The sequence below is a fragment of the Mangifera indica genome, chromosome 13 (genome assembly GCF_011075055.1).
Source record: "Mangifera indica cultivar Alphonso chromosome 13, CATAS_Mindica_2.1, whole genome shotgun sequence".
NCBI lineage: Eukaryota > Viridiplantae > Streptophyta > Magnoliopsida > Sapindales > Anacardiaceae > Mangifera > Mangifera indica.
Window position 1 is genome coordinate 14,388,762 of NC_058149.1, and position 557,829 is coordinate 14,946,590.

The 557,829-nt window shown below is 33.9% G+C and overlaps 76 protein-coding genes, 9 long non-coding RNA genes, 3 other non-coding genes and 5 pseudogenes across 149 annotated transcripts; 47 read left to right on the forward strand and 46 right to left on the reverse strand.

Annotated features, from left to right (window-relative positions):
* Window positions 1-3,973: 3,973 nt before the first annotated feature.
* Window positions 3,974-8,781, forward strand: LOC123194215 (annotated as a pseudogene).
* A 1,310-nt stretch (window positions 8,782-10,091) lies between these two features.
* Window positions 10,092-23,122, reverse strand: LOC123193883 (glutamate receptor 2.1-like). The gene is made up of 5 exons (XM_044606959.1): window positions 22,837-23,122; window positions 12,771-14,101; window positions 11,964-12,276; window positions 11,474-11,880; window positions 10,092-10,932 (listed from the first exon to the last, which is right to left on the reverse strand). The coding sequence occupies exons 1-5, from the start codon at window positions 23,096-23,098 to the stop codon at window positions 10,339-10,341; spliced, it is 2,907 nt and encodes a 968-aa protein (XP_044462894.1). The 5' UTR covers window positions 23,099-23,122; the 3' UTR covers window positions 10,092-10,338.
* Window positions 23,123-27,049: 3,927 nt separating this feature from the next.
* On the reverse strand, window positions 27,050-29,207 carry LOC123194216 (annotated as a pseudogene).
* Window positions 29,208-33,502: 4,295 nt separating this feature from the next.
* On the reverse strand, window positions 33,503-35,099 carry LOC123194217 (glutamate receptor 2.2-like). The gene is made up of 3 exons (XM_044607370.1): window positions 35,095-35,099; window positions 34,666-35,011; window positions 33,503-34,387 (listed from the first exon to the last, which is right to left on the reverse strand). Exons 1-3 carry the CDS (start codon window positions 35,097-35,099, stop codon window positions 34,187-34,189), a joined length of 552 nt encoding a protein of 183 aa, XP_044463305.1. The 3' UTR covers window positions 33,503-34,186.
* A 55-nt stretch (window positions 35,100-35,154) lies between these two features.
* On the reverse strand, window positions 35,155-36,734 carry LOC123193887. 2 transcript variants are annotated; one of them, XR_006497166.1, is made up of 3 exons: window positions 36,676-36,734; window positions 36,511-36,570; window positions 35,155-35,434 (listed from the first exon to the last, which is right to left on the reverse strand). It is a non-coding gene; the product is annotated as an uncharacterized LOC123193887 (long non-coding RNA). The 2 variants fall into 2 exon arrangements; XR_006497165.1 differs by lacking the exon at window positions 36,676-36,734 and having other exon boundaries at window positions 36,511-36,660.
* A 5,254-nt stretch (window positions 36,735-41,988) lies between these two features.
* On the reverse strand, window positions 41,989-43,535 carry LOC123193888. Its single transcript, XR_006497167.1, has 2 exons — window positions 43,386-43,535; window positions 41,989-42,309 (listed from the first exon to the last, which is right to left on the reverse strand). It is a non-coding gene; the product is annotated as an uncharacterized LOC123193888 (long non-coding RNA).
* A 448-nt stretch (window positions 43,536-43,983) lies between these two features.
* On the reverse strand, window positions 43,984-45,442 carry LOC123194218 (glutamate receptor 2.2-like). The gene is made up of 2 exons (XM_044607372.1): window positions 44,808-45,442; window positions 43,984-44,304 (listed from the first exon to the last, which is right to left on the reverse strand). The coding sequence occupies exons 1-2, from the start codon at window positions 45,426-45,428 to the stop codon at window positions 43,984-43,986; spliced, it is 942 nt and encodes a 313-aa protein (XP_044463307.1). The 5' UTR covers window positions 45,429-45,442.
* Window positions 45,443-45,637: 195 nt separating this feature from the next.
* On the forward strand, window positions 45,638-49,399 carry LOC123193886. 2 transcript variants are annotated; one of them, XR_006497164.1, is made up of 4 exons: window positions 45,638-45,750; window positions 45,852-45,911; window positions 47,101-47,207; window positions 48,570-48,655. It is a non-coding gene; the product is annotated as an uncharacterized LOC123193886 (long non-coding RNA). The 2 variants fall into 2 exon arrangements; XR_006497163.1 differs by having other exon boundaries at window positions 45,639-45,750; window positions 47,101-47,158; window positions 48,570-49,399.
* Window positions 48,320-56,642, reverse strand: LOC123193884 (glutamate receptor 2.8-like). The gene is made up of 5 exons (XM_044606960.1): window positions 56,357-56,642; window positions 50,977-52,307; window positions 50,176-50,488; window positions 49,684-50,090; window positions 48,320-49,101 (listed from the first exon to the last, which is right to left on the reverse strand). Exons 1-5 carry the CDS (start codon window positions 56,616-56,618, stop codon window positions 48,550-48,552), a joined length of 2,865 nt encoding a protein of 954 aa, XP_044462895.1. The 5' UTR covers window positions 56,619-56,642; the 3' UTR covers window positions 48,320-48,549.
* A 3,397-nt stretch (window positions 56,643-60,039) lies between these two features.
* Window positions 60,040-62,574, reverse strand: LOC123193885 (transcription initiation factor TFIID subunit 10). Its single transcript, XM_044606961.1, has 6 exons — window positions 62,415-62,574; window positions 62,261-62,325; window positions 61,624-61,686; window positions 61,196-61,253; window positions 61,068-61,118; window positions 60,040-60,359 (listed from the first exon to the last, which is right to left on the reverse strand). Exons 1-6 carry the CDS (start codon window positions 62,508-62,510, stop codon window positions 60,279-60,281), a joined length of 414 nt encoding a protein of 137 aa, XP_044462896.1. The 5' UTR covers window positions 62,511-62,574; the 3' UTR covers window positions 60,040-60,278.
* Window positions 62,575-63,763: 1,189 nt separating this feature from the next.
* LOC123194040 (uncharacterized protein At1g32220, chloroplastic-like) lies at window positions 63,764-67,371 on the reverse strand. The gene is made up of 10 exons (XM_044607159.1): window positions 67,183-67,371; window positions 66,734-66,851; window positions 66,550-66,638; window positions 66,326-66,381; window positions 66,191-66,246; window positions 65,860-65,953; window positions 64,942-65,021; window positions 64,744-64,786; window positions 64,385-64,476; window positions 63,764-64,145 (listed from the first exon to the last, which is right to left on the reverse strand). The coding sequence occupies exons 1-10, from the start codon at window positions 67,236-67,238 to the stop codon at window positions 63,966-63,968; spliced, it is 864 nt and encodes a 287-aa protein (XP_044463094.1). The 5' UTR covers window positions 67,239-67,371; the 3' UTR covers window positions 63,764-63,965.
* A 6,655-nt stretch (window positions 67,372-74,026) lies between these two features.
* Window positions 74,027-74,868, forward strand: LOC123194487 (protein GLUTAMINE DUMPER 5-like). The gene has a single exon (XM_044607702.1). The coding sequence runs from the start codon at window positions 74,101-74,103 to the stop codon at window positions 74,668-74,670; it is 570 nt and encodes a 189-aa protein (XP_044463637.1). The 5' UTR covers window positions 74,027-74,100; the 3' UTR covers window positions 74,671-74,868.
* A 1,587-nt stretch (window positions 74,869-76,455) lies between these two features.
* On the forward strand, window positions 76,456-79,779 carry LOC123194995 (ADP-ribosylation factor 1-like). Of its 15 annotated transcripts, XR_006497353.1 has the most exons (9): window positions 76,456-76,579; window positions 76,653-76,691; window positions 76,809-76,871; window positions 77,354-77,372; window positions 77,964-78,138; window positions 78,252-78,299; window positions 78,538-78,668; window positions 79,513-79,604; window positions 79,689-79,779. XR_006497353.1 is itself a non-coding variant. In XM_044608522.1 (8 exons), exons 1-8 carry the CDS (start codon window positions 76,477-76,479, stop codon window positions 79,544-79,546), a joined length of 612 nt encoding a protein of 203 aa, XP_044464457.1. In that variant the 5' UTR covers window positions 76,456-76,476; the 3' UTR covers window positions 79,547-79,779. The 15 variants fall into 15 exon arrangements, 6 of the variants coding, with proteins under 6 accessions (XP_044464457.1, XP_044464458.1, XP_044464461.1 ...); XM_044608522.1 differs by having other exon boundaries at window positions 79,513-79,779; XM_044608523.1 differs by having other exon boundaries at window positions 77,964-78,075; window positions 79,513-79,779.
* Window positions 79,780-81,223: 1,444 nt separating this feature from the next.
* Window positions 81,224-82,556, forward strand: LOC123194991 (zinc finger protein CONSTANS-LIKE 4). Its single transcript, XM_044608520.1, has 2 exons — window positions 81,224-82,018; window positions 82,101-82,556. Exons 1-2 carry the CDS (start codon window positions 81,350-81,352, stop codon window positions 82,398-82,400), a joined length of 969 nt encoding a protein of 322 aa, XP_044464455.1. The 5' UTR covers window positions 81,224-81,349; the 3' UTR covers window positions 82,401-82,556.
* A 3,863-nt stretch (window positions 82,557-86,419) lies between these two features.
* LOC123194994 (probable protein phosphatase 2C 59) lies at window positions 86,420-92,374 on the reverse strand. Its single transcript, XM_044608521.1, has 9 exons — window positions 92,127-92,374; window positions 91,693-91,945; window positions 89,801-89,928; window positions 89,042-89,140; window positions 88,784-88,942; window positions 87,888-87,974; window positions 87,689-87,780; window positions 87,145-87,219; window positions 86,420-86,939 (listed from the first exon to the last, which is right to left on the reverse strand). Exons 2-9 carry the CDS (start codon window positions 91,776-91,778, stop codon window positions 86,781-86,783), a joined length of 885 nt encoding a protein of 294 aa, XP_044464456.1. The 5' UTR covers window positions 91,779-91,945; window positions 92,127-92,374; the 3' UTR covers window positions 86,420-86,780.
* Window positions 92,375-93,375: 1,001 nt separating this feature from the next.
* Window positions 93,376-100,469, reverse strand: LOC123193861 (uncharacterized protein slr1919). 2 transcript variants are annotated; one of them, XM_044606932.1, is made up of 14 exons: window positions 100,153-100,469; window positions 99,426-99,552; window positions 99,100-99,340; window positions 98,865-98,906; window positions 98,467-98,538; window positions 98,197-98,332; window positions 97,894-98,051; window positions 97,186-97,270; window positions 96,302-96,504; window positions 95,962-96,123; window positions 95,001-95,150; window positions 94,218-94,478; window positions 93,834-94,091; window positions 93,376-93,738 (listed from the first exon to the last, which is right to left on the reverse strand). In XM_044606932.1, the coding sequence occupies exons 1-14, from the start codon at window positions 100,211-100,213 to the stop codon at window positions 93,490-93,492; spliced, it is 2,205 nt and encodes a 734-aa protein (XP_044462867.1). In that variant the 5' UTR covers window positions 100,214-100,469; the 3' UTR covers window positions 93,376-93,489. The 2 variants fall into 2 exon arrangements, with proteins under 2 accessions (XP_044462867.1, XP_044462866.1); XM_044606931.1 differs by having other exon boundaries at window positions 93,822-94,091; window positions 100,153-100,462.
* A 586-nt stretch (window positions 100,470-101,055) lies between these two features.
* On the forward strand, window positions 101,056-103,464 carry LOC123194283. The gene is made up of 3 exons (XR_006497241.1): window positions 101,056-101,306; window positions 101,412-101,482; window positions 103,051-103,464. It is a non-coding gene; the product is annotated as an uncharacterized LOC123194283 (long non-coding RNA).
* Window positions 103,465-106,918: 3,454 nt separating this feature from the next.
* Window positions 106,919-108,253, forward strand: LOC123194378 (protein ENHANCED DISEASE RESISTANCE 2-like). The gene has a single exon (XM_044607567.1). The coding sequence runs from the start codon at window positions 107,116-107,118 to the stop codon at window positions 108,037-108,039; it is 924 nt and encodes a 307-aa protein (XP_044463502.1). The 5' UTR covers window positions 106,919-107,115; the 3' UTR covers window positions 108,040-108,253.
* Window positions 108,254-111,094: 2,841 nt separating this feature from the next.
* LOC123195316 (aspartyl protease AED1-like) lies at window positions 111,095-113,310 on the forward strand. The gene is made up of 2 exons (XM_044609005.1): window positions 111,095-111,497; window positions 112,148-113,310. The coding sequence occupies exons 1-2, from the start codon at window positions 111,329-111,331 to the stop codon at window positions 113,215-113,217; spliced, it is 1,239 nt and encodes a 412-aa protein (XP_044464940.1). The 5' UTR covers window positions 111,095-111,328; the 3' UTR covers window positions 113,218-113,310.
* Window positions 113,311-114,241: 931 nt separating this feature from the next.
* On the reverse strand, window positions 114,242-116,386 carry LOC123195315 (aspartyl protease family protein At5g10770-like). Its single transcript, XM_044609004.1, has 3 exons — window positions 116,164-116,386; window positions 115,648-116,079; window positions 114,242-115,223 (listed from the first exon to the last, which is right to left on the reverse strand). Exons 1-3 carry the CDS (start codon window positions 116,327-116,329, stop codon window positions 114,382-114,384), a joined length of 1,440 nt encoding a protein of 479 aa, XP_044464939.1. The 5' UTR covers window positions 116,330-116,386; the 3' UTR covers window positions 114,242-114,381.
* Window positions 116,387-122,142: 5,756 nt separating this feature from the next.
* Window positions 122,143-122,868, forward strand: LOC123194219 (aspartyl protease AED1-like). Its single transcript, XM_044607373.1, has one exon. The coding sequence runs from the start codon at window positions 122,143-122,145 to the stop codon at window positions 122,866-122,868; it is 726 nt and encodes a 241-aa protein (XP_044463308.1).
* A 43-nt stretch (window positions 122,869-122,911) lies between these two features.
* LOC123194220 (aspartyl protease family protein At5g10770-like) lies at window positions 122,912-124,707 on the reverse strand. Its single transcript, XM_044607374.1, has 3 exons — window positions 124,623-124,707; window positions 122,994-123,707; window positions 122,912-122,937 (listed from the first exon to the last, which is right to left on the reverse strand). Exons 1-3 carry the CDS (start codon window positions 124,705-124,707, stop codon window positions 122,912-122,914), a joined length of 825 nt encoding a protein of 274 aa, XP_044463309.1.
* Window positions 124,708-126,520: 1,813 nt separating this feature from the next.
* On the reverse strand, window positions 126,521-129,653 carry LOC123195188 (aspartyl protease family protein At5g10770-like). Its single transcript, XM_044608835.1, has 3 exons — window positions 129,457-129,653; window positions 128,941-129,372; window positions 126,521-127,489 (listed from the first exon to the last, which is right to left on the reverse strand). The coding sequence occupies exons 1-3, from the start codon at window positions 129,620-129,622 to the stop codon at window positions 126,642-126,644; spliced, it is 1,446 nt and encodes a 481-aa protein (XP_044464770.1). The 5' UTR covers window positions 129,623-129,653; the 3' UTR covers window positions 126,521-126,641.
* Window positions 129,654-134,427: 4,774 nt separating this feature from the next.
* Window positions 134,428-136,109, reverse strand: LOC123194483 (aspartyl protease family protein At5g10770-like). The gene is made up of 2 exons (XM_044607700.1): window positions 135,857-136,109; window positions 134,428-135,766 (listed from the first exon to the last, which is right to left on the reverse strand). The coding sequence occupies exons 1-2, from the start codon at window positions 136,050-136,052 to the stop codon at window positions 134,535-134,537; spliced, it is 1,428 nt and encodes a 475-aa protein (XP_044463635.1). The 5' UTR covers window positions 136,053-136,109; the 3' UTR covers window positions 134,428-134,534.
* A 15,858-nt stretch (window positions 136,110-151,967) lies between these two features.
* Window positions 151,968-153,872, forward strand: LOC123194468 (aspartyl protease family protein At5g10770-like). Its single transcript, XM_044607676.1, has 3 exons — window positions 151,968-152,166; window positions 152,251-152,681; window positions 152,897-153,872. The coding sequence occupies exons 1-3, from the start codon at window positions 152,001-152,003 to the stop codon at window positions 152,975-152,977; spliced, it is 678 nt and encodes a 225-aa protein (XP_044463611.1). The 5' UTR covers window positions 151,968-152,000; the 3' UTR covers window positions 152,978-153,872.
* Window positions 153,299-153,748, forward strand: LOC123194221 (aspartyl protease family protein At5g10770-like). Its single transcript, XM_044607375.1, has one exon. It carries the CDS (start codon window positions 153,299-153,301, stop codon window positions 153,746-153,748), a length of 450 nt encoding a protein of 149 aa, XP_044463310.1.
* A 3,871-nt stretch (window positions 153,873-157,743) lies between the features above and the next one.
* On the forward strand, window positions 157,744-159,718 carry LOC123194424 (aspartyl protease family protein At5g10770-like). The gene is made up of 3 exons (XM_044607613.1): window positions 157,744-158,029; window positions 158,114-158,545; window positions 158,744-159,718. The coding sequence occupies exons 1-3, from the start codon at window positions 157,864-157,866 to the stop codon at window positions 159,595-159,597; spliced, it is 1,452 nt and encodes a 483-aa protein (XP_044463548.1). The 5' UTR covers window positions 157,744-157,863; the 3' UTR covers window positions 159,598-159,718.
* A 3,967-nt stretch (window positions 159,719-163,685) lies between these two features.
* Window positions 163,686-165,364, forward strand: LOC123194480 (aspartyl protease family protein At5g10770-like). 3 transcript variants are annotated; one of them, XM_044607694.1, is made up of 3 exons: window positions 163,686-163,944; window positions 164,020-164,460; window positions 164,659-165,364. In XM_044607694.1, exons 1-3 carry the CDS (start codon window positions 163,779-163,781, stop codon window positions 165,183-165,185), a joined length of 1,134 nt encoding a protein of 377 aa, XP_044463629.1. In that variant the 5' UTR covers window positions 163,686-163,778; the 3' UTR covers window positions 165,186-165,364. The 3 variants fall into 3 exon arrangements, with proteins under 3 accessions (XP_044463629.1, XP_044463631.1, XP_044463630.1); XM_044607696.1 differs by having other exon boundaries at window positions 164,041-164,460; XM_044607695.1 differs by having other exon boundaries at window positions 163,688-163,944; window positions 164,029-164,460.
* A 2,964-nt stretch (window positions 165,365-168,328) lies between these two features.
* Window positions 168,329-169,384, reverse strand: LOC123194262 (annotated as a pseudogene).
* A 2,922-nt stretch (window positions 169,385-172,306) lies between these two features.
* On the forward strand, window positions 172,307-173,209 carry LOC123194223 (aspartyl protease family protein At5g10770-like). Its single transcript, XM_044607376.1, has one exon. The coding sequence runs from the start codon at window positions 172,307-172,309 to the stop codon at window positions 173,207-173,209; it is 903 nt and encodes a 300-aa protein (XP_044463311.1).
* A 7,576-nt stretch (window positions 173,210-180,785) lies between these two features.
* LOC123194224 (aspartyl protease family protein At5g10770-like) lies at window positions 180,786-181,462 on the forward strand. The gene is made up of 2 exons (XM_044607377.1): window positions 180,786-180,955; window positions 181,044-181,462. Exons 1-2 carry the CDS (start codon window positions 180,790-180,792, stop codon window positions 181,460-181,462), a joined length of 585 nt encoding a protein of 194 aa, XP_044463312.1. The 5' UTR covers window positions 180,786-180,789.
* A 542-nt stretch (window positions 181,463-182,004) lies between these two features.
* LOC123194225 (aspartyl protease family protein At5g10770-like) lies at window positions 182,005-182,451 on the forward strand. The gene has a single exon (XM_044607378.1). It carries the CDS (start codon window positions 182,005-182,007, stop codon window positions 182,449-182,451), a length of 447 nt encoding a protein of 148 aa, XP_044463313.1.
* A 3,727-nt stretch (window positions 182,452-186,178) lies between these two features.
* LOC123194438 (aspartyl protease family protein At5g10770-like) lies at window positions 186,179-188,139 on the forward strand. The gene is made up of 3 exons (XM_044607631.1): window positions 186,179-186,398; window positions 186,481-186,912; window positions 187,128-188,139. Exons 1-3 carry the CDS (start codon window positions 186,233-186,235, stop codon window positions 187,979-187,981), a joined length of 1,452 nt encoding a protein of 483 aa, XP_044463566.1. The 5' UTR covers window positions 186,179-186,232; the 3' UTR covers window positions 187,982-188,139.
* A 1,482-nt stretch (window positions 188,140-189,621) lies between these two features.
* LOC123195191 lies at window positions 189,622-191,169 on the reverse strand. The gene is made up of 2 exons (XR_006497396.1): window positions 190,215-191,169; window positions 189,622-190,112 (listed from the first exon to the last, which is right to left on the reverse strand). It is a non-coding gene; the product is annotated as an uncharacterized LOC123195191 (long non-coding RNA).
* A 4,325-nt stretch (window positions 191,170-195,494) lies between these two features.
* Window positions 195,495-202,094, forward strand: LOC123194410. Its single transcript, XR_006497271.1, has 3 exons — window positions 195,495-195,795; window positions 195,884-196,043; window positions 201,435-202,094. It is a non-coding gene; the product is annotated as an uncharacterized LOC123194410 (long non-coding RNA).
* A 1,391-nt stretch (window positions 202,095-203,485) lies between these two features.
* On the forward strand, window positions 203,486-204,018 carry LOC123194245. Its single transcript, XR_006497236.1, has 2 exons — window positions 203,486-203,784; window positions 203,867-204,018. It is a non-coding gene; the product is annotated as an uncharacterized LOC123194245 (long non-coding RNA).
* A 5,216-nt stretch (window positions 204,019-209,234) lies between these two features.
* LOC123194227 (aspartyl protease family protein At5g10770-like) lies at window positions 209,235-209,897 on the forward strand. The gene has a single exon (XM_044607379.1). It carries the CDS (start codon window positions 209,235-209,237, stop codon window positions 209,895-209,897), a length of 663 nt encoding a protein of 220 aa, XP_044463314.1.
* Window positions 209,898-219,084: 9,187 nt separating this feature from the next.
* LOC123194228 lies at window positions 219,085-220,221 on the forward strand. The gene has a single exon (XM_044607380.1). The coding sequence runs from the start codon at window positions 219,085-219,087 to the stop codon at window positions 220,219-220,221; it is 1,137 nt and encodes a 378-aa protein (XP_044463315.1).
* Window positions 220,222-222,522: 2,301 nt separating this feature from the next.
* Window positions 222,523-225,890, forward strand: LOC123194229 (aspartyl protease family protein At5g10770-like). The gene is made up of 5 exons (XM_044607382.1): window positions 222,523-223,004; window positions 223,958-224,011; window positions 224,098-224,195; window positions 224,280-224,705; window positions 224,912-225,890. The coding sequence occupies exons 1-5, from the start codon at window positions 222,523-222,525 to the stop codon at window positions 225,760-225,762; spliced, it is 1,911 nt and encodes a 636-aa protein (XP_044463317.1). The 3' UTR covers window positions 225,763-225,890.
* A 1,499-nt stretch (window positions 225,891-227,389) lies between these two features.
* LOC123194230 (aspartyl protease family protein At5g10770-like) lies at window positions 227,390-228,085 on the reverse strand. The gene is made up of 2 exons (XM_044607383.1): window positions 227,692-228,085; window positions 227,390-227,607 (listed from the first exon to the last, which is right to left on the reverse strand). The coding sequence occupies exons 1-2, from the start codon at window positions 228,083-228,085 to the stop codon at window positions 227,390-227,392; spliced, it is 612 nt and encodes a 203-aa protein (XP_044463318.1).
* A 1,139-nt stretch (window positions 228,086-229,224) lies between these two features.
* Window positions 229,225-230,740, reverse strand: LOC123195314 (aspartyl protease family protein At5g10770-like). The gene has a single exon (XM_044609002.1). The coding sequence runs from the start codon at window positions 230,022-230,024 to the stop codon at window positions 229,374-229,376; it is 651 nt and encodes a 216-aa protein (XP_044464937.1). The 5' UTR covers window positions 230,025-230,740; the 3' UTR covers window positions 229,225-229,373.
* Window positions 230,741-233,147: 2,407 nt separating this feature from the next.
* LOC123194103 (aspartyl protease family protein At5g10770-like) lies at window positions 233,148-235,059 on the reverse strand. Its single transcript, XM_044607254.1, has 3 exons — window positions 234,861-235,059; window positions 234,185-234,625; window positions 233,148-234,105 (listed from the first exon to the last, which is right to left on the reverse strand). Exons 1-3 carry the CDS (start codon window positions 235,048-235,050, stop codon window positions 233,279-233,281), a joined length of 1,458 nt encoding a protein of 485 aa, XP_044463189.1. The 5' UTR covers window positions 235,051-235,059; the 3' UTR covers window positions 233,148-233,278.
* Window positions 235,060-239,028: 3,969 nt separating this feature from the next.
* LOC123194807 (eukaryotic translation initiation factor 3 subunit B-like) lies at window positions 239,029-243,318 on the reverse strand. The gene is made up of 11 exons (XM_044608239.1): window positions 243,059-243,318; window positions 242,392-242,629; window positions 242,130-242,276; window positions 241,914-242,042; window positions 241,591-241,719; window positions 241,425-241,508; window positions 241,208-241,332; window positions 240,906-241,101; window positions 240,292-240,824; window positions 239,963-240,071; window positions 239,029-239,624 (listed from the first exon to the last, which is right to left on the reverse strand). The coding sequence occupies exons 1-11, from the start codon at window positions 243,178-243,180 to the stop codon at window positions 239,289-239,291; spliced, it is 2,148 nt and encodes a 715-aa protein (XP_044464174.1). The 5' UTR covers window positions 243,181-243,318; the 3' UTR covers window positions 239,029-239,288.
* Window positions 243,319-243,537: 219 nt separating this feature from the next.
* Window positions 243,538-247,114, reverse strand: LOC123194105 (putative pentatricopeptide repeat-containing protein At3g25970). Of its 2 annotated transcripts, none has more exons than XM_044607256.1 (2): window positions 244,368-247,114; window positions 243,538-244,058 (listed from the first exon to the last, which is right to left on the reverse strand). In XM_044607256.1, the coding sequence occupies exon 1, from the start codon at window positions 246,947-246,949 to the stop codon at window positions 244,814-244,816; it is 2,136 nt and encodes a 711-aa protein (XP_044463191.1). In that variant the 5' UTR covers window positions 246,950-247,114; the 3' UTR covers window positions 243,538-244,058; window positions 244,368-244,813. The 2 variants fall into 2 exon arrangements, with proteins under 2 accessions (XP_044463191.1, XP_044463192.1); XM_044607257.1 differs by having other exon boundaries at window positions 243,538-244,177.
* A 770-nt stretch (window positions 247,115-247,884) lies between these two features.
* Window positions 247,885-251,150, reverse strand: LOC123194013 (lariat debranching enzyme). The gene is made up of 10 exons (XM_044607118.1): window positions 250,929-251,150; window positions 250,350-250,596; window positions 250,092-250,249; window positions 249,884-250,005; window positions 249,596-249,789; window positions 249,285-249,467; window positions 249,063-249,181; window positions 248,811-248,950; window positions 248,499-248,597; window positions 247,885-248,312 (listed from the first exon to the last, which is right to left on the reverse strand). Exons 2-10 carry the CDS (start codon window positions 250,470-250,472, stop codon window positions 248,230-248,232), a joined length of 1,221 nt encoding a protein of 406 aa, XP_044463053.1. The 5' UTR covers window positions 250,473-250,596; window positions 250,929-251,150; the 3' UTR covers window positions 247,885-248,229.
* A 1,321-nt stretch (window positions 251,151-252,471) lies between these two features.
* On the forward strand, window positions 252,472-254,660 carry LOC123194726 (protein TIC 55, chloroplastic-like). The gene has a single exon (XM_044608097.1). The coding sequence runs from the start codon at window positions 252,949-252,951 to the stop codon at window positions 253,456-253,458; it is 510 nt and encodes a 169-aa protein (XP_044464032.1). The 5' UTR covers window positions 252,472-252,948; the 3' UTR covers window positions 253,459-254,660.
* Window positions 253,651-254,775, forward strand: LOC123194725 (annotated as a pseudogene).
* LOC123194724 (dynamin-related protein 3B-like) lies at window positions 254,588-263,638 on the reverse strand. 4 transcript variants are annotated; one of them, XR_006497320.1, is made up of 22 exons: window positions 263,564-263,638; window positions 263,052-263,432; window positions 262,687-262,969; window positions 262,577-262,605; window positions 262,377-262,478; window positions 261,880-261,948; window positions 261,739-261,798; window positions 260,459-260,572; window positions 259,794-259,842; window positions 259,105-259,214; window positions 258,685-258,777; window positions 258,477-258,569; window positions 258,247-258,384; window positions 257,865-257,951; window positions 257,373-257,471; window positions 257,022-257,064; window positions 256,414-256,556; window positions 256,145-256,288; window positions 255,928-255,980; window positions 255,639-255,738; window positions 254,906-255,304; window positions 254,588-254,651 (listed from the first exon to the last, which is right to left on the reverse strand). XR_006497320.1 is itself a non-coding variant. In XM_044608095.1 (21 exons), exons 1-21 carry the CDS (start codon window positions 263,621-263,623, stop codon window positions 255,083-255,085), a joined length of 2,472 nt encoding a protein of 823 aa, XP_044464030.1. In that variant the 5' UTR covers window positions 263,624-263,638; the 3' UTR covers window positions 254,797-255,082. The 4 variants fall into 4 exon arrangements, 2 of the variants coding, with proteins under 2 accessions (XP_044464030.1, XP_044464031.1); XR_006497319.1 differs by having other exon boundaries at window positions 254,588-254,658; XM_044608095.1 differs by lacking the exon at window positions 254,588-254,651 and having other exon boundaries at window positions 254,797-255,304.
* A 672-nt stretch (window positions 263,639-264,310) lies between these two features.
* On the reverse strand, window positions 264,311-267,113 carry LOC123195037 (zinc finger CCCH domain-containing protein 22). The gene is made up of 4 exons (XM_044608601.1): window positions 266,831-267,113; window positions 266,416-266,730; window positions 265,947-266,007; window positions 264,311-265,399 (listed from the first exon to the last, which is right to left on the reverse strand). Exons 1-4 carry the CDS (start codon window positions 266,954-266,956, stop codon window positions 264,405-264,407), a joined length of 1,497 nt encoding a protein of 498 aa, XP_044464536.1. The 5' UTR covers window positions 266,957-267,113; the 3' UTR covers window positions 264,311-264,404.
* Window positions 267,114-267,599: 486 nt separating this feature from the next.
* On the forward strand, window positions 267,600-270,865 carry LOC123195096. 5 transcript variants are annotated; one of them, XR_006497388.1, is made up of 7 exons: window positions 267,600-267,864; window positions 268,002-268,132; window positions 268,209-268,310; window positions 268,728-268,853; window positions 269,457-269,557; window positions 269,701-269,740; window positions 270,469-270,570. XR_006497388.1 is itself a non-coding variant. In XM_044608703.1 (6 exons), the coding sequence occupies exons 2-6, from the start codon at window positions 268,010-268,012 to the stop codon at window positions 270,540-270,542; spliced, it is 459 nt and encodes a 152-aa protein (XP_044464638.1). In that variant the 5' UTR covers window positions 267,601-267,864; window positions 268,007-268,009; the 3' UTR covers window positions 270,543-270,865. The 5 variants fall into 5 exon arrangements, 4 of the variants coding, with proteins under 4 accessions (XP_044464638.1, XP_044464637.1, XP_044464636.1 ...); XM_044608703.1 differs by lacking the exon at window positions 269,457-269,557 and having other exon boundaries at window positions 267,601-267,864; window positions 268,007-268,132; window positions 268,215-268,310; window positions 270,469-270,865; XM_044608702.1 differs by lacking the exon at window positions 269,457-269,557 and having other exon boundaries at window positions 267,603-267,864; window positions 268,215-268,310; window positions 270,469-270,865.
* Window positions 270,866-271,414: 549 nt separating this feature from the next.
* On the reverse strand, window positions 271,415-273,085 carry LOC123195098 (chaperone protein DnaJ). The gene is made up of 4 exons (XM_044608704.1): window positions 272,963-273,085; window positions 272,626-272,863; window positions 271,842-271,991; window positions 271,415-271,745 (listed from the first exon to the last, which is right to left on the reverse strand). Exons 2-4 carry the CDS (start codon window positions 272,824-272,826, stop codon window positions 271,668-271,670), a joined length of 429 nt encoding a protein of 142 aa, XP_044464639.1. The 5' UTR covers window positions 272,827-272,863; window positions 272,963-273,085; the 3' UTR covers window positions 271,415-271,667.
* A 3,954-nt stretch (window positions 273,086-277,039) lies between these two features.
* Window positions 277,040-280,919, forward strand: LOC123195049 (monogalactosyldiacylglycerol synthase, chloroplastic). Its single transcript, XM_044608620.1, has 9 exons — window positions 277,040-277,192; window positions 277,315-277,867; window positions 277,994-278,166; window positions 278,339-278,500; window positions 278,583-278,724; window positions 278,950-279,174; window positions 279,395-279,457; window positions 279,533-279,607; window positions 280,363-280,919. The coding sequence occupies exons 2-9, from the start codon at window positions 277,346-277,348 to the stop codon at window positions 280,597-280,599; spliced, it is 1,599 nt and encodes a 532-aa protein (XP_044464555.1). The 5' UTR covers window positions 277,040-277,192; window positions 277,315-277,345; the 3' UTR covers window positions 280,600-280,919.
* A 1,634-nt stretch (window positions 280,920-282,553) lies between these two features.
* On the forward strand, window positions 282,554-285,950 carry LOC123194311 (solute carrier family 35 member F5-like). The gene is made up of 8 exons (XM_044607484.1): window positions 282,554-282,941; window positions 283,397-283,792; window positions 284,257-284,471; window positions 284,654-284,724; window positions 284,824-284,925; window positions 285,045-285,162; window positions 285,451-285,586; window positions 285,685-285,950. The coding sequence occupies exons 1-8, from the start codon at window positions 282,861-282,863 to the stop codon at window positions 285,745-285,747; spliced, it is 1,182 nt and encodes a 393-aa protein (XP_044463419.1). The 5' UTR covers window positions 282,554-282,860; the 3' UTR covers window positions 285,748-285,950.
* An 823-nt stretch (window positions 285,951-286,773) lies between these two features.
* Window positions 286,774-289,671, forward strand: LOC123194119 (ER membrane protein complex subunit 4-like). Its single transcript, XM_044607273.1, has 6 exons — window positions 286,774-286,987; window positions 287,088-287,144; window positions 287,855-288,008; window positions 288,651-288,748; window positions 288,852-288,917; window positions 289,375-289,671. Exons 1-6 carry the CDS (start codon window positions 286,859-286,861, stop codon window positions 289,411-289,413), a joined length of 543 nt encoding a protein of 180 aa, XP_044463208.1. The 5' UTR covers window positions 286,774-286,858; the 3' UTR covers window positions 289,414-289,671.
* A 1,678-nt stretch (window positions 289,672-291,349) lies between these two features.
* On the forward strand, window positions 291,350-291,954 carry LOC123194096 (probable steroid-binding protein 3). The gene has a single exon (XM_044607246.1). It carries the CDS (start codon window positions 291,425-291,427, stop codon window positions 291,725-291,727), a length of 303 nt encoding a protein of 100 aa, XP_044463181.1. The 5' UTR covers window positions 291,350-291,424; the 3' UTR covers window positions 291,728-291,954.
* A 4,478-nt stretch (window positions 291,955-296,432) lies between these two features.
* Window positions 296,433-299,614, forward strand: LOC123195117 (ubiquitin C-terminal hydrolase 22). The gene is made up of 3 exons (XM_044608728.1): window positions 296,433-297,523; window positions 298,001-298,119; window positions 298,256-299,614. The coding sequence occupies exons 1-3, from the start codon at window positions 296,754-296,756 to the stop codon at window positions 299,035-299,037; spliced, it is 1,671 nt and encodes a 556-aa protein (XP_044464663.1). The 5' UTR covers window positions 296,433-296,753; the 3' UTR covers window positions 299,038-299,614.
* Window positions 299,615-300,392: 778 nt separating this feature from the next.
* Window positions 300,393-303,951, forward strand: LOC123195118 (probable folate-biopterin transporter 2). 2 transcript variants are annotated; one of them, XM_044608730.1, is made up of 5 exons: window positions 300,395-301,777; window positions 302,386-302,645; window positions 302,726-302,821; window positions 302,882-303,052; window positions 303,123-303,951. In XM_044608730.1, exons 1-5 carry the CDS (start codon window positions 301,411-301,413, stop codon window positions 303,723-303,725), a joined length of 1,497 nt encoding a protein of 498 aa, XP_044464665.1. In that variant the 5' UTR covers window positions 300,395-301,410; the 3' UTR covers window positions 303,726-303,951. The 2 variants fall into 2 exon arrangements, with proteins under 2 accessions (XP_044464664.1, XP_044464665.1); XM_044608729.1 differs by having other exon boundaries at window positions 300,393-301,777; window positions 302,726-303,052.
* Window positions 303,952-304,315: 364 nt separating this feature from the next.
* On the reverse strand, window positions 304,316-313,161 carry LOC123195116 (protein RRC1). 2 transcript variants are annotated; one of them, XM_044608727.1, is made up of 18 exons: window positions 313,031-313,161; window positions 312,781-312,914; window positions 312,527-312,659; window positions 312,295-312,340; window positions 310,874-310,934; window positions 310,613-310,762; window positions 310,057-310,176; window positions 309,798-309,963; window positions 309,094-309,206; window positions 308,835-308,906; window positions 307,816-308,037; window positions 307,553-307,611; window positions 307,348-307,432; window positions 307,097-307,234; window positions 306,570-306,794; window positions 305,674-306,473; window positions 305,193-305,353; window positions 304,316-304,873 (listed from the first exon to the last, which is right to left on the reverse strand). In XM_044608727.1, exons 2-18 carry the CDS (start codon window positions 312,853-312,855, stop codon window positions 304,587-304,589), a joined length of 2,913 nt encoding a protein of 970 aa, XP_044464662.1. In that variant the 5' UTR covers window positions 312,856-312,914; window positions 313,031-313,161; the 3' UTR covers window positions 304,316-304,586. The 2 variants fall into 2 exon arrangements, with proteins under 2 accessions (XP_044464662.1, XP_044464661.1); XM_044608726.1 differs by having other exon boundaries at window positions 310,613-310,765.
* A 2,361-nt stretch (window positions 313,162-315,522) lies between these two features.
* On the reverse strand, window positions 315,523-318,254 carry LOC123194622 (enhancer of rudimentary homolog). The gene is made up of 4 exons (XM_044607915.1): window positions 318,116-318,254; window positions 316,832-316,925; window positions 316,476-316,596; window positions 315,523-315,882 (listed from the first exon to the last, which is right to left on the reverse strand). The coding sequence occupies exons 1-4, from the start codon at window positions 318,116-318,118 to the stop codon at window positions 315,792-315,794; spliced, it is 309 nt and encodes a 102-aa protein (XP_044463850.1). The 5' UTR covers window positions 318,119-318,254; the 3' UTR covers window positions 315,523-315,791.
* A 925-nt stretch (window positions 318,255-319,179) lies between these two features.
* On the reverse strand, window positions 319,180-322,702 carry LOC123194621 (annotated as a pseudogene).
* Window positions 322,703-325,587: 2,885 nt separating this feature from the next.
* LOC123194623 (eukaryotic translation initiation factor-like) lies at window positions 325,588-331,435 on the forward strand. 7 transcript variants are annotated; one of them, XM_044607920.1, is made up of 10 exons: window positions 325,589-325,969; window positions 326,680-326,751; window positions 327,799-327,897; window positions 328,121-328,297; window positions 328,739-328,836; window positions 329,030-329,117; window positions 329,212-329,562; window positions 329,642-329,884; window positions 330,071-330,468; window positions 330,511-331,435. In XM_044607920.1, exons 1-10 carry the CDS (start codon window positions 325,799-325,801, stop codon window positions 331,139-331,141), a joined length of 2,328 nt encoding a protein of 775 aa, XP_044463855.1. In that variant the 5' UTR covers window positions 325,589-325,798; the 3' UTR covers window positions 331,142-331,435. The 7 variants fall into 7 exon arrangements, with proteins under 7 accessions (XP_044463852.1, XP_044463853.1, XP_044463856.1 ...); XM_044607919.1 differs by having other exon boundaries at window positions 330,071-330,467; window positions 330,501-331,435; XM_044607917.1 differs by having other exon boundaries at window positions 325,588-325,969; window positions 328,127-328,297; window positions 330,071-331,435.
* On the forward strand, window positions 326,457-326,562 carry LOC123195372. The gene has a single exon (XR_006497441.1). It is a non-coding gene; the product is annotated as a small nucleolar RNA snoR103 (small nucleolar RNA).
* A 21-nt stretch (window positions 331,436-331,456) lies between the features above and the next one.
* Window positions 331,457-333,534, forward strand: LOC123194625 (pentatricopeptide repeat-containing protein At3g29230-like). 2 transcript variants are annotated; one of them, XM_044607925.1, is made up of 2 exons: window positions 331,457-332,298; window positions 332,392-333,534. In XM_044607925.1, exons 1-2 carry the CDS (start codon window positions 331,628-331,630, stop codon window positions 333,176-333,178), a joined length of 1,458 nt encoding a protein of 485 aa, XP_044463860.1. In that variant the 5' UTR covers window positions 331,457-331,627; the 3' UTR covers window positions 333,179-333,534. The 2 variants fall into 2 exon arrangements, with proteins under 2 accessions (XP_044463860.1, XP_044463859.1); XM_044607924.1 differs by having other exon boundaries at window positions 331,457-333,534.
* A 3,231-nt stretch (window positions 333,535-336,765) lies between these two features.
* On the forward strand, window positions 336,766-343,553 carry LOC123194626 (probable protein phosphatase 2C 60). 2 transcript variants are annotated; one of them, XM_044607927.1, is made up of 11 exons: window positions 336,766-336,784; window positions 337,947-338,067; window positions 338,469-338,532; window positions 339,357-339,465; window positions 339,912-340,065; window positions 340,328-340,453; window positions 341,032-341,155; window positions 342,019-342,095; window positions 342,349-342,401; window positions 342,907-342,961; window positions 343,089-343,553. In XM_044607927.1, exons 2-11 carry the CDS (start codon window positions 337,951-337,953, stop codon window positions 343,278-343,280), a joined length of 1,071 nt encoding a protein of 356 aa, XP_044463862.1. In that variant the 5' UTR covers window positions 336,766-336,784; window positions 337,947-337,950; the 3' UTR covers window positions 343,281-343,553. The 2 variants fall into 2 exon arrangements, with proteins under 2 accessions (XP_044463862.1, XP_044463861.1); XM_044607926.1 differs by lacking the exon at window positions 336,766-336,784 and adding an exon at window positions 336,913-337,217.
* A 1,306-nt stretch (window positions 343,554-344,859) lies between these two features.
* On the reverse strand, window positions 344,860-348,221 carry LOC123194627. Of its 4 annotated transcripts, XR_006497303.1 has the most exons (6): window positions 347,340-348,221; window positions 346,880-346,950; window positions 346,595-346,778; window positions 346,380-346,511; window positions 345,674-345,932; window positions 344,860-345,430 (listed from the first exon to the last, which is right to left on the reverse strand). XR_006497303.1 is itself a non-coding variant. In XM_044607930.1 (5 exons), the coding sequence occupies exons 1-5, from the start codon at window positions 347,463-347,465 to the stop codon at window positions 345,431-345,433; spliced, it is 516 nt and encodes a 171-aa protein (XP_044463865.1). In that variant the 5' UTR covers window positions 347,466-348,221; the 3' UTR covers window positions 344,860-345,430. The 4 variants fall into 4 exon arrangements, 3 of the variants coding, with proteins under 3 accessions (XP_044463865.1, XP_044463864.1, XP_044463863.1); XM_044607930.1 differs by lacking the exon at window positions 345,674-345,932 and having other exon boundaries at window positions 344,860-345,433; XM_044607929.1 differs by lacking the exon at window positions 344,860-345,430 and having other exon boundaries at window positions 345,445-345,932.
* A 437-nt stretch (window positions 348,222-348,658) lies between these two features.
* On the reverse strand, window positions 348,659-352,720 carry LOC123194628 (pentatricopeptide repeat-containing protein At4g31850, chloroplastic). Its single transcript, XM_044607931.1, has one exon. It carries the CDS (start codon window positions 352,438-352,440, stop codon window positions 349,066-349,068), a length of 3,375 nt encoding a protein of 1,124 aa, XP_044463866.1. The 5' UTR covers window positions 352,441-352,720; the 3' UTR covers window positions 348,659-349,065.
* Window positions 352,721-353,342: 622 nt separating this feature from the next.
* Window positions 353,343-355,723, forward strand: LOC123194544 (nuclear nucleic acid-binding protein C1D). Its single transcript, XM_044607786.1, has 5 exons — window positions 353,343-353,769; window positions 353,853-353,908; window positions 354,418-354,472; window positions 355,136-355,216; window positions 355,298-355,723. Exons 1-5 carry the CDS (start codon window positions 353,574-353,576, stop codon window positions 355,531-355,533), a joined length of 624 nt encoding a protein of 207 aa, XP_044463721.1. The 5' UTR covers window positions 353,343-353,573; the 3' UTR covers window positions 355,534-355,723.
* Window positions 355,724-356,556: 833 nt separating this feature from the next.
* Window positions 356,557-357,724, reverse strand: LOC123194545 (early nodulin-like protein 1). Its single transcript, XM_044607787.1, has 2 exons — window positions 357,463-357,724; window positions 356,557-357,036 (listed from the first exon to the last, which is right to left on the reverse strand). Exons 1-2 carry the CDS (start codon window positions 357,626-357,628, stop codon window positions 356,696-356,698), a joined length of 507 nt encoding a protein of 168 aa, XP_044463722.1. The 5' UTR covers window positions 357,629-357,724; the 3' UTR covers window positions 356,557-356,695.
* An 852-nt stretch (window positions 357,725-358,576) lies between these two features.
* On the reverse strand, window positions 358,577-362,048 carry LOC123194543 (transmembrane 9 superfamily member 8). Its single transcript, XM_044607784.1, has 7 exons — window positions 361,840-362,048; window positions 361,069-361,233; window positions 360,874-360,983; window positions 360,666-360,774; window positions 360,457-360,569; window positions 360,219-360,369; window positions 358,577-359,928 (listed from the first exon to the last, which is right to left on the reverse strand). The coding sequence occupies exons 1-7, from the start codon at window positions 361,957-361,959 to the stop codon at window positions 358,771-358,773; spliced, it is 1,926 nt and encodes a 641-aa protein (XP_044463719.1). The 5' UTR covers window positions 361,960-362,048; the 3' UTR covers window positions 358,577-358,770.
* A 6,292-nt stretch (window positions 362,049-368,340) lies between these two features.
* On the forward strand, window positions 368,341-373,272 carry LOC123194971 (BTB/POZ domain-containing protein NPY1-like). The gene is made up of 4 exons (XM_044608481.1): window positions 368,341-369,289; window positions 370,835-370,904; window positions 371,153-372,328; window positions 372,463-373,272. The coding sequence occupies exons 1-4, from the start codon at window positions 369,228-369,230 to the stop codon at window positions 373,003-373,005; spliced, it is 1,851 nt and encodes a 616-aa protein (XP_044464416.1). The 5' UTR covers window positions 368,341-369,227; the 3' UTR covers window positions 373,006-373,272.
* Window positions 373,273-373,839: 567 nt separating this feature from the next.
* Window positions 373,840-377,421, forward strand: LOC123193916 (phospholipase D Z-like). Its single transcript, XM_044606994.1, is given in 8 exon segments — window positions 373,840-374,497; window positions 374,588-374,716; window positions 374,719-374,791; window positions 375,202-375,403; window positions 375,569-375,762; window positions 375,873-376,026; window positions 376,473-376,637; window positions 376,788-377,421. Coding segments are annotated over 8 exon segments (1,542 nt in total). The 5' UTR covers window positions 373,840-374,331; the 3' UTR covers window positions 377,247-377,421.
* Window positions 377,422-377,753: 332 nt separating this feature from the next.
* Window positions 377,754-380,884, reverse strand: LOC123193918 (chorismate mutase 2). Of its 2 annotated transcripts, none has more exons than XM_044606995.1 (5): window positions 380,445-380,884; window positions 379,713-379,805; window positions 379,470-379,613; window positions 378,783-378,875; window positions 377,754-378,158 (listed from the first exon to the last, which is right to left on the reverse strand). In XM_044606995.1, the coding sequence occupies exons 1-5, from the start codon at window positions 380,667-380,669 to the stop codon at window positions 377,928-377,930; spliced, it is 786 nt and encodes a 261-aa protein (XP_044462930.1). In that variant the 5' UTR covers window positions 380,670-380,884; the 3' UTR covers window positions 377,754-377,927. The 2 variants fall into 2 exon arrangements, with proteins under 2 accessions (XP_044462930.1, XP_044462931.1); XM_044606996.1 differs by having other exon boundaries at window positions 379,713-379,799; window positions 380,445-380,875.
* A 3,975-nt stretch (window positions 380,885-384,859) lies between these two features.
* Window positions 384,860-396,911, forward strand: LOC123193915 (formin-like protein 6). 4 transcript variants are annotated; one of them, XM_044606989.1, is made up of 18 exons: window positions 384,860-385,367; window positions 385,874-386,574; window positions 387,398-387,619; window positions 387,702-389,404; window positions 389,515-389,635; window positions 390,446-390,517; window positions 391,026-391,124; window positions 391,246-391,287; window positions 391,566-391,646; window positions 391,741-391,791; window positions 391,891-391,972; window positions 392,706-392,800; window positions 393,707-393,778; window positions 393,869-393,985; window positions 394,618-394,686; window positions 394,785-394,851; window positions 396,108-396,536; window positions 396,638-396,911. In XM_044606989.1, the coding sequence occupies exons 1-17, from the start codon at window positions 385,295-385,297 to the stop codon at window positions 396,293-396,295; spliced, it is 3,855 nt and encodes a 1,284-aa protein (XP_044462924.1). In that variant the 5' UTR covers window positions 384,860-385,294; the 3' UTR covers window positions 396,296-396,536; window positions 396,638-396,911. The 4 variants fall into 4 exon arrangements, with proteins under 4 accessions (XP_044462924.1, XP_044462926.1, XP_044462928.1 ...); XM_044606992.1 differs by lacking the exons at window positions 384,860-385,367; window positions 385,874-386,574 and having other exon boundaries at window positions 387,503-387,619; window positions 387,715-389,404; XM_044606991.1 differs by lacking the exons at window positions 393,869-393,985; window positions 394,618-394,686; window positions 394,785-394,851; window positions 396,108-396,536; window positions 396,638-396,911 and having other exon boundaries at window positions 393,701-393,778.
* Window positions 396,912-398,297: 1,386 nt separating this feature from the next.
* Window positions 398,298-399,941, reverse strand: LOC123194452 (probable WRKY transcription factor 40). The gene is made up of 4 exons (XM_044607647.1): window positions 399,773-399,941; window positions 399,471-399,689; window positions 399,262-399,381; window positions 398,298-398,801 (listed from the first exon to the last, which is right to left on the reverse strand). The coding sequence occupies exons 1-4, from the start codon at window positions 399,785-399,787 to the stop codon at window positions 398,418-398,420; spliced, it is 738 nt and encodes a 245-aa protein (XP_044463582.1). The 5' UTR covers window positions 399,788-399,941; the 3' UTR covers window positions 398,298-398,417.
* An 8,904-nt stretch (window positions 399,942-408,845) lies between these two features.
* LOC123195349 (probable WRKY transcription factor 40) lies at window positions 408,846-410,906 on the reverse strand. The gene is made up of 5 exons (XM_044609052.1): window positions 410,665-410,906; window positions 410,502-410,564; window positions 410,080-410,406; window positions 409,462-409,578; window positions 408,846-409,371 (listed from the first exon to the last, which is right to left on the reverse strand). Exons 1-5 carry the CDS (start codon window positions 410,740-410,742, stop codon window positions 409,018-409,020), a joined length of 939 nt encoding a protein of 312 aa, XP_044464987.1. The 5' UTR covers window positions 410,743-410,906; the 3' UTR covers window positions 408,846-409,017.
* A 7,141-nt stretch (window positions 410,907-418,047) lies between these two features.
* On the reverse strand, window positions 418,048-418,119 carry TRNAD-GUC. The gene has a single exon. It is a non-coding gene; the product is annotated as a tRNA-Asp (tRNA).
* Window positions 418,120-422,083: 3,964 nt separating this feature from the next.
* Window positions 422,084-423,828, reverse strand: LOC123194127 (CBL-interacting serine/threonine-protein kinase 5-like). The gene has a single exon (XM_044607287.1). The coding sequence runs from the start codon at window positions 423,528-423,530 to the stop codon at window positions 422,217-422,219; it is 1,314 nt and encodes a 437-aa protein (XP_044463222.1). The 5' UTR covers window positions 423,531-423,828; the 3' UTR covers window positions 422,084-422,216.
* A 7,253-nt stretch (window positions 423,829-431,081) lies between these two features.
* LOC123194874 (transcription initiation factor TFIID subunit 5-like) lies at window positions 431,082-436,635 on the forward strand. 2 transcript variants are annotated; one of them, XM_044608358.1, is made up of 19 exons: window positions 431,082-431,305; window positions 431,718-431,799; window positions 431,903-431,981; window positions 432,083-432,180; window positions 432,254-432,310; window positions 432,405-432,492; window positions 432,605-432,714; window positions 433,171-433,278; window positions 433,478-433,629; window positions 434,167-434,277; window positions 434,376-434,445; window positions 434,522-434,561; window positions 434,760-434,924; window positions 435,034-435,110; window positions 435,240-435,356; window positions 435,620-435,885; window positions 435,979-436,074; window positions 436,173-436,245; window positions 436,334-436,635. In XM_044608358.1, exons 1-19 carry the CDS (start codon window positions 431,127-431,129, stop codon window positions 436,379-436,381), a joined length of 2,016 nt encoding a protein of 671 aa, XP_044464293.1. In that variant the 5' UTR covers window positions 431,082-431,126; the 3' UTR covers window positions 436,382-436,635. The 2 variants fall into 2 exon arrangements, 1 of the variants encoding a protein (XP_044464293.1); XR_006497340.1 differs by having other exon boundaries at window positions 435,979-436,078; window positions 436,334-436,392.
* Window positions 436,636-437,314: 679 nt separating this feature from the next.
* LOC123194875 lies at window positions 437,315-445,071 on the reverse strand. 5 transcript variants are annotated; one of them, XR_006497344.1, is made up of 6 exons: window positions 444,641-445,071; window positions 444,400-444,478; window positions 440,003-440,086; window positions 439,852-439,898; window positions 439,017-439,137; window positions 437,315-437,581 (listed from the first exon to the last, which is right to left on the reverse strand). It is a non-coding gene; the product is annotated as an uncharacterized LOC123194875 (long non-coding RNA). The 5 variants fall into 5 exon arrangements; XR_006497345.1 differs by lacking the exon at window positions 439,852-439,898 and having other exon boundaries at window positions 439,017-439,155; XR_006497342.1 differs by lacking the exon at window positions 439,852-439,898 and having other exon boundaries at window positions 444,606-445,068.
* Window positions 445,072-454,194: 9,123 nt separating this feature from the next.
* LOC123194604 (dentin sialophosphoprotein-like) lies at window positions 454,195-464,199 on the reverse strand. The gene is given in 15 exon segments (XM_044607889.1): window positions 454,195-455,156; window positions 455,233-455,307; window positions 455,850-455,893; window positions 455,975-456,061; window positions 456,191-456,242; window positions 456,629-456,702; window positions 457,290-457,400; window positions 457,518-458,296; window positions 458,299-458,401; window positions 459,545-459,736; window positions 459,823-459,949; window positions 460,809-460,990; window positions 461,117-461,320; window positions 463,832-463,940; window positions 464,042-464,199. Coding segments are annotated over 14 exon segments (2,622 nt in total). The 5' UTR covers window positions 463,934-463,940; window positions 464,042-464,199; the 3' UTR covers window positions 454,195-454,666.
* A 1,059-nt stretch (window positions 464,200-465,258) lies between these two features.
* On the reverse strand, window positions 465,259-468,607 carry LOC123194275 (NADP-dependent glyceraldehyde-3-phosphate dehydrogenase-like). 2 transcript variants are annotated; one of them, XM_044607442.1, is made up of 9 exons: window positions 468,396-468,607; window positions 468,125-468,318; window positions 467,905-468,033; window positions 467,064-467,183; window positions 466,783-466,919; window positions 466,455-466,610; window positions 465,939-466,317; window positions 465,750-465,866; window positions 465,259-465,665 (listed from the first exon to the last, which is right to left on the reverse strand). In XM_044607442.1, the coding sequence occupies exons 1-9, from the start codon at window positions 468,541-468,543 to the stop codon at window positions 465,552-465,554; spliced, it is 1,494 nt and encodes a 497-aa protein (XP_044463377.1). In that variant the 5' UTR covers window positions 468,544-468,607; the 3' UTR covers window positions 465,259-465,551. The 2 variants fall into 2 exon arrangements, with proteins under 2 accessions (XP_044463377.1, XP_044463378.1); XM_044607443.1 differs by lacking the exon at window positions 467,064-467,183.
* A 2,397-nt stretch (window positions 468,608-471,004) lies between these two features.
* On the forward strand, window positions 471,005-473,446 carry LOC123195122 (stromal cell-derived factor 2-like protein). The gene is made up of 6 exons (XM_044608733.1): window positions 471,005-471,393; window positions 471,621-471,761; window positions 472,188-472,328; window positions 472,558-472,607; window positions 472,710-472,839; window positions 472,941-473,446. Exons 1-6 carry the CDS (start codon window positions 471,295-471,297, stop codon window positions 473,022-473,024), a joined length of 645 nt encoding a protein of 214 aa, XP_044464668.1. The 5' UTR covers window positions 471,005-471,294; the 3' UTR covers window positions 473,025-473,446.
* Window positions 473,447-477,357: 3,911 nt separating this feature from the next.
* LOC123195121 (U-box domain-containing protein 15-like) lies at window positions 477,358-480,512 on the reverse strand. Its single transcript, XM_044608732.1, has 3 exons — window positions 479,727-480,512; window positions 478,453-479,410; window positions 477,358-477,628 (listed from the first exon to the last, which is right to left on the reverse strand). Exons 1-2 carry the CDS (start codon window positions 480,305-480,307, stop codon window positions 478,474-478,476), a joined length of 1,518 nt encoding a protein of 505 aa, XP_044464667.1. The 5' UTR covers window positions 480,308-480,512; the 3' UTR covers window positions 477,358-477,628; window positions 478,453-478,473.
* Window positions 480,513-483,544: 3,032 nt separating this feature from the next.
* LOC123195123 lies at window positions 483,545-486,816 on the reverse strand. 2 transcript variants are annotated; one of them, XR_006497390.1, is made up of 2 exons: window positions 484,481-486,816; window positions 483,545-484,097 (listed from the first exon to the last, which is right to left on the reverse strand). It is a non-coding gene; the product is annotated as an uncharacterized LOC123195123 (long non-coding RNA). The 2 variants fall into 2 exon arrangements; XR_006497391.1 differs by having other exon boundaries at window positions 484,260-486,816.
* Window positions 486,817-487,614: 798 nt separating this feature from the next.
* LOC123195120 (chaperone protein ClpB4, mitochondrial) lies at window positions 487,615-493,872 on the reverse strand. The gene is made up of 10 exons (XM_044608731.1): window positions 493,496-493,872; window positions 493,066-493,284; window positions 492,739-492,976; window positions 492,392-492,587; window positions 491,965-492,019; window positions 491,477-491,627; window positions 490,599-490,907; window positions 489,881-490,146; window positions 488,870-489,799; window positions 487,615-488,183 (listed from the first exon to the last, which is right to left on the reverse strand). The coding sequence occupies exons 1-10, from the start codon at window positions 493,763-493,765 to the stop codon at window positions 487,872-487,874; spliced, it is 2,946 nt and encodes a 981-aa protein (XP_044464666.1). The 5' UTR covers window positions 493,766-493,872; the 3' UTR covers window positions 487,615-487,871.
* A 4,757-nt stretch (window positions 493,873-498,629) lies between these two features.
* On the forward strand, window positions 498,630-500,069 carry LOC123195323 (probable CCR4-associated factor 1 homolog 7). Its single transcript, XM_044609012.1, has 2 exons — window positions 498,630-498,787; window positions 498,892-500,069. Exon 2 carries the CDS (start codon window positions 499,030-499,032, stop codon window positions 499,852-499,854), a length of 825 nt encoding a protein of 274 aa, XP_044464947.1. The 5' UTR covers window positions 498,630-498,787; window positions 498,892-499,029; the 3' UTR covers window positions 499,855-500,069.
* Window positions 500,070-502,800: 2,731 nt separating this feature from the next.
* LOC123194930 (cytochrome b561, DM13 and DOMON domain-containing protein At5g54830) lies at window positions 502,801-506,006 on the forward strand. The gene has a single exon (XM_044608437.1). The coding sequence runs from the start codon at window positions 503,045-503,047 to the stop codon at window positions 505,745-505,747; it is 2,703 nt and encodes a 900-aa protein (XP_044464372.1). The 5' UTR covers window positions 502,801-503,044; the 3' UTR covers window positions 505,748-506,006.
* Window positions 506,007-508,053: 2,047 nt separating this feature from the next.
* On the forward strand, window positions 508,054-527,437 carry LOC123194428 (CHD3-type chromatin-remodeling factor PICKLE-like). Of its 3 annotated transcripts, XM_044607620.1 has the most exons (32): window positions 508,096-508,215; window positions 508,975-509,000; window positions 512,165-512,314; window positions 513,136-513,273; window positions 513,371-513,525; window positions 513,883-514,038; window positions 514,438-514,685; window positions 514,796-514,891; window positions 515,000-515,136; window positions 515,215-515,427; window positions 515,506-515,613; window positions 516,377-516,427; window positions 516,541-516,640; window positions 517,373-517,515; window positions 517,601-517,704; window positions 517,862-518,000; window positions 518,109-518,278; window positions 518,713-518,779; window positions 518,865-518,987; window positions 519,691-519,800; window positions 519,893-519,974; window positions 521,399-521,593; window positions 521,954-522,110; window positions 522,200-522,305; window positions 522,484-522,558; window positions 523,160-523,221; window positions 523,321-523,397; window positions 524,055-524,185; window positions 524,708-525,083; window positions 525,872-526,004; window positions 526,194-526,267; window positions 526,841-527,437. In XM_044607620.1, exons 3-32 carry the CDS (start codon window positions 512,168-512,170, stop codon window positions 527,216-527,218), a joined length of 4,251 nt encoding a protein of 1,416 aa, XP_044463555.1. In that variant the 5' UTR covers window positions 508,096-508,215; window positions 508,975-509,000; window positions 512,165-512,167; the 3' UTR covers window positions 527,219-527,437. The 3 variants fall into 3 exon arrangements, with proteins under 3 accessions (XP_044463554.1, XP_044463556.1, XP_044463555.1); XM_044607619.1 differs by lacking the exon at window positions 508,975-509,000 and having other exon boundaries at window positions 508,054-508,215; XM_044607621.1 differs by lacking the exon at window positions 508,975-509,000 and having other exon boundaries at window positions 508,054-508,215; window positions 526,829-526,961.
* A 5,506-nt stretch (window positions 527,438-532,943) lies between these two features.
* LOC123194231 (brassinosteroid-related acyltransferase 1) lies at window positions 532,944-534,897 on the forward strand. The gene is made up of 3 exons (XM_044607384.1): window positions 532,944-533,393; window positions 533,848-534,279; window positions 534,877-534,897. Exons 1-3 carry the CDS (start codon window positions 532,944-532,946, stop codon window positions 534,895-534,897), a joined length of 903 nt encoding a protein of 300 aa, XP_044463319.1.
* A 222-nt stretch (window positions 534,898-535,119) lies between these two features.
* Window positions 535,120-542,894, reverse strand: LOC123194683 (two-component response regulator ARR12-like). Of its 9 annotated transcripts, none has more exons than XR_006497317.1 (7): window positions 542,586-542,885; window positions 542,016-542,168; window positions 541,305-541,697; window positions 540,654-540,730; window positions 539,364-540,566; window positions 536,781-536,922; window positions 536,237-536,676 (listed from the first exon to the last, which is right to left on the reverse strand). XR_006497317.1 is itself a non-coding variant. In XM_044608024.1 (6 exons), the coding sequence occupies exons 1-6, from the start codon at window positions 542,704-542,706 to the stop codon at window positions 535,568-535,570; spliced, it is 2,322 nt and encodes a 773-aa protein (XP_044463959.1). In that variant the 5' UTR covers window positions 542,707-542,894; the 3' UTR covers window positions 535,120-535,567. The 9 variants fall into 9 exon arrangements, 7 of the variants coding, with proteins under 7 accessions (XP_044463959.1, XP_044463965.1, XP_044463962.1 ...); XR_006497316.1 differs by having other exon boundaries at window positions 536,237-536,666; window positions 536,757-536,922; XM_044608024.1 differs by lacking the exons at window positions 536,237-536,676; window positions 536,781-536,922 and adding an exon at window positions 535,120-535,942 and having other exon boundaries at window positions 542,586-542,894.
* Window positions 542,895-547,867: 4,973 nt separating this feature from the next.
* On the forward strand, window positions 547,868-547,940 carry TRNAR-CCU. The gene has a single exon. It is a non-coding gene; the product is annotated as a tRNA-Arg (tRNA).
* Window positions 547,941-548,198: 258 nt separating this feature from the next.
* Window positions 548,199-549,367, forward strand: LOC123193837 (zinc finger protein 3-like). The gene has a single exon (XM_044606904.1). The coding sequence runs from the start codon at window positions 548,298-548,300 to the stop codon at window positions 549,135-549,137; it is 840 nt and encodes a 279-aa protein (XP_044462839.1). The 5' UTR covers window positions 548,199-548,297; the 3' UTR covers window positions 549,138-549,367.
* Window positions 549,368-554,270: 4,903 nt separating this feature from the next.
* On the reverse strand, window positions 554,271-555,465 carry LOC123193838 (uncharacterized protein At2g39795, mitochondrial). The gene is made up of 3 exons (XM_044606905.1): window positions 555,213-555,465; window positions 554,804-555,132; window positions 554,271-554,713 (listed from the first exon to the last, which is right to left on the reverse strand). The coding sequence occupies exons 1-3, from the start codon at window positions 555,423-555,425 to the stop codon at window positions 554,554-554,556; spliced, it is 702 nt and encodes a 233-aa protein (XP_044462840.1). The 5' UTR covers window positions 555,426-555,465; the 3' UTR covers window positions 554,271-554,553.
* Window positions 555,466-557,829: the final 2,364 nt, after the last annotated feature.

The window sequence follows — 557,829 nt, forward strand, 5'->3', positions numbered from 1 at the left end:
AAATTCTTGCTGACTTTCTTTACAGGAAAATTTCATGCTCCTACTGTCAAATCACAGGGAAATTGACCCAGAGAAGTAGCCACAATTAATGTCAAAGGTTTATGAATTATTCATTTAAATATTTGAACGTGCACATGTGTGTGCGCTAGGAATGGTGACTTGAATTAATGATCAGACGTTTCAAGCGAATAATAAGAGTTTCATTAGCGAAACAAGCATTCCTAGTTGAAGTATTAATATTCTATTCGAATCCTTAAATTTTAACAAAATGTTGAACGATTAAAGAAACGGTCTTGTTCTCATTTAAACAATTATCACTTAAAATTTCTGAGTAGACATTGCATTGTGAATATAAATACGCTATGTGCGTAGGTTGTATTAAGTTTTGATCAGCTTAACATGCGTTTGATATTAGACAGAGCTTTCATTCTCTCATATTTTCCAGATATTGAAACTTCAGTAGTATAAATGACTTCTTGGTTTTCTACTAGTGGTTTTCTTGTTTTGTTTTGTTTTTAGATTTTTTACGTAAATTTTTGCGTTCCTGTGCTCTTTCGTTGTATGTCTTGTGTTGCTTGGAGAATTTGTTTCCTGGTTTCCCGTCGTAACAGTTGCAATCACAAATTATGGTAATTTCAATGTATTTTTTTGAATGTGGTGTGATGTAATGGTGGCATGAGATGATAAAAATCTGACTGTGTTTAAAGCAAAGCTCATTAAAAATTGTATGAAAACCAGAGCTACGATTTGTCAATAACAACTCAGTGGTACGATTCTGTCTGATTTATAAATCGCCGTCGTCGTTTACCTTGACCAGATCAAAGTATCTTGTGAGCCAACAAACACTGCAATCAAAGAAAGAATCTACTCTCCCCCAGTTCATATTACTTTTCTTCTTCTTATCTAATTTCAATTGCTTTAATATTAGTTCTTCAAAGTCAAGATCAACGGATCTTATAATTGAAAAGCAAGAATCTAAAACTAGGTTGTGCAATGATGAGACTCTTTAAAGCTTCTGAATGAGTAAATATATATATATATATATATATATATAGATAACCTGCACAATGCTTATTCATCAAGCAAACCCTAGCCTCCCTTCCAGGAACCATCCTTCTCAATATAAAAAACATAGTTTTCAAGTTTCCTACTTCTAAAATTCCCATCATCATATTCTATAATCAGCTACTAACATATATAATTAGGAGTATTCAAAACTGAAACCGAACCAATTTAATATTATTTTGAATCAAATTAGGTATCTAGTTAGAAAAAAATTATAACAACTGTTTATGAATTAAAAAGGAAAACTTAATGACGTTTTGTTACATTTGAGAGAGAGAGAGTGAGAGAAAGAGAGAGATTAATGACCTTTTGTCTCATTTGATTTGGGTACCCATTGACTTCTTTTTTTTAATTAAATGGTTTTTTGTTTTTCTTATTTTATAATTAACAGTTAATAATCTTAAGTGTGGGTATCTTAATTTTTTTTTTTTGTTTGACGTGTACACTTAAAAAGTTAATTTATAATTTTAAACTAACAAAAATTTAAATTATATCTTTTTGTCCAATAATTGCAGTAGTTTTAGATGTGATTGATGGATTTTATTATTTGGTTCACATCCATCCGAGATTGAGTTAAGAAAAAATCAAGTGAAACTCGGTTGGAGTTTTTATTATTTGACTACTCTTTGATGCTAGTGTTCATCATTCGAGCGATTTCAAGAGTTTGATATAGTGTTAATATATTATCTATTTTCGTTATATAATCATAGTTTCTAAAATGTTTATTAACAATTTATAAATTTATTGATTATTTAAATAATTTTATTTTAACATTTTTAAATGTTATAGAATGTTTATATATAATCAATATCTCTTTCATATTTTATTAATAGAAAATTTATCTAAAGATGTTAGACTGTTGAGCTAACCCTCAACTCAAATCATATCCACCCCTAGTTTTAGAGGCATTGATCACATCTTAAAATGTGTGATCAATATAAGCATCTACTGTCTTTCAGAATTTTGTATATGTGTTTTGGCTATCAAGAAAGCTGAGCAGTGAAAGGGATGATTGAAAATAACAAGTTGGATTATAAATTTTAAGTAGTGGGCTAGTAGACATTGTAATCTAATTAACCTTATAAGTCTGATTAATTAGCTAATATCGTGGAGCTCAGGATTGGGAATTGGAAGTCTCAAGACATCATTATAATTTAAATCGAACAATTTAAACAAGAAAGCGAAATTTGAATTAGAATTTGTGCTCTCTAGATGTGTAAAGCTCATAAATAAAATCGTGACAAATTATGTATAGAAAACAGACAATATCTTTTTGATGGATCAAATTTAAGTCTTTAATCTGTCTAACTAATAAGTTTAGTTAAAATGGCACCTAAAGGGTTATTTAAGGCTTATGTAAAGTATAAGGGAGGTTTATAATATGGATCAAAGCCATGGATTTGGAAGTCAAAGTCTGTAGACATCAATTTAAATTCAATAGTCTGGAAAAGAAAGTGAAATTTAAATTAAAATTCTGTAGTTAAGCAAGGTTTCAATTATGGCCATGGTCGGGCTAACTATTGGATGTCAAAATCAGTTTTAATTTTTAGTCATTCATTACGATACTTCCAGGAAATTATACTGAAGAGTACCCTATATTAATTTTGTAACTTATAAAAAAATTATCAAAAGATGTTTATGCTCAAAGAAAGGTCAATGCACATCTCTAAGATAACTAAGTACCCAAATGATGAATTCATTTTGTTAGCTTCCAGCTTAAAGAAGATTAAGCATGCCCAAGACCAATTGATGACATATGTAACATGCATAAACATTCAAATATTGATTCTTTCAAGTCCATAAATCTGCCTCATAGTCAAAATTAAAGGTGATATCGAAGAACAAAATAATTTATTAAAGCTATGCTAAATTTTGTTCCACTTAAACATCATTTTTGCAATTTAACTTATCCCACAAGTAGTACAAACATTATATTTATATGCTCATCATAAAAAAAAAAATAAAGACGAAAGGCTAATCAATGGTATAATTTAACTTTACATTAAATGTCACACGATCGTCTCATGTAAATGAATTATTTCTTAAAAAGACAAACACCTTTATTGTTTCTCGCTTCAAAAATCTCAACAACTTATACAAATGTAAAGTATCGTGTTAAATTTTAAATTGTAAAGTTTGAAATAATTCCACACTTCAAGTTATGGAAAATATAACTATAATGAGACTAGCAAAGAAGGTTGACTCTCAAACAAAGTCGATATGAAATATTTCATTGATTACCTCATGTAGTGCCTTTGAAAGATCTTCCATTGTCAAGATTAAGCGCTTATCCTGTTCCAACCAAAAAAATTTAGACAAGTGAAAAAAAATCAGTATTTTCTTAAAATATAAAGCAAAAGATGGAGCACCTTCTATTGCTTCTCCCTTTTGTCCTTGACAACTGCTGCCTGCCTTGCCCTGCATTGCCTACATCTAGGGGTGGATTCAAGCCGAGCCAACTCAAGCTCAAAATCGAGCTCAACTCGATCGAGCCTGAAACGAGCTAGGTAATAACGAGCCCGATCCCGAGCTTGAGCTTCAATATTCAGAGAAATTGAGCTCGAGCCCGAATACAAACTGTAAATCGAGTAGCTCGCCTTGGCTTGCGAGCCAGTGCTCGTCAACGCTTGCGAGCTTTGTTGGTTAAGAAGTGCTACTCTTCTCAAAGTCAAAATTTACAGTGTGTGATTCTTCTCAATCTATGATATTTGTTATCTGTTAGCTACTCTTAATTTGGGCTGCATGCCAAGAAGAACATCGAGGAGCCAACGGAATAGTCAGCTGAGATGATACCTTAATTTGGGCACCCAAGAGCATACTAGTTTAGAGAACATCACTCCAAGACATCAGAGTGTTAATCAACATTACATGCCATGTAACTCTACTTTGATGAAACCCACAAACACAAATGCAGCTCAAAATCCTGTTGTTCAAAGCAAGCAATATCAACTCCACCAGGAAACTTCCCTTTGTATCTGAGAATTTTCCTCACATGAATCCTGTTGTTCAAAACAATATCAATTTGCTCACATGGGTTCAAGTTGACATTCACAAGGACAATTGTAAATTTTGACCGTATTTAAATCGCAATACAAGTGGGTGTTTAATTTTTATTATTAGATTAAATAATTTTAATCTAATTTTTATTATTAATACAAGTATAATAAAAAAAACTTTTGTCAAAATTACCTATGTATCACGCCAATCTGTTTACTGTTTTGTTAAAACTTAAGATAATTTTATTTTGTTCATTTTCAATAAGTGATTAATATAAGAGGATTGATTCCATACAATTAAATTTAAAAATTCAGTTTTAATTTGAAAAATTAAATAATACATAGTATAATTAAATGTTTACATAGATTAAAGTAATTTTGATGCAAAATTTATTTTATTTTGATTTTTAGATGAAATTAGAGATGGGGCTAAAATGATTATTAACTTAAAATCTTTTTACATTTGTATAATAAATAAAAATTAAGGCAAAATTTTTTATCCAATTAAAATATTATTTTAATTTATTTAAAGAAAAAATTTCAGTTAAAATTAATGTATACGGATTAAAATAGGATAAAAGAAATCAAGTTAATTAAGTTAGTGCCCGAAAAATTGGATGAGGTCTTATAAATTGGTTTTAGCTCCTCAGATCCTATATTTTATAGTTCTGCACTGTTTTGAGTTTTATCATGGACTACACAGTGGCTTCCCACAGTCACCAATCATTTCTTCCCCTTCTTCTTTTCTTACCTTGCAGTTAGCTTTCTAAGGATGCATTAGATTTTCTGGATGAATTCTTTACACAAGTAGTATAATAAAAGACTACCTTGGGTTTATTAATCCTCTACAGTATACTGACATGTTTCTTTTTTTTTTTTCAATTTTATTTTAGTGTCATCTAACTGGTCTTTGAGTTGAGGGACTGATTTTTATTGAAACTTTTCTTTCAGGATAAAGAGCTGCGGTACCGCTTTATCTATAATCATTTTCCAAGTTTGCATGAGGAGGTACTATATTGCAACTGATGTAATCATTTAAAGTTTCATTTTATAACAAGCTAAACCCAAGAATGTAGCTAGTTCCCTTTTCGGTTTTCATATTGTTAGTGCCACTGGAACATCTCAACATATTTTGTCATTTAATTTTACAGGACATTTTGGGGAAAACAGACGTTGAAATTTTTACTGGAGCTGGTGTCAAGGAATCTCAGGATTTCAAAAGAGAAGTTCTGGAAAAAGGATTACCTGCAAAGAGGGAAATTACACTTGAGACAGAATTATTTGGATCAAAAACATTTTTGATATATGTTGAACCTGTCTTTAGCAAGGCAGGGGAGACGATTGGTGTCAATTATTTGGGAATGGATGTAACTGATTAGGTAAATTCATTTTGTCTGAATGTTCAGTTCAGGACTAAAAGGGAATGTGTTCTTACAATCTTGATTTCACCAACAGGTAAGAAAAAGAGAAAAGATGGCAAAGCTACGGGAGGAAATAGCAGTACAAAAGGCGAAGGAGACAGAACTGAACAAAACAATCCATATAACAGGTCTGTTTACCTTGTGGAGGCCTGAGTGGATGAGTAGTCACATAACTAAGCTTCTAGAGCAGCAAATTTGACCATTTGTTTAATTTTTTGCAGAGGAGACAATGAGAGCAAAACAAATGTTTGCAACCATGTCTCATGAGATTAGATCTCCTTTGACTGGTGTTGTTAGCATGGCTGAGATTCTTTCCCATACAAAGCTTGATCATGAACAACGGAACCTATTAAAGTTCATGATATCTTCTGGAGATTTGGTGCTTCAACTTATAAATGACATCCTTGACCTTTCCAAAGTTGAATCAGGTTTGTTATTAATATATTTATCTAATAAGAATGTTTCCTAGCTTCAGTCTTCTTAATGGTTCTTAGATTTGAAATAGACCTATATCAAAATTCAGAATTTTGAAATTCATTTTTGTTTCTTTTAGGTGTTATGAAGTTGGAAGCTACAAAATTTCGGCCAAGGGAAGTAGTAAAGCATGTACTTCAGACTGCTGCTGCATCTTTACAAAAAATTCTTACTTTGGAGGGACATATAGCAGATGATGTTCCTATTGAGGTGAGACGTTACTAACAATATGAAACCTCTATAGAAACTTTGATGGACCTCCAAGCACTTGAGTTCCAGGTTTGTTTTTAAAAACGACTTGTTCTTCTCCAGGATCAAGGTATTGAGAAGGCCAGACACTGAGCTGTTGAGTGTCTATTAGGAAAGTGTTAATCATTTTCACACTTACCATCAATGTAAAATAATATTTTCAATAGTTCTGCAAGTTAAATTAAAGAAATATGCATCAATTTCAGGTCATTGGGGATGTTTTACGAATTCGACAAATCCTCACCAACTTGATTAGATAATATATATTTATGTAGGGTTCATGGCTCTGGTTGTTCCAAAAAAACTTAAAATCAATGATATTTTGATTGTATCTCCGTATTCCAATGCTTTTTACTCTTTACAGCAATGCAATCAAGTTTACTCATGAAGGAAAGGTAGGAATAAAGCTTTATGTGGTACCTGAACCACTTTTTGCCAAAGAACAGACATATCAAAAGTCAAAAGCATACCAATCAACCACAACTTACATTAAGAAAGAGAAAAATCAATCAACATCTCAGAATAACAACAAATAAAAAGGGTTTCATGATAAAAAAACATAGTGAAAGTTCTTTCCAAGACTATTTGTCTATTGATGAACCACGAATCCCAATGAACAATGGAAACTCTGTGGATGGAGATTTAGAGGGGCGGGAAACGACAGTTTGGATTCAATGTGATGTGTATGATACTAGAATTGGAATACCAGGTACATCCATGCTTCAAGTGTTCATTACAAAATTTAACTTAGCTCAGCCTTATAGATAAAGATTAATTGATATTATTGCCATATCACAGAAAATGCTTTACCAATTCTATTTAAAAAGTACATGCAAGTTAGTGCGGATCATGCTCGTAAGTATGGTGGAACAGGACTTGGCCTTGCAATATGCAAACAGCTAGTAAAGTATTCTAGCCACAACAAAAGATGTTTACTGATATAAATCCAAGATCACTCCCCTAACTTTCTTGTGCATTTGAAATAGGTTGAGCTGATGGGGGGTTGTCTCACTGTCACTAGCAAAGTGAATTGTGGTTCTACATTCACTTTTGTACTCCCTTGCAGCGTTTCACCAATCACTGATAATTCTGATGATCCTGATGAGCTATCAGATATGACTGATCATGATGCTGCAAATGATGACTTGACAGCTGGCTTTTTCCAATTCCAACCACGCACATTAGGTTCACTATTCTCTTCTAATGGATCCAGCAGGCCTAAAAAATTATTACCAAATAATATAGGTTTTAGTAGTGCTAAACTTAATGGGTTCTCAGAGAATGCAGACTCATTTCCGTCCGATAATGTTAGACCAAAAGAGACTACTTCACCTGAGGATGCCTCTTCTGTGGCAGAAGTTGCAGAGACACTATCAGAACCTGAAAGTTCATTTAGTCACAGCCCTGGAACTGATAATGAAAATGAAGTTGCTAGAGGTAAACAGTGTCACATTGACATGGATCATCAATTACAAAACCCTATGACAGAGTCCCCTATGCACTCGAAGGCTAATGGGAAAACAGTTGCAGTGGCAAGGAGCAGTGAACCCCAACTATCATGTCTAAAGCAGGATAAATCTGACACATATTCCCAGTGCACATCTACCAGTGGCCCGGAACTGCTCAAAACAAAACCAAGACCAAAGATTCTTCTTGTAGAAGATAACAAGATTAATGTGATTGTCACCCAGTCAATGATGAAACAGTTAGGCCACAGCATAGATGTTGTGAATAATGGAGTTGAGGCTGTTCGGGCAGTTCAATGCTGTGATTATGATCTTGTTTTTATGGTACTTTGTAGAATATGAATATTTTTGTTTAGCTTGCATTTTCTTTCTATTGACTTGCCGTTCATTACTTGAAGCTTGCAACTTCTAAACCATTTGTCATACAAATTTTGTTAGGATGTACACATGCCAGTTATGGATGGCCTTCAAGCTACAAGAATAATTCGCTCTTGTGAAGACACTGGAAATTGGGATGCTGCTGCCAAGGCTGGAATCGGGCAAGCTCCAGATTTGTTACAACATTCTTCCACACGGCACATTCCAATAATTTCTGTGAGTATTGAGGCTCTTTACCACCCTCAAAATTTCTGGCCGTTCACTTCTGATAATTTTTATTTTTTTTCTTCTGGCTATAGTTTTTCTTTATGTCTAGCCTACTTATTATCATGATAAATAACATCTGTGTAAGTTGGTTTGTGTGGTGACTGAATCATGCCAAAAGCACTTTAAGATATTAAGAACTCTTTGCATTTTTTCTTAACAGAAGAGAAATAGTAGCTTGATCTGAACAATTTGACTCTAGCATAATGCTTTTCTAGTTGGATATATATTTATTTACACTAACGAAGTAATTGATACAAATGCAGATGACAGCAAATGCATTGTCGGAGAGTGCAGAAGAGGTTTATGCAAATGGTATGGACTCATTTGTTTCGAAGCCTGTCACTTTTCAAAAACTAAAAGAGTGTCTTGAGCAATATTTTCCATGATACCTCTTGTAAATTCATGCTTGTGTACAAAAAATGATAGGAAAGTTTTGTAATCAATGTATCATGCTCTTCTCAGCCATTAGTGTCCCTCTGTAAATAGTAAGGTCTATATTATTCTTTCCTGTCTGTCCCAAGAACTCTTTAATAGTATCACTGGGTTCTAGTTTGCTGCTAAGATTTGGAAATAATGGAGAATGAAGCAAGAAAATGCAGGAATCATAGATGGTTGGGTATAATAGACTGTGTTAAGCACTCTTACTGGTGTATTAATATGGTGAAAGAGTGAAATTTTCAAAGAAGCCAAGGGGATTTTTCTGCTGATGCAAGGTTATGTTCTAGTCACACCATACAATAAGGCCAAAACAAATTATGACGTGATTAAGATCTGTCTATTATTACTCAAGATTTGTTTCAGAAAGCAACAGTTTTTCAAATGATGTGCGTATCTTTAAATAATAAAATTATGCTCATTTAGTTTTGAATATCATATTAGGTATTCAAAATCATCAAATAATTAAAATAAAATAATAAGCAATTATAAGAATATATATTACCTAAATACTTAATTAAATACTTAAAATTAGGTATTTATGATATCACTTATCTTGCTTTTGGAGTGTAACACCATAGAAAGCAAAAATTTTCTCATAATTCTTTTGAAAGTACAATTTTATGGGAAGCCAACGTGGAAAGCAATCCTAGTTGCTACTTTTTACTAGGATGTAGCTTGACAGAAAACTCAATCAGAGCATAGGATGAACTAGAGAAAAAATTGCAAAGGACTCAACATCCTTGTCATTTTCAACGTAAATGGTTATAGTTCCAATAGAATGGAGCTTAAACTTGAACTAAAACTGGAAAAAGCCATGAGAAATACAGGAGTTTCGATAAGCTTTATTATGGTAGTTATTCGCTGCCAATGTACAACTATCTATAAATGAACAAAGACATCACAGATGGTGGGAAATGGCTTCATGCCCAGCAATCGTCCTTGTACCTCGTCCAATGCTCTGTAAATAAGGCCATCTCTTGTACTGTTTCCCATAATTCTTTGGCGGTCTTGTAGAAGAGATAAGTTCTCCCTATTTTGCCATGATTTGAGTATGTTGAAGACAAAACTAGTTAAATGGTATATAAGGATTATAAAACTAACAAATAAGATCATGATAAATTATATGTTTAAATCAAATAATATTTTGATAGCAAGTCAAGATTTTAGAAATTGGATTTGTAATTTTGTAACTCTATTAAATTGTTAAATTATGTTTTAGGTTTGAAAAAAAAAAAACAATATCTTGAGAGTATTTCTATTAAGTTTTGAACAATGTGGATTCTACAGAGTATTTAGACCATTTGCTTGACTCTGATAGCAAGAACAAACACTCTGCATAAATGAATACGTTTTATTTATTTTTTATGAATGAAATATTACATTATATAAAGTAGAACCTTCGGTAGTTTTAGGAAACATGATAGAAAAAGGAAACTGCCCCTAAACACAGAAACTACAAGTCAGGAAGAAAATAGGAAACTAAATATAACTACAAGGGATTGATTCTAACTTTCCAACAGTAACTATTCTAGTGTCATATGAGCCATGGATAATATCTACACGATTTACTTTTATAAAGGGGGTTCAAGCTCTTTCTTGATCTGGGCTGGGGGGCTTTTCTGCAGGCACAATATCTTGAGCTGCTTGATCACTTGGATTAGGATTTGCATTTCCATGCTCAGTTGAAGGTGTCCCTTGTTCTTCATCGAAAGCAAAATTCTGATCTGTGTGCTGTGAAAAGCTTGAGGGACTTGCTGGGTAGCGATTGCATGAAGAAGGTGTAGTACTAGTAGCTGCCCCCAAACTATGGTGGGCTTGGATGCCAGTTTTTTCTTTGAAAGTATGGGAAGTGAGGTCCCTTGAAACAAAAATTCCTAACAAAGTACGAATCCTTGTCCATAATGACGATCTGGGATTCGATTCTTTCAGGACTTCCCTGTGCTCGTGAAGGAAAATGGCCATGGAAATTATGAGAGTCAAGATTGAAGCTATGCCAGCAATGAGAAACAGCCCCCAGAAACTGTTAAGGCCAAGACGTGAAGAAACTAAGCTGCTGGGGTCCGGGCAGTTGTTCTTCTTGAACCATGCATGTTCAATCTCGTTCATTTTTTGTCCCTCGTTCACATTTAAGATCGCCCTGGAAACGTCTGGGACAAGAGGTGAGCCAAGTGGGAAGGCCTGCAACACAACAAATGAAAAGAATGCTACATGAGAAGATGAGGCACATCAGGAGTTGCCTCGAGGCTCAAAAAGTTGGTTCAGTTTAATTCAAATTTGCTTAGTTTGAATTTAAACCGAGCTTGAGTTAAGAGGTTTAACTCAATCTTATTTGCAAGCTTGACAAATGGCTTGATTTGATTTAAGATTGACTTGTAACTTAATTTAAATTATGTTAAATAATTATTAAAATGATATCGTTTTACCTATTATTAGATCAAACGATTTTATTTTGTTAATGAATTACGAATTCAAACGGTAAATATGAACAACAAATTTGATTTATGGATTTAAACTATAAAATTAAATCAAACTTAAATTGAATTATTTTTATTTCAATTAAACTCCATCCATATTTAATTTTAATTTAATAAACTAGAGTTAAATTTAAATTAAACTATTTTTATTTAAATTGAACTTAAAAAAAAATTTCAAACTAGTTTCGATTAAAATCTAACCTAATTAGAACAGGCCAGATTTGAAGAGAGTCTAGAGAACTTACAAAGCCAAAACCAGCAGTCTTAAATGTTGGGTCAACCATAGAGTATTTGGAGCAATATTTTCCCAGAAACAATTTAATGTATGGGACTTCATCAAAAGCAGCAGCTATGCCGCCGTTTGCAGTTCCGCTTTGAAAAAGGGCGTCACATTCTTCTACTGAATCATAAACCAGTAGATTTTTGTCCTTAAAACCTAACTGTTTCAAGATCCCCAGAACGAAAGAACCCTGTAGGTACCCAACATTTTCCTCTCTCTTTATCAACTCCGCTACATCACTAACAGTCGGCTGGAGCCTTTGTACAGTAAGGAGAGATGCCAAGCTAGCTGTGTAGCTTTGTGTGAGTATGAGAACCACAAAGCACCACACAATCACCACAAACCGAGCCATATTGCTCAACACTCGCTCGCCTGCAGACGCAATTTGAGGATATTAAAGAACAACATCAATGTAAAGCCTTGCATTGTTGTAAATGGTGAAAGAAATTACGTACGTTGTGCAAACACCATGGCGGAGAAGGAGAACCAGAAACTTGTTCCAACTTGATGCTCAAGTGGGCCGCGAAAATCTTCATTGATTCTGTGCTCAAGGACCCAGATGACGAATCCAATGAAAAGGAAAAAACAAGCAGTTGTAATCCAAAGGTCCCATGACAGGGGCTTCAGGAACACCCATGGACTTTTCTTGTTGTCATCTTTGACTGGCACAATCATTGATACTCCAGATTCGGTATACGGTAATGTGAAGTCCACATATTGTGATCTGTTGGCCACAATTGTGGTATCTCCCACAACAGCATCAAATTTCTGTTCACAGCCACAAAAAAGGAGATCAAATAAGTCATCCAATCTACTATCCAGGTCTATTCACTTCTAATGTCTAGCATCCTAGTCAAATAGATTGATTCATTGTCAATATACACAGGCTCTCATGATAGTCTAAAAGTTTATAAATTATCTATTTAGTTTTATCTTATCATTCTTAAAAGATATAAAATGCATATATATACCATCATTTTTCATATATTTTATTGATATGAAATTTTTTTAGATGTTTCATAATGTTGTTGCATTCAATAATGGGTATATAATTCTTTCATAAAACTATGTGCACCAAATTTTAAATATTCAAAAGAATATTTAAATAATGTATCATCATATAATTGGATGATTTGATGATGATATATAATTTGGAAGCCCAATTGAATACTTAAAATTGGATCCAAATTCTTTGTGTTGTTATATGAAGTCTTTTAATTACAAATAAAAACTACGTAGCCAGGAAGGATAAGAACTTTTACCCCAAGCTTGACTTGATAGATCATATCATCATAGGAGCCGGCGCTAGAGCCATTAGGCAGTGCAAAGGGAAAGAACTCATAACTGATAGCATATGGCAATGCTTGCATTACAGCATTGAAAACATCAATGCAGTAACCAGTGACTGTTGCTGTTTTAGTACTTGGATCTGTTGTGACTTTTACAAAGTCACTGTAACCATTCTTCACCGGCACTCCTATGCGCAATGTCTTCCCATTAGTTGGAATTTCCCAGCCCTTTGGAAGAGATGTAGATTCTCCTGGCCAAATAATAGCTCCCAGCTGAGATTTTGAAGTAGAATTTGTACTTGTTGAATTCAACTTCTTCATTAGTCCACCCTCTGGAGTCCAAAATCCAACCCCTCTTGCTCCATCGCCATTCACATTGACTATCTGAAAAGCTAACGTCTGCAACTGTCCATCAACAAACATGTAATCTCCAGTAAGACCTCTGTATCTTGTTGCTGATAATGATTGAAGGAGCTTTGGACCATTCTTGCAGACGCCAATTGCTTCAAGGTCTGTTGCATTGGCCAAAACATGTGTGTTATCGTAGCCAAAGCTTGTAGTACCAGCTTTCTCAATTGCCATGGCTAGTGCCATTGTAGCATCGTAAGCCAACAGTCCAAAAATGCTCAGTTGGGCATCAACAAGGCCTGGATTTTCCTGCTGGAATTTTCTCCTCCATCGAATATGAAAACTCTCCAGCGCTATAGTTTTCGGAACATAAGGCCTTACCCCCAACACGCCTTGCATTGACTCAATCACAGATGGCTGCAAGGAGCTCAACAGATCAGTCAGTCCATCAGTAATGATCCAAACGTAGCCTTCATTCATCATTCCAATCTCTTTTGCTTTAGTAAAAAGCCTAGAGCCAAGAGAAGGGAGCATGTGCACAATGAAGACTCTAGTTTGCATGGTCATTAACTTGTAAAGCTCTTCAACAATCTGGTCGTCGGAATCCACCGGAGAAATAACACTTCTGTAAGGGACGCGTGTGTTAATGGCTTCCAATGCATCAGTTAAATCAGGTATAATGCCTTCACCAAACTCATTGTCCACGTAAATAGGCACAGCTTCTCTCCAACCAAAGACTTGTATAATGGAGGTTATGGCACCAACTTGAGAAGAGTCATTCGGCCTAGCCTGGAAGAAATATGGACTTCTGAGGGAAGTAAGAGAAGGGCTTGTTGCAGAAAAATGGATAATGGGCACTTGAGATTTATTTCCAAGTTCAATAACGAAGTTGGTTTCCATGGAATTCTCTGGTCCTATTATGGCTTGCACTTCCGCATTCTTTATCAAGTCTAGAGCTGATAAATTAGCAAAAGGGTTCTCTCCAATTAAATTTCTAATTTATAAACATGTATTTACACCAATTTCAAACAATTCCTTTAACAAACTTTAATGTGTTATGATATGGTTGGATAATTTTAAATTAAAAATTAAGTAACTTTTAATCACATTGATTTGTTAATCTTTATGCTTTATCATTTTATGATTAATGAGTTATTGGCAAGCCATTTGTCCAAATCACTTTAATTTGTTCTGATAATTAAGCTTAACTGCTTCTTATAAAGTGGCTAAACTCTTTATAATTTTGAGACAAACAAAGTAATAAGTTCAGACAAAACACAATCGTTCAATGAGTTGATTTTAATCAAACTGTAACCAAAAGAAAGTAATAAAATAAATAGTCATACATTAAAAAGAAAAAAATACATATGCATGACTTAGTTCATTTAAAATTAAGTTACACCCAACTAGACCTGGCAGTTTATATTACCATATCGTATTCATATTGTGTCAATTCAGATTTTGTGTTAAAAATTTTTAACTCTAACTTTATCTGATTTAGAATTGTATCAAAATTTTTTAACCCAAGTCCAGCTCTTTAATATTCAAATTGATCCAATCTGACCTAAATTTTCTTGAAATTATCTATTATTTTCACTCTCTAAAATATTTTTTATCATTTTAATTTTTTCATCAAATTATTTCAACTACTATTAATAAAACATATAATATAACATTTTGTCTTATTGACAAATAGTTTAAAAATTTATATACTAAAACTTTTAAAATATGTCAATAACTTAACTAATTAAATAAAATTCTTGTTATTTAATCATAAAATAAAATATTCAAATAAAAATAATTTAAATAATTATAATTATAGAAAAATACAACTATATACAATTTGTAAATATTTAAAATTTTTATTATAAAGATACAATATGTAATTATAATATGAGTAAGACCTCTAAAATACATCTATAGTTTTACTTACCAAATTAAATTCTTATTAATTAATAATAAAATAAAATATTTATATAAAAATAAATAATAATATGCATAATTATAATTATATAAAGATAAAACTATATGCAATCTATAAAATTTCAACTGTTGTTGATATTGTTTTTCAAAATGTCTATAATTTATTTCTAACAAAATCTATTAAAGTAACATTTATCTAAAATATTCGAGTCAATTTGTGTCATGTCGAATTACTTTTGTATAAATTCTAATATTATCCGATTTAATTTTGAGTTATGTCGGGGTGATCCGAAATAAATTTTGTGTCAAAAAATTCAATTCTAACTTGATATTTTTCATATTATATTATATCGAATTAACAAGTCATGTTAAAAATTATCAGTTCTACGCCCAACAAAATCAATATTATTAAATATTTTCTAAGTTATCTTTAGAATCAATGCATTAGCTAATAAAGTATGCTGGTTGTTTTACTCATACAATAGATTTTTATGTCTATATATATAATATATATTATGATTGTCATTCCCCGATGTATTCAACTCTAATTTTATTACAGAACTAAATACTATTTGGAATTCTTTTCTTTCAAGAAAATCCTAAAACTGCTAGAATGGAATAAGTCTAAAACTCCAATTAGTGTCTACCTATAGATGACAATTTTGACTCAAATTTAAGGGTTTTAACCCTCTTTGACCTTAATGAAAAGAGGATTTTTCAATAAAAATAAAGGAGACAAAAAAAAAACCCTATAATCAAAGACGAGAATATATGTGTCCATTTTTTGTCTCTTCCTATTATTGCCCCTCCCCTTTCCCTATCTTTATCCCTAACCCCATCTCCATCTCTGTTCTTTTATATTAATATATTTACTTAAAATATTAACATATTTTTATAACTTTATATTATTTATATTTTTTTGGTTTATTTAGGTTTTTATTGTGCATATTAAAGTAGTTAATATATAATATTTATGATGTTTAAAATAGTGTGAATACGTCAAGGGGTGTTTGGTTAAAAGAGATTAAAAATTATTTTGATAATCGATTTTTTATTACTTACATTATTTTGTTTGATTTATAAGTAATAAATATTTTAGTAATTTTTTATTAACAAAAGTGATATAATAAGTAATATAAGGGGTAATCTGATTATCACCTCCATCTTAAGTATTAAAACATTATAAAGATACTATTGATTTTATTATGACCATGTCCTTATTTATTAATTTTTTAAAGACAAAAATAATCTCATTTTCAATTAATATAACAAAATTTAGAATAATTATACCTAAGGACATTTAAATAAAATAATAATATTAGTATTTTTTTATTACCTCTAATTAAATATAATAATTATTTATACCTACTAATTTTTTTCAAATTTTATCAAATATAGTAATAATTTATATCCAATAATTCTTAAAATAATTTATTTTTAAGATGATTTTTTAATTTTGATAATAAAATATTCTCAAAATCAAACACCCGTATAACTATTTGTGGCCAACTCTTACATTATTATTATTCTATTATGTTTTCCAATGGTCAACTATATATGTTGTTTAATCAGTATTACGTTGCCTTCGTTATTTTTCTTCTGAAAATCTAATTCTGGGTTTGGCTTCTGATGGCTTTCTAGAATCGACGAAATACTAACAATAAATACCAAACTCTATACATAATTTAATTGGTTATATTAATTTTCATTCTTCAAAATGTACTATTTCTCTGAACAAAGCTTCACAAGGTAGTTGATTACGCGGTTTTGTCTCCAAAGGAGTCAACGTGCTTGTTTGTTGGAAGGGTGTAAATGCAAGGAGTTTGAGAGTCCACGCATTGGGTTTGTAGTTATGAAATTAGACTACAAAGTGAATGAATATTATTAATGAATTATTGTATAATTTATAGTATTATAGTATAATTTGGAAATAAAAACTAATTTTACGAAAATAATACATATCAAATCAAAGTTATATCAAATCAGAATTAAATCAAATTAGAATCAGAATGAATCAAATCAATCAGAATCAGATCTAATCAAAATCTAACTGAATAAGAAAGTAATTTTTTTTTAACACTCTCTTGTAATTGCAACAGTAACTCTAGAAGTTGCAATTGAAAACACAAGGAAAAAAATGCTCATGAGATAATCCCTTGGTAAAGATATCAATAAGCTGAGAAATGGTAGGGATATGTCAGAGTTGAATGGCCTCACGAGAAACTAACTCACGGATGAAGTGTAAGTCAATGTTGATATGTTGTGTGCAAACATGAAACACTATATTGATAGTCATGTATAAAGCAAACTGATTATCACAAAACACAAGTGGAGATGATGGAATGTTGAACTCTTGTAAAAGATAACAAAACCACCGAATATCAGCAATCACATGTGTAAGTGTCTGGTACTCAGACTTTGCATTAGAGTGGGACAAAACAACCTGTTTCTTGGCAATCTAACAAACAAGATTACAACCTAGGAAAACATAATCACCAATGATAGAGCATCGTATTAAAACATTAACAGCCCAGTCAGTATCGAAATAGACAAGGAGATGAGGACCAAAGTCACGATAAAATGTGAGACCATAAAATAAGGTGCCCTTAATATAGCAAAAAATGTGTTTGGTTACACACGTCTTTATAAATAGGAACAGATAAACACTAAACAGTCTGATTCACAGCAAAAGCTATATCAAGCCAGTTGAGTGTAAGATACTAGAGGTCGTCGCCTATGCTACGATAGAGAGTAGCATCTAGAAATGGGATATCATCATTAAATAGTGATGTATTGGAACTAACAAAAAAGGTAATACAAGAATCACATGAATCAAGTTGGAAACATTGAAACAAATCTACCATGTAACGACGTTAAGACAAATGTAAAGTGGTAGACTATCAAACAACTTCTATACTAAGGAAGAAACCGAGGGTACCTAAATCCCAACAAGCAAAGCAGAGCATAATGTCGAGACATAGTCTGTAACAGTCAGACAATCAAAATTAATAACAACCAAATCATCCATATAAACGAGTTGAATTACAACTAAGGTGGATGTACAATGAATGAACACCAAGGGATCAAACTACCTATTAACAAACCCAAAATCAAGAAGAAATGAGTACAAGCGACGATACCATACTCGAGGCACATGTTTAAGACTATATATAGCCTTAATAAGTGACAAACATGAGATGGACAACTAGGGTCTAAGAAACTGGGAGGTTGCTTTATGAATACTTCTTCAATGAGATATCCTTGAAGAAAAGCATTCTTCATATCAAGTTGATGTAGTAGCTAGTCACATATGGTGACAAGTGTAAGAATCGTGCGGATAGTGGTTGAATTGACAACAGGACTAAAGGTTTCTACAAAACCCATACTAGTCTACTTGTAAAAACCTTTGGCAACCAAACGAGCCTTATATCATTCAACCGACCCATTAGCTCGACATTTGACCTTATAAACCCACCGATAACCAACCAAATTCTGCTGAAAAGATGGCAAAATAAGAACCAAGTGTTGTTTCTCATAAGGGCATCATATTCCTCATGGTCTGATATTAATGTGGAAGGGACTAAGCTTGTTTGAATGTAGTAGGCTCATAGAATGCAAGATAAAGTACTTCAATAGTAAAAGCCTGAGGAATCAGATGAGAAGATAAAACCATGATCTCATTGATACTTCTAAACTTAGGTCTGAAAGGTGGTGTCTCAAATCTATCAGATATATATGTGTCCAAAGAGGTAGAAGCCATAGAAGGTGAATAAGGAGGACCAACAATCTCAAGAACTAGTTGAAAGTTGTTGTTATGGTGTAGAGGCTCAGATGACATAATAAGTAGACGAGAAAGATATGAGCCTATCACGTTAGACATTTGAAGAGTGGTAGAGGGAATCGACAACGAGCAAAACCCTCAAGAAGAATCTGAGGAAGGAAGATCAACGGCCAGGGAATATAATCTCATGAAATAACACATGATAAGAGATGTAGACAAGACCAGTGGGCATATAGAGACACCAATACCCACGATACGAAATATCATACTCCTAGAATAAGCAAAGAATAGACTAAAGAGCGAGTTTATGTGGTGTAGTCAGAGTGAACAAAGGATAACAAACACATCCAAAAGTCCATAAAACACTATAGTCCGACGAGCGTCAAAGAAGAACTTCAAAGGGATTACGATTCTTGAGTAATGGTATGGGCTACCTGTTAATAAAAAAACACAATAGTAGAAAATTCCTCCATTTAAAAGACAGGGGAAAAGTTAGCTTATAATAAGAGACAATAACATTTTTCCATTATGTCATAGTGTTTATTCTCAACAATCCCATTTTGGGGATAGGTGTAGGGATATGACAATTGATGTATAATGTCATTAGACTCAAGAAAAGAACGAAACAATGTATTATCAAATTCATAACCACCATTAGAACTAATAACTTGAATAGAATAAGAAAGAAGATTTTATGTCATTAACTTAAATTTAACAAAGATAGCAATAATGTCAAACTTTTTAAACATGGTATAACCATGTATACCAACTAAAATCATTAACAATACACAAATAATATTTAAAAGATGACAACGACAGAACATGAGTAAGACCTAAAAAATCAAGGTGAAGAAGCTTAAGAGGTCGGTACAGTCTTGAGCACTGTAAATGATAGATGACCAAGACAACAATTTCAGACATAAGATGAGACACAAATAGACAAACAAGTTGCAATGGCTAGAGGAATCAATTTATAGAGATTGTTACTGTTGCTACTAGAGAGAAGAATTTGTATTGTTTGTTTGTCGTTAATCACAAAACCAGATGAGTCAAGGAGACAAACAAATTAATATCAATGGTGAATTTATAAATAGACAACACATTTTTACATAACGATGGGACACACAACACATCAAATAAGATAATAAGAGAATGAGTACATTTAGATAGACACACAGACCCTTGATGTAAAATCAATAATGAATGACCATTCCCAAAAATTACAGAAGACATACCAGTGTGAGAATAAGGAAAGGATAAGACATAAGCATTGGGTGTTATGTGGTTATAGCTCTAGAATCAAGAACCCAACTAGAGTCAAAAGGATTACACACAGACATAGTGGCAAAAACGGTGGTCACAGAATCTATTATGTAGGCAAGATTTCCTCGTTATGGACAAACATGAGTAGAATGCCCTTGTTTATCACAAATCTGATTAGCACCTTAAAAAAGAACCCTAGTAGGAGTTGGAAGCAGTAAAGGTTGATAGGTGGGTTGTTGACGACTAGATGGAACACCATTATTATGGCCACGCCCATTTTTTTTTTTACCATGAAAGTTTTGCTTACTAAAGGATTTGGATGAGCATAAAGATTGTGAAGAGGATCGAGTGGCAATCATAGCAACAACTAAAGGAGGCATACCAAAGTTTTTTTTTTTTTTTTAACGTATTCTTCGTGAATAAAAAGATCATACAATTCACCAAAGGTGGTGGATGGTCAAAAGTGCAATAAAGTGATAAAAGATTGATACTGGGGACCTAAGCCATCGATAACATACTCTACAAAAACAGTGTCTAAAATTGGAAACCTAACTATAGCAAATCAGTCAAATATGAACTTGGCATCAATGAGATAATTAGTCATAGTTTGATTAGAAGCTTTTTGAAGAGTGCATAACTTGTCACAAATGGATCGAAGATTAATTCCAAAAACTGTATTCAAACATCGATCAAGCAAAGACCAAGCTTCAGCAATAATGACATAGGGTAGTAACAAGGACTAAACAATCGAGGGTGAAACTGTAGATTTAATCCAAATTAGAACTAATCTATCAACACGCAACCAATGAGGGTGAGACGGATTAGGGGAACCCTTGAGAAGAGAAAGTGGTGAACCATCACCGATAATGAAATTCTATAAATCGTGAATGGCTTAGGACTTCCAAGCATGGTAAGTGTCACGTACCATGAGAGACAAGAAATACCTACCAATATTGACTATTGTATGGTGGTAGCGAAAAAGATAAACCCGAAGTGAAAGAACTAGCCTCCACGATGGGAATGTGTGGTGGCATCAAAAGAGAGACCACTGTTGGAGAGCTATAAGTGGTGGTCATTGATAATGAAAATGTAAGAGGTGGACTTTTAAGAGCTAATGTCAAGGGAAGAGTCATGAAATTTTCCATGAAGTCGCTAGGACGTTGGTTGGAGATTAGGCTTTGTAGAGAAAAAAGTGCAATAGGAGAAAATGCTCAACCGAGTAAGAGGGAAGGTAGAAACTTAATACAACCGAGAGGAATGGTGGCATCAACATTAGAAAGTGCAAATAGACGCTCGAGCTCAGAGGAAAGTCGTCGATTTTAAAAGAGGTAGAGATTCATGATGATGGTGACTCAAAAGAAAGATGGCATCGTATTGAGAAGCTATCGAGAAGGAAGAAAGCTAGTAAGGAAAAGAGGACTGATGTCAGCTCGGTCTCAAGCGTAAAAAGCTTTTGGAGACAAAGGAGGAAGACTATTGGACAGTGAGCTACAATCAGGAGAGGAGAAGAGAGAATTAGCAACGTTCCAAAGGTTGGGGTTGGCAAATAAGGCTAAAAAATATAGGGGGTTAATGAAAATTCACCAAAGTAGAGAGAAAACCCTAAAAAAAGAGGGGGGGATTTGGTAGTTTTGCAAAAATTAAAAAAATTAAGGTTTCTTTTGGGAAAAATGTCGAATTTTAAAGTTGAAAGTACAGAAGGATGTTTACCGCTTTAATACCATGTAAGAGTTATGAAATTGAGTTGTAAACTGAATGAATATTATTGATAAACTATTGTATAATTTATAGTATTACAGTGTAATCTGTAAAGGAAATATAATCTTATGATATTAAATCAGATTTGGATAGAATCAAATCAATCAGAATCTAACCAAATGGAAAAGTAAATATTACTTAACAAGGTCATGGATACTAGAAAAAAGGATAAAGAAGAGTATGTGTGTGTGTGTAACACTTCTAAAAAATCCTATGTCCACAAAACATAGGAGAGATTTAAGATGTTAATACGAAACTCAGTAGACATGTCCCATAAAAACATTAGAGATACTTAGGTATGTTTGTGCATCATGCTATAGCAAAAATGAAAAAAAAAAAAAAACTAATGTTTTTAAAACCGAGTCAGTGAACGAATCAGTTGTCTCACTAGTTCATGGTTCAACTAGTTTAATCAAATAATTGATCGGTTCAACTTATTATCAAATTATAATGAATAGATTTTACTTAAAAATTTGTCAAAAATCAAATCAGTCAAGATACTCACACCTATGGAGATTAAAATATATCATTTTTAAAAAGTAATAATTATTCATTTGATTTCAATGAAACAATTAAAATAAAAAAGTTTTAATCTCATGATACATAAAAAATATAATTCTGTAAATTATTATTTATAGAAAACATTTTAATAGATATATGATACTTTTTTTCTTTTTTCTTTTATTTTTGAACTTATTTTCCCTTACAAATCTTTAGAAATTCATCTAATCTAATAAAAAATAATCTAATTATTTAAAAATAATTAAAATTTCAAAAAACATTCAAAATTTGGTCAAATTAGTTTTGACCAATTCATACGGTCAAACTCAATTTGACCAAGTGAATTAAAAATCTGTTTTTTAATAATAACTGAATCCTACTTAGGACTGATTTCTGATTTAATTAATTGAAATCATTGAAAAAAACAACCACAGAAAGAAGAGAGGGAGGTGTAGTTTTACGTACCAGCAGCAGCTGCACCAATAACGTCCCCCTTGGAGTGTCTGGTGTTTAAGATGAGCCTGGTTTTGCAGTGAGAGTTGGTGGCATAAAAGTCTGAAAGCGCCATGTTGATGCAGCTCAAACTCATCTTCCCAAATTCTCTATCTAGGTTGAGAATCACACCCACATTAACGGGGACCGTACTGTTTTGTGACAAGGCTGTGTCTGTGACTAATACACAGAGAAACAAAGAGAAAGGAACAAGATTGCTTTTTCTGTGTCTCATATTTGAAGCCTTGACACTGTGGGTTTGGATAGGCAATTCGTGGCTTAACTTGTTTGTATATATAGGAAGAAATAAGGTACAATGTAATTTGAAAAGTATGCATGTGTCAGGTGGAGAAGTGACCCTCTTTGACTTTTCAATAAAAATCCATAAGTTTAGTATTATGCAATTTTATTAATTTATACTATTTGATAATTATATATATATTTATATATATATATAATACTAATCAAATAATCCTAACAATTTGGGATTACAGCGTTGTATTTATTTTATCATATTAAATATATTTTATATATATCTTTTGCTTAAAAATCTTATCTCATGCTATAAGTTCAAGTAATATTTAAAGTACAAGTATATATGAATTGGAATTCAATCACTACATAATAATATATCATATAAATTGGTTTTTATTTTATAATAAAAAGGAAAAAACTAAAGAAACAGTGAATAAATGCCTTGTTTTATATTATTATTTAAGCCACAAAAGACCGTTGTGATGTTATTAATGTTATAAATATAGATGATAAGTTTTTTATTCAACAGAGATCACAATACAAAGGCTAAATGTATTATAAATATGTATTAAGGTTAAATTCAAATTAAATTGAGCTTAAATTCGAATTCAAACTCGATTTGATTTGTATATAATAGAATTTGAATAATAGTATATTTTATTAATATAAATATTAAAATTTATTTTATGTTATCCTAATTTTGATCCTTAGATTTCATTTTTGGGTCCGTAGAACGAAGAGAACTACACTGTTATACCGTGCATGGGGAGGACAAAATGTAGCAATAATTTTCTAAATTGAAATGCCAAATTTTAGAAATTTTGATTGCAGGAAAATTTCTTGCTCCTTTATTGTCAATTCAGAAGAATTTGACTCAAAAGAAGCAACCACAATGTTGACGTTTATAATTTTTACAAATCTAAGAATTTGAAGTGGGGGCATCATTTTTCAAAATTAGAAAAATTTAAATTATAATAAAATTATTAACTTTTAAAATATGAAAAAAAAAAAAATAAAATTATAATTTTTTAATATTTTTAATAAAATAATAATTTTACTCTTAATTGTAATTAAAAAAAAAAGATAATATATAAATATTTAAATTTTTTTAAATTGATAAATATAAGTTGAGATTTTACTGTACGGTAGATGGAAATAAGTCTTTTGACCTTGTCTAATTAGGGCGTCATTGCTTGCATTAATTATAGTCATCTATCAGTAGGCCGAGAATTTTCTTATATATTAACATGAACATTTATTGTCTCTTAGAATTTTGTACATGTGTTGTCGCTGTTAAGAAAGTTGAGTTGCCAAACCTAAAGGGAAGATTGAAAACAAGAAGTTGGATTATAAGTTTTTGAGTTATTCAACTAGTGGTGGGGCTACTAACATCGTAAGCCAGAAGAATTTACTAATAACGTGGAGCTCGGGATTGAGAGTTGGAAGTCTCAACACTTAACACATCATGACAGAAAAGTTCGAATTAGAATTTATAAAGTCTTAAATTGTCAATTTGGAAGTCAAAGTCTGTAAAGATCAATTTAAATTCAATAGTTTGGAGAAGAAAGTGAAAGTTAAGCAAGGTTTCAATTATGGTCACAGTCGGACTACCTATCCTATCCTATTTGATGTCAAAATCACTTTTAATTTTTATTTATTACGATAGGATGCTTCCAGGAAATTGCACTGATGACATCTTCTTCGGTTATTTATTTTTTAGGTAATTCTTACTTTATTGATGACATCTTCTTCTTCAATCTTACTGTTTATTATTCAAACAATCCAAGTTAAATTTTAAAGCTGATTGCGGTAAATTTAATCCGATTTTGAGTTAACTCCTGAGTCTATTCGCATCCACCTCTCCCTGATTTGGACTTGGGACATTTGCATAATTGCATGGATGGGATCTCATGATATAGTAGTTTCTTCAATGAATAATATCAAAGCAATATTGTTCGTATTTATTTTTTAATATATAAATAGATATATATGATATATCTTCACATAACTGAGTATTATCATGTTTTGTCTCATTTGATTTGGGTACCCATTGACCTTTTTTTGGTAATTAAATGGTTTTTTGTTTTTCATATTTTATAATTAACAGTTAATAATCTTAAGTGCGTGTATCTTCATTTTTTTTGTTTGACGTGTACACTTCAAAAGTTATTTATAATTTTAAACTAACGAAAATTTAAGCTCTATGTTTTTGTCCAATAATTGCGGTAGTTTTAGATGTGGTTGACGGATGTTATTGTTTAGGTCACATCCATCCGAGTTTGAATTGAGAAAAAATCAAGTGAAACTCGGTTGGAGTTTTTATTATTTGACTACCTTTTGATGCTATTATATTATTCGAGCGTTCATCATTTGAGCAATTTCAAGAGTTTGATCTAGTGTTAATATATTATCTATCTTCGTTATATAATCATAGTTTCTAAAATGCTTATTAACAACTTATGAATTTATTGATTATCTAAACAATTTTATTTTAACAACTTTAAACGTTGCAAAATATTTATATATAACCAACATTTCTTTCATATTTTATTAATAGAAGATTTATCTAAAGATGTTAGACTGTTGAGCTAACCCTCAACTCAAATCATATCCACCCCTAGTTTTAGAGGCATTGATCACATCTTAAAATGTGTGATCAATATAAGCATCTACTGTCTTTCAGAATTTTGTATAAGTGTTTTGGCTATCAAGAAAGCTGAGCAGTGAAAGGGATGATTGAAAATAACAAGTTGGATCATAAATTTTAAGTAGTGGGCTAGTAGACATTGTGATCTAATTAACCTTATAAGTCAGATTAATTAACTAATATCGTGGAGCTCAGGATTGGGAATTGGAAAACTCAAGACATCCTTATAATTTAAAACGAACACTTTAAACAAGAGAGCGAAATTTGAATTAGAATTTGTGCTCTCAAGATGTGTAAAGTTCATAAACAAAATTATGACCTATTATATATAGAAAACAAACAATATATTTTCAATAGATTAGATTTAAATCCTTAATCTATCTGACTAATAAGCTTAATTAAATTGACACCTAAAGGGTTATTTAAGGCTTATGTGAAGTATAAGGGAGGTTTATAATATGGATCAAAACCACGGACTTGGAAGTCAAAGTCTGTAGACATCAATTTAAATTCAATAGTCTAGAAAAGAAAGTGAAATTAAAATTAAAATTCTGTAGTTAAGCAAAGTTTCAATTATGGCCATGGTCGGGCTAGCTATTGGATGTCAAAATCAGTTTAATTTTTAGTCATTCATTACGATACTTCCAGGAAATTATACTGAAGAGTACCCTATATTAATTTTGTAACTTATAAAAAAATTATCAAAAGATGTTTATGCTCAAAGAAAGGTCAATGCACATCTCTAAGATAACCAAGTACCCAAATGATGAATTCATTTTGTTAGCTTCCAGCTTAAAGAAGATTAAGCATGCCCAAGACCAATTGATGACATATGTAACATGCATAAACATTCAAATATTGATTCTTTCAAGTCCATAAATCTGCCTCATAGTCAAAATTAAAGGTGATATCGAAGAACAAAATAATTTATTAAAACTATGCTAAATTTTGTTCCACTCAAACATCATTTTTGCAATTTAACTTATCCCACAAGTAGTACAAACATTATATTTATATGCTCATCATAAAAAAAAAAAAAAAAAAGACAAAAGGCCAATCAATGGTATAATTTAACTTTACATTAAATGTCACACGATCCTCTCATGTAAATGAATTATTTCTTAAAAAGACAAACACCTTTATTGTTTCTCACTTCAAAAATCTCAACAACTTATACAAATATAAAGTATCGTGTTAAATTTTAAATTGTAGAGTTTGAAATAATTCCACACTTCAAGTTATGCAAAATATAACTATAATGAGACTAGCAAAAAAGGTTGACTCTCAAACAAAGTCTATATGAAATATTTCATTGATTACCTCATGTAGTGCCTTTGAAAGATCTTCCATTGTCAAGATTAAGCGCTTATCCTGTTCCAACCAAAAAAGTTTAGACAAGTGAAAAAAAAATCAGTATTTTCTTAAAATATAAAGCAAAAGATGGAGCACCTTCTGTTGCTTCTCCCTTTTGTCCTTGACAACTGCTGCCTGCCTTGCCTTGCATTGCCTACATCAGGTGGCAAAAGTAGGTTACAAATATTCCACCACAAATTCCAAGTTAACACAAAGCAAAATCTTAAAATAGTTTAATAGAGAGATTTACTAGCTGAATTGGAAAATGTTTGGATGTAATTAAAAAAATGCGAGATCCCAATTGAAAAAAAAAAGGGTCTAAAATTATTTCAACCACCAGATTTTGTGGATGGTCGAATGCAATGATTTTAAAACTAGACCAAACCGGCCGATTCAACAATTAAATCGGGAATGGCCCCAAGTCCGGTTTGGTTAATATAAAAAGCCAATTTTGTTATTAACTTGATCAAAAACCAGGTTTGACTAGATGAATTGGTCAAAAACTGGGTTTGACCAAATTTTTAAATTGTTTTTTAAATTTTAATTTGATAATAAGTTGAGCTGGTTGATTCTCCAATTGAACCAATCAAACTATGGACCAGAGAGACAATCGATTTGATCACCAGTCCGGTTTTAAAAACATTGATCGAATATGCTGCAAATGTTGTACTACAAGCTTGACCAACATCAATGCAAGTTCATTATACAACCATAGCTTTCATGTAAAAACATCCAACTCATAAAAAAGCCTTGGAATTAAGGTCAAAGCAAGAACATAAAGAGAAAAAGTTAATAGCATACTGAAGGGCGTCATTTGCAACTTCCGAAACAAACTTCTGTGTGGCAACTGCTACCTATAATTCTGAAAGAAATAATATATGAAGTTAATTTAACTTGACAATATATGATAATCAAAGGAAAAGGGCAAACAAACAAGCTAGAGTTTTAGAACCAAGATTTGAGCTAAACAAACAGTTAAGCATCAAAAGCTTAGTTTCCTCAGAACTTTAACATACAGTCCTCACTTACATGAGCTAACTCCTTCGAAGTAGAAAGCAAACCAACTATACAGCTGCAAGAAGAACAAAACTTTCAGCTTTGCTCAAATTTTGCTCCCCTCAAAAATATATAAAGATGGTTTCATACATCCAAAAGAAAAAAATCCAACACCATATATTATATCAGGACAAGAACACGATGGGTTCAAACACGGGTATAAACACTGACTTGGCATATCTTGAATTAGAGATGAAACATGTCCAGTGCATTTGAGCCCTGTATGTAGTATTTTTTTATGGTCAAGTCTGCGCTTTCCAACAGCTCTTAATTCAGAATTCAACACTACCCTCTTAAAAACAAGGTTCGGAAGAAGAACTATTTGAAACCCCAGGAACCAAATTCTTGTTTAAAATCGAAAAGAATAAATTGAATACCTACAATTCAACATCAGGACATTGAAAGCCGCTCTCTGCTAAGTAATGCTCCACCAGTTCATCAGGTATCTATCAAACAAAGATAATAAGAATTCTTGTTATGTATTTATGCCAAGTTTTACAAATTGGACAAATCCTCACTGTTGGGGAGGAAACAATTAAACTAGAAATACCAAAATCAAACTATGCTCTATTTGATTGAAATATATTGTAGCAAACAATCAACCAAAATATAATTTTATCACACTAAACAATTAAAAATAAATAGAGTAAGAAAAAACATTACAATTTAACGTGGTTGAAGAGTAAAACCATGAGGTCTTACCCAAAATAAACCAATCCACTATATAAAAAAATAGTATACTATTTTCAGCTTACGAATGAGTAGGCAACTCTCCAAAACAACAAAGCAAAGAAATAACACAACTGTGAAAAAATAAGGAATATCATAACAAACTGGAAAGTCTATATCTCATATTACAGTCCTAAAAAATAGATTTTCATCATTCAAAATATAACACAAGATGTGCCTAAAATACTAACAAAATTTGAGAGCAATCTAATGGTAGACAAAAGACAAATAGATGTTTTTCTAAGAACTGTTTAAACGGAATTGCACCAGATAACCAATCACATTTCAACACCATGATCTCCATCATTTAGAATGAAGAACAATGAGTTTTCGACTAGCAATCCAAAAATCAGAGTAATCCAACAGTATAATTGAGTAACAAGAAAATCTCTCGTAAATGTGTACTGAAAATCTAAAACAACTTTTTTGTCTCTTCTTCTCTTTCTTATTTATTCATTTTGACTTGTGTTATTTATATGTACATGTTGAACCCTTATTTTGACCTAATTTATTAAGATAGTGGTTTAAGCTTTTTTATTAAATAAATTTGAGTTTCTCCACATAGGAAGGGACCAAAAACCCAACACTCACCAACTTGATTAGGTAATAATAATATGTATTTATGTAAGGTTCATGGCTCTGGTTGTTCCAAAAAACTTAAAATCATTGAAATTTTAGTCAAATCTCTATATCTAAATGCATTTATTCCTTGCAACAATGCAATCAAGTTTACTTTTGAAGGAAAGGTAGGAATTAAGCTTTACATGGTAACTGAGCCCCCTTTCGCCAAAGAAGGGATATAGCATAAGTCAAAAGCATATCAAACAACCACAACTTACACTAAGGAAAAGAAATATTAATCAACATCTCAAAATGACAATGAGCAAAAAGGATTTCATGATAGAAAACATACTGAAGGTTCTTTTCAAGACCATTTGTCGGCTGATGAACCAAGAACCCCAGCTAACAACGGAAACTCTATGAATGCAGATTTAGAGGGGCAGGAAATGACAGTTTGGATTTGGTGTGACGTGTACGATATTGGAATGGAATACCAGGTACTTCCATGCTTCAAGTGTTCATTACAAAATTTAACTTGGCTCTGCCTTATACAGAAAGATTAATTGATGTTATTGCCATATCACAAAAAGTGCTTTACCAGTTCTATTTAAAAAGTACATGCAAGTTAGTGCGGATCATGCTCGTAAGTATGGTGGAACAGGACTTGGCCTTGCAATATGCAAACAGCTGGTAAACTATTCTAGACACAACAAAAGATGTTTACTGATATAAATCCAAGATCACTCCCCTAACTTTCTTGTGCATTTGAAATAGGTTGACCTGATGGGAAGTTGTCTCACTGTCACTAGCATAGTGTAACTGTGGTTCTACATTTACCTTTATACTCCCTTACAGAGTTTCACCAATCACTGATAATTTTGATGATCCTGATGAGCTATCAGATATTGCTAATCATGATGCTGCAAATGATGACTTGACAGCTGGCTTTTTCCAACTCCAACGACGCACGTTAGTTTCACTATTTTCTTCTAATGGATCCAGCAGGCCTCAAATATTATTACCAAATAATATAGGTTTTAGTAAACTTAATGGGTTCGCAGAGGATGCATACTCATTTCCCTCCGATAATGTTATACCAAAAGAGACTAATTCACCTGAGAATGCCTGTTCTGTGGCAGAAGTTGCAAAGACAATATCAGAACCTGAAAGTTCTTTTAGTCACCGCCCTGGAACTGATAAAGAAAATAAAGTTGCTAGAGGTAAATAGTGTCACATTGACATGGATAATCAATTACAAAACCCTATGACAGAGTTCCCTATGCACTCGAAGGCCAATGAGGAAAAAGTTGCAGTGGCAAGGAGTAGTGAACCCAAACAATCATGTCTAAGGCAGGATAAATCTGACACATATTCCCAGTGCACATCTACCAGCGGCCCGGAATTGCTCAAAATAAAACCAAGACCAAAGATTCTTCTTGTAGAAGACAACAAGATTAATGTGATTGTCACCCTGTCGATGAAACAGTTAGGCCATAGCATAGATGTTGTGAATAATGGAGTTGAGGCTGTTCGGGCAGTTCAAAGCTGTGATTATGATCTTGTTTTGATGGTAATTTGTAGAATATGAATATTTTTGTTTAGCTGGCATTTGCTTTCTATTGACTTGTTGTTCATTACTTAAAGCTTCCAACTTCTAAACCATTTGTCATACAAATTTTGTTAGGATGTTCACATGCCAGTTATGGATGGCCTTCAAGCTACAAGAATAATTCGCTCTTACGAAGACACTGGAAATTGGGATGCTGCTGCCAAGGCTGGAATCGAGCAAGCTCCAGATTTATTACAACGTTCTTCCACACGACACATTCCAATAATTGCTGTGAGTATTCAGGCTCTTTACGACCCTCAAAATTTCTACCCTTTCATTTCTGATAATTTTGATTTTTTTTCTTCTGGCTATAGTTTCTCTTTATGTCTAGCCTCCTTATTATCGTGACAAATTAAACCTATTTAAGTTGGTCTGTGTGGTGACTGAATCATGCCAAAAGCACTTCGAGATACTAAGAAGTCTATGCATTTTTCTTAACAAAAGAGAAATAGTAGCTTGATCTGAACAATTTGATTCTAGCATGATGCTTTTCTAGTTGGATATATATTTATTTTCACTAAACGAAGAAATTGATGCAAATGCAGATGACGGCAAACGCATTGTCAGAGAGCGCGGAAGAGTGTTATGCAAATGGTATGGACTCCTTTGTTTTTAAGCCTGTCATGTTTCAAAAACTAAAAGAATTTCTTGAGCAATATTTTCCATGATACTTCTTGTAAATCTATGCTTGTGTACAAAAAATGATAGGAAAGTTTTGTAATCAATGTATCATGCTCTTCTCAGCCATTAGTGTCTCTCTGTAAATAGTAAGATCTATTATTCTTTCCTGTCTGTCCCAAGAACTCTTTAATAGTATCTCTGGGTTCTAGTTTGCTGCTAAGATTTGGAAATAATGGTGAGTGAAGCAGGAAAATGCAGAAATTATAGGTAGTTAGGTATAATAGACTGTGTGAAGAATTTTTACTGGTGTATTAATATGGTGAAACTGTGAAATTTTCAAAGTTAATGGGATTTTTCTTCTGACGCAAAGTTTATGTTCTAGTCACACCATAAAATTAAGCCAAAACAAATATGACATGATTAACATCTGTCTGTTATTACTCAAAATCTTTTTCAGCAAAGTAACTGTTTTCCAAATGATATGTGTATCTTCAAACAATAAAACTATGTACATTTAGTTTTGAATATTTAATTTGATTCATAAATAATGTGTTATCATATAATTATATAATTTTGAATTTAAGATAATGTAACACTCGATCACACGATGACACATTGCTAAAACCTGGGTGCATATAACATTACTCACCTTCAATTCAAATGCTTTGGAGTGTAACACCAGGGAAATAATGCTAAATTTCTCTAACATTTCTTTTGGAAATATAAATTTATAGGAAGCCAATGTGGAAAATAATCCTGGTTGCTGCTGTTTACTAGAATAGAGACAGAAAACTCAATCAGAGCATGGGATGAACTGAAGAAAAAATTACAAAGGACTGAACAGTCTTGCCATTTTCTTCAACAAAATAACTGACATTGGTTATAGTTCTAGTAGAGAATAGAGAATAGAGCTTAAACATAATAAAAAACTGAAGAAAGCGATGGGAAAAACAGCAGTTTCATTAAGCTTTAGTATGCTAGTTATTCGCTATCAATGTACAACTCTGAAATTGAACAAAGACATCACAGATGGTGGGAAATCGCTTTATGCCCAACAATCGTCGTTGTACCTCCAATGCTTTGTTCAATCCTCGTAAAAATTAAGAAAAATCAACTCTTTTTCTAGCATATGAGTGAACCTGAATCTGTCTTCAGGGCAATTTCACTCCATCTCATAAAATAGATCCACACCCTTATGGCAAACTCCACATTAGTAAAGCACTTAGAGATGTTGGCATCTTGACACATGGTATGTTGCAAAGACTAAAAATAAAATTATGACAGATTTTGTGTCCAAAACAGACAATATTGGGTTAAACTAATAGATGAGGATGTTAGAATAGGTAATAGAGTCATTTTGTGTATCTTGCTATGTATTTATGGATATCTCACATTACTTAAGAATGCTAAATTGTGATCTCTAAAGCCTCTCTGCATGTCTTGCACTTGAGTATGCTAAATCGTGACATCTTGAACCAGGATGTTATATATTTTAAATTCCCTTTTTGCATGTTTTGCTGGGTATGTATAAACATCCCACACCGTTTGAGCATGCTAAACTATATCTTCTAGAGACCCAAAGTCACTTTGCGTGTCCTGCCCTTAAGTATGCTAAACCATGACATCTTTAACCATGATGTTATATATCCTACCTTCCCTTTGCCCTTGAGCACGAGAAAAACGAATTTAAACCATAATTTGAAGTTTCCCTAATCTGAAGTTTGTTCCATTGAGTTTGTGGACAATGTGGATTCTGCGGAGGAATTGTTCCTGCTCATTAGCTGGGGTTCTATACCATGAACAAAGAGTTTGCAGAAATTAATACTTTTTGTTGATTTTCACAAGCGAAAGATTACAATATATGGACTAGAGTCTTCCCTAGTGTTAGGAAAAAAACCAGAAAAAGGAAACTAACCTTTAAAACAGAAACTACAAATCAGGAACAAAACAGGAAATTACAACTAATTACAACGAATAATTGACCAAATTAATTCCAGTATAACTGGGATTTATTCTAACTTTCCATCAGTAACTATGCTAGTGTCATTTGAGCCATGAAGAATATCTACATGATTTATTTTCACAAACAGCTTAGGGAGTTGAGGCTCTTTCTTGATCTGGGTTAATGTGCTCTTCTACAGGCACAATATCTTGAACTGCTTGATCATATGGATTAGGGTTTGGATTTCCAAGCTCAGTTGAAGGTGTTCTTTGTTCTCCGTCGAAAGCAAAATTCTGATCTGTGTGCTGTGAAAAGCTTGGGGGACTTGCTGGGTAGCGAGTGCATGGAGAAGGTGTAGTACTAGTGGCTGCCCCCAAACTATGGTGGGCTTGGATGCCAGTTTTTTCTTTGAAAGTATGGGAATTGAGGTCCCTTGAAACAAAGATTCTAAACAAAGTTCGAATCCTTGTCCATAATGACGATCTGGGCCCCGATTCTTTGAAGACTTTCCTGTGCTCGTAAAGGAAAATGGCCGTGGAAATGATGAGAGTCAAGCTTGAAGCGATGCCGGCAATGAGAAACAGCCCCCAGAAACTGTCAAGGCCAAGACGCGAAGAAACAAAGCTGCTGGGGTCCGGCTGCTGTTCTTCTTGAACCATGCATCTTCAATCTCGTTCACTTTTGCTCCCTTGGTCACATTCAAGATCGCCCTGGAAATTTCAGGGACTAGAGGTGAACCAAGCGGGAAGGCCTGTAAAGCAACAAAAGGAAAGAAAGCTGTTAGAAAATTTCTTGATGGAAACCCAAGACTCAGGAATAGAAAATCAACCATTCTAATACAGGCAATTTTTATAGTTTTATATATTTAGATAACAGGACGTTTCAAACATTTTTATTATATAAAAGTATTTTTAATTCAATATATTATAATTTGTGCGTATATCATATCGTCGACATCTAACCAAAGCTACATGAGAAGCTAAAGCAAATAAGAAGAGGCAAGAAATTAAGAGAGTTTAAAGAACTTACAAAGCCAAAACCAGCAGTTCTAAATGTTGGGTCAACCATGGAGTATTTGGAGCAATATTTTCCCAGAAACACTTTAATGTATGGGACTTCATCAAAAGCAGCAGCTATGCCGACATTTGCTGTTCCATTTTGAAAAAGGGCGTCACATTCTTCTACAGAATCATAAACCAGTAGATTTTTGTCCTTGAAACCTAATTGTTTCAAGATTCCAACAACGAAAGAGCCCTGTTGGTTCCCAACGTTTTCCCCTCTCTTTATCAACTCCGCTACATCGCTAACAGTTGGCTGGAGACTTTGCACTGTGAGGAGTGATGTCAAGCTAGTTGACAGGACCCATCCCGACTCGCTATCCTATAACCTCTGAGAATACTGTTATAGGCTTAGAAGGGCGAAATGCATCCTGTATTTCTGTTTGAAAAACCTTTCTACACCATATTCTAACACATAAAATAATATCATCTATAGGCCTCCGACCTTTGTATAAGTATATGTCATAATACATCCTGATTAAAGCCAAGAAATCATAAAATAAACCTGTAATCAGGCCTCCGGCCTTATCATATACATGACAAAATAATTTACATCTTTACTTATTTCAAAAGTCATGAGAATATTGTAATTAGGCCTCCGGCCTTTCAACATTTCACAAGTTTATAAAAAAAAACAACAAAAAATTTATATAGATGCGTGCAAATGAAAACATCCACAAAAGATGCTACACCGTGGCACAACCCAACAAAACACTATCCCGCACGATCTGGAGGATGTCCTGGAGGGAGGAAAACATTTATAAGGGTGAGCTAAAAGCTCAGTGAGTAGGAAATTTAAATCCTTGAGAATTATTAATGCATGTCAAAATATAATAGTATGCTTATGCTTAAACCACATGCTTCTCATTTAACTTGAAACGTTCATCACAAAATCATCTCATAAATTGATTTTCTCAAGAATGAAATTAACCATACTACTTTTTTCTCATAGGAACAAATCAATCATTTATGAATTTCCACTTCCAACTCAATAGCAATACTATCTTTATCTTATAGGTTTCCTTCCATATCAAGATTTTTAAATATAAAGATATCCCACCATTTCCAACATAAAGATATACATCAAAATATCATATAAAAGGAAATCTGTCATACCCGGGGGTGTCCCCACCTAGGCAGAGCAAAAGAAAAACAACTGTCATACCCGGTATACTAAAATCTCACACGGGCAGAGCATTCAATTCTGTCATACTTGGCATGAAATAAAGCACAAGCAGAGCACTAAATTCTGTCGTACCTGTATAAATATTGCACAGGCAGAGCATCTAAATTTGTCGTACCTGGCATAAATATAGCACAGGCAGAGCACTAATCGCATAATAGGTAATAACCAGAACATTCAAATAATATAATTTATTTCCACCATATCAATTTTTGTTTAGAACAATACTCATTGGCAAGCGCCACAATCACCATGAGCAAATCTCAATCACACATAAATTATCAACTAAACACTTCCAACTCACATGAAGCTCAACTAAACAATTTCAACTCAACCACAACACAAAACAGCAATTTAATAATTTCTAGAATTCACTTGGTCACCACATAACTTAATTTAAACATTCTAAATCCACTGAATAATGTAACTTTTACTTTATAGCCACCCAAATCCTAATTCCATAACATACATAAAGAAAACTATTTTATTTTATTTTATTTTTGAGAGATTTCCACCAAATCCATACTACCATTTTCAAGGATTCACAATAAATACTATAAAGTTTCACAAAACTATAAATAAAATTTATACCCAAAAAAAATCATAAAGGAAGAAAAGTTTATTCCCACTCACTGATTTGGGTAGCCTCTAAATCAGAGTTGAAATCTCTTGCAAATCTCCCTTCTTCTTCACCTATTCAAACCAATTGGAAACAATATGATCAAAAATTTGGAAATCCCTAATTTGAGTAAATATAACAAACACTAAAATTTTTTTTTTTGAATAAAAATGAAATACCCTATTCCCTTTTCTCTTCCTTTCCCTTTCCTTCTTTTTCTTTCTTTTCTTCTTCTTTCTTTTCTTTTCTTTCTTCCCTTCTCTTCTTTCCCTTTCTTTCTCTGTTTTCTCCCGTTTGTGCTCTGTTTCTTTTCTTCTTGCTGAAGAAGAAAAGGCTACTGACTTTTATTAGCAAATAAAAGGAAAATTTCCACTTAACCCCCATATGTGGGCAAGATTTCGTATAGCCCCCTTTAGTTTCACCTATAACCAAGATTTGGGTATTTCAACTCTTCCCCCCTAAAGAACAAATTTCGTCCTCGAAATTATATACCTGATTGAAACAATTCCGGGTATTGAGCCCGCATATCCTCTTCTCGTTCCCAAGTTGCTTCTTCCATCGAGTGATTTTTCCAATGCACCTTAACCCAAGGAATGGTTCTAGTACGAAGCACTTGTTGTTTCACATCAATAATTCTCTTTGGCCCTTCTTGGTAACTCAAATCCTCTTTTAATTGAAACGGTTGTTGCTGAAGAACATGAGTGGGATCGGGCACATACTTGCGAAGCATGGAAACATGAAAAACATTATGAATCTTAGATAACTCAGGTGGTAAGGCCAGTCGATAAGAAACAACACCAACTCTTTCAAGAATTTCATATGGGTCAATATATCTTGGGCTCAATTTACCTCGTTTCCCGAATCTTAGTAAACCTTTCCAAGGTGAAACTCGTAGAAACACTTTTTCACCCACTTGGAACTTCAAATCTCTTCTACGCTTATCAGCATAGCTTTTCTGTCTATCTTGGGCTGCTTTTAGTCATTGGCGAATAAGACAAATTTTTTCATTCGTGTCTCGCACGATCTCAGGGCCTAGCAATACTCTCTCACCTATTTCATTCCAACACACTAGAGTTCTGCATTTTCTACCATACAAGGCTTCATACGGAGGCATTCCAATGCTAGCTTGATAGTTATTGTTGTAGGCAAATTCTGCTAAAGGTAAATAGTTATCCCAACTACCTTTGAACTCCATCACACAAGCCCTCAACATATCTTCTAAGGTCTGGATAGTTCTTTCTGACTGTCCATCAGTTTGAGGATGAAAGGCTGTGCTAAATTTCAACTTTGTACCCAAGGCATTTTGTAAACTTGGCCAAAATCGAGAAGTAAACCTAGGATCTCTGTCTGATACTATGGATACTGGAGCACCATGAAGACGTACAATCTCAGCTACATAAATACTTGCCAACTTATCAAGCGAATGTGTGGTTTTGATTGGCAGGAAATGGGCTGATTTTGTTAGACGATCCACAATGACCCAAATGCCATCATACCCGTTCTTGGTACGGGGAAGACCTGACACAAAATCCATGGTGATATGCTCCCATTTCCATTGAGGAATAGGAAGCGGTTGCAAAAGTCCAGCAGGTTTTTGATGTTCAGCTTTCACTTGCTGGCATACTAAACATCTGGAAACAAATTCTGCGATCTCTCTTTTCATTCCTTGCCACCAATAATGATCTCTCAAGGTATGATACATCTTAGTACTACCTGGATGTAAGGCATAGGCTGAGACATGAATCTCTTCTAAAATGTCCTTCTTTAATTCCTGGTGATCTGGTACACAAATTCTATCTCCCATGATAAGCATGCCATCATTTTTTATTATAAAATCCGCCCGCAATCCTTTACTTACTTTATCTTTTATCTTCACTAGATGAGGGTCTAAATGTTGCATTTCTCGGATTCGATCAATTAAGATGGGTCGAATTTGAAGACTAGCTAATAAGACTCCTGAAGTACTTATACTCAGTTTCGCCCTGAGGGTCCTTAATTCCATCAACAAGGAACAAGGTTTCACCTTCATATGTGCTACAATACCTTGAGATTTTCTACTAAGTGCATCTGCGACAACATTTGCCTTTCCCGGATGATAATCGATTGAACAATCATAATCTTTAATAAGCTCAATCCATCTTCTCTGTCGAAGGTTCAACTCTTTCTGTGTAAATAAATATTTCAAGCTTTTGTGATCTGTATAAATTTGACAAGTTGCCCCATAGAGATAATGTCTCCAGATTTTTAATGCCCATACTATAGCTGCAAGTTCTAAATCATGAGTTGGGTAGTTCATCTCGTGCTTCTTGAGTTGTCTAGAGGCATAAGCTATCACCTTCTCATGTTGCATCAATACACAACCCAAACCCTGTTTAGAAGCATCACTATAAACCACAAATCCAACTGTACCCGAGGGTAAGGTAAGTACAGGGGCTGAAGTCAATTTTGTGTTCAACTCTTGAAAACTTTGCTCACATTCGACATTCCAGTCAAACTTTACCTCATTTCGAGTTAGTCTAGTTAAGGGTGCTGCGATTTTTGAAAATCCTTCAATAAATCTTCGATAGTACCCAGCAAGACCAAGAAAACTTCTAATTTCAGTAACATTAGCAGGTCTCTCCCATTTCAAAATTGCTTCCACCTTCTGTGGGTCGACACAAACACCCTCTGCTGAAATGACATGCCCCAAAAATGCAACTTTATCTAGCCAAAATTGACACTTACTAAATTTAGCATAGAGGTGTTTGTCTCGCAAAATTTGTAAAACCATTTTAAGGTGTTCTTCATGTTTTATCTTACTTCGGGAATAAACCAAAATATCATCAATAAATACCACGACGAAACGATCCAAGAAAGAGCGAAACACTCTATTCATCAAATCCATAAATGTTGTCGGTGCATTAATTAATCCAAAAGGCATCACCAAGAACTCATAATGTCCATAACGAGTCCTGAAAGCAGTCTTTGGAACATCTGACTCCTTAATCTTTAATTGATGGTATCCTGAGCGCAAGTCTATCTTAGAGAAAACCTTAGCACCTTGTAATTGATCAAACAAATCAGCAATCTGAGGCAGTGGATACTTATTACGTACTGTCACTTTGTTCAATTGTCTATAGTCAACACATAATCTGAAAGTTCCATCCTTCTTCTTAACAAATAACACTGGTGCTCCCCATGGAGATACACTGGGCCTAATGAATCCCTTCTCCACTAGTTCTTGCAATTGCACCTTTAATTCTTTTAGCTCAAGCGGAGCCATTTTATAAGGGGCTAATGATATAGGAGCTGTACCAGGAATCAAATCTATTGAAAACTTAACCTCTCTGTCGGGTGGTAGTCCAGGTAGATCATCAGGGAATACGTCTAGAAAATCTCTAACCACTGGAATATCTTCTATCTTTGATTCATCAACTCTAGTGTCTACAACATGTGCTATATAAGCTTGATATCCCTTTTGAATGAATCGTCTAGCAACAGCAGCAGAGATGATACAAGAAGGAATAATGCGACGCTCCCCATAGAAAATAAACTCTGGGTTCCCCGACTTCTTGAAGGTTACTTCCTTGCGAAAACAATCAATGGTAGCACGATGACAAGCTAACTAATCCATCCCCAGAATTACATCAAAATCTTGGATGGACAAAGGAATCAAATTTGCCTCTAACTCATGGATGCCCACCTTTACCTTGATACCCTTGTAGACATTCTCTACTAAAATTGACTCTCCTACAGGAGTAGCTACCTCCAATTTACATTCCAAAGGCTCTAACTCTTTATTGGCATGTTTAGCAAATGCATAAGAAACAAAAGAATGAGTGGAATCAGGATCAATTAAAGTGAAAGCCTCTCGGTCAAAGATAAACAACATACCCGTAACCATATTTGGAGAGGCATAGGCTTCTTGTTGAGTCAAAGCAAAAACACGTGCTTGAGCTTGAGGTCGTCCCGGTCTCTTTTACTGACTACTGCCACTATGAGTACCACTAACTTGCCCTTGAGTACCCACACTAGACCCCTCTCTAATCTGAGGCCCTTGGTGTCTTTGATACTGACCACTACTCCTTTGAAAATTTTGTTTGACTGATCCTTTAGTGACACTCACAACTTGAGATGACAAAGGGCAATCTCTTTTAAAATGACCAATTTGTCCACAATGATAGCAACTTAGGGCCCCTCTCTGACATTGTCCCGAATGGAATCTTCCACAATTATTACATTGAGAGTGTTGACCTTTACTATCTTGAGGTGTACTTCCCAAAGACCCTTGATTCCAAGTGTTACTCCCCATTGACTGTTGCCCTTGAAACTGTCTTTGACCCTCTTGAAATTTGGATCTCACACTCTGGAAGGATGCACTTGATTGTCCAGAAAATTTGCCTTCTTTTTTCTATATTCTCTCTCTCTGCCCACCTGGTATCCAATCACTAATCCTTCGTTTTTGCCCTTGAAACTCTCTTTTCTCTGTCTCGGTGAGACTTCCTTCAACTCTCATGGCTGCTTCTACCAATTTCCTAAACTCTGAGTAAGAGCTTGCAGTCACTACTGTTCTAATTCACCCTCGGAGACCTTCTTCAAACTTTCTACACCTCTCTCTCTCATCTCCTGCAATCAACAGGGCAAACCGAGAGAGCTCAATAAATTTATTCATATATTCCTCTACCGACATACTTCCTTGGGTCAGTCTCAGAAATTCACTTCTTTTTGCATCTTGATACACCCTTGAATAGTAGTGATCTGAAAACTCCTGACAAAAGTTTCCCCAAGTTATTGTTGTCGAATCCCTATATTTTTGTTGTACCATTTTCCACCAATGGTATGCCTTACCCTCCAAAAGGAAGGTAGCAAACCGAAATTTTTGAGGGTCTGAACACTCCATCACCTCAAATATGCGCTCGATCCTACTCATCCAGGACTCTGCAACTGTAGGATCTCTGGTCCCATCAAAGGTTTTAGCACCTAATTTTCTGGCTCTTCAATGGTGTTGACACTTTCTTAATGTACTGGAATCTGATTTTGAGCCACTCTAGTGACTAATTGAGCCAGTCTACCAATAGCTTGCTCCACATTAATCCCATCAGTTGGAGGCTCCATATTTGGCTCAGCTACTGGTTCGGCTCCCACATCAATAGGTGGCACTTGAGAATTTGGTCCATGGGCAACCGACTCTCCTACCACCTCCTCTATTAGTTCATTTTCCCTCCTTCCAACTTGAGGAGTTAACAAATCCCCAAGAGGTCTCATGCGAGCTTGGCCACGTCGCCTCATATTGGTGTCTACAAATACAATTTCAAATGATTTAGAAACTTATATGCATACTTCTTGAAATGCCCTTAGAATCTGCAACCTTTGCTCTGATACCAAGTTGACAGGACCCATCCCGACTCGCTATTCTATAACCTCTGAGAATACTGTTATAGGCTTAGAAGGGCGAAATGCATCCTGTATTTCTGTTTGAAAAACCTTTCTACACCATATTCTAACACATAAAATAATATCATCTATAGGCCTCCGGCCTTTGTATAAGTATATGTCATAATACATCCTGATTAAAGCCAAGAAATCATAAAATAAACCTGTAATCAGGCCTCCGGCCTTATCATATACATGACAAAATAATTTACATCTTTACTCATTTCAAAAGTCATGAGAATATTGTAATTAGGCCTCCGGCCTTTCAACATTTCACAAGTTTATAAAAAAAAAAACAACAAAAAATTTATATAGATGCGTGCAAATGAAAACATCCACAAAAGATGCTACACCGTGGCACAACCCAACAAAACACTATCCCGCACGATCTGGAGGATGTCCTGGAGGGAGGAAAACATTTATAAGGGTGAGCTAAAAGCTCAGTGAGTAGGAAATTTAAATCCTTGAGAATTATTAATGCATGTCAAAATATAATAGTATGCTTATGCTTAAACCACATGCTTCTCATTTAACTTGAAACGTTCATCACAAAATCATCTCATAAATTGATTTTCTCAAGAATGAAATTAACCATACTACCTTTTTCTCATAGGAACAAATCAATCATTTATGAATTTCCACTTCCAACTCAATAGCAATACTATCTTTATCTTATAGGTTTCCTTCCATATCAAGATTTTTAAATATAAAGATATCCCACCATTTCCAACATAAAGATATACATCAAAATATCATATAAAAGGAAATCTGTCATACCCGGGGGTGTCCCCACCTAGGCAGAGCAAAAGAAAAACAACTGTCATACCCGGTATACTAAAATCTCACACGGGCAGAGCATTCGATTCTGTCATACTTGGCATGAAATAAAGCACAAGCAAAGCACTAAATTCTGTCGTACCTGTATAAATATTGCACAGGCAGAGCATCTAAATTTGTCGTACCTGGCATAAATATAGCACAGGCAGAGCACTAATCGCATAATAGGTAATAACCAGAACATTCAAATAATATAATTTATTTCCACCATATCAATTTTTGTTTAGAACAATACTCATTGGCAAGCGCCACAATCACCATGAGCAAATCTCAATCACACATAAATTATCAACTAAACACTTCCAACTCACATGAAGCTCAACTAAACAATTTCAACTCAACCACAACACAAAACAGCAATTTAATAATTTCTAGAATTCACTTGGTCACCACATAACTTAATTTAAACATTCTAAATCCACTGAATAATGTAACTTTTACTTTATAGCCACCCAAATCCTAATTCCATAACATACATAAAGAAAACTATTTTATTTTATTTTATTTTTGAGAGATTTCCACCAAATCCATACTACCATTTTCAAGGATTCACAATAAATACTATAAAGTTTCACAAAACTATAAATAAAATTTATACCCAAAAAAAATCATAAAGGAATAAAAGTTTATTCCCACTCACTGATTTGGGTAGCCTCTAAATCAGAGTTGAAATCTCTTGCAAATCTTCCTTCTTCTTCACCTATTCAAACCAATTGGAAACAATATGATCAAAAATTTGGAAATCCCTAATTTGAGTAAATATAACAAACCCTAAAATTTTTTTTTTTGAATAAAAATGAAATACCCTATTCCCTTTTCTCTTCCTTTCCCTTTCCTTCTTTTTCTTTCTTTTCTTCTTCTTTCTTTTATTTTCTTTCTTCCCTTCTCTTCTTTCCCTTTCTTTCTCTGTTTTCTCCCGTCTGTGCTCTGTTTCTTTTCTTCTTGCTGAAGAAGAAAAGGCTACTGACTTTTATTAGCAATTAAAAGGAAAATTTCCACTTAACCCCCATATGTGGGCAAGATTTCGTATAGCCCCCTTTAGTTTCACCTATAACCAAGATTTGGGTATTTCACTAGCTGTGTAGCTTTGTGTGAGTATGAGGACTACAAAGCACCATACAATCAACACAAACCGAGCCATGTTGCTATACACCTGCTTGCCAGCAGACGCCATTCAAGATAATAAAAGAACAACATCAATGTAGAGAATTGCCTTGCAGCTAAAATGGTGAAAGAAATTACGTACGTTGTGCAAAAACCATGGTGGAGAAGGAGAACCAGAAGCTTGTTCCAACTTGATGCTCAGGTGGGCCGCGAAAATCTTCATTGATTCTGTGCTCAAGGACCCAGATGACGAATCCAATGAAAAGGAAAAAACAAGCAGTTGTAACCCAAAGGTCCCATGACAAGGGCTTTAGGAACACCCATGGACTTTTGTTGTTGTCATCTATGATTGGCGCAATCATTGATACTCCAGATTCGGTATATGGTAATGTGAAGTCCACATATTGTGATCTGTTGGCCACAATTGTAGTATCTCTCGCCACAGCGTCAAATTTCTGTTCATATTTCCACAAAAAGGAGATCAAATAAGTCATCCAATCTACTATCAAGTCTATATTCACTCCTAATGTCTAACATGTTGGTCCAATAGAGATGTGCGTTGTTGGTTATAGATGTTTGCCCATCCATGTGTTAATACTTTAAAAACTCAAACTATCTAATCAATCTTATCTTAATATCCCAATTGATGTGAGATATCTATATATATTTAACATTTTTTTTATGTTACGTAGATATGAGATTTATATAAAGGTATTCTATAATGCCTCTTACAATAAATTATGAACATATGATTCTTCAATGAAACTATATACACTCAGTTTTAAATACCTAATTAGATACTTAAATAATATGTTATCATATAATTAAATAATTACGTGATGATACATTATTTGAATACCAAATTAAATATTCAAAACTAGGTAATTCTTTGTGTTGTTATGTAAACTCTCTAATTACAAATAAAAACTATAATACTAAGAAGGATAAGAACTTTTACCCCAAGCTTGACTTGATAGATCATATCATCATATGAACGGGCGCTAGAGCCATTAGGCAGAGCAAAGGGAATGAACTCACAACTGATAGCATGTGGCAATGCTTGCATTATAGCATTGAAGACATCAATGCAGCAACCAGTGACTGTTGTTGTTTTAGTACTTGGATCTGTTGTGACTTTTACAAAGTCACTGTAACGATTCTTCACCGACACTCCTATGCGCAATTTCTTCCCATTTGTTGGAATTTCCCAGCCCTTTGGAACAGATATAGAGTCTCCTGGCCAAATAATAGCTCCCAGCTGGGATTTTGAAGTAGAATTTGTACTAGTTGAATTCAACTTCTTCATTAGTCCACCGTCTGGTGTCCAAAATCCAATCCCTCTTGCTCCCTCACCATTCACATTGACTATCTGAAAAGCTAAAGACTGCAACTGTCCATCAACAAACGTGTAATCTCCCGTGAGACCTCTGAATCTTGTTCCTGATAATGATTCAAGGAGTTTTGGCCCATTCTTGGAGACGCCAAGTGCTTCAAGGTCTGTTGCATTGGCCAAAACATTTGTGTTATTGAAGCCAAAGTTTGTAGTACCAGCTTTCTCAACTGCCATGGCTAGTGCCATTGTAGCATCGTCTGAAATACAGAAATTGTGTGTTAAGGGGTAAATTGTGCTTGGCAGAAAGTCAAAGTCAAAGCCAAAAAAATCATATGCGAAAATTTTTGGCTTTTAAAATTTTTCATAAGTATGGGGTTTTAGTGAGATTTTCCTTTCTTTCACTAAATAAAGCATTTTGCTTCTTCTTCGTCACGGGGAATCACAGAAGCAGAGGCGAGAAAAGAGAGAAAGAATAGGAGAGAAAGGAAGAGAAGAGAACAAAAAAAAAAAAAAAAAGAAAGAAGAAGAGAAGAAAGCAAAGAAAGAATTTATAGGAAAAAGACATAGGGTATTCCATTTCATTCAATTTAAATTCTAGGGCTAAGCTCATTGTTCAAAATTGGGAATTTCCAAAATTCTAACTATATTACTTCAAATTGGTTTAAATAGGTGAGGAAGGAGGAAGATTCATCAGGAATTCCTGCACCGACTTTGGGTCTACTCAAATCTGTGAGTTGGATACAGAATTTTTAATTATAGCTTTTACTTTAAGCAAAATTTATAGTCTTTATTTTAAATACTTGACAAATGATATGATATATTTTATAAAAATCTCCTTACAAACGATAGAACTTTCATGTTGGTTAATTCAATTATGGTATGACTATAATTTCTGAATTATTAAGTTAATAATGTTTTGTATAGCCGTAGCGCTCAAAGAGATTTAATTTAGCTGTACAGGTGATTGAAATTGTTAAGCATTAATTGATTTAACGTTTTGTGTAGCCATAGAGCTCAAAGAGATTCAATTAAGCTCTACAGGTGATTGAAATTGTTAAGTGTTAATTGATTTAACGTTTTGTGTAGCCGTAGAGCTCAAAGAGATTCAATTCAGCTTTAGAGATGATGGAAATTGTTAAGTGTTAATTGATTTGATGTTTTGTGTCGTCGTAGAGCTCAAAGAGATTTAATTTAGCTTTACAAGTGATTGAAATTGTTAAGTGTTAATTTATTCGATGTTTTGTGTAACTGTAGAGCTTAAAATTATTTAATTCAATTCTTGAGGTGATTTAAATTGTTTAGTGTAAATTGACTTGATGTTGTGTATGGTTGTAGAGTTGAAAGATATTTAATTCAGTTCTATGGGAAAACCAAAATGGCTTAATGTTATTTAATTTGATGTTTTGTGAGGTTGTAGAGTTGAATGGGATTTAAATTCAGTTTATGGATGATTGAAACTTGTTGAATAACTCATTATTGATGTGTGTGTAGCCGAAGAATGGAAAGAAATTTTAATTCAGTAACGAGTATGATTGTATAGTTGACTATTGCTTAGTTTGGTGTTATAAGTGACAATAGAGTTGAACGTAGAAATTTGGTGTGGTGGTTGCCTTATGACAATTATTCTAAATTTTATTATTGAGTTATTATATTATGAATATGGTACTAAAAGATAGTATCATTGAGATATTCTTTGCTAATGCATATCATGTGACAATTACTTTGCGTATACAGTAATTTATGTCAGGTATGACAAATTTTATTTGCTCTGCCTGTATTGTAATTTACACTAGGTATGACAAATTTCAATTGCTCTACTTGTGTAGTATTTTATGTTAGGTATAATAAATTCCAGTTGTTCTGTTTGTGCAATATTTTATGTTAGGTATGACATATTTTAATTATTTTGTTTGTGCAGTATTTCACGTGAAGTATGACAGATTTTTAAATGCTCTGCTCAAATAAGATTATGTCGGGTATGGTAGTTCTTCCTTACTCTACCTATATAGAGGGAATATCCACCAGGTATAACAAAATTTCTCCTTAAGAATATTGGTAGTGGTGTACAGTTCAAGATATTGTTTGGTGAGAGCTTCAAAAATAAATGAATAAATTGCTAATAATCAGAGCTTTAGTAGGTGTCTTATTTTTCAAATGTCTATATGGATCCTCTGAGAAAGTTATGTAAATGTTGAAAGGTCGGAGGCTTAACTAAAATTTAACCTCAAGATTTTGAAATGGAAATCAGGATGTTTTGTATGTAATTATGTTAAGGTAGGAGGCTTAGATATGATATTATAATAAAGTGTTATATATATGCAGATGTTGTAGAATATTTTGAACAGTTTTATAGGATGCATCTTGGCCACTTAAGTCCCATAAGAGTATTAGGATATTATAAGATTAGTTGGTCAGTATGGGTCTTGTCATCGTAAGCCAACAGTCCAAAAATGCTCAGTTGGGCATCGTCAAGGCCTGGATTTTCCTGCTGGAACTTTCTTTTCCATCGAATTCAAACACTCTCAAGGCCTTCGTTTTTGGAACGCAAGGCCTTAAACCCGACACGCCTTGCATTGACTCAATCACAGGAGGCTGCAAGGAGCTCAACAATTCAGTCAATCCGGCAGTGATGATCCAAACGTACCCTTCATTCATCATTCCATTCTCCTTTGCTTGAGCAAAAAGCCTAGAGCCAAGAAGGGAGCATGTGCACAATGAAGACTCTAGTTTGCATTGTCATTAGCTTGTAAAGCTCTTCGACAATTTGGTCGTCGGAAGCCACTGGAGAAATGACACTTCTGTTAGGGACGCGCGTGTTAATGGCTTCCAATGGATCAGTTAAATAAGGTATAATGCCTTCACCAAACTGATTTCCCACATAAATGGGCACAGCTTCTCTCCAACCAAAGACTTGAATAATGGAAGTTATGGCACCGACTTGAGAGGAGTCATTTGCCACGGCCGGAAGAAATATGGACTTCTGAGAGAAGTGAGAGGAACGGCTTGTTGCAGAAAAAGGGATAATGGGCACTTGAGATTCATTTCCAAGTTCAATAACAAAGTTGGTTTCCATGGAATTCTCTGGTCCTATTATGGCTTGCACTTACACATTCTTTATCAAGTCTAGAGCTGTAAAATAAGCAGAAGGTTTCTCTTCAATTGAATTTATACCATATAAACATTTTTATTACACGGATTTTAAGCAAAAAATTTTACTGACTTACTAGTTTTATCGGCCAGACTGGACTGAACAAAGATTAGAAGTAGATTTCTGTAATCAAGGACCTAATCAAGGTCGTAGTCTATGGACTACCGAAATTAATATATTGGAATGTCAAAATCAATTTAATCAGTCTACGATCCGCAATTAGTTGTGTTCTTCTGCAGGGACAATATCTTGAGCTGCGTGATCACTTGGATTAAGATTTGGATTTCCATGCTCAGTTGAAGGTGTTCTTTGTTCTCCATCGAAAGCAAAATTCTGATCTGTGTGCTGTGAAAAGCTTGAGGGACTTGCTGGGTAGCGATTGCATGGAGAAGGTATAGTACTAGTAGCAGCCCCCGAACTATGGTGGGCTTGAATGCCAGTTTTTGCTTTGAAAGTATGTGAAGTGAGGTCCCTTGAAACAAAGATTCTAAACAAAGTACGAATGGGATCCGATTCTTTCAAGACTTCCCTGTGCTCGTGAAGGAAAATGGCCATGGAAATGATGAGAGTCAAGATTGAAGCTATGCCAGCGATGAGAAACAGCCCCCAGAAACTGTTAAGGCCAAGGCGTGAAGAAACTACGATGCTGGGGTCCGGGCAGCTGTACTTCTTGAACCATGCATCTTCAATCTTCTTCATTTTTTCTCCCTCGGTCACATTCAAGATCGCCCTGGAAACGTCTGGGACTAGAGGAGAACCAAGCGGGAAGGCCTGCAACACAACAAATGAAAAGAGAGCTACATGAGAAGTAGGGCAAAGTAGGAGTAGTGCTGGACGTGAAAGTGCAGTTTGGTTCAAATTCGTTTAGTTTGAATTTAAACTGAATTTGAGTTAAAACGCTTGATTTCTTTTGAAATTGAATCAAATTTGAGTTAGAGAGATTTTGACTTAGTTTGGCTCGTGAGTTAAGTAGATGGTTTAATTCAGTTCAAACCCTTTGCTTGTAATTTAATTTGAATTATGTTAAACAAATGTTAAATGACATGGTTTTACCCATTATTTGATTAAACAACATTTTTTTATCAATAAGTTATAAATTTGAACCATTAATCTGAACAACAAATCCAATTTATGGTTTTGAACTATTAAATAAAACTAATTTTGAATTAAACTTGAACTAAATAATTTTTATTTGAACCAAACTTTAACCATCTATTAATTTTGACTTAACCGGTTTGAATTAAATTATTTTTTATTTGAATCAAACTCGAGTTTAAAAATATTTTGACTCAACTCAGTTCGTAACCACCACTAATTAATAGGCGAGAAACGGATAGAGTTTAGAGAACTTACAAAGCCAAAACCAGCTGTCTTAAATGTTCTGTCAACCATGGAGTATTTGGAGCAATATTTTCCCAGAAGCACTTTAATGTATGGGACTTCTTCAAAAGCAGCAGCTATGCTGCCATTTGCAGTTCCGTTCTGAAAAAGGGCGTCACATTCTTCTATTGAATTATAAACCAGTAGATTTTCGTCCTTAAAACCTAATTGTTTCACGATCCCCAGAACGAAAGAACCCTTTGGATACCCAACATTTAACCCTCTCTTTATCAACTCCGCTACATCACTGACAGTTGGCTGGAGCCTTTGCACTGTGAGGAGTGATGTCAAGCTAGCTGTGTAGCTTTGTGTGAGTATGAGGACTACAAAGCACCATACAATCAACACAAACCGAGCCATGTTGCTATACACCTGCTCGCCTGCAGACGCCATTCAAGATAATAAAAGAACAGCATCAATGTAGAGAATTGCCTTGCAGCTAAAATGGTGAAAGAAATTACGTACGTTGTGCAAAAACCATGGTGGAGAAGGAGAACCAGAAGCTTGTTCCAACTTGATGCTCAGGTGGGCCGCGAAAATCTTCATTGATTCTGTGCTCAAGGACCCAGATGACGAATCCAATGAAAAGGAAAAAACAAGCAGTTGTAACCCAAAGGTCCCATGACAAGGGCTTCAGGAACACCCATGGACTTTTGTTGTTGTCATCTATGATTGGCACAATCATTGATACTCCAGATTCGGTATATGGTAATGTGAAGTCCACATATTGTGATCTGTTGGCCACAATTGTAATATCTCCGACCACAGCATCAAATTTCTGTTCATAGCCACAAAAAAGGAATCAAATGAGTCATCCAATCCACTATCCAAGTCAATTCACTCCTAATGTCTAGCATTATGGTCAAATAGGCTGACTCATTGTCAATATACACAAGCTTGTATGATAGTTTAGAAGTTCATAAACTATTTAATTAATCTTATCTTATCATTCTCAAACGATATAAGATATATATACATCCTAGTATCTCTTACATGTTTTGTCGATATGAAATTTGTCTAGATGTTTCATAATATTGTTGCACTCAATAATGAACATATAATTCTTTAATAAAACTATATTCACCAAGTTTTGAATATTCAAATGGGTTATTTATCATATGATTACATGATGATATATAATTTTGCCCAATTGAATGCTCAAAACTGGGTGTACATAGTTATGTGCTCCAAATTCTTTGTGTTGTTATATGAAGTCTTTTAATTACAAATAAAAACTATGAAGCTAGGAAGGATAAGTGCTTTTACCCCAAGCTTGACTTGATAGATCATATCATCATAGGAGCCGGCGCTAGAGCCATCAGGCAGTGCAAAGGGAATGAACTCATGACCGATAGCATATGGCAATGCTTGCATTACAGCATTGAAGACATCAATGCAGTAACCAGTGACTTTTGTTGTCTTAGTACTTGGATCTGTTGTGACTGTTACAAAGTCACTGTAATGATTCTTCACCGGCACTCCTATGCGCAATTTCTTCCCATTAGTTGGAATTTCCCAGCCCTTTGGAAGAGATGTAGAGTCTCCTGGCCAAATAATAGCTCCCAGCTGAGATTTTGAAGTAGAATTTGTACTTGTTGAATTCAACTTCTTCATTAGTCCACCCCCTGGAGTCCAAATTCCAATCCCTCTTGCTCCATCGCCATTCACATTGACTATCTGAAAAGCTAACGTCTGCAACTGTCCATCAACAAACATGTAATCTCCAGTAAGACCTCTGTATCTTGTTGCTGATAATGATTCAAGGAGCTTTGGACCATTCTTGGAGACGCCAATTGCTTCAAGGTCTGTTGCATTGGCCAAAACATGTGTGTTATCGAAGCCAAAGCTTGTAGTACCAGCTTTCTCAACTGCCATGGCTAGTGCCATTGTAGCATCGTAAGCCAACAGTCCAAAAATGCTCAGTTGGGCATCAACAAGGCCTGGATTTTCCTGCTGGAATTTTCTCCTCCATCGAATACGAAAACTGTCCAGCGCTTTAGTTTTTGGAACATAAGGCCTTACCCCCAACACGCCTTGCATTGACTCAATCACAGAAGGCTGCAAGGAGCTCAAAAGATCAGTCAGTCCATCAGTAATGATCCAAACGTAGCCTTCATTCATCATTCCAATCTCTTTTGCTTTAGTAAAAAGCCTAGAGCCAAGAGAAGGGAGCATGTGCACAATGAAGACTCTAGTTTGCATGGTCATTAACTTGTAAAGCTCTTCAACAATCTGGTCGTCGGAATCCACCGGAGAAATAACACTTCTGTAAGGGACGCGTGTGCTAATGGCTTCCAATGCATCAGTTAAATAAGGTATAATGCCTTCACCAAACTCATTGTCCACGTAAATAGGCACAGCTTCTCTCCAACCAAAGACTTGTATAATGGAGGTTATGGCACCAACTTGAGAAGAGTCATTCGGCCTAGCCTGGAAGAAATATGGACTTCTGAGGGAAGTAAGAGAAGGGCTTGTTGCAGAAAAATGGATAATGGGCACTTGAGATTTATTTCCAAGTTCAATAACGAAGTTGGTTTCCATGGAATTCTCTGGTCCTATTATGGCTTGCACTTCCGCATTCTTTATCAAGTCTAGAGCTGATAAATTAGCAAAAGGGTTCTCTCCAATTAAATTTCTAATTTATAAACATGTATTTACACCAATTTCAAACAATTCCTTTAACAAACTTTAATGTGTTATGATATGGTTGGATAATTTTAAATTAAAAATTAAGTAACTTTTAATCACATTGATTTGTTAATCTTTATGCTTTATCATTTTATGATTAATGAGTTATTGGCAAGCCATTTGTCCAAATCACTTTAATTTGTTCTGATAATTAAGCTTAACTGCTTCTTATAAAGTGGCTAAACTCTTTATAATTTTGAGACAAACAAAGTAATAAGTTCAGACAAAACACAATCGTTCAATGAGTTGATTTTAATCAAACTGTAACCAAAAGAAAGCAATAAAATAAATAGTCATACATTAAAAAGAAAAAAATACATATGCATGACTTAGTTCATTTAAAATTAAGTTACACCCAACTAGACCTGGCAATTTATATTACCATATTGTATTCGTATTGTGTCAATTTAGATTTTGTGTTAAAAACTTTTAACTCTAACTTGATCTGATTTAGAATTGTGTCAAAATTTTTTAACCCAAGCCCAGCTCTTTAATATTCAAATTGATCCAATCCGACCTAAATTTTCTTGAAATTATCTATTATTTGCACTCTCTAAAATATTTTTTATCATTTTAATTTTTTCATCAAATTATCTCAACTACTATTAATAAAACATATAATATAACATTTTGTCTTATTGACAAATAGTTTAAAAATTTATATACTAAAACTTTTAAAATATGTCAATAACTTAACTAATTAAATAAAATTCTTGTTATTTAATAATAAAATAAAATATTCAAATAAAAATAAAAATAATATAAATAATTATAATCATAGAAAAATACAACTATATACAATTTGTAAATATTTAAAATTTTTACTATAAAGATACAATATGTAATTATAATATGAGTAAGACCTCTAAAATACATCTATAGTTTTACTTACCAAATTAAATTCTTATTAATTAATAATAAAATAAAATATTTATATAAAAATAAATAATAATATGCATAATTATAATTATATAAAGATAAAACTATATGCAATCTATAAAGATTTCAACTGTTGTTGATATTGTTTTTCAAAATGTCTATAATTTATTTCTAACAAAATCTATTAAAGTAACATTTATCTAAAATATTCGAGTCAATTTGTGTCATGTCGAATGCTTTTGTATAAATTCTAATATTATCCGATTTAATTTTGAGTTATGTCGGGATGATCCAAAATAAATTTTGTGTCAAAAAATTCAATTCTAACCTAATATTTTTTTATATTATGTTTTATCGAATTAACAAGTCATATTACTAAACACTATTTGGAATTCTTTTCTTTCAAGAAAATCCTAAAATTGCTAGAATAGAATAAGTCCAAAACTCCAATTAGTGTCTATCTAGAGATGACAATTTTGACTCAAATTTAAGGGTTTAACCCTCTTTGACCTTAATGAAAAGTGGATTTTTCAATAAAAATAAAGGAGACAAAAAAAAACCCTATAATAAAAAACGAGGATATATGTGTGTCTTTTTTGTCTCTTCCTATTACTGCCCCTCCCCTTTCCCTATCTCTATCATCATCCCCATCTCCATCTATGTTCTTTTATATTAATATATTTACTTAAAATATTAACATATCTTTATAACTTTATATTATTTATATTTTTTTGGTTTATTTAGGTTTTTATTATACATATTAAAGTAGTTAATATATAATAGTTATGATGTTTAAAATAGCGTGAATATGTCAAGGGGTGTTTGGTTAAAGGAGATTAAAAATTATTTTGATAATCGATCTTTTATTACTTACATTATTTTGTTTGATTTATAATTAATAAAATATTTTAGTAATTTTTTATTAACAAAAGTGATATAATAAGTAATATAAGGGGTAATCTGATTATCACCTCCATCTTAAGTATTAAAACATTATCAAGATACTGTTGATTTTATTATGACCATGTCCTTATTTATTAATTTTTTAAAGACAAAAATAATCTTATTTTCAATTAATATAACAAATAATATAAAAAAATTTAGAATAATTATACCTAAGGACATTTAAATAAAATAATAATATTAGTATTTTTTTTATTACCTTAATTAAATATAATAATTATTTATACCTACTAATTTTTTTCAAATTTTATCAAATATAGTAATAATTTATATCCAATAATTATTAAAATAATTTATTTTTAAGATAATTTTTTAATTTTGATAATAAAATATTCTCAAAATCAAACACCCGTATAACTATTTGTGGCCAACTCTTACATTATTATTATTCTATTATGTTTTCCAATGGTCAACTATATATGTTGTTTAATCAGTATTACGTTGCCTTCGTTATTTTTCTTCTGAAAATCTAATTCTGGGTTTGGCTTCTGATGGCTTTCTAGAATCGACGAAATACTAACAATAAATACCAAACTCTATACATAATTTAATTGGTTATATTAATTTTCATTCTTCAAAATGTACTATTTCTCTGAACAAAGCTTCACAAGGTAGTTGATTACGCGGTTTTGTCTCCAAAGGAGTCAACGTGCTTGTTTGTTGGAAGGGTGTAAATGCAAGGAGTTTGAGAGTCCACGCATTGGGTTTGTAGTTATGAAATTAGACTACAAAGTGAATGAATATTATTAATGAATTATTATATAATTTATAGTATTATAGTATAATTTGGAAATAAAAACTAATTTTACGAAAATAATACATATCAAATCAAAGTTATATCAAATCAGAATTAAATTAAATTAGAATCAGAATGAATCAAATCAATCAAAATCAGATCTAATCAAAATCTAACCAAATAAGAAAGTAAATTTTTTTTAACACTCTTTTGTAATTGCAACGATAACTCTAGAAGTTGCAATTGAAAACACAAGGAAAAAAATGCTCATGAGATAATCCCTTGATAAAGATATCAATACGCTGAGAAATGGTAGGGATATGTCAGAGTTGAATGGCCTTACGAGAAAGTACAGAAGGATGTTTACCGCTTTAATACCATGTAAGAGTTACGAAATTGAGTTATAAACTGAATGAATATTATTGATAAACTATTGTATAATTTATAGTATTACAGTGTAATCTGGAAAGGAAATATAATCTTATGATATTAAATCAGATTTGGATCAAATCAAATCAATTAGAACCGAACCGAATGGAAAAGTAAATATTACTTAACAAGGTCATGGATACTAGAAAAAATCATAAAGAAGAGTATGTGAGTGTGTGTAACACTTCTAAAAAATCCTATGTCCACAAAACATAGGAGAGATTTAAGATGTTAATACGAAACTCAATAGACATGTCCCGTAAAAACATTAGAGATACTTAGGTATGTTTGTGTATCATGCTATAGCAAAAATGAAAAAAAAAAAAAAAACTAATGTTTTTAAAACTGAGTTAGTGATCGAACCAGTTATCTCACTAGTTCATGGTTCAACTAGTTTAATCAAATAATTGATCGGTTCAACTTATTATCAAATTATAATGAATAGATTTTACTTAAAAATTTGTTAAAAATCAAATCAGTCAAGATACTCACACCTATGGAGATTAAAATATATCATTTTTAAAAAGTAATAATTATTCATTTGATTTCAATGAAACAATTAAAATAAAAAAGTTTTAATCTCATGATACATAAAAAATATAATTCTGTAAATTATTATTTATAGAAGACATTTTAATGGATATATGATACTTTTTTCTTTTTTATTTTATTTTTGAACTTATTTTCCCTTACAAATCTTTAGAAATTTATCTAATCTAATAAAAAATAATCTAATTATTTAAAAATAATTAAAATTTCAAAAAACATTCAAAATTTGGTCAAATTAGTTTTGACCAATTCATACGGTGAAACTCAATTTGACCAAGTGAATTAAAAATCTGTTTTTTAATAATAACTGAATCCTACTTAGGACTGATTTCTGATTTAACTAATTGAAATCATTGAAAAAAACAACCACAGAAAGAGAGAGGGAGGTGTAGTTTTACGTACCAGCAGCGGCTGTACCAATAACGTCCCCCTTGGAGTGTCTGGTGTTTAAGATGAGCCTGGTTTTGCAGTGAGAGTTGGTGGCATAAAAGTCTGAAAGCGCCATGTTGATGCAGCTCAAACTCATCATCCCAAATTCTCTATCTAGGTTGAGAATCACACCCACATTAATGGGGACCGTACTGTTTTGTGACATGGCTGTGTCTGTGACTAATACACAGAGAAACAAAGAGAAAGGAACAAGATTGCTTTTTCTGTGTCTCATATTTGAAGCCTTGACACTGTGGGTTTGGATAGGCAATTCGTGGCTTAACTTGTTTGTATATATAGGAAGAAATAAGGTACAATGTAATTTGAAAAGTATGCATGTGTTAGCTGGAGAAGTGATCCTCTTTGACTTTTCAATAAAAATCCATAAGTTTAGTATTATGCAATTTTATTAATTTATACTATTTGATAATTATATATATATATTTATATATGTATATAATACTAATCAAATAATCCAAACAATTTGGGATTACAGCGTTGTATTTATTTTATCATACTAAATATATTTTATATATATCTTTTGCATTACATGTTAAAAATCTTATCTTATGCTATAACTAAGTTCAAGTAATATTTAAAGTATAAGTATATATGAATTGGAATTCAATCACTACATAATAATATATAATATAAATTGGTTTTTATTTTATAATAAAAAGAAAAAAACTAAAGAAACAGTGAATAAATTTCTTGTTTTATATTATTATTTGAGCCACAAATGACCGTTGTGATGTTATTAATGTTATAAATATAGATGATAAGTTTTTTATTCAACAGAGATCACAATACAAAGGCTAAATGTATTATAAATATGTATTAGGGTTAGATTTAAATTAAATTGAACTTAAACTCAAATTCAAACTTGATTTGATTTGTATATAATAGAATTTGAATAATAATATATTTTATTAATATAAATATTAAAATTTATTTTATGTTATCCTAATTTTGATCCTTAGATTTCATTTTTGGGTCCGTAGAACGAAGAGAACTACACTGTTATATCGTGCACGGGGAGGACAAAATGTAGCAATAATTTTCTAAATTGAAATGCCAAATTTTAGAAAATTTGACTGCAGGAAAATGTCGTGCCCCTATTTTGTCAACTCAGAAGAATTTGACTCAAAAGAAGCAACCCCAATGTTTGACATTTATAATTTTTTCAAATCTAAGGATTTAAAAAGGGGGATTACTTTTCAAAATTAGAAAAATTGAAGTTATAATAAAATTATCAGTTTTTAAAATTTAAAAAAATTATAAAATTATAATTTTTTAATATATTTAATAAAATAATAATTTTATTCTTAATTATAATAAAAATTTAAAGAAAAATAGATAATAAAAAATTATTTAAATTTTTTTAAATTTAATAAATATAAATTTGAGATTTTACTATATGTAAATAAAAATAAGTCTTCTGAGCTTCCCTATTTAGGGCGTCATGACGTTAATTATACTCATCTATCAGTAGGCCGGGAATTTTCTTATATATTAATATAAACATTTATTGTCTCTTAGAATTTTGTACATGTGTTTTCGCTGTCAAGAAAGTTGAGTAGGCAAAGAGAAGACTGAAAGCAAGAAGTTGGATTATAAGTTTTTGAGTTATTCAACTAGTAGTAGTGGGGCTACTAACATCGTAAGCCAGAAGAATTTACTAATAACGTGGAGCTCGGGATTGAGAGTTGGAAGTCTCAACACTTGCTGTGAAATTCGAATTAGAATTTATAAATTCGAATTTAAATTAAAATTCTGTAGTTAAGCCGTGGAATTTTTTTTTTCTTCTATATTTATTTTTTAGGATAATTCTTACTTTATTGATGGCATCTTCTTTTTCAATCTTATCATTTATTATTCAAACAATCTAAGTTAAATTTTAAAGCTCATTGCTCTAAAATTAATGTGATTTTGAGTTAACTCTTGAGTCGATTCGCATCCACCTCTCTCGGATTTGGACTTGGGACATATACATAATTGCATGGATGGGATCTCATGATATAGTAGTTTCTTCAATGAATAATATCAAAACAATATTATACTTATTTATTTTTTAATATACAAATATATATATATATACACACACACACACACATCATGTAACTAAATATTACTTTATATTTAATTCAAAATTATCTAATAACTTAATAATATATATTAAACATATATCTATTTGTATATACATAATATTATTGATAATATTAATGCATAAGTGTAATAATTATAAGAGAAATATTATAGGTATAATTTTATACACAAATTATGATATGTTATTATATAATTAGATAATTAATAATTAAAAATAAAATAATATTCAATTACATAATAATATATTATTATTTATGTATAAAGTTAAACACAAAAATTGTGCATCTTGTTTTATTGTAATTATGATGCAAGAATTTAAAACCATGTTGTGTAAAGAAAGAAACTATAGAAGTAGAGGAATATCTAATCTCATGGTATTAAAAATTGAATTAGAACAATTAATCCGATCGGTTAGACCATCACCTATAAACAAAAATAGTTTTGGTTCATTTAAAAATTGTTTTTAAAGTTAGACGAATCGGCCCCGTCACCCACTAACAAAAACAGTTTCAATTCGTTTAAAAATCTCTTTGAGAATTGAATTAAACGATTTAAACTATTAGACAGAGTAAAAACTTGGTTTAACCGAGTCAACGTAAAAAGTATTTAAACCTAATATCTCATCTATCAATTTTAAGCATTAACACCATAAAACTAAGATTATTTTTATATTAATATACTCTAAATTATATATTTAATGATAAATCATACAAAATTATTTTATATATTATTTTTAAATAGTTAACTAATCTGACCATCAATTAGACCAAATTGCTCTCTCTTGCTAGTAGGTTGATGTTTCAAAAACATTGGTTTCAAGTTCATAAATGACGAGTTAGTGTATATATTATTCCATGGATTTTGTATAAGTTAGGCTATTAAGGAAATCAAGTTGAGTGAATGATAAAATTGAGTGACAATATCAAGTTGGAGATTATTAATTTTGTGTTAATTATTTTACTTACTCAAAAAGCCTTGGGTAAATGCTAAATGGCTTCTAATCCAAACCTTAAACATCACATCATTTAACTACTAGTTTGGAGATATGGATTTGGAATTCAGTCTCTAGACCCAGTTTAAAATTCAACCCGTCAAACAAGAAAGTGAAATTAGAAATTCAACTTTTTTTTTTATCTGGACAGAGGATTGATCCAGTCAGGAGGGACTACCAATTTGACAAGCAATCAAACCGGAGATAAGTTGAATAAGCATTAAACCAATATTCAATGAAACAGGATTTCGGTGTGATGGTATGTGATGCATTCTCAATTCAAACAATTGCAAAATTATACACTTAATACTATTGGCCCGTACTGGACGGGACAAAGATAAGAAGTAAATTTCTATATTCAAGGATTCAATCAAGGTCATAGTCTATGAACTGCTGGAATTAATATATTGGAATGTCAATTCAATTTAATCAGTCTAAGATCCGTAATTGGTTGGAAATTGTACCAAGTTTGACGATTAAGGCATGTTTGAAGGGTCAAACGGTTTTGTATAAGACAAACTTTGCTCTATAGGTCGCTGAGAAACATAAAGAAAAGGTGAAAGCCTAAAAGGATCATATTGTTACATCAAATATAATTGTCATTCGATTGGAAATCAATTACTCTTCCAGATGAAACCTGAACCAAATGTACAAGATTTCTAGTTAACTACTGGACTAAAAATTGATTGTTTCCTCAGATTACAAACAATACGCAGAAGGGTTATATGCCGGTGGTGGCAGCGGCAATGTTATAAGCACAATACATATAAAGACCCTGTTTTGTAAGTTCAGCTTCCTTCATTCATCTCTTGAAGCAGGATCCATCCCAGTTGATGGGCTATCAGCAAAATACTCCTGGTGCTTCACGTTGACGCCATGCTGCTCATTCAATCATAACAATGCAATCACAATGCAAGCATAAGCAAATGAATCATGTATTTAAAATAAATGGTCTCTCAATATCTTAACTAGACATCAGGGCATTTAGAGCAATTGCGTATACTCTCACCCTGACCATGACATTAATTTACACCCATTCACAACTAAACTGTATTACAATCTTATCTTCCAGCTTAAAGAAGATTAAGCATGCCCAAGACCAATTGATAACATATGTAACATGCATAAACATTCAAATATTGATTCTTTCAAGTCCATAGATCTGCCTCATAGTCAAAATTAAAGGTGATATCAAAGGAAAAAATAAAAGCTATGCTAAATTTGGTTCCACTCAAATATCATTTTTGCAACTTAACTTATCGCACAAGTAGTACAAACATTATATTTATATGTTCATCATAAAAAAATGACAAAAGGCCAATCAATGGTATAATTTGATTTTACATTAAGTGTCATACGATCATCTCATGTGAATGAAGAATTTCTTGAAGAAACAAACACTTTTACTATTTCTCACTTCTCCAAAAATCTCAACAAGTCATACAAATATTATGTAACGTGTTAAAAGTTAAATTGCAGAGTTTGAAATAATTCCACACTTCAAGTTATGAAAAATATAACTACAATGAGACTAGCAAAAAAGGATGACTCCCAAATAAAATCGATATGAAACATTTTAATGATTACCTCACGTAGTGCCTTTGAAAGATCTTCCATTGTCAAGATTAAGCGCTTATCCTGTTCCAACAAAAAAAATTTAGACAAGTGAAAAACAATCAGTATTTTCTTAAAATATAAAGCAAAAGATGGAGCACCTTCTGTTGCTTATCCCTTTTGTCCTTGACAACTGCCGCCTGCCTTGCCTTGCATTGCCTACATCAGGTAGCAAAACTAGGTTATAAATATTCCACCACAAATTCCAAGCTAACACAAACTAACAATATAACCACTACAAATCAAAATCTTAAAATAGTTTATAGGAAGATTTACTAGCTAAATTGGAAAATGTTTGGATGTAATTAAAAAAATGCGAGATCCCAGTTGAAAAAAAAATCAAAATTATTTCAACCCTGAGATTTTGTGGATGTTATAATGTGCTGCAAATGCTGTACTACAAGTTTTAACAACTTCAATGCAAGTTCATTATACAACCATAGCTTTCACGCACATTCATCCAACTCATAAAAAAGCCTTGGAATTAAGGTCAAAGCAAGAACATAAAGAGAAAAAGTTAATAGCATACTGAAGGGCATCATTTGCAACTTCCGAAACAAACTTCTGTGTGGCAACTGCTACCAGCCTAATTCTGAAAGAAATAAGATATGAAATTAGTTTAACTTGACAATATATGATAATCAAAGGAAAAGGGCAAACAAATAAGCTGGAGTTTTAGAACCAAGATTTGAGCTAAACAAACAGTTAAGCATCAAAAGCATAGTTTTCTCAGAACTTTCACATAAAGTCCTCACTTATATGAGCTAAGTCCTTCAAAGTAGAAAAAAAACCAACTATACACCTACAAGAAGAACAAAACTTTCAGCTTTACTGAAATTTTGCTTCCTTCAAAAATATATAAAGATGGTTTCGTACATTCAAAAGAAAAAAATCCAACACCATACGTTACATCAGGATAAGAACACGATGGGTTCAAACACGGGTATAAACATTGACCTAGCATATTTCGAATTAGAGATGAAACATGTGCACTGCATTTGAAGCCTGTATATAGTATTTTTTATAGCCAAGTCTGCGCTTTCCTCGAGCTCTTAATTCAGAATTCAACAACACCCACTTAAAAACAAGGATCGGAAGAAGAACTATTTGAAAACCCAGGAACCAAATTCACGTTTAAAATTGAAAAGAATAAAAGGAATACCTACAATCTAACATCGGGACATTGAAAGCCGCTCTTTGCTAAGTAATGCTCCACCAATTCATCAGGTATCTGTCAAACAAAGAGAATAAGAAACTGAAACGGAGACAAATCAGTAAATAAAAAGAAAACCCAAAAAGGAAAAAGAAATAGAAAATTACAGTGGGAGTGTAATCCATTAGAGAAGCAAGGAACTCGGTGAGAGCGGCATCGTCGTCGTGGCGTCCGTCGCTCGATTGCTGGTGGTTTTGATTCATGCTTCCTTTTCTTTTACTTTCTAGCCCTCCCCTTTCCAAAACTAACCGCAACCTTCTAGGTCTATTTATGCTGATTTTTTTTAATATTAAATAAAAATAATGATAAATATTATTTATAAAAATAATATTATACTTACTTTAAATATACAAATAAATATATATATTTATATATATTATTATATAATTAGATATTAAATTATTTAATCACATAATAATATATATAAATATTTACATATTTATATTTTTAAAAAATATTTATATAATTTTATTATATTTTTAAATATTTATAATAATAAACTGAGATATTTGTAACTTCTATCAAAATAAATTATTAAAAATTTTATTAAGCTAAATTTTTCATTTAATATGACCCCAAAATCATTATTTATGGATGTTTTAAAAACTCTAACTAAATCAATCAATCAAATCAATTCGATTGGGGATTTGATACTCAATCTAAGCTAAAATAATATTAAAATTTAAGTTGTTATCAGATGAGATTAATTAACAATTAAAATTGATGAATTACAGGAAAACTGTGATTTTACCACCGAATTAATCCAATTTAAACATTTATAGTTGGTTATATATTCTATTCTAATTTGATTTATTAAGTGATTAATTCAGACTAACCTTTTAAAATGAGTCAATATCCAATTCCAATTTAAAATCATTGTTATTTATTTAAATATCCAAAATATATTTTTATATTTTCTTTTTCGACTACCATATTATTAATATGTAAAATTTATAGTTTGTCGGAATACGCTTGGAATTTCCCACTATATAACAATATAATATAATAATCCATAGACGTCTTGTCAAACCGGACTGGGCTGTGCCTAATTTGCGCGATATCCCGTGTCTTGGGTCATATTATGCCAAGGCCTGTAAAAACAAGCCTTGATAAGCTGCCCCAGCCCACCTCATTACAAAGGTCATGAGTTTTTTGATAGGTGGGTGGGTTCACATGTTTAATGGGCCAGTCCGTCGAAACTAAATTATATATGTTTTCTTTTTTATTTAATTGGTTGCAAGCCTCCAGCACAACCCACTTTAAAAGCGGTCCTGAGCCTCGAGCGGGCTGTGCCATTACCAGCTCTAGTAATACATCACCTAACAAACATAAAATGCACATATCCACTGATGTAATGTAAATTTTCAAATGGCCTAGTGCAGGTTCACAACTTTCGAGCTGTTCTAATCCAAGGAAACAAAGCATTATTACAAAGGAAGTCAATTAACAATTTCAATGGATGCAGAAGTTGAATGATTTTATTGCCTTGAACAGAAACTGAAACAAATCTTTACTCTCAGTTTGCCGAAAACTCAAACTCTGACAGCAAAATATTGTTTGAACTTCCAGTTAACAAGAAACTATTTAAGGTCTTTGTATTGAAAGCTCTATATTTATGAATAAAGTAGAAAAAGAAGGTAAAAGGGTTGAAAACAAATCTATCTGGACTTTTGTTGACTATAACGTAGAATTCCATGGACGTCGATAATGCCAGGAGGAAACACAGGATCAGTTGCAGCTCTCACGGCAACCTTGGCTACGGCAGTGACATTGACAGGAGGAGTGAACAGAGGTCCAACAAGCGGCAACTGGTTCAATGGTTTCGCTTGTTGGAGAACCTGTTGATGTTTCAGTATCAGTTAGTCCATAGTTCATGTCACATTAGGTTCCCAGATGCATTATAAAAGCCGAGTTTTGATTCTCATTTCTTTCCTCTGCTACTAAAAACAAAAACTAGAACTGTTTTTATCAGGGAAAGAAATTTTACAGTATTTTCCGATGTTTAACAGCAACTACATCAATGGTAAACATAAAATTAAAACAGATAAATAGATTATATGAAGCATAAGCCATTTACCATTTCCAGCGGAGAACCAACAATGCCTAGAGGAACTTTCATGCCCCTAACAGTTCGAGTTCCATAAATAAACCCAGGCCTCAAAATCACCCCTGAAAGATAAAGAAACACACACGAGATGATTAGTAGCATGCTACATGATGCTTAGTTTCTTATGCTGGTGGTGGTAGAACACTAGCTCATTCTAATGAAGACCAATAAATCCCAAATCCATGGCATCTTTTTTAAAAATTGGTATTGCCGATCAAATTCAAAACAATCTATACTTGCTGGTTCCTCTATCAATTCTTATATGGTTAAGACTAGAGCAACAAAATAGAAAACTACAAAGGCTTACTGCTTGAGATGAGAGAACTCACCTCCATAGGGGAATTTGGTTAGTAACTCTGTTTCAGCAGCTTTCTATACAAAAAGGAGATAACAAGATAGAATATAGGTTAGTTGGATCCTTGTGAAATGATAATTATAAGATTATAGAAATAACACCATTCCAATTCTCAATAACTTCGGGTGATTCTTAATACCCATTGACTACCAGCAATACTAGAAAAGATTACCTTTCCCTCATAATATCCTTGCAGCAAGTAATTTGCTATGCCAAAATCAGCAGCAGATATATAAACAAATCTTTTTACACCTGCAGTTAAAAAAATGAAGGGTCAACTGCTGAGCCCTCCCGCCATCCTATCCTTCAATGCTTTGGATGCAATCGGTGATCAACGAATGAAATTCAGTAAAATAATACATTGCATTGAAAGAATCAAACTCCATTCTTTAATAGTCGACTCTACTGAGTAGGTGTTTGTTACCACCTTCCCTGTCCCATTTAAGAAAGCAGAAAGAAGCCCAAATAACTAGCTCCTGTTTCTATACATGATTGGCCAAGTCTATACAAAGTAAAATTTCTCCAATAAAGAAGGCCAAACAATTAATTTCCCAATCTGATAGAATCTTTATTTAAGAGTGTGTCAAACAACAGGAAATGTAAAGTGAATCTGATCTGAAGTTCTAAAGAAAATAGGTATTATCTTGATAAAAGTGCTAGGTTCAGAATTTTTAACTGTATTTACTTACCTAACGTTATGAAGTAGCATGAAAATAAGCACTAAGAAACAAGAACAAAGAAACATAAGGAAAAGCCTCACTATGTAAACAATATCACACCTCAGTTGCATTTAAAGATCGTAAAGGTCAATTGGAACACCTAAGCCAACATAATCCAATTCTCTAGAAGCATAATAGACTAGTACAAAAACTTTCAACTTTTAGAGTTTTGAAGTTATTGGCTATGTCAAATTGGATGAGATACAACATCAACCATCAGTATTGCATTTTGTCTAATGCTTCTTGAAAATTATCCTTCATACAATTCTAAACCACGTTTTGTAGATATCACATTAACTTAAAAAAAATGGTGATAGAGAGAAAAAAAAATCATATCAAAACCAAAGAACTAAACAACTATATATTTATACCTTTTTCTAAAGCAGCTCTAATTGCATTAATGTTCGCAGTCCCATTGATCTTATACATGTACGAGTTGGATCCAAAACCACCCACACAGGAAATCTGGAATATTAAATTCAAGTCAGCTAGAGAGACTATCATCTCACTAGTGAAAGCAATAATGACAAGATGATCATATTCAAAGCAACTAGCAAATGAAATAAATTATATAACAAAGAGCATTTTCATGCACTTCAAAATGGTTCCTTGCTGTCCTAATGAATTTGTGTGTATGCACAAGCATAGATTTGCTAATTTCTAGACTAGCTCTCTATTTAACGGTTAGTAAGAATAACGTACAACAGAAGTAACCCCATTCAAAGCTTCCTTCAATGAATCAGGTGAAAGAAGGGTTCCTGGAATTGCAAGACAGATTACAGTTATTGTTTATCAAGTATAAGGTCCTGATGATAAGCACTAGCCATGAATTAGTACCTTGATGCCAAATTACATTGTTAGCCCAGGAATCATGTAAAGATGACCGGCCGGACCTGAAAGAAAGAAACAATCATTTTAATGAAAATAGGATTAATAAGATGCTATAGAAGATATTAAAAGGCTATGTAAGTGTCAACTTAACTGACTAATATTAGCTACTTGGTTAACCATAACCAACAATCAGAGCCTCCAAGTGATAAATAATCAGAGGAGTATTATACCTGCTAAGGCTAGCAACAGCCAGACCACGATCCAAAGCTTCTCTACAAATATGCGATCCAACAAACCCATTGCCGCCCAAAACAAGTAACTGAATCACATTACAAGTCATTCAAAATGCAGGAAAGCATTCAATGAAACAACAAATCCCAAGATGTATAAGAAAATTCTTCGCTGCTACATTACCTTCTCTGATGGAGGTGGGGGCACATCTACTGTCTCTGCTTCCTCAACCTTAAAGGGTTCATCAGCCTTACTAGAATCGTTTGAAAGATATCTCCCATTCCTTGAAGCACTCAACGCACTATTTCAATAGAATTACGAGAACAGGAAAATTAAAACACATTCCACAACCGGCAATAGAAAGCATTCATTATTTCACTCAATTCCTAACTAAACATTCCCAGAAAATCAAAATCAAAACTTCAAATGATTCATTAATAAAATGCAGAAAATATTTACCACCACAAGCTTTGGCTTTAAACAGTTATACTGAGAATCCAAAATTCACTTCAGCCCCATTCTTTTACCTCAAAAACTAAACACATACAAATGCAAATTTTCCAAAACCCAGAAGAAGAAAAATCACATAATCATACGTAAACGAAGAGAACACCAGGAAGAGCTTTACTTACTAGAGTCCAGGCAGTGATGGCTTTGAATGGATCAACCGTGACACAATGGTCCTCATTCGATACTGCTCAATTTCTATTCAGTTTAAAGCTTCGTTGAGGATAGTTTTTGCCCTGGCCGCGAGAACAGGAGAAGTCTGGCTTGTTTGTTCACAGAGGAAACCACATGGCACGTAATGCTGATGACAGGTAGCATAACATATGTGGCTTATTGTGAGCCTGGAGAAAATAAAGTCCGGTAGATGGTAAGTGCGCGTGAGCGCGTGCACTCATTCTAATAGTCATGAGCTTGGGCTCCCAAAATATAATGGGCCGAACTGAAGTTTACTGGCTAAATGAGCTGAAAACATATCCAAAAGTTCGGCTCGAAAATTGCTGACCATTTTAGATAATCTTTGCAGGCGTAAAATTGAAAATACTACACAAGGTTTCCACGACTTCTTTTTGTCACGAGTGCTCATTTCTGTATTGAATGAGTTATATCATTATATAATTAAATTTAAAATTATTAATTAGATAATAATATATAATTATTTATACAAAAATTAATAATTATTATCATAATAGTCAAATCGTATATTATATTGGGTATTAAAAATTTAATTTTTGATATTATGTATTATGTATTATATTGTAGGATACATTTTTTTAAATAATAAAATATTTTATAAAAAATTTAATTATTATATCATCATTTTGAAAATATTACACACATCCCTTCTAATTCTAAAATTTTTTTAAATATATCTCTATCATATCATCACTTCTCAAAAAATATATATTAAACCGTATTTGTTGTATATATCGTTTCATATCATATGATAAATTTATCGTATCATATATTTTACATATATCGTAAAATTTATATTGTTATTTTTTTATATGTGATATATCATATAATATAAGATGATAATAACAATAATTATTAATATATACATAGTTTTATTGGTGTAAACCAACTTTGTGGACATACTGCATGTATAATATATAGTGATGGTTCTGTCTAAGTAGCTCGAATTTAGGTCAAATTAGAGCTTACCTCACTGGAGATTCTTCTTCTTCTTTTTTGTCGACTTGAATATGTATTCGAATAATATTTCTTTTTTTTAATGTGGAAAAATAGATTGAATTTGAATATCATGCAGATTTCATCAAATATTCCTGTCTCCACACACACTAGATTTGAAACTTGAGCTAGAAAATACAAATCCAACCGTCGTCAGCAATGATTAAGACCAAACAAGATTAAAAATCGAAAGATGTTGGTTGATCAAGAGCTAGCTCAAGAGTCAAGAGTCGACATTCAGTAGAATTGAAACCTACTAGCTAAAGCAAGTTGAAGATAAAGCCTTGCTCTGATGGCAATATCTCAGCAGGGTGGTGGGAAAAAAAGAGAAAGTATCAAAGATTTCAAGTTCCCTCACCTGATGCATGTATATATACACTATACTATATGGAAGATGACGACTGAAGTCGCTGTCCCTCACTTCTGAAAAATTCTCTGAGAAACATAAATTGTGTCATTCTGATGCACAATCCATATCAGTATGAAACATCATGATCTAATACATGAAATTCTCTTCGTATGCACACATTATCACCAACTAATTAACCACTTTAATTCATTATAGAATCTTATTGGAGTCTGAAGTCTGATCATACTTAAAAGACATCTTCGTAACGTTGATCAAAAGTTATTTAGAATAGAATTCTCTTATAAGAATTTTAAATTACTATATAAATATATGGTTATATTTTTGTACCTTGTAACCCTAAAACAAACATAGTGTGACTGTAAACGTGGGTTTATTAAACCATGTAAACCTTTCATGTTTTGTGTGCATGATTTTGATTCCAGTTTTTAATTTGCTTAATTTTTTTCCCTTTTCAAAATCAAGAGAAATTAGGATCAATACAACTCAAATCACAAGATTGATTAAACCTAGAGGACGAAGAATCTTATTATGCATGAAACTAGACAGGTTAAATCTATTTGTGGATGGGTATATGCATATGATATGTCCACGCCAAAAGTTAGAATATATATATATATATATATATATGTAAATAGCAGATGGTTAAGGTTGTTTAGTGTTTAGGGTTTCTTCTGTGGAAGAGAAGGTAGCTACGTCGTGGATGATATGGATCCAAGTCCTCTCTATGACCCACATTATTTTGTGTTGTGACAGAAGATTCCAACACTAGATATATAATTAAATGTAATGCCGATCTCTTTATAAAAGTCGTCCATCTCCATGGATCATATGCCTAATTAAATGAGACGATTATATACGTAGATACCTTGAATTAAAGGCAATATAAGTGGGCTATCCACTTCTAGTAGTTTATTATACTTCATATATATCAACACAACAATTTCTATCCTGATAGAGATACGATATTTCATATTTTTAATTATAATATCCGTTTTATTCTCTTCTTTTCAGGTTTCTAAAGATTGCATAACATAAACAACACTATATGCAGCTACTGTACTCTTAAGATAAATTTAATCATGGATATATATGTATAGTGGACATGTCATATTGTTTTTTTAATGAATAAATTATAGTATTTCATTCACCTTTTGCGATTGGGAATATTGATATCAAACTATATATATCATAATTTTAGTGGAGTCTTGATCTTTCACATGATACATGTGTTAAAGACGAATATAAACTAAGTTGAACTTAAATATCTCTTTATTTGAGTTTAGTTAAAATAAAAAATAAAATATTTTAAGATTTAGTTTGAGTTCGAATGAAAAGTGGGAGGGCTCAAATTCACTAAGTCAAAGTTGAATAGTTTGAGTTTAACCCGATTCCTAAGTTCAAAGTTTGAATATCAACTTAAATTCATAGCTCAAATTTATGATTCAGATTTGTAATTTGAATTCATGACTCAAGTTTATATTTTATTAATAAAACTATATCATTTTACTTAATAATGACAAAATAACATTGTTTTGATAATTGTTTGACATAACTCAAATCAAGTTGTGAACCAAGCTCAAATCAAATCATCACCCAACTCATAAGTTGAACCAAACAAAACTTCTAATAGCTCAAGTCTGAGTCGGTTTCATATATAAGTCAACCCTCTCGATTTAAGTTTAACTCAAATAAATTCAAACGTAGTTAAATTGAGCCAATCAATGCAATTTGAGTCTAGTCCTATTTATGTTTAGAGTTGAATTTGATCTAAATTATTAGAGTTTAAATTCGAATTTGGATTGAATGAATTGAATTTAAACTAAAGATTTGACTTACTTTTATAAAACGAAAGAAGTTCAAATAGATTTAAATTGAATGTAAAATAATATTATTTTCGAGCTCAATTTGAGCATCAATTCGTCAATTACAAACTGACTTTTTTATATTTGAGTTAATCTCAAAGTTAGAGTCTTGTTTAAACTCTGGCTGAATCAAATCTAGCCATATCCATGTTTATTAGGTGAATGATGTTGAGCATCTATGATTAATTATATGCTTTAATAGTGACTAATGATGATAAGGAACACTGATTTAAAAATTAAGCTTAAAAAGAAGCTCTAGCTAAGTACAAAAGTGGAGTTCGATCGATTATTTGCTTAAAGTTCACACAGAGAAAAAGGTTGATGATTCCATTAACTGAAAGAATAAAAATGAGGGCAGGTTTCAATTCCAAGTGGCTTTGCTTCAAATTAACAGAATATATATTGACGCAAGAAAAGGGAAATATTTAGAAAATTTTAAAGCAAAAAAATATTTGAAGCATCGTTGAGGTGACAAAGAATAGTATAAATTCCAACACCAAACAATCTAGCAAGGGCAAATGTAACAATATAATGTTAAGATGAAAAGTGGGAAGAGCAATTAGGACCCACATGAAAACAAAGCAAGTGCGTGCCTTCTCAGTGGTTGTACGGCCACCAGGTGATTTGATACGAAAAAAGAGAGAGGCCAAGCGAGGAAAGAGCTGTAGTTGAAAGGTCATGGGGCCTGCCGGTGATTGAGGCAGAGGAAAAGGTAAAGGAGGCAAACAAAGCATAAAGTGACGGTGGCGATGTGGGCCGGGTTCTATCATGGTGCTCCACCACCCACCTGCCTTGCTTAGCCCCACCTAAACCACCACTTAATCTAATCAATCTCACTTAACAATGGAACAATGTTTCGGTTGTCAAAGCAATAGCAAAGCTCACTGTAATGATATTATTCTTTTGTTGAGTGTTTTCAGTTCACCCCTTACAGTGAATCTAATGAGAAGAAGATGATGAATTGGGATTCAAAACGAGTGCTTATATATATAGCAAAGTGGTATAGTTGGACCCTCTTGTGTAGCTTGATCAAGATTAATTGTAATATAGGTGGCTGGCTGGCTGTGAATCTATCCAAACCAATGCACCCATGAGATAGCTTACGTAAACCAACACTGGGAAGATTTATGTGCTGGGTGGCTATATGAACATTGTTCATCATTGGAAAATGACTTCAATTTTCTAGCTGGTTGAATCTTATTGGACCTTACTCTCAATTTGTTGGCCAATAATCTCTACTGCGTCTTATGTGGTATGCACTTTTAATATTCCTCTCTAATGCAAAATTATGCACCATCATTAAGATGGTGACTCTGGCTCGTCAGCAGCAGTATGGGAATCTTAAACTTTTACAGTCATATTTTCCAACTGTTTCCCAACTAAAATTCACGAGTCTGCACCTGCACCTGCATGCCTTCTTTCCATGTGAGTTCTAGGTCTGATCGAACGAGGTTCATGTGTTCATAGAAATTAAGCAATTGATATGAAGTGCTGGCATATGCATGAGGGCGAGAGAGGAAGTTGGATGAGGAATCTCTACCGGCAAATAACCTAACTGCAGCTTTTTGTATCAATAATGCACTATACTATACTGCAACTTTTGGAACTTAGCTTTCTGTATACCAGATCAATCATCAACGGCCACAACGTTGCTGACACCACTGATGATGCTTATCATTGACATCCCAGATTGAATCATGACCGTATATTGAAAAAAAAGAAAGGATATATACTGTGTATATATAATGATAAAGTCATTCTTATCCAAATGCATGCATGCACATGCTCTAGGCTTTTCTTTCTGATCTCAGGCTAGGCTAGCTTTTACAAATTGTTCCTTACTGTGTGTTGTTTTGTGTAAAAATCGCAGGCGTCGAATCTGCAAATAAATTTATATATCAAACGATGAAGATCATTAGCAAATAGTGATATCATGTCAGAAAGCAATATCAGAATGGATTGTTGCCACTTTGCCCACAATCGTTATTCGTTTTTTATCTTTGCTTAATGATTACGGCTGCTCTCTTTATACCCACATCGATTCATTTCATCGATCTCATCCCTCTCAACTCAGAAAGTCAGTGCGTTTTCCCCATACCTTAAGATATACAAGGGCCATCAAATTATCAACAACACTGACCAGTTTGACTATGTAATTAAATAATTTTAAATTAAAAATAAAATAATATTTAATTATATAATAATACATCTTTTAGATATATCATTCAAAAAATAGTGTTATATATATAAATAATGTATGCAATTTAATACACAAACAGTAAAATATCACTATATAATTAAATAGTTTAAATCAAAGATAAAATAATACTCAATCACATAATAATATATTTTATTTATATATAAAGTTACACATATTATTTATATACATAATTTTATTGACATCTAAATATTTAATTAAATCCTTACAATCAAATATATATATTATTGCTCTCAAATTATAAATATGCTTCTCCAAGATGGATAAATTCCATCGTTAATTAATTCCAAAGTGTAAAACATTGCATCATCTTTCACTAGTGGAGGTTCTGAATAATGTCCCCCATTAATTTATTCATTTTTTTCTCTAATCAAAAGCAACATTGATTAACTATGCATGATTCGCTATCAGCATACTCCATTAATGATACACTTGCTTGTTTCATTTCCCTCTTTGCAATGACACTTTTCCCCATACCTCTACATTAGAATTGGTGGGCACATTTAGGATAAGATTTGATCTGGTCGAAGTATAAATAAGCTTCAATTCGATATTAATGAGTCGTTGTTTAAACTCAATTAACTTTAGTTTGATTTAATTTGATTTGAATTCGATTCATTTGATATGATCTAAATTCGAATACAAATAACTTTCCTCGTATCTTTGTTTTAGAACTTATAAACAAATTTAGTATAAGATTTAATCCAAATTAAACCCAAATAAAATTTTAACTCAAGATTAATGAGTTAAAATTGAATGAGGTTCAAACTTAACTCAAAAATAATTTATTTTTGGATTCAATCTAAATAATTTGAACTCGTTTTATATAATTTGAATTTAAAGTCAAATATTTAAAATTAAATCCAAAACAGTGGTAGTTTTTATCTTAAAAGATGACACCATAAGACATTTTTATTTATATTCCTCTGGTTTGTAAAAGAAACAGAAGAATAATATCCCTCACTTAAAAGTCTTCTCTTGCATTATAGCCATTTGCAATTAGTGGGTAGCATTGAATTTATCTCTTTAATTTGAGAATATAATGTAACTTTCAAAAATCTCAACAAGAAGAAAGATAAGTCTTCTTTATAGTAAATTCATAAAAATTCTTAAAATTCCACAAATTATTCTCCTCCATTTCATAGGACTCCCATTGGTTTTCCTTCTAGGACCCACTAGACCGGACCAACATATCCATGTAGGTCATCATTCGGATACAAGAGGATCCGGGTTTAATTATCTCCAGCAACAAAATACAAAACAGAGCCTAATCGGTGACCCGTAAATTAAAAAAACAAAATTAAATAAAGCAAAAAGCTCCCAGTTTCCCCGCCTATAAATACGTTCAACTTCCGGCCTCAGCTTCTCAAGGTTCAGATTTCTTCTTTCTTCTACAAATCAAAAAATGAGAACTCTTGTCAAGTTCAACACACAGCCGATGTCAGCAGCAGGCACAACAACTGAGTCTGAGGGTTCATTTTCTCCGCCGGTTATGGTGGGGCAACAGCGGTCACCGTTGCACTCTCCGGTGCCTTACCTGTTTGGAGGGTTAGCGGCGATGCTGGGATTGATAGCTTTTGCCCTCTTGATCTTGGCTTGTTCTTACTGGAGATTTTCCCATCGTTTAGACAGCAATGATGACCAAAACGGTGAGAGGGATTTGGAGAGTGGCGAGAAAGAGCAGGAGGGTAGCTCTGCTAAATCCGTGAAGGTTTTCGAAGAGAAGATTTTGGTTATAATGGCGGGAAACGAGAAACCAACCTTCTTGGCCACGCCTGTGTGTGGAAAAGCCTCGTATTTTCGAGATGGCAAAGATATGATCGAAAACAAGGAGGGAGAGAAAGTGGAAACCAGTGAGAAAGTAGTAAAAGAGGCCATGGCTGGTGAACGTGAAGCAACAATATTGACAATTCTTAATGAAGAAAACAGCAGAGATAACCTAGAATCCCAACAAGACCAAGAACAAAACCAGTAAACAGAGTTGGTTTTTTTTGGCTTTCTCTTTTAGAGAGAGCAAGAGAGATCTTTTTTTCTAGTATTAATTTTGTTTCTTTTTCCTTCTTTTCGATTTTGAGGTTTCTGGGTTCTGGATTCCATCCCATTTTGATTCGGGAAATGTAAATTTGTTGAGATGAATTAAACTGATATGAGAGCCAGTTCTATTTACAGCTAATTCCAACTTCTATTTTGCAGTTACCAATTGTTGGATTAATCTCTTCTAATTATTTGTTAAATAAATTTTTATAATATTTAATTATATAATGGCACACCATCATATAATATTATTTAAAAAAAAACTATTCACACGTATATGACACTTATAGATGGAAGATTTGGGTCGAAATTAAATAATAGTCGAATCTCAATGCATAAAAGAAAGATATAATATAATGTATATATTAAGGTTAGTGGAATGGGGACATCCCTTGTGATTTCTAATGGAGAATAAAGCAAGAGCTAGAGAAACGACTGAGGCACATATTCTCAAAGGTCTAATTTTTTTTTTTTTTCTCTATGTTATGTATTCATGTGGCCGCCGGATAATTAATCAACGGCGACCGGTGACGGCGCTGCGAATAACTCAGACGACTTGTGGGGTTACTCATTGATTGTGATTAATCATGTGATCAGCCTCTCGATTTGGGATGGAAGCTGGAGACGCGTGTTGGAATGTGAGTGGTTGGTAGCTTAGCTGTAGGAAAGCTGGTTTTTTAAAAGTCCATGACCCAGTGCGGCGACGCGGAGCCGCTTTTATTTTTAAATTTTAAATGAAGCCAAAAAAAGAAAATATACTTCTAGTTCTAGGGCAGTGAGAATTTAGATCTTGAGGACATTCGATGATCACCATTGGATTAGAAACTAAAATAATTAACTAATATAGATGAATTTATTATTTTAATTAGGCGAAATGACTATTCACACCAAGGTTTTAATTAGGCCACTTATTCTTATGTTTACTGGACTTATATTAGTCCATACAAGGCCCAATACTAAGGGCCTCTAAAGATTGATGTTTGATTTATTTATATTTGATTTCTATAGTATAATTTGAAATTTGAAATTTGAAATATAAAAAAAAAAAAATTGTCCCCTTATGTGATTAATAGTATTATTGATAAGATAAATAGTCTCACAAGTAAAATAAATAATCTCATCAATAAGATGAATAATATAGTTAGAGAAGAATTTGAGTTGAACCGTTAAATTGAATTTTCAATTTAAATTCAACTTAAATCAAATCAAATATCAGTTTTAATTGAATTGTGACTCAAATTAGAGTCCACACTATTTGTTGTAACTATAGTTATCAGTATCTTATGATATACAATATATATATCTTATGATATAGTATAAATAAAAAAATAATATATATCATGAGGTGTATCAAATTAATATGATATAATAAATGTATCATTGATACGATACATATTACGGATATAAATTGATACACTTTTTAAAAAAAATAATGATATAATAGAAGATGTATATAAGAAATCTTAAACTTTTAAGACGTTTATAATATTTTATAAATTAATAATATATCAATTAGATTTTTTATTATTTTAATTTTAAAAAAAATTATGTTATACAATATGATATAATATACAAGACAAAAAAATAAATTTTCGATACAATATGCAACTTATTTAGATATAAAAAATAAACCATATTTGGTGGAATTTTGAGCAAAACAAAAAAAATTATAATTATACATTCTTGTAAAATAATTGAGCTAAATGAAACCCAAAAAAATATATATATAATAATAATAATAATAATAATGGGCACTCTGTTCACTCGATTGTTTTCTTCTCTCCTTGGCAGCAGAGAAGCTCGAATCCTCGTCCTTGGCCTCGACAATGCCGGAAAAACTACAATTCTCTGTACGTATTTGTAGTTTCTAATTGTTTTTTTTTTTCATTTTTTTATATGATTCTATGTTTTGGTTTGAAACAGATCGGCTTCAAATGGGTGAGGTAGTTTCAACAATTCCAAGTAGGTTTGAGGGATTCTTTAAAGTATTCTAATTCGTTGCATGATTCTTGTATGAATGACATTGTGTTGAATGTTGACCACTCATTTTATGCAAATTTTGGTTTTGTTTGGATGTAGCAATTGGATTTAATGTAGAAACTGTACACTATAAAAACATCAAATTTCAAGTTTGGGATCTAGGTAAGTTTCATCATTTTATCCATGTGGTTTTTGCTTGAGTTAATGAACTATGCTCTCTCTGAATTTGTTGTTAGTAAACATTTGCTAATCGCAAGAACTGATAGATTAAAGTATGGCAGTGTTGGAGTGTGGACTGTGGAGTCTGATCATGTTCAAAGGACATTTTCACATCCTAAATTCCTATATAAATTTCCTGGTTATATTTTTTGTATTTTGTAAAATCTAAATTTAATAGAATACCTAGTGCGGACATGGACATATGCATTTTTAACTGAACCATGTAATTTGTCTTGTTCTTTTTACTTGATTCATTTGCTAACAGGTAGAGTGTGATTTTTTTGTTTACATGTGATTGATTTTTCATTCTTAGCCATTGTTCAGTTTAGCACTGAAAATGATAAGTTTGCAGAAGCTGTTTAGTTGTCATGTTTCAGTTGTTAATTTTTCTCTCGGTTGAACCAACTTCTGGTTTGTTGCAACAGGTGGGCAGACAAGTATCAGGTAACTTTGTTGCTTCATTCATTTTTATTCTTTTAAGTGATTTTATATATCCTGTAATTTGTTTTACATCTTTAGAAAAATATCTTGTAATATTGGCTGGGAATTGGTAATCATGTTTTTTTCTCAAAGTGTCATGCAGTTGATGTGACATTGAAGCAGAAAGATTTCTTAAATTATGCTACATCATGAGATGCTAGTGAACACTAACGCTATAGTCAGCTTGAGGAATTAGAAACATGATTATTCTAGATGAGTGACAGTTTCAGCGTGATATAGTTCTTAGAGATGTCTAATATTAGCTGGTACAAGAGTTAACTTGTTGTGACAGCATTATTTCGAATTGTGTGTCTCATCATGGTTATGCTTGATGAATATGTGATTTCCTGCAGATATTATGTGGATATTAACAAGTATGATCTTTTTATGTATTTTCTATTTTCTTTGGTTATTTTATATGGACTGGTGGTGTTCCAATCATTGTTGCACTTTGTTTATTTGTGTCTCCATCCTCTAGCCTAGGTGTTGTGTATGTCCACCCCTCATGTTTCTCGGGTCAAATTTTTCTTTGCTGCTTTGTTTGTCTTTTTGCAGGCCATATTGGAGATGCTATTTTCCAAATACTCATGCGGTGATTTATGTTGTTGATTCAAGTGATACGGATAGAATTCTAATTGCCAAAGAGGAATTTCATTCAATTTTGGGGGTATCATCATTGAAAATACATGATTATGAAGTATATTATCATACATTAGTTGTATCATGCTTGGTAGGAATATGTTCACATATCTCATAATTGCATTTGATTGAGACGTGACTATCTTTTTTATAACCTTAATGGACCGTCGGATGGCTGATTTATGTCTTCTGATTATTGAGTAGGAGGAAGAACTGAAAGGTGCTGCTGTCCTCTTTTTTGCATATAAGCAGGTCACAAATTTTCTCCTCCAAACTTAATAAAATGTCATCTGTTCTTGTGGTTATATCAGTTATGGTCAGAGATCGGTTTGTCCGGCTAACTGACCTGAACAGGCCTTTCCATTCTCCAGACATATTGAAGTAGGAAGTGCCAAGTTAGTTTGTTGATGGTTGTAATAATCTGTCAACAGGATTCTCAACATTGTTTTTTGTATTTTCTTAAAGTCAAAAATATTTTTGACGTGAATAGGATCTCCCTGGTGCACTTGATGATGCTGCTGTGAGCGAGGCTTTGGAGTTGCACAAAATAAAAAACCGTCTGTGGACCATCTTTAAAACTTGTGCTGTGAAGGGTGAAGGGTTATTTGAGGGCTTGGAGTGGTAAGCAGTTTTCTATTGACTGCTGCAATTACTGGCATTTGCATTCATGACTCAATTCATTTGATAAAATGACTTCACCTAGTGTTGCTAGAACTAAGTAGTTTGTCCTTGCAAAATGGCAAAGTTACTCGCTTATTCAAGTTGCTTCCTAGATTTCATGGGAACTACTGATCTGCTGTTGACATTGATGTCAACAGAATTTCATACACATTCCTTTTTGTTTCATTCTGGTATAATTCATTCTTTGCGTAGGTTTGAATGCATTTTGTTTTGGATGTAATTATGCATTTTGTCGGTGATGAGATTTGGTTCAAGAGAAGTACACTGAATAGAAAGTTAGAAGTGTCTCCCCATTTGCCTTTCCAATATCATAAATTTATATTAGTAGAGGATAAGGTTACATGTGTAACTGTTTAAGTAAATGCAAAGTTAATTGATTTGTTGGGTGCTATTACGTTTACGATATGGTTGGAGAGTGCTAGTACTTTGATTGCAATTTTTGAAGTTGTGGGTAGTAGTTCAAAGACAATAGGAAGTTGTTGTTGAGGATGTCATGGCAGATACATATCCTTATTTCCTATTTATAGCTTCTGGATGAGATCGTGTTTTATCTAGATCTTCTCTTGACTTGTGGGATGGTGTGGTGTTTGTTCACTAGTCACTAATCGTCTTTACGAATGTTGTATCCACGTGTTTGACCGAGGAAGAGTTTTGATTGCATAACACATTTAAACTGGAAACCTGCTTGCTTTCCCACAATCTTTAGTTTTGCCAATTCAGTTAGCTGATTGCCTGTGGTCTTTTGATCAGTTTAACAAATGATCAATGATAACTGAAATTGCAGGTTGAGTAATACTCTCAAGTCAGCAACTGGGTAACAATGATCAAGGGGATTTTCTGAGCAAGTTTACTGATAATTGGTATTAACATTACTCGGTATTCTTGGCACCGATATCTTTGCTATATATTGAATATTTTTTTGGTCTTGTATTCATGGAGCTATATTAATTGTATTTCTAGAAAACTTGTAGCAGAAAGATGCTCGATGACTATAGCCATTTAGATGTAATGTTCAAAGTGAAAAGTGAGAAATATGCATATTCTGTTCTTATTTTTTCCTTTTTGGAGCCGCTGTTGGCCTACAAAGGAGAGCATGTTGGCAACTAAGTAGCTTTAAAGAACATTGTTCTGCATCATAGTAGGACTTTGCCATCTTTCAGTTATGATTTAATCAACTAACATTCTTTTGCCCTGGCAATAATTCAATTATTTGAATTCTGTCCGTATTGCAATTTGCCTCAAAGACCCTCGACGTGTAATCACGTGGTGGGGCAATCGTACTAACTCAAGGACTACAAGTAAGGCTGGATATGAGTAGATCTGGAATTGGATTTGAATTTATTTTTGGTTTGAATAAACCAAATTTAAATCAAAGTTCTATCTTAAGGTTTATCCACAATTTTTTATCAAAACTCTTCCTTTCTAATTTTTTTAATTATTCTCTTCTCTAATGATTCTTTCTATATTTTTTTTCTTTGATAACATTATTCATCTTAGCCATTTTAAGTTCTACAGTGAGCAAACTTTTCACACGTGCATAGCTGCAGGATCCAACTTCAGTCATTAGTCCGGCAATCGTTTCCATGCGATCTCATTCTGAAAATAGAAATGGAGTTACCATATGGTTGGGTTTCGGTCAAATGTCCTTGACCAAACCTTCCCTGGGACGGACACAGACATATTGAGGCTCAAATAGACTCCTTAAACGTCGATGATCAAAATTAAAGCCAAAACACTGACGGGCACATGTCATTTCAGTGGGCCGCAACGCATGGGATCATCTCGTCCTACGTTTACAGACATCGTTAGGGCTGGACTCGAATCGAGCCAGCTCGAGCTCAAGCTCGGCTCGACTCGGTTCGAGCCCAAAACGAGCCAGGCTCTGCTCAGTTCGAGCTAGCTCGGGTTGACTCGATAGATTTTTTAAAAATTTTTTTATATAAAATGACATCGTTTTGATCCATATATTTTAAAAACGATATCGTTTTAATATGAAAAACGAACCAAACTGAACCGAAAAATGAATCGAACTCGAGCCAAGCCGAGTTGAGCTCGAATCGAACTTAAACCAAACTCGAACTGGTCATAATTAAACCAAGCTAAGCTAGAGTTGACTGCAAACCGAGCTCAGCTCAGTTCAATTCAAATCCAACCCTAGACATCGTCGCGAAGATATCCATACATTCAGCGGTCACCACCACTACCATTCTACAGATCCATCTCGAACACTGACTTGGCAACCTCACTGGGTCCCACAGGCCCCACGCTTCTATCGTCATACTGAATGAAACACACCACAACATGGTCCTCACTTCGAACGTTGACTGTTGACAACTCCCCGTAATGAAACTTACCCTTTTTTTTTTTTTTTTTACCAAGAGAATCCTTTTATTTGGCTAAGACTAATCCACGTGTCTCTATGCCATTGGTGAATCATCAGATCTCCCTGGTCCCACTGGATAGACCCATACATTGATACGACTGTTAAACAATAGCTAGCCAAGCCAAGACGCAGAGAGGAAACTGTATTTCTCGTGAGAGTGTGTGATTGTGATAACAATAATAGAGCGGACGAGTCAGATAGGTCTCTTGCTTTCTATGACTCACTGAGTTGGACAAAAATGGCATCCAAGCTCTGTGACTCGTGCAAATCCGCCACGGCCACTCTGTTCTGCCGGGCGGACTCGGCTTTTTTGTGTGTCAACTGCGATACGAAAATCCACACGGCCAACAAGCTCGCGTCTCGCCACGCGCGAGTTTGGGTGTGCGAGGTCTGCGAGCAGGCGCCGGCTCACGTCACATGCAAGGCCGACGCCGCTGCACTCTGCTTCGCGTGCGACCACGACATCCACTCGGCTAACCCCCTGGCGCGTCGGCATGAGCGTGTACCAGTCACTCCATTCTACGACTCCGTGAACTCCGCTGACAAACATAACGGTGTCGTCAACTTCTTTGATGACGTGGAGGGAGGTGGTGATGTCAGTAGGGAGGAAGCTGAAGCAGCTTCATGGCTGTTGCCCAACCCAAAGGTGGTTGAAGATGGCTCTGAAATGAACACTGGACAGTACGTGTTCTCGGATATGGATCCGTATTTGGATCTGGATTATGGGCCTGTGGATCCGAAACTGGAGGCCCAAGAACAGAACAGTTCAGGTACAGACGGAGTCGTCCCTGTACAAAGCCAAACCGCTCCCGTTCCTCTGGTGAACGACCACTGCTTCGACCTGGATTTCTCCGGCTCCAAATCTTTTGGCTATGGATACAACAACACTCAGTGTCTCAGTCATAGTGTAAGTCTTTTTTTTTTTTTTAATTTAAATTAAAAATTAGACTTTTTAATGGACGGTGATGATGGTGTGGTTGCGGATGCAGGTGTCGTCATCATCGTTGGATGTTGGAGTGGTGCCAGACGGCAGTGCGACGACGGAGTCGACAAATCAGACGGTTCAGCTTTCATCGGCGGACAGGGAGGCGCGTGTGCTGAGGTACAGAGAGAAGAGAAAGAACAGGAAGTTTGAGAAGACGATACGGTATGCATCAAGAAAGGCGTACGCGGAGATGAGGCCGAGAATCAAAGGAAGGTTCGCAAAGCGTACGGACATGGACGTGGAAGCCGATCGGAGTAGCAACAGTAGTAGTATCTACGGATTCGGCGTCGTTCCGTCTTACTAATTATCTAAGAAAATAATTTTTATGTAATAAAATTTGGGTGTTTAAATTTATGGTTGAATGTATATAAGGTAAGGTCGGTGAGATGTCTGATTTGGTGCAAGTTTTTATGTAGTAATCGAGTAATGAACTTTTAATGTATGATCGAAGTTTTTTCCTCTTTGACTTGTTATTGGTTTTTGTCTTGAGACTGATTTCTCTTGGCCGCTAATTGGCAAAGGGGAATTTGAGGAGTTTCAAGTCTGAAAAAGGGTCGGCTCAAGTTTGAGATAAAACTGAAGATGAGTTTGTCGGAAAGTCATTGAAGAAAAAGATTTGTAAGAGAATAAGAAAAGTTAGTTGAAGGAAATGAAAAATTGTTGGAGATGCCGGATTTTTTTGATGACTTTCAGGTGACTCGATTGAATTGAGTTGACTCAACTTAATGTCAAGTTAGGGTTACCCTTATTTGAGTATGGCTTATTCGAATCAAACATCTGAACCAAGCTCAAGTCGGTTCAGATGATATCTAACCCTATTGCCAATATTGAGTTGGGGTGTTGGGTAATAGTTTAAAAATGGGGGCTGATGAATTGGAAAGTTGTTTTACGGGAAGATAGATTGAGTAAGTTGGAGGAAGAGATGAACTCCAAAAAAGATAAACACTTCACGAAATTGGATAAGCGATCAGAGTTTAGGGGAAAAAAATAACAATTTATTAGGACGGCCAAGAGTCCGAGCTCATAAATAACTTTGGCACGGAGCAAAATTTATGAAATTTTTGCTTGTCCCTTTTCCTACAGAGGAATTTGCTTCAAAAGGAATAAACAGTGTTGGAGATTAATGGATATGAACCTTTAACAAATCATATGAGATTGGATAATCTAATTAGGGTTCAAGCTGGGCATAAAAATAGATTGATTCGAATTCAACTTAAATCTTTAGTAATAATTCGATTCATTCTAGTTTATCAAAGATATTATCGGTAGATCATTGGTAGGATAAATAGTATTATTAATAAAATAAAAAAAGTTAAACCGAATTGATTGAATTTGAATCCAATTTTAAATATAATTGTTTATTTTATATTTAATTTAAAATTAATTACCGATTAAATTTCTTTTTTTGTATATTTTAGGGCCCAACCATTTGCCCATAAACTATGATTATATTAAATTATTCCAGGCCTTGGCAATCAAGGCAAGGTTTCCAGAGTTTCTTTGTGAGCAAGTATGTATAGTCAATTAAATTAAATAAAAATGTCAGTCCATGCCAAAATTTCCCAGCAAGTTGCAATTGAATAACTAGAAAAGAGCGAGCATTCAAAAGTATATAAATTGATACATACCCGACAACACTTGACATAGCAAAGAGGCAGCTCCTTCTTTGCTTCCTCTCTTTCTCACCCTTTCTTCATTCATGTCACTGATGGAGACTAGACGTAGCAAAAATAGGTTAAAAGAGAGCAGAATGATGAGAAGAATATTTTGGTTCGCTCGTCGTTCGGAATGGCAGAATTGCCTTGACGACACAATATATACTTTCACACTCTGACTGCTCTCTCTCTCCCTTTACAATTTCATGTATGTTTCTGCGTGTTCCCAGACAGATTTCTAAGCTAATGTAATCTTTCTTTGTCTCTTTTTCTTAGAGATTAGACGCTTCATAACATGGTAAGGCTATCAAGTTCAAGTCAGGTAACCAAACCATTGTCTCACTGATCTTTTATGACTTTGTACAGGTAAGCTACGGGGAGAGTTGCAATTTTAAGCATGACCAGTTATTTGACACTGATACAAAATTTGGTCCAAATCATGTTCGGATTAACCCAAAATTGAATCAAATTTGATTTGAATTGATCTGAATATTTTGTTTTTGTTTTATACCCCAAAATAACTCAAATATAGTTTACTTGTTTTCATACGTTCATAAAGTTCGTTTGTGTGTTCTTAGTACCATAAATTTAAACTATTTATGTCTGCTATATAATTTCTAGGAAATTATAATAAATGACCAAATTACTCCTCTATCCAACAAAAAAGCCCAATTTCACTATTTCTAAGGAAAAATATCCAAATTCCCTATTCCTAAACAAAAACGTCCTTATTTTTTTTTAAATACCAAACTTACCCTTCATCACATTTATATAAACTCTCTCACTCACTCTCATTACATACATTTCTTATATCACTTAAATACTCACTTTCACTCTCATTTTTACTTAATATCAATTACTACGCGTTCATTCAAAAAGAAGAAATTCGTATTTCTGCATTCAAATTGAAAAAAATTAATTCGTGAAAACTACATTGAAAATAACATGTTATGAATAAATAGATATATTGAAATATCCTAGAATGTCAATAATAAAAAAATTACTCGAAAATCTAAAAAAACATATATGAATTTCGAAAACTACACGTTCAAATAGCTTATGAACGAGAAAACCAAAAAATCGATCAAAAATTTCGTAATTACATTGTAAAATGTGTCTAAAAAAACACATCATAATTACAAATATCAAATTTGAAAATTACATATAAAAAAGTCTACCCCGGTCACAAACAAACTCAAAATCATAAAAACCGAAAATCTTAAATTTGATAAAACAAAAAAACTATATAATACACATTAAAACAGTTTTATTTTGACCTCCAAATTTGGCACAACCGACGAAGCAGTTGTCATTATAGAGCTCGAAACGAGCTTTACATTAATATATTACAGGCCCGTAACTCCTCATGAATAAAAAGTTATGGTCATTCAAAGTTTGTCTCATATAGACCAGTTTTAAAAAAGTTGATTCCCACCCAACCCACGATTTTCACGGACTGCCCCACGGTTCAGTGTAAAATTTCCCATGGACTCCCGTGGATCTCCCCTTCGCCCTCCCCCTAAAATTTTGAAAATGTTAAATTTCCCACCCCCCCAATCCCACGGGCACTTGTGGGAGATTACGCAGCGCCAGTAAATCTAACCCATTTTCCAGTCAAAAATCGTCATTTCAACCCCTAATTTCAACAAAAATCAAATCTACACATCTAATAACACAAAACCCCTTAAGAAATTCAAGTAAAACAACCAAGAATTAAAATATTTTATGCATTGTTCAAAATAGGAACCCTAAACATTCAAACCTCAAAATCTCCCTCAAATCTCAATAATCCTAATAATAAATTGATTCAAATAAAAAGTAGGATGATATACTATTTTTATTTGTCATTTTCAGTTGCCAAAAAAATACATAAAATCAACGAATAAAAACAAAACCTGATGCGCCCGCGGGAAGCCCAAATTTTGCTTTGATTTTGAATAGTAAATCCATAGAAAATGTGGGATTTATATACAAGGGCAGTTTGGTCATTTCCCAAATTGAGGGCATTTTTGCTTAAACCTTAAGAGTTTTGGCCAATTTTGCTTAACACCCTCTAATTTTGACCATTCATTATAATTTTCCAAAATTTCTTTATAGTTAACTTCTAAATATGCATGCTTATTAGTTAATATAATATTTAATTTTTTTTACTTAATTTACACGGATACATTAATATGTTTAAATAATTTTATTATTCTTATAGGATAAAAATTCTAAATTAACCGGAATTGTAAAATTCTTCTACAATAAAACAATTTTGTTTTGATAAAATGTGTCATTCTGTACCGTATTGTTTTGTTTCTTATCAAATAGGTAGTGTTTGACATAATATAACCTGATACAAAGTTCAGATCAATTCTAATTAATTCAAATCAGATTAAAATTAAAATATTTTAATACATCTCTAACCTAAAACTTGAATTGACATAACAAATACAATCCAATAACACATACAATCCGACCTTATACAAATACAATCCCATAATATGAACAGCTAGGTTTAGGTTTAGCGTTAGAACCGGGGTTACCTTTGTTTGCTTCACATTTCAAACAAAATCAATTGCACAAAAAGAGATCTCAAACATCACATTAATGGTGACACCCAAGTTTTGAGCAGTCAATAAAACCTCGAAGAAGGTATTTACCCAAAAAAATAAAAAAATAAAACTTCGAAGAAAGACTAATTGCATAGCAAAAAGAGCAAGAAACAGAAGCTTCAACTACATTTACAGCATGGGAAATTAAAACTTCACTCTTAAGACTCTTTACACATTCATGCATACATACATACACATTTCTAGCTACATTGAAGAACCAAAAAACAGATGCTAAACTGAGGTACATCAATTTTAGAGAGGCTGATAATATGTAATAATACACGTCACCAACCTGGTAAGATTGTTGTGTTTCTATAGTTGAACTTACACGGTACGAGAAACTGTAGTTTTTCTATGATCAACTGTAGACTACCAAGCTTTTATTGCATACAGGTAAAGGAACAAAGTCTAGCAGTAGCTGGGAAATGATGGTTATGCAGAGCTGCTGAGAGATGAACCGCCTTGATTGAAAAGGAAGCGAACGACAACACAGGTAATATTATCCGCACTGCCTCTCTGATATGCCTCCAGCATCAACTTCTTTGCTGCCTCCTCAGGATCCTGGATTGGTTTAATCATTGCAACAGCTTCCTGCAGAAGCAACAGAGCAGAACATCAAAGTTAGAAGCAAGCAATATATCTATCATTTAAATTGTCTTGAAATCCTAAAAACAAGTTCAAAGACAAGGCATGTCAATTTGAATCAAACTAGTTGAGAAAAACAAATTTACCAAATTAAGGATCATCAAAGAGGGAAAATGAGATTATATTAAAAAGAAAAAAAATTATTGCGAACCTCATTTGTGACAACATCCCACAATCCATCACTTGCAAGGATAAGAAACTCGAGAGAACTGTCAATCTTTTCCTCCTGAACTTTCAGAGATGTCAGTGCTCAGTAGCTAAATATTTTCAAACAAAACATAGGAGGAAACAGATACAGAAAAAATAACTAAAGCTAAGTGACATTTAAACACAAAACCAGGTCTAAAATAGGGGTTGAATATGCACCTGTGTGCACACACATATATATGTATGTATTTTTTGTTTGGGTCGGATTGTAAGATTATTCTTCACATACAGGATCGAGAAAGCAACGTTATTCCGACAATGTTCAAATTAAGTTTCTACCTTTCAGAATTCTGTGTAGATCAACAACAGAGTCTTAAACCACTTTCCCCATCCTTGAACTTAAGATACATAATCCACAGACATTAAAGGTAACAATGACGGTTTTCTAATATTCAGGAAGTATTAATTTAAACCCTTATTTAATAAATAGGTAAAAACTTGACCATTTCAATATTCTTGATCATATATTATGTAATTAAGAATCAGACCTGAATTTCAGGATCAGCAACAACATACTGCTTCAAAAGCCTATCACCAAATGCACGAGAAACTGCAAGAACACCGCCCACTCTCCAAGTTCCTGTACACATAATTTCAGTCATAAATGCCAAATATTTATGTACTTAGTGGGTGGAGAGGAGGGATGTGGGTCAGAAAATAATATGACTCTTGGTTAAATGTACTAACCAGCCCACATCACAAATCCACCTGCATCCTCAATCCGCTGCCGTTCATCAGATTGGTCCGGCTTATGATCTCGAGATACAGCAATAGCTGCGCGAAATCACAATTTTCATGCAAGTAAATTATGTAGTAATTGAAGACTCTGGCAAAATGGCTATCAAGAAATTCTTTACCAAAATTATAAAACAGCACAAAGTCTGATTTTATTGTTTTTATGATTAGATAAACAACCATTAAAAGATAAAATAACTAATTAGTTGCAACAAGATATTCACACTTGATATAATAGATTTTTATAGGGAGACGTGGGTCAATACAAGTTTTGTAGATTTGAAAAAGGTAGGTATGGACAGAAGATTCCTTTTTCATATAAAAATTGAAATGATTAACTACTGAGCTTATTCATCACATAATAATAAATCTACATATATACAAATGTTGCTGTGTGTATATATAGGTACGTATTCACTTGCATACATACATAAATCTACGTGCATATGCATTCAGGATACCTATAAAAAGAAACATAATAAAGACTTGCATACATACATAAACTACTGAGCTTATTCATCACATGATAATAAATCTACATATATACAAATGTTGCTGTGTGTATATATAGGTACGTATTCACTTGCATACATACATAAATCTACGTGCATATGCATTCAGGATACCTATAAAAAGAAACATAATAAAGACTAGCACATAGGACTCATAATTGATTTCAAAGCATTACGCAATGAGAAAGATGCACTATAAAAGAAAAAACTTAAATGCAAATCTGGAAAGAACTCTCCACTTTGAAACCCAACCTTGTGATAGTGACATGACAAATCAGAAGATTAACCTTCTTCAGAGCAAAAGGATCAGAACAAATCAAAGTTTCAGTGTCTTACCATTACCACCTCTGCATATAACAGCTCTGGAATCCCCGACATTTGCAACGAGTAACCGATCACCAACAAGGATGGCTGTGGAAGCAGTCGATCCAGCATCCCTATTCTGAGTATTTTCTGATTTCAGAAATTCCGAGTCCGTGTGGTTGTATGCATCGGCTGCAGGTATGAAGCAATTTTAGAAAGACAAGTAATCAGTTTGATGAATAAAAAAGTCATAACATCACATGAATAAGTGAGGAGTATGAAGTTACCAACCTATAGCAGATTTGGTATCAGATATAAACTTTGGGTGCTGGATCAGATTACTGAAAAGATTTTGCTTCACATACTCAGCAGCTCGTGCACCCCCATGACCTGCAACAACCACATTTGGAGCATTACAGTTTTTTCAAAACCAGATAATTGATAAACATGAAGGAGAAATAAAGTGAGAAGTATATAAAAATAGCCATTATCAAATGGCTTTCCACTTTGACAAGGCCATGGCAAGGCGTGAGACACCAAACAAGAAAAATTAATCCTGGAGTAGAAACCACCTTGGCATTTAATCTATAATTTACAAATATTGAATCCTCATTCCAAGCCACAAATAGATGTTGAGGATGGCTTCAAGTACTGCAACTACATTGTCGCAAAATACCCAATACCAGAATCTGCATAAAATCCCTTCAGCCAAACCTCTCCTATAGAAATTAAAACATCTAGATGGAAAAAGATAACTGACCTTATCCACATTACAAAAGAAAAGATGAAACCAAGAAGTTGCCAAAACTAGAAATAGAAAAATACTAGCATATAATTGCAATACAGAACTCAGATCAATTTTATCTTCGAAGCATGCAAAAAATAAAGGAGATTTACCTCCATCTGATTGGTAGCAGTAATATATTCAATAACACAACAAACTTTTGTGCACTTTGCACTTGATGTAAATTTGTTTCATAACTCATAATTGCAAGGTCATATTATAGTAGAAGAAGTAATCGTATCATGTTAAGGAGGGAGATAGAGTACCATCAAAAACTCCAAAGAGACCAACTATCTCTCCTTCAACACCATCAATTCTTGTTTCATAAAAGTCTTCCATTGATGACCTTTTCCCAGGAGAGCTTGCATACCCATAGCTGAACTTTCCATTTTGACTGTAGTCATAAAAACATGCCAAACTAAGGGTCAGATGCATATTTTTCCCAATAACCCTAAGGTAAAATTTAAAAGAAATGCCCAATAATTTGAGTTCCTTTGCTTTCAAGATAAACCAACTGAAGAATTCTTTAATTTTCTGTTTGAGCCAAGCTCAACCCTGGTAGTTTTTGACTGAATTGTATTTGATCAATTGAAAGAAAATACAACCCTTGGTAAAGAAGGAATTACATTATGACAAACTATAAAAAATCTTACAGCTAATGTGATTATAGTATACAGTCAGTCTCTAAAGGAATCTTGGTCTTCAATAGGAAAAGAAGGTTTCATGGTATTCAAACAATTTTCATTTCTACTTTATTTTTCACTTATGAAAGTCCATCAATCTTCAAGAGCTAAACATCACTAAAAAAAGTTGGAGTTTTATACAGTAAATTTGCAGTCACAGACAAAATGACCATTTGTTATACTTTTTATGGCAAAAATGGAGGTAACTATTAGGCAAAAAATTCATGACCTAAGAATTATGTTCAAAGATATGTGTCATGTATTTCCATAACTTGCAACATTTCAAATTTAATGAAACATCTAGTTTTCAAAGCCCACATGACTCATCATATGCCAATACCATGGATTTCTTAGCTAGAATGTTCAACACAATTGAAGAGGTCAACAAATGCTTGTTGGATTCATAAAGTCATAATCACAAACAAGTTAAAACTAATATTTTGTTTACCACATCATGACATTTTCCTGTTTATAACATGACATACTAGTGTTCCACAAAAAAATGGAACCATAAAAAGCAGGGAAAAAAGGGTGATTATCAACTACTCAATACAACAAAATGCATTTTAAACACAGGTTTCTCTCATGCCGAATATCAATAAATTGCAAAAACAAACAACACAATGATGTAACAATGGCAAGCGTCAGCAAAATCAACTAAACAGACATAATATCAAGCGATCATAAGTCAAACCATTCCAAATTCATGGAGCTTCAAATAGCAATAATTTGCAACCGAAAAAATTCCCAAAACAAGTTAAAAAATAAATAAATATATAGAACACTTCCCACAATGATGTAACAACGACAAGTGTCAGCAAAATCAACTAAAGGAACAGAATATCAAGTGATCATACGTCAAACCTTTCCAAATTCATGGAGCTTCAAATAGCAATCATTTACAACCGATAAAATTCCCAAAACAAGTAAAAAATAAATATGTAAATAAATAAATAAAACACTTCGCACAATGAACTACCCTCATGTTATTTCCTTCTATATTCAGTAGGTTTTAAAGTTTTGGTTCTCAATCAAGAACAAAAGCTATAAACCCCATAAAACCAGGATCTATTACTCGGATCAGCTACCTCTCATGCTGTTTCCTTCTATTTCCATTAGGTTTTAAAGTTTTGCTTCTCAATCAAGAGCAAAAGCTATAATTCCACGGCTCAGCTAAAACGTACAGTATATATTAACAAAATGGAAATATAATCCCTGAAATAAAAGGGGCAGTCCGTAAAGGTATAACATACACCCTAAAATCTTAAATAAGCAGAACATCAACATTCGCAATGCATAAAAAAAATGCATGAAATTTTTCCACACCCTCTGAGGTAATAATTTACATGCAAAACAAAATCATATAATATGCAGAACATCAATAAATATATACATTTCAAAACAAATATAGCAAGTAATCAATGAATTCGCCAATCAAATCAATTTGTAGATCTAATCAAAGATCGGAAATAAACCTATGGCCGCCACCGGTAACCGGCGCATCATGAGCATGAACTTGAGATTGGCTCGAAGACGACAAGACCGAGTTAAGATAGCCCATGCTTTTGCTTGTAATTTCAATTTGACCGCACTCTTTTGACGAAAATCATGAAAAAAAAAAATTAACTGTAAAATTAAGAACAGCGTCTGGTTTTTTTTGTCTTTAAAGCTGATCGTATTTGTACATTCGTGAGATCATTTCAAAATTCACGAGTTATCAAGCTGAACCTGCACGCACGGTAACAAAATCAAAACTAAATACACAGATCCTTTGATTTTAAGCACGTGCTAGAAAATTCATGCCAAAATTTAGTAAAAAATCAAAACGAAAAATAAAATTTATTCAAATCACAGATAATAATTGTGAACATAACAAAAATGAAATTGCCAGTGAATTGAGAGAGAGTACCTGAAGAAGAAGAAGATAAGAGAAAGGAAATGTCATAACCGTGAGTAAGAAGATTTGAGAGGCGTTAAAAGGAAAGAGATAGAGAGAGAAATCAATTCTGTTTCATGTTGGTTTCAGTTTTGGTTTGTTGCGGGTGGGAAGACGCAAGCAAAAGTACAACAAAAATTAAATTAAAATAAATTATTATCTTGAAAAACAGGGGTATTTCTGTTTCTGGTATTGGCTTGAAGAAAATGGGGGAGAGGCTGTTGCGCAATTCAAGCTTACGATAGGACTGAGTCAATGGCAAAACAGCGAATCGTCTTGTCCTGGTGGATTATCTGACACGTGGCGCTCATGCAGAAGGTTAATCTGATCGGATCAAAAGGAAAGTGTTGACTTTCAAACAATTGAAATTTATTAGGTTAATGGATCGATATTAATATGGGATGACAAGTGTTGACTGAGTATTTGGTTTGTTGACAAATGGATTATTATTCTATATTAATATTAGACATTTGGTAGGATGAGGCTGGATTGTGCAAGTAAGTTTATTTAACCAAATTCTTAATGATTACCTCCAACTCAAATTCGTTAGAATGTATGAAAAGGTATGAAACAGCTGTTAATAACATAAATAATATGTTATAAAATAAATAATATTATTAATAAAATAAATATTATCAGAAAAAAAGTTGATATAAAATTAAAATTTTAACTCAATTTTAATTTGAATCAAACTAAAAATTGAGTCAAATTAATTAAGTTTGAATCCTAACTCCCCTATACACTTAATACCGTGCAAGGACAGATCTAAACCAATCCAAAATAATTAGGGCAAAGATAAAAACTCTGAATAGCCAATTGTGCACTCTTTTTCTCATCTATTTCGCTCACATCATGGGCAATGTAGTGTGTCAATAACACATGCCATTAGGCAATAAATGACTACTTTTGGGTGTTCCTATTTGTATATTGAAAATAATTATACATAACTTTTTTTTCTCTTAAAAAATATAGTATACATATAGATTTGATCTGGGTGTAATTGAAACAAGATTGATTCAATTTAAGATCAAATTCAAAACAATTAACTTGAAAAAGCTAACACTCAAACTCCCTTAACTAACAATTTAATTTTGAATTTAATCCAAACTAGTTCAAATTCAAATGTTTAGATCAGTTTAAACTTGACTTATTTTATAACAAGAAGCCTAATTCTTACTTTGAACTAATTTGTTTGATCTGAATTTGAATAACTCGGTTCGAATAACTCAAATCCAATCCAATCATATAGCCAGAAGAAATAAAGTGTTATGCAAGCTAGACAAAATGGGTTAGAAAAGAATTTGTTACAGGTGGCCCGTAGCCCCCGAAAAAAGGCTTAAAAACTGCCAGAGCTATGGTTTTTTACCAACTTGTGAAGCAGTCTCGATAGAGCAAGCCACGAAGTGTCTGGAAATTTGTGGCTTAAATGCGTTAGTAACGCAGAAATGATGTCCATATTGAATTTATAAACCTCTGGCTTCAATGCCATGCGAATGAACATAGCAGTCCACACGTCTGGAGCCAACTTTACTGAGCGCCAAAGAGATTGAAACCCATTAACCACCCTTGTGAGCATTGTCTGCTCCTGCAAGATGTGAAAATGTGGAGCTTAAAGATAATTTGGCGGTTGGACTGCAAAAGAAATTAAGAAGATGAAATTATGCAAACCTCGGGCGACACCTTATTCCTTGCTTTGGCTTTCTCGTCTAAAATGCAACTAGAAACTTCCAATTGCAAAAAAGCATCAGCTGCACTAAGAATATCCCGGATCAGGAACACCCGTACCCTCTGACCCTTTTCAGATAAAATAAATAGTAAAAGATCTTCAGTGGCAGATACAACAGCACGCATGTCAAATGATTTCCAATCCATTGGACTTGAAAGATTATCTTCAGAATCACCAGATGACTCAGATGCTTGTTCAGATATTGCCGATATCTGAAAGATGGATTCATTTATAATTTTATCTGAAATAGCTAGCATGTACTAATTCAGTGTAAAATAAACTAGTCTCCTCATAATTGAAAGTTTAAGGATAAAAAACAAAGAGGAAAGATGACCTACCAAACGCTCTAGTCGATTCCATCTAATCGATCCATTGTTATGGATGAGAAGCTCCCGTAAAATTCTTCTCATGTCAGGATTTGGGTCAGCCAAAAGCCTTCCAATGACAAAAGGGTATGCACTCTCAACAACTTCAAAATCAGGATCTAGAACTTTAGCTGTGCCCTCTAGTGAACCAAGTGCTCTTGTCACCAGGGCATAGTCAGGGGGAAGAGAAAAATTAAATTCATACATAATATCATATAGTTGCTCCATTATTCCCTGAAATCCAAAGAAAAAATTTAGGTGCAACAGTATTTGCTTTTACAGAATCTTCATGTTCACTTTTCAGTATTAAAGCATCAGTAGATACTGATTGTAAGTGTACCAACAACCATAATTAGGCTCGGGCTGAAAAACTCATTTGTTGAGTAAACATTCATCCAGATACTATTAATCATAAAACTTAAGCCAGTAGGTGGTCCCTTTTATATATAAACCATTTCTTAAAGCATAGAAATAAGATCAAATAAAACTGTGCACAACATATGATTGACACTGGCAATCATTGAAGAAAATATATTTCCAAACTGGAATCAGTTATGTCAGAAACAAAAAGAATCTAGAACTTGAAAAGAAAATGAACTTATACACAAAGTGGCAGTACAGCTTTATCACATGCTTCTATCATCTGATGTGCTTAAGTTTCCAATGCTGATTTATTTCATACATTGAAAACTAGGGAGACTTGCACAAACCCTTCACAATTCAAAATAAAAGGGGACAGTAACTACAAGAACAAACCTGAAAATCTTTAGATTGCCGAGTTCCATCACCAAAAGATGCATGCAATGCATCAGAAACTGATTGTACATCAACCCCTTCAGGAATAAAGCCCAAAGAAAGAAAGTCATTTGCCAAACCCAGGGAGTCACGATTAACAAAGTGCACCAGCTGAAAGAGACACAAATTTATCAACATATACATGATCTCAGGCAAGGATTAGCGTGGCAAAACAACATCCAACATCATCATATAGAGAAAAAAAAATTTTCAATAATGAGAATGACATGAATTTTGGGATAATCTAACCTCAAAAGCTAGTTATTGAGATTGAAACATACAAAACCATATAAACCCCATACTTTGTTATGTGGGATTTAAGTTTTATATCTTATACTTGGAATCTTAACATAAAACCACATTCTACAACCCCGATGCCCAAATGGGCTGGCTATGTGCTAGCCTTGGACAAACATTGTAATTCTAGCACCACCACCCGTGCTGCATAATTGCAACTGAAAGACATGATAGTGACTTTGATACAAAATGATATAAATCTTGGGTGAACACACCTCAAAAACTAACTGTTGAGATTGCACAATCCAAAGTCATATAAAACCCACACAAGAAATTTATACTTTCCGATGTAAAATTTAAATCTCTTACTTTGCACTTAAAATCCTAACAGAGAATTATTGACAATATTACAAAAGTCCAATTTTAAAGCAGAGAGCCCAAAAAGAAACCAAAACAATAGTAAAACAATAACACTGTTCACATTTCCATATGAATTAGATACTGGAAAAGGGAGATAGCACACATTTGGGATCCATTTAATGCATTTGAATGATATCATGTCATAAATTGTGCAGTATATTAACATATTAAAATAAGATATCTTGAAAATGAAAAAAATTAAATACAAAACAGCATTTTATTTGACATAACTTCCATGGCAAATTCTCATTCAAACATGCCTTACCACTTGAATAAGCCCCACTCGATAATGACGAGGAATATCGCCCATCATTCCAAAGTCAAAATAGGCAATAGATCCATCAGCAACAGCAACAAGATTTCCTGGATGCGGATCAGCATGGAAAAATCCTACTTCGAGCAATTGTCTCAAAGAGCAGTATAATCCCTATGAAGCCAAATAAAAGAGGATATTATATTCAGGTTACATCATATGTACTTGAGTTAAGACCATTTACAATATTAAACTCACCAAACGAATTTAAAGAGCAACACCAAGAGAAAATATACACCACAGAAACAAGAATTTGAGTAACAGCTAATAAGAAGAGCCTATTATGTGTTACCTGGTCAATTAGTTTCCTCCTATTTAAGGAGGCCTTCCTCAGGCCACTCTCATCTGTAAGCTTAATTCCATCTATCCATTCCATTGTAAGAACAGCCTTTCGTGTAAGATCCCAGTGTATCTTCGGTACTTTAACACAGTTTGCTTTCTTGGGTTCAAAAGCATTTTGACCAGAAGCTTTTCTATCTCTCTTTTGTTCCTTACCTGTCAACCATAAAGAGCAATTTTATAAACCTTTCCTCCTACACATTAAGGAGAGTGTATGGAAACAATAATTTTAACAGTTTCAGGTTGCAATTAGCACACACATGCAAAGAGGGGAGGGCATATCACCCAGATAAATAAAACTAGACTGAAGAAAGGTGTCAATCACCCAAAACCCACCAGAACAATGATTTCAGAGAAAATCAGCACCCTGACACTTGACCAAAACTTTAAAAATGAAAAAACATTTTGCGTTCAAAAAATGGCCATACATCTTCCAGTAATACAATCTGAAGTGTCATATTTATCTTGGCAACCTTTCTTTACCATAAAAATAAAAAATAAAAAAAGAAGCAGAATTTAACCACCTTAAATACGATACAAGCTGCTTTCAAAATATCTATCAGCTTTCTGAAGATGGCATACAGATGTAGATATTTTGAGATGTGCTGACCATGAGATGCTTAGTCAATTAAGAAGCCTCACATAAATCACAGAAGTTTCAAATTATATAATATAATTTCAGCCAATCAAGCAGTCTCATTTAAATGGCATTAGTGTTAAATTATATACCATGACTTAAATATCCACAAAGGATTCTAACTCACAGCAAAGAATGTATCAAAATTCATGCAAATTACCAAAAGTAAGGAAGTGACTACTACAGGTGGAAGAACTTACATGGGTAGCAACCATAAAGTGAAGCAAAACGTTCAGCATTTTTCCCCTCTTGAATGTAATCAATTTCATCAAACATGTGCCTTACCTGTGCATTCAAGAGAGACCTGAAGATGTCCATAAGAAGGCACATCTCATTAAAGAAAATGAAATGGAATAGCTGCTAGAGAAAACAGATATGAAAAAGAACAGTTATAGATCACATGAACCAATATTATCCAGAGATCTATGGCCTTATTTAGTTCTGAGTTTCTAATAGTGATACACGGGACACATGCACTATCATGCAATAATAAAGACAATGTCATATCTGTAGACCTTAGTCTGGTCACTAGTAATCCATTCTAATGCATGTAGTGGAATCAAAATTTTTTCAGCATTTGATCTCTTATAATTCAACCAGGCTTCCCAACCATTTTCCTGAACACTTTAATACTCTTCCCTGCCTATTCTGAGCAACCATTAGAAAACCTGTACACAGAATATTTATCTAATTCTATTTAGACATATGGTAGTTTAGCATCACTTAAATTAGTTATTGAAGCTTAATTATTACTAAGAAAAACTTCCAATGCAATTACCATTACCCAACACAAGTATAAAATTTGTTATTTGTTTTTGCCAGCTCTTCAAGCAGTACCAATAGATAGTACAACAGAAATCATTATAACATAAGCAAAATGTTTATACACAAGAGGTACAAATACTAACCATCTCATTCACTGCTACTAATAGATCTTTACGGGCCTCAGCAAATCGCTTTAATTGACCCCCAATCATATTAAATAACAAAGCATCAAGGGTCAATGAAAGCAATATACCAGGCCTTTGTACTTTAACAGCTACCAGTTCTCCAGAATGCAAGTGAGCTGCAAGACTTAAAGTGACAAAAGGATACATTTTCATTGAGTTTCACCAAAGATTCTACTGTGCAAATCAATGCATAACAGCAAGAAATATAACAATACAAACAGATTGAAGGTATATAACCTTCCTATCAAATGACTCTCGAACCTTTATACACCTGTCCCAAAGACGCTGCTGCTATAGGCTCTGGGCTAATGTCAGCAAAAAGTTTTGAAACTTCAACACCCAACTGAGTTTCAATAGATTTGATTGCAACATCAGTAGGAAATGGGGGTATTTGATCCTGTCAGTAAAAAAAAAGTTTTTGACTATAAGAATAACCAAAACAGGGAAACTGCAAAAGAATGATGTCATGTAAGAATAAAAAGTTTGATTATATAATGAAATTGTAAAGAAGCTCATTAGAAGCTTAAAAACCTGTAACTTAGCAAGCTCTTGGCAATATACAGTCGGCAATATATCTGGTCTTGTGCTAAGAGCCTGCCCAAGCTGCAAATTTACTTAAGATTAGATCAAGCTTCTGCATTTTTTTTTTCCAATAGAAGTTTGAGATATGTATTAACAATTTCTATCCAAGAAAAACATTTGTCTTCACTCCATGCTGCATATATCAGACATGGGAGACATGTATGTTAAGAAACAAAAATAAGAAAATACAGAAGCTTAAATGTCTGAGTTGAGTTTACTGGAGGAAGGAAAATGTTCTAAGTCAAGTGTGCCATAAAGTTTTTAAAGAAAAAATCAACATGAATAGAAAACAATTACTTTCGTCAAAACTATCAACATATATATGGTAAAGGAAAAAAGAAACTTGCCTTGATATAAAAAGGGCCCAAGCGGATTAAGGTTTCACAAAACTGCAATGAATTGCACAAATTACAGTTTCAGAGTTTAGGGTTCTGCTTTGCCACAATCAAATTAGAAATTTCACATATCATAGCTAGTAATCTTACAGCCTCAGCCGTCCTAAGAGATTGTACTAAAAGGAATTCAAACATACAGGTTATTCAACCAGCATTAGTTTTCAAATCAAAAACTATAAACAATTACCATGACAGCACGCTTATTTATGTCACAAACAAAGAATTGCCAAATGGTCAACTTCAAAACATGGAATGAGATGATTGCTGCTCTATAGAAAGCCAAGATTGGACCAAAATGATAAGCAATGGAAGCTCTTTTGGAGCTATAAGCTCCAAGAGCAACCCCAAATTCACTTTCCAGTGATTTCTTTCTCCACCTAGCATAGTCTGCCGATGGCCTTTCACCATGGACACTGGTTGTAGAAAATCTGCACAAAGTTAACTAAGTTTAACCACACAATCATGGAACTAAATGCTACATATTTAAACCTATTGAAGATGCCACATGCTTACAATTTTTTTTGCCAACAGTATGATGGAAACAAAAAATCCACTCTTCTTGCAAATCCAATGTACTCCAGATCTTCCAGGGATAAGCATTTCCGTATATCATATTTAAAGGTACTACACCGGGGTATAGCTGCATGAAAAATCAATTGGCAAAGATAAAATCTACAAGTCTCCACACAGGAAATATCAAAACCAATACATTTCCGTAATATACAACTATGTAAATTGAACTATGTTCACTACAATAAGTACTAATTTGAGTACTAACAATGATATATCACTTTATGATTAGATGATTTTGAATTAGAGACAAAATAACATCTAATGATATTGTGACATGTCACCGTTAGCAAACAAACAGAGTTTCACTCCAACCCAACCCTATTCACTACTGAATTTTGGTAGTTACTCTTTCAACCAATCACAGGCAGAATGTACAGTAAATCTCTCGCAATGCAGTTGCTACAAAGCTAAGTGAATTTATAAATATAACGAAATTCTAATGAATATATTGAATAACCAAACGAAAAATAAGACAGAATAACTGCAACGCTTGAATTTGAAAAATAAAAAAAAGTTTACAAAATCAAAATAAAAAAGCAGTAAAAGCAAAGCTAATAATTAGAGAACTCGGACTCTCAGCAATTTACAGTTCTTATAATTTAACAAAAAATTTCTCTGCTATGAAATGAAAGGCAAAAGTTGATAAACATAATAATGATAGCGTTACCAGCAGAAGGCGATACGAAGTGACGACGACGACGGTTGATACTCGCAAAGACATTCCTCATTTGCTAAATTGTAAATTTCATTAAACCAAATGTACGGAGGAGTTGAGCACAGGCACCATCGGAAAAATCTAGTGCGCAGAAATTGTTTGCTAAAATGCACCAGTGGTAAAAGTGGGTTCACTTCAGTTTTACGAAGAAGCGGTAAAGGACTAGAGCTGTGAGAGAGAGAGAAAGAGGGAGAAAGCACGGTTGGGATCGAGAATTAAGTGGTACAGTGACACGTATTGTAAGCTGCAAACAACAAGCTACTGCCTCGGTATGAATTACATTTTTCACCTGTCCAAAGAAACATTTTCACCGTCACATATTTTCCATACAAGATCATTATAAGGGCAAATTAATAATTTTACTATTTACAAAATTTTGAAAACTTAAATTAAAATAACATTTTTACAAATATCAAATTGACTCCCAAAAATGATTGTTTAACTTTTTATTCATTAAAAACTGATAGTTCTGTCTTTAAAATTATAAAGGTCATTTGAATCTCATTATTGTTAACATAATAAGAGAGAAGAAATTATGTTTATGCATGTTTTTAAGGCCAAACCTTAGATTAGAAAATATAATCCACTCAAAAATTTAAAAATACGGTTCTACAAATTAGATTGAGCTGGTCAATTTAGACAAAAGATTATATTTTATTGAGATATGAACCCAAGAACTAAGTTTTTAATTTTGAACACGTATGTTATTAAACTAATTTCATTGTAATAAAAATAAATTTAGGTTGTATCATTAATAATAAATTATATAAAATTACGTTAAATATTGTTTTTAAATAATTAATCAATTAAACCGTCAGTTGGTGATTCAAAGTAGGATTGGCCCAACCCAACCAAACAGAGGAACTCAACAGCCCGGCTAAAACAGGTAGCTTCAGCCTCCAGCGCAAATTTCAAAACTCGGGCGTTTTAAGGGAGGGTGTAATGCGCATTGTCCCATTCGGCTCTTTGTTGTCGTTCTGAAATTTCTGTTTAAAGGAGCTTTCACTCTACAAATGGCGAATGAGCAACAATCTTTGAAGCCATGGTTCCTCGACTTGGTGCCGTTCATGGTGGTTTTGTTAATTGCCGCTCATGTCCTCGCTCTGGTACTCTCGATAATCTCTCCACTTTAATTAGCAGTTAACTTCTTTAGCTTTTATCGGCATAGATCATTGATCTGTTTTTTTCTCTTTGGTATTTACATGATTTAGGTTTACTGGATGTACAAATTAGCTACTGAGAAACAGCCTCAGCGACGAAAGACACACTAATATAGAGAAAGGTCCGTTTAAGCTTGATAATTAATTGAATTTCGCTTCGTGTTTGGTTTACTTATAAGCTTGGATGTGGATAGTGAGCGTGGTTTAAACAAAATTTGTGGTGATCAATCTAGAATTTGACTGTTCTTTGAACGTAGATTGCCATTTTGGTTAAGTTGTGTTGATTTGTACCAGAACTAAGAAACTGAAATTTTCATTGGATATACACGATTATCTTCTAATGCTATTATGCTTTTTGATGTTACTATCCAAGAATAGAAATTATTTTAACTTCAAGGATATTTTTCATCCTTTAGTACTATGGTTGGCCTGATGAGTTGGTGCTGTTTCAGTTACTTTTAGCACATAATCAAGCTCATATGTTGCATGATTGGATAAGGAATTGGTGATAGTTTTTCTTAATGTTTGGTAGAGGTAGTAGTTCAATGGCTCTTATTTTTATTTTCATGATAACTTAATGCTTGTGAGCATTATTCACTAAGATAAAAACATTGAAAATCAAAGTTTTGAATTTTTCAAGTTTTCACATGGACATGATAATTTGTTAATGTTAGATGCATGAAACTGTCCATCTGTATTTCTTTGAATAAGCATGTGGGATTACTTATTTAATTAAATGGAGAAGAAAGTATACTCTTTATCTCTGGATAAAACCTTATGAAATGATTTTGTTTCAAGCTTGCAGAAGCCTTTCCTATGAAATCTGCAAGCACATTTATTTTGAGTCTTAATTGTGGTACAGAATTGTTGTTTCTTGATTAATATATATATTTGTGACAATGAATGGGGCTGTGTTTCAATTCCTCTGGATTTCTATCATGGATGGATTTATCTGCTTGTTTAGTCTAACTGAGTTCATTGTCTATAAAGAATACAATACCTGGAATACTACTATCAATTAGGTAATATCATTCTGTAAATTTTGATATGGTTACTTCTCTCTTACTTTCAGTCAAGGTCCAGTTTATAATCACTGTTTATTTAATCAAACTAAGTCCATTATCTATGAAGACTGCCAAAAAAGTGGATACCAGTCTCAATAAAGTTACATTTACTCATGAATTTACTGGAATACATACTGGAAATGTATGAAGAAGAAATCTCTATCCATAACTCTTGATAAAATGTTATGAAATGATTTATCTAAAGTGAAGAAGCTGCTTTTCCAGTTAGATCTAGAATCACATTAACTATTAAATTTTAGTTGTGATACATAATTATTGTTTCTTAATTTAGTTAAAAATTTCCCCTGTTCTTCTTGTAACTATGGATGGGACTGTGTCTCCCTTCTCCGAATATTCTCATCAAAGACGGATTTATTATTACTGAGTATTTAATCAAATAAAGTCAACTTTCTAGTCTCAGTTAGGCTTCGTATTCTTTGACCATTGATATAGTGTAAAGTTTGAACATGTGCCCTCCCTCTTCCCTCTTTGACAATTACCATCTCTTGGAATTGGGACAAAGAATATTGTCTTCATTACCATGATTTCATGCAAAAATTAGACTCTTCTGCTACTTTAATCTTCAAGTGATTGGAACTAATTATATTTTTACATTATGTTTACAGGAAGTTCTTTAATCCAATGCTGATATTATTCTGTGTAGAGAGGGTGGTTTCTACCACATTGTAACAGGCTGCAATTCTCTTCTGTGGAGCTAAGTTTTCTTTTTATCAGATTGTGCTACTTGTTCCTTGTCTGTAGATTGTTTCTCAGGAGGATCTTGCTTTGTCTTCTTGTTTACTCACTTGAATGGCTCACTTATCATTCTGTTATGCCTAAAAACAGTTTCATTTATTGTGTTGTTTACCCTCTGTAACTCACCTATCATGTCTTGTCTTGTCATTAGTATTGATGTTCTTGCAAGCATTGGAGTGGTGCATGTATTATCTTTGGATCATTCTGTTGTTTACCCAAGACATGCATGCACTTGTGCACATGTATAACTTTTCATAGTTCTATACAGCAATCACATTATTCAATGGGAGTAGGTTTGGAAATCATATGAATTTAGCTTGTTTACTTGAAATATAAGTTTAAAGTAACTATCGGCCATAATTGCATATAATTATTCTTCTTGTACGGTGAAATTGTTTTTATTCTGTTGACATGCTTAGTGTTGTAAACATGACGAGCAATTCCTAGTGTAGGGATGACATTGACTTAGAATGAATTTTTATTTTCAAATTGTAGTGATTGGCTAGTTTCAAAATGATTTACACTGTGGTATACGATAATTTATGATGGGTGAAACAGTAGGACAAAATCCTAGGTCACGAGCTAAGCTCCTAGTTGACCTTTTTAGTCTCATCAATATTCCTCGCTATTCCATAAAAAAGTAGACAAGATCCTACTATTCTACTACAGTCTTTACCTCTCAGCTTTAACAAGAAGATTGCTTCAAATAAAATTTCCACAAGCAAGCAGGAGACCTCTCTTCAGTGGTACCTTGTAGGGCAGGTGGGGGTTGACTAAATATCAACTGAATTTGAGGTGCTTGGCCTCTCACTACCTTCTACTATGGGCATAAAATACATCTACACTTCGGATGGTTCTTGATTTTTTAAATATGGGTAATCATTTGATCGCATATAGTGTATGTATGGTGGTGACAGTTATTATATTATGTCAAAACTTACTGGTTTCCTATATTTAGTAGAATTAGTTTAGTTACTGTATTTGTTGTGGGAAGGAAATTGACATGCAAATTGTCCATGAATTGTAAGCTAGGCTCTGGTAACCAAAATAGTAAGTGAAGTTAGCGTGAAGACAGATCAACTTGTGCATAAATTTTGCTTCTCTTTTTCCTGTAAATGGTTACAGTAAAAAAGATCCCTTTCCTTGGTAGGTTTAGCGCTAAAATTTTGATTTCTGGAGGATAAGGTATCATTGTATTTTAAAGGGATGGCAGATTGAATATCATGCCTGGATATGATTACTTTTGAGGCATTGGACGGGAGAGAATAGATAAAATTAAGATTATAAATAGTATTAAGTGAAAAGCATATTGGAAATCTGATTTTGATTAAGGTTTAATTCAAATCGGATTGGTTTGAGCTTGAATTTATATTTGACTCAAATAAGTGAAACTCGAGCTAAAGTTTAACAAAAGTTGACGGCTTAGATGATATTTTATTAAAGCTATTCTTATTTGGTATTTTTTGTTTTTTCTCTAATGACTTTTTTAATAGTTTTTTTTTGAAGAATTTTCTTTTTTAACAATTTGATATTTTTTTTATAATCATTGTTTATTATTAGAGTTTGTTTGAATTTGAACTTAGACTCGTCTTTATTTATGTTTGAATTGATATTTATTTTAATTCTGTTTAATTTAAATTCATCATTAATTTTGATTCTATTGTCTCTAGTGCGATAAAAAAAAAAAAAGGAAAGTGAATTTGTCTTTAATGCTCAAGCATTCTATGTTGGCGGGTATTTCCTTGTTCTTAGCTTTCTTGTATTTAGTTTTTTCATTTGTTGTATGTACAAAGTATTCACACTCTAATTAATCAACCGAAAAGACAAAAGTGGAGCCATCTCATCGTAGGTCATCAGGGGATAATGATGTGACAAGTTGCCAACAAACTTATGGTCGTTAATTGATCTCTAATTTTGAACTCATATGGATGAACAATAACTATATTCTTCTTATAAAATATTCTTTAACTTTTTAGTTGTTTCGTACTTAATGATATCATTGAGCTAGTGGAGCCATTTAATAATGGTACATACTACTACTTCACAGCCGTCGTTGTGAGTTGGTATTGACATAAGCAGATGCTGTACAGCAAATGATGTCGTTTAACGCTGCCACGTGTCATAAATAGCCCTGATGTGACATGTGTGCCTTAAGTATTACCCAATCCGTTCATTAATGTCTTCACTGCCCCGCGTGTCGCTATCTTGATCGTCAACATCAATGAAGTCAACTACCATGCTGTGAAAATTATCCTCCCATTCCAACTTCGTCGTTTGCTCTTAACCGACTTCACAAATTTGCCCCCAACTCTATGACCTCGAATTATATGATTACCCAATCTTTATTTCCCCTCGTGCTCCAAGATAAAAAAAATATAAAAAATAAAGTGGGGCACCCATTTTTTATTAGGAAAATAACAATTCTTAGCAGCACAGGACTGACTGAGGGTGGCAACATACAACTCACTAACTCAGCAGTTTTAGGGCCTCCAAGGCTGTGCCGAAGCATGAGATTATATCCAATGTTTTTAAAATCAGATTAGGTTGTTTAATTTGATTGATTGGATTATAAATCAATTTATAATTTAATTTGATTTTATAATTCAATAATTTATATATAAATATTAATTTATTTAAAATTCCGTTAAACTTACTTAATTTGTTTAACCCAAAAAACTATTTAAAATTAATAATTTATAATTTTTTAAATCTATTTAATGGAGTATCAATTATTTAATTAATATATCTGAAATTATATTTTATATGTTTCATATGTTTTATATTAAAAAATTGTAGTTAATGTTTGATACTATTTAAGAAATATATAATAATTTTATAATAGGTTAAATCAGTTAGTTTTTCGACTAAATCAATTGAACCGTGAATAATATCGTGAATAATAAGATAATTGATTCGATGCTCAATCCGATTTTAAAAACACTGAATTATATAATAATAAATCTTCATTAGAGCTTATATAGGACTGATTAAATATTAAAGTTTGAGTGGAGTATATTGAATTCAAAATTAAATTATTTTTTAACTAAATGCAAATATCAAATCATTAATCTTGAATTCACTCTTTCAAATTTAAATTGATTTTATGTTGAATTTTATTCAAACTCGGTTACGGAATGCAACTCTATTTATGTGGAACAAAAATTATAATTATTTCAATGGTCTTTCAACTAATTTAATCAGCAAAAGTATAAAATGGATCATTGACCAATTTATTTATGCTAATTTGTAAAATCATAGTTTTAAAAATTGAATTGAATTGGTTGGTTAACTAGTTGATTGCTATCTGCAAAACTAAATGAAAATGGTTTATAGAAAAATCATTTTAGTAATTCAATTGGATTGTATCATGATCTAATCATTCGAATCATTAAACTTATAGTTTGATTGGGTTAAACTTTAACTCAAACCTGATTGTTGATGAAAAATAAATTTAAAAAATGATTAAAAAACTTTAAACACAAGACTTTGTTGGTCAATTTAAAGCATATTTATCATTAAGTTTATTTTAATTTTAAAATAATTTAGAGTATATAATTAGGTTAATTATATTATTTTTTAATATTTATTTAAATACTAAAATATATTTCCTAAAATAAATTATTTTAAAAAATTGTGGCAATAATTTATTAATTTAGCTGTTCAACATTAAAGGGGCTCCGTTGTAATTTCATAGAAATTTAGGGGCACCCTAGAGTCACCTAATCTTCGTCTCGATTATAATATCCCTTTTATTTATATTCGCAGTCTCTATCTCTCTGCAACAACACTCTTCACTCTGACACGGGAGCCTCAGAGAAACAGCCTTGGCGGAGAGAAAACAAAAAGGAAAAAAAAAAAAAAAAGAAAAAGAAAAAGAGAGAGTAGATCTAGAGAGGAAGAATAGAAGAGTTTCTGTCACTAAAGAATCAATCACCATGTGCCCTACAAAGCAAAAGAACCGGAAATCAACCACCGAACACGCCCCAAAATGTTCCTCCAATACAACTCCCGATTGGATCACCGAAACAATCAACGGCGGATCCCTTCGCCACGTTGACCTCCACACCGGAGTTAACGGCTGGGCTTCACCACCTGGGGAAGTCTTCTCCCTTCGCTCAAAAAATTACTTCACGAAACGACAAAAATCGCCTGCCGGTGATTATTTACTCTCCCCTATCGGCATGGATTGGCTCAGGTCCAGTACCAAACTCGACAACGTACTCGGTCGCCCCGACAACCGTGTATCTCACGCGCTCAGAAAAGCGCAATCTATGGGTAAATCATTGAAGAGCTTCATTTTTGCTGTTAATCTTCAAGTTCCTGGCAAGGATCAGCACAGCGCTGTGTTTTATTTTGCAACCGAGGATCCTATCCCGGCTTGTTCGCTACTTTATCGATTTGTTAACGGAGACGACGAATTTAGGAACCAGCGGTTTAAGATCGTGAACAGGATCGTGAAAGGGCCGTGGGTCGTGAAGAAAACGGTGGGAAATTACAGTGCGTGTTTGTTAGGGAAAGCTCTGACGTGTAATTACCATAGAGGACCTAACTATTTGGAGATTGACGTGGACATCGCTAGCTCGACCATCGCCTCTGCGATTTTGCACCTAGCGTTGGGTGCCGTCAACAGCGTTACGATAGACATGGGGTTTCTGGTGGAGGCGCAATCAGAGGATGAGTTGCCGGAGAAGTTAGTTGGTGCAGTTAGGGTTTGCCAGATGGAAATGTCTTCCGCATTTGTAGTTGATGCGCCGCATGTTGTCACAAATGCGCGTGGGTTGGGTCCTGCCAAGGTTAATCATCATGAATCCGGTGAATTCGACGACGACGATGGCCAAAAAACAGATGAAAAATGTTGACAATTCTTTTTTTTTAACAAATAATTTTCCTGGGAATGAATCTTTCCATCTTTCGTTTATTTCAGAAATTTACTGTGATTTAGGCTCCCTTTCTTACGAGGACGAGTGGCTGTAGGTAATAAAACGGTAAGCAAGTAACAACAAATAACAATCAGCAATGTTGAAAAAATACTAAGAAAATTTTTAATGGAAATATTATAATTCTGTGTTATTATGTTGCTTGTTACTGTATTGGGTTGTGTAAGAGATCAGTGATGCGAGGATGAGGAAGAGCCGAAAGCCAAGGCAATGGGAATTTTAACGTCCTTTTGAGGTATGTATCGTGTACTTGTGTAATTTTTTTATATTTGTTTCGTCGTTGGGGACTTTCATATTGTGGGTGGGGATTGGAAACTGTTTAGATTTTGGTGGTGGGATCACGAGTAGAAGCATGATTTGACCTGATGTACCAGGGCAATGCTCCATTCGTGTTTGTTTGAGTTGATGCATAATAGATACTGTTTAATATGAATAATACTAATAATTGGGGTGGGTATAAATTGAATTGAGTTTAAATACTTTTTGATTTGAGTTTTATTCGAATTCGTTAAATTAACATTAAAAGTTGTTTAAATTTGATTCGAATAACAATGGTTTGATTCGAGTTTAACTTAAATTTTTTGTTTAAATTCATAGATCAGATATATGACTTAAATTCATGGTTTAAATTCGTGACTCGCAAAATGACATTGTCTAATAATTGTTTAACAAAATTCGAATGAATCCATGAGCAAAGTTTGAATCAAATCGAACAATTTATTCAGTTTGTGAGTCAAACTGAATCAAACTTTTTCTAATTCAAGTTTGATTCAGTTTTAAAATAAGTTTAACTTTTTAACTAAAACTGGATTTATATTTAAAACTCAATTCATATTTAAACTAAACGAATTTGAATCGAATGGAATCAAATTGAGTCACATCGGCTTTCAAACCCAAACCAATTTGGTTTAGGTACAACACTACTAACAATGGTGATAAATCAGCGAAGTTGCCAAGCTTGATTGCCCAGGTCAAGCTTGGCTCTAGCGATCCCACCTTGGATGGTGAGGGCTTGAAGCTTGGGTTTTGATTGATTTGGTTAGATTTAGGTGTTAGAAATGGAATCTTTTTCTTTGGTAAGAGACAGAGAATGAATGATCAGGAAGTTTGGTTGTGGCCTGTGGGTGCCAAACTCTCGCTCATTGCTCCACTCCTGGCCCTTGTTGGCTCCCTGGTGTCCCAAACTCCCTGTGGTGTGGTGTACGTAAAAACCTGAGCTGTGAATTTCCTACCGGAACATGGCTGGGTAGTAAGCCTTATATATTTTCTATTCTTTGAAAAAAGAAATTGAAGTTCACGTGGTGGTTAAAAACAGATTTAATGCTATAGAAAATGGGATTGAGTTTTCCGATGCTATCTTCTCCTGTAATTTGGTGTAAGAGCCAGCAAAGCCATCTCGACTTGACCTTGAGATTCCCTCTGCCTCTTTAGTTTATTTCTTTTGTTTTATATGAAGGCTGGATTTGATTAGATAGAATGAATTGAGTTCTAAGGCAAGCATTTGACTCGATTTTACAAAACGAATTGAGTTTAGCTTATTCTTTTTATATTTAATTTAATCTTAAATTAAATATTATTTAAATTTAATTTAATTTAATTCAAATCTATTTAATATATTTATATTACATATTTGACTATCAACCTCATTGTAAAGTTTAACAATGATGTGTATCCAATTAATTTCTTAAAACTTACTTAGATATAACGTAGCATCGTTGATTTGATTGCAGTAGGCATGATTTCGTCAAAAGTTGAATGGCCCTTTTTTCTTTACGTTCTCTAGATGGTAGGAGAAAAGGTTGAGATTGTCTGATATGGGAGAAAATTATGAATAGATTTTGATGGCCACAATAAATCCCTTAGCAGATAGCATAAAATCCGGTAATTAATGACGCCACATTTATGGAGAGAGGTTCAAATTTCAAAATATGGCTGCAGACTTTCTCTCTCGTTCGTTCATGCATGGCTAAGATGTTGAAGAACAAATGCATTCATTGAACCCCACCCACCCCATGTGTAAGTCAAATGATGCTCAAATTTATTGATTTGTAGGTTGATTTTATAGTTGTCAAACTTCTCCCATACAGTTGGGGAAAACAATGGTTGGATCCACAATTGAAAACAAAAATTAAAATAAAATAATATTTAATGATTTTATTTGGATATATTATTTAAATATTTATTAATTGAGTTTATATTATATTGTTTTTTTGGTCAAATAATTGGGCTCCTAAATTTGCATTTCCATTTCCCAACCAAATTTGTTGTCAATGTCTTGTGAATGTAAACTATACCTTGCCTTAGGTATAACACAATCTATCAGTTCGGCATTACTTATGGTACGCGTCCGCCAAGTAAAACAAAGCCTCCTACTTCGAAACATAACATCAGATAAACATCATTTTACCTTAAAATCCCTTTGTCCAAAATCAAGTGCTTCTTTTGGTTATTTCATTTTCCGAAAATTATTAATAATGATATAAGTTTTCGAGTAATGGGTTTTGTATCACATCTTTTCTAGATTTTATTTATTTTAGGAATAACAAGATCAACCCTGATCAATTAAATGTATACAAAACTCGAGCTCACTAAAATAATAAAATTTTAGTTTGGGTTTGAACTTAAGACAATAATGACTTTATTCAAATCGATTTGTAAGATTATATTTTATCCTTTAATTTAATAAAATTATTTAAACCCATAATTTATATTATTTATAAAAAAAATTAAAATGGATTTAAAAATATTTCTGCAAATTTAATAATTTTTCTAGAATTCCAAATTCATGTTTGAGAAAAATCAGAGCACGTGAATTTGAAGTCCAAGTGAACACAAAATGTCGATCCAGGACGACCTTAAAAGTTTTGGAGTCTCAGTACAGGTCTCGCCCAGCTGTTACTCCATGCATGCATATAAGTCACAGAACATTGACATTTTTGTTTGGACGTCTGACTTTACTAGCAGGATTAGCGGTAGGAGGAGCTACCAAACAAATGCAGTTTCGAATATATCTGTAGCGAAATTCACTCATGGAGTAAAAAACCTGCTGCCGTGCGTCGACTGGAGTCAATGTCTTTGGCCTTTAGCTTAAAAGTAAGTCTTCACTTGGTGTCTTATAGCCTCACACAGAAAGATGAAGATATATGGCTCTTATATAAACTGTACTCGTCACTGAAATACGATCAGAGATGCTTTGAAATAGTCTCTGTAAATGGGTTGTTTCATGGCCAACTTTTGCCGCCTTCTTTGCTTTTGTTTTCTGTTTTTCTCTTTTGTCTTTGGAGCCAGAGAACTGGCAGTGGCAGATGATCGTCAACATGCTGAGGAAATGAACTCACTCTTGCCAGCGTCCAAGAGCTTTCCTAATTTTACTAATGAAGGTTAGTTTTATTTTCTTATAATATTGCTTATTTGCTAGATGTAGGGGTGATATGGTCTCAGCTGGGTTAGATTGAATCTCTGGTTTGATTTGAATTAAGTCATTTTGAGTTAAAGTTTTAATTCAGTAATTTAATTCAAAATTAACTCGTTTTTCACTTCGATAACTATGGGTGGATATGACCCAAACACCCAAAACTTGAGTTTGACTCTAGTTTATTAAACCAAAGTTAAAATAGCTCAAATTCAACTTATTTTTTAAGTTTAAAGTTATAAACTCGAATCAAATTTATAGTTCGAATTCACGATTTATAAATAAAACGATATTATTTTACTTAATTATAGATAAAATGATGTTATTTTAGTAATTGATAGCATAAATCGTGTTATGAGTTAAACTCAAATTGAATTAAATTATTATTTAGCTTATAAATCGGATTAAACTAAACTAAATCAAACTAATTCAATTTAGGTTTAGGCTTACTAATAATATTATTAACCTATCCAATGATATTATTTATTATTTAGAATAAGTTTGAATTTGAGTTTAATTAGAGACACGGGTTAAGGTGGGGGCTTGAATCCAGCCCTAAAGCATATCGGTAAAATGAGACGTAACTCTGAATATTATAATGACAATTCTTTTTTCCAGGAAGCCGGTCACAACTTGGCCAAGACCAATCCAAAGGTCGATCTGTCTTTTCGCTTCCATTTGAAGGGCCAAAGCTTTCTCTGCAGAAGAAGCCAATCGGAGATGACAATTACGTTGTCACAGTCGGCTTCGGCACACCAAAACGTGATTTAACCTTAATGTTCGACACAGGCAGCTCCACCACCTGGATCCAATGCAAGCCATGCATGAATTGCTACGATCAAGAGGACCCCATTTTCGATCCTTCTCAATCTTCAACCTTCTCCAATTCTTCACATCCATACACCCAAAACTACCACGACAAGTCCTACGCCAGTGGGTATTTCGCGTACGATACCTTAACAATGGCCACTTACGAGTTTAAAGACTTTACCTTCCTTTGTGGGCACAATAACAGTGGCCTCTTTGGCGCAGTTGCAGGTGTTCTTGGCATTGGCTTAAGCAACGACTCTTTAATCTCTCAAACTTCCGGAAATTTTCTTCGCTTGTTCTGCTACTGTCTTCCTCCCACAGAGGCCTCTTCTGGGTTTCTCGCTTTTGGCATCACAGCAGCGTTGACTTGCCTGCCTCGAATCAGCACTCCACTTATAAGCGATCCAGATGGGTTCAATCGTTACTTTGTTAACCTTGTTGGCATCACAATCGGGCAAAGGACACTGCAAATATCTTCAAACGACGCCGCATCATTGCGAAACACCATTATTGACTCTGGAACCCACATCACTCGCTTGCCTGCAACAGTTTATTCAGAACTTCGCTCTGTATTCAACGAATTCATGGCGAAATTTCCTGTTGCTCCGCGGTTTGGGAAGATGGATACGTGCTATAATCTTGCGGGGTACGATCTAAGCAGTGTGGTACCGTCTATGATCCTGCATTTTGATAATTCTGTAGACTTGAATTTGGATCATGATTCTGTCGTGTTGAGTGAGAGCGAGTCTCAAGTCTGTTTGGCTTTCGCTGAAGATACTGAAACCATTATTGGGAATCATCAACAACGGAATGTGAATGTTCTTTATGACATAATTGATAAGAAGGTGGGATTTTCTAGGGGTACTTGTGGCAGTTAATGTCAGATGTTCAACAGTAAGTAATTGAATATATATAAGAAATGTAATTTTGAAGAGCTAAATAAGAAAATTGTTGACCTCTTTTTTATCAAATGGGAAACACAGATACAAAACTGCCCTACGGTGCTAAAGGGCTGATTTTCCAAAGCAGGAGAATTTAGTTTAAGTCTCTTATTATACAATAAAATAAATTATGGGTTTGATAATTGGATTTGGTGAATTTACTATCCTAAACACTTTTAACATAAAATATGTGTAAAAGTATATAATCCGGTCATTTTACCTGAAGATTTACTCTCCAAAATACTCTTAATAAAAAATGGGTATATAGTAAATAATTTAATTAATGTTTAAAAGGTATTTTTGCATATAATAAAACTGCTTGTACTCAATAACATCTAATTATATAATACATATAAATATATATTTATTTGTATACTTAAACTGAATACACATAATATTTCTTTTTTTACATATTAAATAAAATTTAAAGAAAAGTCTATAAATATAAAATGAGTGTATTTTATGAATGGGATAATGAGTGACACTTCCACTTTAAATTGTAGAAAATTCAAATTTATATATGACCTCCTTGGTGGCCACATAGCACTTTTCCAGTTCTTTCTATATCTGGGTTTTGTAATAGATCAATTTAAGTTGAATTGACTATAATTCAAATCTATAAATAACCGAAATAATTTAAACTTGAATTAAAGTTTTCACTTTATAGTTAGACTCCAATTTAAGGGTTAATTGATTATTTTTCAGTCGAGTTATTTTTCTAAAATAATTCTTCTTCCTTTCTTTCTCTGGTTACTTCTTGTCTTATATAATGTCATTGTATGGTATTCAAGTAGGCTTGAGCTCAATTTTAAGTTCATTATTCTGAGTGGTTGATGGCTTTTGGATTGTGTATGTGGTGCATGGTATTGTTTATACCGGCATGAAGGGGAGGGGTTAAAGTAAAACCGAAAAAAAAAACCTGGAAAGTTGCTGAAGAAACAGAGGAAAAACAGAGCAACAATAGACAAAATACAAACTTACATGCTTCTTCAAACAGCCAATGATAACAAAAAAGATGACTCAACATCCAAACTTTATTCAATGTTACTTAAAAGTAGAAGCTTCACAAGAATTTCTTCTTGTTAATCTTCAAGTGCAAGTTCAGCCGCAGCCACCAGGACCAAACCCGACCCTCTGACCGACAAAATCATGGTGCACCTCGATTCCTCTAAGCTGAAAATTTCCCAAGATAAAATCGTTACCATGAGAGCCTGTTTGAAAAGCTAAACACACTTGGCTGAAATCCTTTTTAAGGACAACCACAATTCCCTTCACATCCACCTCCAATTTCACCCTGCCTTTGAAGAAGAAAGAAATCTTTGGTATTACCACTTTATCATGCTCGCTAAAATCATAACAAGTATCAGGATCATCCGGGCTCCCTGGTTTTATCATCTTATATTTTGACATTTTCTTACGGAAAGCTGATCTCAGAGCCGCATACACAGACGGTGGCAGACCCGTTACTGTCGTTCCTGAATCAATAATTGCTCCTGATTTACTGTACTCTGAACTGGCTACAGGTATCTTTTTTCCGGCGACGGCCATTCCGGTTACGATGATATCGTAAAACTCAGAATGTTTTGGAGAAGTAGGTATTGGAGTGAACTTGACGAATTTGTATTTTTTATCATCATCAGTCTTGCCGAAGGTTATGTATCCAGTGGAGCCATAAGATGAGGGATAGCAGTAAGAAAAGTATTTTTGTGAAGTTTGTGATATGAAGGATGATGGACTTCGATCGAGACCCAGTAAACCAGTTATTCCATTGAAGTCGGCGGAATTGTTAAAGCCACATCCAAAAATGTAAGGGTTTTTGACAAATGTAGCAGAACGGCCGTTCATTATGGTTAACTTTTCAGTTGCCACGAAGCCAATGGAACTACCGCTGCCGTATAAGGCAACGTAGACGCACCTTTTTTGAATGCAAATTCGTCCGAAATCTGCAGGAGAATAGTAATCAACAAGAATTGTGGATAACAAGACTGAAGATACCAAACTATCATGTTAATTTATGGAGAAGATGGGATATTGATTTTTTAATTGAAAAGATAAACAAACCGAAATTTCAAACTTTCGTGTTTTTGTATTGAAGGGATAAATTAAGTCTATTGAATAGAGGAAAAAATGTTAGCTCTTTATTAATAGTTTGATACCTACGAATATTGCTATCCCAAACAGTTATTAAAACTATTAAGAGATGTACAATTTGGACGCAAAATCTGTAAAGATTTTAACCTTTGGGATCTTTTAAGGACTCAACATCTATTATTCTGTTAGGGTATTTCTTTCGAATTTAAGAATTTGGAAGTCATTTAACCGATCCATTATTAACCTTTAATGGGAGGATGTCCATATATACCGTACCTGCTAAACAGGTTGACGATTGGCATGGAACGCGAGAATACGTGGAGGATTTGGATGGATCAAATAACGGGGTTTTCTGTTTGAAGCAATCAAGGCATGGCGTGCACTGTGTCCAAGTGATGTCGCTACCAGTGTCCAAAAGGAGATTAACATTTTGTCCTGGCGTTCCCAGGGATACAGTAATATAGAACTCCACCGATAACCCATCTGATATCTCAGGCTTGGTACCCACGGTGACGGCGTCTGTTTGCTTTAAGAGGTCATCATCACTGCTAGAATTTTTTAGCTTCAACATTCTGGACTGAATGTATTTGGCTCGGGCTCGGTCTCTGCGTAGAATCTCCAAGTAATTCGGAGTTTTTACTTTCCCCTTGTTAATGTACGAGCATGGACCATATCTGCTTACAACCTCCACAGATGCTTTGCTTGGAACTGAAACAGCAGGACATAATATTCAGTCAGGTGCTCAATGATAATTACAACAAACCTATGAATAATCAAAACTATGTGCATAACCTTTGGTGGAATTCCGGTTGCAAACAGTTGGGGGCAAAAGAGAAGTGACTTCAACAATGTGACTATCAGAGAGTTGGGTTTCAGCTTGTTCAGCATGACTGTTGTTTACAGAACATAGAAGGCATAAGAAAAGAAAGAAAGCTTGGAAGAGAAACCTGAGATACATGGAGATATAAGTGGGAGTGGCCACAAGGAAAGAGGCTTACTTGAACTTGCCGACTTTGTTATCTGGAGTTGCTTTATATAAGCAGCTGGGCGGAGCATTGGAGGCCGTAAAATGTAATCACATTAAAGAGACTTTGGTTTGGGAATATTTTATTAGTAAAATTAAAAAATCATCTTGAAAATAGTTTATTTTCAAAAAAATTATTAGTATATTTGATAAAATTTGATAAAATGAGTAGGTATAAATAATTATTATATTTAGATAGAAATAATAAAAAAATATAGTATATTATTTTACTTAAATATCTTTGTGTTTAATTATTCTAAAATATTTTTTATATTATTTGTTATATTTATTTACAATAAGATTATTTTTACCTTAAAAAAATTAATAAATAAGAATATAGTTATAATAAAATCAAAATTATTTTGATAATATTTTAATATCTAAGGTAAATATAATAATTAGAGTATCTCTTATATTACTTATCATATTACTATTGATAAGTAATAATTACTAAAATCTTTCATTACTTACTAATTAAAGAAAGTAATATAAATAATAAAATATAGATTATCAGAGTAATATTTCTCCCCCTTAAACTAAACGCCCGCTAAGTGCAAGCTAATATTTGTTTACTTGAGTTTGGCATGTGGAGATTAGGGATGACAAGTTGACCCCAAAATATTTTATATGGGAAAATAATTTTCTAACATAAATGGTGACACAAATAAAAACAATCTTTGAAATAGAGACGAGAGGAGATAAATATCTTGTATGGTAAGAGAATTCTCCAATATAAATAAAAATAGAGACGAGACAAAAACAATTTTAAAATTAGAGAGAAAACAAAAAGGAAGTTATATATATTTTAATATTGCCTTGTATCCTTTTGATTTTATAACTATTTCTAAAATATAATTAATAATACTCTTTACACTTTTAATTATTTATCATACTATTGTTTCTTCTACTATGCTAATTTTTAAATAGTGTTGATGAGAATAGAATTTTTAGGGAATATGAATCCCTCGTAATCCCCAAAAGGGACAAAGGGGGGAATAGACATATGTCCCACCCTACGGGGCAAGCATCTCCTTGTTGTCAATCACCATCAGCTTCATTGAGAGAGACTACATAGGGACAGCAATTTAGAAGTAATAATTTGGTGATAGATTCAGAAGTATTGATTTAGTCCCTACCCATCGCAAGTGCACAAATCTATTTCACATCTATTTTATCTTTATTATGAGTAAACACGTGATGAACTTGATAGATTAGGCTCGAATGATGCACCATACCTATATACGATAATAACATTCTGTTTTTATACGGTAGTTCTTACCCCCACAAAATATTTCACAATCTTCCATATGAAAAATATAATGTCAGTTAGTATTATTTTTGTGTGTCCTCTAGCCATACTAGAAAACAATATTATTATGTTTTATAAGTCTTCATTGATATCTTATTTTCAAATTAAGAAATCATTATTTGAATTTAATAAGACTGGTTATTCAGGGGAGAGAGCATGACAATGACGGGCGAAATGAGAGGGGAAGAAGTGAGAAAGATTTAGAAATATAGAAACCAGATATTTGATACTGAGAAGTATTACCTATGTTAGATGAGTTGGCTCTTCTAAAAAGCCGAAGGATTTATTCCAACCCATAGTATTTTGGTTTTTGAAGTTTTTATTTTTTATCTTTGAAAATCTCAAACATTTACTTATGAGTGGTTAAAGTTAAAAATTTTAAGAGTAAAATCGTCATTTTATTTGTAATATTAAAAATAAATTAAAATTTTTTTCTTTTTTTTTCTCTAAACCTTGAAAACTAAAAATTTTTCTTTAAGCAAAGTTTTAAAAAATGATATTTTCCTCCTAAGGTTTAGTTTTCAGATCTCTGAAGCCATCGCCAGTGATGAATATCTCCCGACGTCTCCTCTCACTTCGACAGTTAGACTTCTCTCATTTGAAAGCTTGATCGATATTGATTGATGCCAAAAAGAGCTCCTAGCTTCGTTGGGAAAAGGAAATTGTTCATCCTTCCAGAGGAAGATGAGAGATCTTGTCTTCATCGGGGAAGGCGAAGATGACATCCCACAAAGACGAAAGATCTCATTTCATTGGGGAAGATTATGTTTCATCTTTTTTGATGAAACATTATTTTTTTGTTAGGTTTAAGACTGTCAACTGGAGAGAAAGAGAAAGGAGATGCCACCGGAGAAGCATTGGAGATGTCGTTGGATAATGAAAAAAACATAGGGGAAATTATAAATTTTTAAAACTTGATCTAAGAAGAGAGATTGCTATTTTTTTTTAAGGGTTTAGAGAGGTGAAGAAAGATAAAATTTTAATAAAATTTTAAAGAGTAGAATTTCATTAACTTTAATTATTTATAAGTGGATGTTTGAGATTTTTATAATTAAGAAGAGGATATTAGAGAAACATAATACTTTGGGTGGGAATAAGTCCTTTGGCCCTTACAAAATCTATTAATCCTCTTTTGGAAAAGACTGCAGACAAGTAGTTGTGCTTCAACCTTAACGTGATACACATGGTAAAGCAAGCCACACTGCAAGCACTAGGCGCCAGATTTATTTTGGCAGGAATCGATTTTGGTCCCAGACATGACCCCTGATGCTGAAAGTAAGAACACGATGAATTGTCGGCCACTGCGGATGATCTCTTTAATTTAGAGACACTCAGCTGGAAAATACAGGAAAATTTCAAATCATTTAGTTGAGTACAAGCAGTCAACTAGGGGGAATCCTATGTTCGAATGAATCATTTTTGAACTGGTGTTTGACTTGAGATTGATTCGTCTGTTCATTTGATGATTCTGTTTATCTTGAACAATGTTCAATTTTTTGATAATATTATTCACTCCATCAATGACATCGAATGATACTATACTTAGAAAAACCCTCTACAAAATGAAAGATTACAATTGAAGCCGATAATATTTCAGAATTAGCTTTCCTCTGGCCAACTCAATTAAGAAAAAGATTGCTTTCCACCAGAATTCCATATCTCAAGTCACCACGATGCCTTACAATTAAACACTTGAAACTTCTATTGTTATCAAGCAAAGCAACCAAAGCTTGACACAACCCAACTGTTGTAGATTTTCCTTCTCCAAGAGGAGTTAGATTGATTCCCCCAACTACGACATATTAACCATCTGCAGATCCTTGAAGCTCATTAAGCACAGATAACAAAAAAATTGAACCAAAAAAAAAATAAATTGTGAAGTAGCAAACTGGTTTTTCAAATAAAGTATGGTGAACATTTGAAATTCGGTTTAAAATCGGCCAATCAATTATTTGGTTTGGTTTATATATTTCTTTTAACCAAAGTTTCAATTTAACTCAAAATAATGTTAATCAGGCTTAAATAGGATAAACATTTTGAGTGACCAATCATTCCTCCTTGAACTTTATGTCAAATATAGTGTTTAGTGTTCATTATATCCAATCTATGGTGGGAGATCTGGATTCAAAGAGCATTGAGAGAATATGCTAACAGTTGAGATGACAATGCCCTCTAGCAACACTATGTGTGTACACAATTGAGATAACGGATCATTTGAATATTTAAATGAGAAGATTATTGATCTCCTTTTTATCAAATGAGCAACACAGATACAAACTGCCCTAGGGTTATTAAGGGATGGTCTTCTAAGTGGAGAGTTTGAGTGCGACCTATCAAAATAGGTTGTGGGTCTGATTATTAGATTTGATAATTTACTCTCCAAAACACTTTTAACATAAAATAAGTCTAAAGTAAATAATCTCTGGTCTTTGTTTGAAATGATTTATTCTCCAAAACATTTTTATTATAAAATAATATTATGCATATCTAAAATGAGTACGCATAATATTATTTTTTTTGCACTTTTTTCTCCATATAAAATGGGTGTATTTTATGAATGAGATAATAAGTGACATTTTCGCTTTAAATTGCAAAAAATTCAAATACATATTATGGCCTCCCTGGTGCTCACATATAACTTTTCCACTTCATTCCATATATAGGTCCCATGGTTCGGATTCAAATTTATATATCTCAAATAAATCAAACTTGAATTGAAGCGTTTGCTTGATTGTTAGACTCTAATTTGAGGGTTAGTTGATAATTTTTCACTTGTGCTATTTTTCTATAATAATTTTTCTTCCTTTTTTTCTTCAGTTACTTGTTGTCTTATATAGTGCCACTGTTTAGTGTTTAAGTAGGTTCGAGTTCAAACTTGAGTTCATTATTCTGGATTTGAATAAAGTTTAAACAAGTTTTTGTTCGAACTCGATATGAATCCGACCCTATTTGATGATCATCCTCCAATGATCATATAGTTATTATTCATTGAAGAGAGTTACAGAATAAACTATGGTGATAATCTTTCAGTGATCATATTCATAGAAAAAGAGTGGTTGATGGCTTTTGGATTGTGTATGTGGTGCACAGTATTGTTTATACCAGCATGAAGGGGAGTAGTTAAAGTAAAACTGAAAAATAACCTGGAAAGTTGTTGTGGAAAGTAGGGCTGGATTCGAGCCGAGCCGAGCTCGGCTTGCAGCCAGCTCAGGCTCGGCTTGGTTTTTTAATGGCCGGCTCGAGTTCGGTTCGAGCTCGATTCGAGCTGAACTCGGCTCGGCTTATTTTTCATATCAAAACGGTACCGTTTTGTATATATATATAGATCAAAACGACATCGTTTTGTATAAAAAATTAAAAAAAAAAATTACCGAGCCAACCTGAGCCAGCTCGAGCTCGGCTCGAGCTCGATCGAGCCAAGCAGAGCCCAACTCGTTTCGGGCTCGAACCGAGCCGAGCCGAGCCGACCTAGAGCTCAAACTGGCTCGGCTCGAATCCAGCCCTAGCGGAAAGATAGGAAAAACAGAGCAACAATAGACACAATGCAAACTTACATGCTTCTTCAAACAGCAAATGATAACAAAAAAGATGACTTAACATCCAGACTTTATTCAATGTTACTTGAAATAGTTTCCACATGGTTAAATTTAGCTCATTAAAATAGTTTAAATTTAGCTCCTTCCCTTAGTTTAAAGTTAGAAGTTCGAATTAAATTCACAGTTCGAATAGTTTAAATTCTTAACTTATTAAAAAAATAATATTGTTTTATTTCATAATACAAAACGATATCGTTTTAATAATTGATTATATGAATTGAATCAAGTTACGAGTCAAACTCAAATTGAATCGAATCATTGCTTAACTTGCAAATTGGACCGAGCCAAACTAAATCGAATTAATTCGGTTTGAGTTTAAGCCTATCAATGAGATTATTTATCTCGTTAATAACCTTCCAATGATACTGTTTATTATCTAGAATGAATTTAAGTTTGCGTTTGAATTGGATATATGGGTTAAGATGGGCTTCAATCTACCCCTCACGCGTTCATCAGTACAATAAGAAGTAATTCTGATAATTATAATAACAAATCATTTTTTCAGGAACCCGGTCACAACTTGCCGTGGACCAATCCAAAGCTCGATCTCTCCTATTCGCTTCCATTTGGGGGGGCTGACACTTTCTCTGCGGAAGAAGCCAATCGGCGATGACAATTACGTTGTCACAGTTGGCTGCGGCACACCAAAACGTGATTTAACCTTAATGTTCGACGCAGGCAGTTCCACCACCTGGATCCAATGCAAACCATGCTATGAACAAGAGGACCCCATTTTCGATCCTTCTCAATCTTCAACCTTCTCCAATTCTTCACATCCATACACCCAAAACTACCACGACAAGTCCTACGCCAGTGGGTATTTCGCGCACGATACCTTAACAATGGCCACTTACGAGTTTAAAGACTTTACCTTCCTTTGTGGGCACAATAACAGTGGCCTCTTTGGCGCAGTTGCAGGTGTTCTTGGCATTGGCTTAAGCAACGACTCTTTAATCTCTCAAACTTCCACAAATTTTATTCTCTTGTTCTGCTACTGTCTTCCTCCCACAGAGGCCTCTTCTGGGTTTCTCGTTTTTGGCACCACAGCAGCGTTGACTTGCCTGCCTCGAATCAGCAAGCCACTAATTAGCGACCCACAAGGATACAATCCTTACTCTGTTAACCTTGTTGGCATCACAATCGGGCAAAGGACCCTGCAAATATATTCAAACGACGCCGCATCAGTGCGAAACATTGTTATTGACTCTGGAACCCGCATCACTCGGTTGCCTGCAACAGTTTATTCAGAACTTCGCTCTGTATTCAACGAATTCATGGCGGAATTTCCAGTTGCTCCGCCGTATGGGAAGATGGATACGTGCTATAATCTTGCGTGGTACGATCTGAGCAGTGTGGTATCGTCCATGATTCTGCATTTTGAAAATTCTGTAGACTTGAATTTGGATCATGATTCTGTTGTGTTGAGTGAGAGCGAGTCTCAAGTCTGTTTGGCTTTCGCTGAAGATACTGAAACAATTATTGGGAATCATCAACAACGGAATGTGAATATTCTTTATGACATAGTAGATGAGATACTGGGATTTTCTAGGGGTTCTTGCGGCAGTTAATGTCAGATGTTGACCTGTAAACCCAACCCTCTGCCCGACAAAATCATGGTGCACCTCGATTCCTCTTAGCTGATAATTTCCCAAGATAAAATTATGATAATGAGAGCCTGTTTGAAAAGCTATACACACTTGGCTTAAATCCTTTTTAGCAACAAGCACAATTCCCTTAACATCCACTTCCAATTTCACCCTGCCTTCGAAGAAGGAAGAAATCTTTGGTGTTACAACTTTATCATACTGGCTAAAATCATAACAAGTATCAAAATCATCCGGGCTCCCTGGTTTTATCATCTGATATTTTGACATTTTCTTACGGAAAGCTGATCTCAGGGCCGCATACACAGACGGTGGCAACAATGTAACGCTCGTTCCTGAATCAATAATTGCTCCTGATTTACTATACTCTGAACTAGTTGCGGGTAGCCTTTTTCCGGCGATGGCCATTCCGGTTACCATGATATCGCAAGACTGAGAATGTTTTGGAGAAGTGGGTATTGGGGTGAACTTGACGAATTTGTATCTTTTATCATCAGGAGTTTTGCCGAAGGTTATGTATCCTGTGGAACCATAAGACGAGGGATAGCAGTAAGAAAAGTATTTTTGTGAAGTTTGTGATATGAAGGATGATGGATTTCGATCGAGACCCAGGAAACCAGTTATTCCATTAAAGTCGGCCGAATTGTTGAAGCCACATCCAAAACTGTAAGGGTTTTTGACAAATGTAGCAGAACGGCCGTTCATTATGATTAACTTTTCAGTTGCTACGGAGCCTTTGGAACTACCGCTGCCGTAAGAGGCTTCGTAGACGCACCAATTTTTGTCGCAAATTTGTCCGAAATCTGCAAGAGAACAGTAAACAACAAATTTTGTTACATAAATTCGGTTTTTGTTCCAAAAGGAATTGTTCCACGCATGGAAGCATTTAAGTTGTCAGTTTGGTCGGCCAAACCCAAGGTTCCATTGTCCAGTTCAAAAAATTCATTGCTGGGTTGAATAGAATTCCGGCCTCGGACAGGTTTGGTTAAAAAATTTTATCTATTAAGTTATTGGGTTCAGGTTAACAGAGATTGTTCAAACCCAAAGTTTGATAAGATTTAATATTCATTATAAACATTTGTGTATTTGTAAAATTTTCAAATATATAAGGATTATAAAGGTCGTTTCACATATTTTCATATTTTTTAAAGTTATAGGAGAAACTTAAAACAAACCTAGAGCTTAAAAAATTCTAATAAACCAAGCCTAAATAAAATATTGGAACCTAAAGGGATAGACCCAAAGCTTGGACCCGGAATTTTTTTTTTTTGAAATAGAGCTTGAACAAACCAATTTGTCCAATAAACCCAATTGACACATCTAGGAGCATGTATAACAAAATACATGTCAAATAAAAAAAAAATAATATTGTTAAGATATAGTCCAATTGAGACTACCTAAGTTTTTTATCGTCACAGCTTTGATTTTTGGAATTATAATCCAAATGTGTATTTACAATTTAATAATTAATATTTAAAGAATATATAATTTTTAAATAATGATGAATACCCATAGATACCTAATATCTTTATTGCACTTTTGTGACTTTGGGGAGTTAGTTAGGAGTAGTATGAATACATATTTGTACCTGGTAAACAGGCTGACGACTGACATGGAACGCGAGAATACGTGGAGGATTTGGATGGATCAAACAATCGGGGTTTTCTGTTTGAAGCATTAAAGGCATGGCGTGCGCTGTGTCCAAGTGATGTCGCTACCGGTGTCCAAAAGGAGATTAACAATTTGTCCTGGCGTTCCCAGGGTTACAGTGATGTAGAACTCCAAGGATACCCCATCTGACATGTCAGGCTTGCGACCCACCGTGAAGGCGTCTGTTTGCTTTAAAAGGTTATCATCACTGCCAGAATATTTGTGCTTGAAGATTCTGGATTGAATGTATTAGGCTCGGGCTCGGTCTCTTCGCAGAATTTCTGAGTAATTTGGAGTTTTTACTTTGCCCTTATTAATGTATGAGCATGGACTGTATCTGCTTACGACCTCCGCAGATGCTTTGCTTGGAACTGAAACAGCAAGACATAATATTCAGTCAGGTGCTCAATGATAATTACAACTCAAACTATGAAAAGTCAAAACTATGTGCATCACCTTTGGTGGAATTCCGGTTGCAAACAGTTGGGGGCAAAAGATGTGACTGTCTGAGAGTTGGGCTTCAGCTTGTTCAGCATGACTGTTGTTATATCAGGCAAGAAGCTTGCTGGAACTTGCAAACTCTTTGTTCTGGGGTTGCTTATGCAATCACGATCACATGATGATATCTAATTGAATATTCATAATTGGGTGTAAATATATATATATTTTTTTGAGCAGATGGATGGAGCATTGAGTGCTTCCGTTTACTAGAGTTTGGAATGTGCTGACAACTTTTTTCCTTCATTGGCTCCATTGAGGCAAGATAGGGATGGCCGTTTAAAAGTAATGATTAAGTGATTGATTTAGCATTATTGATTAAGTCACTACAGACATCAAATCTATTTTCAAATCTATCTAATCTTAATCTTCATCCTGAATAAACAGGTCATAAACTTGATGGATTACGACTTAATGATGCACCATTTCTATAAAACCAAGATTATAACATAGTGTTAGTAACCGGACTAAAGCAAATATAGCAAATGCTTATGAACAATAACTCAGGATTTACATAGAAAATCCAATACAGAAAAATTCATGGATTGAAGATGGAGAAAACTTCGTTATGAATGAATAAAAGTTACAAAATGGAGAATGAACTATTTATTCTCTCTAATTCTGCACACCCACACTGTCTAGTTTCTTTGACAAACACTTGTACTACAAATTTTTATGTGCTTATCTAATTAGTTGATAGAGAGTCCACGACAAGTCGCACTGTTCTACCCATATGTCATACTCGCTGTACCGCGTCATAGTTATTCTGTTCGTAGAAGTATATCCACAACTATCTTGATGCTTGAAGGCCCTAACGTTTATTTCATTTCGTCCCGGAGAAGACAAGAAAAATCCAAATTAATACCACTTTAAGGTTGGGTTGCAAGAGGGGATACAAAATGTTTGCAAAACACAGAGAGTGACAGCCATGAAGAAACCTTGAAAACAAACCATTTAGTGACGTGAGGCATCGACCATTTTCAGAGCCCTCTACTGCTAACGCTTTGATTGACGATGTACACTTACAGATACATTGTTATTTTATTATTTAAATTTCCAAAAAGAAACGTACATTAATGAAACAAAAAGAAAAACTTTAGACACTGAAAGCGTCAAAATTCACTTAATTGAATTTTAAATTATTCCTGTATATACCAACAGGGCTTCATTGTTTTTCGGTTTGCAACTTTCCAGGTTATTTTTTGGTTTAACACTTTCTAAATAGTCGTATCCTTCTGACGCTTTCAGTTTCCAGGTTATTTCGGTTTAACACTTTCTAAATAGTCTTATTGCAAAATAACCTGGAAAGTTGCGGCAGAGGAAAAACAGAGGAAGAGTAGAATGGGTTTTGCAGAATTAGAATTGACTTTGTTTGCAGAAACTTTTCACTCTAATTTTTTCTCACTGCTTTTACAATACAAAGTACAAACTTGCATGCTTCTTTAACAGTTAATTATAACAAAAAAAAAACTTAACATCCGAACTTTATTCAATGTTACTTGAAAGTAGAAGCATATAATTAGGAACGCAGCATTTCAAACATAAACTGAAGCACAAGAGTTTCTGCTTGTTAGTTTTCAAGTGCAAGTTCAGCTGCAGCCACCAGGACCAAACCCAACTCTCTGACCGACAAAATCATGGTGCACCTCGATTCCCCTAAGCTGACAATTTCCCAAGATCAAAGATGTATCATCAAATTCAGAGCTTGTATCAAAAGCTAAACACACTTGGCTTAAATCCCTTTTAAGAACGACCATAGTTCCCTTCACATCCAGCTCCAATTTAACCCCGCCTTTGAAGAAGATAGAAATCTTTGGTATTACAACTTTATCATACTTTCTAAAATCATAACAAATATCAAATTCATCATTGCTCCCTGGTTTTATCATCTTATATTTTGACATTTTCTTACGGAAAGCTGATCTCAGGGCCACATACACAGATGGTGGCAGTGATGTGAAGGTCGTTCCCGAATCAATAATAGCTCCTGGTTTAGTATACTCTGAACTGGCTACGGGTAGCTTTGATCCAGCGATGGCCATTCCAGTGACGATAATATCGTAAAACTGAGACTGTTTTGGAGAAGTAGGTATTGGAGTGAACTTGACGAATTTGTATTTTTTTTCATCATCAGTCTTGCCGAAGGTTATGTATCCGGTGGAACCATAAGATGAGGGATAGCAGTAAGAAAAGTATTTTTGGGAAGTTTGTGATATGAAGGATGATGGATTTCGATCGAGACCCATTAAGCCAGTTACTCCGTCGAAGTCGGCGGAATTGTTAATGCCACATCCAAAAATGTAAGGGTTTTTGATAAAAGTATCAGAACGGCCGTTCATTATGGTTAACTTTTCAGTTGCGACGACGCCAATGGAACTACCGCTGCCGTAAAAGGCACTGTAGACGCATGTTTTCTCATCGCAAAATCGTCCGAAATCTGCAGGAGAACAGTAATCAATAAATTTCTTGTTAAAAAGATTTCGGTTTATATTCCAAAAGGAATTGGCGCATGCATGGGAGCATATATCTTTAAATTCATGCAGGAAACACATGACAAATAAAAAAAAATTGATGGATAACAGCAAATGAAGATACTGAAGTGGATTTCAGATATTTTGATTGAAAGAATTAAATTTTTAATATATTCTATCAAAAATATAGAATAACATAAATAAAAATATTGTTTTGTTTTGTTTTGCTAGCAAAATGATTAGTTGGGTAAATAAAATGGATAGTTTGATATTTTTAGTAATAAATAATGAAATTTTGGTATTTTAAATAAGAAAATTTGAAAATTTATTGGTATTTCCAATTGAAAATTATGAAAATTCGATAAAAAAAAAGTAAAGTTTTATTTTTCCCACAGAGAAAAAAGTGATGGTTTGATAGCTATAGTTATTATTACCCTAAAAATTTATTAATACTATCTAAATTTTAAATTTAAGACCCTACCAGAGGACTCAACATTCTTGTATATATTTGCCCCAATTTCGTTCTGTCAAGGTTTTTCATTTGAATTGGCCAAAGGACTATTTCCCACCCAAGGTATGTTGATTTCTCAAAGTTCCCCTCATTAACTTTAAAAATTTCATTTACCCACCCATGACTGTTTAAATCTGTTAATTTTAAAGTCAAAATCGTTATTTTATATTTAATATTAAAAATAAACTTAAATATGATTTCATTTTCTCTCCCAAATCAAGTTTGAAAAAATCACATTTCCCCTCTAAGGTTTAGTTTCAAAATCCGGTCACCTTCTCTAGCGCCATCATCGGCCGTCTCTCCCTCCCGACGGTTCCCCTTCCTCCGATGACCTACCTCAACTCCACCCCAACCCCTCCGACATCCAAAGACATCGTTTGGGAAGAGGAATCGTCTTCCCAAATGATGAAGATGAGACGATTCGTTTTCCTCTGGGAAGATGATTCCTCTTTCCAAACGACATCTCTAAACACTGGAGGGTTGGGGTAGAGTTGAAGCAGACCGTCAGGAGGGAGAGACGGGCGACAATAACGTTAGAGAAGGTGATTGGATTTTGAAACAAAACTCTAGGGGGGAAATGTGATTTTTTCAAACATGGCTTGAGGAAGAAAATGTTGGTTTTTAAACTTTTAGAGGGGAAAATGAGATAAATTTTTCAAGGGTTAGGATTTTGTTAATTTTAACTTGTCATGGGTGGATAAATGAGATTTTTAAAGTTAATGGGGCAACTTTAAGAAGTCAGCATACCTTGGGTGGGAAATAGTCCTTTGGCCTTTTGAATTCCAAAAAGTGTTTAACAGATCCGATGTTACCATGACTCAAGCCAAGATGTTTATATATATCCAACATACCTCTTTTCTGAATATGAGATTTATCAAAAAAAGTGTTACAAATCCATATTTGTACCTGGTAAACAGGCTGACGACTGGCATGGAACGGCAGAATACGTGGAGGATTTGGATGGATCAAATAAGGGGGTTTTCTGTTTGAAGCATTGTTGGCATGGCTTGCACTGTGTCCAAGTGATGTCGCTACCAGTATCCAAAAGGAGACTAACATTTTGTCCTGGCGTTCCCAAGGATACAGTAATATAAAACCCCACGGATACCCCATCTGATAACTCAGGCTTGGTACCGACCGTGAAGGCGTCTGTTTGCTTTAAAAGGTCATCATCACTGCCAGAATGTTTGTGCTTGAAGATTCTGGATTGAATGTATTTGGCTCGGGCCCGGTCTTTGCGCAGAATCTCCTTGTAATTTGGAGTTTTTCCTTTGCCCTTATTAATGTACGAGCATGGACCATATCTGCTTACAACCTCCACAGATGCTTTGCTTGGAACTGAAACAGCAAGACATAATATTCAGTCAGGAGATCAATAATAGTTACAACAAAACTGTAAAAAACCAAAACTATTTATATAACCTCTTGTGGAATTCCAGTTGCAAACGGTCGCGGGCAAAAGAGAACTGACTTTAACAATGTGACTATAAGAGAGTCGGGCTTCAGCTTGTTCAGCATGATAGTTCTTTACAGAACATACAAGGCATAAAAACAGAAAGAAAGCTTGGAGAATAAACCTGAGATACATGGAGATGTAAGTGGCCACGTACGGGGACAAGCTTACTAGAATGAGTAACCTTTCTTTGCTAGGGTTGCTTTATATAAACATAATCATATACTGTCAAATTATCTGAATATCTACTTAAGCATTTAAAACTAGATGTATAAAATTTTATTAATGCAAAAGGATAGAGCATTTAGTGCAAGCTAGTCTCCTTTTTCGGAATGTGCCGATAACTTTTTTTCTCTCCATTGAGACAAGAAAGTGATAGCCATTTAGAAGTAATGATTTAGTGATTGATTTTAAATTATTAATTTAGTCACTTTGAACCACCAATCTATTTTCAAATCTATCTAATCTTAATCTTCAATCTAAATAAACACGTCATATACTTAATGAATCACGATTTAATTATGCAACAAACCTATATAACCAAGATTATAACAAAGTGTTAGAACCAATTAAACCAAATATTAAAGAACACAAATACTTCGAATAAAAATTTAAGATTCATGGGAAAAATACAGTATGAGAAAATTTGTGAATAGAAGATAGAGAAAATTTTCCCATGAATAATAATAAGAAAAAGAAAGTTATAAAATAAGATTGATGAAGATGAGATTATTTATTCCCTATAATTCTACGCACCCATACTATCAATTTCCCTTGACATATACTTTTAATACAGTATTTTATATATAAACACTATTTGGCAGGGAGTCTACGACAGGTCGTATTTGTTTTGTTCATAGGTCATACCTACTTTATTGTATATCGTTGTTATTCTATTCGTTGATAGTTCTCATTGCATTTTTATATATTTCATTTGATCTGGGAGAAGACAGAAAAAATCCACATTAATACCACGCTAACTTTGTGTTGTAATAGTGGATATAAAATGTCTGCAAAACACAAAGAGTGACAGCCATGAAGAAACCTAAGAAATAAACCATTTAGTTACGTGAGGCATCGACCATTTTCAGAGCCCTCGACAGCTAAAGCTTTGATTGACAATTCACACTTGCAGATAGAACTGGTTATCTATCAGTTATAATCAAAATTCATTTATTTTATTATTAATCTTTTGAAGACAATAAAGCGTCAAAACTCACTTAATTGAATATAAACTTATTCCTAATTTTACTAAATACAGTATTAGAGCTTAATTGGTTCAAATAAATTATACTGCCTTAATTTCATGGGAAAGAAAGAAAATTAATTAAATTAATCATTTGTTGGGAGGTCAAAGGTTATAAGAACATAACCAAGCGATAATGATAATTCGATCATCATCCCAAACCATCTAAGACTAAGGAAAACCTAACAATTTTTAAAGTAGATTGCGCTTGAAATCTGAAGAACCAATTGGATATTCGTGATCCGGTCGCGTACTTACCCTACTAAATTCTATCATATCCCACAACGTATAAAAAAGAAGTGTACTCGTTAGCCCGAAATATGTAACTCGAAAGATTAATAAGTTTTCTGGTCTTAAGGACAGATTCTTATAGCCTCTTCGACCATTTCCCCTGTTGCAACTCACTGCAGGTTTGTTATTTTCGATTTTTAACTCTTGTAACTCAATTTTTTTTTTTTTGGGCCTGGCTGATGGAACACAGCACACTTTATGTATTTAGTAAGAAATTGATTAGATATTAAATTGCGCAAGCTTTTTGTAAATTTTTTGATATCTAAAGAGCTTCTTACTTTATGTAATAACTTACAAACAAAAAGATCATAGATTGTTTACTTTATTAAAAGAATTCTACTAGAAGGTTAAGCTCACATAAGAGCAAGCCGATCGTGCTAATATCAGTGAACCTAACGTTTCAATTATCGGCATTTTCATTCATAGACATTTGCGACATATTGATGGCCAAAAAGAATGAGAATTAATGAATCTAAATTTTATCTTAAGTTTGAAACCATTTAGAAGATTGATAATGTCACCACCAAAATTATTATCTTTCTTTTTCTTTTGGTTTTTCTTTTGGTTTTTCTTTTTCATCTAATTAATTTGGGTAATTTAAATATTATGGTGAACGAATAATATTTGAATAAAATCTACTACTTTTCATTTTACACACACACACACACACACACACACCCCAGAGTATTTGAATGAAATTGGTTCCTGCGAATAGAGAAAGAACGATGGATTCCAAAACTATCAAGTGTGCTTCATTAGTTTGGAACAATGAGAGAGAGAGAGAGAGAGAGAGAGAGAGAGAGAGCATGGATGATCAGTGGCTTTTCCACTTTGAATTGCAGAAAATTCAAATCATTTGATCCACCACTCAAAAATGTTTTCCTTAGTGGCTTAGAGAATTAAGATATTAAATTATCTCCCGGGTAAGCATATGAATTTTTTATGACATGATGATATATTACCTAAAAAAACTAATTAGATACTCGAAATCAAATGTACATATCATTACTCTTTATTTAAAGGTAAAGCCATCGACTCAAAGGTCCACCAATATCCCCATTACTGCAAGGCTTTCTTATTGATGAAAGCTTGCATCTTTTTTTGACCAAAGTGAATTCATCGATGTAGCTATGACCATATATGAAGCAAAAGTTGACAAGCTGATGAGTTAGTGATGTTGAAGATTGGCACTAAGACATTAATCCAAGAGTGTTTCGAATTCAAGGGCCTAATATTCCTGGTTCAGCCTATAGCCCTATTTGAGTGCTTGGATAAATTTATTCTTCCATCCACTATATAACAACCAATAACTAAAAGAATAAGTTGATGAGACGGTAGTGAAGTACAGCAAAGAAAGCAAATTAAAAATATTAGTAAGAAAGTATTGGAACCAAAAAAAATTTAAGGTCAAGGGATCAGATTTTTATTCTTCGTATGTTTTATCATATATACTGCGTAACAAGAACGCAAACATTATTCCATGCAAAACTAAGAAAAATGAATATATCCAAATTAATCTTGTAGAATAGCCCTACAACGTGCGTATGAGCACAAGGCATGTAGCTTATGTTAGGCAACCCAAAAATAAGACAAAAAACATGAATTTAGAGTTGTTGGCCGACCCTGACCCTATTGAAAAGGGGATTCTTCAATAGAAATAGAGACGAGAACAGGGACGGAGAGGAAAAATATGTTGCAATTAGGGATGGGCTTAGGATGAGGATATGTGTGTCCCTCTCCACCCTTTTTTGCCCCTTCCCCTTACCTAAATCTAATATATAATATACTATAAACAGTTTAAAATTATTATAAAATTACCTTAAATCTAATATATATTTATTAAAAAAATATACACTTAATAGTTTTTATTATAAAATTACCACACATTTTTTATTTTATCTTGTGAAAAAGGGGAAAAAAATGAAATTTATATTTATGATTATGGAGAGGGGATTTTTCCCATGGAGAAGAGGGATTCCTTGTCATTTTTGTAACGGAGATCCAGATTAAAATCCCCTATAAGAATGGGGATAATGATGGAGATTGATATCCTCTCCTCGCCCCTCTCCGTTGTCATCTCTAAACATGAATACTTCAACTTCAAATAAGAACATTGAATTTATGAGAAAAATTTAATATAAAAAAATTATTGAAATAGAAGGAAGAAGATTTCACTATGAATGAAGAAGATTAGTAGATGGAAAAGAGATTGTTTTGTTTTCTCTAAATTTAAAGCATATTCTCTTATTTAATACATACACTTCAATACAGCTTTTGTATATGAACCTTAGTTAGCATATACAACCTTTGTATACAAGTGGCAAATACTTAATCGATATACTTGAATGTTGCACATCCACAATAGGTTATATATGTTTTGCCCACAGATATTACTTGCAAAAGTGTTATTACATACTTTCTAAATTCAAATAACCTCCTGTTCAGAATTCTAGTCACTACTATATATCTGACATGATGTAATGCAGACATCAAATAATGAACAAACCAATATAACTTACATGATTTTGGCACTATTCATCTGATTTAACTCTTCAATCAATCAAATCCAATAATCAAAATAGGTTTTAGATATGATCTTGACACTGGTTCGTTGTCAGACCAACTGGGGACTTTAAAATAGGGTCAAATGAGTATTTTTCACTCAAATTTTAACTCAATCTCAAAAACATACTTATAGCAAATAAAAATTTAAAAACCCACCCACTTTTACACTTTTGTTAAAATTGTCATTAAATATAAGGATAAAATTATTATTTAATAATAATATTAAAACAATATATAATTTTATCTCATTTTCTCTCTCAAGTTTTGAAAATTAACATTTCACTTTATACCTCAACTTTGAAAAGTGATTTCCCCCCTAAATCTCTAGATTTTTTTCTTCATCTCTCCAATCGCCGACTACTTCATCTTAAACTTCATTGGACGACACTTGTCATCTAGATCTAGAAAACAATCTGTTGTCCTTTGTAGGACAATGACAATGACACTTCATCTATTGTTCACCTTGGTTAGGAGAGGGGTGTCGTTCATCAGATGAAGTGACTAGATTTTAGGTTTGATATCTTAAGAGGAAAAGTAAATTTTTCAAAACTTAATATTAGAGAAAAATTGTTAGTTTTCTAAACTAAAAAGTGAAAATAAGATATAATTTTAATTATTTTAATATTACTAATAAAATAACGATTTTATCCTTTAACCATAACAAAAAATTATTGGGTGTGTGATAACGGACTAAAACTTGGGTATTTAGTTTTTCATCTGCCGTGGGTATATATATATTTTTTCACCAAAACTTGGGTGGGAAATAGTCCTTTGGCCTTAAAAATAGTGATAAGCTTAAGTATCATATAATGTTTTCTAAACTCCATTACAATAATTGTACCATTTTAAACGTGAATATATTAAATACTTCAAGCATAAAGCACAACAATAATGCTTGATTCCAAGGGCAAAATTTCGGAAGATTCTCATCCTTTTTGGTTGCACTTAGCTGCAACTACCAGGACCAAACCCAAGCCTCTCTCCAGCAAGATCATAGTGGACCTCCATTGCCCTCAGCTGATTGTTCCCCAAGACAAAAAAAGAGTCAATAGTATTCGGCTCAAAAGCTAAACACACCTGGCTTAAATCCTTTTTAAAAGCAATCATAATTCCCTTCACATCCAGCTCCAATTCAACCTCCCCTTTGAAGAAGATAGAAATCTTTGGTATTACAATTCTATCTTTACTGCTAAAATCATAACAAGTGTCAATATCTTCACTTTTCACTGGCTTTATCATCTTATACTTTGACATTTCTTTACGGAAGGCTGATCTCAGAGCCACGTACGTGGATCCTGGAAGGGTCGTGAAGGTTGATCCTGAGTCAATAAATGCTCCTGATTTAGAATACTCTGAATTCGCTATAGGTAGCATTTTTCCGGCGACTGTAATTCCGGTTACAGTAATATCGTAAAGATCTGAGAGTTGGGGAGAGATGGACATTGGAGTGAATTTGATGAACTTGTTTCTGATATCTTCATCCGTTTTGCCAAAAGTTAAGTACCCAGTTGAGCCATAAGATGAAGGAAAACAATAAGAGAAGTATTTTTGGGAAGTTTGTGAGATAAAGGATAATGGACTTCGACTGAGACCCATTAATCCAGTGGCTCCGTCAATGTCTGCAGAATTGTTATTTCCACATCCGAAAATGTGAGGGTATTTGACAAACGTGCCAAAGCCATTGGTAATGGTTAGCCTATCTGTCGATACAATACCACTGGAACGACCGCTAACGTATTCAGCTCTGTAAATGCACTTATCGGAAATGCACCTTCTCTCGAAACAGGCCGGCGATTCGCATGGAACGGCAGAATACGTGGAGGATTTGGATGGATCAAACAACTGGGTTTTCTGTTTGAAGCATTCAAGGCAGGGCTTGCACTGTGTCCAAGTGAAGCCGCTGCCAGTGTCCAAAAGGAGATTAACATTTTGTCTCGGTGTTCCCAGTGATACAGTGATATAGAATTCGAAAGGTGCCTCATATGATAGAATAGGCTTCGTATCGACTGTAATGGCCTGTGCTTCATTTTGTCTAAAGATTCTGGATTGAATGTAACTGGCTCGGGCTCGGTCTTTGCGCAAAATTTCCAGGTAATTTGGCGTCTTTATTTTGCCTTGATTTAGTGTAGAGCATGGACTGTACTTGCTTAGAACCTTCAGAGATGCTTTGTTTTGACCTGAAACAACGAAGACAACAAATCAATGGCCTTTTTTTGATTGAGTATGAAGATCGCAACAACCGGGTGTTAATTGATTTTGTTCACAACCTTTAGTGGAAGTATGGTTGCAGACTGTTGAGGGTAATAGAGAACAGACTTTTACATTGTGGCTATGAGAACGGTGGCCTTCGGATTCATTATATTGTTCAGCAGAACTGTTCTTTACAGAAGGGAGAAGGCACAAATAAAGAAACGATGCTCGAAGGAGAAACCTCAGGTAGAAGATGGAAATGCGAGTAGCCATGGGAAGAACCTTAAGTACTCTCGCAGCGTTCTAGAGGTTGCAAGTTCTGCTATTTATAAGCTGTTTAATTTGTATACTAAACGTTAAAAGTTTAAATAATAGGTTGTGATTTGTTTAAATAAAATTAACAAAACCTAGCATTTTACTATTCGAGATATTTTACTTAACATAGATTCTTGATGCTTCTCTCAATTGAGACCTAAATTCAAATGCTATTTTTCAAGCTAGAAATCTATTATTATTGTTAAAGATGCTGTAAACCCTAGTCTAGTTTTTCAAAATAAAAATCGAATATAATTTAGAGATTCTTGTGTTTTCTATGATTTTCATTGTGTATTCTGAAAATTTAGTGTAGTTTGACCTCATTATTGATACATATATTCCTGTCACGTCAAGGCTCTCCTCAACGTCGCCATTGAAAAAGAAGCTAATCGTGGGCACTCTGAAAACGACAGAGCGGGAGCTGTTGGATATGCGGCCATTAATTTGCGGAATTCTGAGTCAGTAATAGCACCATTTGACGGTTCCTGAGTCAATAATAGCACCATTTGAGAAAACTGACTTCGGAAAATGGATACACTGAGTCCAATAATGTCAAGCCCGTAGAAAAATATGTCCTCGATGAAAGCCCACAAGAATTGCCGCAAGTAAGGTGGCCTGTTGAGCTTGATGACGAAGGCAGGCAGTGAGAGAAGAATTGTTTGTATTTTGTGGCTGTCTGAGAGACTATTGAGATTGGCTTTTCGGCCAAGACCAAGCAAAATATGATTGAGAAAACACTACCAGGAATATTTTTTTTTATACTTCTGTCCTTGTTATAAATATTATAAGTAGATAGATATATATTTTTTCATTTGAAAAATATTTTAAGTAGATTATTGCTCATTGCTCAAAACCTTTTTTATCCGTGATAATTGAACCTCGAACATCGGGATAGATATCTGAAAATTGATTTTCTGATTATGAAAAAACACTTTGTTGTCTAGAATATTGCTTATACAAATCTAATAATGGAGAATGTTAAAACTCAGTCATATGCATTTAGAAAAGGAAAGTAGCTTGGTTCATTTTCATCATGTAACAACCAAGTCATGAGAAGTTCTAAACAGCCAAAACCAAAAGGTTCTCAGAATTGGATGCTATATAAGAGTGTGTGTGTGTGTGTATATATATAAAAGCATCATTGGGTACACATATAATTGCATAACACATGTAGACTCTTCGATATCTGATTTAATTTCTTCATATCATGAAAAAATCTTTGTTTGTAAATTCACAGATAAGGAGATTGCTCACAGATAGCTAATTAGACTCCAAGTATTGACTAGCGAACAAACATCATTCTAACCCGCCAACTGCATGGTAAGTATTGAGAAGTATATTTTTTTCTTTTAGAAGCTGCAAAAACATGACATAGGAGGGTCAAATATGTTACGATCACAACAATCATCTAGCAAAATATATATGTTTCTTATTATCAATGAATCATTCTTTTCAATTTCAACAATTATATAATGATATGTATCAAGTGAATAATTAATGCACTATTTTAAACTTAAATAACTCTCACTTTCACAACTATAAATTCAAAACAATCAAAAAGGGAGGACATGTCTAATATACGTTTAAAGAGCCAAGCTTTGGGCATCACATCCATTTATACTGCCCAGCTCAACATAGAATATTTATATTACTTTCTGCTTTCTATATAATTTTACATTATTGAGATAATAACAACACTGTAAAAGTAGGTTATCAGTCTTTCAGTTCGAACCATATAAAAAATTACTTATCTACTATTTAATTTATTGTGTTTTTTCATGTTCTTGCACTTAAATCTTCTAGATTTAGTATACTTGTCATTAGTGCAAACTTCTACACCAATTCATAAACCGAATTAATCATAAATCCTTGACAATACTCATAGATGAAATCCGTATAAAGTGGGAGGGAGTTTTCATCTCAATTATTAGCATATTCTTGATCTTATTGCTCTTTGAAATCAAATCTCCCACCGTAGATTGGGTCTAATGAACACTGAACATTACATTTGGCAGAAACACCAAAGTGGAATGATTGGTCACTCGGAATATTTGTCCTATTGAAAGGTATTTAATATTGGTTAATCTGACTGATTTAACATTATTTTATAAATCAAATTAAACCAATTTTAAATTGAATTGAAGATATTGGTTTTTCAAACCAACCGAAATTAAAATGGTCACCATACTTTATTAATTTTTTGAAAAATCAGTTTGGTACTTCATTATTATTTTTTTGTTCATTTTTTTTTATCTGTGCCTGATGAGCTTCAAAGATCTGCAGATGGTTATTATGTGGTTGTTCGAGAGATTAATATAACTCCTCTTGGAGAAGGAAAATCTACCCCAGTTGGATTGTGTCAAGCTTTGGCTGCTTTTCTTGATAAAAAGATAAAAGTTTTAAGTGTTTAATTGTAAGGCATCCTGGTGGATTAAGATATGGAAATCTGGTTACAGCAATTTCTTTCTTAATGGAGTCAGCCAGAGGAAAGCTAATTCTGAAATACTATTGGCTTCAATTATAATCTTTGATCGTGTAGAGTGTTTTTCTAAAGTATAATATCATCAGAGAGATGAATACCGTTGTTATTAAGATAAACATTATTATTTGATGGACAAACTAATCAATCTCAAACTATTTTCTAATTCAAAATCGGTTCTTTCTAGTTGAACTATGGATATTTGACCTGAATTAACTCTCATAGGCCCACCCCTAGATAACAGTGCTTTACTCAAGCAATTTTAATTTTGAATTTTTCCTGTCTTTTCAACTGTTCTAGCTTCTGATTGAGTGTCTCTAAATTAAAGAAATCGTCTGCAGTGGCCGACAATTTCATCATGTTCTACCAAAATCGATTCCAGCCAAAATAAAGTTCACACCTAGTGCTTACAGTGGGGCTTGCTTTACCATGTGTAGCGCGTTAAGGTTGAAGCAAACTTGCTCAAAAATCCGGAGTCTCATATTTCTTATGACTGCAGCAAGGTAACGGGTTCCTTCGAAGTTTGGTATAAATTTTCAGTTTTTGAAAAGGATTTAAGCCAAGTATGTTTAGCTTTTCAAGCAGGCTCTGATAAACCTTCTTTGATCTTGGGAAATTATCAGCTAGGGGGTATAGAGGTGCACCATGATTTTGTTGGTCACAGGGTTGGGTTTGGTCCTGGTGGTTGCAGCTAAACTTGCACTTGAAAATTAACAAGAAGAAATTCTTATATTGGAAACGATGTCCCAAATCAAGGCTAAGATCAAGTGTTATTGGAAATGATATCTCAAATCAAGGCTAAGATCAAGTGTTGCCATTTATTTTTCATACTAATTTTGTAAACGTCTTTGTTGGTTGATTTATTTTCTTAACATAGCATAGATTATACGGTATAAATATGTAATTGTGCAAAGTGTATATTAATATAAAAGTACAAAAATACAAAAAGTCCTCTTTACAAACTTATTTTGAGCTCTTTGATCAATCTCTTGATTGTGTCTTTTTTCAACCAATCTCTAGGTTGATTATTCTTTGCTCACTCAATTTTTGGCATGGTATCAGAGCACCTATAAACTGCCTCTTTGATTTGCTCAACTTGCTTCTTGGGGTGCTCTTCTGACAATCTCCCCACCTTCCAGTTTACTGCAAGAAAGACATAAATTTTGTTTTTTTTTTTTTTTTTAGACTCATCTTAGAACAAAACTTCTCTTTCACACTTAAGAACTTCCCAACACACTCAGATCAAACCAAATGGCCATCACAAAACCCAATGATCAATCAAGCCAAAGTTCTGACCCAAACGCTGAACTACAAACACAATCTTTTCACCTTATTCCCACAAACAGAAACAAGCTTGAACTAGGAGACGTGCTCTATGCACCCCCTTCTAATGGTCCAGAACTTGTTCTGATCAAATAAACCTTGATTGGAGCCGAAAATTATGCCCAATGGGCTAGAGACTTTAGAAGAGAAATCATAGCAAAAGATAAGATTGGGTTCATAGACGGCATTATACCCATGCCGACTGAACCCGATCTCGCTCATTTTCGGGTTCGATGCAATAGTCTGGTAAGAGCATGGATAAGTAATTGCTTATCAAAAGAAGTTGTCTCTGGGTTACCGCTGATAGAAGATGCTCATGAACTTTGGGAGTTCATTAAGGATATGTATGGAACGTTGGATCTTGCAAAAATCTATATGATTAGACAGAACCTTGCCAAAATATAGCAGAATAATCAAAGCGTCACCACATACTACAACAAGCTTTCAGCAACATGGAATGAGTTAGATGTCGTCAAAGAGACGATTGCCGCACCGCCTAACATTCTTTGTCAAATCCAACTCACAAAAGAACAAGAAAGGCTTACACGATTCTTGATGGGATTAAATGACGGATTTGTGGCCTCTAGAACACAGATTCTCTCCTCTGCGGCGCCATCATCACTTCGGTGAGCTTATTAGCTAGCCGTCTAGGATGAAAGCCAACGAAGTATTGGACATGATGACATGAAGGGGGCTTACACACTCAATTCCCTGTCAACACAAAGAAGCAAAAATGGTGAAAAAGGTGTGAATAATTTAAGGTTAAATGTTGACTCGCTTTTATATGGGAAAATGGACAGTCAAGATGGCACAAAGTCATCCGATGGCTATTATTCACCCATGACACAAAATCAGAAGGACCCTCAAGCTTTCTGTAACTGTACAAGCCCCTATTTTTCTCCGATGCTATCAACCTCCTACTTCTTTCAATAATCACAACTTTCCCCCCAACCAAAAGGGCAAACTTTATTGTGACTATTACAAGCGACATAACCACACTAAGGACACATGTTGAAAATTATATGGTCGTCCCGAATCTAACAGAACCAAAGCAGAAGAACCTATGACAAACCAGGTGGCTCTAATTTCAAGCAGTTCGGATTCCACAACTAGATTAACTCTTAACCAATACAATCAACTAATTCAACTCTTCAACCAATTTCAAAAAAGCAGTGATGCTTTTGTTTCATATACAGGTACAATTTGATGCCTCAATACCTTTTTTGCTAATATATGAATTATAGATTTAGGGGCTAGTGACCACATAGTTTGTACTTCAGACCTTTGTACCAATAGAAAAAACTTGTCACATTCTGCACTTGTTAAATTGCCTAATGGGACCACTACTCAAGCTAAACAAATAAGTGATGTCAAATTAGACCAACTCACCTTTAAAAATGCCTTTTATATCTCTATAGTCCAATTCAATCTTATCTCTGTATCCAAACTATGTGCAGATAATAATTGTGTCTTGACATTTCCCCTTACTTTATCTCTTGTAGGACCTTCTGATTGGCACTCTGATGGGCTTGGGTAAAATACAACATAAACTATATTAATGGACAATAATCCCCAAGACTTTACATTTTACAAATAACAATTGTATTATGTTCCCGTCTTCTTGCAATACAATTCAAAGTAATAAAAGATCTTTTATTTTACATCAACGATTGGGTCATAGTTATACCATTCCTTGCCCAACATGTCCCACATGTCTTCTTGCAAAACAGTCATGCATTGTGTTTCCTAAAAGCTCATCATTACAACCAAACATTTTCAATTAGTACACTTGGATATATGGAGACCACATAATATTCCTTATTGTGATGGTTCAAAATATTTTCTTATAATAGTGGACAATTTTTCCCATGCCACATGGTTTTACCAAATGAACTCAAAAGCCCAAACAATTTTTTTTTTTTTTTTTAATTTGTGTCATGGTCCATACTCAATTCCACACTAAAATCCAATGTATTCAAATAGGCAATGCCTGAGAGTTTTTCAATCATGACATCACATCTTTCCTTGATTCACAAGGCATCCTCCATGAAAGTTCTTGTACCTACATGTCACAACAAAGCGACGTTGTAAAAAGAAAACATAGACACCTTTTAGAAGTAACTCATGCCCTCAAACTCCAAGCTCAAATTCCATCTCACTTCTGGGGCGATTATGTGGTCACAAAAACCTACCTAATAAACAGGATGCCAACTGAAGTTTTAGGTGGGAAGACACCTTATAAGCTTTTATTTGGCAAGAAATTAAACATCAATAATTTAAGGGTATTTGGGTGTCTCTATTACTCAACCAAACTTCAATACCTTGACAAGTTTAACACTAGAGATACTCGTTGTGTCTTTATGGGATACCACATGTTGCAGAAAGGATATCAGTTGTATGATTTAGAGAGTAACAAATTTTTTGTCAACAGAGATGTTGTTTTCCATGAGGACAAATTTCCTCTTGCCAATATGGACAGAGACCCAGCTCTTGCATCCTCACCATCACCTTTGACAACCATAGACATTGTTGTTATTCATCCAGAATACAATATTGTTCTTGTTGATCATACCAAATTGATATCTAAATCATCTTTAGCTGATGCTTTATCGACTTCTGACTTATCGACTTTCAATTTCCTTATAATATTTATCTAGAACCATCAGACCTCCCATTTGGTGTATTGACTATATATGTCTTATAGCATCCACAGAACCATATCCCATTTCTAATTACATCAGTTATGACAGATTGGCCTTGGCACACAGAGCTTGCATCAACCATATCTCTAAACACCGAAAACCCACTTCATATTCTAAAGTTGTTCAATCTCATCACTAGAGACAAGCCATGGTTGATGAACTTCAAGCCTTGTTCCTTAACAAAACATGGGATTTGGTGCCATGACCGCCTCACAGAAAACCCATCAGATATAAATGGATATTTAAAATAAAATATTATGGAAATGGCTTTATTGAACGCTACAAAGCCCGCTTGGTTGCCAAAGGTTTCACTCAATAAGAGGGTCTTGATTAGCTGGAAACATTATTTCTTATTGCTAAACATATGATTGTTCACACATTTATTACAGTTGCTACTTCTCATGATTGGTCGTTTTGCCAAATGGATGTTCACAATGCATTTCTCCATGGGAACCTAGATGAAGAAATATACATGAAAGTTCCACCAGACATTCACAAACAAGGAAAGAACCTAATATGTTGTTTGTGAAAGTCACTGTACAGCCCAAAACAGGCCTCTCGATAGTGAGAACACAAAACTCATAAAAGCATTGGTCAATATGGGTTTTCATAAATCAAAACACGATTACGCTCTTTTTACAAGAAAACAAGAAAGTTCCTCCACATGTCTCCTTGTTTATATGGACAATATTCTCATTATTGGGAATGACAATGCAACCATAGAAAAGGTGAAACATCATCTGCATAAAACATTCATAATCAAATATCTGGGAGCACTAAAATATTTTTTGTGAATTGAAATTGCCAAATCTAAAGAGGGAATCACGCTCAGTCAAAGGAAGTACACCTTGAAACTCATATCAGATATTGGGATGTCAGTGTGTAAGCTAAGCAGTATTCCAATGGAACAAAATGTCAAGCTCACTAGCCAAGAGTATGATCTCAATAGACAATTGCTAGAGGACGATTAGTTGTCAAAAGGCTACTCTGAGTATCAACGTCTAGTAGGATAACATATCTATCTCATGATTACCTGACCAGACAGTAGTTATGTTGTCCAAATTCTTAGTCAATTCATGCATGCTCCCAAGTAGTCTTATATGGACACTGCTCTCAAGTTTATCAAATATTTGAAGGGATGTCTGGGTCTAGAGTTGTTATTTCCACGGAATAAGGACTTGAAAATGACAGCTTATTATGATTCAGACTGGCGAATGTGTCCCATGACAAGAAAATTGCTCACAAGATTCTACATAAAACTTGGAAAATCACTCATATCATGGAAAACAAAAGAACAATCTACTATTTCTCTATCTTTAATAAAAGTCTAATACAAAGCTATGACAAAAACCACATGTGAGATAGTTTGGGTACGTGGTCTATTAAAGGATCTTGGAATTGAAAACTTAGAACTGGTCAGTCTCTTTTGTGATAACAAAGCAGCCAATGACATCTCAACCAATCCAATCTTTCATGAAAGAACCAAACACATAAAGATCGATTGTCACTTTGTTAGAGATAAAATACAAGAAGGAATGATAAAACCTTGTCATATCCAGACATTAGAACAACTAGCAAACATCTTTACTAAACCATTGAGCTCAAAACAATATTTTTATCTTCTACACAAGTTTGAGATTTATGACATTTACAAACTACAAGCTTGAGTGGGAGTACTGGAAACGATATCCCAAATCAAGGCTAAGATCAAGTGTCATTGGAAATGATATCTCAAATCAAGGCTAAGATCAAATGTTGCCATTCATTTTTCATACTAATTTTGTAAACGTCTTTATTGGTTAATTTATTTTCTTAACATAGCATAGATTATACAATATAAATATATAGTTGTGCAAAGTGTATATTAATATAAAAGTAGAAATTACAAAAGTCCTCTTTACAAACTTCTTTTAAGATCTTTGATAAATCTCTAGATTGTGTTTTTTTAACCAATCTCTTGGTTGATTATTCTCTGCACACTCAATTTTTGGCATCTTATGCTTCAATTTATGTTTTAAATAATGTATTCCTGATTGTATGCTTCTTCCTTTCAAGTACCGTTGAATAAAGTTTGCTATGGAAGATGGAAAAATTTAGTTAAAAGAAGACTGATCGATTCAATAGGATATTATTAATTAATAAGCAAGAAAATGAAAAATCCTAGAAAACCAGAAGAGATAGAGAGATACACGGTCGGGCTTATGAATAAAAAAAAAATAATGAACTAAATATTTAGTTTATAAACCGAGCGTTAACAAAATACCTCTCAACAGAATGACTATTTTAACCTTTAACAAAATATCCACTCAACAGAATGACTTTTTTATCCTTGCTCTAAAATTACATATAACTCACTGCATGACCCAATCACCTTTGTACCTTTCATATTCTAAATTTAAGACTATTAAGTCCATAGTCTCCTCCTTCGCATTGAAAACAGGGGTCGTATTTGTGAACCAAGTTCAAAGTTGACCCTATTTAGCCTCCCAAAACATGCAACGCTGATTCAGAAGTATAATAGATTAAAATCGTTAAACATACACTAAATGAGAATTCAAATACAAAAGTTAATCTTGGCCTTGGCCTGGGTGCATAATTTCAATTGGTTAATCTTTTCTAACGGATGTTTGACAAAAGCTGAATTGAATATGGGATCAGCTTCAACTCAGATCAAAATCATAATGTTTATTTTTAGTTTAAACTCATTTTAATTAATATATAGTATCATTGGATGATCATTAGTAGAGTAAATAGTACTTTTGGAGAAGTGACTATTGTTATTGTCAGGATCAACAGTGTAACCTAATAGACAAACAAATTGATTTTTAGTTAAACTTTAATTCAAAATTAACTTTTTCAAATCAAACTATAGATACAGTCGAACCCAGCTTTGCTAGGATCCACCCAAACCAGCCCTAGTTGACTACTTGTACTCATCCTATTAATTTTGAATTTTTCCTATCTTGGCAACTGGTCTATCTTTCGATTGAACTAATTAGAGAAACAAATAAGAACTGATTTTAAAATCAAACTAGACCGAATGGTTCAACTAGTTAAATCGGAAACTGACTGGTTCAATCACCGGTCCAATTCTGAAAACATTGCAAATAAGTCTTTTATGCAGAGTGTCACTAAATTAAAGAAATCGTATGCAGTGGCCGACAATTTCATCACGTTCTCACGTATGCCCGGGACCAAAATCGATTCCAGTCAGCCTAGTGCATACACTGGGACTTGCGTTGCCACGTATAGTGCCTTGCTTTACAACTTCACGCTTAGTAATTACACGGGCATTGCTCTACCGTGTGTTTCTCTTGGTGCTTGAAGGCACTTGAAAGAGCATATTCTTTGGTTTCAATCTCGAAGATACCTGAAGAACAAGTTAAAAGGTCAAAATACACAACATACTTGTATATCCTGAATCTGATATTTCTTCTTTGTTAACTCAATTCAAATACTTTTAGTTCGACTTTGAGTTATTTTTGTAAATGAATCTATTTACTTTTAAGGGAAAATTTAAAAACTAGGCAAAATTAAAGGGGTCTAAGCGAAATTGCCCAAAAAATTCAGGTTTAAGCAAAAATGCCCATGTTTTGTGAAATGACGAAACTGCCCCCATATATAAACACAACAAATTTTCACTGTGCAATTCAAAGAAAATTCGAATTTTTTCCACATCCCACGGCAATCCCACGGCGAACGTCATTTCCGCCGATTTTCTTGCTTTCCGGCAACCGAAAATGGAAAATAATGTTATCACATCTCCCGTAATCTTGTTTGGATCAAGTTATTGCTCATTTTATTGAGATTTGATTGAGATTTTTGGGTTTGAAATTTTAGGGTTTACGGTTTGAATAATGCTTAAAATGTTTCAATTTTTGGTTGTTTTTGTTGAATTGATTGAGGGGTATTATGTTATACAATGTGTAGATTTGATTTATGAAAAAATCGGAGGTCGAAACGACCAAAAATTGGCCGAAATTGGCTGCCGAAAGGATCGGCAGTCTGCCGTGGGAACGAAGTTTCCCACGGCAAGACGAATTCTCCCACGGCAGTTGAATGGACAATGGGTTTGGGGGGGGGGGGGTAAACTGGCTTTTTTAACACATTGGGGTGTCGGGGAAATTCTTAGCCCACGTCGGGTTTTTTTGAAATTTCGCAGGTTGTCGTGGGAAAAGCCAAATTACGAAACTGCCCCCTTTATAAACACACCAAAATTTCACGAAAATCCCACGGCAAGTTCTGTTTTTACTGTGCATTTCCACCAAAATTCCATAAGTTTTCCTCCTCCCACGTCAATCCCACGACAAAGGTCATTTCCGTCGATTTTGAAGCTTTCCGGCAACCGTAAATGGCAAAGAAGGTTAGTATATCTCCCGTAATCTTGTTTGGATCAATTTATTGCTGATATAATTAAGATTTGATTGAGAATTTAGGGTTTGAAAGTTTAGGGTTTACGCTTTGAATATTGGTTAAAATGTTTGGATTTTTGGTTGTTTTTGTTGAATTGATTGAGGGGTTTTATGTAATACAATGTGTAGAGTTGATTTATGTAAAAATCGGAGGTTGAAACGACCAAAAATGAAGCGAAATTGGTTGCCGAATGGATCGGCAGTCTGCCGTGGGAACGGAATTTCCCACGGCAGGACGAATTTTCCCACAGCAGCATCCTTTGCAAGTCTAGTTGGGGGGTAAAGTGGATTTTTTAAAATCTTGGGGAGCCGGAAGATTCATTTCAAAAAAGGGGGTTTTATGAATATTGTTCTGTTTCCAGGCACCCACATTAATTGCATGCCAGTTTCCTGAAAAAGCAAATACTTTTTGACTTTTTTTTTTCTCTTTTTCAGCAGCTCAACATTAATTGCATGCCAGTTTCCTGAAAAAGCAAAATAATTATGTGTACAAAATCTTTATTTAAGTCCGATTAGGATCTAATAAATCATTAAAGAATTTTTACGAGGGGTTAAATTGCGAATTTTCTTATCCACGATTTTCGATCGTGTAGTTTTCGAATTTTATATCCGTTTTCGAATTTTGGTGCTTTTTGACACAATTTACGATGTAACGACGTTATTTCAACTTAATATTTCGATATTTTCATTTATAGGATATATCAAATCGATTTTTTCAATTTTTCAAATGATTTTTCGGTTAGCGACATTCATAAGTATTTCAACTGATAGAGTTCGAATTTTAGCTCTGTTTTTCCGAATTTCACCATTTCAGGATATATCGAATCGTATTTTCATGATCTCCGAACGATTTTTCAATTATCGTTATTTTAAGGTATTTCAGCGTATAGAATTCGAATTTCAGTTACGTTTTTTGAATTTCACCATTTTAGGATATATCGATTCGTATTTTGACGATTTCCGAATGATTTTCCAAGTATGGTCACTTTAAGGTATTTCAACGTATAAAATTCGAATTTCAGTTCCGTTTTTTCGAATTTCACCATCTTAGGATATATGAATTCGTACTTTCATGAGTTTCGAACGATTTTTCGATTATCGTAACTTTAAGGTATTTCAACGTATAGAATTCGAATTTCAACTCCATTTTTTCGAATTTCACCGTTTCAAGATATATCGAATCGTATTTTCATGATCTCCGAACGATTTTTCAATTATTGTCACTTTAAGGTATTTCAGCGTATAGAATTCGAATTTCAGTTACATTTTTTTGAATTTCACCATTTTAGGATATATCGATTCGTATTTTAACGATTTCCGAATGATTTTCTGAGTATGGTCACTTTAAGGTGTTTCAACGTACAGAATTCGATTTCCAGTTTCGTTTTTCAAATTTTACCAATTTAGGATATATCGATTCATATTTTCAAGATTTTCGAACCATTTTTCGATTATCGTGCCTTTTATGTATTTCAACGTATAGAATTCACTTTTCATTTCCGTTTTTTCGAATTTCACTATTTTAGGATGTATAGATTCATATTTTCAAAATTTTCGAACAATTTTCTGATTATCGTCACTTCAAGGTATTTCAACCTACACAATTTGAATTTCAGTTTCGTTTTTTCTATTTTTCGTCATTTCATGATAACTTTTTAGATTGTTAACATTCTACGGCAGTTGAACGTATAGAACTTGAATTTTAGTTCTTATTTGTTAAGTTTTGTCATTTCCTTTTTAATTATTTAGTATTTCTCATCTTTTTATGTTTTTTTCACTAATACATTTGTTTACATATTTATTTTTATGAATGTCTAACAAATTTTATGTGATTGTTACAGGATATTTCTCGCAAAAGAAGACGGGTTGACACAGAGCTGCGCATTCCCGACGAGTCCAGACACTTCCGGGCAGATGCGATATCTTGTGCACAGCGTACTGCATTATCCCGAATTTCTTCTACATTGACCCCTCGACAGCTGCAACTATTTGAGAGGACATGTTTCGGGTCCTTCCTTCGTTTACCCGAAACCAAATTCTGCGGGATATTGATGTATATATTTAGCGTTATTCCTATGTTTAGATGTATATATTTATTGTATGTGCATATGTGTATGATATACTTTATTTGTGGTTATATATGAATGTGTATCGTATTTGATTTCATTTTTTAAATAATCTTATCATGAAAAAACAATAAAAACGTATGATTACTCAAACATTTACACAATTGAAACAATTAGAGAAAATAAAGTAATACTGAAATAAAGTAACACTAAATTTATTACATCAAATGACAATACAATTACACATTTAAAACAATAATAAAAATATATCGGTTACATAAACCTGAAGTGTAACAATGAAGAATCATATAAAAAACAAAATTGAGTATAAACATGTCAAGATCTCGTTCGAAAATCTGGAAAATATAAGTCCATATCTCGTAAAACGATGAAATTCAAAAAAATGAAATTGAAATTCGAATTGTAAAAGTTGAAAAACCCTAGAATGACAACAATCGAAAAATCCTTCAGAAATCTGAAAAATACGAGTCGATATCTTGTAAAACGGTGAAATCCGAAAAAACGGAACTGAAATTCAAATTCTAAAAGTTGAAAAACCCTAGAATGACAACAAACGGAAAATCCTTCGAAAATCTAAAAAATATGAGTCGATATCTCGTCAAACGGTGAAATTCGAAAAAACTGAATTAAAATTCAAATTGTAAAAGTTGAAAAACCCTAGAATGGCAACAATCGAAAAATCCTTCAGAAATCTAAAAAATACGAGTCGATATCTCGTAAAACGGTGAAATCCAAAAAAACGAAACTGAAATTCAAATTCTAAAAGTTGAAAAACCCTAGAATGGCAACAAACGAAAAATCCTTCAGAAATCTGAAAAATACGAGTCGATATCTCGTCAAACGGTGAAATCTAAAAAAACGGAACTGAAATTCAAATTCTAAAAGTTGAAAAACCCTAGAATGGCAACAAACGGAAAATCCTTCGGAAATCTGAAAAATACGAGTCGATATCTCGTCAAACGGTGAAATTCGAAAAAACTGAACTAAAATTCGAATTCTAAAAGTTGAAAAACCCTATAATGACAACAATCGAAAAATCCTTCAGAAATCTGAAAAATACGAGTCGATATCTCGTAAAACGGTGAAATCCGAAAAAACGAAATTGAAATTCGAATTCTAAAAGTTGAAAAACCCTAGAATGACAACAAACGAAAAATCCTTCAGAAATCTGAAAAATACGAGTCGATATCTCGTAAAACGATGAAATCCGAAAAAACGGAACTGAAATTCGAATTGTCAAAGTTGAAAAACTCTAGAATGGCAACAAACGGAAAATCCTTCAGAAATCTGAAAAATACGAATCGATATATCGTAAAATGATGAAATTCGAAAAAACGAAACTGAAATTCGAATTCTAAAAGTTGAAAAATGAAAATGCCTTTACAATGTAAAATATCTAAAAACCCCTCATATTTATCTAAAATTTTTTAACCCCCATAATGAGTGAGGGGAGTTATATAAATGAAGAGAAGGGTAATTTTGATATTTTAGAAAAAGTTTGAAATAAATAAATAAATATCAAAATGCCTTTATAATGTAAAATATCCAAAAACCTCTCATATTTATCTAAAATTACATTAAAACCCCATAGTAAGTGGGAGAGTTATATAAATATGAGGGGAAGGGTAGTTTTGGTATTAAAAAAAGTCATATGCATTTTTTTTTTGGAACAGTGATTTTGGGCATTTTGGCTTGAAAATAGTGATTTTGGGTATTTTTGCTTAATGGGAGGGCATTTTGGCCATTTTTTAAAATTTCCCTACTTTTAATTCGAGCTCAGTTTGAATTTGACTTAAACAAATTTAAATCAAGTTAAATCAAACTCGATCAGTTTTTGAGATTCAATCAACTCGATTTAGGTCTATCCTACATCAAACTTATGATTATAAGCTGGGGCTGACAGATGGATAAATCTTATGGGGTCAGTGTTGAATAAAGATAAAATGTGAAGGGGTCAATGGCGAGATAATGAAATTTAATAGGGGTTCAATTATCATTTTAGGGTTATATTGATTTTTCATCCGTTTAAACTTAAAAATTTCGAAGTCCGCCATTGGAAACCATGAGCGACAACCCTGCGATAAAACTTAAAAAGATCAATATAGAATTTTAAAGGTTATATAATTTTTTTAATTATTAAATTAAAAAAATTCAAAGCCAAGGGGATCAATTAACCCTTTAAACCCCTTTCGGTTTGCCACTAATTATAGGTAGCTAATGGGTTGCCTCAAATGAAGTTAACGTTTTGCTTTGAGTTGTAAAATGGTGAGCCGAACTTTGAACAGAGGAAGAAGATTTATAATGGTATTAAAAAAACTTTTCAAAACATTTAAGTCAATTCAATAAGGAGTATACATATATATTTTTTTACTATATGTGTGCTACAAAAATAATTAAAGAGAATAAATAATCTTTTCTCTGTTTTGTAATTCTTTTCATTTATAATGAAATTCAAAGTGACGTTTTTATGAGGCGTCCCTAACACTTACTATTTTTATGGATGACAATCCGTATCTTATCTCATTGGAGCTAATGGAGTAAAATGGTTGTCTGCACATTGTATCAATGGAGCTAATGCTCCATCCAGCTGCTTATATAAAGCAACCCCAGAAAATAATCGTAATTCATCAAATTTATGACATGCTTTTTCAGAATAAAGATAGATTAGATTTGTGGTCAGTAGTGACATCAATACTTCTAAATCTACCACTAAATCATTACTTTTAAATGGCTATCCCTATCTTGTCTCAGTGGTGCCAATGGTGAAAAATTAACAGACAGCACATTCCAAACTCAAGTAAAGCTAAGTAGCTTGCACTTCATGCGCTTAGATCTTCCATCTGCTTATATAAAGCAACCCCAGAAAACAAAGTCTGCACGTTCTAGTGAGCTTCTTGCCCTCCATGTATCTCAGGTTTCTCGTCCAAGCTTTCTTTCTTTTTTTATGCCTTCTATGTTCTATGAACAAAAGTCATGCTGAACAACCTGAAGCCCAACTCTCTGATAGTCACATTGTCAAGGTCACTTCTCTTTTGCCCCCAACTGTTTGCAACCGCAATTCCACCAAAGGTTATGTGCAATGTTTTGATCTTCCATAGTTTTGTTGTAATTATTATTGAGCATCTGACTGAATATTATGTCTTGCTGTTTCAGTTCCGAGCAAAGCATCTCTGGAGGTTGTAAGCAGATATGGCCCATGCTCGTACATTAATAAGGACAAAGTAAAAGCTCTTAATTACTCGGAAATTCTGCGCAAAGACCGAGCCCGAGCCAAATACATTCAATCCAGACTCTTCAAGCTCAAACATTCTGGCAGTGATGATGACCACTCAAAGGAAACAGAGGCTTTTTCGGTGGGTACCAAGCCTATTAAAGCATCCGGGACATCCATCGAGTTCTACATCCCTGCATCCCTGGGAACGCCAGGACAAAAGGTTAATCTACTTTTGGACACGGGTAGCGACATCACTTGGACACAGATCACCCCATGCCTTAAATGCTTCAAACAGAAAACCCCTTATTTGATCCATCCAAATCCTCCTCGTTTTCTGTTGTTTCATGCCGGTCATCAGCCTGTTTACCAGGTACAAATACATATCTGTAACACTCTTAAGCTAAATCCCACCTTCCCGCAAAGCATTGGAGATATTAGATATGTATAAACATCCCATGAACATGTGAATTCTTAACAGTATTGGTAGTTTGATAATGGTAATTTGACCTGTATGCATGCACCAATTCCTTTCGTAGCATTAACTGAACTTTGTAACAAGAAATTTTTTTATTAATGTTCCTGCAGATTTCGACCCAGTTTGCAATAATGAAAACCAGTGCGTCTACGATTCCTCATACGGCAGTGGCCGTTCCATTGGCGTTGTAGCAACTGAAAAGTTAACCATTATAAACCGTCACTATGGTACATTTGTCAAATACCCTTACATTTTTGGCTGTGGCCTAAACAATTCACTCGATTTTGACTTGGATGGAGCATCTGGCTTAATTGGTCTTGATCGAAATCCATCATCCTTTATATCACAAACTTCCAAAAATACTTTTCATACTGCTATCCCTCATCTTATAGTTCCACTGGATACATAACCTTCGGCAGGACTGATGATGATAAACAATACAAATTCGTCAAGTTCACTCCAATACCCACTTCTCCAAAAGAGTCTCAGTATTACGATATTATCTTAACCGAATGGCCGTCGCTGGAGAAAAGCTACCCGTACCCGGTTCAGAGTATAGTAAATCAGGAGGGATAATTGATTCAGGAACGAGCTTCACGTCACTGCCACCATCTGTGTATGCAGCCCTGGAATCAGCTTTCCGTAAGAAAATGTCAAATTATAAGATGATAAAACCAGGGAGCAATGATGACTTTGATACTTGTTATGATTTAAGCAAGTACGATGAAGTTGTAATACCAAAGATTTCGATCTTCTTCAAAGGCGGGGTTGAATTGGAGCTGGGGGTGAAGGGAATTGTGGTCGTTCTTAAAAAGGATTTAAGCCAAGTGTGTTTAGCTTTTAGTAAAAGCTCTGAATCTGATGAAACTCTGATCTTGGGAAATTTTCAGCTAAGGGGAATAGAGGTGCACCATGATTTTGTCGGTCAGAGGGTTGGGTTTGGTCCTGGTGGTTGCAGCTGAACCTGCACTTGAAAATTAACAAGAAGAAACTCTTGTGCTTCAATTAATGTTTGAAATATTAATGTATTCCCAAGTAATATTGAATAAAGTTTGGTATGGACGACGGACAAATTTAGAGAAATAAGTTTCTGCCATCAAAGTCAATTCAAATTCTGCAAGATCCGTTCTATCGTTGTTTTCTGTGTCAGCTGTTTCTGCAGCAACTTCTTAGGTTATCTTTCGGTTTTACTTAACTCCTCCCTTTCGCTTATCTTTCGGTAAAATAGAGATTTTAGTCGAATGTGGGTCGACGAAATTTGAAAGCTCAAAGCACAACCTACAACATAAAAGCCATGTTTTTATGGGTTTTTTGACGGATCAATTTGCCAAAAATTGATTTTTTTCTATTTCATAATTATTCTTTTAATAAACGAGAACAATAACTTTAAATTTTTATTGAAAAACTCTCGTTTATAATGGACGAAAACTGTTACTATATGCTAATAAAAATTAAGTTAATAAAATTAAAAAAAAAAAACTTATGATTCATGTGAAAAAATAAACTTATATACATACAATTATCTTATATTTTCACTTTTATTCGTATCTAAATTCTTTAAATCTTTAAATTCATCATTAGCAACACAATTTTGTATTTTTAAATATGTTATCATTCAATTCTTTCATGCATATAATAATGTTAACAACATTTAGATATAAACTTCATTTTCTATCATTTGATATATATTTATATTTATTAAAAGTTAATTTTGATACTATAATAGAGATTTGAAACGTTAGTAAATCATTTATTATGATGAAAATTATAGGATAAGTTTTTCAAATTTATTTTTCAGGTCATGTAAAAATATCAAATTGATTGTTATTAATATTTAAATATTTTGTAAATTCATTAATTGAAGTGATTGAATTTATCAACTGTTTATATTTAGTAAAAATATACCAAATATATTGTTTACCTTTTGAATAATTTAATTTAAACGTGATTGTTCTAGATTTTTTCAAATAACTTAACAAATTTTTTACTCTGAATAATTTTTTTCAGTCTTTTACAAAAGATAAAGCAAACAATATAGATATAGCCCACCATGTTTGTCGCCTGTGATATAATCCATATATTTGTGGCTCATGCGAGGTTGGGTGGCGCCAAAAAATGTGGGTTATGCTAGGACAATATAGTGTCACATGTAGATATATCTATCATATCCTTAATTATGGAGGATTTTCTCTATCTTCGTTCTTATTTATTTGAGAGAATTTCTATCTCGTACAAAAAAAAAGTGCGACATAAATCCTAATTAAAAAAAAGATTATCACCTTTTTCAGTGGGATATTGTCACAAGTTGACGATCCCGTCAGCAAACCTATACTACACTTAGTAGCACATTGCGCTAAGTCAACTTTTACCCTCAAACAATTTCACGCTTGTTGTAATACGTTAATAGCGGAAACGATTCAAGAATACATAACAACTCACACAAAGGATATGAGACAGTGAAAGTGCTGCAAAAAAATAAGTGTTTTACTTGAAGATTGCTTGAATAAAATCTGTACAAAGAGACTTTTATATAGGCACACAAAAATAAATGTAGTTCCTACTACTCAACTACACAATGCCTAAAAATCTACTTTACATACAATGGATTTTCCCTTCCCTATGCCAAGCCACCCTTAGCCAGCTGCGTACCCAAGGTGATAAAGATAAAGATTCATATACAAGTGGTTGTCACACCCTTGCACTCCCTTGGCTCACTTGCTGGAATATTGTAGAATAATCTGGAACTCTGGTTGTTGGATCCCTTGGCCCGAACTCCCTTGTTATGGCTATTGGATAATGGGTTGGACGCCTCACATTGTTGTTACACTCTTGCTTGAACCTGGCCTGGACTGGCGTTCACACTGTTGCGCTTCAACAGCTCTTGCTGCACTTGCACTTGTCGGCTTGTGACAATACCATCTTAATGCTCTTTGGATCCAAATCTCTCATGCGCTAATTAACACTGCAAATGACATTTGGCAGAAACATGAAAGACATATTATTGGTTATCCTCTTATAACTTAATACAATCACATATCTTATCAAGTAATTGAGATAAATTTGCAGCGACATGACCAGTTTGAAGAAGATGATCTTTAATTAGTCGGGTAATTGGCCTACTACCAACCCCTCAGAGCAAACCCGCCCATTTCTCCGACGCCGTCATGCACCACCTCTGTCTTCTTTTGTTGTATGTTTCCAAAAATAGCTACTTGATCTGCACCATTTGTGGGACTGAAAGCTAGATACACCGTCGACCCACCAAGTGTTGATTTTTAATAGAGATTTGTATGCGAAGAAAACATGAAAAAATGCGAAAACAGAGGAGAGAAAAGGGAAAAAACAGAGAGCTGGAACGGAAGACGTTTTTGGCTGTGAAAAGCCTACATGTTCTATTCTTTGTCATACATTTATATTTACATTAGTTCCACTAAATTCATGTACAACAGCAGCTTAAAATAAGCTTACACATACAATTTCTTACAAGCTAACCAAACCTGCATTATCAAAGTACACCAAACACAACTACTGCAATTTTGGTTTGGTTGCAATCTAACCAAAAACATTACAAAATGGTTAAGTTTGTCATCACTTTAAGGCTACAAAAATAATCCACATCAGCTTCAACTTTCTGCACCAAAACCGTCTTCAAAAATTCAGAATTTTCCAGCAGCCAACTTCACTGCTCCATAGCTCCATAGCTTTCAAGATTCAGTCAGCTCGATTTAGGTTTATCCTATATCAAACTTATGATTATAAGCTGTGGCAGACACATGGATAAATCTTATGGGGTCAGTTGAATAAAAATAAAATGTAAAGGGGTCAATTGAAGATAATGAAATATGAATGGGGTTCAATTTTTATTATTTTAGGGTTATATTGATTTTTCATCTATTAAACTTAAAAATTTCAAAGTCCGCCATTGGAAACAATAAGCGACAACCCTGCGATAAAACTTAAAAAGATCAATATAGAATTTTAAAGGTTATATAATTTTTTTAATTATTAAATTAAAAAAATTCAAAGCCAAGTAGGGCTGGATTCGAGCCGAGCCGAGCTCGGCTCGCAGCCAGCTCGGGCTCGGCTCGGCTTTTTGAGGGCCGGCTCGAGTTCGGCTCGGTAACGGTTCGGCTCGGCTCGTTTTTTATATCAAAACGACACCGTTTTGTATATATATATAAATCAAAACGACGTCGTTTTGTATAAAAAAATTTTAAAAAAATATACCGAACCAATCCGAGCCAGCTCGGGCTCGGCTCGAGCTCGAGCTCGAGCTGGCTCGGTTCGAATCCAGCCCTAAAGCCAAGGGGATCAATTAACCCTTTAAACCCCTTTCGGTTTGCCACTAATTATAGGTAGCTAATGGGTTGCCTCAAATGAAGTTAACGTTTTGCTTTGAGTTGTAAAATGGTGAGCCGAATTTTGAACAGAGGAAGAAGATTTATAATGGTATTAAAAAAAACTTTTCAAAACATTTAAGTTAATTCAATAAGGAGTATACATACATACATACATACATACATATATATCTATATATATATATATATATATATATATATATATATATATATATATATATATATATATATATATATATATATATATATATATATATATATGAAATTCAAAGTGACGTTTTTATGAGGTGTCCCTAACACTTACTATTTTTATGGATGACAATCCATATCTTATCTCATTGGAGCTAATGGAGTAAAATGGTTGTCTGCACATTGTATCAATGGAGCTAATGCTCCATCCAGCTGCTTATATAAAGCAACCCCAGAAAATAATCGTAATTCATCAAATTTATGACATGCTTTTACAGAATAAAGATAGATTAGATTTGTGGTCAGTAGTGACATCAATACTTCTAAATCTACCACTAAATCATTACTTTTAAATGGCTATCCCTATCTTGTCTCAGTGGTGCCAATGGTGAAAAATTAACAGTCAGCACATTCCAAACTCAAGTAAAGCTAAGTAGCTTGCACTTCATGCGCTTAGATCTTCCATCTGCTTATATAAAGCAACCCCAGAAACACAAAGTCTGCACGTTCTAGTGAGCTTCTTGCCCTCCATGTATCTCAGGTTTCTCCTCCAAGCTTTCTTTCTTTTTTTATGCCTTCTATGTTCTATGAACAAAAGTCATGCTGAACAACCTGAAGCCCAACTCTCTGATAGTCACATTGTCAAGGTCACTTCTCTTTTGCCCCCAAATGTTTGCAACCGCAATTCCACCAAAGGTTATGTGCAATGTTTTGATCTTCCATAGTTTTGTTGTAATTATTATTGAGGATCTGACTGAATATTATGTTTTGCTGTTTCAGTTCCGAGCAAAGCATCTCTGGAGGTTGTAAGCAGATATGGCCCATGCTCGTACATTAATAAGGACAAAGTAAAAGCTCTTAATTACTCGGAAATTCTGCGCAAAGACCGAGCCCGAGCCAAATACATTCAATCCAGACTCTTCAAGCTCAAACATTCTGGCAGTGATGATGACCACTCAAAGGAAACAGAGGCTTTTTCGGTGGGCACCAAGCCTGATATATCAGCTGGGGTATCCACCGAGTTCTACATCACTGCATCCCTGGGAACGCCAGGACAAAGGGTTAATCTCCTTTTGGACACCGGTAGCGACATCACTTTTACACAGTGCACGCCATGCCTTGATTGCTTCAAACAGAAAACACCCTTATTTGATCCATCCAAATCCTCCTCGTTTTCCGTCGTTCCATGCACATCGTCAGCCTGTTTATCAGGTACAAATATATATTTGTAACACTCTTAAGTTAAATCCCACCTTCGCGCAAAGCACTAGAGCCATTAGGTATGTATGAACATCCTACAGACATAATTCTTAACAGTACTGATAATTTGATACATATGCATGCACCAATTCCTTTTGGATCGATGATAGAACTTTGTAACAAGAAATTAGCTGATTACTGTTCCTGCAGATTTCGAACCAGTTTGCAATAAAGCGAACCAGTGCATCTACAGTCAATCATACGGCAGTGGTAGTTCCTCTGGCGTCGTAGCAACTGAAAAGTTGACCATTATAAACCGCCGCTCTGGTACATTTGTCAAATACCCTTACATTTTTGGATGTGGCCTAAACAATTCAGTCGACGTTGCATTGGGTGGAGAAACTGGCATAATTGGTCTTGATCGATTTCCAGCATCCTTTATATCACAAACTTCCCAAAAATACTTTTCTTACTGCTTTCCCTCATCTTATAGCTCCCCTGGATACATTACCTTCGGCAAGACTGATGATGATAAACAATACAAATTCGTCAAGTTCACTCCAATACCCACTTCTCCAAAAGAGTCTGAGTATTACGATATTATCTTAACCGGAATGGCCGTCGCTGGAGAAAAGCTACCCGTACCCGGTTCAGAGTATAGTAAATCAGGAGGGATAATTGATTCAGGAACGACCTTCACGTCACTGCCACCATCTGTGTATGCAGCCCTGGAATCAGCTTTCCGTAAGAAAATGTCAAATTATAAGATGATAAAACCAGGGAGCAATGATGACTTTGATTCTTGTTATGATTTGAGCAAGTACGATGAAGTTGTAATACCAAAGATTTCGATCTTCTTCAAAGGCGGGGTTGAATTGGAGCTGGGGGTGAAGGGAATTGTGGTCGTTCTTAAAAAGGATTTAAGCCAAGTGTGTTTAGCTTTTAGTAAAAGCTCTGAATCTGATGAAACTCTGATCTTGGGAAATTTTCAGCTAAGGGGAATAGAGGTGCACCATGATTTTGTTGGTCAGAGGGTTGGGTTTGGTCCTGGTGGTTGCAGCTGAACGTGCACTTGAAAATTAACAAGAAGAAATTCTTGTACTTCAATTTATGCTTGAAATATTAATGTATTCCCAAGTAATATTGAATAAAGTTTGGTATGGACGACCGACAAATTTAGAGAAATAAGTTTCTGCCATCAAAGTCAATTCAAATTCTGCAAGATCCGTTCTATCGTTGTTCTGTGTTTCAGCTGTTTCTGCAGCAACTTCGCAGGTTATCTTTCGGTTTTACTTAACTCCTCCCTTCGCGCAGGTATAGACAATCCTACAAATACACGGACAGACGATCCAAATCTCTCAAAAACTATTCACGTTGACTTATTCTATCATACTCTTCGATGAGTTATCACGGGAGGATACCGTTTATTGATCATGTCATGCTAAGACATGGTAAAATAGAGATTTTAGTAGGATGTGGGTCGACGAAATTTGAAAGCTCAAAGCACAACCTACAACATAAAAGCCATGTTTTTATGGGTTTTTTGACGGATCAATTTGCCAAAAATTGATTTTTTTTTTATTTCATAATTATTCTTTTAATATTTAGATATAAACTTCATGCATAATAATGTCAACAATATTTAGATATAAACTTCATTTTCTATCATCTGATACATATTTATATCTATTAAAAGTTAATTTTGATACTATAATAGAAATTTGAGATGTTAGTAAATCATTTATTATGAAGAAAATTATAGGATAAGTTTTTTGAATTTATTTTTCAGCTCATGTAAAAATATCAAATCGATTGTTATTAATATTTAAATATTTTGTAAATTCGTTAACTGAAGTGATTAAATCTATCAACTGTTCATATTTAGTAAAAATATACCAAATATGTTGTTTACCTTTGGAAGAACTTAATTTAAACGTGATTGTTCTAGATTTTTTCAAATAATTTAATAAAATTTTGTACTCTCAATTTTTTTTTAAGAGTGTTTAACAATAGATAAAGCAAATAATATAGATATAGCCCACCATGTTTGTCGCTTGTGATATAATCCATATATTTGTGGGTCGTGCGAGGTTGGGTGGTGCCAAAAAATATGGGTTATGCTAAGACAATATAGAGTCATATGTAGATATATTTATCATATTCCTGATGATTGAGAATTTTCTCTATCCTCATTCCTATTTGTTTGAGAGAATTTCTATCTCGTATAAGAAAAAGAGTGGCATAAATCCTAATTAAAAAAAAAAATTGTCATCTTTTTTAGTGGCACATTGTCACAAGTTGACTATCCCATTGGCAAACCTATACGACACTTAGTAGCACATTGCACTAGGTCAACTTTTACCCTCAAACAATTCCACGCTTGTTGAAATATGTTAGTAGCGGAAACGATTCAAGAATACATAACAACTCACACAAAGGATATAAGACAGTTAAAGTGCTGGAAAAAATAAGTGTTTTACTTGAAGATTGCTTGAATAAAATCTGTACAAAGAGACTTTTATATAGGCACACAAAAATAAATGTAGTTCCTACTACTCAACTACACAATGCCTAAAAATCTACTTTACATACAATGGATTTTCCCTTCCCTATGCCAAGCCACCCTTAGCCAGCTGCGTACCCAAGGTGATAAAGATAAAGATTCATATACAAGTGGTTGTCACACCCTTGCACTCCCTTGGCTCACTTGCTGGAATATTGTAGAATAATCTGGAACTTTGGTTGTTGGATCCCTTGGCCCGAACTCCCTTGTTATGGCTATTGGATAATGGGTTGGACGCCTCACATTGTTGTTACACTCTTGCTTGAACCTGGCCTGGACTGGCGTTCACACTGTTGCGCTTCAACAGCTCTTGCTGCACTTGCACTTGTCGGCTTGTGACAATACCATCTTAATGCCCTTTGGATCCAAATCTCTCATGCGCTAATTAACACTGCAAATGACATTTGGCAGAAGCATGAAAGACATATTATTGGTTATTCTCTTATAACTTAATACAATCACATATCTTATCAAGTAATTGAGATAAATTTACAGCGACATGACCAGTTTGAAGAAGATGATCTTTAATTAGTCGGGTAATTGGCCTACTAGCAACCCCTCAGAGCAAACCCGCCCCTTTCTCCGACGCCGTCATGCACCACCTCTGGCTTCTTTTGTTGTATGTTTCCAAAAATAGCTACTTGATCTGCACCATTTGTGGGACTGAAAGCTAGATACACCGTCGACCCACCAAGTGTTGATTTTTAATAGAGATTTGCATGCGAAGAAAACATTAAAAAATTCCAAAACAGAGGAGAGAAAAAGGGAAAAAATAGAGAGCTGGAACGGAAGACGTTTTTGGCCGCGAGAAGTCTACATGTTCTATTCTTTGTCATACATTTATAGTTACATTAGTTCCACTAAATTCATGTACAACAGCAGCTTAAAATAAGCTTACCGATATAATTTCTTACAAACTAACCAAACCTTAATTATCAAAGTACACCAAACACAACTACTACAATTTTGGTTTGGTTGTAATCTAACCAAAAACATTACAAAATGGTTAAGTTTGTCATCACTTTAAGGCTACAAAAATAATCCACATCAGCTTCAACTTTCTGCACCAAAATCATCTTCAAAAATTCAGAATTTTCCAGCAGCCAACTTCACTGCTCCATAGCTTCATCACCAAGCACATAGATAACCCCTCTGGAATCAAGCTCCACCTCAACATCATAATCAAAGAAGAAGCTCACAGCAGGTAATACTTCTGTAACGACTAAAATCGTAGTACGTACCAAGACAAAACCGGAAAGGGTTTGTCATAGGATACCCAACCGCGGATTCATGAATTGCAGTTCACAAAGATTAGTATGCATCCGGTGGCAGGTGTGTGATAACGGTTCCTGATTGTGAGAGGCCAACATCATTGCCAAAAGTTATGAAATGTTGTCCAGTCGAAATTCCTTTTTAAACTAATAAATGAATTAGACTCTTAGCATCGACCAGTGAACAAGCGACATTCTAACCCGTGTCTTCTAAGTATGTCTCATAGTAGCCTTTTTTTTCATCTAGAAGTGATAAAACAAAAAATAGAGGGACCACAAAAGTCATCTTGCATTAAGCATTTGTTTTCTATTGTGATAAAATCATCTTCCTTAATCTTGGACAATTATGCGATTATTTTCCTATCAATATTAGAGACCATCACGACATTTATCAATCAAATAAAACTAATAATTAATAAATTATTTTAAACTTAAGTAATTTAACTCTCATGTTGTAAATTGAAACAGTAGAAAAAGGAGAGGCAAGTTTGATGTATGTGAGATACAAATTAATGGTATGTGTTTATGCTTAACTCTTTTATGCTGAGTGTCACTAAGGTAAAGAAATCATATGTAATGCCCGACAATTTTATATTATTCTCATCTCAAGTAAAACATGAGGGTCGTGCCAGGGACGGAAATTGATTCCAGCCAAAATAAACTTCACGCCTATTGTCTACACCGTGACTGCTTTACCATGTACAGTGCTTAAACGGGGCTTGCTATACCATGTATAGTACTTACATGGGGCTAGCTGTACAACTTCACGCCAAAGTGCTTGCACAGGGACCATGTGTCGCACGAATTTGTCTTGATGCTTGAAGGTCCTTGAAATGTCATATTCTATGGTTTCAATTATGAAGACATTTGAACAAGAAGTTGAGGTGGAAATACAACACAAAACATACTCATAATTCTGGAATCTTATATTTCTTCTTTGTTGGTATTGGGACCAATTAATTCTTTTTAAATGGTTCCTCTAATTCGAGTTTAACTCATTTTCGTAAACAAATTTATTCTCCAACTCAAGTTAGATTTAAACGAATTTGAATTAAAATAAATTAAATTCAGTCAGTTTTTAAAACCCAACTAATTCGGTTTTGGTAACCCTAAATCAAACTTATAATTATAAACAAAAGATGAATCTTCAACTTGTTACCTTTTCATTTATTTTTTATTTGCGGTGGAATCCTGTGTCTTTTTCCAGATTTTTTACATAAATCCTAAATCCTTTGTTAAGAGTATTTGGTTTAGTTTTGTTCCTTAAAAACCTCATGGTGCATCATCCAATCGTAATCCATCACTAACTATTTTTCTGGATGACAATACATATCTTATCTCCAACCAGCTGCTTACATAAATCAACCCCACAAAACAGAGTTTGCACGTTCTAGTAAGCTTCTAGCCCTCCATGTATCTCAGGTTGCTCCTCCAAGCTTTCTTTCTTTTTTTATGCCTTCTCTGTTCTGTAAACAGCAGTCATGCTGAACAAGCTGAAACTCGACTCTCTGATAGTCACATTCTTAATGTCAGTTCTCTTTTGCCTCCGACTGTTTGCAACCGGAATTCCACCAGAGGTTACATAGTTTTGATTTTTCATAGCTTAATTTGTCGTAATTATTATTGACCTTCTGACTGAATATTCTGTCTAGCTGTTTCAGTTCCAAGCAAAGCATCTCTGGAGGTTGTGAGCAGATATGGTCCATGCTCCTACATTAACAAGGGCAAAGCAAAAACTCTGAATTACTCGGAAATTCTGCTCAAAGACCGCTCCCGAGCCAAATACATTCAATCCAGACTCTTCAAGCTCAAACATTCTGGCAGTGATGATTACCTTTTAAAGCAAAAAGACTACTTGACGGTGGGCACCAAGCCTGATATATCAGCTGGGGCATCCATCGAGTTCTACATTACTGCATCCCTGGGAACGCCAGGACAAAGGGTTTATCTCCTTTTGGACACCGGTAGCGACATCACTTTTACACAGTGCACGCCATACCTTGATTGCTTCAAACAGAAAACACCCTTATTTGATCCATCCAAATCCTCCTCGTTTTCCGTCGTTCCATGCACATCGTCAGCCTGTTTATCAGGTACAAATATATATTTGTAACACTCTTAAGTTAAATCCCACCTTCGCGCAAAGCACTAGAGCCATTAGGTATGTATGAACATCCTACAGACATTATTCTTAACAGTATTGATAATTTGATACATATGCATGCACCAATTCATTTTGGATCGATAATAGAACTTTGTAACAAGAAATTAGCTGATTACTGTTCCTGCAGATTTCGAACCAGTTTGCAATAAAGCGCACCAGTGCATCTACAGTCAATCATACGGCAGTGGTAGATCCTCTGGCGTCGTAGCAACTGAAAAGTTGACCATTATAAACCGCCGCTCTGGTACATTTGTCAAATACCCTTACATTTTTGGATGTGGCGGAAACAATTCAGTCGACGTTGCATTGGGCGGAGCAACTGGCATAATTGGTCTTGATGGATTTCCAGCATCCTTTATATCACAAACTTCCCAAAAATACTTTTCTTACTGCTTTCCCTCATCTTATAGCTCCCCTGGATACATTACCTTCGGCAGGACTGATGATGATAAAAATTACAAATTCGTCGAGTTCACTCCAATAGCCACTTCCTCAACACCGTCAGTGTTCTATGATATCATCGTAACCGGAATGGCCATCGCTGGAGAACAACTACCCGTAGCCAGTTCAGAGTATAGTAAATCGGGAGGGATAATTGACTCAGGATCGACCGTCACGTCACTGCCACCATCTGTGTATGCAGCCCTGAGATAAGCTTTCCGTGAGAAAATGTCAAATTATAAGATGCTAAAACCAGGGACCATTGCTGACTTTGATACTTGTTATGATTTAAGCAAGTATGATGAAGTTGTAATACCAAAGATTTCTATCGTTTTCAAAGGCGGGGTTGAATTGGAGCTAGATGTGGAGGGAATTTTGCTGTTTTATGGAAAGGATTTAAGCCAATCGTGTTTTGCTTTTCAAGAAGGCTCTGGTGAACCTTCTTTGATCTTGGGAAATAGTCAGACAAGGGGAATAGAGGTGCACTATGAATTGGTCGGTCAGAGGGTTGGGTTTGGTCCTGGTGGTTGCAGCTAAAATTGCACTTGAAAATTAACAAGAAGAAATCGTTGTGCTTAAATTTATGTTTGAAATAATGTATTCCTAATTGTACGCTTTTACTTCCTAGTAATCTTGAATAAAATCTGGTATGCAGGATGCAAAAATTTAGGGAAATAAGGTTCTGCCATCAAAGTCAATTCAAATTCTGCAACATTCATTCTATTGTTGTTATGTTTACCCCCTGTTTTTTCCTCAATGAGATCACCCAAAAGATAATTGCCATAGTTTATTGCAGCAGGATACGTCGATCCACAAAATTTTAAGGCTCAAAGCACAACCTACAGCATAGTGGACTGTGTCTCTAATGACCAACCAAATTTTTTTTTTTTTTTTAAATTATTAATTTTCTTAATTATTCTTTTAAAAATAATACCTCTAAAATTTTATTGGAATGGCTCTTATATTTACCCCAAAAAAACATATGATTAATATGAAAAATAAAATAATAAAACTATATATATCTATTTTGAATATATAAATAAATACATATTTGATATATATATTATTATATGATTAAATAATTTTAAATTAAAAATAAAATAACAATCAATAATATAATGACACATATAAATATATATTTATTTATGTATTTAAAATGATACGCAAGATATTGATCAAAATTGAACTCGTATGTATAATTGTCATATATTTTTAGTTTCACCTATATCTAAATTCTTAAAATCTTTTATTATTTTATGAGCAACACAATCTAAATGTACTTTTTTAACGACTATTTTATTTTGTAATTTTTTTATTTTTAAATTGTGAGGTCATGATATGCAAGTAAATATGCATGTTGTGTTCAAAAAACGCGGGCTATGCATGACCCAATGCCACTTACATGAATTTTTTGTTCCCGTGTGTGCAAAAAAGTGAGGATCCACGTATCCAAATTAGGGGAGAAAACAATAAAATTATCAATAATTTAAATACTTAAATAATATATTAATTTTAAATTAAAAATAATAAATCACTTATAAAATATAATTTAAATACTCAATTAAAAACTAAAAATTCTAATCATAACATTGGGTATGATTAAGTCTATAATGATGCAAACTAATCTTTCAATTTCATATTAAAAAGATGTTTTATTGACTGCGACTTATATGCTTAATTGAGTGTTTATTAAGTCAGTAACTTCCACTTCCTATAAATTATGGATAGATAAAATATCTGAATTAAATATAATGTGACCGATTGAGCCAAATGACAAAGTCTAACAACCTAGGTGTTTACATTTGAGTGAGAGTATTGGAGACTAAAGTTTCACATTTATTAAATGCAATATAAATGAGTGGTATATAAGTGTATGGATTGGGCTTTAACACAAGCTAAATAGTTTTGTATAATATAAGTTTCAGTCTTTATATTTGTAAATTATATATATATTCCATTAATCTTTTTTATTTTTGAAAAATGATAAATAATACATTTGTGGTATAGTATATGAGGTAAAAAATTATATAACAAATTGATAAAGAGTATTTTAAACTAGGAATTTGTTTAAAAAAATAAAATTAAAAATGGTCAAAGGAGGGATGGATTTGTATATTTTTATTAGTAGTTATGTATGGTAAGAAGACAAATTCAAAATTAATATAATTATTAGGCCAAAAGACTTATTCCCACTCAAAGCATAGTGAAAACCCAAAGTGATCCTGTTAATTTTTGAAATCTCAAATGTTCACTTATCCGTTAGTTTTGATTATTACAGTCAATGATAGAGTCGTCGTTTAGAATTTTAATTTAAATAAAAAAAGTTATTTCTTTTTTCTCCCTTAGTTTTATAAAACTAACCATTTCCCCTTAAATTAATTTTAAAAAGTTAATCTTTTACTCCTACCATATATGAATTTTAGGGTTTTATATTCTAGAATGAGCAGACACCCCCCCTCAAACTTTGAAACATTGCACTTATACCTCAAAAACTTCATTCTATCTTTTTGACAATTATTCTTCTTGATGTTCCTCTCCGGTGATATCTCCCCCCTCCCTGGTGGTTTCTTGGTACGAAAACCATAAAAAATTTGATCAAAATGGCCCTATTTGTGTACATAGATATGTGCAAAAATCACACAAATCAATCTGACAACATCATATTGACATGGTCAACATCTGTGCTACACCATCTGACTAATCTATGCATCTATCAATGCATAGATTGTTACTGTCGAAAATATATATTGGGCTTAAAAGTTTAAATATTGAAACTCATATTACACAAAACTAATTAGCTGGTGTTAAAATCTAATCTATACACTTATATACCACACACTTATATTACATTTATTAGATATGAGACTTTAATCTTCAACACTCCTACTTAAGTACAACCACCTAGACTGTTAGACCCGTTATTTTACTCAACAAATTTTTAGCTAAGTGTTTTGTCACTTGCATCTAGGAACACTTTAGACTGTTAGATCTACTATTTGGTTAGGTGTTTTGTCACTTGTATCTAGAAATACTTTAGGCTATTAGATCCGTTATTTGACTTATACTCTATACCGTGTTTAAAATATATTAGGTTTACAAATGTGAAGATTGAAACCGATATTACACAAAACCAATTGGTTTTTATTAAAGTCTAATCTCCCACACTTATAAACTACTCACTTGTATTGTATTTATTAGATATGAGATTTTAGTCTCCAACACTCTCTCTCAAGTGCAACCACTTAGGTTGTTAGATCCGCCATTTAGTTAAGTCTATTTTTGGATAGGTGTTTTATCATTTGTATCCAAGAAAACCAATTATCTCATGTTAAAATCCAATCCCCGTCTCTCCACAGTTAATGAGAAGGGGAAATTCCTTGGAAGAAGACCTGAGACTTGTTAAAATCAATGTTAGTATCAACCCATTGTAGCCATGTTGTTAAAGCCATTTCAAAAGCAACCATACGATCAATGTCTTTGAGAGTTTTATTTCCTATTTGTATAAAATCCCACCTGAATTTTCAAAAATATTAAACATTAGTTATATTATTTTAATGTATACAATATAGGTTAATCTGGAGGAATATATACGGTTGAGTTGGTCCTCTACGGTTCCACCAATGCCATGTATTGAAAATGAGCAAATCAATATTTTTCCAAAGTTTTTCTCTTAAAAAAAAAAAATCAAGTTTCAAGACTCTACCAATCTTTTTTCAAGCTATATCTACAAGATATATGTTGCAATGAAGCATCACTTTCACTCCATAATCCTGCATTCCATTAACCTATCACAATTCTTTCAATATCAACTATCAATCAAACCAAGCAAATAAAACAAGCAACTAATTATAAATATAAAGGAATACACAAAAGTCATTGACCTTTTTAGATACCTAACACAAGATATTAGCTAATATTTTATCTTTTACTAGATTTCTCACGTCAAGTATATTGATTAGAAAGTTAATAAAATCCTTTTGCCTACACCTATATACATACATTCATATATATGTGTGGTGTGTTAGACAAGATTTTACTAGTAAGAATAATTTATCAATAAAACTATGCGGATCTAATTTAAATATACATATCTAATTATATGATAAAATATTATATGTGTATTTATTTATATACTTTAAAGTAGATATATATAACATTATTTATAATTTATATATCTAAGTGATATAAGTGGATCGGTCCTACCTAAAACTCTCCAAGTACATAATTTAATTGAATTGTTTTGCTATGGAACAAACACAGAAAAAGGGAAAAAGGAAGGGGCTTGCCATGAAAGTGAAAACGGAGACATCTCCAACGCTTGATAAATTGTAGCTAGCATTGGGTACTGAAGAGTGAAGCAAACACGCCAAGGATTGCCACTGGTTCCTGCTTAAAGAATCTCCCACGAACATTATGCTTTTCCCTCTAAACCTTTCCAAGAAACTCGGCCCATCGAATCTACAAATAAAAGATTTATGTTATTAAATTTTCATTTGGGTCCCAACTTCAATGCCATGCAAAACAATAGGAATGTGCGTTAGATGAAGTAAATTGACATACAATTCTCAATTAATCTCTACTTGAAAATTTTCAGAAACCTCCTCTTATTTTGAGAGTTTAGTGGAGCCCCCAATTTAATGTTTCATACACTAGCCTCCTAAATCTTAAGCTCCAGATATTGAGCTATTGCAACCATTTCTATTGACTATTGGAAACTAGACTGCCTAACAGGAAAACTAAAACATAGGAAAGCCACCATTTTGATTCAATAATAGTAAAATTTGTATACAAAATTCAAGGCATCAGTTTCACTCAACTATGATGTACACTCCAGTGGTTACCTTCGATGGTGAAGTGAAAGAGTTTAAAGATATCTAAATCTCACATCAAAAAAGAAAAATTGGAATTCCAAATTCCAAATTCCAAATTAAGACGCAATTGAAAAAAAAAAAGGGGAAAAGTGTTGTGCAAAGGAAAGACATCTCACCGGGAATCCCATCAGCTTGACGGTACTAAACCAAATCACTCCACAATCATGCGATTATTTTCCTATCATATTAGAGACCATGACGACATTTATCAATAAAATAAAACTAATAATTAATAAATTATTTTAAACTTAAGTAACTTTAACTCTCATGTTATAAATTGAAACAGTAGAAAAAGGAAAGGCAAGTTTGATTTACGTGAGATACAAATTAATGGTACGTATTTATGCTAACTATTTTATGCTGAGTGTCACCAGGGTAAAGAAATCCTATGTAATTCCAACAATTTTATTTTATCCTCATCTCAAGTAAAACATGAGGGTCGTGCCAGAAACCGAAATTGATTCCAGCCAAAATAAACTTCACGCCTAGTGTTTACACAGGGATTGCTCTACCATGTATAGTGCTCACACGGGGCTTGCTTTACCATGTATAGTACTTACATGGGGTTAGCTATACAACTTCACGCCTAAGTGCTTGCACAGGGACCATATGTCGCACGAATTTGTCTTGATGCTTGAAGGTCCCTGAAATGTCATATTCTATGGTTTCAATCAAGAAGATATTTGAACAAGAAGTTGAGGTGGAAATACAACACAAAACAAACTCATAAATCCGGAATCTTATATTTCTTTTTTGTTGGTATTGGGACCAATTAATTCTCTTTAAATGGTTTTATTCTCCAATTCAAGTTTGATTTAAATGAATTTGAGTCAAACCAAATTAAGTTTAGTCAATTTTTAAAACCAAACTAATTCAATTCAGATAACCTTACATCAAACTTGTAATTATAAACAAAAGATGAAATCTCTAACTTGTAACCTTTTCATTTATTTTTTATTTGTGGTGGAATTCTCTTTGTCTTTTTCCAGATTTTTTACATAAATCCTAAATCCTTTGTTTGAACTATTTGTATGCTTTGCTATATGGTTTAGTTTTGTTGCTTGAAAACCTCATGGTGCATCATCCAATCGTAATCCATCAAATTCAGAATGACGTGTTTATGAGGTATCCCTGACACTTACTATCTATCTAGATGACAATACATATCTTATCTCCAACCAGCTGCTTACATAAATCAAACCCACAAGACAGAGTTTGCACGTTCTAGTAAGCTTCTTGCTCTCCCATGTAGCTCAGGTTGCTCCTTCTGTAAACAACAGTCATGCTGAACAAGCTGAAACCCGACTCTCTGATTGTCACATTCTTAATGTCAGTTCTCTTTTGCCCCCGACTGTTTGCAACCGGAATTCCACCAGAGGTTACATACATAGTTTTGATTTTTCATAGCTTAATTTGTTGTAATTATTATTGAGCTTCTGACTGAATATTATGTCTTGCTGTTTCAGTTGTAAGATTAATTTTGCAAAATATAGTAAAATAGATCATCCAACTACAACCCCGAGATCTATGCACAGATTATAATATACTGAATTAAACTTTAAGCTTTAGAAATACTTGATTCTCCATACAATTTGAAACTGAAAAACCTATTGAAATCACCTAAAATTATCTGTCGAGATCACTTCTCGATGTGACTTGGTCTTCTACTCTAGAATCCTCCCTAAATGACAGCTTTGAATGGGTAAGTTATACTGCATTAGGTTTTGGAGTAGGGACCTAGCCAATTTATAATAGGTTAATCGACCCCCCATCAAGGTCCAATAAATTTTAAAGTCTATACTTGTACTGTCCACACGAATCACGACCTTTAATTGTATTGGACTTATCTTTATTAATCACTTAAACCCATTTTTAAATTGATATTGAACTATTTAATTACCCAATTTTATTAAACAAAAGTATAATTAATGTTAGCGCACATCAGAAAATTTCTAACATCAGTTCCAAGCAAAGCATTTCTGGAGGTTGTAAGCAGGTATGGTCCGTGCTCCTACATTAATAAGGGCAAAGTAAAAACTCCGAATTATTCAGAAATTCTGCGCAAAGATCGAGCCCGAGCCAAATACATTCAATCCAGACTCTTCAGCTAAAACATTCTGGCAGTGATGATGACCTTTTAAAGCAAACAGACGCTTTTTCGGTCGGTACCAAGCCCATTAAATCAGATGGGGCATCCATCGAGTTCTACATTACCGCATCCCTGGAAACGCCAGGACAAACGGTTAATCTCCTTTTGGACACCGGTAGCGACATCACTTGGACACAGTGCACGCCATGCGATGATTCCTTTAAACAGAAAACCCCCTTATTTGATCCATCCAAGTCCTCCTTGTTTTCTGTCGTTTCATGCAGGTCGTCAGCCTGTTTACCAGGTACAAATACATATTTGTGACACTCTTAAGCTAAATCCCACCCTCCCACAAAGCACTAGAGATATTAGGGATGTATGCACTGAACTCTGTAACGAGAAATTTGTTTATTAGTGTTCCTCCAGATTTCGGACCGATTTGCGATAATGAAAACCAGTACATCTACGGTTCCTCATACGGCAGTGGTAGTACCTTTGGCGTCGTAGCAACTGAAAAGTTAACCATTATAAACCGCCGCCATGGTACATTTGTCAAATACCCTTACATTTTTGGATGTGGCCTAAACAATTCAGTCGACATTGAAATAGGTGGAGCAACTGGCTTAATTGGTCTTGATCGAAATCCAGCATCCTTTATATCACAAACTTCCAAAAAGTACTTTTCTTACTGCTATCCCTCATCTTATAGCTTCCCTGGATACACAACCTTCGGCAAGACTGATGATGATAAAAATTACAAATTCGTCAAGTTCACTCCAGTACCCACTTCTCCAACAGGGTCATTGTTCTACGACATCATCGTTACCGGAATGGCCATCGCTGGAGAACATCTACCCGTAGCCAGATCAGAGTATAGTAAATCAGGAGGGATAATTGACTCAGGATCGACCATCACATCACTGCCATCATCTTTGTATGCGCCCCTGAGATCAGCTTTCCGTAAGAAAATGTCAAATTATAAGATGTTAAAACCAGGGAGCAATGCTGACTTTGATACTTGTTATGATTTTAGCAAGTATGATGAAGTTGTAATACCAAAGATTTCTATCTTCTTCAAAGGCGGGGTTGAATTGGAGCTGGATGTGAAGGGAATTTTGTTTGTTTATGGAAAGGATTTAAGGCAAGCGTGTTTAGCTTTTCAAGCAGGCTCTGGAGAACCTTCTTTGGTCCTGGGAAATTTTCAGCTAATGGGAATAGAGTTGCACCATGATTTGGTCGGTCAGAGGGTTGGGTTTGGTCCTGGTGGTTGCAGCTAAACTTGCACTTGAAAATTAATAAGAAGAAATTCTTGTGCTTCAATTTATGCTTGCAATAATGTACTCCTAATTTTATGCTTCTAATTCCAAGTAATATTGAATAAAGTTTGTTATGCACGATGGAAAATTTAGAGAAAAAAGTTTCTATCAACAAAGTCAATTCAAATTCTGCAAAATCCATTCTATTTATTGTTGTTCTGTGTATCCGTTGTTTCTGCAACAACTTCCCAGGTTATTTTTCAGTTTTACTTTAACTGCTCCCCATCCCTTGGGTACAAATTAACAGTACTTCAAATGCTCAAAAAGGCAATCCAAATCTCTCAACTACTATTCTCGATCATCAGATCACCGACAAGAAATCACAATAGCTTATTGTGTCACACATTTGATGAGTATGATTGTTGAAGAATAATCATCAAATTGAGTCTGAGATGTGTTAGTCATGATTTATTGTGTTATAGATATGTCAATCAAGGCACATAAAAATAAAATGTTGATCCTAACAAAAAAGTTGACACACGAAATTTGAATGTTTGAGGCACAACCTGAAGTATGATAGGTCTTGCCTCTATGAGCTTTTTAGCGGGGTTGATCCCCTAATAATTAAATTTTTTAATTTTTAGAATTTGCCTTATTATTCTTTAAGAACTGAGAACGAAACCTCTTAATTTTATTAAATTGACCTTACTTATAGCAGATAAACCATGCATGTTCGCATGCTGATAAAAATTAAGCATTGAGAAATAAACTAATATGTACAATTATCATACATTTTCACTATCATCCATATCTAAATTCTTGAAATATTATGATGAATTATCAACAATATAATTTTGCATCTTGAAATTTGTAATCACCTAACTTTTCATGTGCATAATATTTTTAACAACAATTTTTGTTAACTTGATTTTCTATCGTCTAATGTATATAATGTTGTGATTGTGATTGTAGTTTTTCATTTGGTGATTCCTGGATGATTGTAGTCAAGGTTAATAGTTCCCAAAATTGTGAGTTCTAGAAATTTGGAACAACCTGTTGTCACGTATAGGTATATTTATTTATTTTGGAGAATTTCTATCTTGTATAAGAAAGAGAGGGTGCATGGATAAAGATTGGAGGAGAAAATTGTCATCTTAGTTAATAACAAATTTTCTTAATGCACTTTGAATCCTAATTTCCCACGATCAAATGATCACGGCACCACAGAAATATGAAAGCTCTTATAAATAATAAGTTTAATACTTTCATTTTGCAATAAAATGCATTTAATTTGATACAATCACATCGCTTATCAAGTTTTTGAGATATAGAAATAGGGACTTGACCAGTTTGAAGAAGATAATCTTTAGTTAGTTGGGTAATTGGCCTAATGGCAACCCCTTGGAGCAAACCTGACCCTCTCTCCGACGTCGTCATGCACCACTCCTCTAGCGTCTTATGTTGTATTTTTCCAAAAATAGCTCCTTGATCTGCTCTATCTGTGGGACTGAAAGTTGGACACACCGTCATCCCAACAAGCACATATATAATCCTTGTGGCATCAAGCTCCACCTCAACATCATCGCCAAAGAAGAAACTCAAAACAGGGCAGGAATTTTTCCTGATCACAACAATTCTAGTATTAGATATATTTGTTTCTGATGAAGATTGTTGTGATACAAAGCTATGCAGCAGATTAAAACCAAATGTCACCAGCTTTTTGTTTTTGTCTCTTTTGTGATATTTTTGTGTAATGATTTAGCAAGAATTTAATGAATGTACCTGTTGTGAATGAATTGTGGTGGAGCTTAATTTTAGCTATAAAGAAGGGAACAAATTTCCTTAAATCCTAGAAAGTTGGTATTGACTCATACTTTTTGTATTACTATAAAAATGTTTTTACGATAATGTAAAAGTAGCTCCCTTTTACAATTTCTTTCTTCTTCTTTCTAAATACATATATACAAAAACTTTCTACAACTGGTATCAAAGCGAACTGATCTTTGTGGGACTGTGTGTGAGTGAAAGCAAGGAAGAAAACCTCACTTTAAAAAAAAAAAAAAAACACTTCAGAAATATGAGTGATCCTTGTGATGGCTACAGGTAATAGTATTTACACTCTTTCTCCTCCAATCTTCACTAGAGAAAATTATTATGTGTGGTCTGTGAAGATGTAAGCATATCTTAGGGGTTTGTTACTGTGGGAAGCTATTGAATCAGACGTTGAAATTGAATTGACAGAGAATCCAACTCTGAATCAGCTCAGAATGTATGAAGAAAGGGTCTCTAGAAAATTTAGAGCCTTGAGTAGTCTTCATTCAGCAGTGAATGAGACTATTTTTACAAGGATCATGGCATGCAAAACAACAAAAGAAGTTTGGGACAAGCTGAAGTCGGAATTTCAAGGAAATGAAAAGACAAAACAAATGTAGATCTTCAACTTAAGGAAGGAGTTTGAATTTCTCAGGATGAAAGAGACTGAGAATGTGAAGGAATACATTGATAGAGTTATGAAAGTTGTTAATCAAGTGAGGTTGTTGGGTGAGGACCTACCAGAAAGAAGAGTTGTGGAGAAGGTAATGATAACTCTTCTAGAAAGATTTGAGGCAAAGATCTCTTCACTTGAAGATGCTTGGGATCTGTCTCAGCTTTCTCTCACACAACTTGTAAGTGCTCTACAAGCTGTTGAGCAAAGAAAAGCATTTAGAGAAGAAGAAGGCTCAGTTGAAAAGGCACTTGTTGCATCCCAAAAAACAAAAATGCAATTTGATAATGCAAAGAAGGGCTCTCATTCAAAGAGAGGTAAAGATAAAAAATTTAATCAGAACAACAAAGGAAGAAATAGAAGAGGCAAGTATCCACCTTGTCCTTATTGTAAAAAGACAAATTACACTGAAAATTATTGCTGGTACAGGCCTGGAGTTCAGTGCAAATCTTGCAAACAGTTTGGACACATGGAAAAGATTTGTCCAAGTAATGCAAATAATCAAAATCAGGCTCAGTCTGCTCAAGCCAATGAAGTACCTAAAGTTCAAGAGGAGAAACTCTTTGTTGTTGTTACTGCAGAAAAATGCTCAATTGCAGCACAAAACATTGATGCTTGGATGATTGACAGCGGTTGCACACACCATATGTCAGCAAATTTGAAAAATTTCAAGACTTTGGATAAAGAGTACTCCTCAAAAGTGAGACTTGGTGATGGCAGACTTGTAGATGTCAAAGGAAAAGGTGTTGTAATAGTGCAAACCTTATCAGGTACAAAACTTATCTCTGATGTTTTGTTTGTACCTGATATCAAACATAATTTATTGAGTGTTGGTCAATTATTAGACAAAAATTATATTGTTAAGTTCAAAAATAGAACCTATGAAATTTATGATCCTTGTGGCATAAAGCTTCTATCAACTAAAATGCATAATAGAAGCTTTAATCTTGATTTGAAAAATTATGAAATTGAAGCTTTTGTTGGAGTTGAATCTAATTCTTATCTATGGCACAAAAGGTTGGGCCACACAAATTATGATGCTTTGAAGTTGCTTGAAAAAAGCAAAATGGTGAATGATTTGCCTACTGTGATTATAATTTCTGATGTTTGTGGTACCTGTCAACTTGGTAAGTTGAGCAAAACTCCATTTCCTATAAATCAAGCTTGGAGAGCAACTGAGAAGCTCCAGCTAGTTCATACAGATGTATGTGGACCCATGAGTATGCCTTCTTACAATGGTAACAAATACTTTCTTTTATTCATTGATGATTTTTCAAGGTATTGTTGGGTTTATTTTCTCAAAAACAAATCTGAAGTGTTTTCTATGTTTCAAAAGTTCAAGGCTGCTGTAGAAAATCAAAGTGCACAAATGATCAAAACCTTAAGATCTGACAATGGCACAAAATATATTTCTTCTCAATTCCAATCATTTCTTTAAAAGGCAAGCATTCATCATCAACTCCCAGTCACTTATACACCTTAGTAAAATGGTGTAAGTGAAAGAAAGAATAGATCAGTTATGAACATGGCAAGGTGTTTGCTGTTTGAAAAAGGATTGCCAAAGAAGTTATGGGCTGAAGCAGTTAATACTGTTGTGTATTTGCAGAATAGACTTCCAACCAAAGCTGTTAATGGTAAAACACCTCATAAAGCTTGGACAAGTGTTAAACCATCAGTGGCACACTTGAAAGTCTTTGGTAGTATTTGTTATGCCTATGTTTCAGAGGTAAAAAGAGACAAATTAGATCATAGAGCTGATGTTGGTGTGTTTTTCGGATACAATATTGTCTCAAAGGGATACAAAATTTTAAATCCCATAACTGAGAAGGTTTATGTAAGCAAAAGTGTAAAGTTTAATGAAAATGGTGCTAAGAATTGGGAGGAAATGATTGTAGAGGCCTCAAATCAAAATAACAATGTTGAAAGTGCACCTCAGCTTCACGGTGAAACTTTTGAGGAGGAAGATTCTGATGATAAGCATTATGTTGTAAGAGGCACCAGAACTCTGCAAGATGTCTACAACAGATGCAATGTTGCCATATTTGAACCTACCACAGTTGATCAAGCTTTGCAGTCTCCAAAATGGAAAGCAGCCATGGAGGAAGAATTTAATATGATAGTAAAAAATGATACTTGGTTACTTGTTGACAGGCCAAAAGATCAACAAGTAATTAGTACAAAGTGGGTATTCAGAGTGAAGATGAATATTGATGGCTCAACCAGCAAATATAAGGCTAGATTAGTAGTGAAATGCTACTCTCAACAGTAAGGTATTGACTTCACTGAAACTTTTGCTCCTATAGCAAGATTTGATACAATTAGATTGTTGCTTGCTTTTGTTGCTCATAATTGCTGGAAAGTCTATCAACTTGATGTTAAATCAACATTCCTCAATGGTGTTCTTAAGGAGAAAATTTACATTGAGTAGTCTGAGGGTTTTGCTATTAAAAGTGCCATTGATAAAGTTTATTTGTTGAAAAAGGCACTATATGGTTTAAAACAGGCCCCTAGAGCCTGGTATGCAAAAATTAATGGCTACTTGCTTAACTTGGGTTTGAAAAGAGCATTAATGAAGCAACACTGTATGTGAAGCAAGTGTGTGTTGAAATTCTAATTGTTTCAGTTTATGTGGATGATATTCTTGTCATTGGAAGCAATCCAAGTTCTGTGAAAGAATTTAGAAGGCAAATGGAGGGCATGTTTGAGATGAATGATTTGGGGCAGATGTGTTATTTTCTAGGAATGGAAGTGTCTCAAGTTTCAACAGGAATTTTCTCAAAAGAAATATGCAACAGAATTGTTGAAAAAGTTTTCTCTAACTAGTTGCAAGGCTGTTAGTACTCCACCAGTCCAAGGATTGAAGTTACAAGCAAATGATGGCTCAACATATGTTGATCCTTCCATTTTTAGGAGTCTGATTGGTTCCTTGCTGTATTTATCAATCACAAGGCCAAACATAATGTATGCAACCAGCATTCTGTCAAGATACATGCACATGCCAATTGAAAATCATCTCAAAGCAGCCAAAAGGGTCTTGAGGTATATTCAGGGTACAATTTCATATGGTGTCCTATTTAGAAGGAGTTCAACCCTGAAACTACTTGGATTCACTGATAGTGATTGGGTTGGATCACTTGAAGACTCAAAAAGCACCTTAGACTATTGTTTTACCCTTGGATCAGGTGTTATATGTTGGAATTCAAGGAAGCAAGGTTCGGTTGCTCAGTCAACTGTTGAGGCAGAATATATGGCTGCACTTGCTGCTGTTAATCAAGCCTTATGGCTGAGAAAAGTTATGACTGACTTGAAGTTTAAGCAAAAAGCTACTACAGAGATTTTATGTGATAATAAGTTTGTTGTTGCAATGGTTAAAAATCCAGTTTTTCATGGAAAAACTAAACACATTAAAATCAAATATCATGCTATTAGAGAAGCAGAGAAGGAAGGTGAAGTTGTGTTGTTGCATTGTTCAGCAGAGGACCAAGTTGCTGATATTTTCACCAAAGGACTGTAGAAGAAAATATTTGAAGAACTTAGAGACAAGCTCGATGTTGTGCATAGCTCTTGCATCAAGGAGCAGTGATGAAGATTGTTGTGATACAAAGCTATGCAGCAGATTAAAACCAAATGTCACCAGCTTTTTGTTTTTGTCTCTTTTGTGATATTTTTGTGTAATGATTTAGCAAGAATTTAATGAATATATCTGTTGTGAATGAATTGTGGTGGAGCTTAATTTTAGTTGTAAAGAAGGGAACAAATTTCCTTAAACCTTGGAAAGTTGGTATTGACTCATACTTTTTGTATTACTATAAAAATATTTTTACAGTAATGTAAAAGCAGCTCCCTTTTACAATTTCTTTCTTCTTCTTTCTAAATACATATATACAAAAACTTTCTACAGTTTCCTATTGTCATTGAGTTATCCTCATCAATCTTCGACAACACAATTGAAATGCAACTGCTTTTCTATCTCATATCGGAGACCATGATAACTCTTCAAGAAAATAAAGCTAATAATTAATGTATTGTCCTATATTTATGTAGTTACAACTCTCACCACTATGAATTCAAAATATATGTGAGATACAAATGGTGTGTGTTTATGCTAACTCTTTTATGCTGAGGGTGACTATAGTAAAGAAATCATATGCAGTGGTCGACAATTTCATCATTTTTTGACGTACAACATGAGTGCCAGGGAATAAAATCCATTTCGGCCAAAATAAATTTTACGCCTAGTGCTTACACAGGCCAAAATAAACCCGGCATCTGATCTTTCGTCTTTGCTAGGACTGGAACCAATTAATTCATTTCAAATACTCCTTCTAGTTCGAGTTGGACTCATTTTTATAAGCGGACCAAAACCTCACATTAACAGCCACTTTCAATTATGGACAGAATATGTGTATACTCTACCAACTATAATTTGTATATAAAATTTATATTAAAGTTTTTTTCAAGAGAAACCGAGAGTATGTGTGCTGCAAAATTAGAGAGAACAAATGATCTAATCTCCAATTTATAACCCTTTTAATTTATAATGGAATTTCCTTGTCTTAAACCCTAAATCCTCGTTTGGAGTATTTGTGTACTTTGCTATTTGGTTTAGTTTGGTTCCTTTACCACCTCATGGTGCATCATCCAATGGTAACCCATCAAATTCAGAATGACCTGGTTATGAGATGTCCCTAACACTTAAAATTTTTTAAGATAACAATCCATATCTTATCTCAATGGAGCTAATGGAGTAAAAAAGTTGTCCGCACATTGTCTCAATGGAGCCACTGCTCCACCCAGCTGCTTATGTAAAGCAACCGCAGAAAACAATCGTAATTCACCAAATTTATGACGTGCTTTTTAAGAATAAAGATAAAATAGATTTGTGGTCAGTAGTGACTAAATCAATACTTCTAAATCTATCACTAAATCATTACTTTTAAATGGCTATCCCTGTGTTGTCTCAATTGTGCCAATGGTGAAAAACAGTTCTCAGCACATTCCAAACTCAAGTGAAGCGAGACTAGCTTGCACCTCATGCGTTTAGGCCTTCCATCTGCTTAAATAAAGCAACCCAGAAAAACATAGTTTGCACGTTCTAGTAAGCTTCCTGCCCTCCATGTATCTCAGGTTTCTCCTCCAAGCTTTCCTTCTTTTTTTATGCCTTGTATGTACCGTAAACAACAGTCATGCTGAACAACCTGAAGCCCAACTCTCTTACAGTCACATTGTTAAAGTCAGTTCTCTTTTGCCTCCGACTGTTTGCAACCGGAATTCCACCAGAGGTTACATACATAGTTTTGATTTTTCATAGCTTAATTTGTCGTAATTATTATTGACCTTCTGACTGAATATTATGTCTTGCTGTTTCAGTTCCAAGCAAAGCATCTCTGGAGGTTGTAAGCAGATATGGTCCATGCTCCTACATTAATAAGGGCAAAGCAAAAACTCTGAATTACTCGGAAATTCTGCTCAAAGACCGCGCCCGAGCCAAATACATTCAATCCAGACTCTTCAAGCTCAAACATTCTGGCAGTGATGATGACCTTTTAAAGCAAAAAGACTACTTTACGGTGGGCACCAAGCCTGATATATCAGCTGGGGCATCCATCGAGTTCTACATTACTGCATCCCTGGGAACGCCAGGACAAAGGGTTAATCTCCTTTTGGACACCGGCAGCGACATCACTTTTACACAGTGGACGCCATGCCTTGATTGCTTCAAACAGAAAACCCCCTTATTTGATCCATCCAAGTCCTCCTCGTTTTCTGTCGTTTCATTCAGGTCGTAAGCCTGTTTACCAGGCAGGTACAAATACATATTTGTGACACTCTTAAGCTAAATCCCACCTTCCCACAAAGCACTAGAGATATTAGGGATGTATGCACTGAACTCCGTAACAAGAAATTTGTTTATTACTGTTCCTCCCGATTTCGGACCGGTTTGCGATAATGAAAACCAGTACATCTACGGTTCCTCATACGGCAGTGGTAGTACCTTTGGCGTCGTAGCAACTGAAAAGTTAACCATTATAAACCGCCGCCATGGTACATTTGTCAAATACCCTTACATTTTTGGATGTGGCCTAAACAATTCAGTCGACATTGAAATAGGTGGAGCAACTGGCTTAATTGGTCTTGATCGAAATCCAGCATCCTTTATATCACAAACTTCCAAAAAGTACTTTTCTTACTGCTATCCCTCATCTTATAGCTTCCCTGGATACACAACCTTCGGCAAGACTGATGATGATAAAAATTACAAATTCGTCAAGTTCACTCCAGTACCCACTTCTCCAACAGGTCATTGTTCTACGACATCATCGTTACCGGAATGGCCATCGCTGGAGAACATCTACCCGTAGCCAGATCAGAGTATAGTAAATCAGGAGGGATAATTGACTCAGGATCGACCATCACATCACTGCCATCATCTGTGTATGCGGCCCTGAGATCAGCTTTCCGCAAGAAAATGTCAAATTATAAGATGTTAAAACCAGGGAGCAATGCTGACTTTGATACTTGTTATGATTTTAGCAAGTATGATGAAGTTGTAATACCAAAGATTTCTATCTTCTTCAAAGGCCGGGTTGAATTGGAGCTGGGTGTGAAGGGAATTTTGTTTGTTTATGGAAAGGATTTAAGGCAAGCGTGTTTAGCATTTCAAGCAGGCTCTGGAGAACCTTCTTTGGTCTTGGGAAATTTTCAGCTAAGGGGAATAGAGGTGCACCATGATTTGGTCGGTCAGAGGGTTGGGTTTGGTCCTGGTGGTTGCAGCTAAACTTGCACTTGAAAATTAACCGAAACTCTTGTACTTCAATTTATGTTTGAAATCTTTTATTCCCAATTGTATGCTTCTACTTTCAAGTAATATTAAATAAAGTTTGTTATGCACGATGGAAAAATTTAGAGAGAAAAGTTTCTACCAACAAAGCCATTCAAATTCTGCAAAATCTATTCTATATATTGTTGTTCTGTGTTTTCGCTTTTTCTGCGGCAACTTTCCAGGTTATTTTTCGGTTTTACTTTAACTCCTCCCCTTCAAGCAGGTACAAACAGTACTTCAAATGCCCTAAACACAACTCAAAGCTCTCAAGATCTATCCTCAGTCACCGACAGAAAATCACCATGGCTTATTGTGTCATCGATGAGTGTGATCATTAGAGAATAATCATCAAACAGGGTCGGGCTGGGCTAAAGTTGGCATGACTCATTGTGCTATTAGTTATGTCAGATCAAAGTTTCAAAAAATGCAGACCCTAGCAAGATAACCAACTTATGAAATTTAAACGCTCAAGGCACAACCCACATTAGGGCAGATCGTCTCTATAGACTTTTTACTAGGTTATCCGTTAATAATTAATTTTTAAAATTTTCATAATTATTTTTTAAATAATAAGGACAAAACCTTTTATTTTTATTAAATTGCTGTCACTTATAGTAGAGAAAAACCATAATTATATGTTAATAAAAATTAAGTCATTAAAATAGGAGAAATTTATGATTTGTATAAAGAAATAAACTTATATGTACAATTGTCATACATTTTCAATGTCACCCATGTCTAAATGCTTGAAATATTCTGATGAATCATCAACAACATAATTTTGTAAATTAAAATCTATAGTCACCTAATCTTTCATGTGTATAATAGTTTTCATAATAAATTTATGTAAACTTGATTTTCTACCACTCAATGCACATAATGTTGTGTTGTGATTGTGGTTCATCATTCGGGGATTCATTGATGTATAGATTTTTTTCATTATCAAAATAGTTAAAAAATAAATAATTTTTTTTTTGGATTTAGATCCATTTTGAAAAAAATATGATGAAAGAATTAACTTGAAGAGTAAATTGAAATAAAATCAAAACAATAAATTGTGTGAGCTTGAGACTTGAGGCATTTGAAAGAGTGAAGAGAATTTAAGAAAATGGGGTGTGATGCCAAGAATTGAAGAAAATTAGTGGTATTGTAGATAGAAGAAAGTGTAGCCATTATGCAAAACTTTTTTACCATTAGATCGAGAGGGAGAGTAACTATTGCAAAATGACTACTTTCCCTTGTTTTGTTTTTTTTTTTTTTTTAATTTTTATCAAATATGTAGGCATGTTAGATTGGACCGCAGGTCTTACTATGACCTACCATGTTTATAAATTTAGATATAACCCATTATGTTTGTAAAGCTAAATATGACTCACAAATTTCTAGATTATGTCAAGGCTAATAATTTCTAAAATAGTGAGTTCTAACAATTTAGACGACTTTATTGTCACATCTAAATATTTTTTTTTTTAATTTTTATCAAATATGTAGGCATGTTAGATTGGACCGCAGGTCTCAACCTTAAATAATTACAATTAAAATGCAATTATTCTACTATTATATTTGAGACCATAATGACACTTATCACACAAATAAAGGTAATAATTAACGAATAATTAACTTACTAACTCTCACTACTATAAATGCATGTTGGTGTGTGTTTATGGTAACTCTTTTATGCTGAGGGTCACTAAAGTAAAGAAAGGATATGCAGTGGCCGATAATTTCATCATTTTTTTTAGTACAAGATGAGGGTCATGCCGGGGCCAACATCGATTCCAGCTGAAATAAACTTGACGCTTAGTGTTTACACGGGGCTTGGTACACCATGTATGGTGCTTACATGGGGCTTGCTCTACAACTTGAGGCCTAAGTGCGTACACAGGGCTTGCTTTACAATGTGTAGCACGTCTTTCTCTTGATGCTTGAAGGCCCTTGAAATGGCATATTCTAAGGTTTCAAACTTGAAGATATTTGAAGCATACTCATAAATCCGGAATCTTATATTTCTTCTACGCTGGGACTGGGACCAATTAATTCATTTCAAATACTCATTCTTGTTCAAGTTGAACTCATTTTCAGAAACAAATCAAAACTCTACATTATACTGGATAAAATAAGAGCGATTTTCAGTTGTGAACACTCTGCCAACTAAAATTTGTACATAAAATTTATATTGAGTATATGTGCTGCAAAATTAGAGAGAACAGATTGTCTAATCTACAATTTGTAACCTTTTTAATTTATAGTGGAATTTTCTTGTCTTAAACCATAATTCCTTGTTTGGAGTATTTGTGTTCTTTGTTATTTGGTTTAGTTTGGTTCCTTTAACACCGTATGGTAAATCATCCAACAGTAACCATCAAATTTAGAATGATGTGTTTATGAGGTGTCCCTTACACTTACTATTTTTTTGGATGGCAATCCAATCTTATCTCAATGGAACTAATGGTGTTAAAAAGTTATCTGCACATTGTCTCAATGGAGCCAATGCTCCACCCTGCTGCTTATGTAAAGCAACCACAGAAAACAATCGTAATTCACCAAATTATTGACGTGATTTTTCCGAATAAAGATAAAATAGATTTGTGGTCAGCAGTGACTAAATGAATACTTCTAAATCTATCACTAAAGGGAAAAGGACTATGTCTCACCCATTTTTTAGGTTATTCTCAAACCTATACCCACAAGAGATAAAAAACCCCTTTTCTCACCCATGACCAAACTGTGGTCCAAATTTTCAGTTAGGGACAGGGGTAAAATCGTTATTTTAATTATAAACCTTAAAATTTTAAAATTTCACCATTTTCCCCCTCCAAGTTTAAAAACTAACACCTCAACTCATCCTCAAAGTTTAAAAGGTTTAGATTTCACCCCTAGGGTTTGCTTCCTTCTCCGGCCACCATCGACGGCCAACGCATTCCACTAATCTCCCATCTCCGACTATAAAGGACAATGAAGGACGACCCTTCGTCACCGTCATCCAGATCTGGAAGAGCAGACGAAGGACGACACGACGAGTGACAAAAGACAACAAAGCATCGTCCTTTGTCATCTGGGTGGAGCGACACCTCTTCGTCGCATCGTCCGACGAAGAGATCTTCATCTCCTTGTTGCACGGTGTGATGAAGAGACGAAGATCTCTTCGTTGCACCACCACCGTCGCACCAGGAGAAGGAGGAGGCTAGTGACGACATTGGAGACAACGTCGGAAGATGAAGTAGAAGAATGAGGGTGAAACTGCTATTTTTGAAAGTTATGGGGGGCAGCTGCATTTTGAAAAATATGGAGACAACGTCAAAAAATATTACTTTTCAAAGTTTAAAAACTTTAGATAAAGGTAAAATGTTAGTTTCTAAAACCTAAGAGGAGTGAAAAGTAATAAACTTTATAACTTTTTAATATAAACAGTAAAATAACTATTTTACCCCTTCCTTTAACAGAAATTTGCTTATGAGTTGGATAAGGGGTTTTTCATCTCCCGTGAGTATATATTTGAGAATGGCCTAAAAAATGGGTGAGAAATAATCCTTTTCCCATCACTCAATCATTACTTTTAAATGACCTATCCCTGTCTTGTCTCAATGGTGCCAATGGTGAAAAACAGTTCTCAGCGCATTCCAAACTCAAGTAAAGCGAGACTAACTTGCACTTCACGCGCTTGGGCCTTCCATCTGCTTATATAAAGCAACCCAGAAAACAGAGTTTGCGCGTACTAGTAAGCTTCTTGCCCTCCATGTATCTCAGGTTTCTCCTCCAAGCTTTCTTTCTTTTTTTATGTCTTCCATGTTCTGTAAAGTACAGTAATGCTGAACAAGCTGAACCACAACGCTCTGATAGTCACATTGTTAAAGTCACTTCTTTTTTGCCTCCGACTGTTTGCAACCGGAATTCCACCAAAGGTTATGTACACAATTATGATTTTTCTTAGTTCTTGTAATTATCATTGAGCACCTGATTGAATATTATGTCTTGCTTTTTCAGTTCCAAGCGAAGCATCTCTGGAGGTTGTAAGCAGATATGGTCCATGCTCCTACATTAATAAGGGCAAAGTAAAAACTCCGAATTACTTGGAAATTCTGCACAAAGACCGAGCCCGAGCCAAATACATTCAATCCAGACTCTTCAAGCTCAAAAAATCTGGCAGTGATGATGACCATTTAAAGGAAACAGAGGCTTTTTCGGTGGGTACCAAGCCTATTAAAGCAGCGGGGACATCCATCGAGTTCTACATCCCTGCATCCCTGGGAACGCCAGGACAAAAGGTTAATCTACTTTTGGACACGGGTAGCGACATCACTTGGACACAGATCACGCCATGCCTTAAATGCTTCAAACAGAAAACCCCCTTATTTGATCCATCCAAATCCTCCTCGTTTTCTGTTGTTTCATGCCGGTCATCAGCCTGTTTACCAGGTACAAATACATATCTGTAACACTCTTAAGCTAAATCCCACCTTCCCGCAAAGCATTAGAGATATTAGATATGTATAAACATCCTATGAACATGTGAATTCTTAACAGTATTGATAGTTTGATAATGATAATTTGACCTGTATGCATGCACCAAATCCTTTTGGAGCATTAACTGAACTTTGTAACAAGAAATTTTTTGATTAATGTTCCTGCAGATTTCGACCCAGTTTGCAATAATAAAAACCAGTGCGTCTACGATTCCTCATACGGCAGTGGCCGTTCCATTGGCGTCGTAGCAACTGAAAAGTTAACCATTATAAACCGCCACTATGGTACATTTGTCAAACACCCTTACATTTTTGGATGTGGCCTAAACAATTCAGTCGATGTTGACTTGGATGGAGCATCTGGCTTAATTGGTCTTGATCGAAATCTATCATCCTTTATATCACAAACTTCCGAAAAATACTTTTCATACTGCTATCCCTCATCTTATAGTTCCACTGGATACATAACCTTCGGCAGGACTGATGATGATAAACAATACAAATTCGTCAAGTTCACTCCAATACCCACTTCTCCAAAAGAGTCTCAGTTTTACGATATTATCTTAACCGGAATGGCCGTCGCTGGAGAAAAGCTACCCGTAGCCGGTTCAGAGTATAGTAAATCAGGAGGGATAATTGATTCAGGAACGAGCTTCACGTCACTGCCACCATCTGTGTATGCAGCCCTGGAATCAGCTTTCCGTAAGAAAATGTCAAATTATAAGATGATAAAACCAGGGAGCAGTGATGAGTTTGATACTTGTTATGATTTAAGCAAGTACGACGAAGTTGTAATACCAAAGATTTCGATCTTCTTCAAAGGCGGGGTTGAATTGGAGCTGGGGGTCAAGGGAACTGTGGTCGTTCTTAAAAAGGATTTAAGCCAAGTGTGTTTAGCTTTTGATAAAAGCTCTGAACCTGATGAAACTCTGATCTTGGGAAATTTTCAGCTAAGGGGAATAGAGGTACACCATGATTTTGTCGGTCAGAGGGTTGGGTTTGGTCCTGGTGGTTGCAGCTGAACGTGCACTTGAAAATTAACAAGAAGAAATTCTTGTGCTTCAATTTATGTATGAAATATTAATGTATTCCCAAGTAATATTGAATAAAGTTTGGTATGGACGACGGACAAATTTAGAGAAATAAGTTTCTGCCATCAAAGTCAATTCAAATTCTGCAAGATCCGTTATATCGTTGTTCTGTGTATCAGCTGTTTCTGCAGCAACTTCGCAGGTTATCTTTCGGTTTTACTTAACTCCTCCCTTCGCGCAGCGCAGGTATAGACAATCCTACAAATACACGGACAGACGATCCAAAGCTCTCAAAAACTATTCACGTTGCCTTATTCTATCATACTCTTCGATGCGATATCACGGGAGGATACCGTTTATTGATCATGTCATGCTAAGACATGGTAAAATAGAGATTTTAGTAGAATGTGGGTCGACGAAATTTGAAAGCTCAAAGCACAACCTACAACATATAAGCCATGTTTTTGTGGGTTTTTTGACGGATCAATTTGCCAAAAATTGATTTTTTTGTTTATTTCATAATTATTCTTTTAATAAACGAGAACAATAACTTTAAATTTTTATTGAAAAACCCTCGTTTATAATGGACGAAAACTGTTACTATATGCTAATAAAAGTTGAGTTAATAAAGTTAAAAAAAAAAAAAAACTTATGATTCATATGGAAAAATAAACTTATATATGTACAATTATCTTATAATTTCACTTTTATTCGTATCTAAATTCTTTAAATCTTCAAATTCATCATTAGCAACACAATTTTGAATTTTCAAATATGTTATCATTCAATACTTTCACGCATATAATAATGTCAACAACATTTAAATATAAATTTCATTTTCTATCATCTGATACATATTTATATCAATTAAAAGTTAATTTTCATACTATAATAGAGATCTGAGACGTTAGTAAATTATTTATTATGATGAAAATTATAAGATAAGCTTTTTGAATTTATTTTTCATGTCATGTAAGAATATCAAATTGATTATTATTAATATTTAAATATTTTGTAAATTCGTTAACTGAAGTGATTGAATTTATCAACTGTTCATATTCAGTAAAAATATATCAAATATGTTGTTTACCTTTGTAAGAACTTAATTTAAATGTGATTGTTCTAGAATTTTTCAAATAACTTAAAAAAGTTTTTACTTTCAATAATTTTTTTTCAAATTGTTTTACAATAGATAAAGCAAATAATATAGATATAGCTCACCATGTTTGTCGCCTGTGATATAATCCATATATTTGTGGGTCATGCGAGGTTGGGTGGTGCCAAAAAATGTGGGTTATGCCAAGACAATATAATGCCACATGTAGATAAATCTAACTTATTCTTAATTATGGAGAATTTTCTCTCTCATTTTTATTTATTTGAGAGAATTTCTATCTCGCACAAGAAAAAGAGTGGCATAAATCTTAATTAAAAAGAAAATTGTCATTTTTTTTAGTGGCACATTGTCACAAGTTGACTATCCCGTGGGCAAACCTATACCACACTTAGTAGCACATTGCACTAGGTCAACTTTTACCCTCGAACAATTCCACGCTTGTTGTAATATGTTAATAGCGGAAATGATTCAAGAATACATAACAACTCACACAAAGGATATAAGACAGTGAAAGTGCTGGAAAAAATAAGTGTTTTACTTGAAGATTGCTTGAATAAAATCTGTACAAAGAGACTTTTATATAGGCACACAAAAATAAATGTAGTTCCTACTACTCAACTACACAATGCCTAAAAATCTACTTTACATACAATGGATTTTCCCTTCCCTAACACCCTTAGCCAGCTGCGTATCCAAGATGATAAATATAAAGATTCATATACAAGTGGCTGTCACACCCTTGCACTCCCTTGGCTCACTTGCTGGAATATTGTAGAATAATCTGGAACTTTGGTTGTTGGATCCCTTGGCCCGAACTCCCTTGTTATGGCTATGGGATAATGGGTTGGACGCCTCACATTGTTGTTACACTCTTGCTTGAACCTGGCCTGGACTGGCGTTCACACTGTTTCGCTACAACAGCTCTTGCTGCACTTGCACTTGTCGGCTTGTGACAATACTATCTTAATGCTCTTTGTATCCAAATCTCTCATGCGCTAATCAACACTGCAAATGACATTTGGCAGAAACATGAAAGACATATTATTGGTTATTCTCTTATAACTTAATACAATCACATATCTTATCAAGTAATTGAGATAAATTTACAGCGACATGACCAGTTTGAAGAAGATGATCTTTAATTAGTCGGGTAATTGGCCTACTACCAACCCCTCAGAGCAAACCCGCCCCCTTTCTGCGACGCCGTCATGCACCACCTCTGGCTTCTTTTGTTGTATGTTTCCAAAAATAGCTACTTGATCTGCACCATTTGTGGGACTGAAAGCTAGATACACCGTGGACCTGCCAAGTGTTAGATTTTTAATGGAGATTTGTATGCAAAGAAAACATGAAAAAATACAAAAACAGAGGAGAGAAAAGGGAAAAAACAGAGAGCTGGAACGGAAGACGTTTTTGGCTGTGAAAAGTCTACATGTTCTATTCTTTGTCATACATTTATATTTACCTTAGTTCCACTAAATTCATGTACAACAGCAGCTTAAAATAAGCTTACTGATACAATTTCTTACAAACTAACCAAACTTTAATTATCAAAGTACACCAAACACAACTACTACAATTTTGGTTTGGTTGTAATCTAACCAAAAACATTACAAAATGGTTAAGTTTGTAATCACTTTAAGGCTACAAAAATAATCCACATCAGCTTCAACTTTCTGCACCAAAATCATCTTCAAAAATTCAGAATTTTCCAGCAGCCAACTTCACTGCTCCATAGCTTCATCACCAAGCACATAGATAACCCCTCTGGAATCAAGCTCCACCTCAACATCATAATCAAAGAAGAAGCTCACAGCAGGTAATACTTCTGTAACGACTAAAATCGTAGTACGTACCAAGACAAAACCCGAAAGGGTGTGTCATAGGATACCCAACCGTGGATTCATGAATTGCAGTTCACAAAGATTAGTATGCATCCGGTGGCAGGTGTGTGATCACGGTTCCTGATTGTGAGTGGCCAACATCATTGCCAAAAGTTATGAAATGTTGTCCAGTCGAAATTCCTTTTTAAACTAATAAATGAATTAGACTCTTAGCATCGACCAGTGAACAAGCGACATTCTAACCCGTGTCTTATAAGTATGTCTCATAGTAGCCTTTTTTTTCATCTAGAAGTGATAAAACAAAAAATAGAGGGACCACAACAGTCATCTTGCATTAAATATTTGTTTTCTATTGTGATAAAATCATCTTCCTTAATCTTGGACAATTATGCGATTATTTTCCTATCATATTAGAGACCTGGTACGTGCGGTTGTGGACACCCAAGTTAAAATTCTAAATTCCTGCAATAAAAATATAGTAAAGGATAGTAGAAATCATTCTTTCGAAAAACTTTGATTAGTATGTCATCACAAATAAATCGAAACAAGGAAATAAGAGAGGTTTTGAATTAAATGCAAATTCTAATTAAAAATAATAATAAATAAAAATTCAGCGAAATAATCTAAAACAAATAATCAATTAAACAAACCTTGGTTTACGGTCACATCCACCATTGAAACTACGATTGATCATCGAAACCAAAAATATCAAATTAATTATTCAAATATTCGTTATGGTATTAAATTTACCTATCCTTCCTTATGATTAGTTAACCAAAAACATGTATTCTAATTAACCCTTATTGATTAATAATTCGGATACGATCTCGAATTTAATTAAACAATAGCATTACGAATTAGAAAGACCAACGAAGCAAGACAATACAAACGTACGACGTTGCATTTAATTTAGTTGATTATTTTCCTAGGATTTACAGTTTCTGACGCAGCAAACGATAAACCTAGTTGTCACTTCGATTAGATGGATTGAACAATTACGGATTCAGCACCTAAACTAGCAGTAGATTATATTAATTGATAAACTAATCGCGCGCCTTAGAAATCAACCAACACAATCATGAAAAATATTTCAAAAAGATAATCAATACTCGAATAATTAAAAAGATGCATTAAATAACAAAAATAAATCTCACAATCATTGTAGTTCCATGCATGGTTTTAAAAACCGGACCGGACCGGCCGGTCGGACCGGTTGATCCGTGAACCGGTACTGTAGCCGAGTCTGGTTGAATGCAAAATCGTTTTTGAAAGGAAATCGGATTGGACTGCCGGTTCTCGCTTGAACCGCGGTCCAACCCGGTCCACTGTAGAAACCGGTTCAAGGCTGCTGCAGATGCAAAATAAAACATTGTTTTTCTTCTTTTTCTCTTCCCTTGCAGTGCACGCGACGCAGTCCTCAATTGCTGCAGCCGACGGATTTCCTGTTCCTTGCCGACGACGACTCTGCATCATAGGGGCATTCATGCTGCTCAGTAGAAAGAAAAACTTATTATTGCTTTGACCCATATATAGAAACAAAACATTAGATTGGTAGGATTTACATAGAAAGAAAGAAAGTAGAAAAACCTGATCTGCAAAGCTCATGTACGTAAGATTCTAGCATGCTCATATTTGGTCATAAATTTCTATGTTTTCCCAGCTGCATTTTCTGTTCATCTTCTTCTTTTTCTTGACTTCAATAGGCTCTTCTGTAACAAATTAAAAAGTGAAACTAAAGTTCCATCGCTGAAATAGTCATAAACATGCACACTGTTGTAATATTGTATTTTATTATGAACAGTAAAGATAATTACAACTTGGACACAATCTAATATTTAAGTCATACCATCAAAACAACTGCATATAAATTATAAGAAACTACACATCTAAGGGAAACTTCTTTCTGTGAAATGAAAAAAATGATAATTTTACATAAATATATCAGAACTCACCATGGCTAATATCTCCTCGGTTCTTAAAAAACATAGCATATCAAAGTGAAGAATTGAAACACTTATTCGTATAAATAAGAAATGTATATTACAGTGAAAGAGATAACTAACTTTATATCCATATCACTGTAATTATCGTCGGCCACGGTTGATTCTCAATTTTGTTTTTAGTGGTGGACCTAAAGTTACATAAATATATCAGAAGCGATGACAGGATCTTTTATCATTAGTGATAATGAAGAATGAATAATTATTCATTTATTAAACTTTATATTAAACAAATTATATTTTTGATATGTTTTGTTAAATGTTGAATTGAATATTATTTGTTTCATAATGGTTATGTTGATTGGTTGATTTTATATTTTATTTAATGCATATATTAGATTTCTGATTTGTTTTAGTGTTCAATAATTAATAGTGTATGTGTTTGTAGAATTGGATTTGTTTTACGTATATGTTTTGTTTTGATGCAAAATTAATTGTTATTACTTATTATATTTATGTTCAATAATGCATATATTTTGTTAATTGTGAACATTAAAAAGTACGCACAATATAAAATTTATTGTATAAAGTATATGTAATTACTAATTAAACATAATTTTTTTAGGTTTTTACATAAAACCGGTTCAAACGGTCCAATCGACCGGTTCAAACGGTTCAACCGGTCCGACCGAAACCAGTACTTAAAACGGTTTTTATTCCGATCCGGTTTTGAAAACCTTGGTTCCATGGTTTCAGATCTCTTCAACCAAGAGAAAATATTCAGTCATTGTAAACCATATTTTGCTCTCTAATCCTCCAATTACAATGATGAATCATTCTCAAAATAAAAATAAAAGTATATATATTTTCTCCCTACTAAAATCTGGAAATAAAAGTCAATTTAAATCTCCTAATCCAACCAAGCAAAGGTAATACATATCTTCCCAAAAAGAAAGGAAAATATATATTTTCTAAAGTATATCTTTCCTCCAAAAATATTTTTTCTTATCTACCTCAATTAATCCCTTTTTTCAGCTAGTAATTATCTCTTTTCTAGGAAGCAAATCTTGATATTTTGTGGACCTTTGTAGCTGATTTGGACGTCCAGATTTAATTTTCGAATTCTGCTTTCGCCATTTCACGTGCCCACGCCTAGTCAGCATCACAAAATTTATGGATTAATAGGTCTGCTCCAATTTTTCATCTTTTTGGCCCAACTTACTCCAAAAATGCTCAAAGTTTCTTAAATGTAAAAAGATAAGTAATTTCATTAAATTGAATTAAATTTTCACACAACATAGGGGAATTAGAAATCAAAATAATAACAATTAACAACGTTATCAAATTCCCCTACACTTATCTTTTGCTCGTCCTCGAGTAAAACAAAAACAAAATAAAACAAACACAAAAAGATTTCATTAATCTCTTTTCTTATAATATCAAAAAGTGTGCATACCTTGGTTCATTATATTAAAATTACAATAAAACTATGTGTACCCACTTTGGGTACATAAATATGTACACATTTATATGTGTCATCATGTGATTGGATGATTTTGAATTAAGAATAAAACAATAACCAATCATATGATGACACATATGAGTGTGTATACATTTATGTACCCAAAGTGGGTATACATAGTATTGCTCTTAAAATTAAGAACTTGTCATTAATTCAATTAAAAACAGGTGAGAAAAAGTCTTCTCCCAATTGAAAACAATGTTCATTCGTGATAGAAAGAATGTGTAATGATCCATCCCTTGGTTCTGTTGACAGTCTCTTTCAACATAAATGATACTGTTGGGAGTTCCAAATTATTAAATATCTCCTATCATTGTTAATTAATAAATGTTAGAAATCATATGTAATGGCCGACAATTTTATTTTATTCTCATCTCAAGTAAAACATGAGGGTCGTGCCAGGGACCGAAATTGATTCCAGCCAAAATAAACTTCACGCCTAGTGTTTACACAGGGATTGCTTTACCATGTATAGTGCTTAAACGGGGCTTGCTTTACCATGTATTGTACTTACATGGGGCTAGCTGTACAACTTCACGCCTAAGTGCTTACACAGGGACCATGTGTCGCACGAATTTGTCTTGATGCTTGAAGGTCCCTGAAATTTCATATTCTATGGTTTCAATCATGAAGATATTTGAACAAGAAGTTGAGGTGGAAATACAACACAAAACATACTCATAAATCTGGAATCTTATATTTCTTCTTTGTTGGTATTGGGACCAATTAATTCTTTTTAAATGATTCATCTAATTCGAGTTTAACTCATTTTCATAAACAAATTTATTCTCCAACTCAAGTTTGATTTAAACGAATTTTAGTTAAAATAAATTAAATTCAGTCAGTTTTTAAAACCGAATTAATTCGGTTTTGGTAACCCTAAATCAAACTTATAATTATAAACAAAAGATGAATCTTCAACTTGTTACCTTTTCATTTATTTTTTATTTGCGGTGGAATACTCTGTCTTCTTCCAGATTTTTTACATAAATCCTAAATCCTTTGTTAAGAGTATTTGGTTTAGTTTTGTTCCTTAAAAACCTCATGGTGCATCATCCAATCGTAATCCATCAAATTCAGAATGACGTGTTTATGAGGTATCCCTAACACTAACTATTTTTCTAGATGACAATACATATCTTATCTCCAACCAGCGGCTTACATAAATCAACCCCAGAAAACAGAGTTTGCACTTTCTAGTAAGCTTCTTGCCCTCCATGTATCTCAGGTTGCTCCTCCAAGCTTTCTTTCTCCTTTTATGCCTTCTCTGTTCTGTAAACAGCACTCATGCTGAACAAGCTGAAACCCGACACTCTGATAGTCACATTCTTAATGTCAGTTCTCTTTTGCCTCCGACTTTTGCAACCGGAATTCCACCAGAGGTTATGTACATAGTTTCGATTTTTCATAGCTTAATTTGTTGTAATTATTATTGACCTTCTGACTGAATATTATGCCTTGCTGTTTCAGTTCCAAGCAAAGCATCTCTGGAGGTTGTAAGCAGATATGGTCCATTCTCCTACATTAATATGGGCAAAGTAAAAACTCCGAATTACTCGGAAATTCTGCGCAAAGTGTAGCCATTATGAACTTTTTTACCATTAGATGGAGAGGGAGAGTAACTATTGCAGTATGACTACTTTCCCTTGTTTTGTTTTGTTTTGTTTTTTTTTTTTTCTTTTAATTTTTTTCAAATATGTAGGCATGTTAGATTGGACCGCAGGTCTTACTATGAGACCTCAATATGACCTACCATGTTTATAAACTTAGATATAACCCATTATGTTTGTAAACCTAAATATGACTCACAAATTTCTAGACCATGTCAAGGCTAATAATTTCTAAAAAAGTGAGTTCTAACAATTTGGACAACTCTATTGTCACGTCTAAATATATCATGTCTCTGATTCTTGTTCCTACTTATCTTGGAGAATTTTTATCTCGTCTAAGAAAGAGAAGGAGCATAGATCAAGAGAGAAGGAGCATAGATCAAGATTGAAGGAGAAAATTGTAATCTTGATTACAAATTTTCTTAATGCTTTTTGAATCCAAATCTTCCATGGTCAAATGATCACCGTAGAAATATGAAAGCGAAATGATTGGCTACTGTTAGCAAACTAGAATAGTGAAGTTGTAACTTGCTTACTGTTTTTTGGTTAAGCATTTTGTATTTGATTAAGTCACTTTAGTTGGAGTAAGTAAGATGTGTGGCTTACCTTAAACTAAGGAACTTTTGTATATAAAGCATGGCTTGTTTGTACTTGTCTTCTTGTATAAGTATCCTTAATTAATGAAGCAAAAAAAAACTTCCGAAAATTTATCTTTCTTCAGCTCTTTTTCTTTCATCTTTAAGCTAAAACTTGCTCCCCTGTTTTTTTGAAGCTTGTTGTAACCTTGCTGCCCAGCTTTCTGGAAACTTGCTGAAATCTTGCATATTCAAAATTCAGTAAGGTATGTTTTCAGTCTGCTTCAAATCTAACATGGTATCAAAGCTTTGAGATCTTAAGGGGTGTATGAACTTGTCCGAAAAAAAAAAAAAAAACCAGTCTTAAAACCATTTACTCAGTTATTGCTCTATGGCATCCATGTCTTCTTCTATGTCACCACCAATATACAATGGTGAGAATTATCACATATGGGCAGTAAAAATGAAGTCATTCTTGAGAGGTTTAGGATTGTGGCAGTATGTTGAGGAGGAGAAACAACCTTCTCCTTTGGGGCCAAATCCAACTTTGAACCAAATCAAAATGCATGAAAAAGAGATGACCAAGAGTCCTAGAACCTTGTCTATGATCCATCAAGCAGCAACTGATGTTGTTTTCACAAAAATTGTTTCATGTGAAACAGCCAAAAAAGCTTGGGACAGGTTAAAGGAAGACTCCTTAGGAAATGAGAGGTCAAGACAAATGAATGTCTTGAACCTAAGGAGAGAGTTTGAAGTGCTGAAGATGAAGGAAGCTGAAACTATTAAAGAATATGCTGACCGAGTGCTCAAAGTGGTGAATCAAATCAGGCTAATGGGAGAGACCCTTTCTAATCAAAGGGTTGTGGAAAAAATACTTGTCACTGTTCCAGAGAGATATAAAGCTAAGATCTCTTCACTGGAAGACTCCAAAGACTTCTCTGAACTCACCTTATCTGAGGTGTTGAATGCCTTGAAAGCTCAAGACCAAAGAAAGGCATTAAGGCAGGAAGATTCAACTGAGCAAGCCTTGAGTATGAGAGTTCAAGATAAAAACTAGACTGATTATGGCAGCAAGAAACAATTTTTTGGCAGAAGAGATGAAAAAAGAGATAAGAACAAGTCACAAAGTGATAAAAAAGGAAAGCTTATTTTGTGCCCTCATTGTAAAAGAAAAGGTCATTCTCCTAACAATTGCTGGTTTAGGCCAAATGTAATATGCAGGCTGTGTAATCAGCAAGGACACATTGATAAAGTGTGTAGAAACAAGCCATCAAACCAAAGTCAGAATACTCAGCAAGCTCAAATTGCTGCAAAACAAGAAGTCTCAAATGAAAATTTGTTTGTGGCTTCATGTCATGTTTTACAGAAGAATCAAGCACCTACAGCCTAGTTGATTGACAGTGGTTGTTCAAGCCATATGACACATGATGCTTCACTTTTCACCAATCTTGACTCTGCTTTCTACTCCAAAGTCAAAATAGGAAATGGAGATTTGCTGGAGGTCAAAGGCAAAGGATCAGTCCTAGTCAAGACACCAAAAGGTACCAAACTCATACATGATATACTTTATGTTCCAAATATAAGTCACAATTTGCTGAGTGTTGGTCAAATGATGCAAAATGGATATTCTCTTAACTTTGAGAATAATACATGCTTTATATTTGATAAGAATGGTCTTGAGGTCATGTCAGTGGGTATGAAAGACAATAATTTTGCTATTAAATGGCCACTTCCAGAAGCTAATTTAGCAAACACAGTTGTTGATGAATCAAAATTGTGGCACAATAGACTAGGACACTTCAAGCTTTGAAAAACATGCATGATGATGAACTAGTTCTGAATTTACCTGCCATAATTGACCCCAAAGAGTTGTGTGAAGTATGTCAATTTGGGAAGCAAGCTAGGCTGCCTTTTACAAAAAGCAGTTGGAGAGCAAATGAAAAACTTCAGCTGCTACATTCTGACTTGTGTGGTCCTATGGATACCTTATCATTGAATGAAAGCAAATACATGCTAATCTTCATTGATGACCTAACTAGATATTGTTGGGGTTACTTTCTCAAGCTAAAAAGTGAAGTCCTAGACACTTTCAAAAGATTCAAATTGGAAGTGGAAAAACAATCAACAACCAAAATCAAAATTCTGAGAACTGATAATGGAGGTGAGTACACTTCTCATGCATTTGCTGATTACTGTAGAAATGAAGGAATTATCCATCAACTTACCACTCCTTATGCCCCTCAACAAAATGGGGTTAGTGAAAGGAAGAATAGATCAATAATGGAAATGACAAGATGCTTGTTATTTGGAAAAAGGCTACCAAAAAGGTTTTGGGCAGAAGCTGCCAATACAGCCATATATCTACTGAATATGCTACCTTCCAGAGCATTAAATAATGCTACTCCTTTTGAAAAATGGCATGGAAGAAAAACATCAGTGGATCATCTAAAAACCTTTGGTTGTATCTGCTATGTCTTTGTTCCACAAGAGAAAAGATCAAAGCTGGATTCCAAGGCTGACATTGGAATTTTTATTGGCTATAGTTCTATCTCAAAAGGGTATAGAATATTCCTTCCTCAAACTTCAAGTGTTGTGGTTAGTAGAAATGTTAAATTTGATGAAGCAAAGTCTTGGAGTTGGGAAAATAATTTAGATGACCATTCTCAGTCCATAACTTCTTCAGAATCAGTTTCCAAGGCTGAAAGTTTGTTGCATGAAAGTAACAATGATGAGATAGTTTCTGCTTCAAGAATGAGGTCACTTGATGACATTTATAGGAGGTGTAATTTAGTTCTGAAAGAACCAGAGAACTTTGAAGAAGCATCCTCAAATAATGAATGGTTAAATGCCATGAATGAGGAATTGAATATGATCACAAAAAATGGAACCTGGAGCTTAGTGAAAAAACCTGCAGGCCACAAACCAATTGGAGTTAGATGGATTTTCAGAACAAAACTGAAACCTGATCGTTCAGTCAACAAACTCAAGGCGAGATTGGTGGTTAAAGGGTATATGCAGCAACCTGGGACTGATTTCTCTGAAACCTTTGCTCCTGTAGCAAGGTATGACACAATTAGGCTTTTAATAGCCTTATCAACTAAAGCAGGCTGGAAAATACATCATTTTGATGTCAAATCAGCCTTCTTGAATGGAATTCTGGATGAGGAAATTTATGTTCATCAACCTGAAGGCTTTGTAATTCCAAGAAAGGAAGAATGTGTTTATAGGTTACACAAGGCTCTTTATGGGCTTAAGCAAGCTCCTAGGGCTTGGTATAATAGAATACATGGTCACTTACTAAGCCTTGGATTTGTATGCAATCAAAGTGAACCTACCTTGTACATCAAGAGACAAAATGATGAAGTTAAACTCATTGTATCCTTGTATGTTGATGACTTATTGGTGACAGGAGGAGATGTTGCTCAATTGTTGGAATTCAAACTCAGCATGGAAAAGGAATTTGAGATGTCTGATCTTGGCCTGATGAAGTACTTTCTTGGCCTGGAAATTCTCCAACTTCCTGCTGGAATTTTCATTTCGCAAGAAAGATATGCCAAAGACTTATTGAGTAGGTTCCATATGACAAATTGCAAGTCAGCTTCCACTCCACTTGCTGTCAATATAAAGCCTATGAAAAATGATGGAGCTGAAAAAGTAGATGCCACTCAATATAGAAGATTAGTGGGATGTTTACTTTACTTGTGCTCTAGCAGACCTGATTTAATGTTTGCCACCTCTTTACTTTCCAGATTTATGCAAGAACCAAGCATCTTCCACTGGTCAATTGCCAAAAGAATTTTAAGGTATGTCAAAGGCACCTATGACTATGGCTTGTGGTTCTCTTGTCAACAAAAGGATGAGCTGATAGGGTTTTCAGATAGTGACTGGGCAGGATGCCAAGATGATTATAAAAGCACCTTTGGATATTGCTTCTGCTTTGGAGGAGCTATGTTTTGCTGGAATTCAAGAAAACAGGAGGTTGTTGCTCAATCCACAGCTGAATCAAAGTATATAACTGCTGCTAATGCAGCAAACCAAGCTGTTTGGTTGAAGAAGCTGCTCACAGATTTGGACTGCCATTTCTCCAAGAGTGTTACTATTTATGTTGACAATAAATCAGCCATCTCAATAGCTAAGAATCCCATTCAACATGGAAGAACCAAGCATATAAGTGTAAAGTTTCATGCAATCCGGGAGGCTGAAAAATTAGGAGAAATAACTTTAAAGCACTGCAACTCCACTGATCAAGTTGCTGATATTCTAACCAAGCCTCTTCCTAAATCTCAATTTGAAAAATTGAGACACTTGCTTGGTGTAACAACTTCGATTTCTAAGGAGGAGTGTTAGCAAACTAGAATAGTGAAGTTGTAACTTGCTTACTGTTTTTTGGTTAAGCATTTTGTATTTGATTAAGTCACTTTAGTTGGAGTAAGTAAGATGTGTGGCTTACCTTAAACTAAGGAACTTTTGTATATAAAGCTTGGCTTGTATATAAAGCATGGCTTGTTTGTACTTGTCTTCTTGTATAAGTATCCTTAATTAATGAAGCAAAAAAAAACTTCCGAAAATTTATCTTTCTTCAGCTCTCTTTCTTTCATCTTTAAGCTAAAACTTGCTCCCCTGTTTTTTTGAAGCTTGCTGTAACCTTGCTGCCCAGCTTTCTGGAAACTTGCTGAAATCTTGCATATTCAAAATTCAGTAAGGTATGTTTTCAGTCTGCTTCAAATCTAACAGCTACTCTAATAAATAATAAGTTTACTACTTTCATTTTGCAATAATATGCATTTAATTTGATACGATCCTATTGCTTATCAAGTTTTTGATACAAATTTACAGGGACATGGCCAGTTTGAAGAAGATGATCTTTAATTAGTCAGGTAATTTGCCTACTGGCAACCCCTTGGAGCAAACTCGACCCTTTTTTCGACACCGTCATGCAGCACCTCTAGCGTCTTTTGTGGTAAGTTTCTGAAAGTAGCTACTTGATCTGCACCATTTGTGCGACTAAAAGCTAGACACACCGTCGACCCTGAAAGCACATAGATAACCCCGTTGATATGAAGCTCCGCCTCAACATCATCGCCAAAGAAGAAACTCACAGCAAGCACAGAAATACTTTAGTCACCACTGAAATCGTAGCACATATCAACCCAAAACCCGAAAGACGTGTATGCATCCGGTGGCAGGTGTGTGATGATGTTTCCGGATTGTGAGAGGCCACCATTATTGCCTAACAGTGAAAAGACCTGTGGTGCTGGTTGTCTAAGTCAAGAGAAAGGAAAGTAACCTGGTTCATATTCACCATGTAACCACCAAGTCTGGAGAAGTCCTAAACAGCCAAAACCAAAAGGTTCACAAAATCGGACGCCATATATATAAGCAATGAAAGTAACAATTCACAAATGTATGTCTCTCATTTTACACATAAACATATATATACAAACAGCACCGGGTAGACATATAATTGCATCACGTATATAGAGGCTTTTCAATATATGATTTGATTTCTTTGAAGAAACTTTGTGCTTAAATTCACAAATGACACTGCTCACAGATATATAGCTAATGAAAAAGACTAGAAACTAAAATGTTTATGTAATGTTATGCAGAAAAAATTCCTTTATGAACTAACTTTCCGATTAGACTCTTCGCATCGTCTAGCGAACAAGCATCATTCTACCTGTGACATGCAGGGTAAGCCTTGAGTAGTATGTTTTTTCTTCTAGAGACTATAAATTGAATAATAGAGAGTCAAATCTATTATTATATTATATTTGAGACCATAATGACACTTATCACACAAATAAAGGTAATAATTAACTTACTAACTCTCACTACTATAAATGCATGTTGGCGTTTGTTTATGGTAACTCTTTTATGCTGAGGATCACTAAAGTAAAGAAACGATATGCAGTGGCCGATAATTTCATCATTTTTTTTAGTACAAGATAAGGGTCATGCCGGGGCCAACATCGATTCCAGCTGAAATAAACTTGACGCTTAGTGTTTACACCGGGCTTGCTTTACCATGTATGGTGCTTACATGGGGCTTGCTCTACAACTTGAGGCCTAAGTGCGTACACAGGGCTTGCTTTACAATGTGTAGCACGTCTTTCTCTTGATTCTTGAAGGCCCTTGAAATGGCATATTCCAAGGTTTCAAACTTGAAGATACTTGAAGCATACTCATAGATCCAGAATCTTATATTTCTTCTTCGCTGGGACTGGGACCAATTAATTCATTTCAAATACTCATTCTAGTTCAAGTTGAACTCATTTTCAGAAACAAATCAAAACTCTACATTATATTAGATAAAATAAGAGCGATCTTCAGTTGTGAACACTCTGCCAACTAAAATTTGTACATAAAATTTATATTAAGAGTATATGTGCTGCAAAATTAGAGAGAACAGATTGTCTAATCTACAATTTGTAACCTTTTTAATTTATAGTGGAATTTTCTTGTCTTAAACCATAATTCCTTGTTTGGAGTATTTGTGTTCTTTGTTATTTGGTTTAGTTTGGTTCCTTTAACACCGTATGGTAAATCATCCAACAGTAACCATCAAATTTAGAATGATGTGTTTATGAGGTGTCCCTTACACTTACTATTTTTTTGGATGGCAATCCATATCTTATCTCAATGGAGCTAATGGTGTTAAAAAGTTATCTGCACATTGTCTCAATGGAGCCAATGCTCCACCCTGCTGCTTATGTAAAGCAACCACAGAAAACAATCGTAATTCACCAAATTATTGACGTGATTTTTCCGAATAAAGATAAAATAGATTTGTGGTCAGTAGTGACTAAATGAATACATCTAAATCACTAAATCATTACTTTTAAATGACTATCCCTGTCTTGTCTCAATGGTGCCAATGGTGAAAAACAGTTCTCAGCGCATTCCAAACTCAAGTAAAGCGAGACTAACTTGCACTTCACGCGCTTAGGCCTTCCATCTGCTTATATAAAGCAACCCAGAAAACAAAGTTTGAGCGTACTAGTAAGCTTCTTGCCCTCCATGTATCTCAGGTTTCTCCTCCAAGCTTTCTTTCTTTTTTTATGTCTTCCATGTTCTGTAAAGTACAGTAATGCTGAACAAGCTGAACCACAACGCTCTGATAGTCACATTGTTAAAGTCACTTCTTTTTTGCCTCCGACTGTTTGCAACCGGAATTCCACCAAAGGTTATGCACACAATTTTGATTTTTCATAGTTCTTGCAATTATCATTGAGCACCTGATTGAATATTATGTCTTGCTTTTTCAGTTCCAAGCGAAGCATCTCTGGAGGTTGTAAGCAGATATGGTCCATGCTCCTACATTAATAAGGGCAAAGTAAAAACTCCGAATTACTTGGAAATTCTGCACAATGACCACGCCCGAGCCAAATACATTCAATCCAGACTCTTCAAGCTCAAACACTCTGGCAGTGATGATTGACAGTAGAAAATTGATATAGATAAGAGAAAGAAAAAATATGTTTAGAAGAGAACTTTCTTTCTGAAATATTTCATTCATATCATTCTACAAACTAAAGCCATATATATAGGCTGTTTGTACAAAAAGTAACTTTAGCAAATCTTATCAAACGTGAGACAAGAATTGCTTAATCTTAGGACAGCCACACATATATTTTCTAGAGACTTCCAACCCACCTAATCTTTAATATAATAATATAAAAAAATAAACATATAGCAGCCAAAAAGTATCTAGAAAAATCTTAAATAACTTAACACTCCTCCTTAAGATTTTTCTTGAATACTCCAAGCATTTTCCTTTGTTCTTCATATTTCCCTTTTTGCAAACCCTTGGTTAAAATATCAGCAATCTGTTCATTTGAGTTGCAATGCAGCAGCTTGATCTCCTGACTTGACTCAGCTTCCCTTATAGCATGAAACTTCACTTTTATGTGTTTTGATCTTCCATGAAACACTGGATTCTTGGCCATTGAAATTGCAGATTTGTTGTCAACCCATATAACTGTTGCATCAGTTTGTTTCATGCTGAGATCCTCCATCAGATTTCTTAACCAAATGGCTTGATTTGCAGCACCTGCAGCTGCAATATACTCTGCTTCAGCAGAGGATTGGGCCACTACCTCCTGTTTCTTAGAGCTCCATGAGAAAACACCAGAACCTAAATTAAATGCATATCCTGAGGTACTCTTTGAATCATCCAAGCTTCCAGCCCAATCACTATCAGAGAACCCTTGCAGCAATCCTTTTTCAACTGATTTATACTCAATACCATAATCCAAAGTCCCTTTAACATATCTAAGGACTCTTTTAGCAGCTACCATGTGCTTCTCCCTTGGCTCTTGCATGAATCTTGATAAAAGACTAACTGAATACATCAAATCAGGCCTGGTGATGGTCAAATACAAAAGACTTCCCACCAACCTTCTGTAGCATGTAGGATCAGCCAATTCACCATCATCTTCTTTGGTTAATTTCTCATTTGCAACTAAAGGAGTAGATACCACCCTACAATTCTCCATCTTGAACTTCTTTAACAACTCAATAGCATACTTTTGTTGAAAAATGAAAATTCCACTTGACTTTTGTAGAATTTCCATTCCAAGAAAGTAGTGCATTTCACCCAAATCTGACATTTCAAAATTGATTTCCATTTCAGCCTTGAACTTCTTCATTTGCACTTCACTACTTCCAGTTACTAGTAGATCATCAACATATAAAGACACAATTAACATGTTTCCATATTTATCTTCTCTAATATAAAGAGTGGCCTCAAAGTTACTCCTCCTAAATCCTGAACTTGTTAAGTACTTGTCCACCTTGCTGTACCAGGCTCTTGGAGCCTGCTTCAAGCCATAGAGAGCTTTGTTAAGCTTATAAACATGTTCTTCTTTCCCTTTAACTTCAAACCCCTGTGGCTGATCAACATAAATTTCTTCTTCAAGCTCTCCATTAAGGAAAGCAGATTTGACATCAAGGTGAAACAATCTTCATTTGTTTTGAGCAGCAAGAGCAATTAATAATCTTATAGTGTCATGTCTCACAACCGGTGCAAATGTGTCACCAAAGTCCACACCATATTGTTGTGCATAACCCTTAACAACAAGCCTAGCTTTTAACTTGTTCAAAGACCCATCAGGATTAACTTTTGCCCTATACACCCATTTTACTCCTAAAACATTGCTTCCATGAGGTCTTTTCACTAATTCCCAAGTTTTAATTTTTTGAATCATATGCATTTCCTCCTCTATAGCTTGAACCCACCCTTTATACCTTGCTGCATCCTCATAACTTAAAGGTTCAACCAGTGCCACATTACATTTTTCATAAATTTCTGCAAGTGACTTTGTTTTACCTTTTATAGAGTTATCTGGATCATCAGGTTCAACTTGTGAACTTGCTTCAACCATTTCTTCTTGATTTGCTGCAAGAACATTACTTTGATTTTCTTCTTTACCCTGTTGAACTTTATTTTCTTCCCAATTCCAAAATGAATCCTCATCCACAAGTACATCCCTGCTAATTACTATCTTCTTATCTTTCACATTATAGACCCTATACCCTTTGGATTTTGCTGCATAACCCATGAAAATACCAACCTGTGACTTGACATCTAGCTTGCTTCTCTTTTCAACTGGAATGTGCACATAACAACAAGCTCCAAATACCTTCATATGCTTTACAGATGGCTTTACCCCACTCCATGCTTCAATTGGGGTTGCATTCTTTACGGCAGTAGTTGGCAGCCTATTTTGTAAATAAACTGCAGTATAGGCAGCCTCAGCCCAGAATTCATTGGGTAACTTCTTCTCAGCCAATAGACACCTCACCATTTCCACTATACTTCTATTTTTTCTTTCAACAACCCCATTTTGCTCAGGGGTATAAGCTGTAGTCAATTGGTGCATTATTCCTTCAGCTTCACAAAAATCATTGAACTCCTTTGAATTAAATTCCATTCCATTATCAGATCGTACAGCCTTCAGCTTGCATCCAGATTTAACTTCCACCATCTTCTTGAATTTTTTAAAAACTTCCAGAAGTTGAGACTTGAATCTTATGAAATAGATCCAAGTCATCCTAGTTAAGTCATCAATAAAAAGGACAAAGTACTTGTTTTTGTTCAAGGACTCTGTCTTCATAGGGCCACACAAATCCGTATGTATTAATTCAAGTTTCTCTTTTGCTCTCCAAGTTGCAGTATGTGGAAAAGGCAGCCTATGTTGCTTTCCCATTTGACATGAGGCACAAACACCATTAGGTTTCACTATTTCAGGTAAACCATGCACCATACTATTTTTCTGCAGTAAGTTTAATGAATCATAGCTGCCATGACCAAACCTTTTATGCCATAGTTTTGAATCAATCACTCTAGCAAGATTTGCCCTTTCTTTAACACAACTCCAATTTAATGGAAAACTTTTATCCACCATAGGCAACTCAGCAACAAGATTATTTTTAACATCATAAATAAAACAACAGTTCTCTTTAAAAAACAAGGAATATCCATTTTGCATCATTTGAGCTACACTAAGCAAATTTTGAGCTAAACAAGGTATATAAAGCACATTGTGAATGTATTTGATACCTTGATTAGTTTGGACAGGTATGGAACCCTTCCCTTGAGCTTGAACTACTACACCATTACCAAGCTTCACTTTGGTGTTGACAGATCTATCCAGTTTATAGAAAATGGTTTCATCTTTCGTCATGTGGCTTGTACAACCACTATCAACATACCAAGTGTGCTTTCCTGCTGCTTTAAAGTTTTGAGTGGCCATGAACAAGCTTCCTTTGGTCTCTTGATCTTCTTCTTTTATGTAATTTGCTTGTTGAGCTTTCTTTTCTTGATCTTGTTTTTGCTTCAGCCTGCAGCTTTTTTCAACATGACCAAGTTTCTTGCAATATTTGCATTGAATTTGAGGCTTTCCCTTAAACCAACAATCTTTTTCTAGATGATTGGTTCTATGACAAGAATTGCAAGGAGGGAATTTGCCTTTATTTTCTGAATTCTTTGAACCTGCCACTATTTTTCCTTTGTCTAGTTTGACTCCAACAACCTTCTTGCCATCCTTTTTAGCTTGATTTCCCTTGTGCATTGCTTGCAAAGCACCTTCAGTGACTTTCTCTTCCCTCATAAGTGATCTTTGCTCATGTACCTGCAGTTTACTTAATAATTCAACCACAGTCAGAGTTTTAAGATCACAAGACTCCTCTATTGCAGTAATTTTTACTTCAAATTTTGCTGGAAGACTGATCAATATCTTCTCTACAATCCTTTTATCTGTTATTTCTTCTCCAAGTAGCCTGATCTTATTGACTAGATCAAGTAACTTAGAAGAGTAGTCCTCTACAGTTTCCCCATCCTTCATTCTTAGCAGTTCAAACTCCCTCTTTAAACTCAGGAGCTTGATTGATCTAACTCTTTCACTGCCTTCAAATTCATCTCTTAACTTTTCCCATACTTCCTTTGGAGATTCACAAGTCATAATTCTTGTGAATATAACTTCCGACAGAGCTGAATGAAGACAGGTCAAAGCTCTTGGCTTTTTAGCTTTTTGCTCTTCATGAACCTTGATCTGTGATAGAGTTGGATCAGGTCCCAAGGGTGCTGGATCTGGTCCATCCTCTATTGCCTCCCACGGATTCAAAGCTTGAAGATAAGACTTCATCTTTATAACCCATATATGGTAATTCTCCCCTGCAAACTGAGGAGGTCCAGTTCCAAGAAAGTTGCTGCTGCTTGACATCTTTCGTCTTCCACAGATCCCTCAAGAATACAGCTCTGATACCAATTGACAGTAGAAAATTGATATAGATAAGAGAAAAAAAAAATATGTTTAGAAGAGAACTTTCTTTCTGAAATATTTCATTCATATCATTCTACAAACTAAAGCCATATATATAGGCTGTTTGTACAAAAAGTAACTTTAGCAAATCTTATCAAACGTGAGACAAGAATTACTTAATCTTAGGACAGCCACACATATATTTTCTAGAGACTTCCAACCCACCTAATCTTTAATATAATAATATAAAAAAATAAACATATAGCAGCCAAAAAGTATCTAGAAAAATCTTAAATAACTTAACAATGATGACCATTTAAAGGAAACAGAGGCTTTTTCGTTGGGTACCAAGCCTATTAAAACAGCTGGGGCATCCATCGAGTTCTACATTACTGCATATCTGGGAAAGCCAGGACAAAAGGTTAATCTCCTTTTAGACACCGGTAGCGACATCACTTGGACATAGTGCACGCCATGCGTTGAATGCTTCAAACAGAAAACCCCCTTATTTGATCCATCCAAATCCTCCTCGTTTTCTGTCGTTCCATGCGGGTCATCAGCCTGTTTACCAGGTACAAATACATGTTTGTGACACTGTTAAGCTAAATTCCACCTTCCCACAAAGCATTAGAGATTAGGTATATATGAACTGAACTTTGCAACATGAAATTTGTTTATTACTGTTCCTGCAGATTTTGAACCAATTTGCAATAAAACGAACCAGTGCATCTACAGGCAATCATACGGCAGTGGTACATCCTTTGGTGTCGTAGCAACTGAAAAGTTAACCATTATAAACCGCCGCTCTGGTACATTTGTCAAATACCCTTACATTTTTGGATGTGGCCAAAACAATTCAGTCCAAGTCGAAATGGGCGGAGCAACTGGCCTAATTGGTCTTGATCGATTTCCAGCATCCTTTATATCACAAACTTCCCAAAAATACTTTTCTTACTGCTATCCCTCATCTTATAGTTCCCCTGGATACATAACCTTCGGCAAGACTGATGATGATAAAAATTACAAATTCGTCAAGTTCACTCCAATAACCACTTCTCCAACAGAGTCAGTGTTCTACGATATCATCGTAACCGGAATGGCTATCGCTGGGAATAAACTACCCGTAGCCAGTTTAGAGTACAGTAAATCAGGAGCGATAATTGACTCAGGATCGACCATCACATCACTACCACCATCTGTGTATGCGGCCCTGAGATCAGCTTTCCGTAAGAAAATGTCTAATTATAAGATGATAAAACCAGGGATAGGTGCCTATGATACTTGTTATGATTTAAGCAAGTATGATGAAGTTGTAATACCAAAGATTTCTATCTTCTTCAAAGGCGGGGTTGAATTGGAGCTGGATGTGAAGGGAATTTTTCTCGTTTTTGAAAAGGATTTAAGCGTAGCATGTTTAGCTTTTCGGGAAAGCTCTGGTTCTTTGATCTTGGGAAATAGTCAGACAAGAGGAATAGAGGTGCACCATGATTTGGTCGGTCAGAGGGTTGGGTTTGGTCCTGGTGGTTGCAGCTAAACTTGCACTTGAAAATTAATAAGACGAAATTCTTGTGCTTCAATTTATGTTTGCAATAATGTACTCCTAATTTTATGCTTCTACTTCCAAGTAATATTGAATAGAGTTTGTTATGCACGATGGAAAATTTAGAGAAAAAAGTTTCTATCAACAAAGTCAATTCAAATTCTGCAAAATTGTTATCTTTTGGAGATTTTAAGTGTTTAAATTTTGGACAGGTTATATGTGCAAGAACTAAACAGCGAAAAAGGTGTCTTAAATATGGATCATCATCCATTTAACCATAAGATACAACTAACACAAACTACTTATCTGACTTGGATACAAGCAAAAAAACACAAACATCCTCAATAAACTAATACTCCTCATTTGAGGTGTTTGTTATAACTCTAAGTCTTGATCTCAAGTATTCAAACACGGGCTTAGGAAAAGCCTTAGTAAAGATATCAGCCACTTGATCCTTAAAGTTGCAATGCTTTAGGTTGATTTCTCCTGATTTTTTGCCTCTTGAATAGCATGAAATTTCACATTGATGTGCTTTGTTCTACCATGATGATTGGATTTCTTGTAATTGCAATGTCTACTTTGTTATCCATAAAAAGCATTACACCTTCATCTTGAACATGGCCCAAGTCCTTGAGAAGTTTTCTCAACCAAATGGCCTAATTTGCAGCACTTGCAGCACCAATGTATTCTACCTCAGCAAATGATTGTGCAACAACTCTTGTTTTTTTGAATTCCAACAAAACACTACACTTCCAAATAAAAAAAACAATAACCAAAGATGTTTTTTGCATCTTCCAAACTTCCTGCCCAATCACTGTTAGAGAATCCCACAAGTTTATTGCTTTCTTGTTTAGAAAACCATAAACCATATGCTGATGTTCCCTTTATGTACCTTAAAATCCATTTGGCAACACACATATGAGCATTACTCAGTGATTACATGAATATGGACAAAAGGGATATAGGAAACATAATGTTAGGTCTACTGGAAGATAAATATAACAAGCTGACAATTAAGCTTCTATACATAGTAACTTTTGCTTCACTTTCAGAATCATTTTTTCTTAAGTTTTTCATTTACAACCAGAGGTGCAGAGACTGGTTTGCAATTCTCCATCTAAAATCTTTTTAAAAGATCCTGAGCATACTTCTTCTGAGAGATGAATATATCGCAACTTTTTTTATATATTTCCATGCCTAAAAACTATTTCATTTCACCCAAATCTGACATCTCAAATTTTTGTTGCATGATCTCCTTGAATTTAGCTAAAGTTTTTATATCTCCTCCTGTCACCAAGAGATCATTTACATACAAGGAGACAACAAGTTTCACTTTATCCCCAAGTTTTTTTATGTAAAGTGTTGATTCATTTGGGCTGCATAGAAAGCCTTGACTTAGCAAGTATGAGTGAATTTTGGAATACCAGGCTTTTAGAGCTTGTTTTAGGCCATAAAGTGTTTTGTGTAACTTGTACACATTCTGCTCTTTGCATGGAACCTTGAAACCTTCAGGTTGTTCTACAAATATGTCTTCATCTAGTATACCATTCAAGAATGCAGATTTGACATCTAGATGGTTTATAGTCCAACTCAACTTAGCTACCAAAGCCCAAGCAATCTGATTGTGTCATATCTTGCTACAAGTGTAAATGTAACAGAAAAATTAATGTCAGGTTGTTGTTGATATGTTTTAACAACTAACCTAGCCTTGAGCTTATATATAAAGCCATCCTAATTGAATTTAGTTCTATAGATCCATTTCACACTAATCACCTTCTGATCTTTTGGCTTCTCAACAAGACTTCATGTGGAATTTTTATTAATCATATTTATTTTAGTTTTCATTGCAGATTTCCACTCTTCATTTTTGGTGGCTTCCTCAAATGACTTTGGCTCAATAATTGTAGTATTTCACCTATCATAAATGTCTTCAAGAGACCTCATTCTAGTTGCAGAACAAATTCTTCATCACTAGAATAAGTTTCATCATCTAGACAAATGTTGGTTTCATGTTGATGGCTAGACTCACCTTTATTCTCTTCTTTGCCTTCCAATTCCAGGCTACTTGCTCACTGAATTTAACATTCCTGTTAATTACTATCTTCTTGGTCTTATGATTGAAGATCCTACACCTCTTTGTGACATTACTATAACCAACAAATACTCCCACTTCTGACTTCTCATCTAGCTTAGTTCTTTTTTCATTAGGCAATACACAACTGAGGGTTTTTCTCCATGCCAAATTTCATAAGGAGTTACATTATTTAGTGCCTTATTAGGAAGTAAATTCAGTAGATACACTGAAGTGTTAGTAGCTTCAGCCTAGAAATTTTTAGGAAATTTTTTCTCAAACATAAGACATCTAGTCATTTCCATAACTGATCTGTTTTTTCTCTAACAAACTTTATTCTGTTGTGGAGTGTAAAGGGTGGTCAATTGATGCACAATTCCCTCTATATTGCAAAAGGAAATAAATCCTTTGAGGTATATTCAATGTCATCATCAGACCTGAGCACTTTAAGTTTGCATCTTGTTTGTCTTTCAACCTCTGCCTTGAACTTTTTAAATAAGTCCAAGACCTTAGATTTTTGTTTTAAGAAATAAATCCAGCTCGGCCTAAAGAAATCATCAACAAAAAGTAAAAAGAATATGTTTCCATTCAAAGAAGGAATACTTATAAAACCAGACAAATCTGAGTGCACTAATTAAAGTCTCTCTGTTGCTCTTGAATTACTGCTAGAAAATGGAATTTTTGTTTGTTTTCCAAACTAACATACATCACACACAATTTCATGATTACTCATTATAGGTAAGTTTAACACTATTTGCGTAGAATGTATTTGTTTCAAAGTTGAGTAATTGAAGGAGCCAAGTCTTTTGTGCCATAAAGTTGAATTACTCTTAGTGTGTTGATAGGCATGATCACCAGCTTGCATCCATTTAATTGCAAAATTTTTATCTTGCATTTTAATAGTCATTAACTCACATGTATGTTGATCAATTATAAAGCATGACTTATTTGCAAAATGTAGTAAATACCCCTTTTCTAGCATTTGTACCACACTCAACAGGTTATGATTGATCTTTAATAACTTTAGTACCTGTTGGAGTTTTTATGAATGTTGCATCCTTTCTTTTGACTTCCAAGAGCTCTTCATTTCCAATTTTCACTTTGGATGAGTAAGTCTCATCCAAGTCTCTAAGTAAATTAGCATCAATTGTCACATGGTTAAAGCATCCACTATCTATTAGCCAGATATTATGTTTACTGTCAGTTGCATAACATGTTGCAACAAACAGATTTTCACTTGGCTCTCCTCGTTTTGTAACAGCTTGAGCTTACTAATTTTGTTGTACTTAGTTTCCTCCCTTGCTCTTGCATACTCGATCAGTGTGTTCAAGTTGATTACAGGACTTATACTTAACATTTGGTCTATACCAACAATAATTTGGTAAGTGTCCTCTCTTTTTGCAGTGAGAACAAAGAAGATATTTTCCTTTTTTCTCACCACTCTTATTTCCATCTCTCGTGCTTTCATTTTTCTTCTTTTCTCTAGGTTGTTTCTTATTGGAATTACAGCTTACTTGTTTTTCAGTAAGCTTAACACTGAAGGCTCTCTTAGTAGTTTCTTCTTGCCTTAAAGCTCTCCTTTGATTTTGAGCTTTTAAAGCATTTACTACCTCAGAAAAAGTCAATTCTGAAAAATTCTTTAAGTCTTCAAGTGAACATATTTTGGCTTCATAGCTTTTAGGAATGGATACCAATATTTTTTCAACAATTCTCTGATCAGATAACTTTTCTCTCATCAGCCTAATCTAATTTACAACCTTTATAGTCCTGTCAATATACTCTTAGATCGTTTCTGTTTCCTTAATTTTCGAGACTTCAAACTCTCTTCTTAGATTGAGAGTAGGCATTTGCCTTGGGAGTCTTCTTTGAGTCTATCCCATGCATCTTTGGTAGTTTCACAAGCCACAATTTTAGTGAAAACTACATCAGTCAACACTTGGTGGATAATGGACAAAGCTCTTAGACTTTTGGTCACTTCTTCTTTATGCATCTTTATTTGATTCAAAGTAAGATTATGCCCCAATGGAGGTGGTGTTTTCTCTTCCTCAACATATTGCCACAACCCTACTTCTCTCAAGAATGTTTTCATTTTGACTGCTCAAATATGATAGGTCTCACTATTGTAAACAAGTGGTGTCATTGAAAATGAGGATAAAGTCATTACTTGAAGAAACTTTTTCCTGATAAACTCCAAAATTTGACACACACAGCCTCCTTTAAGACCTAATCAAGCTCTGATACCATGTTATCTTTTAGAGATTTTAAGTGTTTAAATTTTGGATAGGTTATATATGCAAGAACTAAACAGCAAAAAAGGTGCCTTAAAATATAGATCATCATCCATTTAACCATAAGATAAAACTAACACCAACAACTTATCTGACTTAAATACAAGCAAAAAGACATAAACATCCTCAATAAACTAACAAAAATCCGTTCTATATATTGTTGTTTTGTGTATCCGTTGTTTCTGCAGTAACTTTCTATGTTATTTTTCAGTTTTACTTTAACTGCTCTGCTTCCCTTGGGTATAAATTAACAGTACTTCAAATGCTTAGAAACACAACCCAAATCTCTCAAATACTATTCTCAATCATCAGATCACCGACAGAAAATCACTATTGCTTATTGTGCCACACATTTTGATGAGTATGATCGTTAGAAAATAATCATCAAATAGAGTCTGAGATGTGTCAATTATGATTCATTATGTTATAGATGTGTCAATCAAGGCTCGTAAAAATAAAATGTTGACCCTGACAAGAAAGCTAACCCACAAAATTTGAACACCTGAGGCATAACCCGAGTATGATAGGTCATCCCTCTACGGACTTTTTAACAAGTTGATCCACTAATAATTAATTTTTTTAATTTTTAGAATTTGCATAATTATTTTCCAAGAATTGAGAACAAAACCTCTTAATTTTATTAAATTGACCTTACTTATAGCAAATAAACCATGCATGTTTACATGCTAATAAAAATTAAGCATTGAGAAATAAACTAATATGTACAATTATCATACATTTTCACTATCATCCATATCTAAATTCTTGAAATATTATGATGAATCATTAACAATATAATTTTGCATCTTGAAATTTGTAATCACCTAATTTTTCATGTGCATAATATTTTTAACAAGAAGTTATGTTAACTTGATTTTCTATCGTCTAATGCATATAATGTTGTGATTGTGATTGTAGTTTTTCATTTAGTGATTCATCAATGCATGTATTTTTCTTATTATGAAAATGTTTACTTTTATTTAGATTTAGATCCATTTTGAGATAAATATGATGAAAGAAATATAATCGATTGAATTGAAAAAATATAGAAATAAAATCATAACAAAAATAAATTGAGAGAGATTGTGTGAGATTGAGACTTGAGACATTTGAAAGAGTCAAAAGAATTTAAGAGGCCAAAGGACTATTTTCCACCCAAGTTTTAACACAAAAACAAATATATATCAAGGTTTGAAAAACTCAAACTCTCACTTATAGACCAACTATCATTATAATTTTTTATTAGAGACGGGGATAAAATCATTATTTTACTAATAATAATAAAAAATATATAAAATTTATTATATTTTTCCCCTCTAAGTTTTAAAAACTAACAACTTTACACTTGTTTAAAATTTTTTAACTTTGAAAAGTCATATTTTCTCCCTCAGACCTAAGGTTTTTTTTCTTTATCCCTCCAATCACCATCTCCAACACCGACGATCTCTCCTCTCCACCTTAAACAATTGGTTAGCACACCCTAAATCATCTCTAATGAAGAGATCAAATCTTTTGCTCTCAACAAAGAGATCTACCACAGATCTCTTAGTTTCCAACTAAGAGATCTGATGTCTTTGTTGGAGATGGTTTAGGGTGCATCACCCAACGGTTTAAAATGGAGAAAAGAGATTGTCAACATCAAAGATGGTGGCCAAAAGAGTAAAGAGAAAACCCTATGTTTAAGGGGCGGGGAATATGACTTTTGAAAGTTATAAAATTTTAGGCATAGGTGAAGTTGTTAGTTTTTAAAACTTAAGGGGAAAAATATAATGAATTTTATAATTTTTTAATATTAGTAAAATAATGATTTTACTTTTACCTCTAATAAAAGTTAGCTTATAGGTAAGATTTTAGGTTTTTCAAGTCCTGTTAATATGATTTTGGAAACACATCAAAATTTAGGTAAAAACAAGTCCTTTGGTGAATCAAGAATATGGTGAATTGGTATTTATAGAAATTTTTTTTTAAAAGGTAGCTATTATGCTAAACTTATTTACCATTCGATAGAGAGGGAGTAATTATTGCCATATGACTACTTTTTACTTTTTTTTTTTTGTTAATTTAAATTTGTAGGTACGGTAAACCGCACCATGGGCCTTCCCATGAGACTTTAACACAACCTACCATGTTTGTAAATTTTGATAAAACCTGCAAATTTCTAGATTATGTCAAGGTTAATAGTTCCCAAAAATGTGAGTTCTAACAATTTGGAGCAACCCATTGTCACGTATAGGTATATCTATTTATTTCGGAGAATTTCTATCTTGTATAAGAAAGAGAGGGTGCATGGATAAAGATTGGAGGAGAAAATTGTCATCTTAGTTAATAACAAATTTTCTCAATGCTCTTTGAATCCAAATCTCCCACGATCAAATGATCAGGGTACCCCAGAAATATGAAAGCCAAATGATTGGGTACTCTTATAAATAATAAGTTTAATACTTTCATTTTGCAATAAAATGCATTTAATTTGGTACAATCACATCGCTTATCAAGTTTTTGAGAAATAGAAACAGGGACTTGACCAGTTTGAAGAATATAATCTTTAGTTAGTTGGGTAATTGGCCTAATGGCAACCCCTTGAAGCAAACCTGACCCTCTCTCCGACATCGTCATGCACCACTCCTCTCCTCTAGCGTCTTATGTTGCATTTTTCCAAAAATAGCTCCTTGATCTGCTCTATCTGTGGGACTGAAAGTTGGACACACCGTCAACCCAACAAGCACATATATAATCCTTGTGGCATCAAGCTCCACCTCAACATCATCGCCAAAGAAGAAACTCACAGCAGGGCAGGCATAGGAATACTTTTGTCACCACTAAAATTGTAGCACGTATCAAGCCGAAACCCTAAAGACGAGTATGCATCCGGTGGCAGACGTGTGATGACAGTTTCTGATTGTGAGAGGCCGCCATTATTGCCAAAAGTGAGATGACCTGTTGAGCTGGCCGTTGAAGTCAGGAGAAAGGAAGCAACCTGGTTAATATTCACCATGTAACGAGTAAGTCAGGAGAAGTTCTAAACAGCCAAAACCAAAAGATTCCCAGAATTGGACGCCATACATATAAGCAATGAAGGAAACATTTTTAACAAACCACAAATGTACATTCCCATTTTTCACACATATACATATGTATACAGGCAGCACCAGGTACACATATAATTGCATGACGCATGTAGAGACTCTTCAAGATCTGATTTATTTTTTTTATATCATGGGAAACTTTTGTACGTAAATTCACAGATGAGGAGACTGCTCAAAGATATATAACTAATGAGAAAAGACTAGAAACTAAAATGTTAAGGAACCCTATGAAGTCAAATTTCCTTTTTGAACTAACTTGTGGATCAGATTCCTGCTATCGGCGAACAACCAAGCTTCATTCTGCCACAGTGACATGTGGGGTAAGCCTTAATTAGCATGTTTTTTCTTCTGGAGACTATAAAACAGGATACATAGGGTCCAATTTGTCATGGCCACAAAAATTCTAGTATTAGATATATTTGTTTCCTATGGCCATTGAGTCGTCCTCCTCGAGCTTCGACAGCAGAATTGAAGGGCAACTACTTTTCTATCTCACATCAGAAACCATGATGACACATCAAGAAAATAAAGCTAATAATTAATTTATTGTCCTAAATTTATATTATTCTAACTCTCACCAGTCTGAATTCAAAATGTATGTGAGGTACAAATGGTGTCTGTTTATGCTAACTCTTTTATGCTGATTGTGACTAAAGTAAAGAAATCATATGCAGTGGCCGATAATTTCATCATTTTTTGACGTAAAACATGAGGGTCAAGCCTGAGACAAAAATCAATTTCAGCCAAAATAAATTTTACGCCTAGTGTTTACACGGGGCCTGCTTTACCATGTATGCTGTTTACATGGGGCTTGCTTTACAACTTCACGCCTAAGTGCTTACACAGGGCTTGCTTTACAATGCGTAGCGCGTGTTTCTCTTGATGCTTGAAGGCCTTTGAAATGGCATATTCTAAGGTTTAAATCTTAAGATATTTGAAGAACAGGATAAGGTGCAAACACAACACACAACATACTCATAAACCCGGCATCTTATCTTTCTTCTTTGCCGGGATTGGATCCAATCAATTCATTTCAAATACTCCCTCTAGTTCGAGTTGGAGTCATTTTTATTAGCGAATCAAAACTTCACATTATACCGGATAGAATAACAACCACTTTCAATTATGGGCAGAATAGGTGCGTTCTGTGTATACTCTACCGACTATAATTTATAAATAAAATTTATATTGAAGTGTATTTCAAGAAAAACTGGGAGTATGTGTACGGTAAAATTACAGAGACCAAATGATTTAATCTCCAATTTATAACCCTTTTAATTTATAGTGGAATTTTCTTGTCTTAAACGTAAATCCTTGTTTGGAGTATTTGTGTTCTTTGCTATTTGGTTTATGTCATGAGGTTGAGTTGTTTTCCCAAATGCTTAGGTGGAAAAGTCAAGGTCTTTTTGCTAAATGAAGTGTTAGTTTTGTTGTTTTTGTTGAAATGATAGATTTTGTTGAAAAGGAGTGATAATCCATCATTTAAGGACTATGTTGCCATTGTTAGGTAGTGAACTATGGCCTTGTTATCTTCCGTTCCTCCTCTACTTGTCTATATATATATATATATATATATATCTAAAAAGAAAATAAAAAAAAAGGTTCTTGTTATCTTCTTAAAAATAAATAAAAAGATTCTTGTTATCTTCTTAATTTTTCTCTTCCGTTTCTCTTCTATATTCATAAGGCTGCTTAATTTTTAACAAGTGGTATCAGAGCCCATTTCTTAAGGGACTATGGAAGAAGAAGTTGCAGGAAAGGCTAGAAGTAAAAGGATGTCAAGCAGCAATTTCCTAGGTACAGGGCCTCCACAGTTTGCTGGAGAAAACTATCACATTTGGGCCATAAAAATGAAAGCTTATCTAATGGCTTTGAATTTATGGGAAGCTATCAAAGATGATGGAGAACCAGAACCTTTGGGAGCTGATCCAACATTAACTCAAATAAAGTCGTATGAAGACAGGAAACCAAGGGCACTAACCTGTCTTCATTCAACTTTATCTAAAGTGATTTCCACTAAGATCATGGTTTGCAAGTCACCTAAGGAAGTATGGGAAAGGTTGAAAGAGGAGTATGAAGGAAGTGACAGAGTTAAAACTGTCAAACTTTTAACAATTAGAAGAGAGTTTGAAGTGCTCAGAATGAAGGAAGAAGAGCTTGTGAAGGAATATGCATCCAAACTTCTTGAATTGGTTAACAAAATTAGATTGATGGGAGAAGATTTTCCAGATACAAAGGTTGTGGAGAAAATTTTGGTAAGCTTACCTTCCAAATTCGAGTCTAAAGTTTTAGCTATTGAGGAGTCTTATGACCTCAAGACCCTCTCAGTTTCAGAACTCATTAGTAAGCTACAAGCTTATGAACAAAGAACCTTGATTAGAGATGATGAAGTTGTTGAAGGAGCCTTTCAAGCTAAGCACAAAGGGAAGCAAAGAAAAAAGGAGTCCAAGAAAGTTGTAAAGGAGAATTCTAAAAGAGGTAAGCAAGGTCAGAGTACACAAATGCAAGGAAGAAAAGGAAAGTTTTCACCTTGTTGCCACTGTCAGAGAACCAATCAAAAGGAAGAAGATTGTTGGTTCAAAGGGAAACCACTTATTCAATGCAGATTTTGCAAGGAAATGGGGCATATTGAAAAGAATTGCAAAAAAAGGCAAAAGCAGAAAAATGATGAGCAATCACAGCAAGCAAATTTTATAAAAGAAAAGGAAAAATCAAGTGCAAGCTTGTTTATGGCTATGTGTGATACCCATGAAGCTGCCAATTATGCATGGTTTATTGACATTGGTTGCACTAGTCACATGGAAAATGATGAACCCTTATTTAGCAACCTAGACAAGACTATCAAGATTAAAGTAAAGCTTGGAAATGGCTAGGTTATGGTGTCCAAAGGAAAAGGATAAATGATGATTTACACTAAGAAAGGTACAAAGCTTATTCATGATGTATTGTTTGTTCCTTCCCTTGCTAAGAACCTATAGAGTGTCGCTCAAATGTTAAAAAATGGGTATTCATTGACATTTAGAAAGTTGGCATGTTTCATTTATGATCATGAAGATATGTTGATTGTAAAATTGCCTATGGTGAATAAATGTTTTCCTCTGAATTGGGTATGTGTTGGTGAAAAGGCTCATGTTGTTAAAGAAGATGAATCCAAATTATGGCACTCCAGGTTTGGTCATTGCAATTACAATGCATTGACTCAAATATGGAAGCAAGAGTTAGTAAAGTTCATGCCTAAAATTAGAAAACCTTATGGGGTATATAGTTCATGTCAAATGGCGAAGCAGCATAGGGAATCATTCCCTACAAACTCTTCATGGAGAGCTAATGAAAGGTTGCAACTAGTTTACAGTGATGTTTGTGGACCTATGAAGACAGAGTCCATGAATAAAAATAAATACTTTGTGTTGTTTGTGGATAACTTGACAAGAATGACTTGGATTTATTTCATTAGACATAAATCACAAGTATTTGATGTGTTTAAGAAGTTCAACAGGCTAGTTGAAACTCAAAATGGATGCAAGATCAAAACTTTAAGGACTGACAATGGAATGGAATACAATTCTCAGGAATTTGTTAAGTTCTGTGAGGAAAAAGGAATCCATCATCAGTTAACAAATGCATACACCCCTAAGCAAAATGAAGTTGTAGAAAGAAAGAACAAGGTTGTAGTGGAAATGGTAAGAGCAATGTTAGATTAAAAACATATGCCAAACCAGTTTTGGGCTGAAGCTACACATACAGTAGTTTACCTTATAAACAAGTTGCCAACAACAGCTGTGGAAAGAAAAACACCATTAGAAGCATGGAGCGGAGTCAAGCCTTCAGTAAAGCACTTGAGAGTATTTGGATCTTGTTGTTATATTCATGTTCCAATTGCAAAAAGAACAAAGTTAGACAAGAAATTTGAGCTAGGAATTTTCTTTGGATATGCACCTATAGCAAAAGGCTTTAGAGTGTATAATCTAAAGGAGCAAGAGGTGGTGACTAGTAGAGATGTTGTTATGGATGAAAATTCCTTTTGGAATTGGAATTCAAGTAAGGTAGAGTTACAGAATGATGTGACTATAATAGGAAACTCAGCTTCAAGTTCAAAAGGAAATGTGTCAGCTTCAATAAGCTACTATGAAAAGGAATCAAATGATGAAGATGATGAACATGTGAGGGTAAAAACTAGAAGCCTTGCTGAGATTTATGGAAAATACAATGTAAAGTTTGAAGAGCCTGCAAGTTTTGAAGAAGCTTGTAATGATGTTAGCCAGATTGATGCTATGAATAAAGAAATAAAAATGATAGAAAATAATAGAACTTGGGAATTAGTTCCCAGACCTAAAAACAAGAATGTGTTCGGACTCAAATGGGTTTATAGGGTTAAATTGAATCCGAATGGCTCTCTTTACAAGTTGAAAGCAAGGTTGGTAGTCAAAGGTTATGCTCAGCAAGCAGGAATTGATTACAATGAAATGTTTGCTCCTATTGCTAGACATGACACCATTAAGTTTCTCCTAGCTTTTGCTGCATAAAGCAACTGAAAAATGTATCACTTAGATGTAAAATCAACCTTTTTGAATAGTGAGCTAGAGGAGGAGATATATGTTGAGCAGCCTCAGGGTTATGAGAGTTCAAATGGTAAAGATATTGTGTACAAGTTGAACAAAGCTTTGTATGGCCTGAGACAAGTTCCTAGAGCCTGGTATAGCAGAGTGGATGCATATTTCACTGATTGTGGCTTCAGGAGAAGTGAAACAGAAGCTACTTTGTATATAAAAAAAGATGATGATGGCAAAATGCTAATTATTTCAATGTATGATGATGATCTTTTGATTACAGGCAATGATGTTAGAATGATTATGCAGTTCAAGGCTGAGATGAAAAATATGTTTAAAATGACAGACTTGGGGAAAATGAAGTATTTCCTGGGAATGGAGATTGAACAATCTCAGAAAAGCACCTTTGTAACTAAGCAAAAGTATGCCCTGAATTTACTTAAGAAATTCAAAATGGAACGATGCAAACCAGTGACTACACCCTCAGTGTACAATGAGAAGATTTCATAATAAAATAATGATGAAAAAGCTGATCAAACAACTTATAGAAGTTTGATTGGAAGTCTCTTATACTTGACAAACACTAAGCCTGATTTGATGTTTGTAGTAAGTGTCTTATCAAGATACATGCATTCTCCAAGACAATCACATTTTGGCATTGCTAAAAGAGTGCTTAGATATGTTAAAGGAACAACTGATCATGGTTTGTGGTTTAAATCAGCTAAGAATGGTTGTTTACTTGGTTTTTCAGACAGTGATTGGGTTGGTTGCGTGGATGATTATAAAAGTACTTCAGGTTATATGTTCACATTAGGAAATGGAGTTTTTTCTTGGAGTTCCAAGAAGCAAGAAGTTGTTGCTCAATCCTCAGCTGAAGTTAAGTATATTGTTGCAGCAAATGCTGCAAATCATGCAGTTTGGTTGAGGAAGCTTCTTACTGATTTGAGCATGCTTCCTTCCAATGCCACAGTGATCAAAGTTGATAACAAGTCAGCCATATACATGGCTCAAAATCCAGTGCTTCATGGAAAATCTAAGCATATAAAGGTGAAGTTCCATGTTTTGAGGCAGTTGGAGGCAGAGAAGGAAGTTCATGTAGAGTATTGCAAGTTTGAATAACAGATAGCAAATATTATGACTAAAGCTTTGCAGAAATCCAAGTTCGAAAGACTAAGGGAGATGCTAGAAGTATTTGGGAAACAACTCAAGGAGGAGTAATGTCATGAGGTTGAGTTGTTTTCCCAAATGCTTAGGTGGAAAAGTCAAGGTCTTTTTGCCAAATGAAGTGTTAGTTTTGTTGTTTTTGTTGAAAAGGAGTGATAACCCATGATTTAAGGATTATGTTGTCAATGTTAGGTAATGAAGTATAACCTTGATATACTTAGCTCTACTTCTCTCTCTCTCTCTCTCTCTCTCTCTCTCTCTCTCTCTCTCTCTCTCTCTCTCTCTCTCTCTCTCTCTATATATATATATATATATATATGTTTGTATCTAAAAAGAAAATAAAAAAAGGTTCTTGTTATCTTCTTAAAAAAAAAAAAAAAAGAGGTCCTTGTTATCTTCTTAATTCTTCTCTTCCGTTCCTCCTCTGTATTCATAAGGCTACTTAATTTTTTAACAGTTTAGATCGATTCCTTTACCACCTCATGGTGCATCATCCAATAGTAACCCATCAAATTCAGAATGAACTGGTTATGAGGTGTCCCAAACACTTGCTATTTTTTAAGATAACAATCCATATCTTATCTCAATGGAGCCAATAGAGTAAAAAAGTTGTCTGCACATTGTCTCAATGGGGCTAATGCTCCACCCAGCTGCTTATGTAAAGCAACCGCAGAAAACAATCGTCATTCACCAAATTTATGACGTGCTTTTTCAGAATAAAGATAAAATAGATTTTTGGTCAGTAGTGACTAAATCGGTACTTCTAAATCTATCACTAAATCATTACTTTTAAATGGCTGTCCCTGTGTTTTCTCAATTGTTACCAATGGTGAAAAACAGTTCTCAGCCCAATCCAAACTCAGGTAAAGGGAGACTAGCTTGCACTTCATGCGTTTAGGCCTCCCATCTGCTTATATAAAGCAACCCAGAAAAACAAAGTTTGCACGTTCTAGTAAGCTTCTTGCCCTCCATGTATTCCAGGTTTCTCCTCCAAGCTTTCTTTCTTTTTTTATGCCCTCTATGTTCTGTAAACAACAGTCATGCTGAACAACCTGAAGCCCAACTCTCTTATAGTCGCATTGTTAAAGTCAGTTCTGTTTTGCCCCCGACTGTTTGCAACCGGAATTCGACCAGAGGTTATATGCATAGTTTTGATTTCTCATAGTTTTGTTGTAATTATTATTGAGCACCTGACTGAATATTTTGTCTTGCTGTTTCAGTTCCAAGCAAAGCATCTCTGGAGGTTGTAAGCAGATATGGTCCATGCTCCTACATTAATAAGGGCAAAGTAAAACCTCTGAATTACTCGGAAATTCTGCTCAAAGACCGCGCCCGAGCCAAATACATTCAATCCAGACTCTTCAAGCTCAAACATTCTGGCAGTGATGATGACCTTTTAAAGCAAAAAGACTACTTTACGGTGGGCACAAAGCCTGATATATCAGCTGGGGCATCCATCGAGTTCTACATTACTGCATCCCTGGGAACGCCAGGACAGAGGGTTAATCTCCTTTTGGACACCGGTAGCGACATCACTTTTACACAGTGCACGCCATGCCTTGATTGCTTCAAACAGAAAACACCCTTATTTGATCCATCCAAATCCTCTTCGTTTTCTGTCGTTCCATGCAGATCCTGTTTATCAGGTACAAATAAATATTTGTAACACTCTTAAGTTAAATTCCACCTTCCCACAAAGCACTAGATCTATTAGGTATGTATGAACATCCTATAAACATAATTCTCAACAGTATTGATAGTTTGATAATTTGACACATATGCATGCACCAATTCCTTTTGGATCGATAATAGAACTTTGTAACAAGAAATTAGCTGATTACTGCTCCGGCAGATTTCGAACCAGTTTGCAATAAAGCGAACCAGTGCATCTACAGGCAATCATACGGCAGTGGTAGATCCTCTGGCGTCGTGGCTACTGAAAAGTTAACCATTATAAACCGCCGCTCTGGTACATTTGTCAAATACCCTTACATTTTTGGTTGTGGCCGAAACAATTCACTCGATTTTGGAATGGGTGGAGCAACTGGCATAATTGGTCTTGATCGATTTCCAGCATCCTTTATATCACAAACTTCCCAAAAATACTTTTCCTACTGCTTTCCCTCATCTTATAGCTCCCCTGGATACATTACCTTCGGCAGGACTGATGATGATAAAAATTACAAATTCGTCAAGTTCACTCCAATAGCCACTTCCTCAACACCGTCAGTGTACTATGATATCATCATAACCGGAATGGTCATCGCTGGAGAAAAACTACCGGTAGCCAGTTCGGAGTATAGTAAATCAGGAGCGATAATTGACTCAGGATCGACCGTCACGTCACTGCCACCATCTGTGTATGCGGCCCTGAGATCAGCTTTCCGTAAGAAAATGTCAAATTACAAGATGTTAAAACCAGGGAGCATAGGTGACTTTGATACTTGTTATGATTTAAGCGAATATGATGAAGTTGTAATACCAAAGATTTCTATACTTTTCAAAGGCGGGGTTGAATTGGAGCTGGATGTAAAGGGAATTTTGCTGTCTTATGGAAAGGATTTAAGCCTATCGTGTTTTGCTTTTCAGGAAGGCTCTGGTGAACCTTCTTTGATCTTGGGAAATAGTCAGACAAGGGGAATAGAAGTGCACCATGATTTGATCGGTCAGAGGGTTGGGTTTGGTCCTGGCGGTTGCAGCTAAAATTGCACTTGAAAATTGGCAAGAAGAAATTCTTGTGCTTAAATTTATGTTTGAAATAATGTATTCCTAATTGTATGCTTCTACTTCCTAGTGATCTTGAATAAATTCTGGTATGCGGGTTGGAAAAATTTAGAGAAATAAGGTTCTGCCATCAAAGTCAATTCAAATTCTGCAAAATCCATTCTATCGTTGTTATGTTTATCCGCTGTTTTGTCAGCCACTTACACAATCCAAAAGCTCTCAACTATCAGTCTCCCCCATGAGATCACCCAAAAGATAATTGCCATAGTTCATTGTAGCAGGATATGCCGGTCCACAAAATTTTGAGGCTCAAAGCACAACCTACAGCATAGTGGACTCTGCCTCTAATGACCAACCAAATTTTTTTTTATTTTTTAAAATTATTAATTTTCATAATTATTCTTTTAAAAATAATACCTCTAAAATTTTATTAAAATGACTTTTACGTTTACCAAAAAAAAAAACATGTAATTGATATGAAAAATTAAACAATAAAATTATATATATCTATTTAAGTATATAAATAAATATACATTTGATATATATTATTATGCGATTAAATAATTTTAAATTAAAAATAAAGTATATATTTATTTATATATTTAAAATGGTACGTATGATATTGATCAAAATTAAACTCGTATATATAATTATCATATATTTTTAGTTTTACCTCTATCTAAATTCTTAAAATTTTGTATTATTTTATTAACAACACGATCTAAATGTACTTTTCTTTAACAACTACTTTATTTTGTAATTTTATTTTATTTTTAAATTGTGAGGTCATGATATGCAAGTAAATTTGCATATTGTGTTAAAAAAATTGGGACTTATGGACTGCCCAATGCCACTTACATGAATTTTTTGTTCATGTGCACAAAAAAGTGAGGATTCACATATCCAAATTAGGGGAGAAAACAATAAAACTATCAATAATTTAAATACTTAAATAATATATTAATTTTAAATTAAAAATAATAAATCATTTGTAGAATATAACTTAAATATTCAATTAAATACTAAAAATTATAAACATAACATTGGGCATGACATGGGGTGGAAACATAAAAGCCAAATGATTGCTCTTATAAATAATTAGTTTATTTTTACTTTCATTTTGCAACGATACAACTTTAATGACCAAGCACATAGATAACCCCGTGGGATCAAGCTTCACCTCAACATCACCACCAAAGAAGAAGCTCACCTTAGGCACAGGAACGCTTGTGTAATTACTAAAATCGTAGCACGAACCAAGCAAAATCCCGGGAAGATGTACCATAAAATACCCGGCAATGGTTTCATGAAATGCATGCCGCAAAGCCAGGCATGCGTCCAGTGGCAGGCGTGAGATCACGGCTCCCAAGTCAATAATGGCTCCTGCGTTTGAGAAAACTGATCGAGGAATGGTTAGGTTTCCACCGTTATAACTGATACCTGTTATTTCAATACCGTAGAACTGTGAGTTTTTGTATGCAGGTGGGATTGGGGTAAATTTTGCTGATTTTGTGTAGCCAACGGGGTTGCCAATAGTCAGATGACCTGTGTTGCTGGGTGTGGAAGGATTGCAGTAAGAGAAGAACTTGTCGTACTTGTATGCAGTTTAAGAAGGGAATGAAAGTGGATTTCGGTCAAGACCCAGCGTACCAGCCACTGAACCGAACAAGCCTGTGTTGTTGTTGGCGCAACCGAAGTTGAATTCAGTGAAAACATCAGAAGTTGTAAAGGTAACTGTTTCCTGGCTGACGAATCCCGAGGAATATGAACCGTCTTCATATTTGATTCCAAATGTACATGTTGAGTACCCACAAGTGAAAGGGTCTTTGTACAAAAAAAAAAAAAAACTCAATAAATCTCTATTTAACATTTCATAATTTCAGATTCATAACAACTAGTTTAATTTACCTGTACCAGGCTTGAATGTGCTGCAGATTGGTGCCAAGCAAGATACATTAGTGTATGTAATGGATCCAGGAGCGTTAACTATTGGATCTTTCTGTGAATGGCACTGGCCGCTTTGGCAAAATGGATCGCACTGTAGCCACGTAACATCACTTCCTGTGTCAAATGCCATTGAAACATATTGCACCGGGATGCCCAAGCCCACTCTCACAACGTAAGTCAAAGTATTCATTGAAATGCCAACATTGGCCGCGATTGACCCTGCGTTTGGGCTCTTTTGACCAGAACGGTCTCTGTATTTTGAGATTCTTGTTTGAATCCATTTAACACGAGCCTGATCTTGCTCAGGATTGAATTTTTTCTTTGTCTTCTCCTTTATGTTGAAAACATGGCCCATATCTGTGGACTAGGTTCGAAGATGACTGTCTTTCGCCTGCCAAAAGGGCAAACCCCATTCAGAATTATAATAGATTAGAATCGCCAAACACATACAAAATGAGAATTAAATTATATACGAAAGTTAACCTTGGCCCTGGTTTGTGGAAGGATTACAAACGGTTGATGGTAAAAGAGAGCTGAGTTGAATATGTGTGTGCATATCAAGTTCTTGTCGGCTTTCTGTGTCAAAAAGAATAGACATTCTTCAACAAGCGAAAGCACACAAGGCTAAGGACGAAGAAAATGGAATTGTCCATGGATCCATACACTTCCTAGAACTCTTGGCCTTTTACTTCTTTTATGTATCAATAAATTTGTGTACGATTTTATTTGCAAACAATTATATATATTATGTGATTAATTATTATTTTATTTTATTCATATCGTAATTCGTATACAAAATTATGTATATAACATTTTATATATATATGTGTGTGTGTGTGTGTGTGTGTGTTTTGGCACATATATTTTAAAATTAACATATATATAAAGAGATTGATATATTATTTTATTTGAAGGTATAAATGATTTTTGTGATTGGTTAAACCAATATGTTTAATGTCAAATTATTTAATTTAAGTATTTTTAAAAATATTCTTTATATTAATAATATATTAAAAAATTTTCATGTTGTCAAATTATAAACTTAATTTTTTACGTTAATAATACGATAAAATATTTTGGATATTATACAATTTAGAAATTAATTAATTAAATTATTTTTCTAAAAATATTTTAATTTCTAAGAGAAGAGATATTATCTAATAAATCATACAAAATAAAGTATGAGGTAACAATCTTCTAAATAAATAAAATAAAGTAATAATTATAGTTAATTATGTTAGACAATAAATCCGTTTAAATGGTAGGAAAATATTTTGACATTAAAATTATTTCCATCATAACTAAATTTTTTTCATCGTATGGAAGGACAAGCTTTGAAAGTTGGTATTTTGGATGTTAATTCCTTGATTTATTTTGGTAAGTAATCCTATAATAATCTCTTTTATTGTTAAAAAATGAATAATAATAAGTCATCGCTATTAAAAGCCTTTTCTTTTAATAATGTGTAGTCCAATGAACAATACAAAAGGCGTAAACATGAAAGACAAATGATTGGTTTCTATTACAAATAATTAGTTTATTTTTACTTTCATTTTGCAATGAGACAGCGATTAATTTGACACAATCAAATAATTGAAATAAATTTAGAGCTACTTGATCAATTTGAAGAACAGGATCTCTAATTAGTTGCAGCCCCAGGGAACAAACCCGACCCTCTGATCGAGGCCGTCATACACCACCTCTAGCTGCTTTTGTTGTATGTTTCCGAAAATAGCTTCTTCAAACTGATTATGATTTTCAGCGAAAGCAAGACACACCGTCGACTCATCAGGCGCATAAATAACCCCCGAGGGATGAAGCTTCACCTCAACATCACCACCAAGGAAGAAGCTCACAGCAGGCACAGGAAAATTTTTCTGATTACCAATATCGTAGCACGAATCGAGTATACCGAAACCATCGGGTATCCAGCGATACCCGGACATGGATTCACGAAATGCATGCCGAAAAGCCGGGTATGCATCCGGTGGCAGGCGTGAGACCACGGTACCTGAGTCAATAATAGCTCCAGCATTTGAGAAAACCGATGGAGGAATGGTTAGGTTTTTGCCGTTAAAACTGATTCCTGTTATTTCAATGCCGTAGAAAGGTGAATTTTTGTATGCAGGTGGGATAGGGGTGTATTTTACTGATCTTAGGTAGCCTTCAAGTCTGCCAAGAGATAGATGACCTACGTGGTTGGGTGAGGAAGGAAGGCAGTAAGAGAAGAACTTATTGTACCTGTATGCAGTTTGAGAGGGGAATGAAAGTGGACTTCTGTCAAGACCCAGCATACCAGCCTCAAAACCGTGAGACCCTGAGGTGTTTTTGGCGCAACCAAAGTAGAATTGATGGAAAACTTCAGAAGTTGTATAGGAAAGTCTATCCTGGGCGAGAAATCCCGAGGAAGTTGAACCGTCTCCGTAAGAGACTTCATATGTACATGTTGAGGGTTCACAAGTGGATGGGTCTTTTTACATTAAGAAAACAAGTCAGTAAATTTCTATTCAATATTTCATAATTTCAGATTTATATCAACAGGTTCAATTTACCTATACTGGGCGTGAATGAGCTGCACACAGTTGTCGAGCAAGACATACTAACGTATGTATAGGATGCTTCAGCGTTAAATATAGGATCTTTCTGTGGATGGCAATTGCCGTTTCGGCAAAAAGGATCGCACTGTAGCCACGTAATATCACTTCCTGTGTCAAATACCAATGGAACAAATTGCGGCGGGGTGCCAAAGCCCACTCTCACAATGTAATTGAAAGTACCCAATGAATCGTTGAGCGTGGCCGGGATTACTACTTCGTTTGTGTTCTTTTTGTCAGAACGGCCTGTGTATTTTGAGATTCTTGAATGAAGCCATTTAACACGAGCCTGATCTTGTTCAAGAATTTCTCTTGGAGATGGAATTTTTTGTTTGTCTCCTCCTTCTTGTTGAAAACATGGGCCATATCTGTGGACTAAGTTCAAAGATACTCGCCCTTTGCCTGCAAAAAGATACAAGACCGGTTCAGAAGTATAATAGATTAGAATCACCAAACACATACTAAATAAGAATTAAATTATATACGAAAGTTAACCTTGGCTCTGGGTTGTGGAAGTATTGCAAACTGTTGATGGTAAAAGAGAGCTGAGTTCAATAATTTGTGTGTGCTTATCAAGTTCTTGTCGGTTGTCTGTGTCAAGGGAATAGCCATTCTTGACCAAGCAGAAGCACAGAAGGCTAAAGACGAATAAAATGGTATTGCCCATATATCCATACATTTTCTAAAAGTGTTGGCCTTTTTAATTTGGCTAAAATTGATGAGTATTTTGAATTAACACACTGTGCACTAATTCAAAATGGGATGATCATATGATAACAAGTTGATTTATTTATACAAGTTAGTGTTCACCATTTTTATATAAAAGGAGACTTTTGTATATAGAAAGAAATTTTGATTCTGGCAATTTCTTATTAACAAAAATAAAATATTACTATAAAATAAAATATTACTATTAAGATACATGAAAGATTAATAAGTATTAATTATTATTATTTTTTTAAATGTATCAATAATTACTCACTTAATTGTTAATAATAAAAGAAAATTAAAACAATATTTTATTTAAATACACTCATTATAAATTATTGTTGTGTTTGGGTAAACTAAACCTGTTTTATATCAAATTTTGTTTTGAGTATTTTCTAATATATTTTTTTTGTTAATAATATATTATTTTTTTTTTTTTCATATTGTAAAATTATTAAATTAATTAATTAAATTTTTTTTTCAAATATTCTACATGTGATTTGTTATTTTAATTTAAAACTACCATATTTATGATTTTTTAATTACTAAGATATGAGGAAATAATTAGATATTATCTAACAGAGAGAACAAAATAATGTGATAACTATGTATATTTGTTTTCCAAATAAATAAAATAAAGTAATAATTGTAGTTAATTATGTTAGATAATGAATCCATTTAAATGGTAGGAACAGATTTTGATATTAAAATTAATTGCAATCATAATTAATTGTTTTTTGCACATATCTATGTGCAAAAATTCGGTCATTTCGATTAGATTTTCAATTGTTTTCATATCAAGAAACCACCAAGGAGGGGGGGAGAGGCCGTGGAGAGGAACGTTAGGAATAACGGTTGTCGAAAAGATAGAATAAAGTTTTTTTGAGTATAAATACAATATTTCAAAGTTTGAGGGGGTGACTATTTATTCTAAATTATAAAACCCTAAAATTCATATATGATGAGGGTAAAAGATTAATTTTTTAAAACCAAACTAGGGGGAAATGATTAACTTTTAAAATTAAGAGAGAAAAAATAAATATTTTTTGTTTAAATAAATATTTTAAATAACGATTTTACATTTAACTGTAACGGATAAAATTAACGGATAAATGGGTATTTGAGTTTTCAAAAATTAACGAAAATCATTTTAGATTTTTACTAAATCTTAAGTGGGACTAAGTCATTTTGAGATTAATTGAAATATAAAAAAATTGATTTAAAATTAATATATTAAATTTAAACTTAATTTAAAAATAATCAAACATTGAATTTGGTCTGAAAAAGAGTAATTAATTTATTATTTTTTTTAAATCAAGAAATCTGTCTGATTTGACCCCAGGTAAACCCGGCGGAAGAGCAATCAAATTTATCTATAATTATATGTTGCTACTTTCTTAATCCACAATTAATCTACCTAATTGGGCATGGTTAAGATGTTTTAACGTCAGTCACAAATGGCCAATGAAGAAAATGATTTGAATTGGAAGTATTATCTAACCAATAATTGGCCTACAAATTGACATTTGTTTGCTAATGGACAATGATTCCTTTATTATTAAGTCAAAACTTTTTATTGATGCAAAGTCTACCATTGGAATGGTGGATAGATTTCAAATTTAATTAAACTAAATATTTAATAAATGTGAAAAAATTGAATTTGGGTAAAATTTTTAATTTAATAGTGTAGTTCAAAATTAAGAATTCTCCAATATTATTATTTACCTCTTCAATGTTATCATTTATTTTTTTTAATTTTAAATTATTATTTATTAAGTTAAATAAATTCAAATTTAACGTTTTAAATATTAAAAGTGTAATTGAATCAAGTCAAATTAATAAAATTTTAATTCAAATTTGAGTTTAACATGAAAAATTAATTTTAACCCTCTAAATTTTAAATTATTATATTTAAATCTTATAATTAATATATTTATCCATCATTAATATATTCAAAGTAAAAAAATTTAATTTTAGACATATAGGGGTAAGATATAAAATTTTTAGAATATTATTAATATTTTATTTAAATTATGAGTTGAAAGTCATTAAACCAACCATCATAAGACGTGGTTCAATATTAGATAATTCAAGTTTAACTTATATTGAAGTAAGTTATGCAATTTGGTTTTTACCTTTATTTGATCCGAGCCAAACTCGAATTAACTCACCGAGCTCATTAGACTTGCACAAATTACAAATCATTAATATTACGTATACTTCTAAATTTTTGTTGAGAGAATCGGCTAAGAGCAACCGTTCGGAGCAAAGCCAACCCTGCCGCCGTTGGCGTCGTACACCACCTCTAGAGTTTGTTGCTGTACATTCCCGAAGATCGCTACGTCACTGGCTTCACTGTTTCCGGCGAAAGCCAGGCAAACTTGCGACAGAGAAGTACCGTACAAAAGTCCAGTCTCGTCGATGTTCACTAGGACGCCGCCTTTGAAGGAGAAGCTAATTTCAGGCACGGAAATAGTCGTGTAATTGCTAAAATCGTAACACGTGTCAAGAATAGAGAGAGCCGGTGCGGTTGGATATTTTGACATCTGTTGACGAAACGCAGTCCGCAAAGCGGAGTAAGCATCAGGTGGGAGGCGCGTGATCACAGTTCCCGAGTCGATAATAGCTCCCGCCGTCGTGAAAACCGATGATTGAATAGGCAGTGTTTGGCCGCCGACGGAGATTCCCGTTATGTCAAGGCCGTAAAAAGAAGTCCCTTGAGAGATGGTAGATAACGGCGTAAATTGTACTGATTTTGAAATGCCACCGCCGTTGCCAAAAGTGAGGTGGCCAGTTGAACTGGAGCTCGACGGAAGGCAATAAGAAAAAAGCTTGTTGAATTTTGACGCTGTTTGAGAGACTATCGAAATTGGGTCACGGCCAAGACCGAGCAAACCGGCGGCGCCGCTGAATAAACCTTGGTTATTTTCACCGCAGCCGAAGAGGAAGCCTGGAAAAACGTCTGAAGAAGTTAAACTAATCGTTTCTTTGGCAAAGAATCCGGCGGAGATGGAAGAATCCCCGTATTTGATGCCATAGATGCAGGTTGACGATTCACAACCGGGCGAATTTCCTGCAACAGTTAAACGTTTTTTTCAACTAAACAAATGAAAAAACTCGTCGGAGCTGGATGACGGTCAAATTATTCATACCTGTGGCTGAAGAAAGTGAACTGCAGAGCGTTGAAGAGCAAGAAATATTAGAATATGAAGTGGAAAGCCTGGGGTCAAAGATTGGTTCTTTTTGCTTGTAGCAAGCTTTAACGCAAGGTTCGCACTGTGTCCATGTGAGGTCGCTTCCTGTATCAAAAACGAGAGACAATTCTTTCTTTGGTGTTCCAAGTCCCACTTGAACTATATAATTCGCTGAACCCACCACGCTTCCGTCGTTCGCTGGAAGCTCGGCAGCGTCTGGCTGCTTCACGTCACCTGCAATGCCCGAGTTCTTGGCGAATTTTGAGTGAATTGAGTCGACTCGAGCCTGGTCTTGCTGGAGAATCTCTGAGTGGGATACAGAACTTGATTTCTCATCCCCATTTCTGAAACAGGGACCTCGCTTGTGAACTACTTCCAAAGACGACTTCCTTCCAGCAGCTGAAATATCAATCAAACAGTTATAACTTTTAGTTGGAATCAGTTTTCTTCAACCAGGAGCTGACTAACAGTCTTCCGCATATATAAGTGAAAAAAAAAAAAAAAGATTAAACTTTCGTGACGGTGACATGCTACAGGTTACTTGAACATAAAATAAATTTCATGGAGGGAAATATAGAGAGTATGAAATGAAAAGTAGAGAGAAAGAGAGCTGAAAATTAAGACAAATATATACCATGGCTGGAAGGTGAGCAGACAGGAGAAGGTAGAAAAGAGGAGAGGTGAATAGTTACAGAGGTTTCTGATTTAGCTTCAATTGTGTAGACCCAGAAAAGGCAGAGTGAAAGAAGAAGAAATCTGGGAAAGAATGAGGAAATAGTGAGAGTCGCCATGGCTAAGTGGGAGTAAGCTTTCTTCCTTGACATACAGACTTGGGTTTAGCCAGTTTTTATAAGCCATTTTCCAACCCACGTTTGTCTCATTAACTTCTCTTACTCTTTACATAATCAAAATGACATTTTTGCCATTTATAGTTTTAAAGAGTAAAAGGTACCGTTGTCAGTTTACAAAATATATAACCATGTTTATTTATTTTTAATATATATTTATGTATTATTTTATAATTAAAATTTTTTAATTAAAAATAAAATAATATTCAATCGTATAATAATACACACTTATTTATATACTCAAAATAGATATATATAATATTACTCTAATATTATTTATATTCTTCAAATATAAAAAAGTTTATTTCTTTTACCAACTTAAAAATTAATTATTCATAGTCTTATTTTTAATTCAAAAAAATTAAAACTCTAATAATAGTTAATTCAGAGGATCGAAATAGTGCTTCTATGTGCAATTCGATCACTATTAGATAGTGTAATTTTATCAAAATACACTTAAAATGGTATAATTTTATGAGAATACATCTATAATAATTTAATTTGGCTGTGCCATTCATGTCAAATCACACAATTTTTTAGATCATATGTAATTTGACCTAATTATGTCATCTATTATGCAAATCAAATAATAATCTGTGTGATTAGATCAAATCATATCATCCTCCTATCATGTGCGATCTAATTAAATCATACCATTCTAAGTGTCATTCTAACATAGTCACACCATATTAGATATAATCTCATATCACATCATCTAAGAAGTAATTCTAAATAAATGGCATAACCTTAAATGCAATTTAATTTATGTTGACGCCGAGGTAGTTCACTAGCATAGCCTATGACTTTTTTATTTTTTTATAATCATTAATCTTAGAATTAACATAAATCAATGGTAGAAAAAACATTCCATGAAATTTTAAGAGTCAAAGTCATCCAAATTCAATGAACATTACTAAGTATGAAGGGTATTTCCGTCCTTTTAACAACTCTAGCATGTGAGTTAATAATTTTGCCTAACAAAACTAAATGATGAGCTGGAAAATATTATCTTTGAAAAAAAAGGCCAATAAGACAAACCTTGACTGGGAAATGTTGCTCGGCCTTGAAGTTAATCACTTCCATGAACCTTCCTTAACCATTGAGTGGAAAATATTCAAATTGACTACAAGGGTAGATGGCGTTTTTATATAATAACATGGATAAAATAAAGAAAATTTTCAAAGCATGCCGCAATTGGGGGGTAAAATTAAGACACATGGATTAAAAAAATTATGCTACAATGAAATTGGAGAGGGATTGAAACAAAGTTATATAAAAATGTTATACCTATGGACACATTTGAAACCGCCTAATGAAGGCAAGTTTGTATGAGGAGGATTGTGATTTCTGTAAAAGGTGTCACGTTCAACTTGCCTTGTTATTAATTGATAAGTAATCATGCTCCTTGTAAAGTTCATTTCCCTCTTGAGGTTGGGTTTAAGAATATTTTTTTCTATCTCTGAATCATTTTTCTATCAGAAAATTATCTTAGCATATTATCGTAAAGTTAAATTATCTTATTATTCTAATCATTTCACTTTTAAAAAAAAATACTCTTTGTATATTCTGTTTGTAAGATACTTTATTACTTTTATCTCTCTATCACTTTCATCCAAATCATTGATGATTGAACCTCTCTCAAAGTTATATCCCCTGTTACTGAAATTGCATGCCTTGATGAGGACGCCAATCAATAAACAACAATAATAATACATCCAAATCCAGCTATATGATAATTGATAAGTTGAAGTAAAAACTATTCCTAATGAAAGCACTACTTAACCAACCATCCATGAACAAATTATAATGAAGATTCTTCGTCAACTTGTATTATTGATTGACCCCATTGATCCTTTTTCCTCACCAATTATTTATCAGGATCATCAACCTAATTGCTTGGAATTGCCATGGATCTTTTTGTACGTAGCCAAGCACAAGATACCAAACCAGACAGTCTCCTACATTGACAAATCATTCGTACTCTCTCCTTACGTATGGATCTTCTTCACTTGGACCATGATGATAAATAATCAAACTATTAAATGAAGGTGTGATTTCAGAAGTGAACTAGATCCGACACATAAAAAACTTCATCTGTGAGGTATTGTTTACTGGTTTTGATGAAACGATACACACAGGTTTTTGTCCTGAAAAGGCACCTCACAAGGGTGACCAAGGACTAATTGAAAAAGAGCCCTCAACTCCTTTACCGTTATGGGTATTGGCATCAACACAACCTCTCAGGCGAGGGGTTTGGGGAGAGTGTGCAGCCTTGTTCCCGCTGACAACATCATTATTGATGTGGCCTAGATCCGACACATGATAAACTAGGTTTGTGAGATATTGTCCACCAAATTTAGTGTAACGAGCTACACGGAGTTTTATCCTAAACAGACGTCTCAAGGTGAAGAGGGTGGCCAAGGCCCTGAAATCCTTATTGATGCGGGATTGGCATCAAGTTTGAACCTCCTCATAGACACCTACATAAGAAAAGATTGTTGCTTCTTGATTAGTTTTAGAAGATTGTAGAATTGTATAAAGACTTTTACGTGTAATTAATATTATTATATAATTTGAGTGGAATCTGAAATTGGGATTGAATCGAATGTAGATAGGAATCTGAATGTATTGGTTGTAGGCCAGGCAGGCAGTTGCTTGAATGGGTGGTGGAAGAAAGCTGTAATCTTATTCTTTTCTCATTGTAAGAGAGTTATTGATTGGACCCTTTTGTTTATTTCGTGAGAAAATTATTATACATTTTTTTGTCACGTTTTCTTTTATAATTTCACACTAGTGTGACCAAAATAGAAGAAACAAAAAGTTTTTGGGTTTTCAATTTTTTTTTAATCAAAAACTCTTATTTGAGAGTTCAGATTCAATGATTGATTATTAATTATTGTACTAAATAAATTAAAAATTTAATCTTAATATATTACCAATAAATTTCAAATTTGTGCTTTATTTATTGTTTAAGCTTTCTTTTTTATTGTTCAAATTATTTTTTACACATATTTCTGTTTTGTTTAGTTTCGAAGTTAGGGAAAGGGGAGAAGAAAGAGGAAGCAACAAGACTGTGGGTATGATTGATGGCAACTTGCTTCATTTCGTAACCAATTAATAATCATGATTTGGGACAGATTAACAGTTAATGATGATGATGATGATGATGATGATGAAGAAGAAGAAGAAGAAGAAGTAAACAAGATGTCAAGGTCCAAATTGTCAGTATATAAATCAACAATAAATTTGAGTATACAGAGATGAAGTTGGCGGCGATTGAAGAAGAGTCTGGATGATTGACTAGTGAGACTTATAAGGGAAAATAATTACATAAAGTAATCTTGTAGTGGCGTGAGTGGAGAAGTGACAGAGAAATGTTTCCATAATGGCAGCTTGCAATTACAGTTTATTTGTGATTGCTTGTCTTGTGCCCTTTATACAATAACCAATAGCCTTAAATAAATTGAAACATGTACCTTCTTTGTAAAGGGATCTTCAAAACTTATCCCATGGAGTAGAAATAAAATTTTGAGAATCACTGAGAAACAATAAAACCAAGAAACCTAAAAATAAAATTTTAAAGATTTTTTTGATATTTTCTAATAATTTTCAAAATCAAAACGGATAAGCATTGTCCCTTTGTTGATTTTGCACCTCATCAAAACAAATCACTTCGTACACCCCTCCCTGGCCCCTTTCTTCCTCCACTAGCATTTAAATAAGTTGCCCATCAAACCGAAAGCAACCACACCAAGACAGTTGTATAAATGCAAGTGAGGAATGTTTATCACCACAATTCTTCAAAACATTTCCGCACCTTATCCCATTAGAAGATTGTATTGGTTTTTATTGTTGCAGCGTGGGCAAGCAACGAACAAACAAGATATTGTCTCCCAAAATATTCCAGCGCCTGTGAATTGCAGGTCCACCAAAATTTGTTTTTGAGTAGAAGGCTGACAGAAATCACTACTTTGATATCCATTTATACCTTCAGTTGCAACCAAAAATTACAAAACCAGACAACAAAATTGATTGGCATCTAAATGCATTATAATAATAAGTTAAGTGCTACTAGTCACAACTTAACAAAAGAAACAGGGAGAAAGATAGTAAACACTAAATACTAGCTTCTCAAAAGCTCCACTTCAGTTGTTTGTCTACACGATATCTGTGGATCCGGCTCCAAAGCTTTATAGAAATACCACTTTAGATACTCACTCGTCAAAAGAAACGACCTCCTCTGAAACATCCACCACCTCCTCAACTTCAATTTCTTTTGCCTCATATTCCTCTTCTTCATCACTGGCTTCTCCATCCCTCAGCCTGTGTCTTTCCAATTTCTCTTCCTCGTGTAAACGTTTCCACTTGTTGATCCACTTCTCCCATTCATCCTTCAATGCCCTCCGCTTCTCACGCTCCTGCTCACTCAATTGCAATGACACATCCTGGTCCTCTGCCTCATACTTCTTGCTATATTTCTTCAAATTCTTTGCAATTTCTTCTTCTTTCTCAGGACTCAAGAATGATGACGGTCTTGGTCGCCACAAGAACTGTTACAGTCAAAGATAAGTACAAAATAATCAGATCACAACAATAAACATCCAGAAGTAACACTGGCCAACATGTAAACAACTTTTATCACAGCCATTTGCCACAGTGAAACATAACTAAAGAAAAAGGGTTCCATGAGATGGATTAATTATGCACAATTGTTACACTAATGATCAGTAACACCTTTCGATAAAATATAAAAATATGTCTGGGAGTGCTCTCCAACTGAGAAACCATGAAAATCATTTCTTCCAAGTATTGCATAATATCAAATAGACAACTGGTTCATAGATTTATAGCAGCCTTTGATAAAAAGAGTAATAATGACACATCTTACCTGGTAAAAGTGATCCTTCAGAATCCTATAAAGTAGCTTGCCATTGAAGGACCATATATTGAAACCATTTTCCATCTCATGTACTGAAGTCACAGCAGTTGCAACATACCTATAAAAATGCGAACAGAAAATACAATCACGATTAAATTACAAGAAATATCAGGAGAAAAACAAAAACAATAGACAAAAAGAGGTGCCTTTAAGCTATTTGGAATGAAAGCACATTTTTCCAAAGACAAATTAGAACAAATACCCAGCTAAATTCAGTAAATATGAAGCCATGGAACAGTTAACCTCATCATTTTTATTTTTGTATCATTATAAATTACCTTCCAGTAGGATCCCATTCTATATCTGTGGCCATAAAATGTTCAGCTGTTGCCATTGTTTCAAGCTCATCAACATTGTAAAATTCCAATTGACCATTGAAACCTTTGAGTCCAGCCAGAACTATGAAACGGCCAGATGGAGACCAGAAAAGAGCATTTGCCTGTTTGCCCTTGAGAGTAGTTAGCTTTGATACCCGGCTAGTATTGTTTGCAGTTTTCATGGTGTAAAAACTAATATCAGGCCTTGGACTATCACCGTGAATAACTGCGAACCTGTGGCCCTTTGGCTCCCAAGCAAAGGCAATGATCTTGTCATTCTTATTATCAAGCTCCAAAACCTCAATGGGTATGTCTCTTTCTTTAATTCGGAACAACTCAAAGCCAGTGTATGTGCTCTTTTTGGTTTTTGTATAGCGATCAACCTTGACAGCAAGATAGTCTCCATTGCTTTGCCAGTACATCTTACAGTCACTGACACTGAAAAGGTTCTTCTGCCTCAACTCATCTTTACTGGGGATTTGGACAAGACTCACCTAGGAAATAGATGACAGATAGACATAAGAACTAATCATATGAAAATATAAATGCAACTCAATATGTAAATAAGTACTCACCCTAGCAGGCTGGTTTCCACCACCAAGCTCAGGAACAAACAGGGCAAGAATAGGGTCAGTTGGGGACCAGCTGAAGTCCATAACACTTTCAACCTTCAAGGATTTCTTGTCAATAAGGGTGAAGGTCTCAGTTTCATAGACAGATATCGCATTTTTCCCAAGTTTGGCAAAATACTTATCTTTCCCACCACCCCATCTGGAAAATTTATATATTAATCCATCAGTAATGGACAAGATTTTACCTAGAATACAAAAATAAAGCTCTTCAAAGATCCAAGTAGATTGATTAGAAAGAAAATCACCTAAAAACAGGCCAAGACACTCCAGCAACACCTCCTGTTCCTCCAACTGCATACTCATCGGCGCTTCCTTTAAAATCTCTCATCACTTTCCCAGTTCTCACATCAAAGATGTTTAAAACAATCCTCTAAAAATAAAATTCAATCCACATGAGGATCCACTCAGAGGTAACAATCAGCAACGATGAGAAGTGGAAAAAGTAGAGTAAAAACATCTCACATTAGCATCACGAGGATTACTCGGTTCATGGCTGCTGTAGGTAACCAAATATTTCTCACCCGGGGAAAAATCAATCAGTTTAACCTGCAATTGTGCCAGTAAGACTTCATAGAAGAAGAGCCAGCGATAAGGCTTGATACAGTATGAAACAAGAATCAAATTTCACCTGAGGATGAGCATAACGCATTAAGCGGTTGAAAGTAGCTGCACCTCCCCAAACAGCAGCACCCTGCCTGTGAACTGTGGCAAGGTAAGTTCCTAGGGGGGACCATTGCACAAAACTTTCTGTCCAGTACTGTGAAGGAAATAGACTATAGTCATTCATCAAACCATATTATTTAAATAAAATGAAATAGGAAACTGTGAGTTAACTTATGTTGTAGAGAAACAATGCTTTTCAAAACAAAAACAAAAAAAAAAAAAGGATGCAACTATAGATAATAAATGCAGTGTCACTTGAGAAAGTAAGGCAAATGAGAGTTCACTTACAGTGCGCTTGTAAACAGGCTCAGGCTTCAAGTGCCTCGCATCATTCCATAAAACCTCTGTATCAGTGCCAGCACGAATCACAAACTGATCTCGGGCTTTTTCATCAGTGAGCCACTGTTGGAGATTCTCCTGAAATGATAATCAAGCAAATAACATCAGTTCACACAGAAGAAAAAAAATTAAATATATCAATTAATCACTTAGTAAAATAATTACCCCTGGTGTATATGGATTAAATTCTGGTGGGGCCCACTCATTTGGAACTTTCATAAACTTATCAAAGTCATCAAACATATTCACAGAAAAAATATGTGCCTTGTCCAACTTGTACCCATTGGTTTTCTCCTTGGCAAGCTCAGCTTCCTAGATCAGTAACCAAAGTCAAATAAGAGTTTCATGCACCAACATCTACAGCTTAAAACTCTGAGAAAATAGCAATTTCCATAAAAAATTTTAAATTACAATTCAATATAAATACCTGTGGGGTATTATACTCAATGAAGCAGTAACCTAAAGTCTTCCGGGTTTCAGAATCAACGGGCATCCATAATCCATCATCCTTAATAACACCAATCTGACTATAGATCTTGCGAACAACACCCTCAAGCTTCTCAAACTTTTCTGGAGGAACAACGGGTAGATTATCAACAACAATAATATTACCGAACCCAGAATCAAGTTCCTGCTGATCATCTTCGTATACATCGTCATCATCACTACTCAAAAGGATACAACAGACCAATATTAAATCAGACACAAAAAAGCTAGTGAAAGGAAACAGTAAAGTTAACAGACAGAAATTAGCAATAAAAACACAGAAAAAATAGATAAAACTAGCGGCATTATAGTCAAGTGTTAAAGTTTAGCAAAAGACCACACATAAGTCGTAGGGTAAAAACATTTGGCCCATCTGTTCAATATTAGCTTAGAACCACATGCGTGATTTACCTAAAACCCTAACTTTCTTAGCTTTAGTTTTCACAGCGTTCAAATTAACTAAACAATAACGAGAAGTTGAACTCCAAGAAGCCAGGCAATCACAAAATAACACTCGAACACAGTAGCATAAAAATGAGGAATTAAATTTTTATATAAATTTCGTAACCGTCCCTAAGTAACGAAACCAAAAGAGAGGAATTTCATACGTAATAATGCCACAATTTTCTCCAGGTGGGAGATGAATAGAATCGAGATCAAGTTGAGCGAGATCGATGCCGAGACGAGAAGCCGTCTCCTCCGCCTGGTTCATAATCATAACGTCCCCCATGATTGCTATTGGTTTAAGTTTCAGCCAGGAATTCTGTCGAATCCCAGCTGCAGTGCTCTATCGATCGACGCTAAGAGATTGCGGCCCTTTGCTCAGAGTGAGAGAGAAGAGAAAGTTGCTAGGCTAGGGTTTTCGGCTCAGGCGGTGTATCTATCAAATACAAACTAGAAATGGGCCGGGTTGGATAAGGCCCAATTAATTGTTAATTCTTCTTGCTTAGAAGGTGGCCCAATTAATTTATTTCAACCTGTTTAATCTGTCAGAATAAAATTATTTTATTACAAGTGCTTATTTTATCTATTGCTTGCTCATAAAAGATTTTAAATAAAGAAATTATAACTTAATTAATTAACACATATATAATAAAACGTCATTAAGTACCTATATGCAATGCAAAGCAAAGCATATATAAGTTACACACCATACATACATGATAAGTCCAAACAAGCAGTATTGAGAACACAACAAAAAACTCATATTAATTTGCTAATATCTCATCTCATCTCCTCTCCTCCTCTTTGATTACAATACAATGATTGAATTGTTATTACTAATATAAGAATATAATGTGTTTATAGATAGAATTTTTATCTTTTAAGCTCAAACCGATGATTATAAGTTTGGTGGTGTTACTGCCATGCCATCCCCCGCCTACTAATCAAGGAATGAGGTCCCACAACCTCACACTTTGACATAGCAATTAACCCATCGCACTTTGTGGTTGTCAATTCCATCAAACAATTCCTGCTGCAGGGTACTATACTCAATGAAGCACTAGTGTTCTGGGTCTCAGAGTCAACAGGCATCCACAGATTCTCCTCCTTAATATCACTACACATCTTGAGAATAACACCCTCAAGCTCCTCCATCCAACTTTTCTGCAGGAACAACAGGTAGCTTATCAACAACAATGACATTATCAAGTTCCCGATCATCATCTTCACATACATCGTCATCATCACCACTCAAAAGAATAATTGAATCACACATAAATCACCTAAGAAAGAAAGGGAAATTTTTAACATTAAAACAGAGGAAACAAAAATAGAAAAGACTTTGAAAGTTTCATCATTATACTCAGACATTTTACAGCTTGGTAAGGACACAGTCAATGTCAAACTCAGAAGCATGCAACCAAAACCAAACAAAGGCAAGGCCATATAGTAGAGACTCGTGTATTATTGTACCTAATGGTGCCACAAATTTTGCTGGGGGGAAGTTGCATAGAATCGATATCAAGTTCAGAGAGATCAATGCTGATAAGAGAAGCTGTTGCCTCAACCTCAACCTCAACCTTGTTCAATGACGATTGTCATAATGTCCCTCATGATTACATTGGCTTTAGTTTCAGCCTGGAATTCTGTCAAAATGAAAGCTGTGGTGTTCTGTTCAAAGAAAAACAGGTTAAAAAAGACATAAAATATATGATCGAGTGCACTTAGTAATACAGTAGTTTATTTACTAGAACTGGGTCCAATTTTAATCCTACGAGGACATCTAAGCTCAGATACACAGCAGCCTAATGAAATAAGTTAACAATACCTACACAGATGAAAAAATGAATCACATTATAGTAATAGAAAATCTCAATTAGAAATATATATTTGCACTGGTTTGATGCTATTTCCTCTCTCTACATAACAAAATGATTATTTCGTTTTCCTTTCCGTTCATTGAAATCATGCACCAAAACATCTAAACTAGCATCAAAATCCAGCCATTTGATTTCATCCATCAATTCTCCCAATATGTTGTATATCTCAGCACAATGAGGGTGGGATCTATCTTCGGCATTGAATACATGAACCTCACTTTTAACCTCTATCCAACTCCAACCGGGGACTTTTTTCACTCCTCTTTCCCTCATTAGCCTTGCAATACTGGCTTTGTCATCCCATCTCTTAAGATGCCCATAAATGTGGGATAACAGAACATAAGTGCAATGCTCTTCAGGGTCTATCTCCAGCAGATGGGTTGCTACCTGGCTAGCTAGTTCAATGTTGCCACAAACTCTACAGGCCCCCAGAAAAGTTTTCCACACCATTGCATCAGGCTCAAATGGCATTGATTCAATTAGTGCTTTTGCTTCATGCAGTTGACCAGCACGTCCAAAGAGATCAATGGCACAAGCATAGTGCTCCATACGAGGTGGAATGCCATAATGTGATTCCATTGATTTAAGGAAATATTGTCCTTGTTCTACCAAACCAATATGGCTGCAAGCTGTTAGAACTGCAACAAAGGTTATATGATCCAGTTTCACTTTTGTCTCTCTCATTTGGAAGAAGAGATCAAGTGCAACATTTCCCTGTCCATGGTGTGCATACCCAAAAATGATGGAATTCCAAGTAATCGAGCTTCTTTTGGACGTCTCTTCAAAGGATTTACGAGCATATTCAATTATCCCACATTTGGAGTACATGAAAATCAATGAACTAGCAACAAAATCGTTTGACTCAAAACCTGATTTAATTGCCAAGACATGAACCTGCTGACCCAGCTGGAGATTTGCTAAATCTGAACAAGATCTAAGTACAGCCGAAAAGGCATACTGATCAATCTCGACAAGCGAAGATCTCATATGATCAAAACACTTCAATGCATCTTCACTGAAACCAAACTGAGAGAATCCAGTCAATATGGAATTCAAAGAGACACGATCCTTGGACTCCATGGAGTTGAATACATGCAAAGCATCTTCCATAGACTTATTATTTGATTTTAGATACATGGCTATAAGTGCATTGGAGATGGAGACTGACTGTTCCATTCCCCTTTTTATCACCAAGCCATGCAAGGATTTTCCATGTTTTTTATGTGATTCTTCAAAACATGCACTTATGATACTACTACAAGTATACATGTCAGGATCCAATCCAATCTCTTTCAAATCAAGAAAATGCTTAAAAGCAAGTTCTGCTCTATCATGTGCCAAATAAGCAGCCAGCATAGAATTCCATGTAACCAAATCCCGGGTGCCAACAGCACCATCAAAAACTTTTTTAGCTTCTTCAACGGAACCACATTCTGAATAGGAAGTGATCATCGCATTGCAAACAATATTATCAAATTCCAGACCATACTTCATAATCTTACCATGAATCTGCAAGGTTAATCTATAAAACTCAACATCATCAAGCAATGTAAGAAGTGGTGCAAATGTGCCATCATCAACCCTCACACTGTCCCTCTCCATACAATGTAACAGCCAAAACACAGCCTCACGATCTCCCAATTGCGCAAACCCAGCGATCAACGCATTCCAAGTGACATAATTACGCTCTGGCATGCACTGAAATACTAAATATGCATCATCAACCCTCGCACACTTTGCATACATATCCAAAAGAGCACTCCCTGCATAAACGTTTCCTTCATAACCCACCTTAAAAATCAATGAATGTACTTGTTGCCCAAGATCAAGTTTCAAGTCACAAGCAACACCTTTAAGTATACTTGCAAAGGTACGACCATCAGCACACAACCCACATTTCCTCATGGTTTTCAGAAAGTCCCAAGCGATCTCTAAGTTCCCAGAGTTTACAAACCCAGCGATCATCGTGTTCCAAGAAACAGTGTCCCTGTGAGGCATTTCTTCGAACAGTCGGTAAGCAAAGCTTAACTCCTTGCATTTTACGCACCCACTAATGATTTTATTGGCCGTGTAAACGTCTGAAATAGTTCCTAACTTCAGAACCCAGCAATGGGTTGTCGAAACCCTGTACAAGGCATTCGCTGAACTCTCAATAAGCGAGTTCAACAGCCTCATTCATGAGTTACCACTATTAAACAAACTAACAATAATAATGATAACAGTTTTAGGCCAACTTTGTCTTAACGAGTAATTCACATGTTCCCACCCAAGTTTGATTGAACAACTTTTTCACTCTAACGTTATATAAATAATAATTTTTCATGCAAAATCAAACTCTTTTAATTTTGAATTGGTTTAGACTGAAAGGAAAATTAAATTATTTTTTAATTAAATTATTTTTAAATTAAATTTAAACTTCAATTTATTGATTTCAAATTAATTCTTTTATATTTAAGTCGGTCTTGAATAGAGTCTTGTACAAACTTTGGCCTAAATCCATTTAAATTTGAGTAAATCTTGAATTAGATCTTGATTAAACTCATCCAAATGAAGCCAGCCATAAAGTGGTACTCTGTCAGTAGAATTGGAATTTTGAAGCCATGAAGTTGTAGCAATCTGTCATAGAATAAAGAATGAACGAACCATAGCAAGAAATCTATGGATTGTTTTTTTGGTAAGAAAGTGTTTTGGCTTGCCTTTCACATTTAGTGATTGAATTATTGCATAGTATTCAAAAGGATGCTGAGACAATCAATGAACTTATTTCCAATTATTTCCCTACGGAGAAAATCCATCTTTCTTAAGTCAATTTTTGTTAAAAGCAGGTTCAATCCAAACCAGTCATGATTGGATCATTATTTGGGTTGACTTGAATTGAAATTTGCATCACCATCAATTATTTTTCTCCCTTCATAAACTTTTTTCTTCTTCTCTAACAATTATTAGTAATAGAAACGATTATTTTTCTCCTCTAATAATTTGAATGTGCTAAATTTTATCTCAAATAACCATTCTAATTTTAAATCAAACCATCTTTTCAATATTAAACTGCCATATTAAACAGATAAAATCTCAAATATAGTGACTAATCCTACAACTACTACACCAAATAACTCAAAGATTTTGATTTGTCTTTCAAGGATTTGAAAAAAACCTGCCCAATAAAAATTGGAATAAACTGAAACTTGACAATCAACTACCTGAGCTATTTATGGGTCTAGTTCACGTTTAGTTAGACAACTCAAAGCACTGCCTAAAGCCCCAACTTATCTAGTTAATTAGAAGAGCAGCTGAACAATTCTAATCCACCGTAAGGAAAAGAGCTTTTACACAGATCAACTGATAAGGCCCTTCTACCCCTCCAGTAGATTCAGATGTCCGGCAGATTTGATAGAGATTCTTTTTACCGGACATCTTGTAAGTTAAACACACAAAATCTTCACAGCTTTTCATTCTTAGTTCGCCACATCAACTTCTGCAAGTTCTTCGGTATCATCAACATCATCAATGGGAATTTCTTCTGAGTCAATATCAGGACCTGCATATATATATAAAATCAATAATTCGTTTCATTTAGCGAATCACACACATCAATCACCTCAACTAAGTCTCAGGGATTTAACAACCTAATCAAGGGATTCTAAATATGACCAAAAACTTTTATATAGAACAATCTTGTAAAGGCAAAGCCAAGCATGACAAGCAACAAAGATAGAATGCCAACCTCCATGACTCAATGTAGCATCACTCTGAGCATTGTCAAGAAGATTTGGAAGTTCTAGTAACCGCAAGAAAGACTCCGTTTGTGGATTCCGAGGGTTTCCTGCAGAAGAAAAAATTAAATCAATGACAAGGAAATTAAAAAGCAAAGCATCACCGCATTGCTCCAAGATTTGATTTCTTTAACCGTTATATGTCATACAATTACATAATTTAAAAGATTTTTAAGTGTTTGGTACAACTAAATAATTTGTAAAACAAAACATAACTAACTTCAATTGCTAAGAATGAGATAACTATATGTATGAATTATTACCAGAAAAAGAATCAATATGCACAGATTGCAAGGGGTTGTAACAAGGGACTGTGCGTGCAAACTCAAAAGGTCTAGCTCCACTTTCTTGTAGCCTGCTCCTGACCCATTGACGAGAATCTTGTGTGTCAAGCTGTACATCCCTGTAACATTAGAAACTGGATCACTTGCTGCTTATACAAGAATGGAACCCAGAATGAAGACCAAGAAAAGGGCATTCTGAAATTAGTTAAAATACATTCTCAAATATTATACCTAAAATTTGCACTTTTATAAGTCAGAGGGAATACAGAGTTGAACTTCTGAGTTATAGCCAACCACTCTTCATCATACTGAATCTCATAAGGTCCTGGCTCTGATTCAAGTTCAAAAACCTAAAAAATAAATAAATGCCAGAACCAACGACATTAGCTTCAAGTTCCAGTCATAATGACAAGGCTATCCTCGTAACAAACAATTACAGCTCACAATGCATACCTGTAAAAATCTACGTCCTGGAAGACACTTATCAAGTGCAAGAAACTTTGTTACAGGACCACCTACTCCATGATGAACAGCAGCAGCAAATTTACAGTGTAGGTGAGCAGAAAACCAATAAGAAGGTTTCAACTTCTCCAACAGTTGGGCAGCAGCTTCACTTCCAAGAGTTCCATCCCGAATCTGAACATAATCACCAACCACAGAAGTGATCAAGATCAATCATTGTTCAATAAAAAAAAATGTGATTAAAAAAAAAGGAGCACCACCAACACATGCTTGTTTCCTCAAACTAAAAATATTATAATAACCTCTTCTTCAAAATGTCGCTTGTACCGAACAAGTTCCTTCCAATTCCCATATTCAGTAATGCCACGAGGCCAGTCATGCGAAAGAAAAATATCAATCGGTTCCTCGACTTGCATGAGTTTGTGCACATCAAATTCACGAACATGATATACAGACCTAATAGTACTTTCATTATAAGGAGGCCTCTCAAAGTGTCCTGGCACATACACAACATAATAATTTCACACAAAAGCATAACTATAACAACCATAACAAAGACTAACACATAATCTATTCAGAAAATAGCCAACCTAAATGATAATGGCGCTCATTGTAAATTCCAGAAAGTCCACCTATACGAATGTTACCAAACTTAACCACTCCAGCAAATCCTAGGAAGTATATATTAGGCGCTGCCCATCCCCCATAATACCTTAAAATTAAAAAATAAAAATAAATTGTGCAACTAACGGGTTATTATTACTTGAAAAATATAGTAAAATAAAATAAAACACTCACAATTCCCACAAATAATTAGAAGCTTCGTGATTTCCACCTATAAAGATGGTGGGGATTGGGGCAACTTCTTGACCCGAATAGTACTTCCAAAACGACTTCATTTCACGATATTTACGCGGCACGTTTAAGCTCTCCATATCAACCTCATTTCTCACGGCCTAATTTCCAAACAAAAAAATAATAATAATAAAACAAAAACAATCTCTCCTCCTTCATTAAAAAAAAAATAGAAATCTAGAAATGGGAGTTTGAATTCACTTGAAAGTCGCCACAACAGAGGAGGAGATCGATCTTGTAGTTGTTGATTTGCTCCATGTATTGGAGGGTCTTGTAAACGTTTTCCAAGTCTCCATGCATGCATCCTTCTACTGCAATCTTCATCTTATTTCGCTTTAATTTCCTCCAAAGGGTTTCCTATTTCTATTCTGAAATTTCCCTTCTTTCACTTTCTATTGGTTTGACACATGTTGCTGAAGCTATTAAACCGTCCTTTTTGTTTCACGCACTGCAAAACAAAGATTGTTTAACCTCAGTAGTGCTTGGAGAAAGAAATTATTTTATATATTAAGAAGCTCAGGCCAACACGCGCAATCAACCAAACTCAACAACCATTGCATATTCAGAAGGTTAGGCAGTCTATTATCTCAATTTCCAGAAGTATTTCAACCAAAAAAAAAAAATGATTCAAATAAATTATACAAGTTTTAAAAACTCATAAACAAAGTTAAAGTGTGAGCCTTATAATCTTTAACTATCAAACATGATTAAAAAAATTAAAAGACTGAAGCAGCAAACACTGATCAGCAGAAAGGGAAAGAAAAAGAAAGGTCAGCGAACCTGCTAGGGTTTTCCTGAACCCCTGGAGTCGCTAGAGCGAGCGATTGTTCGTTTGGAGAGATGAAAGAACAGTGTGTGTGGATCAGAAAGGTCAGCTTTAGCTTTTGTTTTGTTTTGTTTTTCTTTTTAATTTAAAATTAAAAGTTATTTGAAATTGGGGATGGATTTCGGAATTTAGCGTTGCTGATTGACTTTGTCCAAGGCTTCGGGGTTTGCGGTTTGTGGCCCGTCCGGTACGATTTATAAAAGGCCAAAGCACTATATTCCACCCAAGATATACTAATCCCTTCAAGTTTCTCCATTAATTTTGAAAATCTTATTTACCACCTATAACTGTTTAAATATATTAATTTTAAGGGTATAATCGTTACTTTATATTTAATATTAAAAATAAACTTAAATATGATTTCATTTTTCCTTCATAAAAGTTTAAAAATTAACTTTTTTTTTCTTAAACTAAGTTTGAAAAAATCACATTTTCCCTTTAAAGTTTAGTTTCAAAATTCAATCACATTCTTCAATGCCATCGTCGGTCCTCTCTCTCTCCCGACGGTTCCCCTTTCTCCGACGGTCTGTCTCACCTCCACCCCAACCCTTCTAGCATCCAGAGACATTGTCATCTCATATGGGAAGACAATTCCTCTTCCCAGATGACGTTTCTAGACGTTGGAAGGGTTAGGGTAGAGTTGAGACAGGCTATCAGAGGAAGGGGAACCATTGGGAGGGAGAGATGGCTGACGATGACATTAGAAAAGGTGATCGGATTTTGAAACTAAATCCTAAAAGAGAAATGTGATTTTTTCAATTTTGGCTTGAAAAAAAAAATGTTAATTTTTAAACTTTTAGAAGGGAAAATGAGATAAATTTTTTAAAGGTTAGGATTCCGTTAATTTTAATCAATCATGGATGGGTAAATGAGATTTTCAAAATTAACGAAAAAAACTTTGGAAAATCAACATACCTTGGGTGGGAAATAGTCTGTTGGCCTTTATAAAACATAACAAATAATTAAAAATTAAAAATAATTTATAACAGGCCAATCCATTAAAATCTTGTGAAAGTACAATTCGCGGGGTTGATTTATCTGTATTTAATTTAAACTGATTAAACTCCTATTCAAATTCTAATCCACCGAGTGGAATACAAATAAAAGATTAAATTTGATTTTATAAAATAAATTAAATTTAAATTGATCTAAATTAAATATAAAATTAAATTATTTTTAGATTTCAATTCATCAATATCTTAAACAATTTTTTTTTTTATATTTAAATCAAATTGATTCTACCCTAAATTGAATTTGAGCTTGAAAAGAGTCCAATCCAATAAGAATAAAAAGTTCGAAGAAATGTATACAATATACCAAAAGGGGTTGCGTAAATGGATGCAAAATGGAGCAAGCATTATTAGCGTTAGTGAGCGTAATTCCACAGATTGAGTGGCTAAGAGAGATGCATCCATCCAGGAAGCAACTGGCTGTTTCACTTTCACTTTGATTTTCTAACTCTATCTTCTCTTTCAACACCACATAGTTTTATTTATGTGGAGGACTCAAACCAAATTAAACTAAATTCGAACTTTATCTAACCCAATTTGGTTCAACTTAAAAGAGTCAAAGTCAAACTTAAAATCAAGCTCAATAAGCTCACTTCTAACCAACTCAAAATTGATTCGGTTTGAGGAAAATCAAACTCAAGTTCAATTCAAGTTTAATTACAATATCAAGTTTAGCTTGAGCAGAACTTAACTTAACTATGTACTTAAACCAAAATAAATTAAAACAACGTCATTTTAATAAGTATTAATCAAAACTGTGTTGTTTTACCCAATTTGAATCAAACTTTTCTAAGCGCACAAGCTTAACAGGCACCCCCCAAACTGTTTGCCTAAGCTAAGTTAGCATTTGAGCTTGAGCCAATTCGATTTGAATTCACCCCCAACTCAATTTCTTCTATCTTCTCAGTCTCCCTCTCCCTCTCCCTCTCATCTTTCATCTCTTCCCTTTTTTCAACACCACGTCATGGCGTTGTCATTGCACCCATTTGTTTCTCCTCACTCCACTTGTCTCTTCAAACCACTCCTCAACATCCCTACACCAAAACTTGATACAACCATAAACCCCCAGAGACATCTTAAATCAACAACTGCAAGAACCAGGGTCTCAAAATGCCATGCAGTCGCTGATATAAGAACCAGTACTGTGGTGGAGGAAGATGACCACCAAGCTCTTCTAGGTCCTTCAATGGAAGACGAAAAGGGAGGAGAAAGATTGGTAGCAGACTATGATTGGACTGAAGAATGGTACCCACTTTACCTCACTGAAGATGTCCCAGATGATGCACCTTTAGGTCTCACCGTGTTTGACAAGCAGATTGTCTTGTACAAAGATGGACACGGGGAGCTTCACTGTTGTCAGGACCGCTGCCCCCACAGGTACAATTTTAGTTCTGGTAATGTTTTAACTAGATATGATGATAAAAAACTTCGAGCTTTACCTTTCAAATCTCCGACAGAGCTGAGCTGCAGTTGATACAGGTTGGCAAAACTTTCTGAATGGCAGTTGGTTGATGGAAGACTCGAATGTTTGTATCATGGTTGGCACTTTGAAAGCAACGGTAAATGTGTTAAGATACCTCAGCTTCCGGCAGACACCAAAATTCCTAAATCAGCCTGTGTTCGGACGCTTGAGGAGAAGGAATTACAAGGGGTCGTCTGGGTGTGGATGTCGCTGAAGACAGCACCAAACTTTGGTAAAATTCCATGGTTCGAGAACTTCGCCAGGCCAGGGTTTCAAGACACGTCAACAATCCATGAGCTTCCTTCTGACCGCTCTATACTCCTTTGATAATCTCATGGATCCTGCTCATATCCCCATCTCTCATGATCGGACAGACTGGATGGCTAAAAGAGAAGACGCCCAACCACTTCTTTTCGAGGTCACTGAACGTTCAGACTGTGGATTTGCAGGCTGGTGGGGGAAGGAAAAAGATGGTGCCAAGCCAAACTTTTTACGCCTTGAAGCACCATGTGTTCTTTAGAATAACAGAGAATTTGTAGGCAAGGATGGTTTAAAGCATTACTTTACTGGTCTTTTCCTTTGTAGACCAACAGGACAGGAAAAATCCATGCTTATTGTAAGGTTTGGAGCAACTATTAGATCACCATTATCAAAGATTTTACCCAAATGGTACTTCCGTCAGAACGGTTGTAAGGTTTTCGAGCAAGATATGGGGTTTCTGTCATCCCAAAATGAGGTTTTAATGAAGGAAAAAGTACCAACAAAGGAATTGTACCTTAACTTAAAGTCTTCAGATACATGGGTTGCTGAATACAGGAAATGGATGGATAAGGTTGGGCATGGGATGCCTTACCATTTTGGGCACAGCACCATTTCTCTGCCTAAACAACCTGCTGTGGTAGAGCATGCACCAGCTGGGCTAGTTGCAGGAGTTTCAGCTTCTTCACTGGCTAAGGGTGGCCTGGGAATGATGCATGCTCCAAATTTGGCAAACTGACACTTTAGACATGTAATACATTGTAAGGGTTTCAGCAGAGTTGTCAAAGCTTTCAACACTTGGAAAAATGGACTAATGGCAGCAACTCTTGCACTTTCTGCCTTGGCTATTCTGGCTTCGGGAAGGCAGTGGGGGCCCTTTTTCGTAGTCTCTGCAACCTTATGTCTGGCTGGAGTTCATGCTTGCTCAACTGCCATTACAATGAACACTACAAACTTCACAAGAACACACAGGAGATTGTGAATTAGTAAATGGTACCTATAGTGTTGTATTTATTTTGACCACAAAAAATTTCTCTTTATAATGTGAATCAACAGCAGACATGTAGCGAACCCTAAATAGTCGAAGCAATATACAAGGAATAGTTTTATGCAATATATGTATCCAAATTGTTCGGAAGCTCATACAAGCATATCATATCACAATGCCATATCTCTTCCAAATAGGAAACAATAACTTTACCTAGAAAAGCTCTAAATCCTTTTCTAAAGCACTAAGCGTGTGTAGTTAGCTAACTTTTGCCGTATATATCACCTGTACACCTTGAGATTAGGCTATTTTCAGATGATCAGCCTAACAGTCTCTGGCTTACTCAGAATTTGGATACCTCACACCATGTCTGATAGTTTTTGCCCTCCATCATGCTGAGTTGTCAGGAAATGACACCTCCTCTGAATAAAATAATCTTTGAGCTTTAGCATTTCTGTATGATGATTCATATGAGGATCTACTGTCACCATTTGTTCTTGGGTGGGACCATGTGTTGTAAGCTGAGATCTTTGATAATCCGCTGGGAGCTTCAACACCAGAGTTCGAATTCAAAGTTCCAGATGAAACATCTGATTCCACTTTGTCAAGTGTCTAAAAAACCAAGTACAAACATATAATAATTTTAGAGTCAAATATACAAAATATAAAAATAATAATCAAGCCCAGTGTCAACTACAAATAGAGCTCTTCCATATGATAAAGCAGAACATGAAATGAAAATCAAGGCAATACAATAATTTAAGAATAGCATGCAATTGCATCTCCGCATGTTGAAACATAAAAACCTAGTAGGAATCACTAAATCACCTTGAGATCAGTAAGTTAATGATACACACTAATTCTTTTTAAAAATTAAGTCCAAAAGATGATAAAGAGAACAAGAAAACAGATTCCTCTCTAAGCATCTAATGTCTTTATAACCAACCTGGACAGCTTGTTGCAAGACAAGGAATGCTTCCCGTGTATGTTTTCTGATAGCAGCAACCTCATCCTGCTCCTGTAACAGCTCTTCAACATGGTTTTCTCTGCATATTTAATAATTATAGGTCAAAATTTGCAATCACTATACCCACACAAATGTTAATGCATTGCTAAGAACAATTATATCCATGTTGCCATACGATCTGCTGGTCCTGCTGAATACACCAAGTTAAAGTTTGCCAAAAAGTACAATTACCTCCATCCAGAAATAAAAGAATAAACCATGTGAATACCTGTACAGTTTTTGAATGCAGGTGTTATGAAGTTTCCTTTTGGAATGATTGACCTAGAACATCAAAATGCACAGCAAGATCTTCAGTTGATGGAAATGAAGAAGTTCTCCACACACACACACACACATATATATATATATATATATATATATATATATATATATATATCATAAAACTGAGCAATTGGGCAATGAAAAAGAACAAGGTATTAAATTACCAAAAAGTGCATTATGGCTTTTGGAACTAAGTCTTGAATGTTCTTTCTGACAATGTCATAGTAAGACAGCAAGAGCAATTTGGTTACATGTATTTCCACTGCTTCATGCTCTGTCATTTCAAGTGGCCTTAAGATGGCCGGGGGCTGTGATCACCAGAAGAGATAAGAGAGAGCAGGAGAAAGTGATTTAATTAAAACCAAAAATGAAAAAATTGTAGAGAGAGATCACGAGTTCTATGTGAAGATGTTGCTTTCAGCACTTCTAATACCTCTCTTAGTTGGATAGCAGATGGTAACCGCTCCCCATTATGGAGAGTTTCACTGAGAGATTCACTGGCTGGACTCTCTCCAGATTGGGCCCTGCTCCCAAATAATGATGAAAAGCCCCAAGTCCGTGAAGATGAATTGCCAACTACATCACAATTTCAAGTTATTGCTTCTTTTAACAATTATGCCAGAATGCTGGATTGCTGTTGCACAGGTACACATAACAAACAGGCTTATATTATTACACAACTATTATGACTTTCATGGTGCAAAGTATCCTCTGTCCATAGACTATAAAATAGTTCAAAATTGTAGCCAATCTGCAGCCTTTACTACAATTTCATACCACCCACTGGCAAACAACCATAATTTCTTTAAATATGTTAGACAAAACAGTAAAAAATAAATCAGCTAAAGATTTTGCATTTACTAGTGACTTAACAAAAGAACCTTGAATCCTTCAACAATTAAGTATTATATGATCACACCATTACGTTTCACTTCCCCCAAAATTCCAGAGTAAAGCCATTAATTGAAACAATCTACGATGATCATCCACCGAGGAAAGAATTAAAAACAGACTCAGAAATTATCAAAGATAGGAGTCTACCTGCCGATGCAGCTTTCTGATTATTTGATTGAGAACGAGTTCCCTAACAAGGCCAAGCATAGAGTAAACAAAGAGTGTGCTAGAGAGCCATTCAGTATGATGTTAATATATATAAGTATATATGAACAAATTGTCTATATCTATACTTATTTAACAGGTCAAAAAGGATTAGATACATAGCCTCATAAAAGTAAATCTAAATCAATTTTAAATTGGTACTGAAAAACCAGAGAGATACAATCCATTTACACAGGTAGTAGTTCAACTTTAATTTACAATTCTTTCTTTGCCTGAATGAGTTTATGCACAATGTTTCCTGATGAAGTATTCAAAATGAAAAGAGGAAAGTACCTGGGTAGCTAAAACACCATTCATTATTGATTTATGGAGAACAGTCCGAGGCCTCTGGGCCATCTCAGATGTGAGTGACCTTTCAGCATCCATACCATCCTAATCATATAATGAAGAACAAATGACACACAGTTATAAGATTTTCGTGGTCAGAGTTTTGATTACATTACAAATAATATATATATATATATATATATATATATATATATATATATATATATATATATATATATATATATTAATTATAGAGAGAGAGAGAGAGAGATTGAAAATTCATGAATACAAATATTTGATTTGATTTATGATACTGCATCATATTTGAATTAAATTTGAACATAGGCAAAATTATGCCATGTGATAAGAGATTTAAACTTGTATCTTGCCAACTGCCCCTAGCCTGAGCCACTTACAGGCCCACTGTTGTCTTCAAATGAAAAACATTAATTTTTCACGAGGAATACACATAATTATAAATACTCCCCTCAGAGCTACCTGAGATGACTTCAACTGCTGCATGGCGATTTCTATAGCTTTGCTCCCTCCAATAAAACTTGGGTGAGAAGAATTTATATAATCCATCTGAAATTTTAAAAGAGATCATTAATGAGTTGAAAACCAAATACATGGCAACAGTTAGAAGCTCAAAAGACAACATGTCAAGACTTTGTCGTACTACACAAATATAGGTTGCCATAACCAGGGCACAAATCCATTTAACAGCTGAATCATAACATCAAAGGAATAATGACTTTCGTTTTGTCAGTATGACCCAACAGGGCTATCTTTCAAGAGTCATACCAATTATAATTTTTTACACCCAATCTAGGAAATGAAACAGAATTGACTATATTTTTAATTAGAGACATCAAATTACCTCCATCTCAATAAGATTTCCTATCATTTTCTCAGCTGGTCTTACACCATCACGCAGAAACTTTCCCATGACATCATCTAGACGCCTTCTCAAAACAGGAAACCTTTGCAATTCGGTTACCTCACATGCACGGCTCATCTGCGTAAATAAAATTATTTTCTGGTTCACAATACCATAGTATGAGAAAATATAAGCAGTACAGGCACACAAGCAAAAAGTACTTAATTCACCTTAATTAGTTCATCATAGACAAATCTTAGACACTGAAGGCAAGGATCTAACAATAGAGCAATTTGCTTCCTAACAAGAACTTCAAATGGGACCTGAAACACCAATAAAGAAGTTCTCAATGAATGATAAACATGTTGTCTAAGATAAAATCATCAGGTTCACCAATCGGAAAATGAAAATAAGAGAATACGAGTTATCATTTCTCACTTCTGGCACAAATAATGCATTTCTTGGACCAGTGGCATTTTGAATAGCCATCCGAATATCATCATCACTCAGATCTTGGCATGGGTCCACCTCCTATTAAAATTCCTATGTAGTTAGTAACCATGGGATCTTTTTAGACTTGTAACATATATTCACAGATAAGAAAGGTCAATGCAGAAGGATTTTACATCAAAAATGAATAATAACGGTTCAATAATGTTCTAAATAAAACGGTGTCACTCCAGCTAGGGAAATTTCATAGGGAATGCACAAAACTTACATATATAGAACTAAAAAGGTCAAAATAAGTAGCAGTGACTAAAAGCATGGTATAGTTTAAACATAAAAGATTTAAGTATATGCCTGAATAAGTTCAATAGTTGAGAATATTTAGTATACACATGAAATTTGATTCCACACCTCCAGTGTCTTTACAAAAATTGACTGAAAAATGTAACGGATCCTTGCTCCACCAGACAACTCTTTTGTTGACATCTCCTGACTTTTTCCATCCACCATTGCAGAAAAAGCTGTTATTCAATGAGGAAGAACCAAGGGGGGAAATTAGCAACAGCAAACTCAAAGAAAATAACATAAATTTGCAGTTGGCCATAACAAAATTTAATAAACACAGTGAAAAGAAGACCCAAAAAAACCACAATCACAGAACTTGACATGCTAAAGTGCTAAGGTCTGGTGTCACTATTGGAACCAACCATAGGGATAAAATCAATGAGGCTGAACAAATACAACAAAAATCATCATACAAATCCAGTTCAAGTATAAGGTTGACAAGGAAAACGGGGCGGGCTGAAGAATGGAAACAAAGGCATCAGCAAAAACTCTGGGGAATGGCTTATCAGAAACTACTATAAATACGAAAGTCAACAAGTCAAAAAATGTAAAGATTAACAATCAAGTACAGCTATGCATGTTTGTTATACACTACATTTAAGGAGTCATAAAGAAATGATTTGAAGCCATTGAAGACAAAAATGCAGATAATAATAACAAGTGACTAGTACACTGACAACAATTTATCAACACCAATGAGTCCGATATACAAATGGACGAAAATTCTGAAAAGAAATCGACCAATGAAAGCTCACCTTCACTGTATCTTGCCAGAATGCTCAACAAAATAGCTTCTTGTTCAGCCTAAACAATGGTATGTGACAAAATTCTTAAAATACAAATGGCAACGAAATTTATAATCCAACAACTTTTCGATATGCATGGCTTTTGTATATTATAAAAGTAAAAAAAAAAAAAAAAAAGTAGCAACCAAGACCAAATGTAAAAAATATGTATAGAACATCAGGGGCAAATCCAAACAGATATTTGTCATGCACTAGAGACATGCAATGCATGATATTTTAAAGAGAACATGACAACATTGTAAACACCCATCATTCCTGAGACATTCGTTTCCTAGAAACATTTTTTTATTGTTGAATATGGGAAAGTACAAAAGGAAACATTGCCTGGCACACTATACAACTTTTGCCATTCTACCAATGTCTGTTCTATTTTTTCATCTGCTGTGTAATGTATAATGCCCTACAGAACATCACAATACACAGTAAAAGAATGACACAACAATGTAATGGTCATAATTACTAGTTCATGACTTCAACTGTTATAATAATTAAATCTTATCTGCAAATCACGAAAATCCATGTACATGTGAAAATACCAGTTTACCCGACTTTACGTTAAGAATCAGAAGATAGTTAAGATATTATAATTTCTAAATTTATAGACTTTAACTTACTTTTGATTCCACAACTTTTCCATATTTCTGCAGCTCTTTTGCAACAGCAGTCAAACGTGAATTCAACTCGGCCTTTAAACTTGGAAGAACCATTCTGACATGCTGCTCCAGAATCTAAAACATAAAAATAGAGAGATGTATAAAACAAGGTAAAGAGTGACTGGCATATAAAATAAATAAATTATCTCCTGTTATTCTACAACCACTAATGTAGAATTACTCTTTTCATTCTCATCCTAATTATCAGCTATAACACCTTCATCAAAGATCTAAAATACAGGAGACATTAATAATAAGGCACAAAAAGCTACAAAATAACTAAAGCTAAAATCTATAACAGCTAACGGTATCCAAATTTTTTCAGATTTCACAATATACATTCAAGATACTGAAGCCAAAAAGAAGACTTTACAATGCCATATAAAGATGTTTTAAGAGGGGGAATACATTTTGGAAACATTCAAAAAGTTTAAGTACTTTACTAGCAAAATTAAAGAACCAATTGAGTTTCCACCACAGGGTTGTTAGGATTTTTTGTACAAAGAACAGCATGATTTCCCTTATAAAATTTAATATGGCTCAATGTTATTGGTGAAACATAGATTTCCCTTAATAAAATTAATATAGCTGAATGTTATTGGTGAGACATAGATTGCATTTGAACTTGAGCTTTTCCCCAATTTAGCTATTTCAAATATTTCAGTGAAGCACATCATGAAATGTATGCCACAAAATCATAGTGCCTCACAACTGCAGCACCATAAATGTACAACACATATGATTCCTTCTGAAATAATGCTTATTCCTTAATTTCATTTCAGACAAATGCCAAATATCATTGTAATTAAGGTACTTGAACACCGAGAGAGTGAGTACAGCACTACTAGCTATGAAAATTTAAGTAATTGCTTTTCATTATGTCTGATTTTTCACATTTTTGTGGAGAAAGGAAGAGCATGTTGCAATGAAATAGTCCCTCAGGCACTATTTGCTTCTAGGATTTTACAGAGGATCTAGGTTAACGCTCAAAACTATGAAATAGTCTAGCCACAGTTTTCAAATAAATGGTTAACCAATGAAGCTCCATTGGTGAATATGTCACTCTCACAAAGAATATTTAAAATATTATGTAACATTAAATTGGTTATTCATCCCAATTTAGGAAAAAAATTCAATGTCAGATACAGCACATAAAAGATATAATGCAATTCAAGGGAAGCCCATGCATTCATAACTAGTAATATAAACACAAGAAAAAATGAGCACTTAAGTAAACTAACCTGATTCAGCTTCTTTGCTAATTTTGGAATACCACAACGATCAGAAAGACCACTATACTCCTGCAAGACAAAAGGCAATCATCAATAAGTAGATATTTTTAAAAATTAGCTTAAATTGTAATTTGGGAAAGTGAAAATTACGGGATTATCACGGAAGAACTGCTCCTCATATGCAAGTGCTTCCCTAATGCTTCGATTTTTATTAATGTCCTGTGACAACAATTCATATTACGCCTAAGTCAAGCAGTTCAACTCAGCCTATAAGAATAACAAAACGTTGCTCAGCCAACATTTATTCAAATACCTATAGATCCAAAGATAGCATAAATGGTGGTAAAGTAAACCAGAAAAAAATTCAAAATAACCCTTTACAAAATTGAATAACATGAAATAAGTAAACTGACATTCAGAATACAAAACCACCCCAACTTCTTCATGACGCTTTAGGTATAATGGGATGACTGGGTAAGCTTTTATTAAATAAAATATAAATAGAGAAACCTATTAAAAAAGTCCAGGTACTACAAGTCAAATTACATGATAATTTGCACCTCTCTAAAAGGGAATCCATAACAAAATGTTCTGTTAATAACAATGCCACAGATAAAACTTAAATGACAATTTACAAAAATGCACACCTCCTGACATCGATTCACTACCCCAACATAACCGAGGCGAAGTGGAACAACTTTTCCAAGCAGAAAGTTACAAGCATTAGTTCCTCTGTCCATTATATCAAGCTACACACACCCACAAAAAATAAATGCCACATCACATTGTTACTTAACCACATAGTCGAAAGATGGGATGGGATAAATATAAGAGGAAGATCACAAACCTTTGTGATTACACCAATTGTACGAGTACCTGTCAAAAATTAAAATTAAAATGCGCATCTACCATTTAAAAATACTTAACATAACATACACGAGTGTTGCTTGTACCTACCAGTTGGATCAGCATCTCTGGCCATTTGAAGTGCATCAGAAGTAGCCAAATCAGAATTGGCTGGACTAACTGCCAATATAATACAATTTTCTTGCCTGATAAAGGCCATTATCATTCGTCTAATTCTCGTTTCTATATCACTGGGCTGGTCTCCAACAGGAACCTTAGTGATTCCAGGTAAATCAATGACTGTCATATTAAGCACGTTTGGAGAAGATATTTTTAACCCAATCTGTTTCTCCGAAACTCCCTTATTCCGTCCTGCTTCTCTATCAGTCTCCGCCTGCACTAAACAAAAACAAAAAATCATCAAACATTTTCATCACAAATATATTTCACTTCAAATATATTTACTAAAACATTACCAAAATTTCTCGGCGCACTGTAGTAAAATCATAGAACCGCTTTCCCGGCAAGTGACGAAACTCGGCCCACTCTCTACCGTCATCATCCGGTTTCCTCGGCCGGTTCTCGAGCATCAAAGCCAACGGTCGTCGCGTGCAAATGTCGCAGCCACGTGGCAGAAAGTCGCGGCCGACAAGCGCTTCAAGCACGCTGGACTTACCGCTGCTCTGGCTTCCAACTACCGCCACCTGAGGCAGGGATATCTTGGACAACTCGCCAGAGACCGGAGTGAGAATATCTTGCAACTTGTTGATAGTCGGTATCACTGATGAACCAATGGTAGTGAAAAAAGAAGAGTTGGCGCGTGGACTTGTTTCTTCTCCCATTTCAGTTTGATTTGCCTTTAAACAGAGAAGAAGAAAGTTAAGCGTTTAGCTTGGTAAAAAGAGTTAAAGATCTTGGAGAACAAGAAAATCAATTTAAATTAAAAATAATTATGTTGCGTAAAAAGTGGGAGAAAAGTTAAAATGACCAGACTAAGTTGATTCAGAGCACACCGTGCGTGGCATGTGAAAGCCTGGAAAGTGAACATGTATTGGAACAGAGGACCCCTAAAGTTGACCCGCGCGAAACACGACCCACTAATTTCTTTCCGTTGTACAGTAAATCCATGGAGATTGATTCCTTAACTTCGTTTCAAATTTAAAAAGATAATTTGAATCATTTTAGAAGAAGAATTACCGGTGACACTAACTTTGTTACCATCCAAATTCCCAGACACCCTTAATAGTGTTCACCCCGACGGCCCTACCTAGCTTCAATGTTAATGTCACCATTTTAAAATTTACCAAAGCTGTTTTATTTTCTATATTTAGAGGATTCCACGAAACAATCAATCCAATACCCAACCTACTAAGAGGACAACATGATATCAATACTACATAAATTACAACAAAAATCTTTACTCTAATCAAATTCATGTCTACTACTTAAGTTCAATTCGCTTTCATGAAAATATTATCGTAGAAAATAAGGCTTTTTAAAAAACCCACAAGAATTTAGTCACATTGATGTCACCGGGACACTTTAACATGATGGTTAAGCTGTAAACCAATAAAATTCATCTAGCTTTAATCTAGTTTTACAGGTAAAACTTAACTCTAGATCAATTTGGTATGATTATTAAAATCAGTTTTAACTACCTAGATAAATCGACCAATCCGAGTTTTAAAACACGGCATTTGAGAAAAATACTGTTCATTTGTTGCATATTGAAGGATTATCAGTAATAATCTTCCAGAGTGATTCATTGGATGATTAATAATTATAAATTTTAATACTCAACAAAATGTGACTACATATTTTTAATAGTCTCAAAACTTAAGCCATTTCTTCTCTTTTTCTCTACGAGAGACTGCATTTGATGCAGATGCATGAGCTGCTTCTGCCTCTGCTAATGCCTGTTGAGTTTCGTTTAGCTTCCTCATTGCAGCTTCATAAACTACTTTCTCTTTTTTGTTCCTTTGGACCATCTCTTCCAGCTTTTCAACCTGAATCCGTAGGTCCTTTATCTCCTCATCGTATGCAACTAAATCCTTCCTATCAACCCTCTTATCTTCTCTTGAACCTTTGTGTCGCTGCATCTTGTTGTTTAACTTACCGTTCACAGCTTCTCCATGCTTTGCAAGCTGATTATTGATGAGAGAAAAAACATCAGACCTTGATTCCTCTTCATCTCTTGCAGCTCGAGCTGCGGCTGCAAATTTCTTTTCACGCTTTCTCTTGCCACCTCTGCTTCTTTTCTTTAATTTATTCTCTTTATCCTCTTTGTTTTCATGGGACTCCAGGGCATGATCAAGAGATTGCTTTGGTGGAAGCACTTTCACAGAGATAGGGTCCAACATTCCCTGCCCAGATGCACCTAGACCCATCCCTTCACGATAACCCATATTGACCATCATCTTGGAAGCAATACCTCGGGTGTGATTCTCCCACTTAGCAAAAATGACAGTGTCCGTCTGGACGCTCCTTTGTAATTCAGTCGCCCCGTCAAATCCTAAACCTTGTGAGGTATCTTCTTCATAGTCACTTGAATCAGAGAGTTCAGAGCTTAAGTCACTCTCTTCTTCATCACCCATTTCGGCATACTCAGAGAACGCTATGGTATCAACCCCAAGCTTTGCATAACTTCCATCATCTCTAAAAACAACCTCTCCCATTCTGAGTTCATCGTCCCATGATTCAAGTTCAGCCTTTCTCCAAATGCCCACTTTATCATCTGAGAGAGCCCAAATAGTGGATCCCACCAATGACTGCTCCCAAACTGTTGGATTATACTTCTTCAAGGAAGACAATGGGACATCAATTCCTGCACATATAAACTCACACCAATCCTGAGGTGCCGGAATCCAAGTGTGCAACATGAAAATAAGAGAAGCAATATTGATGTATATAACACATAGAAAGACCAGCAATCATTGTAGATACAAACTTATTTAGTGTTAAGCCAAACAGATCATCAGACAAATACAAAAAGGCATTGACTAAAGCCATTTTAACACAGTGGTATCCTTCTCAGGTACAATCTTAACATACACAAGAAGGAAATACAAAGTCAATTAGCCAACAGCTCATGTATAAAAGCAAAATTAGCTCAAGGAAGTTATATCAAAATTGCCACAATTTTGTTGCAATGGTAACAAAAGAATAATAGTGATTTCTTACTTCAATTTCATGTGAAATTGAATCTTACAGACTTTCATCAATTTTCAAGATTGCAAATAAACCACTTCCACTGAAGCTATTCCCGATGACCACAGGTTGGCTTTCCTAAATGGAAAGCAGCCAAAACAAGTGGGAATTTCAAAACAAATTTTGCGATTAAAGGTCGGCAGATAACAACAGTCATAGCATACCATGTGATAAGCGGCAGCTAGAACCAAATCGACATCGTTGTTGCAGAAAGAACTTGCATATCTGCACTAGCTCATAATGCATTAGTACAATAGCTAACAAAACCTTCTGGCTATAAACTTATAATCTAAACCTTCAGGCTATAAACTTATAATATAGTCATCTATATAAAATTCAAGTACGAATTCTACCAAGTGTTCGTTAATTCCCACAAACTTTCTCACATTCATAGCAATATCAATTCAAAATTACTGACCAAATAGTGCATATACAATCCGTGGATACTACGGATTAATACGACTGATTTGTTATAGGGTAATTTAATTGTTTGTTTTGTCTCTAATTCAAGATCATGCAATGTCATGATGACACTACCTGTTCGCAATCATCCATTAATACAGGAAATATCATTGCTTATTGAAATAGTAACATAAGAGACTGATGCTTAATAAGATAGAGGATTGTACGGACCAACATGTCTTCAGATGTAGGCGTAAGGAAAGAAATCTTAGCAGAATCAGAGTCATCGAGCCCAACAATTTGACCATCATACCAACGGCCGTCGTTGTAACGGAATCTACATCTCGATCCAACGGTGTAGGTTTTGTCCACCAACGGTTCCGGTTCAACATCGGACGGATCAATCGGTTCTGCTTTAACATCCTTACTGATAATAGGATTTGAACCACGAAGCACGCAATCAGCTTCTCGTAGTAACCGCGCACGTTTAAGGTGAAGAAGCCCCTCCTCGGCGTCCTTAATCGCCTGAACAACCTCCTTATGTACCTGAGAGATTGAAGAATAAAATTGCAGAATTTATTATTACAGTTATTATGAATCAATGGCAAATTATTAATAATAATCGAAGAAAGTATTGAATCAATGCCTCGAGAAGTTCCGAATTGGTGGGATCAGAAGCTAAGGCGTCGTTTAGGGCGGCGAGAGAGTCTCTTTGTTCGTTTAACTGTTGCTCCAGCTGGTTCTCTAGAACCCTCTCTTCTTCGTTCGCCATTTCTGGAACTCGAAACTTCTTGTACGATGTCGTTACAGGCCCTACGCTTGAAGAGGGAGATTAAACTTTTTAGTGGTGCACCCGACCCATTGAAATGAATCAATTTCTAATTGAATTTTGGATCAATTTGAGATAATTGATTCGTTGAACCTTTGGTTAGGTACTCATTTATTATCATCTAAATTAGTTAAAAATTTATTTGAAGTAAATTATTATAACAAAAATAAATAAAATGACTGTATTTAATAAAAAAATAAAAAAATATTAATAAATATAAATTATAACAACAGTGATAATTAGTAATCGTATTATTTTTATGTTATATGTCATATAAAAATTTTTAATTATTTTATAAATTAAACAAGAAAATATTAGTATAAACGATAAATTATCAGAAAGAAACTTTAATCAAAATCTCCTTGATAATGTTTTTATTTATTTAACGGTAATATTTATTCCACTTACAATTTTTCAGTGATGCTATATTTTATTCTAAATGAATTGAAATTGGGTTAAATAGCTCCAAACTCAATTAGGTTTGGATTGAAACCATCACGAATTAAATTTAGTCCTGTATTTCAGCCCAACCAAGCCCAAGCCCATTTGTTACCAGGAAATGATGAAGAGGCGGCAAATGAGTACAAATTAGTACAGTCCCCTGAAAGCAGCTTAGTCTGCCATTTTGAGAATTTGAAATTTAAACCTCGAGGAGTCACGGTGGTTCGAAGATCTGAACCGGAGTCTAGTAGATCCAAACAAGTTGCGGGCGCTCCGACTAGCCGCTAAGGGGGATCAGGTTGTCGTCTCCGGTGACTTAACTGACGAGAAGAATTGTTCACGACGTTAGAGAATTTTCTAGATTGTATCGTCCGTCGTCGGTGCTGTTTTAGCAGTGAAACCGACATCCAGTAAGCCCTTGAATCTCAATTTCATGTTATTGACAAATAAAATCTCAAGAGAAATGGATTTTTAATAATTGGTATATGGACCTAAATTCAAAAGTTTTCTGTAACTTTTGTGAGCTTATGCTGTTTGATGAATTAAGTCTAGAAAATGGGGCATCATAATCATCACGCGACGGACGGTTTGGTGAATCTGTTAACCAGAGCAAACCATGATCTCAATATGATTCAATACAAGCTCGAGAAAGAATTTCAACAAGTTTACCCTGAACATGTGAGTCATAAAAAGTAAACACATGCTTTTATTCATATTTTTTTTGTTATGGCATGAATGTTTTCTCTAAATGTAGAATCAGGCTAATCCGATGAAGCTGGTTTCAAGGATAAAGAAAGTGCAGGAAGACTTGTCAACTTTGAAGGAACAGTGTCGCGAACTCTTAGCAGCCAAACAGGTATAATTGTGAATTGATGGTTTATAGTGCATATTCCATACCAGATGGACTCTATTTAAGTCTCAAGAAGAGTCTCAGAGCTTGGTATAGTGCATACTTGAAATTGTTGGGACTTAGCAAAATTTTACAAAACAACATGTGATGTTACTATGATAGTTTGATCGAATTAACTGAACGGTTAAATTGCGACCAATTTGATTTGTCCAGTTTAATTGCAAGTCAATCCAATCCAATAACTAATATGAGTTTTCATATATTGACCTAGACTAGATTGACCATTGAGTTCCAATAAACCCAATTTGATCAGCTAGTTTGCTCCGTGTTTTAAAACACTACTTCTAATATCAAATGATCATTTTAGGTGATTCCATGGTGATCATGTCAAAGTTTGATCTTGGTTCTTAATTTTATTGTTAGGATTTGATTGATAAGGCACGAACGACTCTTGTTGGGAACAGAAGTTTGGTGCAGAAGATGCAAGCATCCCTGGACATTCCTGTTACTAGCGAGTCTGAAGATCCTGCATTTGCCAGCTTCAAGGAGGTACAAGTTTTAATTGTTTTTTAATTTCTGCATTATGATTGGCAAAACTCCATTCTCAGTACAGTTAATAGTATTAGTTGTACTGTAGTTTTAAATTATGATGTTGCAACTGCAATTTTAACATAAAGGGAGCAATCAAAGAACATGGAGTTATGACTACGAAACAATGGCGAAGGGAGGACTCATGGGGTTAACTTGAAAATTTTTTACTGTAGTATATGTAAAATATGAATAAAACCCCTAAATTTTTCATTACCATTCTATATTTTTCCCTTCTTCAAATCTTGACTCCCTACATTTTATTTCTGACTCCATCATTGATATGAAAGATAATGATGAGCAGAAGTCAGCATAGGTGTCCTTTTCATAATTGAGGAGTTAATTCAATATGCTGAGTTACTTTTGCATATGTAGCATAGTATATGCACTTAATTCAGTCCAAGGCAGAATATTAGAGAATCTTATGTTGTCTTACATTATGAAAAATGTTGTAACTTTCATCTTAATAGAAACAAAATGGAGTGTCTAGGAAATTGAACTTTTCAACCTGACAGTTTTTGTTGTTATCAATGTACTGATGTGGAAGGTTGTCTATTTTCCAAGTGGTGTCTGAAGTGTATACACCATTTGCCAGCAAGCAACCAAGATCAAACTACAGTGTAGCTTCTCTCACAACAGTCCACCCAAGAAAAAAGTTCCTCTGGGTAGCTTTTGCATCACTGACATTATTCAAGGCCTAAAATTTTCTCTTGTATCTTGTTATGATTACTTCCTCACTTTCACTTCATCCATTATTCTGTAAGATTGGAAACAACTTTGTCACCTTTTTGATTTTTGATTTATGCAGATTATTGATGAGTGGACAGTTCAAATGAGAACAAGAGCAGGTAAGGATTTACAACTGGTTTCTGTACTCTTTATCTGTTTCTGGTGGTGGTAATTGACTCCAATAGCATTCTGTATTTATGTGGAAGGGTTATGAAATTCGGGATTTTGCTAAGCTGGAATGTTTATGTTCTCATTACATGTGCACTATATGCACAATTATAGTGTAAAATTCCTGCAATAGGAAGCTTTTTTTAATTTAAGATATGGATTTCAGATGAATTTCAGTGGACAGTGGATGTTGTAATTGTAGATTGGGATGCTGAGTCATGAGTGATATGTTGGAGTTCTTGTTCACACTGTTAATTTAGTTAGGAAGATGATAGAAGTAGAGGTGGGTTCAAACCAAGTCGAGTACGAATAAAGGTTAGTTTGAGTTCAATTTGAATCTTGAATAGTTAGTTTGAGCTTAGCTCACTCAAGTTTGTAAATAATTACATCGAAAAAGGAGAAAATTCACTAGAAAAGAAGAATCATCGGTGAGGCGAGTTCCAATGCGGCAACGCCAACAATATGTCAATCTCAAATTGAACTCGAACTCTGCTCATTCACATTGAACATTGAGTTGAGCCCAAGCTTGCTCGGCTTGAATCCACCCTTAGATAGAAGTGATGGGTAGAAGTAGACTTCCTCAAGTGTTTTTGAGGACCACTTGTAGTATAGTCCAATTTGAATCTAAAGGCAGAATTCAATCTACCAATATTTGATCAATACTATTTTATTGTTGCAGGAGATGAGAATCAGGACTCGGATTCTGAGGATATTAACAAATTACTTTTCTCAGCTATAGTTGAAAGCAACTGAGCAGCTTCTCTTCGGCATGCAAACCTTTAACGGTGCCAAATATAGTATTTTCTTGCTACAAGGTAATGATGAGTTGAGGATTTCAGAATAATTTAAACATGGAATACAAATAAGTACTGTTTGTTGTTCATTGACCAATGAGTGCTGGCTTTATAATCCACTAAACAGCATATAGTTAACTTGTATAAGTCCGAGTTCTGATCTGTCCTTACATTTTGTATTTGGAAACGCTACTGTTTTATTCGCCCATGCACTTGCATTGTGCATAATCTCAATTACATTTCCCATAAGGGTGGAGCCAAGCTTGCTTGGGTTTGAATTTATGTTCAGCTTGAATAAGCAAAACTTGAGCTGAAACACTAGCATTTCAAGTTAGAAGGCTCACCAGTGTCACTACAACAGAGTTCTTTTTGTAATTTTTTTTTTTTTTTAATGATTATTCTTTTCTAACATTATTCTTTTCTAACAATTCTTTCTTGGTGATATTATTTACCATTCAAACTAATTTGAGTTGGTTGTTCTAAATTCAAACCAAGCTTGAGTTGTCTTTTATTAAGGATTGGCTTGGTTTGAATCCACTTTTATTTCCCAGCCTCCAAAGTTTGATTTGCGGCCATTGTGCTCTGTAGATTTCAGTTCGTGCTGTTTGATAACTACCAATTTAAGGGGCATCTAGGCTATATGTTGTTTTTGCTTTCATGGGTTTACTTTAGGTTTATATGTTTAACAGTTTTCTAAATAGATTTTTATTCCTGGAAACAGATAGAGATGTAAAAGCCTGCACTCACAGTTCCATTACCTGTCCTTTTGTTTCAATCACAAAAATATAACCACTTGTAGGAAAAACTATGTACAGGTCTCAAAAACGAAAGGGTCCAAAAGAATTCAGATTATAGGAATTCAACTAATACAATACTACTGGTTTATATTCATAAGTGAGATGCAGCGACTTTTAATTACAAATAAAATTAATATATGGTGTGATTGTGCTGTGGATCTAAAGAAGCTCTCAGTATCAACATCGGTAGATCATAATTTTCTGCAACAGGAATGCAAAACAAACAATAACATGAATGAAATCCGCCTTCTATATCTCTTACAATTGTCTATGTCGAAAGTTGGCTTCTACTTAGAAACAGGAGGCTCCCCCAACCATTTGGCCCGAAACCCTGTTCCCTTACAATCAGAGCAACACATCGAACCCTGGTAGAATTGTGACAAAGAATAAATTTGTATGAACTCATACATACATAATAACAAGAACAATGCATATGTTAAGTCATCTAAGAATAAACATACCTTTCCTGCACATATCACACAAGTAGTGTTCCTAGAAGGAACTTGGCACAGCATGTTATCACCAAGAATAAAGAAGCCTGTACCCCCACACCATTTGCACTCGACATGTCCGTTCGAGTGGCAAGACGAACAAGAAACAGGCATCGGTTGCTGTATGTGCAAGCACCGTGAATGTTATGTATATCAGGAAACAATATTGCATACCTTAATGCACCAAATAGCATACAATAATAACTAGTTCCCAGAATAACTTCTATAAGAAGAGTGTTTATGAAAATCAACACAACAGCCATCCATTCATCCCACAAACACCAATGCATTAAGCACAACGATAATGAAAACAACTTCTTTGTTATCATTCCCCGAAGAATGATGTTAATTAGGGGTAAAAGATTCAGCTTGAGTTAAGTTTGAGTTTGTTTGGCATGGTGAGTTCGTCGGTTCACAACTTGGTTCGATTAAAATATCAATAAACACCTAAAGACTTCAAATTTTGTATTTACACCACTAAAACTTTGAATAGAACACAACTGATAAATATATAAATGATGGGTTTTAATTATAATTTTTTTAGCTGAGCTCGAGTAAGTTATGTTATGTCAAGCTTAAGCCTATATAAGTTTTCAGCCCTAATGATAATGATTCAAGTTACTTTCCTCATCAGTTTATTCTCCATTCAAAATAATTGATGCAAATCTATTCATTTCAAAGAATAAAAAAGTAATCAACTCTACACAGAAACAAGCTCTGATTCCAAGCAGCCTAAATTTGAAAAGAAAAATACCTGAGAAATTAACCAAGCTTGTTCAGTACGCCTAGCGAAATCGGAGGAACTTTCATAAGAATCAACCATAGAAGCTCTGGCACCGCCGAAAACCACCCTAGAATTCATATCCACGGTCCGCCTAGTGCCGAACAGACTTGTACCGCAAGGCACAACCGCAAACCGAATCGATACTTTTGACGGTAACGATACAGAGCTCATCTTTATTGGCAATTTTGTAACAATTGCAACCGGTAATCTACAAGTACAACAACAACTGCTCTTCATAAAAAAATTTTTCTCTTTAAAAAAATATTTATTTGAATTTATGCGAAAGGAAAATTTGAAATCGGTTAACCTAACGAGAGCGAACACTGTTTGGTTGGTTTCCCTCGTATTCAAAGCGAAGAAGAAGATAAGTATTTCCACAAACGAAACGAACAAGCTTACAATGGGCGGGCGTTCTTGGCCCACTTTTTTTTCCGCCTTTTGAGTTTGTTTCCGATTTTTCCACTATTTGACGGCGCGGTGCGGATCTTCTACGGCCCAATATGAGCCCGTTCTTGAGTTTGAACGGCTAGGTCTTGTGTTGGGCTTTTCAAATAATTTTCTAATCTGTTCGAATTCAGATTGATTTCACAACAGTTAGCCCAAACAAGCCTGAGCAGAGGTCAGTTTAAATTCAGAACAAGTGAACAATGACATATTAGTAAGGAAAATTATATTAAATGCTTGTTTTACCCTTTTATTAAGCAAAAATATCCATTTGCCCAATCCTTAAGCAAAAATGCTCATTTTCCCTATTACTAAGCAAAAATGCCCTATATTTTTTTTAAAATACCAAAATTATCTTTTACCACATCTATATAAATCCTCACACTCTCACTCTTATTAGATACACTTTTCACACCACTCAAACACTCACTCTCACTCTCATTTTTACTTAATATCAATTACTACGAATTTGTTCGGAAGAAAGAAGTTCATATTTTTGAATTCAAATCGAATTCATGAAAAAAATTATTTATATGAATCTTAACTCAAAATTTAATTTTATTTGTTAAATCTAGTTTGCATGTCATGTAAATGGGGCATTTAGATATTTTATAATAATTTAGTGGTTAAATGAATGTTAGAAAAATATGGGAGACATTTTGATAGTACACAATATATAAAGGATTTAAATAATATGTTAAGAATAAATAGATATATTGAAATACTTTAGAATGTCAACACTAAAAAAATCACTCGAAAATCTGAAAAAACATATCTGAATATCAAAAACTATACATTCATATAGTTTAGGAACGAGAAAACCGAAAAATCGATATAAAATTTCGTAATAACATCATAAAATGTGTCTAAAAAGCACAAAGCTAAAGAGACAGATGTCAAATTTGAAAACTACATATCAAAAAAGTCTAGCTCGGTCGCAAACCAACTTAAAATCATGAAAACCGAAAATCCTAAATTCAAAAAAGTTGTATAATACACATTGAAATAGTTTTATTTGGGCCTCCAAATTGGGCGCAACCAGCAAAGCTGGTTGTCATTATAGAGCTTGAAATAAGCTTCACATTGATATATTACAGGTCTTGTAACTTCTCCCAGATCAAAAGTTATGATTGTTCAAAATCTATCTCTTATAAGCCCTATAGTTTTAAAAAAGTCAATTTCCACCCAACCCACGGTTTTCACGGTTCAGTGTCCAATTTCCCACAGACCACCGTGGATCTCCCCTTGTTCCCCCTCCCCCTAAAATTTTGAAAGCACTAAATTCCCCCCCTCCCCCCCACCCCACGAGCACCTGTGAGAAATTACCGTAGCGTCGACAAATCTAACCCATTTTTTGGTCAAAAATCATTATTTCAGCTTATAATTTTAACACAAATCAAATCTACACATCCAATAATACAAAAACCCTCAATAAATTCAAGTAAAATAACCAAGAATCAAAACATTTCATGTATTGTTTAAAATCGAAACTCTAAACATTCAAACTTCAAAATCTTAATACTCCTATCAATAAATTAATTCAAACAAAAAGTGAGATGATGTACTATCTTTATTTGTCATTTTTGGTTATCGAAAAATACGAAAAGTCAACAGAAAAAATCAAAACCTGTTATGTCTGTGAGAGACCCGTAAGAGATCTAAATTTTTCTCTGAATTTGAACAGTAAATCTGTGGAAAATATGAGGTTTATATATAAGGGTAGTTTAGTTATTTCTTAAATTGGGGGGCTTTTTTGTTTAATCTTTAGAGTTTTAGAAAATTTCGTTTAACACCCTTTCATTTTAAGCATTTATTATAATTCCCCTATTAGTAAAAAAGAAAAGGGATTGTCAAAAATAAAGAAAAAATAAATAAATCGTCAAAGAAAAGTTACTGTTAAAAAAATAATAATTATCAATAAGACATATATTAAAAAAATAAATAGTAAAAATTTGGTCTTTAAAATAAAAAAAATCTAAAAATTTAATTTTTTCAATAAAAAAAATATAATGGGTCCATATTAATTATTATTCCTAGTTTATATTATTGGGGCAGGTCAAATCTAACATTAAGACGCCTCATCAATATTTCAAACCCAAATTGGATTCATTAACAATTTTTACCAACCAAATTCAACCATCTTCATTTGGGGCTTCCAAATTTATTAATCTAAGATTGGCTTTGGGATGGTCAAAATGAGATTGGACTCAAGCTAAAATCTATTTCAATTAGGGTTATATGTAATTTGAGTCGAATCAAAAGGTTTAGTTTGAGATTAATTTAAAAATAATTTAATTTAAAATAATTTAAATTTAAATATTTAAATTAACTCAAACTTGACTTATTTTATAAAAATAAAACCATTCATTTGTTCAAACACAATTTGATTAATTTAAACTTAAATTCGTATACGAGCAATTTGCACCAAATTTAATCCTAATTTCAACTCACGTTTTTTTCCTTGGAAATACCGACCACGTTGACTCATTCTAAAGAGTCTCTTGTTGAATAGAAATATGGTCAATGAGAAAACTTGGTGGGGGGACTGACGTGGCCCAATTTTAGTTATGGTAAATGTGAAACAATAGGCAGCAAAAGCACTAGGAAGAAGAAGAAGGTCATGGACGGTGAGGCTTCCACTTTCCATTTGTGTATAAATATGGCTCATGCACCACATGGGCTGCAATGCAGTTGCTTCTACTATTGAACAACTGCATGTTTTACATGTCTGTTTTTACTTATTCAAGTAGAGACTACACAACCAATGTTTTTATATGGTCCCTAAGTTATCCGGTTAGACTAATTTGATACATCGATTATCTTTATATAACATAATTAAAATTTTAAACTAGTTTTAATAATGTGGTATCATCATAACATCAGTATAATGATTGGATCGATTTGATTCAAAGATTAAACAACAGTTTAACACTGTTTATCCAGTTTAATTGCAAGTTCATTCCGCTTAATAATTAAAAACCACTTTTAGCAACGAGTCAAACCATATTTGACACTAGTTCTCAGTCAGTTTGGTTCAAAATAAAAAACAATATTCATGATAAAGATGTTTTATCTTCTTTACAAACTATGGAAATGTAACTAAGTTTGATCTATTAAATTCAACTGGGGTAAATATTATACATTTCAGATCGAGACAAATTAACTCTCATGCACATAAAAATTTATATGTCAAAGTTAATGCTTTTAGCCTTGAATTAGACATTGATAGAGTTAATGAGTCAGTTTATAGGTCAACCGATAAGATCAATTATATTAATATAATATAATTAAAATTTTAAAATAAATTTTAGTTAAATAATATCATCATGAAAGTTAGACTGGACTAACTCGAAGATTGAACTGTGATTCAATATTACTTACCTAGTTCATTCTCAAGTTAATCTAATTCAATAACTAAAATAAGTTATAGTCATGATTAAAACCAAATTTGACACCAATTTCCAATCAAAACAACCGATTTGACCCAAATTTTAAGACTGTGGCCAATTTTAGCAAACTCAATAAAACATTGTCCACGATATGAATCATATTTAAACACCATCAATGACTAAAGTAAGATTTAGCCATGATTAAAATTGAATTAGGAATTTATTAAAAGTATATTCATTTGAACCATGAGCTCATAAACTCATTAAACTAAACAACAAAAAGTTCAAACTATCGTCATCTTTAGTAGGAGGATTTTATTTATCATCATTCTTATTATGAGGATTTTACTCATAATCATCTTTATTTTTATTTTTATTTTTATCGAAAAATCATTTTTTATTCAAAAAAGAGCGTGTCGAAGATTCAGTTTAAAGGATTTTCGGTTTAGAGGACTAAATTGTCATTCTCATCTATATATTTTAAATATTTTAAAATAATTAAATAAAAAATTTTACAAATGTGGCATACGCTTACACCCAAAAGTTGTCCTTCTAATGCTCTACCATATAATGCCTCATTAATATCTCATATTTCCCTGCTTAGAAGTTAGAATAACAAAGCGCATTTGGCTATAAAAATTCCCAGAATCTTATTTCTTTTCTAAATCCTCTCTTTGTGACCACAAATCTCGCTGCAGGATTTCGTATGTCTCTCCATTCTACAGCCTCTAGTTCTTCGCAATCGCTTGTTTACTCTTACCTGACAAAGACTGTTATAGACTGATTACTCATTCCTCATTTTTTTTCTTTTTTTTCTTTTTGTCAGAATACCATTAATTCTGCTGAAAATTCTCATCATGCATCATTCGTCTACTTTAACCCAAGATTCGACTCCAAGTTTCCATTTTGTTCCTCAATTTAGTCGCTTTGCTTTCAATTCGGGACTCTTGAACGATAACCCAGATTGTTATTCGTCTTCTAAGTCCAATTTGTTGTACTATGACACGTTCAAGTCTTCGATTGGTCTAAAACAGAAACGCAAAGCTGTTTCTGCTTCGTTGATTTTGGGTTGTAAAGCGAGCGGTTCTTCGAGTATCGGTAGAATTGTTAACGAGTTCAATAGAGTTATCAAGTTTCACTGTGAGAGAATCCCAATTGGGTTCGGGTTCGCTTCGGTCAGGGTTGGCTCTAGCGAGAACAATGGGTTCAAAGATGAAATTGGCGGCGTTTTGGAGGGTGAAGGTTTGCCTTTGAATGCTGTAGAGAACGAGAGCCCCAAAAAAGTCTTGATTTTGATGAGTGATACCGGTGGTGGTCACAGAGCTTCTGCTGAGGCTATTAAAGCTGCGTTTAATGAGAAATTCGGTGATGAATATCAGGTCAGATTGAATTAAAATTTTTTATTTCTTATCACCCAATTGTGAGACTTAGAAGAAAGGATTAGTGGGTGTGTTAGTTATGCGTTTGATGGTCATTTGCTGTATGTTAAAGAGTGTGCGTGGCAGGTGTTTGTTACTGATTTGTGGACTGATCATACGCCATGGCCTTTTAATCAATTGCCGAGAAGCTATAACTTCTTGGTAAAACATGGACCATTGTGGAAGATGACATATTATGGATCTGCCCCGCGTGTTATTCATCAATCTAATTTTGCTGCAACTTCAACCTTCATAGCTCGGTGAGGCTTTGTATGGATGCTTTTGAGTTATATATATTTATGGTTGGAGCTTGGATGTTGATGAACAACTTTTGATTGATAAAACATGTTCATCGGATTTATACAGAACTTAACTGTTGGCTTATTTTAAAGAATGTTTGAGTTTCATCTAATATGCTATCCCTTCTTTTAGGGAAGTTGCGAAAGGATTGATGAAATACCAACCTGACATTATTATTAGTGTACATCCATTGATGCAACATGTTCCGCTTCGTATCCTGAGAGCTAAGGGCCTTTTGAAAAAGATAGTTTTTACTACAGTAGTTACAGATTTAAGCACTTGCCATCCTACATGGTCGGTTCTTCACTTACAGTATACGTTCTCATTCATTTACGATCCCTTGCATAATTTTGACCATTAGTGTCTCTGTGTGTAGGTTTCATAAGCTTGTAACAAGATGCTATTGCCCAACAACAGATGTGGCCAAGAGGGCTGTGAAAGCAGGACTGCAGCCCTCCCAAATCAAAGTTTATGGACTTCCTGTTCGACCTTCATTTGTGAAACCTGTCCGGCCTAAGGTTGGTTATGCCTATGAGAGATTGACCTTTTAAATGTGATGTTCTTTTCCACTTACAAGTCATGTGTTGGTGTGCTGTAATGTCTGGACATTTTTCATTGATATGTTTCTGGGACATTCATTACTTTTTATAGTTACTTTGAATTTTTCTTAGTCTGCTGCTGTGTTTATCTAGGAAATGATTTTGGCAATCTTTAACTTACTTTAAGTTTCATGATAACTTTAGGTTGAATTAAGGAGAGAACTAGGAATGGATGAGGATCTTCCTGCTGTGTTACTGATGGGAGGAGGGGAAGGGATGGGTCCCATTGAGGCTACCGCTCGGGCACTTGAGGATGCATTATATGATGAGAATCTTGGTGAACCAATAGGTCAGGTTCTTGTGATATGTGGTCGTAACAAAAAGCTTGCCAACAAATTGCTTTCAATTGATTGGAAAATTCCCGTTCAGGTATTAGCTTAGTCTCTCAGAATTCAACCATAATTTTCCCTAATTTTTCCTGTTCAATGTCTTGTCTCACTTTTATATTTGACATAATGTTTTGGCAACTTTTTGTTTGTGGATTTCTTTTTTTATTGTATTTAAACTGAGTTTGGATTTCAAAACAAATGATTTCTTTCATCCACAACTTTCTATATGCATATGTGTTACAGTTGTATTCCTTATACAGGTGAAAGGGTTCGTTTCTAAAATGGAGGAATGCATGGGTGCTTGTGACTGCATAATTACAAAGGTAAGTTTCTTCTGAGAGCAATGGTATATCCTTACAGTTCCTTATCAGCCATCTAATAATATTTTTATTCTGTAGGCTGGCCCAGGGACCATTGCAGAAGCAATGATACGAGGCCTCCCTATAATTTTGAATGATTACATTGCTGGGCAAGTAAGTTTGATTTAACAATTTTCTCTATTTCTAGGGATTGTTATTATATTTTACTGTTCATTGTTTGATTGGATTTAAGATCTGGTGCTGGTTAGCTAACAATGTGAATTGTAAGGCAAGGCTCAGATGTGTTTTGGATGTGTGTGATATATGTGTATTGTTATAAAGTTAGGTTAGAAAGACATAATTTTATTATAAATGCCAGACAGCGAAAGTTTGAAAATGATAGCTGCAAGACCAAATTAGCCATATTATAGCAACACCAAATTAACATGCCCACATATAACAATACCTAATTGTTACCCTTATGTCTCCTACATCTCACTCACCTCACTTATGCTAAAATTGATCTAAGCTACTTCAAAAAGTTCCCTGCCCCTGCCCATGACTTTGGAAGACTGCTAATTGACAGTGCAGATTCAGTGGTAAATCACTTAGCAATGCTTCTTCTCCTGCATGTTGCAAGGTGTTGTTCCAATGGTTTTCATATTAATTTGAAGTGAAAGGAAGGTCATTTGTATGTAACACATAAAATCAACCCTGTGCTTATTTATATTGTCCACCTCCCTGTTTTGATTTCTATCTATAGTTTCTGCCCACAATGTTTGTCAAGATTGCCGGGGTTGTTTGAGATTTTTAACTTTGATATAACTTATTTTTAGCTGTTTCCTTTAACAATTCATGCATTCATCACTTTATGCTTTAATCCTATTTTCCTAGAAGTATGTACTCACACCCTTACGGTGCTATTATAGGAAGTTGGCAATGTGCCTTATGTGGTAGAAAATGGATGTGGGAAATTTTCGAAGTCTCCAAAGGAGATTGCCAGCATTGTTGCTCAATGGTTTGGACCAAAAATGGAAGAGCTCAAGGCCATGTCACAGAATGCATTAAAGCTGGCAAGACCAGATGCTGTTTTTAAGATTGTTCAGGATCTTCATGAGCTGGTTAGAGAAAGAAATTTTGTACCACGGTATTCATGTGTAACATAGCTCTGTTGCCCTCTAAAATTTTGGGTCATATGGGTGAACTTCCTTTCAGCCCCTCATTCCAGTGCTTGATCATATGATTACATGGGAAGAAAATACTGATTTTATGATGCCTCTCTTTATTTTTTCTTTTTAACCTTTTGGTGAAAACCAACATGCAATTTGTTCCTTAGTATGCTGCGATAGGCTAAAGGAAATAGGTGATCTGTTCTGCAATATGCGTTGAAGAGTTTTTAGTTGGCCTAATAATGTGATGGCCAAGGGCATTTTTTAGGTTGTATACAGATTTTCTTCCATAGTCAAATAAGAACTTTTTCCTTGTAGCTTCTTTTCTGCCAGATTGAAATATTTCTTAGCTGCATTGTCTATGATCCTGTCAACGCTAAAGTTGAAACTTTGTTACTTAAAAACAAGAAGTTAACTCTTTACACCCTAATTTAATATTGTCGTGCTTCTCATGGTTATTGATTGTTAATGTTGAAGTTTTCATACAAAAGAAAGTAATAGTAGGAGTTTCATTTTCCCATTGCTTAGGTAAGTCCAGTCCAGTTATATTTATAGCAGTATTTTAAAGCCAGACCAGCTGTTTAAACTGGTTCAGTTGAGATTCAATGTTTAGTTCATTTTATCGATGTTTGTAGTTTAGATAGTCAGTGTATTAGATTGATATGAGGTTGAATTGAGTAAATCACGTCAAGTCAGTCCGGTCAAACTGTTGTGTTGATGTTCGTAAGAAAAATTTTGCAATTACTCAACTCTCAATCATTGCAAGGAAATGCACTATATCATCATACTATTATTTTGTTTAATAATATATTGTTATAATTCATATTTAATTTATCACAGAATTGGCTAAGTTAAAGAGTGAAAAATCGATTCATTTTGTGAAGAAATATATATTGCGTATCAATCATGTCATATCGTTTTAATATTTATATAATCTATTATTGGTCTTGTCATCAGTCTGGATAGATCAATACATGGACGGTATCATGATTGAGTCAATGCCAGAAAACATTGATTTATATACAATTGAAGACATACCCTCGTAATAAATCCTTTGTTTATTCTTCAATGGAGGTCACCACCACAGTTCTGGTGAATGGAAGATGAAGGTGGAGCTAACAGCAGCTGATTCTGGCTCCTAGTCTTTTTCTACGTCAATTTCAACAAGGGTGATGTCGAGGAACACACCCTCAACCACTGGACTGTAACAAATGTGAGTTAATCTTGCCATCTATCAACATCACCTCAACATCCGTTGCTACAAGTTCATGGAACCTTTATTTTAGGAGTGGTTTCAAATTGGATCAAATTAAGTTTAAATAAATGTTAGTTTAAAATTGACTCAAATCTTGAATGATAAATTAAGTTTGAATTCGAATTATTTCAAATAATAAACAGTGACATAAAAAAAGAAAATAAGTTATTGAAAATTGAAAAAAATAATAGTTAAGAAATTATAGTAGAAAAATAGTTTTGGTGAAGAACCATTGATGAACTTTGAAAGCCAAACCATAAAGATGGAGTTTTAATTAAAATTTAATTTATTGAAAGTAAATATGAATTCAAATCTAAATTAGTTCAATTCAATTTGAATTTAACTATAAAATTTATTTTCTCAAAAGACTTTGGAGCAAAAATCTTCCCTTTTGTGTGTCAAACCTGCAAAATAAAATCTTGTTAACTCCTAGTATATTACATTGTTTTAACAAAACTAGTTTCGAGATTTTGACGATGTTTGTGTGTCAGTTTGAATCCACACCAAAGATGATGAGAAGTCCTTGGGATTTATCCTTAATGTGAAGTTGCTTTAGAATCTATACCACGTCAGCTGGCTCCGGAAAGGGTGGACGAATGCTGACGTGGCATGATCAAGTGGGTCCCGCCAAACCCAACACAGCAAGCTATGAAGTCTCATCCAATGCCACCTCAATCAACACTTGTCAGTTTGTAACAGTCTCCATTACCAACGCCAAACATAGGAAAGGAAAATTTTAACTGCAAATTTCAATGCAAAGCTGCAGACTTGATCAAGGTTCGGCACTTTGATATTCACAAATTTTTCATTTTTAATAATTAAAAAAGGGACCATTTGCAGGCTTCTTATCCTAAATTTTGGGTATTTTGTTTGGTATGAGGTGCCTAGAACTTCTCACCTGAAGATGAATATTTTATAGCATAAAAAAAGAGAATAAACGGTTACCCAGTTCATAGTTTGAGTCAAGCTTTGAGTTTGCAGAGCTTTGATTGTGTTGTGGGTGATGGGTTGGAAATACAACGCTGGGTTAGGCTTGATTGGCAGTGTTGTGTTTATATGGGTCACCTCTGCGGAGATCACTCAGGTATATTAGAAACATATTCTGATATCTTTTTCTTTGTCTTTTCTCTTTATTTCATTGTTTGGTTTCCAAGAAAGTGAAATCAAGTTGGAATTTTGGATGTTCCTTTTCTCTTTCTGGTATTTCTTTTTATGAGTGCTTATGTAATTTGCATAGAACAATCAGTCTTTTGGGAATTGAGGATTTAAAAAGGCTCTTTTGGGATTTGTTTTTCATATCTATTGATCATTTATTAGTAAGAATGGGAACTGAGGGGCAGATGTTTGAAGTTTTATTTTACATTTAAGATTGGTGATTTGGTATTGTAAATTCAATATGCTGAAGGCTCTAAATAGCTGTGAAGTTCCCTTATGTGGCCATGAGCTATATCTATATGACAGAAATCCTGAATATATATATTTTTCCGATTGGCATTCCATGGTTAAGTAATTATAATGTCAACTTCTTATTTTCTGCAGAGAATCTTTGTAGAGTATAGACAGCCATTTGCACTTACATATCTGGGGGTGTCTCTCATGGTAATATATTTGCCCGTGGCACTTCTGAAAGATTGTGTCTGCAGCTTCTTGGGTGCAACCGTTTTTAGGAATTTTTCACATGAGATGTCTGTGTCAAGCACTTCTACTGGACTTGATATTCCTCTTAGAATCAATGAGTTGCAGGACGGTTCAGAAACTGATCTGCAAAGTAGACTACTTAGTGCCAAATATCTTAGTGAAAGGGAAGAGGGGGGGCCTTTGCTCCCAAAGAATGAGGAAGATGATCCGCCTATGCTTGAAGACAGCAGTTATCTTCATTCATGGGACATTGCCAAGTGCAGTTTGTATCTTACTCCTGTATGGTTTTTGACAGAGGTAAAAGATTCGTCTTCATATCATTTTCTATTGAAATCATTGGCCCTTGTATAGAAGTTTGCCTCGGGAAAAATAAGCCAGTATTGCAAGTAGTATATGGCTCACAAGTAGTTGACATTAAATATGTGTAGTAGTTTAATGTGTTGCATAAACATAACTTAAATTGTTGAAAGACTTATTCTGTACAATCTACAGAAGATATGACCCCAGATAGGTCTGAATGCAGGAAGAGCATCATGTATCTGATCCTTGTTAGCTTGGAATGGATGTTTTGTTGCATTATTGTGCACGAATACAACTCAACAAAACTTGAAAATGGGTTTAATTATATAATGATCTTTTTTTAGTTCTTTCATTTGTATTACTGAACATCTCTTGTTTTGAATGACATTATGATAAATGATAGGGTATGTTTCTGCCCCTTTCTGAGTATATGACTAGTTTAATTCCTTAATTTCATGCAGTATCTATCAAACTCTGCTCTGGCCAATACTAGCGTAGCAAGTACGACTGTCCTAACTTCTACATCGGGGCTCTTTACGCTTTTCTTTGGAGCTCTACTTGGCCAGGACTCCATTAGTATTGCAAAAGTGGTTGCTGTCTTTGTAAGTATGGCAGGTGTTGCAATGACAACAGCTGGAAAAACTTGGGCAAAAGATGAATATCTAAGCATCTCTGAGTGAGTTGAATACATTACTTGGATAGCTGTATTAAGCTTTTTCTTGAGGGCTCTCTAGATTTCTTCCTCTTTTCATTCCCAACTATCTATGTCGATTCGTCTGTACACTCTTATGTACCCCATTTACAAGACTAATAAATTGTATTTTGCTTTTTGAACTCTCTTCCTTATATGTTCTCAAGGTCTAGAAGGCACTCAATCACAGGGGACATTTGCGGCCTTCTCTCTGCAATTTCATATGGATTATTTACAGGTATTTACAGTTGTTGTGATATATACAATTTCAGTAATTGTAGTTACTAAATCATGTCCAAATCTTCTGCCTGATGCTTAACTTTTCTATGTATTGCAGTGCTGCTCAAAAAATCTGCCGGGTCCGAAGGAGATAAGGTGGACGTGCAAAAGTTCTTCGGATATATTGGTCTCTTCTGTCTCCTTGGTCTTTGGTGGTTAAGTAAGTAGCTTGCAACTAAAAAGACAAACAGTTGAACAAGAATTATACCACAACGCTAAAACTTCCAGTAGTTAGCATATTGTTTGAAATATCTGGCATTAATGTCACTTTCTATGTAGTATGGCCGCTGAACGCAGCAGGACTTGAGCCTCAATTCGAGTTTCCACATTCAGCATCTGTTGAAGAAGCTGTGCTGTTCACTGGCTTGGTGGGGAGTGTTCTCTCAGACTACTTATGGTATGTACAATAAGAACACCCTCCACATATTTCAATTAGACACCACTATCCGGACCTAGAAGAATATAATTATGCGTACAAACAAATTGTACAAACTTAGTTATACGAATTGAGATAACAACTTGTGATTGGATGATGTAATTGTTTTTTTTTTTTTCACTTCAAAATTATCCAATTAAATGCAACTACATAAGATTGTATAAATAAATTGGTATAATTTGTTTGTATAGTATTACTCGACATGAAAACTATAAGGTTGTTTTTTCTGAATGTGTTAAATGAATCCAGGGCCCTTTCTGTGGTTTGGACAACTCCGTTAGTCGCAACGCTTGGCATGTCCTTAACGATACCCCTAGCAATGTTAGCTGACATGGTTATTCACGGCCGGCACTATTCTGCAATCTACATCCTTGGATGCATTCAAGTAGAATCATTTTTTTTCCTTCTCAGTATCTTGCTTACTACATTCATAACCAAGAAATGGAAACTTCACTCACTGATAGAGTTGTAAATTGGATTCAGGTATTTGCAGGTTTCGTTATAGCCAATCTATCTGACAAGTTTTCGGCAAAGGGGGAATTGTAGCAGTAGCAGCAAGCAAGATAGTGTAAAAATCTTGAATGAGAATGTAAAATACTTAAGGATTTTGAAGCAACAAGTAATGCTCTCTTATTATTATAATGCAAAATGTGAATAAGGAACAAACAGCAGCAAACCCTAGTTATCTATATGGTTCTGTGTGAATTATCAAATTTTGTTTTCATAAAAGAAACATAAGCTTTGTTTTAGACAATTTGTAGAAGGAATTTCAAAATGTTGTTACCTCTTTTCCTGAAATGCTCAAGCTTGAATTGCACTAGTTGAGTTTGAATCAAGTTTTGAACTCTTTTTTATAGACGAGATGAATTCAAGTCTATTTAAACATTTGAATATACGCCAACTCGAATTGAAGTGAAATGAACAAAGGAAAAAAATGCCTTAATTGTTTCAATAGAAATAAAAGGAATATATAAATTCACATAATTTTTTTTATATTGTTATGCAGTTAATCTCTTCTTATATCAAACTTACGAAAACGATATTCAAAAGATCATATATATAACATATAACGATTAGTCATATCATCCGTAGATCAAGTTAAGATATGAATAACTATTTTTTAATCTGAAAGAACAAAAATAATGAATCTTAATGTTTTTTTGATACATCTAATTATTTTTCTTTTTTATATCTACTAAATACAAGATAATATGCCTAAAATTATTATCTTCTATTTTATCGGGATAATACAATTGAGTATAGTATCTTTTTCAAGACTTTTTTAATACCATTAATAATTGTTTTATCGATTTATGACCAAATGACTCAATAATATAACATTGGAGTTCCCTGAAAAATATTGCTAAGACAATAATTAAACCAAACATAGAAGAAAAAGGAAAAATATATTTTTCCCAAAGAATTTTATAATGGAATTATAAAAATAATCTAATCCTAAATAAACATTTTAACAAATCAGAGGGGAGACCGGCCCGGTCCGGGTTAATGGAACCGGATCCAAATGGTCTATTGGCTTGGCCGGCTCCCAAGTTAAAAGGTCGTCTTTAGGAAAAATATAAAAAAACAAAACAAAACACTTCCACTCCAACGAGGAAGAGCAGCAGATCGGAAAGAGCAGCGAATTTCATCGAATCTAATGGAGAAGGGTAAAGCAGTGATGGGGTCGGGGAGAAGATGGGCCGTTGATTTCACTGACAATTCAACCATTCCTTCCTCACGTGACATACCTGATCCTCCTGGCTTCACTCGCGCTTCACAAGATCAGGTTCTCCCTCTCTTCTCTATCATCTCTTTTTATTCTTTGGATTTTTTTGTCTTTAATTTTTTTTTTCAAAGTTCATTTATTGACTTTGTTATCTTATTAGGATGATTCAACCACCAGTCGACAGAAGAAAGATGCCGAGGCTAATTGGAAGGCTCAGGTAATGTAAATTCCTCTTCGGATATTTTGTTTAGTGTAATGCTACTTGAACTTACAATGGTTACAGATTAGGGGTGCAAATGAACCTAGCCAGAGTATTCTTTGGCCGGAGCTTGAAATTAACGAGCTCGGGTGTTGTCAAGCTCAGTTCTTGAAAAATTGTAGTTAAAACTCTGAACTTATATATTTATCAGTTGTCTCATGTTCAAAGTGAGAGTAAGATTTTTCAGGTTCCACTGTAAAATTTTAAATTTGTAGGGATTTATTGATATTATATTTGAGCCGAGCAACAACAAGCTTAAAAACTTAGTTCAACAATAATCAAATTGAGCTGCAAGTAGCTTGCTAGTGATTTGATTTGTTCGCAACTTAATAGAAACACTGGTACAAACTTGACATGTTATCATGTAATTGGATGTTACTTTATCACTAATTCAAAATCATACAAGCATAAAATAACATGTTAGCATTTGTGTAGCAGTGTTAGTGTCCATTGTTTGTGTGTGAAGTATTATTATTTTGTTTAATTAGGTTAACTGCTAGATTTCCAGTTGATTGGTTCAATTCTGTGAATTTTAGGTTAGACAAATCAAGCTTATTTCATGAAGTTATTTTTGGATTTGTGCTTTAAATGAATCAAATTCTGTGATTATTGTGGAATTGATCAAAAGTATTATAGTTTGTGATATTAGTTTTCTTATTTATGTACAGAAAGCTTGGGAAGTGGCACAAGCTCCTTTCAAGAATTTGCTAATGATGGGGTTTATGATGTGGATGGCTGGAAGTACTGTACATCTTTTCAGTATTGGTATTACATTTTCAGCTCTCTGGCAGCCTATAAGTGCTCTTCAAGGAGTCGGAAAAGGTAAGCGCAATGCTACTAATTTGTTTTGAAGTGATTATTTATGTTCCAAGGCTCTTCAATGGAAAGTGAGCATACTTTTGTTGTACAGTGAATAAAATGTTATTGGAGAGAGTAGGAAGAAACCATGTCATTTGTATTTATTGTCATGACCATGTTTCTTTGTCCACAAATGTTTGCCTCCTTATTTCTGCTGGCATTCTGAAAGGGCTTTTTATAAGGTTTGTTGGGGATACATCAGTGTTTATAAGTAGAGGGTGAAGTTGTGTATAGGAAATGCTAATAAGAACATTTTTCTGTTTGTCTCAATTTTTGATCTGACTGAATAACTATTTTTTTTCTTGTAAAATATCATTGATATGGAGGATATGTATTTCTTTTACTAAACTTGTGCTCAAGTTCATTCTTTAACCTTGCACCTTACTTGTGTCTACCAAATGACTCTACCTTCAGAATATCAGCATATGCCAACAGTTCTTCTAGTGCTTTTTTTTTTTTTTTTCATAGATGGGTTTGTCTTGGTTTTCTTGTACTGTTGGTCATGATGGAATTTTTCATTGTTAACAAATGTATACACAATGATCAGCATCTTGAGCTACCAAATGTCAAAGCATTGTCACAAGTTCATTCACTTTGAATTTGCAGTTTTTGAGCCTTACAAAGACAGTAAAGTAGATCTTTTGGGGCCTAAGTTGCTTTTCATTGCCCTTAATTTGGGAGGTTTAGCACTGGGTGTCTGGAAGGTAAGATTCATTTTCCCTTAAAAATTTTTAATGGTTGTGTGTTCCTGAATATTGAAATACTGAGGAGCTAAATATTGCACTTTTGTTTATTCAACTTTGGCAGCTAAACACTTTGGGGCTTCTTCCAACACATGCATCAGACTGGGTTTCATCATTACCCCCTGCTCAGGTTTAATTTTTCTTCCTTACCCCAAGTCGGCTTCCTCTTTACATGTCAAAATTGAGAGAAGCATTGGAAAAAGTTTGTGTGGTCTGCTAAAAATGTTTGTTATGTATACATAAAATTTAGGATAATTTGTCTGTATATTGTGGGTTCTTTATAGGGCTGAATCCGAACCGAGCCAACTTGGCTTGGCTCGATGTTCAACTTGATTTGAGCCGAATTTGAGTTGGAACTTTAGCTCGGCAAATCAATTTGAGTTCAGCTCAAATCCCTCTCCAGGAACACTGTTTATCTTGTTGGTGATACTTTTCATCCCACCAGCAACCCTTTGACAACATCTCCAACTAGCTCAAACGAGATCGAGCTTGAGCCAGCCCATGTTCAGGCTGAGCTCAGCTTGAATCCAACCCTAGTACTTTGTATAGTCTTCTCTAATATCAAGTGCTTTCTGTTTTATTTTCAGGAGGTTGAATATTCTGCGGGAGGTATTCCTCTGCACTAATGTGCTACCTGGATTTTAATTTACAAGTATTCTATGAGATTTTTTTGGTGGAAAGAAGTTACAAGATCAATTGGAACTTTTAAGGTGTTCCTGGTAGAAGTTGAAGGCTTGTTTTGTGTGGGTGTGGCTGCCTCTGCCCTAGAAAAAACAACCACATGTATTGATTTTAATCTTTGGATCTGGTTTCTGTAGCACTTAATTATGAATTGGTAGATTATTATTGATTCCCATATTCAGATTGACCTTTTTCAACAAAAAGCGACTTCAATTTTCTTTGGGAAGTTGATTGATTGATAATTGTTTTGTCCTATAATGGAATTTTGTCATTGGGTGATCTAATTATTTAATTTCCTTGAGCTTGAGATAAAAACTATTAACTTAGTTCGGTTAAAAAAAATTACAAGAAAACTTCATATTTTATACATTTATCAAGTATTCCAAATTAAAAAGTAATATTAAAGAGGTGCACCCTTTTAAGTGTAGAATTTAAACATTTAAGAGGTCTATTGATATTATATTTGAACTAAGTTACAAATACGTGAGATCCTTAAGTCAAGCAAAAATAAACTCAAACTGAAATCAACACAAATTGAGTTGCAAGTAAATCGAGAGTAACTAGACCTATATGCAACCCTAATAAAAATACATTAATTTATATAAATAAATTAATAAGAAATGTACGTAAATATAGTATTATTCCCTTGATATGATAAAAAATCAGTTTATAAATTGGAAAATCGACAATGAATTTGGCTTTACTAATAATAAGTATTAATTTTAGTGTTAAATAATAATGTGTTAAAATACGACTGAATATTATTTTATTTTTAATTTAAAATTATCTAATTATATAGTAACATATCATCATTAATATAATATATATAATTTTAATGTTTTGAAAAATGGATTTATGCTAAAAGACAAGATTATAATCAAAGAAAAAATAAATGAAATATTTGAAAAAAAAAAAAAAAAGAAGGACCAAAAGACAAGAATATGCTCAAATATGCTTGCTTTTAGGTAAAGCAAAGTCTTTGAGTTTAGGGAAAAAAAATGCAAAATTCTACATCTTTCTTGACTTAAAATCATAAAAGTATTCCACTAGGGTCACACAAGATAATGTGTAATCTTGAGATTACATATGAAAAAGTATAATTTGGTTTGAATTACTCTTGAAAATATTTTAATTCAACAAATTCCCAATTTTTTATATACAATTCAACCTAATCAAGTCTTTATTATTGTGATTCCAATATTTATAGTTTAAAAATTTTATAATATTTTCAAATATTAAAGAGCTTTGGTTCCGAGTAACATATAATTGTCTCACTAATTATATTATTTAATTTATTAAATAATAAAAAATTTTAATAATATTTTATTATTAAATTAACATAACAAATAATATAAAGTATAATCTAATTTTATTATTAAAATATTTCATATTAATCTTAATTTTATTATACTTTTACTATTATTAAATTTTTAGAACAAAATCTGTTATTGTTCAAAATCGTACCCTCATTGTCTCTTGCACGAAATTGTGCCATTTTGCTGCTTTACATTAGCCATAACATTGAAACATTAACAATTGGTCTCATTAAGTAAGATGACCAATAAAAGATGAAATTTGATGGTTGGATTGTTGAACTTGAAATCATAAAACTTAACCTATCACATAGTCGTCTCATGATATTCATCGCACATTCACTTGTATTATTGTTGAAATCGGCATTAAAATTTTTTTTATAATAATTATTAAACTTTTTTATCGTATTCTATCATTAATCAAATATAATAATTATTTATTAATATTAATTTGACGGGCAAAACAATAATTTAGTAATGATTAAGTAATCCTTGAGTAATTTTTTTAATAATTAACAAATTATTATTAAATTTCTATCACTTTCATCATCTTCTGTATTTGACACAAGACCCAACCAAACTAAACAAAATCAACAACAATTTGACACAAGACCCATCAAACCAAACAAAATCAACAACAACAATGGAGTTCACGCCACAGCAGCTTCTTCAGTACAACGGTACCGACTCTTCAAAGCCCATCTACGTTGCGATCAAAGGCCGCGTGTTCGATGTGACCACTGGCAGATCCTTTTACGGCCCAGGTGGTGCGTACGCGATGTTCGCAGGCAAAGATGCGAGCAGAGCTCTGGCAAAAATGAGCAAGAATGACGAGGACATCACTCCCTCTCTCGATGGTCTGTCCGAGAAAGAGATTGGTGTTCTGGATGATTGGGAGAAGAAGTTCGAAGCCAAGTACCCAGTTGTTGGTCGTGTTGCTTCTTAAAGTTTAGCCCTTTGTCATGTTATAACTATTATGGTTAAGCATACGCATGTAATTCCGTGTGTGTTTGTGTTTATGGGGATTTTATGTCCTGGAATGACTGAATGTGTTTAAAAGATGTTAACTTTGTACTAAAGTTATCTGTGTGTTGGCTTGGAAGGATTGTGTATTATCAGAACTTGCTGGTATTGCGAATAAATCGAGTAATAAAATGAATTGGGTTGTGTGAATCTGTCTTTCCAATTCTTTTTATTTTGTTTGGCTTGCATTTGTGTGCTGTGTCCATAGTTTGTTCGATTTGTTTGTACTATGATTCATTTAATTCCTGCATTGAATTTGAGATCCTTGTTGGTCTCTTTGGTTCGCTAAGATGCCTCTGAATGTGAGTCTCTATAGAAATCTATATGGATGTTGGATTGCATATAAATAAAGGAGGATGGAGTGAGTTTGGAAACTTTGTTCACTTTCAGAAGTTATTTCTAGGGTGAATGCTTATGTCTACGTATCTGAAGCTTGATTCTGCTAGTCTTTTGATAGGAACTTTAGTTTCTAGTGTGTGTGGTTATTCTGAGTGATCTTCTGTGGGGAGCTTTAGTTTCTAGGATGTGTGGTTGTGCTGACTTCTTGTGTGTTGGTTGGTTGGTAAAAGGTTTTAGAATTTTGCTGCTCTTGGATAAGAGCTATGTTATGTTGTTGTAGTATAAAAGGAAAAATTGGCAGCCCATAAACCGAGATTGGTGAACATAGACTTTTTACGGCTTTTTCTTGTGTATATATGTTCTATTAAAAAAAAAAAAAATTATGGTGTTTTTTATACAATCTGATAATAGATACACCATAATCTCATAACAGATTATGGTGTATATGAAGCTTGATTTTGCTTATCTTTTGAGAGGAACTTTGGTTTCTAGGATGTGTAGTTATTCTGACTGATTTTTTGAGGGGAGCTTTAGTTTCTACTTTCTAGGATGTGTAGTTTTGCTGACTTCTTGTGTATTAGTTGGTTGGTAAAAGGTTATAGAATTTTGCAGGTCTTGGGTAAGAATTAGGGTATGCTGTCGTAGTATAAAGGAAAAATTGGCAGGGAATAGACCGAGATTGGTGAATATAGACTTTTGATAGCTTTTTCTTGTGTATCTGTTTTATTCAAAGGGATTATGGTGTTTTTGTAGTTCTGCTTGTTTGTCAGGAATATGAAAGATACAATCTGATAACAGATTACATAATTTTTTTCTGTGATTGCGCAAGTTGAATACAAATTGGTACGTGGAGCCTGAGGAATACTAGTTGAATTGGATTGTCTTGACCAAGTAGAATTGTCAGTTGTAGTTTATTTATAGCCCTTGTCTGGCTGAAGTAGGAGTATCGGTTTCAAAAAGTGTCCAAACTGAACGGTAATTTCTTTCTTTCTATTATGTCGGTAGTTTTCAAAGGGTTTTAGGATAGGCAATCCTTCTTTTTCAAAGAGTTCTAGGGTTCATGGGAGGTGTGAGCGATGTCTTAAGATTTGGTCAAGGGCGTCTGGGTTTTGGCTGGTTGGACTAATGACAAATTAAATAAACAATAGATTAATGTTCAACCTAACAGAATTATGGCTTGATGGTATATAGTGCATAGTCTTTACTAGATGGACTCAATTCAACTGCAATTGCAAGATTTTTTTCACTCTCGAATTTGGCCAAGTCAATTGTTGGAGGTCTGGCAGTGGCAGCGCTGGTGGTGCTGGCAGAGTAGGGATTGCACGGTGCAGTCACAGCAAATTGCAATGGGTGTGCGCCTGCTGGTGAGCTAAAGTTGTCTGAGATTCGGTTTGATGAAATGGGTGTGTGGCCGGCCGTTGCACCTTGGTCTGTCCATAGTTGAGAGAACTTGTTTTTTTGTTTTTCCCTCCCTTTGGTCCAATGTTAATTAAACTTAAACATCAACCTGAACCAAATTGACCACCGGCTCTTAGTCAAACCAGTTTGATCAGTTGGTCTGGTTTTAAAACACTAGATGTGAGCGGGTTTCGAATATGGCGATTCTACTGGAGAGGACTTCCTGAATATCTAGGACAAGCATCACTACTTGTAAAAATACATCTAAGATGAAGCCGTCAGGAAGAATACCTTGAATGCAATTTCGTAAATGGGAAACTGCCTTGCAATGATATTTGCCTGTCAAGATAAGCTTCTGTGACACAAACTGGTGTTCTCTACCAGTTTGTGAGGAACGCTGACAATGGCATCTGGATTTTACTCTATGTTTCATTGAACAGTAATCATGAGATTTGAACATTTTGATACAAGATTTTGATATCGGATTGTATGAAGCCTGTACCTAGGAAAAACTTTGGCTTTTCTGTCTCATGAATTGAGCTGTAGAATGAGCATTATCAGTCCCTCATCTTGTTCAAATAAAACATTACTTGAACAGTATTATGTTACAATCCTAAATGTAAGATATGAGCTTTGAATCTATCATTAGAAAATATAAATTTATATGGTTTTGGACTTCTAAATCTCAACAATTAGCTCTCAGGGTCTAATTCTACTAAGGTTCCAATGAATTGTTTGGCACGGTACCTACCAGTACTATCTTCTCTTCTATCTCTTACACTGTACAGGAAAGTGCCTAAAACTATTTTAACAGTTAAAACTATGATTGAATTTGATTCGAATTGTTTAAGTTCAAATTTATCAAATTAAATTCGAGTTAAAAGATTAAGTTTATTTTTATAAAATGGGTTGAGTTTAAATTGATTTGAACATTTTATTTTGAATCAATTCATATGGAATCCAAAATTATTTTCAATCCAAATTCGAGTTTTAATTTGTCAATTTCATACTGACTCATTTAGATTCAAGTTGATCTTGAACTAGATTTTATTTTGGTTTTGTCCAAATCAAATCCAACTATAAAACATGACATGTTACAGCATATTACATTTAATTGTCATCATAACAAAAATACTTCGGAATAATATTATAAATACGTAGAGTAGTGTTATATGCACAAATAACGATGTGTCATTATATGATTAGATAGATAAAAATTAAAGATAAAACAAGATCTAATCACACGGTGACAAATCATTATTTGTGTATAAAGTTATACGTATAATTTTATTTTATTAAAATACGTATAATATGATATTACCTTTTTAGTATCACAACATTTTCTTTACAATAAAATTATGCGTATCCATCTCAAATATATAAATAGGTATACACTTAATATGTATCATCATATGATTGAGTGATTTTGAACTAAGAATAAAATAACTCAATTACATAATAATACATATAAATATATATTATTTATATACTCAAAATAAATACATATAATATTTTTCTTTTTCTTATTTTTTCTATTTTTAACTTGGGAAAGTGCATTTGTTAATGAATATTGAATAATAATACTAAAATTGGGCAAACATAGTCACCTCAAATATTATCTTTTATCGGCTTGCTGCAGTTTAACTCATAGTCAGCTGCAGCCCACTTCAATTACCAAGAGCCCAACCAACTGATTTAAACTAAGGGTGGGTTTGGTTTGATCTAAATTGAGTTTAAATAAAGATTAATTCAAATTTAGTTTGATTCTTAAATGATAAATTTGATATTGAGTTCAGTTAATTTGATTGATAAATAGTAATGCAAAAGAAGGAGAACCATCAATAAGGTTAGATTTGAGTTGAATCGAGTTTAAACATATGTTGGCTTCAAATTCGATTTGAATCTTAAATAATTATATTGATTTAGAGTTTAAACTCATTTAAATTAGTCGAAAGTATTGTTGTAAGTTGATGACAAGATAAATAGTATCATTGACGTGATAAATTATATCTCTAACAAGATGAATGATATCATCAATTAGAGGACTCGAATTGAGTTATTAAATTGAAATTCTAACTGAAATTCAGTTTGAATCGAGTTAAACACTAATTTGAGTTTAAGTTGGCTCGATATAAGTCCAACTTTAGTCGCCATTCACTAGCCAAATAAAAAAAAGGAGAAAAATAAAAAGAATCATTAAAGAAGACTCATCGATGAAATAAATTTTGTTACAATAACATCATTGAGACATCAATCTCAAATATGATTAGACTCAAACCGAATCGAGCTCAAACTTAAGTTAATTGAGTTTGGGTCGCCCTCAAGGGAGTTGAAATTAAACTCAAATCAAGTTTGATTATAATACTAAGTTAAGTTCAGATTGATATTATAGTTAATCTAAAATCAATCAAAACAACGTTGTTTTAGTGTATATTAAATAAAACGATATCATTTTAACATATTCAAATTAAACTTTTTCAAATTCATAAATTTGATAAATTAAATATTTCTAAACTCAAACTTTAAGTTTGAGCTTAATCTTAAATATAATCATATAAAATCATTAAATTTTAGTTTAAATCATTTGAATTAAACAAATTTAAGACGATCTTAACTTAAATTCAACCCTAATGTCAAGATAAACTTGAGGTCCACGGACTTAATTTTTTCAGTTGAAACTTGGTGCATTCGAGCCGCATATTGCTAAGATCAAACGCACCCCAATTTATAAACCAATAAGAATGAGTACTCAGCTAAAAACTTCACACCTCATCAGAATCATCATCACCATCTAATAAAAAAAATCAGGCGGTTAGATATCTCTGAAGAAGTGGAGGAACTGTTGAAGAATTTGTTCTCTTTCATAGAGGATTCATGAATGCACCGATTTATTGACCAAAATGACTTATTCTGTAAGTCATTCCTGAATACAACATACAACCCTGCCTTTTCCTCCATGTTTTCTTTCTTCAAATCCACAAAAAAAACTGAATCAAAACCAAACTAAACACTAATCTTTTTTATCTCCCGAAGCTCCAAATCTAATCCCATATCTGTCTTTTCTTTATTCTTTCTTTTTCATTAAGAAAAGGATATATATTTCTCAAAAACAATTCTTTCTCTTGTTTTAATCTAGTAAATAATTGATTTTCTTTTTACAAATCTGTTTGTGTTTTATCATATAATTCAAAGCCCCTTTCCATCTCCGTCAGATGTCTATTAGAAACCCTTTATACACAAACCCCAAGCCCTGTAAGCATCTTGCAGATTACAAGCTTAAGAATGGCTTGAGTGGGTTCAAATCACTGCAAAACTTGCTCAAAACCAATCCAAATGGAAAGTCAAGTGTTAAAATCCACCCAACAGAAATACCCAGATGCAGTTTTTGTAATGGGTATCAGGAAAGATTATATATTTGCTTGATTTGCTCGTCGGTTTCATGTTCTATTCATTGTGTTTCTCATACTGAGTCTGAGACTGGCCATGATATAGCTGTGGATATTGAAAGATCAGAGCTTTATTGTGTTGTGTGTTGTGATCAGGTTTATGATCCTGATTTTGATAAGATTGTGATGTTAAAACACATCACCGATTTACCAAGAAACAGGAATGGAATTGATGAGGCCGGTGGTGTTATGAGGAGATCAAGTAAGAGGAGGAGACTGTTAGCAGGGGAACAATTGGATTTGAAGAATTCAAAGCTTCTGATTTCAATGAGAGATCAGAGAGCTAAATCATGTTATCCATTGGGTTTGAGAGGCTTGAATAATTTGGGCAATACTTGTTTCATGAATAGTGTGTTGCAAGCTCTGCTTCATGCTTTCCCTTTTAGAAATCACTTCTTGAGTGATCAGCAAAACCATGAAGTATGCAGGAAAAAATCATCAGATCGTTTATGTTTACATTGTGACATTGTTGTTATCTTCTCAGCTGTGTTTTCTGGCGATCGGACCCCATATAGCCCTGCTCAGTTTCTTTACAGGTCTGCCATTGATTGATTTTCAGCATATGTAGATATTTTCGTTCATTGGTTTATATCAAGTATTTATGCAACTTCTTTAGGATGTATGACAATGCATGGTTAGTTGATTCACTTTGAGCTCTTCTGATAGAAATGGGGGACACGTTATTTGAACAGTCCATGAGCTTCATATTTTTCATAGAATTGTTATCTGATTTGGAATTATGTAAGGTGTTGGTGGCTTTTCAAAGTTTTGCTATATGATTGAATATGTTTTCATGTGATTGAAGTTGGCATATGTTGGGGTTGTATAGGTGACTCTGAGTGAAACCACATGGAGTATCTAGAAATGATGAAATCATTTCTGTTTGTTCGGATCTCATGTTTGCTAATTTATATCTGGTCCTAGATCTCTTCTTGGTTGCTCCGATCATTTCTCTTAAATGTATAGAGATGAACTTACTCCTGCAATAATAAAAATTTTGTTTTTATTTGAAGTTGGTGGCGGCATTCAGCAAATCTAGCTAGTTATGAGCAGCAGGATGCTCATGAGTTCTTCATTTCAGTGTTGGACGGGATCCATGAGAAGGAGGGCAAGGCAAGGAACCCTATAAAAGGTAATTACATCCTTCAATGTGGTGTTTAGCTTCTTTGTAGCCCATAGTCATTTTGTAACATTTAAGCCATGGTCAATTTGTCACATTACTCCAAAATCATGTTTTACTTGATACTGTCATTTTCTGTTTTTTGCAGATAATGGAGATTGCCAGTGTATTGCTCATAGAGTATTCTCCGGACTTTTGAGATCAGATGTCACTTGCATGTCTTGTGGATTTACTTCCACAACTTATGACCCTTGTGTAGACATTTCACTCAATTTGGATACAGTTAATTGCTCTTCAGCAGATTCACCTAACAAGTCTATCAAACATAATGATAATACATACGTATCTACTCTTTTGGGCTGTTTGGATTTATTTACAAGGCCAGAGAAGTTGGGGTCTGACCAGAAATTCTTCTGCGAAAATTGTCAAGAAAGGCAGGACTCACTGAAGCAAATGTCCATTAAACGGCTTCCGTTGGTGTTGTGCTTACATATTAAACGATTTGAGCACTCTTCAATCAGAAAGATGTCAAGGAAAATTGATCGTTATTTGCAATTTCCTTTCAGTTTAGACATGAACCCCTATTTATCCTCCTCTGTGGTCAGAAGCAGATTTGGAAATAGAATTTTTCCTTTTGAGGGCAATGACTCGGATACTTCTGCAGAATTTGAGATTTTTGCTGTTGTTACTCATTCTGGGATGTTAGATGCAGGACATTATGTGACTTATTTGCGTCTGAAAGAACAGTGGTACAAATGTGATGATGCATGGGTTACTGAAGTTGATGAGGGGATAGTTAGAGCTTCACAGTGTTATATGTTGTTCTATGTGCAGAAAATGCTTTATTACAAAGAAAATGAGGACTTGAGTAGCCAGCCACTAGTTCCTTCTCAGAGCGACCCCTTTGTTGCTATAAATGGTTGTTGCTAAAGCCGAAGCTAATCAAGTGTTAAGTAGATCAAATAATGCCTGAGATTGACTAAACCCCGAGTGAGACAGGAAAAAAGATATTCTTCACTGATGTGTGGCCTCTTTTGCATCAAATCTCCTGGCCCAGGACATGATTAACCACGGCTATCAAGTTTGTGCCATGGAAGGCTAGGATGATAAGATCAGTGCTGATATTTGTTTAATACCCACTGCAATAAGTTCTCTTTTGAAGGTATTTTAAGATTAGTCTCTTCATCAACTGAAAGCAATATTGACCAAAAAAGAGTGGAGCCACTTCATCATAACATCATTTGCATGCCCCAGCTCTTTACAAAATTTCTTGTTTCAGGAATCTCTGACTGCAGTAAGACATGTACAGTACAGATATGATATTTATTCATCAACAAATTGATTACTAAACAACTAATAGAGTTTGACATTTCCAAATTCAGCATCTTGGTGGTGATTATTGGTTTCTGGTTTTTCTTCCAATATACTCGCTGCATACATGATGAAACTGTTCAAAAAAGAAGCTGCACTTTTGTCATTCATCTTATGAAAGCATTATTTTACTGCATAGATTGACTTGATTGTTTCAATTTACAGTGTAGAGATGGTTTTTTTTTTTTTCAAAGGAATTGTAAATGCTGCTACCAGTGTTGCATTTCTTGCTTCTTTCCGGGGATAAAAATCGGGGTTAGCTTTCTTCTCTGGTTGAGAAGAAGTAATGGATATGAATATATGATTTTCATCTAGTAATGTAGAGCTAATTGCAAGCATGGGTGGATTCAAGTTGAATTGGTTAGGGCTTGAATCATGTTTGGCTTGAATAAACCAAATTCAAGCTAAAGTAATTTGAGTTTGTTGAGCCCGAGCTTGGTTCGAGATTGCCGTTATCACTGCAGCTCGTTTTATTAACGATTTTTCTTCTTCTTCAAAGGTGATTATTCTCCTTTTATGATGTTATTGGTTACCAATTTGAGCAAGTTCAAACTCGAACGGACTATTTTAGATTTTAGCTAAATTTGAACTCGCTTTTGTTTAAGCTCGAATTGAATCCCCCTCTAATTGCAATTAAGGTTGAATGTTGAGTAAAGGGTACATGATAAAAATGCTCTAGTTATATGCAAACAGAATGGATAAAGTAATTGAGGTGATCTGGCTTCAGCCATGGCGCTTTAAAGTAATGTTAAACAGTTCAAAAGTGTATTGTTGAAACTGAAAAGACTCTCAGCAAAGCGATATCATATACAAAACAATTTCATTGAAAATGATTAAAAAAGAAGAAACAGATAATGATGAGACTTAGAAATTTTAAGTGCAACACATGGGGGTAGGCCACCTGATCCTATTGAGGGCCAATGCTCACTGCAAAAGATTGCAGATGATTTGTTACTGCAAGAATGCTTTCCGCAAACAGCCACAGGCGGTTTTTGGTAGAGTAGGCCTTGCCAAATTCCACCTAATGCATGTTTTCTTTGTCTTAGCAAGTTCTGGACATGGGTGGATTTAGTCTGAATTGGGTTCCAACAATAATTAAATTGAGTTCATCTCAAATTTGAAATAGTAAACTTGAGTTTGAGTTCGTCCTTGGTACATATCAACGTCAACTCCAGAATTAATTTTAGAGGACAACTTAACTATGCCGATCTAACATAGTTTAACGATAAATGTAAAATGGGGACTTATTTGATTTGTATGTGACAGGCATGTGAGATTGAAGTTTTTCTCTTTGGGAAATCCACAAACGTTGGACTAGAGCACTTTTCAGACAAGGCTTTCCTTCACATGCTCACAACATTATCATCAGACAGGAAAGCGGCAACAAGAAATACAGATCATGCCCCTACAATTTCATAGGACCAACCAAAATTTGCCACGTGTCTGTCAAACTGAAGCTGGGTGCTTGATGATGAAAATCGGAGTCATCCCTGTTGATGATCCACATTAATCTCAACATCTGCGCCAAATTCAACCCATATTGGGTCTTACTTTACCTTAGCTCTTTGGATTGGCCTTCTCAACATATTATATTCAAGCATGGAGGCTTCTCCATTTGGAGTCTGGCTGGTCAACTCTGTCACGGATGGAGACTCTTCTCCTACCTTGAAAATTCTGGGTTTTAGATCTGCATTGAAGTTTCTCACTCTTTCTGTTCATGTTCATCAACTGGGTATGTTTAAAGTTGTGATATCACACACCAAAATGTCAAATTGAGGAGTTTTATTCAGCTTTCAGCTTCAAGGTGCTGCTATTTGAAGCAGACAGTTTTCAACTGTCTGCTTTCGGTTCATATATTGGAGAAAGCACAAGTCAATGCAGGTGTGGTTTTTGGGAGCTGGGTTCTTCAGATTTCTATTGGGAAAGTAAGTTATGGGGGAGGAGATGAATCTGGAGGCCCCTGGAGAGGCTAAAGAGGGGAATGAATCCCAGAACGGAAGGTGCTGTGAGTGTTTGTGGACACCAATTGATTGGATCAAAATGCTGGCCACTGAAATGCACTGGACTTTTGTGTTTGGTGTGGTGGTTGTTTATGGAATCAGCCAGGGCTTAGGTGGAGCTCTTGTTCGTGTTGGGACTGAGTATTATATGAAGGATGTTCAAAAGGTACAGCCTTCTGAGTCTCAGGTCTACTCTGGAATCACTTCAATTCCTTGGATTGTCAAGCCTGTTTGGGGTCTTCTCACTGATGTTCTCCCTATTTTCGGCTACCGAAGACATCCTTATTTCATCTTAGCTGGTAATTGTTAAATTTTAGTTCTTTCTGAGTTGAATTGAGCATGTCTTACCTTAGAGAATTGAAAAAACTCATACTTCAATGTTAATAGATTTAAGTTTCATTTATATCACATTGCAATCCAAGTATAAGGAATGAGACTTGAGTTCTACATTGGGATTTTATTGCGGGTTTTTTTATAATTTTGGGTTTTTCAATCTCAATAACTAGTTTTTATAATGTAGTTCTCCTAAGGTTTTTATCATTTTGTATCAAAACCACCATCATGTTTTCCAATGCAATTGCTGACAATGACACCAACATTGCAGTGTTTACTTGGGGTTGTGGAGCATGGTTGTATATTAGGATCCTAAATCCAGGATATGAGACTTGGATCTTACATCAGAAAATATGAGCTTTTGGTGTAAAGTTTATATGACTTGAACTCACCAATCTCAATAGCTAGTTTTTAAGATGTGTTCTCCCAAGGTTCATTTCATATTGTTGAGTAGATCTTGTCCTGCATTTAGCTTGTATCTCTGTAGAGTGGATTGGTGGGTTCTCTGAAAGTGCAAATATTGTTTAGTTTATAGAATTGGCTCAGCAGATAGTTCTTTCTGCATGAATTTCAGGTTTTCTCGGTGTGATCTCCATGCTTGTGCTCTCATTACACCAAAACCTGCATCTTGCATTAGCTGTGATGTCTTTAACAGCACGGAATGCTGGGGTAGCAATAGCAGACGTGACGATCGACGCATGTATTGCGCAGAACAGTATCAGTCATCCTTCCCTTGCATCTGATATGCAGAGCTTGTGTTCTGTATCTGCTGCAATTGGAGCTCTTGTGGGGTATTCTATCAGTGGTATTCTTGTTCATCTGATAGGACCCCAGGTTAGCATCTGTTAGAACAATTTCGTCTGAATAGAAAGATTATTTTACTCTTTGAAGGTTTTTTCCTCTTTGCCTTTTAGGGCGTCTATGGTTTGATGACGATTCCATCTGGACTTGTCTTGCTAGTTGGAATGCTGCTAAATGAGCCCCAAATATCAGACTTCGATTACAAGCAGGTACCCGATTTCACTTTCTTCATAATACATTCATATACTGATTCTGGGTTTGTGATTCAGGTGAACCGAAAGTTTTCTGATGCCAGAAAGGCTATGTGGACGACATTGAAAGTCCCGATTGTATGGAGGTGTTGTCTATACATGTACTTGTCACTTGCATTGAGTTTGAGTATCCATGAAGGACTGTTCTATTGGTATACAGATTCCGAGGCTGGTCCAGCTTTTTCTCAGGTATGATGTTTGAACCTGTTTACATAGACCGGGCATTTATCCGAATTTGCCTCTCATGTGGTTAATGCAGGAAACTGTTGGATACATACTCTCGATTGGTCCAGTCGGAACCATTCTGGCAGCGATACTCTATCAAAATTCTTTGAAGGATTACCCCTTTCACAACGTACTGTTTTGGGCTCAGTTACTCTCTGGTTTATCTGGAATTCTGGATTTGATGTTGGTATTACGGTTGAACTTGGCTCTTGGCATACCAGATTTTGCAGCCGTTGTCATTGATGAAGGTGTCTCAAAATTGGTTGGCCAAATGAAGTGGATGCCTCTTCTTGTACTCAGTTCCAGGCTCTGTCCCCCTGGCATTGAGGGTACCTTCTTTGCTCTTCTTATGTCGATTGACAACTGTGGACTCCTCTCATCTTCATGGTTAGGTGGCCTGCTACTCCACGTATTGAAGGTTACACGAACACGATTTGATAAATTATGGCTTGCAATTATAATACGAAACATACTGAGAGTTGCTCCACTTTGTGTAATATTTCTGGTGCCCCGAGGCGATCCAGATTCGTCCTTTCTTCCAGCTGAAGTTACAAGTACAGAAGAAGCATCCTCAGCTCAAGAACCTGAGAATATTGAATTGGTAGCCCTTGTTGACAGTGTTGATGAAGGTCTATAACATTACGCAGCTGCAAGCCAGCCTCATTATAGGATTCTTCAGCAGCCTAACATTCTTAGAGCTTTCAGATTCATGTGACACCAAAGCTATTAGGACCAACTATCAATTCTATGTAATGACATTTTTTTTTTTCAAATTAGAATTTAGTATACAATTTGAAATTTTCAAATTACTTAGTATTTCCCATTTATAAATTGTGAATATAAATTAATTGGTTATGATTTAATGTTGTATAATTTGTTAGGAAACAAATCAAAGAAAAAGAAATTGGAAATCAAAATCCTGCTAAAAAACAAGAAAGATTTACATAATTCGACTAACAATGTCTACTTCCACAACTGCACAAGGTTTCCTCTTAAATCTAGGGTTTTGCTCCCTTGACCCGTAGACGCGGAGTTATGCCACTAATAACTCTTGACTACCCCTGCAGAGATGTCCTTTAACCACTAGTAACTCTTGACTAACCCTGCAAAGATGTCCTTTAACTGGAATAAAATGCACCTCTACAAACAGTATGTACCAATTACCTAATCAGTCGTGGTCTAAAAAAATTGCATGTAACTAGAGAAGCGGAAAAATGGAGAGCTTGATAAATTCCAAACATTTTAGCTAATTAAGCAACAAAACTATAACCATGATGCATAAATCTTACAGCAAAAGAACACATTTGACTACAAAATGTTTTGCAAGAGATAGATCTCCTCTCACAATGCAATAAATGTTAAGTTCATCATTCACATCATTTGACTTTGGATATTCCATGTCGTAGACCCTGAAACTTTGTATCACTCAAAAGATGTGTAGACACTCTCAACTCTATCAAGAAGCAACAAACTTAGGCCTGTTCCATGAACAATAAACTCATTTTATCCGTCTCCTTCTATCCCTATCCCGATCCCTGTCCCTGCTTCGGTCTCTGTCATGATCATCCCTCTCTCTGCTTCCACTCTTTTCGCGACGTAGTCTCCCCCATTCGCTTTCAAAATCATGAGCTCTATCTCTATCCCTATGCCTTTCCCGATCTCTATCTAAATCACTTTCCTTCTCCCTCTCCCTGTTTGATTTCCGTGGTGGGCTTTCACTTCGACTCCGGCTGCGGTGTCGTTTTCTTGAAGAGTCACGAGCATCATCCCTTCTATCCCTCCTCTCTGCAGTTTCGAAGGAAAACCAATAGACGTGTTAGCTTAACCTTAGTTAAATCTCCAAACAGAATTTCATGAAATGTCAGCTATACCTGTGACATAAAATCCTTAAACAGTTACACAAAAGAGGAAATTATTGAGATGCCGTCAATGGCCCCTATACAGTATGTACTAATTACCTAAACATAAAATCATATCTAGCAGAAAAGGCAATACATAATTAGCACAAAATCTAAACCAGTATCTGAAACAAAGACGGATTGTGGTAGGATATAAATTTATTCAACATTATATCAAAGTATCAGTCTAGCTAATAGGCACATACTGTTCCTGCCTTCATTAGACTCTGATAGGCCATACTCAGACTCTAGCCGCTTGCGATGGATTGCAACTTTCTTTTCGATTTCCTCAGCGCTTTTGATACCCCGCTCCTCAAGGGATTCACGATACTCTATCATAGCAACTTCCAAGCGTCTCAACTTTTGTCTGCAGTAACTTAAGCACAGTCAGGCATCACAAAAGTATAATTTCTAAAAAGACTCAATGGTATCATCAAAATTAGTTCCACATGGAAACAAAATTCTACGTTCACTTAAAAGGGAAGGAGGAAGTGGGGGTGTAATAAACAGTCTTGTAAAACCAAAAAAGAAAATCAGCATTACTTGGGCTATATTTCTAAGAGCAAACAAAGATTTCAGTTCCATTAAAATTTGGTTTTTCAGTTTAGAAAAAAAAAAAAAAAAACCAAATATCAGTCTACTTGCAATTAACTGCACATTAGAGAGGGAGGCAGAAGTACACACGACCTTTGCTCTTCGTTCATTCCATTGTCAGATTGTACTGCAATGCTGGTATCAGTTACAAGCTCCATGTCCTCAGCCTTGCTAAAACCATCACCAGCATTCTCACTTCCAGAAGAAGAGTAGCTCAACCCCAGACCCTGGGAACTTCTCTTTTGTTCATCATCACTTTCATCATCCTCAACAGCCCATTTTGAGGCAGGAAGAACAGGATCGTTTTTCTCTCTTTTTGTGAAGGCCTTCAGTTCAGGCTGAGGAATAGGTATGGTTGCTGCCAAAGGCACTGAACCTGCAACCTGTGACAGCTTCTCATCCTCCCCATAAACATTCCATCCTGAAAATCCCACTGGCTCTGGTTCAACGTTCATTTCTTTTCGACTAGGATATCTGCCAGCAGTTGAATGGCCCTGACCAAATTTCAAGTCATCATCCAGTTCATAGCCCCTCTGCTTTTCAGCATCTTCGAGGCTCAGCAATCTTGCAACCATTATTTCTCTACCACCAACAAGAGACAATCCGTTATGTCTACATCGTCTTTCAAGCTCAGCAATCGGAAGGTCCATTAACTCCTTCATGGCAGCGCTTTTTCCCATTGCCAACGCAGCATCTTGGTTGGTTTTACCCCCATCACTTGTATTTTCAGAGCTAGTTTTCTTTTCCATTTCTGAGGCATTACTACTGATAGAATGATAAGGAGTTACACCTGAATTTCCAGACCGAAGAAACGTAGCTCGTAATCCATTCACATATGCATCAGAAAACAGAAACCAGTCTGACCATACTTGCAATACTTTCAAAACTCGTTCCTGTGAAAACTCAAATAATTAACACATAAAATCAAGAAGCAGGGCAAGTGAAAAATACAACACGAAGTCAAAATGAAAGTTGCCATTACTGCTTACCTTTAGGGCCTCAGCAGTGATCCTTCCAGTTATACTACGATACAAGTCATTAAAGCTCTCCATTATGTCAGGTAAAGTTGCTTCAAATTTGGTACGGTAAGCAGATGCATTTTTTACAGGAGCACTACTATTATGGAGAACATCAGAGACGAGCATGAGCCTAGCAACTTTGGTTGGAATAGGGGTTTCCTTAAGAGTCAAAGATTCTGTCAGGACTTCAACTATCTGCAACATAAGAACCGATATGCATTCAGCAAATACTAATAAATTTCACAGTGAAAAACTCAGGAGATGACACGTAAAACTGATCTTTTTACACTCTCCTGCTAAAGTTAACAAAGCTCTGCTCAAGTTCTCAAAGTTCAATAACATCTCCATGGATATATCAATGAGGCAAAAGCAGTCCAAAGTCCACAAAAGTACGATTGGCCAAAATAAAATTGATAAACATTGCAAATAATGTATGAACAAATGAGCACGCTGTGCCAAGTACCAGTTTTGCGATTTCTTTTGTAAATATAGATTACCTCTCCAGCAGCATCAGCATTATCTAGGGAAAAACCCATAGCTTCTTTTATCTGACTTCTTTCCAGAGTTAACGCTCGTAGCATGTCCTCAAATTCATCCCTCTGTGAATCAGTTAATGTTCTTTCTGGTTCCCCGCGCTGAAAATGTTAATGAGTAAAATGAATTGTCAAATGACTAAGAAACTAGTCTACAATTATGTAAAGTAGAAGAAGAATTATTTAATTATCCAGCCTAAATTTATGATCAGTACCCTGCTTCTTCCTGCAGCAAATGTCGTACCAGACTCCTTTTCATGCTCTGGGCTTTTTGCAATCGGCAGGGGCGGTGGTATCCATCTGGTTAAAGCACATAATACCACATGGTTAATACAGCATAGTAAATTCATAAATTCAAAACCTTCCATGGTAATTAGACGTATAGAATCACATTGAAATATGATGATGGACTTTCATTACCTTCCACTGCCAGTTATCATGATAAAAGGTTCTGTTCGCCACCTTTGAAGAGTATCACCCTGCAGATACAAAACAATTCACTTTAAAGAAACATAGAACACAGTTGTACCCTCATATTACAGAACTGACATCCACATTAGTACTGTAAACGTCACAAGTGCAATGTAAAGGTGCCATCATAGTGGGAGAGTATTAAATATTATTATCCCAAAATTCTGAAACAATCCAGAGAATCAGTGATATTTATTTAGCCATATAACTACCTGTGCAAAAGAGTATAATCTCCAAACATAGTAGGTATGCTCCTTTGACCCAAGCTCAAACAAGAAGTTAAAAAGAGGATTCCCACGGCCCCTTTCCATAATAGCTTGTTCAAAAGCACATCCTCCATCTAAAACATAAAGAGCCATGGTATCAACCACATGCTGTAGATGATGATCCTCTGGTGGAACGACCATTATATCAGGAACATTTGGTGTCAGAACCTAGGCAACCCAAACAAGTAATCAGCAGAATATACTAAGTAATAACAAGAAAAGAAATCGGTTTAGAGTATAAGTACAGCTAAATTTTATATACTCAATTATGTGCGGCTAGCAACTTATACAAAACCATGATAATGAAGATGGACAAATCTGCCAAAAGTCACTCAAGAAACTTAACCAAACCATGACAGTTACTCTCAAGTATTCAGCAAAGAAAATCAGGATGGCAAACCAGACAATAAAGAAAATTAATCCTATCCAGGAAGTCCAATCACCAACTTAAAATTTGTGCAGACAAAAGAAACAAAAGGCTATAAAATACCCAAGCCATAAGGCAAATTCATGGTTAAAATGATGACAACCAAAAGAGGTACCTCTTCACGATTAAAAAGATCAAGTATCATGTCAACCCATGAACAACTTAGGCAAAAATATATCATGAGAGAATATAATGAATCAAGAGACCAAACAACTATAAGATTGCAAGGTCTTTTTTTTTTTTTTTAAATCAGTAGAAAACCTAGTAGCATTGAAGGACCAAATATGAAAATAGATCTCAAAGATAGAAAGTTACAACTCAAAAGCACCATGGTATTCCAAGATTCAATGACAGTATTAAAAAAGTACATAAAAAATCCTATAAAAAATAATAAAAAAATAAGAAGGCACATTATCTCAAAACAGAACAAAAGGAATCCAGATAGCAACAAAACAAATTTAATAAGTATTTGCGATTTACTACATATTCACAATGCATATAGCTGTAAAACAATACCAACAGAATTAAGTTATCCTACCAGTTCAGAGTTCTGATTTGGAACAGAAGTCACTGGTGGACCTGATGGACCAGATAGGATCACTGTAGCACCCTGTCACAAGAAAATAAAACAGGCCTCAGAGTAATAACATAGATAATTGAGAAGCTTTTGTAAATTGTCTAGTCATGCTTTTGATTCCAATATAACTGTACTAGACAATTCTTCATTCATGTTTGAAGTATATGTCCCAGTGAATCAAATTTGATGTGAAAAATAAATCTAAAAAAGAAAAACATACCTCCTTGCTCCTGATGGCCATATGTCCAGGTGGAGGAGCAGGTAGTGCTTGTGAAGGAAGGGCGACAGATTTTCCCCATCCAATCTTCAACTCATATTCATAAACAACAACTCCTGTGACAGAAAATATATCTATTCAGTCTCTTCTGTTATCTCACTGACTGAATGCATGTTAACAATAGGTATCATCTGAGAGCATTCAGCAACATCATAAAAAATAAAATCTTCAGATAATATTTCCACATTTTCCAGAATATTAAAATCAATCATACACAAACATTTATAATTTTGCCATTACCAAGTCATTTATAGAACATAAAAAAGCCATCAATCTAATGTTATAATTGCAACAGGTAAGTTCCAATTGATAAATGATCAAAAGTTTTAATGGCATACTATATAATCTCGCATCACCATCAACTATCACTTGCAGGAAGAAAACCCAAAAATACACCTTTTTATCCATTGATATAAGTTAGAAAAAAGGACGGCAACCAAGAGAGGCAAGTGTCCATGATTTCATACCATATTCATAAATCCACCACCCCCAAAAGCAAAATTTCATAAACATTGATGCTTATAAGACAGCAAAATTTCTCTAACACTATACCCACTTAATGAAGAGAATAAACAAGTACAGCACATCAAAAATGATATTAACTATTTCTTCGAAAAAAAAATTAATGAAGATCCATAAAATCGAACCTTGCATTTCATCTTTTGCAGCCTGCCCATCAGCTCTATTCATAAAGGCCACGAATCCACAATTTCGTTGCCGTCTTCGTTCCTCTTCTGTTCTAGGCCACATTATTTTCACACTAGCAATAGGTCCAAATCTTCCAAAAGTCCGCAGAAGAAAATTCTCATCAACCTAGATAAACAAGAGGAAAATTTCCATCTCAGGTCACAAAAGCCAACCCAAATTGGAGTAATGACACAAGGACTTAAAAAATTAGAATATCACCTGTGGGGAGAGATTTCCAACATACAGGTTTGTAGTCTGTGGATCACCATCATCAAATGATCCAGGAAGCTTCCCACTTGGATCAAAGTCATCGGGCAGTTCATCAAATCGGCTAGATGGCTGAAAAAAATCAAACTCAGTAACATGTTAGGTACAGTTGAGATGAATATGTGCCAAGTGTAAATCAACATCTATTAGAGAAGATCTTATAAAAATATATATTAAAATGAGTATGTGGTTCAGATACATCCATTTGTGGTAACAAAAAAACATTTAAAGCACAAACACTTTGATCATCAAGTACACAAACTACACAATGGATGCATGTAAGGATATGTCCATGCATCTACATAGGAATAAAAGGCATAGACCATGCTTGAACATTATTTATGCACTGATGCACAAAACAATTTTTGGAGGTGGCTGTGAAAAGAGAGAGAAATCGGTAATGCACCAATTTCCTTTAGCAATCTTGGCACCATAATCAGTGAAATCAAAATTGCTAGTACTCAAAAGATTTTAGATACCTACAACAATCCAAAAGACAAACACTTACAGCAGAACTTTCACTATGACGCCCGTCACGCCAATGTTCACGTTCCTGATTTCGCCTCTCCCTCATCTCTTGTTCATGCTTCAACTCCTCCATGAAATGATCTATGTTCCGAGACTTCCCTTTCTCCTTCTCCTTCGGCCTATCTTCATCCTTCTACATGATACATGCTAAAATTTAGAATTAAATATGCATATCACAAGACCAGAAGGCTAACTCGGGAATAATATAAATGAGTGCCACAAATACTATTAGCATAATAACCTTTTTTTCTGAGTCTTTTCCCTTGGCTGCCAAAGGTGGTGGAATAAAAGATGGAACATACCTGCATAAATGATATCGAGATAAACTTCCATGACGCTAAAATCTCCCATGTGTTTCCATGTTATATTTATATGATAACAAGACTCCCTACACTTCTCTTTGGGATATTCTTTAGGTTGATTTTGTATATGCATTATAACTGCAAGTTTTAAGGTGCTAAGCACTGGCAAACACAGTTAACTGCACGTCTTTATCATAGTTTCATTTAAAGTGAATACTTGTAAATAAACTAGTTTATAATATTGATAAACCAAATCATTCTTATCCTATTTGAGAAAAGGCAATTAATGTGCTCAAGGAGCATTCTCTGTACCTATAGCATCATTCTTTTTTTTTTAATCAGAAAAATAGATATCTATATTCATGTGAAAAAACTTTGTAGTGGATCAGAAATCCAATTACTACAAACATAACCCATCTAAAAAGGAGCAATGCTTTACAAGACAGTATCATGAACCTGTTTTTTTTCAAACAGAAACCTAAAAATAGTGAAATGCAATTGCATGCACAAATCCTAAAATACCAAATCAACTTAATAGCCCTAAACAATCAAGATAGATAGAGAGGTGTCCTCAAAGTCTTTTGTAAGAAGCTCACAGAAATGCCAAAAACTTTATCTTGTCCCACATCATTCCTTTTAATATTATTCACCATAAAATATGTCTAGAAATGCAGCAAAAGTAGTTCCCTCAACATTACATAAATTTCTTCCTCACTTTTAATACTTTGCACAAGCAGAGCTAGGATAAACTACAAATTATGGTCTCATGCAACTCGTGGCTCACAGTAACATAAACTTCTCTATTGGAAAAACAGCAATGCCCAAAAGAAAAATGAATAGATATCTAACTCTTCTTGAGCAACATATGAAATCAATAACAGTCTTTTTACAAACATAAACACTAACACAACCACTACAGAAAGTCAACAGTGTAGCGTCTTAATTGCCCAAGCCATAAGGACGTCATAGCATAAAAGAGACCATTAAGAATAAGAATATCAATTGAGAAGTGTGAATTCAAAGTTTTAGAATCTCCAATATTCATACAAAGAAGAATGATCCATCAACATACATAAATTACAATCAAGATGCTGAAAAGAAAATTAAAAAATAGAGTTTCTTTCTCCAGAAAGTTTATTTCATTTATTAACAGGATATCATCAAAAGAAGATTCTGCACAACCTAATGTCTTCAAGTACAATGAATAACACACAATAAAATTCTCTCAGTTTGTTATATACAAGACCTAAGCAACAAAAGGCTACATCTGAGGATTTACCAAAATTTTTCTTATTCATGATGCCTCATCAAAAGCATTAGGACTGTAGCATAGCATTGTTAATTAAAAGCATTTAGTTACCTACTTCCCTTCTTTGGAACAGACACCCCATCTTTGGACTTTTCACCTGCCATCCGTGCATGAATAAAAAAGGTCCATATTTTTATTAAAGCGTCCCCATAATAATAGAAAAACTATTCTATTAATCCATAGTTTGAAAAGAAACAAGAAAATATATTGTCACCGGAAACAGAAATAACTGCAAATAAAAGTGATACAAAAAGCAAATAAAGAGTTCCTTGTTCAAACTGACCTTCAGAATCCTTCAATTTCTCACTGGGATTGATTGTTCCTCCTCGAACAAAAGTCTTTGACCCAGGAGTAAAATCCCCTTGAAATGACTCAACAAACTCCGCATATAACCGAGCTGTTTCATCCTCTGCTCTCTATGGGCACGTATAAAGTTGATAAAATCAGCCAATTAGTACTTCCAATTTCTTTACCAATCAAAACCTATCAGCTTACCAAAACACAACACCCAGAAGCTTGAAATAAAAATTGAAATACCTTTTTCTTGGCCTCTTCCTCCTCTCTATGCTTCTGAAAAGGAGTCTTCTTCCGTGTAATGGAGAACGAACTCATCTTCAAGCGGCCAACTTCTCGTAAAAATTTCTACGATAAGTTGAATACCCACGATAAATCTTTAAAAAATAATAATAATAAATCAGTTAACACATCAATGAGAGTCTAAACCCAACAATTTAACCAAGAGGTAAATAATATATAAAAACAACAGAAAGGAGAATCACAATTTTACATAATTGAAAGAGAGAAGATAAATCGAGGGTTCTACATATTGACAACAACGGCTTCACCTCCACATAGTCAGTTTTTAAGAATCATAAACAAAACATAAGCTAATATTCATTGGGAAACTTAGGGTTAGTAGCTCAATCAAAACCAAAGAAAATGAAAAAAAAAAAGCGTTCCAATGTAATTTGAATATGACAAGAACACAACATGTTGAGGAGCAAGAACCTACTTGAGCGATTCGAATCACTGTAACTTGTCACGGTTAGAGATTACGGGTTTAGAGACTTTGAGACGGAGCTATTGAGTGAAAACACCATGTGAAGAAATGCGAGTGGAAAAAATAATAAATAAAAGATTAGTTGAAAATTTTAAAAAACAATCAGAATTAATTATAATTGACAAATTTTTAATATAGTTACTCTTTTTAAATAAATTCATCCTTTTATTTTCTTTTAATATATCTTTCTCTTAGTTATATTTTTTTTTGACACAATCGATAATAATATATTTTAATAATATATCATCACATTAAATATAAGATACTTTAATAATTTATATTATAATAAATTCAAACTTTTATTAAAAATTTGTTGTAGAAATTTTTATAGATAAAAGTTTAAAACTTTGAATGCGGATTTTTTAAGTTTGAATATTGATTTATGAGAAAAGTTTAATTTTGTTTATTTGTTTAATTACCAATTACATTAATTATGTAGACAGTAAATATCTGATGTATTAATAAAAGTATAATAAATTCTAATATCAGATTAAAACAAAAAGTAGAAACATTATTTCTTAGGAACTGATCGCAAATGCGAAACATAAATACAAATGCAAAATATGAATACAAGAATGTGCATACACGAAATGCGAACACAAGAAAAATATAAAAATATTTTTATAAAAGTATTTTTGCTTTCCTACTTCGTGTATGCACATTCTCATATTTGTATTCGCATTTGTATTTGTATTTTGCACTTGCACTCAATTTTCAGGAAATAATGTTTTTGTTTTATGTTTTAATCTAACATTAGAACTTGTTCTATTTTTTTTGCCTATTTTAATTAATATTTCAAAAAACATTATTTTGTTCACTAGTTTTAAATACATAATTATACACCTAAATAAGGAGTTATGTGATTAGTTACACATAAAAAAAAAAAAACACTTAAATGAGATAAAACTTATTGCTTTTGTGTATAAATGATAATGTGTGTATTAACGATGACGTGTGATTATATAATTTGATATATTTTTTTTGTAGCAAGGAATCCTACTCAAATTGGATTTTCCCCGTCGAAGCTCTTCGTGTGATCTTCCCCGACGAAGCTCTTCGTCTTCCATGATGACTTCGTTTTCACCGACGAAACTCTTCATCTTCCATGTCTTCTCTAACGTCGATCAACCATTCAAATGGGAGGAGAGAGACCTTCAGAGGGAGAAAAAGCTTTGGAAAGGAGAGGCCGCGGGCAATGGTGCCTTACATATGAATCTAACTCTAGGGGAAAACTGTCATTTTTTAAAACTTAGATTGTGTGAAACTTTTAGTTTTTAAAGTTTAAGGGAAAAAAAAATATTTTTTAGTTTATTTTTAATATTATAAATAAAATGACAATTTTACCTTTACTATAACTAATTTTAACCACTCATAGGTGAATATTTAAGATTTTCAAAGTTAAAAAGGAAAAATTTGAAAAAATAACATACTTTGAGAAGGAATAAGTCCTTTGGCTAAGTTTTATTTATTATCACTCAAACAATCCCTTAGAGACTAATTTGATAAATTTAAATTAGCACACAAACTAATTTTCATTATTAATGCACATTTTTACTCCATCTTTAGGGTGGTAACACAATCAAACCAAACTCAGGTTTTAAGCCTTGGACTCGGCCATCAAAATAGTCAAAAGGTCAGTTCAATCGATCAGATTAGTAACATTAGCATAACATAATAAAATATTAGTTTGAAATGATAAATAACATGACATCACCGACTCTCTAACTTAGCTATACACACAAAATCTTATCAATAGAATTGTTTATATATATATGTATGTATATATATAAGAGTTTATCTTTGAAGTTAATCTAAATTGGTTCACACTAGTGTTTAAATTGACTTAAACTGACCTGTATAAACAAATCTAATCTTTTAACTCAAGGACAACTTGTTTAATCTAATCTATCATCCAAACTCTGAACAACACTGAATCAAATCCAGCCTTGTTTACACACTTGTGTAATGACCTTAGAGGTGGCAACATAATTAACTCTAATTCTCCAAAGCACATTTTCAATGAAATATGCTAATATAATTTTGAGTACATAATTAGATTTAATATATTATCGTATAATTAAATGACCTTAAAATAAGAATAAAAAAAATCCAATCATATGAACACACACCATCTATGCCCCTTAATTGCATACTCAAAATAAAATAGAATAGCCCACAAATAGGGAAAATAAACAATGCAACAAACAAGAAAATTATAGTTGAATATGAAAGGCCAAGCTTGATAGATGCTGGCTGTTTTATTATGAACACACCCATCAAACAACACCAGTTTACACTTCGCCAGTAACTTCTGTGGATAGCTACATTTGTTCTTTAGGGAGATACTACAATTGTCAATATTATACAAACTTCAATTCAAGAGCACAACAGCCCAAATAAGACTCTGTTTCTACACTTTGTTCATACCCCTACCGACGGACAGAAAAATTTGGAAACAATCCGAGATTAAGCTGTCTAATATGATAATTTAATGTGCCATTTTCTTAAGGTGTTGAAAGGTCCGCTGTTTGATCCACTCTCTGTCGTATGGCAAAAAAGCCTGGATTGAGTGATCATACCTGCAAATCAAAGACAAAATGAAAATTATAAGTTACTCACCAAGCCATCATTAAAAACCGAGACATGCTCACAACCTCAATGGCATAGAATTTTTAAGTTATGCATGGTAATTCAACTGGTGGACCAGTCAATGGGGAGGCAAAACAGAGGTATCCCCCTCAAGTGCCTAATTCACAACTCAACCCACTTTTATAAATAAGAAGAGAATCACATTGGTTTAACAAATTCTAATTCTAATTGAGAAGAAGGGTGTTCCCTTATGCTGAGATACCACATTGAGAGAGGAAAACTTATTCTCAACAGTTATATTGCTTTTTGAACAGATATTTTCATATAATTGTGACTCTTGGATGGCATTAAAATAAACCTTCTCCTAAATCCATTAATCCACCTCCCCACCCACCTAAAATCTAAATTCTTTTCATCAAATAAAATAGTACTTCCAAAAGAACAAAAAGCAGAAGGGCATGGATAATATCTACTAAAACACTATCATAGATGCAGACTTCTAAAAGTTGTACAGTTGCCAGCATCATAGTGCCCATGAGAGAGAGAGAGAGAGAGAGAGAGAGAGAGAGAGAGAGAGACATACACTAATGCACTCATGTCTGCAAGGCCATCAATGAAATTATAAAGATCTGCAACATCATAAGTGATGTCTCTGATAGCTGGATTTAACTCCCTAAGCTTCCTTTCATATAGTCCGCAAATACCTGTATATTTGCAGAAGTATAACCTCGAATAAATGTGAAAAATAACATATAGAACTTCTGATAAGAAATGTATAAACTCTTCATCACTGGTAAATCAACTTGATATTGCTTAGATCAGACTGTACATTGGATAACACTACACTATTTGTTCACTCATTGACACCTTTGCACATAAAAAATGCTTCCTGGTGTACATAACAATGGTGATAATTACTGTACAAAAACATCAACATACCATCCATAGCTTGACTGATGGAACCATAATCCATAAATGTCCTTGTAGCTCTGTTCTGAGAAGTCTGCATCAGAATAATGGTGTGCTTGTTAGCCTGAACACAAAGGACGAAAGTTATTGTCAGCATGAGAACAAGAAAAAGCACATATTTCTGGACAAAACTCTATACAACAGCCACAAAATAATCCATGAAAGAACTAACCACATCCCACAATTATCCTTCGAAGGATACTTACAGTTATCGAATCTCGACTAAAGACACAGTAATCCTCCAACAAAATATCCAACATGAAATGACTCTTTAGACTTGCCAAACAAAACATAGTTACTTCAAACAAAAATCAAGAGACATCAACAAAACTATAAAAGTTGATTCTAACACAAAAGTATGGCCAAGTTTCTGCTGTCAAACAGGCTGCACACTAAAGCACATTAACGATTCCACTTCATATTCTTTCCAAACATAAATGGAAGGAAAACTTGTTACGATCCCAAGTGAAGGCGATGGGACTTGAATCTTGCATTAGAAAGCATGGGCTTATGGTCTGAGGGTTATAAGACTTTGAGCTCTCTAACCTCAGCAATTAGTTTTTGGGGTGTGGTTCTTCCAAGGTTTGCATCATTTCATATCAGAGCCACAATCTCTGTTACGATCCTAAGTGTAAAGTATAAGACTTAAGTCTTGGATCCTACCTAAAAAAATATGGGCTTTTAGTATGGGGTTTGTATGACTTTAGACTTTCCAATTTCAAACACTAGCTTTTAAAGTGTAGTGCTCCAAGGTTAGTATCAAAATTCTACTGTCCTAGCATTTAAAAAAAAAAACAACCAGCCGACACATCCTGCTTTGCATCTCCTAAAACCTAGCTAAAACCACAACCAAAACATAGCACACAATCTAAATCATTCAATATCATAAACCCATATACTCAACAATCCAGTTATGAAAGAATAACTCCAGCTAAATTCCAGTACTTAAGCTGAGACGCATGCCAAGAACAGTCTGTTCAACTATGGTTAACATTTATGCAAAATAAAAAAGTAAAAACAAACACTGAGCCAAAACGAAAACTCAACAATCGAACAATATTTTTTTCCCAAATTTTCAATTTTTTCACCTGGAAACATATAAAAGCATTTGAGTGAAGAATTTTACGAAACTAGAAGCGAAAAAGGAAAGAAGGAAGAAAACCCTAGTTCAAAACAGGAATTGGAAATTAAGAAAAGTACAGTGAAATTACTACAATAAGTTACGATTAGAAAAGGCAAAAATAGAAAATTTACCATGCTCGATGAAGAGGAAGATCAAAAGGGAAAAGGGATTCTTGGCTATTCAAGGACTGAGTGAGAGAAAGAGAGAGTGATGGCGTGTGGTTTACTGAGAAGAAAAGGAAGGGAAAAAGGAGCCTTTGAAACAAGACGTTGACGCCAGGTTGACTTCTCAAAACGGCGCCGTTTCACTTGTTTTTCCTTGAGTAACATCTTTCGTTCTGTAACCATTTACAAGTAAAAAAAAAAAAAAAAAAACAAAATAATTATTTTCTAATGTTAAATACTTTTTCCTTTTTTAACTCTTGGACAATAAAAAATTTAAACAAAGAATCTTCTATTATGCATTTTGATATTTGGAAAATTACTCTTGAATTTAAAAAATCGAATCGTTGATGCGAAAATCCTTGTACTAATGAAAGGTAGGCGAGACTATAATAGTTATTGAGATCAGGGAAATAATTATGAGTCTATACACTACAAGACTAAAACTGAAAGTATTCACTTGAGTTTGAGCCGTGGCTTTCAACAAGCTTTCTTTTGCCTCAAAAAATTGCGCACTCTGAATAATACTTGCTTCTGTACTGTAACATTCTTAAGCAACTGCATTTTTCACGTTCATGGAGACAGGCTCAAACCTTTGTCATCCGGAGTTATATCCAACTTCTTCGTCAGAAGATCAGATAGAATTAGTTCATCTGTTGGTCACTCTTAGGTACAGGAAAAATCAGACCTGATGTTTCAAGCCTCAAAATCCTTCTCATCGGAACAATCAACCATAAGTTTGTGAAATTAGTCCTTGTGACATGCAACATCCATAGCTTTCTACAAGCTTTCTTTCTGCCTCAAAAAAGTGGTCACTCTGAATCATAACTTGCTTCTTCCCTGTAAAGATTCTTAAGCAACTGCACTTTTCACACTCATGGAGACAAGCTGCAAGCCTGCATCGTCCAGAGTTATATCCAAATTCTTTGTTAAAAGATCCGATGGAATTAGTTCATCTGATTGATCAACCTTAGGTAGAAGAAAAAGCAGACCTAGCGTTGCAGGTCTCAAAATATTTCTTAGCGGAGAGCGAATGAGAGAAAAAGAACTCAATATTAAATTTGTATATAACAAAACCTATAACATTACAAAAACATTTGTGTGACTTGTGATGCCTTACTAAAAAATTTTCATACATTCAAATATTTCTCTCATCTAAATCTGGCAGACTCTAAGCAGCAGCGAGGAGCTTCTGGATGTCTTTCTGTAACAAATGAAGAAGAGAATCAGATAATAAACTTTAACTAATAAATATCTAGACTTTAACCAAAAACTTAATTGCAAAACAAAAAGATGCATACAAATTGTCAAAAGAGTACAAATATAGGTACAACCTACAGTAACTATAACGGTTACAAATAAACTAACATGCCATCATATTGTGTAATCTAATTGTTCATTTTATCTTTAATTCAAAATCGTTTAATCATAACATGACACATCAATTTGTTTGTATTTGTGAGTACTTATTTGTTTATATATGAAGTATTATTAATAATACATTTCCCCTATTCTAGGTAGAACAATATGAAAGCTTGATAAGATTTACAGTCAAGTTGCATAATGAATAAAAAGTTATTAAACAATCAGAGTTAGATTCGAATCGAGCCATCATTTCGCTAACGACCCTTCAATAACATCTTTGACCAACTCAATTAAGTTTAAACTGATTATTATAGATTTAGATTGATTTCAAGTCAACTCATGTTCGGACTTGGCTCGACCGGAATCCAACCCTATAAATAATCATAGCATTCTCAGCATTAGAAAAGAAATGAATAAACACACCTCAATTTGGAAAGGTGATGTTGTAGGAGGATATCTCTCTACAACTTTACCATTTTTGTCAACCAAAAACTTCTCGAAGTTCCACTTTATCAGGTCACCCAGAAATCCTCCGGCACTTGACTTCAAAAACTGATAAACAGGAGCTGTGTTCGGTCCATTGACATCAACCTGTTTTATAAAGCTTTATCCAGTGACTCATTTTATCACCTTAGCATGCAAGTTATAAGCACAAGGCAAACCATTTGACCCACCTTGTCAAATATGGGAAATTCTGCCTTAAATCTAGTACAAGCAAACTGCTTGATCTCAGGATTTGATCCAGGCTCTTGCCCACCGAATTGATTGCATGGAAAAGCTAAAATCTCAAACCCTGCATTAGAGTTACAACAAAAAAAAAAAAAAATTACTTTCGTCATTCAAGGAAGAAAAAAGTTTCCCTAAGCTTAATTTTCACACAAGAAAAATATAACTTATAGCTTTATAAAACCATTTAGGCTTATATATATAGTCACGTTTCTTGATTGAATCGTGATAGTTGTCACTGTTGGTTTATAAACTCTAAAGATTAACTTATTGCAACATGCAGAATTCACCCAGACAAACTATATTCCCAGCCAAAACAGAATGACAGCAACCTGCAGAATCCACCCAAACAAACAATATTCCTGTCCAAATACCCCATACGCACATCAGTTCACCCAGTCCAACAAAGGAGATTCTGAAACATCCTCATCAGGATATATATATTCTGGTAAACACCTTAGTGTTTAGCAAAATAAGGAAACAGATGTCGAATAGCAATAAAAAGAAATGAGAATACTTTGGTAACAGAAGTGCCAGACCCTCCCACGGCAATGCCCCACTCTTTCCTAGTTTCTTTCTAATTCCTCACTCCCCCGTTTGTCTTTCCTCTTTCAATTTATATGGTTGTTGGTCTCTCCACTCCATCATTCCTCTTGTGTCCTCCAGATGTGTCATCTTTTTTATCACCTTTTTTACCTGATTCCACCTCACCACACAGCAATCGTCTTCTACCCTTGTCCTTATTCCTTTTTTGGTACACCTCAGTAATTAGTGGCCGAACATTAACCCTTTACAGATTTCAAGTACCACAAGAGTACAAAATAGACACACTTAAATTGACATCAAGTGGATGCTGGGGCAAGCGTGTGAAATAATTACCGGTTTATCAAACAAATATAATTGAAAAAGACTCAAAATTAACGTTGCTTCCGCCAGTTCCAAAACTTATATGAAGCTCTGTTGGCATCTAACAGTGGGAACCTCAATTCTCAAACATGACTATCAACCTAGGCAAATCAAAAGCTTAACAGATAATTTTACATAGAAGCCTGATTGCAAAGAACAACTGAGAAAACTATGTTGGCAATCATGCGAACAGATCATCCATCGGAATCCAGAAAATTATACAATACGCGAAAAAAGGAGGTATTTAGCACACTACACTGGCTCCAAACTAAGTATTAAAAGACAGACAACAAATAAAATCAGAATCTTTGCTTAAAAATTAGCCCACCTTGAGTCTGGTACTTCTCATACAGGTGAGAAAGTTCTGAATAATTCGCAGTTGTTAAGCCACTATGATGCAAAGCAAAATCCTTCAGTCAGTCCTCAAGTATTAAAACATCTAAAAAACATTTGAAATTGATTTGAAAATAACATTTTCGCAACTAAATACTCTTGAGAGATTGTACCATCTTGAAGCAACATTCACAATCAAAAGCACTTTCCGCTTAAATTTGTTTAGAGGAACTTCCTTCCCATCAATATCCTGCATCAAAAACAACAAATATACACACACATAAAAACCTATCAATATAAGCAATATAATAACCATTAATAAACATTCAAGTAACATCTCAGTTTAATAGTTTTGTCAACTGTTAAAATATTATTCATTTTAGACTCATGATATGTCACAATTTTGCTTTTAAATTTTACAACTCAAACTATTGAGTTTTGCAACCCAAAACAGGTTAGGAGCTCCTTGGCTATTTCCCATGTTTTGTCAATATATATGTCAAGATATGTGGTATTTGCTTGAGGGTGTTACAATATAATAGCAACAGGATTGATATTCTTTGACAATTCACTCTACTAACTACTTTTAACAAACGAATTAATAATCAAGAGTTCAGATAACTGTAGCAAAATTGGACTTTTTCTGCAGTACCAAATAAATTAAAGGCTAACAACTAATTACATATATAAATATAATAAAGAGTTCTAAAATCTTCATAAATTAACAAGTAAGAATCAAGAAAAGTTATTCCATTAATTAACTTCCAACAAATTACCTTAACGGTGAAGTCATATAAAGTCTTCTCCGTGGCAGCTCTTGCAAAAACACCAAAGGAACGAGCTTTTGGTGAAAAACCCAGGAAAAGTTACTGATTGCACAGAGAAACCACGTTGCAAAAACGCAGATTTAGATGACCCAAGTGAAGATTTGATGGAGGGAGTCAATGAAGAAGCCATGGAAGGCCATGAAGAAGAATAAGAGAGGTGTGTTTTGGGTTGTGCGAAAGCGTGACAAGCTGCAGAGAAAGAAGAAGCCGAGAGGGTCACTGAAGAACCCATTGGCATGAGCTTTGAAACAAGGTCGTCTGAGTTGCAGAATGCTTTGGAAGATGAGAGTCAGGCGCTTTCAAAGAGGTTGTTAATGAAGTGGAAGGCAACATGCGTGGACTGTCTTCGCAACAAGGTGTGGCGGTGGTGTGGTTGCAGATGGTCCACGTGGTACAGTAATTATGTAACTACAGGCTTAACTAATGCATGCTAAATATAGTTCAATAGGTATACTGAAGTTCTTTACTCAGGGTGGATTCAAGCTAAATTTGCTATAATTCGAATTTGAATTTAGCCGAGTTTAAAATAAGTTTCGTTTGAATTCGAACTCTACTTTTGTCTGAGGTTCTAAGCATACTTTCAAGTGGTGCTGGATTCAAAGATGTCAAGCCTAAACAAAACCTACTTTTATATTAGACTGAATCAAAAAAAGTTGATTAAAAGTATACTCAAATCAATAAGTTAAAGTTTATACTCCATCGGAAAATAATTTAACTTAGCTTTTAATTAAAACATATTTGAACTTGAATATTAAGATTGAGTCAAATTTGACTTGTGCATGAAAATAAATCTAATCCTTTAGATTCAAAATTGAATTTGGAGTGCGTACAATTGGAATCGAATTTAACCTTACTTTCCCATTTTATCTTTTGAATTGTAGAAGGATGTTAAAATCTATTCGACATCTTCATCCTCATTGTCGTAGAGTGGACACATCTTTATACTTGTTCCTTTTATCCTACCGAGATTACGAGGAATTCCTGTCTTTTACTATTCTTCCCATCCTCTCCATAAGTATTGACAATGTGGTAACTAATTATTGTTTTCTGGTTTAACAAGGTGGATGAGAAAGGAGAAAATTTTGTCTAACTTATTTTCTGGTTTTGCAGGTTTATGCTTTTAAACTGTGCTGATTCTGGCTGTTATTGTTTTTTAGTATCTTTGTGATTTGAGCTAGTGATGTCTAGATGTTGCTGGTTCTGTTGGCTGCATTGCATGATTTTGGAGATGCTTTCTCTCCTGCGCGACCCAGTTTTTTCGCTGCCTTCTGCTTGGCAGCTTCCATTGCTGATCATCTCCTCCCTTCATGTCTTCATTTCTCCTCTGGTGGAGTGCTGCTGCTTCCCATATGTGGTCTGCCTTGGTTTCCTGAATTCCATTTTGCAGATCAAGTTTCTTTCCGGCCTGCCCAGTTTCTGCTTCTTCAGCTTGAGTCCGGAAATCCAGCAGAGTTCTTCCTGCTTTTCTGCTGCATCTTCTTTGGGGTTGCATTCTTGCAGCCTGTGTTTCCTTGGTCTCCCCTCTTGCTGATGGCTATTTTTGGTTGCTGCTTTCTGTCCTGCAGGTTCCCCTTCCAGCAGTCTGCCTCCCTGCTTTCCAGCGAGCTCCCCATTTCAGCTACAAGTTTTCCCTTGGTTGCACATTTTCCAGCTTATAGGTTTTATTGCAGAAAGTTGTCTGTGTTGAACTCCCTCATGGTTCTGCAGTTTCAGAGTCATTCTGGTCTCCTTGTTTACCCCTGCTTCCTTGCCTCCTGCCCACTTTGAGCTTAAAGTTGGCTCTCTTTGGACAGCTTGGTTCAAGCCTTCCTTGAATTTGTTTTGCTGCAGCATCAGGCTGCTTGCTGGTTTATTTCGTCTTGCCTTTTTGATTGTTTTGGCCATTATTGATGACAAGTTGTACAATCTTTATTTTGCTCACAGGCTTGCTAATTTGTATGTAAATTCAGGTTTCGAAGTTTGTACAACTTTTTGTGTTTCTCCCTTGAACTCTATCACAGATAAATCTTTAAAAGGAAAATGTTAGGATGCTTGTTTTTGTTGTTTTGTTAGATTGACCTTTTATAAGTTCTCTGGTTACCTTTCGATTCTGCAAAATTTGAGTTTAGATTATTTTAGACCCTCCTTTGAAAATTCTTTCTTTGGCCAAAGCACTATTTCACCCCCAAGTTTTAGTGCATTCTTGGTCACACCTATGGAGTTTAAAAAACCTGAAGTCCCACGTTTAAGCTATCTTCTATTAAAAAAGTAAGGGTAAAATCATCATTTAATTAATTATATTAAAATAATATAAAATTAATTATATTTTTCTCTCACAGTTTTAAAAACTAACAAATTTATTTTTGTCTAAAGTTTTTTAATTTTTAAAAGTAATATTTTTTCCTTCTCCAAAACCTAGAGTTTATTTTCTAGAGGTTCTCCGACCACCATCTCTGAACACCAGAGAAAGAACTTTAACCCACTATCTCACTAGCCACCTCCAAAGCTTCTAAATGATGCATCGAAGAGTCATCTTCGTCGATTCTAGATGAATTGACGGAGACAAGGGTCTTTGTTAATTTAAACGAATCCACGTGTCTTTGTCGATTCGTTTGGATTCGACGAAGACGCATCTTTGTCCCCTCTTCTTCTATCGAAGAGTGGAGATTTGGTGGTCGACAAGTAGTGGATTGAAGCGTTGTCGTCGGTTGCTGGAGATGGTGGTCAGAGAAAGTCTGGAAAATAATCCCTAGGTTTTGGGGAGGGAATGTTACTTTTGAAAGTTAAAAAACTTTAGACATGAGTGAAATTGTTAGTTTTTAAAACTGTGGAGGAAAAAGATAACGAATTTTATATTTTTTAATATAATTAATAAAATAACGATTTTACTGTTACTTTTTTTAATAGAAGTCAACCTATGAGTGAGATTTTAGGTTTTTGAAACCCCGCAGGTGTAACTTAACAATTTACTAAAACTAGGAGGTGAAATAGTCCTTTGCCTTTTTCTTATTTATATATTCTTCAATTATCCTGAAAAAAGAACGTGATAACTAATTAAAAATGTAATACATATTTTCATATAACAAGACAGAATAGGTATGGGACGATGATAAATCTATTTCCGTCGCTGTTTGTGGGGATTGTTCTCAGTACAGAACTACTCTTATATGGATATTTTAAGTTTTTAACCTCTTAAATTTAACGAAAGGGACTTTTTGTCATTTCGTAAACATTAAGGATGCCGTTTAGTCTTATAAAACCTCAGGGGGCCATGTGTATGTAGTAAAATAATAATATAAAATAATAAAGGGCTCTCTTGGAGCTCTGCCCTCTTCTTCACTCAGCAGCTTACAGATGCGGATAGAGAGATCACAAAGGCTTCTATCTCTATCTGTATTTACCCTAATTTTTAAATTCATTTTTATAAAAATTATAATTGAACCTATCCCTATTCAATCCACTTCAAAAGCCCCAAATTTTATCCCTCGCTATCGCTAAAGCCACGGTTTTTTAAGGTATGCAGGCTGATCAGACGGTGATAAGCTTGAGACCAGGAGGTGGCAGTGGTCCACGCGGACACAGATTCTATGCCCCTCGTTTCGAATCTTCTTCTTCTTCTTCTTCATCTCTGTCTACTTCTGATTCGCAAACTCTGCATCCACATGGCGCTCTCAATCCCGCATTTAAGGTCCCATTTTTAAAACCCTAGTTCTCATTTATGTATATCTCTATCGATGAAAGTGTGTTTTTGTGTATGATGTTGCTTACAGATCTAGGATTTTTTATTTTTTCTTGGATAGGAATAAGGTTTTTATTGGAATGAATACGTTGGTTTTTTGTACACTATTTGTTTCGGATGTTTCTGCCTTCTTTGGGAATATCTCTCTTCTCATTCTTGTATTTTGGCTTTTGTGCGAAGTTTTTTTTTTTTTTTTTAATTTTTATAAAAATATTAACCCAATTTGTTATAGATTACCACTTTATTTTTTTTTTTTCTAAACTTTGTTCTAGGCAAGGCGCATACATGTTTTTTATATTTTTTCTACCATGATTAGTAAAAATTTTGTTGTTCATCGCTTGAAAGCTTCAGACAGTTTAATAAGCTTTAAAAAGAGTGAATTTTATGGAGTAGAGTAAATTTATTTTATTTATCTGTCCTAATTCTTGGTGGGGCACTTAAGTTTGTGTACCTGCTGTAAATATGGACAGATAGTAATATGTGGGATTTAGGTGGGCATGTAATGAGTCTGTTTATGCCCATGAAGAACCTACCTTACATAGGTACACCTGTACAAAAATATTTAAAGGAGTGCATACATAGTTATGAAGTATTCGAAATTGTTATTCATTAATTATGTATTACATATTTTGATTCATGTAATTTATGTGTTGTAATAGATTGGGGACGTGCGGTTTGAAGGTCAGGAACGTGTTCGATATACCAGAGACCAGCTGCTGCAACTTAAGAAGGTGCTTATTAGTAGTGTTTTTAGAATCGGACTGGACTGACTGGTTCAGCCAGGAACCGGTTCTTGGTCCGGTCCGGTTTGTTTTTAAACGTTAACCATTAACAACTCGGTCAAAACTGGCTTTTTACCGGTTGACCGGATTTAAAAAAAAAACCAGTAAAATCCAGTTTGCAAGTTTTTATTTTCATTCAATGCACTAATGTTTTAATATTAAAATTTCAAATTAAAGTGTAAAAAAGTTAAAGCCTAATACTACTCTACAACTAGGTTTATTTTAAAAGTCCAACACAAAACCAAAAAATCTCTCGCATGTCTCCGTCAAACTTCAAATCTCAATTTAAAGACAACAACTTCATTAATTTTTTGCGAAAGATAGAATGTAGGCTAGGTATTAAGTATAATTTTGTATTAATTTAGTTAAATAATTTGGTAAAAATGAACTTTGTATGATTTATATAAATTTGTTGTGTGAGTAATATAAAAATTGGGTTTATAATTTTCTTTTTATGCTTTGTTCTCAATGTAGAAGAATTTATGCTATTAAAATTTGAAGTCAATAATTAATTATGAATCAAATGAAATTTATGTGAAAATTGTTATTTTAATGTTGTGTATTATATTATTAGTATAAATAAATATATTTAAATATACTGATAAATTTAAGAATATTTAATAGATGAAAGTCATATTAATTAATAGAATAATTGTATAATATTATAAAAGTATTAATTCAACTGTTTATGATCATTTATTTAATTATAGTGGTTTAGATTGAAATTGGCCGGTTGAACCGGTCGAATCGTGAACCACTAAGGCAACTAGTTTGACCATCGGTCCAGTTTTAAAAACATTGCTTATTAGTATTATTTTCTTTTTAACGTTTATTATGGAGCAGTGGAGAGATTGTTGGCATAATCATCATTTATATTTATTTCTAGGGCTTAGAAAAACTTCTGAGGTAAATTATATAGCTAACGGTCAGTTTTCCACTGGGTCATTGGTTATGCTGAGTGTTTGAAACTATGGTTTCTTCTAACTCCTTCCTTAGGTATCTGACATACCTGAAGATATATTAACGATTAAGCAAGAAATTGAGTCTGAGTTTAATGGTGAGGTTCAGACTCGAGATGGTCAGGCAGATAGCAATGTAAGTTTTTCCTTTTATGTTGTAATTCTTAATATTACTTTTACTGGGAGTAATGATGCTTATATTGGTTGGTACCATTATTATTTGTTGTGAATGTGATACTCTTGTGGTTTCAACTTGTTCTGTGTGTTTCTTTTCTCATGAATTCTGTAGTTCTCTCTAATAATTTTTCTCTGTAACTTTATGGTTGTCTAGAAATTTTATTTATTTATCTATTCTTTAGCTGCAACCTCAGTCCCAAAGTCGTTATTCTGAGATAGACAATCGTGATTGGCGTACTAGATCTACTGGAGAAGAGACATATTCCAGTCTATTTGAGTCAAAGCCACAGGAATTCAGTGCTCGGGAGGACCAACTTAATTCCCTGTTTTCAAGGGCTCAAGTCTCTTCAAACCAAGGGGTAACATTTTCATAGCAGATATCTTAAATAAATCTTACAATCTCTTTAAATCTGTAATAACTGTAATCTGTAGAAATTTTTATTATTGTTGGTTTGATGAAATTTGAACTTGATATCAACATTTTGATTATGTTGCTGTTAGGAGGTTAGGTTTCATAATCACAGAAAATTGTAGTATAAAAATACACTCATTTCTATTCTTTGTTGATATAAGTTGAGGGACTGGAAGCATATAAGAAGATGTTTTTTTCGTAATGATAAAAGTGATCTACTATAGTAGATCGGCAGTGTGGGTTGTAAGTTTTTTGATTTTATTTGTTAAAGATTAAAAGGTGATCCTGTTTCAAACGTTATTAAAGTGAACTCTAGTTTTGTTTATAGATTCTTAGCATGCATTCTTGGCTTCTCTTTGGTGTAACCTCAGTCTTCAATAAAAACCAGGTAGGACCTGCTCCAGCTCTAATTAAGGCTGAAGTTCCATGGTCAGCTCGAAGGGGAGATCTCTCAGACATGGAACGTGTCCTGAAGACAGTTAAAGGGTAATTGCTCCTCTGATTTATTACATCACAGTTCGTATGATACATTGTCCCTAAAAAATTGGGGTGAGGATGTATAATAAGGATTGTCTATTTGAAAGCTCCTTTGTGGAGAAGGATTGTTTAGTCTTTCAGAAAATTGCTTGCATTGCTTTATAGAATTATCATGACCACATTCTACTTATTGTGCGTGCAGTATACTGAACAAATTGACCCCAGAGAAGTTTGATGTTCTTAAGGGTCAGCTGATTGACTCTGGAATTACAACTCCAGATATTTTGAAGGTTCCTTTTTTCACATTTCTTGAATGTCCAGATGAGCAGCAAATTATCCTTTTCTATTTTTCCCATTAAAACTGAGATTCTGTTTGTATGACAGGTTGTCATCTCATTGATATTTGATAAGGCTGTGCTGGAGCCTACATTTTGTCCCATGTATGCTCTTTTATGCTCTGACCTTAACACGAAGCTTCCTCCATTTCCTTCTGATGAACCTAGTGGTAAAGATATCACTTTCAAGCGGATACTTCTGAATCATTGTCAGGAGGCATTTGAAGGTGCTGACAACCTCAGAGCCGAAATTAGGCAAATGACTGTCCCTGAATTAGAAATGGAACGACAGGAGAAAGAGCGACTTGTTAAGCTGAGAACTTTGGGGAACATACGCCTTATTGGGGAACTTTTAAAGCAGAAGATGGTGCCTGAAAAGATCGTTCACCATATTGTTCAGGTCCTGAAACACCGTCACACTTTTTCCCTGTAGTTCATTAATTAGTCTAGTTGCTTAATATCTTTCTTGTGTGACCTAGGAGCTGTTGGGAAGTGACAGTAAAGCATGCCCAGCTGAGGAGAATGTTGAGGCAATATGTCAGTTTTTTAACACCATTGGCAAGCAGCTGGATGAGAGTCCAAAATCAAGGCGTGTCAATGATGTCTATTTTAGTAGGTTGAAGGAGTTGAGCACAAATCAACAACTTGCCCCACGGTTGAGGTTCATGGTTCGTGATGTTTTAGATCTGCGTGCCAACAACTGGATCCCTCGACGTGAAGAGGTTAATTTACATATCTTGTTAACGCTTTATTTCTGTCCCCTTGTTTTGTCTTGCAGCTGGGATTATTATTATTATTATTAGGGTAAAAAGAACCTTTTTTTCTCGTTTAGATGCTTGTTTTTTGTTTCCTTTATACTTTCTGGGCTATCCTTTATCTGATTTCTAGTTTGATCACTTTTCTGACAGGTAAAAGCTAAGACTATCACTGAAATTCATTCAGAGGCAGAGAAGAATCTTGGTTTGCGGCCTGGTGCAACTGCAATGATGAGAAACGGTCGTACAGGGACTCTGGGGGTTACGAGCCCTGGAGGCATCCCTGTTGCACGACCTGGTTCTGGAGGTATGATGCCTGGAATGCCAGGAACTAAGAAAATGCCTGGAATGCCAGGCCTTGATACTGACAATTGGGAGTTTCCTCGTTCCCGATCAATGCGAAGAGATGATGCCACTGGTCCTACTCAATCTGTAGGACAATTCCAGTCATCTTTGATCAGCAAATCACCATCTCTCAACTCAAAACTTTTGCCTCAAGGTAGTGGTGGTATTATATCGGGGAAAACTAGTGCCTTGCTGCAGGGTGCAGGTGCTCCTGCACCCCGTTCAGGATTTGGTGCAGGTGCTCCTGCACCCCGTTCAGGATTTGGTGCAGGAATTGAACATGTACCTCAGTATTCTAAGCCTGTTGCTCCTGCTGGATCAATAATTACATCTCCTGAAAAGACAATAGCACCTGCTACTAAATTAAATCTTGCAGATCTTAAGAAGAAAACCATCTCTCTTCTTGAAGAATATTTCAGTGTTCGAATTCTTGATGAAGCACTACAGTGTGTGGAGGAACTAAAAGCCCCATCATATCATCCTGAGGTTGTTAAAGAAGCCATTGCCCTTGCTCTTGAAAAGATCCCTCCATGTGTGGAACCCATCATAAACCTTCTCAAGTTCTTGCTAAGTAAGAATGTCTTGACAACCAGAGACATAGGAACTGGGTGTCTTCTGTATGGCTCATTGTTAGATGATATTGGCATAGATTTACCAAAAGCACCAAATAACTATGGTGAGGTGGTTGGGAAGTTGGTTGTAGCTCAATGTTTGGACTTCAAGGTTGTAAAAGAAGTTCTGAAGAAGGTGGAAGATGATTATTTTCGGAAAACAATCTTTGATGCTGCTATGAGGAGCGTCTGTTCCAGCTCTTCTGGGGAAGAACTGTTGGGGGCCCTAGGAGCTGAAATTCAGGCTTGTGAAAGTGTACTCTCTTGATTCAAATTGAAGCCCTTTAAGACATCATCAGAAGTTGTTAAGTGTATCCTCTAATCGAGTGCACAACAGTCACATACTTTTTATTTTCCCAGAATTTTGTCCTCTCTAAGTTACATTTTATGATCAATGGACGAAGGAGCAGCCTTACTTTAATTGAGTTGTATATTTTTCAATTTCATTGTTTCACATTTTGTTCAAGTGAGAAACATAATGTATTGTATTCTCTTGATTGCTACTGGATTATTTTCCCTGGGATGCTCGAGATGAATATGATCTTTGTGATATTGTTCTTTACATTCTGGATTCATGCGTACCATGTTTTTGTCATCTGGCCACATGGAAGAGCCAGTTGGATAATGAACTCTTGTCTTTAGCTTGAGTTATCTATCACCTTATCCTCTCAGGGTCCTTGATAGCTTTTTCTATTGTAATAGTTTACGGCTTGCATAATCAGAACTGTTTTGCTTCATTGATTTGTGATTTGAGATGACTCTCTTGGCCTGCAACACTTTTTTTGAGGCCGCTCCATCTGATTTGACATCTGATTTGAGTTACTGGAATAAGCTAATTAAGAGTAAATTACTCAAAGGAAATGCCGAACAAGCTATTCTGACATACATAAATATGCAAGAACTTGGAATTCATGCTGATAATTATTCTTTTCCAGTTTTGCTGAAAGCATGTAGCAGTTTGCGGAGTTATTCTGTTGGGTTAATGCTCCATGGCCAAACTATTAAGGCTGGTTTTTGTGGCCATGTCTTTGTGCAAACAGCTCTGTTGGAAATGTATGGGAGTCTAAGATGCATTGATGAAGCTTATAAAGTGTTTGATAGGATGCCTCAGAGAGATGTTGTTGCATGGAACGCCATGTTAAGTGCGTTTTCTTCTTGTGGGCAGATGGATTCCGCGATGATATTGTTTAATTCAATGCCTTCAAAGGATCTTTCGTCTTTCAATATCATGATCTCTGGGTTTGCCAGGATGGGGAGCATGCATGCTGCCAGAAATGTATTCGATGCGATCCCTGTTAAAGATGTTGTTTCATGGAACTCAATGATATTGGCTTGTACTAATGGTAAAGAAATGGAGCAAGCTTGTGAAATGTTTAAGCAAATGCCAGTTAAAAATGTCATTTCATGGAACACAATAATCACTGGGTACTTACATTGCCAACTTTACTCTGAAGTTGTTGCTTTGTTTGATGAAATGCAAGCTGAAAACTGCAAACCTGATTATCTTACTGTGACCAGTGTTCTATCTGCATGTGCCCATCTAGGATCTCTGGAAACCGGCGCAAGAATACATATATATGCTAAAGAAAATGGACTTTCCTTCAGCCCCCATGTTGTAACAGCTTTGATAGACATGTATGCCAAATGTGGCAGCATACAACACGCTCTAGAAGCGTTCTATAAGTCCCAAGTTAAGGACATATACTGCTGGAATGCCATAATCACCGGGCTAGCTCTTCATGGTTATGGACATGCTGCACTCAAACTCTTCAGCTTAATGAGAGATGATTGTATAAAGGTTGATGATGTTACCTTCATTAGCGTTCTTAGTGCTTGTAGCCATGCGGGGTTGGTGCAAGAGGGTTGTGAACTGTTCAGTTGTATGAAAAAGGACTTTGGAATTACCCCTAAGTTAGAGCATTATGGGTGCATGGTTGATCTTCTGGGACGCGCTGGGTTTCTTGACTGCGCGATGCAACTGATTGAAGCTATGCCATTTCAGCCAACAGAATCCATCTGGGGTGCTCTACTTAGTGCTTGTGTGATTCACCAGGATCTGGAGACAGGGGTAAAAATAGTAAAGCTGATTTCTTCCAGGGCTCAGCACTTGAGTGATGGGGAGCTTATGATGTTTGTGAACTTATATGCATCCTGCAATCAGTGGGAAGAAGCAAACAGATGGAGAAACATGATGAATGATACAGGCATAATTAAAACTACTGCATGCAGCCTAATAGAGATTAAAGGAAAATATCACAAATTTTTGGCTGGGGGAGTGGGGGATAAAGCAAATGTGTTCACCTAAGTAGATACCAGTTCAAAGCACTGTGTCAGAGTTAATATTGCTTTGGTATCAACCTTTGCTTATTGTATTCAGATGCACACGACTCTTGTTGCAAACAGGTTTGCCTTCTTTTCTTACCATTTACAAGAACACATTCAATGTAGGTGAGGATTCAAGTTGATCTAGTTTGGATTCGAATTCATATTCAGTTTAAACAAATTGTATTGAAAATAGAGTTACAATTTGTTTTATTGATCTCTCGAGACATTTTTTGCTTGTCTGTCTTTGACGATACTGTTTACCTGGCTCAAATGAGTTCAAGGCCCTTTGAGCTCGACTCTACCACCAAATAGATAATGTTATTATATTTAGGTCAACATCACAATTAATGCATAGCTGTTGGCCTGTCACTGTTTGTGAGCTGTTGGTGAACCCATCTTCCCGTGACAATATCTCCAAGTTCAAGCCTCTAAATTTGATCGGGTTGGTGTCCAAATTTTCTTTGTCAAAGTCTCTAATCTTCCTTTTAGCAAATGGTTCTAAAGGACTCTAATCTGGAAAGTTTTGAGACTTGGTGCAACAAATCCTGTACTGTTGATTTTCTCATCACATGCTAGATCAATTGTATAAAAAATGAATCTTTGCTTACATGGACACAAGTCGCCAATAATACAATACCTAAAGGTAGATTTGATCCGAGTTAGCTCGGTTCGAATGAATTTATCTCGAGCTAAAATTTCAATTTGGTAACTTAATTTGAGATCGATTAATTTGTTATTCGATAAAATTATTAATCGTATTAAAAATATTGTTTATTTTTATCATAATATTATTTATCTTATCGATAATATATATATAAATTTAAACAAATTTGAGTTTGTATTGAACATAAAAGATTCAATCTAACCTCACACTCGATTTGATTAGGATTGAATCCATTCCCAAATAATGATCACTTTGGAGTTGGAGACAGGTCAATTTACTAGAGCAATATCAGCCCACAGATATGATACAACTTTCTCTTTCTTCTTTTTCAAATAACGCATAATAGTTCAAAGATTTCATACATCCTGCTATTTTAATACTGCTTATGCAGATATGCGTTCAATGTACATGGATTTGTTTTATCTTGACTGAAATCATATGCCCACGTAGAGAAAGCAAGACAAGAGGGACATAAACCTTGAAATAATAATAAAAACTAGGCGTATCCTGATTTGCCCTGCAAAGGTATCAACTAGTTTTTTATATCCTTGTTCATTATATTATTGAAAGTTGTAGTCCTAACTTATCCACTATTGATGTTGTGTTCTCATACACATCTTCAGCCAAATTCAAAATTTACGAATGAATAGATAATTAGATAGTCATAGTTACTAGGTACATGAAGTACGAACAAACAGTTAATCATATAATCTACATATATGATATAATACAGACAAAAGACTTTTAATTTCAATTTTAGAGAGTTTCTATTTTCAATCATTACGAAATAACAAAATTACCTTTTATCATACTAAGAATACAAAATCTTCTATTTTTCGTGATAAGTGGATTTTAGAATCTAATTATGTAATAACTCTCATACCCTTATCTTTAATTCTAACTTTATGATCTAATATTTGATTACTAACAAGATATTATCTATTTTAAATATAAAATATATTATAATTTTGTTTTTTATTTTACGACTAAAAAGGTCTTTTAAACGCTTAAAAACTCATACTCTTATTTTAATATCCTAATGTCGGTTCCTAAGTTTGACTCGAGGTCATAATTTAGAGTCATGACTTGTATTTGTAACTTTAGTTTACGGTTCATTAACAAAATAACATTATCTTATCTAATAATGAATAAAACGACATTTTTTTGATGATTGTTTGACATGATTTGAATTGAACTACTAGTCAAACACAAAGTGAATCAAATCATTCATAATTAGATAGTTAAATGTTCAAATTTGAAATATTTCAAAAAATGAATCAACATTTTTAGCACGAGTTTAATTTAAATAAATTTAAGTTAAATTAAATCAAATTAAACCAATTTTTAAGACTCAATCAACTCGGTTAAGGGCAAAACCTACAAATATCATTGGTCACCCAACTTGAATAAAGCTTGAGATGGACATCACAAATTGAAATTAAAATCAAGCTGACTTTTTTGGGCTTGGCTCAAACCACTCCTAAATTGTTATCATTTCCTTGTGTGAATAGACAACCACGGCCAACAGAATTAAAACCGGCGACTTTGATTAGTTCCACCTTAGTAATTAAAAATAATGAACTTTGATTAATTCCACCTTTGCAATTAATAATGAAAAGGAAGGATCACCGGTATATCTTGTCCCATCTTCACATGATTTTCAACTCTCAGCACTATGCATGTATATATACTAAATGCCCTTAGACTTTTGAAACCTGAAAAATAGAAGACTGCCCATAGAAAATAAAGAACAAGATCTTAGTGAGGATTTTAGGTGATATAGAAATGTTTTTCAATGGCTAAAATCTTAGGAAAATTCTATGACAAGGTGAAATTTGTCACAGACCAATCGTCTCTTCAACGTTTTCGTGCGACACTTGGCTAACTGATGGACCGTGACAAATTGGCCACCGTTGGTTTGTGTATGATGTGATTTTCATTGTTTATCTTTTTCATCCGAACTTTCCAAATAAAGGCTAAGGAGATGTCCCAAATTTAGTTGTCTCATCTTTTTATCTCTTTCTGCGTTAGAAAGTGAAATGCTAGCTCCAGTTTGTGCCAGCCAGGGACTAGAAATAGAATGTTTTTGCCGTAAAAGGATAGAACATCACCAAATAATTGAAAGAATCAGAGAGGTGTGGAATCAATAAAACAAATAAATAAACTCATATCAATATAAATTGTAAAGAGAAAGAAAACTATATGCTTCAACATTTATAGACAAAGTGGTTACCCTAAAGGTGGACTTGAGCCAAGCCAGTTTGGCTTGAAATGACATTGAACTCGATTTAAGTTAAAGTTTTAATTATATTGTTTAGTTTAAATTTGAATTAAATTCTCCTCCTATGATATTATTTATATTGTTAATGATATTATTAATCCTATTGATAATACTGTTTATTCATCAATAATGTCGATAATAATGTTCATTTGTAGATAACCTTCTGATAATATATTCAATCAACTTTCAACTTAATGAATTCGGGTTTTCTTGACTTAAATACAGTCTTAAGCCCTCCATTACAAGTTACAACAGTTGTAAGGTTTCCAATAACTCCTAACTTATGAACTGTCGTGAAAGAGGCATCATTGAACAGAAAATGTACAACGTTTCAGGAATTATTAGTGATACAGTTTTTGATGAAATGACAAGAAGGACTTCATATTTGGCTTAGAGTTGACAAGTCTTTCGAGTTATCCTCTTGTGATGGTGCCTCCCTTTCATAACATGTGTCCTCGTTTCCAGAAAAAAAGTGAATGCATGGAGCTTTTCATAAAAAGACATGTTTTTCATCGGCCTAATACTCTTATATATGGTAAAGAAGAATGACTTTATTTTCTATGTTCAGGCTGGCAAGAACAATTTCGGTGGTTTACCTTTATGCAACATCTTAATTAGTTACTATTTACGACGGTGTAGTGGTAAAAATTGGATTTGTAGTTGTATTTTAATATTATTATTGTTATTTTATTTCATTTTTGGATGGTTGGACGTCTCATTCAGTTACTTTATTAGTTTATTTTCTAAATTCAATATGAACTCGACTAAATTTTCTTCCTTTACTGAGAGAGAGAGTGTAAGTTATTCTGTCTGCTACAGAGATAACTTGATTGAAAAACCTGTGAAATGGCCTTACAAGGTCATAAATAGGCTCTCTTGAACTTTCTGTTTGTATATGTCCCTTTCTTCAAATTTTTCTTGCCCTTGTCATGCAAATATATTCTCCTTTCTTCTTATCAGATTCCTAGAAGAATTCTTTCTTCTGGGTGTTTTTTGGTTTTGGGAATTATTCGTATCCACAAGTTTTTGTTTGTCTGATCGTTTCTGTTTTGTACTGACATCTCAGTTGTGCATGTGAGTACCCTTTTAAAGTTTCGGTTCCATCATTTGTTGTCTGAATCTTTGTGTTTCTGAATTCTACATCTCAATTTAGCATCTGGGTAATTGTTATTTTCTGATTTAATAATGGTTTAATGTAGATCTCGCAGCTTTCTGTTTTTTCATTTCCATGTTCTCCTTCATGTAGATCTTGTTTTGTTCATTCCTAACTTATCTCGCTATCCTCTTGGCTTTCTAGATGTACTATTCAAGTTGAGTTTTTGATTAAAAATGGTTGTAATCTTTTCTGGTTCTTTAATTGTTACTTTTCTGGATTATTGCTTTATTTGTTTTGATGTTAAGGGTGTGATCTCAGCTGTTTTAACTTTATTTGATCAAATAAAATGCCTAAAACAACCGCTGGGCTTCTGAGAAAACAAATGAACTGGATTTTGAAACCTATAGTGACTTATTGGTTGTCCGATAAGTCCGGGTCCTATTGAAACCTAAGGTAACCGGATTCACAGTTATTGACTTGCTTAAGGTTCATTTTAGAGCCTGTTTTGGTTCATCAGGGTCCTGTTATTTTAACAAATTTAGATAGATGAGTTAAATTTTGTAATTTTCACCTGCCGTTTTGAAACCAAACTGAACATTTCTAGGTTTTTAATCAGTTCATCAGTTTGCATTTAGCTCTGCTGTAGGCTGCAGTGTCAAGGTCGTTCTCTTATGTGTTGATTGGGATATTTTTGTTGGATTTTACAGAGAGATGGGTATATATCTCAGCAGTCCCAAGACTGAGAAATTCTCAGAAGATAGTGAAAATGACAGGCTCAGATATGGATTATCATCCATGCAAGGGTGGCGTGCCACCATGGAAGACGCTGTGAGTTACAAATTATAATTTTGTTTTCTCTTTTCCTTAACTAATGGAATGCAGTCATATTATATTTCATGGCAAGATATGTAGAAGTTTGAATATTTGATGCCCTTAGTTTATTGAATTTATACAAGGAGCTGATATTTATATATTGTTAAAGTGATTCTTTTCTCTTTATATTCACTTGTCTCTAAAAGCCTATGATTTCCACCTCAGTCCTTTCTGAGTATTAAAAAATGATGAATTATTCACAGTTAATCATCAAATAGAACTGGATTGAGTGTAGACTTGCCATTATATCTGCCATTTTATTGTACTTTTATTAGAACTATAGGTTTATTGTAAGTTCTTTGTAATACTAGAGGTCTCTGCTGTTACGTACTGATTTTTTTTATTTGTATTCTTAGCATGCAGCATATCCTGATCTGGATGATTCCAGTTCTTTCTTTGGTGTCTATGATGGCCATGGAGGTAAGAGTTGTACCATTCAGGTATTTTGTATGTATGATAGATGGTTTTTTAAGCTTCTTTATTAGTCTTGATTTATGCTTGGCGACTATTTCATCTCGTCTTTTTATTCTGTTATGTGTATAATTCAATCATGTGTGGTGTGCCAGCACTGTACTGCCTTTTCAGCTGTTTTTTCCTCTCCTTTTCTTTTGCAGTGAATTTGTGACATAAGGAGAAAATGTCTAGGCTGTAAGCAGGTCATGGTCTTAGAGAGTTGTTGACCAAGATATATTTTTTTCTTAATATATATAAAATCTCTTTATGCGTTATATTTTATTTAGAGTAAATTCATTGACCTCCCCTGAAATTTGGGTACAATATAGACAGACTGTGTTGTTTGAAAGTTTTGTCAAAGGACTTCCCTTCAAATCTAGAAAAATATGTGGTTACTGATGAAAAAGCTGGAAAATGTGGTTTTCCTATATTTCAGTCAAAACTTGGTGGAAGTCAGTGAAATTATTTATTTATTTAGTATAGCAAGTATGGGTACCTTTTTAAATATTGAATCTTCAAGCTTATTGGTCTCTGAAGCTTTTGATCCGGCCCAAGGCTTCAGTTTGGTTAATGATGATTTTTCTGAGGTATTATAAAGAAATCTACATTTGAAAATTTCCTTTTCTTATGCTGACTCTGCTGTTCATAGACCTCATAAACTAAGTGCATTCTATTTCAGATACTCATCAAACTATTTTGTGGCATGAACCTATTTTTGCTGATGAACAAATTTTCAGGTAAAATTTGCACATCTGATGGTGATAACTAGCATTTATTGCTACTCGATGCAGGTAAAGTGGTTGCAAAGTTCTGTGCGAAGTTCCTCCACAAACAAGTTCTCAAGCATGAGGCTTATGAAGCTGGAGATATAGGAACTTCTGTTCAGAGAGCATTTTTCAGGTTTACAACATTAGTTTCTTTAAGCTGATAACATGTTCAAAAATGTTAATATGTCAGAGTGAGGTGTCGGTGCTGTAGCCGATCGGTATATGATTAATAACCATATATTCATGATCAGCGCTCAGTAGCAGTTCCATGCCTGATAAATATCCTTAAGTTTGTGATGCAAACATTTTTTATGCTATTAAATAACCTCTAGGTGTGTGAATCTAAGTGAAAGAGTTGTATCCATTTTGTTCTTGTGGATTTTATTACGTGAATATGACACTGATTTATCGTTAATCTGTATTGCGAGATCTTATTGTTTTGAGGAATATTGGTTGCATAACAAAAAGGAACTTATACAGTGATTGAATTAGCTATCTTTATTCCCACTTTCTGATGACGGAAAATTTTTCTATGATACTTTTATGTTCGTGTTCAGCAAGTTTATTTTGCCTGCACAGAATGGATGAGATGATGCGTGGACAAAGAGGATGGAGAGAATTAGCTGTCTTGGGAGATAAAATAAATAAATTTACAGGCATGATAGAAGGATTGATATGGTCTCCAAGGAGTAGTGATGGTAATGATCGACCTGATGACTGGGCTTTTGAGGAGGTATAACTGAAAGAATCATGTTGAAATTATTCTGTTTGTCATGATCTCTATAACGAATTGGCTGAACTAACCAAACTTCATATTAGTCAGGAGCAGCAATCTTAGTTCCTGTAATTTAATCAGAAACCTAGTAATTTTTTTAAAGTAATTGATTAGTGTTAGTTGCCTTCATAAATGTGTTGCCAAGTTGTTTGTCAATCTTTTATACAAGTTTTTTTTTCTTTTATTCAGTAAATAAAATTCATCTTAATACTGTAATTAGGGTCCTCACTCTGACTTCGCCGGACCTACTTCTGGGAGCACAGCTTGTGTTTCGATTATCAGAAACAATCAACTCATTGTGGCAAATGCTGGTGATTCTCGCTGTGTGATATCTAGAAATGGACAGGTAATTTTCAATTTAGTGAATGTTTTAGCTTTATAATAGATTCAGAGCCAATATTCAACCAAAACATTGACAAACACAATCGAATGAAGAGAAAGAGAACAGAAGTTATTTTTATTCATCTTGGGGATTGACAATGGATAAACCGGTTATTTGAGGAGCCGTGGCCTCCCAATTTTGGCCATTTGACGTGCCAGAAACCTGCATTCAGCTCAAGTGCTACCCATGGCCAAAGGCTACCCAAAACCCACAACAATATTTTTCTCACTTTCCCTCACTGCTCCTGCCCTTTTATTCTTCTCATATCCTAAAATCCCATCCTAATTGAAACTCTATTATAATCCTTTATTACCTAAAATTAATTCAATTATTATAGAATCTTTCATTATTGAAATTTATCCTAATCTTTGCTTCTGCACAACTTGTAGTTAATGTTATTGTCCAAACTTGATCAGTAATTGTTAGACTGGTCCTGGCACTCAGAATTATGGGCATTGGATATATGTTTTTTCATAGTTTTCTTTTCTAGGTTCTGATTAAATATTGTGTTTCTGTTTTGTTATATATCTTGTTATATGTAGGCATATAATCTTTCAAGAGATCACAAACCTGATCATGAAGCTGAAAAGAAAAGGATTTTAAAAGCTGGTGGATTTATACATGCAGGACGAGTGAATGGTAGTTTGAATCTTGCAAGAGCTATAGGTACTTCACGTCTTGCATTAAATAACTCTAGTCAAATAATTTTTCTATTTTTGCACCAATACTTTTGGTGGCATGATCAGTTGCTTATCCCTTGCTTGTGATTTCTCACCATCTCCGAAGTTGTAATTGGGGAAACTGTGAAGTTGAGCTTTGGGGTTTCCTAAAGAAGGAATTCAGATTTTATTGAAGACTAGGCTAGTGCTCATGGTTTCAAAAACTAGACCGGCCAGTTTGACCACAAGCCAAAAGCCACTCTAGTCCAGAAATCCTATAGGGCTTTCAATCAGGTTAAACCATGGTTGGCTCAAAACCACTGGTTCCCAGTTGAACCAGCAGTTTACCCCAGTCAAACGCTCATGCTGATATTAGCATGATGTCTTGCTGATGTCAACACAAAAAATGCAATTTTTTTTTCCAAAGACGGGGACTCGAACCTGAGTCCCAACCTTAACTGGCCAACACAATGTTTGGTTTATTTATTTATTTTTTATTTAGCCTGTCTTTTGCACATTACAAGGAAAACAGAAAATTCTAATAAGATAGTGTATGCCATCAGGCTAAACTCATTTTTATGTCAATGTTTTTCAAATTTTATATTTAATAATTAAGTATGCAAAATTGTTTTGAATATTATTTTTAATATTCATATAAACAATTCACCAATCTAATCGCCAATTAACTTGGATCAGCCCCTTCACTTGGTCAATGCCGGTCCAGGTATGAAAACCATTGTAATGCCATCATCTTTCAGTTTATAAATAATTTTGACATAGGCATGTTAAACGCTACCATGTACACATATGCAGAGATGACTAGGTTTGTATCGTAGTATCAGTTCTTCAAATGTATTCTGCAAATTGCAGGTGACATGGAATTTAAGCAAAATAAATTTTTGCCAGCTGAAAAGCAAATTGTGACTGCCAATCCCGATATAAACACTGTATGTACTCTCTACTTCGTGCAATATTTATTATTACTTCGAATTGATATAACAAGTTATGCTTACCTTTTTTTATTATTAAAATTCAGTTTGATTAAAAAGAAAAATAAACAAATAAATTTGAAAGATTAGTTTGTCGGTTTATATAGATATTTGAGACTACCTCAAATTTCCTTATTTGTTCTTTTTCATGGAAAAAACTCCCTAGTTTTGCTGTATTGATTTGGCTGTTTCATTTTATGTTTTCTTTTAGGTTGAGCTGTGTGATGATGATGATTTCATTGTGCTGGCATGTGATGGAATCTGGTAAGCGTCTTACATTTTTCCAATTTAGGTTAAAAGTAGAGGATATTTGAGTGTTTTCATATTTTCTCATTTCTATGAGAGAGACAAAGAGTCGAAACATTGTAACTGTAAGCTGCCCGATCTAAAAATTGCTCCCGAGAAATGAAGCTTTCCCCTTAGTTCTGTAGTTATTTGACAAAGACAGACTAAAATGTTGATATTCAACAAGTTACATTGTCCGGATAAATTGTTCGACTTCAAAATGAACTTGGCAGGGGCATGGAATGTGGTCCCTTCTCCTGGTCAATGTTTGGTCTAAGTTTGAAAATATTAGATAGGGATATTGAAGCCCTTGTATGGAAATAACCATAAAACTCGGTTAAACAGTTACAAATGTTTAATGATACTGTTTATGTCCGAAGAATGTGTACAACATGGAATGAATTGATAAAACTTGCCCAAATAGGAAGATTGTGTCAAAGGTTGAATTCAGTTTTCAAATGATATTTCTGCTCATTTTTCTCAGGGACTGCATGTCGAGCCAGCAATTAGTGGATTTTATTCATGAACAACTACATTCGGTGAGTTTCCAAGCTGACGTGCTCTTTGATTAAGCTTCACATAAAGATTTGTCTGTACAAAATGTTTAAATTATGCTACAATGACTCTTCATTATCCCATTCAGCACTAAACAATCCAAACATGCAGGAAAGCAAGCTTTCTGCGGTGTGCGAGAGAGTGCTCGATAGGTGCTTGGCGCCATCAACTGCAATTGGCGACGGATGTGACAATATGACTATGATCATAGTGCAGTTCAAGAAACCAATCCAGTCGGCGTCATCTTGCAGTGAGCAATCTTCACAATCCAGATCAACTGACACTGATTTAAAATCAGACTAAGATTGACTCAAAAGTAGCTGCCATTGCAGGCCGCCTCTCATTGGAATATGCAAAAATCCTCCATTTTGCTTGAAAATCTGCTATCAAATATGTGTGCATGTAGATGATCCACCACTGAAAATGTTTAAGAAATTTCATTGCTGATGCTGGTGTGTGTTTAGTTTTGACCAATGGCAATACCACAACATTACAAACTGCAATAGCTTGTACAGGTTTTACCAGTTATTGAAACTGCATCTAATATTATATTAGCTGTCTCACATTTTCTGCCAATCAATGTTTCTACAAAATTTTATTAAGATTCCTTTTCATCGAAATGTTTTCAGATGAGTCTCAACAATTATAAAAAAGTGTCATGTTCAGTTTTTGTTCACAGAACTGACAACTCACTCTTCGTTAGATTTTAGAAATAAAGAAAAAAAAATAGGAGTCAATTGAGAAGACTAAATAAAGATTTAGTATTTATTTGATTGTATATTCCCTTTTGAGTACATTTTATCATTATATTTTATTGGGGTCAAAACTTTGTGTTCTGACTTTTCTTATTTTAAGTAATTTTTTAATTATTTATTATATTATATGTATCTACTTTGAATATATAATTATATACATACATTTTAATGTATCATTATATGATTAAATGTTATTTTATCCTTAATTCAAAATCACTCGATTTATATAAATGTATATATATTTGTATATTGAAAATTGATACATATAATTTTATTGTTTGTAATATAATGGGTTAAGGTATTACACCATCTATGATAATTATTAAAAAAAAATTATTGCTTGTTTTGGTGTTATTTATTATCATTTATTATATTTATTATCACTTTATTTATACATCGGTGTCACTTGTTGAACAAGAAAATATATTTGGAAAAAAAATGCCCATAAATATTATCCCCATTAAAATATATTTGTAAAAAATTTAAAAAAAAAAAAAAACATTCTATTTACCAATTATTCCTATTTCCACTTGATCACTCCATCAATAGTTGTCCAGATATAGTTGATATTTAGATTTTATGAATCCAAGTATATATTCTCGTGTAATTACACAAATCCTTTCCTCTTGTTATATATGTACCTCTTGTCTTATATATATATATATATATATATATATATATATGTTGATTTTCGTCATAGTATAAGTGAAATTTTTGGTTTTGGGACATAGAGAAAACGGATTTTGGGAGCAACGATGAGAAATCTGGTTCCACTTGTTACCATTCCAATACTTGGCCTGTTGCTGCTTTCTTCTTTAGTTGCCCCATCAATGTTTCAGGTTTCAGAAGAGTTTCTACAGACAACTCTTATGCATCATATATGTTGCATACATAAATTTCTTGTTCGACGCATAAATATTGTTGCATTGAGCGACCAAGTACATGACTGATGATTGTTAATGTGATAGTTTTTACCGGGTTGACGTATAGATGACATGAGCTATATATGAATATGTACCCAGATTTGAAATGATATATCATCATATCTAATCACATAATAACATGTCATAATCAATTGCGTGTTTTAAATAGATGCACCTAACATTGCTTATGTATTAACAGTAGAATTTTTAAAAGAGTCAGTTCATGGATGCTATTTCTCATTGAAGATGCAGGAAGTAGAGCAGATCAAAAGTGTTCAAAGAAGGATATGGCAGTTACACAGAGAGCCACAGGTCGTCGACCAAATGGGATACCAATTTATTCAGTGGAAATAGCCAACTTGTGTGCTGCAGGGTGCCCTATACATAATATTCATGTGAGCTGTGGAGCCTTCAGCTCTTCAACACTCATTAACCCCAACCTATTCAAGCGCATAGCCATGGATGACTGTCTCGTCAACAATGCAGAACCACTGGCGGCAGGCAAAGTGATAGCCTTCGAGTACACTACCACCTTCTTGTATACTCTTGCTGTTAAATCAGCTAATATTACATGTTGATGGTACGTAAATAATAAACAATGTCTTCCAGGCATCAAGCATTACTGTGATAATAGCATTGCTTGATATTTTTACAGGTACCTGGAAAATGTTTCCTTGAATACCGGGTGCAGTATATATAAAAAATGCATTTGAATTTGTAGCTTCTTTACTAGGCTGTTTTAGTTCTTTTGCTCCTGAGCATTCTTTTCTTTCGTCTACTGAGAAAGAAAACTGAGTTTGTCAGTATCTCAAAGGGCAATACAAATGGTAAGCCGAATAGGGCACTGAAGCTTTAGTATCTCAAAGGGCAATGCAAATGGTAAGCCAAATAGGGCACTAAAGCTTTAGTTAGATAGTACGGCTCTATAGTCCGCCTTGAATCTACCTCCAATAACACTGTTCATCCTACCAGTGATACTATTTATCCAATTGATAAAATTACACATCTCACCACTGACCTCCGACAACATCTCTAGCCAATTCGAATAAACTTAAGGTCGAACTTATGTTGGTCATTCAAGATTCGAGCCGAACTCAAGCCAGTGCACGTTTTGGTCTGGCTCAGCTTGATTCCAGCTATCATATGTGATGGATTCATTCCACTACACTCATCAATCCTAACACATTCAAGCAGATGCACAGCCATTGCCTGCTGACCAAACCATAAATCCTTCATAACACCACCAACTCCATTTATCTCAATCAATTATCTTCTAACTGAGAAAAGTAAAATGCAATGAGGTGGCCAGAACCACAAACATACACCATATTTCAAAAGCATTCAATCTGACACACTAACAAGAAGCATATAAAGAACAAAAAATATATTTTGTTTCCCGGTTAAAATTTCAGGTCAAGTAATGCTATGTATCTCAAATTTTATAGATGCATGTGGATGAAAACTTAGATAACTATTTTATACAGGCTCCCCAATAAATTATATAGAGGGAAGCAACCATATCAACCTGATCAATGGATATATGACTATATTCATACGTGCTAATTTTTCAAACTTTGCTTAAGCAGTTGAGGATGAGAAAACAAATGCAGAAAACACTGTATAAAGATGAACAATAAAACCATAATAAAGCCAGTTTTTCATTGCACAAAGATTTTGTAATTTCAATATAACTGTATACAAGAAAATTAGACCCTCAAAGCAACCTGATCTTGCCATGAAATTTTCTTCTTCCCAACTCTCTTCTCATTGATCATCCAATTCTTTTGCTGCTTCTCCATTCTCAATGTATCCAAAACAATGTCTTCTTTCCTTCCCCTGTAACAATCTTCATCATCCTGTGAAATAAAATTTGATATCAATAAAAATACACCGATAAAGAACATAGATTTGAAATCCTAAATTGGAAACATTTCATTACCAAACTTTGGTTCAAATTGAAAATTGGAGGTGAGCTCTTCACAACATGTTCACTACCACCAAAGCTCCTATTTTCAGCAAGCAAATTGCTTTGCGAATGTGAATTTAGTGATCCAACAAGATCTTTCTCAGTTTCAAGTTCTGGAGATTGTTTCTTCAGAAGATTATACCTATGTCTCAAGAATCTACAAAATGGAAGAATGAAAAAAAAAAAAAAAAAAACCATATTAAACTTTATTTGGATTTCACATTCTAAAACAATGAATATAGGAAACAAAGATCATACCGAACTTCAGCCAAAAGAATTTCCCTCTTCTGCTTTGCTATCTGCAACTTTTTCTTCTTGGAAACAAACTCCTATACAAGATGAGAATGATCAAATACAATAAATGAGAAACTAGTATATATATAGAAGCCATTAAAGCCCTTATCCTTGTCCTAATGCCCCTTATGGCACTGAAATTAAGGAGGAAAATAACATCACTGAACTTCTCAACTCAACATTTTACTTTCCACAAATCAAAAGCTTAATGTAATTATTTGGCTTAATCTTTTTACAATATTGAAACAAAAACATACAATCGATCATTCATACTCTATCTAGACTATTTTCCTTGTAACATACGGGACAAAAGGCAAAAGTATCCATAATAATTAATAGGTTATTTCAAACCACATACGGGCAGAGGACATCGAAAAAACCAAAATAAAATTATATATATATTTTTTTTAAAACAAAGACTAGCCTTTTGCACTTGTAAATACTCCTGCAGTAGCCTCTGTTGTTTGAAGCGAGCACCAGTTTCATCATCAACCATATGAAACAGTGGTTGATGATAAGAATTCCCAGCAACCCTTTTCATCTTTTTCATCAAAATTGAATTCTGAGAGTAAAACTTGAAAATTTAACGAACACCAACCAATCCCAGATCATAAGATGAAACTTTTACGAAAAGAAGATGAACCGTCTATTAATCGCCTTCCCAAAATTGCTTGTTCTGACAAAGAATTTGTATTAAAAAAGAAGAGAGCACAAACCCACTTTGAAAAAAGAGATCCAAAGATAATAGGAGAAAGATATAGAAGAAACAAAACCGAATGTAAGGAGGAAATACGCTTTGAAAGAGAAGAATAAAGGTTGAAGAGAGAAAGAGAAATAATATAAGGTAAGAAATGTATAGCGAGGGAAGGTTCTGCGAAAGATGTGGAAGTGTTTTTGTTGTTAAATAAATTTCTCTGAAACAGGAAGAATGTAAAGGTAAGAAGGCGGCAAAAGGGCCCATGAAGAACGGACAGAGAGAGTCGTGAGGAAAGAGACATGGAAGAAGGGAATAATCAGGAGGGTATTTAAGGAAATACGACATTGTTGTTGTTGTTGAATGTTCATGTAGTCATGGAAGAAAGAGAGATGTGGTTGGAAAAGAATTGAAGACACAAGAAGAGTGAAAGTCTTATGAGTTATGTCTATCCAATCCATCCATCTTCCTCTGCCTTCTCTTATTTGATTTTTTTTTTTTTTAACAAAAAAATATTATGGTGCAGCTGAGCTGGGCCATTATTGGCTTAGAGAAAGAGAGAGCAAGTGATAATGATGATGGTGCAGAACAGGCAGGAGATATATGGATACTGTTTTCTGTTTATTGCTAAGAAAGAACCTTGGCATTAACCTTAAATGGTGGACCTTTTCATTTTGGCAACAAGACTTCTGACAAATACTAAAATACCCTTTTTTGTATTGAGACACTCAAGCTACTGCACTTGACGTTGGATTTAACTGGCGCTCTAATCTATGATCGGCTCTTAATGAAAATTTTATTTCGGACTCGACTTCAGGAGTTTGTCACCAATTCCTCATTGGTGCTGTTCTTCTCTGATCATTTTTCTTTTTTTATTTTTATTAGACTTTTCCAATATCATTGTTCACTGTTAAAATCAACTCAAAGTGAATATGTTAATTTGAGTTAACCTTAAATTGATTATTATATTGCTCAATTCGAATTTTCTCCTAATTTTTAATATAGCCTTTTCTCATTGTTGTTTTATTAATTTTCTTGAACACATGAAATTAATAAGTAAAAGTGGATCTTAATTCAACCCAAATCAGGTAAGAGTTTGAACCCTTTAACCAATTGGGTTTAAGAAAAATTACAAAAATTATTAATAGAAAATGTTATTCTTACATGTCTCCACTTCCAAAATAAATTTACTAATGCATCACAGAAAAACAAGAAGGTTTAGTAGCATCAGAAGAACTAACAATCAACAAATTCACCCCGATTAAACATTACACAGACATACAAAATGCACAAGGCTTATAAGAATATTCACAGTTTCTTATGGGCAGTGGCTTACTAACTTTCCCTGTATGTAAGCACAAAGTTGGCTTAATCTGCTGTGGCAAGGATGGATTCTGAACTGCTACAGTAATTGACTTAGTAGGCGGCAGCAGTTTGCTGTTGATAATATTTAGAACTAGTAGCCCTCTGAGGATCCCAGATCTGTCAATTGATTAGGAAGCTGAGCAAATGTTCCGGGGTTGGGGCTACATCCTCCAACCATCATCTTCTTGTAGACTGCATAAGCAGAATCAGGATTTCCTGACTTGCTATACCCTCGAATGAGACCATTGTATGTGAACACATTAGGTTCAAGACCTACATGTTGCAGTTCTTCATACAATTTCCCTGCTTCCTCTACCATCCCGACACTGCCAAGATTGAGTATCAGGGAATTGTAAGTGTAAAGATCAGGACTAATGCCTCTATTCCGCATTTCATCAAAGAGAGAGAGAGCTTCTTCAATCCTCCCTGATCGTCCAAGCCCAGTGATCATAACATTGTATGAAAATCTGTCAGGATCAAGGCCCTTAAGCTTGAGTTCCTCAAAATAGTGCATAGCATCATCCACTCTGCCTGCTATGCAAAGGCAATCAACAAGAACAGTGTAGGACTTCAAGTCTGGTCTTATTCCCTGTTTAACCATTTGTTTAAACAACTCACAAGCTGTTTCAACATCACCTATTTTCCCAAATCCATTTATAAGAATGTTATATACTGCACAGTTAGGCTTGCATCCATAGTCTACCATCTCCTTGAACAACTGTTTTGCTTCTTCCAGTCTTCCTGACTTCGAAAGCCCATCTATAAGAGGGCCATACGTACATGGTGTGGGAGTGAAATCACCACTTACGAGATCATAATATAAATCCATAGCTTCATCCACACTGTTACATTTCACAAGACCTGATATGACAATATTGTGAGTTATGGTGTTAGGCTTGCACCCCCTAGAAGGCATCTCTGCATACAGTTTAAAAAGCTTATTGATTTCCCCAGACTTCCCATAAGTATCAAGTAACAAGTTGTAAGTATTAACATCTGGGGCGCAACCAGCATCTTTCATCTCCTTAAAATGCAGCAATGCTATTTCAGTGGCATGGACTTCAAGAAGCCCATTAATCAAATAATTATATGTTTCTAGTGTCGGCATAACTCCCAGATTTTTGGTAAACTTCACAAATAACTCATTAGCAACAAGGGCTTTCTTCTGCCAACACAAACTCTTTATTATAGGTACCATTACAGAGTCAATCCAGCAAATCCTGCTGAAAACCAATTTTTCAGCAAATAAAGAGGCTTTGTCTGTTCCAGCTACAGTCAAGATCCCTCCCATAAAATCTTTCCAAAAATGACTTCCAGTGTTAATCCCAACCTGATAAACAAATTGCTCAGTGATTTTGAAAGCATCCTCAATCTGGCCATCCTTCACAACCCCAGGAATAAGTGTAAACAAAGTTATATAATCTGGGTAAAGCCATTTCTTCATCTGATGGAAGAACCATATGGCATCATTAACTCTTTGATCTTTCACTAAACCATAAATGATAGTGTTGTAAGTCAGAACATCAAGGCTACAATTCATTGCTGTCATTTTATGAAGTGTTTTCAAGGCAAGATCAACCTCATCATTCTTGCAGAGGCAATCCAGGAGTGTGTTGAAAGTTATTGTATTGGGAAAACAGCCATGATCAACCATACCATCAAACAATTCAATAGCCTTTTGGACTTGACCCTCTTTCCCTAGTCCAGCAAGTAGAGTATTATATGTCACAACTGTAGGAACAAGCTTCATATCCTTCATTCTACAAAACATGTGCCATGCCTCATCCACTCGACCAGCTTTGTAAAGCATATCGATCAAAGAGTTAATTACAATTACATCAAGTTCACATCCATTTTCCATCATTTCAGAGAGTAACTTAATGGCTTCATCTGCTTGCCCCGCCTCACTATAGCACTTCATCATCATGTTATAGGTTATTGAATCTGGAGCAAGCCCACTCTGCTTAAGCCAGTTAAAGATGGTTTTAGCTTTTCGAAGTCTACCAGCTTCAGCAAGACTATATAAAGATGCATTGCAAGCAACAATATTTGGAACAATACCTCTACTTTTCATCTTCTCAAAAGTCTCAAGAGCTTTGCCAGGATCAGCAGACTTTCCATAGTAGTCAATGAAAAGGATGTACGTATAAGCAGTAGGCGGAACACCAAGAGGTTCCATGGAATTGAAAAGTTCTAATGCCTCTTCTAATCTGTCAAGCCTCAAAAGTCCACAGATCAAAGTGTTGTAAGTATGAAGATTTGGCAAGATCCCCTCTTTTTTCATAGCATCTAACATACCAAAAGCTCCATCAACATCCCCAACTTTGCATAAGGCATCCATGAGTATGGTGAAAGTAATCACATCTGGAGCATAACCATCAGCTTCCATTTGACTCCAAAATTCCTTTACTGCATCAATGGCGCCATAATCACCGAACTTGTTCAACAAAGTAATGTAGGTTACTCGATCAGGCTTGTGATGGCTGGCCTTCATCTTCAAGTAAATTTCCTTAGCCTGATCAAGTCTCTCAGCATTACAAAGGGCATCAATCAGAACAGTATAAGTTACAACATCAGGTCCACATCCCTCTTCATCCATTCTCTTCAAGATCCCATATGCCTCATCAATTTTCCCAGCCCTCCCAAGTATCCTAATGCATATAGTAAATGTGTAAACATTAGGTCGCAATCCCAAGCTCTCCATCTCTTCTAATAAATGCATTACTGTTTCAATATCCCTCCTCTTCCCTGATGCCACCATGAGAGCAGAATAAGTCTTCAGACTAGGCTTTATACCTTCTGAGACCATCCTTCTATACACCACCAAAGCCTCCCTAAAAAACCCAGATTGAAGTATAAAATGGATCAATCCATTGTATGAGTATGCATTCAAAATAATCCCAGCTTCCCTCATCTTTTCAAGCATTAATGGTGCTTGTCGAATACCACCCTTTATACAGAGACCTTTTAATATGGTCAAATAAGTATCCAGATCCCTATTTATGATTTGCTTTTGCATCATATCAAACACAACAGCCATTTCTTCAACCCTGCCATGCATCCTCAAAACTTCAAGCATGTAATTACATGTTTCAGTAGTGTGAACAACATAGGGCAACTCAGCCACCGACCTGAAATATGATAGAGCAGAATTCAGGTCTGAAAATGACTTCAACACCCTTGTAACTTCCTCAGAAGTTAACCCATTTCTTGGCTTCCCCTTCACAACCGTCACCTCATTGAAGCATTTTGTTACGTAACCACAGAAACCCACTTGTTTTTTCTTATGTTTTTCCCAATTTACCATATACCCACATGGAAAAATCTTCAAATTCCCAAATTTTGATCCTCCTGACGAACCGTTATTTTGGTTTGAACCAGATAAAGTACTAAAAGTGAAAGCCAAGCTATTATAACTAATACTACCACAGAAAGTACTTGAAAAGTCTAGCATTAACAAAGCCATGGAGGAGAAAATATCAATAAAAAAATGAACTGCAAGCAACTATGTCTCAATTATCAGTGACAGACTGAGTCTTGCAGAACTGTTGTTCGTTGAATTGCTTGTGATAGAAGCAGATAATGTCGCGGGAAAACAGAAAGGTGGGATTTTTACTTACCCTCCCAGTGGTGCTAACGAAAAACAACATTAGCTATGGCGAGGAGCTGTTAAATATATGAATACTGAAAGCTTTATCAATTTATTGGATCCCCCGTAGCCACAGAATCCGGTATCCGTTATTTAAGACTATTTTGATATATTTGTCCGAGATATTTACCTTACTGAGGTATCCGTGACTACCATGTTACTACCCAAGGTTTGGGTTTAGAACACTTTTTAATCCGTCCAATGCATAAATCATGTTTTTTCTCCTACAACTTAAATCACAATAAAAAACTAACATTATAAAAGTAAAATAATCATTTTATCATCCAAACATATTAAAAAAGAATAAAAAAAAGCACTTTAACATTTTAAACATAAGCTTAAGAGAAATTCAATACAAAATTTTTATTAACAATTATGTCTCATAAACATATCGTTGTTAGTTTTTTATTTGAGAAATACTTAAAAAAAAAAGATAACTTAGTGGGGATAATAATAATAGTAAGAGTTGATTGAGACTTTTCAAATATCGATCAGACCAACATAAGTCATTCAAAAAGAAAATAGTGAAAATGAAAATGTCTAAAGGATATTTTTAGTTTTATTATTTGAAGGTGGTCTGTAATGCGAAATAGAGATAATATGACAATTAAACTACAAAGATAAATTTTGGGTTAAAATGTTATTTTTTAATTCAATATGTGAGAAAGGTTTTAAGGACAAACCTGGGAGGGTAAAATGTTAGTCACTTTTAAAACTAAGTACACAGAAAATGGCCACATCTAACCGCCGTCGTAACATGGTCCTGGCTCTCTTGAAGCTTCAAAAGCCCTAACCACTGCAGAAGCGAGTTTATAAATATACAAACTGACAAGCCCATCAGTGCTTTCAATCCTGAACTCCAACTGTCGGAAAGATTCAATCTTTATCTGTCAACACACACTGAAACTTGGAAAGATCCCAAAACGCTAGTTCCAAACGACAACTCAACAATGGAAGAAAACAGAGTGATACCTGACTCAGTTATGGATTCAGTGAAGAAAACATCTTTTAATGTGGAACAAGTGAGAACCCATTTGCTCCAACTCTTGTCTCTATCTGACCCAGATGTCCTCGCTGAGATGTCCCCTCTCGAACGGGCTCAGTTGCTCTTCTTGCTCGCTAAGGCTACCACCATCCTCTACACTTGTAATTTTTCACATGCTTTGATAAAGTTATCTCTTTTCATTAAATTTGTGCAATGTGTTTAGTTGCAACTCTGTATTTTGCAGTGAGGCTGAGATGCAGTGGAGTTCACCCAGATGAACATTCTGTTAAATCCGAGCTTGTAAGTGTTATTATAATTGTTGTTTTATTATTAGAGCAACTAACGACTGATACTAATATTGGGAGACCTCATCCTCAAAACTAGTTGTTGAGATTGAAGAGGTCAAAACCAATATTAAAACATTCCACCACGCCCCACAACCTGGTGGCATTCATGAGGGCTGGCTGTGCACTTTCTCTCTGCTAGCCCATACAAATACTGCAATATCACCACACCTCAAAAGCTAGATATTGAGATTGGACAACCCAAAACATATAAACCCTTGCACTTTTGTGATTAAAATTTCATACTTTGCATTTGGAATTGTAACAACAATGAAAATGTTTCAATTTGTTCTTTGTAAATTGATGCTTTGTTATTAATTTTGTGATTCATATATGTGAGGGAGCGGAGATTAATTTAGAACTTTTTGATTTTAACTTTTGAATTAATGATTTGGGTATTTCTGCACTAGGATTTTTCTGTTGAATCTTGTTTCATTAATGTGTCCTGATTCTTAAATTGAGCAGGAGAGAGTACGGTTGTACCAGGAAAAACTTCACCGTTTCATAGATTTAAGTAAAGGTACATTTTTTTTTTTAATATTTATTAACATTCTTGGAGCATTGATGGTCTTAGATTTCAGATCTAATGTGTTAGTAATATATGAAAGGCAGGACAATAGCATTTTGTTCTATTTCATGCTTAGGATTGTGGTAGGGCTAATATTTTGGTGAAATAAATGGGAACGAGCGGTTATGAACATGTGTGGTATGTATGAGTTGTTATGAAATAGAATTGGGGAGTTATGAAACATGTATGGTATGCATGAGCAGTTTTGAAATGAGATTGAGGAGTTACGAAACATGTATGACAGTGTATATAATTGGGAGCTCAGATAGTAAAAGGAGGGGAAAAAAATTAGGGTTTGGGTCGCCATTGGCTTTAGGGACCCTTAGGGCTGATTATGGACGTTTCCGACACATCAAATGGTTGGAATTGGGAGGTCCCAGACCCTCAAATTATCGATTTATCCACTATAAATTGCCTTTATCAATAAAATAGATTTTCTTTATCTGTTGTGTTTGTTTACTGTTTTCCAGGTGTGTATTGGTTGGATTCTTGTCAGATTGTAATTTGAATGAATACTAATCTTCTTGCATTTGCATAATTTGGTTTACTGTTTAAATTGGTGATACTTTTTGTGTCCCAATTATGAATAACTTGATTTTAAATTTGTTCTTGAAGCACCATTGCGACCTTCTACTACCTTAAATTATCAGGCAGCGACTCGTTTCATTGAGCATTCTTTGCCTGACCTTACACCTGGTAGGTGCTTGAACACTTTCTTATTATCTGTTCCATTACTATTGTGATTATTTTTGCTCAATAATTTTTCCTCTAATGCAGAACAGAGGAAAAACATGAAGGATATCAGTAGAGGGGAAGGTACTAGGATCAAATATACAGAGAGAAGTGTCCAAAAGAGGAGGAAATATCAATCATCTGAAACAAAAAATGTTCAGGCTGCTGCCAAGGAATTTCTTGAGAAAGCAGCCCAAGAGCTTCTTGGTGATAATAAAGATGGTTTTCAGGGACCACTGAAACTTGATTCTCCAGATGGAGATGAAAACCCAATGGGGTGATTTCCCCATCATATGGTGGTGGATGCTGTTCAGTGTTCTCTCACTGTATAGGTTTCATTTTTCCTTTAGTTCTCAGTTGATATTTTATCTTTCAATGTGTTAGATCTGCTTTAAAAATTTGTTATGAAGTAATGATCATGGTTTTGTTTTTAAACAAAGGAAAATGAAGTATGTTTTTGTAAAAGGTAAATACTTTTCTCCTGACTGTTGGACATAGGTGGTGAATTGAGTGCTGGCTCCCAAGTTGTAAAATGCAAAATTTTCTACTAGAGGTGTTAGACCTCCCATTTCACAGGTCTACCCATGTCAGCGCAAGTGTGTTAGCAGGAGGTGGTCAGTTTAGTTAATGTCAAATAAAAGGGAGGGGAAAGGAGGACTCTGAAGGAGTAGGGTACAATTTGGGTATGAATAAAAGTAGGGCAATGAAGAAGAAAGGGGAGAAAATATTGTCTGGGTTTTGGACAGTTTTTGACTGATTGAGAGGCAGTCTGAGGAGCTGGCACCTCTTTTTGCCTTTTTTTGTTTTTGCTTTCATTGCGTTTATGCTTAGTTTTGATTGATAAATCCCATTACGGGGGTTTTGGTTTATCGTGTGGGGATATTGGATTGTGTTGTGGTTTGTGCAGGATTCGTCAGAGAAAACTAAAGACACAAGCACAGGTTGCAATCCCAGGTTTCTTTGTAGAGGTTCTCAAAATCCCGTAACAGAGGTTACTTTATGGGACTTTGAGAAACGACTTACAGATATTGTTGCATTTTGAAAATGGTGATTTGTGGATATAAGTGTCACAAAACTGCAAACCTCATTCGAGTTAAGGATTGGGTTTATTTTCGCAAACGAGTCTCAGTTCAATCATAGTGAAAATGGTGATTTGAACTGGTTCTTCTGGTATGGCCTGAATCAAATCCAGCAGTGGAAACTGATGTCTTGTGTTCTGTCCATGGAGTGAGTTACAGAAACTCTTGGATTCATGGTGAATATTTGATATTTTTGTGTAATGGTAGGAAAATAAGAAGAAAAGATTGGCAAACTGAATTTTATGTAACTATAAATCTCAGCCGAGGATGAACATCATATAGCAAGAAAAAAATGAAATGATCCCTAGAACATATAAACAAAAAGCTCCTACCATGTCCAATACATCCGAGGTTGCAATTTGAATTAGAACAACCCCCAAGCTAGAACAGCTAAAACGACCAACAAGCCACCCTTCAAGCTTGAAGCACCACTTGTTGGAGCAACGGCTGGACTCTCAAACTCCGCTGGAGAAGGTGCCGGAGAAATGAGCCTGTGCCTTGAAGACAGAACCACCACAACCAACTTCTCACCTTTCTCACAGTTTCCCTTCACTCCACTGATGAAGTAGAAGGGCCCAGACCGGTCCAGCTCCACCTTGGTGTTTCCATCCTTGTATTCTGCAACTGGGTTCGAAGTATTGCAGCTAGCATAAGCTTCCTTAGTCACTTGCAACACCGAGTCTCTCTGAGCATCACATTTCCACACTGGTAGGAAAAAAAGAAAAATGGGACAAATATCAATATATACAGGGTTGAAAACATGCCGAACTACCTGTAGGCAGTTCGCAATTCAACTCAGTTTGAGTTTGAGTAGTTCAAATTGAGCTTTTGAACCAAATTCGAGTTTGATGTTGTCTAGATTAATAATTATATGAGTTCACGATTTGATTTATGTGAAGTATCAATAAACCTCAAAAGTTTTAAATTATTTATTACCCATTTGAAAATTAAGAGGTTGAAAGGTACCATTTCCATCACGAGTTTGAGTTTGAGCTAAAATCTTATCAGTCCAGCAAACTCAAACTCTGTGTGTGTGTGTAAAATCGAGCTGAATTTGAATCAAATACTACACAATTCAACTGGATTCGTATGCATCCCTACACATGCAGCAAAGAAAGAACTAGTGATTACCGAGAGAATCTCCTATTCGGAAACGGGAACGCTCAGCCCAGTGATTGAGAGAATCAGATTCTGAAGAAGGTACCTTCCATGCGTCGATTTTGCCACCAACCACGATATCTTTAGCTTCACAGAAGCTGAAGAATAGAAGAAGTGCGAGGAGCAGACAAGTCGCCATTGAAGAAGAAGCTATGGTAATGAAATGTGAAGGGAGAGAAATGAGGATGGGGATGGATTCTTCAGTTTTTGAAGGTTTCGTTGTGTTGAATTTATAGAGAAGAAATGAGAGAAGTAGCCGTTACAATATCAGGACAGGACAGGCCTGCGTGGCGTTACCGAGGCTGTGGGCTCTGTACGTTATTACCAAGGAGGTAATGGTTAATTTTTCAGAAAAAGGCGGTAAAGTTGTGTGAAAACTGAAGTTTTCAAGGATAGATCAAATTACTATTTTAACCCAAATTTTGAGGGAAAAATATTTTTTATTAGCCCAACCAAGCAAATTACCAAGTTTGGATAGAATCAATTAAACCAGTTAACCTGATAAGAGTTTTAAACTATCGGTGATGATTATGTTAACGGTGGAGTGCATGGTAACCAAAACTACCATTCAGCCCCACTACCACCATGGCGGTTGCTGGCTTCTTTATTAACTGTAGTATACTTCACATTATATGCAAGGAAAAAGCCTGCAGCTGACGCCCGTTATGGTGTAGCCAGTGCGACAGCTAATACCGCAAGGGCCAGAGGACACTCATCGTCGGGAGTAGTCCGTTTAGTGAGTTTCGATATCTATTAGTTTTAGTAGTTTTGTTCTCATCTTAGCTCAGATCGAACACTTCTGTTGCAGTAGCACCGTCGCGTGGAAACTTGTAACCTTAATGCTTTTTCTTTAATGATTTTTCTTTGTCTCTACCAATTCGAGAATCAAACTCAATATCAAATTAATCATTTTGAATTTAAACAAAACTCAAATGAAACTCTAAGTTCAATTTGACTTAATTTGAATCCATTCATAATTATTATATGTTTGATAAGCAAATGTTTCAATTCCGTAGCACCCACAAACAGGTATTCTAACACTTGAATTTAAACAAGTTCAAATATCATCAAACCAAATGAATACGAATGAAGCTAAAAAGAATGTAAGATTGAATATAATCACAAGCCTCCTGAAAATCTCGTCTCCGTTCAAAAAAGAGCATTAAAAGTTTACATCTTAAGGGCATAATTATACGTTACTTTCAAATCTGACCTTGAGGTGATGATCTGGTTGAAGTGAAGAGGAAGAAAACTCTGATCCACTACCTCAAGTTGCATCAATTAGTCAATTTTCACCGATGAGTAAATGAGCCTAGTGAACCAAAAGCACGCATAAAACCCAATGGTACCGGTTAGGACAAAAAATGCATAAGAAGCAATCAGCATGTATCCAAAGTATAGTATCCCGGAAACCAGCTTGGTGATTTCAAGCTTTGTGAAGAAGTAGAATGTAGCATAAAGGAAGAGGTACAGTGCTGAGGAGCCTGAGGTAAGATATGACCTCCACCACCAAAGGTAGTCCTCACTGCACAACTGGAAGTAGCAGAGCACGATGGTTATTTCAGCACAGGTAACAACGAGGATACAGAATACCAAGAAGAGGAAGCCGAAGATGTAGTAAAATTGATTCAGCCAGATTGAGGTAAGGATGAAGAAGAGTTCGATGAAAACAGCTCCAAATGGAAGGATTCCTCCAATTAGAATTGAGAAGATTGGGTTCATGTACCAGGCCTGCTCTGGGATTTGCCGTGGGATTTTATTCGTTTTGACAGGATCCTCAATGGCTGCCTTCTTGAAACCAACATAACTACCGACATATACAAGTGGAAGTGATATACCAAACCATAAGATGATCAGAGCAAACATTGTCCCAAATGGCACAGCTCCTGATGATTTCTGGCCCCAAATGAGAGCATTCAAGATAAAGAAAATGGCAGAGACAATTCCAGGGAACATGACTGCAGTTCTAAAAGCTGTTTTCTTCCAGTCTGATCCTTTGAACATTTTGTACAGACGAGCTGAGGCATAACCAGCAAAAAGGCCCATAAAGACCCAAAGAAGGAGCATGGCTGTCATGAGCCCACCTCGGTTTGAAGGGGAGAGGAAGCCAAGAATGGCAAAGATCATAGTAACAAGTAACATTCCAAAGAATTGAACACCTGTTCCAACATAGACACACAGCAGATCAGAATTGCTGGGGGGCCTGAAAACATCACCATGGACGAGTTTCCATCCTGTCTCTTCTTGAGCTTCTTCCTGGGTCTCAAGTTCATTGTACTTAGAAATGTCACGGTATAGTGTCCGTAGCATTATCATAGCCACCATGCCAGAAAGGAAGAGAACTATCATCAAAGAATTGACAATAGAAAACCAGTGTATTTGGTCATCATTCATGAGAAGATATGCATCCCATCTTGAAGCCCACTTCACATCGCTTTCCTGTAAGGTAGATAACAGTACAATTAACAGATGAGAATGTATAGATATCAAATTGTTAGAAAGGAGTACATCATTCTCTGCCACTGACATTTCAGTCGATGAGACATGGGAATGATTTAATAAATAAAATTAAGCTCAGCAATCTTTTCTGCCAGGATAGTCCAGATTAAAAGGAAACACAGATTTCCTAACTCATGCTGAGTGTTATGAGCCAAATTTTGATCCTCAAGTGGCTGAGAAAAAAGAATTAATGCCATTTACAGTTAAAAAGTTCAACAAGAGAAACAAACCTGGAACTCAACATCATACGTGAATATAATTTCTTTGTTCTCTGCAACTTCTTGAGGAGAGTTGGAATTAACAACTGTGTGTTTGGCATGAGGATCACATGTTGTTAAACGAACCTTGTCATTCCATTTGCCTTCATATTCGTGTTTTACACTGCAAATTACAGAGGTATATCATCATAAATAATATCAACATAAGTATAACAGTGAACAGTAAACAACAAGAAAACCCAGAACTGACCTGAATGGTCTAACCTCAAATCCCACAATTCTTGCAGAGTCAGTCTGCAAATCTTTGTGATACTTGACAGTAAATGCTAAATGGTTGTGGATAAAATACTTTTCATCCTTAGTCTGTTTTAATCATACAAAAATAAGCAGAAAGTGGGGCCTTAAAAGAAAAAAGAAAAAAGAAAAAGGAGCTTCACAGCTGATAAATAAAGGACATACCCCACTATATTGGCCTTTCAGACCAACATGAAAGCCGAGCTGATAAATAGTTGGAGATTCCTGATCTATCCTTCTTATAGGTACAACCAGAGGAAGGTTATCAAGGATCCTGTATTATGCGTAACAGATTGTTAGAATAGCAATTTCAACACAAATCTCAATTCAATATGAAGCTATATTCAGATATCTAAGTAAATCAGTCCCATACATGTTGACACGATACTCATCATCAATCTTCTCCTTGAATTCCTTTGCAGTTTTGGCATCAAGCACAATCCGACAAACAACATTGCACATTTGTGGTTCCCTCATTTTAAACTGCATAATTTTGACCCAATAAAAATTCCAGTAACCATAAAATGAAGCACTGCCTTAGACACATGTAGTTTCAGTAGAAACTAACCACGTAAGGAGAGTTCTCAATGCGATCACCACGAAGTACTTCCCCAAGATTCTCTGCACTGTCCACTATTTTTTTTGGCGGACAGTAAGGAATGGAATAATAAGAGTAAGGAAGCTGGGTCTTTGTAGAGGTCAATTTGTTTACTTTCACCTTCAACTCATCTCCCTGCATCCGAAACAAAATAAAACTTCAATCACAGCCATTATCCAATGAATTCTTATTGACATTAGGCGAATATCAAGAATTCATAATCTCAACAAAAAAATAATAATAATAACTCAACGAGTTTTCGTACACAAATCTCACATCAACTAATAATAACTTAACGACTTTTCGTACACAATCCAAATATTTTTCACATCAACTAATAATCGAACATCATTTTGGCCGGCATTATAGATTCACAGATAACACACGACTTTTCGTACACCAACAACGAAAGCTCTTAAAAGTCATTTCAACTGTTACTAAATGGCAAGAAATTGACCCTAGAAAGACCTGGAAATTACAAATTCAGATAAGCTTGCTACCGCAATATCGAAACACGTCGAACCACAACCATGACAAGGAAGTAGAAAACAAAGAAAGTGACTATTCACCATATCTATCATCAATCAATAGTTTTCACTTTCACAAACAGAATATCAATAAATTCTTAAAACCTAAAATGATTTCCATGCAAGCAACCAAATCATTGACAATTAAAACGAATCTAAAAGAATCGATTCAGATCAGACAATATCAAGAGAGAAATCAACGATGAAAGTTGACCTTGAGAAAGTCTTCGGGAGCGACACCAGGTAGGTAGAAGCAGAAGGAGCCACGGATGAGATTGAGAAGCAGAAGAAGAAGTGCAGCCGCGACCGTCGTGGATCTTCTTCGAAAATCCATGGCGTTTGTTTGATTGGATGTCTGTTGCTAGAGAAAGGAGATCTGTTGTGCTTATAAATGAAAGAAGGGAGCAAAGCCGGGGCTGGACTGCACTGAACACTAGATCGGACTATTCGGTACGGTGAACTTTCATGATCTCCTCTGATTTTGCCACGTAACGTGTCTTAGTCAACTTCTTTTAATCGTGTGCGTACACCTAATTAGCCAGTCTGTATGGAATGAAGTTCTATTGTGCTAGTTTTTAATTAGTGGACCCAATTGGGCCTTACAAAGCCCATCAAGCGTCTCTTCTACTCTTGGATTATAGTTCGTTGGGCCCAACCTAATTGGGCTGTATTCTTCTTTAGAATCTTATCAGTAACAAAACTATATATATATATATATATATATATATATATATGTAGTATTAGATTCGATTCAAACTGAGTTGAAAAAAAGCATAGTTCAAGATAATGAGTTAAAATTTAATTTAATTTGAAAATAATTTAATTTTAAATTCAATCTAATCAACTTCAGTTAGAATATACTAATCAGTTTGAACTTGATTTGTTTTATAAAAATGAATCAAATACTTGGCTTGAACTGAACTTATTTGACCTGACTTCCTTACAAATATAAATTAGAATGTTGTTTGCCTTCTTCAAACTCCAATAGAGTGAAAAAAAAAAAAAAAAAGATTATATTGTTCCACTAATAATGTTCATGTCCACAACCGCATTAGGTTTTCTTATTAATTTTAATGTTATAAGATACTGAAAATATAACCACATATTTATATTGATTTTAGGACAACATAATTACAAATAGAACCCTAAATTTTAGAGGTTTGATATGGGCTGAATCAACGAAATTTGAGCTATAATTTCAACTTAGCAACTTAATTTGTGTTTGGTTTGATTTAAGTTAAATTTGAGTTAGAGTTTCAATTCGATAATTTAATTTAAGTTCAATTTAAATTTTTTTCTAACGGTATTATTTATTATGTCAGTGATATTATTCATCCCACCAATAATTTTTTTACAACATTTTTGACTAATTCGAATAAGATCGAATTGATCATTATAAATTTGAATCAAACTATATTCAAATTCAATTCAATTTGTGTCTAGATCTATTAAATATAAGGGACTATGCCTCACAATGACTCCGAACCGACCTTACCGGGATATATATCCTTTAGGCATGTTGGGTCTCTACACCCCAACAACAGATATGAATGATGCCTGGTATGGTAAGTCAACTTGTGATCTCATATATACTTTGTCGTTGTTTGTGTGAAAGGACGGCATGTTAAAAGATCACTTTGAGAGTTGCATGAGATTAAAGTGTGATAGAATCAACACTGCACAGCCCGCTTAGTTGCTTTCATGATGGAGGCAAGACGGGAAAGTTTTTTGTTGGGATGTTAATGGCAATATCTGCAGAAAAGGCGATGCGAATTTCAGTTTGCCATGCATGCATGCTTGCTTTAGAGCTAAGTGCAGAATCGCCTAAAAACGATCGAGCTAGCTGCTCGGCCATTGGCACACTTACGCGGCCTTCCCTGTCTCGGCATTGTTGGCATCATTGAGCCAGCTAGCTGCCACCAGCTCCAACAGTTGAAAGGAAGTATGTAGTCTTATTTTATTTACAGGGAACTTAAAGCTTTGCTTTTTTTTATGGTGAGGCTATGCCCTAGACCAACTTTAAACCAAATTATAATTCTATTGCAAACACAGTTCACCCTAGATATAGAGTCTTTCCTCATCATCTTGCTCAAAGCTTATGAATTTGATATTTAATTTAGGTTAGATTCGATCTGAGTTAAAATTAATTAAAGTCTGACTCAAGATAAGTTTGAATAAAAAAGAGTCAGTTTAAAATTGATTTAAATCCAAAAGAGTTGATTCGAGATTGATAAATTGAGACTCATTTTGAAATCAATATTTTTAACTTTACATACAATATAAGTTAAATTAAACTCGAATATTTGGATCATTTTAAACAAAACTCATTTAATTGAAATCAAATCCAAACTCAAATAACTCATATCGAATCTAACTCTAACGTATAAATCTAATTTGACTAATCTTTCAATATAAGTTAACTTAGGTTTTGTGACGTACCAACTTGTTACAATCAAGTATTACTAACAATTAGGAATGAACTAAGTTAAGTCAAGTTCAAATTAAACTCGATTTGAAAGAATGGAGCTTAAGTCTAGGCTCAAGCTCTACGAACTCCTTTCAAATTAGTTCGAGCTTAACTCAACTAAGAGGAGTCGAGTTCAAATTCAATTACAGTACTAAACTGAACTTAAATTATGCTCAATGCGATACTATAATCAAACCAAAATTGATTAAAATGATATCATTTTTCGGTGTATAAATCAAAACGATATTATTTTAGTTTATTTGTATCGAACTTTTTCAAGTTTGCAAATTAGGCAAGTTGAATACCCCTGAACTCCTTGATCTTGACATTACAAAATTCTTATGCTCGAGCTCAAGCTTTCCTCATCAATTTGACTTAAATCCACCCTGCTAAGAATCTATCCTTATACATTCAATTCAATTTGGGTTAATTTGATTAGGAAATTAAGTGGTGTGTACCTCACTGACTCTGGAAATGCAAATTTAATTTATTTCTTAATATTTTTTTTTTTTAATTTTTCAATTTTATAGACATGGGTATCTTCCACAGATACTTGGTTGGTGTAAAATGAGAGAAATGGGAAGCAAAAGATGATGAAATATGAGTTAGTAGGTTGTACATACAATCCTGTCTAGCTTTAAGAGCATAAAACCTGGAGAGAATCTAGAACTTGTAAACCCCAAAACACCCACCACTGTCACTCAAAATTTGGAACATATTCTAAGAACCCAATTAATTTTGGCCATAAAGGGAGCTTACTTGGTCCCCCATTTTCCCCATAACTTGCCAACCAAAGCACACTATCGTCCATTATGACTCTTGGGACCCAATCCTCTTCTTCCTCTCCTTCATCATTTATTTTTGATGGCTTCCCCTCACGCCTATTTCTTTCAACTATACCTTTATTTCTCCTCAACCCCACACTTACAAATCATTCTCAACACACACACACATAAAAACTAACATTTGTAGTATTGCTAAAAAAAAATTGAGTAGTATGACACATATAAACCGTGGGTATTTATGAATATAAATAAATTGATGTGTTATTATGTGATTAGAATTAAACTTGAGTTGAGTCAGCTCGGCTTAAGAAAGATCAATTTTTTGCATGTGTCGAGCACAAGACAAGGTTCTTGGCTCATCTAGATATTGAGATAAACTTAAGTTAGGGAAGTTTGACTTGCTCTAACTTGCGAGTCGAGCTTAAGGATTGTCAAAATGATATCTTTTTTACATTGTTAAAACAACATGGTTTTAAGGATTGAAAAATGACGTTATTCTGAAAATTAAAATGATTTTGTGTTGTCCATTATTAAAATGAGTTATGAATTCAAGTACACAAATGAGTCACAAATATGATTCAAGCATCTAACTTTTGCCCCGAGTCAAGAATGAACTTCTTCTCTAAATCCTATCTCAACAAATTCAAACCAAGGTCAAGTCATTCTATTATGAATTTGAGTCAAGTTTGAGTCAACCCATGTCTAGGTTTAACTTGATGATATATCAATTTATTTATACATATTAATACTCACAGTTAATGCATAAAATATGTATTATCAAAAACAAATATAACAAGTGTATATCAAGTATTCGATAATGTAACATTATCATATAGGTAATAATAGGTAATATATATATATAAAAGTTAAAGTCTACCTATGTTAATAATTCTTGCTTTTCTGAAGATTCAAAGGGAAAAGACTTATTAATGTGTATGGATGATTAGAGACGAAAATCACATTGAAGAGAAGAAAGTTGAGTGGTGGTAGAATTACAGGAATCTGGGGGTAAAGGTTGACAAGTAGCTGAATGGGACAATAATGAGGCAGCTGTAAAGGATGAATAAAAAGAGCTATGGTCCAACTCATATTTATCACCCAATTAAGTGCACATGTACAAACCAGGTCCCTCTCCTTCCCCCACTTCTCTCTGCCCACCTACCTAGCTCTCAGGGACTGGTTTTGGGACTAGAGTTCGATTTGAACTAAATTGGTATTCGGCTTTATTCAATTTGATAGTTTAGATTGAGTTTAATACGCATCCCTCTCGAGCATTATTATTTATTTTATTGGTAATATTATTCATCTTATTGAAAATATTATTTTTGTTAATGATCTTTCATAATATTTTTTGTCAGTTCAAATGAGTTCAAGATTGAACTAGAATTGATCATTTATGATTTGAATTAAACTCAAGCCAGTTCATATTCAGGTTCAACTAGACTCGAATCTAGCGTTAACCAGGACTACATTGCACTACACGTTTAGAATTAACTTTTCACCTAGCTAGCCATTGACTCGAATTAATATCCAGCTTGATTCGAACCAAATTCAAGCGAGTTTGATAGCTTGTTTCAAGTTTGACTCAAATACTTCTTCAACAATACTATTTATTATTCCATCAATGATATTTTTTATCTTGCCAGAAGACACTATTTATCCATGATACTATTTATCACGCCATCGACTTCCAATGATATCTCCAACCGGTTATTTAGGATTTAAACCTAACTCGAACCAGCCCATTTTTGGGTCCCTTTAGCTTGAAACACTTCACTGCACTGCACAAAAACATCCAAATATATATAGTTTAATTCAAGACCTGCTGCTCTGGCCATGCATGCATGCATGCATGCACAGAAACTCAACATGTTCTCTTTCTGGGTATTTATTTACTTGAGTTTCCAGTCAATTTAACTACTGCAATATGCATGGAGGAATCCAGTTATTTTGTACTTAATTAGCTATCTCCATTCCAGTAAATGCTGAATATGAGTGTCTCTCTTTCTTTGCCGGTCCATTCTGCAACGTTGAAATGAAACTGTGGACCCTTGAGTGAAAATTATTTGTTTTGTATGTTCAATATAACTGGAAAATGCAGTATTATTTATTAAATTCAATTATAACCGTGGTTGTATTGAGGAAAATTTCTGATTTATGTAAAATAATTATAATTTAATTTAATTATCTCTTATATATTAGATAAATCGTCTCTCTAAATTGAACACCCACTTAAAACTTTTTATTAAATTAAAAAAAAAAAAGCCAATCACTACAATCCAGATGAATTTTAGAAGCTTCAAGATCTTATATGAATTCAAATCAAAACATCGTTATTTTAACTAGTCAAATAAAGATAATATCGTTTTAATTGATTTTGACTCAATTTGATATTATAATTTAATTTCAATCAAACCAAATTCAAACTAATTTAAGAAAAACTGGATTGAATCCACCTATTGTAGTGTCTAGTAATACATGTAGAATCTAAAAGAGGTATACTCTCATTTCAAAAACTATAGATAGAACTGCCTTTTTGGTGGAAACTTTTATTTATTAATAATTTTATATTCGTAGTCTTTCTCTCAACAGATAGATAAATGTACTAGGTAATATATTTCTATTCTATATGCTGCCTGCCTGCAATTGGATGCAAAAGAAGCCCTACATTGTTCATTATGGCTTTCTATTCAATGACATATCAAATTGAGAAAGATCTTGATTTCAATTTTTCATAAATTTATTTCATGCCATGCTTTCTTATAGCTTTATGATGGGAACATGAAGCCCCTTAAATTTAATACCGATCACTCACCCATTGCATGCAATTTTTTCAGGGTGGAATGACTACTTTCCATCCAGATTTGGATGAAGCGATGATTTTTTATTTTTTAAATTTAAAAAATTTATTTGTTCATGTACCATTTTATTTATTACTCTCCTTCATTTATGATGAATTCAAGAAAAAATATCATTGTTAAATTTTTTATCTGAAAAAGTTTAATTCAAACGAGTTTAAATTTCAATTTAAAAGTTTTTCATTATCGAAGGATGCTCGAACTTTGAAGATTTATTTTTCCCAGGGCTTGGGAGCAGAAACAAGATCTTTGGTTCGATCAATTTTAACTCAATGTAGAGTCGATTCAATATTATAGTTAAGTTTGAGCTGATTTAAGTCATGTACAGTGAGATGGAGCCTTTTAAATGACACGTGGCGAATTATAACAGGTGATCATAGAACCGTAAAATACAGATGCAACGGCGGATCACAGCCAACTTACTAGAGTTTAAAAAGTCAAAAGACAATGCAACGCGTCAAACGGGAAAGAAACAAAAGCAAACTAAAAAGAGAAACAAAGCCCAAAACGGAGAATAAAGATGAAAAAAAAGGGCAAAACAGGAAAATAAAAAAGGTGGCGTGCTTTAAGGGCATAAAAAGCAAAGGAAAGTCCTCTCTGAGCCACCCTGTACACACACACACACACACACACACACACACACACACAGTGGAAGAAGCGGAAGAAGAAATAGTAGCCCCCTACGCTCGGCCTCACCCCACACTACACATTACATTACATATTTACATTGCCACGAAGAAGCCACGAACACCCCCACAAAAGGCTTTCATTTCTTGACAAGAGTGGAGTGTCAGAGTAGGAGATGGATAGGTAGATAGATGGGACTGGGAGGATTATGATTCATCACGTTTATTTTTTGAGATTCGGGAAAGGGAAGGCGAGGAGGGAGTGAGTGATTGGGGTGGAGAAGAGAGAGAAGATCTTCAGCGGATCAAGGTGATTTAAAGCAAAGGCGGCGAGAATTTATGATTTGATGTGAGATATAGGTAGAGAAAGAGAAAGAAAAGAGAAAGAGTTGTTTGTTCTCTTCTTCTTCTTCTCTTTCTGACGCTATATACCTTTTACTTTATTTTTCATTTGTTCATGGTCTTTCTTTACCCCTTAAAGCTTTGTTTTTGTTTGAGGATTTAAGCGTCGTTAAGTATTGTGTATTGACTATTGTCATCAGAAAGACTCTTAATCGATTATGGGTTGTAGGAGATGTGATAAGGGAGCTGTTTTTTGATTTTGGAGTCCAGTCTTATGTTAGGATAGAGAGGGATAAGAGAGAGAGAAAAAAAGAGAAGCCATTTGTGGTCTGGGTTCTTGGTTTCTTCAACTGGGTTTGTCTTAGTTCGGTGATTAACGGAGAGAGAAAGGGTTGTAATCCGACAACAAGGAAGGGACTTGATGGGTGGTTTCAGAGAAAGCAGGAGCCTTGTTGTTTATATGCTTTAGTGAAGGTTTTTGCTGCAGTTTTTTAAAGAAAATTTTAGGGTAGTTTCGGGACAAAATGAAGTTTATGAAGCTGGGTTCCAAGCCTGATGCTTTTCGAGCTGATGGCAAATGCATCAGGTCTGAAGCTTTACTCTTTTGTTTCTGTTTCCTTCATTATACTTTCAATTCCACCCTTTAATTTTTATTCATTTCTGCTTGTTTCCAAATGAAAAAACTTTAATCTGTTTGTTGTAGGTGAACTCAAGCTTGTGTTTGTTACACATAGATGCATATAGGTTCTTTTTTTTTTTTTTGGGTTAAATCATTTATTTATTGTTATCTTTTTTCTGATATTAGCTTTGCATAACAGTGATGTGTGTTACTTGATGGAGATTACCACTTCAATGATAGAAAATGAGAGCTTAACTAAGTTTTCATTTCTTTTTTCTGGAAATCATGATTTGTTTCTTAAATATTCTTTCTACTTGGTAACAATTTAACCACATGGGTGTTTTTGAACAAATATGATTAATATAATCTGTATGATGATGGGTGAGAGTAGAGATCGTTTAAAAAAGAGATGAGAGAAGGGCATCTGGGGTGGTCCAGTGGTTGAACTGTCTTCTTTTTGAAGATTGTTTGGTGGTCCAAAATGTAGTAAAGGCATAAAGTGTGGAGGAGTTTAATCATTATACTGTGAGTTTCTTCTATGTAAACAGTTGTTTTTGTTCCAATACGATTAACATTTCCTATTTTATACAGAATGATCGGATCTTCAAACAAATCTTAGGTTTAACACATTATTTATCTTACTGTTTGAGATAGTAACTATTGCATGTGGGATGGAATAGTATTAAGTATCACCTTGCTGAGTTGTCACAAGAAATTTTTTTAAATAATGGAGTGATCTTACCTCCTACCTGTGTATTACCTTTCAAATGCATGTTAAGATGGTTGGTAGATTTAGAGTAATCGCTGGGCTTGTTAATTAGATTATTAGAATGTGGATATCTTTTAGTGTATGATATTTTATAGTTTGTTTACTGTAATGAATAAGGTAAAATTCCAGAAATATGGTTTTGATATAAAGGACTTAGCTTGTTCTTCATGTTAATGATAATTGAGAAGATTACTGATCTTTAGACTGTCATTTGGTATGGCAATTAAAAAGGGATAGAATCATAGCTTTATTGAGCTTACTAGAACTCAACTTTTTTCTTTTTTGGTCCTTGCCTCTTAAAAACTTGTACTGAATATCTGAGCCGAGGAGGGACTGAACTACTAGTGTTTGGGCTAATTATTTGTTGCTTGAAATTTTTTCAAGTAGTTCCCTAGGTCTAATATTTGGTTACTCCCTGCTTTCAAAGTGCTAAAAGCTTATATCATTTGTTGAATCTGTAATGTTTTAGTCTCATTTCATTGGATTGCAGAGTGCCCCTAACTATTTAGCAAAAAGGTTAGATATGTAAAATGTTACAAATGAGTCTGCATCTACTTGATTAACATGTTGAATGGATAACTTAGAGCTGCTTGGAGATGAGTATGAAATTGTCATGCTGTGAATGTTAGCCCATGTTTTCTATGATAGTGGGTTTTACTGATTTCTTACATTAGATTCAATTGTTTTGATAGGCCTACACTTTCTCTCTTTTTGTGCTTAGTGTGATTTATATTCTTATGCAGGTATGTGACATCTGAACTGGCTACGGATGTTGTCATAAATGTTGGTGAAGTGAAGTTTTATCTTCATAAGGTATAGATTCCCCTTTGTACAGTTTAAACCTTTCTGAATGTCGAGATTCTTTATGTCATCTTTCTATTAACTGCCTGATAACTCAATAATACTGTTTTAACTCTAATAATATGGTTCAAGTGACAGTACTTAAGTATTATGCTCTGTTTCAAGTTATTTTAATCTTGTATTCTCATAATGTTTCCCTTTCGTTCGGCTGCATGGTGTGCTTTGATTCATAAAGTTGTTTCCTTTATATGCCTTTGCAGTTTCCACTCTTGTCGAAGAGCAATCGCTTGCAGAAACTGGTGCAGAAAGCCAGTGAGGAAAACTCTGATGAAATCAATGTGGTTGATTTTCCTGGTGGGCCTAAAGCCTTTGAAATTTGTGCGAAATTCTGCTATGGAATGACTGTTACTCTCAATGCATACAATGTTGTGGCTGCTCGTTGCGCAGCTGATTATCTTGAGATGACTGAGGATGTAGATCGAGGAAATTTAATCTTTAAAATTGAAGTGTTTCTCAATTCCAGTATTTTCCGCAGCTGGAAAGATTCCATTATTGTTCTCCAAACCACTAGATCCCTTCTTCCCTGGTCTGAAAATCTAAAAATTGTTGGAAGATGTATAGATTCCATTGCATCTAAAACCTCTGTGGATCCTTCAAACATTACTTGGTCATACACATATAACAGGAAATTATCAGTGCCTGATAAAATAATTGAGGAACGTGTAAAGATTGGGGAGAAAAATGACTCTGTTCCGAAGGATTGGTGGGTCGAAGATATATGTGAGCTGGAGATTGATCTCTACAAGCGAGTCATGATTACTGTGAAATCTAAAGGAAGGATGGATGGTTCTGTAATTGGGGAGGCACTGAGGACCTATGCAGTTAGATGGTTGCCGGATTCTGTTGATACATTGATTTCAGATGCTCATAGCAGAAGGAACAAATTTCTGGTGGAAACAATTGTTTGCTTATTGCCGTCAGACAAAGGTGTCGGTTGTTCGTGCAGTTTCTTGCTGAAACTGTTGAAAGTGGCCATCTTGATTGGTGTGGATGATTCATCAAGGGAAGATCTGGTTAAGAGGATCAGTTTAAAGTTCCATGACGCTTCTGCTAAAGATTTATTAATCCCAGCACGGTCACCTCAGACCACTTTTTATGATGTCGAATTGGTGCATTCCATTGTGAACCGATATATGATGCAGGAAAAGTCAAGTCAGGGTTTAGACATAGAGAGGAATGAGAAGGGAACTGATGATTTTGTTTTAGGGCATGGATCTTTGTTGGCTGTAGGTAAACTGATTGATGTGTATCTCATGGAAATTGCACATGACCCAAATCTTTCTCTTTCCAGTTTCATCAACTTGTCACTGTCAATTCCTGATGCTGGAAGACCAATTCATGATGGACTGTACAGAGCCATTGATGAGTACTTGAAGGTAAAGCTTTGCACACTCATATTTTGTGTCTTAGTTATACGGACACTTCATTCTATACATAGAGCTTAGTATATTTTAAAGATAACATAGTACATTACTCATAATGAAGGGCTGGTTTATTTATATATCATCAGGAGCACCCTGGCATGACAAAGGCTGAAAGAAAAAAGATATGTGGGCTGATGGATGTCAGAAAACTGACGATAGATGCATCTATGCATGCAGCACAAAATGAACGACTGCCGCTCCGGGTTGTGGTGCAAGTTCTCTTTTTTGAGCAGGTTAGAGCCGCTGCAGGGGTTCATGCCCCTAACAACAATGCCTGCAATGCTTCACAGTCTACAACAAACACAGATGAAGAATGGGAGAAAGCAGCAGTGGAAGACAACCAAAGATCCGTCAAGAAAAAGATGAGTCAAATGAAGATAAAAGACGAGGAATTCCCAAAGAAAGGAAAACTAACTAAGAAGAACAGCAAAAATGGCATAAGTGTTGTGCAGCTGTTACCATCAAGGTCAAGAAGAATATTTGATAAGTTGTGGGTTGTGGGTAAAGGGCATGGAGAAAACAGGAGCTCTGAGACATCTGGGAGTTCACAAAGCCCTACTTCATTGGCTCCTGGGGATACCAAGTCTTCTGGTTCATCTTCAAGACACAGGAGGCACTCCATATCTTAGAGGAGATGGATTAAAACATGAAACGAACAGGTGAAAAAAATTCAAAAGCATTGTAAGTGTAAAAAATGGTAGGCTTTTGTTCTAGTTGATGTTGGTTTATCACTGTATCTTGCAAGCATGCGTATTCCAAGAGTTTCTTCTGCAGAAATTTGTAATCGGTTTCATTTTGAGTGCCACTGCCTTCTCTTTCTAACAGCTCTTAATTGCTAATGTAAGATTATCTATTATATTATAACACTAGTTAACTAGAGGGCAGTTCATGTTTCAGTTATTCTAAAGGGCAGTTTATGTTTTGTAGATCTGAATATTTGACTTTGAGTCCAATTTCAATCGAATTTAGATGTAAAAAATTATTGAGTTTGAGGTTCAGTTTGAACTGGTCTTGAATTGACTCTTTGAAGTTCACATGTGTGTATTCAGTTTGAGGTTTTAACGGTACATTGGCAGTAATATATGTGTATTTTTGTTAATGGGAAACACATTCTCTTATGAATCAAAACGAAACTTTTCACTAATGTTAAATACTGTCACTTGGAAAGAATTTAGACGGTGGATCATTGGTCAAGGTAATATGGTCAAACTTTTGATCACAAATTCACATATCATATTTTGTTTATTGAAAGAGCTAATTGACCAAACTTACAAATTTTATATAATCTTTGATTTAAATTTGATTAGTTCCATTCAAACAAAATTTAAGTTTAAATAATTCAAATAAAGTCTAATTATATTTATGCTATATAAGTTAATGAGAGTTACTGTTTATTTGAACTGTATTTGAGTTGAATAATCAAATTAAGTTTAAATTTGTTTGAACTAATTGAAGATATGATCAAATTAAACTTGAATGCGAGTTATACTTAAGGTTGGATTCGGATCTATGGATCTATTCATAAAAGTAGGGATGGTAAGAGAACAAAGACAGGCTATATACTGGAAACACTAAATTGATCCAAATTGGTTCTGTATGATCCTCGTCCCCTCTCTAGAAGAAAGAGTCCCTTTCCCCTGCTTTTCTATCCTGACTTGGGTATAAATAGAGGAGTCGGATTTAAAGTATGTCTACCAACGTTGCTGCCTTGTCCAACTCTACTGGGTTTAGCCGTTCCCGATACTATCAAAGAATCTCATTCTTGTAAGAGAACCCGGTTTGGAGCGCCAAATTCACATGCCTAATAAAAAGGTCTAGTTTTGTACTTTCGTTGACTTTCCATTTCTGCTTCGGTGATAGAGATTTCATTACCATTGTTATCGTTACTTGTCTGTTAGAGAGATTATGTACTGTGAATTAGAGAGATAACTGGTAAGAGATTCATGTAATTTAAGATGAAATCTAGATACATAATCATGTCATCGTTTATTCTTTTTCTCTTGTTCAATATTTTTCTGCCCAGTGTCTCCTCCTCCTCGTCTTCGTGCAAAGCATGGGTGGTTCAATCGATACCCACCAACATGCTCCACCTGCAACGGGTTCCTGGCGTTCTCTCTACAGGTAAAAGGAATCAAAGTCTTTCACTTTGTTTCAGTTCTTTTATGGGTTTAACTGCAATCTGTCATTGGGTTCTCATATTGTATTGAACAGGGAATGTGTTGAAGTGGATGGCTGGAAACTCTACGAAGAAACTAGATATAATAGCTCAGTACTGGCAGCTGTTGGCTCATCCAGATGATCCTCGCTCAGGGGATTATGGTTACTCTGAGAAAGATATGGAAGTTTTGGTGCACAAGAAGGGTCTGATGTTTACCAGGCCCTGGAGAATGCCGCTAACCAAAATGTTAGTATAAGGTAATACTTGAATTGAAATGTTGATGTCGCTTGTGGGATATGAAGCTTAGACATTAGTTGCAAGTTATTTGGTAGTTATTCAAGAAAAAAATGTTAAGTTCGAAGGTGACTTTTGAATGGTTCTGATTGTTTGTGCCACACATATGGTGTAGTTGCTTTCATTATAGACTAGCTGATAGTCTTTAGGGTAGATATGAAATTATAAATATAATGCTATCTGGGGTTAATTTGTGATTGATATTTGGTCGGAGTGTGAATTAGCCTTTCGTTTCTTTGGTTTCCAGGGAAAGGGGAGCTTAAAGAAACTTCCATTCTCTTGTGTATGCTAGCAAAGCTATATTTGTTAATTTTGATTTGGTACACTAAAAAAGACCATTTTGTGTTGCTTGTGAATTTCATTATCTTTCCAGATTATTGCAGCATTCAGGAGTGTATCCTGACTACACCACTGAACCATCAAACCTTGCTTCAGGCAGACCTAATGTGCAGAATGTGACCTTATTACTCAGTGATTGGTGGGGTTCAGGTATCATCCACACCAAAGTTTGGATATCAGATCGCCGTGATGTGTATATTGGATCTGCTAACAATGATTGGAAATCTCTGACTCAGGTACACAGTATTCTTTTTTTTTTTTAAATTCTTTTAATTATATATTTGGAGGAAAATCAGCACATTGATTCCTGCATCTGTCCAATTTCTTCCTTGTGGTTGAGTTCACAAATCTGCTTTGTGGTAACAGTGTGGCATTATGTCCTGATTATCAAATGGTTACAGGTGAAGGAAGTTGGAATTTATATTGTTGACTGTCCAAGAATGGCTAAAAAGGTCGAGGCTTACTTTGATAACCTATGGAAGCTTGGATCTCTTAATTCTTCAGCTTACACAAGAAATATATCAGACCAACAGTGGCAGATTAATAGAACAGTTCCCTGTTGGTCTCATTTTCTCAGTTCTAAAGATAGATGCAAGTATGTTAATGAGTTCATTTGAAAGCCTTGTCCCCTTAATGTTGAGCTACTGTCTGTCTGTTACAATGAAAAAACAGTTTGATGATTCTGTTAAAATTTATTAATCGCAGGTCACCTCTTCCTAGATCTGTGGATGTTCCGCATGTAGATGGCTACCCAATACTGTCAGATCCTTACATGTTTAAAATGAAAATTGACACTCCTGGACGCAATTATTCAACTTTACAGCCTCAACGTAGTTATCTCTCATTTGCTCCACCAGAGGTAATTAGACAACAATATTTTTCAGATACCACAAAATCCAAAGTGTTATCTGAAGATTGGGTGTACGTTTATATACAAACAGTTATGCACAGATACAAAATAATCTTAATGCGTATTGTGAGATTTAAAGCATTATCTTGAACTTGGATGTGCATTTTTTTTTTTCCAGAGGCTTTATAGCATTGCATTTAGAACAGCAATAATCCTTAGCTGTACATGCTTAGAAAAGTCATTTTGAATTGTAAGCAAAAAAGAACATGGAAGAGAAGCATGTCTCGAACTCTAGGAAAATAAAAATGATGTGTGTTTATTTCTAGCAATTTGCTGATTCCTCTAGCTAGAATTGATGAGTGAGGCTTCTGTCGACCCATCCAAGAACATGTGCTATTATTTACTATTTATAAGTTTTATATTTTACCCATTATGGTGCTATTTTTGGTCTACAGCTTTCATTTGGCAGATATCAGGCTGATGAACAAGCTTGGGTGGATACAATTAGATCTGTAGGAAATGGGGCAACCCTTAGAATTAGTACTATGGACTGGCTTGGTCAATCACAATATGTGAAGCAAACAGTTTATTGGTCATCCCTTTCCTCTACAATATCACAGGTAACTTCTGGTATCATTGCTTTTCGAAGCTTACTCAAAAAATTATCAATGGAAGATTCATATTTTTTTTTCTAATATAATTTTGTGTGTCTGTTAAGAGAATTTCCAAAAAATGAACTTTTTTATTCCAATTATGATTATGAATAACAGGTTGTCTTCTCCAAGCATGCAAAAGTGAAGATTTTGGTAGCATACTGGGCACATTTTATAAACAACACAGATCAATATCTGAAACACCTTCTTTACTCCAATGTCCTTTGCTCTTCTTCAAAGTACAACAAATGTTCCGGGAAAGTCGAGATCAAGTACTATAAGGTACCTGGTTACAACTTGACAGGACCTTCTATTCAAAAGGGAACCCATACAGGAAATATATATCCAGGGTTTTCCCGAGTGAATCATGGAAAATATGCTGTTAGCGATGTGCGAGCTCATATTAGTACCAGCAATCTTGTCTGGGATTACTTCTATACAACGGCTGGTGTCAGCTTTGGAACATATAATCCTGTCATTGTCGCACAACTTCAAGAAGTTTTCGATGCTGACTGGAACTCGCCATATGCTGTTCCAGTTGAAGAATTGGGTGAAGGTCTTGCCTATGCTAGCTGATGAAATGCTTGATGTTGGAGCTAGCCAGTTCAGTGAAAGCAATCTATTATAATAGTAAATGCCGTGAAAGAGCTGATTGCTTTTGCTTGTGTTGATGATTCTTAAGCTAACGTTGTCATATTAAATGTAATAAAAATTATTGGGGATTATTATCAAAATTGATGGCTTTTAATAATCTAAAATGTTCTTTTGCTCAAAAGTTGAGAAGTTTTAGGGTTAGAAGATTGTCAAATCAAACACGACCAAATTAGAATCATGCTGAAAACACATAATTAGAACCCGACCTGAATTATAACCATACTGGCACGACCCAAATTGACCTTATTAAGGAACAGGAAGTGTCGTGTCAAAACACAATTAGATTGAGAGAGTTATGAGACCAATGCATTTTGTAAGAGTACAGAGCCAAAACAAAGTGTCAGTCGTCCTTTGGGTGAGTAATAACTTTGTGATCACTACAGTTGTTTCTTGAAGGAAGAACAGAACACAATTATTTAGTCATTATGGTTGAAGAAATACCTTTGGCAATGTATCGGTATTAGCATTTTATTGCTCGAATAGATTTAAGCATACATGACTGAATAGCCTGGCTGTACATCAGCCATTTCCAATAGATTATTTCTGTTACAGCATGAATGAGGCCGGGTAATGAGTCTAACAGTAACCAAAATAGGAGATGTATCAATCTAGTCTGCGGAGGAGGTACTCAACTTCAACAACCTTGGTAAGAGGCATCACCCAATCTTCATAGAGCTTAGAAACTACAGATGGATCAATCTTGCACTTCCCTTCTGTGCCATCATCGCAAAGAGTCACTTGTTGCCCAAATATCTTTGCCTTCTTCTCGACCCTCTTCTTCACCATCTCTTCTACATGCTCAAATGTCAATAACTTCATTAGAGCATCACTATCCTGAGAGAACCAGAACACTGGCTTAGTGAAATGCAAAATTATTGACGAGTTGTCTGAAGTTATTAAATGACAGTAAGATATTGGAAGTAGGAAAAGAATTTCATAAATTATGTTGGGTTGTCACATATTGGTTGGGAAAGAGGTCAATGTTATTGTATAATAGTGATGAAAGTGTCGCCCCTTGAAATTGAGGTGAGAGAGTCCAATAAGTGGTATCAAAGCTTGATTGCAACAACTCCACCTAAGAGTCCTCAAGAGTAACTGGTTGATGTAAAAGTCCAACCATTAGTTGTTGCACTTTTGGGATAGCTTTTGAGTGGGAGGTGCCCAATAGCACCTAACAATTTCTTCATTCAGTCGTTGTTTAGGACAACTGAATCATGTAATAAAAAAAAGACACCATCCACATGCCATAGGAGGACAACCTGAGATTTCATCAAATGCAACATAATATAATGCAGATTCTATATGCCTACAAACAAAGTTGCAAAAGATAGTAGTTGAGGCAGAAAATGTTAGACATTGATCCTGAAAACTTTCAAGTCTAATCGGTTCTTCAGGAGGAAAACACAAATATTGACTAGCAGGAAACTACTATAGTGCTCAACAAGAAACTTTTAATACCTGAGCACGAATCAAAGGCGCATAATCTTGAGGGGCCTCCTTGAATTTAACCTCAGCTACATATTTTCCATAATGGATTCTTCTGGAGATTGCCTGCACATAAATAGAAATATGTTAGGACTCATATTTAGGTGGAAAGGGGGGAATTATAAAGGCAGTTTTAGGCTAGAATAAGAGTGGGAAACATGGACATTTATGAATACAATTTATGAAGGCATATACAGCCAAGTATAAGAGAGAGATTTCAGAAGAAAGGAGGCAAGGAAAATTTGAACTTTTTTTGGGCAGTCTTTGGCTGATTGAGGGAGAGAGTTGGCCTCTGGAAAGTCAGTGAAAGTGAAGAGAGTCAAGCCTCTTGAATGCTAGACAAATTAGGGAGAAATTTTGGCCTCTCGAAAGTCAGGCCTAGGAGAGAAAGTTATTTATTGTTTATTCTTCTTTTTGTTACTGTTTTGTGTGTAAAGGAATAAGAAACTCTCATCCATTTTAAAGTTAGTTGAATCAATTCAGATTCATTGACTGAAATCTCACCAATATCTGTTTTTAATCTGTCTGCTTGGTTCCTAACAAAATCATATTTACTCCTTGCAATTAACATAACAAATCATGACCTCCTCTTCATCTTGAAGAGGATACTCATTTATTACCTCCCAAAGCAAACTGATAAGAAACAAAATAGTTCTTTACCTGAAGACAGTTAAGATCACTGGTGGCAGTTGATGCATAGTTGCCATCATCACCCTCAGCAACCAAAACTGGAAGCAATTGATCGAAGTATTTATCCCATATGGTACTGTTTATGTTAATAGAAGCAGCTGGAGGATGCAAAATCTATAATTGGCATAAGTCCAAAAGTTGAGAAAAAACTTAATTCTTAAAAGTAAAATTACAGGAAGCAAAAACGCAAGTTTCGGAAAATAATTAGCTTACCTGAGGATATTTTTGAGGCGGTAACAGTGAGCCTGGTAAATTAACAGGAAAGAAGGGATGTTCTTCTGGGTTTTCATATCTCCCAGCCTGTTGCTTAACAGATCATTTAGCATTTTTGTTAGTAAATTCTATTGCAAACAAAATTCATTTGCTCTGCATAACATTCTTAACAATCCGAAACTGATTAAACATAAACAAACAAATTGGGCCCATCTAATAATTTGTTAACAAAAAAGTACTGTAAACAAATAATTTGCTATGCTGACACACAATGATAGAACAGGTGGATAAGGTGCTACCCATTAGATACTAATTACTGTTAAAAGCTACCCATGGTTCGAGTTTACCTCATAATAGTTTTAAGATTTCTTAAGAAATAAAAAACCTCGTAGGGTTTGTTTAATAATAACAATTTATTTGGTTTGTAAATGATAATTCTATTATATACAAACATATTATTCTCTTATGTAAGTAAGTCTCTATTGGTTATAGCTTAAATTCTAATGAAGCCGCATAAATTGTACTTTCTCGCGCAAAAAAGCTTTGGGCTGGGATTACTTTTGCAAGTTGAAAATAAAAAAAAAAAGACCTTTAAAAACAAAATTGACCCAGCCCAGTTGATCATTTGTCAATGAAAGAAAGCAAGCTAAAGCATAAAAGCAAAGCACACATATTTTGTACGCAACGCAAGTTCCAAGACGGAGAAAACAAAGAGAATAAAAAATTACTGACCGTAGCGTGAAGGGTCTCTGATTGAGAAAAAATGTATTGAAACAAGGAACCAGAGAAGCCAGGAATGGAAGCGTAAGAAAGATCATAAAGAGGAGCGTTACGCAGGTATTTAGCTCGCTCAATAAGATTAAAAACAATAGTGTCTTCTTGTCTGATCAATGACTCCCTCACAGAGTCAAGCGTAATAACAACACCCTCAGGCTCAGCAATTGATTGTGACTCCATTTTCGCCTATGGTAAGTCTCTTGGTGGGAGAGGAGAGGTTCATATATATATATATAGTGTCCGTGGAAGGTAAGTGGGAAAAGACGAAAATAAAAGCAGAAAGAAGGTGGGGTTTCGATTTGTGAAGATGCCTTGGCGTGGATGCAATGCTAGAGTCTTGCTTGTTGGTTGGCTGTTGGGGGAATGCGGGTGAAACACGGTTTTGTTTAATTTTCCATCGGAGAATGATTACTTCTCATCCAATTATCAATGATGGAATAGATAGATATGTGTATATTCTATGTGTTAACATATAATTAAAGTATATATTAAATATATATATTTTTTTTTTATTTTTTTATTTAAATGATATATATCAATACTATATATTTTTTTTTTTACTCAAAATAAATAGTTTCGTTTTTGAAATACTTTAAAAAAATTAAATTATTACAAATGCATTTTAACTTAAAATAAATTTAAAAAAAAAAATTCACAGTTACTTCTATTTGTGACAGAAGCCTTCAACTTCAACAATTACTAACCTTTTGGCTAATAGTCGGTTGTTTAATTTTTTAAATTTATTTATTTATTTATTTTTATCTATATAAATCAATATAATTCTTATTTTTTTCTAATTTTATTTATAAATCTTTCAATCTTTCAATTTTAATTATTTTATTATATTTTGAATCTCATTGTCCGAGATCTACTAACACTCTTGGTATCGATTATAATATTAAAATCTATTTTTAGTGCAAGTAGATGCATATTAAATGATAAATGATCTAATTTATACCCAAATACGATCGAAACGATAATATATATGAAAGATTAGGTTAAAACTGATTTTAAAATACATAATTAGGTGGTTGAAGATATCTTTGAAAAATTTAGAGATTTAGATATTAAAGATGAGTAGATAAATAGTATGATATATATATTATTTATGTTTATAATTATACAATATATAAATTAATTTATTTGTACTTTATTATAAACTTTTAATATTTTTTATTATATAACCGTGGTATTCTTCTGTCACAAATGAAGGATTATAAATAAAATATTTGATGTACTGTTATCGGTTTTAATAATTGAAAAATAATTTATATTTAAAAATTTTAATTAAATTTTTTTAAAAAAATTTGTTTAAATAAGTCAACCCGATTAAGACCCGGTTTGACTTTATATATATAAAGTCAGATCTTGGGCCTTTAAAAATCTATGAGTCAACTTGACCCGAAGGCCCATTACTATATGGGTCTAGGCTCCACCTATTGACATATCTAATTTGAACTGACAATTAAACCATAATTTAATAATCAGATTCAATAACTAAGATAAATTTGAATTATAATCTAAACAAGATTAAGCATCTGTTTCTGATCGACTTAGATTAATAAAATTTAACTCAAATTGGATCCCCAAAATTGAATCTCCATCAATTTAATATGTACTTATTTTAATTACACAAATAGATACATATTTATATAGATATCATCACGTGATATAATGACACATATAAAATATATACTAATTTATCTACTCAAAATACACATAATTTTATTAGTTTTGAAATACTTCTAAAAAGGTTGAATTATTACATATGTATTTTAACATATAATAAATATATTTTTTTTTTCTAGTGGTGTGAGAAGGGAAAGACAAGGGGAATTTTAACACATGCATGGGAGAAAAAATTATTCGTGCATAGAAAAAGCATAGATTTTCTATTATTCCTGTATGTATAAGAAAGGGAGTTTAGGGTATTCAATTTCTCCCATTCTATTCGATTGTCATCCCTACCAACCAAATTGTGACAAAATAACTTTCAACCCTTAAAATAAAAAAGAAGATATGATCAAACTCGTTTAACCCAATAATTAAATCGTAATTTAATATTATTTATTAAATCCAACTTTGAGCTAATCTAATTTAATAACTAAAATAAAATTGAGCCATTATCTTATCTAAACCAGATTTAACATCCATTTTTAATTAAACCATCTAATTGGATCCAAATTTTAAAATAGTTGTTAAAACATGGCAGCTGGGACATTAACAAATTCTGGAATGAAGTTTGGGATATGGAATTCATAATTAAACAATAGACACTACAATGGCCCTATGGGTTTGGATCTCAGTAAATTCCACATTTTTGGAGTTTTTTTAGGCCAAAGCACTATTTCCCACTCACTGTATTCTCAAGTTTTTCTCTTTTAATTTTGATAATCTCAAATACCTATCCATAAATAACTAAAATTAACGGAATCCTAACCTCTTGAAATTTTATCTCTTTTGACCTCCCTAAATTTTAAAAACTAAAGTTTCTCTTAACCTAAGTTTTAAAAAATGACAGTTTTACCCTAGGGTTTAAAAAATAACTTAGGTTTAGAAAAACTTTTAGTTTTTAAAGTTTAGGAGGACAAAAAGAGATAAAATTTTAAAGAGTTAGGGTTCCGTTAATTTTAATTACTTATGGGTAGGTATTTGGGATTATCAAAGTTAAAGAGAGAAAATTTGGGAATACAACATACTTTTGATGGGAAATAGTCCTTTAGCCATTTTTTTAAATATAAGATGCCTTAGATGAGGTTGGTGATGACTTTAAGGCGTTTAATAAGACAAATGTTATGTTTGAAGGAAGTAAAACTTGAAATCATGGGACTTGTTTTCTTTTTTATTAAGCATACGATTTGACAACGAAATCAATTCGTGATCAATCCGAAATTAAAAATATCTATTTGATTTGGGCATATTTAAACTTATATAACTAGACTGAGTTGAATTTTATTAATTTTATAAAAATAAATTCAACAATTAATTCAAAATTAGTCTAATTAAAACAAATTCCAATTTCAATTATGATTGAAAGTAGTGGTATGATTAATTAGATGATTTAAAATGTATATTTAAGAGTGGATTTATCATAATCATATACGAAAGTGCCTTTAAAGATTTCCATAATAATTATATAATTTCACCATAGAAAGTGGCTTTTCAGATTTTAAGACTAATTACAAGTGATTAAAGCCTTGATTAATGGTTAATCATGTACTTTTACCTATGCCCACCCATAGTTTGGTAAATGTCACCTTCTCGTCCTCCAAGTTTGAAAAGCCGAATTTTTCACCCTTATCCATTTCTATTCACCACCAATCGCTGATCATTGTTTATCTCCTCACGTCATTTTTACTAATAATACCACCGCCAACCATCTTTCCTCTCCTGTCACCTTTATTGCCTTTCCAATTTTCAATTTTGTAGAAAATAAAAAAAAAAACAATAACTTTAAATTTACATTTTCTTTAAATTGAAATGAAATGAATAAGAAAAAAAAAAAGAAATTCGCATTTATTAAAAAAAAAAAAGTAAAAGAAATAAGAAGAAGAGATTGTTTGATATTTATTAAAAATAAATGACTGGGAGAAAATGAAGATTAATATTTATGATACGTTTGATTTTGGTAATATTTGATTTAAGTTTATGAGTTAAATCCATAACTCAAATTTTATATTTTAGAATTATGGTTCAAATTCATGATTTATTGATAAAACGATATTAATTATCCTATTAATAAACAAAACGATATTGTTTTTATAATTATTTGATATAATTCAAATCGACTAATGAGTCAGGTTTGAATTGAATCAAACAATGCATTGGTTTATAAGTTTAATCGAATTGAACTTTGTTTAGTTATAGTTCAACTTAATTTTAAAAATAAGTTAACCTATTCTGCTCAAATTTGGCTCTAATTTGAGTTGAGTTAAACTAAACTGAATTGGTTTTTAAGATCGAACCAGTTTTGTTTAAATCTAACCTAATATTTGATATTTTTAAATATTAAAATGATAAAATATAAAAGTAAATTCAATTAAAAATGATGAGTAATCATGATATGATTATAAGATAATACGTTATTATTATTATTATAAAATTATATGTATAGATAATAACTATAATTTTAAATATAAATTATAATAATATATTATTATATAATTAAATAATTTTAAATGTTAAATAAAGGTTGGACTATTGGGGTGATGAAATGCAAATAGTTTGATCATTTTAACATTTAAAACTATGCGGTGCCGTTTTAATACAAGTCAATCTCTCCGGGAGCTTGAGGAACACACGTGTGTGACAATCTAGTACTAATATAATTTCTGTGATTTCTTTCCTTGTAAAGAGAGAAAGCCAAAAAAATTTAAAAAAAAAATTACGTAGAACAAGCACACAGAGACAGAGACAGAGAGAGACAGACCTCAGATCCTTGGATTCTCCTTCTCATTTTCAATTTTCTGCACAATAACAAACACATCCTATCTTTCGCTTTCAAACCCACATGGAATATTCCATTTATTTCTGTTACTTTCTTCTTTTTTAGCCAAACTCTATCTCTGTTGATTGAAAGCTAAGTTTATCCTGTAAGTGTGAATGTCAAGACAACAATGGTAATACCCACATGAGTGTTTCGTAAAGACCCGGCAAAAAATCATTCATACCTCTTCTGTTTCAGTTTACACTCTCTCTATATTCAATTCCCGTCGTTAATTTGATCTGGGTTCTGGGTTGTTTTTTGTGCTGTTCCATTGTGGCATTTTGTCGAACATTTGTGTTTTTTGGATCGTTGAAAAACAATGGCTTTGTTTAGGAAATTCTTTTACAGGAAGCCACCTGATGGGCTCTTGGAGATCTCTGAACGGGTCTATGGTATGCTTTTTATATTCCTTTTGTTTTTTGACATGGCAGACGAGTATGGAGGTGTTATATTGATTTTACTGAAAATGGAAGTAAATAGAGGATGCCTTAGTGAAATTAAATGATGATACTCACTTTGGCGAGGCCTTGTCCATTAATATTTCTCCAGACAATTTGATGAGGAAAAAAAGTTTTCTTGTGTACTAATGTATGCTCTTTTTTTTTTTTTTTGCCAACTGAAGATACTTCATCATATAAGTTTCTCTGTAATTTATAATTATCTTGGCGTGATATAAATGGAAGCATTTTTGTCTAAAAAATTATTTTTCTGTTCATTGAGTTTATGTTCTTTCGTAAACGAAGCAAAATTGGGTATATTTTAAACTAAGCTGGTGTATCATTCCTTATCTATTATTGGGCTAATGGTAATAGTGCCTGTTGCAACGAAAACACATCCCATTATTATCTTAGAATGCGATCAGTAACTCTTTTTTTTTTTTTGCTTATGAACCATCCAGTATTTGACTCCTGCTTCTCCACGGACATTTTAGAAGATGAAGAATATAAGGTGTATATAGGAGGCATAGTGGGTCTACTCCGTGACCACTTTCCTGATGCTTCATTCATGGTGTTTAATTTTCGAGAAGGAGAGGATCAAAGCCAGATTTCTCATATATTGTCTGAGTATGATATGACTGTTATGGATTATCCTCGCCAGCATGAAGGTTGCCCAATACTCACAATGGAGATGATCCATCACTTCTTGAGGTCAAGTGAAAGTTGGCTCTCCCTTGCACAGCAGAATGTGCTCTTGATGCATTGTGAAAGAGGAGGGTGGCCAGTCTTGGCCTTTATGCTTGCTGCTCTTTTGATATACAGGAAGCAGTTTAGTGGGGAGATGAAAACTTTAGACATGATTTACAAGCAAGCACCTCGTGAGCTTGTGCAGCTGATGTCACCACTGAATCCAATTCCCTCTCAGCTGAGGTACCTTCAATATGTCTCAAGAAGGAATGTGGCCTCTGAATGGCCTCCACTGGATAGGGCACTTACACTGGATTGTATTATTCTTAGAGTCATCCCCTGTTTAGATACAGAAGGGGGTTTCCGCCCAATATTTAGGATTTATGGGCAGGATCCTTTAATGGTTGCTGAGCGAACACCCAAAGTTTTGTTCTCAACGCCCAAAAAGAGCAAAGGTGTTCGACATTACAAGCAGGTTGCTTTAAGTCTCTTTACTTATATAATTTGGCTCTCCAGTTATTCACAATTTTGATTATGGGTTTTTTCAGATCAAAAGGTGATTCCAAATTTGTGTTCATTCTTCCATTCCTGTCTTCATGCCCAACCCAATGACTTGCATATAGTATAATGAAATCAACCCAAATGCTACAAATACACAAACACTAACTAGAATTTGATTAGGAAAATTAAAATCTAACTAATAAAGGTAATAGTATTTAAATTTCTAAAACAAATGACTTCTTATAATGAATGGTAAAATTCACTTCTAGACACTTCGTTGACAGGTCACCCAAAAGATGGGCGTAACTGTTGTTCAAGCAATTTCCCTCTGATGGTCCATTATGTGATGTCTTTGTCTAACTTACAAGAAATATAAAATAGTAGAAAAAAGTTGACAGATGATTACTGTTACAAGATGTCTTACCTAAGACATTGGTATTGCAATATTTGATGTTTCAAGTCAAAATTAATCTGGTAGCGGTGACCTAGACATGTCTTTTATCTGAATTCAAAAATTGTTGCCAATAGTGGAAAATTTTAAGATCTCATGGTTCTTGCTAACCAAAAGTATTGAAGAAGAGATATGTCTTACGTTTCTTCTCCAATGTGTGTTTAACATTGCACTTGCTTATGGAGGTTTCTTTGCTTGTTAAAGATGCACTAGGGAGGTACAAATAACTTGTGTATGTAGAATCTTCTTTTTTCTTTTTCTTCCAGTACTTTAATTCAAAGATGCATTTTATGTTCTTCCCAAACTTGATCGTACACATATATAGCTTCCTTATTTGTTGTTGCAGGCAGATTGTGAATTAGTAAAAATTGACATCCATTGCCATATTCAAGGTGATGTTGTGCTTGAGTGTATAAGTTTGGATAGTGATCAAGAACACGAAGAGATGATTTTTCGGGTGATGTTCAATACAGCCTTCATAAGGTCTAATATTTTGATGCTTAACCGTGATGAGATTGATATCTTGTGGAATACTAAGGATCGATTTCCAAAGGAGTTCAGAGCAGAGGTATTTATTAGCTTTTCTCTATTTTGAGTATGTTTTTTCTATTTGAACTTTTATGGAATTAATATATTTTATCTGGATAAAGGTTCTTTTTTCAGAGATGGATGCCGCATCTTCTCTAATTTCATTTGATTTGCCGGGTATAGAGGAGAAGGATGGTCTGCCCATAGAAGCATTTGCTAAAGTTCAAGAAATTTTTAACAATGTTGATTGGCTGGATCCAAAGGCAGATCTTGCTCTAAGTGTGCTCCAGCATATCACACCATCAAGTATCCGCCAAGAAAAGTTGGATGTTGGTCTTTCCCAAAGTCCAAGTAAAGGCAGTGATTCACTAGAATCAACTCTTGAAAAAGTTGTAGAGAAGCCAAAATTGAAGGGATCAGACATTAACATCAGGGGTCCTAGAGCCATTGCAGAAGCAAAACATTCTACGCCACTGCTTAAACCTTCTCTAGATGCAAATTCCTTCTCCAAGAAGATTGAACCACGAGAACTTCATATTGCTCGCCAAAGGCCCACTAAATCTATGATCATTTCTCAGCGATTATCTCAGACTTCTCTGTCTGGTTCAGCTTCATTTTGCAGTTCCTCTCAAGGGTCACCTATGTCTATATTAAGATATAATAGTGCACCCTCAAACCTAGGCATTACAACTCTATTGCAAGATCATGATGCATCTAATAGGGAAGAAGTTGCACATCAGGCATCGGGATCTCTACCTATTGCAGCCACTTCATCTCTTGTCAAAAATAATTTGAAAGCTTTGCAGTTGAGTCACGTGCCTACTTCACCACCGTCAACAACAATTCTGCCTCCCTCATTGCAGTCTTCATTGGAGGCTCATAGAACTGTTGAGAAAACTTCAGTGGCCTCTCCTACTCCTTCTCAGCCATTTGCTAAAGCAACACATTCTTTACTATCACGACTTTCTGGAACCACACTACAGGGCAAAGATCAGTCATCATCAGTTCCATCCACTCCACCTCCAGTGCTTTCTACTTCAGAGGCATCTCCTCTTGTTACCAAGAGCTTGCATTCAACTCCTCCACCTCCTCCTCCACCCCCTTCTTTTTCGGGGGTGTCTCAACCTTTGATAGCTAAGAATTCAACGTTGATACCCCCACCTCCGCCCCCACCACCCTCTTCTTTTTCTGGAACATCTCCATCTTCAATTGTCAAGAACTCATTTTTAACAACGCCTCCGCCTCCGCCTCTCCCACCTCCTTTTTTCTCAGGAACATCTCCATCTACCACTGCCAATTGTTCATTTTCAATCCCCTGTCCTCCACCACCCCCTCCAATCATTTCATCAGTTTCTTGCTCAGTTTCTTCTCCTCAATCCACACATCATTTGGTTGTTACATCCGGTCCTCCTCCACCACCTCCCCCTCCTCTAAAGTCTGGAGATTCTATTATTACAGCTTCACCACCACCACCTCCACCTCCACCTCCTCGGGGTTCTATTAGTGCACCTTCTGCACCACCACCACCCCCTCCTCCAAATACATCTGCAAATGTTCCTCCTGTGCCACCTGCACCGATTTCTTTATCAAATGGTTCCTCTTCTCAATCTCAATCTAGAGTTAGTAATGGTAATATCCCTCCTATTCCTGGACCTCCCTCCACTGCTTTATTTAGTGCAAAGGGACGGGCAATGTCACGTGCAAATTCTAGAGGTCAATCACAACCTAGAAAGAACAACCTAAAACCATATCATTGGTTAAAGTTAACCAGAGCAATGCAAGGAAGCTTATGGGCTGAAGCACAAAAATTGGATGAAGCTTCCAAGTATGCATCATGTTGAGATATGTTATTGCTTTGCTTCCATTTTCTTAGTAATTCTTTGATCTCTATGATTTTGTTGATATTTTATCGTTTTGATTTTTTGCCTGGGCCAGGGCTCCAGAATTTGATATGTCAGAACTGGAGAGTCTTTTTTCAGCTGCTGCTCCAAATTCAGATAGTGGGGCCATCGGTGGGAAGTCAAATCGCCGACCCAAATCTGAGAAAGTTCAGCTGGTAATTAGTGTTCAATTTTTGTTGAAGAATGTTAGGTTAATTGGCCTGCCAAAGTTGGCCTTTTGTTTCTGGTTTTGACGTTGACTCAAGGTTGTCAATCTTATCATGTGTTTCATCCAAGCTGGCATATTGGTCTCAACTTCCTAGTTGGTCTGGGCTTTTACCTAGTTCTGGTTGGTATATCTCTATAATGTAATGTGTTGAGATTGGATTTTTCTGGTTGGATAATCATCCCATCTGGTTTACTTTCTCTCCTGGTTTGATGGGTGATTGTTTCCAGTTACACCTTTAGTTTTTACTTTAATCAGGGAACCAGTATAATGGGCAACAATATTCAATATAAAATTATTACAATCATCAATGTAATGGTCAACAATGTAATTTGAGCTGCTTCAGTACTTACATATCTCCTGTATACCTTTTGTTTTTCCTGTTTTCTTCTTTTTCAGGATGGGGTTTTCATAGTACATATCTTAGACTCGAATATTTCCAAATAACACACTGCCATGCAATCATACACTTCCCAGTCTTGTTTGCTTGCCATTCTACTTTTTTCATGTTAAGTTGAAGTAATTTGAAGTTGAGTCAGTTCCACATTGCTTTCTCTTTAATGAGTTCTATTTTATTAGTTTTTTCTGTGAATTAGCAGACTGTTGATTGTTTTTGCACATATGTGCTGGCATTAAATGAAGATTCATTTAGAGATGGCCTTGTTTGCTTTTATTGCCTCTTCATAATTAAAGATCAATAATCATCTGTGGTTATCTAGTGTTTTGGTTCCATATATCCACATGTTTACTGGTTTTGCAGATTGAGCTTCGGCGGGCTTATAACTGTGAAATTATGCTTTCAAAGGTTAAAATTCCATTGCCTGATCTGGTGGTAAGCTGAATTATTAGATTTGTTTTTGGAAGTAAACTTCTTAATAAATTTATCTAAACCTAGGCTCTTTAAGAAATTCAATTCAAAATGAGAAAATATTGCATATTTGACCATTGTGGAGTTACTTATTACTCCTTTTCGTGATCTGGTTCTGATCCAAGATACTTTTGTTAACATATTATGTAGTACATTTTGAATTGACTTCCTGCTGGCTCTTACTTGGGTGGCATGGTGGTATTGGGGTAAATCTTAGGTGTGAATCTTGCTGATTAATTCCTTTTATATCTTAAATTAAAACTGAAACAATTTCCCGGTTTTTCGAGTGTATATTCCACAGTTAATTTCACATGAGAAGAACATAGAGGAGCATTTCCTTTAAAATTTTTCTGGCCCTTTCAGATAGTTCACTGGTTAGGAAATCAGAGTTCCACCAATTCATCTGTTCACAGATTTAGAGCCCATGGGGTAGTTATCTTACATTTGTTTCTTTCCTGCCAATGTGTTACAGAGTTCAGTCCTTTTGCTGGATGATTCAGCATTGGATGTTGATCAGGTTGATAACCTTATTAAGTTTTGTCCAACTAAAGAAGAGATAGAATTATTAAAGGTATGAAAATGTGTACGCTTTTTTGTCATAATAATGTGTGCTTTTCGTTTTTCTACCAGTAGAAATCTTTCTTTAATGTCATGGTGCTTCTTCAGACTTACAGTTGTACGTTTGTTTTCAGAACTATAATGGCAATAAGGAAAACTTGGGAAAATGTGAGCAAGTGAGTAGAATACTCTTTTGCTTATGATATTTTTCTCTTTCAAATTTATGTTACTGTCCAGATTGCCTGTTTCCAATCTTATGAACTGATATCACAAATAAACTGGCTTAGCTTGCCCTTTTATATTCTTTCATTTAATTAATCAAACAATGGAAAAAGATCCATGATGATAATATGTGAGATATAACCGGTAGAGATCCTTTATATGGTTGGGAAAATAAGTTTCAACTGCCTCTCTTATTTTGTTCTAATTAACAGCTTTGTGCATTTTGTGATAGTTCTTCTTAGAACTGATGAAAGTGCCACGGGTGGAATCAAAGCTCAGAGTTTTCTCATTTAAAATACAATTCCGTACCCAGGCGAGAAGACAATCTATTTAACCTTCTTGTTCACATGATGCTTCCAGTGTTGTCTTTACCAGTTTTCATGAAGCATTTTCTCTTCTTTTTCCAGGTTTCTGACCTCAGAAATAATTTGAATATTATAAATTCTGCATCTGAAGAGGTAAATTGCTTTTCTTTTCTATTTTCTAGCTTCTTTAAATGATAAAGTTTTGTTTGACTTTCTGATCTTTCACACCATTACTACTATTCTGCTCATCAGGTCAGAAATTCAGTCAAGTTGAAAAGAATCATGCAAACTATTCTTTCACTGGGTAATGCTTTGAATCATGGAACTGCAAGGGGTGAGTTACATCACATTCGTTAATATTTGTCTTTGTGTACCATCTGAAGAGTTGATATAATGTGTATCATTGCATGCTAAATTTAAGATAACTAATGAGCTTGTGGTCTTGAGTTAGGAATAGTTTATGGTCAGTGTAGACTTGAAAAAGTGACAAGAAATGAAGGCTGAATACTTAAATTATAAGGATAAGTAAAAGAAAGGAGCAACACTCTGACAAGAATTAGGCAATTTTTGAAGGTGAAGATGAGAACCAATAGACAACATTGATGGTATCTGTGCCAATTTCAATGATGGGGTTGGGTCCATAAATATTTGTTCTCTTTAGAATTACTTTAGTGGCAAACTCAGAAATAAAACTTGGAGCGTCATTGTTGAATAAAAATAAAATATGAGGGGTCAATGTAAAATTTAGAGGTTATATTGATATTTTACATGTAAACTAAAAAATTTTTAAAGGACTGCCCTTGACGCGACTGACAGTTTTGCTTTGGCTTGTGCTTTTCAACTGTTATATTATTATTACTACTGGGTGTAGTATGGTCTTACATATTTTTTGTAGGTAGCTAAGCTGCATACATGTGCTCACACTTGATTGCTTTTTGCCAACTGATATTCCAGTCATTCATAATCTCAAGCAGTTTCTTGTCTCTTCTGTATATTCTTTCTTAGAAGAATCTATTTATGCCATTGTTATATGTTCCTTTATTGAGATTTTGATATCATTGCTGAAGGTTCTGCTGTGGGATTCCGATTGGATAGTCTCCTCAAACTCACTGATACTCGAGCTCGGAACAGCAAGATTACTCTCATGCATTATCTTTGTAAGGTAGAATGTCTTGTAACACATGCATTGCTCGCACACTTTGTTTCAGACCATGGGTCTATACTATTAAGAGTAGATGACATTACCTTTTCCTCCTTCGACTTAGATTTTAGCTTCGGATAAATTTTAATGTGTATCTATTTGATGCATACTATATGTGGCTGTATGTATGTGGGTATCTCTTATATTATGTCAGCATGTCATGCTTTTGTGAGCACACAATCTTTTATCTTTTGATTGGAATTAATAGACATGAGTATGGCCTGCTTTTATATTGGGAGGTTTTATAATTTGGAAATGATTGATTTATGGTATTGACAAATGTATTGGGTGCTATTAATAAAAAAAATCCTATCAAAGAAAATTTTCAAAGGATGAGTTTTTGTAGTCTACCACTGTGGTCCCACCTGTTTTCATTTGTGAACTTTCGATCGAAAACATCCTAATGAGAACAGTCATAATTTCTAGGTCCCATTAAAAGTAATTTTGTCCCTAATATTAATTAAGTCTCAAGGGGAGAAAGACAGTTGAAGCTGCCTGTAGTAAAACCAGGTTAATTCATATTCATCCCTGTATCATACTGCCTTGTACATATGAGCAATAATATTTTAGTAATGCACAGAACATGGGTCTTGGAAGCTTTTGTTTGATAAACGACACCTTTACCAACTTCCTGCATCACCCTTCTCAGTGAACTTCTCTTCATTAGTGAATTTGATGAATGGAAATGCTAAATTCTTTTGCATAAGTCCTTTCTTCAGTTTATGCACTGTACAATTGAGATTTGGCATAAAACATTCTGTTTGTTCTTTATGCATCATGTTTGGCCATAGATCGGTCATTATGCTACTCTGGAAATCATTATTGTTTGTACCTCTTGTGATCATTTTTTGGCTTTGCAAGCTGTAGGTACTTGCTGAAAAATTGCCAGAACTTCTAGATTTTCCAAAAGATCTTGTGAGTTTGGAGGCTGCAACCAAGGTTCTCTAATCTAATCCTTTAGCTTCTTATTCTTATGACAATTAATTTTTCTGTTTAGCATGCTTTGCTAAATGATTAATCATTATGCAGATACAACTAAAATTTTTGGCAGAGGAAATGCAAGCTATTAGTAAAGGACTGGAGAAGGTTGAACAGGAATTGACTGCCTCGGAAAATGATGGTATAGTGTCGGAGAATTTTTGCAAGGTAAGTTTTTGGGCAACACCTACTTTTGCATTTATTATTTGTGGTTTCTCCAAGTATGTGTATTGCATACATTTGCTATTGTCACTGAACGAATTATTTCTTAAAGCTTGCAATAGAGCTCTGGACATCTAAAGGAACTTTTCTTTATAAATGCCACAGTATAGAACTGAGCCACAACTTTGAGAACGAAGATATATGTTGCTAGGAACTAGTGTGGCCTTCAAATATTTCTTTATATTGGTTCTTTTCATTATCTTTGATTAGGCCTTTTCATTAGCTTAATATCATAAAAAATATGTTTGTGTCAATAATTGTTTGGCTTTACGCATTTACTGTGAATGTTGGTCAATTTGGCTTCGAATTTTTGTATCAAGGTTGACATAACATAAAGCTTTCCTTTCCTAAATACCTTATTCTCCCTTTAGGAAAGAATATTTTCCTTGTCATAGTCCTAGTTAAGGAGGATATGATCTTTTTCATGTGAAAACACGTTTTATCAACATCACCAAGTTACCTGGCTTATTATGATCTTCTATTAGGACCACTAGCTGATTATGTTCATACTTGCATGTTGTTTATATTCTAATTCTCTTAATTGCTAACGCTTTTTTTTTGTGTTTGAAAATATTTAGACTTTGAAGGAGTTCCTTAGTTTTGCAGAGGGTGAAGTGAGGTCTTTGACATCCCTTTATTCTGGTGTGGTATGTATGTTTATTTACTTATTTGTTGTAAGTTGACTCTTGTTTTATTGTTGTAACCTAAGATGCAAGTAGTACATAAAGAATTTGGATATTTTCAGGGTAGAAATGCAGATGCATTGGCTCAATATTTTGGGGAAGATCCAGCTCGTTGCCCTTTTGAGCAAGGTACTGTTTGGTTGTGACAGTTTTGATTTATATGCAGTTTTGTTATGCCGCCCCTGAAATAACAAGCAGAGTCTAGCATTTTATTTGAGAACCTATTAGATACAGGAAATCTGGCTATTAACTTTTCTTTAAATGACCCAATATCCTTTACGTTTTTCCTTTATTTCTTGGGATGGCTTGGTTTGTTGGTTGCCAGTCTTAGGTTTATTGATCCTCACATGAAATAATATAGTTGAACTGCCTAGTTGCTCCAAATAGTTTTTGACAAATTTAGGTTTTTCCTACTCTTTTTTTTTGTTCCTAGGACTTGGAAGATGACAACAGATATACCCACATTGTAGTGGAAATATTGTTTCCACCAATTTTAACAGACATGTGATAGGGTTAGGGTTAGGACCTGTATATATGAGGAACAAAAACCGCCAACAAAAACCTCCATAATGTAAATACTGAGGCTAATATATACATGGATTTGAATCCAACACCTTATTTATCAATTTTGAGTATGTATGTCCTCAAACTAAATTTATTTTTATGTTAGATTAATTCAAATTATATATTTAATGATTAACTATACAAAATTGTTTTGAATATAATTTTTAAACAATTAACTGGTCCAACCAACCGCTGGTTAGACCGGATCATCCTCTTCATCAGGGCAATGTCCGATCTAGTTCTGAAACATTGAATATACAACGTTGCAGTCTGGCCTAACCTAGCAAAAATTCCAAAATCAAGCTTAAAGACAATGGTAAATAATTAATAACTAAAGCATAAAGACCTTGTTTCATATGACTCAATTAAATGATCCTTAACACCGTAATTATATTTTTCTATCCTATCAAACTTCATACCATATAGTTAAACTAAATAGCCCTTTCTCCACTGAGGAGCATTACTTCACTAAGGAGGATACCTCCCTTGAATATTCGAATTCAGGTTGCTAACAAAATGCTTGGGCATAATACTGCTTCTGAAAGATGAAATAATTGGATTCTCGGTTTGGTCATATTCTCCAACAGACAGATCTTAAAGACTCGAGTGAATCTATTGTTTGCATATACAAAGCATATAGATGGTAAACTAACCCATGTGTGCAAACCTGTGTTAACTAAATTGCTTGTGATCATTTTTTCAGCCTTTGGTTATTGTTGAGTGCGATTATGAAGCATGCACGCTCTGGGTTTCTTCTTCAGACTTATTCTGGTGCTTTTTCCTGATGTATATATCATTGTTACTTCTAATGGAATTTGCAGTTGTGTCTACTCTGCTAAACTTTGTACGGATGTTTGTCCGAGCACACGAGGAAAACTGCAAGCAACTTGAATTTGAAAAGATGAAAGCCCAAAAGGAAGCAGAGAATGAAAAGCTGAAGATGACTTCTGCTAAAAAGGATTCTCTACACTCAGTAGACAATCACTTGAAGAGTAACACCATCAAATGACCATCAATTGGTATATAAGCACCAGTTTTTGTTGATCGCCACAAGCTGTCACTCCATAGATAAGATATAATAGTCTTCCTGCAATGAATGAAGGCCTGGACGAGGATAGGACACAAACAACTAATACTGACAACAAATGAGCAATGATCCTGGAGAAGATTAAAAGACTATTTATCAGACAGCATTAATAAATAGAGGCAAATGAAGGCCGTTGAGCAATGAAAAACACCCATTTCAATTGGTAAGCCTATCAACCCTCCTATTTTCCTTTCCAGTTTTTATAATCTTTCATCGCTAATGAAGCCTATCATCCAATCGTGATGGGGATCCTTGCTTTTGTAGCACAAATGGAGTTGACAAAGTCCTGTTGGATGAGCTACAAGTGAGGCTGCTCAAAGAATTTTGTATAAATATCAGTAGTAGTTTTTCACCCATTCTATATATTAGATCTATTTTTCTTCAGTGTTATATTATTCTTTGTATATTTTTTTAGTTATAGGGATGTAAATGTTAATATGTAATCTTGGTAGAATGTGTAGTTTCCAAGGCAAAGAATTTCTTCTTTTTCAAATGGAGAAAAGTGATCTCTGTGCTAATTGATTCAGCTTTTCATATCCATGGCATGCATGCATGCTTATATTTCTTCACATGTTCAGCTTAATCTGGTTTGTAATACACCCTTTTAATTCTGATGATGATGTGTTTGATTCCATCGTTGAAACTTGATCCAACAGATGTGTAATCCATCTTTAAATACACCCAGGTAAGAAAACACCATCAATATTTAAATTTTACAAATAAATTATTGTACTCACTTTTGAATATTCAATTGAGTATTTAGTTAATATGTCATTATATGATTAGTTGAATTTGAATTAAGAGTAAACTAATATTTAATAATATGATGATACATTATTTAAGTACTTAATTAAGTACTCAAAATTATGTGTAGGTAATATTGCTCTAAAAATTATGGAGGATAACTCACCGTTTTTACAAAAGTAATGTCAAAGATGGCCCATCAAGTTGGTGATACAACAATTTTTTAATTTGCTACTTTTTAGTTTTCTTTAAATACTTTTCATTAGGATTGGATTCGATTTGAATCAATTATGTGTGGGTCAATTATGTGTTTAGCTTGAATGAGACAAACTCAAAAATGTGTTTTGCTTGAATGAGTCAAACTCAAATAGAGGTAGTTTTGGTTTCAGACTGAATCGAGTAAACTAATTTGTTGAATTATTAAAGAATTATTGATAGGTTTATCTTTTTTTTATGATATATATTTTCACAAATAGTATGTTTTTTTAATATAATTAATTAGAGAGTGTAATAAACAAAACAGAGACTTATTGTGCTTATCTCTTTACTAGGGTTTTGTATATCAAAAACTATAACACATGATATAAAGTCCAAGTCATTCTCCAAACTTATATGAGCCTCTCTTGTAGAGGATAGTAACTCTTGTACAAAGATAATGAGCACTTACTTCGTATGTTTAGGTTAGAAATGGATTCGAATTAAGTTAGCAATTATTGTTTGGTTTTATTCAAGTTAGAGTTTCAATTTGATAGTTTGGTTTGAATTCTCCTCTAGTAAACTATTTATTTTATTGATAATACTATTCATCATATTAATAACACTTTACTTATTATTGACGTTTTTCATTATCTCAACAACTTTTAACAATATCTTTAACTAATTTGAATTCACTTGAACTCAAACTAGTTATTTAAAATTCGAGTCAAACTCACACCAACATGTGTTCAAATTCATGTTTGCTCGAAACTTAAATCCAGCCCTAGTTTAGGCGTTATTGTCCATCTTTGTTCAGAGCTAACAGTCATTATAAAGATATCATTATGACACTTTCCGTGGGAATACCTTGGCATGTTGGTTAACCATCTTAGTTTTTGAATGGATACAAGTAATCAGAAAAAGATGAACTCGAGCTTCATCATCATGTAGAACACAGAAACTAATGCATTTTCATGCAGAGAACTGAAAAACCAATAGCAAGTCTATTTATCTTCCATTAACTGATCAATCTACACATTTTAACATATGAATTCTGACAATATATAAATACATATATCAAGCTGAAGTTCTCATTGGATTAACATTAATATTGTTGATTCAGGCAGGAAGTTGCCACAGCTGCAGCTAAAGCTACGGTGAATTTTGGATCTCTAGTTAAGGATGCCACGTATTCTTCAATCTTCATCTTCTTATTGTTTCTAATAAAATCTTGCTTTGTATAGTCGTTAGATGGTCTTTTACTTTGTTGAATATTGGAGCCAGAAAGAGTAAGATCTAGAGTGACGGCCGACGGTGTTGGTGTTGGTAGTAGTGGAGAATGAAATTTTCCTATCGAGCTTTCGTCTGCTGCTGAACTTTCTGTTGGTAAAGAAAAAGATTGATAACCAAATGAAGGTTCAGCTTCATGGTTGTGTTCTCCTTCGTATGTTGCAACAAGAAATGACTCGTCCTCTATGCATCTCTGAACCTAAATATATACATCAACGATAAATAAATTATATTTATATATTCTTTTAACCTAGTGTTAATTTTAGCTTAGATCCATACTAAAAGTTGTGAGGTATTTTCCATTTTGATCTTTGTTAATCTTATAGTTTTGCTTTTAAAATGTGTCTCGTGAGAGGGAGAAGGATATAATAGATTTATAGTGATCCAATGCCCTCAAACTCTTGTTTGATATGGATTTGTTAGCATCAATACAAAAAGTTTGTGAGAGCACTTAACATTGATTCTTAAATAGTATCATTATTGATATGGTTTGATCTGTCTATAGGAGATCACTTAAAATTGCGAGATAATATCCGATTTGATCTTTGTTAATCTTACAGTTTTACTCTAAGAAGGAGTCTCACAAAGGAGATGTCGGGTAGGAGTTTATATGGACTCATGATCCTGAAGTTAAAGCTTTTGAGTTAAAAGATCTTTACCTTCTTTTTGACTGGGCACCCAGAAGAAGCCATGGAACATCTGAAATAAGCTCGAGGGGAAGGATTATCTTTAGTAACCTTCTGGCCATATTTCCTCCATTGATATCCATCTTTAACTGTCTGAATTGGTAAAGGAAAGTCAAAAAAACTCGCTATATAATATAAACTTTCAACTATAAACCATTTAAAATGATGAACTTAATCATTACCAGGCTCTTGTCCTTGGAGTCGGATTTGACAAAGATTTTTGAAGATGTCTTGCCTTCCGTTCTTATATTATTAAAACCCTTTTCCTGGCTTGCCTTGTAGCTAGTTTGATGGATATGAGCTTGGAGAGCGTTACATTTATCAGTCATGGCTTCCACCATAAATCTCAGACGGTCATTCTCTCTCCGAACAACCTCCAACTTCTCTTGAAGCACACCCACCTGAACAAATCAAAACACAACATACATAAAACAAGCTTTGAAATAGAAAGAAACAAAGAACTAAGAGGAACCCATTTACTTACCTTTGCGTCATCCATGTTCAGAAGCTAAACCTGACAGGGTTATCGTTAAAAAAGAAGATGGGAAAGGTGGAAAAAGGAGAAAGAAGAAGAGCAGAAGCTGGTGGGTTATGGCGAAGAAGAGAAATTGGTGTTGGCAATGGGAAGGAAAGTCATTGAGATCAAATCTTAATTAAAAAAAGAAGACTTGGACGGATGGGGGTATTAAAAGAATTGTATTGTAGTTAAAGATGTAAGCCGCCTGACATCACCAGATATGAAGTAAGCTTCAACAGCTTGCCTTTATTCGTTTGTTCATATTGGCAACGTAAGAAATTGCGTGGCCAAAAAAACACTTTTTTTTTTTTTTTCAATTATCTGATATATTACCTAAAATACCCATCGATTTCAATTCTTTGAATCAAGAAGATGCTATGGCATTGTTAAGCTCAACATTGGATTCGATCTGGATTAATTTAAGCAAAACTTAACTCAAAATTAATTTAAATATAAAAAAATAGAATTGGTTTAAAATTAATGAATTAAGATTCGAATTCAGTCCGAAAAAAATTTTACTTCGAATTTAATATAAGTTGACTCAAATTTAAATATTCAAATTGACTTGAACTTAATTTGTTTTCATTAAATTGAACTCAATTTTTTACTTAAACTTAATTTATTCAATTCAAATTTGATTAGCTTGAATCGAACTTATCTTAATCGAGTGTTATGAAAACACCCCCTTGTTGTGTTATTTGTTACTCTTAATTGATAACTATACCAATCTGCCATTAAAGTTGAATTCAATGAATCTACTTGAGCTTAGATTAAATAAGTTAAATTCAAACAAATAATTGGATTCATTTTCATAAAGGAACTAAGGTCAAGCCAATTCGAATATTTGAGTTCAAATTCATTCATATCAAATCTAAAGTTAAATTATTTTTTAACTAAGTTGAAGACTCAACTCATTAATTTCAAACTAATTTTTTTATATTTGAATCAATCACAAATTAGGCTACATTCAAATTTGACATGAATCGATTCCAACCCTATAGGTAGAATGAACTACATCCCCATAATAATAATAATAATAATAATAATAAAAAAAGAGATGACTTCAATATTCCTGTGGATTTTTTTCTGGGATATAATAAAAAACAAAGGATGGTTAAGTAGGAAAATGGAGGACTTAATTACTAAGTAATTCAATCGAGAGCAGAAAGAAATAAAATAGAAATTCAAGTGAAAATGAAAATAAGTCCAACACGTGGGTTGTGCGTAAATGAATGTTTAGACCAGAAATCTGTATGTTTTGAATGAATAATAACAAGTTGGTGAAGATGCCGGCCAGCCAATCAGATATTGTCTTCTTCGACGGCTGCCCAAGAATTCTTGAACACAGACTGACTTCACTCGCTTTTAATTTGTTTATTTAAATCAAACTGAATTTGGACTAGTCCTTCGACATTTAATGCCACATTCTACCTCCGTGAAGCCTCACTCAACCTTAACTTGACTTACCAATCAACTTGTTTGTGATAATTAAATTACAGAGCTTCAATACTTGTAAATTTTACATAAGAAACTTCTAGTTTTTTTTATGTGAATTTCAAGTGTTGCTAGGAGAAATTAATGATAAAAGATTTTACAGTCATATAAACCAAGCTCATATTTTTTTATATAAGATTCAAATATAAATTTATGCAAATCCTATAGGCCAAAGGACTATTTCCCACCCAAGGTATGCTTTTTTTTCCAAATACACCCCTCCCCCCGGTTAACTTTGAAAAACTCATTTACTTACCTATTGATTGTTAAAAAAAACGTCAAGTTGACGGATTCAAGAATAAAATTATCATTTTATTTATAATATTAAAAATAAACTTAATTAAATTTTAGTTTACCCCCAAACCTTAAAAACTAACAATTTTTCTTCAACCCAAGTTTTCAAAAACAACATTTTCCCCCCTAGGGTTTCCAAACTTTCAAAGTAAATTTTTCGGCAACGACCGATGATCTCCAGGCAATGTCTCTTTCTCCTCGGCGTCTCGTCTTTTCGATCGTGCGACAACTTTCCCTCCTAAGCATCGTTGTCGATAAAGACGATTTGTCTTCATCTCGACCATGACGCCATACAGCACGAAAGATGTACGGTTGGAAGGAGGGGTCATCGGAGAGGGAGAGTGGGTGTTTGGAGATCATTAGTCATCGCTAGAAAAATTGGATCTAAAGGTTTGGAAACCCTAGGGGAAAAATATAGTTTTTGAAAACTTGGGTTGGGATGAAATTGTTAGTTTTTAGGGTTTGAGAGGAAAAATGATATGACTAATGGACTCAATTAATTTCAACAACCCATGGATAATAAGTAAATGGGTTTTTCAAAGTTAACAAGGGGGTATTTGGAAAAAAAACATACCTTGGGTGGAAAATAGTCCTTTGGCCAATCCTATATTAGAAAGTTTGAAATCATGTAAATTTTATATTAAAAATGTATATTTGTAGATAGAGAATATAAGTTGGACGAAAAGACCCCATATGAATTTACACTATAAATTCATACTTCTTAATATCCCAAGTTCAAGTAAAAAAGCTTATACTCACGCCATAAACTAAGATAGCTTATACTTTTTACTGTCTTAAGTTCAATTAGGAGGTCTATATTTACGTCATAAACTTATACCTTTTTACGTGGAACCTAAATTTTAGTCCAATCAAGAGGGTCCATGTAAACTTCCCATCACAAACTGATATCTTGTGTGTGAGGTTCATTTCTTACAAGTCCAACTAGAAGAGTCGTTGGGGACATTAATATTAAATCATAGGAGTTTTAACAGAAACACCCCAAACGCTAAATGCTTAGTCATATGTATCCCACGTTATTTATTTATTTATTCTTTTTTTGTGTACTTTGGACTTTGAAATCATAATATTGGATCAGCCAGTAAAAAGATGGCTATGCATGTGGTTCAAAGATTATTAAATTTGAGGCCGTATTTATGAAAAAGAAAGGGTTAAAAAGTTTAGATGGCGGGCGTACGGCGGCCGAGAAGTCATGAGTTCACATTGGTGGCTGTCGATGATAACGAACGAAGACTTGAAGTCCACCAGACAAGCACACCACAAACGCTGTTTTAAAAACCGGATGGAGCCGCTTGATTCAAATTTGAAATCAAGCAGACAAGCGCATCACAACCACTGTTTTGAAAATTAGATCGAATCGATTTTAAATTTAATTGGGTTAATATTAAAAAATTGTTTACTTGTTAATTTGATTAAATCTGGTAAAATTGATAAATTAGATAAAATTAATAGAATTAGATTCGACTAAAATTTAAGATATTTTAAAAAAATTTAATTATTTTAAGTAATTTGATTATTTTAGATTAAATTGAATAAATTTATAAAAGTTTGTAAGAAAAACATAAATTTAAAAATTAAATAATAAAAAAATATCTCATATTTATTGAAATATCTTATATAGGTAATAACTTGCAGAATTATATTTTTTTTCTGTATCATAAAATAAAGACATTTTTTTATTTAATTATTTTATTGAAATAAGATGAATAATTATCATTTCTTAGAAAAAAATATATTCTAATTATCATAGATTTGGATGTCCTGATTGATTTTATTTTTTACAAATTTTTAAATAAAATTTATTTATTATAATTTAATAATAAATTAAACCGATCAATTTTTAGTCAAACTGATTAAATTATAAATTAGTCAAATAATTAATTTGATCATCGATTTGATTTTAAAAATATTAACTACAAAGACAAAAATTAATAAGGACATATTTATCTTAATTCTAATAGTTTTAATACAAATTAGTTTAAATTTAATTTAAATTTATAATAATTTTAATTTATTTGAATTAATCATTAATATTATTATAATATTATCGATAAAATAATTGATAAAATATATAATATTATAAAAACAAGAATAATATCATTAATTAGATATATAATATGATCGAAGGGGGATTCAAACTGAAATTAAGTTTTAAAAAAATTCTTACTTAAACATGGTTTGAATCGAACCAATAAACGATGGCAAGTTAGCAACTGGGCCAAAAACCAGATGCTCAATTTAATGGTTTAGGCTGTCGTGTCCCAATCCGCCCAGCTGTCGGCTTGGCCCCAAATCTGTACCATTTGTCTATGCTTTTGTAGTTTTCTTCGGTCGTCATAGACTTGATGAATTTTTCATTTATTTCTCTTTTTTTAGGCACAATTTAGTGCTCATGATTGGTTACTTTGCACGTGAAACACATAAATTCTTATACAACGAAGTTGAATTAGACCTGGCAAGCTACAGGGCAGGATAGATAGACCGCTTCATACGCAATATATATATATATATATGAGTAGTATTATATATATAATTTTATATATAAATAATAATATATTATCATATAATTAAAAAATTAAAAATAAAATAATACTCAATTATATAATAATTATCACTATTTATAAATAAAATTATACACATAATTTTATTATAAAAACATAAACTTGTATCTATGTGTATAGGTGGATCTATGAGCATCTTTTAGGGATGAATTTAATTTAAGTTAAGTTTGAGATCAATTACTCTGATAAGATAGCTTGATTAATAATAAAAAAGATTTAAACTATTAGAGATCAATGATTCAAAACTTATTCAATAATATTTTAAAATTAAAATTTTAATTTATCTTATGTAATACAGTGATTGTAAGACTAGCTCGGCTAGTTACTACTCCAATCCCCTGTGTTACTTCCAAAAGTCTAGTATGCTAATTTAGCTCTAGAATTCTATCTAAAAATCTTCCTTGATGGGGCTTAAGGAAGTGCTTCAATAAAAAACACTCAGGCTTGTGATCTTGTAAAATACTACTAAAAGAATATTTGGTTTTGAGAATGTTTTATTATTGAAATTGAAATATTACCTTGAAGATAGATTACTTTAAAGATGTAACATCTCTTTCCAGAAGTATTACCCACCGAAGCAGAAATGTTATGAACTAATATCTCAAGCATCTATTTTATTTTCTAAAACAAAAAATACTTTAAAATGAACGCATCTCTAAAAGTGTTTAAAATTTATTTTAAGAAAACTGAAAATCTGGAAGCGAACAAAAGATGTATATATGTCATATGAAAACTCATTTGAAATATCTAAGATCATGGAGTAATCATAGACATGTCCCTAGATACAACCATACAACTATCTAAATAAAGCCAAAATTCAATAGCATCATAGGTATGTAACAAAAACCATAGGTAACCAGCCCCAGCCTGGGTCTATCGTCGCTGAGCTAACCCTTCCTCGCAGCTACCTCAATCACCCGTACTTGTAATCATGAAAGAAAATGAAGTGAGAGATAAGAATACCTAGTAAGGGGAAAAAATTAAGTAAACTATCTCATTTCCTGTTCTAACTCACTTTCAAGACTTAATCTCACATCATAACCTCCATAAGAAATCGAGGGATAATCTAATTTATTTTTTACTATTTGGGTCATACTTTGTCCTATCTGGTGTCTATTTGATACTTTCTAGAAGCTGACTATAGAGATTTGACACTTTTCTAAGCTTGAGTTCTCTTCCTTTTTCTCACTATACCATTTTTGAATTTGAATTGAGCTCTACTACGAGCATACTTTACTACGAGTGGACCCTACTATAGGTCTATGTCCTACTACGGATATGTCTTACTACAGATGTACCCTACTATGAGCGGTGTAGTGTAAAGTGCCCCTTCATAGTTCATAGCATGCATATGTACATTATATCTTATTAATCTTGCTTCCATCTAAAATTATCCATAACCCACCAGACTATACTCTTGTAACAACCCCTGAATCTTAAGCCTCAAATTCTTTTCTTGTTTTTCTTTTTTTTCTTTTTTTCTCTCTTTCTTTCATTTCCTTTCTTTCTTTCTTCCTTTCCTTTTTCTTCTCATTTTCTTTCTTTCTTTCCAAAAATTGTGAAATACTATTCATGAAACTGTTTATTTGGTAAGACAGTCTTTTTGTTCATACAACTTAACAATCCAAATGATCTCTAATTCATATAAGTTATATATCGTTAAAAAGAGGATTCAAAGAGTTTTCCAAAAAGCTATAATAGCCCTCATTCTTCATCCAATAAGCTAGTCAAAACATGAGATGAATTTAGTGGCAAAAAACTGTATTTCCTATTTATTTGGGTAAAATAGTCTTTTTGGTTCATACAATATTTAACAGTCCAAACGGTCTCTAATCCATACAAACTATATATCATTTAAAAGAGGATTCAAAGATATTTCCAACAAGCTATAATAGTACTCATGATTCATCAGATAAGACAGTCAAAACGTGGGATAAAATCAGTAGCAAAAACTGCATTTACTATTTATTTGATAAGACAGTCTTTTTGTTTATACAATTTAACAGTCCAAACGGTCTATAATTCATACAAGCTATATATAGTTGAAAAGAAGATTCAAAGAGTTTTTTAACAAACTATAATAGCACTCATGATTCATCTGATAAGATACTCAAAACGTAGGACGAATTCAGTGGTAAAACAGTAAATATCACCTAACTCTCTGCCATGAACAAATTAACGCACATAGATACTCCAAATGGCAAAACAACATTTCTTAACTTCAAAATCATCATTTATAACATAGAACCAAAGAACCAAAAACATAAAACAATAAACATATCAAAGATAACACTCATTACCTTGTTTCAAACCAATCTTTGCAAGTTAGTTCCCTCTTCCTTATCTTGTTTCCTTTATCACTAAAATCACCTTAAATCAACACCAAAACACACTAACATATTCATATGACATGCATCAAATATATATAAACATAGGTAAAGGGAAAGGAAAAAGATCTTTTGGTTACCAAGGCTTCCAAAGTGCTTCCTTTTTTTCTCTTCTTATTTTGTTTTCCAAAACCCTTTCAATTCCTTCCTTTTTCTTCACAAAACAAAAGAAAACAGTATGAAGAATGCTGGCTACTGGAATGGACAAGAGAAGATGATGGAAGAAAGCTTGAAGTTTTTTTTTTTTTTTTGTCTTTTCTCTCTTTATATGCATATCTATCTCTTTATCTTTATCTTTTTGTAATTCTTTAATATATATATATATATATATATATATATATATTAATTGGAAATATCTCAAAAAATGGTAAAAAGGTATAAATGCCCCTAGAACATACCTAAGGTTATTACAAAAGATTACTGAATATAAATTATCACTATATTTGTTAAGATTTAAAAAAAATGGATAGATATAAATAATTATTGTGTTTGGTTAAAAGTAATAAAAGAATACTAGTATATTATTTTACTTAAATACCCGTAGATATAATTATTCTAAAATATTTTTTATATTATTTGTTATATTAATTAAAAATAAGATTATTTTTACTTTAAAAAAATTAATAAATAAATTATATATTATAATAAAATCAAGATTACATTGATAATATTTTAATATTTAAAGTGGAGATAGTAATCAGATTACCTCTTATATTATTTATCACATCATTATCGATAATAAAAAATTATCAAAATCTTTTATTATTGATAAATCAAATAAAATAATATAAATAATAAAAAATATATTATCAAAGTATTCTTTAATTCTCTTCATCTAAATACGTGGTAAAAGTGCTTATAAACAAAAGCACTTTTTTCAATTTTCAACTTAGTAGTACAAAAAGTGCTTATAAACAAATTAGAAAAATGGGGCAAAGATTGTTTGACTTCATCCTCAGTTATTTCAGAATCATTTGCCTTCACAACAAATGCTACAGGAACCTCCCCAACTTGATCATCTTTCATCCTCTAAATTACAAAAATTTAGTCATTGTAGTTCGTTCTCCCCAGTTACGTTACCAACATTTTAGTCCGATACCTTACGGTGCAACAACATCATCACTGATACATCATTCTTTGTATTTGATCAGCTCCATCAATCAATCAATAATGAACAATTTCCCTTAGGGTTTTTGGAGAGGACTTTGTTAGTTTTTAAATTTGGGAATTAAAAATATGATAAATTTTTAATTTTTAAAATATTTTTATTTAATAACAATTTTACCTTGACAATAATAATGAAATTTATTAGAAGAGTGGGTATTTAGATCTTTAATAGTTAACAGGTGAAAAATTAAGTTTATATCAAACTTTGGGTGGGAAATGGCCATTTGGCCTTCTAAAATATTGCAACAGTAGTAGACTATTGGTAGTTGAAGGAGTATATCCAAATAGATGTTACACATAATCCAGAAGTCAATAGTGAACCAAACAAACCCAAGACTCGAAAGTTTAGTATGACAAAAAAAAGTGTGTTAGTCTAAACTAAATTCGAGCTTTAAAAAGATTTAAATTTTTCAAATTTTCAAAATTTTATTCTGACTTGAACTTAGATGTAATCAAATTGAGTTGTTTAAAAATTATTTATTGTTTAACTTGTGTTGAGTCAAACTTAACTTGATTATTGTCACAGCAAACTTGAATTTGACTCTTAAATCAAATTAAAGCTTGTTATTATTCGATTCGATAAACTCATAAACTCACAATTCAATTTCTGTAAAATACCAATAAATCTTTAATTGATTTTGAATTAAAGATAATAAATGAATATATAAATTATAAGATTTTAAATAATTTTTTTAATCAAATTTAAGTTAATAATTCATGTCTTGATCTCTAGCATAGAACTTCGATTCCTAACTGAACAAGTTCAATCTTTGACTTAATGTCAACGTATCAAGTTTGAAACAAACACTACACAACTCAACTACCCCTACCATGAACGTAAGTTAGGATTTCAAACTATCGCGAGCCGTGTCCGTACATGGGCCGATACAAACCCACAAAAATTAAAAGAAAAATGATAAATATTTTAGCTGACCAAGCCACGAAATGTCCACGAAGGCACAATCCACTTTTTTGGGTTTTGACATCACACAGCCTATAGAATGTTAGGGCTTACCATCTTCCGCAGGGCACGACTAAGCCCGAGCCACTGTCACCTTAGTCAAGATAGATTCCAAGAGACGTAAAGATATAAGGTACTTAGCAGCGATCATAAACTAATTAAGCTAGCGAAAGAACTGTTCTTTTTTCTCTTTTTTTTTTTCTTATAAATATGAAAATTCTATATACATAAACATAAAACTCTCTAATCGATTTTCCAATAGTTAATTGATATTACAAGCAAAATAAACACAGAAACTACTGAACTCTCCCTAGTCTTGTTGTTAGTAATTCACCATTTTTCTGTCCTTCCTTGGTCAACAAATCTTCCTGAAATGGCAGCTGCAAGTGCTGCTGTAAAATTCGGATCCCTTGTCAATGAAGCAGCCATTTGTTGAACCAAAATCTGTCCAATTCCGGGCGCCTCAGCTTCCTGGACCGACTTCTTTGCATCCTCAGAGACTCCACTTTGGAACTTATCGAGCGTTAAAGCTGGACCCTGACACCTACTAGCCGGGGAAACGGGACAAAGAGTAGAGCCCTGGCTCGGAGTTAAAGGCAGTTCAGGTTTTGAAGGTTGCAGATGATTGTGCTCCCCTTCGTAAGTGGCTACCAAAACAGTTGGATCTTCAGCACTTCTTTGCACCTGAATATATGAACAATACTCAATATCAGAAACATGAAATTCAAGCTTAATTTTGACTTTAGAAATTCAGGATTTGGTTTCAGCAATCACCTTCTTCTTGACTGGGCAGCTTGGAGCAAATGAGCACTTGAAATAAGCCCGGGGTGATGGGTTGTCTCTGGTGACTTTTTGACCGTATTTTCTCCATTGATATCCATCTTTCACAATCTGTAAATCGAGATGTTCGGAAACAAATCAAACAAAAAGAAACTGAAAATCAAATCATGCACACGGAAAAGCGTATATACATGTATACATGTGGTTGAGCTAATAATGTCTATATTATAAATAACTCCGGTTTGAGGGCTTTGAGAGACTCCAACCAATTCTGAAAAGATGTTCTTTAGGCATAATCAAATCGAGGCTCTAACATACATAATTAACTTTAAATTACACCAATTTGGTCTGGAGTTAGGGAATTTACCAGGATTGAATCATCAAGAAATCAAATCATGCATAGGGAAACAACAGATCTACGTGTTAATAATGACTACATCGTTCAATACAAGAGATATAACCCAGTACAATTATAAATAAGTCCGGTTTGAAGGGTTCAAAAGACTCTCGACCAATCCTGAGAAGATCTACTTTAGGCATGATGAGACTCGAGGCTCTAACATACTAAGTTAACTATAAATTGCAGCAGTTTGGTTAGAGTTGGGAACTTACCAGGCTTGAATCATCAGGACTGGTGCGCACATAAACCCTGGAAACTTTTGCTTTTGTGTTTTCTTTAGGCCTTTTAATTGATTCTTCATCACTAGAACTGCACTCCGTGTTTCCATTAATTCCAATCATTCTGCTGCAATCTTCGCTGTCAAGTTTTCTCTTCTTCGATGCTGCTGTAAGTTCGGTTTCTGATGAACTTCTTTTGCTTAACAAATCCATGTATTGTTTCTGGAGAAGACTGTAATTCTCGCATAGAACTGTCAACATTTCACTCAGCTTCTTGTTCTCATTGCTAATCCGATTCAACTCCTCCACCAAAAGGCCAGTCTATTGCATCACCAGGATACAATTATTAGAGAAACTCAAAATCAAAATCAAAATCTTCTCATGAACATATAAGTTCCCAGAAATTAATCACTAACCTCATGAGGTTTTACACATACTTTCTCTTCAAATCCAGTGAAGCCCCCTAGGAATTCTCTCTTCTGAAAAAAAAAAAAAAGCCAGGCAAATTAATTTTAAGAACCCTCAACAACCCCAAATTGAAAATATATAAATCTGGCCTGAGGGAGATCAGAAACTCACCGGAACTTCACCTCTGCGAGGCAAGGAATTAAGATTGAGGTCAAGTCTGGTGTCCAAGTCCAACCATGAGGAGTCCATTGAAGAAGGCTTAGGTGATAACTGAGTGGGTTATGAAGATGAAGGTAGTAGAGAAAGATATAAATGAGAAAATTGATGCAAAGGGGGATAAAAATATATAGGAGAAGATAAAGTTTTAGGGAAGGAAAGTTGGTGGAAGGAGACCAGAAGAGACAGTCATTGAAACGAAATCAAGTTGTATTTTATGGTCCCAACCAATCAAAACGATGAAATTGCTTAATAAAAAAATGAAGAAAAATAATAAAGTAATTCTAGAAGAAAGCCATGAGAAAGTCATGCACGTCGATGTTCTTTGAATATTAATCAGAATTCTTTCTTTGTCTCTGTCAAGGTCAAGCCTCATAATTTTGATCTTAAAAAGGAATACAGCTGGGGCTTGACCTGAGCCAGCTGGCACGGTATCTAAAGCCAATTCGAACGGATAAGGCTCAAATCGAGTTTGTATTCATCGAATTCAAGCAAGGGTCTTCGGCATGGTTAGTAACCGATTTAAGATGGAATTAAGTGGTGTTTGGGTCAATCCAATTCATAAATAAATTAATTATTTAAATTAATTTAATTTAAATTTTGATAAAATAATATTATTTTATTATTAATTAAAATAATAATAGTTTTTTATATGGTTAGAGTTTAATCGAATTTAAATAAAGGGGAATTCGCTTTAGTCCAATTCACAAGCAAATTGTTTAGTATGGTTCGATTGAAGTTAAACAATTGATAAAATAATATCATTTTATTATTAATTAAAATGATGTTATTTTAGTTAAATATGAAAGTGTTTTTTAATTTAATAAAACGACGTTGGTTTAATACTAATCAAATCATTCAAGTCAAGAACTAATTGAATTATGAGTTTTAAACTTCCCTTTCAGGCTGAACTCAAACTTTTTTTAGAATCAATTTGATGAATTCGAACTGAACCTGAAATAAACTCGAACCAACTTGACCCAAGTTTTTATTTATCAAGCCAAAGGGAATCTGGTTTAATTCAATTCATGAGTCGATTATTCAATTTGGTTCGATTAAAGCTTAATTAAAATTTGATTCAAATTGACTGAAATAATATTATTTTGATTAATAACAAAACAACTTTGTTTTTAATGAAATACATAGTCATTTTTTTTAATTAATAAAATGATGTCACTTGATATTGATCAATAAATTTGAGTTATAAACTTCGAATTTTTCCTTTGAGTTGAATTAGAGTGTTCCGTAAAATTATTTGATAAACTTAAATCGAATTCAAATAATCTATTCATCCATGTAAACTAAACTCTGAATTAATCAATATTAGGACTCGATCAGCTGTTCTCCAGGCTATTTACAGCTACAATTTGAAGAGGTTTTTGGATTGACTTCAATTTGATCATCATCCCATTGACTTTCCAGTTTCCAGGAGCTTTCTTATTTTATTTATACGCGACTTCACCACGTGTCTCACCGAAGTCCAGTTAACTTGGAATTTTAGTTCCGTCACAATTTTCCACAGTGACCTAACATTGCTACTCTGGCCAATTTCAGAGGATTTTTTTACCAAATTACTATTCACTCCTCTTAAATTTGAAAAGTTGAATTGAAGTAGTCATGTTTCTTGTGACGACTAATAACAAATAAGTGGGTGGTTGGACATAACTAACGTTACAAGACAAGTTGTGATCTGTCTTAGAAGTCGACCTTCACATAAGCGTTCCGTTTCTTGTTTCCTTTTTGTTTGTTTTTTTTTTTAAATTTAAAAGATAAACGGGATTTCATTTAAGTAAAATTTGAAATTAGTTTGATTTTATTTAAACTAATATACAATATTATTAAAAAATAATTAATATAATAAATAATATTATTAATATAATAAATAATATCATAAAATATATAAATGAATTAATTTGAATTAGAGCTATTAAATTAAATTTTTAATTCAAAAATAAGTTCGAATCGAAACTAAATCTATTTTAAAATTAAAAAAAAAATTGAAAAATATGATATGTTTAAAAGATATATTTTAATAAAGAATCCTTATTTTAACCGAACAAATATTGTACCGGTGATACCAAAGAGTTGAAAGGCGTAGGATTATTGTAGATGTGGTATTTGGTCACGTCGCTTCTTGTTGACTTCATATAAAAGGCAGAGGAAGGGCCATCCACTCCAGCCCACACGGCTTTGAAACTTATTGTGTTTCCCAACTTTCAACCAACCTTGGACTTTTTTATCCATCCACTTTCTTCTGTTTTCTTCTTTATTTTAATTATTATCATTATTGAAATTTGAACTCAACATGAAAGTTGCCTCTAGAATTTAAAAAAAAAAAAAATTTGCCATTCATGATTTAGATTTTTAAAAAATATTTTTCAAAAGAATTAAAATGCTATACACCTTTTGCCTTCCAAGCAAAATCAAGAAACCAAGGGAGATAGATCTAAGGAAACGATAAAAGAAAATAAATATATCATATGACTGACTTAACCAAATAAATATAAGATAAAAAATAATATTAGATTCGATCTAAATTGAAATTAATTAACGAAAGTTTAAACTTATTTCTAAATAATTTATTTTATATTTAGTTTAAATTAGCTCAAATTTAAATTTTCATATTAATTTATGAAAATAAACACAATTTTTGAAGCAAACTTGATTTATTTAATCCAAATTCTAATTTCAATTTGAATTGCTCAAATTAAATCTAGTCCGGAATCTCATTTTATAAATGTAAGTGGGAATTATATTTAATTATCCATCTCAACAAGGGCCTTAATTGGCTAGTTACAAACGAACATGGCTGAATTCGCCTCGATCTTCTCTTATTATTTCTTGATGTTGGTTTGGATGAAAGGTATACCTAATTAAATAATGAAAGATATTTATTCGGGTACGTAACGTGAAACACTAGTACGAAGTTTCCTGCTAAGAATTTCTTTTATTTTTGCGTCACGTTACCAGAGAATTGAATAGAGTTTTGGTGTTCATATGCCTGACTTTTAATTATTAAATAAAAGAAAATTTACACGTTATTAATTGACTTGCAATTCACAATATGGGCACGAGGTTAACATGTTTTCTGGATGAAAGGGATATAACATCTTATTAATGTGTGAAATCTTAGGTGTTAAGTTGGAAAATCCATATTTGATTTCATATTGTTACAACAAAGTGTTTATATAAATACTTTATGATATAATTCTATTTAAATAAAAGACCTGACGATGAATTGTTAAAATAATCCCTTTAAAATTATTGATATTAAGATAAAAGTCATGGATTGTTGACCATCATTATCAAATTTTAGTGAGGGACAATGTGAATTGGCTACTTGTTGCGAGATTTTTATTAAGAAAAAAGTTTAAGAGATCAACAAAAAATGAAACCACAAGCCACCAAGTGAAACCAAATTTTGCAAGACTTTGATACAACTTTATGTGTTTTGTAAGTTTAGGTTAGGTGGGACAAAACTTTGTAGATTGAGGCAAAACGTGAAAAGTGCACGCTCTTATCTAGAAGTTGTAATATGAAAACAAAATGATTATATACCATACATTTTACAATCTCCCCAATATTTAAATGATAGTTTTTTATTGTCTTAGAATCATTTCTCACAAATTTAACAATTACAATCAAAGTGCAATCAATATCATATATTAGGATCATACCAACAATCATCAAATCATATAATTTCATTTTTTTTTAATAGTTACATATATGTCTTTACGTTACACTAGTATGAATTCAGGAAAGGTAAAATTATTTAAATCATATTACAAGCGTGGATGTAGGGTTTTGGTTTGTTGGCCGAACCGCGTTAACATTCTCTTTGTCTCTTGATTTTTTTATACTGATTTTTATAATAATTCAATGTACTTCTCATTTATGTTAATCTCATGGCCAATAGATATATATTTTATATTTCAATTGTGTTTGAGAATAATATGCATAAAGATTAAAGAATATGGACCAAGAGAAAAATCCAAGTCTTTCTCTATTTGAAATTGTGATCAATATGAAGTCTTTGTTTGCTTTCCAGGAAAATACGGTAGAATGAAGAAATACAAGAAGAGAATCTTCATACTATCCACATAATTAATTAATTAAGGTCCAACCCACGAAATTACCTGGAGATAAACGGGTTTAGTCATGAATGTAGAAGTGATTAATTAATTATATTTCTTTCAGGATTGATACGGTTGGAATGATAAGAACAGCATAATTAAGTAGGCCAGGTAAAGTGTTAAATTCAATTGAACTTGTTTGATCCTACACGTTATCTTGAAGGTCAAGCAGAAAAGTTATATTCTAAAGAGATTAGGTTTTGCATAGGGAAAAAGAAAAGTATTTTTAATATTCAACTCTCCTTTTTATCTTGATAAGAATAAGAATGGGAAACTTATGGCATTGAAATAGGAATAGGAATAGGAAAAGCAAACTATTTCTGACCTTTTCATCCGTTTTGATGAGAATAAGAATGATTACTTGTTGCATAAAAAATAAGTAAAATATGTTTTCATTTGTTCCTTTTTACCCGGTCGGATAATTTTGAGGAATTTTTCGTGCACAGAGACTTGATATGTAAATGTATCAATGAAAATTTTTTTAGACTAGAGATGTGATTTTACGCATGAAATGATAATTAATTATATTTAATTGATGGGTAGTTTTATTTTTCTTAATTAGAGACTCTATTCGTATTGATTGGATAGATAAATCTGAAACATAAAATTAATTAGATTCAATTGGGGGATAGGGCTTTTTTTTAATCGAAGACCCTATTCATATTAGTTGAACAAATAAATTTAGGACATATTGATCAATCCACAATCACTATATTCGAATAAGTTAAAGTTTTATAAATATAACAAAGACTTGAATTTAAATTTTCTTTTTAAAAGTTATAATATTTTATTAGTTTCATTTACCTTAAGAGTATTATAAGATAGTTATGTATAAAACAATGATATTTTAAACATAATTCAATTTTTTATTTAGAAACTTATGTTGATGGTTATTTTTTTACGTTTTTTTAAAATTATGACAAAGTGTCGCTCTCAATTGCAACAAAGTTCTTAGAAAAGAATAAGCCGCCTCTACCTTTGCATGATACTGTGTTTATAAGATCAAATATAGTGTTACACCTCCATAAATCCTACGTCATTGAATCTAGATTTCTTTTCATATTTTGTTTCATGTGGACATATGATAATTACATGATCACAATTTGATAAAAAGTAAGTAATTTCTTATATAAACATGAAATGAAATAGATAAATACCCATATTTTGTAAAATTAATTAAGTCAATTTTGATAAAAAAATTAAGACAGATTGTGTTTGTCAAATTTTTATATTCATATTATCTCTGAACAAAATGTTTGTATTTACCTTATTATATAAGTGTAGATAATATGTTTAATCGATAACTATATAATTTGTTACTCTAATCAATGATTAAATATTAGTTTGTAAGTTTTACTTAGTAAAATCATTAATTTACATGTGTCGCATGCCAAAGATATTTTTCCTTTTCAACATAAAATATAAATTAAAATCATATCATTCATATGCTTCAACCAATAAAATATTAATTAGAAAGCGCTATGCATATGCATGATGAATATAATATGCGTCGAGTAGACCAAAAAGTCTAGGTCTTTGCAAAAATTCCATATTGGTATTGACATCGGCAATACACGTATGTGCAGTATCGTCATCTAGATGAATCTTCAAATCATATTATTCTTCTTGAGTCTTCTTTGTAGCCAACACACAAACTAGCCGTAAACGACAAATTGCTTTTAAAATCTTTGCAAACATACATGCATCATCAAGCTAACGTCATGGAGGTGATCTCAGAATGGCGTCTCGTGCGGTGGTGGGTTAGGTTATGTGGTAGGTTACGTTGAGAATGAAATGGATGACTTAATTTGCTTGACTCCACAAAAATCAAGTCGTCTTTCTTTTGTAATCACATTACGATTCAATTTCCACCAGACTAAAAAGACAGACAGACAGACAGACAGACAGACAGACAGTGGCTGGCCCTTTCTTCAATTTCCACTGATTTGATTTTTGATTCTTGCACAGTCTCTAGAAAGTGTCGAGCATGTTAATTTTGCTGATTTGAATTCGCATACTTTACTGATCTTCAAGTTTTTGTTATTTTTTTTCTAGAAGAACGTGAATCATGCATTCACAAATCATAGCTAGCCCGTTCTATATTGTGGTTTATATTCATTGTTGTTTTGTCAATGGTAGGGCCTTTTCAAGTATTATCTGTCAAGCAATATTGCTGGACATGAATTACTTTTAATTTTGGTTCCATTTTAAGTGAAACTTCGAGCTTTTCCATTTTCCATTAGATCCAAAAACTTGGAGTTAGTGAGCATTTCAAGTTTAATTTAATTTGTATATATTCTTAATAACTAATTTTAATTTAAACTTATTCAAATTAAAAATTATTGTTTAAATAAATATTATTATTAAAAAAATAAATATATAATATTATCAACAAAATAAAAAATAGATGAATGTGTGAAACCCAAGCTGAATTGTACAGCTCAAATCTACCCTAGTAAAACCTTTGTGAACCCAGCAAAAGTTTGATAACTGAAAAGAGGAATTTGAGTTGATTAATCATTAGTCTTCTTTCTTTTGTCTTGTGGAAATTTACATTTGTTTACAATTTTTTGTGTTGGAAAATCGTGGAAAGGAAAAGATGTTGTCATTTTTAATCATATTATCATCCAGTTACAACAATTAATCAATTTGCTCAACATCAACTTCAATTTCAACTTTAAGCCATTGTCACAATTACCTAATGTTAGCTTTTTTCCAACCTAAAATTCTTGTTCTTTTGTGATGGAATACGATTGAGACTAGATTTAATTCAAGTTAAGTTTGAACAAGATCTAATTTTAGATCAATTTGAATTCAAGAAAAATAACTTAAGATCAATGAACTAAGATTTAAGTACAATTCGAAAATAATATTACTTTAGAGTAGATCCAAATAAACTTAAATTTGATTCGTTAGAATTTGAGATTGAGCAATTCGCATCAAATCCAATCCTAACTACAATAAAGAAAATTCATTTGATTAATCTAGAATTCAATGGTACAATTTTTGCGAAGAAAATTTAAGAATTCTATGGTTTAAATGTTTACACCAAAGCCCAACTACCTTAGTGAGAAATCGGGTTTGGTCTGGCACAAAGTTGGACTTAGTGTTTGGGCTTTGGGTAAAAGAAATATCAGAAAATGGGTTTGGTATCAGCCCAAAAAAATTTTATTGGGCTCACACAACAAAAATTTCTAAAAATAACCGCCGTTGCCGGGGATCGAACCCGGGTCACCCGCGTGACAGGCGGGAATACTTACCACTATACTACAACGACTTGTTGATGTTTGTGAGGATATTTCAATAATCAAACACTGTGAATGCTTCTCACTCATGCCTTAGATATAATCGCTGTATACATTTTACATTCAATAGTGATAAGAAACAACCATTCACACAATCACATGCTACTTTGTTTGTATCAGTTTACAAATTATTCAAAAATTACATACTAATACCTTTTAAAAAACGTTAACTATATGATTGTTAAATAAAATAAAATATTTAAATAATAAATAAAAATAATCAGAATAAGTAGAATTGTTGAAAATACAACTATATGATACAAATACTAGTTTTTTAACATTTATTAACAAATCTTATTACTGTTATATTTCTCTAAATATTCAGATCAGTTTAGATTAATTTAGATTTGTTTCATATTAATCCTATCACGATATAATTTAGTTTTAAATTATGTTGAATTAACCAAAACAAAATTTCATAAAAAAAAAAAAGCTCAATCTTAATCTAATATTTTTTTTTTTGGTTTCCAATTATATGATATTAATAGATGGTATTAAAAATTATTGACCCTACACGTGATCATCACGCCGGTTAAACTTGGTGGCCCATCCTCATCCTTTCCTCACATATTACAAAATGTGAAGATGACTTTCCAGAATCCAGATCGATGCTGCAGTTTAGAGGAGGCTCTGGTCATTCTCCATGCTTGAAAACTCTGCAAGAGATTTCAAGATCACCATCTCTGTTTGATACTGAAATTGGAGTAGCATTATTGTTCATTTTTTATTATTTCGCCTTCACCTGGAGCTTCTTTTCAAACTATGTACGTCTGTCTTCTATTAACAATTCATTTATTTCAGTCCGCATTCGTCACTCTATCCTCTTGCTACCTGTATATCATGCTTGCTTAGTTGCTTCTACTTCTTTCTGACAAAGACCTAAAATTTGTCTCTTATCAGATTCCAGAGACAACTGTAAACTTCTATCTCTTTACAATGATGGGCAAACACCATGTCAATTGTCATAGTCGGCAACTGATTTTAAAATTTGGTTATCCAATATTCATATTATTTGGTTATCCTATGAAAAGAGTTTGTAATATTGCAGTGTTTGCTCGAAGACCAGCAAAAAGCTAATATCAAAGATCATATCGGTAATGATTCTCTCAAAATTCATGTCAAAGAATGATTCCAGGATCATCAATATAGTAAATACCTACCTCAGTTCAAGATAATCTTATTATTAAAAAATTGTTCTGTTATTATCCCACTAGTGACATTGAGACACAATTAAAGTTGACTTGAGGTGAGGGCTCAGGAATTTCCTGCAATGAACCTGTTTTTGTCAAGTAAACCAACTTCAAGTCAACGAAGTCTGTGATAATGAAACCTGTTTTGATCAAGGCGTCTAGATGCCACGTGGCAAGTGTTTGATGAGCACCCAATACAACGAGCATGAGAGTAATTCGTATCGTTTAAACACATTAGTCGCATGAAGCAAATGTACAAGCTCTTTCCTCTCTATGACGAGAATGACATATAAATATAAGTTGTTCGATCATAATCATGCATTTGTCATTGGATTAAGCATTTAAATTGTTATAAATTATTACTTTGTTGATTAAATAAATTATGTTGCAGTCAATATGAGATAGTCCTATTACTCAAATGGGATATTAAATGTGAAGTAATTGAGTTGATAAGATAACATATATCATATTAAATATAAAATAATGAGACTAAACCTAACTATCTCCAATGTGTGTTGATTCTGATGATTTACATATCTTTTTAATAGAACAGAAATTCCACATGCCTTAGGATGATAATAATGTCCTTTCCACTTGAGTATAAAAACCAAGAGAGATACTAGACTGAAGGATCTTTTTCTCCAAGAATTATTCTAGTAATGTCTTATGATCGTTTTCGAAAAACCAACAGTCTTTGTAAGTTTCCAATGAATGTACTGTTCTGTAAGCAACAAAATAGTATCTTTATAGTGGACATAAATTCCTAGGCGTTTAGAATTTTTCTTCATACAGAAATTCTTGAATAAATATGACATTTTAATTATAAAATTTCTAAAACGAGTGGCGTTGGATATGTGTATTGATGTGGCGTTGGAATCATGAAATATGAGACTCATAAAAGTAAGTGGCAAACTGAAACCCTAGTTTTATTTTGATGAGAGTTGAGAGAGTGGGAAATGGACCTCGACAATTTGGATAAAAAAGTATTAATGAAAATGAAAGCATAACCACCTGTCTACTAACTAACAGCAATAATAAAATGTGAGGTTTCGTTTGGAATTGGGATTTGTATGTGTTATGTTTTGTAAGGTGCCACATTTTCACTTGTAAGGACTAACATATAATTCAAATCGAACCATTTACTATGGTAAAAAATTGATGTCAAATATAGTTTAAATTATAGCTAAAACTTACTTTTTATCATTAAATTGGAGTGACACCAGGTGAATAGTATTGAATCATGATTTAACTGTTAGATCAGACATGTTTATTTGTCATGATAATATTAATATAATGTCATATTGATATCATATAACAAAAATCTATTTTAAAATTTTAATTATGTTATATTGACCTATTTTAAAATTTTAATTATGTTATATACATCATCAGAACGACTGATTTAATCAAAAATTAGATCGATCATCCCATATATTAATCCTTTGAGCAAATCAATAGCCTACGTCAACCTAAAAACATGGTTGTAGAATGACAAAATATCAAAGAAAAAGGACTATTTCCCACCAATTTTTTAGGCCAATCTCAAACTTATACTCATGAGAGATCAAAAACTTTTTTTCCCACCCATGACTAAACTGCCATCCAATTTTTCAGTTAGGGACAGGGATAAAATCATTATTTTACTATTTATATTAAAAAGTTATAAAGTTTATTACTTTTCACCCCCTTTAGGTTTTAGAAACTAATATTTCACCTTTACCTAAAATTTTTAAACTTTGAAAACTAACATTTTCACCCCCAAACCTAGGGTTTCCATATTTTTCAAAACGCAACTGCCCCCCATAACTTTCAAAACTAGCAGTTTCATCCCTATTATTCAATTTCATCTTCCGACGTCATCTTCGGCGTATTCACCGACCTCCTCCTTCTCTTGGTGCGATGACAGTGGTGCAACGAAGAGATCTTCATCTCCTCGTCACACGATGCCACGAAGAGACGAAGATCTCTTCATCGCTTCACTCAGAGGACGAAGGGCGACGCTTCGTCGCTAGTCATGTTGTCCAAACGCAACGACGAAGGACAACGAAGCGTCGTCCTTCGTCTGTTCTTCTAGATCTGGACGACGCTTTGTCATCCAGATCTGGGCAATAAAGGGTCGTCCTTTGTAGTTGGAGATGGGAGATCGATCGAATGCGTCGGCCATCAGTGGTGGCTGGAGAAGGAAACAAACCATAGGGGTAAAATCTAAACTTTTCAAACTTTGAAGATGGGTTAGTTGTTAGTTTTTAAAACCTGAAGGGGGAAATGATGAATTTTTAAAGTTTTAAGGTTTTAAGAAAATGATCAAAATTGAACGACAGTTTGATCATGGATGGGAAAAAAGGTTTTTGATCTTTTGTGGATATAGATTTGAGATTGGCCTAAAAAATGGGTGGGAAATAGTCCTTTTCCCAAATATCAAACTTTTACTTTATGTCTACGCTATAGAAACCTTGAAATAATGTACCACCATAGCCCAAATCATTCGCCGTCTGTTTCAAATTTTTCATCACATACTACCCATAAACAAGTACAGAGCGAGGGGCACTTTACCCTCCTTGAAGATTTTAGAACTTTTTCCAATACATATGTTAAATACTTTCAATAATATTTGAAATGAAACCAGTCTACCTAGGAACCGATGGCTCATTCGATTGGCAATTCAATCAATCCAACTAGCAAAAATCTAGACTAATCCCTTCACTGTGTCAACACCCTATCATAATTTCACCCATAACGACACCTGTTTATTCTCGTAAAATTGATTTTTCATGTAATATAAAAAGATAAATATATTCATGTAAAGAAATGATCGTCCCAAAATATTTACAAACCATACCAAAACCTATAACAAAGGAAAATTATATTTTAAAAAAATTCTATGAAAACGAATTGCTTTCAGAATCTTCGCCGTTGTTGTCACCTTGCCATGTCCAAACAATGTCTTTCAATGCTGGCCTAACATCTTCTTCACAAAACTTGGCATACTCCAGCGTGTCACCGGAGGACTTTGAGAACTGAACGATTGCCACCTCTGGCGCCACCTCAAACACCTCCGCCGTCACCGAAAGCCGCCCTTTTCTTCCTTCTGAACCGCCATGTAACTTAACTTTGAAATCCTTAAGTTTCGCCGCTTTAAAATTCATCCCCTTTGCTACCCCTTCAATCTTCTCCATTATCGCACTGGCTGAACACTTGGACGTGAACATCGACCCCATCTTCCTTTTGCTCTCGAACAAGCTCGATAAATCGAACCCTGAAGACATGGAGGAAATGAACTCGAACGCATTGAAAAACTTCGGAGATGGGAGTTTTGTAGTATCCTGATCTTCTGGTTTCTCTTTTTCTGATTCTAATTCGATCGAAAAAATTGGAGGTCGAATGAGGCCTTTTCGAAACCAGGGCACCCGCATGATGGCTTGGATTGTGATTCTTCTTCCAGGATCAGGCACAAGAAGTTTATAAACCAATCTCTTTGGTTCAGCTGAAAACCATGGGGGACATTCAAACTGGGCTTTGAAAATTTTAGTGTACATCTTCATCAAATTTTCATCCTGAAAGGGTAAAAATCCCGCAAGAAGAACGTATAAAATCACCCCACATGACCAGATGTCAGCTTTGGCTCCGTCGTAGCCTTTCTTTCTCAAGACTTCAGGCGCCACATACGACGGAGTCCCGCACTGCGTGTGGAGGAGGCCGTCGTTTCTCAACTGTTCCGGCAAAGCCGAGAGACCAAAATCCGAAATTTTCAGATCTTCATTCTCGTCTAACAACAAATTCTCTGGCTTTAAATCACGATGGGAGACTCCTCTACTATGGCAAAAATCAACCGCGCTTATTAACTGTTGAAAATATTTTCTCGCCAGATCTTCTTTCAGCTTCCCTCTGGCAACCTTGGCGAAGAGTTCTCCGCCTTTGACATATTCCATAACAAAGAAAATTTTCGTCTTTGTCGCCATGACTTCCTTCAGTTCGACGATATTCGGATGACGAACTAATCTCATAACAGAAATTTCCCTTTGGATCTGCTCCATCATCCCTTGCCTTTTCACCTGGTCTTTGTTGATGACTTTAATGGCAACACTTTCGCCTGAAACAACATGTTTTCCGTAGAACACTTTGGCGAACGTGCCTTTCCCTAGAAGCCTCCCCATCTCGTACTTTCCAAACAGAACGTGTCTCTCCTCCTCCATGGCTTCGACAATTTCGAGTACGAAGAAGATATTCAGCTCAGCAAACAGACGACTCAATTGTTGAAATTACTGTTACCATTAGATGAACAGCCTAGTCTGATCCAGGAAAGAATGGCGGAGATGCTGATTTCAATGGATTCCATGAGATAGGTTATGGATAAAAGTTGATAAAGTTTTTGAAAGCGAGGTGTTAATTGAAGAAGATATAGGAAGAAGAGGAGTTGCAGGGGTGTCCTATAGCCATTGGAGCACCTGGTTTAAAAAACTTCTTTTGGCTGCAACAAGACCACACAGGCTATTAATTTCAATGACTTGTATATAAAGACAAAGACTGATTGAAAAATTGGGAAGTATACGTTACCGATTCACTTAATATTTTGTTTGTACATTTAAATTTTAAATAATATTTTGTTTGTACAAATAGGGTAGATTGGAATTGATATTGTTTGGCTTGAAAAAGATTAATTAGAATTAGAGTTTCAATCCTACTGATTGAGTTGGGTTCATATATCTTTTCCACGATAATGTTATTTATTTTGCAAATGATATAGTTTATCTCTCCAATGATTATATTTATTTTAATAAAAATATAATTTATTTTATTAGTTTGAATTTATTGGTAATATAGTTTATCCTCTATTATAAAAATTATCAATATATTCTTCTATAATTTAAACCCAATAAACCTTATATGAGAAATTATTAAATATTCATCATGTTTTGTTATATATAAAAAATGAAAATTATAAATAATGAATTATATAATTTTAATAATATAAACTAATAAAGATCTTTAAAATTGACTTCTAAAATTTTTTAAATGGAAAATTAAAAAAAAATCAAATATTTAAAATTTAAAAATTATAAATAGTGAACTATTATTTTAATTGCCAATCCATTAATACCGTTGAAATTCCAGAGGAGATGCCGTCCAAAATAAAAAAATAATGCCGTCCAAAACATTTTTCAACTGGTTTATTGCTGCATGGAACACAATTACGTCGTCGTGGCTTTGCTTTTAGAAAAATTTACATAAAATAAAATAAAATTATTAACGTAAACTCACATATTTTTAGTAAATTATAATCAATAAAACATTATGTCTTTGAAATGATATAAATATTGTAGTATTAAAATAAATAGTTAATTTTAAATTAAAAATAAAAAATTATTTATATATCACCGTAAATGTTTATATATTTATTTATATATATTTTTAATACATATAATATTATTTAAATATAATTAATATTGTAAATAAAGATAAATTTAAACTTAATCGAATTTGAATAGGAATTAAATTAAACTTAGTTTATATTTAAAAGGTTCAATTTAAGTTGATAATAAGATTGTTAAAAGAACTATTAAAAAATATCAAAAATAATCATCAAAAATAATAAATAAAAAAAAGATATTAAAAAAATAAAAAAATATAAAAAAAGATAAATCTATCCATGATTTACTGACGATTTGTTGGATTTAAGTAAATGCAAACTTAACCTCAAACCGAGGCCAGCATGGAGAATAAGCCAGCTTAGGTGTAAATGAAGAATGAATAATATTCTTAAGTCAGATTTGACTTAATAATTGTCATGCTTAGCTTAACTGTCAGGGTTGGATTTCATGCCCTTCAAGCAAGGCCTTTTACCAATTAATTATGAAAATAACAGGCTAAGAGTTTATTTATTAGCTTTTATTGCAATACTTCTAATGTCTTAAATTTCATAAATTTAGTCAAATTTTCTTTTTCTTTTTTTTTTTAAAGGTAGAAAAGTATTACATCCAAAAGCGCAAATTCGAATTGTATTATTGAATTATATTTTGCACCGCTCCAAAGGTGGGGCTATTAGGTTCACCCATCCCACTAGATTCGCATCGAAAAAGAGCTAATCACAATTCTTAGAAGGGTAAAGCACTCTTTTTCACCCAAATTTCAGTATAATCTTAATACACCCACATTAGATTGAAAATTAAAATATCTATTTATTTTAAAATTATTATTAATTTTTTTATTAAATATAAAAATAAAATTATCATTTAATAATAATATTATAAAATATATAATTTTTATTTTATTTTTCTCACAAGTTTTAAAAATCAACATTTACCCCTATATTTAAACTCTAAAAAGTGACTTTCTCTTCTCTCTTAAATCTTTGAGTTTTTTCTTCACTCCTCCCTTAAACCACCAACGATTGATGCAACGAATTGTTAGATAACAAACGTTATTCAAATCTGAATTACGAAACGTTATTTATTCTCTAAATGATGAAGTATTGTCCAGATCTAAATTATTGTCGTTATCTTTAGACACAATTTTTTCTATCATTAATATACTGTTTACTGGAGAAAACAAGTGAATTTTAGGTTTAGTATCTTAAAAAAATAAATTTTTTAAAATTTAATTAATAGTAAAATATTAATTTTTTAAATTAAAATATAAATTTATTTATTTTAATATTATTGATAAAATAATAATTTTACTTTAATCATTTTTCTTTATAACTCTAACAAAAATAAAAATTATGCATATGTTCTAATATATTAAAAGTTAGGTTGCATTTCACTAAAACTTGGGTGAGACGTGTCTTTTTCCCCTTCTTCGAATTGTCAAATCAACTACGGGTCCCATAAATGATGGTGGTCAAGGTCTTTATGACCTGAATTCCGAAGAAAATATGGCACCAGCCAAACTTTACTTTTCTAGAGAAGATGTTGCTTTTAATCAGGAGGACCAGCTGGCTACTTAATTACGTTTTTTATAAGTAACCATTATTTATTTGTTCATATTTACGATTATATGCCTTATGTTATGGAGGAACCACCACCCTTCCACAACAAGGCAAAATATCAATATTAACTTTAAATTATTCGGATTTCATTACTCTAATGGGCAAGCGATCATGCTTAGATTACACTAATTGTCAATGTCAGATTATAAATTATAAATCATTATAAAATATTATTATTATTATGATTTTTCATCATTAATATATTATATACATAATTCAGAGTTTTACTTATTTTAAATAATAATTATAATTATTAGAGTATAAAAAATTAAAATATAAAGTAAAAATAATAAAACATAAGATTTTTAATGCGATTCAATTTAATGGTTGAAATGTCTATGTTCACAGAATAACCATTAGCATATGTATATCTTATAAACGATGTAAACAATGAATGATATGTGTGTTGTGTACTCGCCTATTTATTTCTCCAAATGTTTGATTTTGGTGAAGTTGCATTTAAATTAAAATAATTAAAGGAATTTGAATTCAAATATGATTATATAAAGATTTGTTTGTATTCCAATTAAATCAAAAGAGAATATTTACAATATCATAATATTAGAAGTATAAAGATAACTTTCATTTATTGTCACGAATGAAAAATATGAAAATTTTGGTAAAATATTCTAAATAGATTTCTTGTTAATCTCAAATTGGAATCTACCCGTATCTTAGCTTTGCATGTCAGATACAAAAAAGCTAGTTTGGCAACTGGGCATTGGGGGATATTAATTAAAATAGACAAAAACTTTTCCGCTTATACATTTTTAGGCAAACACACAGTAGTTTTACTTTTATAAGCAAATTTTTTTATAACTCCAAAAATACCCTCCCAACCCTGTAGGTGTAGACGCTGGAAGGAAGGTGTGCTGCGTGCGGTGCGTACAGAGTGCGCACACCCTCATATATATATATATATTAAATAATATAATATTTAAAAAATATAATAAATAAATAAATATTAAATATTATAATATTTAATATAATATACATAAATAATAATAATAATTTTTAAATATATATTAAATATATAATATTATAATATAATAAATATATATAATAATATTATATATATTTAAAAATTATTATTATTATTATTTATATATATTATATTAAATATTATAATATTTAATATATATATATATATTTATTAATATAATAAATAAATAAATATTAAATATTATAATATTTAATATAATATATAAAAATAATAATAATAATTTTTAAATATATATAATAATATAATATATATTTTAAAAATTATTATTATTATATTTATTTATATTAAATATTATATATATTTAATATTTATTATATTATATTTTTTATATATATTATATATATATATATTATATATATATATATATATATATATATATATATATATATATATATATATATATATATATATATATATATAAGAAAGTGTGCGCGCAGTTGTTTATATATATTATATGAAGGTGCGCGCACTCTGTACGCACTGCACACTGGGCACGCACCGCACGTACCGCGTGCACCACACCTTCCTTCCAGCGCCTACACTTACAGGACTGGGAGGGTGTTTTTGGAGTTACAAAAAAATTTGCTTATAAAAGTAAAACTACTGTGTGTTTGCCTAAAAAGTTATAAGCAGAAATTTTTTTGCCTATTTTAATTAATATCCCGGGCATTGGTCATAATTGCTTGAATATAATTTTAACGAAGAGACATTTTTTCATAAGATATCATATAATAAATTGATTTGAGTTGGGTTGAACTTTTCTTGTTATTTTTTATATAAATCGAATTGAAAATTAATTTATTTAAAAAAGTAATACTATATATATATTTTATATATAATTTGAGTATACAGATGATATATTATCATATGATTAAATATAATTTTATCTTTAGTTTAAAATAATCTAATGACATGATAACATATAAATACGATAGTTGAGGTGATGTTACTATGTGTGAACATCATCTTTTTAATTGACCAAAAATAATATTGCTTTGTTGTGTTATCCAGATTGGCTTTCGGTATAGTATTGGTAGAAGGTAAAGAAGACTTTCTTATTTCAATTCTAGCCAAATTTGAAGTTGATCCTTATTAAACTCAAGCAAGGATTAATTTAATATTGATTTGATTTGTAAGACCAATACTCAAACTCTACTGAGAAGCAACTTAATTTTGGATTTGATCTAAATAAATTCAAATTCAAATGTTTGAATTAATTCTAATTTGACTTATTTATAAAAATAATTATATCCTTAACTTAAGTTCAGATTACATCAAAACTTAAACTCTAAACTTTAAATCTATCGTTATTATATTAAATAAATCAAAATTTTGATTTTGATACGTTAATCACGAGTTTTAAATTCATACTATTATGCTTGGCACCGCCACATTTGCTACTACCTTCTAGGGACAATTAAGAGTCAATATATTTATAACATGACTGTTTGCTTTTTAAAAAGTTGGGCCAACGGCCCTTGGGGCCCGAATTTCGTTGCCTGACACCTGATCGTCACGTGCCAACCTTACACGTGTACAGTGATACAGGCATTATTTTTTATTAGAGATTTTGAGACATGGCAGCAACACTCTAGCTTATTCGTTTGCTTCAAAGCCAATACATATAAAACGTTTTGGAGGTGGATGCTTTCATGTATTTGTTGCATAAAAAGTTCTATGTCCATCCATGCCGTCGTAGTGACATAAATAGCTCATGTTCATGTACATGAATTATTCCCTCCCATTCTAAAATATTATATTTTCTTGGGAAACAAACAACTTTTTATAGAAAAAGAAAAATAAGTTTAAAAAGACTAAACTATATGTGTGAGGAGGAGGAGGAGGAGGAGGACCCATCAAATGGAATCATATCCATTATCATCGTTTGGCCGTGTAATTAAGGTTACTAATTTTTTTTAAAATTATTTGTTGTGTTTTGGTTAGAGACGGAGGCCCCTTCTGAAATTTTTAAAAAGAATTAAAAATGAGAAAACAAAAGGTACAAAGAATAAAGCCAAACTATTGGCAAGCCAACAATCCACCACGACAACCTTCAAATCCCAACCCTTTCAAATACTTTACCCTACCAAAGTAAAAAAAAAAAAAAAAAGTTTCTTTCATATATGATTTTAATTGAACTCTCTTACAAAGATTTATATCCGTTATAGGTTTTTAGTATCAATAAAATTAATTTATATATTAATTATAATATATCAATAGATGATCGAGTATTATTAAATGATTGAATTAAAAATAAAATAATATTTAATCATATAATAATATATTATCGTTATCAGTAATATTATATATATCAATTTTTGATATATAATTTGAATATATAAATTATATATCATCACATAATTAAATATTATTTTATCTTTAATTTAATATGATTTAATTATATAATGATATACTATTTATAATCTAAATTATATATAAAAAAATATATACATATAATTTTATTATATCATTATTATAAATAAATATACAACTAACTTTATATAATTATAAACAAATTAGGAATATAGTCTATCTAAAACTAAAAGTAGTTGGACCATCTTATTGGTTGGTCATGTCATTTTAAACTGAATAATTGATTCCACAAGACAATTCACTTTATTAAATATTAGAATAATAAAGCTTTAGCTTTGGTGGTACCAATATGGTTTCTATTTTGACAAGTGTTCGTTTATTTTTGCCACAACCTAGAGCAATAATTTAACGTAACTTTCAATCATTTAGTTGATTATTCAATATGTTGACCCTTAGAATGCTATCAACCAACCACTCTAAGGTAATATATGACTTCAATCTGGGGATAGATTTGACTAAGTTCAAATTTGAATGAAATCAAATTTTAGTTTAATTTAAATATAAATCGGTAGTTTGAAATTGAAAAATTGAGATTAAAACTTAAATTTGACTCAAAAGTAATTTAATTTTGGATTTGATATAAAATTAACTTGTAATTCAAATATTTGGTCTAGATCGTTTGATTTAAGCTTGAAAAACTCAAATCGAATCTAGTGTAACTTTGACCTCTGTCTCAATATAGTTTACTCTTGAATGATTTTGTCTGTTTATGCCCAAAATTTTGGGCTTATTAACTCTTAATTATAATTGCAAACAAATTGAATTGAACACAAACAAAACTCGAGCTTGATTTTGTTGTTATTTGACTCAATGAATTTACGAGTTTATAACTAAACTTAAGTATAATATAAATAAACTCTTAAAAGTTAAAATTTTTACATCTCTAAAATCTTATTTTTTGATTTTAAATATTAAATAATTAATAAATATATAATTTACGATATTAAACTATAATTTATTAAATTTAACTTGAGCTCAGAACAAACAACTTACCAACTTGAAAAGCTTGGGCTTTTGCTTTCTCTAAATGCAATCTAATCTAAGACAAGCAAAACATCGGTTGACTTGATTGCAACCTTTTTTAAAGTACCTCTCAAACTTAGTGCCTTTGGATAAGCACGATCTGGTTGGACCAAATCTGGGCACAATTTATCAAGCTCAAACATGAGCCGAAAACTTTCCAATTCTAATCTAGCCTCTACCCTATTTAAGTCAGTATCAAGCATTTGGATTAGTGTAATCTTGTTGGACCAGATTTGGGCCCAATCTGGTATCAAGCCCAATCTTAGTTCCCGATTTGTTTTACTAATTTAATGGGCCGAATTGGAGGCCCAACAAACGTTGAGCTTTAGAAATTATTTTGATTCTGTTAAATTATTTACAGGCAAGGTTGGAGAGAGTAGCAGAGGCAGAAGCTTCGACGAGAGCATGGACGACTCGCGATTGACGGACTTCGTGACGACGTTCCTGAAAAAGAAAGGCTTCAACGAGGCCGAAACTGCTTTTAGAGCTGAACTTCAGCGGAAAAACAACAACGGCGCCAACAATAATTCCATCGACGTACTTAACGACCCCGAACTCTCCAAGTTTTTCCGCTCCTTCTCCGAGTACTTCTTTGCTCTGTCTCTCTTAAATTTCCTCTATTATTTCTTATGCGTTCTTCGAGCTTCGAAATTTATTAGCGTTTTAGGTTTACCTTCGTTTAATTCGCTTAGGTAATCTAAGCCTTCAATGCTAGGTTTTAATAATGCACTTTGAAACAAAATGCTGCTGGAAATTCATAAAAGTTTTAAATTATTATGAAGTTAGGAACGTTAGTTGAGGTAGATAGTTAATATAGATCAAATTAGCTCTTGTTTGAATTTCAGGACCTTGATTTGTGAAATTTGAATAGGCTGTGAAAGGTTCATGAAAGATAGTCACTATGTCTTGCCATCTTGAGTGATTTTTTTTTTTTAATGAATGGTTGACGTACATGGCATGTTTCTTTGTTATGTGATGAATGTTTATGCTTTTTAGATCAGACGATGGTCCTGCAAGATACCAGGATGAATATAGCAAACTGAGGTCCTGGACTTATAGCTCCCTGGATCTGTACAAGGTGATCAGTTATTTTTGTGGCTTTGTAGTAATTTATGGTAGGGTCCTTGGTATAAGTTTCCTTTGTAGTATGAGTTGACTTAACTTGTCTTTCAATTTCTCAGCATGAGTTGCTTCATGTGCTCTATCCAGTGTTTATCCACTGTTTCATGGATCTGGTGGCTAAAAAGCATATCCAAGAGGGTAAAATTTTAAACTCCTTCTTCAAGTCCTTTCCCTAATTGTGCTGATTGCATTTCTATTTGTGTGTATACTTATTTATGCAATTGTGTTGATGTTCCCAGCCAGAACCTTTTTCAATAGCTTTCGTGAGGACCACGAAATGCTGCACTTACGAGACCTTCAGAAGTTGGAGGGGGTTCTTACTCCCTCTCATCTAGAGGTTAGTTGCTGCCCTACATTAAGTAAGATTAAACTACTAATAAAAAATTTCTGACCATGATGCTTTTAATCAGGAGATGGAATTTGCTCATTCACTAAGGAATAGCAAAGTCAACATTAAGATATGTCAGGTAATATTTTGGTTGACATCTGTTGAAAAGTAAAGAGATGTGTTCGTTGAATTTTGCAAATAGCTGATAAACTTTTTGTCTATCATTTGGACAGTACTCCTACGAGCTCCTACTGCAGTATCTACACAAGACACAATGCACCAAAATGCTTGGGATTATCAATGAACGTATAAACTTTGAAGGTACAATTTTTTTGCATTGAAGTTTGATTGCATTAATTTAGTTTATATTTTGGTTTGTGATAAGATTTTGTGTACCTTCTGGGTGATGCTTTTATTTGCTGGTTGGGAATAGTTTCTCCGGGACGGCCTAGCTCAATTTCCGATGATGCTGAGATAGTTACACTTATTGGAAGCAACCAGGATGCAGCAAATAAAATAAATCAAAAGGAAGTACATTGGGGGGTGAGTTGGTTGGGCAAGTGTAGGATTTTATATGGATTGACCTCCTCTTTGATTTTTTTTCCCTGTAATATTAATTTCAATGACTATATACTTCTTCAGGAAGTTGCAAGATTATCTCTTTACTTCTACGACATTTTGTTATAATTTCTGAAGTAGTTTTTTCTGTTAAACTAATGGTTGTCTGATTATTTTGTTTCTTCTTAAAATGCCGGAAATTGGTATATGAATATTTAGAATAAAATTTACCACATCCTCAAATTCGTCTCACTTGTTAAGCGCACATCCAAAATTGAGAGTTCTCTAGTACGTTATGACTTGATTCTTAACTTAAAATTGTGCTATCAGTCTATTCATTATGTATCAAACATTTTTACAATTGTTAGCTGCTATTATGGCCAATTTGCTTTCTATCTGATTTTTTTTTTTTCACTTTGTGCCTTCATATGTTTATTACAGTTGCTTGAAGATTCTTTAGAAAACCGCTTGGAGAAATCAGGTGGTTTACTACCAGATTCTGAAAAAGCTGAAGGAGAAAACAAAGAGGGGGAGGTAGATGAGAACAAGGTACACATATTCCTCAATGCCTGTAACTTGTCAATATCTGTGTCTTTCCTGTGGAAACCATGTGAGAACTGGCATAATTGAAATGCTTATGCTATGTCTATAGCTTTAAAATTCTTAGTTATTGTGTGTAAATGTTTTCAATTAGTATAAATGTTCTCTTTTTCTGAACAACTTCTCTCGCTATATGTCTCTTGTTCAGAAAAGATCAGTAGAAGGTGGAAAGCAAGGCACTTCAATGAAAAAGTCGAAGAAGGACAAAACTATCAGTGCAACTGCAAAAACATCTCGTCCTGAGGCTAACACTGTGCCAGCAGTCCCCCGAGTGAAATCGGAGCTTGCTTTGCCCATAATGTATTTTCAAAGATCCTTTATTTAATTTTTCCTCTACAGATGTTTGACTTGGGTTCAAGCTGAAATTATTTTTCAACTCAGGACTTGATAATATTTTAATTTATTAGGGATTGTCAAACATTGAAAATGTGTTGTAAGAGTAAGACTTTGAAAAAAAAAGAAAACAAAAATATAAATACAATGGCAATATTATACAGAAATGGATTCGTAAAGCACGATTTGCATTCAATGGATTTCCTCTTCCACGCATAGATGGAATTACAAAATATAATTAAGTACCACTGTTTCTAATGATTTTCCTGTTTCAAATTTGTATACCTCCAAAGTTGCACTTAGTTTAAATAAAAATGTAAGTTTAAGCTTTTCTCAAAACCAAACATCAGTTGTAGCTATATTTGGTGTAAAACTATTATGCTTATTTCCACTTAAATTGATTAAAAATAGTTTCATATAGTTATTATCTTCTTTGATCAGTGTTACTAGGGTTACTGCTAGATATGCTTCATTACTTCTATTGATTATCTTTGATAACTGCAGGCCAACCGAGGTGGAACAATCTTTTCTTGAAGACTTGAGAAACCGTGTACAGTTGAGCAGTGTTGCATTGCCATCAGTCTGCTTATATACATTTATCAACACACATAACAGGTAATGTCTAATAAAGTTCTAGTGGTTCAATTGTCAACTTTGTTTGGGTATTCATGGTTTTAGTTGTGCAAGCTGACTTATTATTTAATATCTTCCAGTTTAAATTGCGCATCAATATCCCATGATGGATCCTTGGTTGCTGCTGGATTCTCGGACTCATCATTGAAGGTTGTATATTATCTAATTTTCACAATTCACATCTTGTGGCTTGATTGGTTGCTGATTTTGAACTTTGGCTCTACAGGTTTGGGATATGGCAAAGCTTGGGCAACAAACTGGAAGTTGTAAGTTTGTAAAAATAGCATTCACTTATGATTAATTTTTTCCTTTGCTTGCCAGAAGTTATATCTTGTCAGATATTATTGCCCTCCCCTCTTTTTGGATATGATAGTAAATAGGTTAACATGCCTGTTAGTGAGTTTGTTTCATATTCAGATATTTAGATGATGAGAGATTTTGCTGTTAAACAGTGTTGGTGTCAGCTGTTTTGCAGGGTGAAAATGATACTACAGGAAAGGAAGATACTTTGGGGGCAAATGGTAGCAAAAGATCTTATACATTATTTCAGGGTCATTCAGGGCCAGTATATTCTGCCAGTTTTAGTCCTCTTGGGGATTATATTCTTTCCTGCTCAGCAGATGCTACAAGTATGCTCTTCTAGGCTATTATATGACTGCTAAAATCTGTTGTTTTTACCTTTTGCTCTTTTCTATGCAAAACAAAATAATAATAAAATTGACATCTCTGTGCATGCAGTTCGATTATGGAGCACAAAACTAAATGCAAATCTTGTTTGCTACAAGGGTCATAACTATCCTGTTTGGGATGTTCAGGTATACATTGAATTTGCAGTAGTTATTAAATATTTTCAAAAAATAGCATAATAGTGTGAAATTATTTGATTTGTTAGACATTTTTTTTTATATATACTAAATGTTATTTATTGCTATCTCTTGGTGTAGTTTTCCCCATTAGGACATTATTTTGCTAGCTGTTCCCATGATCGAACAGCAAGGATTTGGTCTATGGATAGAATACAGCCATTACGAATAGCGGCAGGGCACCTGTCTGATGTTGATGTGAGCAGTTTTTGTTCTTTCCCTCTTCTCTCTCATTGACTGAACAGGCCTTCTGATTAAATTATTCTTTGATGGTAATGTAGGCTTGATTTTGCCTGCTATCAGTTCTTTAATTGATCTGGTGTACCTTTAAATGGCATCCTTCTTATTAAATTCTTATGGGAGCTGTTGTTCTCTGCAAGAAGTCAGCAAAATTCGTTTTGGTTAATTAGACCATTTTTTGTGCTATATATCATTATTGATGGTTCAGTTGCTTGCTTCAGTGCGTCCGATGGCATGCCAACTCCAACTATATTGCAACTGGTTCTAGTGACAAAACAGTTCGATTGTGGGACATTGTGAGTGGGGACTGTGTCCGGATTTTCATTGGTCATAGAAGTATGATTCTGTCATTGGCAATGTCACCCGATGGACGTTATATGGCATCCGGCGATGAAGATGGTGCTATTATGATGTGGGATCTTGCAAGTGGTCGATGTGTCACACCACTTATAGGTCACACGTCATGTGTGTGGTCACTTGCATTCAGGTTTTCTTTGCTACTCAGAGAATGTCTTGAACATTTCAAAAAGGAATCAACTGGTTTATTATTTTTAACATGAATCTATACTTTACATGCCAGTTGCGAAGGTACGCTTCTAGCTTCTGGATCTGCTGATAGCACCGTAAAATTATGGGATGTCACTACAAGCACAAAGGTGCTGAGGACAGAAGAAAAGTAAGTTTATCTCAAAAAAAAAAAAAAAAAGCTAGTCTGAGCATAATTTACACTTCTTTGGAATTACTTCTTCATGTGTTTTACATTACTCTCTGTAGAAGTGGAAATCCCAACAGACTGAGATCCTTGAAGACTCTGCCAACCAAGTCGACACCCGTCTATACCGTGCAGGTATTGCTAGATTTCTTTTATCCTTTCTATTTTCTTCTCCATAAGGCTTAAAATGATCATGAACTATTGAATGTTTCTCTCCCAACAGTTTTCTCGACGGAATCTACTGTTTGCTGCTGGTGTCTTCTCAAAATAATGAAGTTTGTAGAATACCCTTCACATGAAACATATAGTAGAATGCTTGTGCATTGGTGCAGTTTCAGTGGTAGAATCATAATCTCTTACCCTTTTCGCCCGGTAACTTGCGCCATTTGTAACCCGTAAAATTTTGTATAACTCTTACTCTATTACTTAGTTTTTTATGATGTGTAATATGATAGATAAGACAGTTAAGACTACTTGTTGCTTACATTGAAATACAATTTTACAAAAATTGCTGAATTAACAAGAGAGAGTTTGAGTTTGGTATGAATCTAAAACAATTAATTTGAGATGAGTTTTAACTTGTTTGAATAGCTAACAAAAAGATTGATCGAATGTGAAAGAAACAAGCAAGTCTGACAGGAAATGAAAAGAAAATGAAGCGATTGAGTTGACTGGTCCAAAATACCTGCTTTTTCGTAGGACAATATTATAAAGGATCCAAAAACCAAAAGAGTCAAATCCACAGCACCGGAGAGGACAGTGACATTAGCTATGATAAAAAGAGTGACGGTACCAAGAATGGATATGGTACAACCTAATAGTCTTCCCGCCTTACATGGTACAGTGTCACACATGTTCATTTCATTTCTGCCATCCAAATAGTTGTACAAGTTCTACTGTTATAGTATTTGTTGAGTCGGAACAAATTTTACTTAAACTGAAATTTTAGTTTGATTCAAGTTCCAGAACTCTCTGGAACTTTTCTGTTTTGTTAGTTCTTCAAATTTTGTTGTTTTCTCCAACGTTCTTATTCATTATTCGAATTAGCACAAACTCAAACTCTTTATTTCAGGCTTGAGTTGACACTTGTTTGGGGGCAACCCTAATGTGCTTGATCAACATGCACCTTTTGAAGCACCAGCTGCAACTGCAATGGGCAAACCCCACCAGAAATTAACTGTGTACTAATATATATGAAGCAAAATTGAACACTAATGATGTTCGATTAGATATCCTGCAAACTAAAAGTTTAGCATGAAAACCAGCATCTTAATTGAAAACATAAAATTAATCAAGCATCCAACGCCCGAAAAGTTATATTTGTAATGCGAAATCATCACTAAAGAGCAACATAAAGAGGTACTTCAAAATATGACAGCAAACATATAATTTTGCCCTAGTAGTTTTTGGGGAGCAGGCATCGTCCAACCCTTTACATCTTCTAAGTTCTTGCCGAACAATTACAGATTCCCTGTAAAAATCATATTCAAAAGCATTAATAGCTAGCCAAGCCACTGCATATGATAGGATTTTCACAAATTCAAAGTTGTTGTAACTCCTGTGCTATTGGCAAAGCCAAACACTTAACATAGGTGAAAGCAATACCTACGACATGATTTCTTTATCTTACACAGAAATTGTTTGGAGAAAGCTGACAGGTAAAACACCTGGTATCATAGAAAGAAATCATTATATCTCAGCTTCTGAGGTTTTATGTAGTGGCTGATTCAAGTTACATGCGAAGTCAAGCTGAAACAATTTTAACTTGTCGAGATTGACGTCAGTGTCAGAGCTTGTCTCATCAACAATCTTCTCCTTCTTTAGCATTACTGTTCAAGTCCAACCAAACCAGAGCTAACCATTCCGAATTTGAGAGGAGTTCAAGCTGGCCCTTATTAGAGCTTAGCTTGAATGGACCCTGGTTTTGGGTTCCTTCTAGGATATAAACACTAAGAGTGTTGATTTCTTGATTGATATTTAAGAACCACAATCCAAAAAATATCCCAAATTTTTTTTCTACAGGCAATGTGCTATGTATGTGACACTTAATGATTTCATAGGATGACTCTTTGGAAGAGAATTTTGAAACTCTATTCTGGATGTGTAGTGTAGCTCATAAATGATATTAGTACTTTAAGCAATGTTTTTCTTTTTTCCAACTTCTAAGCTATTTTCATCATCTGAACTGACATTGATCAGAAGAGCTCCACTGCATGCCACAAACCAGCAGAGCTATTTATAACTGTAAATGCAGTGCAATACAAAGAAACAAAACAACACATCCATCTGCATCCGCTGTTTCATCTTAAACCTAGTTACAATTCTGCACTCGAAGGCAATAAATACAATTCTTCGTGTGCTCCAGCTCATTGGTACAGAAAAAAAAAAAGGACTGAAACACTATGCTGATCAGTTAGGTTGAGCTGAGCATAGCACTGCAATTGCCGAAATCCCATATATATATATATATATAAAAGTGGCATAAAGGTACATAACAGATCAACTAAGATTTATTAAAGGGAGAGAGGGATAAACCCTAAGGGTCTATGAATCAAGCATGCTAATTTTGAATTCAACCCTTTGGGGACCTAAGATACCATCCAAGCTGGATCACAAATGGATTCTGATGTGTTCTTGTATTGTTTGACATGATTCACTTGTTTTTTCAAACGAACATAAATCATAGCATCATCAATCAATTTATTGTCTTTAGATCAATGAGTAAATAGTGGATATTGACAGCTATAGACAAACTAACATATTATACTTTATTTGTAATTCAAAACTGGTCAATATATAATCATATAACAGTTTGTTTGTAACTGTTAATACCTAACTCACCAAAAAAAAGCAAGCCTAATAATACCTAAGTGTTTGCATGTTAAGCATAATTCTTATATCAGTACCTTAAAAATGGTGAGTTCTCCCCAAGGGACTTCTTGGTTTTCATTTGGGAAATCTTTTAAGCTCTCCCCACGCAGGAAGCTTGGTTTTCATATGAGAAATCCCCACGCACAAATATTGATTCTGCAGCCAAGGTGAGAACTAGGCTTTTAAAAGGTCAGGTTTAACCAAAGGTGGGACAAAACAATTATTCGTATAATAAAACTTCATGCACAAACAGAAACTGTAAATATCAAATCACATGATGTCACATCAATATTTATATTTATATTTATACTTTTTTATTAGCGTGTAATAGTACTTTTCATATCTCAATAGAGTCTTGTATTTGAATCAAGATAAAAGAAAATAGATAAATCCTATTAATTACCAAGAAATCCACTGACTCTTTGATTATCCAATTTCACTCAGATAAATAAAAATCCTATAGATTATTTTCCCTACTTCTCTTCAATCCCTAAATATAGAAAATTTTCATTTAATAATCCTTGTTCCCAGCATCCAAGGTTGCTGGTCTTGCAATGTGTCTCAAGATGACATATTTGAAGTACATTCAGACAAAACTTGTTATTAGATAATTAATAACTTATAAGTTATATCCTCAAATATAAATTATAAGACTTAGATCTCATAATGAAAAATATGAGTTTTTAGTATAGGGTTTATGTGGTTTTGAACTTTTCAATTTCAATCACGAGTTTTATAGTATAATTCTCTCAAGGTTCTTGTTAAAATTGTAGCAAAGAAAGAAGTGAAGGATTTGAATTATATAGAGAGTTCCTTCAGCCAGCTAAAAATTGAGAGCTCTAGCCACCTACACAAGCAAACAACAGTTACCTAGATGCAAGAACTTTGACATCATAGCAATGAGCCACATTGATATTCTGTTTTGCAATCAATGACAGAATTACAGATCAATCACAATCACCATGGATTCTGTCAACAACAACAACTATAGAATAATAGTGTTGATTTTACTGATAGTTACCGTGGAAATAAAGCCATGCCATAAAACTCTTGCAGGATGTACAATTCTCAGATTCATTTATCAGTTGTGCCATATTTATCAAACCTGAAAGTGCAGTTCAATACCAGATTAAACATTGAGGAATCATCGTATGTACTTAAAACATTCCATGATAATTCACTTTAACTTACAACTTATTTACAAAACAAAATGATGCAAGTGGTCAAAAGAATAATACTTTCATGTACAAACTGATGATTACTAATGGGCATAAACAAATCTACTTGTCATAAGTGATTTAATTATTTATTTTATATTGAAAATTACTCGATCACATAATAATATATCAATTTATTTGTATTCGTTAAAAAACATTACTGGTATTAAGAGTAAAATCTTCAAAAGATAACACATTCGACTGATAAGTTTCACAATTCTTTCTAAAAACAAAAAGTTCTTTCTATACGAACTAATGTATAGTTATATGAAACGCCAGACAAGTAAACCAGCTGATTAATGCATACAAACTTGCTCTTTCAATAAATACAACACACATAAGAAAGTGGATATTCTAAGTTGCTTTATTACACTTTGATGCTCATTCACTTGTTCTAATTAAGTCAGAATCTTCAGAATTTCAACATCACCTTCAGTGCGATGCAAAATAATCAGTCTAAAATACTTAAAAACCTTTTCTAGAGCACAAACCCGAACCATTAGGAGTAACCTGTGAATTTCTGAAGTTATGATTCTAAAACTAGAAGGAAACACACACACACACTTCACCTAAATTACAACCATCACAATAAACAAAAATATTGCCCCATTGCATCTTTTCGTTCTCTATACTCCATTAGTTTCCCCCTATTATTTACTAGTGAAATGCTTTTCAGTCTCATTCAAATGCAAGTTTTTATTTTTCTGGTCGGTGTAAACAGTACATATACCCAGCAACCAGAGCCAACCAGGTAGGTTCTGAATAGGAAACTGTCTTCATAGATTCCGGTTCCTAATCCTCCTCTTCTAGCAGAGTACCTAGACCTGCTCACCCGCACAGTCCATGAGCTGTATTTTCACACTTTCCATTGATCATGTATATGTGCTCAAGTATCTACTTCTAGCTCATCCTATATTTTTACACAACATTACATGAATTTGTTTACAAAACAAGGAAGACAATGATAAAAATTGATCAAACACTTAGAAAGCCGAATATACATATAGAAAACTTCATGGAGTCATGAATTGCCTTGAAAAGAAAATTAACTTATATGTTAATTCTTCATTAATCCTCGTCATTCAAATGCTTCATCTCTACTTCAAAATATATCTGATCACACTAATTACTTTTAAGGTTTTCATATCAACTACAAGCTCTAAATCCTTTAAAAAAACAACTAATATATATATATATATATATATATATATATATATATATATATATATATTATTTGTGATGAACTCAATAGATACATCTTACCCCTGAAAAAACCACATCCATACAATGCCTTGAAAAGAATTTGTTTACCAAACAAGGAAGACAATGATAAAAATTGTTCAAACACTAGAAAGCCGAATATACATATAGAAAAATTACTGGAGTCATGAATTGCCTTGGAAAGAACAATTAACTTACATATAAATTCTTTATTAATCGTCGTCATCCAAATACTTTATCTTTACTTTAAAATATATCTGACCACACTAATTACTTTCAAGGTTCTCATACCAACTATAAGGTTAAATTCTTTAAAAAACCAACTAATATATAATTTTTTTATTTGTGATGAACTCAATAGATACATCTCACCCCTGAAAAAACCACATTCATACAATGCCTTGAAAAGAATTTATTCACCAAACAAGGAAGATAATGATAAAAATTGATCAAACACTTAGAAAGTCGAATATACATATGAAAAAATTACTCAATAGATACATCTTACCCCTGAAAAAACCACATCCATACAATGCCTTGAAAAGAATTTGTTTACCAAACAAGGAAGACAATGATAAAAATTGTTCAAACACTAGAAAGCCGAATATACATATAAAAAAATTACTGGAGTCATGAATTGCCTTGGAAAGAACAATTAACTTACATATAAATTCTTCATTAATCGTCGTCATCCAAATACTTTATCTTTACTTTAAAATATATCTGACCACACTAATTACTTTCAAGGTTCTCATACCAACTATAAGGTCTAAATTCTTTGAAAAACCAACTAATATATAATTTTTTTTATTTGTGATGAACTCAATAGATACATCTCACCCCTGAAAAAACCACATTCATACAATGCCTTGAAAAGAATTTATTCACCAAACAAGGAAGATAATGATAAAAATTGATCAAACACTTAGAAAGTCGAATATACATATGAAAAAATTACTCAATAGATACATCTTACCCCTGAAAAAACCACATCCATACAATGCCTTGAAAAGAATTTGTTTACCAAACAAGGAAGACAATGATAAAAATTGTTCAAACACTAGAAAACCGAATATATATATAGAAAAATTACTGGAGTCATGAATTGTCTTGGAAAGAACAATTAACTTACATATAAATTCTTCATTAATCGTCGTCATCTAAATACTTTATCTTTACTTTAAAATATATCTGACCACACTAATTACTTTCAAGGTTCTTATACCAACTACAAGTTTTAAATCCTTTTAAAAAACAATTAAAATATAATTTTTTTTTTTATTTGTGATTAACTCAATACATACATCTTACCCTTGAAAAAACCACATCCCTACAATGCACGGATTGTAAACAATATATTAAGTATAAAATAATCTAAGTGGTTGACATCCTTAATCAACGCAATGCTTGATGGGGAGAAATTATTCAATGAAGCTAGTTGATGTGTTTCTATCATTAGAGCATCATGCCAAATCAATTACTAAAATATACAAGAACATAAAACCTTTTAATACAACCAATTCTTTGATGAAAATTTCATATAAGAAACTAATTAAAACCCAAAACGTAAAGGAAAAGTAAACAAATTGATGTGTATTAATGTGATTGGGTGATCTAATTGTGTACTTTATTTTTCAAAATCATTTCATCTCATTAAAATACCTTAGTTTACATAGTTAGTAAGTGTAGTATTATTTATAAGAAATAATATAAAGGGGAAAAAAAACATAGAACAAAAATCTAACAATGTAAATTCATAATATTAGAATGCCATTTAACAGTTAAACTGCATATGCTCACTGGCAATATCAAATTCAGCAAAACTTAACATATGACCAAAAACTAAATCAGTAACTTTAGAACACTACATTTATATAGAGATTTGAATCATCAGTTTTATGTATGGACAATTTCCCTTTTTTGTCTCAAGAGCAATCAAAGGCACAAATCAACATGAGAAATGGAAGACAATAAACTTATTTTCCCACATAAAATAAATACAATAACAAATGAATACTTAAATATTAACATACCGATATATTTATTACGTTATTAGATGATTTTAAATTAATGATAAAGTAAATAAATAAATCCTTAAACATATGATGAACATATCAATATTATTCCCCAGTAATATCCGTCCATCAGTATGTAGTATATAGTTGGTTTAACATATTCTAAGCAAAGAACTTACATATAATTACATACTGTTCAAGATAAAACATTACCGGATACCATTAAATGAAACATAGATTTTCTCACATTACTACATGGATAAAAAGGGGACGAATTCAGGTAGCGCAGGCACTGTCAACTGATCAGAGGAAACTATATTGATGCAGAAGCATAAACTTGTTAATTAATTGCTATACTTAAGCTTAACCTGTTAATTATATGTTAAGTGTTGTTGAACATTTACATTAGAGCCCCAGTAAAAACAAATTGCGCCGCAGTAAGTTGTGAAGAACTTGAATTCATCACTATTTGTAAATAGCGACTGGCTATGTTTTCGAGGCAATCACCAAACTGATTGACAATTCATCAATTAAAGTAAAGATTTCGCCATGGTTAACAGATTTATGGTGTTCTTTAGAGCACTCGGACACTCTGCAACAAGATATAAGAACAAGAAGAATAAAATAGGTGCAAAATTGACCCCTTCATCCCCTTTTAATTACAACACATCTACTAAAATTAAACGGTATTTTCCTATACTAAATAACTATATTTTTTGGTCGAATCATTAATACAAAATGGCCTTAGCAGTGGGATATTAGGGTTTTAGAGCCATGATTAAAAAAGCCATGTTGAGTGAGATTACAAGTGAGTAGATCCTTGCTGGATTCAGTCGAAAACAGGCTCAAATTTGTGTGTGCATCATCGCATGCGCAGGAAATAAAAAAAGGGAAACGCTTAGGAGGATAATAAAGCATGAAGAGAAGATAAAAAGAAGAGAAGAAGAAAGGAGTAAGGACCATACTAAGTAGATAACATGAATGGTTCCATGTTAAGCAGAGATATGCCTCTAAATCCGCACGGTAATCAGTAATCAGGCGTACCTTCACAGAAAAACATCATCAAAAGTCACGCTTACAAGCTGTTTAGCTTCATTAAATAAAAGAGATTATAATACTAATACATCATCTAAATTGAACGAGTAAAGACGAAAAGATATAGACAGTAGACCGGTATAGAGTTGTCATGATCAAGCTAGAGTTCACCATTTTTTTCTCCTTCATTATATAGCATAAGGTGTTTTGTCTTGTTTCTTCAACTCAAAACAGCCAGCCAGATAGTCAAGTGAAGGAGATATAGAGAGGCAAAAGAGTGATTGATTTGGAACAAAAACAGGCCTAGAACTGAACGGAAAAATATCAGATTCCGGCACTGGAATCTGACAGAAAGAGATGTGAGCACGCAAAAGCAAATGTATAGCTTATACAAGTGCCCCTGTGTGCTCACTCTCTTCTGTCAATTTCTATGTTCCAAGAAGGAAAATAAAGGCAGAAATGAGTAAAGATAATGCTTTCTATAAATAGAAAGCACCAACAACCACACAGAAAATTTTACCCTGATCACATAAATAAAGAAAAAAAACGACTTTTTACGGAAAAAATGACTCAGATCTGAGCACACAGAGAGACCCTTGAAAGGAAACATACCCAAAGCCTCCATGAACATAAAATCTAGCTCCTTTCAGTTGTGAGTCAAAGGACGATTTTGATTTTAGGGTTTTTTCAAACCAAGAACAACAAAAACAAGAGAAATTTTTGATTTAAAAAAAAAAGAAAAAAAAATCAGCCTCTTCCTCTATCGCGTTGACTACAATAGGCCATGCTGAGTATTTGTATCTTCTCTCTCTCCCATGCAGGAGGTACAGGTGTCGGTGACACGTACAAACTGTCCTCACTTTTTCTGAACAAATCGGGCAGTGTCGACGGCGACCACTTACATGCCCCTTAAACACTCTTAAAAGAGGTTAACAAATAGCATTAATGGAGTCACTTCCACTGCAACAGCTCCTTGGCTCTGTGTTTGGGATTCTTATCATGTTTATGATGAGAGATGAGGTGGGTTCAGGTTTCTTATAGAGTTTGAGCGCGTGTATTGGAACGTGGGGTTCTTTTTGGGAAGACCAATACGAAGCATTTTCGAGAAAGGGAAGAGATGAAAGAGATGGAGTGGTCACGGTACATAAAGATGATTGTTTGGCTGGAGAATTTTCTAGGGCACGTACGTGTCTCTGTCATGGCCTTAATGACCTCTGATTGATTTACAACCGTTGACTAGACTTGATTGAAGTCCATCTGCCGTCCGATTCTAATGGTAATGGTTGGGGTTAGCTAGTATGTTTGTTTGTGGTCTTCTTGGAATTTGAGTTATAGGACTGCGTCATTTGAGGAGACAACCCATCTGTATATTATCAACTCAACTGATAACCATTAGAGCCTTTCTGCATTTCTTCACCCCAAAATACAAAAGGGGAAATTTTGTCAAGTAAGGCGTGTACACTAGTCGAGTTGAGCCTACACGAAAACCCCCCCCCCCCCCCCCCCAAAAAAAAAAAGGCATGTATACTAGTAGTTGAGTTTGAAAATAAACTGGTTTCAGTTTAATTCAAATAAATAATAAAATAACTCCAGAGGGGCTTAAATTTGTCAAATTGTATTAAAAGAAAACTTGAGTTTGGTTTGGTGAGAGGTTCGAAGCTATAAGTTTGACTCATATATAAAACTTGTTAATCTGGATTGAAATCATGATTTAAGTTTTAATATTTAAAATAATGTCATTTTAACTATTATGAATACGATATTATTTTTACAATTTATCAATACGAACTTAAATCATGCCAACATTTAAGTTTGAGTCAATTTGGTTCAAATCTAACTCTAAATAAAACTCATACTATTTACTAATAATAAATATAAATACAAGAACAAATAAAATATATCTGTGATTTGATAATTTTAATTTTTAGATAAAATAATATTTAATTTTATAATAATATATTAGTATTTATATTTATATTTATAAATATATTTTTTGTACAACAAGAAACTCTTATTTAAGTCAAATCACTTCTTTCATCTCTAATCTAATTGAGTTTAAATTAATTATATCAAATAAAAAAATTTTAATTTAATAGTTAATTTTATAATCATTAGATCAAAAATTAAGAATTTAATCATAATATACTGTTAACAAATTTCAAACTTGGATCATCTTAGTTAATTAATATCTTTATGTTTGTTACTCAAATTATCTATCGTTGATATAATCATGAATCATGTCTATTATTCTAGTAGTACTTCTAGGGTTTTAATTGATGGGACCAAATTGTACTATCTTTGATTGTAAAGATAAGCTGTGGGTAAAAAGAAGATAAGTGGAAGTTAAATAGTACCAAAACAGGCAGCGCATGTTTCTGCCGCCTGGATGGAGCCTAGGGTTTTATTTTTATTTTTATTTTTTTCTTATTTTGCTTACTAGTTTTTGTAGGGCACCCTGAAATTATAGGGCAGGCAGGAAACATTTGCATTATTTCTACCAATCAAGGAACGGGAATCGACGAGAGGACACTGAGAATTAATTTTCAATGTTAGGTTATTTTTCTAAGAAAGAACACTCTGACTAATTATGACCCCACGTGCACATTAATATTTTTCAGTAATTATATATGAATCAATTTCGTCAATTATTAATAGGGTTTGAAAGTTTGTTGGAATAGATCAAAAAATATATAATTGTTAGGGAGTAGAAGAAGAGATTAGTTGTGCCAATTTTAGTTAATGTAATGGAGAGTACAACTGACAATGATCTAAAGCAGGGGTGGACAAGAGATGAGGCAAACCAAATCAGTTTGTCTTAGAAAAAATTTTAGTTCAAATTATTCTTGTGATTAATGTCTCATTAACATTGTTATATCAGAGATCATCTTATCAACAAATCGGTTTAATATTTTTTTCTTCAAATTTTTTTAACAATTAGTCATTCAAATGATTCAAACTGAATTTTGAATTAATTATTTTAAACTCGACCTAACCTTAAATTGTTTCTTGGCTTGGATTGTGTCACTAGATATCTAAAGTAGTTTTGGTTCATACAAAAACTTCTCGAGTATTCATCTAAAACGCAAAATTTTTGGTTATTCATATCTCAATTATCGTTAAAATGGTAAGAAACATTTTTGCCGGCAATAAAGTTTATTAGTGAGAATTATGTATATATACAGTAATTCATGGGAGTGAAGAATGAAATTCTATATATAAAAAATGGAAATTAGACCATCCCTGAGACTGACTAGTATTACTGTAGGAAGAAACAAAACCCAAAAAGAAAATTAAAAAATTGTTGCATTGTGTGGAACATTAGTTATGGTTGTTCCGAAAATGGGTGCCAATCGCCAATTAAATATAAATGGTAGCGGTTCTTTCTTATTCCAAGAATTGGGATCTCCTCACCAGCAACCTTATATCAAAAGTTCAATTTGTGGCAAAATTCGATGTAGCTGTTTACATTCAACCATGCCTCTATAAGAAAATTAAGACACATAAACCCTCGACAGTGTTGAAAATCTTTTACTATTATTGAACATTAGCATTTACCAAGAAATATTTTATTTTTCTACTTTTAATATTATATATAAATACTAAAATACGTCGTAATTAAAAGTTTGGTGCAAGAGATAAAACATTAGTCAGGTGTTAAACATTTATATTTCTATATCAACATACGAATTAAAAAACTTCTTGAGATCATATTAATTTCACATAGTCAAAGATGGATTCAAAGGAGGATAAGACTCAAATCAATATTCAGTTTAAATAAGTCAAACTCAAGTTAAAACTCTATTACTGCTCAAGATTAAAGGTTTATTGGTGTTACAAGGTGTGAGGGTCAAATTCATTTGCATATTCATATATACCAAAGACATCATACTAGCATTAATTTCAAATATTGGGATCTCCTTGTATATTGTTTCTTAGTATTTAGATCATTATGATAATAAAATAAATAAGATAGCTGTTTATCTCTTTTCCATTATTATGTATTGAGTATTAACCATTAAGTATTGTTTAGATGAAAGATGTCATGTAATCAAGTTGAAAAAGAAATAAATAAATGAAAAAATTAACAAGATAAAACCTTATGATATATATTGGGAATCTTTAAGATGGATATATACAAGCCAAGAACAAATCTCATTGGAAGAGAATAGAAAAGGATTTTTTTCCCATCATATTATTGTCCAAGCAACTTAATATCCATCATATATCAACTATGTAATTTATTATATAAATGACAAAGAAGTATGGAGTATAAGATCCCTCCTTTGGAAAATAGGGTTAAATTCAATTCGAGTTATTCAAGTTAAAGTTCAAGCTAAATAATTTTCAGTTTGTTAATCTCAAACTGATATCTTGCTGGTATTATTGTTTACCAATCGAGCAAGTCAAACTCGATTTTGAGTTATCCATTTTGCATTCAAACTAAGTTTAAACTTTGTTTGGATCAAATCTAATCCTACTGAGAAGGCGAAAAGAAAAGGAAAATGTAAAAACAAAACAAATTCAGAAAATTATTATCAGTTGAGTAAGGATTGGTGCATGCTTCCAATAATCAGAGACCGAAAACCAGAAGAAATAAGAATGAAATAGTATAAATAAATAATCAAACTGTACAAGATTCATCAGGATTTATGGGAAGCAGAGACCACGCTGCTGCTGAAGACTCACGTATGTAGCCCCACTCTCATCCAACTTTCCCTTTTCTCATTTAAAATACTTTTTCAGCTTCAGGTTTCATCAAACCGAAGGGGCCTCCCGATCTGCTCATCTTCATTTCATATATGCAACTACCAAGAAGGACCACTCATAATTCCAAGACGACCCTATTAAATAAACTCCCCATATTCATAGCTTGCTATCATCCTACCCTCACAACAACCTTCAATTTTCTTACTCTAAAAATATATTATCTTCACTAGACTCATCCATCTTGCTTGATTTCTCGAGGCTGCAGGCAGGCCTGAGTCCTGAGCACCCAATAAATAAATTATTACGTACCCATGTTCAAATTTTGTTTTGTTTTGAATAGAGATTGCGGTAAAATTGGGAAGAAAAAACAAATTGATCTCTTGTTGTGTTGTCTTTCTCGAAGACAAGATTTGTGATTGCTTCACTCCTGGCCTCATATTCCATGTTATTAGGACCTCTTTTTGTCTAGTAATTTGGTCAAGTGGAGGAATACAACCCCATGTGACAGGTGTCAGTTTGGTTGAAATTTGCAATTAAGGGGTGGGGTATGTTTAAACTTTATTAATTCAAAGCTGCCCTTCAAAGTCGTTTTCAAATATATTGTGATTAAAACTCTTGATTGTCAAAACGGACATTAAGTCCATTTAGGGTGGATTCATGCATATTACTACTCAATTTGAATGAGTGAGTTTGAAAGAAAGTTTTAATTTGTCAGTCTTAAGCTTTATTTGAAATCAATATTTTACCAACATCATCGTACTAAAACTTGTAAGAATTAATTTGTGTTGAATTGAATCCAAACAAAGATTTTTTGTACTTTGATTCGAATATTTATAAAATCTAGTTTGAACTTGTTTGAGTTAACAATGAAGTTATCAAAGAAGTTGTTGAAAAACGTCTAAAAAAAAAAAAAAAGTATCATCGCTAACAAAAAAAAAAAATTAGAAAAGATGAATTTGCTTGTGAATTTTTAATGACATTTTGGGTTTGAGTAAGCTTGATTCAAACTCAAACAAGGGATACAACAATTCAAATTTAACTTATTTTGAGTTGAGAATGAGTCAGTTTGGCTGGAATCTAACCCTAGGAGCCCGTCTTATTTTGATGATTCTTCTTCTTCTTCTCCAATATTAATGTCCACTAATCAAACAAACTAAACTCGATGTTAAACTAACTATTTTAGATTCAAGCCAAATTTGATTGGTATTTTTTTTGAAATTGACTCAAATCCAACCCTAAGTCCATTATATGCTTTGTGCTAGGTTTTGTGGTGTTATGCTAATGTGAGAGAAAATGTTAGAGCTTAATTAGGGTTATCGAGTTTAATCAATTTGATGAAATCAATCATGTGTTTGGAAAATTAGCTCAATGCAAGATAAATGTTTTCTTTTGCCTGGGAATGTGCCACCACTAGTACATGAATCTAACCACTCAAGGGTTGCTTTCTTCATTTCCAATATTATTATACAGATAGGTCTACCTGATCTGAATTTATGACGATGGCTAATGTGACTGATCACCCCGAATATCATTGAGTTAAATCAAATTGGATCGATTTTAGCTTGCAATTATTCTTATTAAATTGTAAAATGTTTGTCCCTTTTCAGATTTGTACACTCAAACCCACTTAGAAAATAAATTATATTCAAATCTTTAATTCTTAGTTCAAGTTTAAGTTTATTTAAATTAGTGTAGGTAACAACCAAAGATTATTAGTAAGATTAATAATATTATCAATTAAATAAATGGTATAATTATAAAGATAAATAAATCAAATTTAATTTAAAATATTAAATTAAAACTTAAACTTAAACTTAGTTTATTTGAGCTAGATGAGCCGATTTGAATCCACTCCTATCAAACAAGATTTGCACCAAAATGAATTTTAAACTATGGTTATCTTAGGAGCCAAGATTGGATGAGCACCAATGGAGGAAGGTATATGATCCTCAATCAACCATATCTTTCAATTTTTTCTCTTTAAAGATATCATATGATGTATGCACTTTTGCAGTAATATTTGACTATATAATAATGTTATTAATAAAGTTTAGAAAAAGGAAAATAGCTATAGCCACAGATTGGACGACTACAAAAGAAAGAAAAGAAGATTGGATTTTGAGTTTGAACTGCCATCCATCCATTCATCATCAAACAAACAAAGGGGTGGCCAAGTGGGGGAGGCAAAAACCAAGGAAGTCGGTGGCTAGAATTTTCCTGTGGGGATTGCGGCCTTAGTAGGCATCAATAAAGTTTCAAGAGATCATAATCATATCATTCCAAATAATATATAATAATTTATTATTACTCAAAAGAATAGATTATAATATTAGCTATTTGGAGAAACTTCATCAATAGTTGACACCGAGTAATACTTAATATGTTAACATAAATGTATTAATTAAGAATAATGATTGATATATGATAATATAATTAAGTATTTTATTATTTATTTTATATCTAATTAATAAAAAATCATTTAATTATATTATAACATTTTATTACTGTTTAATGGACAAATCTTATAATCAAGTGTTTTTCTTCCTTTGTATTTGAGGGTCAATCTTTGTTCAAGTTAAAAAAATCTTTAAACGCCTCAATTATCTTCTGAAAGGCCCCCACTTTCCCGAGAGGAGGCTTTCTTTACCTTTCACCTAAGTTGCTAAGGAATAATGAAACTTCTTATGATCTTTCTAATAAATGCAAGTAATCCACATCTTCAAAATCATGTCTATTTAACCGAGCCTTTCTCTGAGACAATGCCCAAATCGTTACACTCTGAATATGCGTTGGAACTTACCTGACAAGGAATTTTATTATCTTAGGACAGTTATAGTTGCGGCCACCGTTCACTAGGGCTTCAATTGTCAGCTCCCCTATCATTAGGTCACCAACTTGTTTGACCTTTCAGTATTGGGAAAGCATTAACACTCATGTACGTGTTCTTGCAATGAATACCCATTAATACTTTTTCCATTGGTATATATAAAATATTACTGGGGTTAGCACTCATGCACCAACGTAATATATATATATTTAAGCAAAGAAAGTCAATTCTGTTGTTTTATAGAAAATTATAATGCGTTGGCTGATGCAACATAATAGAATAATACAATTACCGCGATCGTAAGTGCGCTTTTCTTCCTTGTGGGTGGCCTCAGATAAGATTCTTTGCGTGGAATCGCTCCAAAATTTGACTATATTTTACTCTTAATATATGTTGCAAGTAGTTAAATCCATGAAGGCATAAAGAATTTGAAGTGGGTTTTGTAACAGAAATTTAGTTGAAATAATTGACGACAGGTTTGATAGATCGGATCTTTAATGATCTCTTTTCATATGCTTGAGCTTTTGGATTGACCGATTGTGATGACAAAATGAGGAATCAAATTAACCAACTATGCTAATGCATGTATGCTTTCTGCTCTAAATTCCTTAGAAAAAACCATTTTTAATGAAGTATGCTTTTGGACTCCATCTGAGCTCTTTGGCTCGGCTTGAACTCTCTCACCGTGTTGGCATTGCCGTACCAAAACTGTTTCATTGGCCCTTTTTTTGTATTTCATCAAGAAATGGAAGAAAATAATCACAAACTTATGTTTTATCATTAGATTGTTATGAAAAAAATGTGTTGATTAGTTTGTATAATTAGTTCATACATATAAGAATATTTTTCTAATAGGATAAGAAAACGCCTAACAGTTTTTAAAATGTTTTGCACCATTCACATTCTCACAAATCAAGATACATAACTAAACTGAGAATTTCTGAAACATGTGTCCAAAATTAGTTAAAATTCACACTTTTTCAAAAACCCTCATTTTGATTATTTTGGTGAGTTATTTAACACACAAGTTTTGAAGATATAAGAATATTTAATGGTTTTTATGGCTTTTTTCTATCATCCACCCTTTCACAAGTCAATATTGATAATCTTATTAAAAATCTCCGAAACCTACTCCCAAGACAGGCCAAAACCAACACTCTTCCAAAATCCCCTAATATATTTTTTATGGATCATAGCACACAAGCCTTAAGATGGTTGAGCATACACCTTAGTATGTGCTTGGGAACATTATACCGTTAAGTGATTCCTTTTCTTAAAATCATACAAAACCCTAGTCTTTATAGGATTGTTACTGTGACGAAATAGTAATTTGAATTTTTGCGATCCCTATTAGCCATAAATTTAGGGTTAGATTAAATACACGCTGCTCAAACTCGAATCCAACAAGTTAAATTTCAATTAAATATTATACTTATTTTAACAGACAAATTGAGTTTGCCAGTTCAAAGATTCTACTTTGAGTCATATGGATCACACTCAAACTCTAATTGCTTTCAAATTAAATTTATCTGACCTCAGTTCTTCCATCTATAATTAATTCTTTTAAGATTTGAACCAATCTTGACATGAACCAATTCAAATTAAATCTACTTCACCACATTCAAAGTCCAAGTGATGCTTTTAAGACTTTTTGGATTTTGGAACATCTACAAATAACAAACATTTTCTCCTCAAATCACGCAACAAAAGTCAATTGGATCATTAAAATTCCCTGTAATCAATCTAGTTCTAAGGCAAGTAAACAAACAATACAACTAGTGGTGGATTCAAGCTAAGCAGCCTGTAGTTTGAATCTATGTTTGACTCGAACACACCAACCCCAAACCGGAGCTGCAACATAATAACCTGGCTCAAGTTCGAGGACTACCAGTGTCACTACACTTAATACTCTCCTTCTACAATGACTCTTCATCCCAATGTTATTGTTTACCAGTCAAGTCAACTCAAACTTAAATTCAAACCAACTGTTCCAGATTTGAACTGAACCCAAATTAACCTTTTTTTGGATTCGACTCAACTCAAAAACACCCCTCATTACAACTAAAAAGTATTCCACATCTGAGCAAGTATTTGATGCATCACTCTGTCTATGCATACATCATAACAAATGCAGGTCTGGAATATTTGGTAGCAACAAAAAATTGTAAAAGACAGAAATTAATTGAAATGATTTGCCTAGAGAAAGTTTCTGAATCTATTACGCTATCAATAAAAAGTAGTTCCTTTAACAGAGCTAATCCAATGTAAACTACTGTGGCTTGGGCAGCATTTGAAAATGTTCCAATTTAGAGACAAAAATAGAAGCATAAAAAACTAACTAAGCCTATAAACTAGACTAACTGTGGATGTCACAAGGCTAGCCATGACCAGGTTGTCGTCTCACAGATTATAACAAAAACCAAATGCAATGGTTTACTGTGAGTGCAGCACTTGGACATGGATGATAGCTTTAGAAAATCAACTTCTAGATCCTCTGCGTCGCTTTTTCCCAGGATTCACCTCGCTTCCTTGTGTCTTGGATGGACTTGGTGAATTACCCTTCGTACTTTCTGACACTTTGTCAGAATCAGCTGAATTCTTTATATCCTCGCTCTCTTTCACCTTTGATGAACTGGGTTTTGATTTGCCATTAGCGTTAGATTTCACAACAATTTTTGGGGCTTAGTCTTTGCATTGAAAGATATCTTAGGAGTTTCTAGTTTGGACTTGCCCCCAGTCTGCGGGGACATGTCTTGCTTGGACTTTCCGCCGGTCTGCGGGGAGGAGTCTTGCTTGGACTTGCCGCCAGTCTGTGGGGAGGAGTCTTGCTTGGACTTGCCACCAGTCTGCAGTGAGGAGTCTTGCTTGGACTTGCCGCCAGTTTGTGGGGAGCTGTCTTGCTTGGATTTGGATATTTTGGGTGAGCCAGAGACACCCTCCCTGGATTTGCTTGCCGACTTTGGTGAAACATCAACTGATTTACCACCGCTTTTTGATGCATGATCCTTAATTTTGCTATTGTTGTCATTCTCTAATTTAGTAGCACTCTTAGAACCATCTTTGGATTTGCCATCAACTTTACCTTCCTCCTTGGATTTACGAGCAGATCTCAAGGATGCACCTTTGGATTTGCTAGAGGAAACCCCTTCACCCCTAGAAATGAATTAATTAACTTTCAGAACTCAGGAGAAAAAGTAGAATAAACAGTACGTGGAATAAATTCACTAACCTCTTTGATGAAGCTTCAATCTTTCCTTGCTTAGTAGACAGATCAGAACTCGTTTTCACTTTTTTCTTCTGCGGTCTGAAAACAAATCATTCAAGCAAAGGTAATGTGAAAAGAATTATAAGGGTAAAAATAACCATCTGACCTACAAACTTGATATCTGGTAATCCTACAAAAACTCTCTACAGTTTCATTTGATCATAGTGACCAAAAAGTCCAAAAGATTAGATAAGGTAAAAAAATATACAACCAAACAGTTTCTCTGTTAGACAAATCACGAAATTGAACATTTACAGTATGAATAGAAAATTGGAGCGATATTTTGAAATCTAAGAAATGAAGTTCAAAACCACTTCAGAAATCATTTTCTTACTTCAAATTAGGCAGTAGGAATTCTAGAGACCACAATTGGTAATAGACAGCAACACAGAAAAAATGTCACCATACAGCATCTCTATAAGTTGAAGCAAATATCTTGTAGCATTCATGCTACTAGACTGTAATATATAAATCTACCCAAGAGCAAGAAGATCAAAGATTTATTTTTTTGTTCTACATAGAGCAACATAAATCAGCATTCCACAGGAAAGAAACCAAAATAAGAGGAATGCACTGCTTACGTTTCAGAGGAAGTATCATGACTTGGGGTATCAGCTGGTTGTTCCTGGTAATAAGTTTATCAGATTATATCCACAACCATGTATCAAAACTAAAGATGATAACACAGAGATCCCAAACCACCCACCTCAACAGAGTCAGAATCGCCATCAATGAGCTCCCATTTCTCTCTTCTAAGATTCAGAGTCTCTATATCACCATCTTCATATAAAACCTACAAAAGAATGACCATTTTAATAAGTACCACCTACATAAGAATGACCATTTTAATAAGTACCTTTTCATCAAATAATTGCAAAAATTCATGAAGGATGAGGCCTAGAATCTGTAATAGAAGCATCACCTTGTGCTTCTTCTTAGCAGGATCAAATGAATTAATAACACCTTCATAAAACCTGAAGAAAACAAAATGAACATGCTAAAAATGCAGTAGCCAACAAGGAATAAAGGAATTCATTGATCAAAGTCCAAACTCCACAAAAACATTTGGAAAAAAAATTAAACCAGAGTTGGTAAAAGTCAAAACAGGCGGGCAATTTACCAAAAGCAGATACCATGGATAAAGATCTTACGAATGCAAAGACAAAGAAAGGCTGCAAGATAGAATAAGCATTTTGAGGATAAGGGGCAAAGGACATGCCACCTTTGCCCCAATAAGGTAGAATGAAAGGATGCACAATATTAGCCTAATATGACATTACAAAATAAATTCTTATGTATATTATATGCATTTGCAGTGATTATTCAATAGGAAAAAAGATAAAACGAAGTCAATACTAACATTTGATCTAACGGCCACCATACTTTGACCCTTGAACCAACAAGATTCCCACCAAATTCCTCAGTATCAGTTGCCTGCCACAACAATCATTTCATAAGAATCACTGCAGAAGTACACAGGTGAGACAGTCTGCAAGCTAACAAGAATTAGCATATATTTCCTTTCCCGAGGAACGATTACTTGAAGCAAGCAGAAGTCAACCAAATATAACATGTCAACATGCCACAGATACTAAAAACAAGTAAACAAAATGCCAGCAGAATAAGGTCAAGACAGCAGAGAGGACAAATAACTGGTCATTACCAAGATGGAAAATCTATTGTCTGATTAGAAAGAAGGATTTCAAACACTGAATCCTAAATAAAAAGAATGAAAGATTGTGAAGTCAAGTTGAAACAGCATACATTTTCTGGTCTGTCATCCACTGACATTATCTAGTTCAGTATAAGCAACAGTAGCTAGTTGAGTAAGAACACACAGAAACCCCATATTAAAGAGGATTTTAACCACTTTCTACAAACTAAAAAGGCACCATATGATCAAATGAATGATTAGAACAAAACAGTTTTTTAAAAATCACCCCAACGAAAAATTGATACACAAAAAAAAAAGAAAAGAGGAAAGACAAAACACGTTACAAAATAGATCTACAAATACATACCTTTTCTTTGCCAGGTGTCCGCTTCCTCTTTGAATTTGTCTTAGGGGTGTCCTCTGAGCGAAGCTCATCTTTAATTAGTTTTGCAGCTGATTTTGGTGAAGAAATCAATTCCTAAAAGAATATTAAGAACAACTCCCCGATCAGTACATTAAAATTTGGCATGCATGTTTACAATTACTGATATTAACAAACAACAAGGTCACAATTAAATAACCAAAGTGACAGTACTTTATCCTCTTTTGTTGCATCTTTTCCAGAAATAGCTTTTTCCTTCCTTCTCTTATCATCTGGCACCTTCAAAGCAAACCCATCTCCATCGTTGCTGCTGACTTCAACTTTCTTAGCTGACTTCAGCAGCTTTGCTTCTGAATCATTAGAGGTGCTGCTTTCTTTTTTAGAACCTTCTCCAGTTGGAATTTTATCCTCATTACCAGACCCAGCAAGCACCTTTTTTCCCAACTGCTTATGTGGTTTTGCTTCTGAATCACTTGTTCCTTCGGATGCCTTTCTGGAAACATCATCTGTAGATGGTGTGGACTCTTTAACCAAACTCTCTTTTCTCTTTGCTCGGCTGCTCCTTTGGGAAAGACCTTCATTAGGAAGGCTTCCACTTGCAGAAGGGGAAACAGCATCTCTAGATTCACTTTCAGTAGCCTTAGGGGATGAAATCTTAATACTGGTTTCTTTTTCAGTTTCTGAAGACACAGCCCCCTCAACCAATTGTTCCCCACGAGGTGAACTTGGAATGTCCTTGCTGCCACTTTTAAGATCCAGATGTGTCTCAGATTCCATTTCCCCATCAATATGAGGACTGTCAGAAGGTTCTGTCACTTTCACCAAAGAATGAGGTTTCCTTCCTCTCCTCTTGCTAGTTTGTTCAGGCTTATGTTTTGCATTAACCACCTTATCAGTGCCCAAAATATCAGGTTCAGCATTGTTCAACGAATCTACACTTTTTGACTGTTCATTATGAAGACCATGCTTGTTCTTTTTTGAAGAGTCATCTTCCCAGTCTGTGTTATACCATTGTTCACAACTGTCTTGGATGTACTGTCATTAGCAGGATCAATTTGTTCAACAGAAGCAGCCTCTTTGGAAATCTCTTTGTGCACCTAATAATAGTTACAAGGACAGATAAATTACCATTTCCAGGTTAGAAATACCAAGACAAAAGATGACCGTGGATTAATAAACAGCAGTATGTTCAGAGATAAATTTATAAGCAAAACAGACCAATCAGACTTAATTAGAAAGCAAAAGTACCTCAGCTGGTTCATCCACTGATGCTCCAACTGACTTGCTCTCATTCTCATCGGCCTGCAGAAAAGTTATGCACAATAAGTAAAGAAAATCAAATAAAGAAATCCACACAGAATAGATTATTGCACACTGAGTAGTAAATCCAAGTTATCTAATAACTACTTAGACAGCTGTTAGATGCCATGCACACACAAATTAGGTTTCACACATAACATTAACAACACAAGCTTCCAAATTTAAAATCACTCTAGTAAATTCAAACAGGACCATTACTCAACAGAGTTAAGCACTAATAAATGGGCTTACATGCATTAATAAAGAATTTACCATTCAGAAAAGCAAGAACAAATAACAATTAATTTGTATTGAAGGTCTCTGAAAAAATGCAATAGAAATCATTATACAGCTAACACAACTCTGCTCAAAGATATGAAAAATGCAGTTATGTTGAAGAGTTCTTATAGAATGAATTGGTTATAGCACACACCATTATGTTTAGTAGAACATGTGATAGTTGAAATCTTGAAGAAGAGTAGAGGCTAAAGCAGCAGATTGGAGGCGATGGTCACAGTAAGCACTCAATAGAAAACAATGGCTAATAGCTATACCAACAAGGTACACTGTGTTTGGGATAAGACAAGTTACAGCCGCAGTGTAGTTATGGAGACTACATTCAGGGTGCAGGGGGAAAGCTGGCCACTGAAGTATAACTTGAAAAGTGTTATCCCCATTGGTTGTCTATTACAAGATGAAGGTAGCTTTTCTAAAAGAGGAGCATTATCATAGGAAAAGATTATTTAACTGCACTAGTAACAATCATTGTACACATACACATATAACCTTGAGCAAAACAGAGTGAAGAAAGCCAAAACAAACAAAGCATTTATGCGTAGAAGTTAAAAAAACAAATGAATCATATGAAACTAATAATAAAGATAGAACTACCTAGAAGAATGAAAAAAATAATAGTTCAGAAGTTAAAAAAGAGAAGTTACCTTATGTTCATTAGAAACTTCATTCTGTTCAACAGCACCAGCGGCCTCCTGGCAGATAGAAGCAACGACTGTACTATAATCTTCTAAAGAAATGCCTGTCGATTGAACTGCCTCTAGTAGGTATGGTCTAACCTTTGCGGCACAGGCTTCAAGCACACTCTCCCCCAACTTCTGAGCAATAGGCGGAACTTCCTGAGAAATAATCAATTTTCTTTCTCAGATCATACAAATAGAAGAGCAAAAACACAAGGCACATGGTCACTTGAATGATATCTAACCTCATTGTCCTTTCTTAAACATTCTAAGATTGGGGTTAGTAGCTCCACAGAAATATCTTCACTTTCTTCTATAACAAGAGTCATTATTGTCTCCATGGATGATAAGACATTCTCAGGATGATGATCCCTGAAAAGAATAATAAGGAACCATCTAAATACAAATATATACATACACAAATATACAACTGAGCTCACACAATTATTTCTCAATCTGTAATGACTATCACCTGCAGAGCAGTAGAGACAATTGTGAAGGTACAAAGAACTATTCAGTTGCCTATTTTCATCAGAAATATTTGAAGAAGTAACTTATTCCAATTTCCAATCCCAACCCAAACATACCAATTGAGCCAATACCCAATGATCTGTCATCTAAATCAAAGCAATGATTATTGAGGTGTCCAACACTACTCAAGGAGCCAGCAGCACTGTTTTTTTTGCTTGGGGATATTGAACACAATAGTTAACATCAATATCATTTTGCTTTAAAAAAAAAAAAATTATTATTGGCATTCAGAAGATGGACATAAATAAAAAAAATAAATAAATAAAAGATTTAATTTTCCTCTCCTAGAAATGCAAAAAACTCATAAGCAAAATAACCTCAAAACAATGCACAATCAGGAGCTTCAAAATAAACTATGTACTCTACTAGATTTCTCATTACCAAAAAAACATATATAATTCCATTAGACCATGGGAGTATTGACTAATCAAGCTTAAGAAGACAAATTCTGAGTTTATGGCAATGCGCCACCTCTTGATAGCTAAGTAACCAAATTAGAAATGGTTATAATTCATATCAAATGTCATCCAAATGATGAATCCAGTTTCTTTTGTTGTTCCCAAATTTAATATTACATGAATATGTTGACCCATGTGACATACTATCAGCAACTGAGACATTTGCAGGGCTATATATATCATTCAATGAGCAAAAAATAACAAGGAAAAGAAGAAAAACAGCCAAACAAGTCAGCCCTTACCTTATTGACTTGAGGAAACGCTGGAACATCTCAACAATTAGTGCATCACATTCAAGATCCAACATAACAACACACGACCTGACCTTGGCAACAGTTTCAAGAATTGATGTTATCTTAGCATATGACCGACTGGATTTGTCAGATAATATCTCAAATGATGATACAATCAGCTGAAAAACTTCCTGCACACAACACATACAACACAATAAATGACCAACACCCATACATAGAAGGATATTAGAAAAAAAAACAGACAACAATTATTATGTAAAGCTTGTCTAGACATCCAAATGATGCAGTTGAAGTACCTTCATCTGCTCATCTTCATAAGGAGCATCAGGTGCAGTTATTCTCGTTATCTCACTGATGCATGAAGCCACAGAAACTTTCACATCAATGTCTGAGTGCTTGAAAAGTTGATCAGCAAGCAAAGCTTTCTGTGATGAAGAAAACGCCTTTTGAATGGATTCTGCAGGCGACTGTTCCACCCTTGCTAGACAATTCTCAAGTTGCTACATCCACAATCAAGAAGAACCAATGCAAGGAATAATGTAACATCAACGAGCAACAACTAAATACCAAATTCTCAATTAAATTACTAAAGAGGCATGAAAAACATTACAATGACTACAACAAGCCTATAAAATAAGAAAAAAAACAAAATGGAAAGAGACAGAATCTAGCAAACTCAATTTCAAGAACTGGTACAGAGAAATTGTTGCACCATTTGAGTAAACGAGAAAAAAGCCACAGCACCAAAGCAACAAATGTAGACAGAAACAACTGTAGATGTTAAACAAAAGAACCATATTTTGGACACACTAATCATAGGTTCATATCCCTATAATTATAATTTTAATTGACCACCATCACAGTTCAATCAAATTACCACACAATTAACAAGTGAAAGATCCTCTCCTAAAAAATCATCTCCTCTATCACCATTCATTTCCAGTTAACATAATTCATGTATTTCTCTGTATCAACAATGAATATCAGCTCATGATTCCCACCATGCAAATACCTAAAGCTGATTCCCCACAAAACCCTTGATAAAATGCTCTCCCAATAAAATTATCCATCCAAACTGTAAATTTTATCTGCACACAGCAAACAAAGGAAACACAAAAGCATACATTGTTCATAGAACACAGAATGGCGCACAAATATTCGTCAACGATTTAGACTTGCAAGCTTTCTCTTGGAAAGAATAAAGGACTTTGTTAAACTGAGTTCATTACGAATATAGGTGTTCAACTACTCACTGTTCACAAAGGCATATAATGCATAGAGATTATGCTGTGGGCTACATGCCTTAACCTTGATGCTGTAAATTTATATTTTCAATAAAACTATGTGCGCCAAGTTTTAAGTACTCCATGAGGTACCCAAATAATATGTCCTAATGTCATTGGGTATTTTAAATTAAGAATACAATAATACTCAATCATATAATGACGCATCATTTAGATACCAAATTAGATACTCAATACTAGGTACACATAGCATTGCTCCTATATTTTATATTTGAGAAGATAGACGTCTATTGTGAACTGAAAGCCACGTCCACCCAACTTGCTTAGATATGTAATTTTCTTCAATAATTAGGATACAAAAGCTTCAGAAAAACTTGATCATTGTAATAAACGAACTTAATAAGCTATTTGGCCCTTGTCAAAATTAAAGCACACATATGGAAATGAAATGAAGATAAACAACCCCTCTTCCCGATTGATTTTTTTTTTTTTTTGGAAACGAAAAAACTAACAATTAGGGAAAGAATGTCAAAATTAAAGCACACATATGGAAATGAAATGAAGATAAACAACCCCTCTTCCCGATTATTTTTTTTTTTTTGGAAAAGAAAAAACTAACAATTAGGGAAAGAATTTGTACACTAACATTTAAGAGGACTTCCACCCTTGATTTGGCACTACAATTGTAAAACAGAGAGGTTCTGAGCCATTGTGTTTGGCCCATCAATCATTACCTAGGGTATTCCCCGTTGTACTTTGCATATTTTTTCATTTATAAAAAATTAACTTCATTTTTTTAAGTAATAAAAGCACAGATATGGAATAGTGAAGCCAATAGTATTTGATAAAACATAATAACCATTTCTCCTTTTCTGGAAAGTTTATATTAAAAATCTTATACCCCCTTAATTATATTTTCCCTTCATTCAATATAGCCGAAGAAAACGACAACACAAAATTTTTAACAAAATTCCAGCTTCAAAGTAATTAATGAATATTATCGAAGTTAGATCTGTAAGCCGACATACAATTTTCTAAATATCGTAACAAATTCATTAAACACAATCCTATCTAGATACTCATAACCAAGCACTATTTACATTTAATTAATCATATAAATAAAAAGCATAATTTAATTCTACCATGTAAAATTCCCCAACAGCAATAACACTTATTCTCCATAAGCTTTCCTTATCTGACATTAACAAACAAGAATTTGTAATTTAATGCAGAATCAAAATCAATTCCCCATGTGCAAAGAAAAATCCGGCGCACATATTCATATATTTAAAATACGCGCGCTCTCACTCATGCATATAACAATGTCCCAGAAGTTCACTACAACATAAGTAAGCTTCAAATAAGATTTAAAAACCTAGGTGTGCAACATGAAGTCAGAAACATGATATCATCATCACAAAACGAACAACAGACCTACGAACACTCAGTACTCAGTTCAGCATGTTGACACAGTTCCACTCATTACGATTTTAATCAATATAAACACAGAAACAAGGCAATATATCCACGAATACATAAAAAGATACCACAAGTTGAAGCACTCATCACCATAAGTTAAGCTCATTCAACTGATACAAGATAACAAAACTAACATTACAACACAAAAAAAAAAAAAACACACACACACACATTTCATTAGAATTAAATAACCAATAGAACCACAATAAGTCAATCCAGATCATAAAATCGAACTAGCAAAAAAGAGACTATTAATACACTTCACATAAAATGAAACATAGAGCTTACATCAAGAAGAGCAAGGAGTTCATCAACTGACGAAGGAGGTTCCAGAAGCCTATTTCCAGCGTCCATAAGCTGTTGCTCTAGCTCAACATTTGAAGACGCCATACTTCCTCTTCAAAAAAAATAAATAAATAAATAAGAAATATATATATCAAGATCTTTCGATTTCTCAGACTCTTGCTCTAATTTCACACATCAAAACCTAAAACTCACAAAATAAATAAGAAATTGAATTTGCAAGAACCAGATTCAAGCCTGCCAGGGAGTTAGGGCTTGTTTGAATTTGAACCAGAGAAATTCAGCTTATAATTCGAATTTTAAAAATAATATTATAATAAAATAATAGTAATAATAATTTTGATAATATTGTGTAATTTATTTCGTGCACTCTATATTTAAAGGAGAATCCAGCGAGGGCTTACCCGGATTCACCCGTGTTTATGATCTTAAGTTGAATAGGGGTTTCAAATCCGCCTTTGGCTTGTTGTGCTACGTGGAATATCTTGGACCGCTTGATTTATAAATGGTACTTTTAAAAATTTGTTTGGTAAAAAGATTAAATTTGGTAACTACAAATCATCACCTAATAGGATAATAAATTGTCCATAAGGATTTAACATTCCTTGTATAATGGTTTACATAAGACTATGCACATTAAAATATTTTCCAAGTCACACCGAAAAATATCGTTAAAACCTATTTTAACCGTTACATTGAATTGATTAAAGTTAAACCAAATAAATAATAATAAATAAATTTAAATGATGAATCAAATCGATTTAACTATCATATTAATATTATAATAAAATCATAAAATTAAAAGTCGTTCTAAAATTTTAATTATATTTGTTAATATCATCCATTGGAATATGTCATATAATCACAAACAAAAATCTAAAATAAAAAATTTTTACTGATTTTTTCATTATAAGATTTTTTTTTTTTTGGCTTTAAAGATATGGAAAGAAGTTATGTATGGAAAGACGTCCACCCTAACTAATTTTGTTGTTACTTACTTTATAAAAATATTTTGGTTGTAATTAAGCTATACTTACTTTATATGAAAACATGAAAATAAATAATAGGTCAAATAATATGCATCTAGCCACGTTCACAGGTTTGACCCAACCTGCAAAATGGTTCGGCCCATTGGAAAAATGCATGGCCCAAAGGGCATAACTCGTAATTTTAGCAAGTCATATTGGGCTTAAGGTCCTACTTGACATGGCCATAAAAATACAAAGATAAAGTGTATATATATATATATATAAATAATATAAATAATCAGCCCACCGAAGGACTAGTGAGGCACAACTGGTGGACACAATGGACCACATCGAATTCAGCCTTTCAAATGTGTCAACTTGGCATTTCGGCCCTTTATATGTGTCCCCTTAACTTTACTTTTCAATCAAAAGCACCCATTGCTCTTTTTAAAATGCGGTTGATCTTCCTTACCATTCATGAATCTCCTGCTAATAGTCTTAGTACAATGGGCAGTAGAAAATAGAACAAGAACCATTCCTGAAAGGAACTATAACACAGCAGATCTCAAGATTACAAAATATAAGGTGAAGCTCTATACCTCTGTGGCTACATCTCGGTTGCAGAATGCTGAGAAGCAAACATACATTCTTATTTGCAGATTATTTATATACTAGGAAGATGACTTTATACAAGAAACATGATTTATTTTATCACTTGTTAACGGCCATATCCAGCATCAACCCATGGTGTAAGACGGCGTTGGTAAATTGATAACGGTGCTCTTCGTCTTTGTCATCATATTGATACTGTTGGTGATTCCTTGAGAACCGATTCCACTGTCTTTCAGGCCCTGCCAATCAATGGTGACCAAGGTACAGACTATTTTGAGGCGTAACCAGGGAAGTATATAAGGAAACATGGAGAGAAAATTCACCTGAAATGGAAAATGATCCGGTCCACGAGCTGGTGCCGAATTAATCTGAACGGTTCCTGTCTCCATTGCGTCGCTGATCAAAATTGCTTTGTCTATGTCTCTTGTAAAGACACATCCCTGCAACCATGCATACATATCACAATGATACTTCTCCAGATAGGAAGTAGCAATTATTAGAAATATTTATACCTGAAGACCAAAATTGCTAGCATTACAATGGTTAATTCCTTCTTCAACTGAGTTTATCCTGATAACCGGCAAAACCGGACCAAAAGGCTCCTCCCATGCTATCCTCATATCAGCTCGAACATTATCTAACAACAAAGGCCATATGAGGTTTCCCTCCCTCTTGTACTCCTGGCAGAATGTTGCTCCTTTCTCCTTGGCATCCATCACCAACCCTTCAATAAAGTTAGCAGAGGACTCACTTACCACGGGAGTGATATCACAGTCATCCTCAGGCCGCCCAACAGACAGTTTTGCGACTTTCGCTTTAACTTTCTCAACAAGAGTATTGGCAACAGATTCCATGACCAAGACAACCTTCACAGCTGTGCATCTTTGACCACTGGCATCGATGATATAACAATTTTTTAGGCAAAAAAGAATTTTTGAACAAGAGTATTCACAGATTGATATAACTTGTTTTATTTCATTTTATGTTCAAGAAAGGCATGATAGCATTAATAGACAGTTTCCATTCACCTGTAAGAAAAACCTCCCTTCACAATGTTGGCTGCAGCCAAATCCAAATCAGCATCTTCGAGTATGATACAGCCATCTTTTCCACCAAGTTCCATCTGAAGAGGAACCATGCCTGCCTTCTTTGAGATCGCAATTCCAGTATCACCACCTGTGAAACTGAGCTAGAATTCTTGTCAGCAACATATGTTAATGAAAATCATTGGCAGATAGTCCTCTGTCTCATCATGCAACATGCCATAATTAGAAAATCATATGAAAATACTACTAAGATCAATCACAATTAATGAAAACGACAGCTTAAAAAAGAATTCCCAAAAAATACAATTACCTAATACAGTTGATCCCTGGGTGCATTGTGAGGAAGTCACCAATCTCAGAACCTTTTCCTGTGACACAGCTAATTAGACCTTTAGGAAAACCAGCCAAATGAAAGCAATGTACCATGTGAAGCGCAGCCACGGCACCCTGCAAACAATAAAATGTAATGCGGGAATAGCCTGACCACAAAGTCAACTAAAACATGTATTATATGATTACACACTAAAGGCAACGTTGTTGTTATACAACACAAGTTTGACATAATAAGATCGTCAATGCTTGTATCGATACCTGTGTTGGAGGCTTGAGCACAGTGGAATTTCCAGCAATAAGTGCTGGAGCAATTTTAGAAACAGCAAGGTTGACAGGATAGTTGAAAGGAGGGATAGCTAAAACAACCCCCAAGGGTATCTGCGGGCAGGTGCAATAAATGACTGATTTATATATAACAGCATACAGACAGTATAACATAAATGCAACTTTCTAGTGAAGCACGATTCAATCGAAGTCAAATGGTGAACTTTTTATCAGAAATGAATCAAAATCCATTAGGAACAACAGAAGTTTATGTTCAGATATTCTCATCTAAGTAATACAAAAAGGACAAGGCCTTCCTGACCTTCCTTACTTTAGTCTCCAAGTATCAATTACTTTAAAATACACATATGTACAGTTTAGACATTCCACTTCTCTTTCTGTAGTTGCTATAATAACAATGGCCCTGAAATGAATGAATTTTCCTTCCATTTGCTAACTCCACACAATATCACCTCCCTCAATTATCATTTAGGGCATCAAATGGCAGTTTATTCTCAAGTTTCACCTCTTGCATCATCACCACATCCAATGAATCTATGTTTTGACCCCATTTTAATTTTCCCATAAATTTCTATGGCATATGTGGGGCATATACTTTTATATACAGACTGAACACGTTGGTCAAGAGAGATGTAAAAAATAAAATATATATTCATTGGTCAATGATTCTTTGGATATTCCTTGAAACACTGAAAAGAGACCTTTGGACTTTATAAAGCTTACATGTAAGGACAAATAAATAATTTATCAAATGGCACCATTCCAAATGGCTCTCTGTGGCACAGCTTGCAGGAAAATTAAGTGCTAAAGTTACCTTTGACGTGAGGCAGTATTTGGTCCTCTCGGTTCCCGGGAAACTATCAGAAACCTGAAACCGTCCTTCTCCAAGAATTCTAACGCCTTCCTCAGCACAATATGACACCAAATCACCTGATCTCACAACCTTAAATAAAGAAGAAGAAAGGGATTAAAAAAAATATGAGAAATGATGATTCTAAATGCAGTGTAAAAACTTTAAAAAGTTTCCTGCTTACTTCATTCACTGCATCCTTAGCGGGTTTGGCAATCTCTTTAACAAGGCACTCTGCAATCGGTACTTTGTGCTCTTTCAATATTGCAGCTGCTTTGTGAAGCAATTCTGCTCTTATCCAAAGTGGGGTCTTTGCCCATGACTTCTGCACTGCCTTTGATGTTTCAACAATCTTCTTCACCTCTTCCTGCGTACAAGCTGTTGAAAAACGCTAAACTTACAATCATCTTCATCATCAACAACAACTCAAAACTGAGACGTAAAAAATGAAACACCTTGAATTCTGAACTGTGTCTGTCTGGTTGTGGGATTGATGATGGCCACTGACTTTCCTGATGAAGATTTTCTCCATTCGCCATTGAAGTATAATCTGTACACACCATCTTCGTCGATTATCTCTTTAAACACACCACTGCCTGCCATGTTACTCGCTCTTGCTATTATTAGCTTGTCTTTCTTGTATGCATATGTTCAGAAGAGAGTAAATGAGAGATGGTTTGAACTTTGACTGGTAAAAAGCCACGTCAGAGTGAATTGTTTAATTGGCGTCATTGTGGGCCGATGAAAGCAGCAGTTCCAAAATACAGCGGTCCAAGACTTGCCACGTGGACGAATTTTGGGTTCTCTCTGGCATCATGCTGGACGGTTGTTGGTTTGGGATTCTCGTCAGCGTTAATTTTAATCAAACTCAACAAAAGAATAAAACCATGTGCAAACTTTTATATTTGATTTTAGAAGAAAACTTTTATGAGACGATTGGTGTGGAAATGCTTTGTTATCCAAATATTATTTTAAACATAGGTTATATTAAAGGTTTTTAGGTATAAATTATTATTATATTTAATAAAATTTTTAAAAATAAATATATATAAATAATTATTATATTTATTTAGAGATAATAAATAAATATTAATATATTATTTTATTTAGTCTTAAATCTCTTAACTATAATTATTTTAAAATATTTTTTATAATTTTTGTTATATTAATTAAAAATTAGATTATTTTTTTAAAAAAATATATAGTTATAATAAAATTAATATTAATTTGGTTAACCTTTTACACTTAAAGTAGATATAATAATCAAATTACTTTTATATTATTTGTATTATTATTAATAATTAAATATTATTAAAATTTTATTTTTTATAAATTAAATCTAATAATATAAATAATAAAATGTAAATTTTAGTCGTCCAACCAAACCATGGTAAACTTAAATTGAATATTTATCCAGTGGAAGGTGTGATTTGAGTCATATAACCACTAACGGAAAAATTAATCAAATATTAAAATTATTTATTCATTGTTTAATTATTAAATATTAAATTTGATTTATATTTGTTTAAAATGAATTTATTCTTATAACCAAGTATGCTCACCTTCATTTGCAAATGTTGGGTTTGAATTTTAGCAAAATTATTTAAAAATAACAATAAATTACATTTTCTCATCCAAGGTTTAGTCTAAAAACAATTTTTGTATCTATAGTATTTATAAATTATAATTTTTCATTTAAAATTAAATTTTATTAATAAAAAATATTAGAAAATGAAATTAACAAAATTAAAAAATTATGGCTTTTAATATCTAAATTTCATAAGAACTCTAATATTTTTCTTTATTCTTAGCTTCACTATTTTTTTCATCTCTTTTTAGTTTTAGGTCAAGAATGATGACAAGTGATAATTATAGTTATACTAGCTAAAGTATAAATAAGGTGTCAGTGACATATAATTATATGTTTGAAAAGTAAAATTTCTTTTTGAAAATGTTAGGGTGCCAAGAAAAATTTTCAAGATTTTTTTAGAAATTTGAAAAAACTTTAGTGTTTTTAAAATTTTAATTTTCAATATACCCTTGATGGTTTAAAAAAATTATTTTACAACCCCAAAGAATTGAACATGATAACACAACAAATTTTGGGTATAAATGTTTTATTACATACTATTAGAATTATAATAGAAATTTCAAAATTTTATGGGTGAATATGTAATTTTATGGTTTATGAAAATTTGAAAAATTTTAGGGGTGTTTTAAAACTTTTTAAAATTTAAAAAATTTCAATATGCACCTTGATAATTTCAAATAGCTTACTCCGCAAAAAGTTTAAGTCAACACAATAAATTGGAAATGTAAACATCTTATTACAAACTATTGAAATTATATTAATACTTTTAAACTATATAGGGTGAATAAGATAATTTTTTAATAAATGATGTCATAGCTAGGGTTTGCAATGAATTGATTTATAAATTTTTAAATATTTTTAACGTGAATTTGTTATGTTTAATATATTTGGGCTTGATCTACAAAGAAGTTATTTTTTTCAATTTTTCAGAATTATTGGATGGTAATCATTATTTTACCCTTACATAATTCTTTATATAGTTAATAAATTTTGATTTTGAGTAAAAAAATATTGTTTATGTAACTAAGGGTGAAAAATGTATTTAAGCAAAACTTAGGGTTGGGAATATATAAACAGTTCAATTTAATTAAAACCCTTTCGTCTCATCAACATCGTCACACCAAAGTTTACTTTATCAATGATTATTCTTCTTATTCTCTTATGAACAATTAATTTTTCTACTTTGATAATTAATTTTATTTTATTCAACAATTTAAATAAATTAAATTAGATTTAAAGTCAATTTTTTAATATTTAGATTGAATTCAAATTATCTTTTATTTAGCTCAGCTCAAAACTCAAACCCACAAACTCAAAGGGCCGTATCACGTATATTAATGGCCCAGATTTTGCGCCATTATCCTGACCCAACAATAAAGTTTTGACCTTGACATCACCGCCCCATTTTAGTTTCAGTCAAGAGAGTCTTCTGTCCAATAGAAAAATTCCACATCAACTAAACTGCACGTGTACTCTCCGCCCCATTCGCCGAAACCAAGTCATCCTCTTCTTCTCCCGCCCCGAAACAAATTTTACAGATCCAATAGCGTCGGCATTTCTGATTGAAACTCTAAGAATCAACCTTGTTTTGAACCGTGGCTCCGGCTGGGCCGCCGCAAGCTCTCATTCAGAGAAGAAAAGCATCGTCGTCAATTGCCACCGCGTCCGGTAGAGATTCTAGAAGAGCTTCGCAATCGCAATCACATTCTGATCTTCCGTTTTGGCTACAGAATTGGTTCATAGCATTACTCTTCCTCGTCGCTATGGCCTTCTTCGCTCTCGCTATCTTTCTCTTCCTCGGTCTCAATTTTGAGGATTCGTCTCCTTCCTCTGCGTCCGCTGCTTCCTCTGAAGGAGTCGAGGTTTGAATTTCACATTTCTATCTTATTTTCTTGTAACATCTTCATTGTTCGTACAAATTTAGAATCCCTTCAACAGGAAAAATGTGATAGTTTGATACTAAAATGTTTTATTATTTTTTTCTATAAGGCTGTTGTTTGCCACATAATTATAGAATCCTTCATTATAATTGCCTGGCTAATGAGCTTTGTCTAACTTGTTTCTGACATTAGCTTCCTGGTTTGGGCAGATCACTTATGGGACAGCTCTTAAGCTGATGCATGAACGGACAAAATTTCGGTTGCATTCACACGATGTGCCGTATGGCTCTGGCAGTGGCCAGCAGTCTGTTACCAGTTTTCCAAATGTTGATGACTCAAATAGCTACTGGGTACTGTCTTTTCTCTACGTTATATAATATTACGGTAAATTAAAACTATTGATAAGATAATTTAGTTTCTAGTGGAAATTAAGGACCCTATCGCTGTGTTGCGGACTACATGATTTGCAAGCCTTGCAAATTTTGAATCATAAATTAACTTGCACTGAAGAAGTATGCTGTTCCGTGTTATAGCAAATGTTGATTTTGTAAAACAAATTTTCTATTCTTATGTCAAGATTTCTTTTCCACACAAGACTGTGATCCTTAATGTATTCTCTGCACTTAGTGGATATCTTTCCGATTCCTTTGGTTTTCCTATACGGAAACTTCTTGGTGATGAAATATATATCGCACTAAATTTTTTTTACGTATAAGATAAAATTTCTAAAAGGCTTCTCTTACTCTTTGCATATTAAGATTGATTTTGTGGTGCAGATTGTTAGGCCTGTCCCAGGGGCATCTGCCAAACAAGGTGACACCATTACGACTGGGACCATCATTCGTCTGCAGCACATGAGGACTAGGAAGTGGCTACACAGCCATTTGCATGCATCCCCAATTTCAGGCAACCTCGAGGTTATTATGGGTTTTCTTTTACTTCAGTTATTGCGGCATTTCCTGCACGTGGCAGTGAAATTTCAAATAATCTCACTTGTATGTTATTTTGTGGTTTTTAAGAGAACCTAAACCATGTCATATGAAGATACAATTGCTATTGTCAAATTCAATACTGATGGAACTGTTAATCGGTTTGACCTAATTTCATCTGTTTTATTGCTAATACAAGAACATTGTGCTGGTGCAGGTTAGCTGCTTTGGGGGAGAACATGAATCTGATACTGGGGATTATTGGAGGTGAGACCAAAAATTATACTTTGTTTTAAGACTTCATATCGATTTGACTACTTGTCATGGTTCTGTTTGGCTGATGCTTCAAATTGGGGCAATTTCTGCTAGGCTCATGATTGAAGGGAGTGGCAAGACGTGGAAGCAAGATCAAAGGATTCGGCTTCAACATGTTGACACTGGTGGCTATTTGCACAGTCATAACAAGAAATATCAGCGGATAGCTGGTGGGCAGCAGGAGGTGAGAAATAAACATTATATTCCCATTTGCCCAAAATAAATTGGCATTGCCAGAATTCTGCTTTTCAACTTTCTGTTTAACATTCTCACATTTATATACAGGTATGTGGTGTCCGGCAGAAGCAAGATGATAATGTGTGGTTGGCAGCTGAAGGTGTGTACCTCCCTGTTTCCGAAAATAAGTAGATATTATGGGGGAGCTTCTAAGTAAAAGCAGGTGCATGGGTTTTGGACTCTTAGGTAGCTAGCTGGTATCTGTTTTCCTAGTATTGTAGATAATCTACTACGTGAAAGAAGAAATGCATTATAGGGTATAGCATTATGCTTTCAAAATTCCATCTTATATACTTGCGATGTTCGACCACCCGAGAATTTCTCATTATAACATAACTAGTATTTTGTTGAGGATTCTTAAATTTAAAGCAAGTTTAACGGCATCTTCTTTATAGGGATGTTCTATATGCAAATCTTGTTTCATTTGTGTGCAACCATTTGTATCATGTACTTAGGTATTAGAATTTATATGTGGCCTTCTTGGACAAAGGATTGGACGTGTTTGATTATTTTAAGTTTAAGGAGTTAAATTATGCATTGGTCCTTCCCTTCAATCAAAACCGGCTGATTCAATCCTTTTTTTTGCATGTGCTGGGACATTGTGTAATTTTTTTTTTAATCTATTCTGACCGGACCTCTGACTGATCTAAGCTTGAAAACATTTATTAAAACATTAATCCCTTACAGTTATAGTCAATAATACATGGCATGTCTAAAATATTCTACAAAACAATTTACAAGAAGTAGGAAAACACTTTTCTTAGTGTTGGAGAAGTGATGAGTCATGACAATTTGCCAAAGAATTGTAGTCTGTAGTCATTTGTTGGATACATAGGACCACAAAGATATCTGAAGCAGCTGACAAAATAAAATTGTCTTGTTTGTTGAATTTCTAAGCATGAATTCAGGTCAGTAATTATTAGTTTTGTTTTCTATTTCTGTATCTTGAAAACTTGGTAAGTATTTTGCATCCAATGTTTTCAATTAAGATCGGGTATTGATTTGATGAAGCAGTCAATTCAGGTCATTCTTGATTTAATTGATTAAATTAGTGATCAAACTTAAACAAATATTATAATAACATTAAAAATAATTTTACCTTTTTAATAATTAAATATGAAATTTAAATTACATTTAATCAAAATTGAATTTGGCTGGAAGGTGTCAAGATAACTTTAGTTAAAACAAGTTAAACAAAAATTAAAACAATATATAAATGTGGTTTTATTGTATGGTTCATGTCATGAGTTTTTGCGCCATGTCTAACATTAGCTTGAGTGCTTGAATGGATTGATCCAACAGTTGAAACAGGCAAACCACAAGTCCATCCGATCTAATGACGAATACTTAGATAGTTAGATTGGATTGATCATCGGGTCTCGATGTAACCGGTTGAATCTAGCTATCCATTTTGGACTTCAGAACCATGTTCTCTTGTGAGGTTTTCCTGGGAGGTCCAAGTAAGAGTTAATGGAAAATTGAGATGGGAAAACAAGTCAACAAGTCATGACTCATGAGGGCTATTTAGCACTTGCTTTAATGAATGATAAGACCATTTTAAGTTAAACCAAACCAAGCCCCCCTAGCACACATGAATTATTGGGCTGATTAAGTGGCCTACCATGTGCCCAACCAAAAGCAGGCTTCTCTAGAATCTCTTTCTTTCTTTGTTTTCTGTAGCCCACCCCACCTTATTAAGCCTTCTAAATTGTCCTTTCACTAGTTTATTTTTATGGCCTTTGTAGTTCGAAGGTTATAAGGGGCTGAATTTGATTTGAACTGATGTAATTTGAATTTATAATTTGATTTTAACAAGCTAAACTAATTTGTCATCTAACGGCATTATTCATTTAATTGGTAATGTTATTCACTTATTTAATAATACTATTAATTTTATGTTTCAATAATATTATATATTAGATCAAACAAATTTAAATTAAAATATTATGAAACATGATTGCTTTTCCAAGTTAACATTCAAAAAAATTAAAAAGGAAAAATGAAAAGAAAAATCCCACCGACCGGCTGCTCCAATCACTAAACTTAGAAAAGACGTTGGTATCTAGGCCCCGAAACATAGGCAAATGGACATCCAAGGTGTAGATTACATGGGTCCTTTGTAGATTTTCTCGAAATTATCACCACCTTATAAGTAGTTAGATCTCAGATCTTACTAGTATTAAATTATTGGACGGCTGTTTTTCTACCAGCCTTGGTCAGGCAGCAACATTTATTCTAAAGTATTATATGTAGTAGAGGTTTACACCAACCCAAAGTGCATCTAATGATGCAAGTATGGCAAGAAACACAACAAAATAATAATAATAATAATGATAAGTCAGTTTGACTGGAAATATCAGGGGTTTATGTTCATTAAGTGTTATAATTTGCGTATAAAAATATTTTATGAAATTGCAATGGTAAAAGAATAATTATATCTTAGAGTATGCTCTTCTAATTCTTATAACATTATCAATTTATATTTATAGATAGTTAATGTTATATATAAGGGTATTTACGAAAGTGTAAAAGTTTGTAGCTTGATTGTTGTTGTTATAATCTCGATGTGATAAAAAAATTATTATATTTTTAATATGATTATCCAAATTGAAGAGAATGGTTAATAGATAATAAGACATGTTTGATTAATATCAAACTGATTGCAAAAATTATAAAAGGTAAAAAATATTATTTATTATTTTTAACTTTTAAGAGTTCTTTTAAATTTTAATTTTTTATTTGCTAACAAGGAAACTCTAATACGTCGTTTAAAAATCTCAAACCTAAGCCTCACTAAGATATCTACCAACTTTTTCACTCCAGCCACTAATTGGGAGGAGAATTGTTTTTATTTATTTTGAGCAGTCGGTGGAGGACATGGGGTGTTGGGTTTGTGTTGTTATGTTGACACATTCTGACCGTGACGATAAAACAAAGATATTGGCAAATTATTATTTAAATTCTGTCATGTCCCCACTTGGTCAGACGTTCTCAATCACGAATAGAATAGTCAAAATCAATCAATCAAAGGGTCACTATTCATTCCAATTAATGACAGATCCAAACCAAACCATCTCTGTCCTTTTTCGCCGATGAAAATTGAATCCATTCCCAATTTTGTTTCAAGGCTTTTCATTTATTTCAATTCCCATACTCCTCATCATGTAGTTCTGTCCAGTGCGCCAAACTTTCAACTTCCCAATACGTAAGTTTCTAAGATAAACCCATTGCTTGTTTTTGTTTTTATTCAAAATTAATCCATCGTTCTAAAATTTTATCTTCATTTAGTGTTGCCTTAAAACAAACCAAATTTAGGTTTGAGTAGTCTTAGTTTAAGTTTAAATTAAACTAACTCAAATTTAATGACTCATAAAAAAGTTACTGACAAGTTTATCTTTTTTGATATTTTTCCTATTCAAACTTCATTTCCGATAATTCTTTTTTTTTTTCATTATATTTGAGAACTCTTCTTCTTTTATATTTTTTGACAAGTTCTCACTTGAGCTAAATTTTATGGATTCAAATCAAGTTTGAATAAATCCTTATTTAAACTCAAGTCTATCCCAAATTATGTATATGATTGAAAATATTTATGCCTAAATTTGCCTATTAAATATATATTTTATATATAATTTTATTTATATTGGTGATATCGTACCAGTGCCATCATTTTTTCCGATCAACCACTCCAATTCAACAAATGAAAGACATTCTTATTCATTAAAACTTTTAGTCCACCACCAACTAATTTTAACCTTGAATAACAACTAGGAAGCTTCCTCTCTATGGATGTAAGTGGAACATTGGATTCTTAGTCAATCAAATTACAAAAATTCATCAATGTAAATGAAGATCTTCGACATGGTCCCAAAATTTTGCTGTTGAAAAGTTAATGGTCTTTTACTTGTGCAGAAAAAGAACAGCCATGAAACCCCTGAGATTCTTTTTCAGCAAGACACTGCCACCACCCAAGTGTCTGCTACTACTCTTTTATATACATAAAGCTCATATATAGTAAAATTAAGCCAAGCTTCAGACAATTGTACAATACCAGGAATACAACTTAGAGAGTAAATGCATGAGACCCAAAACTCACCCAATCTTTCTCTATAATCTACATTCTAAGGTGGCTTTGAGTTGAACCGAACACAAAGCATGAACAAGGACCAGTTCCAGCTCAGCTTGAATCTGGAAAATCTAACTTGAGCGAGTTGCTAGATCTAAGAGGAAGAATAAGGGTCGTTGAAGATAAAGAAAAAGGGAAATTGTCGGATTTACAACTATTGTTAATAAAAAGTTGTTGGAGAAGATGACAAGTCATTAGCAAATTTTCAATGACTCGATAAAATCAAACTGACTCGTCTTAAACTCGAATTGGGACTACCCACTCGAGTTCAAGCTGGTTTCAGTTCGAATTCACGTCTAGTATCATTGATGTTGGAAGTGGAACATGAACAATACGGAATAATGGAAGGGCATAATTGCATTACCACATCTAATATTTACAACAGCATTTTTAAAGTTCAGGCTAAGAGCAAAAAACCAATTTAACAAGAAAGAAGAAAAAAGAAGATAGCGCTCAAAAGATGAAAAAATTTATTAAATATATCCCACTAAACATCATTATATATATATATATACACACACACACACACACGCACCTCAATGGGTTGAAGAATTCGGATGATTTTATTTATGCCCACCAGCGCATTTTGTACTTTTTTAATCCTGATGACCTGCAGATAAGTTGAATACAGAATACCTCATTAAACAAAGTCAATGCATTCACGAATTACAGCACAGAAGATGCATTTACTTATTAAACAAATGCAATAAACTCTGTAATTCCAGAGATTCCCGGATGGAAACATCACATTTAGAATTGAAAAACAAACAAGGGAATCGATTCCCTGATGGAAATAAGACTTAATTGTTAATAGTAGCTGTAATGTGATGTGTGTGTTATGGATTCGAGTCAAACCAAACCCTAACATAGGTGGGCTCGAGTTCAACTCAAATCCATAATGACCAAGTTGAACTAAATTTAGCTGAATTTGCAGTAGCTGAAGATGTGGCCCAAAAATTACCTGTCAAATGAATAGTATTACTAACAGAAAAAACAATACAAAATGACTGACCACTGTTTAACAAGTAGGAAAACATTAATTTATTATATTGAAGAATAGAGACAAAGTGTTGGACAAAATTATACTAATAAGTTGAAAAGAAGTCCTGGATCATAGGGATACTCAGAAACCCTAACAAAATTCAGCCTTCTCATTTTCTAATCTGCCATTCCATGCCTTAATACTGACAGCCAAGCATCTCTAGAAAAGGATCTTATCAATGCCCAGATTTATATATGCAGTTTCACATATCCCAATAACAATTTTTAACTTTTATCAGGTGTAAATTAATGTTTGGGGATCCAAGCCAAAATACATCTCATAGAATGGACATGATTTGCCGTACTAATTCATAGACTGGACAAAGGGGATTTAAATCCATAAGAGATACAAAACTCATATAACTGCAATAAGATTATGAAAAGAAGACTAACTTTTCAAGTTCTCATCTTCAATTAAAATGGTAAGCTCTTGGAAGTTGAACTAGCTGTGAGGGACTTGAAGTGTTCTGATGGAACAAAATCTTGTGGCAAATTGGCCCTTTTAACAATTCTTCTCATGTTATTCTGCAAACTTTGTTGGACTAATTGTTTTACAGCTTTCTTCTCCTCACTCATCATGTCTTCTTCGTCTTCCAAGCACTCCTTCGCAATCGTAACCCCGTTTGTATTAGTAGATGCTGATGAAGATCCGTAAATGGGAGCTGAAACTGTGGCGCCCAAATTCCCACCATAACTCTCTGAAACTTGCTTACCTTTATCAACTTGCAAACATTCCAAAATCCTTGAAGCTCTCTTCTGGGCCAATGTGGTTCCCAAAAGTGTTAATTCAAGCAATGATGATGAGATTCCAGCTTCAATCATGGCCTGTCTATCTCCATATGACTTATGTGCCATCACCATCAAAATGTAGGATGATTTCTCCTGGCACCCTGGTGAATCGGTCCAATTCAAAACGTCAACCAAAATCAGAAAAGCATCAGGCACCACACTAATTGCTTTCCGACCTTCTGGGGTTGATACAACATTGCTCAAAATGGATAGAATTCTTTCACTTGTGTCCATATCACCCAATGTGTTCAACAGAGATGAGATCAAATCAGTTTCTAAAATATATGAAATGTTTCCTAGAAATATCGAGAGATTGTATAGAGCTCGAAGCGCATCCTGTTTAGCTTGTAAACTACTACGGTTATCCAAATTCTTCAGGGTCCTCACCAAGAATGGGACAGCCCCTGAAGATCCAATGATAGGCTTATTCGCATCCAATGCACTCAAACCCAAAAAATTCGCTACAATTGCTTCTGAAACTGAAGGGTTTGGAGCATTTGGAGAGTCGATTAACAGTAGCATTCTGTGCACAGCTCCTGCTTTGACAATGGCTGCTTTATTCCTGCAAAAAATTAGATTAAAAACAAAGTAAATGCAAGATTAAAAGACAAATCCACATAAGCACCGACATGTTTCAGAAAGAAACATAACTGATGGAAGCATGGAAAGTGACATGTCGTGGCTAATAATTTCAGTTTTATACATAAAAACCGCTAGAGAAAAATGAAATTTTTAAATAAAATATTAATGAAGAAAGTGAAAGAACACCAAACATAACATGAATTTGAGTAACATTCCCACACAATCCTTTTCCAAGCAGAAAATTTTGAACAGAAGCAAAAAACTCCAGAAAAAAAAAAAAAATGAAATGGACTCACATGTCATTGCCGATCCCAAGATTAAGAAGAGCATAGAGAGCAGAGATTTGAGAATCAACATCTTCAAAATCAAGCATTCCAGCTAAAGGAGGAATGGCTCCTAGCATAGCAAGAGTGACTCTTGCTTCTGAATTTTCTTTCGCAAGTGATCTTACTTTCTTGGCAGCTTCTCTTCGTTTCACTTCATCATCTTCAACCTGTAGCTCCTTCACCACACGTTTCAACTCCTCCAGAGCTTCCTCTTTCTTTCTCGTTTCACTCTCCGTAGTTTCGCTTTCCACGTCAGCCAAATTCAGAAGATCTGATAGCTTCTCTGAACCTTTTCGTTGTTTCAGCTTTTCCTGTTTTTGCCGTTCTGGTTTCTTCTTCTCTTGTTGTGTCTTCTCATTTGAGGTATCATCTTCTCGAAACTCTTGACGAAACCGAGAAGTGCCGCCACAACTAACGGCGTCGAAGATTTTTCGACGGAATGCAGCGGCGGAGAAGGCGGTCCAGAGACGATACTGATGATGGTGGTGGTGGTGGTGGTGGTTGTTGTCGAGTACTAAGGATCTGACATTGTTTTGATGAATCTTCGCCATTATCGATAATTCCGATTATACAACGAACTACATTTCATAGGAAACAAGACAAGAGCCAAGCCAACACGACCGAGCTGAGGCTTCGATCCGGTTCTAGAAACAGAGAGAGGAAGTGAAGAGATTGTGTTCTGCTTTTGGTTTATCGTAAATTTATAACCGCAGAGAAAATGCGCAGAGAGGCCCAGAGTCTAGAGAGACTCAAAGGAAAGAAAATGACTCTATTTAATGGTAAATAATTTATTCATTTAGGTGTATTTCATTCAAATATTTTTTTATCAATAATATTATAAATACGTTTTATAAATGTTAATTTACCATTTTTTATTAGAGATATGTGTAATTCAATTCAAACTATGAAACTAAATAAAAAATTATGATTTAATTGATAAATTTTAGAAAAACAATTAATAATTTTAAGTGAATTTTAAACTGAATCAAACTGTAAATTATATTTTTTAAATACACTACAAAATTAAGTATATCACTAATTTTTATATTTATTTATTATTCTTTTTACATGTTTATTATATATGAATTTGATATCATTTTCTATACTTATTTCGTGCCCTAGATAAAATATAAAAATGAAATTGCAAAAGGGGACAATCAATTTTTCATAATAAAATATATTATACAAAAACACCTAAAGAAAAAATTGCCGGTAAAAAACATTGAACAAAAACTAACTTTTAATATTTTACTGGTTTTCTATATTAATTAATCATTATTTCAAAATGAATAGCTTTAATTATTGTATTTATTTCTACGGTTAAATCTAATTAAAATTTAAAAAATATTTAAAATTTTGAAAACAATTTCCATATTGGTAACTCATAATAAGAAATAAATAACTAAATAATCATTTTCAAAGTCATTCAGAGCCTTGATTTTCTTTTTAATTATGTAAAAAGATGGGGCGAGGCTTGAAAGAGAAGACACAGGAAGAGAGAGATGGTTAGTAAAGACGGCTAGGAGACAACGGTTCTTTACTTACAGTTGCATAGGGAAATGTGTAATTTGGTCATTTGGATTTCATTGGAGTAATTCTACTTCGAATTTGAATTTTAGTTCTAATCTAATCCAATGAGATGATTTCAATAAATAAGGCAGTGTGGAAGAGACAGCAAGGGTATGAGTTGGGGTGAAGATATATACATATGTATGTATCTTTTTTATCCTTATTTTTAGATTGTTTTTTTTTTGTTTCATCATTATTTTCATCCTCGTTTATGTTAGGAGTCCTCTCCCATACAAGGTGATTTCATCATTATTTTCATCCTCATTTATGTTAGAAGTCTTCTCTCATACGAGATGAAAACCTTATTTTTAGAGTTAAGTTATCAATCTTAAAGTTTGAGCTAATGATTAAATTTATTTTTATAAAATAATTTGAGTTTAAATTAATTTAAATATTCAAATTTAGATTAAATTATTTTTTATTTAAATTTGAATATTAACTTATCAATTTTAAGTTGAATTCTTTGAGCTCAAATAAGTCTCAAACTAAATTTTTTTTAAGCTTGGGCATAGTTGGAATGAATTTCAATGAATTACCGTGTCATAGGATAACAAAAATGGTACATGAAAAATGAGGGGTTTACAAGTGATAAATCAAAGCACATCATCTGAGATTGACATCAATAATTTTGTGCGAGCTGGGAATTTTTTTTGTTTTTTTTGTTTTTGGTTGGGCTTATCGGAAATGTCAGCTGTCACAGTTTTGATCAAGTAAAGTCAGGGTGGAAAATACAAATGTTTTAAATTTTGGATTAAACTGATTGAATCATCTCGGCCAAGTTTTGATGGTCAGTTTGGTCTCGACGATTCAATCCTGAGTCTCCATATTTTTTAAAACAATAATAAAAATTTTAGAACCAAGGAGAAGGCATCCAAATTTGAAAGGCATATTGATGTCCCTCTCACAAAATTGATGAATGTCTCATTCTGAGACTAAAAAGAATTCAATAAAAATGCGTTTAATTGATTACATTTATGTTGGGAGGCTAACGAACGAGCCACACACCTAAATTCAATCCAACTAGCACACTTGATTCTAATAAATGAATTCCATGTCAATCGCTTTCTTCTTTAATTTTGCTTGCTTACCCTATTAATATAAACAATAATACTTCGTATACAGATGAATGAGCATTAAAAAGTATAATAAACAAATGTTTTATTATATAATTTTAAATTAAAAATTAAAAAAAAAAATCATTTAATCACATAATAATATATCAATTTATTTATATATTATTTGTACGTATATGTTATATTGTGATGACCCAAGTTACGTAGAAAGTTAACAAAATTTAAATACCTTTCATAACAGAGTATTACTCTAATATAAAACACGGCTCCACTTTCATCATTCTATTTCATGGTTATTTTTGAGTCACTTGTGCAATGGAATATTGTTTACACCTGGGCATGGAATGATATGGGCGTGAGAAAAGGCTAGCGCTAGGGGTTAGATTTTTATAAAAAATAAGAATTGTTCCATGGGACAAAAGTAAATCACCGACCAAACACCTTCTATTCTTCTTCTCACTGCCGAATTATGCTGCTGAGACTAACTCAATAAACCAGGCATAAAAAATATGTCCCAAGGATAAAGGAACGGTCATCATCTTTTACAAAGTAAGGCATCTTCGTGTCAGGACCTTTCTCGGTGTATACAGAAATGTACAATGTACTATCTGTAAAGAGTAAAGAGCTCTACCTTTAGCCACCTGAAAAACAATAAAGAGCTTTGTCTTTCTACCGTGTTTTGGATGTTTTAATTCACACACACTTAAAGTTCGTAAATACGCAACCGAATAAGCAATCACATCAATAGACCGCTACGTCTCATAGTATTAGTTAGTAATAATCGAATCACGGCTGCAATCAAACTGACAATTCCTAATAAGTTCAGCTTTGTTACATTTACACAGAATTCCAGGTTACACCCAAACTAAAACTCAAGAGAAAAACAATAACCTGGCGGTCGATTTAATAAATAAATTATATTTAAAACTACCGTACATAATTTATCAATTACGAAATTACTCATATTTACAATCAAGATAAAAGATTTTATTTTTTAAACACAATATTTCAAACTTTGATGGATTTATTAATAATATCATATCCTCCAGACATAGCTGCAAGCCCACAAGCTTTCTAAGCCAAATAACAGTGAACTCAAACTCATTTCGAAAACCAAACTCAAGCCATTTAAACTTAACTCAAAAGTCAAACCCAAACCGTTAGAACTTTAAGTTAACAATAATCAGACTGAACTACAACTCAACTCATGCACAACCCTAGTCTAATAACTGAGTAATACAATGACTAACAATGGATACAATCACTAATGTATAATTATATAATTTGATATTATTTTCTTTTTAATTCAAAATTACTTAATTACATAACTATACATCAATTTTATTGCAGCCATACTTAGCTACAGATTCACAACATTCTGAAATTTGTCTGCCCATTGCACTAATACTTAATTGTACTACTAACTGACCAATTTCTTGATGCACAATCTGTTTTGGGCAGGACGGTCTTTGGCCGATGGCGAATCATTGAAATCGACAACAACCCAGTCTTCCTCTTTAAAATCTCGTCTAAACACCCCCATTCCAATTTCATTCTCAACCAACTGCTCTATCATCCTCTTAACCGGCCTTGCCCCAAAGGTCTGGCCAAAGCCTAACATACCCAAAAGCTCAACAACTTCTTTTGTGTAGTGGAGATCAATGTTCTTTTGTTTGAGCTTGTCTTTCAATCGGTTCATCTAGCAAGATGATTACGAAGACATGTTAAAACAAAATCCATAAAGTATTTATTGTAAAGAGAAGGAAATATCGGAGAAATGAAATCACAAAACGTTCAGCCAGCAACAGATAATGTTTCATAAAAATACTCTATAAATTTACAAAATTAAGTTATTATTTACCTTTGTCAGACAAAACGTTCTATGATGTATCAATTGGCAAAAACTGCTACTGAAACAAGAACACTATCTGATATTTTAACACTATGATGTAACTCATATAAGAACTGCTATTGAAACAAGAGCACTATCTGATATTTAACACCATGATGTAACTCATAACGTTCATGCAACCCAGAAAGAATAGATATCATGTCTTCAACAAATGGTTGACCACAAAAAACCTGTTGAAATCTGCACTCAAGTGCAGGATCCTTTTCAATGTATTTCTTGTACTCATTCAATGTAGTTCTTCTACACTGGAGCTCACCACGACTGGTTTCAACAAATTCCCAACAACTATTGCACCAATTGTAGCCCCTAAAAGAAATTCATTCACAAAAGGCCACCATCTCATAAAATGCAAAGATTCCACAAGGAGAACAAATGCCAAGCAATAATTGTATAAGACGAGAGTTAGCAATCAACAAGTGGTGGAATCTGAACATTTGATGAAGGCCCTTTTGGAGCAAAATGATGGTTTGGTTCAAAGAATATTCACCAAGGCAGGGATTGACAATACCTCAGTTTTGCAGGCTACAGATGAATTTATAACCTAACAACCAAAGGTGTTTGATATGAAGTTTTGATGAAATACTTATTTTTATTGTGTTTGTCACTTTTGTAACTGTGATTTCTTTTATCTTGTCGTTGTAGGGTATTGGCAACGCCAACAGACCTGTATTAAGATTGCATCTTAGTTCCGTCTTCAATAATTCTCGAAAATACAAAAAATAAATGGGGATGATTTTGTGTCTATTGAGTATCTCTTGTTGGCATTTCATTCTGATAAGAGGTTTGGACAACAACTACTAAAGAACCTTTAGCTTAGCAAGAAGGAGGCCATCAAAGCTGTTCGTGGAAGTCAGAGAGTAACGGATTGAAACATGACTTCAACTTCTTATATTTTGGGTTTTGTTTACTTGTTTAGTTTGGAAGAAAGCTAATAATATTTTTTTTCATTACTACGTGACTAACTGAATGCACCATATTTGGCCAATGCCTCATATTTTCTTTCAGGATCTACAATGTGAAAGAAATAACATGTGAAGGCAGTAATACCTAAGGTGCTATAAAACTTAGGATAATTATGAGAAATAGTGCATTCAAGTAGTCACACAGTGATGAAAAAATATTATCAGCTTTCTTCCTAACAAAACAAGTAAACAAAACCCAAAATATAAGAAATTGAAGTCATACTTTGATTCATTACTCTCTGATTTCCACAAACAACTTTGATGGCCTCCTTCACGTCCTTCTTGCTAAGCTGAAGGTTTTGTAATAGTTGTTGTCCAAACCTATTATCAGAATGAAATGCTAACAAAAGATGCTCAACAGACACAAAATCATCCCCATTTATTTTTTATATTTTCGAGAATTATTCAAGACAAAACTAAGTTACAATCTTAACACAGGTCCGCTGGTGTTCCCAGTAACCTACATCAAGAAGATAAAACAAATCATAGTAAAAATAAATATTTCATCAAAACTTCATATCAAACTGAGTTACATCATGATGTTAAAATATCATATAGTGTTCTTGTTTCAGCAGCAGTCCTTGCCGATCGATACATCACTAACCTTTTTTGCCTGAAAAAGTTAAATAATAGCTTAATTTTGTAATACTCTCCTTCACTATCACGCAGCCGCAGAACCTTGGATAACATTCTTTCCTTCAATCTTTCCATATCAACGAAGTTGTGCTGTAATGTGTTGAATTTGGTCGGCTGATGGTGTTTTGAGTTCCTCACTGATACAATTTTTTCCAACGTGCTTAACTCACCACAACCGGCGGCGTATTGAACTCCCTCTGCTTCTTTTGACCACCAAAATTTAAACATCATGTTAAAAAATATATAAAAAGACCAGAGTTAAGAAGAAACAAGGAAGGAATTACAAGACGATGATGATGATGGTTCAAAGCAAAGATATCGACACCATGGATACGGGAAACAGTGGAATAGACTGGAGTTTTCATGGTCTCCTAAGGACAAGCTGGCGTTTGGAAATAGGGAAAAGTCTATTGGTTTTAACAATTTGGGTTACAGAAATATCATATCTTTAATGGCATATGCAAATCTGACTGAAGGTGTATTATCCGTTGGTTTTTTTTTTTTTAATTTATTTTTTATAAAAAATTAGTATTTATATAAAAAACTTTGATATCCGTTTTCGCGTTTTTGTTTCTGCGCAATATAGGCTCCTAGCATAGCAAGAGTGACCCTCGCTTCTGAATTTTCTTTCGAAAAGTGATCTTAATTTCATCGCAGCTTCTCTTCGTTTCACTTCATCATCCACAACCTGCAGCTCCTTCACCAGACCTTTTTTTTTTTGGCCACTAATAAACCAGACATGAAATTTGTGTCCCAGGGATAAAGGTCATCATCTTTTACAAAGTAAGGCATCTTATTGTCAGGACTTCTTCATAACATGACTAGTTTCTGACTGGATGCAGAATGTACAGTGTACCATCTGAAAAGAGTAAAGGACTTTTACCTTTCTACCCTGTTTGGGTGTTTTAATTCATATAGACAACCGAATAAGCAATCAACTCAAGACATCGAGAGCTTTCATAGTTTTATTGTAAATATGAGTAATACTATGTGTACCTACTTTGATACATAAATATAAACATACTCATATATATCATCATATGATGAGTTATTATTTTATTTTTAATTCAAAATCATCTAATCATATGATGACACATATAAATATGTACATATTTGTGTATCCAAAATAGGTACACATAGTTTTATTGTAAATATTAATAATAATTGAATTAGGGCTGCAATCGAACCGTGAATTCCTAAGCAAGTTTGGCTTTGCCGCATTTAGACAAAGAATGAGTTTAAACTAATCCAATTTGAAAGTTTTTGGTTCCATCTCGGCCTAGAGACAAAAACAATTAATTCAAATTTCACTCAATAAATTATATTTATATCTAATTTATATATTATTAATTACTAAGTTATCTATATTTAAAATCAAAAAACAAAATCTATATATATTATTTTAAACTTTTAAAAATTTATTAATATTATATTCAAAATAAACTACAAACTCACAAATTTATTATGCGAAATAACAATAAACTCAAACTTAATTCAAAAATTCAAATACTCATATTCAACAATAATTAAACCAAACTACAATTTGACTAATTTACAACCCTAATCTAGTAACTAAGTAATATCATAACTAACCATGAATATAAACACTAATTTGTTATTATATAATTAAATATTATATTATCTATAATTCAAAACACTTATTTCAGAAACTTGATCACAGCCATGCTTAGCCAAGAATCACAACATTTAGAAATTTATCTGCCCATTGCACGATACTTCATTGTATTACCAAAGTGAAAAGTGCAGAACAAAAAGACTTGCTACAAAACAGTTTCGCCTAGGTTAGAAGACGGAAAACAAACCATTTTGAGCTTCCCTTACATGTGTCTCCAAAATTCAAATTAGACTTTGAAGTGTACATCTTGTCACTAAGCCTAGATATCGACAAAGACAGAACAAGAATTTCATTTATGAGACATGTATACAATTCCAGAAGGCAAGATCAGTCATTAGCTACCATGGACACCAAGGGAGAGGTACTGACCAATTTCTTGATGCACAATCTGTTTTGGGCAGGACGGTCTTTAGCCAATGGCAAATCATCAACATCAACAATAACTGAGTCTTCCTCCTTAAAATCTCCTCTCAGCACCCCCATTGCAATTTCATTCTCAACCAACTGCTGTATCACCCTCTTAACTGGCCTCGCCCCGAAGTTAGGGTCAAAGCCTAACGTGCCCAGAAGCTCAACGGCTTCTTTTGTGTAGTGAAGGTCAATGTTCTTTTGTTTGAGCCGATCTCTCAATCGGTTCATCTGGCACCAACGTTTACAAAGATATGTCAAGATGAAATCCATAAAAGTATTTACCATAATGAAAAAGAAATATCAGAATAATAAAATCAGACTATAGTTAATAATCAGTCAGAATTCCTAAGGAAGTGAACTTGAATGTTCAAACATACTCTCAACTGTATCATAAAAAGAATGTGCATTAAAATGAATGGTACAACTATAAGCAATGTGATACTATATGTTTCCAAGCATATCTACCAATAAAATTATATATACTAATAACGAATACTAATTTGTATACTATTAATGACGTGTTATAGTGTAATTAGATAATCTTGAATTAGTATGAAATGACAGTCAATCACATGATAACATTTCACCATTAATATATGAATTAATATTCATTATTAGTATAAATATTTTTACTCTCCATATCTACAATAATGAAATAAGCAAATTGCATACAAGCAAATGTACAGATATCCTACGAACAGGGAAAAGGAGAATCATGCCCAAACAAGAGAAGAAAATAGACAACAGAAAAAGAAGATTGTATCCAATTAAAAAGTTTTAGATTCATATGTATGCACAGAGTTAATTTAACATCAAAGTTCAGTAGAAGAAAACCAACTATGCACAGACCTAATTAAGAATAAAAAATATTTAAAATGATTAATAAAAATAACTCTTTGAATAGATTTTATTACCTGTATCTCAACAATTGTATTGATTTGTTGAGAGTCCAGAGGCTGGAAAACTATATACTCATCAATACGGTTCATAAATTCTGGACGGAATGTTTGTCTTGCTAATTCCACAACTTGTCTTTTCATGATATCATAAACAACATCCTTGCTATCCTCCGTATTACGAAGAGTTTCAAGAATAAGATGGGAGCCAATGTTCGAAGTCATTATCACAACACAGTTTGTAAAACTGACAGTCCGTCCTTGAGAATCAGTTATCCTTCCATCATCCAACAACTGTAATAATATGTTGAAGACGTCATGATGCGCTTTCTCGATTTCATCAAAGAGAACTACAGAATATGGTCTTCGACGAACCACCTCAGTGAGCTGCCCACCTTCCTCATAACCAACATAACCTGGAGGGGCCCCAACCAATCGTGAAACTGCATGCTTTTCCATGTACTCACTCATATCAATTCTTACAAGAGCATTTTCAGTGTTAAACAGGTAGCCAGCTAAAGCCTTTGCAAGCTCAGTTTTGCCAACACCAGTAGGACCCATGAACATGAAGCTAGCTATAGGTCGATTGGGGTCAGACAATCCTGCCCTTGAACGACGGATTGCATCAGCCACTGATTTAACAGCCATATCTTGACCAACCACCCTTTTGTGGAGAACATCTTCCAGCATAACTAGTTTGTCACGCTCTGATTGTTGAAGATTTGACAAGGGTATACCTGTCCATTTACTCACAATTTCAGCTATATCTAGATCAGTGACCTCCTCTCGAAGTAAAGACTGCCCAGATTTTTGGAAGTCGGCAAGGTTCTTCTCAGCCTCGTCTAATTGACGCTGAAGGGATATCAAAGTTCCATATTTGAGCTCAGCAGCACGATTTAGGTCATACTCACGCTCAGCAGCTTCCATCTCCAAGTTAACTCTATCAATCTAGAAACATTTTAAGCAATTGAATCAGAAAATAAGAAATAAACGAGAACTTAAAATCAACCAGGCTTGAAGAAGAGTTACCTCTTCTTTAATTGATCGTATCTTTGTCATGAGATTCTTCTCATGGCCCCACTGATCATTTAGTTCTCTCTGTTTTTGTTTTAGCTCATTCAGATCATGTTCCAGTTTGCTTAACCTTTCTCTAGAGGCTTTATCAGTGTCATTTTTCACAGAAAGCTTCTCCATCTCCAACTTAAGTACAGCTCTATCTATCTCATCCAACTCTGTAGGTTTAGATGTGATTTCCATTTTTAGCTTTGCAGCAGCTTCATCAACAAGATCAATCGCTGAAAGGAGAAAACCAAATCACAAACGAAAAATAGCATGGTTTACACATAAGATTTTAAAATTTAATACAAAAGACACTTATTGGGTGGGCCACATTTTGAAGAGAAGAATTCTAGCTACTATAGGACAGAATTGTATCTATTATTTCCAACTTGTATTTTAAGATCTTCAACCAAAAAAAATACCTTCTGTTGAGTGTGCAACCACTCTTTAAAACATGATATCATATACCATCCTTTAGGTAGCCATCAATGGTGAAATCAACAAGTTAAAAAAATAGTAAAATAAAAAGAGAAACAAAGAAATAAACAAACAAGAAAAGAATAGTTCACAAAATGTATCGGTTGAAAACTGATATGCTTATTTCCCTCTCCCTTCGAGATTGAACTTTCAGCACACAAATAAATTTTCGAAGAATACTCAAAAGTCATAGAATAAAGCTATTATTTACCTTTGTCAGGCAAAAAACGTTCTGTGATGTATCGATCTGCAAGAACTGCCGCAGAAACAAGGGCACTATCTGATATTTTAACACCATGATGTAGCTCATAGCGTTCACGCAGCCCACGAAGAATGGATATTGTGTCTTCAACAGATGGTTGACCACAAAAAACTTGTTGAAATCTGCGCTCAAGTGCAGGATCCTTTTCAATGTACTTCCTGTATTCATTCAATGTAGTTGCTCCTATACACCGAAGCTCACCACGACCAAGCATCGGTTTCAACAGATTGCCAGCATCCATTGCACCACTCGTAGCCCCTACAAGAAATTCATTCACAAGAGGTCACCATATCATAACTTCAAAAGATTCCACAATAAGAACAAACATCAAGCAATGGTTGTATAATGAATATAAAATGGAGCATACCCACCAACATGAAATTATACTTTCCCTAATCAATGACTTTATATGTAACTATATAATGTACCTAGTCTCACAAATATAAAAAACTGCCTTAAACTTGGAATTGAGGCTCTTACCAAGCTACATTCCAATTACGCCGACTTATCTACCCATGTTTTAACAAATACTTCATAAAAAAATCTGACCCAGATCAATATATCCACCTTTTTTAATAAGCTAACCAACTTGTATGCTCTTGATAAATGTTGTACACTACTATTTTCGTACGCAAAGATTAAGATACTCATCAAAATTAAAATACTCAATAAGCACATATACCAAATTTGCCAATTGCTAACTTTTATTATCATAATCATGAATTCAAGCCCGCACAGCAATACATACATAGATAGGAGGAAACCATTACACACAAAACATGGTAAGAATGATTATAGAATCAATGAAACAGAATCAGGGCACAAACCTGCACCAACTACTGTATGTATCTCATCAATGAAGAGGATAATCTGCCCGTTTGAAGCAGTAACCTCCTTCAAGACAGCTTTCAACCTTTCCTCAAAATCTCCACGAAACTTGGCACCAGCAACCAATGAGCCCATATCTAAGGAGATCAACTGTATAGTACAAGAGTACATGCAAATATAAACTAAGAAGTTGACAATAGAGGAACATGTATTATTGGCAATTTAGTAATTGTCCATAAATTTAATCTCATTGGTGTTATGAGTCCACAAACAATAAGTCTATACACAACCTTTCACAGCCAGGTTGATATCATCTGCTATAAGACAACAGTCTAAAAAAGACAAATACTCAATACCTAAGGATATCTATGAAAGAACATATTTAACTTATGAAAAAACTGTTACATAATTATGTCACACAACTCTTTTCCAACTCAAATCTTTCTTCAATTAGGAAATATAGCTAATAGTAAGGTTGAAACAAAACCTTTCTATTCAGCAATGGTTCTGGAACATCCCCTCTAACAATACGTTGAGCTAATCTGCACAACAACATAGAATATTAGTAAATTCTATTTCATACATCATCTCAAAATTGAGAAGAGCGTTTTATCAATATGTGAAATAATTATATATGTACACAATAACATCTTTCTTTCTTATCTATGAACAAAGTCTACATAGAAGATAGAGCAAATTTCAAGAATGAACCACAAGAACTGAACTGAAGATACTGCAACTCGATAACTGACAAAAAAACCTGTGAATCTTAAAACAGAAAAGATGATACAAAAGAATAATTTACTTTTGAAGCCCAAGGAACAACATTTCCTTTTAATCCTCAAAAGTGCCATGACAAAGTTAAATTTTCATAATGTAGGAAAAAGAAAAGAAAAATGTTTCAAACAACATACCCCTCAGCAATTGCAGTTTTTCCCACACCAGGTTCACCAATAATAACAGGATTATTTTTAGTTCTCCGAGATAATATTTGGATACACCGCCGAATTTCATCATCTCGACCTATAACAGGATCAAGTTTGCCACGCCTAGCAAGCTCTGTCAAATCATTTCCATATTTGTCCAGTGCCTCATATTTTCCTTCAGGATCTACATATGTGAAGGAAATAACATGTGAGAGCTGCAATACCTAAGGTGCTATAAAATTTAGAATAATTATGAGTAATGGTGCATGCAATTAGTCACACAGGGATTAAAAAAATATGAACAAAACCCAAAATGTAAGAAGTTGAAATCATACTTTGATCCGTTACTCTCTGATTTCCACGAACAGCTTTGATGGCCTCCTTCAAATCCTTCTCGCTAAGCTGAAGGTTCTTGAATATTTGTTGCCCAAACCTCTTATCAGAATGCAATGCCAACAAAAGATGCTCAACAGACACAAAATCATCCCCCATTTCTTTTTTATATTTTTGAGAATTATTTAAGAGGGAACTAAGATGTGATCCTAATACAGGTCCACTGGTGTTCCCTGTAACCTACAACAACAAAATAAAACAACTCATGGTTACAAAAGCAACAAAGCCAGTAAAGTATAAGCATACCATCAAAACTTCATAACAAACACCATTGGTTGCTGGGATATAAATTCATCTGTAGCCTGCAAAACTGAGGTATTGTCAATCCCCGCCTTGGTGAATATTCTTCGTGCCAAACCATCCTTTTGCTCCAAAAGAGCCTTCATCAAATGTTCAGATTCCACCACCTGTTGATTGCTAACTCTCGCCGCATCAACAGCACCAACAATGCCCTCCCATGCCATCTCAGTGTACTCAGTTGGATTAGCCTAAGCACTCATAAGCACAATAAATTGCAATATCACATAATAATAACAATAATAATAACTGAAAAGAGATTTTTAGCAACAAATTAATCTGCTAAAAAATTTCAAAAGCTGACAATACATTCAACTCAATACTATGAATTAGCTTGAAAAATAGCCTAATCAATCAAATATCAATACGAAAATAAGTTATATGTATATTATAGATACGAACCTGGGAGGAGCCGGTGGCGGAGGAGCGAAGAGGAGTTGAAGAGTGGAAATTGCGAGTGAAAGCGTTTGCCGATAAATTTGCAGGGTTGAAAATATAAGGACGAGAAAGTAAATTAATAGAATTAGTGAAAGAAGAATAAGCTGAAGTGGAAGTAGATTGAAGGGTAGAGCAAGAAAGCCGAGAGCAGCCGGATTGTGAGAAAGACAGTTTTCGTGTCCTCGAAGATTTCAAAGAGGCTAAAGTAGACTTTGCAAGCTTTCTCGACGCCATTGCTGAAGATTGAAGAAAAGAGGCAGAGAATAAGAGGGAGTGGGTTTTTCAAGCTCGGGGAAGAGGCAAAAGAATGTTTTAGAATAGGGTAGAATGTTGTGGAATTGCATGGCGGTTTTAAGCTAAGGACAAAGACATCCCCACAGTTTTTAAAAACATAAATATACACTCTTAACTTAATTTTTATTAAATATTTTTGTAAGGGTCTAAATTAAAATCGTTATTTATTAAAAATTAAATTATTTTTTTCAAATTTAAAAATTTTATAATTTTTCTCTGCTCAAAATTTAGGGATAAAGACACCTCTATATAAATATTCATTCACAATTTTTAATTTTAATTCAAAATTTAAGGGTTTTTTTAATTATATGATAAGTATTAGTTGGTTTTGGTTATTTAATCAATTAGTTGGCACTATCTTATTGTCTACAATGTATTAAAATTGTTATTAGGCCAATTGATTGGACTGGTTTAACTAAATCTAATAGTGAATTTAGTTTGACATAATTATTAAATTTATTTTAATCATTGAATTAGATTGAATTATGATCAAATAAAGTAAATTACATTAAATTACAATTCAATTATCAGATTATTTCAATCAAATTATTAAATTAATATCAATCGTTGCAATTTGAAAAAATTTTCTATTGTTTAAACTTGATAGGTCCATTCTTAAATTTTACTCTTAAACCAAGTTGACTGAGCTCGAAATATGCGAATCATATTGAGTTTTCTGATCAAACCACTAGGCCATAATGAAACTCCAATAGAGTATATGTTAGCCCAGTTGGAGAGTGAAAAATTGAGTAATTGTTTGAATTCGAACCAAATATGCACTGGATCACCAAGCAAATTTATGTTTGATTAAATATTGTTTTGATGTTGGCTTAGTTGTCATCAATGTAACAATCTCGGACCAATCAACGCTTACACCAATCCTTTAACCAGGTTTTGCAAGCCCTGTACAAAAAACATTGGTTCTTTATTATCTTCTTTATTTAGGCCAAACAGCTAGTTCCCACCCAAGGTGTGGTATAAATCAAACTTTTTACCTTAATTATCAAAAATCTAAATATTTATTTATCAATTAAATTTTAATTTTACTATTAATAATAAAATTATTATTAAAAAATTTAATTTAAACTTATATTTTAGTATTATCCTAAAGTTTTAAAATATTTTTTACCCCATAATTTCGTATTTTTCAGATTTAAAAATTGACTTTTTTTTCCTTTAAGTATGGTTTTAAACCTCATCTTTTTTCCCATTTGTCACGCTCCAAATTCTCAAAAAATTTTAGTTTGCACCCCCGTCTTCCTTTCTCCTTTTATTCAACAACTATTTGCCGCCATTGACCTTCAGTCTCTCCCTTTTGCCTTGTCGGTCACCCTCCCTTCTCACTTTGATTGTCTTTGTCGGACTTATCAGATAAGTTTTTGTTAGAAAAAATCAACCTGAATGCATTCTTTTGCAAACCAGCCTGAATGAAAATTTCAATGACGCGATTCAGCTCTGACGCTAAATTACCATAATATACCACAAAATACGTATGAAAAGTTCCTCCGAGCTTATAATTATAAAAAATTAAACCAACAACATGATAGTATGTGTCCATAATTTTACCGAATGGTCGACACTGTCATATTGTTTACAATATATAAATATTGTGACCGAACAAATAAGTCAACTTGATTTAACTGAGATTAACAGTAAACATAATATAATTTAGTCCTTACAATCATTTTAACCATTAAATTATATTCAACCACAGTCAAACATAGTAAATCACATTAAATCGAAATTCAATTGTAGAGTCAATTCAGTCAAATTATTATATTGTCACAATTTGAAAAATTTTGTTATTGTTAATATTTGTTAAATTAATATCAACCTTTAAACTCGTTTTAACCATTAGATCAAATTGGCCCATGGTCAAAATATGCAAATTGCATTAGATTAATTCAATTAAACCACCGGTCTGCAATCAAACTCGAACAAAGAATCTATTGATCAAGTTAGAGAGTGACAAATTGTGTAATTGTTTAAATTCGAACCAAATCTATCTTTAGAATATGTATCATATCATCAAGTATGTTTATGTTTGATTAAATATTATACTATAATTTGTTTAATTTGTCATTAATCATCTTAAATCCAATATATTATTAATACAGATAAAATTTTAGAAAATACATAAAATAAATATTTCACTTAAATCATCTTAGTTCAATCATACACAACACTAAATTATCTCACGATTATCAAATAAATTAGACTATTTAATTTGAGATGATTAATCTTAATTAATTTTATCAATGACCTAATAATCTAATTAGTTTTTTAGCAACTCGAATTGCCAATATGTTTAGGCGTGACCATCACCTAAACTAGATTTATCACTAGTTTCTGACTGATCAACCAATCATATTGAGTTTCAAAACCCTAAATATTATTTAATAATAGATTAAAAAACTAACGATAAATCATTAGCAAACTTGAGAAGACAATGAGTTGGATAAGAAGAAAAAAATTATTAAAAAAAAGAAAAACTCTAATAAAAAATCATTAATAAACTTTTAAATTTGAGTTAAGCTAAAGTTTCAAATAAAATTTAGTTTGTTCAAGTTGTATATGAATTTTAGTCCAAATCAACTCAATTTGAATAAGCCTATCTTCAAAATCTTAATTTTGTAAAAGAACTAAAATACCCAAAGGTTTTAAGGAATAGATTTTCAAACAAATATAAATGTCACACCAAATACAATGTTACAATAATTTCACAACACGTCTAAGGATCATGAAATAGGAATTATTCTATTACATGATCAAATTTGTTTGTACCAATTAGCCAATTAGGTACTTTATTTAATTTTGAATACGGGTTCAATTATAATAATTAGTTTTTAAAATAAAATAAATTAATAATCAAATAAAAAAATTGATTTAGATATATTTTTGGATTGGTGTTCCAATTAGTTCTCTAAATAACTTACTTTTTGACTTAAAATTTAGTTTGATTCAATTATTAGATAATTTTGAACGTATTTAACTTTAACTATAAATTTAAAAAACATAAAATAATAATGACGATAAAATATACAATCAAATTCCGCCATAATCAAACATACAAAAATTGTATCAAAACAACAAACTAACTATACAATTAAAGACCAAATGGTTATCTATACCCCCATGTCAACCCTTAACGAGGGTAAGCCAAATTATTTTCCTATTTTTGTGGGATTATCTTCTATCTATATCTCTTGCCATCACTTGCTTACCTTAAAAATAAAATTCATTATACATCTATATTCAATGTATTAAAATCTAAAATCCAAGTATATCTTATGATATATTTATATTATTATTCTTTTTTACATGATTATACTAAGGCCAAAGTAAAACAAATTATATTTCCATACAATAAATATACCAAATTTTTATTAGAAAATAAATTTTCAAATAACAGACTAAATTATTTATAAAACTTTTTTATTCATAAATATTTCTTAATCAAATAAGATCACACTTACTTTCATACTTCTTAATGATAAAAATTTTAATTAGAAAATTAAGTATTACCGTGGGTTATGTCATATTAAATTTAATACAACTTATCATGTTCATAAGTCATGTGTCGTTTCAAGCTCCGTTAAAGAGCAAATCTTATAAGTTGTATTTTCATAAATTTTTAGTAAACTAACTTGCATGCTTTTGGTCTATCATATTATAAATTTTCTTATGCAGGGTAAACCCTAAAGCGTATGACACGCTTCGCACAACCTACAAAAATGAGGGTCATGCTTTTTAAGTAGTGTTTGGTTTTAAGAATGTTTTATTACTAAAATTAAAATATTATCTTAAAAATTACTGGGTATAAATTATTACTATATTTGATAAGATTTGGTAAAAATGAGTATATATAAATAATTATTATTTTTGGTTAGAGGTAATAAAAGAATACTAATATATTATTTTACTTAAATACCCTTATGAATAATTTTTTTTAAATATTTTGTATATTATTTGTTATATTAATTGAAAATAATATTATTTTTATTCTAAAAAATTAATAAATAGATTATATATTATAATAAAGTTAAGATTACTTTGATAATCTTTTAATATCTAAGGTAGAGGTGATAATCAGATTACTTTTTATATTACTCGTTACATCATCATTAATAATAGAAGATTATCGGAACGTTTTATTATTTATAAACTAAATAAAGTAATGTAAATAATAAAAGATAAATTATCAGAATAATCTTTAATCTCCTTCAATCAAACGTACCCTTAGAGTAATTCAAACCATCTCATTGTTTGATACGACCTTTTGAATATATCTATTAGTATTTTTGAAAATACAAAGTATTTACAGTATTTATTATTTAAACAATACTATAAATATATAATTTTAATTATTTAATTAAATATTTAAATAACCTTTCAATACGTGGCTCGAAAATTGGGTATTCATAGTTTTAGATTTATTGTTGTTACTAGTAGATGTAAGATGTGATTTCGCCATCATTTGTTGGTTGTTATAATAATTAAGTTGGGCTTAGGCTCATTGTACTAAGATTATAATCAAATGTGATCCACTAATTAGGGATAATAATAATAATTAATATTGCCGGTTTATTAAATTGTCTGTATTACATCTCAATAATAAAAATTATTTATGCAGCATTATTGACATAAAATAATATAAAAATTACTCAGACACAACACAAAAGGAGAAGACACAGTCAGTCATGTCATGCCATGCCTTAAAAATGAAACGGCAGCGTATCAACACTGTTGAACGAAACGATACCGTTTTTTGTTTAATCATTGACGAGGTCAGTTCCCCTGTCCTCTCTCTCTCAGTTGAAATAGAGGACCAAGGCAACGAGTTGGAGGCTCCAACTCAAACCCTCGTTTTCTCTCTCTGGTTACGCGTTTCTTTGACCTGAGAATCCCTCTTCAATAACTTCAAGATCTGTGAACTCCAACTTTTAATTGCTCAAATCCAAGGTCAGATCTCGTTACTTAACTTCTTCCAACTCGATTAACTTTGCTTTATAGGGTTCCGCAAATTCTGATACTTTTCTTCTTTTTCCATTTTTTGTTTGCTTCAGATCTGATAAAAAAAGGATTTAAACGACGACGTTTATGGTAACCCAGTTCAGGCCTTGAGGGTACCTGCTACTTATTATGCTTTGTTTACGGATCTGGTTTTTATAGTACTTCCGTTTGAATTTTTGTTTTGTTTGGAAATGTCGATTTTGCCCAAGGGCGATTCTATTCACATTCGAGAGGTGTGGAATGATAATCTCGAAGAAGAATTTGCTTTAATTCGTGAAATTGTTGATAAGTATAATTACGTTGCCATGGACACTGAGTTTCCTGGTGTCGTTTTGCGCCCGGTTGGGACGTTTAAGAATATAAATGATTATAACTACCAGACATTGAAGGATAATGTTGATATGTTGAAATTGATTCAACTGGGGTTAACGTTTTCTGACGAGAACGGAAATTTACCCACTTGTGGAACGGACATGTTTTGCATCTGGCAATTCAATTTTCGTGAGTTTAATGTAACAGAAGATATTTTTGCAAGTGATTCAGTGGAGTTGTTGCGCCAATGTGGATTTGACTTCAAGAAGAATAATGAGAAGGGTATAGATGTGAATCGATTTGGTGAGCTCTTGATGTCTTCGGGGATTGTGTTGAATGATGGTGTTCATTGGGTTACATTTCATAGTGGTTATGATTTTGGGTACTTACTCAAGTTGTTGACCTGCCGGAATTTGCCTGACACTCAAGCAGGTTTCTTTGATTTGATCCATATGTATTTTCCTATGGTTTATGATATCAAGCACTTGATGAAGTTTTGCAATAACCTTCATGGTGGGTTGAACAAGCTTGCTGAGTTGTTGGAGGTTGAAAGGGTCGGTGTGTGTCATCAGGCAGGTTCTGATAGTTTGCTCACTTCTTGCACATTTAGGAAGTTGAGGGATAACTTCTTCAATGGCTCCGCAGAAAAGTACGCAGGTGTATTGTATGGTCTTGGTGTCGAGAATGATAAGACTACTAATTGAAAGATAATAATTGGGAAAAGATATTTGTAGACTACCTGAGTGTGAAACACTATTTTCTCTTTGTATACTTTGGAAAAAAGATTGTTGTTTTAGTTGTAACCTTTCTTGTTGTTGCTGTGTAACTGAAACCATGACTGGTTTTGTAGTTTCAGTTTCATGTAAATTATTGCAGCTAGTGTTTCAATAATAATCTTAATGATTCCCAACTTATTTCACTGAAGTTCTTTTACTGTTCTCTTCACTCTTTTGAATTTGATATGTTTTTCCTATGATGTCACTTTGTATCTGCACTGGAGACAGAATTACTCCATCAATGGATGATACTCATCAAAGTTGTTTCTACCCATAAACTAATCCGTACTTTGCACAGTCTAGTTGTGTGGATAAGAAGATTTGTTTTCTTAAAGTTGTTTACTAGTACTGCTCTCCTCTCTCATGAAAGTAATAGCCATGAATGCCATCGACTGTTAGTTTGAGTTGTGCTGGAAAAGGAACAACTTAATTTGGTGCTCTTTTCTTCTACTTTTGCATTTTGTATTTCTTGATAAATTTTCTTCTGATAGTTACCATTATTTTTTTGGGCAGACTGCATTACCTGAGAAAAAGTTCTGTTTTGCATTAGGTAAAGCTCATTAGATATTATTGTTTCACTGTCTATATTAATCAGCTAGCATTTGCTAATATAAATTTTGTTACATGTTTCTTATGCTTGAAAACATCACTGCCACTTAGTTGTTATCCTTACTGTTTCTGTTTAATTGTTACAATTTTGTCGCATCCTGCACTCTGTCATGTTATTGATAGTACTTCGTTTTTTCAATATCCTATATTATCCTTATGATGAATTTATTTCATGTTAATTTTTAGTTTGGCTCTTATAAGCATCCTGGGAGTTATGAGCAGATATTTGTTCGAGCATAAAACTGTAATTAGACTCTGGCATTGCTCGCGTTTTGCAGGTTTTTCCACGAGGACGAAGCCTCGAACAGCTCAAATTGGCAAATTCATTAACAGAAGGCCAAAGGACTATTTCCCATCGAAGGTATGCTATTTTCCCAAGTTTTCTCCCGTTAACTTTGAAAATCTCATTTATCCACTTGTGAGCGATTAAAATTAACGGTTTCAAGGGCAAAATCGTCATTTTGTCTATATTTATTAAAAATAAACTTAAATTTAATTTTATTTTCCTCACCTAAACCTTAAAAACTAACAATTTCTCCTAACCTAAGTTTTAAAAAACAACATTTCCCCCTTAGGGTTTTCAATTTTTCAGATTCAATTTTTTGGCGTTGTTTCTTCCTCTTCGGCAACCTCCAGGGGATGTCTCTTTCTCTTCGGCACGGCCTTCTTCCAATGGTTATCCTAGACACAGTCGTCGATGAAGACGAGGTCTTTGTCGATGATGAAGACTTCTCGTTGACGAAGACCTCGTCTTCGTTAATGACTGTGCCTAGGATAACTGTTGGAAGGAGGTCATGTCGGAGAGGAAGAGAGATCGTCTGGAGGTCGTCGGAGAGAAAGAAACAGCGTCAGAAATTTGAATCTGAAAATTGGAAACCCTAAGAGAAAAAATATTGTTTTTTAGAACTTGGATTAGAGAAAAATTGTTAGTTTTTAGGGTTTAGAGGGGAAAAATGATATAACTAATGAATTCAGTTAATTTTAACAATCCATGAATGGGTAAAAGAGATTTTTAAAGTTAATGAGGAAAGATCGCGTACTTTTCGTGGGAAATAGTCCTTTGGCCTTAACATAAAGGAGAAAGAGTAAGCCAACAGAAATTAAAACCTCTTTGGTTGCAAGCTACGTAAGCTAAAGTTGACATAACAGTTGACTGGTGAAGAAAATTAGGCCAAAGGATTATTTTCCACCCAAATTATGCTGAAATCTTAAAGTTCCTCTCATTAACTATGAAAATACCATTTACCCACTCATGACTGATTAAATTTAACAGAATTATAACCTTTAAAAATTTAATATCATTTTTTCTCTTAAAAATTTAAAAACTAACATTTTTTCCCTAAGCCAAGTTTGAAAAGATCGTCGACGATGGTACTGGAGAAAATGAAAGGGTTTGGAAACTAAATCTTAGGGGAGAAATGTGATCTTTTTAAACTTAGTTTAGAGGAGAAAAGTTAATTTTTTAAATTTAGGAAGGGAAATGAAATCATATTTAAGTTTATTTTTAATATTAAATATAAAATGATAATTTTACTCTTATTATCGTTAATTTTAACTATTTATGAATAAGTAAATGATATTTTTATAGTTAATAGAGAAACTTTAAGAGTTCCGCATAGTTTAGGTGGGTTACAGTTATTCGGCCAGAAAATTATAGAGAGCTACACAGATAATGCCGCCACCACTTGGTTGATGGTCAATGGTCGACGTTTGAAATTTTACGTTATGAAAAATCTTGGAGACTTCGCGTGGGGTGCAGCTCACATTTTTGTTCGGCTTGACTGGGTTGAGTTTGTACATAAAAAAACAATTTTCAATTCAGAATTTAGCTCAGTCTGGATTCTCTCATTTTATCAGTGTTGTTTTACAAAAACTTATTTTATTGATAGTATTTTTTTTTTTTCAATAATTATTCTTAATTTGAACACTTTTTTAGGCCTGTTTTTTTCTTTTTAATTGATAATTGAGCAATATAGTTTGGATGAAGATATTGTTAACAAATTGAGTAAACTGAATTTCATTTTGAATTGAATATTGAGATTTAAATTGAACTTAAATTATTATTTAATTTTGATTCAAATTTATTAAGAAAACCTTATTTTTATTTAATTTAGCCAAATAAATATAATTTTTATCGGTATGTACTGCTTTTCTTCGTTCATATTAAATTATTATCATTTTTTAATTTAGAGTTTGGACATTCGTTGCCAGCTCGACAGGTAAAACACCTTCCGGTTTAATATTCGGACATATTTACTTATAAAATCACGAAATTGCCACTACCTCTCATTACCGCACCCAGCCACAATAACAAACCGGACGAAGGAAAATAGTTTCGAAACTTAAAAAAAGACTGAATCAGTGAGTTCGCTTACTTCGCTCCACCACGACCGAGTTAACTCAGTCATTGATCTTCAACTTACCTTAACAGGTAAATTATTTTGCCTTCCTTCGTTTATCATTATTATTATATTCTGTTCCAAATCAGATTCGCATCTCGTTGTTCGCAATGCCCGTTCACCTCAAACCTCTCCTTCTAGGGTTTGTCTTATCTCTGTTAATCGTAGTTTGCTTTGCTGATCGCAATAAAGAATGCTCGAAATCGACCCCTTTAGTAGGAATGGAGTACGATTTCACTATGGTCCAACACCAATTGAGAGGGGTTCTCTCTTTAATCGACGATTGTTCGTTTCGGGTTAAGGAGTTGGATATGTTATCCGGGTCGGATGTCTACTGGTGGAGCGCGAAGGCACCCGATTTCGGTAACTTAACGGAAGGCTTCATAGTCTCTGATCAGAAACTGAACCAAACGTACAAAAACGCCAGTTTCACCGTCCGATTGTTTGATAATCTTACCTGGGATCAAATCCCCGTGCTCGCCATTTGGGATCTGCACGGTGCGTCCAGTTTCGGACACGTCTTATTAAACCGGTCGGATTTGAAGTCCACGTGGAGCCCTGACATGCCGCCGTTACCGGAACAGAACCGAGTTGAGAAGGTGCCAACAATGTTTAATAACTGCAAGGAGTTGACGAAAAAATATAGGGTTCGGTGGTCGTTGGATGTGGATAAAAAGTTCATTGATATTGGTTTAGAGGCTGCAATCGGAATCCAGAACTATATGGCTTTCGGGTGGGCTGACCCGAGTAAGGGTACAGGGCTTATGCTGGGTTCTGATGTGGCCGTTACGGGTTTTACAGAAGAAGGAAAACCTTTTGCGGATGATTTTTTAATCTCCGATTACAGCGAATGTTCTTTTAAGAAAGATGGTTCTGTTTCTGGAGTTTGTCCTGATTCAGTTTACCAACGAAATGACTCAGTTGGACTCACGAGTAATATTAAGGCACTTTATGGGCATAGAAAAGATGGGGTTTCGTTTATCAGATATAGGAGGCCATTATTATCTGATGATAAGAAGTATGATATTTCGGTGAATTATACTGACAACATGACTGTTATTTGGGCGATGGGGTTGATGAGACCACCTGATGCTCTTAGACCTTTCTATCTTCCTCAAAATCATGGGGGGCCGAAAGGGTTGACTTATGGACATTTCGTGCTCAATATATCCAAGCATGAGAATAATTGTTTAGGCCCTCTGGATGCAGATGACAAGGAAGATCAAGATTTGATTATAGCAGATGCGAAAGCTCCTCTTGTTGTTGTGACAGGTGAGGCATTTCATTACCCAAACCCTCCAAATCCTTCAAAAGTGTTTTATATTAATAAGAAGGAGGTTCCCGTGTTGAGAGTGGAACGCGGGGTGCCTGTGACGTTCTCAATACAGGCTGGGCATGATGTTGCTTTCTACATCACTTCAGATATGCTAGGTGGGAATGCAACATCGAGGAATAGGACCGAGACTATCTATGCTGGAGGGCCAGAAGCTGAAGGAGTTCCATCTAGTCCGAAAGAATTGGTTTGGGCTCCGGATAGGAATACACCTGATCAGGTTTACTATCAGTCTGTGTTTCAACAGAAAATGGGTTGGAGAATTGAGGTGGTTGATGGAGGTTTACCGGACATGTATAATAACAGTGTTGTTTTAGATGATCAGCAAGTTACGTTCTTCTGGACATTGTTAAAGGATAATGAGTCAATATCTATTGCAGCTCGTGGTGAGAAAAAGAGTAATTATCTTGCTATAGGGTTTGGCTCTACCATGGTGAATAGCTATGCTTATGTGGGTTGGATTGACAGTGTTGGGAAAGGCCATGTTAGTACTTATTGGATTGATGGAATGGATGCTTCGAGTGTGCATCCCACAAATGAGAATTTGACGTATGTTAGGTGCAAGTCAGAAAATGGCGTCCTTACATTTGAGTTTACTCGTCCCTTAAAACCACCATGCCCTCACAAACATAAGCCAGAGTGTAAGAATATCATCGATCCAACAACTCCCCTCAAAGTTATTTGGGCAATGGGTTCGAGCTGGACTGATGGGCATCTTACTGAGAAAAATATGCATTTTATTAAGAGTCAAAGGCCTGTCCGTGTGCTGCTTATGCGTGGTTCTGCTGAGGCAGAGCAGGATTTGCGACCAGTTTTAGCTGTGCACGGCTTCATGATGTTCCTTGCCTGGGGTATTCTGCTTCCAGGTGGAATACTGGCTGCTAGATACTTAAAGCATGTGAAGGGTGATGGATGGTATCAGATCCATGTCTACTTCCAGTACTCAGGTTTAGCAATTGTCCTTCTCGCCCTTCTTTTTGCTATGGCTGAACTTCGGGGTTTCCATGTTACCTCATTACATGTCAAGTTTGGGATTACTGCTATAGTTTTTGCTTGTATTCAACCAGTCAATGCATGTGTAAGGCCTAAGAAACCTGATAATACAGATGCAGTTTCCCCAAAAAGGCTGATGTGGGAGTACTTTCATGTCATTGTTGGCAGATCTGCCATTTTTGTAGGAATTGTGGCACTTTTCAGTGGTATGAAGCATTTAGGGGAAAGATATGGAGGTGAAAATGTTAATGGACTTATTTGGGCTCTAGCCACATGGTTCCTGATTTGTTTTTCAGTAGTGGTGTATTTGGAACTTCGTGAAAGGCGTCGGCAGAGGGAAAGACTTTTTGAAAGAAGCAATTGGGTTTTGGGTAACTTGGAGGAAGATGATTCTGCTGACCTCTTAAGCTCAACTAGGGATTATGGAGAAAAAGGTCTGCAACAATCTGGAAGACGGGAAGTTCAGTTAGAACCATTTAACAGGTAGATATGTTTGATAATTTTTATTATTATTATTATTCTTTCAAGTGAACAAGCCTCTAGTTTTTGAAAATTTTTCTGCTCATAATGATGATAGCAGTCAGTTTATTTTCTTATACTAGTTTTTTACTTGGGTGTAAGAGGGGCTTCCTTGTTATTGTCCTTGCCTCCAACCTCAATAGGAGGAGCTACACTACAGCGGGTGTTTTTGTACACTTTACATCGTTTGATGTTAACATAGTGAAAAGTGATATCATTTTCTTCAATGTTGTTTGAAGGGAAGCTTCTCTTTGCATTATAAACCAGATTAGTATCTACTTGTGTTGTGCATTGTAGACTAGCTTAGCTCAGGTACTGGTGGTGGTTTTAGGCAATGTTTTCTGATCTGGATCCCGTCTTGACCCAATGGTTTGAGTTTTGGTTGAACTTGTTTGACCGGGCGGTCCAGTCTCGGTTTTGAAACACAGGTTTTAGGAACTGCATTGTACTTGCAGAGCCCTAAAATGTTAGGTGCTAGCAAAATATTCTCTCTTTTATGCTTCATTTGATTTGATTTGATTTGAAGTGTTAAGTGCCAATTATTTTGTTGTTTGCATACAATTTGAATATGAACTGGTGTGGCCAGTGCCATATTGTGATTCTTTTGTCCTGCTTCAAACCTTTCACCACTATAAAATTTCTCCTTCCGGGGGGGTTGGGTTGTTGGTGGGTTGAGTGGGGGAGGCCTATCAGTTATTTTCGTCTTTACAGGAAGTACACTTCGACCTTCATTTTCCCTTTCTGTCGTAAATGAAATGTATAGATCATTCACATATGAAAAGCACTTTGGGCTAGATTTAATTTGGATCAAATTCAAATAAGATCAAATTCAAAATCAGCATGAATTAAAAAGAACTAATTTAAGATCTGCTCAAAATTGAGAAACTTGAATTGGAATTCAATTAAAAAATAATTTGATTTTGATTTTGATTTGAACCTTCTCCAATTTAAATGTTTATGTAATTTAAATTTGGTTCGATTTATGGAAACTTTGAGTTTCTGAACGCACTAGAAGGTGATCCAATTATAGTTAGGGCCTAGCTCTAGATGTTGGCCAAGAGCAGGCGGAGCCCAGCCCAGGGGTATGTCTGTACCAGGCCCAGAGCGTAGAAATCTAGGCCAGGCTGTAAGAAAATACGTTATAAAATTATATACATTTATTTATAAAATAATATTATTCCTGCTTGTAATAATTAGTAAATATAAAATGTTAAACCATGTTGATTTATCAGAAAGAAACAATCAATTTCATTATGGGTTATAAATCTCAACAAATAATATATGTATGTATTTGTCTATGGTAGAAATTGTTAGACTCTTAACGACTTAGAATTGTTTGAGTTTTGAATGATACCATCCAAACAATTTCAAATAATTTGGTAAACACTTTTTCTTGTGAAAATATCATGAGGTATTATTAACATTACACCCATGGAACTCATTACTACAATTTACGCTCATGAATATGTCATAAAAAAAGGTTTCTCAAATCTAACTTATTTATTTATTAATATTGTTATTGTTATATTTTCTATGCTTTACACATTTCCAACTCTTTAAGGTTATCTAGATTTAAAAAAAAAAAAAAAAAAACCCTCTATCCATTCACCCATCGATGTTTTAGAGACAATTTAATGTCACTTGGAGCATCAAAATAAATTGACAACAGTCATTTGACTTTACACTTTCAAATTTTATTATTTTCATTGACCCTATGTTTTACCCTTTTTTAAACCTTGATACCATTCAATTTATATGTATCTCAACCCCTATAAATTATACTTAAATTTTATTTGGTATGATTTATTTGAGTTAAAAAACTCGACATTCTTGATTAATTTGTCGAATAAAAAAAAGTAAATTCGTTAAAGAGTTGTAAATTTAAACATGTATGTTAAAATTGTAAGTACACCTTTTTTTAGATTAATACAATTATGCTTGGATGAATTGTATACTTTAGCAATTATGAACAGCATTAAATTATTTTCTTAAAACAAAATCTAACCAAAGATTTTCATGAATATCATTTGTATTATTATGAAAATACTAAAATATCTTTATCAAATTCTTATCATTTTTTAATAAAATTATATCATATATGATAAGATAATTTTAAATTAGAAATAAAATAACATTCAACCAAAATTATGACAGGTCATCCCTCACATTTTTTTCATGTATCCAAATTTAGTATTAAAGCTTAATAAGGTAAAATATATAATTTAAAAAGACTGTAATGCCCTTTTCCTTTGGCTGGTGGGTAATGACATTGTCTCCAGTCGACTATAAATGTCCGTCGCTGTCAAAATCGTTCACTGTGTCTGTCTGGGTGAGATTAACGCTTGTCACTACTTTGTTTTTCTGCCAAATTTCGGTTTCAGGTTGTTCTACAGCAGCTTTACCTTTCTAGGCTGGTCTGGATCCCGATATCTCTCGGTAAATCCTTTGATCTCTTTGAGAATTTTAATTTTATTCTCATATCAAGTGCAGGAACTTGCTAGCGCCCGTTTAATGGAAATGGTGGCTTAATTTTGAAATTTTGATGCGTGTTTGTATTCTAAATATAGTTGTTTATGCATGTCGTTCTTTATCACAGCGTTAGATAGCTTTATGTAGTTGTATTTTAGGTTCAGTTCTTAGCCATGATTCGTGTTTAGGTTTTGTTTCGATTTCTTTCAGTTATGTATCCGCAGAAATGCTAAGAGGCATTTCATTTTATTTTATTTTATTTAAAAATTTGAACATATTTTGGGAGCCTTGTTGTTATGAAATGTGTAGACTATGTGTGTATTGTCCTTGTATTTAGTTGTTCTTGGTTGTGATGAATTTGTATGTTTGGGTGCTTAGATCTGTGCTAATCAGATTCAGTTTTTGTTAATCTTTGTTAACGGGTCACTGTTTTGAATTATAGTTTTCTTTTGCGTGTGCTCCTCTGTTGGTAATAAGTAGTTTATATTTAAATTAGTATCACCTATGCAATCTGTTCTCTGTTTTGTATTATCGTTTTTTCAAGTGCACTTCCATTGCCAAGTAGTTTTTTTTTTCAATAATCAGTTGGTGAGGTATGTGTGGATTTTAATTTTGTTTAGTTGTTTTTCCTAGTGATGAATTTGTTTGTTTGGTTTCTTGGATTTGTGGTAATTAGTTTTATTATTTGTTTAAATATGTTAATTGTTTTACTGTTTTGAATTATAGTTTTTTTCGCGCGCTCTCCACTCTTGGTAAGTAGTTTATATTTAAATTAGTCTCGCATATGTAATCTGTTCTCTATTTTGAATTATCGTTTTTTCACGTGCTCCTCCATTGGTAAGTAGTTTATTTTTTCAATATCAATCTCATGTTAAATTTTATAGCCAGCCTAATTACTTGCCAAAACAAAATTATCATTGTGCGATTTACTTGATTTTGAGTTATATTTCTAATTTGTCGTTTTCTTTTCCTTTTTTGTGTATTTAATGAAACGTGTTCTACCAAACTAAATACGACTGAGTTCTCATGGCACTGATTTAGATACCTACATTGGAATAAATGCATTCAGTTATTATTTATGTGAATACCTTACCTTTTAAGATGAGACTTAACTTTATCTCATCGAGCTTGTGTATTTTACCTTATTAATTGAGGCAACCTCCAGGCCAGTGTATATTCCTTGGCAGTCTTTTTTTTCTTGTTCTTTTTTAAATTCTTTGTACTTTTGTTACTTTCTTGTCTTATTCATGCAATTTATTTCTTTCCTGATTGAATTTGCTTCTTTTTCTGTTTTTTTTTTCATCTTGTTATTGTTTTATGGAATTACATAACATATTTATCATTTTGGAAATATCTAATTGTACGTAAAGCTTCGTGGGTTTTTTAAGTTGCACTTTGCATATTGACCCATTGTACTTCTGCCCTCTTTAACACAAATAAATGAAGGCACAAATCCTCATACATTTAGAAAAATAATATCATGTCAAGTATGCTGCTTTTCCTCTGGCCAATGTCCATCCATTTCTAAATTACCTTTCCATTATATGCTGATGCGTGGAGAAGATTTTTGGCTTTGGTAACACTTGATCAAACTGCATTTTGATATGTTATGGAAGTCATCAATTTTAAATTACCGATCATGTGTAGAAATATTTTTCTACACATGATTGTAGAAATATTTTTCTGATCATGTGTGTTAAATTTTTAATTACTGCATTGAGTGCTTCGCTTCATAAAAGTGGCAGAGAATCCAGAATCAATTAAAATGTTTTGCCAAAGATCTTAACCTTATAATTTGTATCATGAAGATTGCATTGCCACAGCCAGCTTGGTTGCCATGAGGTCTCAGGATTCAGAATAAAAAATAGGGTGCATTTATGTTCGGTGAAAATTTTCAAGGTATTTAGATACGTGTATCAGCAGGTGTTGCGGTGGAAAATTGGTTATATTCTTTATAAGCTGTATTTATTTTAATCAAAGTTGACATGTCAATTTTTTTCAACGTAGGAACTGGATTCTATTGGCTAATTGATTGCCATGCCAAATTTCAGAACAATTTAAAGTTTTAATCCGTCTTCTTTGATTCAATTGCTATTGAAGTAACCATTGTATAACTGATTCAATTGCTCTTGAAGTAACCATTGTATAATTTCTGTTTTGTTGGATTTTATAACGATTTTTAAGATAAAGACGAATACCATAATTTAACCTAAATTGTTTCACTATCTACCTTCTATATTCTACACCAAATTAATTTCTGCCCCAGGTAGCTGCTTCACAACATATGTAAAGGTATTTGTGTTGGAACCTCAATCCTTTAATTGTCTTCATTAAGGAAGTTGCCCACATCACATTTAATTTCATAATTAGATCTAGGCAATATACTAAATATACTGGCTTAATTTTCATCTGATTCTAATTACACAACATTTTTTCAACAGCTACAGTTTTCTCAATATATGTTCAATTTTTTTGAGGAAATAAGTAGTTCACTTATTATCTGGTCATTTTCATGTCCTTGAAGTTAGTATTACTATAATGAAATCTGTTTACACTCATCCTTTATAGTTCTCTAACATGAGTTGTTGTCCTCTCTGATGTGAGAGATTTGAGTTCAGAATTGTGATTGTCCATGGTATATGAAATAAATTTAAAATGATCTTTTGTCTGTTCTAACATCTGTAAATTGATTTTCCATTTCCATTGTTGTAATTTTTCTCTGATAAATCAAAGGGAGTGGATATAGGAAGATTAGAGACTTCTTATGTTTTAAGATGCAACAATTGTAGTCTCAGATCATTGTAGAAATTATGATTTTATTGATATTTGGTTCATGAATGGAATTAATACTTCTTATGCAAGGAGAAGAAACTGAAAACCAACCTGAGGAAATGATGGCCATGATTATTTCCCAGGAGGCCGTTTATCTTCATTCATGATTCAAATGACTTATGTGATGTGTTAACATGCATATTGTTATTATTAATTTCTTTCTTGGGATGGAACATCATATCTTTGGAGATAAACACTGCTAATACGTGCTAAATTTGGTAATAAGGAAACGATCTTTGCCTATGCATTTTTGGCATTTCCAAGCTATGTAAAAATTACAGCCAAGAGTGCTATTTAATTGGTTTATAGAATTAAGCTTGTTACTTAGTTTCGTTCAAAAGTTTCTGTTTTTTCATACTTTTTGTAAATATCATTTATATAGTTGTTTAAAGCTTGAGTTATGTTTTGAATTTCTCTACCCTTAGGAATGGGTGGAGGTTGAGGGTTGTAGGTTCAGTGTTGTTTAGATTTCTATTTTTCTTTGTCAAATAAGAAGATGACAATTGAAAACATAACAAAAACAGTGATGGTTAGAGACTGTAATTGTTTGTAGGCAGTGCCATGGGAAAAGTGAGAGTTCACATCAGTGGAAAGAAAAGTGGATCTAGACTTTTGATTATGAGGCTATTAATAGATAATGTAGCTGTAACAAGTAATTATTAACTTTGTAATTTATGCTGTTATATCTACCACACATTCTTATATCTTTTTATTGAAGAAATGTTGCACTTAATATAGTTTAATCGTGAATTTGAATTTGACAAAATATTGTAAATACCCATAAATATCATTTGGTCTCTAAAACTATCCGATAGTTGGGATGCTACCTTATAAAGTAATTACTAGGGCTTGGGCTCTACTCTATTACCCTTGAATATTAAGGAGCTGAAGTTTTAAGTTTGTTCATATATTTATATATGTTATAATTAAAATTAGTTAATAGTATTGATACTATAAAAATGTTAGGACAGGGGCTGAAATCAAGTTATTAGATTGAATGTTTTGCCAAACTTACTGTTTTTCAAAGCATGCTAGTTAGGTATTTTAGGTTTCATTAATAATTCAATGTTTTGCTGACTTGCAGAATATGAGTAGCCTGGTCGAGAGGCTCCGCGTTAGATCAGATAGAAAGCCTGTTTATCATTTGGATGAATCAGATGATGATGCGGATTTTGTGCGAGGGAAACCTGGGGCCACTCAGGAAAATTTTGAAAGAATAGTCAGGGATGATGCGGTATGCTTATTGATTCTTTTGCTTAATAAGTTTTTATTTCTTGGCTTTTAGTTTTCTTTCCCGTTGCTTTATTACTGTTTATCTAGGTGTTCAGTGATGCTGGGTGTTCAATTTCAAAGAATGAAAGATGCTTTAAAAACTATCATTTGTGTTGTTTCTTTGGATGGTTTGCATATGGGAGTGGCGCTACTTGTACTTTTCATAAATTTAAGTTGTTGTGTTTATGTGCATTTTGCTTTGGTTCTTCAGTAGGTATTCTTTATAGGTCCTTGGAGCCAGTATTATTATTTGAGTGTCTTCTTGAAATTTTATAATTTTTATGTAGATTTTTTATTCTAGTTGATCTTAGTTATGTAGGCTTTATTTCTATGTTTACTGATTTAATTAGTTATATTTCAAATTTCAGTTTAAACCACTCTTGTTTATTGGAACTGAAAAATCATTGTTTTATTCGTTCTAGTCTAGTCACTTAGAACTTTTTAATCCAAGGCTGGAAGCAAGGGTGGTCTCTGCATTTTGGGTTGCTGTAGTTGATTTTCAACGTGAAATGAGGGCATGTAGAGGGCAGTTATGATTTGAATTTTCTTGAATTCATCACTTTCAATATTGCACGAAGCAATTGAAGCTTATGATAGGCAATGAACTGCAGGCATAATTTGGATGTTTGAAAATGTCTGATTGGAAACACTTATCATGTCTTCACTGTTCCAATTTGTTGGAGAATTACACATTGTTCTGAAGTTGTGTATGTACTTGCATGGAGACCATAAATTATATGTCTTTTGTACACTTTTAAGGCGTGTCTGCTTTAATATTGACAGAAGGACGATTCATGTCAAGCCTGTGGAGAAAGTGAGAATCTCATGAGCTGTGAAACATGTACTTATGCATACCATCCCAAATGTTTACTTCCGCCATTAAAGGCTCCCCCTTCTGGCAGCTGGAGGTGTCCAGAATGTGTATGATTTCATCTTGTGATGATAGTCATTTTTATTATGATCCAACTAGTTTTTATTGCATTTGGCAAGAGCTGAGAATCAATATTTGTGCCTGCAGGTTAGCCCACTGAATGATATTGATAAAATATTGGACTGTGAGATGCGTCCTACTGTAGCTGATGATAGTGATGCCTCAAAGCTGGGCTCAAAGCAAATTTTTGTGAAGCAGTATCTTGTGAAGTGGAAGGGACTGTCTTATCTGCACTGCACTTGGTAATATGATGGTTTATTGTGTTCATTTGTAAAGCAGGAACATGTTGTCCACAGCTTATCAACACCCCCACCAACAAAAATCTTTTTAGAGAACCATCTTTGGTTTGAATATTACAGCTGTCTCTAGTATTTCTCCCTTTGTTTTCAATTCTTGCAAAAGCAAGATAGCTTTCGATGAAGTTTACCCTGAGGTGCTATTTACATCGTGCATCTTTTAAAATTATGCTGTTGTTGTTGCTAGTATAGCTCATCGGGGTCTTCAGTGTTCTTCTTTTTTGTCAGCATTATGTGTTTGTGTGTCTTTTTTGTTTTCTGTGCAGTGTTCAGTTACCTGCTGGTTATGTTTTTTTTCATCAGGGTCCCTGAAAAAGAATTCATAAAAGCTTATAAGAGTCATCCTCGTCTGAAGACTAAAGTAAACAACTTCAATCGCCAACCAAACAGTAATACCGAGGAAGACTTTGTTGCCATTCGACCTGAGTGGACTACTGTTGATCGTATTCTTGCCTGCAGGTATGACAGTTTAAAACTCTTATATATACATATGCATGGGCATGCGAAGTTTGTGTTTTTGCTTTTTCTCTTTGCCCTCTCTCTATATGAGCCAAAATTTTAGGTTGCCTCAGAATTTGATTTAGCTTGTTAAGGTTTAAAAGCAAATATCAAGTGCTAAAGAATTCATTTTTAGCTGTGGCATTGGGTTCCACACTGGTGAATTATGAAGTGGAATCTGTTCTTTCTAAGTCAAGTCAAAATCATGCATGAGTCTCTCTTGCGTAATTTTGAATTTCCATAAATCATGCATGGCTTGTAATGGTGTGTCTTTTGCCATTGCTTTGTTGTGTTTTCATCTAGAGTGAAATTTTGATTTCTGTCTTGAGATAGTATGATTGAATTTTTGAAATGTTGCAGGGGAGATGAAGATGGGAAGGAGTACCTTGTGAAATATAAAGAACTTTCTTATGATGAGTGCTATTGGGAATTTGAGTCAGATATATCTGCATTTCAACCTGAAATTGAAAAATTTAATAAAATTCAAGCAAGGTCTTCCCAATTGTCTTCCAATAAGCAGAAGAACACCCCTCAAGATGGTGCTGAGTCCACAAAGAAATTAAAAGAATTCCAACAGTATGAACACAGCCCTGAATTTCTTTCTGGAGGTATTTCATTTTTTTTTATATTTTTTCAAATTGATAGTGTTAAGTAATATTTATGTTTTGTTTGGCTTGATCATCATAGAATTTTAAGGTTTATTCTGTTGTAATTGAAGGTTCACTACATCCATATCAGCTTGAAGGGCTGAACTTCTTGCGCTTCTCTTGGTCCAAACAAACACACGTGATACTTGCTGATGAGATGGGTCTTGGTAGGTTTTACTTTGTTCATTTTCAATCCATTTCTTCATTTTTACTCTCAGATTATTGAAGAGGGAATTCTTATTTTCACTTGGTAATTTGTTTCTGTTTCATTGCAGGCAAAACTATACAGAGTATTGCTTTTTTGGCTTCTCTTTTTGGGGAGGGAATCTCGCCGCATTTAGTCATAGCTCCACTTTCAACACTTAGAAACTGGGAACGCGAATTCGCAACTTGGGCTCCACAAATGAATGTTGTATGTACCTTGGTGTTTTTTAACTTATTTTGGTCTTTTACCACTAAAGTGTCCTGAATTAAAGTTAACATGTTGCAGGTCATGTATGTTGGTTCTGCCCAAGCTCGTGCTGTTATAAGGGAGTACGAATTCTACTTTCCCAAAAACCATAAGAAGATCAAGAAAAAGAAATCTGGTCAAACTGTTAGTGAGAGCAAGCAGGATCGAATAAAGTTTGATGTCCTCCTGACATCATATGAGATGGTTAATTTGGACACTGCATCTTTGAGACCAATCAAGTGGGCATGCATGGTAATTTTTTTTTTGCATATCGAGTTCCTTGGTATTATCCAACATATGATTTCCGTTAATGCTGACATTCAAATGTAGATTGTTGATGAAGGTCATCGTTTGAAAAATAAGGATTCAAAATTGTTTTCTTCATTGAAGCAATATTCAAGTAGTCATCGTGTCCTCTTAACTGGAACTCCTCTTCAGGTGGGTTGTTTGTTGTCGTATGTTTTTATCAAAGGTTGTTGCTGATATATTTTTCCAGTTTTGTTTAATAAAAGTTTAAAAATTATGCTTATTCCTGTGTTAAAAGTTATCAAAAGAACAAATTTAAAATGAGATATAAATTGCATAAATTTCTGGGATCCTGTATATGGATAATATATTTCACAATTTTACATCAGATCATCTTCATTTTTGTTGCTTGTGGAAGCTCTGGAGATGGAGATGATTGTAATGATTCGGTTATATGTTGAGATGAATGGAGGTTAACCATTGGAGTTTCGTAATGATGGTTGTGATAATGCTCTCAGTTATTGATGTAATCATTAACAACGTGTTTCTCATATTACATGATGTTAGGATCAGGTTAACTGGTGGTTAGGATTGTCGTAACCAAACGTGCAATATGCACGTGGATTCTCTTGCAGCTCATTCAGTGGTTTTTAGATAAGACACTAGAATTTTATTGTCTTGAAGTCCAAAAGAAGGGAGCAGGAGGTCCTCATTTAAAAGACAACCTCTTCATACCCAAGACCTAAGGAAGCCGACATTAAACTATAACCAATATTTGAACTTAAAAGGCAAAAAATGCATGTTGTTTTGGTTTAGATATCTTTGGATTATATATTTTTGAACTTCTGTGCAATTTCAGTTAAGTTCATCTTTTTTGTTTACTTAATACATTGTTATTGTTTAATGTGTCTAAGTTATTGTTTTGAACTTATGTGCACTTTACCACATTTTTCAGAACAATTTGGATGAACTTTTTATGCTCATGCACTTCCTTGATGCTGGAAAGGTTAGTATGATGGTTGATTTGTTGAGACAGATCTAATTAAAACAAGATAGTTTGTGGGAATAAGTACACAATTTAAAGAGAAGTTTGTTATATTTGATGTTGAATATTTGCAGTTTGGTAGTCTGGAGGAGTTTCAGGAAGAGTTTAAGGATATCAATCAAGAGGAGCAGATTTCAAGACTTCATAAAATGCTGGCTCCCCATCTTCTTAGAAGTATAATTCTAAAACTTTCCCTTGTTATAAAGTTGTGCTTTATCTAATCCTTTTAATTGCTAGTGCTAATAATTTATCCTATTGTCATGTGTTGATCATTGTCATGGTTAATGCCAACTTGCCAATTGATCACCATGTTCCTACGTTTGATCCTTAAATTACTATGATGTTTAAACTTTTGAATCTTGGTAAAATTTTGGAAACGAGAATTGCTAAGATGAACTTTGAATCCTTTTTCCTCTATTTTCGAGAAAAGGAAGACACTAGATCTTGTCAAATTAATGCTTATTGTGACTATTTATGATGTATTGCCTTCTTTCATAGTTTTTTATTATCCTTTTTTGTGGGTTCTCACTTCCTCAACCAGCATTCATTTGAGTTCCCTACTTGTTCCAATGTCACTTAAGTCTGAAACAAGATGCTCATAGGTATGGTCATTGGCATATGTTGCAGATGTGAAACCATGTGAATTGGCATTTCTCAGTGGTAGTTGTATGTAATGCTCTAGTTATGATTTCACCTTGAATCTTGGTACATTTTCAGGAGCAGTGCCGTTCTATCTTCTTATTTATGCAAAGAGTTTAGTTTGATTTCATTCAGAAGTAAAATCTGCATCTTGTTTGATGGCTGTAGAGCTTCTAGACCAATGAGATTTTGAATTTCCTTGTGCATTCTCTTTGTCATTAAGTCTTAATCATGTTGCCGAGGATATGATTGAGATTGCTATTCCAGGAGTGAAGAAAGATGTCATGAAGGATTTGCCTCCTAAGAAGGAACTCATTTTACGTATTGAATTAAGTAGCAAACAGAAGGAATATTACAAGGCCATTCTGACTCGTAACTATCAAATACTAACTCGACGTGGTGGTTCTCAGGTGAGGTTGCATGTTTTAATTAAATAAGCATGTTTTATTGAATTTTTACTTAACAACTGATATTTTAAAATGTTTCTTGTATCAGATTTCTCTAATCAATGTTGTTATGGAGTTGCGCAAGCTCTGTTGTCATCCTTATATGTTAGAAGGAGTTGAACCGGATATAGAAGATACAAATGAATCTTATCGGTATAATGCTAGAGTTAGAATTCAATCAATTAATTCTGATGATTAATGACAAATTTAGGGAGACTTTTTCTTTTTTGCTTTTAAGTAGGCTAAAGATAACTACTGAAATTGAATCACCCTGTTTTCTGTTTTTATATTCTCTTTTACTATTTGACAGACAACTTTTGGAATCTTCTGGTAAATTGCAACTCTTGGGCAAAATGATGGTGAGACTGAAAGAGCAGGGACATAGAGTTCTCATATACTCACAATTTCAGCACATGTTGGACTTACTAGAAGATTACCTAACTTATAAGGTACAACTGTTATATCCTTCATTGTTCATGAATAGTTTGAATACTAGAACATTTGTGCAAATAGGTAAGTTGCTTAATATATTTATTTATATGCATTCTTTTTTTCAGAAATGGCAGTATGAGAGGATAGATGGCAAGGTTGGTGGAGCTGAGAGACAGATACGCATAGATCGATTTAATGCCAAAAATTCATCCAGATTTTGTTTTCTGCTATCTACTAGAGCTGGGGGCTTGGGAATTAACCTTGCTACTGCTGACACAGTTATTATATATGACAGGTGATAAGTTTTTACTTTAAAAATTCTTTACTGATTTTCTTCTCTTAGTATAAGCAGTAATCATCTGGATTGATAGTGAGACAGTCGAACATTGATGATTTATGCGTTTAGGTCTTGTGAAACCTTTGCAAATTTATTTTTTTGTGAACACTTATCTAATATTAAAGTGATCTAAGAATGTGTTTATTGCATGGAATTTGTATTTGTATTTGTAACAAAATGCCTAGGAAGTTCACCATCTATCAGTTTGGTGAGATTTTATTTCATTTTCATGAGGCTTTCCCTAGTATTGCATACATGCTCAATGTGTCTGTTGTTTTGATATCGCTAGTTTTTAGTTTTATAATTCTGACAGCTCTAAGGAATTTGTTAAAAAAGATTAATTTCTCTCTTTTGTGCAAACTTGACTGTTGATTGTATTTTAACTTGGATAGTGATTGGAATCCTCATGCTGATCTGCAAGCAATGGCTAGAGCTCATCGACTTGGGCAGACCAACAAGGTTGAAGCTTAAGTTCTCTATAGTGATACAACAGATTGTTACTGTTGCTTATTATATTATGAGAAATATTGTTTTGGTATCACAGGTAATGATTTTTAGGCTCATAACTCGAGGAACCATTGAAGAGAGAATGATGCAGATGACTAAGAAGAAAATGGTTTTAGAACATCTTGTTGTTGGGAGGCTTAAAGCTCAAAACATCAATCAGGTAACAATCTTCTTTTAATTGATGTTATTTGAATAAAGCAGGACTAAAATTGTACAGGGTTTGCGGCATGTACTTTGGCTATAGTTTAATATTGGTGACAAAATTTGTTTATAGGATTTTTCTGGATGGCTACAGAGTAAGGTTTAGAGTCAGTATTATCGACCTTCTCTATATTTCTTTTTAAAATTTCAGATGGAACTATGTGGTTCTCTAATTAAACTGAGAACTCCCTGTTTCTATTGAATATTGAGGTTTACTGTTGAACTTGGGGGTACTTGTGTTATGTGAGCTCTGCAAACCCTTTCATAATATGGGTTGGTTGTGGAAATCCATGAATTGCAATAGTTGTTTTCTGAGATTCAACTTAATTCATTGAGCAATGCTTCTTCTTGCATTTGCTGCTGTTTTCTCCCCTATCTACCATACATGCGTGAGTGTAAATGAGAGTGACATAATTGCACAGTTTGGAGAAGGACAGGATCTGATAATCGGTAGGTTTAGAATACTTTTTTTTCGCATTCATAGATATTGGTCTGTGTTGTTTTAAATTTATGTTCTTCTGTTTTTGTCTTCTGGTGTGTTTTATTATTTTGTGGAGGACTAGTGGTTTCCCATCTTTGTTTTTTTTTTAATGAAATATATATTTTTCTCTTTTTGAACAAAACAAAGAAAGAAAATTCTAAATGGTTTTACTTCAATTTAGGAAGAGTTAGATGACATCATCAGGTATGGTTCAAAGGAACTATTTGCTGATGAAAATGATGAAGCAGGAAAATCCCGCCAAATTCATTATGATGATGCTGCTATTGAAAGGTAAGTTTGGAATTTGCTAGAAATCCAAGGTTATGGGACTTGAATACGAAAGCCTAAACAAACTTCTTTAATTTTTTTCGTTTCTTTGATAGGTTACTTGACCGTGAACAAGTTGGAGATGAAGAGGCTCCAGTGGATGATGAAGAGGACGATGAATTTTTGAAGGCTTTCAAGGTTTTGTCTTCATTACAGTTTTACGTACATTAGCATGCATGTGTCCTTCTATATTTGATGTCTGTAAGCTTAATCAATTTAGAGTTTGATGGAAGTTCTTGATTGCTATTTCCAGAGATATAATGTTTACACAGGATTTCTTAACCTTGATAACTATGCTATCTGGAACCTTTTGTCTTTTTTAAGGAAGTGGATCACCCTAGTGCCAGGTTTCTGGCATGAAAGTAAACCAGATTTCACTTTGGTGAAGAGGACTCATGGTCTTCAGTTTTACTTTGTCTTTGCTTCTTTTATTTTGAGCAAAGGCTTGCCTATGAAACCCAGATGTCTAGACAACCTTGTACTGATCATATGTAGGTGCCAATCTTGACATTGTCATTCATGCATCTTTAAATCTTAATCAATTTAGAGTTTGATGGAAGTTCTTGATTGCTATTTCCAGAGATATAATGTTTACACAGGATTTCTTAACCTTGATAGCTATGCTATCTGGAACCTTTTGTCTTTTTTAAGGAAGTGGATCACCCTAGTGCCAGGTTTCTGGCATGAAAGTAAACCAGATTTCACTTTGGTGAAGAGGACTCATGGTCTTCAGTTTTACTTTGTCTTTGCTTCTTTTATTTTGAGCAAAGGCTTGCCTATGAAACCCAGATGTCTAGACAACCTTGTACTGATCATATGTAGGTGCCAATCTTGACATTGTCATTCATGCATCTTTAAATCTGGAAGTATCGATCAAGGGCATTGTTGACTGCATCTATGCTAAGTATATATAGTAAACCTTACGAAGAGATGTATTATTCTCACAACCTCCCCTCTATGAAAAGGAAAAAAATATCATACTTTTTTGTTAAATCCAATATGCAAGCATAGAAGTAGTTTGAATAAATCTCTACGTATTTGCTTAATAAATTAAAAGAATTTTTAGAATCCAAAGTATTAATATTCAAATCTAGGTTATATTCTTCACTTAGCATAATCCAGCCTAATCATTACTGTTGTTTCAAATTTGTTTTGGGGTAGAAGTATTTTGAAAATGAAAGCAGAAATCTGTTCCTGTTCTGGTGGTGCTAGATGTTAGTCTCTCTTGGGTTCTTATTATGGTTCTGTTTGGAGTGATAGTTATATTGTTTGGTGGTGGAGCTTTTTGTTTAAATTTGGTGCTTAAATGAAGTGGACTTTGTCTTTCCATACGGGATTGAAAATTGATTAGTTGATTCTTAGTGAGGATATGCTGGCTGCTTTTGTACATCTGTAGTTCGTGTGCTTCTTACAGTTATAGTTGAGCCATAATTACATTGATTACTGGAGACCTTTTTGTTTGAATTTGCTACTTAGGCATAATAAACTGTGCATTTTCTGTTTCTTTCCTTTCTTGGTTCTTGCTTCATGGTTTCTTAATAAGGTGAAACATATTTTTTTAGGTGGCAAACTTTGAATATATTGATGAAGCAGAGGTTGTAGCAGAGGAAGCCCAAAAGTCTGCTGTGGAAAATAAATCTACCCTGAGCAATTCTGAAAGATCAAATTACTGGGAAGAGTTGTTGAGAGACCGATATGAAGTGCATAAAGTTGAAGAGTTCAATGCTTTGGGAAAAGGAAAAAGAAGTCGGAAGCAGGTTTGTTGATTTTGGGAGTTTCATTACTTGATTGAAAAGGAAGGTTATTACTATTAATATGGGTTATGCTTTCTTGCTGAATAATGTGTGTGTGTGTGTGTGTGTAGTTGAGATGCTTTTTTTCCCTTTTTTTTCTTTTGGTTTTATATTCTGTTCTATTATAGCAATCTTTAGGGGCAAGGCTAATTATGTCCTCTCCTAACTAGATGTTATTTTGTTTCCTTGTATGAATACACCCTCTCGTCCCTTGATGTTTAAACACAAAAAGAATTTATACTATGTTTCAATATGTTAATTGACATATTGGATCGATTAACACTTGTGAAGTGGGCTTAACTTGTGTCTGTGGATCTTGTTCAGATGGTATCTGTTGAAGATGACGACCTAGCTGGTCTGGAAGATGTCAGCTCTGATGGTGAGGATGATAACTACGAAGCTGACTTGACTGATGGTGATACAAGTACGACATCCACTGGAACTCAATCTGGGAGAAGGCCTCACAAAAAGAAATCTCGTGGTATTTTTTTGTGTACCACTTCAACATTAATGATGAGTTTTATGAATTTTTTTAGTATATTGTTTTCATAGTGATAAAATCTTTTGCAGTTGATAGTACGGAACCGATTCCTTTGATGGAAGGTGAGGGAAGGTCGTTGAGGGTGTTGGGTTTTAGTCAAAACCAGAGGGCTGCATTTGTACAAATCTTGATGAGGTTTTCTCCTTTGCCTTATCAAATTTTGGTTTCCTGATGTTATATTATTCTTCCACTTTTGTATATTTGCCCCCTTCTTCAGCTCCTGCTCTTTCCCTGTTTTCATTTTATGTATGCTTGTCAGTATCTTTTTCTTTTAGTATCTGGAGTTTGTCTTATTTTAGGTTGTTGATTGCAGATTTGGAGTTGGGGACTTTGATTGGAAGGAATTTGCAGCTCGCTTAAAACAGAAGAGCTATGAAGAAATAAGAAAGTATTCAATATGACCTTTGCTTCTTATACTTTTCACTCGTGGGCCTGAGTTATAATGTCATTTATGCTTTAGAATTTTGTTGCCTTTTTTTTTTAATAAAATTTATTTATTTTTATCTTGTGATAATATTAGTGCATACATTTTGCACCAGAATAAATGCAAGAGCATGATTGCACATGTAATAGATCCTTTTTTTTTTTAATGGTTTTGAAACACAGAAACCCCTATTTTTTGGACATTACACTGAATTTTAAATTGGGGGCTATTTCTAGACCTTACAACCTTGATAGCTAGAAACCTTGTGTGATAAAATGTCAGATGTAGGTGGGGATTTGAACCTTTAACCTCTAAGCTGAAATTAAGGGCTTTTACTGCTAAACCAACTGTATTATATCAGGAATCATCATTCAAAATTTATTCCCAACCTAATACTTTTTTTTTAACTATTTTTTAGTCATACTTAAGAATGACGAATATCTTAAATGCTGCTTTTATTATTAGGGTGTTTTGTTTGAGATTTTTTAATTTTCTTTCATTCTTTTTAGTCTGACTATTTGGCATAATACTAACTTAAGTACTTTTTTTTTTTTGGTTGATTCAGCTATGGGGTTCTTTTTTTGTCCCACATTGCTGAAGATATAACTGACTCTCCAACCTTCTCAGGTATTTTTTGGCTCGTTTCTCTTTTTTGTTCTTTTATGTTTGATTTCCACATTTGGCATGCAACTAACAATTAATTGAAGTTAATGTTCTTGTTTGTAGATGGTGTTCCAAAAGAAGGACTTAGAATCCAAGATGTCCTTGTCAGGATAGCAGTTTTGCTTTTAATTAGGGATAAGGTAAGTTTTTGAATGGACATTTAACAATCATTTCAATTGCATTTGCAAGAGGGAAATAACTGTATTTTTAAAGGAAAGAAGAGGGAAATAGTGGCATTTTAACTTGGGAGCTTCATCTTAACTGCTGTATGCTGTCCATAATTGTATATCCTTTGAATCATTATTAATATGTTTTCCTTGTTTCTTATAATAGGGCTGGATTCGAGCTGAGCCGAACTCGGCTCGCAGCCAGCTCGGGCTCGGCTCGTTTTTGGTTCGGCTCATTTTTTATTAACAAAACGACATCGTTTTTAATATATATTGATCAAAACGATGTCGTTTTGTATAAAAAATTTAAAAAAAAATCTATCGAGCCAACTCCAGCTCGATCGAGCAGAGCCGAGTCCGGCTCGTTTCCGGCTCGACCGAGCCGAGCTGGAGCTCGAGCCGGCTCGGCTCGAGTCCAGCCCTACTTATATACCGGCTCGAGTCCAGCCCTACTTATATATATATTTCAAAAGAAAGTAATATTTTACATCAATTTTGGAACTTCTTTTTTAATTATCATTTTATGTGCTGATACTTACATTGACATTTGTAGAGTTCAAGGTTGGTTCACTGAGTACTTTATGTTATCTTTTTCTCTCACTATTTTTATTTTTTATATGGCAATGGTAGGTTAAACTTTCGTTGGAAAAGCCAGGTGCTCCTCTTTTTGCAGATGACATTGTCTTGCGCTATCCAGGACTGAAGGGTGGAAAATTTTGGAAAGAGGAACATGATTTACTATTACTACGTGCCGTACTGAAGTATGTGCCCATCTGAATTATAATTTCAGTTACTCGGTATTTTGTTAAAAGTGCATTGGTTGGAAAAACAATCTTTTTATGGTATTATAAGCCGTATCAGTTAGCAACTTAATTATCTTATTCTGTTTTGCTGGGGGCAGTCTATATTTTATTTCTTCCACTACTTGTGCTCTCAGAATGTCTAGTTATGTTTGTGTTTGGTGCTGTCTCCATACAATTCTGTAAATTGTGAACACTTTTGATGTGATATTTGCTGAAGCGCATCAATGTTATATTTGGGTAGGTGGCTGTAAAAGGTAGGATATTTTATCTGACATTGGGTTTGCTAAAAAGATCACAAAAGTACAGTTGTAGTATCTGATTGTAGCTTTTGTATCTACCAGTATATGCATATAAACTGTGCAAGTGGACAAATTGTTGAATGCTTTTCTAATCATTAGATTTGATAGTATATTCTCTTAAATATTTGGATCATGCATATCTTTATTTTGGTACTTGTTATTGACTTAAATGACTCTCAAGGCATGGGTATGGAAGATGGCAAGCTATTGTGGATGACAAGGACCTGAAAGTTCAGGAGGTGATCTGTCAAGAGATGAATCTCCCTTTCATAAATCTACCTTTCCCTGGACAGTCAAGTACTCAATCGCAAAATGATACTAATACAGCCAACACAGAAACGCTTGGTAGCCAAACTCAGGTAAATGGCACAGGGACTGATTCAACAGCTGATGGTGTCCAAGGAACAACTGATGTTGTAAACCAACCACAACAGTATCAAGATTCTTCCATACTATACCGTTTTAGAGATATGCAGAGAAGACAAGTCGAATTTATCAAAAAAAGGGTGATGCTTTTGGAGAAAGGCCTTAATGCAGAGTACCAGAAAGTATACTTTGTAAGTCCTATACATTTGTCATACATGCATATTGCTATATGTTTGTTTTCCTAAAATGCATTGTGTATGCATATCATATACTAAAACAAAAATATGTGGAGATATCACTTATAACCTAGATTACTATTAAGACCTCGCCCTCTTCGAATGCATTATGATCTTCAGCATAGATGTAATTAATTAGAGAAGTTTAAAATTGTGGTTTCATGAGTAGTGTTTCACTTGAGAAATTTATTTTGGTTTGTTTGATGTGGGACATTGTGTCTGCAGCTCAGTGTTTGGCTTTCAGAATACTATTATCATCACTCACTATTCACAACCTGTGCACACAAATCCAGTCCATTTTATTGTCTAGAAAGACAAATTTATCAAACAATTTCCGAAATCTCAATAAGCAATTTTAAATCCCTTTACTTGTTGAACATTCATCTTGTTGAAAAAAAGAAAGCATTGGCCAAAATCTCAAGTCAGTTAAGAAAAAAAACTGCTTATTTTGAGTGATCTTTTTAAGTTTGTTTTTCTATATAAACATGCATTTTGATGTTTCCAGATTCATTTTGTTCCTTTTTGCCTTTTGGCCTCACTCACATCTGCTATTCTTAAAAGTTTAGTGGAGCTATTCCCAGTTCATAGGTTTTCGACTCTGCCAAGGCTAATCTTAAATATTTCTTGTAGCCTGAACTGATAGTCTATGTTTCTAATTATGTTATTATTGGCATCCATTGCTATATGGTTTTGATATACCTATCATTTACAGCTGGTTTCCTTGCCTGTCTTTGTGTTCACAGGGTGATTCAAAATCAAACGAGATCCCAAGTGAAGAGCCTGAGAGTGAACAAAAGACTACAGACAAACGAAGTCCAAGCTCTGTTGAGATTGAAGCCCAGATCCCTGATCAGTTACCGCAAATAGAGGCAATTAGTAAGTATTTTTTGGTTATATATTAAATCTTGATCATTAGAAACAGTGGCATACAAATTTCAGTCTTCACATGTTTTAAGTTGGTTCTTGTAATTCTATCGTTCTTTATTATGATTTATTTCCTTGCAGAGTTCATTATTGAATTGGGTGTAGTGAACTCTTTACTGACTTTGTATCTAACGTGTGCAGCACCTGAAGAAATATCTGCAGCTGTTTGTGATGGAGATTCAGATCGATTGGAATTGGCTCGACTATACAATGAGGTAAAACATTTTTAACAACATTGGAATTATAACTTGATTGATATATTACTTCCTTGCCTAGCGGTTGGATTCAAATATATAGGTAGGGTCTTGGGTTCATAATTAAAAATGTAAAGACAGAAGAAACTGATGTGCTAGGGCTGCAGCTGAGTTGAGTCAAGTGTTGTTGGGTTTGAGCACGGTTCAATTGAATTTATGTAAACTCAAGCACGAGCTCATGAGTCGTAGGTTCGAGCTTGAGTTAGGAATTATTGACTGAAGTTCGATTTGAGCTCAGTTTGAAAAATTACAGTTTAACTTCATAACATGTATATTGAGTATAGAGAAATACGATTTTAGAGATGTAAGTATAAATTTTTAAATTTTTAGGGGTTTATTAATATTATACTCGAGCTTCTCAAGTTTGAGTATGGCTTGACAATAGTCAAGCTGAGCTCAACTCGTTTGCAGCCCTAGAAAGAGCATAATTTGATGGCAGTGGGTGCTGCTTGTTTCTGTATGGGAAGGGAAATGTGCTAGTCTGTGTACTTTTTGCTACGAACTAGTGGATGATGTCATTAGAATGATGGGTAGATGTGCACGGTGCTAGAGGAGAATGTTGATGCAGTCAAGACATCTGCTACAAATGAGCCAGCAAGTCTCAAATTGAAGACAAGCCTTCAATCGATCCAAACCATTTGTGAAGATGTAAATAGGACTCTCTCGGTTGCAGAGCAGAAGCCTTCTTTGGACCAGCAAACGCCAAACTCAGATGAACCATCAGAGGCTGAATCTCAGAGCCATGTTACCGATCTGCCCATGCAAAAAGATCACTTGCCTGATTCTATGAATTTGTCAGGGATAATCGGAACTGACATCGAAATGGAAGAAGCTAAGAATGATGCTGACACCAAAACTGATGATGGGAACACAGAGAAACCTGACCCAGGGGTCATCGTTTTGGATGATTAAATGTATACAAACTTAATTTCTTAGCTACAGGTTTGGTTACTTAATCACAGGACTTTTTAGTTTCTTTTTAACTTTAAGAATTGAGAATAAGTTAATCCAGTGAACAGTTTTTTTTTGGGGATGTTGTTCATCATCTTTAAGATCTCTATTCATTCAAAAACATCATAAGCAGCCCTATAAAGTCGGATTGAATTTTAAATTAAATTACTTTTAAGCTTAGTTTAAGTCTCAGTTTATTGATTATGAGTAGATCTCAAATTGATTTGTTTAGATTCTGATTGATCTTGAATTGGGTGTTATTCTTGTTCGTGATAAGAAAGCAAGTTTGAAGAAATTGTCCTAATAATATCGTCGTGCATTATTTCTTCCCATAGCTTCTCTGTTATGTATAAAAAACAAAATAATTAATTAATTTTGATTGTTTTTTGTTTATTCTAAGTGGATTTTATTTTCCCAAGTGTGTTTTGTAGGTTTCATGGAATAAATTTAGAGAAAGAGGGTAATTTAGGATTTTTGTGAATTATAATTATTTATGGATAGCAACTTTAAAAATGTTAATGTCAATGAAAAATTATCTTGATTATTATTATTTTTGAATTAAAATAAAAATATATGTGATTAATTTTTAATAGCAGTGGAGGTTGTATTGTATTGAATACAACTTTAATCCCTTAATGCAAAAATAAAAAATTTTCAATTTCTTTCTTTGGAGTTATTGTATGTCACTCACTAGTACTTCTTTCGTTCTTAACCACAAAAATAAAATAAAATTAGTCCATACCATGAATGACTTTATTCACCATTTCAAGCAAGCAAAAAGCCACAACCATCTTCTACTTCAATCAAACTTTAACTTCCCATCGAAAGATTTATTTATATAAATATAGCCTGCCCTATCCTACCCTATTCTATCTTAAGCCTACCAAATTAATGATCAAGCCTCAGAAGCAAATGGACAATTAAATTATGCAGGATATGGTGATGGTTCCATTCCACCGAAGGCAGGCTAAAATTAAAAGTAAAATTATATGTTTATTCCTTTTGAGATGGCTTAAAGAGATCGGAAAAAGGAGAGCTCAGTCAGCAACCTATATACCTAATTTATATCTAAATGATTCCTGTTGTCGCTCTCATCCTCATCCCCCCATTTATTATTTTTGTGGCCCTTCTACATCCCTTTGAGTTGAGATCATTGTCATTATATAGGAACAGTTTTCCTCGTCCCTTGTGCTCTATCTCTTTGATCTTTGTAGCCATCCAAAGATATATGTTTATGCATGCATGAACATTTATAGTGTTGAGGATTGTGGTTCATTTTCTCTTTGGTTTTGTTGTGAAGTTTGAGTTCGTATTTCTTTACTAAAACTTATTATAATAAAAGTACAATTATATAATAATTATAAATAATGCTTTTACCAAAAAGAATTGAATGTCTTTATTAGCCTATAAATATAAGATATTGAAAATTAAGTAGTTCTTGAGTGAGAGAAATATTTGAGAGTTTTACAAAGTTTGTCCGCATGTATGAGAGTTTTAAGAAACATTTTTTTGCGATATCATTAATTTGAAGTTTCAACAGGTTGTGCTTTAAAATATTATATAGTGTATTGTATTTATATATCTTTGTGATAATTATACATCTCTCTCTTATTTGTGAATATGATTTATTTTAAGTATCATTAATCTTGATATATGTTATGCTTTTGCAACTTCATAATCTTGAAATCTGTTATGCTTCTACGAGAGGAATATTTTGTCAAAAAATTTTTAGTTCAGGGGAAAACAAAAGGAAAATCATTGAGAATAGTTTAGAAAAAAAATTCTCAAGAAAATTATTGTTTGGTGGGTGGGAAAAGGCTTTTCTTCTTTAAGTCCAAATGCAGCGGTGCACAGAGATATCTTTCAATAGTTCCAACTCCAGGCGTAATGAACAAGCATACATAATGGCATGCGAGAAGGATTCGTGCAACTAAATTATACAACTATCGAATATGAAGACTTTGCATTCATTTAATATAGATTCTTCAATGTAATTTGGGAAAATCAACTGTATGTGGTTTGATTAATAATATCCATGTCAATGATCGCACAAAGTTTTCTTATTAACTTTTAGGGTTACAAAACATATTTAAAAAAAAAAAAAAACAACATAAAATGTAGGACGATGGAAGATTTAGACATGATCAAATTCCACACTGGAATAATATGTTAAATATTCAAGGCTAAAAGGCTTTCATGAATTGTTTGAAACTCAGAATAAAGAAAAGAAAGAAAACATTTTGGCAGATTCTACTTGTTGGCATCACCTTGACTACCATTAGTGGTTTCTGAAAGGAAATTTTAGGAATAGAATAAAAGAATCTATATTGGCAACCCTCCAACTTAAAGCTCAATTCTTTGTTAGATTAATGTTATGTACACTTAATTTTGAGTATTTTGATGATATATCGTCAAGTGATTGTGTGTTACTTCATATATAATTCAAAATTAATCAATCACATGATAACATATAATTTAAGTATTAAATTAGATATTCAAAACTGGATATATATAATTTTATTGTTCTTTTCTTAACAATACTACATATATAGATAATTGGGTACTACAAAGTATAAATAAACTGATGTGTTATGATGTAATTAGATGATATAATTATTTACTTTAACTTTAATTCAAAATTATTTACTCATACGATGATACATCAATTTATTTACATTTATTAAAATCTTAAAGAATGTACATGAAATATTGTTGTTCTTTTCTTATATATAGTACAAGAATGGTTCCTTTTTATTCATTAAAAAGCAAAAGGTGGGCATGTTTGAGTCTTGTCATAAACATATATATTCTTTCATGTTTTTTCTGGTTTGGGTTATATGTCATTGTTCTATATAGATATACACTCATGCATATGCAAATTTGCATGTTAAATATTAACATGGAGATTATCAATAATCAGTGTAAACGAATATATTTTATGTATCAATGTAAAAAGCTGAGCACTAAGAAGAAAATATATAAAATTATATAATAATTCATAATAATAATAGGTGCCAGGATCTTGAAAAGTATTATTGGGTTTTTCTCACCCTAAATAATATAAATAATAGTTGTTAGGGTTTTGAAAATTGTTTTTGGGTCTCTCATATCCCAAAAATCGGTTTAAAGGTTGACACTCTATATTAACTTTTCAAAAGCTAACTCAGAGTTTATCTTACACTTCTATTTCCACACCCAATTTAATTCCAAACTAATTATGTAATATTCTCAACAAGACTCCTCCAATCCAATACCATTCACAACAAACCCGACACTAGTCTCCCCTTAACCAAGCTAATTAAAAGTAAAAGAAAGGGAAATTTTCCCTTGAGATGAGATTTTATCAAAGTTAGAGTTGAAATCACTTGCACTAGACTTTGGATAGAACTGTTTTTAAACTTTGGGTTCTAAAACCATTTGTTAGGGTCTTAAAAAGTGTTGTTGGATCTTTCTCATGCTAAAAACTAGTTTAAGAAGTGAGACTTTTGTCTAAATTTAATTTCTAACTATTCTTGATAATTTGATTATATATTAGTAGATTTAGAGAAACAGGTACATGCAGAGGCTAAAGGAGGATTGTTTCTTTATTATTATTATTTTTAACAAGGAGCTCTTGCTTAAGCTAAATTAACCATCTTGCGTCCAATTGAGAGTTATCTTTAAGATCTAATCAAATTTGAATTTATTACATTAAACAAGTAAAAATTGAGATTGAATCACTACCCTACAACCACTATACATGTAAGTCAAGAGTTTTATATTTTGTTATAACTTAAACAATGATCAGAAGAAAAAGGGTGGATGAGATGAGAGAGATGAAGGAAAACTAATAGAAAAGAAAACCGAGAAAGAAAAAGGAGTAAAAAGAAGAGACCTGGAAATCAGGCAAATGCTGCAAAAGTAGAGACCAAAAAGAGACAAGTCTGGACTTCAACTGCACGCATGCTTTTGCTACATACAACAATTTCCCTTAACCTTTTTCTCTCTTCGACTCTTCTTGAAACATGCCAACCTGTTATTCCAACAAGCTTCACCCCACATCTCTTTGTTTTTCCAATCAATAACCCTCACTTTTTTTCCCTGTTGTTTCTTCCTTCGACTCTCAAGCCAACAAACTAAAGCTTATTGAATTAATGCATGTGGACCTTTCTGCAATTTAATTTGGTTGCCCTACATCTACATGAAAATGGTAAGCATTTGCAAACTTCAGTCAGACTGGTACATCGAAAATAACAAATTTTGTTTCAGTGACAAGATTCAGAATCAAAAAATAGTTAAATAGTATGTAATAGGCTCCGAATTAATGAGTTTGTCAGTTATCAATGTGCCCTAACAAGACAGAATTTCTCAGGATATTACTACGGGGCTAGCAGGCAAAGAAGACCTGGATCGTTTATTTGGAAGATTATACAATTGTCACCGTTTAGAGACATTATTGTACGGATTTTCTTAGCATTTCCAACAAATAGTGGCACTAAATCTTATGCAAAGATTGAGTTATATTATTCTTTAAAACTGCCACACCCATGGATTGTTACTATATATGTAAAAATTTGAACTTTATAAACGCTGAAGTATTACTCACTGAAATGTTTAACCTTTAGCTTATAACTGTGGGAACGATCAATCAACTCATTGAGGTAGAAGTTGGTCATAATGGAGTTAAAATCATTTGGGATTTATGTTTAGCTATGTTATGTGGCCAAAACTCTTTCTCGGTCAGATTTACAAATGTGACATTCATAGGATCCACCAATGTCTAACGGATGGACATTACACCAACCAGCAGATCGAGAAGCTAACTCGCAACTCAAAAAGACAGCTTGGGTACAATAAAATTTCTTCAAGAAGCCACAAACAAGAAATAATGGTTCATATCTACAATAACTTTCGCAATCAATCCGACATTAAATGATTGTTTCCTATTGTTTTTTAATGGCTCCTCAATTTCAACAATTATAATTAAAATGGAATTGCTTTTCTACCATTTCAAGATGACGATGGTGCTAATCAAGATATCAATCTTCGTGCTTTCTACGACAATTGAACATGTAACTCTAACCTTCAATAGTATAAATTCACACTAGTCGGAGAGTTAAAAGACAAGTTCAAGTGTGTCTCAAGTAGCTATGTAATGGCTCACCTTACTCTTAGATAATAACACAATCATAGATTTATGTTTTCAGTATTTCTGATTTAAATACTAACTCTTCGTTTTCTTTTGTATGTGTCTTTCTTACATCAATTTTCATAACAAAGAAAGTTCTAATGGATAACCGGAAACTCAGAATTGTTAGTTTGATTTTTTTCACAGGTCTCACCAAATTGATAATTGGACTCATCATTTGATGCTTGATCTTGGAGTCTAGGGCACAGACACAGGTAGTGGGTCGTTGTCACTCCCTCCCTCCCTCCCTCCCTCCAGTGCGAGCCAGATAATACAGTCGGCGACTCAATTTAATTCTTTTCATACACAAAAACAGTACCATGCAAAGCATTCAGTTTATAAAATGTTAGAAAAAAAATCATCCCCATCTCCCAAAATCTTAATAAATTCATAGGTTAAAGCCACCGGGAATCTAAGGTCTCATGTCTCTATATATAGCACCACTTCTTCTATTGGCCTCCTCACAAAGGCCAGTGATTATTGCAATAGAGCAAAACTGAGCTAGCTTGCTTGTTAATCATGGCCACACAGAAGAATGGAAATTTTCCAACAGTTTGTGTTACAAAATCCCTGACTGTTTACCCAAAATCTTTTCACCCACAACAAATTCTCACTCTGTCCAATTTGGATAGGCAGTGTCCACTGCTTATGTACTTAGTTTTCTTTTACAAACCATCAAGTGTTCACCAAAATCTGTCCCTTGATCTGGTTTTTAGTAGGCTAAAATCAGGGTTGGAGGAGACCTTGTCAGTTTGGTACCCAGCTGCAGGCCGTTTAAGCTTGAATCCCCATGATGGAAAGCTCAATCTCTGGTGCAACAACAAAGGTGCAATTCTAGTTGAGGCTGTGACTCAAGTCAAGATTTCTGAGCTGGGTGACCTCTCTCAGTACAATGAATTCTTGGAGAGTTTAGTCTACAAGCCTCTTTTTAGTGGAAATTTCGCTGAGATGCCTCTTGCTGTTGCTCAGGTGAGGATATATTTTCTTGAAGCTTAAGAAAGCTATATATATTTATATTAAAAGTAAAGAAACGATCTTCCTTGTTACAGATCTGCATGTTTTCAGTTTTGCCACTCTTTAACTAACAGGAGAACCCACCTTATATATTATTCCATTACTTGTGACACCCGAGCCCTCGTAATTAGGGTTTTGTTTGTTTCTACACAAATCAACACTTTCAAATTATATCTGTAATATTTTAGGGTTCCCTGAACATGCAACCCTTATCATCTTCTAAGCGTGAAATTGATTTCATATAAAGAGCACTTCTTTTACAGTTATAAAAGCATCCCACAAAATGATCACAAACCCTAAGAAAGAAACATTTCTTTCGGTGGGAAGATCCCGTAGGAAATATTTATATTGCTGATGAATTGCTTTTTTTTTCTTTTTTTCTCATTTTGAGCAAAATTTTATGATGTAGGTGACGAGGTTTGGTTGTGGGGGCTATTCGGTGGGAGTTGGTACGAGCCACTCCTTGTTCGATGGACCAGGAAGCTATGATTTTCTTCGTGCATGGGCTTCTAATTCTGCTATTATGCAAGACAAGGGAGGCATAGAGGTGCATAAACCAGTGCATGAGAGAGGGAGGCTGGGGATGGCAAATTCTCATGTTGTGAAATCAGCCATGGCTGCCCCAAGGGCAACAGCCATAGATCATCTATATCTGCTGATACAGAATGCACTTGGAAATGGGCAAAACCTTTCTGAGATGGCCGGAAATGTGAAACATGTTACCAAAACTTTCCATCTTACAGGTGCAATGATGGAGAGTTTCAAGAGGAAAGTGTTTGGCCAAGGGAGAAGTAACTTTTCATGTTCACCCTTTGACTTGGTTGCTGCTCATCTATGGAAGGTAAGTTTCTAGTCACTTTTAATATTTGAATTCCCGAGAAAAGATACAACTGAGTAGATAAATTTAAAGTGATTCATGCATAGTTATGAAAAGATACAACTGAGCAGATAAATTTAAAGTGATTCATGCATAGTTATGGAAATTCTTTCAACAATGATATGATATAATCACACAAATGTCTTGAATCACTATCACTATATAGGAATTTTGCACTCCAGGTATACTTTCTCCTAACTTTTTCTATTAACTTTGTATCGAATATGAGATCTCATAACTCATGTTCATGTTAACTTAAAATAGAAGGAGAATTATGATGAGAAGGAGGAAGATTCCATTGTGTAGTTACAGATAGAAAGAAAAGAAGATGACAACTAGAGTACGAAACTACGAAGAAAGGCCGTCAAAGGCTCAAAGCTGTAGCTAATTATTATGACACGCAATTCTGTCGAACTGCTAAAGCTTTAATTTATTAGCCGCATATCAATCACATCCTTTCTTTTGTATGCATTTATCTCATGCATGCCGACAAAGCTAGATGCTGGACATAACCTTCGTGCTTCCAAACAAATGTGATTGCAAATTTGACTTCTTTTTCAGGTTGGATTCAATCCTGATTAGGTCAAAGCTCGACTGTAAATTTCCATTTGATAGAATTCAAAACCATCAGACGTGGGTCAAGATGAAGTTTTAGCTTGAGTCATAGATATACGACATTACCAACTCAAATCACAAGGATACTTAATTTAAAAACACTTGTAAGAGATTTATATATATATGCTAATAAAATAATTGTTTTAGTTAATTCAAAATAACGAAATTTTTACATCAATGTTAATTATATAAATATAATTTAATACAAAATAATATTATTTTACTCTGAGTTTTCCAAATTCGAGTATCATACATCATATCAAGCTCAAATTTATGTTCTTCAAAATTTGTTGAGTTCCTGATGTCAATGAGCCGAACTTGGCTCAAAACCACCCTACTTGTTTTGATGTTAACAAGATATGGACAATCTAGGTTTCAACACTTCCAAGTATCCACGTAGGGCTGTTTCTTCTACACCATGATAGCCTCTCTGACCCCAATTCAAGTTATAATTTTTTGGGTTGTAATAAGATCACATGTTATGTTTGTAAACAATAGCCGTGACTGACGATTGCAGGCAAGGACTAAGGCCATGGGGGTGAAGAAGGAAGCGATGGTTTGCCTGCAATTTGCTGTGGACACTAGGAACAAGATGGTGCCACCACTGCCACAAGGTTTCAGTGGAAATGCTTTTGTGTTAGCCTCGGTAGCACTGACAGCCGGAGAACTGGAAAAAGGGAGCTATGAGGCCATTGTTGAGAAGATAAAAGAAGCCAAGAACTCCATTAACAATGACTATGTGAATGCATACAATCAGGCACTTGCAGAAGGACCTCAGGCTACTCTCCCTCCCCTCAAGGAGCTCACTCTTGTTTCTGACTGGACAAGGATGCCTTTTCACAAGGTTGATTTTGTCTATGGAGATGAAGCAGCATATGCTTCTCCACTCATTTCTCCTATCCCACAGGTGGCTTATTTCATGCAGAATCCAACTGATGTCAAGGGCCTTGATGTGAGGATTGGTCTTCTTCCACAAACTGCCAATGCTTTCTCCCACCATTTCCTCAACAATCTGCATTAATCAATAAGCTTGCAGCCCTCAAGTTTAATCAGGTTTCCATGAAGAGATTATTAGATATAAGATTTATGATAAAAAAGTTATATACTCAGCTGTCATCAAGAGCTACTTTTCTTATACACAAATAATATGTGACGATGCCGTTTGGTTGTAAGATTTGTATCTGTTCTTAACTCATTTTCTGTCTTTATATAGTATGGAACTTAGTATTTTAATCTGGGATCCTGTATATAAATAATCTCAAGCTAATCTTAATGATCCAACAATCTCATTGCCTAATGAAATCTACGAATGAAAAGAGGAATATCAATATTAGGGGTAGATTCAACCAAAACCAAACTAGAGCGGGCTTGAGCTCTGCTCAAACCCAGAAAGTGCAACTTGAGCTCACTCAAACCAGCGATAAAATTGTGGAAGTTGCTAGAAAGCATAAGAAAATAAAGGTCATTGGAAAGCCGTCAAAAGCGTCAGAGAAGAAGAAAAGTCACCGTAGCAAATGAATCTGTTGAGACTTTCTTTAGATTTGCTAGCCAACTAGACTCGGACTTGAGCTGAGATTTGGCTCATTCAAGCCGAACACCTTGCTTAGCCCAAGCCCACGGCGACAGTTGGCTCATTAACTCCATAATGCACAGTCGGGGGAAGACAAAAGATGCACAATTTCTCAGCATACTAGAAACAGGCTACTACTAAATTGCCATTGCTTCTGCACAATTAACTGGAAACAACTGTACTAAGACAAAGAAGGGCAGAAGATTTATCAACTACAAGTAGCAACAAGCCTCTTGAAATGGCAACAGGGACATACATATTGAAGTGCAGTATGTCTTACACAAGGCAAAATTAAATAAGAGAATGCTTTTGCAGTAGATCCTTCTTTGTTAGTAGCTAAAGGCTACTTATCATATGCAACTACCAAGAGAATAAGCATTAATGCAGCCAAAATTGCCGTCAGGTAATGTGAACTCTAGTTCCTGCATTACCCAACTCTGTCATCAGATGCCTGAAGCTAGAATAATGACAACCACGTCAGTTAACTGTAAACAAAAATTGACACATCATAATTCAAGTGCCAAATAAATACAAAAACTTAAATCAGAAAACATATAAAAAAAATTATATGCTACAAATGAAGTGAAATTGATATTAGGACCTTCCACACCAGACAGAGCGCACACTATCTTGACCTTGGGAACAAAAAGCACATGAACTTGCTATTTGTACAATGCAAAGTTTTACACTCCATTGAAGCACAATGATAATTTAAGAGCATGTTAGAAGCAAGGCCCAACACCAGATGTACTGTTTTTGGTTTTATTTAAGGTCTGTCTCTTCGGTTAAATGATAACCATGATGAACAGGCAGCTATAGATCTGCTTTTAAGTACACTAACTGTATTTTCAGTAGCTATGGCATGCTTTCCAAAAAACAAAAAAAAGCCTTGCATGATTGAAGGAAGACTTAACAACTAATGACAGGTGTTCCTCTGTCCAAACTATAAGGGGCAAGTGAGACTACCTTTTGATGAAAATGAATGCTAACCCGAAAACAAGGAGAATCGTATAAAGTTCAGAAGTTCAAGTTAGGGCTGGATTTGAGTCAAATTGTGCCCGAACATTGGTTGGCTCAAATTCAGCTCAAATATATAATGGTTAACTCAAACTCAAACTCATTCAAACAGGCCGAAGATGTCGTCAAAGGGTCATTTGTGGGATAAATAGTATCACCGACAGGATATATAGTGTTTTTGAAGGAGAATTTAAGCCTAACTTGAACTAAGTGGCCAAGCTAATACTCTTGCTCAAATTTGACTCAAATCAAGCCAAACATTGAGCTAAGTCGAGTTGGCTCGGTTCAGATCCAACCTTTCTTAGTTATTAGTTAATTAACATCTACCTAAACAGTAACATTTCAAAAACGCTGGCCAACAATAGAAATGCTTAATGTATGAGTGGCTCTGGGGATTCATTTCTCCCTAGTTAAATCAAGGTAAAAGCTTATAAATCAGGAAGGAAAGATACAACTATTATACAGCATCACAAACTATCAATAAAACATCAATGGATTCTACAATAGACTTAAAATTGCAGTTTCAATTCAATCAAAGAGCTATCAACAATTATTACTAATAACTTCCTTTGCTCTTGAATTTAAACATGAAACCACTTGTTATAATTTCACTATCATTTTCATCACAAGCAAGATCCATAATCATGGTAAGGTCCTTGTTATCAAAAGCAGCTCAAAGTTCTTCCCTGAAAAAAATGTAGAAAGATATTTTATTTGACAGTTGAGAACATCCTGGATTGTGAATCTCTTATATAAGTCAAGACGGATTTACTTGCATTGAGATGGAAATAGTTTCCCCACAGGGAACTCTCATAAACATTACTGTAGCTTCATTTAGTGATACTCTTTATCATCTAGTAGCACAAAGACGTGTCCTATTCCCAAATACCTATCGAATATACTCTTCATAATTTGATAGTGCGAAGACAGACTTCCTATGCCCTGAATGCTTACATAACCAATCAGCGATCAGATCACAGAACTTAATAACGTAACTGGTGGGCTGTTTCTTGGATGGGACCAGCTAACTACCAAGCATTTTGTTTTGTGTATTCCTAATATGCTTTCAATTATATCAAGTGGGCATATGTGGTTTAGTGTATACCAGCAATGGTATACTGTGGAAAGATGCCTACAAGAACATTCCTATTAAGATGTTATACAATGACCAGTTTAAAATTCAAACAGAAAACCAAATAAAATTAATATACAAGACAAAGTTTCCAGGAATTGCATGCTCTTCTATGTTGAAACAGAAAGTATTCATTTATTGATCCTATACTTTTGGTCAGGCTATTATTGTTACACAGTAGTGCAAGACCTCCCTCCAAAATTCAATTTATCCACCTCAAGTTTGATCGATTTTATCATACTGCACTAGGATTCTTCTGCTAAAAAGATAGATATCCAAGTATACCATGCTTTTCTTTCATAGGAAGTTTTTCTTCATTAAACCAGGGTAGGCCATCATCTTTAACCATGACAATGACCTAAATGCAATAAAATAGCAATACTCATCAAACAATTCATGAAGGGTCAGTATTCCTCTCAAGTCATATTACATCTCACAATAAGGAAACATAGTATGCACAATTCTAAGTAAAATGACCTTCCACAATTTGCAGATTGATTATTCAATACTATTGTTAGCTACACCAATGAGTTTGTTGACTATACTAGTACACCACAAATTAGAAGCAACCAGCATTGAATAGCTTGAAAGACTTCTTCAGTTTAATTTTTGAAGCTCAAAAATGTACACCAAGATCAATTTATAGATATTATATAAATAAGCTACAATTAATAGAGCCATCACAAAACTTAAAGCAGGATTATATGTTCTCACCTGTTTCACCATTGAACTCACTAAATCTTCCAATGAGTCAACATTATTTGAAATGTAACGGCTCTGTGTCTTCTGTTGGACCATGAGATACTCTTCCTTTGGATTTAATGATGTTTGGATACCAGACCTTTGAACCTCATCAATCTTCATGGGGAAGGGATCAACAAAATTTGATTGTCCAATTGAATCAAATTCTGTGCTTTGGTGAAAAAGACTGTTACTTGGGTCCAAGCTTTGGCCGAAAGTACCTACATCATCATTCATGGGGATTGCAGAGTTTAATGAGTTGTATCCAATATTTAAGCGGTGTGAAGCATCATGCTTATAGTTTTCCCATTGTTGTGGGACATTGCTAATCATTTGCCCTGCATTTTTGCTAATAGGTACTCCTTGAAATGGTAAATCTGTTTTTGAATCCTGTAGTTGGCTATGCAGTGGAGGCATAGAAGAAACATCATATGGATTATTTCCAATTTGTGAGGCCATTGTAGAAAGATTGTCTCTCACGTTACATGGATGCATAGTAGACTGTTTAAAACAGTCACCTAATGAATAATAATTTGCCTGGATCCCAGATGACTGAACAGCAGTTGACAAATTATCATTGCATCTACCATGATCTAGCATATGGGAAGAAGATCCTGAATTTAAGGCCATCAATGTAACAGAAGACTGATTTCCAAATACTCTGTTACCTTGGGACTCTTGAGGAGGTCCTTCTAACATCAAGGGCTTGTTTGTAACACTAAGATGAGGATTATTTGATTGACCAAAGGTTAATCTTGCATCTGGTAAACCACTGTTAACAGGGAAAACTGTTGTATTATCATTAGCACTGATACTTTTGTTTGGTTGTAACTGGTCAAGTTCCTGGGACTTTGGCATCCCTTGAAGTATATTAGCACTGTGGCTTCCAGGAAGAATGCTTGGATGGAATTTTGTCTGATCAATAATAATTCCTGAAGGGAGGCCACACATACCCAGCCCAGCAGGAGTGTTCAATCTACCAAGCATCCCACCAGGTGGAAAAGATCTAAAAGTACTATTCTGCAACTGCCCAGACACAGCTAAGGAATGGAAATTCCCCAGTCCGTTAACAGAACCCATTCGCAAATATGAAGCATCTGTATTGCCGAAGGCTGCTACCATATTAGCTTGTTGGTTAGCGACACAGCTGATCCTTTTAAGGTAAAGCCTATATTTCTGCAACCACATGATAGCCTAGTTAGCTTTCACGAAACAGTAGTTTTCATCACATAGAAAAGAGACAGTATGAGTGAGAATTTTTGCCTGGAGATGGCTTGCCACATTTTCTCTGGTCAGCTTTTCAACATTCATCAAATCTAGTATCTTTTTTGGTACAGCCTCTGAAATCAAAAACAAGAAAATGTTTAAAAAACCTATGATGAAATTAAATGTAAAAGACATGGATGAATTTGCATAATATACAACAAAACCAAGACCAAGAAATTATTTTTTGGCAAGTAAGATCATCTTTGGTTTTATGAACTGAAAGGTGAAAGACCAATCATTGTGTTGGAAATCTAAGGTAGAACCCCTGAAAGGTTAATTTTATTAGGTGGAGGGACTCCCAAAAGCTAGGGACACCTCCTAGACGAGACCCAACCTAAAAGGCCAACCTCATTGTCTGAATGGAATGCTGAGTTTGGTTTCGATACTATATGTCGGAGGATCAGGATATGTAATACAAAATATTAATGCAATAAGAAGAAAAACCTATAAACCTCAAAAATCCCAAAATTCTTCAAACAATTCAAAGTAAAATCCTATGGCTCAATACAAGGTATGTCATGCATAATTAACAAAATTTGGGAAAAAGACACATAATAAAGTAGGCTAACATGTGTCAAAAGAAAATCTCGAATTGCTTTTGCAAGTGGTTTTCAAATATGGTAACTAAGATGAGTGGTTTGAACATACTGTCAATGCCCAGCTGATTAACAGCTGCAACAAACTTGCGATGCAGATCCACTGACCAAACAACCCGAGGCTTCTTTTGGGTTGATTGGTCCTCATTTTCATTTTCATTCTCATCACGCTCCTCATCTTCATCTTCATTTTGGTCTTTCCTTCTTTTATTGAGCTTCCCATTCTGATCAGAGTTCCTAGTTCCTGCAGCTTCACCACCACCATGATGGGGCTTGTCTTGATCGTCAGAATGATTACAGTCCTTTGTATCAATTTTCTTCCTCCTGATTACATGTTGCCATATGTTCTTTAACTCCTCAATCCGAACAGGTTTCAGCAAATAATCGCAAGCTCCATGAGTAATTCCCTTCATTACAAGCTTCGGGTCACCATTTCCCGACAACACTGAATACATTTAACAATTTACATTCAAAATTTCTAGTTGGAACTCTTCAAAATCATTTCTCCTTAAAGTCAAAATGTCAAAAAAAAAAAAGGATTTTACACATTTTGTTCTGTTTCTGTTGAAATTCATCCAAACAACACTAGAAGTTACCATATCATCAAAGACTTTAACATGGCACAAAACTGTAAATGTCCAAAATCTTTATGGCAATCTAAAATCCACCTAACTAAAATTTTCACTTAAGTTAATAGAATTTGAATCTGGACGGCAAATGCCAGATAGCAAAGAAGGAAAGAGGTGTAATGTCTTTGACTTACTAATAACAGGTAAGTCCATCTCAAGCCCCACAAGTTCAAGTAACTTGAAACCATCCATGTCTGGCATATGCACATCGCTGATAACCAAGTCAAACTTGTTCCTATTGTCCCTTAACATCTTCAGAGCGGTGACTGCCTGACTTGTTGTGGTAACTGCAAAAACCAGTATTCAATTTTCAAACTCAAAAAAACTATCCCACTTAGATTTAAAGTTTACAAACACTACCAAAATGGGCAAAAATCAAATCTCATTAAACCCAACACTCATCTCATAATCAAATAGATTTTGCAGATCCTAAACAGAACGATAAAACCTGCACTCCATTCAAACTTCTAAAAAATTAAGTTGATTGAAAGATATTATTCATTCAAGAAGAAGTACAAACTCTTGACAAATAACCAAATGAAGAATAAATTGCTTGCAGTCGAGTAATGATATTAGCAAAAGATTCCGCATGAAGTCAAATTTACAGTAACATAGCTTAAAAACCAACCAAATGAAGAAACAAAATCCTAGAAACAAACTCTGAGTCTAAAAACCCATATGCGAAATCTAAGAAAGAAGCAAACCATGGTATTGGCAACGACGAAGCAGAGTCTCCAAAACCAACAAACAAGTTGGATCATCGTCAACAGCCAAAACTCTCATGCCAGCCGGGAACTGGTCACCGTTTGTTTTCTCTACGGTCATTATTTCTTTCTTCTTTGGCGCTAATTCTGAGAAGAAAGGAATTAACTTTAAGATTATCAACTATGCTTTTATGGTTTTGAGCGGAACCCAGATGGTATATTGCTCTAACAGATAGATTCCGAAGGGATTAACATTTATAATCAGTGATTAATCATGGAAATTGAAATAAAAATAATAAAAAATTTAACAGCACAGTAAGAGCAATTTAAAAGTCAAAAAAATTCTTCCTTCACGGTGAAAAGGAGAAAAGAAAATGGAATCTATGAACTATCTTTGGACTGTTAAAAGCTGGAACAAGACAAAATACTCAAGACTTTAATGAAAAATATATTTTTTGCCATTTTAAGAATTTTAAAATATAAAGAGATTTTGTTTTAACTGGATATATGGCGCGTGTTTTCACGTATAAGCTTAGTTTCCTTAAAAAGTGAACTAGGTTGAATTCACCCAGTCTCAAATAAGGGTCACCTTTGACTTGGACTCAAATTTAAAAAATTAAGTTTAAATTAGCATTGAACGGTCTAAAGATCAGTTATAGAGAAAGGATAAAGGCTGTCAAGATACAAAAAGAGAGGGATAAGAAAAAAATTTATTATTATTATTATTATTATTATAATAAATCATCTGAAAAAATAAATTTATTAACAATCTATCCGAGCTAGCTTAATTAAAACTCAAACTATTCTAAATTAAATTTATTTAAATTTTATTATTAATTTAAAATTATATAATTATATAATAATTTATTATTTATATATAAAAATATATACTCAAAATGTAATAATATATTTTATGTTAAAAATTACAGTCCACCTGAAAATTTTAGGCCCAACATGTAAACGCAGGCAAGCTCGAGGTCATGGAGAATCTAAAAGAGCACTTTGGGCTCAGTCAAATAGCCAATAGCGTTTGAGCACGTGGCGGAACCACATAAAAAGGCACTGTACAAATATCAGGGAGTGCGGGACACGCGTGAGCGTGCTTGGTGGGTGATGCAAGTGCAGTTTGGGAGTTTTACAACTTTATTTTCTTTATTGTTATTAGTAATTAATTTTTTTTCCAAATTTAATCATGAACATAATTACTTTTCCAGATTTACCTTTGTCAAGATTCCTCCTTTTTAAGCCAACTCAGGTTAGTTGGACTTGTGTTAAAAGACTCGTTAGCATATTCAGGTTTGAATTTGATTTGCGATATTTAAGCACGATTCCAATCCATCACTAATAGAATTGCCCTTTATCCAAATTTTAAGTTTTGGAAAGGTGAAGGCCACATCAAAGTCTTATGAGATCAAGGATTAACATCAAAGTTTAAAAATGACAATAATAATTATAATAGTTAAACCATACATTCATATCATATCATAAAATAAATCTTTAAAAAAATAATAACTTTAAAATTCTAAAATTATTTAAATATATTTTTATTATCTTATTATTTTTTAAAAATATTATTTTTTATTAATAATATAAATTATATCAGACAATATACCAATTATATTACATAAATTTGTAATATATACAAAATATATATATATATATATATATAATTTTTCATGTATTTGAATTCCAATCTTATTCTCCCTTCCCTGCTTTGTATATTAGAATAGGCCAAACGACTATTTCCCACCCAAGGTTTGATGTTGTCTCAAAAGTCTCTCTTTTAACTATGGAAACATCAAACACCCACCCATGATCGGTTAGATTTAACAAACTCTAACGGTGATAAGGGTAAAATCGTCATTTTTACTATAATATTAAAAATAAACTAAAATATAATCTAATTTTATCTCTCTAAACTTTAAAAACTAAAATTTTTTCCCACCCTAAGTTTTAAAAAATGGCTTACGGTTTCGTCTTCGTCTCCCTAGGTGTTTCCGACGTCAATCGAGCCTCCAAATAGGAGGAAAGCATTCGTCGGAAGGAGAGGCTGCTTCGGAAGAGAGAGGTCATCGGCAATGGAGCCGAAACAGTCGTCGGAGATTTCAAAACCAAACCCTAGGTGAAACTGCTATTTTTTAAAACTTAGGCTAAGGAAAAATTTTTAGTTTTTAAAGTTTAGGGGGGTAAAAAGAGATAAAATTTTCAAACGTTAGAGTTTTATTAAATCTAACCGATCATAGGTAGATATTTGATGTTTTCATAGTTAAAAGAGAGACTTTTGAGAAAACATCAAACTTTGGGTGAAAAATAGTCGTTTGGCCATTAGAATAATAGCAACTAACATTTTAGTATTATTAATATTAATTTTAGAAATTAGTGCAGGGTGTCCACAAACGGGCAAATTATTGGATGGGTTTTGAAAATCATGCGCGCTCATGTATGCACACAAGACAAGGGAGAATTGGAAGTGACGACCCACCACCACAAGGGACCAGAGGTTTGTGGAGAAAGTGAGTGTACTATTTTACAATAGTACAAGGATTAATTCTTAGGCTTTGAATGAATGCGCCGCGCACTACCGATCGATCCTGTGGTTTGATTTGGTGGAGACAACTATAGTTTGTGGTTTCCAGGTCAGAAGGAAATTGGGTGATTGATGGATCGATGTGATGTTTCTTTTCTATAGTCAACAATTCTTATCTTCACTTGGCCCTTGTACCATGTGTTTTAAACGCAAGACTTGTTATTGGTTAAACCAATTCGATACACGAAAATTTGACTATATGTTATTGCAATATTGGAAAAGAACGTTTTGTTTTAATGTTGTATTATATCATTCAAATTATAATAGACTTTAATTAATCCCTTGATCAGATTAAAGTCGTATTTAAATTTTAAAATATTACTTCTAAGTCATTTAAAGATATGTTAATCAATAAATTATTACAACATTAATATACTTTTATCATTTTTGTATTGAATCTATACATGTCTCGACTCAAACAAGTCGATTTTGAGATGAAACTTTATCTTCACCAACTTAAGTCAATTTTAGCAGAATTTTAAGTGATTTTTATGTTAAAAAATCATTATAGAGAGAGAAAGAAAAGTGTTGGTGAGAGTTGATAATGTATCATCCTAAAATATAGGAATCCTAAATGGTGGAAGTGAAAAATTAATTTTTTAGAACTACAGTTATAAAAGAAATTATTAATTTTCAAAACTAAGATGAAAAAATTAGATAAAATTTTATTTAATAAAACTATTAAATGATGTTTTTATTTTTGACTCAAATAACAAAATTTAATAGACAAATAAATATTTAAATTTTTAAAATTTAGTAAGTTGAAATTTGGGAATAAATTAAACCTTGGATAGGAATAAGTCTTCTAGCCAAATTTATTTGATCTCGACCTCAACGATTCTACTTGGTTTGAACCCTCTCATTGCGATCGTATAGTTATACTAAAGCTTATCTTATTAGTAATTTTATTCTTCTTTAATAAGTTAAATAAGTTAAATTTAATCATAAAAATTTAACGCAAATTGGCCCATGTTCAAATTTTGGAGGTCAGTTGATCTTTAGTTGGCCATTGTTCAAACCCATTTTAGCTCAAAACTATTCCCAGCGGGAGCTGGTGTATATCTTTGGCCCAACGATGAAATTGAATGAAGCTTAAAACCTAAAAAGGGGAGGAATACTTGGGCCATAAAGGACTTATAAGCCCAAAAGGGCAGAACTTTGGTTGATCTGAATAATGTTAAGCCTGTTAACAAAGAAAGCATTTGTTAGCAAGTCAGCATGTCTTCAATAGTGCAAGAAGATAGGAGATTTTTAGTTGCCTATCTCAAGATAAAAAAACAAAAAATAAATAGAAGATTCTTGGATCCAATTAGATTTGATTTGGATTGAACTCAAAGAAAACCTATCTCAAGATAGAATTAAATCAAAAAAGTTAACTTGTAATCAATTCAAGATTGATAAGTTAATATTTGAATTTGATTTGAAAACAATTTAATTTTGAATTTAACATTAATCGATTTAAACTCGAATGTTCAAATCAATTAAAACTCGAATTGTTTTACAAAAATGAACCCAATACTCGATTCATGTCCAAACAACTTAAACCAAATCTACCTTATTTTGTAAACCCAATTATGCCAACTTAAGTTGTTGTCAATGTCATGGATTTGACTTATAAGTGAAAGTGGAAGTGAAGAAGAAGGGTTTGAAATGTGGAGTTGTTTAAAAGAGACAAAGATCTCATAAAGAGATTTGGTTGAATTTGATTAGACAAGTTAGTTGTCTACAGCATCAAATGAGATGTTTTATATGGGATTTTAATTGGGCTAAAAATGATTTATGGTGAAGTTAGATTTGAATTGAGTCGTTCAATTTAATTAAAATCAAATTTGAATTAAAATTTGAATTTAATTATTTATTTCAAATCTCTTTTTGATAAAATTGTTTATATCATTAATTCTATAAACGATTTTTTGAAGATATTTTTAATTTAATTTAAATGAAATATTATAAATTTTATTCAAATTCAAAATAACTCATATTCAAACTTAATTAAGCTCAAATGACACCATAAAAAGGGACTCCATATGGGCTTTTGATATTTCTTTGTCGGCCATTTCTCATCATCCCCACCAATCAAGGCACATACCACAAACTACTTAAGATCACAAGACATGTAAGCTAATTACCTTAGTCGCCTTTCCATTTTTATTTATTATGGGTAAATTTAACTTTAAGAAATACCCAGAAAAAGAATACAATCTTTTGACTTCTAAGCTATCAGTATAAATTCATTTACAAAATCTCATAATTTACTTTATTCATATTCAAATTTTTTACTAAAATTTGTTTCTATCAATTGAGATGATCCAAAAAGAGCCCATAAAAGATTTAGTTTAAAATTAAAAAATTAGTTCAAGAGCAGTGAGTTAAAACTCAAATTCAGTTTGAAAATAATTTAATTTTGAATAAATTTAAATTCAAATCTTTTGATTAATTCAAACACCTATTTTTCAAAATAAACCTAATATATATGCTCAAACAAGCTGGATCAAATCAAGTCATAATAGCAAGTGGTTATCTAACTATCTCAAGTATCAACTGAACTTGAACTAAATATTATAGTTAACTACAAAACATTCTTACAAAAAGTTAAATAGGTTTCCGTCTCGTTCATAAACTTCAGCTAGTTAACTGGGGAAATCCAAGAAGCTGCCAAGTAAACTATAAGATCTAAGACAGGCAAGGTGCGAGAGCGCCCGTAGCTCAGTGGATAGAGCGTCTGTTTCCTAAGCAGAAGGTCATAGGTTCGACCCCTATCTGGCGCGTATGTTTGGATTTTTTGCTTGCTAACAGGTACATGTTGGAGTTCCAAATTTGTTTCCTCTCTTCCTTTTTCATACATAAATGACACATATATAGCATTAGTGTATAGCATTAGCATAGCAATTGGGCCCATATTCTTTATCGCACTCTTATAGACAGTGATGGTCAACTCCAACAGAATTTACCGCATAGGGAATAGTTTATCCTTCCACATATAGCACAAATCATTCATACTTCCAATCAAAGTATACTATATCTTTGTGTTTTTTTCTTTTTTTTATTCCTATCAACTAGTAAATGTCTAAAAATAATCTACCAATAAACCAAGAGAGAAAACAAACATTAATTTGTTCTCTCATATGGAATCTCTGAGTAAAGATCCAAGTCCTTCTGAGGCTCCAGGCATCATTTCTACAACTGAAGCTCCCCCATCACCATGTCAGAAAGCGAAGGAGAAGAAGCAAGTAATAGTTTTACAGGAAGAAGAAGAAGAAGGAAAAGTGAAGGACCATGAAGAACATGAGCCAAAACAGACTCTTGTGTTCGATCTAAACCTCAATAGATATGTTCCAATTCAAGAGCTCAATCTCATTGACTGCTTAAACAACATGGGTTCTTCTTCTTCTCAAGCTACTGATCAATCTGAGCAAAGAGTCTTCTCATGCAACTACTGCCACAGAAGATTCTACAGTTCACAGGCGCTTGGAGGGCACCAAAATGCCCATAAAAGAGAGAGAACTCTAGCAAAGAGAGGACAAAGAATAGGCACAACTGCTTTTGGTGGGCAGCCATATAATTATCTGCACCACAATCACTATTCTACTATATCCTCTCTTCCTCTTCACGGTGGACATAATAGGTGTCTTGGGATTCAAGCGCACTCAATGATCCATAAACCAACTCATGCAACAGCCAATGTGTACGGTCACAACAACTGGTCTAGGCTTCCTATTGAACAACAACCAGCCGTAGGAAGATTATTATCAGTGGACAAATTTCATGCAAGTTCAACAGGACCGTCAGCTCGAGCTAGTGTTGGTAAATTCAACTCTTACAGAACTCCGATGGGTTCTTCTCAGGTGGATGAACAAGGCACTAGTAATTGTAATTGGTGGAAAGGTGGTGGAGGTGTTGGTAGTGGTTTCAAGAGTTCTAATCAGGAAGATACGAAGAAGCTTGATCTGTCTCTCAAGCTCTAATTAATCAAGTTTCTCTTAAATCAGGTTTATAATTTTTATTTTTTTATAATGCTGAAATTTCCTGATTGAGTATCAATAGAAACCTGTGAGAGAGAGTCATATTGGTTTGTCTGTTGCAACCTAAGCATGACTCAAAGACATAGAATCTTGTAAAAGAAGTTGCAAAAAGCTCTTTAAAAAATTGAGATTGATTTCTATGAAACCCAAATGCCCAAAAGCAAACTGATTAAAGGAAGAATTTCATTATGAAAGAAGATTACATGATGAGGAAAAGATGAATTTTGCTATGTGGTACACTATTTTACATATATTTTAGTACAACTTTCATATACAAATCCTAATTGGCAAATACTTAACATGTGTACCAACAAATAGCTTGTCCACAATGAGTAACATTATTCATGTCCATAGATTGTACCCACTTTACTGCATGATGCCACTATTCTGTCCACTGTCTATTATATTTATGCAATGATAAACTTATATGTTGAGTCATATGATTAATGCTAGAAGGGGTTTGACATCGTATGTATTGCCTTATATCAGATAACCCTATACAGAATTTGAATCACTATTATACTTCATTTCTATGAAAACTTGCCTGCCTAGACAAGTTAGATATGCAGCGTAATCCGTGTGCCAAAGGATCAACTTCACCTAAATATAATTATGCTTCACTTTCAGCTTCAATGTAGCATATACAATTATATAAAATTTCATGAATTGATAATGAATCTAATTGATCGGGCCTGCATAAGAAGATCCTGTGGATTCAGCGTCAAGAAAATCTCCCAACAATGACATTTAAACAGTCAAAAAGATCTTATATTATTCAGAACCAGCTTATTTTCCACTTGTAGTACTAAACAAAGCATTAAATGACCAGTGGGTTAGGAAGAACATGGAATAAGTGAGGTGAAACCCAATAGATTGGGTAACTTTATCTTAGAATACGACCTGCACTAATATTTATTTATGTTTTTGGCCACCCTGAACTAAGACTTTATATTTGTCCTGTATGAAGGAGAGTGTACTCTGTCGTTTTCACATACTAATCTCTAAATCTGGAAAAGATTTGATTGAATATTAAATCTCAAGCGTGAATACAGACAAATTCAACAAAATAAACTCTTATGCACATATTAATATTTTCTAATATGCCCATATTAGATTATGGTCTTCCTCCAAATTTGAAATTTACTAGCATGGTGGTTAGACTCTCACAAAAGGGATTCCTTGTAATGAATAAATATTGATTGTTTTCTCCTTGTTAGTGTAATGTTATTGCAAAACCTGTTGCTTCAGCAAACTAAAAAAATTGTGGCTACTAGTGAGTCTGATCCGAACTGACTGGATTCAAAACCTATCTCTCAATTCAAACAAGTTGATATTGAACTGGAGCTTCAACTCGCTCAGCTTATTTATCAATCAGTTACACTGTTTATCCCATCAGTGACTACCTTTTTAATGATACTATTCATCTTATTAACAACCCTTTAGTGACATTATACACTAGCTCAAACAAGTTTGAACTCAAATTAGATATTATAGATGCAATATAAACTCGAATTAACCCCAAACTCAACTTAGTTTTACTCAAAGTCAATCCTAAATTTGGCACCAGGCCAAAAAAAAAAAACTTTTTTGTTTTGTTCTGGTTCCATTTGAGTCCCTTCCCCTTTCAGATGTCACTTTAGGCCACCGAAAGATGAGCAATCTGGACACTTCAATTGAATCCACAGAAGCAATAACAATACAAGCACACGCAACAGTCAAAGGATAACTAAGAATTTTGAATGACGACCCAGATTTTTGCCTTGTCAAAAATGAATGATAAATGATCTCAAATAATGGAGGCCATGATGCGTAATGTGATATACGCCAACTCATTTTTCCTTCACTGTTGACCACGACTTAGAAGACTATAGGATTAAGAAATAAGCACCTCTCAGATTCACATTGCCTAAAAGCCTTTCCAGGAACATGGTATGAGTCAATAACTAAAAAGGCCAGAAACCATTCATCCACAAACCCACACCATCAAAAGGATGAGTCTAATTCTCTCTTTCACTTTCTCAAACCCTTTGATCAGCACTGGCATCACCAAAACAATTCTTCCTCTACTTTGAAGATTCAAATGAACCGAGCTTTATCTAGAGCTAGTTGTTCTAGATTCAAACCGAGCTCGACTAACTCTTGTTCTAGTTTGGTTTGACTTGAATCCACCCTAATAATAGTTAAAATATATTTACCAAACCAACTTTGTCTCTGAGTAATAATAAATTTAGCTGAATAAACCAAAAGAGCATAGGCCTTTTACTAATATTAAATTTAACTCAAAATGATCATTGAGGACGGGGTCCCCAATTCACATGAGCCAAACATGTATCCATCACATGAAACTTAGCAATCTTTTAGTCAACTGGAAGATCTAATACAGGAGATTCGTACAATCAATTCTGAACATTGAAAAGGCACCACTTACCTCAGTCGGTTTGCCTGAAATGCTAGAACATATGTACTTCAAGCCTGACAATCTTACCAGGCCACCACCTTAGTATTGCCATACTTCGATGTTCTGTCTAGACCTGAATATTTCTTTTAATTGCATCTTACAGTTATATAGTAAAAGCACCCGGGAAGTCTCAAGTTTAAGATCAATTTAAAGTACCTCTGCTCGTTACGTGTTTTCCAGTCCTACAGGGGCTCATGATGACATTAGCAGCAGCCCCTTTCCCCTAAGTAAGAAATTTGATGAGTCTGATACAGGAATTGGTACAGCTGAATCTAGTTTTACCTACCTTAAATACTTGTTCTTTTAGTCTGCAGAAGTTTAAAAAAACAAGTTTGAGATCAAACTTGAATCAAAACTTTGTTCTCTAAAAGTTAATGACATTAATCCTCCCCACTCCCCAGGGATTATATAATACAAAAACCCCTTGAGATTTATGGAATAACAGAAATCCCCTGGCCATTAATGAACTGTTAAAAAATATACACAGTTATGACTAAGTAAATATTATCAAATTGCCCTTCCACCAATTATTTTAACACCTAAAACTTAACAACAGGAGGATTTTTTTTGGGGAAATTTTGTATTTCTATCATACCTCAAGGGGGTTAATGGCATTAACTCTTCTTTAAATAGACATCTAAAGTGGATAATACCACCTCACAGGACAACATTAGGCAGGATTATGCCAAACACCAGTAATCCCAGGCCAGAGGCTTTGAATTGAAATACAATACTATTGCAACAATAATTTGACAACCTAAAAAGGCTTTAAGGCAAAAGAAAAGAATACAAAGATGGATATATAAGACTCTTGATTATCACAACAGTACACACTGATAATCTAAGAAACGCTATACAAGGAGCCATAACTGACATTTGCCACAGTTCTTACCCAACAAAGAAAAGTAATGACTCTGACACAGGAATTTGTATAGCAAATCCACAATTTGTCTCACTCTTTAAGTCCTGTTGAAAAGATATAAACTCAGTGAATATACAGGGGGCTCAGCCCAGTTTTCAGCCTATTCTCACCTTCTTGTCAAACTACTCAGTATTTAAAAATATAAAAGCTCAACAAATCAAGCTTGAATGATCTCAACAGTCAAGTACTAAAGATAATTGACGCTCGAGATAAAAGCTCAAAACAATCTAGTTACTATTTACAAACCAAATATGAAAGCATTAGAGTTCACTCTAGTAAAGATTAATTGAGCTTAATATGTGCAAATGAATCCCAAACAAGCCAATACAGTATTGGAAGCATGGAATAATTAATACCAAGTTATAGAAAGTATAATGTGTTTCTCTTCATCTAAAACATGCTATCATAAGAACAAAGTAGACTTGATATACAAAATTTGATATAAAGTGTTAACAGAAATAAATACATTAGAAAGAATGATACTACAAAAGCACGCCAGAGCAGATGACTCAAAAAATTCACATACTAGATGAAATGTTAGCTTACATAAAATGGAATCATAACAGATTCACTAGGAAATAGTAAGAGCTGGAATGCGTAAACAGTGGATATAACATAAAGCAAATGACTCAACAAATTCGTAGTTGCATTTGTTCACATACTCAATTAATGTTCCTTTTAATTGCATGAATTAACCCTTTTAGCATCTTATTACCCACTGCCCATGGCATTACACCTAAAAGATTAGAGCCAGGCCATACTGTGGGCTTATAAACACGGGATAACATGTACAGTCTACTGCGTCACCATCACAAAACAGTTATTGTGTCTTAAAACCATTTAGATATGATTCACTTCTGCCATGAAATGGTAACAGGGAAAATATCTGTCACTTATGGTTTCCGTAACAGAAACACTCACTTTCCTCCTTACCACATGCACAAATAGCATTGTCATCCTTTATATAAAATTCAAGAGCAGAAAAAGGTTATTCAATCATAGTGCAATGGGAGCCTGGTCATGAATAAGGTCTAGAGTAATCTACCACTTGGATCTTTACCCAAATATAGCCATAAAAGAGTAGTGCCTTGGTATTCATAATTCCAAAAGGGACCTAATTCCAATCTTCAACAATTATCAAACAGGATTTGGCATATTTTGCTATAGTCAATATAATGCATATAATACATTTACAATTCTTGAACACACCAGTATATTTATAACATAAAGGAGTATCAGCATGAAATGATATGGTATAATCTGACTAGATTACTCAGATCTCAGCTGCAAACTTTTACATAACCAAAGCAATCATATTCGGTGGACAAACACATTCATCCAAACCAATAGGTATACAACAATAATGAGTATAGCTATGAATATGCCGGTTGTATCTATTAAGTCAACTTAAGTGGAGTAAGACCCTTGATTCCCAATTCCACTAGGAATCAGTTCATCAAGAGCATTAAGCTCAGATCCTGCACCATAACCGAAACCTATGGAACATTTATAGGTACTTTGCCTGTCAGTCACAAGATATCAAAGTAGATAAGAGGTCATAAAGATGGCATCAAAATAGATTGCATCTTGTGACAAAAATCAGAATAAAGCCCAGTGTGAAGCAGTTTTACCGTTACAATAACTCAATTCAGTCCAACTAACAGGGTGGTAAGGAAGCCTGTTGTAAATACTTAAATAGTTCCCAACTCCTTACTTTAAACCAACTACTTAATTCGATGAAAAGTAAACTCAAATAGTTCAAATTCATACAGCAATCTTTCATTAATACTAGACATTTAAACTCAAACAAAAGCCTATCAAAAAAACTAATATGAATAATTCATTTTTGGGTCACGGCATTCGATGCATTCAAAGAACTAACAATAGAACCAAGATCATTGCTCTCAAATACAACTTATTGTTAGTCAATGTGAAATTAAAATTAAATAGTGAGCCATTTTACGACTAGCTAAATCCCCCTATTTCTCAACAAAAGATTTAACATTTCCCAACCATCTAATAAGTTCAATTCTATCCTTGTTCATCATATAATTATGCAAGAAACCAGATAATTCATCATTTACCCCTCGTGCCTCTAAGTACTCACGTAAGGTCTTCCTAAGCTCACCGCTCAAATTCCTAAAAACAAACAAACAAATATCACAACAAACTAAAACTGAAGCTAACCAAGAAAACAAAAGGTAATACATTTTCAAATTACAAAATTACCTGAAATGGGGTCCCATGTAAGGTCTGATCAGCTTGTTATCACGACTGAGCACATAAACTTTATGTACTTCTAAAGCGTCTGGCCAGGCGGAGCACACAAACTGCAGTGAACCAGAGCCATCACCCTTGGAAACATCAACGATTACAGTAATGTGAAGACGCACTTGTTCCCCAGAGCTATCCTCTTCCACTTTAGGAACAGAGACCATGCCATCAAACATTGTAACTTCAATTTTAACATCTTCATCTTCTCCAAATTTCCTATTCATCATCATCCATTGCTCTCCTGCTCGATCTTCGACAGTAAACGAGTTGAATTTCGTAGCAGGCTATTAAAACTTCAGAAATTAAAAAAATAATTTATCGGGGAACAAAAAGAAACTAAAAGAGAAAAGAAAAATATGATTACCGGAAGGGGAGGTGCGTACTCGGACTGGTACTGGATCTCGGTGCGGAGGATTCTGAGAATGTTAGCTACGAAGGGTGATTTTGTCATTAACTCAGTTGCATAGGGTCTGGATTGGAAAAAAAATGCAGAGGTGGCGCCATGAATTAGGGTTTTAGAAAAAGTGGAGGAAGACGAAAGGGTTTTTCGAGCTGACTGAATGAAGAAGCTTGCCATGATACTGAAATACTGTCTTGGGGTTTTAGAGTAGTCGGCCAAATATATGGCTTTGTCGTAGCATTGGAGCAAACCGACGTGGCGTACATTGACAAGACAAGAGCACGGTTCGTTGTTCACATACAGAAACACTGAGTGACAAGTCGTACACGTAGAATTTTGAACGTTTAACACTGCGCTGGCAAAAGATTCGTAAATATCAAGTACACCATCAATTTTCACATAATTTTCCGTATAACATCGTTATATAATAGATTATATATTTAATTAAATATTATTTTATTATTAATTTAAAATAATTTAATTATATATTAATATATTATTTTTATATTTAATTAAATAATTAAAATTGAACATATAAAATAGGTTAAAAGACTTATTTTCACCCATTATATAGTGAAATCTCGAATTTTTATCTTACAATTTTTAAAACTCAAATAGTTATTTATAAACTAAAATTTATTAAAATTTTCAGTTTGAATTAAGGGTAAAATCGTTATTTAATAATAATATTTAAAAAAATAAAAGTTTTTATTATTTTAACCCCTTTGATTTGAAAAACCAATAATTTTCTCTCCAAAATTAAATTTTAAAAAGTGACATTTTTCTCTTATTTAGGATTTCAAATTTCGTCGATAAAGTATAACCAATCTTTCTCCCTCTTGGTGGCTTCTTTCCCTCCAATGTTTTTCCTCTAACCAATGATGTCTGGATTTGATGGAATTTTTTATACTCAATTAATTTTCCCCTAGCTTCATAATTTTTCAAAATTTAAATACTTACCTGTCATCCAATTTCTGCAAAAATTTTTTATTAGTTATAAAGGTAAAAATGTTTTAACCAGCATTATTTAAAAAATTAAAATTTTATCTTTTTTTTTCTACTTTAATTTTAAAATCTGATAATTTTCTTTTAATTTTCTATTTTCTAGTTTTAAAAAGTGAGTTTTTTTCCCCAAACTCTAGGGTTTCAGCTCTTTAAGTTTTATGTTTTTGCAACTGTCCCCCAATTTTTTTTGGAAATTTTGTTTCACCTTTAGCTCAACAGTTTCATCTCTTTTAGCTCTCAGAAATTCGACTATTGATCGATTTTCTCCATTAATGTTCTCCTTCTCTCATGATTTGTCTTACATCTTCATCAGTTCTCTTTCTTTGAATCTGGCCAAATCGTCTTCTCTCACGATTTGTCTTCCATCTTTGTCAGTCATTTTCCATCTCTCCTGTTTTGTTGATTAAGAAAGAAGATGATTATAGAAAAAAATTGTTACTTTTTAAAATTAAAAATATGAAATTATAAGAAAATTATTAATTTTTAAAACTTAAAAAAAGAAAAATGATGATTTTTTTAATACTATTAATTAAATAATATTTTTATTCTTATAACTAATAAAAATTAAATAATAAATAAGTATTTAAATTTTTAAAAATTAATTAATATCATTTTGACAAAGGGTAACTTAGATGGGAATAAGTCGCCTATTGAAAACAGTCACATGGCTCTGATGGACGGGCCCATGGGCCAAAAATGGTTGATAATTTGGCATCAAGAACATGGTCTTTGCTCTTCCATCAAAACGTCACATGATTTGATCAGTCCACTCCATTTCCAATTTCAGGCTTTTGATTTCATAATGTCATTTATTTATTTATTTTTTAATCCTTTTTGGGCCCTACATCCTACCCGACACCCACTATCAACAATAATTTCAGTTTGCCCATCATCTTTAAATTTTAATATTATAATCCAATCGTGCCCCCATTTTATCATAGCTACGCACTGCTATGGCCATGATGGGTCGAATTTCGTAAGGTGCTAAAAGACAGGACTTGGTGATCTTGTTGGTCGGCGACACAGCAACGCTCCAAGTATGATCAATGCCTTTTGGATCGTGTTCCTATAGATCTTCAGCAAAGCAGTATCACAACTCACAAAATTTTGAATCATGTCTTTATGAGCTTTGCCTTTTTTTCAGTTTCCTGGGTTATGTCGCTGTCTAGCATGACTCCTTAAATGTATCTTATTATACCTTATTAGTTTGCTAAATATACCTCAATCATATTTCTAAATTACTCATTTTCTGTCCAAAAGTATCATTGTCATTGGTGAAGTTATGCCGATTTCATAACACAATTAATTTAAATTATAATAATTACTGTTGTAGTCACCACTCAAGTGAATAACTGAAGTGGACGTATTGGATTATTATTATTTTTTATATCTCACATTTTTATGGGATAACATAATTATTAATTTGAGATTAATAAACTAAGATTAAAATTTAATTTAAAAATAATTTTATTTTAAATTTAAATTTAAATTAATTTAAACTCAATTTATTATATAAAAATGAACCCAACCCTAAATTTAGATTTAATTAAATTGGTTCGAGTTTAAAATTAAAATT

Excerpts from the sequence above, each read along its gene's own strand:
- LOC123194726 (XM_044608097.1), top strand. The coding sequence starts at position 252,949 with ATGGCGTTGTCATTGCACCCATTTGTTTCTCCTCACTCCACTTGTCTC.
- LOC123193883 (XM_044606959.1), bottom strand. The coding sequence starts at position 23,098 with ATGAGACACAGAAAAAGCAATCTTGTTCCTTTCTCTTTGTTTCTCTGT. Across the intron at positions 14,102-22,836 it reads TATTGGTGCAGCTGCTGCTG|CTCTAGACTTGATAAAGAAT; the intron begins GTACGTAAAACT and ends CTAATTTATCAG. Across the intron at positions 11,881-11,963 it reads CGCCATGGTGTTTGCACAAC|GCGAGCGAGTGTTGAGCAAT; the intron begins GTACGTAATTTC and ends TTGCGTCTGCAG.
- LOC123194683 (XM_044608024.1), bottom strand. The coding sequence starts at position 542,706 with ATGACCGTAGAGAAAACAAACGGTGACCAGTTCCCGGCTGGCATGAGA. Across the intron at positions 541,698-542,015 it reads GATGGACTTACCTGTTATTA|TGTTGTCGGGAAATGGTGAC; the intron begins GTAAGTCAAAGA and ends AAATGTATTCAG. Across the intron at positions 535,943-539,363 it reads TGAGTTCAATGGTGAAACAG|ATTGTTGAGGAAATGGTGGG; the intron begins GTGAGAACATAT and ends TGATTAATGCAG.
- LOC123195315 (XM_044609004.1), bottom strand. The coding sequence starts at position 116,329 with ATGTATCTCAGGTTTCTCTTCCAAGCTTTCTTTCTTTTCTTATGCCTT. Across the intron at positions 116,080-116,163 it reads CAACCGGAATTCCACCAAAG|TTCCAAGCAAAGCATCTGTG; the intron begins GTTATGCACATA and ends CTGCTGTTTCAG. Across the intron at positions 115,224-115,647 it reads ATCGTCAACCTGTTTAGCAG|ATTTCGGACGAATTTGCATT; the intron begins GTACGGTATATA and ends ATTCTCCTGCAG.
- LOC123194622 (XM_044607915.1), bottom strand. Across the intron at positions 316,597-316,831 it reads CATCAGTCAAGCTATGGATG|GTATTTGCGGACTATATGAA; the intron begins GTATGTTGATGT and ends GCAAATATACAG. Across the intron at positions 315,883-316,475 it reads GCAGACATGAGTGCATTAGT|GTATGATCACTCAATCCAGG; the intron begins GTATGTCTCTCT and ends TTTGATTTGCAG.
- LOC123194724 (XM_044608095.1), bottom strand. The coding sequence starts at position 263,623 with ATGTTCACTTTCCAGGCTTTCACATGCCACGCACGGTGTGCTCTGAAT. Across the intron at positions 263,433-263,563 it reads CTCTGAATCAACTTAGTCTG|GCAAATCAAACTGAAATGGG; the intron begins GTCATTTTAACT and ends CTCTGTTTAAAG. Across the intron at positions 259,215-259,793 it reads TCTGGCAAGATACAGTGAAG|CTTTTTCTGCAATGGTGGAT; the intron begins GTGAGCTTTCAT and ends ATTGAATAACAG.
- LOC123194971 (XM_044608481.1), top strand. The coding sequence starts at position 369,228 with ATGAAGTTTATGAAGCTGGGTTCCAAGCCTGATGCTTTTCGAGCTGAT. Across the intron at positions 370,905-371,152 it reads TGAAGTTTTATCTTCATAAG|TTTCCACTCTTGTCGAAGAG; the intron begins GTATAGATTCCC and ends ATGCCTTTGCAG. Across the intron at positions 372,329-372,462 it reads CCATTGATGAGTACTTGAAG|GAGCACCCTGGCATGACAAA; the intron begins GTAAAGCTTTGC and ends ATATATCATCAG.
- LOC123194625 (XM_044607924.1), top strand. The coding sequence starts at position 331,628 with ATGACTCTCTTGGCCTGCAACACTTTTTTTGAGGCCGCTCCATCTGAT.
- LOC123194468 (XM_044607676.1), top strand. The coding sequence starts at position 152,001 with ATGTATCTCAGGTTTCTCGTCCAAGCTTTCTTTCTTTTTTTATGCCTT. Across the intron at positions 152,167-152,250 it reads CAACCGCAATTCCACCAAAG|TTCCGAGCAAAGCATCTCTG; the intron begins GTTATGTGCAAT and ends TTGCTGTTTCAG. Across the intron at positions 152,682-152,896 it reads GTCATCAGCCTGTTTACCAG|ATTTCGACCCAGTTTGCAAT; the intron begins GTACAAATACAT and ends ATGTTCCTGCAG.
- LOC123195118 (XM_044608729.1), top strand. The coding sequence starts at position 301,411 with ATGGGGGAGGAGATGAATCTGGAGGCCCCTGGAGAGGCTAAAGAGGGG. Across the intron at positions 302,646-302,725 it reads TTCATCTGATAGGACCCCAG|GGCGTCTATGGTTTGATGAC; the intron begins GTTAGCATCTGT and ends TTTGCCTTTTAG. Across the intron at positions 303,053-303,122 it reads CTGGTCCAGCTTTTTCTCAG|GAAACTGTTGGATACATACT; the intron begins GTATGATGTTTG and ends TGGTTAATGCAG.
- LOC123194483 (XM_044607700.1), bottom strand. The coding sequence starts at position 136,052 with ATGGCTACTCGCATTTCCATCTTCTACCTGAGGTTTCTCCTTCGAGCA. Across the intron at positions 135,767-135,856 it reads CAACCATACTTCCACTAAAG|GTCAAAACAAAGCATCTCTG; the intron begins GTTGTGAACAAA and ends TCGTTGTTTCAG.
- LOC123194807 (XM_044608239.1), bottom strand. The coding sequence starts at position 243,180 with ATGGGGGACGTTATGATTATGAACCAGGCGGAGGAGACGGCTTCTCGT. Across the intron at positions 241,333-241,424 it reads GTAATCCTCGTGATGCTAAT|AGGATTGTTTTAAACATCTT; the intron begins GTGAGATGTTTT and ends TTTTATTTTTAG. Across the intron at positions 241,102-241,207 it reads GTGTCTTGGCCTGTTTTTAG|ATGGGGTGGTGGGAAAGATA; the intron begins GTGATTTTCTTT and ends TAAATTTTCCAG.
- LOC123193918 (XM_044606995.1), bottom strand. The coding sequence starts at position 380,669 with ATGGAGTCACAATCAATTGCTGAGCCTGAGGGTGTTGTTATTACGCTT. Across the intron at positions 379,806-380,444 it reads CAGAGACCCTTCACGCTACG|CAACAGGCTGGGAGATATGA; the intron begins GTCAGTAATTTT and ends TGATCTGTTAAG. Across the intron at positions 378,159-378,782 it reads CGCCTTTGATTCGTGCTCAG|GATAGTGATGCTCTAATGAA; the intron begins GTATTAAAAGTT and ends TGGTTCTCTCAG.
- LOC123194991 (XM_044608520.1), top strand. The coding sequence starts at position 81,350 with ATGGCATCCAAGCTCTGTGACTCGTGCAAATCCGCCACGGCCACTCTG. Across the intron at positions 82,019-82,100 it reads CTCAGTGTCTCAGTCATAGT|GTGTCGTCATCATCGTTGGA; the intron begins GTAAGTCTTTTT and ends TTGCGGATGCAG.
- LOC123194229 (XM_044607382.1), top strand. The coding sequence starts at position 222,523 with ATGCATTCTCCAAGACAATCACATTTTGGCATTGCTAAAAGAGTGCTT. Across the intron at positions 223,005-223,957 it reads GTTCATGTAGAGTATTGCAA|GCCTCCCATCTGCTTATATA; the intron begins GTTTGAATAACA and ends TCATGCGTTTAG. Across the intron at positions 224,706-224,911 it reads ATGCAGATCCTGTTTATCAG|ATTTCGAACCAGTTTGCAAT; the intron begins GTACAAATAAAT and ends CTGCTCCGGCAG.
- LOC123194217 (XM_044607370.1), bottom strand. Across the intron at positions 34,388-34,665 it reads GAACTGCTGGTTTTGGCTTT|GCCTTCCCGCTTGGTTCACC; the intron begins GTAAGTTCTTTA and ends GTTGCTTTACAG.
- LOC123194623 (XM_044607916.1), top strand. The coding sequence starts at position 325,799 with ATGCAGGCTGATCAGACGGTGATAAGCTTGAGACCAGGAGGTGGCAGT. Across the intron at positions 328,298-328,738 it reads AAGTCTCTTCAAACCAAGGG|GTAGGACCTGCTCCAGCTCT; the intron begins GTAACATTTTCA and ends AATAAAAACCAG. Across the intron at positions 329,885-330,070 it reads GGATCCCTCGACGTGAAGAG|GTAAAAGCTAAGACTATCAC; the intron begins GTTAATTTACAT and ends CTTTTCTGACAG.
- LOC123194424 (XM_044607613.1), top strand. The coding sequence starts at position 157,864 with ATGTATCTCAGGTTTCTCCTCCAAGCTTTCTTTCTTTTTTTATGCCTT. Across the intron at positions 158,030-158,113 it reads CAACCGCAATTCCACCAAAG|TTCCGAGCAAAGCATCTCTG; the intron begins GTTATGTGCAAT and ends TTGCTGTTTCAG. Across the intron at positions 158,546-158,743 it reads ATCGTCAGCCTGTTTATCAG|ATTTCGAACCAGTTTGCAAT; the intron begins GTACAAATATAT and ends CTGTTCCTGCAG.
- LOC123195120 (XM_044608731.1), bottom strand. The coding sequence starts at position 493,765 with ATGGCGTCGAGAAAGCTTGCAAAGTCTACTTTAGCCTCTTTGAAATCT. Across the intron at positions 490,908-491,476 it reads ACATACAGTAGTTGGTGCAG|GGGCTACGAGTGGTGCAATG; the intron begins GTTTGTGCCCTG and ends AATTTCTTGTAG. Across the intron at positions 490,147-490,598 it reads ACGTTTTTTGCCTGACAAAG|CGATTGATCTTGTTGATGAA; the intron begins GTAAATAATAGC and ends TTCTCCTTTCAG.
- LOC123194219 (XM_044607373.1), top strand. The coding sequence starts at position 122,143 with ATGGCCACTTACGAGTTTAAAGACTTTACCTTCCTTTGTGGGCACAAT.
- LOC123194275 (XM_044607442.1), bottom strand. The coding sequence starts at position 468,543 with ATGGCAGGCAGTGGTGTGTTTAAAGAGATAATCGACGAAGATGGTGTG. Across the intron at positions 466,920-467,063 it reads TGCTCAAGCCTCCAACACAG|GGTGCCGTGGCTGCGCTTCA; the intron begins GTATCGATACAA and ends TATTGTTTGCAG. Across the intron at positions 465,666-465,749 it reads CGGATCATTTTCCATTTCAG|GGCCTGAAAGACAGTGGAAT; the intron begins GTGAATTTTCTC and ends ATTGATTGGCAG.
- LOC123194628 (XM_044607931.1), bottom strand. The coding sequence starts at position 352,440 with ATGGCTTTGTTAATGCTAGACTTTTCAAGTACTTTCTGTGGTAGTATT.
- LOC123193861 (XM_044606931.1), bottom strand. The coding sequence starts at position 100,213 with ATGAGGAATGTCTTTGCGAGTATCAACCGTCGTCGTCGTCACTTCGTA. Across the intron at positions 94,479-95,000 it reads GGCAATCTAAAGATTTTCAG|GGAATAATGGAGCAACTATA; the intron begins GTTTGTTCTTGT and ends TTTGGATTTCAG. Across the intron at positions 94,092-94,217 it reads GGAATCGACTAGAGCGTTTG|ATATCGGCAATATCTGAACA; the intron begins GTAGGTCATCTT and ends TCCATCTTTCAG.
- LOC123193837 (XM_044606904.1), top strand. The coding sequence starts at position 548,298 with ATGGAATCTCTGAGTAAAGATCCAAGTCCTTCTGAGGCTCCAGGCATC.
- LOC123194438 (XM_044607631.1), top strand. The coding sequence starts at position 186,233 with ATGTATCTCAGGTTTCTCCTCCAAGCTTTCTTTCTTTTTTTATGTCTT. Across the intron at positions 186,399-186,480 it reads CAACCGGAATTCCACCAAAG|TTCCAAGCGAAGCATCTCTG; the intron begins GTTATGTACACA and ends TTGCTTTTTCAG. Across the intron at positions 186,913-187,127 it reads GTCATCAGCCTGTTTACCAG|ATTTCGACCCAGTTTGCAAT; the intron begins GTACAAATACAT and ends ATGTTCCTGCAG.
- LOC123193915 (XM_044606989.1), top strand. The coding sequence starts at position 385,295 with ATGGCTTTGTTTAGGAAATTCTTTTACAGGAAGCCACCTGATGGGCTC. Across the intron at positions 389,405-389,514 it reads AAATTGGATGAAGCTTCCAA|GGCTCCAGAATTTGATATGT; the intron begins GTATGCATCATG and ends TGCCTGGGCCAG. Across the intron at positions 390,518-391,025 it reads TTCCATTGCCTGATCTGGTG|AGTTCAGTCCTTTTGCTGGA; the intron begins GTAAGCTGAATT and ends AATGTGTTACAG.
- LOC123194378 (XM_044607567.1), top strand. The coding sequence starts at position 107,116 with ATGTGCCCTACAAAGCAAAAGAACCGGAAATCAACCACCGAACACGCC.
- LOC123194874 (XM_044608358.1), top strand. The coding sequence starts at position 431,127 with ATGGACGACTCGCGATTGACGGACTTCGTGACGACGTTCCTGAAAAAG. Across the intron at positions 432,181-432,253 it reads TTACTCCCTCTCATCTAGAG|GAGATGGAATTTGCTCATTC; the intron begins GTTAGTTGCTGC and ends GCTTTTAATCAG. Across the intron at positions 436,075-436,172 it reads GTGCTGAGGACAGAAGAAAA|AAGTGGAAATCCCAACAGAC; the intron begins GTAAGTTTATCT and ends TACTCTCTGTAG.
- LOC123193838 (XM_044606905.1), bottom strand. The coding sequence starts at position 555,425 with ATGGCAAGCTTCTTCATTCAGTCAGCTCGAAAAACCCTTTCGTCTTCC. Across the intron at positions 555,133-555,212 it reads AGTACGCACCTCCCCTTCCG|CCTGCTACGAAATTCAACTC; the intron begins GTAATCATATTT and ends AAGTTTTAATAG. Across the intron at positions 554,714-554,803 it reads TACATGGGACCCCATTTCAG|GAATTTGAGCGGTGAGCTTA; the intron begins GTAATTTTGTAA and ends GTTTGTTTTTAG.
- LOC123195316 (XM_044609005.1), top strand. The coding sequence starts at position 111,329 with ATGGGTTGTTTCATGGCCAACTTTTGCCGCCTTCTTTGCTTTTGTTTT. Across the intron at positions 111,498-112,147 it reads TCCTAATTTTACTAATGAAG|GAAGCCGGTCACAACTTGGC; the intron begins GTTAGTTTTATT and ends TCTTTTTTCCAG.
- LOC123195037 (XM_044608601.1), bottom strand. The coding sequence starts at position 266,956 with ATGGCGAACGAAGAAGAGAGGGTTCTAGAGAACCAGCTGGAGCAACAG. Across the intron at positions 266,008-266,415 it reads CTACATCTGAAGACATGTTG|ATATGCAAGTTCTTTCTGCA; the intron begins GTCCGTACAATC and ends GAGCTAGTGCAG. Across the intron at positions 265,400-265,946 it reads TAGCTGCCGCTTATCACATG|GAATTGATGTCCCATTGTCT; the intron begins GTATGCTATGAC and ends TTATATGTGCAG.
- LOC123194223 (XM_044607376.1), top strand. The coding sequence starts at position 172,307 with ATGTATGCACTGAACTCTGTAACGAGAAATTTGTTTATTAGTGTTCCT.
- LOC123194228 (XM_044607380.1), top strand. The coding sequence starts at position 219,085 with ATGGAAGAAGAAGTTGCAGGAAAGGCTAGAAGTAAAAGGATGTCAAGC.
- LOC123194040 (XM_044607159.1), bottom strand. The coding sequence starts at position 67,238 with ATGAGGACCATTGTGTCACGGTTGATCCATTCAAAGCCATCACTGCCT. Across the intron at positions 66,247-66,325 it reads CAATGTAATTTGGCATCAAG|GAACCCTTCTTTCACCTGAT; the intron begins GTACTAATTCAT and ends TTGCAATTCCAG. Across the intron at positions 64,477-64,743 it reads AACCAAATTCCCCTATGGAG|GGGTGATTTTGAGGCCTGGG; the intron begins GTGAGTTCTCTC and ends TTTATCTTTCAG.
- LOC123195049 (XM_044608620.1), top strand. The coding sequence starts at position 277,346 with ATGCATCATTCGTCTACTTTAACCCAAGATTCGACTCCAAGTTTCCAT. Across the intron at positions 278,725-278,949 it reads TGAAACCTGTCCGGCCTAAG|GTTGAATTAAGGAGAGAACT; the intron begins GTTGGTTATGCC and ends TGATAACTTTAG. Across the intron at positions 279,175-279,394 it reads ATTGGAAAATTCCCGTTCAG|GTGAAAGGGTTCGTTTCTAA; the intron begins GTATTAGCTTAG and ends TTCCTTATACAG.
- LOC123194487 (XM_044607702.1), top strand. The coding sequence starts at position 74,101 with ATGAGAACTCTTGTCAAGTTCAACACACAGCCGATGTCAGCAGCAGGC.
- LOC123194224 (XM_044607377.1), top strand. The coding sequence starts at position 180,790 with ATGTATCTCAGGTTTCTCCTCCAAGCTTTCCTTCTTTTTTTATGCCTT. Across the intron at positions 180,956-181,043 it reads CAACCGGAATTCCACCAGAG|TTCCAAGCAAAGCATCTCTG; the intron begins GTTACATACATA and ends TTGCTGTTTCAG.
- LOC123194119 (XM_044607273.1), top strand. The coding sequence starts at position 286,859 with ATGGAGAAGGGTAAAGCAGTGATGGGGTCGGGGAGAAGATGGGCCGTT. Across the intron at positions 288,749-288,851 it reads TAGCACTGGGTGTCTGGAAG|CTAAACACTTTGGGGCTTCT; the intron begins GTAAGATTCATT and ends CAACTTTGGCAG. Across the intron at positions 288,918-289,374 it reads CATCATTACCCCCTGCTCAG|GAGGTTGAATATTCTGCGGG; the intron begins GTTTAATTTTTC and ends TTTTATTTTCAG.
- LOC123194994 (XM_044608521.1), bottom strand. The coding sequence starts at position 91,778 with ATGGGCTATCTTAACTCGGTCTTGTCGTCTTCGAGCCAATCTCAAGTT. Across the intron at positions 89,141-89,800 it reads TCTCTTTGGAGTTTTTGATG|GTCATGGGGGTGCACGAGCT; the intron begins GTACTCTATCTC and ends TGGTTGTTGCAG. Across the intron at positions 88,943-89,041 it reads TGATACCAAATCTGCTATAG|CCGATGCATACAACCACACG; the intron begins GTTGGTAACTTC and ends TCATACCTGCAG.
- LOC123194227 (XM_044607379.1), top strand. The coding sequence starts at position 209,235 with ATGGGCGGAGCAACTGGCCTAATTGGTCTTGATCGATTTCCAGCATCC.
- LOC123194105 (XM_044607256.1), bottom strand. The coding sequence starts at position 246,949 with ATGAGGCTGTTGAACTCGCTTATTGAGAGTTCAGCGAATGCCTTGTAC.
- LOC123194428 (XM_044607619.1), top strand. The coding sequence starts at position 508,069 with ATGTCCGTCGCTGTCAAAATCGTTCACTGTGTCTGTCTGGGTGAGATT. Across the intron at positions 518,279-518,712 it reads ACAGTTATTATATATGACAG|TGATTGGAATCCTCATGCTG; the intron begins GTGATAAGTTTT and ends TAACTTGGATAG. Across the intron at positions 522,111-522,199 it reads TCACAAAAAGAAATCTCGTG|TTGATAGTACGGAACCGATT; the intron begins GTATTTTTTTGT and ends AATCTTTTGCAG.
- LOC123194218 (XM_044607372.1), bottom strand. The coding sequence starts at position 45,428 with ATGGCACTAGCCATGGCAGTTGAGAAAGCTGGTACTACAAACTTTGGC. Across the intron at positions 44,305-44,807 it reads TCTATCAAGTCAAGCTTGGG|AAATTTGACGCTGTGGCGAG; the intron begins GTAAAAGTTCTT and ends AAATATGAACAG.
- LOC123194013 (XM_044607118.1), bottom strand. The coding sequence starts at position 250,472 with ATGAAGATTGCAGTAGAAGGATGCATGCATGGAGACTTGGAAAACGTT. Across the intron at positions 250,250-250,349 it reads TCTGTTGTGGCGACTTTCAA|GCCGTGAGAAATGAGGTTGA; the intron begins GTGAATTCAAAC and ends TTTGGAAATTAG. Across the intron at positions 248,951-249,062 it reads TATAAAAGTGCAAATTTTAG|GGATGTACAGCTTGACACAC; the intron begins GTATAATATTTG and ends CTAATGTTACAG.
- LOC123194220 (XM_044607374.1), bottom strand. The coding sequence starts at position 124,707 with ATGTCAGATGGGGTATCCTTGGAGTTCTACATCACTGTAACCCTGGGA. Across the intron at positions 123,708-124,622 it reads TAATCTCCTTTTGGACACCG|ATTTCGGACAAATTTGCGAC; the intron begins GTAGCGACATCA and ends GTTCTCTTGCAG. Across the intron at positions 122,938-122,993 it reads AAAGGATTTAAGCCAAGTGT|CTAAGAGGAATCGAGGTGCA; the intron begins GTATAGCTTTTC and ends GGAAATTATCAG.
- LOC123194545 (XM_044607787.1), bottom strand. The coding sequence starts at position 357,628 with ATGGCGACTTGTCTGCTCCTCGCACTTCTTCTATTCTTCAGCTTCTGT. Across the intron at positions 357,037-357,462 it reads CCGAATAGGAGATTCTCTCG|TGTGGAAATGTGATGCTCAG; the intron begins GTAATCACTAGT and ends TTTTCCTACCAG.
- LOC123194311 (XM_044607484.1), top strand. The coding sequence starts at position 282,861 with ATGGGTTGGAAATACAACGCTGGGTTAGGCTTGATTGGCAGTGTTGTG. Across the intron at positions 284,725-284,823 it reads TTCATATGGATTATTTACAG|TGCTGCTCAAAAAATCTGCC; the intron begins GTATTTACAGTT and ends TATGTATTGCAG. Across the intron at positions 285,163-285,450 it reads GTTCTCTCAGACTACTTATG|GGCCCTTTCTGTGGTTTGGA; the intron begins GTATGTACAATA and ends AAATGAATCCAG.
- LOC123194230 (XM_044607383.1), bottom strand. The coding sequence starts at position 228,085 with ATGGGCCATGTTTTCAACATAAAGGAGAAGACAAAGAAAAAATTCAAT. Across the intron at positions 227,608-227,691 it reads CACATTCAAGCCTGGTACAG|ACCCTTTCACTTGTGGGTAC; the intron begins GTAAATTAAACT and ends TTTTGTACAAAG.
- LOC123194452 (XM_044607647.1), bottom strand. Across the intron at positions 399,382-399,470 it reads ACTCCAAGGACAAGAGCCTG|ACAGTTAAAGATGGATATCA; the intron begins GTAATGATTAAG and ends TTACCAATTCAG. Across the intron at positions 398,802-399,261 it reads GGTGCCCAGTCAAAAAGAAG|GTTCAGAGATGCATAGAGGA; the intron begins GTAAAGATCTTT and ends GTATATATTTAG.
- LOC123194127 (XM_044607287.1), bottom strand. The coding sequence starts at position 423,530 with ATGGAGGAGGAGAGACACGTTCTGTTTGGAAAGTACGAGATGGGGAGG.
- LOC123194221 (XM_044607375.1), top strand. The coding sequence starts at position 153,299 with ATGGCCGTCGCTGGAGAAAAGCTACCCGTACCCGGTTCAGAGTATAGT.
- LOC123194096 (XM_044607246.1), top strand. The coding sequence starts at position 291,425 with ATGGAGTTCACGCCACAGCAGCTTCTTCAGTACAACGGTACCGACTCT.
- LOC123195116 (XM_044608726.1), bottom strand. The coding sequence starts at position 312,855 with ATGAGTTCGTTCTCCATTACACGGAAGAAGACTCCTTTTCAGAAGCAT. Across the intron at positions 310,935-312,294 it reads GTTCCAAAGAAGGGAAGTAG|GTATGTTCCATCTTTTATTC; the intron begins GTAACTAAATGC and ends TCATTTATGCAG. Across the intron at positions 309,207-309,797 it reads TGCAAAAGATGAAATGCAAG|GAGTTGTTGTTTATGAATAT; the intron begins GTTCGATTTTAT and ends TTTCTGTCACAG.
- LOC123193884 (XM_044606960.1), bottom strand. The coding sequence starts at position 56,618 with ATGAGACACAGAAAAAGCAATCTTGTTCCTTTCTCTTTGTTTCTCTGT. Across the intron at positions 52,308-56,356 it reads TATTGGTACAGCCGCTGCTG|CTCTAGACTTGATAAAGAAT; the intron begins GTACGTAAAACT and ends CTAATTTATCAG. Across the intron at positions 49,102-49,683 it reads AGACAGCTGGTTTTGGCTTT|GCCTTCCCGCTTGGTTCTCC; the intron begins GTAAGTTCTCTA and ends GTTGTGTTGCAG.
- LOC123195117 (XM_044608728.1), top strand. The coding sequence starts at position 296,754 with ATGTCTATTAGAAACCCTTTATACACAAACCCCAAGCCCTGTAAGCAT. Across the intron at positions 297,524-298,000 it reads CCTGCTCAGTTTCTTTACAG|TTGGTGGCGGCATTCAGCAA; the intron begins GTCTGCCATTGA and ends TTTTATTTGAAG. Across the intron at positions 298,120-298,255 it reads GGCAAGGAACCCTATAAAAG|ATAATGGAGATTGCCAGTGT; the intron begins GTAATTACATCC and ends TGTTTTTTGCAG.
- LOC123195096 (XM_044608701.1), top strand. The coding sequence starts at position 268,010 with ATGGGGCATCATAATCATCACGCGACGGACGGTTTGGTGAATCTGTTA. Across the intron at positions 268,854-269,700 it reads CATTTGCCAGCTTCAAGGAG|ATTATTGATGAGTGGACAGT; the intron begins GTACAAGTTTTA and ends TGATTTATGCAG. Across the intron at positions 269,741-270,468 it reads TCAAATGAGAACAAGAGCAG|GAGATGAGAATCAGGACTCG; the intron begins GTAAGGATTTAC and ends TTATTGTTGCAG.
- LOC123194544 (XM_044607786.1), top strand. The coding sequence starts at position 353,574 with ATGGAAGAAAACAGAGTGATACCTGACTCAGTTATGGATTCAGTGAAG. Across the intron at positions 354,473-355,135 it reads TTTCATAGATTTAAGTAAAG|CACCATTGCGACCTTCTACT; the intron begins GTACATTTTTTT and ends TTGTTCTTGAAG. Across the intron at positions 355,217-355,297 it reads TTTGCCTGACCTTACACCTG|AACAGAGGAAAAACATGAAG; the intron begins GTAGGTGCTTGA and ends CCTCTAATGCAG.
- LOC123194995 (XM_044608522.1), top strand. The coding sequence starts at position 76,477 with ATGGGCACTCTGTTCACTCGATTGTTTTCTTCTCTCCTTGGCAGCAGA. Across the intron at positions 76,580-76,652 it reads CGGAAAAACTACAATTCTCT|ATCGGCTTCAAATGGGTGAG; the intron begins GTACGTATTTGT and ends GGTTTGAAACAG. Across the intron at positions 78,139-78,251 it reads CATTAGTTGTATCATGCTTG|GAGGAAGAACTGAAAGGTGC; the intron begins GTAGGAATATGT and ends ATTATTGAGTAG.
- LOC123195098 (XM_044608704.1), bottom strand. The coding sequence starts at position 272,826 with ATGAGCTCTGTATCGTTACCGTCAAAAGTATCGATTCGGTTTGCGGTT. Across the intron at positions 271,992-272,625 it reads AAGCTTGGTTAATTTCTCAG|CAACCGATGCCTGTTTCTTG; the intron begins GTATTTTTCTTT and ends TTGCACATACAG. Across the intron at positions 271,746-271,841 it reads GTGTGATATGTGCAGGAAAG|GGTTCGATGTGTTGCTCTGA; the intron begins GTATGTTTATTC and ends CAATTCTACCAG.
- LOC123194103 (XM_044607254.1), bottom strand. The coding sequence starts at position 235,050 with ATGTCAAGGAAGAAAGCTTACTCCCACTTAGCCATGGCGACTCTCACT. Across the intron at positions 234,626-234,860 it reads CTGCTCACCTTCCAGCCATG|CTGCTGGAAGGAAGTCGTCT; the intron begins GTATATATTTGT and ends TTGATATTTCAG. Across the intron at positions 234,106-234,184 it reads TTCACTTTCTTCAGCCACAG|GAAATTCGCCCGGTTGTGAA; the intron begins GTATGAATAATT and ends TAACTGTTGCAG.
- LOC123194627 (XM_044607928.1), bottom strand. The coding sequence starts at position 347,465 with ATGAAAAAGATGAAAAGGGTTGCTGGGAATTCTTATCATCAACCACTG. Across the intron at positions 346,951-347,339 it reads AGTATTTACAAGTGCAAAAG|GAGTTTGTTTCCAAGAAGAA; the intron begins GCTAGTCTTTGT and ends CATCTTGTATAG. Across the intron at positions 346,512-346,594 it reads TCAATTTGAACCAAAGTTTG|GATGATGAAGATTGTTACAG; the intron begins GTAATGAAATGT and ends TTTATTTCACAG.
- LOC123194225 (XM_044607378.1), top strand. The coding sequence starts at position 182,005 with ATGGCCATCGCTGGAGAACATCTACCCGTAGCCAGATCAGAGTATAGT.
- LOC123194480 (XM_044607694.1), top strand. The coding sequence starts at position 163,779 with ATGTATCTCAGGTTGCTCCTCCAAGCTTTCTTTCTTTTTTTATGCCTT. Across the intron at positions 163,945-164,019 it reads CAACCGGAATTCCACCAGAG|CTGTTTCAGTTCCAAGCAAA; the intron begins GTTACATAGTTT and ends TATTCTGTCTAG. Across the intron at positions 164,461-164,658 it reads ATCGTCAGCCTGTTTATCAG|ATTTCGAACCAGTTTGCAAT; the intron begins GTACAAATATAT and ends CTGTTCCTGCAG.
- LOC123194930 (XM_044608437.1), top strand. The coding sequence starts at position 503,045 with ATGCCCGTTCACCTCAAACCTCTCCTTCTAGGGTTTGTCTTATCTCTG.
- LOC123195188 (XM_044608835.1), bottom strand. The coding sequence starts at position 129,622 with ATGTATCTCAGGTTTATTCTCCAAGCTTTCTTTCTGTTTTTATGCCTT. Across the intron at positions 129,373-129,456 it reads CAACTGGAATTCCACAAGAG|TTCCAAGCAAAGCATCTGTG; the intron begins GTTATATAAATA and ends TTGCTGTTTCAG. Across the intron at positions 127,490-128,940 it reads GTCGTCAGCCTGTTTACCAG|ATTTCGGACGATTTTGCGAT; the intron begins GTACAAATATGG and ends GTTCTCCTGCAG.
- LOC123193885 (XM_044606961.1), bottom strand. The coding sequence starts at position 62,510 with ATGAATCAAAACCACCAGCAATCGAGCGACGGACGCCACGACGACGAT. Across the intron at positions 61,687-62,260 it reads CAATGTCCCGATGTTAGATT|AATTAGGCTGGTAGCAGTTG; the intron begins GTAGGTATTCCT and ends TATTTCTTTCAG. Across the intron at positions 61,119-61,195 it reads AAAGGGATAAGCAACAGAAG|GATAAGCGCTTAATCTTGAC; the intron begins GTGCTCCATCTT and ends TTGTTGGAACAG.
- LOC123195323 (XM_044609012.1), top strand. The coding sequence starts at position 499,030 with ATGTCGATTTTGCCCAAGGGCGATTCTATTCACATTCGAGAGGTGTGG.
- LOC123194626 (XM_044607926.1), top strand. The coding sequence starts at position 337,039 with ATGTCCCTTTCTTCAAATTTTTCTTGCCCTTGTCATGCAAATATATTC. Across the intron at positions 340,454-341,031 it reads TGATATCTAGAAATGGACAG|GCATATAATCTTTCAAGAGA; the intron begins GTAATTTTCAAT and ends TGTTATATGTAG. Across the intron at positions 342,096-342,348 it reads CCAATCCCGATATAAACACT|GTTGAGCTGTGTGATGATGA; the intron begins GTATGTACTCTC and ends GTTTTCTTTTAG.
- LOC123195122 (XM_044608733.1), top strand. The coding sequence starts at position 471,295 with ATGGCCTTCTTCGCTCTCGCTATCTTTCTCTTCCTCGGTCTCAATTTT. Across the intron at positions 471,762-472,187 it reads ATGACTCAAATAGCTACTGG|ATTGTTAGGCCTGTCCCAGG; the intron begins GTACTGTCTTTT and ends TTTGTGGTGCAG. Across the intron at positions 472,608-472,709 it reads GATACTGGGGATTATTGGAG|GCTCATGATTGAAGGGAGTG; the intron begins GTGAGACCAAAA and ends AATTTCTGCTAG.
- LOC123195314 (XM_044609002.1), bottom strand. The coding sequence starts at position 230,024 with ATGCTGGGTCTTGACAGAAGTCCACTTTCATTCCCCTCTCAAACTGCA.
- LOC123195121 (XM_044608732.1), bottom strand. The coding sequence starts at position 480,307 with ATGGCGAAGATTCATCAAAACAATGTCAGATCCTTAGTACTCGACAAC. Across the intron at positions 479,411-479,726 it reads CTTGGGATCGGCAATGACAT|GAATAAAGCAGCCATTGTCA; the intron begins GTGAGTCCATTT and ends AATTTTTTGCAG.
- LOC123194231 (XM_044607384.1), top strand. The coding sequence starts at position 532,944 with ATGGCCACACAGAAGAATGGAAATTTTCCAACAGTTTGTGTTACAAAA. Across the intron at positions 533,394-533,847 it reads TGCCTCTTGCTGTTGCTCAG|GTGACGAGGTTTGGTTGTGG; the intron begins GTGAGGATATAT and ends TTTATGATGTAG. Across the intron at positions 534,280-534,876 it reads TTGCTGCTCATCTATGGAAG|GTTGGATTCAATCCTGATTA; the intron begins GTAAGTTTCTAG and ends CTTCTTTTTCAG.
- LOC123194543 (XM_044607784.1), bottom strand. The coding sequence starts at position 361,959 with ATGGATTTTCGAAGAAGATCCACGACGGTCGCGGCTGCACTTCTTCTT. Across the intron at positions 361,234-361,839 it reads CTCCCGAAGACTTTCTCAAG|GGAGATGAGTTGAAGGTGAA; the intron begins GTCAACTTTCAT and ends TTTCGGATGCAG. Across the intron at positions 359,929-360,218 it reads CGTATGATGTTGAGTTCCAG|GAAAGCGATGTGAAGTGGGC; the intron begins GTTTGTTTCTCT and ends TCTACCTTACAG.
- LOC123195349 (XM_044609052.1), bottom strand. The coding sequence starts at position 410,742 with ATGGACTCCTCATGGTTGGACTTGGACACCAGACTTGACCTCAATCTT. Across the intron at positions 410,407-410,501 it reads TATGTGTAAAACCTCATGAG|ACTGGCCTTTTGGTGGAGGA; the intron begins GTTAGTGATTAA and ends GTGATGCAATAG. Across the intron at positions 409,579-410,079 it reads GTCCTGATGATTCAAGCCTG|ATTGTGAAAGATGGATATCA; the intron begins GTAAGTTCCCAA and ends CTCGATTTACAG.